General features: G+C 50.1%; 127 protein-coding genes and 2 non-coding genes across 129 annotated transcripts; 74 read left to right on the forward strand and 55 right to left on the reverse strand.

Moving 5' to 3' along the window:
* Window positions 1-7,167: 7,167 nt before the first annotated feature.
* Window positions 7,168-8,562, reverse strand: HRG_08362 (alpha/beta hydrolase fold domain-containing protein; the record flags this gene model as incomplete). Its single annotated transcript, XM_044866833.1, has 4 exons — window positions 7,168-7,731; window positions 7,786-7,874; window positions 7,980-8,177; window positions 8,238-8,562. 4 exons carry the CDS (start codon window positions 8,560-8,562, stop codon window positions 7,168-7,170), a joined length of 1,176 nt encoding a protein of 391 aa, XP_044717720.1.
* A 447-nt stretch (window positions 8,563-9,009) lies between these two features.
* HRG_08363 (major facilitator superfamily domain-containing protein) lies at window positions 9,010-10,914 on the reverse strand (the record flags this gene model as incomplete). The annotated part of the gene is made up of 1 exon (XM_044866834.1): window positions 9,010-10,914. The coding sequence occupies one exon, from the start codon at window positions 10,912-10,914 to the stop codon at window positions 9,010-9,012; it is 1,905 nt and encodes a 634-aa protein (XP_044717721.1).
* Window positions 10,915-12,753: 1,839 nt separating this feature from the next.
* On the reverse strand, window positions 12,754-14,926 carry HRG_08364 (fungal specific transcription factor domain-containing protein; the record flags this gene model as incomplete). Its single annotated transcript, XM_044866835.1, has 4 exons — window positions 12,754-13,539; window positions 13,797-13,892; window positions 13,974-14,338; window positions 14,416-14,926. 4 exons carry the CDS (start codon window positions 14,924-14,926, stop codon window positions 12,754-12,756), a joined length of 1,758 nt encoding a protein of 585 aa, XP_044717722.1.
* A 1,976-nt stretch (window positions 14,927-16,902) lies between these two features.
* HRG_08365 (NACHT domain-containing protein) lies at window positions 16,903-21,539 on the forward strand (the record flags this gene model as incomplete). Its single annotated transcript, XM_044866836.1, has 3 exons — window positions 16,903-17,292; window positions 17,356-17,887; window positions 17,962-21,539. The coding sequence occupies 3 exons, from the start codon at window positions 16,903-16,905 to the stop codon at window positions 21,537-21,539; spliced, it is 4,500 nt and encodes a 1,499-aa protein (XP_044717723.1).
* Window positions 21,540-21,709: 170 nt separating this feature from the next.
* HRG_12120 lies at window positions 21,710-21,781 on the reverse strand. The gene has a single exon. It is a non-coding gene; the product is annotated as a tRNA-Asp (tRNA).
* A 750-nt stretch (window positions 21,782-22,531) lies between these two features.
* Window positions 22,532-24,598, reverse strand: HRG_08366 (AMP-binding enzyme domain-containing protein; the record flags this gene model as incomplete). Its single annotated transcript, XM_044866837.1, has 5 exons — window positions 22,532-22,867; window positions 22,956-23,151; window positions 23,218-23,740; window positions 23,845-24,399; window positions 24,535-24,598. The coding sequence occupies 5 exons, from the start codon at window positions 24,596-24,598 to the stop codon at window positions 22,532-22,534; spliced, it is 1,674 nt and encodes a 557-aa protein (XP_044717724.1).
* A 1,368-nt stretch (window positions 24,599-25,966) lies between these two features.
* HRG_08367 (FAD binding domain-containing protein) lies at window positions 25,967-27,205 on the forward strand (the record flags this gene model as incomplete). Its single annotated transcript, XM_044866838.1, has 1 exon — window positions 25,967-27,205. The coding sequence occupies one exon, from the start codon at window positions 25,967-25,969 to the stop codon at window positions 27,203-27,205; it is 1,239 nt and encodes a 412-aa protein (XP_044717725.1).
* Window positions 27,206-27,402: 197 nt separating this feature from the next.
* HRG_08368 (uncharacterized protein) lies at window positions 27,403-29,070 on the reverse strand (the record flags this gene model as incomplete). Its single annotated transcript, XM_044866839.1, has 1 exon — window positions 27,403-29,070. The coding sequence occupies one exon, from the start codon at window positions 29,068-29,070 to the stop codon at window positions 27,403-27,405; it is 1,668 nt and encodes a 555-aa protein (XP_044717726.1).
* Window positions 29,071-31,033: 1,963 nt separating this feature from the next.
* On the forward strand, window positions 31,034-32,009 carry HRG_08369 (short chain dehydrogenase domain-containing protein; the record flags this gene model as incomplete). Its single annotated transcript, XM_044866840.1, has 3 exons — window positions 31,034-31,103; window positions 31,198-31,718; window positions 31,773-32,009. The coding sequence occupies 3 exons, from the start codon at window positions 31,034-31,036 to the stop codon at window positions 32,007-32,009; spliced, it is 828 nt and encodes a 275-aa protein (XP_044717727.1).
* Window positions 32,010-35,143: 3,134 nt separating this feature from the next.
* On the reverse strand, window positions 35,144-36,253 carry HRG_08370 (reverse transcriptase (RNA-dependent DNA polymerase) domain-containing protein; the record flags this gene model as incomplete). The annotated part of the gene is made up of 5 exons (XM_044866841.1): window positions 35,144-35,290; window positions 35,332-35,631; window positions 35,691-36,082; window positions 36,149-36,171; window positions 36,237-36,253. The coding sequence occupies 5 exons, from the start codon at window positions 36,251-36,253 to the stop codon at window positions 35,144-35,146; spliced, it is 879 nt and encodes a 292-aa protein (XP_044717728.1).
* Window positions 36,254-38,979: 2,726 nt separating this feature from the next.
* Window positions 38,980-39,743, reverse strand: HRG_08371 (uncharacterized protein; the record flags this gene model as incomplete). Its single annotated transcript, XM_044866842.1, has 5 exons — window positions 38,980-39,008; window positions 39,061-39,387; window positions 39,448-39,498; window positions 39,560-39,665; window positions 39,735-39,743. The coding sequence occupies 5 exons, from the start codon at window positions 39,741-39,743 to the stop codon at window positions 38,980-38,982; spliced, it is 522 nt and encodes a 173-aa protein (XP_044717729.1).
* Window positions 39,744-40,945: 1,202 nt separating this feature from the next.
* HRG_08372 (ferritin-like domain-containing protein) lies at window positions 40,946-42,355 on the forward strand (the record flags this gene model as incomplete). The annotated part of the gene is made up of 2 exons (XM_044866843.1): window positions 40,946-40,999; window positions 41,243-42,355. 2 exons carry the CDS (start codon window positions 40,946-40,948, stop codon window positions 42,353-42,355), a joined length of 1,167 nt encoding a protein of 388 aa, XP_044717730.1.
* Window positions 42,356-42,986: 631 nt separating this feature from the next.
* HRG_08373 (uncharacterized protein) lies at window positions 42,987-43,787 on the forward strand (the record flags this gene model as incomplete). Its single annotated transcript, XM_044866844.1, has 1 exon — window positions 42,987-43,787. One exon carries the CDS (start codon window positions 42,987-42,989, stop codon window positions 43,785-43,787), a length of 801 nt encoding a protein of 266 aa, XP_044717731.1.
* A 2,825-nt stretch (window positions 43,788-46,612) lies between these two features.
* Window positions 46,613-47,719, forward strand: HRG_08374 (cryptococcal mannosyltransferase 1 domain-containing protein; the record flags this gene model as incomplete). Its single annotated transcript, XM_044866845.1, has 1 exon — window positions 46,613-47,719. The coding sequence occupies one exon, from the start codon at window positions 46,613-46,615 to the stop codon at window positions 47,717-47,719; it is 1,107 nt and encodes a 368-aa protein (XP_044717732.1).
* Window positions 47,720-51,021: 3,302 nt separating this feature from the next.
* HRG_08375 (ACT domain-containing protein) lies at window positions 51,022-51,465 on the forward strand (the record flags this gene model as incomplete). The annotated part of the gene is made up of 1 exon (XM_044866846.1): window positions 51,022-51,465. The coding sequence occupies one exon, from the start codon at window positions 51,022-51,024 to the stop codon at window positions 51,463-51,465; it is 444 nt and encodes a 147-aa protein (XP_044717733.1).
* Window positions 51,466-53,269: 1,804 nt separating this feature from the next.
* On the forward strand, window positions 53,270-56,968 carry HRG_08376 (uncharacterized protein; the record flags this gene model as incomplete). The annotated part of the gene is made up of 3 exons (XM_044866847.1): window positions 53,270-53,560; window positions 53,609-54,087; window positions 56,962-56,968. The coding sequence occupies 3 exons, from the start codon at window positions 53,270-53,272 to the stop codon at window positions 56,966-56,968; spliced, it is 777 nt and encodes a 258-aa protein (XP_044717734.1).
* A 9,917-nt stretch (window positions 56,969-66,885) lies between these two features.
* On the forward strand, window positions 66,886-68,016 carry HRG_08377 (uncharacterized protein; the record flags this gene model as incomplete). Its single annotated transcript, XM_044866848.1, has 2 exons — window positions 66,886-67,486; window positions 67,568-68,016. The coding sequence occupies 2 exons, from the start codon at window positions 66,886-66,888 to the stop codon at window positions 68,014-68,016; spliced, it is 1,050 nt and encodes a 349-aa protein (XP_044717735.1).
* Window positions 68,017-68,655: 639 nt separating this feature from the next.
* Window positions 68,656-71,777, forward strand: HRG_08378 (uncharacterized protein; the record flags this gene model as incomplete). Its single annotated transcript, XM_044866849.1, has 11 exons — window positions 68,656-68,892; window positions 69,096-69,193; window positions 69,268-69,341; window positions 69,507-69,590; window positions 69,847-70,082; window positions 70,144-70,399; window positions 70,448-70,468; window positions 70,810-71,127; window positions 71,200-71,395; window positions 71,441-71,451; window positions 71,596-71,777. 11 exons carry the CDS (start codon window positions 68,656-68,658, stop codon window positions 71,775-71,777), a joined length of 1,713 nt encoding a protein of 570 aa, XP_044717736.1.
* Window positions 71,778-142,706: 70,929 nt separating this feature from the next.
* Window positions 142,707-143,023, reverse strand: HRG_08379 (uncharacterized protein; the record flags this gene model as incomplete). Its single annotated transcript, XM_044866850.1, has 2 exons — window positions 142,707-142,824; window positions 142,884-143,023. 2 exons carry the CDS (start codon window positions 143,021-143,023, stop codon window positions 142,707-142,709), a joined length of 258 nt encoding a protein of 85 aa, XP_044717737.1.
* Window positions 143,024-147,885: 4,862 nt separating this feature from the next.
* On the forward strand, window positions 147,886-149,243 carry HRG_08380 (fungal zn(2)-Cys(6) binuclear cluster domain-containing protein; the record flags this gene model as incomplete). The annotated part of the gene is made up of 2 exons (XM_044866851.1): window positions 147,886-148,602; window positions 148,680-149,243. 2 exons carry the CDS (start codon window positions 147,886-147,888, stop codon window positions 149,241-149,243), a joined length of 1,281 nt encoding a protein of 426 aa, XP_044717738.1.
* Window positions 149,244-150,420: 1,177 nt separating this feature from the next.
* On the forward strand, window positions 150,421-151,167 carry HRG_08381 (telomere recombination domain-containing protein; the record flags this gene model as incomplete). The annotated part of the gene is made up of 1 exon (XM_044866852.1): window positions 150,421-151,167. One exon carries the CDS (start codon window positions 150,421-150,423, stop codon window positions 151,165-151,167), a length of 747 nt encoding a protein of 248 aa, XP_044717739.1.
* Window positions 151,168-152,532: 1,365 nt separating this feature from the next.
* HRG_08382 (uncharacterized protein) lies at window positions 152,533-152,959 on the reverse strand (the record flags this gene model as incomplete). The annotated part of the gene is made up of 2 exons (XM_044866853.1): window positions 152,533-152,884; window positions 152,943-152,959. 2 exons carry the CDS (start codon window positions 152,957-152,959, stop codon window positions 152,533-152,535), a joined length of 369 nt encoding a protein of 122 aa, XP_044717740.1.
* A 5,650-nt stretch (window positions 152,960-158,609) lies between these two features.
* Window positions 158,610-159,725, forward strand: HRG_08383 (nmrA-like family domain-containing protein; the record flags this gene model as incomplete). The annotated part of the gene is made up of 3 exons (XM_044866854.1): window positions 158,610-159,009; window positions 159,070-159,402; window positions 159,457-159,725. The coding sequence occupies 3 exons, from the start codon at window positions 158,610-158,612 to the stop codon at window positions 159,723-159,725; spliced, it is 1,002 nt and encodes a 333-aa protein (XP_044717741.1).
* A 241-nt stretch (window positions 159,726-159,966) lies between these two features.
* HRG_08384 (male sterility protein) lies at window positions 159,967-162,309 on the reverse strand (the record flags this gene model as incomplete). Its single annotated transcript, XM_044866855.1, has 6 exons — window positions 159,967-160,052; window positions 160,119-160,167; window positions 160,240-160,472; window positions 160,542-161,408; window positions 161,481-161,816; window positions 161,868-162,309. The coding sequence occupies 6 exons, from the start codon at window positions 162,307-162,309 to the stop codon at window positions 159,967-159,969; spliced, it is 2,013 nt and encodes a 670-aa protein (XP_044717742.1).
* Window positions 162,310-164,165: 1,856 nt separating this feature from the next.
* HRG_08385 (uncharacterized protein) lies at window positions 164,166-164,429 on the reverse strand (the record flags this gene model as incomplete). The annotated part of the gene is made up of 1 exon (XM_044866856.1): window positions 164,166-164,429. One exon carries the CDS (start codon window positions 164,427-164,429, stop codon window positions 164,166-164,168), a length of 264 nt encoding a protein of 87 aa, XP_044717743.1.
* A 3,751-nt stretch (window positions 164,430-168,180) lies between these two features.
* HRG_08386 (uncharacterized protein) lies at window positions 168,181-168,663 on the forward strand (the record flags this gene model as incomplete). Its single annotated transcript, XM_044866857.1, has 2 exons — window positions 168,181-168,214; window positions 168,455-168,663. The coding sequence occupies 2 exons, from the start codon at window positions 168,181-168,183 to the stop codon at window positions 168,661-168,663; spliced, it is 243 nt and encodes an 80-aa protein (XP_044717744.1).
* Window positions 168,664-171,272: 2,609 nt separating this feature from the next.
* Window positions 171,273-173,328, forward strand: HRG_08387 (integrase core domain-containing protein; the record flags this gene model as incomplete). The annotated part of the gene is made up of 5 exons (XM_044866858.1): window positions 171,273-171,292; window positions 171,527-171,680; window positions 171,727-172,089; window positions 172,139-172,486; window positions 172,921-173,328. 5 exons carry the CDS (start codon window positions 171,273-171,275, stop codon window positions 173,326-173,328), a joined length of 1,293 nt encoding a protein of 430 aa, XP_044717745.1.
* A 3,495-nt stretch (window positions 173,329-176,823) lies between these two features.
* Window positions 176,824-178,668, forward strand: HRG_08388 (centromere DNA-binding protein complex CBF3 subunit; the record flags this gene model as incomplete). Its single annotated transcript, XM_044866859.1, has 8 exons — window positions 176,824-176,980; window positions 177,129-177,218; window positions 177,292-177,431; window positions 177,494-177,629; window positions 177,698-177,969; window positions 178,057-178,213; window positions 178,458-178,498; window positions 178,597-178,668. The coding sequence occupies 8 exons, from the start codon at window positions 176,824-176,826 to the stop codon at window positions 178,666-178,668; spliced, it is 1,065 nt and encodes a 354-aa protein (XP_044717746.1).
* An 838-nt stretch (window positions 178,669-179,506) lies between these two features.
* Window positions 179,507-181,597, forward strand: HRG_08389 (uncharacterized protein; the record flags this gene model as incomplete). The annotated part of the gene is made up of 3 exons (XM_044866860.1): window positions 179,507-179,846; window positions 179,919-180,732; window positions 180,778-181,597. The coding sequence occupies 3 exons, from the start codon at window positions 179,507-179,509 to the stop codon at window positions 181,595-181,597; spliced, it is 1,974 nt and encodes a 657-aa protein (XP_044717747.1).
* Window positions 181,598-182,188: 591 nt separating this feature from the next.
* HRG_08390 (major facilitator superfamily domain-containing protein) lies at window positions 182,189-184,226 on the forward strand (the record flags this gene model as incomplete). The annotated part of the gene is made up of 7 exons (XM_044866861.1): window positions 182,189-182,236; window positions 182,329-182,409; window positions 182,496-182,548; window positions 182,615-182,872; window positions 182,946-183,604; window positions 183,675-184,099; window positions 184,158-184,226. The coding sequence occupies 7 exons, from the start codon at window positions 182,189-182,191 to the stop codon at window positions 184,224-184,226; spliced, it is 1,593 nt and encodes a 530-aa protein (XP_044717748.1).
* A 416-nt stretch (window positions 184,227-184,642) lies between these two features.
* Window positions 184,643-185,506, reverse strand: HRG_08391 (uncharacterized protein; the record flags this gene model as incomplete). Its single annotated transcript, XM_044866862.1, has 2 exons — window positions 184,643-184,956; window positions 185,179-185,506. 2 exons carry the CDS (start codon window positions 185,504-185,506, stop codon window positions 184,643-184,645), a joined length of 642 nt encoding a protein of 213 aa, XP_044717749.1.
* Window positions 185,507-189,063: 3,557 nt separating this feature from the next.
* On the forward strand, window positions 189,064-190,748 carry HRG_08392 (CFEM domain-containing protein; the record flags this gene model as incomplete). Its single annotated transcript, XM_044866863.1, has 4 exons — window positions 189,064-189,183; window positions 189,307-189,439; window positions 189,541-190,213; window positions 190,286-190,748. 4 exons carry the CDS (start codon window positions 189,064-189,066, stop codon window positions 190,746-190,748), a joined length of 1,389 nt encoding a protein of 462 aa, XP_044717750.1.
* A 678-nt stretch (window positions 190,749-191,426) lies between these two features.
* On the forward strand, window positions 191,427-192,956 carry HRG_08393 (major facilitator superfamily transporter; the record flags this gene model as incomplete). Its single annotated transcript, XM_044866864.1, has 5 exons — window positions 191,427-191,591; window positions 191,637-191,750; window positions 191,997-192,410; window positions 192,489-192,657; window positions 192,742-192,956. 5 exons carry the CDS (start codon window positions 191,427-191,429, stop codon window positions 192,954-192,956), a joined length of 1,077 nt encoding a protein of 358 aa, XP_044717751.1.
* A 1,422-nt stretch (window positions 192,957-194,378) lies between these two features.
* On the forward strand, window positions 194,379-195,893 carry HRG_08394 (uncharacterized protein; the record flags this gene model as incomplete). Its single annotated transcript, XM_044866865.1, has 1 exon — window positions 194,379-195,893. One exon carries the CDS (start codon window positions 194,379-194,381, stop codon window positions 195,891-195,893), a length of 1,515 nt encoding a protein of 504 aa, XP_044717752.1.
* Window positions 195,894-199,072: 3,179 nt separating this feature from the next.
* On the reverse strand, window positions 199,073-199,642 carry HRG_08395 (GLEYA domain-containing protein; the record flags this gene model as incomplete). The annotated part of the gene is made up of 2 exons (XM_044866866.1): window positions 199,073-199,532; window positions 199,590-199,642. 2 exons carry the CDS (start codon window positions 199,640-199,642, stop codon window positions 199,073-199,075), a joined length of 513 nt encoding a protein of 170 aa, XP_044717753.1.
* Window positions 199,643-203,717: 4,075 nt separating this feature from the next.
* On the forward strand, window positions 203,718-205,386 carry HRG_08396 (RNase H domain-containing protein; the record flags this gene model as incomplete). The annotated part of the gene is made up of 4 exons (XM_044866867.1): window positions 203,718-203,801; window positions 204,025-204,394; window positions 204,439-204,605; window positions 204,805-205,386. The coding sequence occupies 4 exons, from the start codon at window positions 203,718-203,720 to the stop codon at window positions 205,384-205,386; spliced, it is 1,203 nt and encodes a 400-aa protein (XP_044717754.1).
* A 10,653-nt stretch (window positions 205,387-216,039) lies between these two features.
* HRG_08397 (uncharacterized protein) lies at window positions 216,040-216,552 on the reverse strand (the record flags this gene model as incomplete). The annotated part of the gene is made up of 1 exon (XM_044866868.1): window positions 216,040-216,552. One exon carries the CDS (start codon window positions 216,550-216,552, stop codon window positions 216,040-216,042), a length of 513 nt encoding a protein of 170 aa, XP_044717755.1.
* Window positions 216,553-219,720: 3,168 nt separating this feature from the next.
* Window positions 219,721-221,035, reverse strand: HRG_08398 (zinc-binding dehydrogenase domain-containing protein; the record flags this gene model as incomplete). The annotated part of the gene is made up of 4 exons (XM_044866869.1): window positions 219,721-219,750; window positions 219,808-219,924; window positions 219,985-220,836; window positions 220,892-221,035. 4 exons carry the CDS (start codon window positions 221,033-221,035, stop codon window positions 219,721-219,723), a joined length of 1,143 nt encoding a protein of 380 aa, XP_044717756.1.
* A 690-nt stretch (window positions 221,036-221,725) lies between these two features.
* Window positions 221,726-223,726, forward strand: HRG_08399 (major facilitator superfamily domain-containing protein; the record flags this gene model as incomplete). Its single annotated transcript, XM_044866870.1, has 8 exons — window positions 221,726-221,749; window positions 221,814-222,157; window positions 222,220-222,342; window positions 222,400-222,526; window positions 222,579-222,792; window positions 222,838-223,077; window positions 223,133-223,532; window positions 223,600-223,726. The coding sequence occupies 8 exons, from the start codon at window positions 221,726-221,728 to the stop codon at window positions 223,724-223,726; spliced, it is 1,599 nt and encodes a 532-aa protein (XP_044717757.1).
* A 165-nt stretch (window positions 223,727-223,891) lies between these two features.
* Window positions 223,892-224,053, reverse strand: HRG_08400 (uncharacterized protein; the record flags this gene model as incomplete). The annotated part of the gene is made up of 1 exon (XM_044866871.1): window positions 223,892-224,053. One exon carries the CDS (start codon window positions 224,051-224,053, stop codon window positions 223,892-223,894), a length of 162 nt encoding a protein of 53 aa, XP_044717758.1.
* A 1,821-nt stretch (window positions 224,054-225,874) lies between these two features.
* Window positions 225,875-227,740, reverse strand: HRG_08401 (sugar transporter domain-containing protein; the record flags this gene model as incomplete). The annotated part of the gene is made up of 2 exons (XM_044866872.1): window positions 225,875-227,510; window positions 227,571-227,740. 2 exons carry the CDS (start codon window positions 227,738-227,740, stop codon window positions 225,875-225,877), a joined length of 1,806 nt encoding a protein of 601 aa, XP_044717759.1.
* A 1,051-nt stretch (window positions 227,741-228,791) lies between these two features.
* On the reverse strand, window positions 228,792-232,450 carry HRG_08402 (glycosyltransferase family 20 domain-containing protein; the record flags this gene model as incomplete). The annotated part of the gene is made up of 3 exons (XM_044866873.1): window positions 228,792-229,348; window positions 229,472-231,431; window positions 231,491-232,450. The coding sequence occupies 3 exons, from the start codon at window positions 232,448-232,450 to the stop codon at window positions 228,792-228,794; spliced, it is 3,477 nt and encodes a 1,158-aa protein (XP_044717760.1).
* A 1,102-nt stretch (window positions 232,451-233,552) lies between these two features.
* HRG_08403 (fungal zn(2)-Cys(6) binuclear cluster domain-containing protein) lies at window positions 233,553-235,954 on the forward strand (the record flags this gene model as incomplete). Its single annotated transcript, XM_044866874.1, has 2 exons — window positions 233,553-234,832; window positions 234,904-235,954. 2 exons carry the CDS (start codon window positions 233,553-233,555, stop codon window positions 235,952-235,954), a joined length of 2,331 nt encoding a protein of 776 aa, XP_044717761.1.
* A 630-nt stretch (window positions 235,955-236,584) lies between these two features.
* HRG_08404 (uncharacterized protein) lies at window positions 236,585-237,284 on the reverse strand (the record flags this gene model as incomplete). The annotated part of the gene is made up of 2 exons (XM_044866875.1): window positions 236,585-236,809; window positions 237,072-237,284. 2 exons carry the CDS (start codon window positions 237,282-237,284, stop codon window positions 236,585-236,587), a joined length of 438 nt encoding a protein of 145 aa, XP_044717762.1.
* Window positions 237,285-237,766: 482 nt separating this feature from the next.
* HRG_08405 (putative SAM-dependent methyltransferase) lies at window positions 237,767-238,648 on the reverse strand (the record flags this gene model as incomplete). The annotated part of the gene is made up of 1 exon (XM_044866876.1): window positions 237,767-238,648. One exon carries the CDS (start codon window positions 238,646-238,648, stop codon window positions 237,767-237,769), a length of 882 nt encoding a protein of 293 aa, XP_044717763.1.
* Window positions 238,649-240,759: 2,111 nt separating this feature from the next.
* HRG_08406 (uncharacterized protein) lies at window positions 240,760-242,876 on the reverse strand (the record flags this gene model as incomplete). Its single annotated transcript, XM_044866877.1, has 2 exons — window positions 240,760-242,326; window positions 242,377-242,876. 2 exons carry the CDS (start codon window positions 242,874-242,876, stop codon window positions 240,760-240,762), a joined length of 2,067 nt encoding a protein of 688 aa, XP_044717764.1.
* A 9,735-nt stretch (window positions 242,877-252,611) lies between these two features.
* On the forward strand, window positions 252,612-253,422 carry HRG_08407 (mpv17 / PMP22 family domain-containing protein; the record flags this gene model as incomplete). Its single annotated transcript, XM_044866878.1, has 3 exons — window positions 252,612-252,707; window positions 252,803-253,186; window positions 253,267-253,422. The coding sequence occupies 3 exons, from the start codon at window positions 252,612-252,614 to the stop codon at window positions 253,420-253,422; spliced, it is 636 nt and encodes a 211-aa protein (XP_044717765.1).
* Window positions 253,423-254,046: 624 nt separating this feature from the next.
* Window positions 254,047-255,809, reverse strand: HRG_08408 (uncharacterized protein; the record flags this gene model as incomplete). The annotated part of the gene is made up of 2 exons (XM_044866879.1): window positions 254,047-255,075; window positions 255,132-255,809. The coding sequence occupies 2 exons, from the start codon at window positions 255,807-255,809 to the stop codon at window positions 254,047-254,049; spliced, it is 1,707 nt and encodes a 568-aa protein (XP_044717766.1).
* Window positions 255,810-256,802: 993 nt separating this feature from the next.
* Window positions 256,803-258,140, forward strand: HRG_08409 (golgi transport complex subunit 5 domain-containing protein; the record flags this gene model as incomplete). Its single annotated transcript, XM_044866880.1, has 2 exons — window positions 256,803-257,177; window positions 257,247-258,140. 2 exons carry the CDS (start codon window positions 256,803-256,805, stop codon window positions 258,138-258,140), a joined length of 1,269 nt encoding a protein of 422 aa, XP_044717767.1.
* A 393-nt stretch (window positions 258,141-258,533) lies between these two features.
* HRG_08410 (gelsolin repeat domain-containing protein) lies at window positions 258,534-259,790 on the forward strand (the record flags this gene model as incomplete). Its single annotated transcript, XM_044866881.1, has 1 exon — window positions 258,534-259,790. One exon carries the CDS (start codon window positions 258,534-258,536, stop codon window positions 259,788-259,790), a length of 1,257 nt encoding a protein of 418 aa, XP_044717768.1.
* Window positions 259,791-260,794: 1,004 nt separating this feature from the next.
* On the forward strand, window positions 260,795-263,538 carry HRG_08411 (uncharacterized protein; the record flags this gene model as incomplete). Its single annotated transcript, XM_044866882.1, has 2 exons — window positions 260,795-261,803; window positions 261,899-263,538. The coding sequence occupies 2 exons, from the start codon at window positions 260,795-260,797 to the stop codon at window positions 263,536-263,538; spliced, it is 2,649 nt and encodes an 882-aa protein (XP_044717769.1).
* Window positions 263,539-264,156: 618 nt separating this feature from the next.
* On the forward strand, window positions 264,157-265,136 carry HRG_08412 (etoposide-induced protein 2.4 (EI24) domain-containing protein; the record flags this gene model as incomplete). The annotated part of the gene is made up of 2 exons (XM_044866883.1): window positions 264,157-264,513; window positions 264,570-265,136. 2 exons carry the CDS (start codon window positions 264,157-264,159, stop codon window positions 265,134-265,136), a joined length of 924 nt encoding a protein of 307 aa, XP_044717770.1.
* A 1,114-nt stretch (window positions 265,137-266,250) lies between these two features.
* Window positions 266,251-269,974, forward strand: HRG_08413 (protein family CysZ; the record flags this gene model as incomplete). Its single annotated transcript, XM_044866884.1, has 4 exons — window positions 266,251-268,071; window positions 268,129-268,973; window positions 269,023-269,239; window positions 269,291-269,974. 4 exons carry the CDS (start codon window positions 266,251-266,253, stop codon window positions 269,972-269,974), a joined length of 3,567 nt encoding a protein of 1,188 aa, XP_044717771.1.
* Window positions 269,975-270,445: 471 nt separating this feature from the next.
* Window positions 270,446-272,340, reverse strand: HRG_08414 (TAP-like protein; the record flags this gene model as incomplete). Its single annotated transcript, XM_044866885.1, has 3 exons — window positions 270,446-271,429; window positions 271,501-271,620; window positions 271,693-272,340. The coding sequence occupies 3 exons, from the start codon at window positions 272,338-272,340 to the stop codon at window positions 270,446-270,448; spliced, it is 1,752 nt and encodes a 583-aa protein (XP_044717772.1).
* Window positions 272,341-273,876: 1,536 nt separating this feature from the next.
* On the forward strand, window positions 273,877-276,566 carry HRG_08415 (uncharacterized protein; the record flags this gene model as incomplete). The annotated part of the gene is made up of 10 exons (XM_044866886.1): window positions 273,877-273,960; window positions 274,024-274,339; window positions 274,406-275,066; window positions 275,101-275,258; window positions 275,341-275,441; window positions 275,516-275,780; window positions 275,846-275,891; window positions 275,926-276,066; window positions 276,113-276,198; window positions 276,253-276,566. The coding sequence occupies 10 exons, from the start codon at window positions 273,877-273,879 to the stop codon at window positions 276,564-276,566; spliced, it is 2,172 nt and encodes a 723-aa protein (XP_044717773.1).
* Window positions 276,567-277,125: 559 nt separating this feature from the next.
* HRG_08416 (uncharacterized protein) lies at window positions 277,126-277,764 on the reverse strand (the record flags this gene model as incomplete). The annotated part of the gene is made up of 1 exon (XM_044866887.1): window positions 277,126-277,764. The coding sequence occupies one exon, from the start codon at window positions 277,762-277,764 to the stop codon at window positions 277,126-277,128; it is 639 nt and encodes a 212-aa protein (XP_044717774.1).
* A 2,245-nt stretch (window positions 277,765-280,009) lies between these two features.
* On the reverse strand, window positions 280,010-280,573 carry HRG_08417 (uncharacterized protein; the record flags this gene model as incomplete). Its single annotated transcript, XM_044866888.1, has 1 exon — window positions 280,010-280,573. The coding sequence occupies one exon, from the start codon at window positions 280,571-280,573 to the stop codon at window positions 280,010-280,012; it is 564 nt and encodes a 187-aa protein (XP_044717775.1).
* A 1,138-nt stretch (window positions 280,574-281,711) lies between these two features.
* HRG_08418 (ATP dependent DNA ligase domain-containing protein) lies at window positions 281,712-284,748 on the forward strand (the record flags this gene model as incomplete). The annotated part of the gene is made up of 3 exons (XM_044866889.1): window positions 281,712-281,806; window positions 281,862-281,958; window positions 282,016-284,748. The coding sequence occupies 3 exons, from the start codon at window positions 281,712-281,714 to the stop codon at window positions 284,746-284,748; spliced, it is 2,925 nt and encodes a 974-aa protein (XP_044717776.1).
* A 212-nt stretch (window positions 284,749-284,960) lies between these two features.
* Window positions 284,961-285,764, reverse strand: HRG_08419 (uracil phosphoribosyltransferase domain-containing protein; the record flags this gene model as incomplete). The annotated part of the gene is made up of 3 exons (XM_044866890.1): window positions 284,961-285,373; window positions 285,429-285,528; window positions 285,585-285,764. The coding sequence occupies 3 exons, from the start codon at window positions 285,762-285,764 to the stop codon at window positions 284,961-284,963; spliced, it is 693 nt and encodes a 230-aa protein (XP_044717777.1).
* Window positions 285,765-286,680: 916 nt separating this feature from the next.
* Window positions 286,681-287,829, forward strand: HRG_08420 (crcB-like protein, camphor resistance (CrcB) domain-containing protein; the record flags this gene model as incomplete). The annotated part of the gene is made up of 1 exon (XM_044866891.1): window positions 286,681-287,829. One exon carries the CDS (start codon window positions 286,681-286,683, stop codon window positions 287,827-287,829), a length of 1,149 nt encoding a protein of 382 aa, XP_044717778.1.
* Window positions 287,830-288,190: 361 nt separating this feature from the next.
* HRG_08421 (MYND finger domain-containing protein) lies at window positions 288,191-290,478 on the forward strand (the record flags this gene model as incomplete). The annotated part of the gene is made up of 7 exons (XM_044866892.1): window positions 288,191-288,313; window positions 288,370-288,607; window positions 288,658-289,246; window positions 289,332-289,602; window positions 289,649-289,953; window positions 290,005-290,290; window positions 290,332-290,478. 7 exons carry the CDS (start codon window positions 288,191-288,193, stop codon window positions 290,476-290,478), a joined length of 1,959 nt encoding a protein of 652 aa, XP_044717779.1.
* Window positions 290,479-291,082: 604 nt separating this feature from the next.
* HRG_08422 (uncharacterized protein) lies at window positions 291,083-291,551 on the forward strand (the record flags this gene model as incomplete). Its single annotated transcript, XM_044866893.1, has 2 exons — window positions 291,083-291,264; window positions 291,335-291,551. 2 exons carry the CDS (start codon window positions 291,083-291,085, stop codon window positions 291,549-291,551), a joined length of 399 nt encoding a protein of 132 aa, XP_044717780.1.
* A 651-nt stretch (window positions 291,552-292,202) lies between these two features.
* On the forward strand, window positions 292,203-292,313 carry HRG_12118. Its single transcript has one exon. It is a non-coding gene; the product is annotated as a tRNA-Ile (tRNA).
* A 575-nt stretch (window positions 292,314-292,888) lies between these two features.
* HRG_08423 (glutathione S-transferase family protein) lies at window positions 292,889-293,745 on the reverse strand (the record flags this gene model as incomplete). The annotated part of the gene is made up of 2 exons (XM_044866894.1): window positions 292,889-293,083; window positions 293,161-293,745. 2 exons carry the CDS (start codon window positions 293,743-293,745, stop codon window positions 292,889-292,891), a joined length of 780 nt encoding a protein of 259 aa, XP_044717781.1.
* A 1,897-nt stretch (window positions 293,746-295,642) lies between these two features.
* Window positions 295,643-296,626, forward strand: HRG_08424 (catalytic ligB subunit of aromatic ring-opening dioxygenase domain-containing protein; the record flags this gene model as incomplete). Its single annotated transcript, XM_044866895.1, has 2 exons — window positions 295,643-295,682; window positions 295,812-296,626. The coding sequence occupies 2 exons, from the start codon at window positions 295,643-295,645 to the stop codon at window positions 296,624-296,626; spliced, it is 855 nt and encodes a 284-aa protein (XP_044717782.1).
* A 2,922-nt stretch (window positions 296,627-299,548) lies between these two features.
* HRG_08425 (peroxidase domain-containing protein) lies at window positions 299,549-300,807 on the forward strand (the record flags this gene model as incomplete). The annotated part of the gene is made up of 2 exons (XM_044866896.1): window positions 299,549-300,529; window positions 300,598-300,807. The coding sequence occupies 2 exons, from the start codon at window positions 299,549-299,551 to the stop codon at window positions 300,805-300,807; spliced, it is 1,191 nt and encodes a 396-aa protein (XP_044717783.1).
* A 1,113-nt stretch (window positions 300,808-301,920) lies between these two features.
* Window positions 301,921-302,886, reverse strand: HRG_08426 (glycosyl hydrolases family 43 domain-containing protein; the record flags this gene model as incomplete). Its single annotated transcript, XM_044866897.1, has 1 exon — window positions 301,921-302,886. The coding sequence occupies one exon, from the start codon at window positions 302,884-302,886 to the stop codon at window positions 301,921-301,923; it is 966 nt and encodes a 321-aa protein (XP_044717784.1).
* Window positions 302,887-304,245: 1,359 nt separating this feature from the next.
* HRG_08427 (uncharacterized protein) lies at window positions 304,246-305,648 on the reverse strand (the record flags this gene model as incomplete). The annotated part of the gene is made up of 6 exons (XM_044866898.1): window positions 304,246-304,400; window positions 304,453-304,658; window positions 304,744-304,925; window positions 305,157-305,263; window positions 305,323-305,579; window positions 305,626-305,648. 6 exons carry the CDS (start codon window positions 305,646-305,648, stop codon window positions 304,246-304,248), a joined length of 930 nt encoding a protein of 309 aa, XP_044717785.1.
* Window positions 305,649-307,611: 1,963 nt separating this feature from the next.
* Window positions 307,612-308,376, forward strand: HRG_08428 (uncharacterized protein; the record flags this gene model as incomplete). The annotated part of the gene is made up of 1 exon (XM_044866899.1): window positions 307,612-308,376. The coding sequence occupies one exon, from the start codon at window positions 307,612-307,614 to the stop codon at window positions 308,374-308,376; it is 765 nt and encodes a 254-aa protein (XP_044717786.1).
* A 3,098-nt stretch (window positions 308,377-311,474) lies between these two features.
* On the forward strand, window positions 311,475-312,832 carry HRG_08429 (lipase (class 3) domain-containing protein; the record flags this gene model as incomplete). The annotated part of the gene is made up of 3 exons (XM_044866900.1): window positions 311,475-311,583; window positions 311,697-312,003; window positions 312,172-312,832. 3 exons carry the CDS (start codon window positions 311,475-311,477, stop codon window positions 312,830-312,832), a joined length of 1,077 nt encoding a protein of 358 aa, XP_044717787.1.
* A 776-nt stretch (window positions 312,833-313,608) lies between these two features.
* HRG_08430 (uncharacterized protein) lies at window positions 313,609-315,264 on the reverse strand (the record flags this gene model as incomplete). Its single annotated transcript, XM_044866901.1, has 1 exon — window positions 313,609-315,264. The coding sequence occupies one exon, from the start codon at window positions 315,262-315,264 to the stop codon at window positions 313,609-313,611; it is 1,656 nt and encodes a 551-aa protein (XP_044717788.1).
* Window positions 315,265-326,191: 10,927 nt separating this feature from the next.
* Window positions 326,192-327,844, forward strand: HRG_08431 (amidohydrolase family domain-containing protein; the record flags this gene model as incomplete). Its single annotated transcript, XM_044866902.1, has 1 exon — window positions 326,192-327,844. The coding sequence occupies one exon, from the start codon at window positions 326,192-326,194 to the stop codon at window positions 327,842-327,844; it is 1,653 nt and encodes a 550-aa protein (XP_044717789.1).
* Window positions 327,845-328,704: 860 nt separating this feature from the next.
* HRG_08432 (LSM domain-containing protein) lies at window positions 328,705-329,504 on the forward strand (the record flags this gene model as incomplete). The annotated part of the gene is made up of 5 exons (XM_044866903.1): window positions 328,705-328,754; window positions 328,817-328,844; window positions 329,180-329,242; window positions 329,297-329,399; window positions 329,455-329,504. 5 exons carry the CDS (start codon window positions 328,705-328,707, stop codon window positions 329,502-329,504), a joined length of 294 nt encoding a protein of 97 aa, XP_044717790.1.
* Window positions 329,505-330,327: 823 nt separating this feature from the next.
* Window positions 330,328-330,988, forward strand: HRG_08433 (uncharacterized protein; the record flags this gene model as incomplete). The annotated part of the gene is made up of 2 exons (XM_044866904.1): window positions 330,328-330,553; window positions 330,645-330,988. The coding sequence occupies 2 exons, from the start codon at window positions 330,328-330,330 to the stop codon at window positions 330,986-330,988; spliced, it is 570 nt and encodes a 189-aa protein (XP_044717791.1).
* Window positions 330,989-331,989: 1,001 nt separating this feature from the next.
* On the reverse strand, window positions 331,990-333,675 carry HRG_08434 (adenylosuccinate synthetase domain-containing protein; the record flags this gene model as incomplete). Its single annotated transcript, XM_044866905.1, has 8 exons — window positions 331,990-332,052; window positions 332,111-332,167; window positions 332,218-333,012; window positions 333,072-333,279; window positions 333,335-333,355; window positions 333,413-333,441; window positions 333,515-333,582; window positions 333,645-333,675. The coding sequence occupies 8 exons, from the start codon at window positions 333,673-333,675 to the stop codon at window positions 331,990-331,992; spliced, it is 1,272 nt and encodes a 423-aa protein (XP_044717792.1).
* A 908-nt stretch (window positions 333,676-334,583) lies between these two features.
* On the reverse strand, window positions 334,584-336,079 carry HRG_08435 (uncharacterized protein; the record flags this gene model as incomplete). The annotated part of the gene is made up of 2 exons (XM_044866906.1): window positions 334,584-335,871; window positions 335,922-336,079. 2 exons carry the CDS (start codon window positions 336,077-336,079, stop codon window positions 334,584-334,586), a joined length of 1,446 nt encoding a protein of 481 aa, XP_044717793.1.
* A 1,301-nt stretch (window positions 336,080-337,380) lies between these two features.
* Window positions 337,381-339,212, forward strand: HRG_08436 (kinase; the record flags this gene model as incomplete). The annotated part of the gene is made up of 5 exons (XM_044866907.1): window positions 337,381-338,235; window positions 338,289-338,609; window positions 338,652-338,716; window positions 338,792-338,870; window positions 338,949-339,212. 5 exons carry the CDS (start codon window positions 337,381-337,383, stop codon window positions 339,210-339,212), a joined length of 1,584 nt encoding a protein of 527 aa, XP_044717794.1.
* A 188-nt stretch (window positions 339,213-339,400) lies between these two features.
* HRG_08437 (AMP-binding enzyme domain-containing protein) lies at window positions 339,401-341,381 on the reverse strand (the record flags this gene model as incomplete). The annotated part of the gene is made up of 6 exons (XM_044866908.1): window positions 339,401-339,834; window positions 339,897-340,018; window positions 340,103-340,197; window positions 340,275-340,702; window positions 340,818-341,009; window positions 341,066-341,381. 6 exons carry the CDS (start codon window positions 341,379-341,381, stop codon window positions 339,401-339,403), a joined length of 1,587 nt encoding a protein of 528 aa, XP_044717795.1.
* Window positions 341,382-341,641: 260 nt separating this feature from the next.
* HRG_08438 (ATP-grasp domain-containing protein) lies at window positions 341,642-342,976 on the forward strand (the record flags this gene model as incomplete). The annotated part of the gene is made up of 1 exon (XM_044866909.1): window positions 341,642-342,976. One exon carries the CDS (start codon window positions 341,642-341,644, stop codon window positions 342,974-342,976), a length of 1,335 nt encoding a protein of 444 aa, XP_044717796.1.
* A 1,379-nt stretch (window positions 342,977-344,355) lies between these two features.
* Window positions 344,356-345,213, forward strand: HRG_08439 (major facilitator superfamily domain-containing protein; the record flags this gene model as incomplete). The annotated part of the gene is made up of 1 exon (XM_044866910.1): window positions 344,356-345,213. The coding sequence occupies one exon, from the start codon at window positions 344,356-344,358 to the stop codon at window positions 345,211-345,213; it is 858 nt and encodes a 285-aa protein (XP_044717797.1).
* Window positions 345,214-345,252: 39 nt separating this feature from the next.
* On the forward strand, window positions 345,253-345,894 carry HRG_08440 (MFS transporter; the record flags this gene model as incomplete). The annotated part of the gene is made up of 1 exon (XM_044866911.1): window positions 345,253-345,894. One exon carries the CDS (start codon window positions 345,253-345,255, stop codon window positions 345,892-345,894), a length of 642 nt encoding a protein of 213 aa, XP_044717798.1.
* Window positions 345,895-346,618: 724 nt separating this feature from the next.
* HRG_08441 (tyrosinase) lies at window positions 346,619-348,946 on the reverse strand (the record flags this gene model as incomplete). The annotated part of the gene is made up of 9 exons (XM_044866912.1): window positions 346,619-346,945; window positions 347,000-347,324; window positions 347,379-347,597; window positions 347,723-347,877; window positions 347,943-348,293; window positions 348,357-348,404; window positions 348,464-348,546; window positions 348,641-348,717; window positions 348,783-348,946. The coding sequence occupies 9 exons, from the start codon at window positions 348,944-348,946 to the stop codon at window positions 346,619-346,621; spliced, it is 1,749 nt and encodes a 582-aa protein (XP_044717799.1).
* A 2,436-nt stretch (window positions 348,947-351,382) lies between these two features.
* Window positions 351,383-352,241, forward strand: HRG_08442 (ahpC/TSA family domain-containing protein; the record flags this gene model as incomplete). The annotated part of the gene is made up of 2 exons (XM_044866913.1): window positions 351,383-351,489; window positions 351,680-352,241. The coding sequence occupies 2 exons, from the start codon at window positions 351,383-351,385 to the stop codon at window positions 352,239-352,241; spliced, it is 669 nt and encodes a 222-aa protein (XP_044717800.1).
* Window positions 352,242-353,368: 1,127 nt separating this feature from the next.
* Window positions 353,369-355,312, forward strand: HRG_08443 (membrane transporter; the record flags this gene model as incomplete). The annotated part of the gene is made up of 7 exons (XM_044866914.1): window positions 353,369-353,617; window positions 353,902-353,991; window positions 354,054-354,164; window positions 354,217-354,491; window positions 354,621-354,651; window positions 354,807-355,085; window positions 355,148-355,312. 7 exons carry the CDS (start codon window positions 353,369-353,371, stop codon window positions 355,310-355,312), a joined length of 1,200 nt encoding a protein of 399 aa, XP_044717801.1.
* Window positions 355,313-355,759: 447 nt separating this feature from the next.
* On the reverse strand, window positions 355,760-359,195 carry HRG_08444 (male sterility protein; the record flags this gene model as incomplete). Its single annotated transcript, XM_044866915.1, has 3 exons — window positions 355,760-358,685; window positions 358,755-358,953; window positions 359,024-359,195. 3 exons carry the CDS (start codon window positions 359,193-359,195, stop codon window positions 355,760-355,762), a joined length of 3,297 nt encoding a protein of 1,098 aa, XP_044717802.1.
* Window positions 359,196-359,796: 601 nt separating this feature from the next.
* HRG_08445 (uncharacterized protein) lies at window positions 359,797-360,708 on the reverse strand (the record flags this gene model as incomplete). Its single annotated transcript, XM_044866916.1, has 3 exons — window positions 359,797-359,834; window positions 359,887-360,403; window positions 360,577-360,708. The coding sequence occupies 3 exons, from the start codon at window positions 360,706-360,708 to the stop codon at window positions 359,797-359,799; spliced, it is 687 nt and encodes a 228-aa protein (XP_044717803.1).
* Window positions 360,709-361,557: 849 nt separating this feature from the next.
* Window positions 361,558-362,702, forward strand: HRG_08446 (short chain dehydrogenase domain-containing protein; the record flags this gene model as incomplete). The annotated part of the gene is made up of 6 exons (XM_044866917.1): window positions 361,558-361,862; window positions 361,926-362,098; window positions 362,168-362,304; window positions 362,370-362,425; window positions 362,495-362,603; window positions 362,667-362,702. 6 exons carry the CDS (start codon window positions 361,558-361,560, stop codon window positions 362,700-362,702), a joined length of 816 nt encoding a protein of 271 aa, XP_044717804.1.
* A 729-nt stretch (window positions 362,703-363,431) lies between these two features.
* HRG_08447 (phosphoribosyl synthetase-associated domain-containing protein) lies at window positions 363,432-365,041 on the reverse strand (the record flags this gene model as incomplete). Its single annotated transcript, XM_044866918.1, has 3 exons — window positions 363,432-364,639; window positions 364,705-364,852; window positions 364,931-365,041. 3 exons carry the CDS (start codon window positions 365,039-365,041, stop codon window positions 363,432-363,434), a joined length of 1,467 nt encoding a protein of 488 aa, XP_044717805.1.
* Window positions 365,042-365,535: 494 nt separating this feature from the next.
* On the forward strand, window positions 365,536-367,387 carry HRG_08448 (XPG domain-containing protein; the record flags this gene model as incomplete). The annotated part of the gene is made up of 2 exons (XM_044866919.1): window positions 365,536-365,744; window positions 365,821-367,387. The coding sequence occupies 2 exons, from the start codon at window positions 365,536-365,538 to the stop codon at window positions 367,385-367,387; spliced, it is 1,776 nt and encodes a 591-aa protein (XP_044717806.1).
* A 165-nt stretch (window positions 367,388-367,552) lies between these two features.
* HRG_08449 (cid1 family poly A polymerase domain-containing protein) lies at window positions 367,553-369,853 on the reverse strand (the record flags this gene model as incomplete). Its single annotated transcript, XM_044866920.1, has 2 exons — window positions 367,553-368,228; window positions 368,271-369,853. The coding sequence occupies 2 exons, from the start codon at window positions 369,851-369,853 to the stop codon at window positions 367,553-367,555; spliced, it is 2,259 nt and encodes a 752-aa protein (XP_044717807.1).
* A 7,445-nt stretch (window positions 369,854-377,298) lies between these two features.
* Window positions 377,299-379,504, forward strand: HRG_08450 (Transcription Factor IIF, Rap30/Rap74, interaction; the record flags this gene model as incomplete). The annotated part of the gene is made up of 4 exons (XM_044866921.1): window positions 377,299-378,621; window positions 378,673-378,769; window positions 378,815-379,180; window positions 379,290-379,504. 4 exons carry the CDS (start codon window positions 377,299-377,301, stop codon window positions 379,502-379,504), a joined length of 2,001 nt encoding a protein of 666 aa, XP_044717808.1.
* A 322-nt stretch (window positions 379,505-379,826) lies between these two features.
* On the reverse strand, window positions 379,827-380,810 carry HRG_08451 (pre-mRNA-splicing factor of RES complex domain-containing protein; the record flags this gene model as incomplete). Its single annotated transcript, XM_044866922.1, has 1 exon — window positions 379,827-380,810. One exon carries the CDS (start codon window positions 380,808-380,810, stop codon window positions 379,827-379,829), a length of 984 nt encoding a protein of 327 aa, XP_044717809.1.
* Window positions 380,811-381,276: 466 nt separating this feature from the next.
* Window positions 381,277-383,607, forward strand: HRG_08452 (ER-Golgi trafficking TRAPP I complex 85 kDa subunit domain-containing protein; the record flags this gene model as incomplete). Its single annotated transcript, XM_044866923.1, has 1 exon — window positions 381,277-383,607. One exon carries the CDS (start codon window positions 381,277-381,279, stop codon window positions 383,605-383,607), a length of 2,331 nt encoding a protein of 776 aa, XP_044717810.1.
* Window positions 383,608-384,194: 587 nt separating this feature from the next.
* HRG_08453 (snf7 domain-containing protein) lies at window positions 384,195-385,654 on the forward strand (the record flags this gene model as incomplete). The annotated part of the gene is made up of 2 exons (XM_044866924.1): window positions 384,195-384,244; window positions 384,322-385,654. 2 exons carry the CDS (start codon window positions 384,195-384,197, stop codon window positions 385,652-385,654), a joined length of 1,383 nt encoding a protein of 460 aa, XP_044717811.1.
* A 566-nt stretch (window positions 385,655-386,220) lies between these two features.
* On the reverse strand, window positions 386,221-387,594 carry HRG_08454 (zinc finger, c3HC4 type (RING finger) domain-containing protein; the record flags this gene model as incomplete). Its single annotated transcript, XM_044866925.1, has 2 exons — window positions 386,221-387,041; window positions 387,099-387,594. 2 exons carry the CDS (start codon window positions 387,592-387,594, stop codon window positions 386,221-386,223), a joined length of 1,317 nt encoding a protein of 438 aa, XP_044717812.1.
* Window positions 387,595-388,149: 555 nt separating this feature from the next.
* On the forward strand, window positions 388,150-389,679 carry HRG_08455 (DNA polymerase subunit cdc27 domain-containing protein; the record flags this gene model as incomplete). The annotated part of the gene is made up of 5 exons (XM_044866926.1): window positions 388,150-388,203; window positions 388,255-388,310; window positions 388,368-388,573; window positions 388,630-389,436; window positions 389,510-389,679. 5 exons carry the CDS (start codon window positions 388,150-388,152, stop codon window positions 389,677-389,679), a joined length of 1,293 nt encoding a protein of 430 aa, XP_044717813.1.
* Window positions 389,680-389,776: 97 nt separating this feature from the next.
* HRG_08456 (aminotransferase class I and II domain-containing protein) lies at window positions 389,777-391,276 on the reverse strand (the record flags this gene model as incomplete). The annotated part of the gene is made up of 2 exons (XM_044866927.1): window positions 389,777-390,691; window positions 390,806-391,276. The coding sequence occupies 2 exons, from the start codon at window positions 391,274-391,276 to the stop codon at window positions 389,777-389,779; spliced, it is 1,386 nt and encodes a 461-aa protein (XP_044717814.1).
* A 454-nt stretch (window positions 391,277-391,730) lies between these two features.
* HRG_08457 (metal-independent alpha-mannosidase) lies at window positions 391,731-393,771 on the reverse strand (the record flags this gene model as incomplete). The annotated part of the gene is made up of 2 exons (XM_044866928.1): window positions 391,731-392,008; window positions 393,741-393,771. The coding sequence occupies 2 exons, from the start codon at window positions 393,769-393,771 to the stop codon at window positions 391,731-391,733; spliced, it is 309 nt and encodes a 102-aa protein (XP_044717815.1).
* Window positions 393,772-395,976: 2,205 nt separating this feature from the next.
* HRG_08458 (exonuclease domain-containing protein) lies at window positions 395,977-396,954 on the forward strand (the record flags this gene model as incomplete). Its single annotated transcript, XM_044866929.1, has 1 exon — window positions 395,977-396,954. The coding sequence occupies one exon, from the start codon at window positions 395,977-395,979 to the stop codon at window positions 396,952-396,954; it is 978 nt and encodes a 325-aa protein (XP_044717816.1).
* Window positions 396,955-397,089: 135 nt separating this feature from the next.
* HRG_08459 (mycolic acid cyclopropane synthetase domain-containing protein) lies at window positions 397,090-398,758 on the reverse strand (the record flags this gene model as incomplete). Its single annotated transcript, XM_044866930.1, has 4 exons — window positions 397,090-397,200; window positions 397,262-397,517; window positions 397,578-398,242; window positions 398,345-398,758. 4 exons carry the CDS (start codon window positions 398,756-398,758, stop codon window positions 397,090-397,092), a joined length of 1,446 nt encoding a protein of 481 aa, XP_044717817.1.
* A 997-nt stretch (window positions 398,759-399,755) lies between these two features.
* Window positions 399,756-400,366, forward strand: HRG_08460 (ribonuclease h2 non-catalytic subunit domain-containing protein; the record flags this gene model as incomplete). The annotated part of the gene is made up of 3 exons (XM_044866931.1): window positions 399,756-399,897; window positions 399,962-400,251; window positions 400,298-400,366. The coding sequence occupies 3 exons, from the start codon at window positions 399,756-399,758 to the stop codon at window positions 400,364-400,366; spliced, it is 501 nt and encodes a 166-aa protein (XP_044717818.1).
* Window positions 400,367-401,366: 1,000 nt separating this feature from the next.
* Window positions 401,367-404,367, forward strand: HRG_08461 (MCM2/3/5 family domain-containing protein; the record flags this gene model as incomplete). Its single annotated transcript, XM_044866932.1, has 3 exons — window positions 401,367-401,641; window positions 401,703-404,163; window positions 404,248-404,367. 3 exons carry the CDS (start codon window positions 401,367-401,369, stop codon window positions 404,365-404,367), a joined length of 2,856 nt encoding a protein of 951 aa, XP_044717819.1.
* A 3,898-nt stretch (window positions 404,368-408,265) lies between these two features.
* HRG_08462 (uncharacterized protein) lies at window positions 408,266-409,596 on the reverse strand (the record flags this gene model as incomplete). Its single annotated transcript, XM_044866933.1, has 4 exons — window positions 408,266-408,367; window positions 408,436-408,812; window positions 408,868-409,366; window positions 409,531-409,596. 4 exons carry the CDS (start codon window positions 409,594-409,596, stop codon window positions 408,266-408,268), a joined length of 1,044 nt encoding a protein of 347 aa, XP_044717820.1.
* Window positions 409,597-411,029: 1,433 nt separating this feature from the next.
* HRG_08463 (mitochondrial F1-F0 ATP synthase subunit) lies at window positions 411,030-411,686 on the reverse strand (the record flags this gene model as incomplete). Its single annotated transcript, XM_044866934.1, has 4 exons — window positions 411,030-411,055; window positions 411,118-411,183; window positions 411,243-411,393; window positions 411,639-411,686. The coding sequence occupies 4 exons, from the start codon at window positions 411,684-411,686 to the stop codon at window positions 411,030-411,032; spliced, it is 291 nt and encodes a 96-aa protein (XP_044717821.1).
* Window positions 411,687-411,966: 280 nt separating this feature from the next.
* On the forward strand, window positions 411,967-412,678 carry HRG_08464 (ETC complex I subunit domain-containing protein; the record flags this gene model as incomplete). Its single annotated transcript, XM_044866935.1, has 3 exons — window positions 411,967-412,148; window positions 412,210-412,314; window positions 412,369-412,678. The coding sequence occupies 3 exons, from the start codon at window positions 411,967-411,969 to the stop codon at window positions 412,676-412,678; spliced, it is 597 nt and encodes a 198-aa protein (XP_044717822.1).
* Window positions 412,679-413,030: 352 nt separating this feature from the next.
* Window positions 413,031-414,266, reverse strand: HRG_08465 (lisH domain-containing protein; the record flags this gene model as incomplete). Its single annotated transcript, XM_044866936.1, has 4 exons — window positions 413,031-413,513; window positions 413,718-413,913; window positions 414,118-414,194; window positions 414,264-414,266. 4 exons carry the CDS (start codon window positions 414,264-414,266, stop codon window positions 413,031-413,033), a joined length of 759 nt encoding a protein of 252 aa, XP_044717823.1.
* Window positions 414,267-418,319: 4,053 nt separating this feature from the next.
* On the forward strand, window positions 418,320-420,183 carry HRG_08466 (phosphoribulokinase / uridine kinase family domain-containing protein; the record flags this gene model as incomplete). The annotated part of the gene is made up of 9 exons (XM_044866937.1): window positions 418,320-418,490; window positions 418,546-418,623; window positions 418,688-418,737; window positions 418,797-418,941; window positions 418,997-419,039; window positions 419,107-419,192; window positions 419,275-419,344; window positions 419,404-419,635; window positions 419,700-420,183. 9 exons carry the CDS (start codon window positions 418,320-418,322, stop codon window positions 420,181-420,183), a joined length of 1,359 nt encoding a protein of 452 aa, XP_044717824.1.
* A 537-nt stretch (window positions 420,184-420,720) lies between these two features.
* Window positions 420,721-422,862, forward strand: HRG_08467 (pyridine nucleotide-disulfide oxidoreductase domain-containing protein; the record flags this gene model as incomplete). The annotated part of the gene is made up of 2 exons (XM_044866938.1): window positions 420,721-422,758; window positions 422,846-422,862. The coding sequence occupies 2 exons, from the start codon at window positions 420,721-420,723 to the stop codon at window positions 422,860-422,862; spliced, it is 2,055 nt and encodes a 684-aa protein (XP_044717825.1).
* Window positions 422,863-423,159: 297 nt separating this feature from the next.
* HRG_08468 (nop53 (60S ribosomal biogenesis) domain-containing protein) lies at window positions 423,160-424,529 on the reverse strand (the record flags this gene model as incomplete). Its single annotated transcript, XM_044866939.1, has 2 exons — window positions 423,160-424,315; window positions 424,375-424,529. 2 exons carry the CDS (start codon window positions 424,527-424,529, stop codon window positions 423,160-423,162), a joined length of 1,311 nt encoding a protein of 436 aa, XP_044717826.1.
* A 655-nt stretch (window positions 424,530-425,184) lies between these two features.
* Window positions 425,185-427,732, forward strand: HRG_08469 (ras family domain-containing protein; the record flags this gene model as incomplete). The annotated part of the gene is made up of 8 exons (XM_044866940.1): window positions 425,185-425,231; window positions 425,287-425,312; window positions 425,381-425,469; window positions 425,535-425,664; window positions 425,737-426,015; window positions 426,076-426,093; window positions 426,788-426,945; window positions 427,007-427,732. 8 exons carry the CDS (start codon window positions 425,185-425,187, stop codon window positions 427,730-427,732), a joined length of 1,473 nt encoding a protein of 490 aa, XP_044717827.1.
* A 691-nt stretch (window positions 427,733-428,423) lies between these two features.
* HRG_08470 (nitrite and sulphite reductase 4Fe-4S domain-containing protein) lies at window positions 428,424-433,342 on the forward strand (the record flags this gene model as incomplete). The annotated part of the gene is made up of 4 exons (XM_044866941.1): window positions 428,424-428,508; window positions 428,632-428,780; window positions 428,854-433,230; window positions 433,313-433,342. 4 exons carry the CDS (start codon window positions 428,424-428,426, stop codon window positions 433,340-433,342), a joined length of 4,641 nt encoding a protein of 1,546 aa, XP_044717828.1.
* A 490-nt stretch (window positions 433,343-433,832) lies between these two features.
* Window positions 433,833-437,341, reverse strand: HRG_08471 (chitin synthase domain-containing protein; the record flags this gene model as incomplete). Its single annotated transcript, XM_044866942.1, has 3 exons — window positions 433,833-435,007; window positions 435,065-436,731; window positions 437,154-437,341. 3 exons carry the CDS (start codon window positions 437,339-437,341, stop codon window positions 433,833-433,835), a joined length of 3,030 nt encoding a protein of 1,009 aa, XP_044717829.1.
* Window positions 437,342-439,103: 1,762 nt separating this feature from the next.
* HRG_08472 (actin filament organization protein App1-like protein) lies at window positions 439,104-440,492 on the forward strand (the record flags this gene model as incomplete). The annotated part of the gene is made up of 5 exons (XM_044866943.1): window positions 439,104-439,496; window positions 439,560-439,734; window positions 439,796-440,097; window positions 440,170-440,195; window positions 440,294-440,492. 5 exons carry the CDS (start codon window positions 439,104-439,106, stop codon window positions 440,490-440,492), a joined length of 1,095 nt encoding a protein of 364 aa, XP_044717830.1.
* Window positions 440,493-441,513: 1,021 nt separating this feature from the next.
* HRG_08473 (invertase) lies at window positions 441,514-443,231 on the forward strand (the record flags this gene model as incomplete). Its single annotated transcript, XM_044866944.1, has 2 exons — window positions 441,514-441,918; window positions 441,978-443,231. The coding sequence occupies 2 exons, from the start codon at window positions 441,514-441,516 to the stop codon at window positions 443,229-443,231; spliced, it is 1,659 nt and encodes a 552-aa protein (XP_044717831.1).
* Window positions 443,232-443,608: 377 nt separating this feature from the next.
* Window positions 443,609-444,804, forward strand: HRG_08474 (zinc-RING finger domain-containing protein; the record flags this gene model as incomplete). The annotated part of the gene is made up of 5 exons (XM_044866945.1): window positions 443,609-443,685; window positions 443,743-444,104; window positions 444,156-444,518; window positions 444,594-444,686; window positions 444,755-444,804. 5 exons carry the CDS (start codon window positions 443,609-443,611, stop codon window positions 444,802-444,804), a joined length of 945 nt encoding a protein of 314 aa, XP_044717832.1.
* Window positions 444,805-446,609: 1,805 nt separating this feature from the next.
* HRG_08475 (GDA1/CD39 (nucleoside phosphatase) family domain-containing protein) lies at window positions 446,610-448,757 on the forward strand (the record flags this gene model as incomplete). Its single annotated transcript, XM_044866946.1, has 3 exons — window positions 446,610-446,612; window positions 446,691-448,049; window positions 448,095-448,757. 3 exons carry the CDS (start codon window positions 446,610-446,612, stop codon window positions 448,755-448,757), a joined length of 2,025 nt encoding a protein of 674 aa, XP_044717833.1.
* A 345-nt stretch (window positions 448,758-449,102) lies between these two features.
* HRG_08476 (uncharacterized protein) lies at window positions 449,103-449,708 on the reverse strand (the record flags this gene model as incomplete). The annotated part of the gene is made up of 1 exon (XM_044866947.1): window positions 449,103-449,708. One exon carries the CDS (start codon window positions 449,706-449,708, stop codon window positions 449,103-449,105), a length of 606 nt encoding a protein of 201 aa, XP_044717834.1.
* A 717-nt stretch (window positions 449,709-450,425) lies between these two features.
* On the forward strand, window positions 450,426-452,300 carry HRG_08477 (thiF family domain-containing protein; the record flags this gene model as incomplete). Its single annotated transcript, XM_044866948.1, has 5 exons — window positions 450,426-450,615; window positions 450,677-450,846; window positions 450,938-451,510; window positions 451,569-451,872; window positions 451,945-452,300. The coding sequence occupies 5 exons, from the start codon at window positions 450,426-450,428 to the stop codon at window positions 452,298-452,300; spliced, it is 1,593 nt and encodes a 530-aa protein (XP_044717835.1).
* A 2,268-nt stretch (window positions 452,301-454,568) lies between these two features.
* On the forward strand, window positions 454,569-456,421 carry HRG_08478 (major facilitator superfamily domain-containing protein; the record flags this gene model as incomplete). The annotated part of the gene is made up of 5 exons (XM_044866949.1): window positions 454,569-454,618; window positions 454,687-454,982; window positions 455,060-455,228; window positions 455,276-455,982; window positions 456,036-456,421. The coding sequence occupies 5 exons, from the start codon at window positions 454,569-454,571 to the stop codon at window positions 456,419-456,421; spliced, it is 1,608 nt and encodes a 535-aa protein (XP_044717836.1).
* Window positions 456,422-457,045: 624 nt separating this feature from the next.
* On the reverse strand, window positions 457,046-457,783 carry HRG_08479 (uncharacterized protein; the record flags this gene model as incomplete). The annotated part of the gene is made up of 1 exon (XM_044866950.1): window positions 457,046-457,783. One exon carries the CDS (start codon window positions 457,781-457,783, stop codon window positions 457,046-457,048), a length of 738 nt encoding a protein of 245 aa, XP_044717837.1.
* A 374-nt stretch (window positions 457,784-458,157) lies between these two features.
* On the reverse strand, window positions 458,158-459,672 carry HRG_08480 (lyase domain-containing protein; the record flags this gene model as incomplete). Its single annotated transcript, XM_044866951.1, has 3 exons — window positions 458,158-458,682; window positions 458,731-459,503; window positions 459,618-459,672. The coding sequence occupies 3 exons, from the start codon at window positions 459,670-459,672 to the stop codon at window positions 458,158-458,160; spliced, it is 1,353 nt and encodes a 450-aa protein (XP_044717838.1).
* Window positions 459,673-461,168: 1,496 nt separating this feature from the next.
* On the forward strand, window positions 461,169-463,184 carry HRG_08481 (sugar transporter domain-containing protein; the record flags this gene model as incomplete). The annotated part of the gene is made up of 5 exons (XM_044866952.1): window positions 461,169-461,582; window positions 461,633-462,085; window positions 462,140-462,331; window positions 462,387-462,408; window positions 462,466-463,184. The coding sequence occupies 5 exons, from the start codon at window positions 461,169-461,171 to the stop codon at window positions 463,182-463,184; spliced, it is 1,800 nt and encodes a 599-aa protein (XP_044717839.1).
* Window positions 463,185-463,529: 345 nt separating this feature from the next.
* On the forward strand, window positions 463,530-464,627 carry HRG_08482 (NUDIX domain-containing protein; the record flags this gene model as incomplete). Its single annotated transcript, XM_044866953.1, has 2 exons — window positions 463,530-463,567; window positions 463,661-464,627. 2 exons carry the CDS (start codon window positions 463,530-463,532, stop codon window positions 464,625-464,627), a joined length of 1,005 nt encoding a protein of 334 aa, XP_044717840.1.
* A 92-nt stretch (window positions 464,628-464,719) lies between these two features.
* Window positions 464,720-465,236, reverse strand: HRG_08483 (RNA polymerase rpb8 domain-containing protein; the record flags this gene model as incomplete). The annotated part of the gene is made up of 2 exons (XM_044866954.1): window positions 464,720-464,825; window positions 464,887-465,236. 2 exons carry the CDS (start codon window positions 465,234-465,236, stop codon window positions 464,720-464,722), a joined length of 456 nt encoding a protein of 151 aa, XP_044717841.1.
* Window positions 465,237-465,936: 700 nt separating this feature from the next.
* HRG_08484 (PAXNEB protein) lies at window positions 465,937-466,749 on the forward strand (the record flags this gene model as incomplete). The annotated part of the gene is made up of 2 exons (XM_044866955.1): window positions 465,937-465,991; window positions 466,052-466,749. 2 exons carry the CDS (start codon window positions 465,937-465,939, stop codon window positions 466,747-466,749), a joined length of 753 nt encoding a protein of 250 aa, XP_044717842.1.
* Window positions 466,750-467,338: 589 nt separating this feature from the next.
* On the forward strand, window positions 467,339-468,217 carry HRG_08485 (uncharacterized protein; the record flags this gene model as incomplete). Its single annotated transcript, XM_044866956.1, has 1 exon — window positions 467,339-468,217. The coding sequence occupies one exon, from the start codon at window positions 467,339-467,341 to the stop codon at window positions 468,215-468,217; it is 879 nt and encodes a 292-aa protein (XP_044717843.1).
* A 250-nt stretch (window positions 468,218-468,467) lies between these two features.
* On the reverse strand, window positions 468,468-471,329 carry HRG_08486 (zinc finger, c3HC4 type (RING finger) domain-containing protein; the record flags this gene model as incomplete). The annotated part of the gene is made up of 2 exons (XM_044866957.1): window positions 468,468-468,774; window positions 468,844-471,329. 2 exons carry the CDS (start codon window positions 471,327-471,329, stop codon window positions 468,468-468,470), a joined length of 2,793 nt encoding a protein of 930 aa, XP_044717844.1.
* Window positions 471,330-473,438: 2,109 nt separating this feature from the next.
* On the forward strand, window positions 473,439-474,342 carry HRG_08487 (3' exoribonuclease family protein; the record flags this gene model as incomplete). Its single annotated transcript, XM_044866958.1, has 2 exons — window positions 473,439-473,559; window positions 473,612-474,342. The coding sequence occupies 2 exons, from the start codon at window positions 473,439-473,441 to the stop codon at window positions 474,340-474,342; spliced, it is 852 nt and encodes a 283-aa protein (XP_044717845.1).
* Window positions 474,343-527,558: 53,216 nt separating this feature from the next.
* On the reverse strand, window positions 527,559-528,118 carry HRG_08488 (uncharacterized protein; the record flags this gene model as incomplete). Its single annotated transcript, XM_044866959.1, has 2 exons — window positions 527,559-527,886; window positions 527,943-528,118. 2 exons carry the CDS (start codon window positions 528,116-528,118, stop codon window positions 527,559-527,561), a joined length of 504 nt encoding a protein of 167 aa, XP_044717846.1.
* Window positions 528,119-549,327: the final 21,209 nt, after the last annotated feature.

Here is a 549,327-nt window from a genome sequence, read left to right on the forward strand (position 1 = left end):
TATACCTCTATTAAGCACTATTATTAGGAGGTTATCTATATAGATTGCTATCGCAATTTAATATTACGTATTTATAAATACCCCTTTATCTATAGGAAGGGCCGAAAATCCTATCTTAGCTAATATAGAGCTAAGATAGTTATACTAGAGCTTTAGGCTTTATTTAAGGCCGTATAATGCTTTCTTTAATTTTACTACTAGCCTTTTCTTTTTATATAGCTCTAGAAACTATAAATAGCTAATATTATACTTATACTAGTTTTTATTAAACTAGTCCTTAAGTATTAGCTCTTCGTAGCTTATAGGGATTTTTATATAAATATCTATATCTATTTCGGTATATATAAAGGCATTTTTTATATCGTATTATAGTAAAGTATAATTATTAGAAATAGCTATTATAAGTAGCATTCTAATAGATTTAGGTCTTACTATCGTAGAAAAGGTTTCTAAATAATCTAGGCTATAGACCTAATTAAATCCTTATACTATATAGCGGGCTTTATATTTAATAATAATATTATTATTATCCCGCTTTATTTTATAAACCTAACGGCCGTTTAGGGCCTCCTTATTACTAAGAAGAGCCTTTAATTCCTAGGTATTTTAGTTTAAGAGCTCTTCTATTTCTAGAAATATTGCTCTTTTCTATTCTATAGCTTCTAAGCTATTTATGGCCTATTTAAATGTTTTAGGCTCTATAGGATCCTTATTTTCTAGGAAAGATAGAATAATCTCTTTACTTTTACTATTTAATATAGTATTTATTTCGGGGTATACGATATAGTCTTTATAAAATCCGTTTAGCTTCTTAGGTATATTAATACGGATTTTTAGATCCTTATTTAATCCCGTTTTTAAAAGAGGATTATTTCCCTTTTTTATAAAAGGGTTATCTTCCTTCTCTATAAGAGGGTTATCTTCCTTCTCTATAGGAGGGTTGTTTTCCTACTCTATAAAAGGGTTATCTTCCTTCTCTATAAGAGGGTTATTTTCCTCTTTATTTAAAGAAGAGTTATTGCCTTCTTTATATATAGGTTCCCTTTATAAATAATTATCCCGGACCTTATTTATAGAAGGTAAGGTATTAAAATCGAAGTCCTTAAGGTCTTCTTCTTTTTAATTTTCTATAAATTTATTTTCTAGGATAATAATATCTCTAGAAATTATTACCTTTCTTTTCGAAAAGTTATATATTTTATAAGCATTTTTAGTATAGCCTATAATAATACCCTTATAAGCTCTTATTTCTAGCTTATCTAAGGGGTCTTTATTTTTATAATAAATAGTACTTCGAAGGTCTTAATTTTCTCTAAGTCTTCTAAGGCTAGAGATTTATTTTCCTTCTTCTCTATAGGAGTTTAGAAGCCTATTCGTAAGTAAGGGGTCCTATTATATAAATAGGCTGCTATTAGAATAGCTTCTCCCTATAGATATTTAGGTAGTTTTACTATAAATAAAATAGCTCGGACTTTATTTAAAATAGTCCTATTAATCCTCTCTATTGCTCCGTTTAATTTAGGAGTCCTAGGAGGGCTAGTATAATATTTAATTCCCTTTTTTAAGTAGTAGGGTTTTATTTTATATAGGAATTCTTTTTCGTTATCTAAAAAGACTTCCTTTATAGTAATATTATCCCGGTTATTTTTAACTAAGGCTTTATATTCTAAGAATTTATCTAGGGCTTCTACCTTAGACTTTATTAAAGATATTTCTAAATATCTTATCCCTATATCTAAAAAGGATATAAAGGAGGTATATTTATTATAAGTAGGGGTTCTTATAAGGCCCTAAATATTAATAGTAACTCTATTACGGTAATTATATACCTTATTAGATAGGGATTTATTCCTTTTATTAGTTGCCTTTGCTTTAATATAAGCCTCGTATTCTTTTATTTTTATAATATCCTTCTTAGGGATAGTTATATCTTTATTATATATTTTTTAAAGGTTTCTAGTAAGGCTTTAAGACTTATATATCCTAGCCTTAAATGCTATAAATAAAAGTTAAGGTCCTTTATATTATTCCTTATATTATTAATATTATATAGGAATGTCTTCTTCTTTAAGAAAGGAATTTCTAAAAAGAAGATATAAAGGTTATCTTACTGTTTTCCTTTAGATATAATCTTAGCCTAGTTATCTAGCAGGAAAATTTCCTTGCTATTAATAAAGGCATAAGTATTTTTAAAATACGATTAGCTTATAATATTTACCCTTAATTCGGGTATAAAAAGGCAGTTTCTTAAGATAAATAGCCTTTTATTTTTCGGAAATCTAAAAAGAAGATCTCCGCAGCCTTTAACAATTATATAGGATGCCTTTCCCTAATTAACCTTAGTAGAGATAGTTCGAAAATTAATAAGGAATTTCTTTTCCGATACTATATACCTAGTAGTACCGGTATTATATATAAAATTATAGAAATTTCTATTTTCTAAGGTTTTATAAGGGATTTCCTTCTCTTTTACCTTATATATAAGGTCTTTAATTCGAGAGGAATTTAAAGGTCCTATTTGCCTATTATTAAATACGGCTTTTTTAAGGATATTCGAAGAGATATATACCTCTGCTTCTTCTTCGGAGCTTTTATATCCTCCGGGGGTAGGAGGAGGAATAGAAAAATCGATTTCCGGTTCTTCGTCCGTTTAATTATCGATTTCTATTTTTTCTGCTTCCGATATATATAGAGAAGAGGGCTTTTTCGTCTTCTTATCGACGTAAGAGTCTAATTCGATTGGATTTCCTTCTATAGAAGGTTTTCTAGGCCTCTTAGAAGGTATTCCTTTCTTTTAATTTTTTGAATTTTTAGAAAAGCCTTTAGGGCCTTTTCCGGTAAAGATAGTAGCAATCTTTAACTAGATGCCCTTTCCTCTTATAGTAAGTGCATTATAATGCAATTTTTATCTTTTTCTAGGGCTTCTTAGTAAAGAAAGCCTGCTTAGGAGGATTTTCTAGAGACTTAGTCCTCTTAAATTTGTCTATAAGACTACTAGAGAGAGACTCTAGATTAAAAGCTTCTAAAAAAAGCTCCTTTATAAGTAGGTAATTCGAGGTAAAGGAAATAGGGTTATATAGGTTTTTTAACCTATCCCACGCCTCTTTAGCATTTGTTATATACTTTATTTAGGTTAAAGGACTATCTTTAATACGAAGAAAAATCAAAGTAAGTGCTTCTTCTATTTTCGAGTAATTTTCTTGCTATATAATAGTAGAAAGCTTCTCTTTAACTAAAAGAGCCTATATTCGAATAGCCTAGAAAGTATAGTTAGAACTACCCTTAAGTTTAGCAAATTCGAACTTATCCTTAGAGCCTATTTTAGATAATTCGAGGTCGTATAGTTAGTATTGGAATTTCGAAGATTTTTCGAAGTTATTACCCGACTTATAGAGAAGCCGGGCTTATAACCTATAAGAAGGTATAAGCAATAAGCGCAGAATCGGGTAATCGATAACGTAAGCGGAAAGATCGGTCGAAGGAGTATAGGGTAGGATTTCGTCCGGAATTTATAACGAGTATATAAGGGGCTAAATAATATATTAAAAGAATAGCGTTATAAAAGTTACTTATAAACTTACTTATTTTATCTACTACTCCTAGGGAAATCCTTTGTCTTTTATAGACTATTGCTCGCCTACTAGTAGACTAATTAGTTAGCTTTCTAGTATATTCTATAGTGCTTAAAAAGCTCTATATATAGTATGTCTTCCTAACTTAGTAGATAGTTTAATTATTACGTGATAGTTAACGTAAGACTATAGGTTCTAGTATAAGTAGTAGATTTAACTAGAATGTTCTATGCCCTACCTATTCTCGTATCGCGGATATCTTTAGAACCGCTAGTCTAAAATAGGCAATAGGGTATTTATTCTGCTAGTAATTAACTTATATATATTATGCATATTTTTATTTATTAGGATAGGCTTATCTTAACCCGCCTTTCCTAAAGGAAGGTATAGATATCTAGTAGAAGTCTTTTATCTTTAAGGGTTATTCCCTTAGACTATTTTATAGAGCCTCTTTTTACTAGCTTACTCTATAGAGCCCCCCTATACTTATTATTTCTTTATATTAGTAAAATAGGAATATAAGGGTATATTCTTATAACTAACTTAGCTATATTAAGTTTACTATAATTAATATAAAGCTTTATAAAAAGGTTAGCTAGTCTATTTATACTAATATATATAAATAGTAATAGATACCTTTATAAGTATAAGGATAAGCTTATATAAAGACAGTTAAATTAAGTATAGATATCCCTTATTATAGCGCTATTAATATAAAGCTTTACTTTTATATAAAGTAGCTATAGCTTAAGCTTTATAAAAGTGCTATTAAATTTATTAAAGTATAATAATATTACTCTTAGTTATATAAAGCCCTACTATTATAAGAGGCTCTTAATTACTTAGGCGAACTAAGTATTACGTTTACTTTAATTTTATAACTATAGAAGTATAGATATTTTATATATATATTTACTAGTATAGGCGGTTTAACTAAACTATATAATTAAACGTTAGCTTTAAAAGCAGCTAAAATAGCTATTTTATATATAGGGATAGAAAGAGGGTAAAATAAAAGGTAAATTATACTATTGTAAAGTAGGTATAGGTATAAGCTTTAGTATAGTTTATTTAAAAAAAGGTTAATAATTTATAAGGGGGAAAAGAAAGAGAAGTATAGGCCTAGCCTATATAGACGTAGAGGCCGCTTATATATAGACTTAGCCTAGACCTTAGTCTAGGCCTATATATAGTAAAAGCCTTTATATTATTCTAGCCGTTACCGGTATATCTATCTTATCTCTTACTACCTTAATAAGAAGCTATCGCTACTTTTACTTTCCCTTTCTCCCTTGCTTTCTTTTTTATACCTCTTTTTAGCTCCTTCTTCCTTTTTCTTTTACTAGTATTTTTAGCTTCCTAGGTCCTTCTTACTAAGGGATATCTCTAAGAACTATAAAATTAAGCTATACTTTATAATAATATTAATAGTCTTTCCTAGCTTATTATTACTAATAATAGTATCTACTAGCTCTCTTTCTTTAAGGTGGGAATTAAAGGTTTAAGCTAAGTACTTTACTTTCTTATTTAAATAGTTCTTTAGCTATTCTTTAATATTCTATTTAGCTAGATTATTATATTTCTAGCTTAATAAGGGCTTCTTATTATATATTACTTATAGTAAGTAGTAATTTTCCTACTAGCTTATTAAGCTACTAATATACTACTTATAGCTAATATATAAGCTTCTAGCTTATATATTTACTTTCTTAGAGATTTAATTAACGCTTTCCTTTTTTATAAGTAGTTATAACTTCTTCTTATAGGTATATTCTTATTTAAAGTTAGTAATTAAGTTCTTTTAAGAAAGTTAATCTTTACTATTTCTTTTACTATAAAGGTTAAGAGCCCTTACTATTATAGACTAATATAAGTCTTATTTATCTACTACTATAAGAAAATCCTATTTAATTCTTATACTATTAAGTATATTAACCTTAAGGTCTTATAAATCTATAATAATTTAGTCGAGCTATTTTACCTAAGCCTTTTAGTCTTTAATGCCTCTTTTATTAATAAATACTATATATCTCTTATAAATTAGCTTTTTCTCTTCTACCCTTAATACTAGAGCTTATTTTTTTAATTCCTTAATTTTCTCTCTTAAGCTATTATATATTAAGGTTGCTTATTAAAGCCCTTTATTAATCGTTTTCTTAATTAATTTAAGTATAATTAAGGCTTTCTATTAGACCTTATAGCGATTAAATTATAGCTAGAATCCTTACTTAAGGTTATAAAAGGAGTCTTTTATATCCTAGCATTATTCGTTATAGCTTATTTATCTTATAAGAAATATAGCCTTAGCTTTATCTTCTTATTAAGTAGGTCTCCTTTTAAGATTTATAATAAATTACTTTTAGTCTAGCTATTAGGGCTATCTAAGCTACTTTATACTATCTAGGTTAGTATATTCCTAAATCCTATAAGTCTAGGCCTATAATTTAATCCCCTTAATTTATAAGGTTTAATCGAGGCTTTCCTTTAACCTTATAATATAGTTATCCCCTCTTACTTCCTTTAATAATATCTTAGGAAAATAAAGGTCTTACTTAATACGTAATCTCCTTCTTTAAGGGATATATAATTTATATATTTCTAGTAATACCCCTTAATATAGCTAGGTTCCTTACCTTAATACTATAATTTAAGCGTTATAGTAGCGTTAATAGCTCGTAAATAGCTTTAAAGGTAATATCGGCGGGTAAAAGATACTCTAGCTATATAGGCCGGGCTTATAACTATTAAGTAATAGCTTAAGAGTATAGTAGAAAAGATAGGGGCATAGAAAGGTAAATTTAGTAATATATATCTTAGTCTAACTATTAAGATAAGGGAGGGGCTTACATAGGCATAGTAACTATATATAGCTAGCTAAAGGAGGGTATTAAGATATTCCTATACCTAAGTTAGGCCTATATTATATCCTTAGGCTAGGGGAGTTATATTAGTTAGGCAGGCTCCCTTATGCATGACTATTAGGTCTACTAGGCATGACTGTGGCCTCTTATGCCCACTCTCCTCAACACTAACATATGAGGCAGTGGAGTTTAACTCACGAGTTCTTCAAGTTGGCATGTGAGCTACAATGCAGTTTCTCAGTCAGGACCCCTGTCGATTATTCGAAGCAGTCGACCCCTTATAACTCACTGTTCGCGTTGAGAAGACGACTTCCGATACAACACAGACAATAAGACAATCTGGGATTTTGCTGCGCAAGCTGGATTCCATCGCGGCACGCTCTTGCGTAGGCGCCCACGCACCCGCACTTTGAACCGCCGTACGCTCGAGTCGAGTCGGATATTCTCAGCTTCCACCAGCACCTCCATGGCTTATAGGATCCACTTGCAGTACACTTGCTGGAGTGTACACTTCACTTTGGACCGCACGCCACAGTGGTTTTCCAACATGTCAGAGCAGAGAATGGACGTATGATACGCGTTGATAACACCTCCACTGGGGGTGCCCCCTATTTTGCCTGGTGTGGCGGTATTTTATCAGCTTGATAGATATGCATTCTCCTCGCAAAGGCTACCCGAAGAGGTCAATCGTGAAAGTTACCCCCCTCGGACGTCCTCTCGAGCACCCCATCTGCTCAAAGTCGAGAATCCTTCGCCGAAAAAACCCTCGCCACCTCGCCGGCCCCCCCGCGTGCGCCAAACATGTCCCTCAGATCCGCCACCAGCTGATCCGGCCTCTCATGCGACGCAAAGTGCCCGCCCTCTTTGTGGAACCGCTCAAACACGACGGGTCCCAGCGTCCGCGCCCACGTCTTGGGCACCACGACGACGTCCCGCGGGAAGACGGAGTAGCCCAGCAGCACGCGCGGCACGTACTCGACGCCGCGGGCCACGCGGTCCATCTCGGCGTGCCGACTCTCGTAGTAGATGCGCAGGCTGGCCGCGGGCCCGGCCGTCGAGAACTGGTAGATGGAGATCCAGGCGAGCACCTCGTCGTCGGTCCAGGGGTAGTCGTCGGTCCAGTCGTGCAGTTTTTCGTAGATCCACGCGAGCAGCGCAACGGGTGAGTCGGCCATGCCGAAGCCCAGGGTTGACGGCTTCGTGCTCTGCTCCACGTTGTAGCCGTACCCTTCCTTCCGGAACCAGGCGCTCCGCTCGAGCCCTTTCTTCTCTAGCTCAGAGTACGGCTCGATGGCATGCTGTAGATAGAGGAGCGGCGACTTTGCGAGGGTGGGCGGTTGCCTTGCGGGTACGAAATTGACATGTGTGGCCAGGCAATGCTCCGGATATTGGACGGCCATGAGTCTGGTGACTATGAAGCCCCAGTCGCCGCCCTGGGTGACTACATCGAGAGGTCAGCACCTCGATGGAAGACGGCTTTAACGAACAAAGGTGAAAGCTTGCTGGTCTCGTGCTCCCCGGAAGTAGGGAAAGGGTCTTCACGTACCGTACTTGTCGTAGCCGAGTTTGAGCATGACCTTGTGCAGCGTCTCTGCATACTGCGGGATGCCGAATCCCCTCTTGATCACGCCGTCCGAGAAGCCAAAGTTGGGCAGCGACGGAGCAACAACGTGAAAGGACGGCCCCTGATCAGCTTCCGTGAGAAGAGGCAGTATTTTATTAACCTCGACAAAGCTACCCGGCCCTACAGCCAAGCAGACGTCAGCCAAGCCCAGTCCCGTTCACCGTTTCAGCGGACGCTTACATCCGTGGCAGAAGAGCAGCGGAATACTGCCCGGCTGGCTGCTCCGCTTGTGCACAAGGTAAATGTTGAGCTCGCCGAAGCCTTCCACCGCGACCCTCGTCTGGAACTGCGGCAGCTCGTTCAGCTTGGCCTCGTGGGCGCGCCAGTCGAACCCCTGGCGCCAGTACGCCGCCAACCGCTTCACATCGGCCAGAGGGGCGCCGTAGTTCCAGTCGTCGGAGAAGTCGACCTCGTCGGCAAACGTTGACGCCGCAAGCTTTTCCTTTAAGCGCTGGATTGCCGAGTCGGGCACCTCGATGCGAAACGGCTCAACCTGGGAGGACATTGTCGACTCTTTGTTCGCCCCCCTTGCTGGAGGACAAGCTTCGAGGAGAAAAGGCAGTCCGTCGTGATGCTATCCAAGCAGTCGAGGATGCAGTGGCAAGAGTTGATCGTGGACGCTCGCGGCGATGCCATCATCCAAGCGGCTGATGACGCACAGCCATCTGCAGCCGGGATAGCCGGAGCAGACCCCGCACGCTGCACGGATTGTTGGCTGACGAGCCGGCTCTGGCGGCCATGATGCAGAGTTGCACAAGTGCTGCAGAAGCTCAGCATTACGTGGGGGATGTGCCGGTATCCAAGACTCCTTTATTCGTACTGCCAATAGGACAAGGCCTGCTCTATTTGTAGTCTCTGTTGATTCCGAATATTCTATCAAAATGTCGTTGAAGGGAGTAGCAAAGTCGAACATCCGCCTCTCGACCCGCCGGTATAAGCTCCCATCACCCAATTATATCGCTGCCTCATCGGCCGCCATCAGCGCCTCCTGCTGGACCTGTCGCTTCGAGAGCTTGGGGTTCCTCAGAGCCAATGCGAAACCAATCATGGGTACGCACAAGACCAGACCGGCGAGGCAGAGCAGCCATTGGACGTGTCGGTAGCTGGCGATGACGGCCTCCCGAATCTCGGTGCCGACGGGGTAGCGCTCGAGGACCGGGAAGGGTGAATCGTAGATTGCCCTGGCCAGCGTGGCATTGGGCTGGAAAGCGAGGTTGGAGTGCAGGGCGGGCAGCAGCGTTTGTGTCCAGATTGCGCCGGCCAGACAGGTGCCGAACGCGCTGCCGACGTTGTAAAAGGACAAGTACAGCCCGGTGAGGATGGCGACGTGATCGCGAGTGGCCGATGCTTGGATCGAGGCCTGGGTCGGATAGGCGAAAAAGCCACTGGCCAGGCCCAGAAGCACCTGCCCGCCGATGATGCCTGCCTTGGAGTGCAGGGAGGCGCCGCCAGGAAAGTTGCAGAGGACGGCAAAGCCGCCCATGAAGAGGCATGTTCCCAAGACGATGATGAACTTGAGGCGTCGCAGCCGATAAACGACCATGCCGATGACGACGCCGCTGACGACGCCGAAGAAGGAGAAGAGCGAGAGAGTCCGAGTGGCCGACTCGATAGAGAAGTCAAAGGCCACGACGAGGACCGTATAGAGGTAGGTCCCTTGAACAGCCCAGGCAAAGTTGAGAAAGCTCCTCACGGCCAGAGCTGACCACACGCCGCGGTCGCTCAGCAGGCCAAAGGGTACGAGGGGAGTCGCCGCACCCCGTCTCTCCCACAGCACGAAGAGGGGCACGATGGCGAGGCCGGCAACGAGGGGGGCGACGATGCGGGGATCGCGCCAGTGGGCAGCGGTGCCGCCGACGATGGTCAGGGGCGCAAGGATAAGGGCCAAGGCGCCGACGAGGCCGACGAGGCCGACGACGTCGAGTTGGCGGAAGAGGTTGCCCCTGGACTCGGCGAGGCCGAGGAAGTGGGCCGTGTCGCGGAAGCCCTTGGGGACACCGCCATCGAGCACGCGCTCGCGGCGGCCGTCGAGGGTGTAGAGGGCGATCAGGAGAGGCAGGGAGGCGACGGGGTAGATGATGCACCACATGCCGATGCCCCAGCGCCAGGTGGTGACGGACAGGACCGCCTTGGTGATGGTGCCACTGACCCAGGTGTTGATGACAAAGGGCAGGGCAGGGACGTAGCTGAAGAAGACGCGGGCGCGCATCGACGAGAAGTCGGCAACGAGGACCTCGAGGAGGAGGACGATGGAGGTGTAGCCGATCTGGTAGACGGCGGCGCCGGCGCAAAAGGCGTAGACGGAAGAGGCGGTGGACTCGATGGCCATGCCGACGACGTAGCAGAGGGTGGAGACGGCGACGACCTCGAAGCGGCCGAAGACGTCTGCGATCTTGGCGGCTGTCGGCTGGACGGCGATGGCAATGACGCTGCGGAGGAGGTTGATGGTGGAGAGGTATGAGTGAAGCGAGAAGCTCGAGGTGGCGTAGGGCTGGTAGGTGGAGCGGACTTGGCTCTCGAGACCGTAGGCGTAGCCGACGAGGAAGATGCCGAAAAAGAGCCAGACGCGATCGCGCGTCGTCAGCTGCGACGACATGGCGTCCATGCGAGCGACGCCAGGGGCACGGGAGGGCGGCGCATGGCGGGGGGACGGCGATGACAGCGACGAGCTGAAGGACGAGGACGAGGACGAGGACAAGGACGAGGGCGTCGACGATGCGGACGAGGGCCCGGGCGGGTGCTGCTGGTCACAGGCCAAGGCAAGGGGTGACGGCGGCCCGGGAGGCCGCTGCTGGTGCTGGGGCCGGCGGCCAAGGAGCGGCGCCGCCTCTGTCGCCTCGCGGTCCGTTGGAGACATGGCGGACGAGGACGGATCAGACGGCCGAGTGTCGTCGTCGAGGCCGAGGGGATCGGACGTCAAAGTATCTCCGGTGGTTGCGATTGAAGCACCACGTCATCTCGGGCTCCTGGACCCCGTCTCCCCAATGCCGCCTTTGATGCTGGTTTCTTCCCTGGTCCCGCTCGGCGGCGAAAGGCCAACAGATGGGCAGCAGTGACTCGGTGAGTCTGGGGACCAAGGCAGACGGTTCCACAGCAGGCCCCGGATGCACGATCAGATAAGATGGCGAGATTAAGCGAGAGAGGTCGACGATGGGATGGCGGGGTCGGGCTTGTGGAGGAGGGCGGGGCGGGCCAAGGAATGCCTGGAACGGGAAGGTTTAGCCGCAAACCTGCGGGTGCCTTTCTCCGTTTGGCTTGCAGAGAAAGGCACGCGCAGCTCCAGGGCGTGCCTGCCCCTTTTAACATACGACTCATACAAACGTCGGGCTGCTCCAGGCAGCACGCGACCACGCTCGGAAAAGGAAGGAAGCAAGGCGTCGAAAGGGGCGAGGCAGGGGCGAGGCGGTGCCTGGCCATTATATCACGCACTGCGTTCCCCCCCTCTCATCCATCCATTAACTTGATGCCTGCTGCATGCAGGCGCCTCCTGCAGGGCGCGCGCCCGAAATAACTGGTGGTTGCGTGCAGCTTCCTTTCTTTTTCGTCCTCTCTTCGCCTTGCAACAGTCGCCAGGCACCGAAACGGTGGTGAGACGAGTGTAGCCAGTTATGACAAGAAAAGAAAGCGCACAAGAGGGGCGCTCTCTTCCTCTTCCCCTTCCCCCCCCCCCCTTCTCTCTCTCTAAAATTCATGCACAATGCCTCCCCCCCCCTTTCGGCCCAGTGACCGACTGATGACTCTGTGAATCATTCGGCGTGGGCTAGTGGGCCTCCACTCCAAGTCACAGGCTCACTGGCCAGCCGACACCCCTACAGCGAGACAGCGAATGAGCAGCAGGGCTTCCTCGACGGCTGACGCGGTCCTCACATCGTCTGTCTGATAAAGCAACGAGGCAGGGCGAATGAGGAAGTAGACCCCAAGAGGTTGATTTGCAGCATCGAGAGGCTGCTGCACCTTGATGCCGCCCGCCTTCATCTCGCACTTACACAGGGCGTAGCTCATCTTGAGCCCTTGGGCCAGTCAGTTCGCTAGGTTGGGCAGTAATTAACTCGTTGGCACCGCAACAGTCAGCCGTCTGCATTGGCTGCCTCTCCCGGGGGGCTTGTTGTGCCAGATCGCGCAGATACGGCAAAGCGAAGCTCTGCTAGTAGTCTCTTGCATCATCCACCCATCAGGCAAGCAGCCATCACCACCCTGCGTCGAGACTCACCTCGTTGGTCGAGCCAACCCCGGGCCACGGCCCGCTTGCCTGGTCCTTGCGTTATTTTCTCCAGCTACCAACAAGGCATGGAGCCCCTGCCCTGTCGCCGGCCGAGCGGGTCCGATCCCCGGAGCTCCGCTACGGCCGAGCATCCAAGGTCGTCGGCCCCGGCAGTCGGCGGCAGCGCAAATCGGGCCAGAGCATAACCAACTTCATCAACTTCTGGTATTCGTACACCATCAAAATACATGCAGACATGAACTTTGTGAGCTGTCCTCATAAGCACCTTTTCGGCCGATTAGGGACTTGCGGTCGGGACCGATAATGCTGTTGGTGACTGTCCTGCAGTGGCCGCCGCCCCCAATTTGCCACCACACTCCCTCGTCTAGTAACTCCATTTTACTCTCCAACGCCGTGAAAACGCAGCTAAACAGCCCATTGGCCACCTTCACCTCCTTGGCCGAAAACAATGTCCCGCCTCATGAAGAACAGCCCTCACACGCCCGCGGGCACAAGTCGCTCGTCCCACGACATTTGCTGTTCTCGTGCATCGCTTCCCGCGCCACCCGCCGTCTTGCGCCAGACGAGCTGTAGGAATGACACGGCATCGAGCGGGCTTGGGTCCCCGAGGTAAAAGCAGAGCTGACGCAGAGCGTGGCAGATGAACCCTCGGTCCCTGGCGCTTGCACCAGCCTCCATCCCCGCCATGAAGAGCGGCCAGAATGAAAACTTGCCACACCATGCGGCACCTCGAGCCCTGTCCTCCTCGCGAGCCCAGAGCCGATGTAGTGCATCCATAAGCCGCGCCAGTGCCCAGTCCCGCGCCGACTCCGCGTCCATGACCAAGCCCTCGCGGATGACGGCGGTGGCTTGGGACGCCATGGGTCCTGGCCCACCACGCCGGCGTCGTCGCTTTCGATCAACGTGCAATGTGCGGATGCAGTAGAGCATCACTGCGTACTGAAACGCCTTGGCCAAGTCTTGGCACATCTCGTGAACCACCTCGCGAGCCCCAGCCAGTTCCGTCCCGACCGCCTCGCCTTTATCTGCCCGCAGCCTCTCTTCAGGGACTGGCTCCTTTGTGGTTTCCGGCTCAGACGACGAATCCGCAAGAGCTGGCGAGAAAGGCTTTTGCAGGTGGTTCCGGGTCCAGGTCGCTGCGTCAAACGACGCAATGCTCGTCAGCAGCCGGCTAGACATGGCGTCTAGCTCTACGACACCCGGTGTAGACTCGCCGCCCAGCGCACGGGCCAGATTGATACGAATGATGGCCTCGAGCAGCTGTTGGGAAACGGAAAATCCAAGTCTTTGCCGTCGCTGTAGATGGCGCCCAACTGCGGTATGTAGTCAACCTGCGAAACGGTTTCGGGTTCCATCAGCTGCGTCGGCATCAGGACCGACTGCATAATGTCCACGCTGCGTGCTTCACTTAGCACTTTCTTCAATAACCTTCAAGGGAACCAAAGGAGACAGGCGCGAGTTTCCCGAGCCCCGGTTACAACTCACAGCATGAAATTGGCCAAGGTATGCGAGCTGACCTTGGTCGCGAGCCGGCCAAAGCCACTGCGACGGGCAATAACAGTTCGGGCTGCGGCGAGGTGGGCATTCCAGGCGCCGAATGCCGACTGCTGAATCTATCCGAGTGGCTTGTGTAAATAGGCAGTGGTCAAACCGACCCCTGGACTGGCCAAGACAGAGCTTTGGTCCCTTCTTACCTCGACTCGCATGAGTACAGCGATAGCACTCAGCACCGGGCCCTCATAGCGTGTGCTGGGGTCGTCCAGCTGTTTCTGGAGGGCCCTGAGTGTCCGCCGGTGATACTCATAGACGATGGGCATCGAAGGGCTCCGCAACAGACTCATGTGGTGTCTGTGGATGCCGAGAGCCCCGCCGTTGAGCTCTGACCTGGACGCCAGTCCCGGTTGCTGGGCATAGCATCTGATGGCCTGGTGCGTCAAGCTCGTGGAAACAATAATGCCCATAATGAGCTCGGGAATGCATCGCCAGTTTTCGAGGGCAACCCTGTGTGGATTCGTGGCCGAGTCGAGGAGAACCAAATCAGGGCACATATAGCTGTTGTCTGCTCCCGCCACCATTCGAAGGCACACGCAGGTCAGCGTTGAATCCTTTCAGCCACCTCGGGGTCCTTTGACGCACAGTAGCGAAGAGAGTGGAGGGCCCGCCGGTGATTCTGGTAATCAACGGGATCCAGGCCTGCAGAAGGGTCGGGCTTGGGTCTCTGCCTCTGCAGATGACACCGCAGCCGAAGCTCGTAGCAGCGTGCAATGCTCTTGTCGGCTCGTTCGTCGGCCTTGCCGTGCTGCGGCATGAGGACCAGCTTCGGCCGCCCCCGTTTCTTGCGCTGTGCGCCCCCTTTGGCCGGTCTCGCCGCACGCTCCTGGTGCTGTTCGGGTCTCGCGGCGATCTCGGCAGGCGGCAGGCCGAAAGATTGCTGAAGGACCCAGCGAACCGGCCGGCCGCCATAGCCCAGGCATTCCACGCCCCGGGCAGCGCACTTGCTGCAGCCAGGCTCGCCCCCGTCACAACGCAGTCGTTTGAGGCGGCAAGTGTGACACTGAGCGCAGCGGGGCCGCGATGCCTTGCTCGCCTCGGCCAAGGTGTGGCTGGAGTGGCCGGTGCTCGGTGCGATGATCGACGAAGCGCTCATCTTGGGTTTTGGGCGGTGAAGTCCTGCTGTCGCCCGCTCTATGGGGGGTGTAAGTGGCGAGATGAGTCTAGATGTAAGAAACGCTCTTGGTCATGTTACCCGGGTCGCTCTGTGCCCGTTTTCTAGGCTGCCATTTCCAGAGTAGTGGACGTCTGGGACAACCCTGGGGCAGTGCTGGCTCGGGGCTGTGCCACCGAAGCGCACAGTGAGGCGGTCTGACGCGACATCGTAAGCCGCGGCTGAGCTGAGAAACCTATCCATCGGGGTCGCGCAACGCCAGTCTCCGACTTTGGATGCTTGCGCCCCGTTTCCAGCGGTCTCGAGGATTCATCGGTGACACAGGCAAGCTGCTATCATTTGGTGGTCCGCGCAAGTCGACGTTTGGATTTGGCAATGCCAAACTTCTCGAGTCCCGCACGTACATTACCAGCTGTTCAGTACTTCGCGTGCTTGTCACCAGGACATGACTGAAAATCAGCTTACGAAACCCTGTACATACTCGGTAGGCAGCCGTTGGAGGAGGCTTGGCTTTCCACCAAGTGCTCGTCGCGCCGGCACTTGCTGTGCCAAGGATGTCAAAGCCGATGCCGTTAAGCCTGATAGCCCAGGCACCTCGGCCGGGTGGTGCGCAGGCCGGCCTTTCTCGTAGACGACATTGGCTAATACACGCCCGAATCCCGCGTGGCTGTTGGTGGCGATGCTGACGGCGGAGCTAGGCTGCACCCAGGCTGTCGTTGCCGAGTCGGGAGTCGCCAAAGAAAATACTGCTTCAAAGTCCCGTGTGAGCTCTCGGCTGACACGATGGGGGGGTGGATGACGTATACCTCCTCGGTAGTTTCCACAGGAGATGCCCGTCAACGACTGACACAAGCCAGCGGCTACGGGAGCCTCAAAGGCGACGACAGGCCCGAGAGAGATGCGTCATGCCAGCCGAGGCATGATGAAAGGCCTCTGGTTGACGACGAGCCTGGGCGTGTGTCAGTCCATTTCCTCACACGTGGGGTATGCAGGGGCGTAAACTGTACAGCAGGTTGTGAGTGCGACTGGGCGGGTGCGGACCTCGGTCGCAAGACAAGGTTCGTGGGCCGACAGGGCGCGAGAAACTGAGGCCATCGCCGTGAAGATGGCCATCTCGCGACTATCTGGTGTACTTGTGCGACCCGGATCAACTATCCGCCTCGAGTACCGTTGATGCGCCTCGGCCTGTGAAGGGTACACGTAGTGATAAGGCTCGCCGATCACCACGATAACCGCCCTGGAGACAACTCACGACGTGACGGCGGGTCCCTGCCTTTGCTCTGTGCGCCAGAAGGGTCACTTGACCCGGTCACGAATACAGCCCCATTCCCACCTCAACTCAAATCTAGAGTCACCCTCGCGAGCCTCCGTCCTTGTCATGCCCGACCATTCAGCCGACGAGCCTCGTCCGCCTGGACGCCTCGAGCCCTGCCTGCAGCAGATGCAGGTGCTGTCCTCCCCCGCCGCCCGCGTCACTGGCAACCCGCATGGGCGTTAGAAGGAGCCGGTGTGATCGTCCATCCGCCTCTCTCTGCCTTGGGCTGCCGGCTCCAAAAGAAGAAAAACCTGTACGGCTCCATGTGCGGTCGATGGGCTGACGCGCCAATCCTACCCAATGCCGCCCACCTCCTCATCTTCCCCGACGATCCTTCAACATCGCATCCTCATGTCGGCCAACGTCCTTCGCAGCGCTGCCCCTCTTTAACAGCATCGGTGCCTGCACGTTGGTTGTATGAGGAAGCCTTCATCAACTCCGAACCTCGTCTCACTAGGCGCCGGCAGATAGGGCGTCTGCATAACTAGTTGCATTGCCAGGATTCATCTATTGCTGCTCGCCGCCAGAAGAACAGACTCACGATACCCTTTTCACCCACTACAGATCACTACTGCCTCGACTGCCAACTTCTGTCTTTTCTCGTACTGTCTGGCTCTGCTTTGATCTTCGAGCTCGTTCGACAATGGTGGCCTCCAAGCCGGAGCCGCCCGACGTCGAGCGGCGGTTCGCCGACATTCTTGCAGATGCCGCCAAGCTCTACAGGGACAAGTCGAGCGAGGCTCTCGGCGACTTCATGACGCCGCCCATGGAGTCCGTCGATGACCTCAAGAAGCAGTTGAGCATCCAAAATGACGGCTTCTCCGCCTTCCGCGCCAAGCGCCAATCCGTCTTTGATGCCGTCGCTACGGCCCTCAGGCCCGTCGAACTCGTTGGAGAGATTGCGGCTGGGGCCGCTTCGACCGCCTATCCTCCCGCACAGAGCATCTATGCTGCCGCCCTCTTCCTCGTAAACGCCGCCCACAATGTGTCGGCCACATATGACTCCGTCATCGAGTTGTTCGACCAACTAAAGGTAGGCCACGCTTGGGCTGCCCACATCTGATCCTAGAGCTCGCTGTTGACCACTGATACCTAGGAATTCACGTCGCGGCTCGACGTATACGTGCGACACCGCATCTCGGCTTCGCTGCGCGCCCAGATCGTCGCCATTCTAGCCTCCCTGTTCGAGATTTTGGTCTTGGCCACCAAGGAGATCCGTCGCGGGCGCTTCAGAGCGTATCTCAAGCGACTCATCGGCTCCGAGAGCCCCGTGCAGCCGGCGCTCGATAAACTCAAGGCTTTAACCCTAGGCGAGGAGAGACAGGTCCTGGCAGATACCTTTGGCAATATCTCGGAGCTCAGCACCAAGGCTGGTCTGATCGAGCATGCCGTTACTCAAGTCAACCAGGGCGTCCAGAGCCTGCGGGTGGAACACCGCGAGTTTTCCGGCCTCCCCAACAGAGACAAGCTTCGCGACATTCTTGGCCCCTCGCCCTTTCCCGAGGATATATACAATGCCTTCAAGAAGTCGACTATCCCGCAGACCGGCGACTGGATCCTCGAGGATGAGGGCTTGAATGCCTGGCTGCGAGGTGAGGTTCCGTACCTGTGGATATTCGGCAATGCAGGTAAGTCTGGCATTTCTACGACAAGAGGACTACGAAACTGGACGAATACAATCAGGCTAACTGATGAATGCTAGGCACTGGAAAGTCGTACTTGACGGCCAGGATCATCTCGTGGGCGCTGGACAACGCGGCCAGCGTTCCCTTTGTCGGCTACTTCTTCTTCCGCGAAAACAACTCTGAAACCAGATCCGTGTTGCAAGCGCTTCGCGATGTTGCTCATCAACTGAGCGAAAAGGACGCAGTCTACCGCAAGGATCTCATGGCGCGGCTCGAGAGCAGGGACGAAATCAAGACGGTGGCAAGCGCCTTCAGGGAGCTGATTTATCTCGCCTCCCCTGCCGCTGGCGATCAGGCCGGACGCACCAAGTACATCTTTCTCGACGGGTTAGACGAGGCCAACGGCGACGAAGTCTCTGAACTCCTCGCCAGCCTCATTCCGGACGAAACCGCGCCGCAACCGACGTGGGCGCCGCACTTTCAGTTTGCTCTTGTGGGCAGATCGTACCTTTCCGACAAAATCACCGGCCGGCTCGACCCCAATTCGCCTGGTCAGAACTTGGCCAGCGTGCAGGTCACGTCGGATCGCAACGCCAGCGACGTAAACGCCTTTATCGCGAGCAGCGTGCTCCACTCAAGGGTGCTCAGTCGCACCAGCGTCGACTTCAAGAAAAATGTCATCAAGGCCCTGGAGAAGCAGGCGGACGGCCTGTTTTTAGTCGCCAGATTCATGGTCGCGGACGTCAATCGCAAGCGCCACCAGAGCTCGATCCTGGAGAGCCTCCGCACGTACCCCAAGGAGATTGACGGCGTCTTGTCGCGGACGCTTGTCAATCTCTCCAGGACGATATCGGAAGAGGACGCGCGCGATCTCAATGAGATGCTCCGCTGGGTGTCTTGCGCCGAGGAGCCTCTGACCCTAGGCCAGCTCGAGGGGTTTCTGGCCCTGCGGTTCGGCGACGCGCCCCTGTTCCTCGAGGAGTCTCTGCGTCGGCAATACTCGTGCTTCTTTGATCTCGAGCGTGAGGACGGCCTGACCACTGACGATCTGGTCAAGGACTTTGAGAGAGCTCAGCGCGATTTGAGACGAGACTTGAGCCCGGCGAGGCGTCTCACCACTCAACACATAAGGAGCCTCAGCGCTGGTGAGGCGTCTGCCCCCCCGCGTCGCATAAGCCCTGCTGGACGTGGCAGCCCAAGCCGACACTCGAGCCCCATTGCGGGACAGTGGAGCCCAACTCGACAGCTGAGTCCGACTCCAGGCTCGGACGTCTTTGACACTGCGAGCGACACCGAGTTTCGATCAAACAGGTCGACCACGCGCGTCACATTCTTCCACGCTACGGTCAGAGATTTCTTCCGAAACCGTCGTCCCGCCATGACTGGCGGATCCGACGCTGACAGTTTGACGGTTGGGTTCGACATTCAAGACGCCCGCGTCCACATTCTGAAGACTTGCCTCAGAGTCTTTATCGAGAAGGAGTGGTTCCTGCGCCTTGATATTGGGCCCGGAAAAGAAGCAATGAAGCAGTATGCGGCGTGGTATTGGCAAGAACACGTCGCCGGCCTCGACCTCGCAGCCGTGTCCCGGCACGACAAGCGCGAGTTGGGCGTCAAGTTGTACCAGATGCTCACAGACGAGAGCACCGTGTTCGACTGGAGCATCATGTACGCCAAGAACGACGAGGGCCTGGAAGTGCTCACCGACAGCAACATCGGGGGCCTCAGAAGGTGGTTTCAAGACGCCGATGTCCTCGACGGCCTCAGTCCCGAGGCCCGGGCGTTTGCCAAAGCCTCGTCAGCCCAAGCCTCGGGCGTCTGTGAGCGAATCGGCAGATTGTACGCCAAAGCCTGGCTATCGAGCGACTTTGAACAGTACGCGCCGACTCTGTTTTGCTTCAAGATTGTCCAAAACGTCGCCTTCGTGGACGCTGGATATGACTGGTCACACGCCAACCTTCACTGGCCGGACATTACAGTCGAGGAGCGAATGGAAAAGGCGACTCGCTGGGCGGAACAGCCGGAGACAGCGCAATGGCACCGTCGCGTGGGGAGCACGTACCTGACGTTGAAGATGCACAACCAAGCCCTTCGGCATTACGACGCGGCCCTTAAGATGGACCAGAACAGCGTCGAGACCTGCAGTCGCATAGCCTACTGCCTGTACAAAGACGGGCGCTATCACGATGCGCTGGAACAGGCCCTCGAGTGCGCAGCCATTGAGGAGCGCGACATTCGCAAGGGCGGATTGCAGGAATCGGCGCTGAAGAACATCAAGTGGCGGCTCTACAGAGACTACCTCCTCATCGGGCAGAGCTCGTACCAGACTGGCGACGTGGATCTCACGCACGAGTACTTCCGCAAGGCCATTGGGAGCGCCGCCGACGCGGACCTCGGCCCATCCGAGTCCCTGGAGCCAGAGACAGGCTACCTCGAAGTTCTGGCCGCCGAGAACCTCCACGAACAGGTCGTTGAACTTGCCAAGGACATGTCCGTTCAAACCACCCGAAGTGAGCACGGACAGAGCCGGTTCGTCGACTTGCTGCTGGAACGGCACAACACGCTGCTGGTGCTGGACTGGATTCCCAAGGCGGCGAGCAAGACGGGCCAGTTGGAGTTTTTGCTAGAGCGCCTCGAGCAGGCTATTGGAATTGCGGACGACACGAGCGATTCGTTGAGGTTCCTGTACCTGAGGCTTGCGCTTGGGACCGCCTACGCATACAACCGAGACATCGACGACGCCATCTTCGTCTTTGAGCAGATTTCGCTCCTAGAGTCTCGCCCGCGCGGAACCATTACCACGCGACAGGCGCACGCCGCGTCTTTTCAGAAGCTGGCGGCGCTGTATAAGCAAAAGGCCATGCACGCCGGGCTCAAGTCTGCCGACGCCGAATCCTGGATCAGCAAGCTCGAGGCGGTGCAGAAGAAGCAGGATGAGCACCACAACTTGGACATGCCGGCCGACATGCTTGGGTCCGACGTCAACGTGGCATCCATCTACCTCTCGTGCTTTTATCGTCTGCTGGGCAGGGAGGCGGAGGCGAGGGCGCTGCTGAAGGGCCTCATCCACGACAGCCTGTCCATTCTCTCGGATAGCGAGCCACTGAATGACGTGTTTGCGCTGGACAACCTGCTGCGCATCTTCATCGCCGCCAGCGACGTACCCAATGCCCAAGCCCTGGCGCGGTCGATGCGCAAGGTCAACCCCGAGGCCTCCCTCAGCACGCAAAGCGAGTCACCCGTGGAGCGGCGCGGGGCTCCCAAGCTGCCTGGCATCCAGGAATACGACCGGAGCTGCTTCCAGTGCTTCAACAACGTGTCTGCGTCCAAGGAATTTGTCGTGTGCCGGTTCTGCATGGAGTGCTACTGCACCGACTGCCTCAAAAGGGTGATTCGGCGGCCGGGCAACAGCACCAAGGACCGCAACAGCAAGGTCGTCTGCCGAAGCGACCATGAGTGGTTCATCGTAGAGCCGCTGAATCGGGTGTTGCACACGGGGGAGATTCAACTCGAGGACGACTGCGTGCAAAGTTTTGCGGAATGGAAGGACATGGTGCGCAAGGCCTGGGCGCTGGACATTGAATTTAACGGACCTGCGCTGGTCAAGGCGAGCGGAGGGCGAGGACGCAAGATCGAGCCGCCCGCCAGTCGGTGAGAGGACGTGAAACAAGTATAACTTGTGGTATGGGTACGGTGGGTTGGTCTACACATAAAATTTGTGAATTACCGTTTGTTGATTCAGCGATTTCGCGACAAAAAGCGATGTGAGAAAAAAAATTTGCCGTGGCTGTTGGCTATCAAAAAGTCGGCCGGGTGGCGGTTGGTCTCTCCCGCCGGGAATTGAACCCGGGTCTCAAGCGTGACAAGCTTGCATACTGACCACTATACTACGGAAGATGAATGGCTTTCAAAGCCATCGTAGTGTGGGGGTGATGATGAGTGATCCGCTATTGATGACTATAAAGAGCAGACTCGTGGACACCAGCCCTGGAGAACCCAGACCCGACTGACGGACCACATTGATCGACCCATACATAGTATGTTGTGCATGAATGACTGGGTGCTAAGACAGGGTGTGTCGCTCCGCTAACAAAGCTGTTGGCATCCGAAAAAGGTCGCTTGACAAACAAGCGGAGCCGTCTCCTGACGCCCGACAAGTCGTCAGCATTCTGCCCTGTTGACTGGGGCTGGGAATAGTTCCTGTTCTGATACGGTCCAGTTCGCTTGGGCTCGGTTGTCGTCCATGTTTGAGAAGAGTATGAAACTATGAACAAGCCGATTTGAATAACGCCGAGACTCGAGGCCTGCTTCATACGGAGCCGCCAGCTGTGGCTTCGACCAGACGCCCCTTTCACAATAAATACCAGCATGAGCAGGGAACATCTCCTTGAACTAACACGGGACACGAGCTCTAATTGCGTGCGGCCACCTTTCTGGTTTCTCTTTTTTCTTCATTCCTTGACTCTTGTTCATTTTTGTGCCTGGCGCGTACAGAGCAGCCAGCTCTGCGCACAACGCCCCTTTTCGAAGCGAGACAAGCCACGTCCCTTCCCTCTCGCAAACCCATCCTTCTACGCGAGACCGAATGCATCCTTAGGCGGGAAAGGGGTCTTGACGGTCGTCATGGAACATCGAAAGCCATCAAGATCACAGCCTGGACTGGCCCTGCAGCTGGCGACGCTGCATCTCCCTCAGCTCGTTCCTCAAGATCTTGCCAGCAGGGCTGCGTGGCACGGCATCGACCAGGACCACGCCGCCTCGAAGCTGCTTGTAGGCCGCCACCTTGGACTTGACGTAGGCGACGAGGTCCGCCTCGGACGTCTTGCCCCGGACGGCGGGGGCGAGAACGACGTAGGCGCGTGGCACCTCCTCACTCCCCTGCATCAAGCCTATCACGGCGGCGTCGGCGACGGATGGGTGGGCCATTAGTACGCCCTCAAGCTCAGCGGGTGCTACTTGGAGGCCTTTGTACTTGATGAGTTCCTGGACGAGCAATTCTGTCAGCGGACTCGTTGTTCCAGGCGCGAGGGTGGAATCATTCGACCAAGGGGTTTCCTAAAAAGGGGCTTACCTTTTTCCTATCGACGAGGTAGAGCAAGCCCTTTTCTACGCGGAGCACATCGCCGGTTCTGAACCAGCCGTCCGCCAGAAAGGCTGTTTTGTTGGCCTCTGGCCTATTGTGGTACCCTTTGGTCACCACGGGGCCCTTGACGAGCGCCTCGCCCGGCTGTCCGGAGGGCACGTCTTTGTCGTCATCGTCTACGATGCTTGATGGCGCCAGGGAGGATTAGCGGCCGTCAACAGCATGCCAAGGCGTGGTGGGCAAGACTCACCGCAGCGTCATGTTGGGCAGCAACGGGCTCAGGCTTCCGATGGTGTCAGTCCGCCCGAGAGGCGTGTACGTGATGGCGCCAGTCGTCTCGGTCATGCCATAAACTTGGCCGACGATGTAGCCGGGGGCAATCTTGTCGCTGGCGGCCTGCTGAATCTCGCGGCTGAGGGGGGCGGCGCCGCCGGCTGCTTGGCGGATGCAGGCAAACTGGTCCGTGATGGCCGGGTGCTTGGCAATGGCGGCGTAGATGGGGGGCACGGAGAAGAGCGAGGTGATGCCGAGCTCGGGCACGTAGCGGATGAAATCATCGAGCTTGAAGGTCGGCATCCAGTAGACAATGCCGCCCTCGAACATGGGCGTGATGAAGTAGCCCTGCACGCCTGCGATGTGCGCCGTGGGCAGGTGGGCGAGGGTGCGCCGGGCGAAGCCTTTTCCCTCTCGGCATAGCTTGTCGTAGATGGGGCGGTTGACCGAGGCGGGGATGAAGGCTTCCGAGACAATGTTGGCGTGCGAGATGAGGACGCCTTTACGTCCCGCGTTCCGTCAGTTCAGGGAATAAATAGCAAGGAATAGCATAACGGGTGGGCGAGAAAGCAGATCAAGGAAAGAATATCCTGGGCGCTCAGACCTTTAGGCAGGCCCGTCGTGCCGGACGAGTACAAGATGCAGATGGTGCGGTCCTCCAGCTCCCGGGGATCGGTAATGGCGGTCCACGGCAGCGAGCCCCGAAAGTCGCACCGAACGGCGCCGTCGGCGCTCTGGAGGGCGACACGGGGATAGGACTCGAGGACGAGGACGTTGCGCTCGGGCAGGCCGACCTCGGCGGCGGCGGCGAGGGCGATGGCCTTTCGGTCGGCGCTGCAGACGAGGACGCGGCCGGGACCGTCCCGCATCTGGCGAGCAATGTCTTCCGGGGTGCTGCTGGGCGAGGCGGCCGAGTAGATGCCCTCGGCGGCGATGACGCCGAAGAATAGGCAGGCGAGGGCCGACTGGCCGGTGGAGACGACTACGACGACGTCGTCGTCCTGTTCGCCGCCGATGCCGTACGAGTGGCGGAAGAAGTAGGCGAACTGCCGGGTCAGGTCTCGGGCCCGGGCCTTGGTGATGACTTGCAGGGGGTCGTGAGCCTCGGCATGGAGGGCGGTGTGCTCGCCAGAGTTGCTGTGTTCCGAGTCTTGAGAGCCTAGGTGTAAGCCGATGCATTGAGCGTAAACCAGCGCGAGCAGTGGGCACCTGAGAGACGATGGCAAGGGCGTGGGCGAGAAAGGGGGGGTGGCGGTCCACGATGAAACTCAGACGTGAGACGACAAGCACTCACCAAAGAGAAGGGTCAAGAGGTCCACGTTAGGGACCGTAAGCTGGTTTTCAGTCCCGTAAATCATAGCCGCCACCGGTGCTAGATGTCGTGAGTGGAGGGACCACGGCAAGGAGAGGGAGGCCTGAGAGGGTGAGAAGGGGAGAGCGAGGCGATTGTCGGCGTTGCCGTGATGTTGGTATGCTCTCGGCGCGAACAGGAAGTACAAGACGTTGGGTTGTAAGTCGGTGCGTCATGGGCCTCGGGATATCCTCTGGATTTTATCATGTACACGGGTCGAGGGGAGAATGAAAAGAGGGAAGGGCGGAGGGTAAGCATGGGTGTCAAGCAGCAACTCAGAGCAGTCGGAGCAGCAAGTTAAGATGAGGCTCCAGCCAGGGAAAAGTGCCCTGCATAAACGACGAGGGCGTGCCTCGGCTCCTTTGTTTCGGCGGCGCCTCACTCAGCAACGGCCGACGGCTGCGAAGCGGGACGGGACGGGACCTCAGCGCCACCCGTGCGTACAGCACAGTCGGTATGTGCGCAGGGTTGTATCGTACTGTACGGCCGCTGCAGCGCCGATGTGCAGACCTGTTCAGCATTCGTCGACGGCCGTGCTGGTCAACGAGAAGTGTCAAAGAAACCCCGCCCTACCCGCCTCTTACGCAGCCAATAACATCCGGCCGGCGAGGGCCATGACGAGGTTGCGGCTGCTGGCCTCGGCTCGTGCGGCGGGGGTCCGCGGCAAGCTTGGACGGCTCGCCAGTAGTCTGGTTGGGCTTTGGCTCTGGCGGCTGTCATGCCCCTCCTCGCGCGGCGGATTCGGGACATGTGTGTTAGCGTTGCCCCTTGGCTGTTTGGTTCTTGGGGGGCAGAGGTTGGCTGGCTGTCTTGATCAGGATAGAAGACGACCAATGGTTTCGTTGATGTAGACTGGACTGCAAGGACCAACTTGCCGCCTACCACGACACGGATAATTTCCACAGCCACCCTGTATTCACGACGGAAGTTGTAATGTCCCGTCATAATAATCTTGTCTAACCCGAACCACCTCGGCTAGCTCCCGCTGTGACGTGCGTTGGCGAGACGGGGTTGGTTCGGGACCGAACGGGACGGACCGGACCCGGATCCGTGTTGGCCGGAGAGACGAACTCCTGTCCGAAGCTGCCGGCGCCGAGATTCCTCAACGGCCTCGTCGACTCCGAAGAGCGTTTGCATGGTCGAGCATGTTTAAACTTTCGCGCGAATACGTATAAGAGTGCAGTCGTGTGACTGTTCATGGTTTTTGCCGCCTTGCAGTGGACAAGCAGGGCGAGACCCAACAGCTCGCGAGTCCGCCCATCTTATAACGTCGGGATCCCTGTCGTGTCCCCAGACTCAACCGAGCCAACCTCAGGCCAGCCGGGAGTGGCTTGACGCTTGCGCACGCCGCTGCCCCAACCGAGCATCGACGGGGATGAAGCGCCCGAGCATCGCCATTGTCGGCGCCGGGCCCTCGGGCCTCTGCCTCGGGGCCCTCCTACACCAGAGAGGCATCCCCTTCACCATCTACGAGCTGCGCGACCGTCTGAGCCCTGCAGCGCTGTCCGCGGCGCCCTCGGGCATGCTGGATCTGCACGAGGCGTCGGGCCTGGCCGCCATCCGGTCCTGCGGTCTGTGGCATCGCTTCCTCCCGCTGACGGCCGACTGCGGCCAGGGCACCATAGTCATGGACCGAGATGGAACCGTGCAGTACCGCGACGACGGCGGCGGCGGCGACGCGAACCGGCCGGAAATCGCCCGCAATGAGCTGGTCGGCCTGCTGCTATCGGCCACGCCCGCAGAGAGCGTTGCGTGGGGCCACAAGCTGCGCGGAGCAGCGCCGACGGCGGACGGCCGCGTCCAGCTCGACTTCGGGGACCGCGGCACCAGGGAGCATGACTTTGTCGTCGGCGCAGACGGGGCCTGGTCCCGGGTCCGGGGCTTGGTCACCGACGTCGGACCGCGGTATGGCGGCATCAGCTACGCGACATTGCACATTGCCGGAGCCACCGATCGACGCCCGGCGCTCGCGGACATGGTCGGCGACGGCTCGTGCTTCATCCTCGGCGGCGGCAACGGCCTCGTCAGCCACCGCGGAGCCCGCGGCGCCATCTCGGTCCATGTCAGCGCCGCCTCGGACGACGAGCACGCCCTGCAGGACCGGACGCGCGACCTGGACCCTGAGCAGTGGAGGCGGGTGCTGCTTGGCGACGCGGCCCTCTTCGGCTCGTGGAGCCCCGCCGTCCACGAGCTTATATCGGCCGGCTGCGACGAGGAAGCTGCCCGGGCGGGCTCGTCGGGCCCCCCGCCGATGAAGCCGCTCTACATGCTGCCTGTCGGACACGAGTGGCCGGCCCGGCCCGGGGTGGCCCTCGTCGGCGACGCGGCGCACCTGATGATGCCATGGGCTGGCGAGGGCGTCAACCTGGCGCTGCGCGACTCTCTCGACCTGGCCGAGGCCATTGCCAAGGCTTGGGACGAGTACTCGTCGTCTCCGGAATCCCAATCCTTCCCAGACGTCCTGCTGCTCCATGTTGCCGGGTTTGATCGGGCCATGTTTGCGAGAGCCAGGATAGCGGCGCAAGAGACGTGGACCAATTCAAAGCTTCTCTTTTCTCAAGATGGCGCGAGGGCCATGGCAGACTTGATGGCCAGCTTCGGGGCGCCGGAGTAGGGCCTCCGGTGACGAGGAAGCGTGGTGTCTCGGAGCAAGGCTTCATGCAACGAACTTTTATTATGATATCTAGGTATAGACACATTAAGGGCAAGCTGGCCCAGACAATGTAGTATTCATGTTTCAACAGAACTGACTTCGATACCGCCTTGTGCTTCTAAGCCATGCATGTCCCGTACTGTATATCTTGCCCCAGTTTACCTTTGTTTCTCGCTCGAGTCCTCCATGTCTAAATCCACCGTCCCTATGATGGTGCAGTACGTGCCCAGAAGCTCGGCCAAGTGCCGCTCGCGGTTCCGAAAATGCCGCTGCCCCACGCGCCCAATGCATTCCTGTGCCCTGTTGAGGACGTCGGGGTGAAGTGGAGCCGGCAGGGCCAAGATTTCGACAGGCCCAACCTCCAGCTCGGACCCTGGGTTGGCGCCGCAGAGAGCGTCGCGAAGCCTGGGGTCCGATGCCAGGTTGAGACAAAGGTCTTCGAAGAGGGCGTGCTGGTGGAAAAAGGCGAGTACGTCGGGCAGTGACGATGGATCGGGGACGAAGCGATGGAGGAGCGTTATCTGCTGCTGCTGCTGCTGCTGCTCCCGATGCTTCTTATTCTTCTTCCTCTTCTTCTTCTGCTCTTGCTCTTGTTGTTCTCGGAGGAGAATCTCGGCTCGGGCGGCAAACTCGAGGCTCGTGGCCAGCTCGCTTGGCTCAAGGGCCCTCAACTCGTTCGGCCAGGCCTGGGAGCGCGTGTAGCCGACCCGCCAGCGCCACCACAGGTTGCAGAAGATGGACGAGATGACGACAGGGATGAGGATGACATACCCCCACCAGTAGATGGACGTCAACATAGAGCCGGCGCCGCCGAGGATGGTGGCGCTGCCGTTGATGACGCAGAAGACCTGGACGTTGCGGCTGCGGCGCTTGACGAGGCTGGCGGCGCGGGAGCCGGGCAGCAGGCGGCGGGTTGCGCAGACGTGGGCCTGGGCCTTGCACCAGATGTAGATGGCCCAGGCCGAGTTGACGAGCCCAAAGGCGGCAATGGGCGTGTTGCCGAGCCAGCCCGACAACAGGTTGCTGGCAGCAAAGACTTGGTCGCTCGTGCCGCCGCCAATGGCCATGTAGGTGCCGGCCGAGATGAGGACGGCGCCGAAGCCCATGAGCACGTCCATGACCCAGCGGTTGATGACCTCGCCGCCGAGCTCGCGGAAGCTGACGGCCAGCAGCACGTCCAGCGCCCGGCCCGCCGGCTCGACGGAGCACTTGCCGCCGTCGCCGCCCGGGGCTTGGTCCTGCTGCTGCCGCTGAAGCCGGAGCTGGCGGCGCTGCCGCCGCAGGAAGCGGATGTTGTTCCACGCGCGCCGGGCGTCCCGAAAGGCAAAGACGCTCATGAAGGCCGCCAGCGTGCCGCCGACGCCCATGAGGACGGCGGCGAAGAGGGGCACGGGCAGCTGGTTCCACACGTTGGCCGCAAAGTCGCCCGCGTTGGCGAGCTCGAGGCAGCCCACGACCCACGACAGGTTGTTCTCGAGCCGCGAGCCCCGGGGGAGGCTGAACGGCGTGTTGCCGGCCCGCACCAGCCGGACCCGGCCCGTCTCCGCGTCGGCGCTGGCCCCTTGTTTCTCCCCGCCGGGCGAAGCCCCTGGGCACGACACAGCCTCCGCCGCTCCGGCTCGAGCCGCATCGTGCCCGGCGGCGATCGTTGTGGCGCAGCAGCCCGCCTCCCCGGCAGGCGTGATGCTGTCGCTGTCGTCGCCATCATGGCTCGATGGGGGCGACGCCGGCCGCAGGGGCAGTGCCATGGTGGCCAAGTCGGTTCTGGAAGGGGTTGCCGAGTGGTCGCCCGTCTCGGTAATCGGCACTGCCGACTCTCTCAGCATGAGGAGGATGGGCCGAGTGGCATGCTCGTCGACGGCTTCGCCCCCTTCAAGTACTTGGTACTGGATCGGATTCAGGGTCAGAGTCCAGCAAAGTTCGATGGCAAGGGGCTGCAGATGATGCCACTTTTGCTGTGGGCCCGGAGGAGAGTTTGTCGAGACCAGATGCGCTCCTGTATCACTGGTCAAGCCTGTGATAGACGGGAACCTTTGCGTATTTCACCGAGAGTAAAGGAGAAAAGAAAAGATTGAGCAGAATAATGGCCAAGAAGAACCGCGATGTCGACCTTTGCCGACGGATGTACAAGGAAATCACGGGCAGCTTCGTATTCACACCTTGAAGCTGACCGCCGTGACTCGCCAACCGACCATTACGAAGTACAGATACAAGTGGCAAGTCGGGATGACGCAGCCTGGGAAAAGGTTTTCGAAAAATCGATCCAAGAAATCCAAAAGGGCCCGCGTCGCAGTCGGAATCGCGGCACGGTCGTGGTCCAATAGACGGAAACCCCCGGTCGACACACGCGCGCTTGCGCGGCCATGTCTCGCAAGTCCACTCGTCGAGACGGGCCCGACAAAGCAAGCATAGACAGGACTGCACACCGAGTCCCCAGCCATTCCAGTGCTTGCTGAGAAGACCGGACTGAACGCGCGGCCACCACTGAGTACACATACTGTACTTCGTAGTCGATGACCAGCGGTCAGGGGGGTGGTTCCACGGTCGAGAACGACAAATCTCGCACCTGCTCACCAGTCTTGCTTGGCGGGATGTTTTGCTCCTCCCGCGTGACGGGCGTTGCCAATGGCAAAAGGGGTACGAGATCTACGTACTTCTGGGGTTCAGGGGTCAGACCTCGGGGACCCCGAACACGCGTGGAGTCTGCCACATGATCTAGCGCCGAGGAGAGCGAGGGAGGATCCTCTCATAGGGCAGATGAGCTGGGCCAACCAGCGGTGGACAAGGAAGGAGGAGTCTTGGGAGCGGAAGGGTCAGCGGTCAGGCAAACACAAACGCCATCAAGCCCCCCCCGACATCTGCAGGTCAAACAATGTCCCGGAGTCGATTGGCTGGGGGAGGGGGCTGCATGGGCGGGCGCGAATTGAGGACACGCCGCCGTTGATTGCGGGCTGACTGAGAACGAGCCGCCCAGGCTAGATACGCTCATCGTCCACTGGTAAAGCCATCGGCAAGAGCACCGTCTCTCTATCCATGGCGCCATCCCGCATCTCGCGCCAAGGCCTGAGCGAAGCTACGCAGTTGCGAGTCCTCGGATCCGAGTATTTATGACTGCCATGGATCTGGAAGCAAGGCCCCTGATTCCGAGATTCGCCCAACCAAAGAAAGGGACTGGTCCCGAGCACGTGGGATAAGGGTCAACCACCGCGAGTCAGGACGCCGAGGGCTAGCTGGAGGCGGACAGGCTCCAAGGCTCCAAGGAGGATCCAATCCCTGTGCGTCCTTTTTTTTTCTCGCCGACTTCGCCACAATGCCAGTGACAGCTCGGGCTACCGGACACTGGTCCTTTCGACACTCGAGGCCAGCTCTATCGTTACACAGACAAGGCGGAGATATTCCATCATAATGACCTCGGCGGGTCATCATATGCGTTGCGAATGAAACTGAACGAAGAGCCTGCCATGGCATCATAGAGCCCGATCAAAACGTAAAAGTGATCTCATCGATGCAGCTGGAAACATGGCAATGTCCATTGCGAGCGCTTCGACATCTGCCTCCACCCATGTCTACAAGACGCCAGCACCGACCTCGAATCGTATGCGGATGAACTCACGTTCTGTATTGCCAATGCCGCGTGACAGTATTTCATCATCCCAAGGCAAATAATGCTGGCCTTCTAAGAGTGCTGAGCTATCCACCTCCAAGTAAACACCCCGGGACGGACTAGACGACGACTCGGAAAACAGACACCCTTGAAGAAAGCGCAATATATCCCGGGATCAAGTCAGCATGGCGAGCACTGGCGCCTTGACAAAAGAGGATCTCTTCGACCTCTCGGGTAAAGTCGCCCTCATCACCGGTTCGTCAACCTCGGGCCCCCTTGACCATCTCCACTTTGCACCCTGCTACGCCAAACTCTGTCCCAGACTAACGACGAGCGTTCACGAAAAAAGGAGGCGGGTCGGGCCTCGGCCTCATGATGGCGCAATCTCTGGCCGCCAACGGGGCCAAGGTCTACATCTGCGGACGCACCAAAGACAAGATCGAGACGGCTTCCCAGGTCCACAGCAAGGGCGCTGTGGGCGACATCATCCCCATCCAGGCCGACGTCTCATCCAAGGAGGAGATCAGGGCGCTCTTTGACGAGATCGGGTCCCGCGAGAAGTGCCTGTGCATCCTCGTCAACAACGCCGGCGTGTGCGAAGCGACATACCCCGTGGCCGAGGCCAAGTCGGCCGACGAGCTCAAGCGCTTCCTCTTCGACTCGGACAAGGGCACCTTTGACTCTTGGATCGACGTCTACCGCACCAATGTGGCATCCGTCTACTTCACCACGGCCGCCATGCTGCCGCTCTTGCAGGCGTCGACGGAGCAGCACCCCGGTTGGTCCGGCACCGTCATCAACGTCGGCTCCGTCTCGGGCGTGGTCCAGTCCGCCGAGAATCACTTTAGCTACAACGCGTCAAAAGCGGCCGTGAGCCACCTGACGCGCATGATGGCCTCTGAATTTGCCGCCGCCGGGTTGAAGATTCGCGTCAACAACATCGCCCCCGGCGTCTTCCCCAGCGAAATGACCACGGGCGAAAGCGACGACGTGAACAAGAGCCACATCTCCAAGGAGTCGTTTGAAGGAAAAGTTCCGGCGGCCCGCCCCGGCAAGGATGAAGACATGGCTTCCACTGTCCTGTTCCTCGCCGCGAATCAGTATCTTAACGGCCAGACGGTGGTAGTGGATGGAGGCAACAGCCTTGCGACTGGGATGTAGTGTGAAGAATGAAGCATCTCGAGTGGCTTTTTCTATGCTCTTCTGGTGCCCTAGCCGCCGTCCCCGGCGCTACGCCGACGGGCCATTTACATGAAAAACGAAATGTTGTGCACCGCTACTTCATATAACAAATGCAGTCTGATGTTTCTCTATACTGATTTTATGCCTATGGTTCTATCAAACTCATCTCGTATTTTCAAGTGACTTATAATGAAAAAGAAAGATTTTGGCAACTTATTGTATGGTAGTACTCGTGTAATTCACGAACAGTCTGATGGTAATTACACTTGACGCTCCCAACGTCGATGACAACCGCCGTTCGGCTCGTCTTGATCATGCTGTAATTCAACATTGCTGGGAGGGAGTTCCCGAAGTAAACGACGCGGCCCAGATGACCTTGATGGAACATCGACTTCCGTTTATATTCCGCGGAAAACAGAAGTGGAATGCCAAATGCTTACACATTTTCTCCCCCAAATTCCTCGCCGAATCGGTGAGGCGAGAAGGTAAGTCGGCCTGGGCCGAATATAGGGGTCAAGCATCAAATTTTGAGGAGGAACTAGAGTCGCCGAGTGAACTTCAACGTTATTGTCAGTGTCTCCCCCTACGGAAAGCTGCGCAATATTCATACGCTTGGGAGGCGATTCTACTGAGGAGCTCGTCAGCCTGAGCCTTGACATAGGTTATCTCGTGCAGATGAACCTTGACGGCGATAAGGCTCATCCGCAAGGCTAGGTAATGGGGTTATTGCAGCCACCTTCATTCATGTGCTAGGCTAGTGTTTTTGGCAGCGATCGGTCGAATTTTCGATCCTGGAGTATCTCCCAGAGTGCATACAAGGCTAGGAATTGCGTATGGCGATACCAGCGCCGATGCAGAGACACCATGATTGCTATAGCCCCAAAGGCAGACAGTGTAGCCTGTCGGATGGCTCAAAGGCCTGCCGTAGTGATGGCAGGTGATTGCTGCCGCTAGGTCCGTCGGGGAGCTCGCTGGAACTGGGAATATGTGTGAAAGGCTGGCCCGGAGTTTATTCAACAAGCAGGTGCCTAGATGTTGTCTATCTAGAGCTAAGGAGGAAAAGAAGCTGAACTCGAGGCGTAGCCTCGAGTGCGAGCTTATATTACCCTTCTCGGAATGTTCTCGCAGCTTCTGGGTCCGCGGGCCGGCCGGTGTTGCCACCGGGCACGACCCACCGGACCCGGTACAACCGGTCCACCAGCCGGGCACAGCCCGTGACATTACCCCTTGTCCCCTCCGACCAGGTCGGCGTCTGCGGGGTTCTTGCGTTCCTGCCAGCGTCTCGTACCTCTCCCTAGGGCCATCATTGGTCTTGATTGGCCCGTACTTGTCCTCGAATGCCTTCATCGCAATTGTTCCTTGCAACCACTCAACTGGCTCCCAAGTCGGCTCTGCGTAGCCCGTCCATCGCACTAGTGCTTGCCTGAATTCCCCTCGTCCCCGCTTCTTCCATCTCGCGCAGAGAATCTCGTCGACATCCCACAGATTCGTGCCGGACTCATCTTGTACCGGTGGTGGCTGTGCGTCATCTACCTTTGGCCAGGAGCCGGATCTTGATGCGCCCGCCGCAAAGGTCAACATGAAATCGCGGGTAAATTGAGCCACGAACATCGAGCTCAACAACGTGCGAACTAATTACCTTCGTGACTGTGTACTTGTGATGCAGCCAGTCGAGCTTCTTGCACGGTCGTGGCGATCTGTAGTTTGCCATCGAGAGCCACACCTTGTCACCAACTTCAAATCGCTCCGCAGGCTGTCGCTTTGCGTTGGCAGCCTCTTCTTGTTGTTGCTGTGAGGAGGCCATCACTGCTTGCATGTACTCATTGACCTCCTGCAGGCGACTGAGTAGGCTATCAGCTCTGCTTTCCTCTCTATGCCTCGGTGGCTCTTCCGATTCCTCGACGCTGATGGGATCGACGTGGTAACCATGCTCAGCGAACAGGGGCTGATCTTGGTCGCTGCGGATTCACGATTGTTGAGTGCCAGCTGCGCGGCAGGAGCAGTTCTCCCAGTCGTCCTGCACGTACGACACGTAGGCTCTCAGGTAGGCCTCGATCTCCTGGTTCATTCTCTCTGGCCCTCCGTCCGTCTGAGGATGATAGGCCGTGCTCAATTTCTGCGTGACACCTGCAAGACGGCAGAACCTCTTCCAGAACCTACTTAGCCAGTTGCTCCGCGGTCGCTGACGATGGACCGTGGCATTCCGTGAAATCGGTAATGACACTGGAGAAAACGGTTTGCACACGGCTCAGCTTCCATGTTGTCCATCACCTCGAGGGTCACAGCCTTTGTCAGTCTGTCCACAATCACCCACAGGTACCTTGCCTTGCTCGGTCCAGTAGGCGGCAGATCTGTGATGAAGTCCATGGACAAATGGCTTCGGGGTCGATCTGGAATCGGCAGAGGCTTGAAATCCCCTTTTCGACTGGCGCCAGATGTGTGCTCTGCCGCAGGTGTCGCAATTGGCTACGTACCGGCGAACCAGCTGGGACTGCCCAGGCCAGTAGAATCGCCGAGCCACAATAGCCAGCGTACCTTCCTGCCGGGATGACCGGTCGCAACAGAGTCATGCGACTGCTGCACAATGCGGGTTCTCAACTGGTCTTTCTCAGCTTCCTCCTGGTTACCCTCCTCTCCGGATCCACCCGGCACCCAAATACGGTCTCTGAATGTCAGCCTTTTGCCTGCGTCGATCGCACATTCTGAAATCTGGATCTTCAGGCCCAGCGAGGGCGGGAAGGCACGCTCGCGATCGCGGACTGCCTTATAGGCTGCCCGGAATATCGAGTCCTTCGCCACCGTTTCGTCCCAGAGTTGCTGCAGGTCCGCTACCTCGAAGACCTTCATCTTCGGCAGGGTGGATGCCTCTGAACAGTCAGAACTCATCGCGTTGATACATGCTCTTGTCGATGATGGAATGGCACTATCCGGTATCAACTGTATCATTCTTCCTTGTTCCCGCTCGTCGTCAATGCCCTGTGGCTTGTCTTGTTCACGGCGGGACAACGCATCAGGCACGACAGCCTCGCTTCCCGGTCGATACTCGAGCTTGAAGTCGAACTGGGACAATTCGGCTGCCCAACGGCTCTGCCGTTCCGTGAGCTTCTGGCGTGTCATGAAATACTCAGGTTGCGGTGATCGGTAAGGATTGTAAATGGGCCGCAGCTCCTAAGTTCGGCGTTCCAGTTGTCGAGACATCTCATGATGGCAAGCATCTCCTTGTCGTGAATGGGATAGTTGTACTCCGCTGGCGAAAGTCGCTTCGAGAAGAAGGCGCATGCGTGTCGACGTCCATCTGGGCCTTCCTGCGACAGGACGCCTCCCAATGCGTAGCCTGAGCAATCCGTCTCCAAAAGGTCAGGAGGCTCGGGTCCCACTGCTTGAGCACCGGTGACTCGCAAAATCGTCGCTTCAGCTCCTGAAACGCCTCGTTCTCCGCTCGTCCCCAATGAAAGGCAGTTCCTTTCTTAAGCAGGGCATCCAGAGACTGCGTGATCTTGGCATAGTCGGGGATGAAGATCCGGTAATAGTTGGCGAAGCCCAGAAAGCTTCTGACACCCTTCACCGTGGTCGGGGCCTCCCATTCGCGGATGGCGCGCTGCTTTTCGGGGTCGCAGGCGATTCCTTTCCTGCGTTGACGATGAACCCAAGGTATTTGACCTCTTGTACCGAAAACTCGCACTTCGCTGGGTCTAGGTGCAGCCCAGCGTCGGCGAGTGCTTGGAGAACTCGTCGCACCTTAGCCTCATGATCCGCCTTCGAACCGCTCGAGTAGATCAGTACATCATCCAGGTACGCTGTGACAAAGTCGTCCAGCCATTCGCGCAATACACTGTTCATGTATCGTTGGAATGATGCCGGGGCGCCGCTCAGGCCGAAAGGGCACACGAGCCACTCGTAGAGCCCAAACCTCGTGCGAAATGCAGTCTTTCCCTCATGTCCCGGAGCCATGCGGATCTTATGGAAAGCGGCCACCACGTCCAACTTGAACCACTTAGCCTTGGCCAGATTCTGCAGGGTCTCCGCGATGAGGGCAGTGGGTATCGGTCGCGCTTGGTGATTGCATTCAGCGCTCGGTAGTCGCAACAAAATCGCAGCCCTCCATTCGGCTTCCGCACGAACAGCACCGGCGCGGCAGCCGCTGAGCTACTCGCTCGGATGAATCCTCTGTCCAGCAGGTCTTTCAGGGTCTTTCGCAAGACCAACAGCTCTTCTCGTGACATGTTGTAGAGTGGGCCCCACGGAAGGGTGGCTCGTTGCCGTTCTTGTCAGGCTGCAGGTTGACTTCATGATCCACACCCGGTCGATGTGGCGGCAGCTTCATTGCCTCTCCTGGTGAGAATAGGTCGCGGAATTCTTTCAGCACTTCTGCCGGGACCTTCTCGCTCGGATCGACTGGCGGCTTCGGCTGAAGCGCCCTCTCTATATCCGACAAACTGATTGCATGAATCGAGATCGCGTTGCACTTCTTGCGTCTCTTTGCGCGTCGACACTCCGCCGTGAATACGGCTGCCGACACGAGTCTTGCGCTTCGAATCGCGCGTATCTTGGCGGGCTCTTCCTGCCCAATGAGGCGTATCGTCACACCTGCCCTCCCATGGTACATTCGCTGCTTGGCAGCATCGTACACGACGTGATTTCTCTCCATCCAAGGCCGGCCGAGGAACATGTCCTGGCCCAGGCTTGGGATCACGTATCAAAGACACGTTCGTCAAATCCAGCTGTCTCGACCACAACAGCCACGACCCTGGGGATATGACACTCTTCGCTGACTCTGAGAATCCCCCAATTTCTCGTGGTTTCGAGTCGACGAAGGGTATCCGCAGCTTCCGAACAAGGGCTTCGTCGATCACGGCATAGCAGTCACATCCACAGTCGACAAGGGCGCGTATTCGATAGCCTCGGTTTACCCGCGCGTTGACTAATACAGTCCGACTATTCATTCGTGGCTTGAACGCTTCCCAGTCCCGGATGTCTGCCTTTGCAGGCCCCGGCGCCCGCTTTCGCCCGGGGCTAGTCTTTTCCCGCCGACTCGTCCTCACTGGATGCTGCGGTTGATTCCGAATCATCTGCGGCATCGGGCTTCTTCATGCGCGCAGCTTTAGGTCGCTGTTGCTTCCCTTCGCCAGGAAAGACCACCTGGGCTGGGCAGTCCACGATAAGATGATCCGTCCGACCACAGCGATAGCAGCGGCGCTCATCCTTCGGCTTCTTATCGACATGTCGACGACCCTTCGACTCGTGGCCAATACGGTTGATGTCCGTCATCTTAACATCTCCGTCGGGGTCCTCCGGTTCCTCCTTGGGTCGTTGCCTTGGTAGCTGTTGAGGCGTCCGCTCAGTCGACGTCGGCTGCCTACCGGGTTTCAGTCTCTCCAATCTGCCCGCAATTTCCTGAACTCTCGCAAGCCATCCCTGGTAGTCGTCGGGTAGGACGGCTGTGACCAAACTCTCTTGGAGGCGTGCATTTATTGCGTTCTCTAGAAATACGATCTTTGCACTGTCCGGCCAGTCTGCTCCCCCGGCTTCAGCTAATGCCTGTTCGAATCGGGGAAGGAAGGACGCGAGAGGTTGGTCTTCGCGCTGCCGCATAGTTCTCAGCGTGGCAGCAGCGCGGGATTGGATGTTGCTGTCCTGGTAGGTTCGGTCGAGGTATCGCATGAACTCTTGGGGTCGTAGCTACCCCAGGGCCTCCGCGGCGTAAAGGTAGCGACCACTTGCTGTGGTCGCTCGTCCAAACATGAGTTGATGAGGTACCAAAGTTCGCGATTTCCACTGTAGTAGTGTGCATCAAGGTCCAGCTTGTCTCGCATCTGCCTGGCCCAGGAGGAGTAGCTCTTCCGTGAGCCGTCATACTTGGGTGGGTTGGGCAACGGTTTCCGCATTCCAGTACCGCAGGTTTTGGGAGGGCGTGCCCAAGCCAGGCGTGCTCTCGCCCAATCCTCGTGCCACTGGCGGCGATTGCAAGTCGGCGCTCTGCGGCTGCGCTCGCCCGAGTTGCTCCATCAGCAAGGAAAGTTGGTCCTGTAGAGGGCTGAGAGTCGCATTGACCGCTTCTTGAATGCGTTGGTCAATCCATTGCTGCTGGAGACTTGGGCTCTCACTCTGCTGGTCCATCCTGACGAGCAGTCTGCAGCTTGCGGTATTTAGAAGGAGCTCTAGATATGTGAAAGGCTGGCCCGGAGTTTATTCAACAAGCAGGTGCCTAGATGTTGTCTATCTAGAGCTAAGGAGGAAAGAAGCTGAACTCGAGGCGTAGCCTCGAGTGCGAGCTTATATTACCCTTCTCGGAATGTTCTCGCAGCTTCTGGGTCCGCGGAGCGGGGCCGGTGTTGCCACCGGAGCACGACCCACCGGACCCGGTACAACCGGGTCCACCAGCCGGGCACAGCCCGTGACAATATGATAGACAGTTGAAAGCTTCCAGGAGGGCCCCGGCAAACAAGAGAATTCTGTATACTATCACCTCTTTATCAAAGTCTGGGGCTGAACCCGATCTCGGAGTTGCAAAGGCGCCGAGGACATGTGGAAGCCTGAATGAGCGACATTATGTCCACTGGCACAGTGTTCGCCGGCTGATCACCTCTGAAAGTCTGGTGGCTCGCCCTGGTCCAGGAGGCGTGCAAAGCTGGGCCGCTTTAGTTCGTAGAGTGCGACCAGAACATAAACTCGCAAGTTGTTGATTTTGAACGGCGACGGTACATTCTCCTGTCTCTGGCACTGATCTAGGAGCCTAGGGCGGGTACACCGTCGAAACCGCAGTCAAGGTTCATGTTCTGGACGGTCAAGCAGCTTTTTGAAGAGGGATGTACTTGTAAGATTTAGAAATAAGGGTGCTTTTGCACTGCCCCAGGGTGCCTGACCACATATATAAATGGTTCGGCGGTTCAATCTTGGAATCGACAAGCCACGATCCAGCAGCGCAGTTCCTCCTCCACGCCCTCGAATCTCAAGCTATTTTCCAGGAAGCATCTGCGTCTTGCCCAAGGTTAGCAAGATAGTAGCAAACCTTGGAGTGCTTGCCGCGTACCTGGGTGAATCTCTGGCAAGGGGATGTCCCGCCTTGCCTCTTGCTTTCTCTGGTAGTCCGTGCCAAACCTCGCATCTCGTTCCTCAACCTTTGCAAAGTCAAGCTGGCCGTCGGCCGTGTAGCTCGTCATCAACTGGGGTTCGCCCAACGGCACTTTGTGGCCCTTGTCCGTTTGCCAAAGATGATACACCTTGCCGTACAGCGTGATGATCTGCTCCATTTCCTTCTTCTCGCCCAGTTCCCAGGCGGAGTCGGGGACACTGGGATTGGGCATGATGAGCATGCCTGACTTAACCTCGTAGACGTGGGAGTGCCATAGGCGGCGCTCTTCGGGCGGCAGAGAGTCGTAAATCCTTGGAGTTACCATGTACTCCACGCCCAGCAGACGCGCATTGGCCTCGGCAGAGTCGTACAAGAGGCATTGGCGCACATCGTCGTCTTTTCTCGATGGTTAGTGACGCGGACGTGCAAGCGGCTCGAGGCAGGACCGGCAACATACTGACATGGCCACAGTAGTGGTTGGCTTCCACGCTGCGGCTGGGCTCCGAAGCGTAGGCGTGAAAGGCGTTCAGATGAGCACAAATGTTCTTTATTGGCTTGAAGTCCTGCGCGCAGGCACGCGTTAGCGCCTGGTCCGCAAAGGGAGGTCAATCATCCTGGGGCCGGGTGCAGACCTGGCTCATGGACGCCACGGAGGTAAGAAGTGTGTTCTCCGTCGAGACTGCTTCTCCGCGAGCCTTGTTGGTAATGGGGATTTTTTCCATGTTCCACAATAGTCCGTTGCCGCACGTTTATTGTTCGTGTATCGAGCTCGGAATGTGCGATTCCGAGACAAGGACGGCAAAAAGCAATGAGAGCATCGAGATGCGGAGCCAAGAGGGGGAAAGGAAGAATGAGAGAGTCCCACGGGACAAGCACGCAGACGGAGCACCCTCTCCGTATTTCGTCATGCTGACGTACGGTCTAGGCAGGGCCACGACGTGATAAAGAGTGCAGGCACGAGGAAGAGTGCTGCCTTTCCGATCAATATCCTGGCATGAGATGTGGGTGAGAATACACACGAGGGACCGAGGACAAGTTGACTCTCTGACTACGTGTGGGAGCTGCCCCATGGTGACGGCCGTCGACCACCTTTTCTTGGCTCGAAGCGCCTCGAAGTGGGCAGATAGCCAGATACTCCATCACTTACATGGCTCGCACAAATTCCTATTGTGAATAGAGACGAGCAAAGACGACTGTGGACCGGTGAATATATATATGCACCCGAATCCGGTATGGCGTTTACGGATCACCATAGCGAGGATTCTGCCCAGAGTGTGGTGAAGCCTCCAGACTTGCTTCAATCTGAAAAGTACCACAACAGATCAATAAATAGACGGGTTTGCCAGATACTGTACATCCATCCTCAGAGTCAATAAATGGAGCAAACGCATGGGACCAAGCCTGCATCGGGCACCCTCCCTGTCTGTCATTCTTTGCTCGGGAAAGCTGTGCCACCTGACTCATGTTCAGTCTCTTTCTTCTGGGCCGTCATAGACTTGTTCCATCCTCGGTCGATGAGAATCGAGTGCCGGACGGCAACTCCGTTAAGCCCCATCCGCGAGGCTTGGCGGTGCACACTGACTGCGTCTGTGACCTTTTCAAATGACGGCTCGATCATCTCGTCATCGACAGACGAGATCTCAATTCCGAGGTGAATGACGGTGTCATGATGCAGGTTCCACACCCATCTGGCTGCTCGCGGCACGACGTCAACTTGCCATCACGATGAGCGAATCTGCTTCCCAGTGATGATTTAAACTCATTAATGTCCGTATATTTTCCCTGCAGCCTGTCAACACCCATTGTCGAGCCATCTTGCGCACACAACCACCACTTTCACACCATGTTACACACGTGCTTGATGCTGCTCGCCCTGTGGCCGGCGCTCCTTGGACCGGTCTGCAGCGCTGTTCCTACAGCGCGTACAGACACGGGGACGGGCCCAACAAGATACCAAGATGTTGACGACGCACCATCTCCCACACCGAGGCCCCAGGTCTCTCACGGACCGTACAATGGACCGCCGGCTACCACAACGGGGGCACTGTCAACAGAAATTCTCTCCCAGTCGATAGATCCTTTGCCTGCGGACCCAAAGAAGTTCAGATACGCTGCTGATGGGCAACTACACGATAAACAGCCCGCCCCCTTCACTCCCCACGGGGGCGAGGGCACGGACGGATCTGAGCCCGTGTACAGAGTCCAGAGTGACTTTGACTATCAGTCCATTGCGTTGGCATTGTATCAAGAGTGGATTGAGCTCGACCTCTTCCACTGGGGGCTCGCGACCTTCTCTGTCAAGGACTTTGAAGCCGCCGGTCTCAAGGCCGAGGATCGCTTTCTACTCGAGTTCATGGCCAACCAGGAGGTGGGCCATGCAAAAGCCTTGACAAATATGCTCGGACGGCAAGCACCACGGCAATGCTCATACAATTATCCCGTCCGCAATGTGCGCGAGTATATCGACTTCTGCCAGAAACTCACTCGCTGGGGCGAGGCTGGAGTTTACGGCTTCATCAACCACCTCAACGCGCGCGAGGTCGGCCAAATTCTGATTCAAAGTATCACAACCGAGGCCCGTCAGCAGATGATCTTTCGACAATTCGAGGGCCTCTTTCCCATGCCAGAGTGGTTCGAGGTCGGGATCCCGCAGTCCTGGGCCTGGACGCTGCTTGCGCCCTACATCTCGTCCTGTCCTGCGCATCAGACGAGACTTGTTTGGCAAAACATGCCCTCGTTGCGCATCCTAAACCAGCCCAATCCATCACGTGTGCACGGCGAGCGCGATTGGGATGAGACGACTGGCGGATACGCGAACACCCTGAGCACGGCGAATGTACCCAGCGAAGATGATTGCCTGAAGGCGACTCGCCAAGGAGAACGTTGCGAGCCAGCCATCACCAACAACAGAACCCACCCTTTGTCGTACCCAGGGCGCCGGGTCTTCTTCGAATGGGACGAGCCCGGAAAGGCGATTGGGCCCAACAACAGCTACGTGACTTCCACCACAGTCACACATCCTGAATTTGCGGCTTGGGTAACGCAACTCAACGTCACGTATACGCCATTGCACAACGTCTCGCAAGGGATTGCCTACACTATCCAACCAAACACATCAACATTTGAAGGGGACCCCGCAGTGAACGGCACCATCTTCATTGCCTTGACGGATCTTGACCTTTACGTCACCCCCTTCAACTTGACAATGCTGAATCCACATGTGGCTGCCCTCGGACTATATCAGGCTGGATAGTAACTGTTGGAGGCGAAAGAGACCAAAAATGACACAATGTGGAAGTTTAAAGTTTATTCGGAATCGATAGACTCTGTATGTACACGACCCTGAAATACCACATGGCTCTGAGTAAAATCGCTGCGGGAGGTGTCTTTCAGAACTTTGCGCGCGAACTGTTGCTCCAAGATAATGGTTTGATATTCAGCTGCGTTGAAATTTGGATTCAAACCGTGTCCCGCCTAGACGTTACAGTCCGCAAGAAGTGTCGCGTTTCAAGCAAAGGGGGAATATACTCTACATTATTCGAAGTTTGGCATCTTGCCTCCATTCGGATCCAACACCCATTTCCCGCCCTCAGCCGCGTACGTAGAAAGTGAGGCTGACGGGTCCAGCTCCAGACCGCCAGTTGTTGCCAACATATGCACACGTATTTCTGAGACTTGGTCAGCATCTATAGAGTAGCGTCAGCTCGCCAAGTGTTTAACGCATCCGAGTGGCCGCAGTTTCACTTGGCTGAACCACCACTCGTGTTGGTCCTTGCAGGACCGCAGATAACCAACGGTTGCCAGGAGTCCGAAAATTGTCACCCAACAACCATCGCTTTCCACCGCTCCGGTGCCGCAGCATCTCCGACCGAATAGAGTCTATCATGGAGCGGATGGGTTTCGTCCCCGGGCCTCAGGCCAAAGAACAAATCTTCAACGCACAAGGCCATTTGTTCTTCTCGAGGCAGACCGCCCTCGACTACGCCGAAGAGTTTATTAAGAAAGCGCCCGACGGATACACGGACGCGCATATCCGCACGCACTACCAGTCAATGAAGGCCTGTTTAGGCGAGGGCGACCAGGTGGATATTTGGTTCGGCCTGCGTGATCCAAATCCGGCGAGGGGACAGCACCAGGACCCCTCTGGAGAGCTCGTAGGGCACACGTGGGCTCTGGTAAAGACTGCCGACGGAAACGAACGGCAGCTGTGGGAGGTTGGTCAGGAAACGCCCCCGATGGGGGAGGCACACGCTGCTCGGGCCTTCAACGCCTATCGAGAGGCCATGGCTCGGCATCTGAACATGGAAGCGCCAGAGCCTGTGCAGATCAACAAGCATGCCGCCAAAACGCCCCGAGATGTCAGCGGGAGACCTGTTATCTCACGGGCGTTGGCTCCATCTAACCTATACTATGCATCGAGTCGCATGTGGTACTTTGTTGACCTCGGCTTAGCGGGGGGTACGAACACGCCCATTATCCTTTCGCGGCCCATGAGATCCTTTGATGCGCTGGTCCTGTCAGCGCTCATGACGTTGGTGTTGAGTGCGCCGCCGCTGGTGTTTGGCATCAGTACACGCAAGACAGACAGGGCCTCGTCAACCCTGCCGGCGGGCTACCTTAGAGCCAAGTACGAGGCAGATGAGACGCTCCAAGGAGCTGATGACAGACCGGTTCTCGTTCTCTGACCATCTTTCCGTCTGGTCAGAAGGCTTGTACCCCGCGAGCCAGAATATGTGGCTGATGAGAAGAGCTTTCGAAATCATAGACAGACGCGGTGACTAGAAAAGCGCGGCCCAAATTGGGCATCTACAAGGAAAGAATCACGTTATAAATTGAGCATCTCAGGACACGTTGATCGAGGACGGCGACGGAGCGGAACACGCTTTCGACGTGGCTAAACCGCAACTCTTATCTGCGGCCACTGGAAATGAGGTATTTAGTCAGAATGGGGTTCTTGCTGTTCAGTCGACAGGAAGAGGAAAAAGTACCTGCTTAGTCTTTGGAATAGTTGGATGGAAGCTTATCACCTACCTTTTACGAGAGCTGGCTACATGAAGAGACGAGCCTTTGTGCATTCGCTGACGATTCGGGCCCGCTCTTAAGCACTTTGAGATTACAGAGGCCATTCACTCAATCTGGGAGGGCACAACTACCAGATTAGTCCCTTTTCGATTGTGGAGGATTGTCTCGATTCAGGTGAGTTGCAAAGTGGCCCAGGATTAGGCGCGGATTCCTGACGCGTCTGTTGCATTTAAGTCTTATGTTACAGTAATGCCCTTGGAAAAGAGTAGCCCTCATGTAAAGCCGGGCCCAAGGGGGCGGAACTACCATTGTAGCGCTAGAAGCATGGGCGACGGCAAGCAGACGCTCCTGCTTAGGGACGGGCTCCGGCTCAAATAAGGCATCTGCAGCAGTTAGAATAGGCCAGACGCGTCTTTACGTGGCCGGACTTATCACCCGTGCGCGGGGGCTCTTATAGCTGGTGTAAGAGGCAATAAAGTGCCGACATTAGCGGACCATTGATCCATTGCTTCGACCTGCACCTCTCTGGTGCACCCCTACGGACCTCCTCCGGGCCACCGTCAGACAGCGTTGGAGGGAGAAAGAGGACGTCGGCCAGGCTGTGCCGACAGGGCCCTACAGACTGCGCCGAGGGCGCGCATAGAAGCCAGCCGGGGCGACCGGACCAGGGAGGGGGCGTCCGTTAGGGTTTCTGGCAGGCCGCAAAGAAGGTCCTGCCCCCTTTACCCTTCCTTTCTATCTTTGGATGGCTCGCATTGACTTATTAGGGCCCCAGCTAAATAAGTGATATTCAGCTGATTAGAGCGGACGAAAGGGTGGGAGGGTACTCCATACAGGTGGGTACCTTTCTCTCGGTTGAAAATACGAGCAATATCATGTCTCTATACTATTCCATCATACAGGGAGCGCGGCTTTTGTGATCCGTGGGCTATAACGCTTTGCTTCGCCACTAACCCTCCCTCTTGTCAATACGGATACGAATAGAGGGATGACTTTTGGGCCGCCCCTCTACTGTACTCTTGGCAGTCTAAATAGGTGGGGGCCTCTTGTATGACGCCACCTTACAGTAGGCTCTCCAAGGAGACGTGTCCGGTCCCGGCCTAACCGTCACTTGGGCGTATCTTACAGTACATGGAACGGAAACGGCCACGGCAATGCTAGGCGGTCGAGTACGTGGCCAGTTCCGGTATGTTCCCCAGACCGCCAAGGCTGTCCGAATCTCTTGAGCTATTACGGTAGTCGCCGGGACATTATGCGTCCGCAACAAGTCCCGCCCGACCTTAATGCCGGCTCTCACCGTTACATCGAGCTTTTTTCAAGCCATCTCCGTGGGAGGTGATGACCAAGGCTGGACTGTTCGTTAGTAAAACCATGAATACAAGGGGAGCAATTCCTCTCGTTTCAACGGAAACACCATAAGATACAACGCCTAGATTATTAACAAGCTCCAACGCGCTGAAGAACGTACATGTTGGTACGGCAAGGCCAGGGGTTGTAGCGATGGGGACATTGCTACAAGTCCTGTTTGGGCTACGGCCGGTGGTGTTGGACGGCTCACAACAGCCGTCTGGGGAATTGGATCAACTGCAGCTCCGATCGCCAGTGCAATACTCATCAGACTTGTGGCGCTGCTGATAGCTGCAAGGATTTCGGTTGCGCCTGCCAAGGCAAGCTTGGAGTTGGATATGTACAAGCTGGTGAGCAGTCTCGGATCATTAGGAAGCTAAACACTACCGGGGACTGCGAGACTGGCTGTTTCATACGCGTCGCCTGGAGTTAGACTGGTACCTCTTTAGCATCGAGCAGAACTTGGGTCCACTGTTGTAGTGGCCAAAGCTATTGCACATACAGTACTGTTTTCATGCAAGATCCTCGATTCATGGAGGTGGAGCATCCGGCACCAGGAGCCTGATTCCCCTACACGACTGGGTCAATGAGGCCCTGCCGCAAGGGGTTGTGTGCTTGTCTCGAAAATGAAAGTCAAATAGAGGGGCTCTAGATACTAGTTGCTCTCCCAGTCAAAGGCCCCTTTCCTCCTCACCTCGCCGCCCGGTTCAGCTGAAGCTGGCGGGGAGACGACTTCCAGGTCCCCCCTCGTATGGCAACACGTCAAATCAATCAGTCGGTCAATCAACTGAGCATCTCAGAATGTTCACGGCCAGATTCCCCTTCCCTGTCCCGGTCCGTCGCCGCGTCGCAGTCGTCGCCGCCCTGTTCCTCGGTTTGTTCGCCGCCTACAGATATCTGTGGGATGACATCTCTTCGCCATTCCCGTATATGCCCTGGACTCCCGCCGGTCGGTGATCTTGGTCCCATCCTGCCCGAGCCTGTGGGAACAAAGCACTAAGTTGACGAAAATAAAGAATACGGCGGCAGCTGGACTAACGAGGCCAAATCCCGGCCCGGCTCGACGCCCTGGTCGATGTTGCCAAGCAAAGATGGCAATCCAGACCATCTGCCTTCTGCAGACAAGTACGTCGCGTCCATCATGTCGACCCAGGGCGGGAACCACCAGAGGATAGACTGCCCGCCCATCAATCGGAGTCGGTACAAGGCCCTCAAGCGGCTGGGTTGGGGGCTCAGCTCCAGGCGGAGGTTCTTTTTCGCCCTCGATCTCCGCCAGATCGTTGACTTGCTGCCGACACTGATGGGGTCCATTGTCGAGGCTATCCGCTTTCTCGGGCCTGAAAACTGTGCCGTGTCCATCGTAGAAGGGTTCTCGACCGATGGCACGTACGAAGTGTTGAAGTCGCTGCAGCGCGAGATGGATAACCTTGGCGTCTTCTACTACCTCCAAACCAGCGACATAAACTCCCACTACGGCGACCGCATCGGCAAGCTCGCCAAGCTACGCAATCTTGCTCTCGAGCCTATGATGGCCGATGCGGCCAAGTGGGACCACGACACCACCATCCTCTTCATCAACGACGTGGCGATCTGCACCGATGACATCCTCGAGCTCCTGTACCAGAAACAGCTTCAGGGAGCGGACATGACGTGCTCCATGGACTACCATCGACTGTACGGCCGCTCTAACCAACGCCTCGCCTTCTACGACGTATGGGTCTCGCGGAGCATGGACGGAAACAGCTTCTTCGAAGTCCCAGGCCATGGCGACTGGCGCCACGCTTGGGACATGCTCCCCAACGACGCCCACGCGCGCGCGCGGTTCGAGGACAGGAAGCCTTTCCAGGTGTTTGCATGTTGGAACGGCGCAACCGCGATCACGGCCGCACCTTTCCTGGACGGACAACTCGAGTTCCGCCGCGCGGCCAAGCACAGGGGTGAGTGTGGCGCCGGCGAGCCGACGCTTCTTTGCAAGGACATGTGGAACATGGGGTACAACAAAATCTTGGTGGTGCCGAGCGTCAGCCTCGGTTATAGTCTCCAGGAGGGAAGCCATGTCAAGAGGGTGAAGGGATACACATCTAGCTGGACGGGCGTCGAACAGAACAGCCAACTTGCTCTCAAGGTCCAGTGGAATCCAAGCCCTCCTGAGATGGTGAAGTGTATACCGAGTTGGCGGAATCAGTTTTGGAAGCAATGGAATCACGGCTTGGGAGTGCCACCTGACATGCGTAGGAACGGCCAGTGAGTCAAACTCGAGCGAGGAATAGGGTTGTGCGAATACCACCGCATCGAGGCGCCTTTCGGGAGCCAATGTAAAGTACTGTGATTGTGACCAAGCTTGTATTCTCATGTTTGACGATGCAGAGAGCAGCGATACCTGAGACGCCTGTTAGGCGGTGCCAGACGGACGTCAGTCGACGGCGCTGACGCAGCATAGGCCATGCTATCATGCGAGTTGTCCGAGCTGTGATCTTTGGCTCCATTGCCGGCCGATGAATGTGAGACGGAGCTCTGAAGAGCTACGGATGAACTCAAGCTCGACGTTTGGGCTAGAATAAGTATGGCGATCCAGATCATTGACGTTGAAGGAGCTGACCGCGCCGACACGCTGCAGTCTCATGTGAGGCGCCCCAGTACAAGAGCCACAGTGGACAATACAGATGCCGACCGCTCACTAAAGAATCTCATAGTTATCGCAGGTGAGTACGAGGGTCGCTTGCGTGAAGCGCGAGAACTCGGCGCGAAATACCACGGCGTGCTAATGCTTCATGTTCCCAGCGTAAGTTTGTATGGGCCTCGTCATCCCCTGCATTGACCCTTGCCTGCTATACTCACGAGCGTGAGTGACAAGTTCTTGTCTTGTCATGAATAAGAGATAAGGCGGGCTGATGCTCTTCAAGAACGCAAGTCCATGACGACCCATCGCCGAGCGCACAAGAAAGACTGCAGTAAAGCTGCCGACGAAAGACGCAAGTCCCTCGAGCACGGTAGTGAAGAAAGACAAGTGCCGAGATCCAACTGAGTGAAGCGGAGAGCGCAATATAAAACTCGCGCAAGGCGACTGCGATGGTCGGACACCAGACTTGTTTCTCGCCGGCCGACCGACGCAAAGTTGACCACCTAGGTGTATTTGCCTTCATGGAGCATGAACGATAGACAGCCCCGGCGCCGTAGAGCAAAGCTCCAAGCCAATGGCCATTCGCTCAGGCGCTTTGCCCCGGAATGGTTTCGGAACAGGCGAGGCAGCGTCTCACCGGGCAACCACGCGTTTGCCTGAGGTTCCGATCATGGTGGCGGGTGGCCTGGACATATGTTTGAACTGTCAAAAAGACCGCAGCGTGAACCGGGAAATGAAGACTGCACATCTTTCTTGCATCCCTTTGCCTCGCCACTTCTGGTTTCGCGCACCGGCGTCTTGACGGTCCGCGTTCCATCTGTCGAATCTTTGACTCATCTTTCCAGTTCTCGTCTCATGCTCAAGGTTGGAAGTTCGGGTCGCTTCACTTCTTCGTTTCGCGCCACGCGCGTACCTGCAAGGCCATGGCCTCGCCTCGCGGGCTGGTGAATCTGCCATGTCCATCGCCGACGAGCTCTGTCAAGCGGAAGCGAGACTCCGAAACGCCTCTTCACATGTCCTCGCCCGCGAGTATTTCTTCCGGACTTTCGAAAGAGGAGCGCAAACGATTTTTTGACTTGCTTGCAAAAGGAGATAGCCGTCTGGCCATGGTCAAGCCCATCTTGTCAGCCGAACACTTGACGAAGATGCAGCTAAACAGGTGCTTTGAGATTTTGCACGCCTCCAGAAGGGCAACTAATTCGGACGCGACGCTGACATCGACTCGCCAAAGGATCGACGGCTTTCTAGATGCCGTGTTTGAAGATTGGACGAGTGAGAAGGCGGATTTGCTTGAGCGACCAGAGCTCAATTTTGAAACGGAAGCCATAGTGGCGGCTGGTCGGGTCTGTGGTGAGTTGTCGCTCTGGATCTCATGCCATTTCCTTCATCACCGCAAAGGCTAACTCTCAGTGCGCCAGACACTCCAGATCAGCACTCGGACATTGCTGCCTGTGAGCGCTCTGGATTCTGCCAGAAGGACGTGTTCGCCATGATGATATATGGCAGCAAGCCGTCGAATTTGCAACTCGAATTCATCATCCTCGAACCACCCGAGGGCTCTGACATGATGCTGAGCATTCTGATGCGTGACGACATCCGGTGGCTCACGACAGACTGGGAGGGGGATTTGAGGCGCACGCTGCGAAACACAGTCATTTCCAAGATTGGTCAATTCAACACGCGCCAGGCAATGTGGCAGACAAGAAAGCTGATCGTTGAATGGAGCCAGGGGAGCGTCCAGATGGGGTGCGAGACTGGCGGCATGGGATTTCTTGGGCAGACCGTGGCCGCTAAAGCGCTCATGGGACTCGGACGGGGAGGATGCGGAGAGTCAGAGGAATAGATCTGGTGGGCGGCGCAGAGGGAGTACAAGGCTGAGTGAAGGCTGATGCGCCATGGAGGGAGTGTTGGACGACGACGGCAGCTGACGCCGACTGGCAAATGGATGCCTTGAAGCTAAACGGGTTGGGCAGAAGCCTCTTACGGGTTCAGGGGTCCTCTTTGTCGAAAAGCTACGAGTTCTTCCACTCGTGCCGTTCCTCTCGAGGCTGTTTCGCCTCGTCTTTCTTCAAAGCGAGACGAGGCCCAGTGAATATTGCATGCTAACCTCGGAGCGGGAGCCAAGGTTCAGGCCCGCCAAATATCACACTTGACATCCTCGTGGGTGAATGGCACTGGTAGTCGGTCGGTTGTTGGGCTTAATGTCGGGGAGACTCTCACCGTGTCCCCCCCATGCCTGACAGAGTAGACGTATTTGAGCTTGCTGGGCCATAAACATGGCAGAGCTGCATACAGCTGGAAATAGGCGGCTATCTACGGCGTAAACTTTTCATCATGTGCCGGCTCGGGTAACCGAAGGCTCCATGACTGCATTAACAGCGCGAGTCAGTCGTCTTCTATTGTGACGCGCGCCCTGCCAATGGCACCCAAAAGTGGCTCCGATAGTAAAGTACAAGCTTGTCGTCCGGCTGTGGGTACCGGACTGGCCTTGTTAATAAGAGGCGCAAGATACCTACCAGTTGGGTGGTGATGAGCAGATCCTACTCCATCATTGCGGATATCCCGGAAGACGCATTTAACGGTAAGCTTGTCCATCGACTTCTATCTAGTCTTCCCTCATAAAGGACCCGCCAGGCCGCAAACGCCATCAAGGGCGTCGTTGATTCTTGCGCAGCATTGTATTAAAGAAAAACGAGCGCCGTTATCCGTCGTCGACCCTCGGATGATGCTGGACATTGCAAACCTATTGTAGGAGGGAACCATTTGTCCGGAAACCCGCGCCACCACCATTGTCGTCATTCCTTCGTGGATATCCTATAGCCCGCGGCCATCAATAGCACCACCCGGCAACTCGAGAGGACGCGTCGACTGATCTCCCGGCCCGGCCCCACCCGGCATCATCAGCCCCGGCCGTCGTCCGCTCCGTCGTCATGGAGCCCACCATGGCCGATCCCGGCGAGAAGTGCCTGGCCAAGCTTCTCTCCACCTTGACCACGACTCTGCACCCCTCCACCTACGTCTTCGCCACCCTCGGCCCCGACTCGCCTCTCCCTCCCTTGGCCGAGATCCAGCTCCTGTTCCGCGAGACAGAGGGCGTCACTCTCGTGGTCAGTCTTGACTTTGCCCAGGCGCAGAAAATGCAGTACTTCTTCCCCTGTAAGATGATTACCCTCAACGTCACCTCCAGCCTCGAGGCTGTCGGCTTCATGGCCATCATCGCGACTCGGCTCGCCGCCTGCAACATGGGCGTCAACCCTGTCAGCGGATTCTACCACGACCACCTGTTTGTGCCCACCGGCAGGGAGGCAGAGGCTGTCGAAGTGCTGGCGGCTCTGGCCGAGGAGAAGAAGAGCGAGCAGCTTAACGACGCCTAGTGGAAAGAAGGGTGCCGCAAGGAGGGTCTGCTACTTGATGAGACGGACAAGAGCATTACTTTACCATGATTACTTCCAAATATTCTCATCGAAGTTGTCGAGCAAGTATTTCTAGTAGCAAGGTGACGGGATAATTCACCTGGCACGAGGGATTCAGTGTTGTCATGCGCTTCCCGCTCTTTGAGGCGTAGCTATAAACACCTTGAAATGCTCCAAAGCTGACAACCTATCCAATGAGAGATGGGATTGATCAGGGCTTGCGGTGTGACACGCAAGGTGACGTGTGTATCGATTGAACACGACCTAGCCTACGGTGGGTGGGCTCAGAAAAAGTCTCGCTGCGGTGCCACATACAGACGCCTGGGGCGATGAGGGAAGATTTATAGAAAATACAATGCTGCGCCATATTAGCTAGTATATCGTGCAGCCGCCGGTCCCCGTCAAGGGCGGGAGAAATGCAACTCCCGTCATGAGCCAGACAGCCTGCAGTTCACGACTGCCTTGTCACCTTTGCTACCATGTCTCCCTCGAGACAGTAACGAGTCTTGGAATCATGTTGAACGGCTAAATGGTGTGCTCATTGAGAAAGACAAATCCAGCGCAAGCTTGAGGCTAATAAAGGTGATGGATGCTGTTACGTATCATCCCCCGCACAAAGAAGGGGCAGGAGAGGCTTGCCGGCCAAGCCATACCTATTTGATGGGCACCAAGGCCAAAGGCCGGCAGCTTTAGGCTATAGTGAGAGTGGGATGTGAACTCTATTGGAATTCCTCTGAGGAACCCAGTGGTGCGCAGACAACGGTTGATTGAGGTCCGTGGAAGCGCCCTCCAGGAGCCGGAGAGGAAAATATCGTCTTTCACCTCAACTTTCAGTTACATTACCTAAGAGGATGGTCTTGCCAGCTCCATCCATGGTCCAGACTTTCGTCTGACCAGGGAACACGCACAAGACGGGTGGATCCTTTACGCACCGGACCCAGATCACGCCAGGGGTCGCCGTGTTATAGCAGCCCGGACAGGAACCGAGAAAATAGCTGTGCCGGTGATAAGGATGGATTTAACTGAGATCGCCTGTCGCACGCACAAGGAGTGAAGCCCGGAACAGGGAATTAAGGGGCATCTGGTGCGACATAGTCGGGCAGGGTACAATTAGACTTAAATAAGGTTGGGAAGGGACAGAGACCGACAAAGGTCCCTCTATCGCCAATATAAATCCAAGGCCTTGGTTTTGGTATAGATCTCTAGTTGTAACGTGACCCCTGTTGATCGAGCGTCTTAGGATGTACTGTTTTGCTATGGAACCCCCCTCCTCGCTTTGGATGTTGTCCTTGGCCAGCGCTTTCGGCTCTTGGCACATTTTCTTAGGCGGAGAGAAAAGAATGGGGAATATCCAATCTCATGTCTGGAATGTTGTTATTGATGCAAAATATGAAAATCATCGTCTTGACGCACGCACTATAGACGCCGAGGAAATGATATACTGATCTATCCGAGCGGCTTATTGCAGCGCTTGTCAGGACATATAGCTACTTACAAGCAGGGAGAATTATAGGATCCAGTTATGTTAATATTCAGACATAGTGTAGCGATTCATGGTGCTTGGACCAGGGGCTTTCTTGCCGAGCTCGATATAGGCAGGTAGATGAGATCACAAGCTGGAAGGATGCCCTATACATGTAAAAGAGCCATGGCATTCTCTCTTTCCGGGAATATTCTGGACTCAACAGATTCATCATACTCAGACTTGTCCATTAACGTCTCCCACGCCCTTGACTCTTGTACATCCACTTGTAGAGTCTGCGCCATGCTGTATACCTACATATTACCGCTTCTTGAGTTGTCGGTGATTTGCCATGCGACCACCAGCATCCAGGTACAGGAGGCGGATAGTGCCAAGTCGTTTTGCGGTTCAAAACACCCGGAAGACAACTTGCGACTCCAAAACAGACCTGGCTTCGAAGCCGGGACCTTGGCCCGGCGCGGCGATTCGGGCCTCGACGGGTCGAGTTTCAAGGATGACGGGAGTCCAATCTACATCGATACATATGTCACTGTTGTAGCTACCGGGCATGACGTCGAGCATGGATACGTTACCGTATGCTCTGGTGTCTCACAACACGATACATGACTGACGCTGGATTAGCAAGAGAACGTTGATAAGCAGCTCGGGGTGTTAAACGAGGCTTTCCGTGGAGCAGACATCTCCTTCAAGCACATGGAAACTAAATGGTACAGCGAACCAGTATGGTGGACCAGCGATGATCGTGATTTGGATCAAAAAAAGAGACTGATGAGAGCGATGCTCCACCGAGGCAATTATAAAACGCTCAATCTGATCTACATAACAGAAATGAGCCCAGCCGGTTTAATCCTCGGGGACAGCTACCCCCCAGAGAAACTCGCCCAAGATGATGAGCCATACTATACTGATGGTTGCATGATATCCTCAGACCAGGCACCTAACGTTGCAGAAGACACAAACATGTCTGGTTACACTACCATTCACCAGGTTGGCGAGTGGCTCGGCATCCACCACCTTGACAAGGAAACCTGTGACAATCACGACGAGGAGTACTGCCCCGGCGGTGATCCATGGACAAACTACATGTTTGCCTGGAAGAGGTAGGCGTCAGCTCGTTCACGTTGTCTATTGAATCTGGCAAGCTAATAGAGGGTCCATTAGTGATCGCGCGCGTGAGTTCGCTCCTGCCCAGCTGCGGGAAGCAAGGAAGTCATGGTTCGAATACCGCGCCCAACCAGTTCCAATCGTCAATGGCAGAAGCAAAATACTCTCAAAAATTACATGGGAGCATAAAACCTAGAGTAGAACCGCTATATTAGCGTCTATCTAGCACGTAATATACGCGATATATTATATCTGTTATTTCCTTATATATAGTAGTCCTATATTTAGTATTATATAAGGCTTTAACCCTATACTAGATACTTATATAAAGCTTAGTAAAGTAATAATAAGGGTATTTACCCTTAGTAATAGTCTAGGTATTAGCCTAGATCCTAGCCGTTAAATATATAGAGTAGGATAGGCTATATATATAAGTACGTATTTTATAGCGGTGGGCGTAATATATAATATAGTTATATGCTTTATAGCTTATTATTATTATATAATAAAAAACACTTTTAATATATCCCTCTACTTACCCTATAATAGTAATTAAGTAATTTTAGGTATATACTTATATTATAATATAGGTATTATTATTATTAAGATTATACTAGTAACCTATCTAGAGGTATCTAGAACTTCGGCGTTAAATAGGAGGGAAAAACTAAAGTACCTAAAGGAAAACCCTCCCCTCTTTTTATAGCTAGTCCGCCCTTATACCGGGTCGCGGTTATAATATATAGGAATCTTAATCTTAGGTATCGTTATAGTTAGTCGGAATCGTATTAGCCCCGCTATAAAGTAACCTTAGAAAGTAACTCCTTTATATACGCGGGGTATATAGCGTTAATCGGTAGTATAAGTGTTTTTAGTTAATAGTTAATTATATAATTATCTTTAACCTTATCCTATAACGATATCTTCTTAGGCTCTGCCTTATTTTTCCCCTATAAGGCTTAGCAGGCTAATTTTTATTAATACCGGCCTTTAGCTAGGCCGGTAGTTAGGTTATTATACCGGCTTCGCGCTATACTTATTAAGTTACTGGTATCGGCCCTAGGTTTTTATTTTCCTAGTTAGGGGGCCCGGACTAAGGTTAGGGGGAGGTCCTAACGAATTCGTCGCTAGGTCTAGGTAGGCGAGGTCTAGACCGGCCTACTTATAGCGGGGCTAGACTAAGTCAGCCTACCTAAAGTCCGGCATACCCTAATACTAGCACTCTCTATAATACTATCGCATCGTTAAATATATTATATTGCAACCGCGTTTTCTCGTATATCTCTTACCCTATAATTATAAAATAAATACTATTTATATTAGCAATGCCTCGGCTTTCTAAGTATACTAGAAACCAGCTCTAAGAAGCACTTAAAGCTATTAAAAACGGGATACCTTAGCTTTATACTAGTTAAAAGTAAGGTATTCTAAGAGGGACCCTCTATATATATCTTTAAGGGGCTCTGCCTATTAAGGAGGTAAAAGAGGCATATTAGAGGCTTAGCTAAGAGTAGGAAAAACACCTTACTAACTAGGTTCTTACCTAGGCCGCCCTTAGGCTGCCTTTAACGTATTATTAGGTTAAGGAATTTACCGGCCGTATCGTTAAGGCCGGCTGCGATACCTATCCGCTTAAGAAGTAGTAGATTTCGGGCTTTTTAGCCCGGAACCTAGAGATTAGTACTATTAAAGGTAGATCGCTCGATTCTACTCGCGTTAACGGCGCCTCTATAGCCTATATCAAGGAATAGTTCTAATTGCTTAAGCTGCCGGCTATATAGGTAATCCTACTAGAGTCCTACTTTAATATAGACGAAATAGGTATCCTAAGGGCCTTAGCTTTAATAGTCTAGTACTAAGGAGCTTAGAGAAGTAAGAGACTCTTAAAAAGTAGCTAAGATCGCGTTATTAGACTATAATAGTTAAATGCGTCTTTATTATAGGCTAGGCCTTAACTCCCTTTATAATTTTTAAGGGTTAAGACCTTTAATACTAATAGTTCCCTAACGAACTTAATTTTCTATAAGATTAGGACTTTATTGCCTCCTTAAAGGGCTAGATAAGTAATACTATTACTATTTAGTAGCTAAAGTAGGTTTTTATGCCTTAAATAAGGCACTATAAGTAGGGCAATACTCTTCTTATTATTAACGGCTATAGGAGTTATTAAACTAATAATTTTATATATAAATGCTTTTAAAATAGTATATATCTCCTTTTCCTACTATTATACTCCTTATATATCCTCTAACTACTCGATATCTTAGTTTTCTTACCTATTAAGGCCGTATACCGACGTTAACTTAAGAAAATCGTATCTTTCGACGATATAGCGCTAATTAGTAAGGCTAACTTCCTTTATATTTACTATAAAGCCCGGTAAGCTAGCCTAACTAAAAAGAATATTAAGGGAGGTTAGCGCGGGTTTAGTTTATAGCTAATTAATATAGTAAAGCCCTTATTAAGCTACTTTATTTTACTATAGCCGTTAACGCCGTTAACGCTATTAAAAAGGAAGAATATTAGCTCCTTAGCTAATAACGATGCCCTTAAAACGCTTAAACGATTATAAGAAGTTCGGCGCCTTATTATAGGGCTAGAAAATCGCGGTTAAGTTAACTATATAATTAGACTACTCTTTAGTAAAGTTAGCCGCGCCCTTAGCAATTAAAATTAGCAGCTTATAGCTGCCTAGCTTTAAATATAATAGCTTAAGTATTAATTATATCGTCTATAGCCTCGAAAATAGAAAAAGGTTCTATAGGATCCTAATAGCCGGTTCGTACGGATTAATTAAGTTATTAAGACGATATAGTAGCTCGAGCGTATCCTTAAGCTAGCTACTATTACCGCAGCTAATTAGGACGTAGATTTTAAAGCTCTATATAGTAGCTAGCAGCTTAAATAGCTAGAAAACACTATAATTAACTATCGTAACGTTAAAATATAGCTTTAATTACTATTAAAATATACCTGCCTTAGTATTATAGAAAGTACTAGTATTAGGGTATACCGGACTTTAAGTAGGCTAACTTACTAGTATATTTATAAGCGCTTCTAAAAGCGCTAATTAGCTAATTAATAAGTAGGTTAGCGTAGTCTATTAGTCTAACTAAAAATTAATCGTGCCCTTAGTATTATAGAGTAAGTAAAGGTATATATATAGGTACTATCTATAGGATAATATTAATAAGCTATATAGAGCTCTTTTATACGTCGCTAGCCTATATATATATATATAGGATCCGGCCCTCTATATATAACTATATAGCTTAGGCTATAGCCTAAGCCTATAACCTATAATAGTTAAAGACTCTTATATAATTATAAAAAGATATAAGTAATAAGCGTAGAATCGGGTAATCGATAACGTAAGCGGAAAGATCGGTCGACGGAGTATAAGGTAGAATTTCGTCCGGAATTTAAAACGAGTATATAAGGGGCTAAATAATATATTAAAAGAATAGCGTTATAAAGGATACTTATAAACTTACTTATTCTATCTACTACTCCTAGGGAAATCCTTTGTCTTTTATAGACTATTGCTCGCCTACTAGTAGACTAATTAGTTAGCTTTCTAGCATATTCTATAGTGCTTAAAAAGCTCTATCTATAGTATGTCTTCCTAACCTAGTAGGTAGTCTAATTATAACGTAATAGTTAACGTAAGACTATAGGTTCTAGTATAAGTAGTAGATTTAACTAGAATATTCTATGCCCTACCTATTCTCGTATCGCGGATATCTTCGGAACCGCTAGGCTAAAATAGGCAATAGGGTATCCGTTCTACTCGTAATTAACTTATGCATTTTATGCATATTTTATTTTATTAGGATAGGCTTATCTTAACCCGCTTTTCCTAAAGGAAGGTATAGATATCTAGTAGAGGTCTTTTATTAAGCACTAGTCCCTTAGTACGGGGCTAGTACGTTAACCTTACCGTCTACTTAGATCCGGTATAGGTCTAACGGGTAATTAAATAGACTAGCTACCGTATATAATTAAACGTATTATATAGACTAGCTACCGTATATTATTACGCGCGTTAAATATAGACTAGCTACCGGTCTTATAAGTTAAAGTAAGAGTAGTAATAACTATCTATATTTTTCTCTACCTACCTAAGATCTAGCGGGTTCTTTATCTTCTATATATACTATAGTAAGCGTAAGACCTTACTTAAGGCTTTAACTAAGTAATATCTTAACCTTATAATTATATAATAGTAGTACGGTATATTAGCGATATTTCCTAGTATTTTCCTTAGGTAAGTATAGGTATTTCTCTATAATTTCCCCGCTATATTCTTATAGTAACTTCTTAAGGAAATATCGGTATAATCCTTAAGGAGCTATTATTACTTAGGAAATTATAGTATACTCCCTATATAATATATCCCTAAGGGAAATCTCTATAAAATATCTATATAATCCGCTCGGTTATTATTTCTAGGATTTCTAGGTAATTTCCTAGAGTTTACCTAGTAGCTTTTAGGTTCCTTCTTCCGCGGGGAGCCTTAAGGAGTTAAGGGTAACTTCCTTAAGAGAGGCCGATATCGTTATAGGTACCTAGATTATCGACTATAAGGTATCCTATAATAAATACTTAGGGCAAAAGAATTAACTAATATCCTTATTAGTCTCTTATAGTATTTAAGTAGGAGTTACGTTAATAGGGAATTATAGTAAAGTTATATAGATTTCTAAGGTTAGTATAAGGAATAACTTATATCTTATCTAAGACGTAACTTAGTACGACTAATACTAGGGGCATAAGGCGGCTAAGCCGGGAGTAAAATACTACTAAAACTAAGGGCGCTAAGTAGCTAAGCTAGGGTAATAAACGAGTAAGGCTAGGGGCATAGTATAACTAAGCTAGGGAAAACTAATTATAATTAAGGGCGCTCTATAGCTAAGCTAGTAGAAAGAAAAAAATAAATAGGACTAGGGATATAACGAGGCTAAACCGGTAACCGACCGTCTTACGCCGTAGGGGTAAGGGTAAGGCGGGGAATCTCCTCCTTAGCTTCCTCTTTTATTAGATCCTTAGGGCTTACTAGTACGTTATCTAGGGTATCCTATATATCGGAGGCTCTATAAATAGGCACGCTATAGGCGTTATTCGGGGCCGGTTCTACTAAGAGTATTATAGCTAGTCTATCGCGAGAGGCTAGAACCTAGTTATAGATTACTACTACTAGTACTTATATAGTCGGGCCTAGGTTCTAGAACCTACTTAGGTACGCGTTAGTAAACTTTTAGTTTAATAAGTTAAAATAGGCTATTATATTAGCTATATAGGGGCGGGCCGCTACTAGCGTATAAAGGGGGCTAATATAGGCTACTCTTTAGTATACCGCGGCGAGCTTAGGCGAGTTATTTAAGAGGTAAGCGGCGAAAGTAAACCGATAAACGAAGCTAGTAGGCACTCTAGTAAGAGCGGCGTACTAGCTAAGTAAGAGGTCGGCGTTAGCCTCTTTATAAATAGCGGCGAATAGATTTACTTAAATTATAGCCGCGTTTAGGGCTCCGTAGACTAGCGCTTTTAACCTAAAGTAAATAATACCTATATAGCCGTCTATATTAGCTAGGTTATTATAATATACTACGAAAGGTATAATAGGGAATAGTCTAGGTTTTCTATAGCTTAGAACCTAGAAGGGGTTAAGCTTCTATTAGACCGGTATTAAGGCCTATTCCTCGGCGAATAGGTTAGCCCGTTTAAAGGAAGTAAAAGGTAGGGCCGCGGCGGTAGCGAGTAAGCGTTTAGTAAATAGGTTCCCTAATAGCTTATTAAAGGTAAGGTCTACTATACTAGATCCTCTAGGTTTATCTAGGGTACGCTTAAGGCTCTCCCTAAACTTATAGGTTCCCGGTATCTATCTATAGTCCTTTTTAAAACGCCGAAAGGAACTTAGGGTCTTAGTTAGAAATAATCTAAGCGGGAATCCCTTAGTTATAGCGTATTAACTTAGTAAATAGTACCTTAGCTTAGTCCTCCGCGGTAAACTAATTATAGCCTAAGATAAGGAGCCTTATTTTCGAGAACTTATTAGTTATTATTAGTAGTATATTATAGTAGACCTTAAAAGGTAGCGTCTATAGAGTTTAGTCTGCGGGGATATTTAAGAGCCTTATTATAAAATCTATAGTAATTATATAAAAAGGTAAGGCTAAGGAAGTAATTAGAACTAACTCGCTAAGGGCCTTTAACTAGTCGGTTTAGTTCCTATAGTAAGCGTTATACTTATCGATAAAGCTATCGATAAGTTTCTTAAGGCTAGTAATAGCGAATATAGAGGATAATTCCTCTTATATCCTTTACCGTCTAAGGTAAAATTTATACGCGTAGTTATTAGCAATAATTTCCTTAGTATAAGTAGTAGGGATATATAGCTAGTAACGACCTTTAGACTTAACTAAGTAAAGTAACCTATTCCGCTAAATAAATAAGAAACTAACCTAGGACTTATCGCTTTTAAGCTTATTAAGGTATATAAGCAAAAGCGGAATTTTAGGAAATTAAGGAATTATATACGACTATATAATAAAGGGGAAGAAGGAGTATAAGGTAGGATTTTTAATAGAATTTATTAGTAATATATTAGTATATAGAAGAGGTATTAAAGTTAATAATTCTCTCTCTATCTACTAGCGGACATACTATCTTATATAGACAATTATAGCTAAACGGAAGAACCTTTTAGGACTAGATTTAGGCTGCCGTATAGCCCTAAGACTAAGGAATTCCGTGATACCTCGAGTAAATCTAGAAGTGTCTTAGTTCTACTAATATTCGTGTTTAAAGGAGGTTGGTCGTGCCGGTATTCTTAAGAGGTCTTAGCTAGCATTCTAAGCTAGCTCTATTCCTTTAATTCCTAATTATACGATAACCGGCAACCCGTTTAATATATAATACCATGTAAAATAACGAGCGATTCTTACTCTATAGGATAGGATTTTATCTATAGTTAATATACTACTTATTAGCTTATATAATCGGGAGAGTATATTATAGCTACTTTATTTATAGTAGGAACACCGTTCCTTATAGCCTCCCTTAAAGAGTAGATTTATATACTCTTTACTAATTTATTTATAGTAGTATATATATAGGATAAAAACCTAATTTTAGGAAAACTATTCTTATACCTTAATAGGATATATAAAAACCTATTCTTTCTTAGGAAAAATAAATCTTTAGGTATATACTAATAGAAAAACCTATAGTAGGAAAAATCTATAGTTATAATAATTATTTATAGGATAACCTTATATAAGGTAAAACCTATTATTGCTAGGAAAATCTTAATAGATAAAAACCTAGTAAATATTTCTCTAGGAAACCTAATAAGGAAAAACCTAGTAGGGGAAAGATATAGGAAGTATAATAAATATCTAAAAACCCCTTTTAATTGCTTAGGAACTTATACTAAGGATAGACTGTCTCTAAATTTATAGAGTAATCTAGGTCTTAATTCCTTTATAAATATATTAGCTATATTATCTTTTAATTTAATATAAAAAAATCTAATTTCCCTTTCTCTTATACTAGTTCTAGTATAGTAATAAGCTAATCTTATATACTTAGACCTTTTATAAAATTCCGGATTTTCTACTAATTTAATAGTAGTAGTATTATCCGTTAAAATAGGAGGTATAGTATTAAGAATCTTAATAGATAGATCCTTAGTAATATTTTTAAAAAGTATATTTAAATAAATAGCTTCTTTATTTGCCTCCCTAAGGCTAATATACTTTACTTCGTAGGTAGAAAGAGCAACGGCTTTCTACTTAAAGTAAGCCTAGCTTATTATATTATTATATATATAAAAATAGTAACCGGAAAAATATTTTCCGTCCGTTAAATCCGACGCCTAGCTAGAGTCGGTAAAACCCTTTATATATAGATAGGTAAAAGGGATATTATAATTATATATAATCTTTAGGCTAGGGAGTTTATTTAAATATTTCTAAATTATATTTAAAGCCTTAAAATATATTTAGTTAGGCTTAGCTATAAATCTAGTATAGGAGATTATAGAATATAAGATATCTAGCCTAGTAAATAAGGCTAAGTATAATAGAGACCCTATTTCTTTTTAAAATTATAATATATCTTCCTTAAAAGGTAATTCCTTTGCTTTTATAAGCTTAAAGCCTACTATAGCGGGTAAATTTAAAGTTCTTAAACCTTCTTTATTAAATTCCTTTAATTTATTTAAGGTATAATCTTCTTAGGATATATATAGCTCTTTATTTTCTCGGTTTATTATAATATTTAGACTTAAGAAGTCTTTTATATCTCCTAAGATAGTAAAATCTAGGAATTTAAATAGTTCTTTAAATAATCTTTCTTCTATTATAGATTTAGAGGGCCCTATTATAAGAAAGTCATTAATATAAATTACTAAGGCTATACTATAGTCCTTATTTATAAACACTCCCTTATTTATTAAAAGAGGAAGAAATCTAAGTTTATTTAGTATAATTTTTAAATAATTATACTAGAGCTTAAGACTTTATTTTAGGCTATATAATACTTTCTTTAGCTTTGCTTTAATTTAACCGGTTTTATATAGGTCTAGGAGTTTAGTTAATTTAATTCCTTTAGCTCTATAAGCTAATCTATATTTTAAATAATATTCTTTAAGAACGTATTCTTCGTAGCCTATAGGAAGATCGATATATACTTCGCTATCTCTATTAGTATATACGAAGGCATTTATTATATCTATCTATAAAGCTTTAAATTCGTAGATAATAGCTAAAATAAGTAGAATTCTAATAGATTTAGGTCTAGCTATAGTTAAAAAGGTATCTAGGAAATCTAAGCTATAGATCTACTTAAATCCTTATATTACGAAACGGGCTTTATATTTTATTATATTATTTTAACTATCCTTCTTAATAGTATAGACCTAGCGGCCTCCTATAGCTTCCTTATCCTTAAGGAGGTAGGAAAATTCCTATATTTTATATTTAATTAGCTAGATTATCTCCTTAACTATAGCTTATTTCTAAAATACTACTTTAGGACTATTTATTGCCTATTTATAGGTCTTTAGGATTTTTAGATACTAATTTTCTATACTTACTAGAATTAACTCTTTATAATTATAGTTTAGAAATAAATTAACGTTAAGGTATTAATATAGTTAGAATTAAACCCTTCTAGCTTCTTAGGTAATTCTACTACTATTTTACTAATAGTAAGAATAGGATCGCTATTTAGAGACTTTTCTTTTATAAAGGGTAAGGGACTTTTATTTCTAGGTTCTTTAGTAGCTTCCTCTATAAGGATATAGCTTTCTAGCTTATCTTTATTTAGAATATAATTAATATTAAAGGTATTCTTATTATTAGAACTTTCTAGATTTTCTATAAATTTATTTTCTAGTATAGTTATATCTTTAAAAATAGTAATCTTTCTCTTAGAAAAATCTTAGATTTTATATATATTTTCTAAATAGCTTACTATTATTCCCTTAAAAGCTTTATTATCTAGCTTATCTTTAAGGTCTTTATTCTTATAATATATAAGGCTTCCGAAGGTCTTAATTTTATTTAAGGTCTTAAAAGGTAGTATTATATTATCCCTCTTTTCTATAGGACTTTTAAATCCTATTATAGAATAAAGTAATCTATTATATAAATAGGTAGCTATTAAAATAGCTTCTCCTTATAGGTATTTAGGAAGCCTAGTAGTAAATAAAAGAGCTCTTACTTTTTCTAATATAGTACGATTTATTCTTTCTATTCTACTATTAGATTCTAGCGTCCTAAGAGGACTAAAATTAAAGGTAATTCCTTCTTTTTCGTAGTAAAGCTTTATTTTATATATAAATTCTTTAGTATTAATAGAAAATGCTTCTTTAATCCTAGTATTTTTAGGGTTATTTTCTACCCTATTTTTAAATTCTAGGAACCTATCTAAAGCTTCCCCTTTTCTTTAAAGAAGGTATATTTCTAGATATTAAGTTCCTACGTTTAGGAAAGAAATATAATAGTAATATTTATCATAAGTAGGCACTTTAATTAGCCCTTAAATATCTAATACTATTTTTTCTAAATAGGTATAAGATTTATACGAAGATTGTTTATTAACCTTATTTATTACTTTAGCTCTAATATATATTTCGTATTATCTTATTTTATTTTCCTATTTTAAAGGCATTTTTATATCCTTATTATATCTTTTTAATATTTCTAAAATAGCCCTACTATTTATATGCCTTAAGCGTAAGTACTAAGTATAAAAATTAATATCCTTTACCTTTAAAGACGTAATAAGGATTAATTAGCTTTTTAATAAAGGTTCTATAGGAATATAATATAATTTATTTCTAAGAAATCCTTTAGTAAAGACCTTATCTTTATTATCTAATAAAAGAACTTTATTTCCTCTTATTAAGGCATAGGTATTATTAAAATAAGATTAGGATAGTATATTTACCCTTAATTTAGGTATATAAAAGTAGTCGTAAAGGATATACCTTTTACTACTATATAAGAACTTAAATACTAAGTCCCCCTTTCCTTTTACTAATATAAAGGAAGCTTTTCCCTAGTAAACTTTAAACTTAATTTCTTTATAGTTAATAAGGAAATTCTTATTTAATACTATATATACCTAGTAGCTCCGGTATTATAAATAAAATTAAAGATCCTTTTATTCTTATAACTAGGAAATCCTCCTTCTCTTACCTTTAAGACTAATTCCTTTATTCTAGGAATTAAGGCTTTTCGAGGTCCTAAAAGAGAGTCTTATTAGCTTTTACTATAAGGGTATTTATAGAAGTTAAAATTACCTCTAAATCCTTAAACGTTTATATAGGGGTCGGAGCCTTAAAGAGGTTTATAAGGTCGATATCTAGGTCTATATTTTCTTATAAAGCTATATTTAAGACTTTATTACTATCGTCTAAATTAGACTCTAGCTTTATAATTCGAGCCTTCCTTCTTTTATTAAAAGTAGAAATACTACTAAAAGGGGATTTCTTCCTAGAAAAAGAAAAAGAAAAAGAATATTTTCTCTTCTTAGAAATTTAAGTCCTATTATCCTTTTTTCATTTATTTAAAACCTAATAAGTAGGAGCCTTATTCGGATATAATTTATAGTAATTTACTATAAAATGCCCTAGTTTTTTATATTCCTTATAATAAGGAGTATCTATAAAATTTCTATAGGATTTCTAAGGCTTCCTTTATATTAAGAAGGCTTTCTTTAAAGATTCGTCTATATCCTTTATTCTTCTAGCTTTATCTAAAAGACTAGCTATTAGGGTTTCGAGGGTAAACGCTATAGAATTATACCTAAGGCTCTACGTAATATTTATATTATAGCTTCTAAATTCCTTATTAAGGCAATTAAGAATCTATGCTATAAGAATAACTTCTAGAATTTCTATATTATAGGATTTTAAATCCTTATAAATTTCCTTCTCCTTATAAAGGTATTTCTTTAAATTAAAGTCTAAGGGACTAAGATTAAAGAGCTACTTAATAAGTAGATAATTCGACGAAAAGTTCGATAGATTATATAGCTTTTTAAGCTTATCCTACGCTTCTTTAGTATTTTTTAGATGCTAAATTTATATTAAGGGACTATCTTTAACTTAAAGGAATATTATAGATAAAGCTTCTTTAGTCTATATATAATTTACTTACTCTAAAGTAGAAATAAGCTTTTCTTTTATAAAGATAGCTTCTATCCTTATAGTCTATAAGGTATAATTTAAATTTCCCTTAAGTCTAGTAAATTTATATTCTTTCTATCTACCTATTTTATATAAATTTAGTATTATTTCGTTTATAGGGATTAAGAAGTCTAAATAAGAGTTTAAGAGCGTAGGAAGGTAAAAGAAGTTAAGGGGAATTCCGAAAGGAATTTTAATTAGGTATTTTAATAAGGAACTTTAAATATATAAGTTAACTTCCTAGCTTAAAAGGAGTAAGCTAGGCTTATAACCTCTTAAGGTATATAAATAAAAGTAGAATTTTAGGAACTTAAGGAATTATATAAGACTAAGTAATAAAGGGGAAGAAGGAGTATAAAGTAGGATATTTAATAGAATTTATTAGTTATATATTAGTATATAGAAGAGGTATTAAAGTTAATAACTATATCTCTATTTACTAGCGGACATACTATCTTATATAGATAATTATAGCTAAACGGAAGAACCTTTTAAGACTATATTTAAGCTACTATATAGCCCTAAGACTAAGGAGTTCTATAATACCTTAAGTCTATTTAGAAGTATCTTAGTTCTTGTCTGATCATTTGTACGATAGAGCGCACATCGCAGGAGGGTATCACGTGCGTCAGCAGGGAACAACGTTTACCCGACACGCGCACAACCTATCAAACCTCACAGCATGGTCTAGATAGCGAAGAATAACAAGAACAACACGATCATCGATCAAAGACCCAACTGAGCCTCAGTTAACCTATCCACACTGATCAGTTGTTACCTTGGCTGGTAACCTCAGAGCAGCAAGATAGAAGAGACTTCCTCAACGCATCCTCACGATCTGTGGCGCTCTGCGAAGAAAGAAGTGCTACAACGCGAGACTGACTACGAAGACCCGACCGGCGCCCACTCTATTCAGTCAACCGTGCCTAGTTGTTTGCCTCAGCCGCTGACCTCTTAGGCGTGCCCTATCGCACATACAAATCTCTGGTATCCCGCTTGATTATCAGCTTCATTGATCACTCGATCAATTTGACCTCTCTTGACACCTTCTTGCCCTATTCCTCGCAGATTTTCCTGTCAAGCCCCATCCGACATCATGAGCAGCAGCGCAAGCGGCACCAGCGCGAACGCGAACGCACCGGCGCTCGACATCAACGAATTCCTCGATATTGCTGAATTCAACCGTGGCCTCGCCACAATCTTCAACATGGACCTCTTCAACACCCCAGTCAACGAGACTTCCGATGAGATCCACTATAATACCTTCGTTCTCGCCCGCATCGTTGATTATAAAGTCTCCTCAACATGTCAAGGTCTCGAGCTGCTTGGATCATTCCAAGAAGACTTTGAGGATTGGGAGGAAGACGACTTCAAGAAGGTCGATCCAAGGGTCCGTAAGGTCCTACGGAATACCCTAAGGTTCAGAGGAATCTATACAGGAAAGCTGAACGCAAAGATCACGGCATTCCTAGTAAATCTGAAGAACCGTGACCGACTTCCTGAGTGGGATGAAGACGATCTTCGTGATGCCATCTTATACGAGAAAACGGCCGCCTACCGACGCCAACAAGAACTCCTCAGACGATCGCCATCGCTAGCAACAACCCCAGCACCAACCCCAGCACCAACCCCAGCACCAGTCACTCCCGATCTAAACCTCCCGCAAGACCCCCCCCCAATGACCAATCCCTACCCCTGTCACGATCGAATCAACAGCAGCAGGAACTTATGATCAGACCAGCTATCGACCGCGAAGCTTACCGGACCGTGCCCCCCAGTCCAGGTCCCCAATGAAGACCTCGATCCTGCCATCGCCAACCAGTTTTCTAAGCTATGGGATCGAAAGCTCAACTATTCAGGTGACGCCTACGATATCCTAGATGATAAGATCCGTTACTTTCTCGATGCCTGCCTCACAGCTAGCATCAAACCGTCACAATTCCACGCTTTGTTCTCAAATATCCTCACGAAGAGAGCAAAGAACTTCTTCGTGCATCAAGTCAGCCGCGATTCAACGTTCGCGGAGATGTATCAGAAGATGAAGCAGCACTTTGATACGGAAGTCAATAGGCAACAGTATCACACTGACTGGACCTCGATCAATTTCACACAGCTTCGGAAGGAATCTCCGAGAAGCCTCTCTGTGAAATCCTCCAGGCTCTTCTTGACAAATTGCAGCTATGCCAGAGAGCTCTTGGGAATAGCTATGGCGGCGAAGACCAGCTAATTTCAACGACAATTCGAGCATGCCGTGGCGTGCCTGAATTAGAATTCGCCCTCTTCGTGCCGGCTAAGACCTTCGAGGGACTATCTTCACAGCTAAGATCGTCACTCACAACCGTCAGCCAAAGACAGCCCGGACAGCCCAGTCAATATCTTCAAGATCAAGACCAATTCTTTACTGACCGCCGCTATCAGCACCCGCTGACAAAGGAAGAAGTGGACGAAGCGCTGCTACGTCTGCGGCAAAGAAGGCTGTTTTTCAACGAAGCATCCGGATGACGAGAGAAAGAGGGCCAAGGAAAGATATCTTCGAGAACGAGGATTTCACGGCCAGAAGTCATCTTCCGTCCATTTACTACGTTCCTTGCCGATTACGAAGGGGACCCAGATGAAGATCAGACCTCTGATTCTGCTGACGATGACTCTGACGATCAAAGCGATAGCTTCTTTGCAGCTGCCTTCCTATCTAATAGAGCTTTCGCCACCGCATTCACACCGTCGAGGGAGAATCGATATGCGAGGAATCACAGCATTTCTTGCTCGATCGCTACAACCGGACCTCTTCCAAGGGATCCTGCCTGACACGGGTGCAGCGAAGATATCTACAGCTGGGATCGACCAATTCCGCGCGCTCCAACGAGAGATGCCGACGGTCCAGCTACGGAAGAATGCGACGATCGCAACGGTCAGATTCGGTGGAAACGAGCCGACGAACACGATCGGGATCACAACAGTCATTACCCCGATTGGAGAAGTCGTTTTCCACGTTATCAATATGTCAACGCCCTTCTTGCTATGCCTCAAGGATATGGACCGTCTCGGTGCCTATCTCAACAACGTCACGAACGAATTGATCTGCGGCGATAAGAGGATTCCGATCGTACGCAAATGGGGTCATCCGTGGTTCTTCCTACGGAAGGATGAAGCCGCTATTGCCTTCCTATCCGAAGCCGAGCTTCGGCGCCTACACACTCGCTTTGGCCACCCGTCAGTACACAAGCTACATAAGCTACTGACAAGCGCTGGGCATGATGTTGAATTCGAAGCAATCGCGATGATTCGAAAATTCTGTCATTTTGCCAGATCAAGGCAGACGCACCGCGCAGGTTCAAATTCACGTTAAAGGATAACTGCGATTTCAACTACGAATTGATCGTCGATGTAATGCATCTTGACAGCCGGCCAGTCCTTCATGCCGTTGACCTAGCAACCTCTTTCCAAGCCGGACGATTTCTTCAGAATATATCGGCTAAAGAGACGTGGAAGCACTCAAATTGTGTTGGATTGACACATACCTAGGCCCTCCAGATGTTATCACGCACGACGCTGGTACGAATTTTGCCTCCTCTGAGTTCCAAGCAGAAGCGAAGCTGCTAGGAATAACCTGTCACCGCGCCCGTCGAAGCCCACTGGTCAATTGGCAAGGTGAGAGATATCACGCCCCGATTCGAAGGGCATACGAGATCTTGAAAGCCGAGCTAAAAACAGCATCAGCTGAGTCGTTGCTTCAAATGGCCTTCAAATCCGTCAATGATACCGCCGGACCTGACGGTCTAGTGCCCACACTACTAGTCTTTGGTGCCTACCCTCGGATAACGATGGATTCGCCGCCTTCTGCTTCCGCGATCACACGCGAAAGCCGTGACGAAAGCTATGGCAGAGCTACGCAAGCTTGTAGCTAAAAGGAAGGTCAATGACGCCCTCAATGCCCGTAATGGGCCCAACACGATTGAGAAGATGCCACTATCATTGCCGCTTGGTAGTGAAGTTCGAGTATTTCGTGAGAAAGGAGGATGGAAAGGCCCATACAAGGTCCTAGCTGTGACAGACACAGAGGTCACAGTTGAGCTAGACAACGGGCCAGCTAAATTTCGCAGCACGGCTGTCCAGCCCTACTTTCGCCACCCGGATTCGCAGCAGCAACGAAGTCACGATGTTCTACAGCAGCCACACGCTGACAATCAGACTGCTGACAATCAGGCTGATAGCATCAACGTTGAGACCGAAGTGCCTAAGCCATTCGAATATCCCGAGCCGGAGAGACCACGCAGACGCGGCAGACCAAGAAAAGTCCTCGAGATCAGCAGCAATACGATACCTTCGTTCCTTCTAGTTATTTCCTTAGTCTTAGCCCTTTTCGTTACCTCGATCTCAATTTTCACCCGCTAATATGTTTCTATCGCATAAGGAGTGCGCCGCCCTCGACCTTGCCGTAAAGTTACGTGCAGAGAAGAAAATCACTACCGCCGGACGACCGTTTGAAGCCTCTGATGACCTCGAAATCACGAACCTGCTAGGCGCAGGCGTCATCGTGCCCGAACGATACGATATGAATAAGCATGGAAAACACAGGCTATTCAAGTCACGAATGGTCCGGGAGGTCAAAGGCAAGAACACTGCTACACCGTACGAGAAGTCTCGTCTTGTGGTACAAGGATATGGTGACGACGAGAAGCGTGAGATCCTCACGCAGGCTCCAACAATCTCCCGTCCTGCCCAGCGGGTAGTACTCGCTCTTTCCCTTTCCTTTGCTCTTTGAAGATGTCTCTTGCTATCCGAGACATTACGATGGCCTATACGCAGGCATCGACCACTTTGAATCGCACTATCCTCATCTCTTTGCCACACGAATTAAAAGAGAGATACCCAGGGGGAACCATCCTTCGTGTGGTCAAGCCATTGTACGGAATCGCTGAAGCAGGCGCTCATTGGTTCAATACGTATCATGAGCATCACCGCATCAAGCTACAGATGGAGCCGTCAACGTTTGATCCATGTTTAATGATAACGACCGCAGAGATCAACGTCACGACCGCAGAGACCAACGCGGATACCGCACTTCAGGTTAATGCCTTCGGCGTTGCCGCGCTTCAGACTGATGATACGTTATTGGTAGGCACAACAACATTCCTGCAACGTGAAGACCGCGAGCTATGCTTCCAAGCCAAGCCAAAGAAGACCCTACGAGAAGGCGATACCTGTGATTTCAACGGCAGCCTCATTGCTCTAGAGAAGGGCTATCTTCTAGTCATGCAGAAAGGTCAGGTCAACAACCTCAAAATTATCGATCTATCCACGGAAGATCGGGCCCAACGATACGTGGAACAACGTGCCCGTGGCGCCTATATAGCCTCAATTTGTCAACCAGAGGCTAGCTTCGATTATTCAATCGCGGCACAATCACAAGATCCAACCGCGGAGGATTTTCAGGCGTTGAATAAACGGATCCAATGGCAGATCGACAATCCACAAAGAGGCCTTCGATTCGTCCCAATAGGTCTAGAAGCAGCAAAGGTCTTCGTCTTCACAGACGGATCATTCGCCAACAACAAGGACTTAAGCTCTCAGATCGGATTCGTTATAATCATTGCAACCGAGACTAAGTCAGATGAGTCATTCACGATCCACGGAAACCTGATCCATTGGAGCTCGACGAAGTGCAAGAGAGTCACCCGCAGCGTCTTGGCTTCTGAGATATATGGATTAGCTTCAGGCTTCGATTTGGCATATGTGGTTGCAGGGACGATCAACCAGATTACAAGCCGCCTTGGATTACCGCAAATCCCGCTCGTTGTGTGTACAGATTCGTACAGCCTGTACGAGTGCCTAGTGAAGCTTGGCACCACCACGGAGAAACGTCTGATGATCGATATCATGGCGTTGAGACAGGCCTACGAACAACGCGAAATCACCAACATCCGCTGGATCAACGGAGCGGATAACCCGGCCGATGCAATGACGAAGCTATCTCAAACGGGGCCTTAACCCGATTCGTTAACGACAACGAGATCACGATCCGGCTCGAAGGCTGGGTTCAAAGGAAGGAAGATATGACCGCATGATTGACGATTTTGATTTAAGCTTGCTATCGATTGTTCCTTTGTGTTGAGATACCCGTTTTTACATGTTGTTTGGGTGTTACGTTTAGTGCGTTTTGTTCGATTCTTAAAGAGATGCCAGTGTCTGATCATTTGTACGATAGAGCGCACATCGCAGGAGGGTATCACGTGCGTCAGCAGGGAACAACGTTTACCCGACACGCGCACAACCTATCAAACCTCACAGCATGGTCTAGATAGCGAAGAATAACAAGAACAACACGATCATCGATCAAAGACCCAACTGAGCCTCAGTTAACCTATCCACAGTTCTATTAATATTCGTATTTAAAGGAGGTTAGTCGTGCTAGTATTCTTAAGAGGTCTTAGCTAGTATTCTAAGCTAGCTCTATTCCTTCGATTCCCGATTATACGATAACTAGTAACCCGTTTAATATATAATAATATATAAAATAACGAGCGATTCTTACTTTATATAATAGGATTTTATCTATAATTAATATACTACTTATTAGCTTATATTATCGGGAGAGTATATTATAGCTACTTTATTTATAATAGGAAAATACTATTCCTTATATAGGTTGCCTATCCCCTCGGCCTTAAGTAGCCTCCTTTACTAAGGGGTATATAAGGTAGTATCTCCCTCTTCTTCCTTCCCTTTCTTTTCTTCCTTCTTTAACTATAGTAATAGTAGTAATAAGTAAGTTCCGCTTTACTTAAAGCATTAGTTTATTCTTAGCTATATAAGCCGCTCTATTAATATATACTTATAGTAATAGCTATAATAGTAATAATAGCCGAGATAATAATAATAATAATAATAACTTTAACTAGTAAGTTCCCTTACCTTATAAAGCGGGAGGCTATAATCTATAATACTAACTTCCGCGATAGATATATCTACTTCCCCCTCCCTTACCTCCTCCTTCTTAGAGCGTGCGGAGTCGTTTATTAACGCCGTACTAAGCACGGCCGACGACGGCTCCGCCGCTGCCGCTGCTCCTACCCGCGCCCTTACTACCGCGCCTACCGCCGCCGCTACTACCTCCGCTACGCTAGCTACCCTTACGTCGCCCTTTAAGGTAACGACGCTATCCCTACCGCTACCTATAACGCCCGGCCCCTCGGCCCCCGCCTTTATCTCCGCTACCCCTATAAGTCTATAATTAAGTAAGCGTAATAAACGTCTTTTACTAACCTCTTAAAGTATAAGCGCTAGGTCTAGGCTAGAGCCGCTTAAGCGGCCCCCTATATACGGTATATATTATAGGAGCTCTCTTACGATACTAAGTCGGGCGCCGCCGCGGCGGTAGTTATTACTAGTATACGCGTGCTAGCCGCGCCTATTAAGCGGCGCCTCTTATCTTACTCGCTATAGCGTCGGCTTAAAAGGCCGGCGCGTATAGGTAGGCATAGGGGGCTACTAAGAAGCGCCTTACTACCGCCGTAGCTACCTACCGTAACCTTTGCGCCCTAAAGCGCTAAGGGCTTATCCTTAAGTAGGTTCTTCCCCCTTTGCTCTCTTACCTCTACTACTAACTCTCCCGGTATTAGTAATACTACCTCTATCGCTTTATCGGCGGTCCCCTTAGCTATACCTACCGTAGCTACTACTACTACCCCTACCGCCGCCGCTAGAGCTAGCCGCCGCCCCTCTACCCCTAGAGCCGCCGCTGCTACCGACTAGCTTATAGGCTTAAAGGGCTAACTTAGCGTGCTAGAGAGCGCCGCCGCCGCTACTAAAGAGGAGGAGGAGGCTAATAAAGACGATAATAATAATAATAGCGAGGGCGAGGGTAATAATAAGGAATAAGCTTAGGAAGTCTAAGGGCTCTACCTTAAAATAAATACTATTTTTATCTCTATTTATACTATTATACTTATATTACTATAACTACTTACTTTACTTTACTTACTTTATAGTCTTAGCTTAGGCTATTATTAGTAGTTTATTAATTTATTATTCTTATTTACTAGCCTATATAAGGCCTTAAACTTATTAAGGGCTATAGGTCCTATAAACTTATATATAAGTTCTTATATAAAGTTAAGGTACCTATATTATTTAATAAGAACCTCTTAGCGTTTCCCTTAGCTTACCTTCTTTTAGTATATAGCTTATATCTTCTTAACCTTAAATTCGTTATCCCCTTTTACCTTAATTATAAGCGGTTAAGCGTCTACTATTTCTTATATAAGTAGCGGGTTAAAAGAGGCTTAGTAAAGAAGGTTAAAGTTAATCTTATTATAAACCCTTATTAAGAAACTATTAAGCTTAACTACTTATAAGCTAATAACCCTTTATACTATAAACTTTATATATAGCTAGTTTAGCTTCTTTTTTAGTTATACTAACCTATAGTTATAGAGGTTAAGCTATACCTTATCTCTTACTATAAACCTATTTACTAGCGCCTTAGTTTTATTAGCGTATTACTCTTAATCTTATACTATAGCGACTATCGTAGATTAATAGTATTCTATAGTTTCTTATAGCTTTTATATAAATATAAAAGTATAGCTCTTTAGTAATATATTACTATACTACTTTACTACTATATTAGCGGTAAATAAGATTAAGAGGGCAGCTTAAATCTATACGTTATAAAGAAGGGGGCTATTTTAATAAAGGTTTATAGTTTACTATTTAGCGCGAGCTAAGTAGTAAGGAGCTAGCGGTCTTAGTCTACTTAGTTATAAGCTATAACTACCTATAAGTATACTTATACTTCCTAGTTAACCCTCTTAGGTCCCTTATTAGTTTATAGGTAATAAGCTATATTAAGTAGCTATATAATTTAAAGTAGCTAGTATAAGTACTAATAAAAGTAGTTAGTTTAGTTTAACCTTTTATTACTTATAATAAAGGCTAGCTAGTTATATAAGCGGGCCTAGTACTAAAGGAAGCGCTCTATATTAGCTTTTATATCTATAAATAGTATTAGCTTTAGTACTATTTATTTACTAAGTTAGTCCTTAATTACCTATATATAGTAGTTACTACCCTTTATAAGTAAGAGGTCTATTATAAAGTCTATTTATATATATATATAGAACTAGTTTAGTACTAAAAGCTACTTAAGTAGCCCCTTAAGCTATACCTTTTAGATCTTTATATAGCTATAGATATTATAGTTATAAAGGAAGTAACGAATATAGTACTATAAGAAGGGCTAGTAAAAGTATAAGGGAATATATATTATAGTACGATTAGTTATATAGTAGAGATAGCTAGAGGTACTATACTATATATATTATATTCTCCTTATTATAAAGCTAAAGTTTATAAGAAAAGGGATTTCTTCTCTTTTATTAAAGTAGTAAGTAGTCTATAATATATAAGTAAGGTAAGTATAATTCCCTATTAATACCTTACTAATATACTAGTACTATATACCTAAGTGCTTAATTAGCCTATACCTCTTAGTAGCACTCTTATAATTATCTCCCTTCTTATATAAACGTTTTAGCTATATCTTTAATATATATTACTTTTACTATACTATATATATTTAGTTAAGAAGAGAGGTAGTTTCGGTTATATATTACGTATATACGCTTATATAAGTATATATTAGTCTATACCCTATAACGTTAATAGTTATTATACTAGCGGTTACCGCTAAGTAACTATTATGGTATTACTTATATATTAGCTACGTAACTATAATATAAAGAGCGTATATATATATCTCTTACTTCTTTTATTTTCTTTTTTTCTTTAACTTTTCCGCTTATAATTACTATAGAGTTTTATACCTTTTTTTATTAATCCCTTATACCTTTTCATATTACTTTTTATTAACGATTTATTAATAATAATACCTTTTACGCTAAGGAAGATAAAGAACTATAACGCTAATTTCCTATGCTATATATAGGAGTAAGTAGTAGCGGGTTTACCCTTAAAGCGTAAGCGATTAGCCTAGAAGTCTTATAGTAACGCTAGTTCCCTCTTAGTAAAGAAAGCTAAGAAAGGTATAGGGGAATTCTAGTCCTAAGAGACTTCTAGTCTAGGACCTAACGTTAGCAAGGGTTATACCCCTATTACCCTACTAAATACCCTAACTCCGACTACTAATAAGCCTACCTTTATAGGCTAGGAAACTTATAAGTTTATTACCCTTATTAGCGATATTAATACTAGTAAGGAGATCGTACTTAAGCGCTCTTAAGTAAGTACTAATAACCTAGCTACTTTATCTTAATAGGGCGGCTCTAGCTAATAAGAGATTATTACCTAGGCCGCTCCTTAGAATAAGTAAGCCGATATTAATAATAAGGCTTAGCTAAATAAGGGCTAAGATTATCTTAATACCTAGCTAAATAAGGGCTAAGATAATAATAATAGTAATAATAAAGATAGTTATAATCTGACTCCTCCTACTAACGAACCTAAGAACGGCGGCGCTAGAGATAAGGGTACCTAGGCGGCGGTATAAGGCGGTCGCGCTCTTATAAAGAAGTATACTTAATCTAAGGCTAAAGCCCGCTTAGTTAAAGCCTAAGGGGTTATCCCTTATAAGCTTTAGTATATATATTATTTTAGGAAGGTTATTAAAGAGTATAGTACGACTAAGCCTAAGCTTATTAAGGTGCTCTTAATTAGTTATATTTTCTTAAGGGTTTCCTTAACGTATTATAAGTAGTACTATAAATATACCGCGACCTATAACTAAGTAAGTTTCTTATTAACTTTAAATATTATAATTAATAAGCTAATCTTTCTTAAAGCTACTACTCTTATATTTAGTAAATAAGCTAATATAGTCGCTATTATTAAGTACTTATATAAGCTTAATAAGCTAAAGACCGGTAATAAGGATACTAAGGATAATAGCTTAAACGTAGGCGTGCTTATTTTTAAGGAGGCTAATTAGCGCTATCTTTATTAGTAGGTCTCTTTATATATAAAGGGTAAGGTTAACCGGTATATTATATTCGTCTATATTTTACTCTTTAAGGGAGGGAGGAGGCTACGATACTAGCTATATAGCCTTATCTATATACGTAATAGTATATATAAGCTAGCTAGATAAGTATAATAGATTACTATAATTCCTATACTAGTAACTTTTCTTTTATTATAAGAAGTATAGCAATAATCTATCTAGGTTTAAACGAGAAGAAAGACCTAGTTATATAGGTTATAATAACTATACCGTTATAGCTATTTAAAGTCTAGTTATATAGACTACCTATAATAGGGATCCTAGGGAACGGACTAAAGAAAGATAGGCTAATTAACTATAATAACTATTTAATTATTAGCGTTATAAGTAATTAAGGGCGTTAAACGTATCCTTCTATTTAAATTATTAGACTATTAGTATCGATAAGGCGTTCTAGGGCTTGGTTTAGTAATGCCTTTATTATAGTATTAGCTAGATTATCTATACCGTTAATCTAATAAATCTCTACGATCTCTTATTACTTATACGACTAATAAAGGGCTATAATATCGATTATTAATTACTTCTCCTTCGTTATACCTAGTTTAATAAGATATTCGTAGAGAGAGTACGAGTCCGTATAGATAATTAGAGGGATAAAAGGAAGTCCGAGACGGTTAATAATTATCTTTAAAGTCGTTAATACTAATATACTAATATCGAATCTATTAACTATTCTATAGATTTCTAAGGCTAAAACGCTTTAAGTTATCCTTTTATATTTAGTTAAACTCTAGTAGATAATATTACCGTTAATCCTAAACTCTTTCTCTTTATAGTTAGTCTCGTTAGTAAGGATAATAACGTAACTAAGTTATAAGGATAGGTCCTTATTATTTATAAACGATCCGTTTATAAAGATTAAAAGCTTTATAGTAGTAAGATTAATAGGTTTATATATAAGGCCTCGTTCTTAGTAATCTATTTACTATTATAAGCGCTTATTTAAAGCTTTATAGTTATTATTATTAGGGGTCTAGACTTATACTACGATAGAAACGTTAAAGGAGGCTTTAGGTTAATAGATTAAGGTAATATACGATCTACGCGCTTATTGCTCGACGTAGCGTTAGCTATAATTAAATGCTCTAGGGTTAATAGTAGCGATTTTAGAGGCTTATCCTTTCTACTAAAGCGATAGGGATCCTATATTTAGTAGGGTAAGTTTCGTACTATTAAAGTTAACCGTTGTTCCTAGGGTTATCGAAGTCTTTAGTTTAGCTCGAAATTATACTTCCTTAAGCTTTTCTTCTTTACGGGCAGAAAAGCTATCTATTCTAAGTATAAGGGTATTATCTATCTATATTCTAATAATACCTAACGTATTAAGGCTAGTATTTATAATTAAAAGGTAGGAATTATAGGTTAAAGTAGATATATTAAGGTTCTTAAGGTAATATTATTAATATATATAATACTAATAGACTCTAGCTTTTATAATTCTATATAGGGGCTTAATAATACGAATAATCGTTCTATAGGGGTATTTATCTTATAATTCGGTAGGTAAATAGGTTAGAATTATCTAAAATAGCTCGGTTTAGGATTATAGGTATACTTAAGTAATATCGCGAAGGGAAAGGGTTATACCGTTGCCTTAAAGAAGTCCGGCGGTAATAGCTAAAATAAGTCTTTAACTAACGCGTTAAATTATCGGGGATTATATTAGTAGGGTAGTTTTCTTATAGTCGCTATATCCTTAAATAATAAGTCGTGATTTCTTATATAGTTTAGTATCTTTGCCTTTAACTTTATAAACTATTTAGGAGCGAAAGATATAATAATTACTATAAATTATTCGATCGTATCTTTAAAAGCTAAATATACCTCGTCCTATAAGGTTAGTAATCTCGATATTATTAGATTCTTTAAATAAGGCGCCGGGAGTAGTAATAATGCTTTTATTCTTAAGTTTAATAGATAAAGCGTATATATCTTCTTCCTTTTAAGTTAGGAAACTTTAGCCTAGAGGAGCGGTTATTATAATTAAATCCTTTAGCTTATTCTTAGATCTAGGTAGGCATCCTCTCTTACGGGGTGCTAGGGGGTTAGGTCGGGCAGGGGTTTCTTCTTTATCCTAAGTAGGGGTAGGAACTTAAGGGATTATAGAGTTATTACGTAGGTATAGCTATACGTACGTAGAATAAAAGACTTAGGGGCTATTAACTATATTAATCGTAACGTTATATCTATTAATCGAAGTAATCTTAAAAGGTCCTTACTAGCCGTCTTTTTCTCTCTAAACACGAACTTTACTTTATAGTAAGAGGGATAAAACGTCGGCGGTAGACGGTCCGTTACGCGTACGAAGGGCATCTTTAACTTATCTTTCCGCTAAGAGTTAGCGGAGCGTCTTTATCGCTTTCTATATCGCGGCCGACCTTTTTAGGGTAGAAGTAGAAGGGGGCGATTCTATAGTTAAACGAGGGTAGGCGTTAAAGATAAGCAAAGTTAGAATAATCCCGTTAAGTCTAGCTATATCGTTAATAGCTTTTATAGCTATTTAGAGCACTACTTTAGCAGAGGTAACGTTACTTAGTTCCGCGTTTAGGATATTATATATACGTCGGAGGGGGGCGTAATATCTTTTAATTTTTCCGATAGACTAATATATCTTAATAGGCACTTAAGAGCATTTAATCCTTATACGTTTTACTTCTTAGCGGAACTCTATTAAAGTAAAGTTAGTCCCTACGTTATATCGAATAGTATTAAGGGGTTTAAGGTATATATCGATCTAGACGGTCCGAAGGGTCTCTTATATATCCTTAGCTAATATTAAGGGTAGGAATCTTACACCTTAGAAAGTAGTAGCTATATCTATAACGTATAAAATAGGGCGTTATAGGCTTCCTAGGTATATTATATTAATAATAATTTCGTAATTAAAATCTTAGTTATCCTTAAGGGTAAATTTAAAGCGTCTTAGGGCTTACGAGTATATTTAATAGTAATAGTAGAACTTAGAGATAGTCTTTAATATACCTATCGAAACGTCGCTATAGCCGGCTTACTTTAAAAGGTAATATAGCCTAGGGACTGCTAGGTGTCTAAATCGTCGGTAAAGTATATAAATCTTAGTCTCTATAAGAAAAGCGATCGAGTCTTTAGCTTTCGAGAGAAGGAACTAAGGGTATCCTTATTTTTAGGTAATAGGGATGCTTATTTAGCGATTAGTATAATAATTAGTATAATTAAGTATGTCTATAATATTATTAAAGTAAACGCTAAGACGGTCTATATTAGCTAAAGAAAGTAAGAAGGGGGTAGGGGCCTAAAGGATATAGAACGTAATCCTTCTAACTAGTATTTTAAGAGTAATAGAGCTAACTAAGTAAATAGCTTCGCTATTACTAAATTTAATAGTCGCCTAGCCGGATATAGATCTATCTAGGGCTATAGAGGGGTCTTCTTATTATAAAGCAATATACTAAGAGTAACCGGCTATAAAGACTTTAGCTATACCTATATAACTATAATGCCTTAGAATTTATCCTTAAAGTAGCGGTCTTTAATAATAAATTAAGAGGCGGGAATAGTATTTTAATCTATATAGTAAGCGTCTTTACTAGTAATTAAATAGTTAAACGCTTGCTAGCAAAGCATTTAACTTACTTACTACTATTTCGGGTTAGCATCGTTATCCTAATTCTTATCCTAGTCGCCTTATTATTAGCGGGGTCGTCTTTAATACCTTTATAGTCCGTTATATAGGCCGCGAGTTCTATAAGCGTGCCCGTAAAGTAATAGTAGGCTATATATTAACTCTTAGCCTTCTAACGTTCTTCGGCCGTGTATTTAGTAGACTAGCAGCCTTCTTTATTATATATAAAGCACTTCCTAGTCTAGGGGCGGTTATTATTACCTTAAGGGCGTTAGTTAAATCTACCGCGGTTATAGCTCTAGCCTTTAAAGTCTCTGCTTCCTTTATATCTACTACCTCTTTCGCGGTTATTATTATATCGACGATTAAGGTAGTACTACTAGTTATTATCTTAGGCGTATTAAGGGGTTATACCGCGTACGAGATATATTTTAATAGAAGAATAAAGATCTATAAACAACGCCTCTATCTTATTTAATAGCTTAAAGAGGGCGTGCTTTAATTCTAGCACGCCGCGGTAGGCGTTAATAAGGGTTATTCGGAGGTAAACTTTATTAGTAAATTCCCTGCTAAGGGCACGCTAACACCGTTATAACTTATCGAAGAGTAGCTAGAGCACTTCCTAAAGTAACTTTATTATATTAGCACTATCTATATAAAGCTTAGTAAATATAGTTATAGTCTAATCTATATAGTAATAGGCATAGTTTACTTTTATATTAAAATGCTACTTAATATTATCGTATGCCTATAAAAATATTACGGTCTAGCTAATATAATCGATATAATATATCTAGGCTTTATTAGCGAGGATATAAGGAAGTAGGGCGTAGAATTAGTTTAGTTTAAGTTAGATATTATAGTAGAGGCTTATAAAGATATAGACTTTATTATTAAAGAGGTCGTATAGCTCTTTAGTATAATTCTTATTCTTATACTAGAGCTTTATAAACTTATACTATATATCTATATTAATAAGGGCATTTAGGATATTATCTAGTAGAAGCCTTATATATATATTAAGAGGTATAGTTTTAATAAGTATAACTATATTTACTCGTATAGGGGCTTTAAGGGCTTTAGCGATAAGGGCTTAGTCTTAAATAATATTAGAAAGCTAAAACTAATAGGTTATCTGGTATAGCGTTCGTTAAGTCGGTGCGTATACCGGGGCCGTAGGGGTCGGAGCTAGGGCCGCGGGAGTTAGGGCTACTATAGTTAGAGTCGGGGGAGCCGGGGTTTAAGATAAAGGTAAAGGGGTTCGTAGTTCGATGCTAGGGGTAACGTTCGATAAAGGGAGTAGGGCCTATAGCTATATTGCCTGTTAGGCTTGCCTACGATACGCTAATATTCCCTTATCGAATTCTATTATTATAAACTTATCGTTTAGCTAGATAGGGAGGTCTTCGGCTATCTATAAGGCAACGAATTATCTAACTAATAAACCTTTCTTCCTTCTTATATAAATACTACGCTTATAAAAGAGAATCTATAATTCTCTTTTATAGTCTTATTAGCTTCTATTTTATATAGCTTCGGTCTAGTCCTTAAAATACTCTTAGAAGTATTTAAAGATCGCAATACTATATATATATATACTATATTTACTATATAATATAAATCGTATAATATAGGTTATAACGGCGATCTTATTTTCTTCTTTTAGTATAATATAGTTATCCTAGAGTATTACGTTAATATACTTATAGAGGCTTTATAGGATAGTCGTCTTCTTTATTAGTTCCTCGATCTAGCCGGCTAGGGCTAGGTTCGAGCTTACTATTATAAATTAAGTCTTAAGGAGATTCTTTATATATTATTAAGGGTTAGGGGTTACGATATAAGTCGTACTATTAATTAGTATTAGGTAGCTAATTAATAGCTTAAAAGGGTCTCTCTATAAGTTAAGTAAGAGGAGATATCCTTATTCTTAGTATAGATAGCTCTCTCTAAGTATATAGATATAGCGTTACTAAAAATATAGGTTTAATATACCTTCGAGGGCTACGATCTATCTCTTCTTTCTTACTATTCTATAATTAACTAAGTTAACTACTAATTAGTATTAGTAGGTCTCTTTATATATAAAGGGTAGGGTTAACTAGTATATTATATTTATCTATATTCTACTCTTTAAAGGAGGGAGGAGGCTACGATACTAGCTATATAGCCTTATCTATATATATAATAGCGTACGTAAGCTAGCTAAATAAGTATAATAGATTACTATAATTCTTATAATCTTACTATTATAGTATAGTATTTAGCCGAGGCTTTTAACGCTACTAAGATAGCTTATTATAAGTCCTTTAAGACTATAAGTATATAAAAGTCTATTATTATAAGTTTTATCTAACCCTTTTATTAGCGACCGCCTAATAATATACTAAGTTAAGCGTACTAACTACTATTCGCTAATTAATAAGCGCCGCGAGCTTATTATTTACCTTAACCTTATACCCTTATTTAATATCGCTTATATAAGCTTAAAGTACTAAGCCTAGGAATCTTAGTTAAAACTCCGCTTTATTAATAGCGATATAGGCTCTTAGTAATACGCCTTACTATTTACTAAGGCCGAGGTAAGTACCATGCTAATAAAGATAAGTCTTAACGTAGAGGATAAGGAAAGAGTAAAGGATAGGGTAGTTCTAGTATTTCTAGAAGTATTTAGTATAATAGAGGGGGCGCTTTAGTTAATTCCCGCTACGCTAGTAAAGAGAAAGGGTAGTTAAAAGTAATAAATAAGTCTTATCTTTCTTTTATTTAGTTATAACTATCTTTCTTTCCTTTATTATTAGGGTTTTAATAAAGTTATAGTTTAGTTTTATTTTCCTTAATAATATTTAATAGGTAGTATAGATAGTTTTCTCTTATTCTCTTATTTTACTATTTTATATATAGTTATAGGACGTTTAAGTATACTTATATATTAATAAGTCGGTAGCGATTTAGTAGGGATTTATTACCGATTTAATAGTATCTCTCTATACTAATAGGTTTCCTTACCTTACTTAGTCTTACGCCTCTTTTTCCTAGTTAAGCGAGTAGTATATTCTTTAATAAGGTCTTAGCTATTCGCTATATCTTTAATATTAACCTATTAGTTATACTTATAAGGCTAGCTATCTTTTCTATTTAATAAGGAAAAAGGTATTACCCTTAGATTTCTTTTAGTCTTTAATCTCTTAGACTTTTTATTTATCTTTATTATCCTTTAAGTTTAGTATTAATAGGGTTTCGCTATCTTTATAAGTGCCTTTACGCTCCTTCTATAGCTTTAAAAGACTAATATAAAAAACGTTATAAAGATATAAGTACTTTTTAAGGAGTATAATATAATATACTTACTTTCTAATAGCTTATAGGACTTAAAACGGTCTAATATACTTAGGTAAGAGTTTTCTTTTTTTATCTTTAAGGCGTAAGTTCTTTATCGATAATACTATAAGGTCTCTTACTTTTAGTATAAGCGGTTAGTACCTTAAATAATAGTATTTTACTTATAATTTAATAGCCTTTTATTAGTATTCCTTAAGCTTCTTTTATAGCTCTTATAGCTTAGTAACTCTTACTCTTACTTTAGGTACCCCCCTCTAAATAATATCGTCCTCGATATTAATATAGAAGTTTAGTTAGTAACTTATTAGCGCTTTATTAAGTAATAACCTAATTATTACGTTCTTTATATTATTATATATAAATTAAGTAATATAAGATTAACGCTTAATTAGTTTATTCTAAGTTAGTAAAGTATCTTAAGTAGTATTATATAGCTTAGTTTATTTATTTTATTTACTTATTATTTTATAGGTAAAATACTATTAATAGCTTATATTTTACTTAAAAGATAAAATAAAGATCTAACTAGAACTTACTTATAAATAGGGACCCTTTATTTAAGATAATACCTTTTAAAGGTCTATATACTAATTTAACTTAGTAATAGAATAATTTTACTAGCTTTAAAGCTATTATTATCTTAGAGATAGGAAAGAAGAGGTAATACTTAGTATATTAGTCTATAATTACTAAGATCGTATTAACGTCTTATTTATTATACTATACTTTAGGTAGACCTATAGTAAAGTCTATTAATAATTCTTCTTATAGTCGTATAGAATATAGTAACGATTATATAGTATTATAAGGGCGATGCCTCCTAGATACTATACCTTAATATATTAAGTATAACTAAACGTATTTATTTATATCTTTTATTATTTTATCTTAGTAAAAGTTCCTTACTAATAGTTTACTAGTATATTAAGAGCTAAAGTATCTTATTAATAGATTATTATAAAAGAGCTATATTAGCTCTTACTATATAGCTACTTTTAAAAGTACTATAATACGACCCTTTTATAATAGTAGTTTATCTAAGTATATTAACTAGAAACCCTTCCCTTTTAAGAAGTCTTTAATCTCTTTTAGCCTACTAATCGCTATATTAACTAACTAAGTACGTTTTAGTAACTCTAGTAATAGTTCTAGAACTTCTACTATATAAACCTTTATATAGTAAGCCGCTTTTTTAGCGGTCTTCCTTAAAAGTAACTATTTATAACTAGCTCTCTCTTTAGCTTAATCGGCTAATTATTTAAGTCTTACGCCTAAATTATTATAGTTTTACTATAAATAAGCTTATATATTTTCCTTATATAAAGGCACTTTACTATACTTATATTAACGTAAGGTTAAGTATCTCTTTACTTATAAAAACGCCTTATTATTTCTTTATATAGATTTAGTATTAATAGTAGCTAGCTTTACTTATAGCTCTAGTAATAGTTCTATAGATAAGGGCTTCTCGCTATTATATCTAGGCATCCTCGATAGCGCGTCCGCTAGGTTTAATTTACTTATATAATACTTAATTATAAAGTTAAATAGTACTAAATATATATACTATCTTACTTACCTCCTATTTAAGGAGGTCTAGCGTATAAACGTTTAAAGGTTATAGTAGTTTAATAATACCTTTACTTTATACGCTGCCCCTTTAACGTAATATCGCTAGTATTTAAATAACTTAATAATAGCGAATACTTCTTAGTCTAAAATACTATAATTAAGTTTAGCTTTAGTAAACTTCTTTAACTAAAATATAATTAAATAATAACGCCCTTTATTATTAGGTTAAGAGATAATCCTTACTATCGCGAATTATAATATATCTACTTTAATATAAATATATCTTTCTAGATTATAATATTAAAGGAGTTAGGCTCCTTAAAAAGCATCCTTAAAAGCCTAAAATAGTACCTTCTTAGTAAGGTTTAGCTCTATATTCCTTAGCTTCTTCTTATTCTTACTCCCCTTTAGTAATATAGTTAAGGGCGCTATAACTCCTAAGTACCTATATATAAATCGTTAATAAAAATTATAAAACCTAAGGAAAACCTAAATATTATAGTAGGTTATAAGTTTAAGCTATTAAGCTATTATATCTACCTATCGAGGGTTTATTAATACCTTATTAATAGATAAAATAAACCTAAGGAACTTAACTAACTATTAATAAAAGATATACTTCGATGGTTTTATATAAAGCTCTATAGCCTTTAGCCTTTCTATTACTTATCCTAAGTATTTAGTATATTCTTTTTTTATCTTAAAGTATATAAAGATATTATCGAGGTAGACTATATAGATTATATTTATAAGCCCCTTAAGCGCTTAATAAATATAGCTTTAAAATATAGCTAGTATATTAGTAAGTCTAAAGGGTATTACTAGGGATTCGAAATATCTATAATACATTTAGAAAGCGGTCTTTTATTTATCTCCTTCTTTAATTTAAATATATTAATATATATTCTATATATTAATCTTAGAAAAATACTTAGCTCCTTAATAGTAGTTAATAATCTCTAAAATAAGGGGTAAAAGGTACTAATTTTTTTATATAACCTAGTTAAGTCCTTAGTAGTCTATATATAGCTATAAGGTACTATCCTTCTTTAAAATAAAAAGGATAAGCGCCCTAGCTAGGCTCTTTAACTCCTAGATTATTTTCCTTCTTATTACGTCTTAGATCTAGTTGCGTAATACTTAGAGTTCCCTTTATAATAAAGGGTAAATAGGTTTATAAGGGGGTTCTATATTAAGGATTAAATTAATTAAGTAGTCCGTTCCCTTTTTAGGTAGTAGTAAGTTAGATTTATTATCTAAGAAAGTATCTTTAAACTTATAAAGAGTTAGTAGGACTTTAGCTTATTCTTCTTATAAAATTCCTTTATCTTTATTTTTATTTAGTAATAGGATTACTATAAGTAGCGCTATTATACCTTAAGTTATTAGGGCTTAGTAATAATAAGGTAAGGGAGTATAAAGTATAGTTAGTACCGCTCTAAATAATAAATATAAGAAGCACTAAAAAGATAATTACTTATTTCTATATTAGTACTAGTAAGTTAACGCTAAACGATTAAGTATTAATCCTTTTACTAGTTACTACCTTAGAAGATAAACGTATCTATATTATCCTATAAAAACAATAGTAGTAGTTTAAGTATTAACTAAGTAGTTTAATAGTAGCTATAGTATATACCTAAAGATATACCTACGCTAATAGTAATAGTAGTAGCTAGATACTAAAGGATAAGGGGGTCTAAGGGGGACAAAGGAAATAAGAAAGTACTAAGTAGTTTAACGGGGACGAGGGTATATACCTAAAGCACGCGTAGTACGTAGCTAAGGATTAGCAGAGCAATTAACTACGTAATTATCTAATTATTAGTCCTATATATAGCTCTTAGGGCCTTAGGTTATAGATATAAGTCTTAGAGATTTCTTTACTCTATGCCTCTTTATCTCTACTAAAGTCGCGTAACTAGCGGCCTTTACTTTAAAGGGGAAAAATAAAAATTTAAATTAACTATAATTAAGGAAGATACCTAATTAGATAATTAAGGTCTTTATAAAGCCTTTAAGTATACTTCGAAGTAAGTTAAAAGGGGGGTGCTAGGGGTCTTATCCCTTTAATAGGCTAATATCTATAGGGGTACGATCTTACCCGTTAAACTCCTCCTTAGTAACTTTCCGACCTAAGATACTAATAGAAAGGGCGCGATAATAATAGGTAAGGCTCTCTTCCTAAGTATATAAGCAAGCAAATAAACCGTTAATAGAACTTTTCTCCTTTACTATAATCCCTTCCCTTTACGTTATTTATTCCTCCCTTTACCTACGAGCTACTCGTTTAGCTCTTTCCTATCTTTACTCGCATACTTCCTTCTTTAAATAATTATCTACTGCCCCTCGTATATACTCCTAAGTATTCGCGCTTATTATTCCTAGGGGCATTAAGGAAATAAAGTAGTTAGTATCTTTACTAGTCTATAGCTTTAGGTACAGCTAGATTAGATAAGCTATAGAGTCTCGTAGACTAGTTATTATCGCGTTACTAGTAGTCCTACGTAAATATATAAAATTATAGTCGTTAATATCCTAGCGGTAGTTTTAATATATTCCTAGGGTTTTAACTCCTTTAACCTAGGAGGGTTTAAAGCCTAGTATAAACCTTATAAGGACTATAGCTAGAGAGGCTATTACTATACTTTGTTTCTAGGGAGTAATAGGGCGCGCCGTAGGCGTTACTAGAGTCTTCGGCCTTAGGGTAATTAACCGAGCGCCTAGTAATTTCGGAGTCCTAGGGCGAGTTAGTAGCCGCGCTATCTACCTTTCTTCCCTACTAGCTTCTTATTAGGCTATCGGCGGGGGTATAGTTATAAGTCTTTTGCTCCTTTATATATTTAGAGGGATCGTTAGTAGTAGGCAAGGAGTAGGCTTAATTAGCTATATATTTAAGGGGGAAAATAAAAGCGTCGTTTCTATATAGATAAAGGGACTAGTAGGGGCGCTTAGCTCTCTCCTTTATAGATTCTAGGGTAAGGATCCTATCTTAAGGTTACTTAGGGAAAGGCTACTTAGTTTAAATAAGGAGCTTAATTTAGTTAATGTTTAAGGTAATAAAGGTCTAGGCCTATTCTCGATTCCCGTCGGCGCGATTAGATAGTTAAGGGTCTTTTTAGGGAGGAGTCTTATAAAGAAACCGCGTATAGCTTAAGCGATCGGGTTAGGTTGCTCTATAAGGGTAGCTAGCGTAGTTAGCTCTTTTCTCGCTCTACTTACTATATAAGCTAGTTCTATATCTCTTTAGAGCGGTAGTTTCTATCCGCCGGGCCTATCTTAGAGGTTAACTACCTCTAGGACTTCCTAAAAGTCTTATTCTTCTTAATCTCTTAGAATAATATAGTTATATCGGTAAATCCGTTTATACCTAGGAATCCTTATAGGAAAGACTCCGCTAAAAGTCGTTAAACCCTAATTAGATAGTATCCTTTATAGTCGTCTAACCCCGCTATTAAACTACTAGGAAACTCCGCTACCCTATAATATCGCTTATATATAGTTAAGTTCGTTTACCGCGATAGCTTAGATTCTATATATTAGCCTATCGACGTAGCCTTTTATACTTATCCTCTTATTTAGTTTAAAGAAATACTAGTCTTAGTATAAGATTTTATCTATCTATAAGGCTTCTTATATTACCCTATACCTTTACTCTAGAATTACTTTAACCTTTAGGTATTACTACTTAATTATCTTAAAGCATAGCCTAACTATACCTTTAACCTAGTATTAGATTATTATTAAGGCTAAGTAGCTATATTCCTACCCTTCTTACTAAGTAATATAAGGGACTAGCGTATAGGTAAAGTTATAAGGAACTTAGAGGATATAAAGAAACTACCGTTATACTTATAGGAACGTATAGAGTCTAGCGTGCCGTCCCTCTTTCTAAGTATTAAAAATAACTAAGTTTCCTTCCTTATAGTCTTAAAGGAACGCTCCTTAGTAGAGTCCCCCTTCGTTTAGTCCTACCGAAAAGTTAATAACTCTAGTTATATACCTTTATTTATACGTAAAGCGACTAAGGTTAAAGGTAGGAGCGGTAAACTTAATTAGATACTCCCTATCGTTTAGGTATTTATAGTACTTTATATATCTATCTTCTATATCTTCGATAGGTTCCCCTTAATAGTTAGTATAAACTAATAGTAGGTAAGGTAAGGGGTATACCGCGTTCTCGATACCTTTTATTAAGATCTTAATTATCGCGTTAAGGCTAAAGCTTATAGCTTATTATTTATCGATAGCTTTATAGAGAAAGTTATATACGTCGACGATATACTCTTCTTAGCGGGCCTTATTCCTAGTAAATCCGTTTATCTTTTTAACGCCTCTTAAGGTATATAAGCAAAAGCGGAATTTTAGGAAATCAAGGAATTACGTAAGACTACGTGATAGAGGGGAAGAAGGAGTATAAGGTAGGATTTTCAACGGAATTTATTAGTAGTGTATTAGTATATAGAAGAGGTGTTAAAGTTAATGATTCTCTATCTATCTACTAGCGGACATGCTGTCTTATATAGACAATTATAGCTAAACGGAAGAACCTTTCGGGACTAGATTTAGGCTGCCGTATAGCCCTAAGACTAGGGAATTCCGTGATATCTCGAGTAAATCTAGAAGTGTCTTAGTTCTACTAATATTCGTGTTTAGAGGAGGTTAGTCGTGCCGGTATTCTTAAGAGGTCTTAGCTAGCATTCTAAGCTAGCTCTGTTCCTTCGATTCCTAATTATACGATAACCGGCAACCCGTTTAATGCATAATAACATATAAAATAACGAGCGATTCTTGCTCTATAGGATAAGATTTTATCTATAATTAATATACTACTTATTAGCTTATATAATCGGGAGAGTATATTATAGCTGCTTTATTTATAGTAGGAACACCGTTCCTTACAACGCCCTTATATATTATCCGAGCGTCTTTAAGGGTAATATCCCGCTATTTAATAGGGCCTATTAGTATTAAGTGCTAACGATCTCTATAAACGTACTAAGGAGGTTGCTTCTACCTATAAATATCTCGTTAGTCTTAGTCTATAAACTTTTCCTTATCTTTAGTATAGAAGCGCCCTTCGCCGCCTTCTACTTTAACTTCGCCGTAGTAAGTAAGTAAAATAGAGCTCCTACTCTTAAATAGTAGTGCGCTAAAAAAGATAGCGGCATTCTTAGGGAGGTCTATAGCCGGGCCTAGGATGCTATTTAGGTTCGCTGCTATATCTTAGGAAAGGGTAGAGTAAGGAAAAGAGGAGAAGATAAGATTAGATAGTTAGGTAAGTAGTTCTAAGTTATAACGCTAAGAGGCTAAGAGGGTATTATATATATATATAAGAGTTATATTAGTAAAGGGATCGTTATAAGTAGGGAAGCGTATAGAGTATATATATATATATATATAGAAGGAAGAAGAAGGAAGGAAGAAGGAGGGTATAGCGAGAGGAATAAATAGTTATTAAAGCGCGCGGTTATTAATTACTTTAGCCGGCCTTTATAGCGGTAAGGTCTTAGGCGTATTTAGGGGTTACGCCTAAATAGCTTCTTTTACCGGTTATCGATTAGTAAGCTATCTAATCTCTACCCTTTTCTTCTCCTTTTTACTCTTTCTATTCCTCTTCTTCCTCTTCTCTCCTTTATCTTCTTTATTTCTCTAGACCGCTACCTCTTATCTTCTCCTTTTATAACTACCTCTTCTTCCTTATTATATCTTATAAGACCGCTAAACTCGAAACTAAAGAGCTACTAGATATCGTTAACCTCTCTTTAACTACTCTTTTATAACCTTCCCTCGTTACTACTACTCTTCTTACTTAGAATTATCGTACTAAGGTCTTTCCTCTTTATATAAAGTACTTTTAAGTAATAACTATCTAACTTATTTAATCTCGCTTAGCTCGTTTTAACTATCTTCTTCTATAGATCTATAGTTACTTCGAGACCTAGGTCTATAGTAGAAATAATATCGGTTACTAAGGGTTTTTAATTTATATAGAAATTGCCTTTTAGTTATAGGTTCCGTTAAAAGCTTTTAATATTATTAGGATTAAAGCGCGCGGTCGCTCTCCTCTCTCTTACTTTCTCGAGAGCACGCTAGGTCGGTATAATTAAATCGTCTTTTATACCCTTTATTATAGACGTCGGCTAGTAACTTATATCCTTATAGAAATCGCTTATCCGCGCGGATACTTCTTTTCTTAGCTTAGTTTAAAGCGGTAAGAATACTCTTAAGTAGTCTTAATTGCTTTATATAGAACTCGTAATCCTCGCCTTTATTAAGGGTATATTCGAACTTATTAAATAACTATAACTTCCGCTTATAAGTACGTTATATTTCCTTTTTATAAGTATATCTCTCTTTTAAGTACTACTAGCGGTTCTTACGCTAATTACGTCTAGGATTCGATTAAGGCGCCTATTTATAAATAGCGGCACTTCCCTAGATACTATAGGGCTACTTACGACCCTAATAGATTCGCTAACTATATATATAGTTATAATTTCCGTACCGACCTTAAGACTAATAAATTTTACGATAAGTATATTAGTAATAAGACCGCCCCTTATCTTCTTCGTAATATCCTTAATCCCTTTAGTCCTACTAAGGATTTAAAGGAAGGGGAGGAAATTAACCTTACGCCCGTTTTACCTAAAAAGAGATTATATAGGTTTAACGAGCTCTCTCTTAAGTAATAATTAGATAGTCTTTAAGTTCGCTTTATAGTAGTCTATAGTAGGTTTACCGGGAGTAGGTAGCCTTATCTAGTCGCTATCTTTAATAGTAAAAGTTTTTCACTTAAGGTTATACGCGTTTAATCTAGTAAGTCGAAAATATATTAAAATTTATCTCGTAGGCGCGTTTATTTTCGCTATAGCGGGTCTCCCTTTCTATAATAAAGAATAAACATCCCTATTTATAAAGTAAAAAATCCTATTCTTAAGGGAGGTAGGTAGTAAGAATATTTATTTTCTTACTTTATTATTTAATTATATCTTTATTCGTCTTCTTTAAGGTAGTAAAGGGTAGGTTATTATTAAGGAAGGGTAGGAAATATTATCTTTACTTACTTAGGGAGCTTTAGGTAGAAAATTTAAAATAGTAAGGTAGTAGGTAGGGCGCTCGTAAATATCTCGGCTATTATAGTTATCCTTCGATTAGATAGTTAAACGGTGCCTTAGTTATAGGTTAGGTTCTAGCGTGCTTCTTACAATAGTTATAGATTTTTATCTTTACTGCCTTTTCCTCCCTAGCTCCTTTTTACCTCCTCCTTTTCTCGTTAGATTAGCGTTTTTAGGGCTCCTATATAAAGATCCTTTTTTACTTTACTAAGTTATAGTAGCTAAACCTCGATCGTATGCCTTAGGCCTTACTTAGGTATCCGTAGTCGCTCTTCTTCCTCTTCTTAGTTTTAATCCTTCTAAGGTTTATTAGGGAGTTATTACGACCATAGTACTATTTAATCTAAGGCTTCTTTACTTAGTAGGAGTAGTAAATTATCTACTTCGTCCGTTATTTCTTCCTTCCTCCTCTTATTAAGAGTAATCTTATCCTAGAGTAACTAGTTATCCTTAGTAGAGCACTACTAACCTTCCTTATCCTTTTTAAACTTCTTTAGATACTCTCCTAGGATTATCTTATTAAGTACGATTTTATCTAAAGTCTTAATCTTATACGCCTTAGACTATTCTAAGCGCGATACTACTTAAAAGGGACTATTTTACCTTATCTAATACTTAGCTTACCTTCCTAGGTTATTTAATCGTCTTATATCGAATAGTAAGATAAGGTCTTTAAATTATAGGCTTTCTTTCCTTATTATATACTTATTAGCTTTATCTATCCTCTCTATTAATCGATTTTAATATCTTATTACTCTTTTCTTAGCTTCTTTTATATCTTTTTCTTTCCTTTCTAAAACTTATACTTATACTTTAAATAATTCTTCTCTTATCTTTACTTTATCTTAGTCGATTAGTCGCTAAGTTAGGTATTCTACCTTAAGAGGTAGTACTAGTTCCTATCTATATAATAAGTAGAAAGCTAATATTCTATAAGACTCTTTAACTACTATTCGGTTTATAAGGATTACTTAGTTAAGGTATTTAATCTACTTACCCTTTTTCTCCGCTATTTTTATAAGTACTATTATTAACCTTTAGTGCTCTTATTCTACTACTACGTTTACCTTTAGATTATATACCGAAGTTTAAATAACTTTAACGCTTATATCCTCTAGGATATACTTAAAGTCTTTCTTTATTTTAAGCCCTCTATTAATTATAGCGTATAGTATTACGCTATACCTATAAATAATAGAGAGTATAAATTTAGTTATAGCTCCCGCGGTAATTTCCTTAACTAAGGTTACTTCTACCTATCTAGTAAGGTCGTCTTATACTTCTATAAGGTACGAATACTTATAATTAGATAGTATATACTAGCTATTAAAGTAAATCTTATTTATAGGGTAGCTAGGCGCGGTCGCGGTTATAACTTCCTAGGGTCTCTTAGTCGTAAAGTATTAGCATTCTTTATAGGAAGAGATTACGCCGTAAATATCGTTTTAAAGGCTAGCCTACTAATACCTATTCTTTACGAACGTATATATAACTTATCGTCCTTTATATCCTATTTATACGTAGTACTTTATAATAATCCTTTTCCGTTCTTTTAGGTCGTCTACGACTAGTACTAGTCCCCTTTCTTCTTTCCTAGGGAGTCGCTAAAGCTTCTAATCTTTAACATAGAAATTTAGACTCTTTAAATATAGCTTCCTATAGTCTTATTTAGAAAGGCCCTCTAGCCGTTTTAACGTTTAAAGGAAGTCCGTAATTATCCTTAATTCCTTTAAGTAGTCCCTTTATAGCTTAGTCCTTTATACTACGTTTAAGTAGAAGTCTATAAATTCTTTAATATCGCCTTCTATTTCCCTATCTAATATATTAAAAGGTCCTTTAGGCTTTCTTAAGAGTCCGTCGGCTACGCTATTCTTCTTACCTTCGATATATCGTATAGTAAAGTTAAAGAGGAAAATATAGCTTATCTAGCGAGTTACTATAGCTCTAAGGACGTCTTTAAGGGCACCTTTTAGTTAATCGACTAAGACCTATACGTTAGTTTCTAGGATAAAATATACGCTATATAGGTATATTCTTAGTCTCCTAAGCGTACTTAATATAGCCCTATACTCCCTCTTTATCGTATTATATTTAGTTTCTACTAGTAACTACGTTTTACTTTCGAACCTTATAAGGCGCCTCTTTCCGTCGACGATTTATATTAAGACTACCCCCTAGCCGAGCAAACTAGTATTATATATTAGAATAATATCTCCTCTTCCTAGGCCGACGTTAAGGGATACTAGAAAGACTAGATTAATAATAGCTTCCTTAAGGGTAGCTATCGCTTTTACTTATTTATCTCCCTATTCCTAATAGACTTCTTTCTTTAATAGGTCTATAAGGGGTTTTACTAAGATAGCGAACTATCTAATCTAGATTCGATAGTATCCTACGATGCTAAGGAAAGCTCTAATATACGTTATATTAAGGTATCTTATCTATTCCTTAATTTTAATAACTTTAGCTTCTACGAGGTACCTTTTATTTATTCTATAGATATAACCGATAACTTCGGTTACTTATTAGTAGAATTTCGATTTAGCCCCTATAATTATATAACTAAAGAGTTTAACGTTAACTAGGACTTTATCGAGGTTAATAAGGTATTTAAAGATAAATCTCCTTACTTCTAGCGCTACCTCTTTATTATTATACGTTATATCGGGCCCCTTAATACCTATATTATTAAGGAAATTCCTATAGATATTTAGTATAAGGTCTTATAAGATTCTTTATATTATCCTTATAAATTAGCCGACTAAGTTCGTAGCCCTTTAAGGGAGTATATATATACGTAAGAGGCTAATAAGTATCGTAAATATCGTTAAGTCACGGCTTCTAATATTAAGAGGGATCTAATTATAGCCTAAAAAAAGGTCTAGGAGGGAAAGGATCTTATATATCGAGAAGTAGTCGCTAAACTTATTTATATTCGGTAGTAGGTTTATATCTCTTATTATAACGGTATTTATACGTATAGCGGAATTAATTAAGCGTAGTCCTTTATCTTTCTTTACTACTAGAAAAAAAGGGTTCTTATAGGGCCTATGCCCTTCTTTAAGGACTCCTATTTCTAGTCTAATTTTAAGGATATCGATAACTTTCTACTTTATCGCTTTTAGGATCGGGATTAAGGCTGCTTACTACGCTTTATATTCTATTATCCTAATAACCTATAAGGGGGCTATAGCTAGGTCGACTTTACCTCTTTCTATAAAGTCCTAGGATAACGCTACTTCCCTATTAAATAGAATATTATTAAAGATCCGGATTTCTACCTCTATAAGAAAGCCCTTAAATTATTTATAAATTACTTTAAGTCTTTCTTATATTAGCCGCTTTCCTTTCTATATACTTAAGAATATTCCTATTAAGTATTCTAGGTAGGGTCTAGGCTATATCTTATCTTTAACGGTATTCTATTTAGTCTTCTTTTAGTTAGGGTCCCCTTCCGGCGTCGAGCTATTTAATAAAGCATCGTTAATAGGGTTAATCTTATCTACTTTTCTTTTAAAGAGAGTATTAACTCTTAGATTATATAATCTAATAGGTCGTTTCCTCCTTATCTCGACTTTAACCTTCTAGATCTTTCTAAACTTCTTTCTAGCTCTAATAATATTTTTCTTAAATTCTCCTATAGCCTCTATAACTATAACTTTAATAATCTCTTTTACTATCTTAGATCTAATAGCTAGAATCGTATTATCTCTTTCGTCTATAATTAATTGCTATTATACTAGTGCTATTAAGGGCTTATTTACGCTAGCGTAGGCTAGGTTAAGGACTTAGTTAGCGCCCCCTTTATAACTAAGGATCTTGCCTCCTAGTAAGAGAATCTCGGCTATCGGGGTATCTATAAGAAGTTCTCTCCGTAATTATTAAGTAGCTCCTAGGTTATCTTCTTTAACTTTTATTACTAAAGCCTAAAAAAGATTTCTTAGGAGCTAGGTAGCTATTTCCTATATAGTCTCCTCGAGCTTTAGTCTTTTATATATATCTTTATTAACTATTAAGGTCGTAGTTTAAAAGGATTTTACTATATCGACCTCGTCTAGAAGCTCCTATCTAATAGCTCCTACCGCTAGCGTAACTACCTAGATAGTACCGATCTAATATTTAACCTATATATTGCCGTTCCTTAAGGAATAATTAAATAATATACGCATAGCTCTAATAAATAGTATGCCTAGGATAAAGGGGACTAAGACTCCGTCTAGCGTAATATAAAGACGGATTAGTATCTAGGCCGTACCTAGATAGAGATTAGTCTCTACCTCCCTAACTATATCTATAAGGGACCCGGTATACGCCGTTATTAATGCTCTTATTAATAGGATTTTAAGCCTATATACGTTTACGTATCTTTTAGTAATAAGGTTTTTATAAGAGTCTTTAACTATTATAGGTTATAGGCTTAGGCTATAGCCTAAGCTATATAGTTATATATAGAGGGCTAGATCCTATACGTATATATATAGGCTAGCCGCGTATAGGAGAGCTTTATATAGCTTATTAATATTATCTTATAGATAGCACCTACGCGTATACCTTTACCTACTCCGTAATAGTATAAGCTATTAATTAATAGATCTAATAGATATCTCTTTAAAGAGGGCGCCTCCCTCTTAAGGAAGTACTCCGCCCCTCCCTAGATAGATAGGAAGTATCGTAGCTATCCTAGAAGCGATTAAAAGCGCGATAGCTAGCGAGAAGGATAAGGTTCTCGCTATACTAAGGGAGCCGTCTACGAGACCGGCTTTAACCCCTATAACCTCTATAACGCCGGTTACGGCGGCGATACTATTAACGAGGAAGCCGCTCCTTTAGCTAACTTAGGACAGTAAGCCGGAGTCCTTTTACTTCTTCCTTAGCCGGCTATAGACGAAGTTTATAACCGACGAGAAATAGGGCTTAAATAGCTATCGCGATATAGCGTAGTATTCGCTCCTCTATACGCTACCGGAGCCCTAGATACGGCGGATCTCTAGATTCTAGGATAAGGGCGGCCCTAGGGGTAGACGCGACCTATAAGACTTCTTCTAATACCTTATATATACGTTCGGCAACGTATAGGAGCGGGAGAAGGCGTAAGATAGGCTATAGACCCTTAAGTAAAGAGATAGATAAACCTTTAGCGAATTCCTTCCCGATTTTAAAGAGACGCTCTTATAGGTAGTAGGGACTATAGTATAGGAAGATAGCGCGAAGCTTATATAGCTATAGAATTCGATTACGCCGGCCCTATAAGAGCTACTTATCCCCGTAATTATACCTACTAACTATAGTAAGTACGTAAGCTAGTTAATAAAGGTAGCTTAGGGCTATAAGTAGACGCCGCGTTTCTAGAAGCTCTATAAGTATACGCCGTATAGCGGCGATAGGATTACTGCCCCTCTATAAGATAAATAACCGGCTATTAATATAGACGGGGACACCCTAATATCGGCTACCTATATAGACTAGGCTAAACGCGGTAAGAAAACGCCGTCGACTACCCCTTATACCGCCCCGCACTCTAAGTAGTAGGCGAAGTAAGTAATAAGCAAGGAAATTAAAAAGAGGAAGGCTAACGGCCGCTGCCTACGTTATAGAGTATCTACGTACTTTATATTAAAATGCCCCTTCTTTTTAGCTAAGCGGCCTATAGCGGTTTAAGTAGCGAAGATAGAACCGCTCCTCGCCTTAGACGATAAGGAGGACTCCGCCCCCCTAGGCCTAGAGGAAAAAGAGTAGCTCCGGAGTAAAGATAGGCTCCGGAGCCCTAATTACTAGTACTAGTAAAAGAGAAGGAAGAATTATCCGCCTATATAGAAAAGGAGCCTACTTTAATATAGGTTATAATTAATAACTCCTTGCTTATTACCGCCCTTATAGATAAGGGCTATTAGTGCTACGCCGTAGTTAACGAGGCGCTTACGCGAGAGATATAAGTGCTAGTAGAAAAGATCGCCCTAAGGTAAGTAAAGGGCGCCTTAAGCGTAATAGAGGGTATAGTAATTAAGGGCATTATATAGCTAGCTATAGAGGTCGACGGTTACTATAAGCTTATTATAGCCTATATAATCCCTTAACTAGAGTTTCCCTTAATCCTTAGGAAACCCTAGTTATTATATATAGAGTTATACTCGGTTTTATACTAAAGGAAGCTATAGTTTAGGCCTACGTAACGGTAGGTCTACTACGATAACGGTTCTATAGGCGTAGGACTAAGCGTACGAGCTTTATACTTAATATAAGAAGTCCTTACCTCTATCTTTATAGGAACTATATAATAGGTAGAGCGGGGGCAAGGCTAGGTAGTAGCTAATATAGCGGTCTACGTAGTTAGCCTAGCGGATATTAATAAGGCCCTTTAAATAAAGAAGCTAAAGTCGCCCTTTAAGCTACGGTAATAGATACTAGAGCGCTTTTACGACCTCTTACTACTATTTAAGTCCTAGGAAGCGGATAAGCTTAACCTATATAAGCTAAGGGTAGACAATAAGATTATACTCCGTACTAATAAGAAGGGGTAGGAACTGCCTATACTATTTAGACCGCTATATAGTATATTATACGTAGAGCTACTAGTACTAAAGAAGACGCTAAGGGACCTCCTAGATAAAGGTTTTATTTAAGTAAGTAGCTTTAAAGTAAGAGCGCTAGTCTTATTCGTATATAAACTAAGGGGCGGGATATAGTTCTATTATAACTATAGGGCTCTAAACGTAATTATAAGGCCGGACCGCTACCCCTTACCCTTAATCTTAGATACGCTTTATAACCTTTTAAAGGTAAAGTAGTTTACGAAGCTAGATATAAAATAGGCGTTCTATAAGGTATAGATCTCGGAGGGTAATAAGTAAAAGACAGCGTTCTATATACGCTATAGCTTATTTAAGTAGCTTATAACGCCCTTCGGCCTCTTAAGAGCGCCCGCTACTTTCTAGCGTTATATTAATAACGTACTTTAGGACTTCCTTAATAAGTTCGCCTCTATATATATAGATAATATCCTTATCTATATAAGCGGCTCTTATAAGGACTATATACGGAAAGTATAAAAGGTCCTAGAGCGCCTCTAACTTTATAGGCTCTACCTCGACCTAGATAAGTGCGAATTTAGGGTTAAGAGGGTTAAGTACCTAAGCTTTATTATCTATATAGGCATAGGTATATAAGCAGACCCTATAAAGATCTAGGCGATTTAAGACTAGGCTACCCTAACTACGTAGATAGGCGTATAGAGCTTCCTTAGGTTCGCGAACTATTATAGGATATTTATTAAGGGCTTCTCTTATATTATAATGCCCTTAAATAAGATTACTAGGAAGTAGACCGCTTTTCGCTAAGGGCCTATATAGGAAGGAGCGTTCTATACGCTTAAGGACCTATTCTCTTAAGCCTTAGTACTACTTTAGTAGGACTTTAACCGGTCTATATTAATTAAAGTAGACTATAGCGGCTAGGCACTTAAAGGAACGCTCTCCTAAGAGGTAGATAGGTAGAAGTAACTAGTAGCGTTCTACTCTTATAAGCTAACCTTAGTAAAGTAGAATTACGCTATTTATAATAAAGAGATACTAACGATTATTAGCTACCTTAAGTAATAGTAAGCGGAGCTCTAGAGCTATAAGAGCTTTAAGGTTCTTATAGACTATAGGAACCTTAAGTACTTTATAACTCGCTAGTACCTCTTAGAGTAGTAAGCCCGCTAGGCGGAGTATCTCTTATACTTTAACTTCTCGATTAAGTACCGCCTTAAGCGGGACTCCGCGGTCTTAAACGCGCTTTCTTAGAGGGATTAAGACCGGCTAATAAGAGCGGATATTAAGGCCCGGGATCTATAGCTTATCCCGTAGGAAGCACTATAGACTTATATAGGAGCTTCCCTAGTAGAGGAAGACGCGGTACTAGCGAATAAGCTTCCCCCCGCGCCCTTACCTCGGTCCGGCGAGGAGGGATAGACCGGCCTAAGGGCGCGCGCGGCGAGAGTATTTTAAGATAAGGCTCTTTAATACTTATAGGATAGGATAATAGCTCTAGACCGTACCTATAAGGGCGTACGCCGCGCCGTTAAGTCTAGCGCTTAATACTTAGATCTAAAGCTAAAGCTAAAGGTATAGGTAGCCGACTACTATATTAACCTATAGGGGCATCTACGCTAGCGGGGGAGACTATAGGTACCGGGCGCACTATATACTATAGAAGCTAAGGAGAAGGAGGGACTACTAGAGCTAGATAAATAAAATAAGCTTTAAGGGAGGCTAGTCTAACTTATCTATAACTTTAGCGTTATAGGTTACTTAAGTAAATAGGGCATAGTAGTAGGCCTTATAAGGGACTTTTACTAGCCCCTCCTATAGTACTACGTTCGTTGCTTCCTCTATAACTACGATATTTATAGCTATATAAAGATCTAGAGGGCATAGCTTAAAGGGCTACTTAAGTAGCTTTTAGTAGCCGACCGGTTCTATACGTATATATAGATAGACTTTATAATAGACCTCTTACTTATAGAGGGCAGTAACCGCTATATATAGGTAATTAAGGACTAACTTAATAAGTCTATAGTATTAAAGCTAATACTATTTATAGATATAGAGTCCTATATAGAGCGCTTCTTATAGTACTAGGCCTACTTATATAGCTAGCTAGCCTTTATTATAAGCAATAAGGGATTAAATTAAACTAGCCGCTTTTAGTAGTACTTATACTAGTATAAGGGAATATATATTATAGTACGATTAGTTAGGTAGTAGAGATAGCTAGAGGTACTACGCTATATATATTATATTCTCCTCGTTATAAGACTAAAGCTTACGAGAAGAGGGATTTCTCCTCTTTAGTTAGAGTAGTAAGTAGTCTATAATATATAAGCGGGGTAGGCACGATTCCCTATTAATACCCTACCGATATATTAGTACTATATACCTAAGTGCTTTATTAGCCTATACCTCTTAATAGCGCTCTTATAATTATCTCCCCTCTTATATAGACGTCTTAGCTATATCTTTAATATATATTACTTTCGCTACGCTATATATATTCGGTTAAGAAGAGAGGTAGTTTCGGTTATATATCGCGTATATACGCCTATATAAGTATACGTTAGTCTATACTCTATAACGTTAATAGTTATTATACTAGCGGTTACCGCTAAGTAACTATTATAGTATCGCCTATATATCGGCCGCGTAACTATAATATAAAGAGTATATATATATATCTCCTACTTCTTTTATTTTATTTTCTTCTTTAACTCTTTTACTTACGATTACTATAGAGTTTTATACCTTTTTTTATTAATCCCTTATACCTTTTTATATTACTTTTTATCGACGATTTATTAACGATAATGCCTTTTACGCTAAAGAAGATAAAGAACTATAACGCTAATTTCCTATGCTATATATAAGAGTAAGTAGTAGCGGGTTTGCCCTTAAAGCGTAAGCGATTAGCCTAGAAGTCTTATAGCGATACTAGTTCCCCTTTAGCGAAGAAAGCTAAGAAAGGTATAAGGGAATCTTAGTCTTAGGAGACTTCTAGTCTAAGACCTAACGTTAGCGAGGGTTATACCCCTATTACCCCGCTAAGTACCCTAACTCTAACTACTAATAGGCCTACCTCTATAAGCCTAAAAACTTATAAGTCTATTACCCCCGTTAGCGATACTAATACTAGTAAGGAGATCGTACCTAGGCGCCCTTAGGTAAGTGCCGATAACCTAACTACTCTATCTCGATAGGGCGGCTCTAGCTAATAGGAGATTATCGCCTAGGCCGCTCCTTAGAATAAGTAGGCCGATATTAACGATAAGGCCTAGCTAAACGAGGGCTAAGACTATCCTAATACCTAGCCGAACGAAGGCTAAGATAACGATAACGGTAATAATAAAGATAGCCGCGATCTAACTCCTCTTACTAACGAACCTAAGAACGGCGGCGCTAAAAACGAGGGCACTTAAGCGGCGGTATAAAGCGGTCGCGCTCTTACGAAGAAGCGTACCTAATCTAAGGCTAAAGCCCGCCTAGTTAGGGCCTATAGGGTTATCCCTCGTAAGCTCTAGTATATATATTATTTTAGGACGGTCGTTAAGGAGTATAGTATAACCGAGCCTAAGCCTATTAAGGTGCTCTTAATTAGCTATATTTTCTTAGGGGTTTCCTCGACGCGCTATAAGCAATACTATAGATATACCGCGACCTATAACTAAGTAAGTTTCCCTTTAACTTTAAATATTACGATTAATAAGCTAATCTTTCTTAAGGCCGCTACTCTTATATCTAGTAACTAGGCCGATATAGTCGCTATCGTTAAGTACCTACGCGAGCTTAATAAGCTAAAGACTAGTAATAAAGATACTAAGGATAATAGCTTAGACGCGGGCGTGCTTATTTTCGAGGAGGCTAATCGGCGCCGTCTTATTATTACGGTATAGTATTTAGCCGAGGCTTTTAACGCCGCTAAAACGGCCTATTATAAGTCCTTTAAGACTATAAGTATATAGAAGTCTACTATTATAAGTTTTATCCGACCCTTTTATTAGCGACCGCTTAACGATATACTAGGTTAAGCGTACCGACTACTATACGCTAATTAATAAGCGCCGCGAGCTTATTATTCGCCTTAACCTTACGCCCTTATTTAATATCGCCCGTATAAGCTTAGAGTACTAGGCCTAGGAATCTTAGTTAAAACGCCGCCTTATCGATAGCGATATAAGCTATACTTCGTAGTAATACGCCTTACTATTTACTAAGGCCGAGGTAAGTGCCGTGCTAATAAAGATAGGTCTTAACGTAAAGGATAAGGAAGGAGCGGAAGATAGGGTAGTTCTAGTATTTCCGGAGGTATTCGGTATAGCGGAGAGGGCGCCTCGGTTAGTTCCCGCTACGCCGGCGAAGAAAAGGGGTAGTTAGAAGTAATAGATAGGTTTTATCTTTCTTTTATTTAGCTATAACTATCCTTCTCTCCTTTATCGTTAGGGCCTTAGTAGAGTTATAGTTTAGTTTTATTTTCCTTAATAATATTTAATAGGTAGTATAAATAGTTTTCCCTATTTTCTTATTTTACTATTTTATATATAGTTATAGGACGTTTAAGCGTACTAATATATTAACGAGTTAATAGTAATTTAGTAGGGATTCGTTACCGATTTAGTAGCGTCTCCCTACGCTAGTAGGTTTCCTTACCTTACTTAGTCTTACGCTTCTTTTTCCTAGTTAAGCGAGTAGTATATTCTTTAATAAGGTCTTAGCTATTCGCTATATCTTTAGCCTCGACCTATTAGTTATACTTAGCTAGCTATCCTTTCTATTTAATAAGGAAAAAGGTATTGCCCTTAGATCTCTTTTAGTCTTTAATCTCTTAGACTTCCTATTTACCTTTATCGTCCTCTAAGTCTAGTATTAATAGGGTTTCGCTATCTTTACGGGTACCTTTACGCTCCTTCTATAGCTCTAAGAGACTAATATAGAAAACGTTATAGAGGTATAAGTACTTCTTAGGGAGTATAAGATAATATACTTACTTTCTAATAGCTTATAAGACCTAAAACGGTCTAATATACTTAGGTAAGAGTTTTTTTTTTTTATCTTTAAAGCGTAAGTTCTTTATCGATAATACTATAAGGTCTCTTACTTTTAGTATAAGCGGTTAGTGCCTTAAATCGTAGTATTTTACTTATAATTTAATAGCCTTTCCCTAGTATTCCTTAAGCCTCTTTTATAGCTCCTATAGCCTAGTAACTCTTACTCTTACTTTAGGTACCCCCCTTTAAATAATATCGTCCTCGGTATTAATATAAAAGTTTAGTTAATAACCTATTAACGCTTTATTAGGTAATAACCTAGTTATCGTATTCTTTATATTATTATATATAAATTAAGCAATATATAGGAGTAACGCTTAGTTAGTTTATTCTAAGTTAGTAAAGTATCTTAAGTAGTACTATATAGCTTAGTTTATTTATTCCGTTTACCTATCGGTTTATAGGTAAAATACTATCGATAGCTTATAAATAAGGACCCTCTATCTAAGATAATGCCTTTCGGAGGTCTATATACTAATTTAACTTAGTAATAGAATAATTCTACTAGCTCTAGGGCTATTATTATCTTAGAGATAGGAAAGAAAAGGCAATACTTAGTATATTAGTCTACGATTACTAAGATCGTATTAACGTTTCGTTTATTATACTATACTTTAGGTAGACTTATAGTAAAGTCTATTAATAATTCTTCCTATAGTTATATAGGATATAGTAACGATTATATAGTACTATAAGGGCAATACCTCTTAGATACTATACCTTAATATACTAGGTATAACTAAACGTATTTATTTACGTTTTTCGTTATTCTATCTTAGTAGAAGTTCCTTATTAGTAGTTCGCTAGTATATTAAGAGCTAAAGTATCCTACTAATAGATCGTTATAAAAGAGCTATATTAGCTCTTACCGTAAGGCTGCCTTTAAAGGCACTACGATACGACCCTTCTATAATAGTAGTCTATCTAAGCGCACTAACTAGAAACCCTTCTCTTTTAAGAAGTCTTCGGTCTCCTTTAGCCTACTAATCGCTACGTTAACCGACTAAGTACGTTTTAGTAACTCTAGTAACGGTTTTAGAACTTCTACTATATAAACCTTTATATAGTAGGCCGCTTCTTTAGCGGTCTTCCTTAAAAGTAACTATTTATAACTAGCTCTCTCTTTAGCTTAATCGGCTAATCGTTTAGGTCTCGCGCCTAAATTATTATAGTTTTACTATAGATAAGCTTATATATTTTCCTTATATAAAGGTACTTTACTACGCTTATATTAACTTAAGGTTAAGTATCTCTTTACCTATAAAAACGCCTTATTATTTCTCTATATAAATACGGTATTAATAGTAGCTAGCTTTACTTATAGCTCTAGTAATAGTTCTATAAATAAGGGCTTCTTACCCTTATATCTAAGCATTCTTAATAGCGCGTCCGCTAAGTTAGATTTACTTATACGATACTTAATCGTAAAGTTAAATAGTACTAAATATATATACTATCTTACTTACCTCCTATTTAGGGAGGTCTAGTATATAAACGTCTAAAGGTTATAGTAGTCTAATAATACCTTTACTTTATACGCTGCCCCTTTAACGTAATATCGCTAGTATTTAAATAACTTAACGATAGTAAAGAGTTCTTAGTCTAGAATACTATAATTAAGTTTAGCTCTAGTAAACTTCCTTAACTAAAATACGATCGGATAGTAACGCCCTTTATTATTAGGTTAAGAGATAATCCTTACTATCGCGAATTACGATATATCTATTTTAATATAAATATATCTTTCTAGATCGTAATATCGGAGGAGTAGGGCTCCTTAAAAAGTATCCTTAAGAGCCTAAAACGCTGCCCTTTTAGTAAGGTTTATCTCTATACTCCCTAGCTTCTTCCTATTCTTACTCCCTTTTAATAATATAGTTAAGGGCGCTATAACTCCTAAGTACCTATATATAAATCGTTAGTAAAAATTATAGAACCTAAGGAAAACCTAAATATTATAGTAGGTTATAGGTTTAGGCTATTAGGCTATTGCCTCTACCTATTAAGGGTCTATCGATACCCTATTAATAGATAATATAAACCTAAGGAACTTAACTAACTATTAATAAAAGATATACTTCGATAGTTTTATATAGAGCTTTATAGCCCTTAGCCTTTCTATTACTTATCCTAAGTATTTAGTATATTCTTTTCTCGTTTTAAAGTATATAAGGATATCGTCGAGGTAGACTATATAGATTATATTTATAAGCCCTTTAAGCGCTTAATAGATATAGCTCTAAAATATAGCTAGTGCGTTAGTAAGTCTAAAGGGTATTACTAGGTATTCGAAATATCTATAACGCGTTTAGAAAGTAGTCTTTTATTTATCTCCTTCCTAAATTCGAATATATTAATATATATTCCGTATATTAATCTTAGAAAAATACTTAGCTCCTTAATAGCAGTTAATAATCTCCGAAATAAAGGGTAAAGGGTATTAATTCTTTTACGTAACCTAGTTAAGTCCTTAGTAGTCTATATATAGCCGTAAGGTACTATCCTTTTTTAGAATAAAAAGGATAGGCGCCCTAGCTAAGCTCTTTAACTCCTAGATTATTTTCCTTTTTATCGCGTCTTAGATTTAGTCGTATAATACTTAGAGTTCCTTTTATAATAGAAGGTAAATTAGTCTATAAGGAGGTTCCGTATTAAGGATTAAATTAATTAAGTAATCTATTCCCTTTCTAGCTAGTAATAAATCGGATTTATTAGCTAAGAAGGTATCTTTAAACTAGTAAAGAGTTAGTAGGATTTCGGCCTATTCTTTTTATAGAATCCCTTTATCTTTGTTTTTATTTAGTAGCGGGATTAGCTTAAGATTAAGCGCAATTATATATACCTTTACTTCGTTCTTATATTCCTAAAGGAATCTATAGGGATTTTATAGGGTTTCGCTACCTAGTTAATACTTAAACTACTACTATCGTTTCTATAAGATAATATAGATACGTTTATCTTCTAAGGTAGTAACTAATAAAAGGATTAGTACCTAATCGTTTAGTATTAACTTATCGGTATTAATATAGAAATAAGTAATTATCTTTTTAGTGCCCCTTATATCTATTATTTAGAGCGGTACTAACTATACTCTATACTCCCTTACCTTATTATTATTAAGCCTTAATAACTTAAGGTATAATAGCACTACTTATAGCAATCCCTATTATCGGGTAAAGTATACGTCTACGAGGTTAACGGTACTATAAGTATCTAAGTATATAGGGACTTTAGTAGGGTTTCGCCTTAATATCGTTATAGGAGTTTTAAGTAACTATCCTATAAGTATTAAGTTTACTAAGGGAGAGGCGTTTACCTTAATATCTTACCTTTTCCTTATTTTATAGTATTAAGTCTAAGAGTCTTTACTAGGGTTTCTACCTTTAAAGAATTAGTATATTCCGTAGATAGGTATCCCGGCTTATTATATTAGAAATATATAATTCCCGATTAAGTAGAAGATCCTCTTCCTCGATAACGTCCCTTAGTTCGGCCCCTAGTAGGTATATCGCTAGCTTACTAATTATCGGTCGAATTAGTAGTATTTCCTTAACGATTCGGCCTAGCTTATCGGCCTCTTTAATTCCTTCCCCTATATATACCGCCTCGGGGTATAGCACTACTTCTATTCCTAGTTCCTCTAAGGGTAGAAGTAGTATTAGTACGTCGCCTCTTATTAGTAATAGTATCCTAATATCGTTAGGCGACTTATATAAGCTCTTCCCGTTAGTAGGTATAAATAGGTATTAAATAAAGGTTAATTTAGTCCTAAAGTTATAGCTCTAGCTTAGCGAAAAATATAAGAGCACGCGCCTTTTCTAATAGGCGTTCGAAATACCTCTTTAAGGATTTAAGGTATAAGCTAAACTCTAAGGGGGACTAGCCTTCTCGTTAGCGAGCCTCCTTTAATTACGTCGCTAATAGTATCTCCTTATTTATAGTATCCTTAATTAAGATAAGTATCTATTCCTTAAAGTATACCTAATCTATACTATATTTAGTTCGGTTAATTAGCGTTTATTCTTTAAGGTATCGGCGCTATCTCGCTTTATAGTCGCTATATATATAATCTACCGCGTAAAGGATCTTCGTTTTATCGCGATAAAGGCGTTTAGGCGCTACCTTAAAGGCGTTCTCTAGATTATAAGTCTAGTCTAAATCTTTCTATATATTAGTAGGTTAGGATAATTAAGCGATATTTTTAATCTTAACCTCGCTACCGCAATTACTATCTAATTTAGGGGAGTAGGACTATTAACGCTTCCCTAAACGGATAGCGATAGTACCGGCGCGTTTAGTAATTTCCTCCTTTAATTATATAACGCGATCTTATAGGCGTTTCGTCTCCTCTAGCTCCTTAACGCGCGCTTATAGGGCCGTGAGCTTTTCCTTATAAGATAGTTATCTTACGCCTATAGGTAGCGATATCTTTAATATAGTTATAACGCCGTCTATAGTAAGGGTCTATTCCGAGGATATATCTTCCTATTCTTCGTCTCCTAAGTAGATACTCGATATACGTAATAAAGAGGCCTCGACTAGTTAACTACTACGTCGCGCTATAAGAGCGTTATATAGTCTTCTCTAAGTAGCTATCTCTATTAGGTAACTAAAAAGGGGAAGCTTTAGAAATTATAAGGGAATATATATTACGGTACGATTAGTTAGGTAGTAGAGATAGCTAGAGGTACTACGCTATATATATTATATTCTCCTTATCGTAAGACTAAAGCTTATAAGAAAAGGGATTTCTCCTCTTTAATCGGAGTAGCGAGTAGTCTATAATATATAAGCGGGGTAGGCACGATTCCCTACTAATACCCTACTAATATATTAGTACTACGTACCTAAGTACTTTATTAGCCCGTACCTCTTAGTAGCGCTCTTATAACTAGCTACTTTAGATTATATAGCTACTTAGTATAGTATATTACCTATAAACTAACGGAGGGCTTAAGAAGGTTAACTAAGAGGTATAGGCTTACCTATAAGCTATTATAGCCCGTAACTAAGTAGACTAAGACTAGTAGCTCCCTATAGCCTAACTTACGTTAAATAGTAGACTATATACCTCTATTAAGATAGCCCCTTTCTTTATAATATATAGCTTTAAACTACCTTTATTAGTTCCCTTTACTATAGATATAGTAGCGGAGTAGTATAGTAATTTATTATTAGAAGGCCGCGCCTCTATATTTATATAAAAGCTATAAGAGACTATAGATTATTACTAATCCGCGATAGCCGCCGTAGTATAAGATTAAGAGCGGCACGCTAATAAGACTAGGGCCCTAGTAGATAGGTTTACGGTAAGAGATAAGGTATAGCTAGACCTCTATAACTATAAGTTAGCACGACTAAAGAAGAAGCTTAACTAGCTATACGCAAAGTTTATAGTATAGAGGGTTATTAGCCTATAAGTTATAGAGCTCGGTAGTCTCTTAATAAGGGTCTATAATAAGATTAACGTAGACCTCCTTTATAGAGCCTCCTTTAACCCGCTGCCTAAATAAGAAGTAGCGGACGCCTAACCGCCCGTAATTAAGGTAAAGGGAGAGGACGAGTTTAAGGTTAAAGAGATATAGGCCGCGCGCTAGAAAAAGGTTAGTAAGGGGAAACGCTAGAAGGTCCTTATTAAGTAGCGCGGGTATCTTAACCTTACGTAGGAACCTATATATAAGTTTACGGGAACTATAGCCCTCGATAAGTTTAAAGCCTTATTTAGAACGGTAAATAAGAACGATAGACTAGCGGACTACCGATAGTAGCCTAGGCTAGGACTATAAAGTAGGTAAAGTAAAGTAGGTAGTTACGATAATATAAGCGTAATTATATAAGTAGAGATAAAAATAGCGTTTATTTTAGGGCGGAGCCCTTAAACCCCTAGCGCTTAAGGGCGCGGAGATTACGGTAGGCGGCGGCGGCGGCGGTAAGGCGCTTCTTAGTAGCCCCCCGTGCCTACCTATACGCGCCGGCCTTCTAAGCTAACGCTATAGTAAGTAGGACGGGAGGCGCCGCCTTATAGGCGCGGCCGGTACGCGCGTACTAATAATAACTACTACTACGGCGGCGCCCGACTTAGTCGGCGTAGGGGAGCTCCTACGACGCGTACCGTATATAGGGGGCCGCGTAGGCGGCTCCGGCCTATACTTAGCGTTTATATTTTAAGAAGTTAGCGGAAAATAACTACTACGCTTACTAGGTAGCGGACTTATAGGGGTAGTAGTAGCGAAGGCGGGGGTAGAGGGGCCGGGCGTTATAGCCGGCGGCAGGGACGGCGTCGTTACCTAGAAAGGCGACGTAAGGGCGGCTAGCGTAGTAAAGGTAGAGGCGGCGGCGGTAGGCGCGGTCGCGGGGGCGCGGGCAAGAGCAGCGGCAGCGGCGGAGCTATCGTCGGCCGTGCCTAGTATAGCGTCGACGAACGACTCTATACGCTCCGAGAAAGAGGAAGTAGGGGAGGGGGAGGCAGATATATCTATCGCGGAAGTTAGTATTATAGATTACGGCCTCCTACTCTATAAAGCAGAGAACTTATTAGTTAAAGTTATTATTATTAAGGCTATTATTACTACTATAGCTATTACTATAAGTATACGTTAATAAAGCGGCCTATATAGCTAGGAACGAACTAACGCCTTAAGTAGAGCGGAACTTACTTATTACTACTACTACTATAGTTAAAAAAGGAGGAGAAGGAAAGGAAGGAGGAAGGGGGGGATACCGCTTTATATACCCCTAGGTAAAGGAGGCTGCCTAAGGCTAAGGGGACGGGTAACCTAAGGCTTACGTAGGTCTAGGCTAGCCGCCGGCTACCTAGGGGCGTATATAATAAGTTACGCCCTTATTTAAATAGCTAGCCGGCTAATAAGTATAGAGCTTAGTTCTAGCTACCTAGGCTAATAAGCGCGGGGATAATAGGGCTAGTAGGGCTAGCACGATTAATAGAAAAGGGTAGGGTAGAGCTAGCGGTATAGGCCTTATAGTATAAAAGCTATTAATAGGGTAACGCCGCGCCGCGCTTAAGGGAGGGTATTATATAAGAGTCTTTAACTATTATAGGTTATAGGCTTAGGCTACGGCCTAAGCTATATAGTTATATATAGAGGGCCGGATCCTATATATATATATATAGGCTAGCCGCGTATAGGAGAGCTCTATATAGCTTATTAATATTATCCTATAGATAGTACCTACGCGTATGCCTTTACCTACTCTATAATAGTTTCCTTTAGACCTAGTATCGATTAGGGCGCTTAGAACTTTAGCTTTCTAGCTATTAAGCTATACTTAAATATAAGGTAGGTCTTATATATACTTAAGCGAGCGGAAAGGTATAAGGACCGTATTTATATATATTATAGGAATCGCTATAAGGTCCTTTAGAGTTATCTCTTAGTATCTTATCGAGAGTACTACTTCCTATATAATAAATTTATCTTTCTCTAGTCTTATTACCTCTAGAGTTTATTAATTAAATAGTCCTTAAGCTAGTTACGTTATACTAATTATATTAGTTATAAACCTAACTTCCTTTAGTACTTATTAGACTTTAAGGTACTTATAATCTAATTCTTTATAAGTAAGGTAAGTAAGCTTAATTAGTTTAACCTAGTATTCTTTATCTTATTCTTTAACTTATACTAAAGCTACTATAAGTTTTCCTTATAAATATTTAAGGAGGAGTAAACTACTCGTTATATTATCTTCGGCTACTTTTATAACCGTTATTATAGCTTTATAGGGTCTTATATTACTCTTTACTTTCTCTAAGGTCTAGAATTTAGTATTTTTTATACCTTAGGCTATATCTATATATCTTATACTAAGTTTCTCGCCTAGTTAGGGAATAAAGTTAATTAGGTAATTTAAAGGGATTAAGATTCTTTTATATATAATTTCTCTAACAATTTTATCTATAAGTCTATCGAACTTCTTATCTAAATCTACTTTATATCTATAGTATATAGGGATAATCTTTAGGCTAGTTTTTACTATTCTTATTATCTTAATTTTCTTTACGTCCTCTTTAACTCTTTATCTTTTCCCTTTATAGGTATTAATCCCTATCGTAGTTATATAAATTATCTAATTATATATATTACTTTATTATATATTATCCGTAATTATAATAACCGATATCCTTCTTACTTCTTTTCTTATATTACTTACTTTTAGATTCCTTAGCTTTTACTTATATAGGCTTCTATATCTCTAGAACTAGTTTAGGAAACTAGATTCTCTTTTACTAGTAGCTTAATTTAAGTAAGATAGTATAACTATAGCTTTAACCTATTTTATAAGTAGTAATATAAAGGAGTCTAGCTATATATCTACCTAGTATACGATAAGCCTTTAAATATATATACCTATTTAAGAAAACCTATTAGTAAGTACTAGGGGAATTACGCTTTTATTATCTTTTCTTTTAAGGTAAAGAGTCTTATTTACTACTTTATATATTATAAATCCGATCTTATAGTCTTAAGAGTATACCTTATACTTATTAGGGTAGTATCCTTCTTTACCGTAATAAAAGTATCTCCTAGGCTAGTTAAAAGTATTAACCTAAACCTATATATATTAATTAAATAGGTAGTAAAATCCGATAGTATTTACGCTACCTCCTTATCTATAACTTAAAGAGTAGCCTTTACTACTAACGCGTCTTTATTTCCTATTAAGCTAGTTAAATATCTACTCTTACTAGCGAGTAAGGTTAATCTTTATATCTTTAAAGGCTTTTATTAGGTCTAAGATCTCCTTTACGGGCTATCTAGGTTTCTTATCTATTTTCTTTAACTCTTTAAGAAGTTTTTCTTCGCCCTTATTAAATTCGGCTTCCTCTATTACTTCGTTAATTTCCCTAAAGAGCTAGTCTTTCTTTAGGTTCTAAAGCTTTTAATTATAGACTTTAAATACTATATCTTATCGCTTAACGTCCTAGTAAGGTACTAAGTAGTTATTAATTATATAGATAAGGCTTTTATATAAGAGTTTCGAGATAACTTTAGATATCTTCCCGTTTCTCTTTATAACGTTAATAATAAGCTCCTTTAGTATTATATAGTAGATAAAGTATAACTAGACTATAGATTCTTCCTAGCCGTTAAGTTATGCCTTACGCTATAGGTATAAGTAGAGACTAAGCTATTCCGTAACTTCTATAATAGTCTTAGGCTTTTTAGTATTATAATAGTCTAAGCGGTCGTTAGTAGTTTCTAGTTATTTAATATTATATACGTAGTAGTATTAAAGGAGTCTCTTCTTTGCTTCTTCCTAAGTAAGTCTATCTATAAGAATTTTAATAGTAAGGGCTTATATAGAGGAGATATAGACTTCGAGCTAGTCTATTTTATCCTTATTATAGATATAGTTAACGTATATCTCTTATTCGAACTTCTTAAGGAATTTAGTTACGTTTTTACCGTTAAATTTACTAATAAGTAGGAGTTATAGTTAGCGGAGTCTTCCTATAAGGTTATCTTAGCTTCTAGTAAGTATATCTCTAAGTCTATTAGTAATCTTATTAATATCTACCTTAATTTTCTTTATATCGCTAGTAATAAGATTAGATAATCCCTCTTAATAGCTAGCGTTTCTAGATATAGTATGCCTATAGATTACGAGGTTACGAAATTTAAAGTTAGAGTTTTTAGAGTTAGAGGATATCTTATTATAACTATCTTATTACTTACTTTCTTATTTATTAGTAGGAGGTAGGCGTTTTCTATAAGCTACTATATAGAGGAGAGCTAAGGTTAAGGTTATTAGGGTATCCCTTATTAATACCTATATTAGTATTATTAGTACGTATATAAGTAAGAGGTCTTAGTAGGGTTCTAGAACGGTCTAGATTACGCTATTATCGTTATTTATATCTTTTAAAGTATTATATAAGGATCGTAGTTTCTTAACTAAGTCGCTAGTATTAGGGGTTATAGGGCCGATAATAGGAGCTTAGGGTTTTTTAGTATTAGCTTATTACTTTTCCTTTACTACTAGCGAAGGCATTATCTAATTATTTATTTCTTAGTAAGTCTATCGCCTTATTAGGTCCTTAACTCTAGCTATTAAGGTAGTTACTACTTTAATTATTAAATCCCTAGATTTTATTTTTTTTAAATAGTACCGTCGTCCTCTAGGTGTTCTTAGCTTCGTAAAGCTACTCGTCGCCGTATAAATAGAACGGAATAACGAGTTTACGCCCTAAAGACTAGTTTTAATAAGGACGAGGGTATATACCTAAAGCATACGTAGTACGTAGCTAAGGATTAATAGAGTAATTAACTACGTAATTATCTAATTATTAGTCCTATATATAGCTCTTAGGGCCTTAGGTTATAGATATAAGTCTTAGAGATTTCTTTACTCTATACCTCTTTATCTTTACTAAAGTTATATAACTAGCGGCCTTTACTTTAAAGGGGAAAAACAAAAATTTAAATTAACTATAATTAAGAAAGATACTTAATTAGATAATTAAGGTCTTTATAAAGCCTTTAAGTATACTTCGAAGTAAGTTAAAAGGGGGTTGCTAGGGGTCTTATCCCTTTAACGGGCTAATATCTATAAGGGTGCGATCTTACCCGTTAAAGTAAGGTAAGGTAAAAGTAAAGAGGGCTAAAAAGGTATATTAGTAAAAGAGGATATAAAAGAAGATAATAATACTAATACTATTTGCTAGCTAAGGAGGAAAAGAGACTTCTTTTATAAACTAAATTTTCCTTCTTTCTTCCTTAGACGAATAAGGGCTAAGGGATTATCTAATTAAAAAGAGGGCTAGCTAGAGACTCTACTAAGGATCCTACTAAGGACCCTACTAAGGACCCTACTAAAGACTTTACTACGCGGGCTATATATTCCTTAGGGTATAGATACCCCTATTAAAGTAGCGAAACCTTATAGAACCCTTATAGATTCCTTTAAGAATATAGGAACGAAGTAAGGGTATATATAATAGCGCTTATACTATACTACTCCGCTACTATATTAGCGGTAAATAAGATTAGGGACGGCGGCTTAAATCTATACGTTATAAAGAAAGGGCTATCTTAATAGAGGTTTATAGTTTACTATTTAGCGCGAGCTAAGTAGTAGGGAGCTAGCAGTCTTAGTCTGCTTAGTTATAGGCTATAACTACCTATAAGTATACTTACGCTTCTTAGTTAACCCTCTTAGGTCCCTTATTAGTCTATAGGTAATAGGCTATATTAAATAGCTATATAATTTAAAGTAGCCGGTATAAGTACTATTAAAAGCAGCTAGTTTAGTTTAACCTTCTATTACTTATAATAAAGGCTAGCTAGCTATATAAGCGGGCCTAGTATTAAAGGAAGCGCTATATATAAGCTTTTATATTTATAAATAGTATTAGCTTTAGTACTATTAATTTACTAAGTTAGTTCTTAATTACCTATATATAGTAGTTACTACCTTTTATAAGTAAGAGGTCTATTATAAAGTCTATTTATATATATATATAAAACTAGTTTAGTACTAAAAGCTACTTAATTAGCCCTTTAAGCTATACCCTTTAGATCTTTATATAGCTATAGATATTATAGTTATAAAGGAAGTAATAAATATAGTACTATAAAAGGGGCTAGTAAAAGTCCTTTATAAGGCTTACTACTATACCTTAGTTACTTAGGTAACTTATAATACTAGAGTTATAAATAAGCTAGACTAGCTTCCCTTAAAGCTTATTTTATTTATCTAGCTTTAGCGGTCTATCTTTCTCCTTAGCTTCTATAATATATAGTGCGCTTAGTACCTATAGTCTCTCCCGCTAGTATAGATACCCTTATAGGTTAATATAATAGTCGGCTACTTTAACGGGGACGAGGGTATATACCTAAAGCACGTATAATATATAGCTAAGGATTAGTAGAGTAATTAACTATATAATTATCTAATTATCGGTCCTATATATAGCTTTAAGGGCCTTAGGTTATAAATATAAGTCTTAGAGATTTCTTTACTCTATGCCTCTTTATCTTTACTAGAGTCGCGTAACTAGCGGTCTTTACTTTAAAGGGGGGAAAATAAAAATTTAAATTAACTATAATTTAAGAAGATACTTAATTAGATAATCGAGGTCTTTATAACGCCTTTAAGTATACTTAAAAGTAAGTTAAAAGGGGAGTACTAAGGGTCTTATCCCTTTAACGGGCTAATATCTATAGGGGTGCAATCTTACCTATTAAACTACCTATACCTTTAGCTTTAGCTTTAGATCGAAGCGTTAAGCGCTAGACTTTATAGCGCGGCGTACGCCCTTATAAGTATAGTCTAGAGCCGCTATCTTATCCTATAAGTATTAAAGGGCCTTATCTTAAAATACTCTCCCTACGCGCGCTCTTAGGCTGGTCTATCCTTCCTCGCTAAACTAAGGTAAAAGTATAAAAGGAAGCTCGTTTAGTAGTAAAGGTATAAGGGAAAGCCCGTTTACTAGCACCGCGCCTTCCTTTACTAAGGAAGCTCCTATATAAGTCTATAGCGCTTCTTATAGGATAAGCTATAGATCCTAAGCCTTAATATCTACTCCTATTAGCTAGTCTTAATCCTTTTAAGAAAGCGCGTTTAAGACTATAGAGTCCTACTTAGGGCGGTACTTAATTAAGAAGTTAAAGCGTAAGAGATACTCCGCTTAGTAAGCTTACCGCTCTAAGAGGTACTAATAGGTTATAAAGTACTTAAGGTTCTTATAGTTTATAAGAACCTTAAAGCTCTTATAGCTTTAGAGCTCTACTTACTATTATTTAAGGTAGTTAATAATTACTAGTATCTCTTTATCGTAAATAGTATAATTCCGCTCTACTAAGGTTAGCTTATAAAAGTAAAACGCTATTAGTTACTTTTACTTATTTACCTCTTAAAAGAGCGTTCCTTTAAGTACCTAGCCGCTATAGTCTACTTTAATTAATATAGACTAGTCGAAGTCCTATTAAAGTAGTACTAAAGCTTATAAAAGTAAGTTCTTAAGCGTATAAAACGCTCTTTTTTATATAGGCCCTTAATAAAAAGCGGTCTACTTTCTAGTAATCTTATTTAAAGGCATTATAATATAAGAGAAGCCTTTAATAAATATCCTATAATAGTTTATAAACCTAAGGAAGCTCTATATACTTATTTATATAGTTAGGGCCGCTTAGTCTTAGATCGCCTAGATCTTTATAGGATCTACCTATATACCTACGCTTATATAAATAATAAAGCCTAGGTACTTAACCCTCTTAACCCTAAATTTATACTTATTTAGGTTAAGGTAGAGCCTATAAAGTTAAAGGCGCTCTAGGACCCTTTATACTTTCTATATATAGTCCTTATAAGAGCCGCTTATATAGATAAGGATATTATCTATATATATAAAAGCGAACTTATTAAGGAAGTCTTAAAGTATATTATTAATATAATACTAAAAGGTAGTAAGCGCTCTTAAGAGGCTAAAGGGCGTTATAAGCTACTTAAATAAGCTATAGCGTATATAGAACGCTATCTTTTACTTATTACCCTCTAAGATCTATACTTTATAAAACGCTTATTTTATATCTAGCTTTATAAACTACTTTACCTTTAAGAGGTTATAAAGTATATCTAAGATTAAAGGTAAAGGGTAGCGGTCTGGCCTTATAATTTATATTTAGAGCCTTATAGTTATAATAAAACTATATCCCGCCCCTTAGTTTATATATAAATAAGACTAGCGCTCTTACTTTAGAGCTACTTACTTAAATAAAACCCTTATTTAAGAGGTCTCTTAGCGTCTTCTTTAGTACTAGTAGCTCTATATATAATATACTATATAGCGGTCTAAATAATATAGGTAGTTCTTACTCTTTCTTATTAATATAAAGTATAATCTTATAGTCTACCCTTAGCTTATATAAGTTAAGCTTATTTACTTTTTAAGACTTAAATAGTAGTAGGAGGTCGTAAAAGCGCTTTAGTATCTATTATTATAGCTTAAAGGGCAACTTTAGCTTCTTTATCTAAAGGGCCTTATTAATATCTACTAAGCTAACTATATAGATAGCTATATTAGCCGCTGCCTAGCTTTCCTTCCGCTCTACTTATTATATAGTTCTTATAAAGATAAAAGTAAGGACTTCTTAGGCTAAGTATAAAGCTCGTATACTTAGTCCTACGCTTATAGAACTATTATTATAGTAGACCTACTATTATAAAAGCCTAAACTATAGCTTCTTTTAGTATAAAACTAAGTATAACTTTATATATAATAACTAAGGTTTTTTAAGGATTAAGGGAAACTCTAGCTAAGGGATTATATAAGCTATAATAAGCTTATAATAACTATCGACCTTTATAGCTAGCTATATAATACCCTTAATTACTATACTTTCTATTATACTTAAGCCGCCCTTTACTTACCTTAGGGCGATCTTTTCTACTAGTACTTATATCTCTTATATAAGCGCCTCGTTAACTATAGTATAGTACTAATAGCCCTTATTTATAAGGGCGGCGATAGGTAAGGAGTTATTAATTATAACCTATATTAAAGTAGGCTCCTCTTTTATATAGGCGGATAATTCCTCCTTTTCTTTTACTAGTACTAGTAATTAGGGCTTTAGAGCGTATCTTTACTTTAAAGCTACTCTTTTTCCTTTAAGCTTAAGGGCGCGGAGTCCTTTTTATTATCTAAGGTAAAGAGCGGTTTTATCTTTGCTACTTAAACTACTATAGGCCGCTTAGCTAAAAAGAAAGGGCATTTTAATATAAAGTATATAAACGCGCTATAATATAGGTAGCGGCTATTAGCCTTCCTTTTCCCGATTTCCTTACTTATTACTTACTTTACCTACTACTTAAAGTATAGGATAGTATTATAACCACGGTCTAGTAAACCGCGGGGACTAATATATATTACGAGGTTACGTAACGTAGGGAGCAAGGAATATTAAATAGACCGATAGGCTAATTAAGTTTAGAGTAACGGGTTACTTTAGCGCTCTAACGCTTTACGGCTAGGATCGTAAGATCGCTTTAGCGCTCTAGCGCTCTTAAACGATAGGATTACCTAGCGCTCTCGGCGATCTAAGGAAGCTCTTAAGATATATAAGGAAGGAATAGAATATTCTTTTAGATAGATAGCTTAATAGCTTTTAATATTATAATTATTACGATCTCTATTACGATCTTAGCTTTAATTCCGATTACTTAATTACCTAGTTATAGTCTATAGTCTATAACCTCTAACTTATTACTAACGTAATATACTTATTATTACTTAGACTATGCCTTATTATATCTATTAATATAAACCCCTCGATAGGTTTATCCCTTAAGAATAATACTAGTTATTATATATTAAAAGCTCTTATTTAGTATAATACCGCGTTACTCTAAGTAATATCGTAACTATTAATATACCTATATAGTAAGCTAGATTAACTAACTCTAAAGCTACTATATCGCCTTAGGATATAATATATAAGATTATTACCCTTTAATATAAAGTATAGTTACTTAAGAATAAAGGAGGTAATAGATAAGTTAAGGACCTTAGAAAAGTAGTTAAACTAAAATAACTAAGACTATTTAATAGTACTTATAGCACGCTTTAAGACTTTCTTACCTAACTTAAGGCCTACTACTAGTTTTACCTTATTAAACTTTTAGACCTAGTCGAAAAGGTACTCTACGTAGGAAATTATTTATTTAGAACGGTACTCGCTTAGTTTAGACCTATTATAAAAGACTTTCTCGATAACTAACTAGCGCGATAAGATAACGAAATAAATAAAGTCTTTACTAGTTTCTAAGGATTTAAAGAAGCTATTATAAAGGTATTTAAAATAACTAATAAGGAATAAGAAGCTAAATAAAAACTTTAAGAACTTTAATAAAGGATCTTAGTATCGGATTATACTACGAAGTTCTATTAAGTTACCTTAAAGTTTAATTAAGATAACGAACCTTTTATATTACGATTCTACGATAGGCTTAAAGAAGAAGTTAAGAATAAGCTCTATAAGGAAGATCGACCTAATAACCTCTTAGACTATATTACTATAGTAGTATAAATCGACGATAGATAGTATACGCGACGCTAAAAAAAGAAATAAGAAAGAGGAAACTAGAACCCTTCTTATAAGAATAACTTTAACTAATACGCTAACTATAAGAAGAAGCGCGAAACTCTTATTACCTATACCTATATAACTAACCTAAGTAAGATAGATCTAAATATAATATAGAAAAGTAAAGGAAAGTATTTTAACTATAGGAAACCTAGATATTACTTTAAAGAATATAAATAACCTTATAAGGAAAAGAAAACCTACTAAGTACTAACCTTAAAAGGTAAGAAATACCTAAACGCTACTAATAAATAAGAACTAAAGTATAAACTCCTTAGTTAGATTATATACTATAACGATAAATATATAGTATACTTTAGCGATAAAAATAGTACTAGATAGTTTCTAAAGCTATTAAAGAAAACCCTTATAATAATATAATAAAGGGATCCTAAAATATAGAAATAAGTTAAATTTATAGAACTAAAATACCCCTATCTTAAAGGAGTCTCTTAAGACTAAATTAAGAAAAATAGTAAATGATTCTAAGAAGATATATAAAATAAAAATCGATAATAATAATAGGCAGTCTATAAATAATATAATAAAGAAGATATAGACGTAGCCCTTATACTTATAAAACTTAGATAATAACCTAAGGAGGAATAATAAAGTATTAACGATATAAGCTTTAAAGAATAAGAAATACCTAGAGAAATAAAAGATAAGAACGAACTTATACTACTACCCTTACTACTAAGGGAGAATACTACGATTAAAGAATATACTCTATACTTCGAAGAATTTAAAGAAATACTTAAAATTAAAACCTAATAAACGCTTTAAATTCTTATAAAAAACTAATAAGCTATATTAATTTAATATTAACCGGTACTATATAGAGGAGACTATACTATAGCTATCGCTATAGTTAATACCTTTATAGCTCTATAATAAAAATAGTAACTATAAGGAGAATTTAAAGATAATCTATAAATACTACTTACTTATAAGTACTATAAGTATATTTTATAGATATTATACGCCTACCTAGATTATATAATATACTTCTAGATAAAGGTATAATATAATGCCTTCCTAGTTAGGTTTAAGGGATAAGTACTTTCGAAACCCTACTTAAGTATAAAACTAAACTACTAGAAAATCGATTAACGCTACCTAAACGACTAAGTTATATTATTAGAACCCGATTATAGTATACTACTTAAATACCGCGATAATTATAATTTATTAATAAGATATCTTTTAAAGATATATAAAATCTATAAATACGCTAAAATAAAAGAATAGTATAACGCTACTTACTTTAAGATATCTAAACCCTTAATCTTTTAAAGACTTATATAATAAGTTAAATATAATAAAGAAGATTATAATAAATATATATACTTAAACTATAGAGTTTATAAATATAAAAAAGTATAAGTATAGTATAAATAATATAATAGTATACTAAAGATTATTAGTAATATATATAAAGGCTATAAGCTATATTTAACTAAGGAAGAATCGATATAGAAATACTATATATAAAATAAAAAGATATAAAATAAAAACTTAACCTTTAGTATAAAAACGAATAAAATTATAAAGTATAGTATATAACTAACTACGAAGTAGTATAATATAAACGATATAGCGTCGAGAAATAAGAAATCTTCGATTAGCTATAAGAAATTAGTCTCTTAAGCCCTAATATAATACTACGCGATAAAAATATAAAGAAATAATATTAATAATAAATCGAAGAAGAATACCTAAATAAAATAAATAAGGACTAAGTAAAAAACAAGGTATACTATCTATAAAAGGGCTATAGACTAGCACGATATAATAAGATCTAAGGACTTTATATATAGTAACGGTAAGCTATAGCGACTAAATAGTATTAGATATCTAAATCGCGGGATATTATATATATATACTTTTAGACTATAGCGTAATAGGTAATTACGTTTTACCTAAAGTCGTTAATTATTACCGACTTATATAGAGATATAAGAAAGATCTATATAAACTTATAAATATTAAAGGAAAGGCCTTTAACTTTAATAACGGAATTATTAATATAGAGATTAATTACCTTAATATTAATATCTAGGGCTATAATAAATAAGTTAACTTTAATATTATAAATATTAAAGAATATAACCTTATATTAAGGCTTCTATAGTTATAAGAGAGCAACCTATTAATTAACTAGAAAACTAGCTAGCTACGTTAAAATAAAGATATAAGTTTCTAGGACTAGTAGATTTAAAAGAAAGTAAAATTTTATAATAATTTAGCTACTAAATAAGATAAAAGGGATAACCGTTTAAGTAAATTATTATAGGCTTTAGTAATATAAATAAAACTAGTAACTAAACTAGTAGATATAAAATCGACTAATAAGACCTATATACTAATTAATACGGCTATATAACCTAGTATTTAATATAAATAGAATAAAGGATATAATATAAATATCTAAAGAGTTATTACTACTTTAAGGAAAGACCTTAAATAAATTAATAAAGAGCTTAAGTTAAGAGAAACTAGCTCTTAAAAGAAAGAATAAAGCTTATAAGATAAAATAAAGAATATCCCTTAAGAATACTAGAAATATAATAAACTCTTTAAAGAAGAACTTAAGATAGGGTTACTTAAATATAGCTAATAGGACCACGAAATTTATCTTAAGGATAGAATAACACCGACGTTCTATAAGATCTATAACTTATATAAAAAGTAACTATAAATACTATACGACTACCTTAATAAGAATCTATAAAAGGGATATATACGAACGTTAATATCTAAAATAGGCTACCTAGTTATATTTATTTTAAAGAAAAATAGTAAGCTACGACTAGTTATCGATTATAGACGCTTAAACGATATTATAATAAAGGACCGAATACTATTACCGCTTATATTAGAACTATAAGATCGACTATATAGTAAAAAATAGTTTATAGCCCTTAACCTTAAAGGCGCCTATAACTTAATATATATAAAAAAGGGATATAAATAGATAATCCTTAGATATACGATCTTACTAAGAGAGATATAAATATAATAAGATAAGATTAACTTAGTTAAAGAATAGCTAACGCTAAAAAACGTTAAGGATATATAAAGTTTCCTAGGATTTATAAATTACTACTAACGATTTATTAAAGATTTTAGAAAGATTATAGTACTACTATATAACTTAATAAAGAAGGAAAAAGAATTTATATAGGATGATAAATCTAATAAAGCTTTCGATTATATTAAGACTAGAATTATATAAGACTAGTCTTAACTACCTTCGATCTAAAATAATAAATTAAACTTAAAACTAATATATTAGACTTTACTCTAAGAGTATAAGTTAGATAAAAAGATAATAAAGGAAGACTATAACTAATTATATTTTACTCGAAAAAGCTATATAGCGTAGAACTTAATTACCCTATCTATAATAAAGAATTCCTTATAATTATTTAAGCTTTTAAGGAATTTCGATACTACCTTCTTAAAAGTAAATATAAAGTTAAGGTCTATATAGATTATAAGAATATCTTATATTTTATAACGACGTAATAGTTAAATAGATAATAAATCTAATAGGCTGAATATTTATTAGAATTTAACTATAAAATAATCTATAGAAAAGGAATAGAAAACGGTCGAGCTAATACCTTTAGTCGATAAAGTAACTATAATATAAGAGCACCTATAGTAAAAGGATAGCTCCTAGAAATTAATAAAAACGGGAACTACTAGCAACGATAGCTAAATATAATATTTAAAGTATAACCTAACGACTTAATATACTAAAAGATCCTAAAATAAATAAAAGAATATAAAGTACTAAACGGATATAATATAGAATATTTAGAAGTTTTAATATATAAAAATAAAATCTAGATACTATAAAAATTATAAGATAAAGTTATATAAGATATATATAAATATCTAATATATAGATACTAAGGAATCTAAAGAATAATAAAACGGATTAAACGATAATATAACTTCTTATAGCTTAAGAAAGTAGTATAATAAGTTATTAAAGAATATAAACTTTATATATAAAGTAAAGCTAAATAATATAAATTATATAGAGAATTATAACCGCTACTAGTACTAAAGAAACTATAGGATTTAATAGCTTTCGACTATATTATAAAGCTATTACTATTAAAAGAACCTATAACTAATATTAAGTACGATAGTATATTTATTATTACTAATAGATTAATAAGGTATAGGTATTTTTTACTATATAAAGAAGTAAGTAATATAAAAGAGCTAGTATATATATTCCTATAAATAATTATTAGTAATTATAGACTATTAAATAAGATTATCTTTAATAAAGGAAGTATATTTATAGCTAAGTTTTAGTAAGCTCTTATAGTATAATTAAGGACGAAATATAAGCTTAGTATAGCTTATTACCTATAAATAGATAGATAAATAGAACGACTTAACTAAACGCTTAAATAATATTTATAATACTATATTAGCTACGAATAAAACGATTAAGTTAAATAGCTACTAATAGCGTAACTAGCTTATAATAGCTTAGTTACGGAAATAACTAAGCTCTTACTAATATATACTAATTATAGATATAACCTAGAAGTATTTAAGGTTACTTAATAAGGACTATAAGCGGAACGAGCGATACTATAAGTAGATTAGCTATAAATATTATATAAAGAAATATAATAAGAACTTTAATTTATTAAAGAACGAATATCTACTTATTATAATTAGAAAAGATTATAGGGACTAATCTTTTAAGAGGGAGATATAGTCTACCTTATATAACGAAATATTAAAATAAAACGACTAAGTAATAAATTAGACTTTAAGAAACTTAGACCGTTTAAGGTTAAGAAAGCTATTTTAAAAGTTAACTATAAACTTTCGCTATTAATAATAATATAGATATACCTAATATTTTATATCTTATTATTAAAACTAGTACTATAAAACGCTAAACTATAAGATAAAATTAAAGTCGATAATAATTAAGAATATAAAGCTAAATAAATACTAAATATAAGAAAATAAGGTTAGTAATAAGAATACCTTATTAAGTAAAAGGGATATAAGCTAGAGGAAAATACCTAGGAACTACTTAAGCACTTAACCTACTATAGCTTTCTACTCCGATAGTTTTACTAAGCGAACCCTTAATCGGAAATATAGGGTTACTAAGAATAGTATCTTAGTCTAATACGTTTAAGGCACTAAACGATTAAACCTCGCTAATAGTAATAGTTTCCTTATTCGATAAAGGAACTAATTTATCTTAAGAAGAACGCATTATATTATCTTCTTTATTAATAGCTTATATACCCCGCTAAAATAACTTACTACCTCGGCCCTTTAAGAAACGCTTTTATTTCTTAATCTAAGCTAGGCGAGCTATCGCTTCCTTTAACGCTTCTTTTACTTTCTATTTATCTAAATTAATCTTTTACTATTAATTTATAATACGACGAACTAAAAAAGAAGGAATATTAGTAAAAAGAATAATAAGGAAAGAAAAGGATAAAATAAATAGGTAGACGCTATATTATAACTATTATAAGAACGGCCTATAAAGGTATATTTAGAATACCGATTAAAACGCTCGCCGACTTTATAAGTTAGGCCTAACCGAAAATAATAAGAGTAAGGTATAATTTTAATACTATAGATCTCGGTCTAAGATACTAGCTCTAATCGTTAACGCGATTTATTAGAATTATAGGAATAGGATTTTTAAATATAACTAGATATACTATTAGTAGTATATCCTAAAAGGATAAAAGAATAAGGAACGATATACTTATATATAACGCGATAAGGGTATATTTATATACGGCGGCTAAAGTAGTAGGTCTTAGGGATAAGACTAAAAGGAAGGGAAGTATCCTATTATAACTATAGTCTAGCGAACCGCGGGGACTAATATATATTATAAGGTTACGTAATATAAGGAGCAAGGAATATTAAACGGACTAACGGGCTAATTAAGTTTAGAGCGACGGGTTACTCTAGCGCTCTAACGCTCTATAGCTAGGATCGTAGGATCGCTTTAGCGCTTTAGCGCTCCTAGACGACGGGATTACCTAGCGCTCTCGGCGATCTAAGGAAGCTCTCGAGATATATAAGGAAGGAATAGAATACTCCTTTAGATAGATAGCTCGATAGCTTTTAATATTATAATTATTACGATCTTTATTATAATCTTATCTTTAATTCTAATTACTTAATTACTTAGTTATAGTCTATAGTCTATAACCTCTAACTTATTACTAACGTAATATACTTATTATTACTTAGACTACGCCTTATTATATCTGCTAATATAAACCCCTCGATAGGTTTATCCCTTAGGAATAATACCGGTCGTTATAGATAGTATAAGGGGTATTTAATAATAACTTCCTACTACGTTTAGCTCGGTTTATATAAGTAGCTAATATTAAGGTATCCTTATTAATATCGATAGTTAGCTATTCCTCTTATAAAGGGGCGGTAATCTTATTACCGCTATATAGTATATACTTATAAAGCTTTTAGAAATATAGCGTCTACTTATAGCCCTATACTATCTTTATTAACTAGCTTATATACTCGCTATAGTTAGTAGGTATAATTATAGGGATAAGTAGCTTTTATAAGGCTAATATAATTAAGTTCTATAATTATATAAGCTTCGCGCTATCTTCCTATATTATAGTTCCCGCTACCTATAAGAGCGTCTCTTTAAAGTTAAGGAGGAATTTACTAAAGGTCTACCTATCCCTCTACCTAAGGGTTTATAGCTTATCCTATACTTTCTCCTACTCCTATACGTTGCTAAACGTATATATAAGGTATTAAAAGAAGTCTTATAAGTCGCGTTATAAGGGAACACGTATCACGGTATAATTAGTTAGGTAGTAGAGATAGCTAGAGGTACTACGCTATATATATTATATTCTCCTTATTATAAGACTAAAGCTTACGAGAAAAGGGATTTTTCCTCTTTAGTCGGAGTAGTAAGTAGTCTATAATATACGAGCGGGGTAGGCACGATTCCCTACCGATACCATACCGATATATTAGTACTATATACCTAAGTGCTTTATTAGCCCGTACCTCCTAGTAGCGCTCTTATAATTATCTCCCCTCCTATATAGACGTCTTAGCTATATCTTTAATATATATTACTTTTGCTACGCTATATATATTCGGTTAGGAAGAGAGGTAGTTTCGGTTATATATCGCGCGTATACGCCTATATAAGTATACGTTAGTCTACGCTCTATAACATTAATAGTTATTATATTAATAGTTACCGCTAAGTAACTATTACGGTATCGCCTATATATCGGCCGCGTAACTATAATATAAAGAGCGTATATATATATCTCTTACTTTTTCTATTTTCTTTTCTTCTTTAACTCTTTTACTTACGATTACTATAGAGTTTTATACCTTTTTTTATTAATCCCGTATACCTTTTTATATTACTTTTTATCGACGATTTATTAACGATAATACCTTCTATACTAAAGAAGATAAAGAACTATAACGCCGATTTCCTATACTATATATAGGAGTAGGTAGTAGCGGGTTTACCCTTAAAGCGTAAGCGATCGGCCTAGAAGTCTTATAGCAACGCTAGTTCCCCCTTAGTAAAGAAAGCTAAGAAAGGTATAAGGGAATCCTAGTCCTAGGAGACTTCTAGTCTAAGACCTAACGTTAGCGAGGGTCGTGCCCTTATTACCCCGCTAAGTGCCCCGACTCCGACCGCTAATAAGCCTACCTCTATAGGCCCGGAAACTTATAAGTCTATTACCCCCGTTAGCGATACTAATACTAGTAAGGAGATCGTACCTAGGCGCTCCTAGGTAAGTGCCGATAACCTAGCTACTCCGTCTCGATAAGGCGGCTTTAGCTAATAAGAGATTATCGCCTAGGCCGCTCCTTAGAATAAGTAGGCCGATATTAACGACGAGGCCTAGCTAAATAAGGGCTAAGACTATCCCGATACCTAGCTAAATAAGGGCTAAGATAACGATAACGGTAATAACGGAGACGGCCGCGATCTAACTCCTCCTACCGATAAACCTAAGAACGGCGGCGCTAGAGATAAGGGTACCTAAGCGGCGGTACAAGGCGGTCGCGCTCCTATAAAAAAGCGCACTTAATCTAAGGCTAAAGCCCGCCCGGTTAAGGCCTATAGGGTTATCCCTTATAAGCTCTAGTATATATATTATTTTAGGACGGTCGTTAAGGAGTATAGTATAACCGAGCCTAAGCCTATTAAGGTGCTCTCGATTAGCTATATTTTCTTAGGGGTTTCCTTAACGCGCTATAAGTAGTACTATAGATATACCGCGACCTATAATTAGGTAAGTTTCCCCTTAACTTTAAATATTACGATTAATAAGCTAATCTTTCTTAAGGCCGCTACTCTTATATCTAGTAACCGGGCTAATATAGTCGCTATTATTAAGTACCTACGTAAGCTTAATAAGCTAAAGACTAGTAACGAGGATACTAAGGATAATAGCTTAGACGTAAGCGTGCTCGTTTTCGAGGAGGCTAATCGGCGCCGTCTTACTATTACAGTATAGTATTTAGCCGAGGCTTTCGACGCCGCTAAGACGGCCTATCGTAAGTCCTTCGGGACTATAGGTATATAGAAGTCTACTATCGTAAGTTTTATCCGACCCTTTTATTAGCGACCGCCTAATAATATACTAGGTCGAGCGTGCTAACTACTATATATTAATTAATAAGCGCCGTAAGCTTATTATTCGCCTTAACCCTACGCCCTTATTCGATATCGCCTATATAAGCTTAGAGTACTAGGCCTAGGAATCCCGGTTAAAACTCTACCTTATCGACGGCGATATAAGCTATACTTCGTAGTAATACGCCTTACTATTTACTAAGGCTAAGGTAAGTGCCGTGCTAATAGAGATAGGTCTCGACGCGGAGGATAAGGAAGGAGCGGAGGATAAGGTAGTTCCGGTATTTCCGGAGGTATTTAATATAATAGAGGGGGCGCCTTAGTTAATTCCCGCTATACTAGCGAAGAAGAGGGGTAGTCGGAAGTAATAGATAGGTCTTATCTTTCTTTTATTTAGCTATAACTATCCTTCTCTCCTTTATCGTTAGGGCCTTAGTAGAGTTATAGTTTAGTTTTATTTTCCTTAATAATATTTAATAGGTAGTATAGATAGTTTTCCCTATTCTCCTATTTTACTATTTTATATATAATTATAGGATATTTAGGCGTACTAATACGTTAATAAGTTAGTAGCGATTTAGTAAGGATTTATTACCGATTTAGTAGCGTCTCCCTACGCTAGTAGGTTTCCCTACCTTACTTAGTCTTATACCTCTTTTTCTTAGTTAAGCGAGTAGTATATTCTTTAATAAGGTCTTAGCTATTTACTATATCTTTAGCCTCGACCTATTAGTTATACTTAGCTAGCTATCCTTTCTATTTAATAAGGAAAAAGGTATCGCCCTTAGATCTCTTTTAGTCTTTAATCTCTTAGACTTCCTATTTACCTTTATCGTCCTCTAAGTCTAGTATTAGTAGGGTTTCGCTATCTTTATAGGTGCTTTTACGCTCCTTCTATAGCTCTAAGAGACTAATATAGAAAACGTTATAGAGGCGTAAGTACTTCTTAAGGAGTATAAGACGATATACTTACTTTCTAATAGCTTATAAGACCCGAAACGGTCTAATATACTTAGGTAAGAGTTTTCTTTTTTTATCCTTAAGGCGTAAGTTCTTTATCGATAATACTATAAGGTCTCCTACTTTTAATATAAGTAGTTAGTGCCTTAAATTATAGTATTTTACTTACGATTCGATAGCCTTTCCCTAGTATTCCTTAAGCCTCTTTTATAGCTCTTATAGCTTAGTAACTCTTACTCTTACTTTAGGTACCTCCCTCTAAATAATATCGTCCTTAGTATTAATATAGAAGTTTAGTTAATAACCTATTAACGCTTTATTAGGTAATAACCCGGTTATCGCGTTCTTTATATTATTATATATAAATTAAGTAATATATAGGAGTAACGCTTAGTTAGTTTATTCTAAGTTAGTAAAGTATCTTAAGTAGTACTATATAGCTTAGTTTATTTATTCTATTTACTTATTAGTTTATAGGTAAAATGCTATCGATAGCCTACGTTTTACTTATAAGATAAAATAAAGATCTAACTAGAACTTACTTATAAATAGGGACCCTCTATCTAAGATAATGCCTTTTAAAGGTCTATATATTAATTTAATTTAGTAATAGAATAATTTTACTAGCTCTAGGGCTATTATTATCTTAGAGATAGGAAAGAAGAGGTAATACTTAGTATATTAGTCTACGATTACTAAGATCGTATTAACGTATTATCTATTATACTATACTTTAGGTAGACCTATAGTAAAGTCTATTAATAATTCTTCCTATAGTCGTATAGGATATAGTAACGATTATATAGTACTATAGGGGCGATACCTCCTAGATACTATACCTTAATATACTAGGTATAACTAAACGTATTTATTTACGTCTTTCGTTATTCTATCTTAGTAGAAGTTCCTCGTTAGTAGTTCGCTAGTACGTTAAGAGCTAAAGTATCTTACTAATAGATCGTTATAAAAGAGCTATATTAGCTCTTACTATAAGGCTACCTTTAGAGGCACTATAATATAACCCTTTTATAGTAGTAGTCTATCTAGGCGCACTAACTAGAAACCCTTCCCTTTTAAGAAGTCTTCGGTCTCCTTTAGCCTACTAATTACTACGTTAACCGACTAAGTACGTTTTAGTAACTCTAGTAATAGTTCTAGAACTTCTACTATATAAATCTTTATATAGTAGGCCGCTTCTTTAGCGGTCTTCCTTAAGAGTAACTATTTATAACTAGCTCTCTTTTTAGCCTAATCGGCTAATTATTTAAGTCTTATACTTAAATTATTATAGTTTCGCTATAAATAAGCTTATATATTTTCCTTATATAAAGGCACTTTACTATACTTATATTAACTTAAGGTTAAGTATCTCTTTGCCTATAAAAACGCCTCGTTATTTCTCCGTATAGATATAGTGTTAATAGTAGCTAGCTTCGCTTATAGCTCCGGTAATAGTTCTATAGATAGGGGCTTCTCGCCCTTATATCTAGGCATTCTCGATAGCGCGTCCGCTAGGTTAGATTTACCTATATAATACTTAATCGTAAAGTCGAATAGTGCTAAATATATATACTATCTTACTTACCTCCTATTTAAGGAGGTCTAGTATATAAACGTCTAGAGGTTATAGTAGTCCGATAATACCTTTACTTTATACGCTACCCCTTTAACGTAATATCGCTAGTATTTAAATAACTTAACGATAGCGAAGAGTTCTTAGTTTAGAATACTATAATTAAGTTCGGCTCTAGTAAACTTCCTTAACTAAAATACGATCGGATAATAACGCCCTTTATTATTAGGTTAAGAGATAATCCCTACTATCGCGAATTACGATATATCTATTTCGATATAAATACGTCTTTCTAGATCGTAATATTAAAGGAGTAGGGCTCCTTAAAAAGCATCCTTAAGAGCCTAAAACGCTACCCTTTTAGTAAGGTTTAGCTTTATACTCCCTAGCTTCTTCTTATTCTTACTCCCTTTTAGTAATACCGTTAAGGGCGCTATAACTCCTAAGTACTTATATATAAATCGTTAGTAAAAATTATAGAACCTAAGGAAAACCTAAATATTATAGTAGGTTATAGGTTTAGGCTATTAGGCTATTACCTCTACCTATTAAGGGTCTATCGATACCCTATCGATAGATAATATAAACCTAAGGAACTTAACTAACTATTAATAAAAGATATACTTCGATAGTTTTATATAGAGCTCTATAGCCCTTAGCCTTTCTATTACTTATCCTAAGTATTTAGTATATTCTTCTCTTATTTTAGAGTATATAAGGATATTATTAAGGTAGACTATATAGATTATATTTATAAGCCCTTTAAGCGCTTAATAAATATAGCTTTAAAACGTAGCTAGTATATTAGTAAGTCTAAAGGGCATTACTAGGTATTCGAAATATCTATAACGCGTTTAGAAAGCGGTCTTCTATTTATCTCCTTCCTAAATTCGAATACGTTAATATATATTCTATATATTAATCTTAGAAAAATACTTAGCTCCTTAATAGCGGTTAATAATCTCTAAAATAAGGGGTAAAGGGTACCGATTCTTTTACGTAACTTAGTTAAGTCCTCGGTAGTTTATATATAGCCATAAGGTGCTATCCTTTTTTAGAACGAAAAGGATAGGCGCCCTAGCTAGGCTCTTTAACTCCTAGATTATTTTCCTTTTTATTACGTCTTAGATCTAGTCGCGTAATACTTAGAGTTCCCTTTATAATAAAGGGTAAATCGGTCTATAAGGACGTTCTATATTAAGGATTAAATTAATTAAGTAATCCGTTCCCTTTCTAGCTAGTAATAAATCGGATTTATTAGCCGAGAAGGTATCTTTAAACCGGTAGAGAGTTAGTAGGATTTCGGCCTATTCTTCCTATAGAATCCCTTTATCTTTATCTTTATTTAGTAGCGGGATTAGCTTAGGATTAAGCGCTATTATATATACCCTTACTTTATTCTTATATTTTTAAAGGAATCTATAGGGATTTTATAGGGTTTCGCTACTTAGTTAATACTTAAACTACTACTATCGTTTCTATAGGATAATATAGATACGTTTATCCTCTAAAGTAGTAACTAATAAACGGATTAGTACCTAATTATTTAGCGTTAACTTATCGGTACTAATATAAAAATAAGTAATTATCTTTTTAGTGCCTCTTATATCTATTATTCGGAGCGGCACTAACTATACTCTATACTCCTTTACCTTACTATTATTAAGCCCTAATAACTTAGGGTATAATAGCGCTACTTATAGTAATCCCTACTATTAAGTAAAGTATACGTCTACGAGGTTAATAGTACTATAAGTATTTAAGTATATAGGGACTTTAGTAGGGTTTCGCCCTAATATCGTTATAGGAGTTTTAAGTAACTATCCTATAGGTATTAAGTTTACTAAGGGAGAGGCGTTTACCCCGATATCTTACCTTTTCCCTATTTTATAGTATTAAGTCTAAGAGTCTTTACTAGGGTTTCTACCTTTAAAGAATTAGTATATTCCGTAGATAGGTATCCCGGCTTATTATATTAGAAATATATAATTCCTAATTAAGTAGAAGATCCTCTTCCTCGATAACGTCCCTTAGTTCGGCCCCTAGTAGGTATATCGCTAGCTTACTAGTTATTAGTCGAATTAATAGTATTTCCTTAACGATTCGGCCTAGCTTATCGGCCTTTTTAATTCCTTCCCCTATATATACCGCCTTAGGGTATAGTACTACTTTTATTCTTAGTTCCTTTAAGGGTAGAAGTAGTATTAGTACGTTGCCTCTTATTAATAGTAATATCCTAATATCGTTAGGCGACTTATATAAGCTCTTCCTATTAATAGGTATAGATAGGTATCGAATAGAGGTTAATTTAGTCCTAAAGTTATAGCTCTAGCTTAGCGAAAAACGTAAGAGTACGCGCCTTTTCTAATAGGCGTTCGAAATACCTCTCTAAGGAGTTAAGGTATAAGCTAAACTCTAGGGGGGACTAGCCTTCTTATTAGCGAGCCTCCTTTAATTACGTCGCTAATAGTATCTCCTTATTTATAGTATCCTTAATTAAGATAAGTATCTATTCTTTAAAGTATACCTAATCCGTACTATATTTAGTTCGGTTAATCGGCGTCTATTCTTTAAGGTATCGGCGCTATCTCGCTTTATAGTCGCTATATATATAATCTACCGCGTAGAGGATCTTTATTTTATCGCGACGAAAGCATCTAGGCGCTGCCCTAAAAGCGTCCTTTAGATCGTAAGTCTAGTCTAGACGTTTCCGTGTATTAGTAGGTTAGGATAATTAAGCGATATTTTTAATCTTAACCTCGCTACCGCGACTACTATCCGATTTAGGGGAGTAGGACTATCGACGCTTCCCTAAATAGATAGCGATAGCACCGGCGCGTTTAGTAATTTCCTCCTCTAATTATATAACGCGATCTTATAAGCGTTTCGTCTCCTCTAGCTCCTTAACACGCGCTTATAGGGCCGTAAGCTTTTCCTTATAAGATAGTTATCTTACGCCTATAGGTAGCGATATCTTCGATATAGTTATAACGCCGTCCGTAGTAAGGGTCTATTCCGAGGATATATCTTCCTATTCTTCGTCTCTTAAGTAGATACTCGATATACGTAATAAAGAGGCCTCGACTAGTTAACTACTACGTCGCGCTATAAGAGCGTTACGTAGTCTTCTCTAAGTAGCTATCTCTACTAAGTAACTAAAAAGGGAAGCTTTAGAAATTATAAGGGAATATATATTACGGTATAATTAGTTAGGTAGTAGAGATAGCTAGAGGTACTACGCTATATATATTATATTCTCCTCGTCGTAAGACTAAAGCTTATAAGAAGAGGGATTTTTCCTCTTTAGTCGGAGTAGTAAGTAGTCTATAATATATAAGCGGGGTAGGCACGATTCCCTACTAATACCCTACCGATATATTAGTACTATATACCCGAGTGCTTTATTAGCCCGTACCTCCTAGTAGCGCTCTTATACGCGTTTACCCCTAGGGCCGCCCTTATCTTAGAATCTAGAGATCCGCTATATCTAAGGCTCTAGTAGTATATAAAGGAGTAAATACTATACTATATTACGATAGCCGTTTAAGCCCTATTTCTTATCTATTATAAACTTCGTTTATAGCCGGCTAAGGAAAAAGTAAAAGGACTTAGGCTTACCGTCCTAAGTCGGCTAAGGAAGCGGCTTTTATATTAATAGTACCGCCGCTATAACTAATATTATAGAGGTTATAGGGGTTAACGCTAGTCTTATAGACGGCTCCCTTAGTATAGCGAGAACCTTATTCTTCTCGCTAGCTATCGCGCTTCTAATTACTTTTAAGATAGCTATAATACTTCTTATCCGCCTAAGGGGTAGCGGGGTGCTCCCTTAAAGAAGCGGCACCTTTTCTAGGGAGATATCTATTAGATCTATTAGTTAATAGCTTATATTATTATAGAGTAGGTAAAGGCGTATATATAGGTGCCGTTTATAGGATAATATTAATAAGCTATATAGAGCTCTTTTATACGCGGCTAGCCTATATATATATATATAGGATCCGGCCCTCTATATATAACTATATAGCTTAGGCTATAGCCTAAGCCTATAACCTATAATAGTTAAAGACTCTTATACTTAGCCGGATTTAAACCGACTCTAGTATTATAGCTAGTAAGCCTCCTAGGTATATAACTACTATACTATAAGGGTTATAATATAAGTAGTTTATTAAGGTATAATATTAAAATAGCTTAGACTATAAGTAATACTAAATAAAAGTTAATATTCTAATAAAATATTAATTTTAGTTTACTTAATATATTTTATATCTTTTATAAGCTTTATACTACTTTTTAGCTCCTTTTCTATTTTCTTTTAGTAAGTAATATATTTAAGACCTAGATAATCTAGCTATATTTTATAATATATTTAGTAGTATATATAATATCTTATAAAGCTAATTTATTTAAATATATAATATTATATATATTATATAATAGCTAGGTAGGGCGGATAGGTCGGCCTAGGTAGGGGGCTCGAGGTAGAAGAAAGAGAGATATATAGGGAGACGGCACGAGATATAAGGAAAATGCAGCTAAAGAGCGACTATAGTTAGATAAAGAGGGAGAAAAGAAAAGATTCTCTCTTTCTCTCGGCTAGACGATCTATATAAGGGAAATATATTACGTAATATATTACGTAATTTCTATCCTATAATAATATAGTTATAAACTCTAAGTTAGTACTAAAATATTTATATTATAAGAAAGAGTTAACTTAAAATAATAAATAAGAATATATAGACTATATACTACTACTTTAGGAGAAATATAGTAAGATACGTATTAGTTAGGGCTATAATAATAAACTTAGGTAAGTTTAGTTTCCCTTATCCCTAGGCACCTAATTATATCTAACTTATTATAAAGGCCCGGAAGCAGTTAAAGCGGCAATAAAGATGGCAGCTAAGTACTTTGCCGAGCTGGAACAACCCGAGAGAAACCATTTCATTGCTAGAAAAGGCCGCTTCCACGGGACCAAAACGGGATCATTGGCATTGACAGGGAAGCAAGCATTCAAGCACTCTTTTGCGTCCCTGCTGAGGCACGACATGGTTTCGCGTCAGCATGCCAAGCTCCTATAGGACAATTGTGGACGGAGAAGCTAGGCCGGAATACTTGGCCGGGCTAATGCAAGAACTTAATGAGGAGTTCCGACAAGTAGGGCCGGACAAGGTCGCATGATAGAGCCCTGGAACATCTTCTTGTATCCAGGCACAGGCATAGCCGATGACTGCAAAGAAGATCACATTCTCATCAGCCCGGCATATACCCTCAAGGCGGAAGAATTCAACTTGACTGCTCCACGGGTTATAGGCGTTCTTTGTCAAGTTTTAGGGCCCAGTCATGAGAATCTTATTTGAATTACAACCAGCTATAAGACATGTCGAGCGCCAACAAAACCACAACGAGGATATATATATCGAACCGGAGCATTCGGCAATCAGTGCCAGCAAGAACATCAAAACGTGTATCCTCGCCGAGGTTGCCCGTCGGGAGTGGAAGAAGGAGTAGTGGCCCTAGAGACAAACATTGTATTTGGATGTTAGCCGCGTTCGGTTTTCGGCAGAGCGCCGGCACTTACTCAATTGTTCCCTTTCGTTTATAGCCTTTTAATCTTAAAGGCACATATACCTTAATGTATATTAAGAAAGGACATAAATAGATGTTGGCCCTGAAAATAGCGCTTGGATTATTTAAACAAACTTTGGACGCTATTCCATACTCTCCTATGAACTCCATGATGGCTTTTACTATGTTCTTACTGCTGGGTGGCCCTCCTAATCCCCGTGTCCTTGTTACCAAGGACTGAGGGCTATTATCTTTAGGAAATAATTAGATTGTAAATTTTATTACGTCTAAGTAACGTAGCAATGTTCAATTTCCTGTTACAATGTGGATTGACGAGGGAGCATTCTGGAGGGGCTTTGCTTGACAAACTCCTTTTTGCTGTCGTAGCCCCCTGTTGTATATATCTAAACCCACCCTAACTCCCCCCAAGTTTTACCCGTCTTTGGATCGATGTTATATTTAGCCAACTCTGCAGAATCTTCACTTGGGATATCGTGGTCGACATCATTCGGGTCAATAAAATCCTTCTCTGCGCCTGGGGGACCCTTAAAGATAAAGGGATTTTTGGTCTCCCCAGGCTGTTTCGCCTCCGGACTTTTCGCCTCCTCCGGCTTTGCCGCCTGCTTTGTTTCTGTTATGCAACGGCACCGTGTCCCGAACGCTGGGATAGTGCATTCCAAACACCAATGCTTTTCCCTAAACATCCCCTTCGGGTCCTTTGCCGTCGGCTGCTGTTTGCCATCAACCTTAAATGCCTTGCTAATTAAAGCATTGCATCTTGTTATTAGATCGGTTAGAAGCTCTTCATCGTCTGGAGGATGATCCTCAATAGTTTCGCAGCTCTCAATAAGCTTATTGAGTCCTTCGACCATTGTGTCCTCCTCTTGGGGCTGTTCTTCTAGCTCATCTTCCCGCTTGTCTTTCTCCCTTAACCTGCCACATGCATAGTCCACATCATTTTTGAAATATTGTTCCCCTCGCAGCCAACAAATGAATCTTAACTTCAGCTCATTTCCGTAGATCTCAGGGACCTGTTCTCCCCCTATTGCCCTCTGAAAGCTTGTCATCGCGTCGTCAAACCACGTTAAGGCCAATCCAACGGGGTGATCCCACCGTTTCATTGTATCGAGCAAGTCATGCGCAAGGGGGGCCAGTACACTAAAGGCAGCGGCCTTGCCTGTACGGACTCCAACTACCCGGAATCCGCGCGCCGCCTTAAGTCTACCCCAAGCAGCAGATGCAGACTTGGAGTTGAACTTGATTGGAGGTGTCTTAGGCTTAGAACCTTTGAGAAGTTGTCCACAGCCATCCCTCTTGAGGCAGGTCGTTCGTAGATTTGACTTTCCCGGTGCATTTGGGTCCGGGTTATACGGAATCTCGCCAGTAGGCTTGATGTGCGTCCTCCGGCCATCCCCTGGGCCCTCCGCAAGGTTCGGAAGCCCGTTGGGTTTTCTATTAGAAGTTGAGGTCTTGCCCGAATCCATGGATTTTTTAGGAAGTGAATAGTCGAAACCAGACGACGTATACCTCCTATAACCATCTTTCACTAGATCAGAGGTAACACCTCGACGAATGAGGCTTCCTGTAGTCCCAAAAGTAGCGAGTCCGATAAGAACTATAAGGTATAATATAACAGCCTTCATTGTTTAACGAAATGTTGGCAAACTGTTACTATATATAGTAAGTTAGACTTGTAGATTTAGCTAAAATAGAGCTAAGATAGGAAGGCTCTATTAATCCTTGAAAAGATTAATTCCTTACTAGTAAACTGTTTTGATAGTTTATATTAATCCGAGATAGGCAAGCGGAGACAAAGAGGCTTTAGGCAAGTAGTAAGATAGTGATATATAATAGCCGAGGAAGAAATAAAAAGCAGACATAACGGGGGAATTAAATAGGAACTTCTAAGTGAGCATTATATTAATGTTGAACTTGACCGGGGTAGGTTTTCGGAATTAAAGCCTCATCTTAGATTTCAGGGTTGAGCCATCAATCTCTTGATCCTCTATGCATAAGATCGTCAGTCACGCAAGGCTAGTGCTATGCTCTCCTGGGGGTCATTACTCCAGACTCGGCATGTTATTTCCGGTGCGCGGTGCGGCTAATTGCCGCCCAACCGCGCTCAGAATGTGGACTAAAATCGCTATTAGCCCCGGGTGACCGATTCAGAAGACCTAAGTTGATCAGCCCGCCCGTCTCACAATACAGCATCAGCCACAGAACGCGGCTGCGCGGCAATTTACCAGTATTAGTAACAGGACCCTTTTCCTGAGCGTCTACCGGTACTCTATTTACTCGGCGAAATGCGTCGCGTCGTACGTAATGGCGGGGCGGCCCCATCTAAATGCTCTACGATCACGGGGAGCCCCCCTGTTCCGCTGATTCTGAGCAAGAGGTTTCGAGGAAAGGGGTTCCTCGTCCGATACGACACGACGAACTACGCGGTTGTCGATCGCCAAGACTTAGGCGACTTGTTGAGTGCGGTAATTAATAATGACGAAGATGATAGTGACCCGTTGTGGCACCAGGGGTAACTGTGCCCTCTTTTTAGGCTCCTGATCCTGAGTATACCATGGTCAAGCTGACCATAAATTTTGACTGCCGTATTATCTCAGTAAACTGAGCCGGCTGTAGCCTCATAGATTGCATGCCCGCTAAGTCTGTATCAAGGAGAGATCTACTTGCTGCTCCCTGATCTCTGAATTTTTCTGCTACGGCTGGCTTTGCTAACATAGGCAAACCTCTCCTCCGACCACGCCATCTATCAGGTCCCACCACCCCATAACCTTACAGCCGGCCCTTTTACTGAGATAATGCGGTACTGCGAAAGATGGGGCCCCCTGATCCTTGTCGCCTTACAACCTGACGATCCTTGACTAAGTTCATCGCATGAGCACATTCTGATAGCTGCGCAGGATAGACAACAAACACACCTGAAGGAAGGGCTTACTCGCCATGTACTACTCGCTTATGCAAATCAATACTTCAACTAATTCTGTTAGCCTATCCCACAGCTCCTCCGACCTAGGTGCAGCTGAATGACCCAGGTGCAGCTGAAAAAGATGGTGCACAGGAGGGCGCATTTACCGAACGTCTGGCACTCTGGCCGAGCAAAGCTGACATGTCCAGTAACTTACAGTACAGTAGGGGCGTTGAACGTGCAACTTCGGCGTGTTCGTCGCATACTTTTCGTCCGTGCACCGCTTTACAAGTAACAAGACCCTGACAAGGATCGTGCCGGTGCAGATCAGCCAATCGAGTTTCGTCTTAGATCCTATAGTCGCTCATCGCTGTCAGTCATTAATATCCATATAAGTCAGAGGAGCAAACAATCCGGGGTTGAGTAAAGAGCCTCGAGGAACGAATAATTAAGGTTGGAGGCGAGAATTTGATGATATGAGTGGTTCGGGAGATCAAGGGATAGTTCAATTAGAGCTCTACAGCTCAAGAAAGGGCCGGAAGTTATTAGTCGCGCAGCTCGTGTTGCTTGTCGTCCAACTCCATAGTGTTAATGCATTAGGTGTTTGGAAGTGAAAGTCGGGCCTAATGTTGAGTTACACGAATACAAGTCAAAAGGTGGCAACATTATTAGTATACCAGCTGCGCGTGTGTGGAGGAGGGGTATCGTGATTATTTATCTTTGCGCCCGGCCAAAGGGGTGGTAAAGGCATTGGGTAGTGGTTGACCTGCCACGGGGGGGTTTAAGCGAACTCCCAGTCGATAAGGCCCAGGAAATTAAAGTCGTTATTAACTATAATATTTTGCGTGCCGAGATCTATATGATTTAGGAGATAGTTTGCCTAAGATGCTTTAAAAAGGCCAATAGTCTATACAATTTCGAGGAAAACTAAGGCACCAAGCCTACTAGAGTGAGACGAGTTTGGATTGAGCTTATCACGAAGCTGCGCCTTGCGGAATAAAGACTTTTCAATAGCAGTAAAATACTCGGTGGCCGTAGAGAACGGCCCTTGCGGAATAAGCCCTTCAGCCGCCGCTATGGACAACTTGCCAATGATAAGCTCTCCTGGTTCCGTAATGGAAGTAATAGAACCGATCTGAGGATGTACCAAAGTCGCCGATTGCACTTAGGCCATCGTCCACTGAGCCATATCATGCTCCTGGCTTGCAACCTAGATGTAGTAAGAAATTGCATAATGGATGGGTTTAGATGTATTGCAAAGCGAAATATATAACAGCGAGACATATGACAGAAAGCGATGGAAGGTGAAATAGAACGGCGGTTCACCTACTACTGGCAAACTGCAAAGATTAGGTGCAACATCCTATAGAGTATTTCCATAAAACCCTTCTAAGAGCATGTGACTCGTTCCGTTGCTCAGTGCTTGACTTGGAGAACTTATGGCCGAAACTTTAAAGAATAGATCGTCCACAAGGTGAAGGTGCTGGATGTCTGTATGCTCTATGAGAATCTCGTGCAAGTACTTGAGCGATCACGAGAGTCGGTGTAGAAGTTACAATGGATGAGGAGATTCGTGGGAAGTGTAGTTACTAGGTCTAGCTGGAACAAGTGGACGAAATTGGACGGGGCAAGTTACACAGACTGGCGGGCTTCAGGTTCAGTGTTGCTTGGACTCCGCACAATAAAGCAAGTTAGAGTCAGCCTGATAGGGTCGAGCGGAGATAAGCTAGCCGAAAGTAAGGTAGCTCCTATAGAAATTCGTATCCAGTGTAAGGGGCAGCCGTAGTGAGAGGATGTTTAATCTGTTACAGTCGGTGATGTAAATTGGAGGCGGTCGGGCTATGGAAGCAACACTATGAATTAATCTTCACTGAGCCGGGCCCTTAATAAGATATTGGCCCTGGTCTGGCTCAGCTCAAAAGCTAATTTAAAGGGGAACACACGGTCGCATCGCCATGCGGGTCTTAATGGCGTGGAGGCGTCTCTTCCGCCAATATATCTTGCTGAGAGCGTAGAATATATACTTTTAGTGAAACGGCTTCTAGCTCGTCATTTCTCGTTTGGCAGCCCACACTTGTGGTCTCGGCTGGCTGTCAGACACGCAAGCTTTAATATACGACCCCTTAATCCAATAGACCCATTATACTCCTTGACTGTCTGGCCACTCACTCTGGACGGAGATGGACCTCGGCTTAGGAGTGGTGGCGGCCCACAAGTCACATCGTGTTTATCACCTTCTGGATAAGATATGGAGAAAGTAAACCAGTGTTGCTTTTGAGGAACCAAGTGACGAGACATTTTCGTCGCAGAGGCTCTCCCTTCAAGGGAAGCTCGACATCAATTCACGGCTATAGCGCCAAGCCCCCAAACTTGTCGTATGATGAAATCGCAGTTGTGAGGCATACATCGTGCTGCCACGAAACACATATATTATTACTGAGAACATTTCTTCGTGAATTACTCCTTCGCGCTCATACGCTATAATGAGCGTCTCCAGGCACCTCCCAATCAGCGACTCTTTCACTGCTACCTGCCGAAATCTTGATGCTCATCTCCGTTAGCTCCAAAAGTCGTCATAATCATAACCTTCATGTGCGTCCATCTCCTCGCAGGTACCGGCGTTCTGATCGCCATGAGTGCCGGCTGCCTGCCCAGATCCTGAACTCATAGGTGCTGCCGTGTGCCCTGTCATAATGGGCGAGGAGATATTGGTGCCTCGTACAACTCTGTTGGCCTCCTTCCCGCGACGTCGAAGAACTGACAAAAAAGATATCCCTTTCTTGGTTTCTCCTTGCGCAGTGCTTCTGGCCGGATAAACTATTCCTGCCTTGCTATTTCTGCGCACGGGCGCCCTAGGAAAATCGTTGTAAATTCCAGTCTTGCTATTTCTGCGTACAGGCGCCGCGGCGAAATCGTTGTAAATTGCAGCCTTGCTGTTTCTGCGTACCAATGCTCCGGGGAAATCGTGATAAGCTATGCCAGCTTTGCTGTTTCTGCGCACTGACGTGCCGGGGAAGTCATGGTAAGCCATGCCAGCTCTGCTGTTTCTGCGCACTGACTTGCCGGGTAAGTCTTTGAACATTTGGCTTTGTCTGCGCATTCTCAAGACGGGCTGGCCGTCCACATGGTCTGCTGTTGTCGATGGGCTGATATGCCTTTCCGGGTACCGGTGTCCGTCCTTTGGCTGTTCGTATGCCATTGAGATGTATGTCGAGGGAGCGATGGTGGTGAAGAGTAGCGATAGAGTTGCAAAGCAGCGCTTAGGAGCTTGTTCTGGTGCCGGGTCTATGACTGTGATGCTTATCGCGGAGTCTTGGTCTTTTGGAACACACAAGCTGTAGAGGACCTCTTTTCTTCGGGTGCCGACAGGCGTAGGCCGTTGGAGATTGACGAGACCACACAACCCTGAAAGGTTCCTAATTGTGCCTGGAGTAATAAGGAAGCGCAAACGGCGGCTGGTCTCCCTCCAACATATCTGGAAGACGTGCATTGGACGCATTATATATATCATAGGGCCGAAAGACAGGCTGGACCTAGAAACAAGCGAGGGGCGGCGTAAAGGTCAGGCAACAAGGAAATATCTTACTTTATTGCCTTACATCAGACGTTTTAGACCAGCCGTCGTGACGGGCTAACCGCAAATGTGAAACGTGAGTGCTGGCCGAGAAACGCACTAGATCGAGGCGGCCTTAGCGGTCTGGGGGCAGGGGGGAACCCCATAGATGGGACTTCGTCACTCTTGTACCAAGTACGAATGTCGGAACGATCTGCCTTGCTTCGCACACGCCGTCCTCGCTTGACTCGTCGTGCCTCTGCCTTCGATCTCGCTCTCTTACCCCGCCGTGGTAGGTGCCTTCTTCAACAAGGGAAAGGCCTGCTTCATACCTTGGCTACAGGGTTCGCTGTGGTGAAGACGGTATCCCTGTCTGGCCTCGATGTTGGCAGCGAAAGCCTGTAAAGAACGTTAATAAAGCCCGCAAGAGCCATGTTCCCGGTGGCGTTACCTTTAAAATTGCCCTCGAAACTTGTTTGTATGTCGGCGGGCGCCATGATGGCTAGGGCTGGACGAAACTATTCTGTATCTTGTATAAGCACCGTCCGGGGCCCCAACCGGTTAAGACGTCACAATCTAGTGAGTTTCTTACGAAACGCTAGCTTTAGATGGAAAGGATGCCGAAACTACTACCTCTTAGCTGCCCAATTCAACAAACATGGCGATGGCAAGCCCGGCTTCCGAGGATGCTAATACCCATCGGGCCAAGTATACTACTGCTTGGGTACGTCTGATACTCTACTGGTAAGACCAGGAGCGACCTGGCAGTCGTCTGAAGTGGTGGTTCCTACGAGGATAGAATTAGTATACGATAGCGCCACTGAAAGCCGGGACCATCAACCGCTATATTTGTCCAACTGCACAATTCGCCTTGTTTCAGAACTGGGTTAATAGAGCTTGTTTTATAAAGTTACTGTCAGGACAAGGGCCTATAATACGCGTTAGTAACACCTCTATCGGGGGTGCCCTCATTTTGCATGGTGTAGCGGTATTTTACCAGCTTGACAGTTACGTTGTTTAACTGGATAGCACTTGATACGCCTTAATGCCAGGTAAACGGCGCACGGCTCTGCCGAAAGTGGGGATCTGAGAACCCTGAATTCATTCCACCCTTGCGTGCGTAGCCCCTTCCTCTTTGGCCCTCTTTCGCACACGTTTATCACCCTTGAGTACCCCATATGCCTGGCTCGGCCATGGCTTGCACCCTGACTCTCCTGGACCCGAACAGAGTTGATGGATTCCCTCGCTGAAACGTAGGGAACGGAGCGTGCGGCTCGGATGAGTGCGGTTAAGGCTAGCCTGGATAGTCTCACGGGGCCGAGACCCCTGCAGACCCGCATGGTGCCAGGGTGGATATGTGTTTGAGCTGAGGGGAGCTCATGTGCCAGATTTCGGCATCAACTTGTAAAGTCCTGCCGGCTACCTACCAAGCCTGGCCGGTCGGTCCCCCCGCATTCATCTATAAAGGGGTCTCGTCCTTCCGTTTCGGGGAAGATTGCTAGAGTTGCTATGTTTTTCTCGTCCTTACTCCGTAATTTTGGACCTTCTAACTCGTTCCAACCCCCACTCCTCCCAATCTAGTGCCGTCAACTTTTACCCGTCTTAAGATGCGCTTCTGCTATAAAAGTAGCATCTTTGTTTAGGTCAGAAAACATCAAAAATCACATTCCTTTCTATGTCTAATCGCATACTCCTTTCGTGAGACTTACAGGCTTTGCCGGGCTCATATTGAAGTATCCAGTCTCTCTTTAGATGCACGTAGTTACATGTCCCCGTGGCTTCTTCCAGATCAGCCAAGCTATCAAGCCGAGGAGAAGACTAAATTACTTTGCATACTTGCTCCAAGTGCGCAGCCTTTTCCCAGACTGGCTATCGTCTTAGCCTCTTTTCGAAATAGCACAGCGGCCTGTGACCATGGCAGACTCACCCTCTCAAGAATAAAGGGAAGCGGCACTAGGGCAATAGAGATAACGCCCAGCACAGTCGTCGCCTATCCAATTCCAAGCGAGCCAATCATCCGTGGCGCAGCCAGCGGCAGTGAGCCCCCGAAAAAGCTGCGAAAGAATGCATTGCCGGCGAAGACGCTCCCAACGTGACTTAGATACGCCTCTGCAAGGTAGTTAAGAATGGATTGAAAGGTGAGATAGAAACCGGGAGCAAAAAAGGCCGTTCCGATGATGGGCGCGATCCAGTGCACGCTGCACCAAGTCAGAGAGGCACAAGGGCCAGGTCGTACAGAATATGAGAGGACAGGACTTGAAATCACCTTGTCCGGGTTGACCACGCAAATATAAAGTGACAGATGGGGATGCATATGGCGCCCACCTGCCCCGGTCTTAGGCGGTCCTCGGGAGTGACCGAGGTTTCTAGGTTGACAAGCCTTGGATTGTGAGAGAGATATAGCCACATGATGTAGGCAACGACCGAGATGACAGCCCCAGTTAGGATACCAAAGAAGGCAACTTGCGAAAAGCGAGATCTAAGTCAGCCAAGAACATGGACCAAAGATCGCCGCCCTCCCTTTCTTGTCCGAGAGTTCGATGATTCCGGAGGAACATGACTCACTCGCCCGTTGAAGTGCGGTAAAGTGATGAATCTCGCCAAAACTGTGAGAGCGCAGGTGCAATCAGCAAGAGCGTGCAACGATCATGTCATGTCAACTTTGTAGGCTAACGTACCAAAAGGAAAGAACTCGAACCACAGATACAGAAGACCATAAATTAGCATAATGTGGATGTTGACGGAAAGAATTACGGGGTCGGTGCATGACAACTTCAGGTCGTTAGTTGTTTGCTGCACAATTTCTGCGAGGAGACTGTGCCTCGTCGCGGACAACTCGGTCAGTCATTGCCCTTGATTTTGGCTTAGACGAAGCCTGTGAGCTCGTCGATGTAAAGTATTCTAGTATAGGGTTTCGGGCAAGAAGAAGAATATAAAGATAGTCGTGAAGGCGCTGATGCCCGAGATCAGCCACAAGGTGGCTGCCTAGGTATTCCATCGTGAGCTTGCATCATGTTAATCCGTTAGCGTCTTGGACGCCTCGGCAAAATCCAGCACAGGAGACGGCCAGCGTGGGTGCCCACATTACCAAGGTACCCAATAACTATCGTGCTCGAGAACGGTCAGTGGCCTGGCAATGTGTGTTGGGGAAGGAACATGGGCCTGACGGTGTCGTTTGTCTTCATACCGGTCCAAGAATCGGCCCACAGATTCCGCTCACGGCGTACAGGGCGATGGCGTACGGGGCCTGAGCAGGTCCGTATATTTCCATCAGAGTCGTACCACAATGCTTATGGGCGCACTCCCAATGAGGCCACCGAGAAAACGCAAGGCCAACATTGCGGGCAAGCTATTAGCTAGTCCTGTTCCGACATTGATCAGGCAAAAGGCGGGGGATCCTAGGAAGTAGACGAGTGTTCGCCCGATGGAAGGGACGTTGGATAGCGGAGAGAGCTGATGTACGTGGAGGATTCCCGTTGAACTCGACTGTCATTTGCACGAACAGGGTGATTGACTTACCACGAGAGGACCGATGCCATAAGCAATAAAGAATAGAGAGAGACACAGTGTTCCTTGGCTGGTCGTGGCAGCGAATTTGGCCTGGATGAGCGGGATACTGGGGGTGAAGAGGGCTGATGATGCGTAAAAGCTAAAATTGAGAAGCATCACGTCGGTCGTGACGAACGCTTTGGTCAGAGCCGGCCAGTTGATGGGCATCTCGGCATCGTCATGGCCGACAGGTCCTGTTGCCGTTTGCGGCACGCGGTTGGGGCTTAACGACTCATTCTCTTTGTGAAGTGCCGAGTTGGGGTATGGAGGGCTCGGCCGTTGGACGTGCGGTTCAGCAGGCGACCAAAGAGACTCTCTCGCAGCAAGATTTCCATTTTCTCCGTAAGCGAATTCGATATAGACTCGAGGCGGCCAACGCTTTTCAAGAGCACTAAAGCGACGGATGGAGCAATAGAGAAATGATTAAGGAATCTCGTTTGTGTCTTTCTTTCGCTATTTATGAGCCGCTACAATCGGCAAAAAAGGCTGGAGGCCGGAACTCCGAAGCAGCGGAGGGGACTGGAGACTTCGATGTTCCACGTATCTTTGAAGAAGAGTATTCCTTGGCATCAAGGACATGGCGTCTGTCGGCCACATTACCGCTGGCTTTGAGCTGCCATACTGACCACGAAGTCTGCGGCGCAAGTCGTCCCTACTGCCTAGAGGCCTGAGGGGGGCTGAAACATGCATGCCTCCACTGCATGTACACATGAATGATGTGGAGAGGCCGAGGCAACAAGGTTTCCGGAACTCCGGAGCCCCGCAACGGTTGAGTAGTCGGAGTTCCGCCTTTCCGCCGACTCTGTCTGTTCAACTGGCACTGGCACTCCACTGTATTCAGTTGACGTTGATACAGAACCTTTATTTCGCTATTGCGTTTTTCTGATATTTGTCTTGTATCGAAAAGTTCCCTTGCTGATCGGCCATGCCCGCCCGTCCGAGCCGGCCCGAGAGCATCAATGAGATCGAGGCCTCCGCCATCGCGCAAAAAGGCGTGTCAGCCGTGCGCAAGATCCAAGGCCCGCTGCGGTCTCGAGAAGCCATCTTGCGCCCGCTGTCTCGCTGCCGGGCGGCAGTGTCGATACGCAGCCGATGTCAACTACGCCTCCCCTTCGTCCGCCAGCGGCTCTTATCAAGAGGCCCAGCCCGCTCCAGGAGTTGAGACGCCAGCATCGCTGTCGACAGCCCCCGACATCTTCTTTCCACAGCCTCATCCTCCTGCCTCTTCTCGGTCGGCGACCCCAGCAGCCGCAGCAGCAGTCGTAGGACATGGGCTGCATGTACACACTTCGACGCAGGGGTCAGCAGGCGAGGACCTGGCCGGAAATCCCTTGGACTTTGCCGACCTGGACCTCGCCCCCCTCAGCGACGCGGACCAGATCCGGGACCGGTGGCTGCGGCCGTTCCTGGTGGTGGACCAGCCCCCCAAGACCTTTCATCCGCACACGCTGCAGTACATGAGCTGCGTGTTGCGCTCGTATGCCAGGCAGATGATGGCGTCTGACGATAGGGGCGTTCCGCCCATCATCCACCCGACGCAGCTGCGGGACCGGAGCATCCCAGTTGCCTTGGCAAACTGCTATAGCCTGGTCCGGCTGTGGCAGCATCGGGCTGATGGAAGTGAGGTCATGGTCGCCGAGACTGTAAGGCGCGAGATGGACCAGCTCGCTCATCATGTACGTACGGCCTTCTCAAGTCAACCGCAGAAGACGACGGAAAGGTCAACACGGCATAGACATTGACAAGAGTTCAGGAACATGGCGCCGGCCGGCACCTCGATATCCTCGCCTCATTCCAGGCTTACCTCATCTACTGCATCATGGCTTACTTCTTTCCTCTGCGGCAGCCGTCGATTGAGGTTGTCGACGACGACACAATGGCTGTTCTGCAGGAGATGGCCTTCCGCACCGCCCAAAGCGGACTCATCTGCCGGGCGGGTCTGTCGCGGCGCTGCCCCAACTGGGAGTCGTGGATCGTGGCGGCTGCCAAGGGCCGGGCCTTGCTCGCCTTCTACCTCTTCAGCAACGTGTACAACGCCGAGCGGCTGCTGCCCAACTTTGTCGCGGCCGAACTGCGAGACGTGGCCGCGCCCGGAGCCAAGCGGCTGTGGGCAGCCGCGTCCCGCGCCGAGTGGGAGCGCGAATATGCCGAGCACCTGGCCGTGTGGCATGACGGGCCTTTCCGCATCTCGGAGCTGTGGAAGTCGCCCGAGACGGGGTCGGCCGCTCGCCGGGAGAGAATAGACCGCTGGGTGCAGACCGTGGACGAGTTCGGCATGATGCTGTTTACCATCTGTGCCCACGTCCACGGCTGCTAGAGACTGCAGGACAGGACTGGAGAAAGCCGGACACTTCCTGGCCAAGTATATTACATGCCCCAGGATGGAACACCTTTGTAACTGCTTCAATTTCCCTATGATCCTTTTCAACATCATGTTGACAATTCCCCGACCAGGTCCCGTAGCTCTGAAGAAAGCTAACGCGGAAGGAAGTCCTTAGAAGGTACATTTGCTCTAACGTTTGCTCTTGGTTCTCGACACAAGGTAAAGACGCTTGCGAGGTGGATGCGTATCAGCAGTTGGTTCGGGGTCAATGCACGGCAGCGCTACACGCATTAGCCCAGATAGTGGCCTTGAGGGTGGTAGAACGGCAGCAGCCTGGTAAAAGTCTTGGACATGATATGGATGCAACAGAGTGGGACATCTATCCGAATGGGGGTCGAATCGACAGGCCCTTGGCGGCTCATGACTTCGTGCTGCAACCTTGACTGGGCGATGCTGCGCAAGCCACACATTTACATACACACACAGAGAGACAGAGACAGAGAGCAGAGATGAATCATGCCGTCTTGCGAGGACGCGTGCTAACACAAGACTTGAAGCCGTGCGAGGCTACCGCGCCCCAGGCAACCCAGCCGCCCCAGACTCCCTGATCCTAGAGCACGTCTCTTCCCACCCAGGCGACGTCCGCCCACACCGGGCCGCAGCAGACGGCGCCATGGTTTATTAAGTTGTTATCCATTGATGCCAAGCGTGCGAAGTGGCGGTGCTCCCCCCTATCACCGGGAAATGCCTTGGTTCTTGTCTTGATAATTCTCCTAATTTCACCGGTGCGATCCAGATTGCTTTGCACGACTGTGTGGTGTCGCTGTCTGATACAATGCGAGTACCGATAGAGTGGGGGCGGACTAGCAGACTCGAGTAGGAAGTAATTAATTTGCAGACGAGGAGTGAAACCGTAGAGGAATGGCGGAACTCCGGTCGCGAACAGTGGAGTGGTTGGCTTCCAACGCCGGAGTTCCGGAATCCCTCTTCCCTTCAAGGGACTTCGGCTCCTTCGTAGCCACGACATCTGACGGTCCTCGAGTCAAGTGTCCTGAGCAGGATCGAATATTTATACTATATATAACCCTGCAGCTTCCTTTATCCCATTTTCGCAACCTTCAGGCAACCAAAAAGACCATTTCACCCAGCATTTAAATCGGACACCACCTCCATGGCTCCCCGCATTATTCCAGAGACAGGCAACGTGCCACATGTGTGTCATGATGCCCAACAAGCTTACCAGACTCTCAAGTCTGGTGGAGTCATTATCGCCCCTACCGATGTGGGCTATGCACTTATGGCCAGTACTCAAGCAGGAATTCAAAGAGTCTTCGCCGCCAAAGGTCGCCGACAGGATCACAATATCGGTATCATTGGAACGTATCAGCAACATCGAGAAATCCATTTGTTGCCCGAGTCCAAGTTCGAATTGACACGTGTCTTGACGGAGGATATGGGCATGATAATCGGAATCATCGCCAAGTTCGATTCGGAGAACCTCCATCCGCGTTTGGCTGCGCTAGATAAGCTCACACTCTGTCAGGTCACGAAGAGAGATACGATCAGCATCGCTGTTCCGGAGGGACCATTCTTGCGGGAACTCGGTCGGCTTTGCGACATCGACCCGCTTGGCATGTTAATATTCGGAACTTCCGCAAACCTTACCGGACAGGGACAGCGATTCCGCGTGGAAGAAGTGGAGCCCAGCGTGCTTGCGTCTGTCGATTTGGTTGTGGATTATGGTCTGCAAAAATGGCACATGTATGGTCGCGGCGGCGTCCTGTTCGATGCCGAAAATATGCAGGTTCTGCGTATGGGAGCCGGATGCGAGGTCTGCAGAGACAGGATCTTAAGATGGTTCCCCCATCTGTTGGAAGAGGCAGGCGGCGGCCTTGCCGAAGATACGAAGCACAAGTAAAGGTTGCCATCGGCACAAGCAGGGATGGACATCCTACGAATCTATCGTAACGAACGTCAAGCCCTAGCGTTCGGGTGGAACACAACGCATCTCCCGCATATACCTCCTATCTTTGTTACTATAAGGCAGCTACCTGACTATATAAGAGCTGGGAGTATTAGCAACCTAGAGTCACCGGCCATGTGAGTACCCCTCGCTAGGAACCTACCTAAGGCCAGGAGCAGAAACGGTTTTCTTACAGGCATATTTAGGACTAAATATCTCCTCTTTACTAGGCTCTAGTCCTACTCGGAGAGATATAGTAAATACCAGCTGCTTTATACTTATGCCTTTATAGCTACCTTTCCGAGAGTACTCTATATACCCACCACTTATAACTACCTAACCGACTATACCGTGGTATGGAATCTCTAGTATTGCCGAGGGCCTAGCTAACAGGCGTTAAGCCCTGACTAGTAGACTCAGGCTAAAACCAAACCGTTATTTTTAATAATAAATCTAATTCATTATGTAAGTCTGTCTATATTTCGCTCCTCTGAGACACCTTGGAGATCATGAATTTCTTAATAAGCATCTTGCTACAAGGTCTAGTATGCCAAAGTTCGCAATTCTCGGAATACTTCTATGTTTTTTAGGTGATAGTGCCTGCTTCCAAACGCTGTGCGCCGTTACAGAGCATGCATCCTCGGGAGCAGTGCGCCGTAGCCGCTATATTAACGCCGAAGGTTTCTATGCCAACTACGACCGCGGTCGATGAATTGACAATTCGTAGTGATGGAAGGGCGACGATGGGGCTCCCTACGTACTTAAGGAATCGATTCGAAGAAAACGTCTCGCTTGCTCGACAGCCGCAAAGAAGCTGAATGACGGCTTTGGTGCCATGACTGATCTTCTGTTGGGCATGACCCGGCGTAACGTGGCGCGCTCGATTCATTATATTTGAGCACACTTGTCAATTTTCCCGGTCATGGGCGAGAAGTCATTCCTTTAAGTCAAGGTTCAGCTGAGGGGCTTAAGGCAGAGCACACTATAAACGAAGAGCAAAAGAGCCACAATCTTCTATTCCCTATAACAAACTGACTTCGCGTGAGCGAATAACCTTAATCTAAGCGAGGAACCTTCTGGAGGCTGAATACCAGACCCTGCATCATCGTGTCCAAGTCTTGTTAGCCGCCCGAGCCAGGGACCGTGACATCTCTCTAAGTCCGGACTCTCTGCGGGTTTCATGGGCCCCTGCGACTCTGATATGTGCTGCTGAAGCCGGTGCTACGTTGAGGGTTGCGTGAATTGGTAGAATTTTGAGGAGAGAGTCTGGGAAGCCTTGCGGGCCGCTTGGGTTCGAGGGGCCTGTCACGCCGTCTGGGCTCATGGGGCCTTGTGGACCCATAGGACCTTGCCCCCCGCCCCCAGTAGTAGGAGTTTCTGGCCCAGATCCCGGGAAGTTCGGCGGGCCCGAAGGATTTTGCGGCTGGCCTGAGGTCGGGCGGTCTTGATCTTTCGGTCTTTCCGTGCCTGTTGGGATTGAACCTTCTGGCCCGCCTGTGCGTGTAGGACCTGAGCCTCTCGGATCCTCGGAGTCTCCCCCCCCCCTCCTGTCTTGCCGTTCCCTCTGGGTGCTCCACCACTAGAATCTCCGGCGGCTTGGCGCCTCATCGCCACTTGCCGCAGTCTGGGGATTTGGTCCTGGATAAACTGATAGTCGAGTCCTTGGCCACCGCTAACATCGACACGTTAGAATTGGCGACCTGCGTGATGCGTCAAAGGGGAGCACATACATTTGTGTGGGCTCCATGATATTTCGCGTCTGGCCTGACTGCCCACTTGAACCCCCTTGTTGCGCGTGTTGTTCACCGAGCCAGTGACCGGCCTCGTGAGCTGTTGTCATGTCGTCTCCCTGCCTGCCGGTTTGCGACTGGCCAGGTAGGGTATCCATTGCCACTGAACAGCCGTCCGTCTCGTCCAGAGATTGGGCAATGTTGCCCGATGGAGGGGGAATGTTGCACAATCCCTTTACTCCAGCTCCCTCATTGGTTGGCAAAAAGACAACGTTGAGTGTGTTTGCGCCACCCTGGTGGAGCTGAGACTTCAGTTTGTTCGTAGCCTGCACGTCTCCCACGTCCATCTGTTCAAAACTGTCATCGGTTTGTCGAGTGATATTCTGAAGGTTAAACTTGATCTATGTTGGGGCATAACGATCGTTCATCAGTTGCATCTCCTTGTTCATGTCATCGTCCTGTGCGGCATGTTAGGACTCGGCTATTGTCGGGCGAAGAGGGCATGATTTTAAAGATGGGATCCTACTGTTGGGCATTTATTTTGAGATGAACAGCATAGGTGAAAAACGGCATTCAGACCGATTTCCTCGTCATTGTCCGGCTCACTCGGCTGCTGCTGCCGCATCCAGAAATCTCGCTCCTCGAGGCTGGGGTCCCCTATGCCGCAGGTAGACTGGCCTCGCGTGTCTATGGTGCCAGCCAGCGTGGCCGTAGCCATCAAGCCGGCCATAGCAAAGGGCAGCATCACCATGATGAAAACCGTTCAGAGAGCGAAATTGGAGAAGAGAAGGACAAAGATGGAAAGACGGCAAGTAGATCTCGTCGAGGAGGGCGGGAAGTAGTCGAGACGCTCACAATCCGACCGAAGGCGATGCTTTGTGATGCTGTAGACAATCTTGACCCGACGACTGCGCAGACTTCATATCAGGAGGCCGACGGCTATGCAACACATGACAGCGGCGAATTTGTTAAGGGATGCTCGCGCGGGCAGTGCCCCATCGGGGTGTGGCCCTCGTCGAACGCGGTGGATCCATGATTCCAAAAGCTGGTCTGCGAGGGGTCTGGTGAAGCTCGAGCTTCATGCAATTTCCCTTTAGGACAAGCAACTTGAGCTGGCTGGCCATGAACGTGTCTGCCGCGAGGAGATTCTAGAGGTCGTCGAAAGAAGTGGACCCGTTCACAGTGCAGCCGTTTGACAATTGCGGGCGGCAATGGGTGTTGACAGGTGCGAACCGCGGAGAGAATACCCCACCTGGTTTTGTGCTTGGATGGGGCCAGGAACCGGGTTGAATGGATACCCATGGTATACTAGGTGGGCTGTGGTTCTCGTGCCTTCGCCCAAGACGCTGGTGCCGCGGACGATCGAAGCGAAGGAGGGGGCCGTGTGTGTGTGTATGTCTGTTGATCCTGCAAGGGGACTTGTAGGTCGGTTTGTGCAGCGGCCGGCCAGCGGTGTAGATCAACAGACGGCGTGAGAACGGTACACGCAAGTGTGGCTGACTGGTTGATCTTGCTCGACTGATTTTCAGCCTCCCGGCATATACGTGCTGTAAGTCTCCGCTGAGATAACAGAACGTATATCAAAACCTTGCCAAGTAGACTACTACTAATTACATATCCTGGAAGTTGTCTGTTATCTTAGCTGGCTTAACGTTGGCCCTTGGATGAAGCACATTCCCGGGACTATCAACTAGCTGAATCGGCGTCAAGCCAGGGCGGGGGTGGAGTTCAAGGCTAGCCAGGATACCGGTGCTTGAGGGGGTCCACCCGTTAGAGAACAACGGGTCCGCCCCATGTCAGAGGCCATCATGCGCGTGTCCCTCCGTCGGCTCAACGTCTGGCACCCATGTACGAGTGCCGGTTCGCAACACCACACGGCGCTGTCAACTGTTACGTCGTGCGCGTATAAGTCCGGCCCACCATAGTTTCGACTAGATTGGATGATTCCATCTAGTATATCTACTGAAGTGGGCAAAAGCTCTAAGTAAAGGTAGCCAGCAGAAACTGAAGTAGTAGAGGCACATTGTAATTAAACACCTACGTGAAAGCGTATGTAGTAACCTAGGCAGTCAGAAATAATACACAGCATGGGCAAGCCTATTTCAAATAGGAAGGAAGGTGCTTAGAAAATTATGTTAAAAAAGAAATTTGTTTTTAATTCAAGACCAAACTGATGGAATTAGTAATTGGTCCGTAATAAGCATAAATATTACCACTCGTTAGCTTTATATACTACTAAGCTATGAAACACCAGGCGTCGCAACCTCATATCGAGTAATCTGCCCTTTACGGATGGACCTGACGGCTCGGCGCATAAAGGTCCCAAAACGCATTGCATGTTTGCCTCCCACGAATCAAGGAATCTAACTAGACCGGTAGAAAACTAAATGCATTCCCTGCCTCTAGTTTCGAGTTCCAGTGATATGCCATCGTGAAACTTACTGGTCGGAAGAGATAACCCGAATTCGCTTTATTGCGGGATGAAATCCTGGAGGACACTATAGTCTTATTGGACTGTACAGAGTTACAGCCTTGGTTCTCTTGGCTCCCAGTCAAAGCCGGGTATGATTTTCTATATGATCACCGTTGCGCCAGCCATTACTCGTCTCTAGAAGTAGGCAACACTCAACAGGCAGCATGTCTCTCTACCGCAGTAACAAAGACAAGGAGACGGACTCTCGAGCGACATCGTGTGTCTCAACGTGGTCTCATACGGCGGGAGAACTGCTATAGGTAAAGCAATTAAAGTTGACCAGAGAGTGAAAGTATTAGATAGGCTGCGGATAGCCGATGCCAATGCTTTTAGGAGAGGATCATACTTATCACCCCCAGGCGGTGTTTTGAGCAGCCGTTGCCAATTGCGCATGCCTGGCCAGAGGGAGAATACGTCGGAGATTATGACAGGTGATATAAAGGCCACATATACCATAATCGCGGCATCTATCGAAAAGTCAAGGACAAGAAACAAAGAGGGGCGGAGCAGCAACATTCCCTATCACCTTTCAATAAGCGGATATCACCGTCGAGCGTGGCAAGGTCAAGATCGACACTGGCCTCCCCAGGATCTATCATCGGACTCTCCCCAACTCGACATCTCGGTGGAAGGTCTTTGGCACATGAGAACATGATACGCTACGATCTAGTACTCGAACGAATACCTTCTTATACAGTTCGTTGTTACCAACACATCTGCCGAGCTGTGCGATGTTTACAGGTAATTCGCCTTTGGCTCAGTATTCCAGTATTCTGTAGATATGGAAAAGGCCATCTACTATATTAAGCATAAACATGAAGGTGGGGTGCGCTGATGCTAGGCAGTTGGGTCTGGTCTTCCGTTGCTAGTAGACGCTTCTTAGATGACTCCAGCATTTATATCTATTATCACGGCGATGTCTTCTATTGCGTAATAGATTGCTTTGTAGAGAATCTACTAGGAGCATCTACATGTCGCCTTGAGTCGGCCTGTGCCATGTATGGAGAGAGTACCTCGGCACATTCACGATTATTGCCATTGAGATTCGTCACAGTCATGGCCTTTATCTATTTCCTGCAATCCAGTTCGTTCTGTAAGTAATGCCTGATGCAGTAGAGCTCCACAAGAAGGGAGCATTGTAATTGATGGTCGGTCGAGCTTAAACTCCAGTACCTCCTTCTATCATTGTTCAACAAGCAAATACAGAAGTTCCTGAAGTCCTTGACTTCTGATTCCAATACGAGGGAGATTGTGTCCAAGAGAAAATGTCCACAACACCCTCTCGCTTGGGATGGTCGGAGGTGTCACCGCGCCTGAAAACATCCTGGATGTGCTAGGCGAAATGTTAACTCAAGGGCATAACTTGTGATAACGAGCCTACATACCCAAAGGCTCCATGCCCATTGGGCGCACACCATCGTGCTATTGCTGGATTGAATCCTTTGGGAGAGCAAGGAAGTCTACTTACTACCTCCTTTTGTCTTCCAAAAGCTGCCCGTGCTTTTCTTAAAGATGTGCGATGAAGGTCTTGGTTGAGAAGAGTTTGTTCTGTGGTGTTTCTGACGCGCCTAAGTTATATCCGGCATGGCGGATGCGCCAGCGCTGCGTCGAGGTCATTGACTGTAGTCTTTGGATAACCGGAAGAATCCACGGGAAGCTCAACGCTGAGCTGGTAAGCTTTCGCTTACAGACAGAACAAAAGCGTCCGTCCATAGCAGGAGCAGGGAAAGAAGCCCGCATTTCACCAGTTTCCTTTTTATGGTTGTTGATTGAGGAGAACCGCATACTCTCCGTACAGCCGGCTATATCTTGCCGGGAGAGTCTGACAGACAGACTGAGGAGGTATAGAACAGCGGCGGTTGTATTTGTTGGGCGAGGGCCCCAATATGTCTGCATGGCCCGCTGAATGTGTACGAAACACACGCTGTTTCGTGCTATGGCAACCCATATTCATTTTCTATACTTGCAAAATGGATAACTGACACGCGACGTCTATTCAACCACGTCTATTCAACCACGGACGAAATAGCTGGTCAAGGCAGCTGTACATTTAGGACTTAAATAAGGAATGCCCCAAGGCCCACAGGGCAAGGCAAAGAAGGCTACATAAATAGCGGGTGAATAAACTAAAAGTTCATGACTATGAAGTGCTCTCATAGATACACCTCGAAGCATTTTAACTGCCAAGAAAAGAGTCTCTGTGTCCCAGGAGGCTCACAAAGTCTACATATACCAGATATTCAGGGTGCTGGCGAGCACTGGTTAAGGGGATCTTGGGCTGAGTATATGTCTCCAATGGAAAATTGTTCTATTTATGCTCCTTTGGCTACACCGAATGCACGAGTGTCGAGGGTGCGACTGGCGGGTAAGCACTTCAAAGGAACCAAGATATGATTTGCCACAATTCGTGCAGACGGAGCTACGACACGGATTGTGCACAGTCGGAGCGAATTTCTACAGCACAGTACGGAGTATATGCTCAGCTGATGGTAACACAATGACTGCAGTCGTCATGCTGTACGAAGCACAAACACATGTGGGTGTCATAACGTTGTGTACCCAACACAGCTCAGCAATGGGGGCACCTCAACCAACCGACTCGTGCGTTGTAGCGTGAGAGCGCATATGCACCTGCGGCACTCCATTATCCGATGCATGAAGTGGCTGAGGCATAGATGCAACGGTAAGAGGCACTAAGTCGAAACACGAGCATGTGCATATACTCCACGGCTGAAGAGGATACCAAGAAGCAGGGTATAAGTCCATAGCTTCCAAGATTGTGCCTTTGAAGCTCCGTTGGTGACTGGTAAATGCGACTTTTATGGCAGAGCTCCTATTAGCTCCTTCACCAAACCGAAGTTCTTTGAGTTCGCCCGAGGCCTGGGCCGGGCTCTCGTATTTGCGCTCAAGGACTCGCAGAGGTACAGGTTACACAGTGTTCGTAATCCTGGCGAGAATGCCCGCATTTGTATGTAAACGACGGGGTGTTCTGAGTAGCACTTGGGCCACCCTGCCGTGTCCCTTATACTGACCATGTTGGTTGACAGACACGTCAGTTGGACTATAAGTGGGAGTATCTGATTGTGCTTTGACGTCAGGCCCGCCAGCTTTGTTATTCCAGTCTCGCTAAAAAACGCGCTTCCCGTATTTCGCTTCACAACTTGAGCTCGTGTGCACTTTACCACCTCGCAAAGATGACCACCACCATCACCGTTTTTGGCGCTACGGGCAACCAAGGTGGCTCAGTCGCCCGGTCTCTTCTTCAGAACCCATCCTTCCGGGTCCGCGCCATTACGCGGAACCCGAACTCCGAGGCCAGTCGCTCTCTTGCCTCGTCTGGGGCCGAAATTGCCCAGGCCGATGGATTCAACAAGGACGAGGTGCTGGCTGCATTCCAGGGCTCGTGGGGGGCCTTTGTCAATCTGAACTCGGATGATAAGATTTTCAAAGCCCCTGGCGGCCCGACCGAGTTTGATTTAGGAAAGGCAATTGTCGACGCGGCGGTCCAGGCTGGCGTGAAGCACCTGGTTTTTAGCTCGGGCCCCCCCTGTGCCGAGATGACTGGTGGTAAAGTAAAGATGAACGCCATGGAAAGTTAGCATCTACCGCTGAGACTGGTCGTCTTTCATCCACACTGACGACATGTACACGTAGTGAAATTCAAGATCGAACAGTACGCAAGCCAGCCGGGCAAGTTCGAGACCGTCACTCCTATTAATGCCGGATGGTATCTAGAGAATTTCCTGGCTAAAGAGGCTGCTCCGATATTTGGCGGCTTCCCCTATGTTCCCGATGAGGACGGATACCTCACCTTTCGAGTGCCCCACTGGGGTGGCGACAACCAGGTGCCGTTTCTGAGCGTTCGTGAGGACTACGGAGACATTGTTCACGGCATCTTTCTCGACCCGGCGAGGTACAATGGTCACGTCGTCCATGGCGCGAGCCATTTGCTTCCTTTTGAGCAGTTGGTGGCTGACTTTGAAGACGGCAAGTGCACTCTTAGACGCAGATGGAGGTGCTTTACTAATAAGGAAATCATAGCAACTGGGAAGAAATCTCGGTTTGAGCCCGTCCTACCATCATGGGAGGCGTTCGACATCTGTGGGATCCCTGAGATGGAGGATGTAAAGCTCATGTTTGGCTTCGCGCAGACGACGGGGGGTCGATACTTTGGCCCCGAGCCCAGCGAGATCAAGACGGCGGCGAAGTTGAAGAAAGCCACAGCGATGGCCTTGGGGAGGCCAAAGACACGAGAACTGCTGATTACTCCAAGGGAGTGGTTCGGGGCACGCTTTGGCACGGAGACTTGATGTTTGTAGATTGATCAAATGGAACTTTTACTTCCTACGAAGTTGATGATGATGTCCCAGATGGCGACTGTTTGACAAATAGGTTCATTTGTAATATTCATCTCGAACTGAAGAAGAAAAAAACGAGGGTTCGGGCAGAATTGCCCCAAGTCGGGCTAACACCCTTTGGTTAACGCACTCAACATATTTTCAACGACAAAATCAAAGAACCCGCATCCCGTAAGTCTGTAGTCAGCCCCCTCTAATAGTGTGCCTGAAGGAATTCAAGGTATTTCTTCATCAACGAGGCTCCCAACACAGGAAACTCCAATCCACCCGGATAGCTTTCTAGCGCCCTGGTCGTATTGGTCGTATCATATACAGGCATATTTTCGTATAGCTCCCATCTTGTACGCCCATCCTGTACTTGTTCTGCCAACATGGGCTGCAACGGCAGCAAGCGCTGTGGCGGGAAGGCGGCTAGATGCTCTATCCATTCAGTGTAGGAAACACCATGAATAGGTAAGCCCCCAGCCTCGCCAATTAGATTCATTGAGTCGTCCATGTCAATAGACACTGCCCGTGTCGGGGGCACAATGTGATAGGCTCGGCCGAGTGACTCTGGGGACATAGCAATATGCAGGATGGCAGCATTGACGTAGTCGACCGGCACAAACTCCTTGCGTTGTCTAGGAAGCTTAGGGTAGCATCCCATTTCGCAGCAGGCTTGAATCAGGCGACAGAAAAAGTCGTCAGGATTGCAGGCACCTGTCTGGCTATGGCCGGTGATAAAGCCCGGACGGTATACGACGATGGGAAAGCCTCGGTCCATCAGACGCCGCATAAGCTGCTCAGCCACCCATTGACTCTGGGCATAGCCATGGTCGTACGGCAAAGCGACGAGATGCGGTAGTAGCGACTCATCTTCCTTGACTGTAGTCGCGCCCGTTACAAACCCTGTAGGTCCGAAGCAGGAAATGCTAGAGACATAATGGACTGCCTTGACTCGTCCAGTACAGGCGAAGCGCACCACGTTTAGTGTGCCTAAGGTGTTGGCAGCCCGATGTAGCGAGTAGGGTTGTGTGTAGTTTACGCGGGCTCCCAGGTGAAAGACGACGCTGGCCCAACTAGCAACTTCCTCGAAACGGTTTCGGCCCATTCCTAGATACTCATCCTCAAGGAGACCGGGGATAGCAAGAAGCTTATAGGCAAATGACTCCTCCCAGAGATTATACTTGGCCATGCCAGCCTTTAGCCTCTCCATGCCGGCCGTCTCGTTGGTTGCGCGAACAAGGCAGCCAATCTGGCGGACGTGCGGCATACGCAAGAGGTCGGCAAGCATAAAGGCGCCGACAAACCCGGTCGATCCCGTGATGAATATGCGTCCTTCGAGGTCCCGACACCAGTCGATTACTGTCCCTGATGGGCAGGGCAGGTCGTCGGCAACCATGCTGTCGGCAAGCCAAGCGTCTCTCTCGTCACGGAGAGTTTCAGAACGTCCGTTTAGGCCCTCTGTGATTACCGACTCAAGGGCGCATAGGGTCGAATTATCGTAGAGCGTAAGGAGGGAGACTTGTACGCCAAAGGTGCGCCGGATTTGACTTATAAGCAGGGAAGCCTGAAGAGATGTGCCGCCGAGGTTAACAAAGTCGTCTTGATCCCCAAATACAGAAATCGGCGTTGCTAGAATTGTTGCCCAGAGACCTGCTAACCTGGAGCGGGTATCTTGAGGTGTGTCCTGTGGCTCTAAGAGAGAATCTTTCTTCCATCGCTGACTAAATAGCTCTGCTAACCGCTTGCGATCTATCTTGGCGTGGTTGTTTAGGGGCATTTGCGAGATGACCTCTAGCTGAGGAACCATGTAATCAGGAAGGATGGCCTTGATAGACTGCATTGCTTCGTCGGTGGCGGGCGGCTTGGACAAATCGATAGGTACGGCATAGGCCACTAAGATCGACCCGGCTCCCATTTCTGGGATTTCTATCTTCATTGCCACGGCTTCTGCAAACAGACGAGTTACGAGAAGGGCCGACTCAACTGCTCCAAGTTCGATGCGAAACCCGCGGACCTTGACTTGGTGGTCGCGGCGACCGATGTAGTCAACCTGACCGTCTGGGCGGCGTTGCACGATATCTCCCGTTCGGTACAGTCTGACAGGCTTACCTTCGATGGTCGTCAGGTCTGGGCTGGTTGTAAACGCGACAGCGTTTTTGTCTGGCTGGTTGACATAGCCTGGGGACACGCCAGGACCACCAATCCAGAGTTCCCCCTCGTCACTGGGGCGGCCTGTGTCGTCGGCAATGTAAGCAATGGCGTCGCCGACGGGCTTTCCAATGCTCACGGAGCCATCCCGGATGTCTTTGGGCGTGATTCGATGAGCCAGGCAGAAGATACAGCACTCAGTCGGTCCGTATGCGTTGATGAGCATCTCCGGAGGGCCCTCCTCGAGTATGATTTTTAGGGCGGCAAGATTGGCTGCTTCACCTCCTATAAAGCAGATGCGCAGCTTGGCGAAGACTTGCGGATGCGTAAAAGCTGCAAGATTGAGCAAGGCAGTAGTGGTGGCCATAACTGTGATGCCTAGCCTTTCAATCTCGCTTGCCATGACGGGCAGATCTAGCAAGACGGCCTTGCTTAAGACGGCAATCCGGGCACCGCGCAGTAAAGGTGCCCAGAGGTCAAACAAAGATACGTCAAAGCTGCTGTTGTTGACATGAGCCACTATATCGGTAGCAGATAGGGGCTCAAAAGGGGCGTGGTAGACGACGTGTAGGATGGACCTAGCAGCAATCTGGACTGCCTTGGGCTCGTCCGTGGTTCCAGAAGTATGGATAAGGTGCGTGTAGTGCTCAAGGTCGGTTGCAATCGGGAACTTATCATTTCCAAGAGCCGGTCCTGCACCGGGAAATTCGTCGATACAAACAACATGAAAAGGCAGGTCGCGGTGTCGATTGGCGTGATCAGTCAGAACGCACCGAGCATCCAAGCGTGTTAGCCTGCCCTGTATCTGACGGTCGGAAAGTGTTGGGTCCATTGGAGCACAAGTGCGGCCGGCGTAGATGATGGCTAGTTGGGCAACCGCGTCGGCTAGACCATGCTTCACCACGATCCCCACTGGTTCCTGCAAACCAGACGTGCATTGTGAGATCTGCCTCGCCAGAAAGCAGGCTTGAGAGTGTAGCTGATCATACGTGAGGACATCTTTGCCATCCACAATCGCCACGGCCTCGGGGAACCTTTGAGCCTGGCTGTAGAATAGCTGGCCAAGACCCACGTTGCGGCCGGCTGTCACCTCATACTCATCGCCGGGGCATGAAAGACGGGACGGCATCTCTGATATTGACAAACGGGTTGAGAGGGTGAGATGTGTTTCAAGGTCAGATCAAGAGAACGGTGGGCAGCGTCCGAATAGTGGGGGATATCATATCATGTATGAATGGCCACCAAAGAGTAGGAACACCATCTTTTGTGCTTGGGCCATTTGATCAGAAGCTCGTAGAAGTTCGCGCCACGCCGCAACAAAAGAAAGCAAACTGCCATATTCGCCCGTGAGGCAACATGACTCACGAACAAGCTGCTTTACGGGCTCGGCACGTTCGGGGATGCAGAATGGGCCGCCGAACGGCACAGAGCTGGAGCGTTATCAAAGGGACATGTTGGTTCGACCCTGGCCCTGAGAGTAAGCCAGCCCCGAGGGGCTACCAGGCCCAATATTGATCTATATACTCCCTACCCCCTACTTTCCACATTTCTTCGTGCTGCGGCAAAGGTAAGTATTGATGACACTTGCAAGCCGTGTCTCGAAATGTTGCATCCAGTGGGAAGAAAGGGTGCGGGGACCATGATTGACCATGTCTGCGAACCATGCATGTTGATCATATCTTAGTTCCTCGGATAATCGGTTGGCTTCGTGATTATGCATTCTTGCTGATCGACGTTGCATCCATGCAGTTGTGACAGCAGGCTGAGTCGGAGCAGTCAGCCACAACATTGTTTGTTGTGGGCGGCTCCCTGTTTCCTGCAAAGTGCTCAATGTGTGCGACCACGGGCTTGCCTATATGAGCAGAACACGTGGTTCTTCGATGCGGCCATTGTTTCCGCCTCCTTGCCGCAGCGAGCTTATGTTGGTCGTGGAGGCGCATGCGTATGGCTAAACGAACAAATCCAACAAACAATTATGGCCAAGGCTGACGGCATCCATCTCGAGGCTGTCAGGGGCGTGGGTAAGACCGGGTCCGCCAACTGCCGATACTGTGTAAGCATATCTTTTCCCGTACGAGTTCGACGCACCCTGTCAGTACTCGCGAGGCGGCTCTTCGGCTCTCACGCCAGGGGCGGCCCATGATTCATGAGCATTTCCTGTGCATATGCAGAGGGCCGCCGCCGCCGTTAATGGTCGTGCCCGGATGAGACTCGTACACGAGCTTCACGGTTCTATTCGCTGTGACGCAGCCCCCTCGCTTAATTCTTCATGCAGTGTGTCGCCTGGGTCTCGGCGCTGAGCGGATAGTCGATATCGCCCTTCCTGGAGAGCGGCGTGTAGACGAGTTCGCGGTCATACGCTTGGAAGATGAGGTGGATGCCCGTTTTGACCCGGAAGGGGGGGTCTGGGCTCGGATACGAAAATCGGCCGAGTACAAGGGCTGCCTGGGGAGCGGACATCGACTTCTTCTGCCACCGTCGCACGTCTTGATCGCCCTTGAGTAACCTGGCGTTGTGATACATGGCGTTGTCCCCCGGCCTGGCCTCGATGTGGTCGATCTATCTCGAGTTGGCGAGACGCCCAAACGCCAGCCCCATCTCCCCACGGCTGGGAAAAGTCGGACTCTGCCAAAAGACCATCCATATTCCCCATCCCTCAGCCTTGCCTCAGGGCGAACCCTTGACCCAGCATAGTCTGGACCGACGCCAGCTACAGCAGCATTCATCACTTCCGAGGCACCCCTTGCGCTGTCATCAAAGCTGCCGTCCTATCCGTTGCTTCCATGGTTACATGTTGGATTTGGTCGATGATATGACCGTTGGCCCCGTGCATTTAGATTCCGTCGGCGCCCGCGGAGATGACAGGTCTCGCAGCCTTCCCGATAAGTCGGGTGTGGTCTCGGATCATCTCCTCCATCGTCTCACGCGGTGTTGGGCCTTCGGACTGCATGGGCACCGCACTGCCGGATGACAAGTCGAACTCACCCGCCCTGAGCCCGGTCGGATGGGGCGGAGAGCACCCTGGCCCAGAGAGCTAGCTGTAGGAGCTGTAGGAGCCACTTGATTGAACTGGATTGACGACATAGCTCCCTGCTCGTATTTGACCGGCGATTCACATCCCGGGGGTAATCGAATGGCTTACGGCTTCCCGGGAAATAGAGGTTGCCTCGGACACCACTTGTAGACCGATCCTGGGAACTGATGCGCGTTGGCCTTGGCATTGGGTCTCTAGCACGGCATCGGCGGTGAGAGATCATCGGCAAGAAATCTTGTGAGAGGGGACATGATTGTTTGGTGCTGCATGGCGCATTGTCTCACCCGGAGAGAATCGAGAGAAGGGACTCGTGGGGCGTCGAGGACGACACAAAGCCTGTTCTCGAGGTGGATATACGTAGCTACGTGTTTCATCGTTAACCAGAAGTTACTTGTTATGAGGAACGGGTGAGAGGCTGGTGGTTGAGCCTTGAGCATGGCCAAAAAGCAAGAGCGGAAAGCGCGTGCTTTGATGATCAGTTTGGCAACAACCGTGTAATAGCCACGCTCGCGGGCTGCACAGGAGCAAGACGCATTCGCTCTCAAACGCTGGCTTGGGGGCCACACTCTCTGAGTGACGGGGTACGTAAATATAGGAAGGCTTTCCCTCCCGCACTGAACATGTCTGTAAGTAATGCACAGTTTCTGCTCTTCACCTGAGGAGGATAATTACAGGCACGCCACCATTGGAAACGCCAAGCGGCAAAATATATTTCCCTTCCCTTGGTTAAAAGAATTTTCCGACAATGTTATATGATAGAACGCTCTTCTTAGATTGCACAGTACGTAAACACGTCGGTCTATAGAGTACAAATGGCGTGTAAGTTGAGATATATGCTCATACTTGGAATTGGCAACCGCTGCCCCTTACCACCTAATCCCATCGCCCTAGGCACCAGTAACTGTCCGTGGAAACGGCCGAGCTGTGAGCGTATCAATGCTGAAATCTTTTGTCGTTTCCCCCAGTCTATATATACACACTGACTCCAGTCGTTACTCCAGCTACTCTCTCCCGCGCCTCGTATACATACCTACAGCAGCAGATACAACCTTGCAAGTAGTCATAGATTTCGGGGCTGTCTGGCCGCTCGTGGGCTCGTACAACAAGTTGGCCATGTGGCACTCCTCTACACCGCACATTGTCGCCTGGACACTGGGCGGTGCGCAGCTTGGCTGACCACGAACTTCGTATCCGATCCCGGTATGCAGCCGCATGCTGTCGGACCTCGGAAAAGGGGAAGTTGGCTGGACGATAAATTGGGATGTCGCGTACCCTGCACGTTATGTGCAAAGTACGTGCTGAGACATACCACAGTTTCGGGTAGTCTGCAATTCCCGTACTTTGAGGGGTGTTACGTTCATCGCCACCGCACTCCATGTCTCCAGAGTCATAGGCCGAATACTAGCATCGGGCGCAATAAACGTGAAAGCTCAGTCGGTACTGTGTTACGACGAACTGGGACGCCCATTACACATAGATAATTTGTAGCCACCGTCGCGGCCTCTGCTTGATGCAAGGGTAGCTACGAGGTGGTGGCTTCAAGTTACGTCGACTGAGTCCGCCACCTCGCACCTATCCTTAATAAATAGTCGTCGCGGCCATTCTATCCTTCTTCGGAGACACAATTAAGCGTATTCTCTTCCGAGATGTTAAGCACATCATCCCATCAGCCGTAATCGTCAAGGCCAAGGTGAGATCAATCCTTTCAAGGCAGTCTACCTCCATTTTGACGATGATCAAAGGGAAAAGAGAAGTGGCAGATTCTGTTCAAGATCTTCACAGGTAAATTTTCAACGACTGGCAACTCATCCACTGCCCGTCCTGAACGGAGGGGTTTCCCACAGACACTTCTTTCGACGCCTCGTAAGGAATACCCCATGTACCTACGGGTATGCTCGTAACTAAAGGAACTTACCTCCGAGTTGCTACTGAACGGTCTAGCCATTCGAAGAAAACGACAGATGAGTTCGAGTCGTAGTTTTGTGGTTTCCCACTTTCGTCCCCGATTGCGGGTGAGCCACAATAAGGGGCTTCTTGCTTTGCTTCTCCATAGTTGGATCCTTGCCGCGGAAACTGCTAGCTCCACCACTATAGGATTGTTTTCTCTTCTCGTTATGACTGCCGTGCTTACTGGGAGATCCCGGGGTTGGTAGTCGGAAATGCATTCAAGTTGGCTCGAAATGAACTTACGTCTGCCAGCAAGCATCAAAAGCAGCCTTGCCATATCTGGGATTCGTGCCACGCATTGTCAACCTCTCAAGTGTGGCGGCACACCTATATTTTCTCGAAAGTCGGGCAGAGGTCACTTGAGCTGTTGGCAAGCATGTGGATTGGGCTGTCTGCAATTTCGAGATATTCTTTGCCGAAGTGATTAGAACGGATATCATTTGGAATAGGGTGGTGAATTCAAAATGAATGAACTAGTGACGTTAGCTTCTAATTTCGCATAGAAGTCTTTCGTTTTATAGAGCTTCTCCAATAAGTTATTCGTGATGTGCATACATGTGTATTCCTTGCATACTTTTCGTTCCAGTGAATGGGCTCACCTGACCGTGAACTGAGTTAGCATTAAACCTTTCTTTACCGGCATGCCAATGCTAGATCACACATGCGCTGCATCTACTGTAGTACGACCGATGCTAATATGTTTGTTCGCAGTTAGTTGCCGAGTCTTCCCAAGCAATGGCCCCTTGCATGCCAAGTCTCCCATACATTGTCAGTTGGATGAAAGGCTAAGCAGAAGGGTACCGAAGCGAGAAACTTCCATGTCCTACTGAGCTACGTCGCGTTGGTGCACAAGAGTATCCCAGAATTACGTGTAGAGAAGATGGAGATGGCTGGAAATGAACTCGGTACACCGCCCTTCTCATGACATTTTACAATGACCTTGTCGTTTAGCTATCCACTGGCCTTTTCCACATGCTACGTGTAAGAGCGCCGGCACAATGTGAGCCAAGATACGTTCCCCGCCGCACTCACGCCACCATTCCAAGTGAAGCTTTCCGCGAAGCCTCTTTTCTTTCGAAATCTACGATTATAGAGTCGCCACCTCCCCTTCACTCGGGCCCCTCGAGGCCGCCAAGTCCGACCCGGCTTCGAGACCGCTCTTATTAACGGCCCCTGCAGAATAATTACCTCTCGAAGACTAAATATTATAGATAAGGTTATGGTACCGATATAAGGCATATAACAGCCTTACTAGGTGTGACGGCCTAGCACCGTCACACCCCCTTTGCATACATGACCCACATGTTGCTGAGCCAACGGCCCACACGTACGGAAGGCATATTTAGGGAGAGGACACCCAGTTGTATTGTTCTGTTCTCCTTTCTCTTCTTCAGAGCAGAATCTTCGTAATAGAGTCCACAGCCTTCTGGCTCAGTCCGTGACCGTCACACTATTCTGCTCTCTACCACGCCATCGCTGCCGAGCGATTCATAAGAACGCCACGACTTTACCCCATGCCAAGACTGCGCTCGGCCGGCCCACTTGAACAGGACACGGCCCTCCATAGATCGCAGCTCCCACGACCCGTCTTACCAAGCATCGAAGATCAAGACCAAGACCAAGACCAAGACCAAGACCAAGACCAAGACCAAGACCAAGACCAAGACCAAGATCAAGATCAATACCAAGACCAAGACCAAGACCAAGACCAAGACCAAGATCAAGACCGAGATCAAGACCAAAGAAACAGTTCAGGGACCATCGAATCGCACATAACCATCCAGGAAGGACAGGGACCTAAAATGGCTGACAGAACCAATCAGGAGGGCAGCAGCGGCTTGTTCACCGAATTGTCTCCCGAGCAGAGACAGCAATTAACCGACCACATCAGCCGAGAAGTGGCCCGTTTGGTCGCCCAAGTACGAGTGACCGAGCCAAGAGACAGCCAATATGGTGAAGATGAAGTCAGCACACCAGGCCAACGGGAAGGAACAGCCTTTGACGACCGCGAAGAATTCCGGCCGTCAGGATATGCGGCCCTTTTAGCCTTCCGGAGATATGAGTCGATGGATGGCACCAACCCAAACTATAGAGAGGGACGGAAACGTCGGGGAGAGAAACCCACCATGTTCTCCGGCGAAGGGACTCCCTCGTTTGAAAGCTGGATTAAGCAAGTAGAGGGCAAGTTCGAGGAGGACAACGATACTTTCGCCTCTGAGAAGACGCGGATCAACTTCGTGATTACGCGTCTCGAGGGCACCGCGTATAAGACCGTAGAAGGACGCCACCACTCGCTGACTCGGCCTTTCACAACATTGGCCGAACTAATCCAGGTCCTCCAGACAGCGCACACAAACCCAAACAAAGGCGCCGACGCCCGCGCCCAGCTGCGTGTCTGCAAATACGATTGGAAGAAGGACTTCAATATTTTCTTGGGAATTCAACTCCATGTACGAGGCGGCGGGTACCAACCTTCAATGCAGAAACAGACCCTGTGGGACTCTCTTCCTGCTCCGGTCAACCAAGCGGTGGTCGAGAGGGTCTACGATACGAAAGTGCGCTACGAGGACTTCTGTGAGTCAGCACAGCACCAGGTGTTCGTGGCCCGCCACAACTTTTCCGAAGCGCAAAAGAAGCGCAACCACTCTAGTAGTAGTGGTGCCCGAGGGGTTCGGAACAATGGCGGCAACCGTAACAATGCCCGTGGTCGCCACCGGGAACAAACTGGCAACGAAGGGGCTAGCCGGGAAGCTGGAGGGAACCGTATCTCCGAGGAAGAGAGGAACGTCGCCGCATCAATAACCTGTGCTACCGGTGCGGAGAATCTGGGCATATCGCCCCATTCTGTCGCACCCGCAACAACAACACCCGGAAAGGCAACCACGAAGACCGTGGAGAGCAGGCGGCCCCAGTCAGCGCAGCGACAACCAACACCGCCACGGGCAAGGGCAAGGTTTGCGACCCAGACTCGAGCAGTTCGGGTCGGAAAACGAGTAGGCCAGGACAAAGTCTCGTTCCTGGCCGACTTGGTGTCTGTGATTGGAGCGGCGGATTTGGACAGACTCATAGGGGGCAAACAGCTGACAATCTCATCTCGCCTTAAATTGAACAACATGTCTATTCTCATTCGTGCCCTTGCAGACACCGGAGCGAGTATGTATCTCGCCATTAACCATAGGTTAGCGAGAAGAGCGGCCTCACAACTTGGGGCCCAGAGGAAGAGGCTTGATCAGCCAATTCACCTAAAGGATTACGCGGGAGTCAAGCACAAACACCCGATCAAGGAGGTTTTTTTTATGGACTTCGAGATTGATGGACGACTCCTAAAGAACTTACCATTCTTGGTCGTCCGGATGGACTACGACATCATCATTGGCAGGAAATGGTTTGAACAACACAGGGTCGCCGTTGCGCCTGGACTCAGGAAACTTCTCTGGTCATCAGGACGGGAAGGCGCGACGAGATTATCGGGCCGAAGACGAGACAGTCTGGGGAAGCCGTCCTGGCGAAACCCGACGATTCCAACCACGCGAGTCGACGCCGATAATCCGCAGCAAATCCGCGCTGTTTCCGGTACGGAGCCTATCCAAGGAAGGGGAAAACGGACGACCAAGAGGACGTCATCCGTGACTGTGGTCGCCTTGCTACCGACCAGCGTCTGGCCGGCCAGGAGAGCAATGCCGGCGGGCCGCCAACGTGTTCGGCACAAGCGCAAGCCCCAAGAATTCATGAACTAGCGTCTCCGGGAGCAAAGGGGACCCAAGTCGACCAGAGTCAATTGCCACAGGATGGACCACCCCACGACCACGACTCTGCAGGCCGACGGGGTGGTTGCCAGCTTTCTAAACCCGCAACAGGACCGGGAACTTCAGGGCTGCTGACAGCCCGCCTTAAGGGAATTCAGAGTGCATCGCGCCTCGGAGAATTGGCTCGAAGAAGTGTTACGGTGGCTCACGTGAACCCGCAAACGCCAGAGATGCCTAAGGTACCACCGAAGGACACCCGCCCAGTTATCCCACTTCCACGGGGTGAGGATGACGAGACGGTCCGCCTGATCAAAGAGAAACTCCCGACCCCGCTGGGCCATCTGGCTGGATTTTCTCGAAGAAGGAGTCTAACCAGTTGCCTCCTCTCCGCGGCCCAGGGAGGGACATGAAGATCTACCTGACCAAGCCATTGCCAGAGCGTTCGAGAGGTGTCTACCGCAACCCACATCATCTAGACGAACTACTCCGAAAGACGATTCAAGATTACCTGGACAAGGGTTTCATCGAGAGCTGCTGGCCTGGATTTGCCTCACCAGCCTTCTTTGTGCCCAAGGGTGACATGGGCATGGATTGAGATTCGTGATCGACTACCGGGACCTCAACGACGCCAGTGCAAAGATGAAGTACCCCATGCCTCTGTTAGAAGATACCCTGGTAAAACTAGCAAGCGCCAAGTTTTTTACAAAAATCGACATCCGTCAAGCCTTCCATAGGTTGCGAATGGCCCTCGAAAGTATGGATCTGACGGCATTTCGGTGCCGGCTGGGAACTTTCCGTTGGAAGGTGATGCCCTTTGGGCTGACGAACGGCCCAGCAATCTTTCAATGCTTTATCAACGACTGCCTGAGGGATATCCTGGACATCTACTGCAGTTCGTACGCCGACGACATCCTGATCTATTCAGAGTCGGCCGAGGAAAACGTGCGCCAGACCGAGGAAGTCATTCGACGACTGGCAGCGGCAGGCCTACAGGGCGACATCAAGAAGAGCTCCTTTTGCGTCACCGAGGTGGATTACCTCGGGCTGGTGATTAAGGCGGGAAGGTATCGCCCTTGACCCTAAGAAGAAACAGGCCATCCTTGAGTGGAGGCTGTCGGACCTAAAATCTACGAAAGCCATCCGATCTTTCCTCGGATTGGTTAACTTTGTCCGACGCTTCTCGAAAGAAGTAAGCGAGCTGGCGCACCCGCTCAACGAGCTCCTAAAAAAAGGGGCAATCTTCAAGATCGGCAAGCAAGAGGAAGCGGCTTTTGAAGCACTCAAGGAAGCCCTGGTCCGAGCTCCCGGAATGGGCTTCTGGAAGATAGGCGCCCTGACTCGGATAGAGACTGATGCGTCAAAGCATTCGGTAGGCGCCACCGCTTTACAACAACAGAACGACAACTCATGGAAGCCGGTGGCCTACTTCTCCAAGACCTTGTCGTCAACAGAGACGGTATGGCCTATCCAAGACCGAGAATTCCTCGCCATCATCCGCGCCCTAGAAGAGTGGAGGCCAGAGCTGGTTGGGGCCCTTTGAAGTAGTAACGGACCATGAAGCTCTCAAGTACTTTGCGACAAAGCGGGTTTTATCATCTCGACAAGCCCGTTGGGCACAGATTCTGTCGGAATTTGACTACAAGATGACATACCGACCCGGGAAGGAGAACATAATTGCAGATGCCCTGTCCCGGAAAAGCGAGAACTTCGAGACCGTCAGAGCCAGAGACCTGGATTCCCGCACCATGGAACTGGTCCCGAACGATCGGGTACCCGCAGAAGTTCTCGAGGAGACACATGTCGAAGCTGCTCCCCTAGACATCGCGGCAAATTCTGAGGACCGCGGCCCAGCAGTACCTGGGGAGGCACCAGCCGGAGTGTTCCTTGTGGAGCTGATTGTCCGGGAAAATGAGAAACAGATTCCCAAGGAGGACCGGCGGAAGGGAGATCGTATCTGGGTGCCGGAGTACTCGTCAGAAGGGCTCGCACTGCGAACTGCCTTAATCCGGGAAGTCCACGAACCCAAATCAAGGGGTCATCCCGGAAGAACAAGATGAAGGCGATGCTGCGGCCGTTCTATTACTGGCCACGTATGGATGAGGATCTCGCGCGCTACGCACGCAATTGCCAGGCATGCCGTAGGAACAAGGTGTGGAAAGATAAGTCACCTGGATTGCTCCATTCGTTGCCCGTCCCAGAGGAACCTTGGCATACCGTGCTGGTGGACGGAAAGGACATGCCGAATGATCGAAATGGATTCGACTACGTTTGGACGTTCATCTGCAAGCTGAGCAAGCTGATTCTCACGATTCCGGGGAAAAAGACAGACACCGCCGAAAGACTGGCCAAGCGATATTACCGCCGCGTGTTTGGTCACCTCGGTCTACCGAAGATTTGGCTCTCGGACAACGGACCACAGTTCATTTCGAAATTCATGGCCAAGGTCAACGAGATGACGGGAACAGAGCACAAATTCGGCAGTGCCTACCATGCGCAGACTCAAGGAGGCGTGGAGATTACCAACCAGTATCTTGACCAACGCTTGACGTTTTACGTGTCGTATTTTCAAGACGATTGGAGTGAGCATCTGGCGGCGTTAGACTTCGCGCATAACTCCACGCCGCACGACTCAACAGGCATGACTCGATCGAGGCCTCCCAAGGGCGAGCACCCCACGCGGCTTTCGTTCATATAGCGACCGACAAGCAGGTCGGGGATTGGACCGACGCCCAAAGGCAGCCAAGGACTTTGTGAATCGAGCCAAGAAAGTTTGTTCGCTGGCAAAAGGAACGTGGAAGCGGCTCAAAGGCGCCAGGAACGATCAGCCAATTTGAAGAGAAGAGTGCCCGATTTTGATGTCGGTGACTGGGTGTTTGTTTCGAAAAGGGCTGGTCAACTGACAGGCCAACAACGCGGCTAGATTCTAAGAACGCGGGTCCGTTCAGAATCGTGGCAAAGGGGTCACTCATTCGAGCTGGACCTACCCAAAGGCATGAGGGTGGCAAAGGTGCTGCATGCCGACCGGTTGAGAAGGGCTGCGCGAGACCCGCTGCCGGGACAGCAGGTGGAAGCTCCGCCGGCCGAGATGATTAACGGCGAGCCAGAGTACGAGGTGGCGAAAATATTGTCGTCAAGGATCTCAAGGGAAATTACAGTACCGAGCCGAGTGGGCAGGACAGGACCCTGACGAGCTATACTACGACGCTGAAGGGTTCAAGAATGGTGCCGCAGCTCTCAGGCGGTTCCACGACGAATATCCCGAGGCACCTGGACCGCCTGTACGATTGGCAGAATGGCTGCTAGCCGCTGCGGAAGACAGGTGGGCAGAGAGTCACAACGATGACAACAAGGCTGTCGGCCGTGGGCATGAGCGACGGCGACTGCGACGACACTCGTGAGGAGCCATCTCCACCGTTGGTGTTCGACGGCTTTAGGGGGGGGGTAGTGTGACGGCCTAGCACCGTCACACCCCTTGCATACATGACCCACATGTTGCTGAGCCAACGGCCCACACGTACGGAAGGCATATTTAGGGAGAGGACACCCAGTTGTATTGTTCTGTTCTCCTTTCTCTTCTTCAGAGCAGAATCTTCGTAATAGAGTCCACAGCCTTCTGGCTCAGTCCGTGACCGTCACACTAGGTTTCAAGAGGGTTCGAGCGCACTGACTACGATGGTATTGGCGGGCTGCACATACGCCGTACAATTGTCTCTAGGAATGTAGACGAGTTCGCGGGCAACTTGTAAAGTTAAACTAGATATAATACGTACTGTCGTAGAGCTTGAAGCCATGGATTTACTCGTGCTCGAACTCAGGCCGACAAATATATTTAGCCTAGTATAGAGAATAGCCTTATATGGATTTATAGCATCTCGCATCGGCGGACTATTTTAGCCATGTCAACCCGCATTTTGGTAGCTGGACAGAAAGTCCTAGTGGCGGGACAAAAGGCTTCGATGGAAACTCTAAGCGGTGTACAGGACATTGTTAAGCGTGAGGTTTTGCACCCTTGTTCCAGTGGAATGGAAAATCATGGAGGAAAGAGGAGCATATCAAAGCCTTGAAGAGAGAAAACATATATAAACCTTGGTTTCTAACTCGATATTTTGCAGGTCTCACTGTCATCAGCCGAAATATAACTCCAACTTCAGCTTCAAGTTGCCGTCAACCTCCCACAAAATGCACTTTTTCAAGACTGTTCGTAACTTTCGCCCCTTTGTGCAACGACGATTACTGAAGTTCTGTGACAGCTTGCCCTAGCTACGGCAGTATCCATAGCCGGGGCCCAGTCGACCGCCAGGCCGGTCGTCAACAATATTTCGGCTGAAGCTTCTAAAATCTCGACACTGAATTACACAGGCCCCAAATGCAGCTCCGCAGATGTACATACATGTGTGGTAAAAAGGGCCAAGTTGTGCAATTGTTGCCCCAACAAGACCTATTGCACCAGCGAGGAGGCGGTACAAATGATGAGCTGCCTCAGATACACAATCGATGGATGCGCAATCGAGCTATGCCAGTGAGCCTATTTGGGATATCTGAATTTATATCTAAGCTGTAGAGGGTTCCGAGACCAAATGGGGATCAGCTGCTCACTCAAGAGCAGTCTGGGTTCTATTGATGCATCTATCAGCCAGCACTCTCCTCATAAGACGACTGGCCACAACATTGAGCGCGACTGAGTGGCTGGCGCCTAGTGCAAGCCTGCACGTGTAGCAGTCCTTACGTTTGGAAGTACGAGGCATTGCAGTCGACAGTGAGACACTCACAAGGCCACGAATCATCAGAGCTTGTCTGCCGACTCATCCAGGTCGTGATACCGTTGGCTCGGCTATTGTCGAGTACTGTAGGCACTCCTGCCTTTCATCCTTGGCTGCCACTTAACACTGGTATCGCTAGGGCAGCTATCTCGCCTCTATTTCGTACAGTCTGACTCAAACATCCCTCTTGTCTTATTAAGTCAGTCAAGTCCCATTATTCACGGGCCGACAGAGTGAGTACGGCCGTTTCGAGGTCTGCACAGCCAAAGATATCACGGTCACATGATAAATGCGAACTTGCTAATTCGAAGGTAGGGTGGTTGAATGGCTATATGCTTTTGAATAATGTGGTGTCACAGGTCCCGGGGCCGGCTGACCGGTCATCCGGTAATCGGATTACCGCCCCGCCCCACGCAAAACCATGTCGTTTTCGAAGGCCCGGCCCTGCGGGGCTGGCGTTTTCTTAGTCGGATTACCGCCATCGGACGGCAAAATCGAAGGTCCACGCCCGCGGGGCCTGCGCGAGACCTTCGATTTCGGTCTCGCTCACGCGCGTTGCGCTCCACCTCCTCCTCCCACCTCCTCCTCCACCTCCTCCATTGCCACCGTCGCGACGGCGACCGCCTGCACCATGTCGAACGCGATAGAGGATCCCCGGGTCAGGGCGGCCATTGAGCACTACCTGTTAGATCTGGAGAACACCCAGCCGAAGAATACGAAGCGAAATTATCGTCCCAAGCAGGAAGAATGGAAGGCAAGCCCGCATGCGCGCCCTGCAATCTTCATGTAGATCCATGCATTGACCGCCTCACAGGAGTGGTGTCAAGCCAACTGGCCTGCGATCCCGGACGTTTGGCCGGCCTCGGTACCACAGGGCCAACAGCTACCGGGAGACCTGGTCGATGAAGGAAAGCTCTTGCTCTTCATGAAGGAGGTAGTGGCATCACGTCCTCCAAAGAAAGGAAAGAGGGTCGCCGATGAAAGAAAACGACACCTCGAGGCTCAGGAAGCCAAGAGGGCCGTGAAAGACGCAGAGCACCATCAGGTAACAGATGTTGATCACGGGATGTGGTCGTCGGACTGAGCCAGCCCATCATACTAACACCCAGCTTCCCCAGCAGATACCATCGTTGTAGGCGGCGGAGGTAGCGAATACGAGTCAGACTCCGACTTGGAGTTGTATGAGTCCACGCTCAAACTACAGTATAATACTGTACGGGGCTACGTCTCGGCCATACAGAAGCTTTACGACGAGCAGAAGAGCCGGGAGTCAATCCTGCGGCCCGGCCACAGGGTGGCACTGAAGGCGCTCAAACGCAGCATTCTTGCAACGACTTGGAGCCGGAAGAGGAAGGAATACATGGACAGGGAGTTGGAACTCTGAGAGATGTGTATGCGCCGGCGCAGATACCCGACCACACCAACGTGGCATGGTCCGAGAGGAGAGAGATATCGCCTGCGCCCTGAGGACGCAGGTGGACTTTCTGCTCGGGAACCACATGCTGCTGCGGTCCGGCAACCGCCTGCCGATGGAGTTGGCAGACTGCTTTCCCCTGGACTTACCCAACGAGGGCTTCAAGGCCCAGGGTATACCACAAAGGCGCTGGTTGTCGTGATGAACTGTGGGAAGACCAACCAGCACGGCCGCATGGAGTATGGATCTGCTTTGCGGCATCGAGATCCGCGATCTTGTCTCATCGGCGCCCTCGCGTTCTGGCTTTTCTGGCGCTGGCAGGTAGAAAAGGCGGAAAGGTTTCCGTCTTCCAAAGAAGCGAAGACTGGTATGAAACGAAGGTGCTCCGCCGATCGGCGAAGGAGCCTCAAGGTAAGCGTGATGGCATTCACCGGAATCCCATAACTCAGAGGTGCATCGACCCTTTCACTCACCGAATATACAGCTCCGTTGTCGGGCCAGACTGCCCGAGAATGGACGTCCAGGTTCTACAAGAAGGCCGGCATCAAGGTCTCCAAGGTCAGCCACGCGCCTAGAGTGGCCGCGACGCAAAACGCCGACATGGCCGGAGTGGATGAAGGCCAGGCATGTCATCTGCCCTAGGCAAGCCGCCAACCCCCTGGCCTGGGCTGACCCGAACTATACAGATCCGCCGAGCCGGTCGTTGGAATAACGGAGACCAAATGACCGGCTGCTATCTGACTTCCTGCCTTTCGAATTCGCGAGGGCCGTGGCCGACTTTGACCCTGAATGGTCGGGGTCTTATTTCGTGCCCCGGCCACCGTGAGGCCGCCTGTGGTGCTACTCGTGCAGGTCTGGCCTCAACTCGACAAATGGAAAGAGGCCCACAGTAGCCCTTTCTCAGATCTCGGGTGGAGCAGAACATGGCGCCGGCGCCTTCTTGGAACTCCTGGAGTGGCTTCGAGAGGTGCTCCTGCAGGACGCTGTCTTCCTTCGCGAGTCCTACCCCGACCATCCTATCTTTCAGGATCCGGTCTTCTCTTGCCCCGAGTTTGAAGCGTTCGCCAGCAAAGTTCAAGACACATGCACACGGGACCACGAAGACAGCCATACCACGGTCATTCAAAAAGCGATCCCGGTGGTTGCGGAGAAGCTGCGCACAGTACTGACTCAACAGGTCGCAGCCGAGCAGTTAGCTGAGCGAAGACATCTAGACCTTTTGGGGGCTTCTTACGAACTATGCACAAAGTTGGATGAGTTTGCGCAGGCGACCTACACCGTCACCTTCAGCCCCGGCCAAGGTGCTGCAGGTCAACATGCGGAGATCGCGGGAGCTCATCAACAGAGGCGCCGCGCTCCACGAGAGACGGTCCTCAGGTCCGAGATAGGCCCTTCGCAAGCGGGCGGTCCGACATACGCTCCGCTCTCTAGAGCAGCAGCAGGGAATGGTGCAAGCGGGCCAGGGGCAAGCCCCCCAGGGAAGAGCGCATGGCGAGCCGCCTGGGCCGCGCGAACCTCCGAGCTTCAAGCTCCCCCGTTCTGTCAAATCTGTACAGGAGCTGCTGCGTCTCTGGCGGCAGGGCTGGGGCGAAATGCCTTCTGTGGATTCTCTTGAGCGAGACTGGGGTGCTCGATGGCGGCCATCTGCAGAGAAGAATTACTTTTCCACGCGCAAGATCATCGTCGATGAGGTTCGGAGGCGGCCCAGTCGGACGGCTTAACTGAAGATATCGTGGCGAGGCAAATGGACGAAGAACGTGGACCCAGCTCTTTGGATAAGTTGTTCAAGGCCATCCGAAAGGACAGGCAAGGCGAAAAAGGGACACAAACGTGCGTCGGGGCAATTCAACGTCGGTGGTAGCGAAAAGTCGATGGCGCAGTGATTTTGAACACCCGTCTGATAGAATGACGAGGACCTTGGCGGCGAAAGTGCCCCCAGGCCGTCAGGGGCTGCGTCGCTACAGTCAGCGGTAGTGGCCTGTAGACAGGGTATGCATCCGCTAAGCGCCGCTGTAGCTCCAGCGCGTCAAGGCTAGAAAATGCTTCAAATCACCGCAACCTCGCAACCGACAGGATGTAGGACCTTAGACAGGGTGCATTCTGATCGCACAAACGCAGGCTATCCAGTCGAACTGGTTTTGTCGTCGTCGGTCCCGGCTTTCGCGCTTTATGGCGCTCCGAAGATGACATCAACCCGGCAGAGGTGATGTCAAGGGCAAGCGGGTAATCGGCGGTAATCTGCGGGGTAATCCGCTGACCGCCCACCAAAGCCGGACCTGTGACATCCACTTGATGTCAATCTCACGGGTACTTCAAAGCTCGATGAGGTCCACTTCGCGGTGCGCTCTTCAGGACGCACGTCGAGAATCAGCCTATGGCTCGGCCCATTTTGCGGCTACGGTGCTCTTCCGCATCCTTCCTGCACCACTCTATGCTGTCATACCCCTACGTTTCACTCCTTGGACCCCATGTTAGGGGCGCACCGGAAAACTCAGCCATCACAAGGCACCTTGCCCACACGTGCAGCAGACGACTTGAGTTTCGGCGATGAGATTATTATAAGTCCCGTCAACGCTACCATCTCAGGTGCCCAACCTATGCACAGGTTCGCCTTTCCCCGCAAACTCGTCGTCCATCAAACCGTCCCATCTTGCGTCTCTGCCCCAGCGAGGGAATCAATTCCCAGAACAAGCAAAACCATGACAAAAGCTCGATCCCGAGACAGATACAAAATCGTGCAAGTACGGAATCGGCACCGCCGACGTCTAAACCTACTTCGAATCTGGTCCTGGGAAATCGCCTTGCTCGTCGCCGCCCTGGGGCTCGTCGCCGCAATCGTCGTCCTCCTTGCAAATTTTAACGGCCAGGAGCTTCCACGATGGCCGTACAGCATTAACATCAATACTCTGGCATCGCTACTCACGTTATGTCTCCGCGCTGCCTTGGTTATTGTCGCGGCCGAGATTGTCGGGCAGTCTAAATGGATCTGGTTCCACGGCAACACGCAGCGCCTTAGCGACTTCCAGACATTTGATGAGGGCAGTCGAGGCTTGCTTGGCTCACTCAAGCTCCTGTCTCTCCTCCGCTTTGGCTTATATGGGAATCCATTAGCGGCAGCCGCGGCAGTAACGACAATCCTGAGCCTGGCTATTAGCCCTTTCACCCAACAAGCAATTAAAACAGTGTCATGCGCCCGCTTGACGTCGAAAGCTAGCGCAAGAGTCCCCGTGGCGATTAATGTTCCTGGAGTCGACAACTTTTACGCTATCGAAGACTCGCCAGATATGTACGATTTAGGGCCCAGAGTCCAACGCGCCATGGTTTCCGGCCTCACGAATCCTTCGGGAAACGATAGCGCCATCCAAGCTCAGTGCCTGACTGGGAACTGTACCTTTCCAGAGGCCTTCGAAGTTCCGCATTCAACCATCGGCCTGTGCTCTCAATGTATGGAGACGACGTCGCTGTTGAGCTTTTCCTGGAGAATAGAAGATTTCGCCATGGTTAAAAACTATAACACCACCAATGCTTCGCTAGGCGACCTGACGCTCAGCCTCAAATTTTCGGACACGTGGCTTACTACTGGAAGCACCAACTTATCCTACGCGGAGTCGAGGATGTCTCCCGAATTCAAGGAAGTAGCCCAGCAGGCGTTCAGCAACATCTCTATTCTGACAGTATCCGGGACCACGAGCGAATTCTGCAGGGTGAATCAGCTCCCGCAATGTGTTGTCGCGGCATCCTGCACGCTGTATCCTTGCATGAAAGACGTCAGGGTCAACGTAGTCAACGGCCGGCTCGAGGACCGTGTTGTCAAGACAGTGCCGGCTCGAGCAGCGCCGGAAGTGGGTATCAAACGAAGTTCGTGGTCGATATATCGCCCAGACTATCATGTAGTCAAGAGTCCTTGTGTGGTCGACGGCCAGCTGTACGATGCCTCAAACTTCTCCCTAGTTCCCGTCGACCCGAGTAGAAGGGATTTCGCCAAGGCACGGGTGGAAGGCGAGGTGATGTCCGTGCCGTCGGACTGTCGATACACCATGGGAGGCGACTACCACCATGCCCTGGGGCTCTTTATGCGCAGAAATCTGTTTCATGGAGGATGCAAAAACGGGCTCAGAAACGATTTGAAGGAGCATCTGGACTGCAAGCACACGTGGTGGTTCCATCAATTTTATAACAACGGCCGAGCGTCTTTTGAATCCCTCAGTACTTCGTTTCAAAACATGGCAACCGCTACGACTAACTTTTTTCGAGAGGACGGATGGGGTCCTATCCATAACTTTACCGCATACCATGAGGGGAACGATTCCACCAAGTTCAAGACGTTCCTAAGTGGCGAGATGTGGGAAACGACCGTCTGTATGCGCCTCGAGTGGCCATGGCTGCTGCTGCCGGTGATACTATGTCTCACAACGGTGGTACTGCTGGTCGCAATGCTCTTAGTTAACGCCGCCGACCCTGATCAGCCCGTTTGGAAGTCGAGCATGCTTCCGCTGTTGTTCCTTGGCCTCGACACTCAGCAGGCAGAAGAAACCTTTGGCGCGGTCTATGCGGAGGACTTGGACAGCCTAGACAAGCAGGCAAAGGGCCTAGCGGTGACTCTGGATCTGGGCAGTTCCGGTTCGCGCCCCGGCATAACACTGGCGGACCAATCGATGACCGAGAATGAGGACATCGCGTATTCTGAGGAATTTATCCACCAGCTTGCAGTCGCCATACCTCCGGTGTTGAGTCGCAGTTCCAGTCGTGACGACACTGACCGGACAGCATCTCATACTCCTGGGGCCTAGAGTCGGGACATTGGGAGTTTCATGGTTGTCGTGCGACTATCAACAACTACTTAAAATGAGCAATATGTACGATTGAAGCGTCGAACGGTGATCTTAGGCTTGGTTGCTTGGCAGAGGCGTCGACAAAGCAAGAAATGAAGAGGACGTCGAAGCCTCAACCCTAGGCTTTGAAGTTGCAATCAAGTTTGCCGAACTGGGGTTCTCAGCTGAGGACGCTCCGAGTCTCCTCAGTCAATCCACTTTCCTGAAATGTCTGTGTTTTGTTCCTACCCATTATTGAAGTAAAGACGTTTGTTCAGCTCGTTACCAGCGCAACCACGGACCACGAAACATTCACCAGATTGAAGCACCTGAACAGGTGATTTTCTGTGCCAGCTGCCCTAGTCACGTGGGAGAAGTTTCAGAACGCGTGTTCAGGCGTGGGCAGAATAGCAGAAGAACTTGAAGCTCCGCTCGCGACTTGAGTTGCGGTCCTGCACAAACTGGCGAGACAAGAAACCCTCGACTTCCAAGCTGGGATCATCGGCCTCTCTGCCCTGCGTTTCCTCGACCGATCTCAAAGTGTTTCTTTCTGCCGCAGCCACCCTTGAAATGGAGCCCAAGCGACCTCGTAACGGCGAGAAAACCCCGGGGTTCAAGGTTCGTCAGCTCGGAACTGCTTTCCTCTTGACCACGCCCATCACTCCAGCCTTTACACTGTCGGTACTGACCTGGAAAATATGATGATATAGTGCTTTCTGCTCAGAACGAGTCTCTTGGCGGCCGTGTTCCTGTACGGCCTCGACAACGCCGTTGTCGCCAACATCCAGCCGGTGAGGCTTTACTGCCCCCCAGAGCCACCTATGCTCCAGCTCCCACAACATCCCGTGCTGTTGCTGATCGAACTGCGGGACTCCAGGTCATCGCGACTCATTTCCATGTCGTAGACGGGCTTCCCTGGCTCTCGGCAGGGTACGTGCAGTTCCTTCAGAGAAACACCAGGACAGAAACGGCATGGAGGTTGACAGCCTTGAGCAGATTCATGATCGGCGGCCTGGCCGTAGTCATGCCTCTCGGAAATCTCTACGCCGTCTATGAAGCTAAACGCCTGTTTCTCTTCTTCACCGTCAACTTCCTGGCCGCCCTCGCCCTCTGCGGCGCTGCCCCCAGCATGCCTGCCGAGATTGTCGGGCGAGCATGGGCTGGTGCTGGAGGAAATGGCATGCTCCATGGACTCTTGACCCTCGTTGTACGCACTTCGTCTGCGAGGCAACTCCCAGTCCACCTTGGCTACGCGTGCGTATCACCTGTGTCCCAGCGCAGCACGTTCTGGACCGCCGCTCACTCGATTTCTTTTACCTGATGATAGGTCCATAGTCTGTGTGCTCGGCTTTGTCCTGGGCCCTACCGTTGGCGGCGCCTTGGAGCTGCCTTCTTGGCGTTGGGCCCTTTATTTGAACATCTTCCTCGGGTTGTTTGTCCTGCTCGCAGGCGTCTTCCTCATCCCGTCCGAGCAACCGACATCACGAGCCTTGGCCAGGAGCACAATCCCATCACTGGACTTGGCCGGCACCTTGTTGAGCACTGGATCCATTGTCCCGTTCGCTGTGGCAGCAAACTGCGCGGGTGTTCTTTTCAACTGGACAGGCTCCATCACCATTCTGCTCTACGCTGTAAGCGCGATTCTTCTTGTCGGCTTTGTTCTCCAGCAAGCGTTCTGCATCTTCACCGCATCCTCTGCTCCGCTGTTCCCGGCCCGGCTTCTTCGCAATACAATGGTCTTGATGCGCTCTCTTTTCGTTGCCGGCAGCGGCATCTTGGTATATCTGGCGCTCTACTATGTGCCCTTGTATTTCCAGCTCGCCAGAGGCGCCTCGGCCGTTGAGACCGCGAAGCACACCTTGCCTCTGCTCCTGCCCCTGGCTTTTGCTGTGTTTGCGAGCAGATGTCTTGTGGCAAACCCCGCGTGCTACAAGCTGTGGATGATCCTTGGCTCGGCGGTTGGCCTCATTGGAGCGGTTCTTATGAGTGAGTCCTCTCTTGTCCAGTCTTACCAGATCAATTTGCAAGAAAACCACTAAGACATTCACAATCCCAGGCATGATCCGCGTCGAAGCTCCCATGTCAGCAACCTACGGCTACCAGGCCATGCTCGGGCTCGGTGCTGGCTTCTTTGCTCAGGCAGCCTTCGCCGCCGCTCAAACCGAGGTTGACTCGGACAACGGAACCTCGGACGCCATCTTGATGCTCCTCGGTCAAATGAGCGGCCTCGGGCTCGGCCTGTCTGCAGCAGGAGCCATCTTTGTCAACACCGCCAAGAGTCGTCTTGCAGATGCCTTCCCGAACCTCGACGACATGGCCCGATCCTCGATGCTGGCGGGGACTCGCAGCGAGCTCTTCTCGAGCCTCGGGGAGAGAGACCAAGCTCTGGCTTCCGTGTGCATCGTGGCCGCGCTGCGCAAGGTCTTCATTGAAGCATACGTCGCCGCCACCTTGGCATCTGTTCTGAGTTTTCTGGCCAAGGTGAGTTGATTCCGTGTAGCCCCAAGTGAAATACCGGTGGTTCTAATGCGCGGCGCAGCTGGACAGGAAAGCTACCGTCAATCAGACTGATAACAGGGAGGTCAACCCTGTGAATGCCAGCAAGTGAGTCACTGGAATTCACAGGAGCGGAATATGTCTGTTTTTGAGGTCAACTACGTTGAAGGAAGAGACAATTGGAGCGAGTACCCGTCTTTGACTGAAAGCTACCATTCTTGATGAATATACTTGGCCTCGTTGCATCGGCTCATCAAGCCCAGTTCAAAAAGCATGACTGCAAAAGTGTAATGATTCCTCCTTGGTCCCCCGGCTACGTCTTCCTCCACAAACGCTCCAGCCCTGCCTGTCCCCAGCGGCTCTTCGTGTCGACAATCAAGCCATGTGCTGTTGCCGCTAGCAACACCAGCTGCCTCTCCGAAGATGTAGGACAGTGACTGCTTCTCACCAATCCTCCCACAACATCGGCGGCTCCAACACATCGGCTGCCGAGGCCCAGAGCATGGGATACTCGAGGCAGACGTAGTGCTAGGTGCTAGCATACCGGTACTTGCGGTCCCTGTGCCCCTCGGTGTTCTGCCCCTTGGCGCTTGCTGAGATGAAGTGGCGAGCGTCGTCGATAGCACGGCCCTGGTTGTACCGCTGGAAGTTTTCGTCGATCTGGCGAAGCACTTTCCCAAACGTTTCGCGGTACTCGAGAGCGAGGCTCCCTTTGCATCGCCACACGACGTTCTCGGCTTCTGCATTGAGGACGGGTCGGTCCATGACGTCTCTGAGGCCGACTACGCAGGACTTGTCCTCCGTCATGATCGAAACCGATAGGAAGAGGGGCCTTTCCTTGTCTGTCGACAAAGACGCGTCAGCTAGCGTGAATCATGTCCCAGTTCAGCTGGGGAAGACTTGTGCTGGGTGAGGGGAGAGGGGCGAGTTGGCCTAAGAGGCCCGCAAGTGAGGATTTTGTTATATGAAGTCAAGGCAAGGGTTATTTGTTGTAGAGCGGTTCTCCAGCGTTGTAAACTGTAAACTCTCGGACAATCCAAGGCAGCACAAAGATTCGGACTTACTCGGACCAAGAACGGCAACTGGGTTCCGGCTGCGGGCGACCAGGCCGTGCTCGAGGGCGGGATAGACATAAGGGTTGGAGGGCAGAGCTTCATGCTCCGACGACCAGCCGTGAAAGACTCTGCTGAGGAAGAGCTCGAGCACGGCGGGAGAGGGCTGGGCCTCCTCGTCGTGAGCCTGGAGGCAGGCCTCGGCGATGCGGTAGCACTCTCGGACCTGTTGGATGGAGAGCTGGCCGGGGTGGCGGACAGTGCGGCGGGCAGGAGGCTGGACAAGATTCTGGCTCAACCACTGCTCGAACTGCACCCGCTGCTCGGCCGTTGTCTCCATCATGAGCTGGAGCTTGTCAGTGTGCTTGCACCAGTAAACCTCTCGGCGCCTCGCGCCGTGCCTCCTTCTAGGCATGGCAACGCTATCTCGGTCTCTCGGGCACCTACAAGCCTCTAGACCTGGAAGGTAGGTGGACGGGTCGTGAAAAAAAATCTTTGGGCAAAGGTCAGAGAGGCCACCCTAACAAGGGTAAGCCCCGAGGCTCAGGACTGACATGAGGTCTCAGTGAACTCTTGGCTGGATTCTGCCAGGATACATGGCTATTCTTGAGAACTCTGAGCACCGTCGTTTGCGCTGTTCGCCAATCGCTGTTTGGATGGTCCAATAACTTGGTGAGAATGACAAAGTGAGAAGTGAGAAAGGAAGAAGAAATCGGGGCGCCTTAAAGAGATTTTCTCGCGGCCGATATATGCAATATTCCACCGCGCGTGCTTTTCTCGCGTATCAGGTGGCAGCATGTGGCTGTCTTGAGACGTGCCAGCTGCACGCGTCAGTTGAGGCGTTGGGAACTCGTTCTGAAAGACGACGCGACCGAAGTGCGGCCCTCCGTCCGGACTGTTGGCAGCGCAACGGGTTTTGCTATATGGTGGAGCTGGAGAACAGCCGGAAGTCCTGGTGGGAAACTCGAGCCCATGTTCGGTTAAAGACGAGGACATGAGAGGTTTCACGCCTATTGGGGCTACATATGTGGCCGTTTTATACTCCAGTGAGCAGGCTCTCATTGAACTCTTGCTGCCCTCGCCTTCATCCAGCATCTGCTCATCCTCAGCCCATAAGACTGACTGTGTGATTAGGGCCGTAGCCACTGGAAGCCATAGGTAAGACCGAACGGGAGTTTGATAATCTCGATACGCTACGAAATGTTGCCAGTCGACTCCGTTTAGCAATACGAGCCAAAAATAGGAACAAGGTATTATGCGCTGCCTCGAGATAATATTTGCCTACATGTATCCAACCAATTTTTCCGGCGGTAGGAACTGAAAAGGGCACCTCGGGTAGATAAACACTCGATGTCTTAAGATGAAGTGTAAACAGCTTTCAGTTTTACAAGATTCTTCTCCTGTTTGACAAGCTATAGGGTACGTGAGTGAGCATTTCAAAGTTGTGAGACTCGACAATGGCCGGAGTGAAGCGCGAAAGCGGTTGCACAAGGCACACGGCTGTACATCGTATATGCACAGATTCTACCTTCGGGCAACAACAGGACGTAAATGACGCGTTGCAGCCCGAGCGGCTGAAAGGCACCTGGCAAGTAGAAGTGACATGAGTCCGGCAACGAATCCAGCCATGTCACGCAGCTACCTTGGGTTGAAAGCAAGTTCCCGGAAGCTATCGGAATACATCCTTTTCTTCCTGTTCCATCCCGATGGGCTAACATCTTGCAGAAGGCCAGAGGTTCCGTCAAGCTCACGGTATGCAAGTCAAAGTCATGGCTTGGCAGGGGCAGCTGGCAACGCACGAAGCAACGTCCACTATTAATAGCCGACTATGGCCGACGCACGGAGAGCCCAGAGAGTGATTCATACTCTCAATTGCCTTGGCTGCTGTGCAGGGCTTGGCTGCTCGCTTGCTACATTCAACATCGTAGGAGAGTACGGTCAGCTTGAATGCGAAGCCATGAGAGCCCAGCGATATCGGGATTTCTTGGCACTGCACCCTGGCCCTTTTGTTGTACCGCCGCGATGCCAAGGATGCACCCCACGACTGAAGGCCGTGCTTGGGCACTCGACTGATGATACGTATTGACAATGAGTAGGAGCCGTGCACATGCAAGGTGCCTGAGCGTCGCCTTGCCGGGGCTCTCCTCGTGCTCCGGTGACGTGTATGTCACGTTGCCAGTTGATGACAGCATCCGTTTGCTGGGAATTCGACTGCTGCTGGAGCAAGCCGCCAGTCAAGAGCTCAATTATCCGTACTTTTAGACAAAAGTATAACATCATCTCGGCAGAGAAGCTTCCAGGTCAAAGACGACATTGCAGAGTCGCCCACGTTGGTGACATGCATCGTCAACTACAAAGTGCAGGCAGGCACTCATTCATATCAGCACAATGCCCATTAGCCCTGCCATTAATTATGTACGAGCCTGCATGGTTGAGCACGGCCGTCATTCATTGAAGTCCCCCTCCCCCAGCGCGGCCACGTTTTGCCTATCGAATCTTCAGCAACTTCCGGCCCCGCGGGCCGTGCGGGCCCGGGGTCAGCAGTGACGAAACGAAATTGAACGACCGGGATTCCCCTACGACTTTGAATGAGGCCCATTCATGCGCTGGGGTGGCTGGTGGGTGCCGCAAGGGCCAGTGGAGGGGTCTGGGGGACAGGGCTCTCGTCCGGCAACGTGGAAAGACGGGGCCAACGGAGACGATTATGATGAGTGTTTCTCCTTTATGCGGGCCTTGGTGTCAATTTCCACGCTCTAGACCTAATGAAGTTTGGATAGACTGGCCTTCTGGAAAGTTGGAAGAATTCCGTCTCCCTGCTAGGTTTCTCCTACGCCCTGAATATTGAAGAGCGACAGGCCTGGACTCGCAAGGACCAGAGGCGGCAGCGAGATTTCCCAGGTGGTTGACTGACTTCTCGGCTCAGACGCTCTCGCCGTCGCCGCAAACGAGGTAGACAGTTCTCTAGTCTCTTACTGCTCGTGTCCAGCATACTCCGTGGCCACGGCATAATGCCGGACGCCTTGCGTACCTGAGGCACGGCGAGGCCAAGAAATCCAGGTAACGTAGCGCCGATGCTTTGCCCCAGCTGGCATGTCATCTCTCGTCCCATCAATCCCTCTTGCTTGGCGCCCGCTTGACTCCATATCCCCAACAAGGTGCCGCAGGCACCTCGACTCGGTCCGGCGAGACGAGCGGTTCGAGCGGTTCAACATAATTTTAATAAAGACGAAAGAGACCCTCAAGATCGAGTCATCCTCAAGCCCTTGGCCCTTCAGCTCGACCTCTCGCCTTGCAGATCCGAACAGGGGTGGCCCCCGCAGCAAAGGGGATCCGAGCAGCCTTTGGCGAGTCTTGGCACCATCGTCACCACGAGCTGCCTCTGAAGCTGCCTCTGGAGCTGCCCAGCGGCAGGGCATCATCAGTCAGTCCCTTTGGAAGCCCCCGCGACCAAGCCCCCTCGAAGCACATTGGTGCTGTCGAGCAGCGCGTCGTGCTCTTTGATGGGCTCGCGAGCAGGGTACGAGGAGCTGCCGCCCAGGCTCTTTGTGGAGTTGCCATGTGTGCGGCGTGCCCACCGGCGACGGCGGAAGCCGTAACGCACATACCTCTTGTCCCCCTCATGCAACGTCCTCCCTCTACCGGAGCAACGACATCGATCTCAGCCGGCCACTTTTCTTATCTACTCTCTCGTGTTTCTTATCCCTTTCGTTCTTGTCGTCTTTCCTTGGCCTTGGATATGGATTACAAAACTCCTCGGGCGGCCCGGTCTGCCTATTCACCTCTCCGGTGGTGACGCCCCGAGCCCCCCCCGCATTCCCTTCCCTTCCCCGGTCTTCGAGAACCAAGGACACCGGTCCTCCAGGCTTCGAGTGCGTTGATTTTGGTCTCGCGGCGAGAATGAGATTCTACAGCGTGGTCGCGCCGTCGGCACTGCTGGCCTTGCAGACAACAGCCGTGGTGGCCCAGACGACGGCCCCCGTGCCCCCGGAGCAGTTGCCGCTCATGCCTGATTGTGGGGTATGCTGCCCTTTGTCCCGAGATGGTGATGCCTTCAGTCCGTTGTCAAGCCTTTGCGTCGATTCGGGTTGCGGTTTCATGCTGGAAATATGTTGACTGACTGAGTTACGCCCGCCCATCTAGATTAAATGTCTCCATTATGCCATGAGCCTGTCGCCATGCGGCGCAGACCTGGCATGCCAGTGCACCGATGATGCCCTGATAGAAACCATGACGGGCTGCGTCATGGCTAGCTGCACCATCAAAGAGACTCTTTGTATGTCGCCTCCTGGCCTCCATCCTTGACACGAGCTCCTCGCCACTCTTTCCGTCCATGAGAGGCGAGTCCTGGACTCTGGCTAACATTGTGCCCGGCAGTGACGCGAAACATCTCCGCCATGGCCTGTGGCGAGCCCGTTCGCGACAAGTCGCCCGGGTATGTGGCCGTGTCCAACTCGTTCGGCATCCTATCGTCTCTCTTCGTCATCCAGCGGTTCGCATACAAGCTGTGGGCCAAGCTCGAACTCGGACCCGACGACTGGCTCACGCTGGCGGCCATGGTCAGCAGCACGCCGAGCATCGTCTTCAACGCGCACGTTGTGGCGCCCAACGGCATGGGCCGCGACACCTGGACGCTGTCGTACGACAACATCACCGTCTTCTGCCGCTACTTCTTCATCATGGAGATCATCTACTTTGCCGACGTGGCCCTCGTCAAGCTCGCCCTGCTCTACTTTTACGTCCGCATCTTCCCCAGCACCGGCGTCCGCCACCTGCTGCTCGGCACCATTCTTTTTGTCGCCCTCTTTGGTACCACCTTCATCTTTGTCGCCATCTTTCAGTGCAAGCCCATCGACTACTACTGGTGGAAGTGGGACGGCGAGCACCAGGGCCAGTGTATGGATTTCAACGCCATTGCTTGGTCCAATGCGGCCATCAGCATCGTCATCGACGTCTGGATGCTGGCGATTCCCATGTGGCAGTTGAAGAACCTGAGGCTCGACTGGACAAAGAAGTTGGGGGTCGGTATGATGTTTTCCGTCGGCACCTTGTAAGTCCCTTCTTTTCACTCGGCTGTCCCTTTGTTCATTGTCCTGGTCGACTGACCCCTGTGGCGAAACAGCGTCACCGTCGTCAGCATCCTCCGCCTGCGAGCACTCAACTTCAGCGTCCACACAGCGAACCCAACGTGGGATTTTTTCGACGTCGGCATCTGGTCCACGGTCGAGATCAACGTCGGCATCATCTGCGTCTGCATGCCCTCCCTGCGACTGCTGCTGGTGCGCATCTGTCCGCGCCTGTCGCAGTCGGCACACCGATACTACGCCCATCACGAGGCGCCCGCCGGGGCATACAACCGCGCCGCCTCGAAGCAGCAGCCGTGCCAGACGGGCACGACGTCGCGGGTGGAGCGGTCGCACTTCCGGCCGCCTGTCAACGCCAACGGAATCAGCTACGAAACGTCGTACGAGGTGGAGTTTGGCGACAAGGACAAGGCCGACGACGAGCTGCAGCTTGTCATTATGCGCGACGCGGACGTGAAGAGCATGGCAAGCTCGAGGAGCGAGCGGTCGGTGAACCTGTGACTTTGTTTCTTCAGCCTCACGAGCCCAGGACTGTTTCTTCTTCTTTATTCTTCTTCTTCCAATGTCTTTTACCGTTCTTTCCTCTTATGAGGAGTACAGCTGCCAGCGTTCTTCTTTGTGGGTATAATTTGAAAGAGTCATGGTGCGCAGCGAGGGCACCAATGAACCACGCCTGACATGGCTTCTTACGCCATGACCGGACGTGGAGAGGCCCGAGGGTCTACGAATACTAGTAGATAGCAAAAGAGATTAATCTCCTAATACATAATGACGAAGCACGAACTACTACCTTCCTCAGAACTGACATGCCAGGGACTCGACCGTGCTTGGCCTCCTTTGCATCACCCCCCCGGGGTTGGAACCGGCCGAGTCCAGGGGAGTGATGAAAGACGACTTGCATCAAGCGGCCTCATAACCATAATCTCATCGACTGCAGTTTTCATGGAGGCCGAGACTCGGAAGTCCGGGCAAGAGGAGTCCGCCCGCGCCTTTCCTTCCTTCCTTCTCCTTTCCTTTCCGTCCGCTCATCAATCTTCTTTCTGCCGCACTTGGTCCTCGCAGCCTCAACTTCACCTCAACAGCCGAGAAGACAGCAGCCCCCAGCATTCGAGAGCTGCGCCGACTTCTGCTTTGCCCGCACCCGATCTGCTTCCCCGTCGAGCCGGACAGTCGTCCATCATGACCCAGCCCGCCGGCGCCCTGGCGGCCCACCCCGAGTCGCAAGGCACCCCGGCTCCCGACGCCGACCCCATCGAGCTCTCCCGCCTCGACGCCTCGGGCGCTCGCGCCTCTCCGTCGACTGAGCCCGAGCCGGGGCGGGTGTCCGCCTCCGCCCCGGGGCCCGTGGGCGGCGGGGAGGCTTCCGGATGCGCCGCCGAGCCTCCGCAGGTCTCCGCCCAAGGCCCAGCCGAGAGGTGGAACCAGCCGAGGGTCAACATCGGCAGGCTGGCTTTTGCCTATTACTCCTTCATCATTGCCGGGATGAATGAAGCCGCCGTCGGTGTATGTGAGCACGACGTCTGCTGGTGCATCCATCGGCGTCGCCAACCGTCACCGTTCGCTGGGCTGACCCGCGTCCATAGGCCTTGATCCCATCTGTAAGCCCTCGGCAGACTCCTCCCATGCCCCCTCTCCTGCACTATATGATGGCGCGGCTACAGCCGTCGGTCCTCCACGCTCAAAGGATGCGGTGAAGAAGCAGGGAAAGGAGGCATTCGCATCCCCGCTGATGGCCGCTTCGTTACGCAGCTCGAACACCACTACAAAGGCCGCAGCAACGTCGACGTGTCATGGTTCTTCCTCACCCCTGCCGTTGGCTACTTGGCAGCCGCCCTCGCCAATGCCCCCATCCACCGCCAATTAGGCCATCGCGGCGTCGCCGTCGGGGGGCCTTTTTTCCACCTCGCGACCTTCGCTTGCTTCGCCTACAAGGGCGCCCAACTGCCGGCCCCTGCTGTCATTGCCATCAATGCCTTGAGTGGTTTTGGCAACGGGCTGACTGAAGCCTGCTTCAACGCCTGGGTTGCTGGCATGGACAAGGCCGGCATCGTCCAGGGGTTAATGTATTCCTGCTACTCGCTCGGCGCCTTCTTCTCATCCCTCGCCGTCGCGTTCATGGTCGTCGAGGTCGACAAGGCTTGGCTCAACTACTACTACGTCGTGGTGAGCCGCTGTCGCTTTTCCTTTACCCTTGTGGCCTCGCTAACGATGGGGTCTCCCTGGACGGCGACAACTTATTAGTCGGGCATGGCATTAATCGAGTTGTTTGGCCTCACGGTCGTCTTCTGGAACAAGGATGGCCCCGGTTACCGAGCTGAGCATGCCCACGAAGGCGGCACGCGTAAGGCGCTTAGGTCCGTGGTGACATGGCTATGCGCGCTCTTCTTATTCGTCTGCATGGCCGCCGAGGGTACGACTCGCTGAAAGATGGCTCTCTCTCCTTAGGCAGTGGCATGGCATGAGAGATGCTTGCTGACTTGCCCTGTTCTCTCAGCTGGCCTTGGCGGCTGGGTCGTCACGTTCAGGCTGGACGTCTCCTCCGCCTCTCCCTTGGCACCTGCCATTGCCAACTCCAGCATGTGGGCCACCATGGCCCTGGGCCGCGCCCTTTTTGGCGTTGCCACGCGCGGCTTTGAGGGGCGACGCCGCCTGACTATATGCCTTGCCACTTGCCTCGCCATCTGCGTCGGCTTCGAGCTGCTCTTCTAGCTGAAGCCCCAATTCGATGTCTCCGCCGCCACCGTCGCCTTCCTCGGCTTCTTCCTCGGCCCCGTGTACCCCGGCGCCGTCATGCTTGCGACCAAACTGCTGCCTAAGAGAATACGCATGAGCGCCATAGGCTTTGCGGTGGCCATGGGCGGGATTGGCGGCACCGTGATCCCCTTCATCATTGGCGCAGTCGGGGCCAGGCAAGGCGAGCGGGTGCTGCATCCGGTCGTTCTATCGCTCACTAGCATCATGCTGGTCGTCGGGTTGGTCTTCTCCTTGGTCAAGGAAAGGGATTGATAAGGAGTTTGCCACCATGCATCGAGTCTTGGAGGGACAGGGCTAAAACATGATAGATACATCATCCTTCTTTCGACATTGCGAGGTTGCTGTAGGACCAGCACTTTGTCTCCGATAGAAGTCACGCTTAGAGGGATCAGCAGATCATTTAGTACTGAAGAAGCAAAGCACATGGCCGTTCACATCCGAACCCACATGGCAGCGGATGGCATCAGAGTAGGGATGGTGGGTTTTCAGACCAATTGGCATCTGGAGTGGTGGAGATTGCGTCCGATGCAGGACCTCAGGTTGACTTGAAATGACGTGTATACTGCTATTTGCCGTATGCAGGGGCGAAACTGTCAGTCTTTCCGAGCGCATATTATTCTATGTCCTGGTGTTTGTTTCCCTAAATCAGGGCATGGCATGGAAGACATGTCCGTAGCCACAGTTGCGGCATTGCTTGTCAGACTCCTCAAGATAGGAGGAGCATCGTGCAACACTGTCCCTTGTTAATATTTTTTTTCTTAGTTCCAACCTCTGAACAGATGTTCTGCGGACCAACAATAAAGGATGTTGTTGTGACCTTGTTCTCAGCTCAAGACCTGAAGACCGTCCGGGACGAGTCCAGGACTCGGCGACTGTCGCCGTTCAATACCAAGTTAACTTGTGTGTCGCCGCGAGCCACAAGTCTAGCAGACGTGGCTGCGTTAGAACCACGAGCTGGTTCGAGATTAAACTCTGCCAGAACTCGGTGCGAGATGCGCCAGAACCGGTATCGCGGCTATGCTTTGCTCCCAAGGCTGTGCGTGAGTACAGCATAGAAGATGTCTGTCGTAAGCTCAATCTCAGCTCAGGCTTTCTTATACAATGTCCTGTCTCCTCTGCAATCCGCTGGCTTCATGCTTCAATGTCTTCCTCTACCTCTTTGACCATATCATCATTCAACATCCCCAAACCACCTCTGCCACGTCCATATTGCCAACGAGATCATCCAGCATGGAGTTGTTGCCCACCGAACTGGTCGATGAGATCTTGTCTTACTTACCGATGCCGAAAATAGGAAATCTGCTACAATGTAGCAAAACTGTCTGCCGCCTTGTTCAACCGGAGCTGCGTTGATGGAAAGAGAATTCTTCCAGAGCCATGCGCTGGGCCTGCATATGCTATCAAAACGATGAGATCAAATGCGCCGATCCCGGTAAGGACGTCCCCACCACGCATCAGCTCTCGGCAAGTCAGTCTAACGGAAGGAAAACCACAGAGAAGGCGGTATCGACTCTCTATCTGGCCACTGAACGGAAGTCCCCGAACTTTTTCAGAATCCTGCTGAAGTATGCCGCCAAAATCGACAGAGTCCCGCCGGACTGGCTGAAGCTCCATCTAGAGAAGCTCATGCAAACCCTCTCGACACCAGAAAATCTCGATATTCTGCAAATATTCCTGGAGCAAGGCCGTGACATGCAGGCCGGAGCTCGGAATAGCTCCGAAGTCGTTGTGCAGCTTTTACTACACCACGGCATCGACCCGGCTCAGCTCGCTCTGGGAGACGGACCTGATCATATTTCGCCCCTTTCTGCTGCGATGCTGGCAGATTGGCCCTTGGCTTCGAAGGTACTGGCTAAGAGAGAAGCGAGATTTCCGGGGAGCGGAAACTTTTCCCCTATCCGGAAACCAACTCATATTCCCATTTTTGCTGCTGCAGAGGCGATGGGCAAGGCGCCAGGGGACGGCTACGGAGCGATGAAGCTCTGCGTCGAAAGCGGATGCGACATAAACCAGCGCTCAGTAGCATGGAGATCTTGGGGCAAGTTTCATCACAATTGCTGCCCACAGTATACCATGCCACTTCTTTTCTACCTCGGTTCCATTAGCTCCTGGGCAAGCGATCAGATTCCTTCCATTCTTGACTGCACGACTTTTATGCTTGAGAAGGGCGCCGACAAACCAAGAATCCACAACCTCTCTCCTGAACACCTTCCTCATGAGCTGGTATATTTATTCCCATTATGGTCCGAATATCCGACGCTTCGGTGCATCGAGCTGCTCATCGACAAATGGGGCTTGGGGTCATTGGCAGACGATGGCTTCTTCTCCGTCATCCAGTTGTTGGTTCAACGCTGCATGGCGGAGAAATATTGCTGGGCAGAAACATTTCTACCCAGGTACGACCATGTGTTTGACCCCCACAGGTCGAGCGCCGAGCCTGCGATATCAGGGTGGCGGCGACTTTTGGAGTTGATCCTGTCTGACTTTCGCCCCCGGCGCCTCGACAATTTACTCTGCCAGGTCATCAAGCATAAATTGCGGACCGAGCGCCACAGCTGTCATGTTGCAGGCCTCGGCCCCCTATTTTTCACCACTGTCGATTTCCTTGCTGACCTTGGCGCAACCGTGGATGCACACTTGATGTTGTCAGGTTACAAGGCGCTGGACCTGTTATGCTATAGTAAACCAGGTGAATATGGATCGGACAACGAACGCTTCCTTTACCGGGTGGTTATTGAGCAGAGGCGAGAGCTCCTCTTTCTTCTCCTAAATGAGCCAGACGAGACCGGAAAGCCGCGGAGACGGGCGATTGACCGCGTCAGGACAGCGCGTCCAACAGAGTGGAAAACGGAGATTATAGCAAGGCTGTCGATGTATAAGGTGTCGACGTGATTGAGGCAGCAGAAAAGACATTCGAGGTCGTTCAGGATTCTTTGTAATCGACATAAGATGGGCGGCTGCAGTGCAAAGCAAGATAGGGCTGTTCTTCTGGTTAGTATTACGGTAGACCAACCAACACATGGCCATGAAGTTTGCAGCCCATGCCGACTTACAAGCTCTTTCATTTCAGGTAGTCAACGAGGGAGAGCAAGAGAAATAAGTCAGGGGCTGCCGCACGTCTACAGACCATTATCGCCATACAGAGAGGTCACTCTTTCAAGGCCAACGGCATGTGCCCAGGAAGGACGATGAATGAAAAGCATATAAAAATAGGAAGTATGAACTCCTATATGTATCAAATCATCTACTTGTGAATAACGAGTGAGAAAGTGCAACGGGCTAGAACATGGACCCTGTCGATGCTTCATATTACGACTTTATTGAACATGAGTCTCTACTCGAGAGACCTCGTATCTTGATACACTTGGGTTCACTTGACCCTGTATGGTGAACAGGTGCTGCTTCTTTCATTGCCATCTCAGCCATAGATCATCTAGTCACATTTCCAATGGTGTCGAGATTCAGGTCCTTTTACGGCCACAAAGAATCACAAAATGCCTCGACGACGGCCGACGCAAGCAGCGTCATCCGTAGACTCTGGAGCATTTGCGAAGATAAAAAGTCCAGTTTTCGCTACTGCCATCTCCAGCTTGGCATAGTCTTGCATCTTAGCTTACGTACATGTTGACTGATGAATGGTTTGGCCATCTTTGTCTAGGACTGAACACCGCCCGCATGCCACCAGTACCGAGCCTGCTTACGAGTTGCTCCACGGATCTTGTGCGAGCTGCTTTACCGTATCTCTGTCCTCCGTGCGCCATTACAGCATCCCTCTGACGAGATTCAGGAACCCTTGTTTGTTCTTATTCCCGAGGAATACCTCACAGCTTTTGAGCTTATGTCGAACGGTATCTTCACGTTACTGGCCGCGATTGTGTATGGCGCATATGGTACGTTGTCATAAAGGTGCTTGGTTAAAAATGTCACGAGGCAAGCCGCCAGTTACACCTTAATGGCACCTCATCCCCATCCGATCAATTAATGGGTAGGTACAGCGGCATTTGGCCAGAGCGATGTATGAAAAGGCGCCGGACCACGAACCCAGTACATGACGAGACGGCCCGTAGTAGAGCAGGAAACAACAGCTAATACACTTGTTGTAGAAGCTCCAGTGTTATCTGAAGAAGGTAGCGAAAATGTCAAATGCCTGGGGTGCATCGGTTGCGCGAGGAGCCAAGCACACTTCCGCACTACATCCCTATGCACCAAGATCATGGCAATATACACGCTCGACACCTGACTTGCTGCCTGTATCTTCGCCGTCACAGCCAAAAATTATACATCATCTGGAAGTCCATCCAACACCGGTCGACATGTGTGTCCTTTACAGTTCTTACCTTGGAGATTAAGGCTAAGAATCCCTCGACTTTCTAGAAGGATGCGAGGGTCAAAGATCTACACATAGCAGCAACTTCTTCTCAGAATAAAATGTAAAAAACGCAACTTTGTGGGTTTACCAAGACACCTCTCCGACCCTCCCGTTATAACAATTGTTCAGACTTGGGGATTACGGCTTTCGGTCAGAGACCCCGCCGACGAAAGAAGATGACCCTTGACTAACCGGCAGACGGCCCTGCCTGCCCGGCCGACCGAAAGTGATGCTCGACTACGATGGTGGCTGAAGGACCTCGACCAGCCACTGTTACGCAATCATGACCCCGATATCGTAGGAATCTCCGTGGACGCTCTCGTCTACCAAATTGGGGAGGCCGCTCGTGCCATAGGTAAAGTTAGGTCTTGGGTGGAAAGATAAATGTGCCGATAATAACGATTTTGTTTCACATTTCCAACACAAGACCAAGCAAAGCCCCGGGATGTCGACTTTCTTTCCCTAGTGTTGAGACCACATAGCAGCGCCTGTAGTCTGCAGCCCCCTTTCCTGTCAATCTGGACACCATCGATCCATGCTCAGAATCTGATGTACATCAGATATGTCGTCCACAAGATTAACCGCCTCTTAATAAAGATCACTCCAGATCTTTTCCAACCGCAATATTTCGGCCGTCTAATTGATAACCGGAATGCTTCAGCCGGTACAGAGCATGCTGGTAGCGGCTCGAAGTGTCTCACGTTAGAGAGACCTGCCTGAACTAGCGGTGGCAGCCCCTGGTAAAGGCCGTCGCCGAAGCTGTTAGCTGGCCTGTCTACTCTGTTCGCTGATGTATTATTACTACCGGCGCTGATGGGGACTTCTGCTGCGTTCAAAGCTCGGACAGCGGCGATAGCAGTATCGTACGCAGGATGACGGGTTCTCCGTTCGTGTTTATGCACGGGGGAGAAACGACAAAGTTTGAACGACAGCGACCTTATTTTCCAGGCTAACCTATCTATAATTCCAGTTTCCAATTCGCCGTCGATAGGGACCGGCTTTAGGATGTCGCAACCGGCAGACTGCGCCCGGCGATAGCTGTCCACGTAGACGCGTGGGCCATGACAAGCTTGCCGTATCGGTGAGCAGCTTTACCAAGGCAAGGAGGGTCTGATCATGGAGGCCCTGTGGATCCGCGGTTTCTCAAAGAAGTCGCTTTGACTGGGGCCCTGCACTCACGTCTGCATCTGCGAGGCGCTCGTGACCCATGATCATTCCGGATGAAGTTTCAAGGTAAACGTAGCCCGAGTACATAACGTGTTGCCCTCGAAGACGCCAGCATTTTAGCTCGAGACCACCGGCATCGCAAGGAGCTTCGTGACCGTCACTACCTAGTTTTCGAATAGCACTCGGTTCATGCGGCCACAAGTTTATAGGGACAGCGCACTTTTTCGTCACCGCAAACCGAGGCCCCCACTTCATTGCTGTGAATAATAACTCGATTTTAGGCGCTTAGTCGAGGATAGAGAGTAGCGAGAAAAAATAGCTATATACGCTAGAATGATAATCCAGATGACGAGTAAACCGGATACGGCCATAGCCTCGATAGAGAAACTCATAGGCTGGGTAGAAAGGGCGTAGACAACCATTACATTACCCCGGCACAACTCGCCCGTTCAAACCCAAGACTTTGTAGTCGAAGACTCGATATAATTCGAGGCCACTTCCGTCTGTAGCTAGCCTAATCAATACCTGACGTTTCCTAAAAGTCGAAGGGCGGAGCCTTAGAATCCTTGCTGCATCCAAAAACAAACTGCTTATTCTTCTCGGTCAAGACAACCTCATTCCCATCCGGATCCTTGACAGTCATTGAAAATGCGGCACATGTCTGCGCATTTACATACAACAATCTAAAGGGGATATACGCTCCAGCTTTCTCGACCTGGTAGGTGAGTGGGGTTCTTTGAGGTTGTCCGTAAAACTTGGTAATATCCGCATTGTGGCTGTTGAATCCGTCTTTGGCGAACTTGCCAAACCAAATATAAGCAGCATCATCCGCCTCGAGGACGTTGAATGTATAGGTGCCCTTCTTGCTCGGGTGAAAGTAGGCAATGTGCTGGAGCACGATGTTTTCCAGGGAGGGGACATTCTTGTCATAGATAATGGACGGGTTGGTGCACGTCGAGTCGGACTTGACTATTCCAAATTTCTTCGTTGTCCCACTGATAAATGGCTTCTGTCCCTTGAGGAAAGTCTGAACGCTGAAGGTGTCCGAGTACCAGTTTGGGTTTCCATCATTGTAGGGAACGCCGCCGGGCGTTGTCGTTGTCATGTCGGATATTGCCCGTTTTGCCTTGGCGCCTTTATAAAACGCCCATTGTATGCCAACTTTACAGGTGTCCGGCTTGCAGGGCCCGCCAACACAGCATTTTTGTCGTTTGTGGATGCACTTTCCATAGCACGAGACCTTGCCATTGCGGCAGCATGATTCCTTAGAGGGAATACATTTGGTGTCACATTTCTTTCGGCCAAGAGGACACGGCCGATGATGAGTTAGGGTGGGGGCGGCAGGGTATCCCGTCTCAGATTCCTGAGGCGGAGTAGAGCTAGAGTCGTCGTAGTCACCAGACGGGTGGTTCTTAGACACCGGCGTAGAGTCTTGAGCAGTGTCTACTTGACCAGATTCTTCAACTGCGTACTTCGCAGAAGCGTCAGGACCGTTGACCGCAATGGCAAGCCCATTTCTTGCAAGGAAAGCCGCGGCTATAATGTAAAACTTCATTTTGGAGAAGAAACCTGGGGCTTACGGGCCGGGCAAGATCAAGGGTGACTCAAGTCGGGGTTTTTGTTGCCCTGCAGCTTGATAGGGAGCAAAGTACGGGTTTGATAGCGAACTGGGGAGGTCTTATGGTTTGACGGTGGGACAGAACATCACCCCTTGCCTAATATGAATCCGTCGACTTGTTCTGAGAGTTTCGAGAGTAGTGTTGTTTACTGGAATGGTTCTGCTTTCGGCGCAGCTGTGACTCGAACGCCGCCTCCTAAAGTCGAGTCCTGGGGAAGTTGACTCACCCTGATCTCACAGTGTGCTAAAGAGGATAGCGGTCACATTCTTGTGGGTATAAACCAGTTGCCAAGTCTTGGACACAACACCTTCATATTAACATCACTGCGCCCTGTGAGCAAACAGGTATGAAGCCCAAAATTAAATTGCCCCAGGGGTCTTATCTACGACATCCTCAAGACCAGTCAGTGGTATGTCCGTCGCCTTTTCTCAACACGGACTTTGTTTCACAGAAAGACGTGGAGGACTGAGGCCAAGGCCTCGCGCCTCCCCTCTTTCTCAGTCCCGCTCTTGACTTAACCTGGCAACAAAATTCGGGCAGGGGTCGCTTAGACGTCTTAGAAAGGCAGAACTGCCCACAAAGAGGTTTTTGTTTCCATTCAGGGCATCGTGGCGAGAAAACTGCGATGCCAGCTCATTCTCAGCAACGGTGCCCAGGCCAGTTTCCAAAAGGCCATGTGAGCTCCAGAATCTTAGGGTAGCGGTCATTATGGCGCCCTGGCAGCTTGACCCTAGAGACTAGTGCGAACGAACCAAGGTAGTAAGCTCATTCTCAGTTCTCCCAGGGCAGGAACCGACTTTCTTTTGTAGCATTTCAACCAATTTAACCTCTGAGACAAGGTAGATAGCCTACCTAGGCACTGGCGTTGCCCTCTATGAGGCGGCAAACATTTATCATTGGGCCCCTGATTTAATAGCGGGCCGCCGTGCTCTAAAACTTCAGTCATATGATTGGCCAACACCCCATCCCGCCTTTCGTTGGTGAGACATGGTAAGGACGAGGGATGCCCGATGCTCGGAATTATAAATTCGCAAGCTTTTCCCGGTCCATCATTGGCCAGGTGTAGTTCTGAAAGAGTGGAAAATATCTTATTGTCATGAATATCCGGGTTTTCTTCAAAAAGGAGCTGTCCCACCAACTGGGTGACAAAAAAGGAGGCCCGCAAATAAGCCCCCCCGCCGTATGTCACCACTAGAACTCCCCGACCAGCCCACTGTGACAATGATTGTGTCCTTTCAGGCGGCGATACAGAGGAGATGGCGGCTCTTCGGCACCAGCCGACTAGCCCGACTGATCGCCAAGACCGCCCGGCCCGCGCAGTGCGACACCTGTTGGGATTATCACTCCCGCTACGCCTGCGACCGAAAACAAGCCTGCCGACGATGCGGCGGGAAAGACCATCGCGATAACGACTGCAAGCAGCCGGAGAGGTGCGCGAACTGTTCCGGGCCCTTCCCGGCAGACCATAAGGAGTGCCCTGCCAGACCTAGGCGCTCTCACGGCCAACTCGTGCGGCTCTCCAAGATCGAGAAGTACGCCGTAAGGAAGATCGGCTCTCAGCTATACCGGCAAGCCAATATGGAGCTCGAACGGGCCACGGCGACCGCCTCCCCAACCCTCCCAAGGACCGACCCCATCGCCCTGCATGAGAGCTGCCGAGGCCCGCCTAGGCAAGCAACAGGACCAGCAGCAGCAACAGCAGCAGCAACAGCAGCAGCAATGTCGACCCCAGCGGCTGTCCCCCACCAGCGCGCAGGCGCCAGACTCCACAACGCTCCCTCCACCACAGGAAGACAGATCCGAGTCTCCTATGAAGAGGCGCCGACGAAACGTATCCCTGGACCCCTATGAACAATAGGCCCCCAACACTAACAACTCGCGACAGGAGGACGATCCGAGTTCTCCAGGCCAACGTGGCCAAAATAGGGGCCTATCATAGCATAGCCCTACGACTAGCGGAAGCAGAAAACTACGACGTCGTGCTCATCCAGGAACCGAACGTTTGGATAGAAAAAGAAGGCGGAGCCTGCAGGACCCAGACGCACCGCTCCTTCCACGCATTCGCCCCAGAACGCGCCTGGGAACCGGATCAGGCCCCGAGTGATCTCGTATGTCCGGAACCACCCAGATATACGGGCAGAGCAACTCTGCCCCGCCCCTACGCGTGATATCCTGTGGCTCCGGGTAAACAGCACCCTTATTATCAACTTCTATCGACACGCGAAGACACCCGAGCCACTCGACTACCTCCTCCACCAGCAGGACGTCCCCGAGAGATGCCTCATCGCGGGCGACTTCAACGCCTGTCATTTCTCCTGGCAGCCTGGAGCCCGGAGTGCGAGGAACGGAAGGACATCGCCCAGTGGGCGGCCGACAAGGGCTCGGACTGCTCACCACGCCAGGCGAGGCCACACACGCCCGCGGAAATACCATTGATCTAGCCTTGCCAATATCCCTCTGCGGACGCGCTTATCGAAGAGCACCTTCATACCGGCTCGGACCATTACACGATCAGCATTACGCTCCCGGCGGATTCCCCAAGGACGATAGCTAGACCAAGGGTAAGCTCCGAGGAAGAAATGAAGCGATTCGAGGAACTTGTGCGGGCTGGGGCCACAGCACTACCCCGGCTGGCCGTTGAGCCCAGAGGCCTGGAGAGGCTGGCCGAGGCGCTGTCTCGCCTACTCCAAGAGGCGGCCGACGCAGCGGGCCGACGGCCCAGGAAGAACGCGAGAGGCACCCCATGGTGGAACGATCAGTGCGCGGTGCAGCGGCCGAACTAAGAGCTATGCGGCGGATCTACCCCACAGGGCACGGCAGAGAGGTCCAGACTGCCCGGCGGGAGCTGCGCCGGGCGGTACGGCGGGCTAAGAGACATTTCTGGCAGACTGTTCTAGAAGGCGCCGAGAGCAACCAGGATATCTATAAGATCATGCGGTGGTCGAGGAAACCGAGCCCGTCCCGGCCCCCGCCTATACAGGTAGGCGACCAGGTCTTCGAGACCCAGACGGAAAAGGCAAACGCGCTCCGAGTCGAGATCCTAGAAAGGCGCGGGGCCGCGGACGACATCCCGGACCCCTGGGCCCCAGAGGTGCTGGCCCCAGGAGGACTCTCGACTGCAGCGTCACGCTCGCGGATGCGGCATGCGCCTGCACCTCTACGGGCAACACCTCCCGGGGATCGACGGCATCACGGTCCGAATGATCCGTCGCGTCTGGATCCCCATCGGCAAGGCGGGGAGGAACTATATGAAGGCTGCCTACACGTGGGCTACCACCCCGCCTGTTTCCGCGCAGCAGAGGTCGTAATGATCCCTAAGCCTGGCAAGAGGGACCTGTCTATTCCGAGAGGCTGGAGGCCGATTTCTCTCCTAGCTTGCCTCGGCAAGGGACTCGAACGCCTAATAGCCCGGCGCCAGCCTGGGCTGCGATCACACAACGAGTCATCCACAGCCAGCATGCGGGTGCCCTGCCCAAACGTTCAGCGCTCGACCTAGCGCTAGCATTGCTCCACGACGCGGAGACGGCCCTCACCGAGGGGAAAGTCGCCACGCTAATCACGATGGATATACAGGGCGCCTTTGACACGGTTCTGCGGAACCGGCTCCTCCTACGCCTACGGGAACAGGGCTGGCCAACAAACCTGGTCCGGTGGGCAGGCTGCTTTATGGAGCAGAGATCGGCCAGAATACGGCTCGAGGATATAACGACGCCGACAACCCCCCTGACGTGCGGGCTGCCACAGGGCTCCCCGGCCTCCCGATTCTCTTCCTCCTCTATACAGTGCCCATCTACTCGACAGGGGAACCGAACTCGCGCTTCGGCTACGCAGATGACGTGGCCACCCTGATCCGGGGCCGGTCCTACAGGAGACGGCCGCCCGGGCCACGCGCGCCGCGGGTGAGCTCATCCAGTGGGGAGCCGATAATGGCGTAGTGTTCGACCCGGGCAAGACAGAAGTCATCCACTTCACGAGACCGAGATACAAAGGGGACCTGCCGTCGGTCTGGCACGGGTCCGTAGAAAAGGAGCCACAGCAGGACCTGCGCTGGCTCGGCGTCTGGTACGACAGAAAGCTCTCATTCCGCACGCATGTGGAGAAGTGGGCCGCGAAGGCGATGACGGCCGCAGGGTTCCTCCAGAACCTCTCAAACACCCGGCGCGGAATCCCTCCCCGGTCGACACGGCATGCGGTCACGGCCTGCGTCCTCCCGATCCTTTATACGGCGCCCATGTATGGTACCCGGGGGCGCTTCGGCCTGTGTGGGGGACTGCCCGCTTAGTTCCGTCGCGGATCACCTACCTGAAGAATAGGATCCAGCTGACCTTAAACGTCGCAATGCGCGCTATCGCGCCCGTCTGGTGTACCATGCCGATTGTGGCCCTCCACCGAGAGACCGGCATCCCCCCTGCCACGCTGCTCCTCGCAGACGCCCAGAGACGCGCCGCGGTCCGTCTACGCTCCTAGATGAGCGGCACCCCTGACCCCGTATGAGCATCCTCCCAACGCCTGGCCGGGAGCTAATGAAGAGGCACGGTATGCGGCCCCTCGCGCGGCCCAGAAGCAGCACGCCTCGAGACTCCTGCGTCTTCACCAAATGACGGCCCATGCTCCGAGGCCCCGACTTCTCCCCCCAGCACCCCCTCAGCCCGACCCGACAGGGGGCGTAGACAAAACGCAGGCGGCTCGAGACTTCCACTCGTGGCTCCGGGTATGCCCTGAAGATACCCTCATCGTCTACACTGACGGCTCGCAGAGCGAAGACGGCGCCTGCGGGTATGGGTACTCAGTGTGGCTAGGCCCCAGCGAAGTGACCTACGGCAGCGGTCGGGTCCTACTCGCTGAGGTCTACGACGCAGAGGTGGAAGGCGCCCTCGAGGGGCTTCGAGCGGCACTCACGTGGTCCCCCAGAACCCCGGACCAGCAGTGGCCGATAGTCGTCTGCCTTGATAACACTGCGGCTATAAGAGCCATACGAGGCAGCCCATCGATCTCGTCGCAAGCGGCTGCGGAGAAGTTCGCTGAGGCCGCGGCTCGACACGGAGATGTCAGCACGCGTTGGTGCCCCGGCCATACGGGGATCGCCGGCAACGAGCGGGCCGACCAGCTAGCAAAGGAGGGCTGCCGGGCCGAGGGTCCGGACAGATCGCCGACCTACGCGAACATCAAGAGACAGGCCAAGGCTGCGGCCAGGCGCGACTTCCAGGACTGGTGGGCCGCGGGGCCCTGAGCAGCTACAAGAGCCTAGAGCTCAAGGCCTCGCTCGGGTGCCCCCGAGCTGCACACCAAACGAGAGCACCTCCATCACCTGCTCGCTGCGAGGAGCGGGCACGGGGACTTCGCCGACTACCACGAGAGGTTTAACCACGAAGAGGCCCGGATCGAATGCTCTTGCGGGAGGAGAAAATCACCGACACACCCCTTCTACTGCCGGAAGGTAGGTACTCGACACCGCCTAAGGCTAGCCCCCACGGCGGGCAAGGCTATCAACCAGGCACTAGGAAGGGGATTTGACCGGTTCCTCGGGCTAGTAACGGAGGCAGAATTCTTTGATCGGATCTGCCACCGCCACTAGCTCGAGGCAACCCTCCAACCTAATATGTACAACTCTCTTTTCTATGTTTTCTGCCCGTAGGCTCCCTGTGGGCCTACGGCCCAGCTGACTGCGTGGGCTTTCTCAGTCACCCGGCTCTGACCGAAGACTGACTAATATTACGGCTTCGCCGCCGTGCCCGGAACCCGCTGACGGGGGAAGGGACCTGAGAATCCGAGCGGCCACAGAGTCCAAGAATTGCTAGATAGGGGAGTAGAAGTAAGGAACGCGCGACGGGTCTCCGACGAGCATCCCCATCTTGTACTATACCTAGCCTAGCACGTCTTTTGCCCTTATAGGGATGTCCCAGACGGTAATCAATACTACTACTACTACTACCACTAGAACTCCGAGGGAGCCGCTTTTCGAAGCTGGCATTTTCTGAACTACGTACGCTCTCTACGCCCGTGGTAGTATAGTGAGCTTTCTCCGTTGTTATATCTTTTCTTAAAACCTCGTTAGCTTAAAGCGTGATTTACGGTCTAGATATCTTTCTTTCCCACCCCTTATCAACTTCACTCTCTCACACCCTTGTTCGTAAATATTACTGTCTTATTGTGACAAAAAGCGCGACTTAATGCAGTATCTGCGAAGCTAGTTACAGCAGAGACACCATTTACAAGATCTATCGAGAGATGGGGGCCTAGGCAAAGCTTCATATCAGATGAAGGATAACTAACATTCGTCTTTGAGAAAGCGCTCATTAAAACATCAACTAATCAAAAGAGGCGATGAAAGACAAAGCCATTGCATTCGAACATCTTTTCCTTTAGACTCCTGGTAGAGTAAAGCCACTAGCCTTGGGCCAGGTGCCCATCTTACCGGGATCACCTCCAATTCGAGATAAAAATGCCAATGGCGGGGATTACACCATCTAGGACGAAGAACTGGTACCAGAACGGCGGGAAGATATTTTTGTTCGGTGTCGCGGTTACTTTACACGTCTTCCCTGAGCACGAGACTTTCGAGAAGATGGTGCATGCGCCCATTGAGTTACCGTGGGTGCTAGACACGGAGCCTGGGAGCGAGACCTTTATGTCCCCGTTTTATGCTGCTTCATTGAGTTTAAAGAAAATAATATCGTTATACAACCATTAAACATTGTGTACCTCGAATTTAGGGCGCAGCTTGCTCTAAGAAGATACGGCGGCGTAAATATCTCGACGCGATACTTCTAGGAATTAACCTTATCCTCAGTTTCAGAGCCAGAGACTAATACCCGACCATTGATGAGGTTGATTGACTCAGAATGATATAGATGAGCTATTATTGTATTCGCCATAATAGTCATCCGCCAGGCAATAGGCGTAGCCGGGCTGTAAAGGACTGCATTGAGGTTAAGGCTGCTATCGTTATTAAAGTCGGTAAAGCCACGACGAGCTTCATTCATAATAATATATATGCCATCAGGTAGAGAGGCGATATAGGGCATAATGCGTTGAGAAGGCATATGCTCAATCGTCCACTCAAAATTAGGAGCATCCGAGTGGATGTTGTTTAGCGCGTTGCCGGTTATTAGGCCAGGCCCTCCGCAGATGATAATACTAATATGGTCCTTATATGGCACGTGTTGAGGAATTACAAGGGTCGTGCCTTGCAACGAATACATAAGGCCTCCCCCCGGGTTATTGACAGCGCCAGGGATCTTCTCAAAGGTCCTAGTCGCAGCGAATGTCTTCACGTTAAAGATACGGGCCTGGGTCCAATACGCAATAAAGATGCCTCCAGGGGGGAGGATGGCTAGAAAGGGGTAAACGTTTAAGGGTCATCGAGTTCTAGCCAATCCATATATAGAGGCTTGATCCCGGTTGGCGGTAGAAATTCGAGGGTTTTAACGGGTTTGCCTCCCATTTCTCCGCTAACGACAAGGACAGAACCGGTAGCCATATTCATAGCCGAGGTATACCAGCGGCCATCCTGAAGTTTAAAAGTCTTGCTGTCCCCTTGCCAGTCGTTCTTGGACGCCGTCCAGCATATAAAAGCGGACATCATAGGAGTGAACGCCCCCATTACCCCCGATGCTTAGCTTCCGTCCTGCCTTATCCGGTAGGGTTACGCCTGCAGAACAGAAGAGAGTCACAGGCCCCGCCGATAAGGAATTGATAGAATCCAGCCTCAGGAGAACCCCTGGTGGTACCAATCACCGACCCTGCATGCCAGGTTGATGGTCGGCGATGCGATCGCGCCGACCGCCCAGATGGCTGCCAGTACCCAAGCTCTCGAACTTTACCACGGATGTGAGAAAGGGGGGTTTGAACAACTGGGCCAAGTAATCTTTGTAGGTAAGAGATTGAGTGGCAGTGAGGAAGACAAGCCAAATGAATCCAGCATCTTTATACTTGCTGAGCCGTCGCAGTCGAGCACACCAGGAAACCATTCGAGAGGCGATCTACGCTCTAGTTAGAGACAGTTTTAGATTGTCGCCACTTTTCCGCCCCGGTGTCACAATCTGGAGGCCTTGAATATTGGGACACCCAAAGGCATGAAAAACGGCCCCCCCAGCCTCATTCAGCATAAGGACAATCAGGTCCTGTGCTCGTATACATTACATGTACGCCTTGAAGAAGAGGTTCGGTCGATCCGTTAAAGAAATACGAGTTATAGCGGTATCTAGACCTTGGTCTTTCCTCTGAAAACAAGCCATGGCTCCTGGATAGGCATTCGCGAGATACGTCTGTGGTATTGCTACCGTGCCCTTAAAGTCTTAGTTTAAAAATATCTCTAATAGAATAAACAATCTCCACACTCTTCATCATAAAAGAAATCATGGTCTATCACCTTAAGCGCGCTAAGGGAGCAGAGAAGCCACAATTCCTACAGGGCTACACATTGTTAAGCGGACCAAGGTTAAAGACGCGCAAGGTTGCCGAGACTTCTATAGTGGATAAAGTAATTACCGGCAATATCAAAGCGCTTTTACTGGTCAATATCCCTGTAGATGGCATCGTCGATCCCTTGGCGCACTCAAAGGGATGGAACATCATGACGAGCGAGCAGAGGCACCTCCGCTTGAAGACCAAGTTGAAAAACGGCCCTCTGAAATGTACACAAGAGCAAAAGCTTCTGGAGGAAATAAAAGTTCATTTAATAACCTAGACTAAAAAAGGAAAAGACAATCGTTAAGCTAGCATCTCACTAGGCTTTGTCGCTCATCCTATGTTTAAGGGGTCTGCTAAGAAACCTAATAGAAATCGTATCTTGTCGCGTCCATTCCAACCTACTAAAGTAGCAAGTGGTCAACACACTTTGTAGTGAGACTGTCCACTGCACCCTAGACAAGGAAACACTATCAGAATTGAGCATGAATTTCTCAGGTCTCGGATATATCTACAGGGACGTCAGCCCAGCAGGACGAGCCAACTCTCTCACAAAGGGCTTTTGGCGGTAGCCCGATGTCTCGCAGCTGGTAGTACTGCATGCCGAGTGTCTCGACAAGAAGGGGTTCACTCGTCTGGCCTTTTGGGGTTGTTCAAGATTTGGATTCACTGCTTCGTACGCTCTTCGATCCGTTCTACGTAGCATAGAAGCACTACGCATCTACGCGAGACTACAGACGAGCTAATGGCACTCGGCAAGGCCAACCAGAGTCTCTGCCGCATCATCTGAGACTGTCTCGAAGCGAAACAACACTACTCTCGGCTCACGGGGCGGAAGGGCAGGCTGTTGCTTCTTAGATCTAAGACTAGGTATCTCGATGCAAGTTAGTGTGAGAGCGTCGGGACTCGGGTGAGTCTTGAGACCTTTGTCCTTATCAATTAGCATTGCATCTGCTTCTATCGGGGCATTCAAGCCCTTACCTGGCCAACTCTATATCTGGCCGACTTGATAGGTTGATTATGGCATTGACGAGCATCTTTCTTTGTATCGGCACTTGTGGGAAGTTCGTATTCGTACTGGTTAAAAGCAAATGACAGGCAGGGGCATATCTCACGGGCTGCACAAGGTCGGTTAACAAGGACACATGTAGATTTTGCGTCGATATTGATACGCATGAACGATTGAGGAATTCGTTTGGATGTCTGGCCATGCCTGTGTGCACGAGCTGCACGACGACGGAGGACAGAGGACCTCAAGGCACAGCTTATAGCATTCAACGGTTATTCTTCCCAATGCCCCTTGGCGATGAGTTCTTCCAATCTGACGGGCGTTGCTGGTGTCTGTTCTACAGTGCTGTAGGCAGGGAACTTCCGTACCTTGGTCCATACCGACGGAACACTCTCTCTCCTCCCCTTCCCCTTTTCCTCGATCGAGACACAAACGGCCCTCTTGAAAAATCTAACAGAGCTCGCCTCCTATTCATCTACAGCTCCGATGTAGGTAGTGCTCCTATTTCGTATCAGAACTCAATCCAGCCATGTTGCCTACTCCAACGTCGGTTTCCAAGAGCATCCGTCTGATGGCCGGCAATAAGCTAGGTAGCAGTGAGCCTCCTATAGAGTCGTCCCTGATTTAATCGTATCTGCTGTAGTTGCTCCAAGTCTCGCAAAGAGGCATGAAATAACGATTAAGCGAGACCGGCCAGAAAAACACTGGAATCAAGGGTCCCTATACTCCTGGAGACCTGATTAACAACGTAGCTAGCCAGGCAATAAAACGGATAGAAAACAGGATCAATTTACATTGTACTACTCATCCTAAGCGTGTCGTTTCCCTCCTCCCTTGCCCTTTGCCTCGGGTGAATACTAAATGCACTTGCTAGCTTAGATGTCGGAAATAGCGAATGTCTAAAACGTGTCAGCGCAAGAGGCGAGAGTGTCTAGACGAGCTCCTACGTCTCCTCGCAGAGCTTTTAATGTCCCCGAGGGAAGAGTCAGCTGGTGGAACCCGCTGTTCAAAGAGACCATACTCGTGGCCACCGCCGCGGTTGAGCTGAGAAAGATTTTGTGGCGTCATGGCTCCAGCATATGGCAGAGTCTCCGAGCCGGGAGTTGGATACCGGCCACGAGCGTCTCAATCTCCTCCTTGTCTAAATAGAGTCGCTTGAAGCTTTTTGCTTTTGCGCGAGCTTGACCCGTTCTAGGATCTGGCAGCGGGTACCATCTGAGAGGCCCGTGAACACACCTCGATGTCAAAAAGGGAAGAGGCTTGAAGCTGTGCCGTAGTTTGACCCCGGCTACCAGCGAGAGAGGCGAGTATTAAGCCGTATTTCCCTTCCTGCATTTCGGTGTCTGAAAGCAAGTCTTGTAGATCATGGAGCGTCGTCTCCACACCTTGCGTTCAGTTGTTGGTCCAGAGTTCATCGTCGACATCTAGTACTCGTTCGTTGAATACGGGAACCGTGAGACTTTGGCCGACGTGCACCTGCGTAGGCGTCCGTTACCAAGCGCCTTGCAGTTGGATCTGTGCCTTGCAATCGCCCTTGATCTTGAGGCACTACATATCCATGGCCAACGTCGGTTGGTGGCTGGGACTTTTGACATGTGACTGTTAGAATATACCCTGCTCGTTCCGCTACTTGTCTGCTTCTGTCTAAACCTTCTTTAACTCCCTTCATCTCCATAACCAGCACTCAGCCATGGCTTCCCTGGTAAGCCGTATCCCATAGTCCGACTTGAAACTGGTACTGATAAGCCTACAACTAGTCTTTGATTTCCAGTCACAAACCCTTTGCGGTCGGGGCGGCCCTGTGTCTTTTCTATCTCACTTCTACTTTGAAAATGTGATTGCCCTGGCCCTTAAAAGGGGAAATCTCCAACGGTTACCGCGAAACATTATCCTAAAAAAAATGAACGCCGACCATGAAGCTCTTTTCGAGACAGAGAAGCGCTGTTACGATAAGCTACACCATCTTTAGGGTCGTTTTATTCCTGGGTAATATGGTCTCGCCAATATGGACGGGACGCCAGCTCTCGTCCTTTCTAACTTTGGGGGAATCACGATGCTTGATGAACGAATGCCCTCACTTGCTGAAGGCAGCTTGCTCGAGAAGCTAAGAGAGCCGTTAGAGGCAATTAGGGCTGCAGGCGTCTTGTTCTAAGATATCAGTCTTACCAACATGCATTATTGTACTGGGGGAGTATTTCAGGTCTTAGATTTCGAACTAGTTAAGATGGACCAACCGGTTGACCGCCCGACCGTGAAAGAAGACGTTAGTTTGCAGGTCAAAAGCCTGGTCGATCTTTATCAGGAACGACAAGCCGCAACCAGGGAACTTCAGTTTCTCTGGAAACAACAATCTCCCATTAACCAATGGAGATCCTCACAGGAAGAGGTGGTATCGTCAGTGGAACCAAATTCCCTAGGACGAAAGTCTGAGTCTATTACTATAAACGGTACTAGTTGGCAGGCAGGTGGCATGGGTAAAGAGCGTTAGGAAAGAGGGTTCTCCAGCCCGAACATTGTTTGTCCCAACGGCTGTCCAGAGCTCTTAATAGTCCAGACTTTTTAGAGGGCTAATAATCCAATCTGCTTCGTCGTCTTTGCCGTTGCTTTTTTCTCCGCGTCACTCCACACGTCGAACGCATCGGTGGCGACGGGCTGTCCGCCCCATGCCAAGGTTAAGTCGCCCACTGCCTACGCTACCTAATAGGCAATAGTCAAGTGGCCATCGAAACTATCGCCACTTACAACGTTGACTATTTGCCGTGCGTATAAATGGCCCGGAAGGTTCTCTTTCTCGTGTATTTAAAGTCGTCTAGTTCCCACTCGCTAGATAGAAAGTCGAGAGTCTCTCGTTGCCCGGTTCATTGGGGATCTTCTGCCCGATCGTTGTTCCGCCATCCATACTGTCTGTGTCAGTTGTTGTGTGACACGGTTACTGACACCCCACCCCGCGCGCAGAGCTCCGTCATGACTCTGGGTCAGGGCCACACACACGTCCAGGTCGTGGCAGCTGAGACACTAGGCCACTATGTTCTGCTGCGGGTTTACGTAGTGCGGGCCACATTAATGCGGGATAACACGGTCCGACAGTTATCCCTATAGACCTCCGGCCCGCTGTCAGCGGCATCGACAGATTCGGGTCGAGTATCTCGAGACTCCGAGCCCCATAGCTTTTCTCGGGCCGACAGCTAGAATAAATGGGGAACAGCCGGCTCAGCCCCACGATTTTCTGATCAAGGAGACTGCCGAAGTCGGCCGTCTTAGGCAAGATCAAGGTGGCTCCATTGCTCAGGCGCCTCCCATGCGGTGGCAACCGTGGCTATCGCCGTACAGGCGAGACCGGTATACACACTCCAGCAGATGCTTCGGCAAAGGGCTGTTGTACATGTATAGATCGTGCGACAAGGCGTCTTCACGTCTTGTCAGACTCCGTTGAGAGAACCACGACGACCCGCTTGGCCGGGCGGGGGCCCATGGTGCCCATCATGGCGTCTCGCCGACAGAGACGACGTAGCCGCAGCTCTGGGTCATTTTGCAGAACCTGCGAGCTACGGGATCGGCCCTGTGCGGAACCGCGTCTTCCTGCAAGCATGGAGAATCCTTATTACTTCTCTGGCTACCATTTGTGGCTGCTTGCCCTGGACGCCCTGAACAAAGAGCGCCAGCTCTGCGCTGGCCGATGGGCACGACGGAGCAGCGTGCTTAGAGGACTTTCCGTATTAAAACATAATAAATCGTCAAGATAATTCAGCTCCTGGTAATCCGAAGAAAGACTCGCACCCTCCCTTATTAGCCCGGCCCCTTGTCCCACCGTGTATATCATCTATCCACTCTACTGGCGCCGCTAGTGTATATAGTTGGACCGATCTATTTACCCCACTGGGGCTACCAGAAGGGCTTATCCAACAGTTCAGCACAGTGGTTTGCCACCCATGGTTAGCTCCAATCCCCGGGTGGCTTGCTAAACCGGGCTACTCTGGGTCCTTTCTCCTCGGACGACTCCAACCAAGTATGCGGCGCATTTTAGGACAGGAGCGCATAAAGCTGTAAACCTAGGGTGCTCGGTGTATCACCAGATCCCTCCGTTTTTCGATGTAGATGACGGATAGCTCACGTAGACGTGAAATGGCATCGTCCTGAAGCCCACTCGTAGCAGGAGATACAGACAATTATCATCAAGCCGAAGTTGGCCGCTAAGCATTCCTGCCTGCAAGGTCCGGGGAACATCTGCCACAAGTCCCTGCCATCCGGAACGCATTACAGAATCGAATCGGACAAACGCATCTCCTTGCCTTGAATTCAAGCAGCGGGAAGCAGCCTGTGGGGCATTGATACACAATGCTACGTGCGTAGGTGTACTATGCAGTATAATGTTACTAGTTTTCAGCTGGCTTTGCTTACTCCTTATGCGCCGTATGCCTCTTCAGAATCACGACGTTGTGGGTCCAGTAACCTGTTTGCTCCCCAGCCAAATGGATATAAATTGAAAGAGATGCCCGTTGCAATGGTCGATCTTCAGTCATCAGACGACCACCATCCTCTCAGACCTTTCCATCATCAGACAACCACCATCGTCTCATTACCTGTTGAATAAACGAGCTTCTCCTTTTGCGCCACTATGAAGACTTCGATATTCCTTTCGGTGACCCTACTCGGCATGGGACTTGCGAGCCCGCCTCCGTATGGGAGGCTGGAGGGTCGTGACTGCATCCCGCAAGGAGTGGTCTGCAATACTCAGGGTAAAAAGGGAAACTGCTGCCCTGGCTCGTTCTGTTTGCAAACAGGGGTAAGTGGCTTGACTTCGTTCTTGGAGCCCAGAGTTATGATCGTATCTAACAAAACGTAGCCATCTAGCGGTTTTTCGATCTGTTTCCCAGATGGGAGCAGAGGATGAGGACAAAAACGGAGTTGGCTTATGGTGGCCGTCCTGGGGTGATCAGCGCGTTGCAGACGAGCGTTGCAGACAAACATTCAACATCTCACACGGCAAGCCTTGGTCAATTCTCCATCTCTCCCTTGTTCCTGGCCAGTATTGAGGGCGACCTTTGTCTGCTGTTAGTTATCGGTTACCAGATAGTAGACCAGATGTGGTCGAAATCTGACGAGCCCGCTTCAACTTATCTGTATCGTGTCCTATGTGATATTGGAGTTTTCAGAAAGAATCATGCCTTTTAGGGTTTTGTATGTTCAGCCAATTATACATGTATATTATGCACATTTTAAAAAGAAAGAATAAGACATTAAAGGCGTAGTTTATAACATGGATCTAAGACTACTAACGTATAGCTTACTTATTATGTTAAGCTGCTAAGTATAGCACTAATTACTTGCAAGTCCTATTACGCTAAACCGTCTCTATTTTTCTGTAGTGAACCCTTGCGCAGGGCTCCTTTTCCTTCAATTTCGGCGGTGGCCTTTTCTGTATACGACCGGCCTCTTGAGCGGAAATAAGGTCAAGAACCAAGTAACACGGATATCCGCATTGAATCTGGCCGTACATGTGGCTGCCCATATTGTTGGGATCCTTGTCCCTATGAGTCTTTATCGTCATCATAAAACCAGAATAGATAGAGGTCTGCTTTTGGCCCTTTCGGCCACCCCGAGTATAATCCAAGCCTTCGTCCCACTCACACGTGGCCGTCACTGCCAGCCTCAACGCCAAGCTGGTGCGCCTGCCTACAGAAGGCTAACACGTTTCGCATCGCTGTTGGATGGGGTCGGGCTCCCTCCAGCCATTCTCTTCGGGTAAGCTCGTCTTGCCTCGCCTATGTTTTTGGAACGTCTCCGAGCAACGATGATCGAGGACGGCAGAGAGGAGCCTTCACAACGCGCATATCATGGATCGGTGATGGCGTTGACGAAGCGTATACACCTACGTGGGTATACAAGAGAGCCTGCGCCAGCCCAATCATCCGAATTCGGTCGGGCCAGCCTTGAACGTCAAGGGAAACACTAAACTCGGCAGAGCTGGGGTTAAATCTGAAACACACTCGGCTTGATGGATTCGTGCTTAGACTTGCGGCCCTTGCCTAAACAAGGCACACCCGCACGATGGCGCAACACCCGCTAGGCTAGAGAACGAGGATATCGGCAACGACCCATTGTGGCAGTCTTCGTTCCGATTATGCTCTATCAAGCATCACCCTGTACATGTCCCTCATGACCTATATGATGATTATTAACGGTCTCCAAGCCCCTATGTCAACTACTCTCGACTTGTTTGAACCAATATCGGTGCTTGGCAGTGGGCACCCATCAATGCCGCAGTGAAGCAAGCTGGTTTTCTGTTCCGCGGCCTTATTACTGTACGTATAGATGTTATTATACCGCTTCATCATCCCAATGCCAATAGTATATAAAGTCTGTTCGTTTCCTCGATGCTCTCGGCTGACCGACAAATATCAGCTGCTCAAAGCACAGCCACCTTCATTCATTCTCTTTCCCTCATCCTAAACACGGGCTTTTCCATCATTCCTTGACTCTTCTCTGTCTGCCAAAATGAAGTACACCACCACTCTCGCTGCTCTCTTTGTTGGACTGGCCTCGGCCCACCCGGCCATTCAGGTCTCTACCAGCGGGCAGGACGGGATGACTTCTGTCGGTGGACAAGGCGGAGAGGTCTCTGTCGCCGGAGACGGCGCCTGGGCCTCTGTCGGCGGCAAGGGCGGCAAGGGCGTCAAAGGAAGCGGAGGTGGCCAGGACGGCCAGGACGGCCAGGACGGCCGTGACGGCCATGACGGCCAGGATGGCCATGACACGCAGGTCTCTGTCACCGGAGATGACACCTGGGCCTCTGTCGGCGGCAAGGGCGGCAAGGGTGGCAAAGGCAGCGGAGGTGGCCAGGACGGCCAGGACGGCCAGAACGCGAAGGTCTCCGCCGTCGGAGCAGACGCGCGAGCCTCTGCCAACGGGAATAGTGCTGCCAGCGCCCCATGTGCTGCCCGAGGAGACGGCGCTGCCGGCGCGGACGCTTCCATTCATGGCGATGGCGCCGACGGCGCTGACGCTTTTGTCAATGGCTCTATTAACGGCGATTTCTGCAAGCCTCCCAGCAGCCACAATGAGCAAGCCAAGAAGCCCATCAGTGTAAGTTTTCTTTTTCCCATTGTTGACTTGTCATCGTGCATCATCCATTCCAAAAAATGTCGCCGGTTGCTAACCAATATGGCTTATAGTGCTAGGCGAGCAATGATTTGAGGCATGCCCTCATAGAGCTGGATTCTTTCTTGGCTGAGTCTGATGGGCAGGAAGCTTTTGTTCAAGGACTAACCTGAAACACGATGCTTCGTTTCTTTAGATGTTTTGTGGCTCAGCCATCAACGAGCTTTGCACTGTCAACCCAGCTCCTCAGAATTGCTAGTAGCTAGCTAGGTCGCGTTTTGCAGGATCACACAGTCCGATTTAGTCTTAACATACACTCTATCTCTCCGTTAATTAAAGTAGTAGTAATTTAAGGGGTTCGTCGCAGTAGCAGGGCTAGGATTTAGATCTCTCGCCGAGAGACACTCCTGCTTCTGAGAGGAATAAGCGATTTCGCATAAGGCTTTGGCGCCAATACACGATTTCTCCCGCTCGTTGCAAAGCCTTTTTCGACATTTCGATTCCGCATCGGCAGGAACGGAGGTTGTTTAGAAGAAGCTGGAATCGAGCAAGTCCTTTTTCATATATTGACGCGCCCCCAATTCGTCCAAGTCGGCTTGGGGGCTTCTCCACCGGTGCTTCAAGTTGACCTGGTAAGTGTCAAGCTGGTAAAATACCGCTACACCAGGCAAATAGCACCCCTAGTATAGGTGTTATTAACGCGTATTATAAGTCTATTCTCTGCACTGACAGTATGATTGTTCCACGCGGCGCTTCGTGACTGCCTCACGTTTTCAACCCCGTCGCTTTGAGTCCGCTGAGAGGGTTCCCCGAGGTGCTTTGAGCTGGTTCGGGATTTTTCCCCTTAGGCATTGACTTGGTTCGGGAGTTTCCCTCCCAAGGCTTGAAGTTGATTGGGGACTTGCCCCTCCGGTGCTGTTCGGCGCTTTAGTCCCAGCATCGCCACTGCTATGTGTCTTTATTTGGTCCTCAAGGGTTAGTCTCTCAACCGGGTAGGTTTGTTTTCTGCAACTGGGTTAAGAACCTTTTTTGCTGCTACGCGAAGCTGTTTGTCGATCTCTTTGACGCCTACGCTGTCGACCGTTTTACCGTGTACAATCAATGGTGGTAGAATGTTCCCACGATCGTCCAAACGAGTAGAAGCTGACTACTGTGGCTTCCTAAACACCGTTGTTCGCCGTAAAAGTGCGGTGCACGTGTCGCGCGTTAAAATAGATAAAGATAGACTTCGTCCATTCGTCTGCTCTGTTACCGTGTTATGTGGAATAGGCATACCGTAACGTTCGCTGGAAGGTCTGGTACAAGGTCAGCTGGAAAAGTCCTAAAGCTGACCGCGGCACTCCGTAGCTGCCTACATCGTACTGGTCATCCGTATAAGGCGGCGTCCTATGGCTAATTACATGGCCTAAAGCAATATGAGGGGACTACGGGAGATAATATAAATGTTAAAGAGAGCTCCATTAATACGGTTATAGGGGGCTTAATACCTTAGTGAGTATATATTACGTTCAGGCATAGCCATCGTATAGATTTCATCAGGTGGTTACTATGCAGCATGAATTAGTTGGAACAATCAAATTGCAGGATAGAGCTCCTGGAGACCATCTCGGCGTATGCCTCTATTAGGTATAGCTCGAGACTCAGGATTTCTAAGGCAAAAGCCTGTGATGGTGGGTGATCAAACTCGGGCCGGCTATTGAGACTTGCGGGCTGCTATCGGGCGCCCACTTAAGCCAGCCGTCACATAGACGTTTAGGTTATCGCAGGGTCACATCACGATACCTTTGTGACCCCAAGTTTGTTCCAGGAGACTCAACTTGCTAACCGGCACGGCTCTTTGTCTTTGTGAGCCTACGTCAGGGGCCTGTTGTGTAAGCTTTATAATACAAACGCTGTGGTTGACTGGCCCAGCTGATTTCGAGGCAATGGGAGCGCTCGAGGGTTCCAAAGCCGTTCTTGTTTAGCCCCGAGCTTCATCGCAAGATATGCTGTTTACCTTGAGAAATGACAGCCTTAACCCTTAAAACGTCGCTTGGCCAGCTACATCCGCGACTCCGCGTAGGCAATTGTGGATTAATTGACGATCCACTCAGCCAATTGTTCCCTGACCAAGTCCACGTGCACTATCAATAGACAAATGTCTATGATAGGGAAATCGCTGAGGACCCGTACTGTAGGCTGGATGCCCTGTATTTCATCAGAATGCACAGAATCCAATCCCGCATTGTGTCTTCGGGCTACCTTCCCAAAGGAGTTCATGCGACCCTCTCAAAGGCTCAAACGGTGCCGCCCCGTGTCCGGAACGAGCCATGCGGTCTATCACACGACAATTGACACAGACTAGATGGCTGACCGCGGTTGGGCCGAATATCCCTGGTGATCTAAGCATTGAGATTCTTGATTTATATCTGGGTCCATGGCGTGACAGGCTTCCAGGGCTTCCAGTCGCGTCTATACTAGTTCACTTAAAGTGGCATTGAAAAGTCAGGGCCTGTGAGGGAGGTAAATAAGTTAATAACAGAGAGCTCATAACGGGTAATAAACCTGAACAGGGGAAGTAACGTGGTTTAAAAGAGGGCAGTGACCACGCGGGCCGAACCACATTGATACGGGAACCGCGCTATAAAGGGCCTTATAGGCGATGCTAAAGCTGTTTCATCCACCAGTGTACCTGTGGTCTGGCTTGGTTCAAGTTTCTTGCTCCTTACTGTCGAGATCAAGCCGCTTCCTCATGCAAAAGGCAAGGACCATCGCCATTTAGCAGGTCGTAGTCAATCATCATACGGCAGCGTGCGTGTCTCCATCGTATATATACCTCAGCCAAATTCCACTCCTTGAGGCAGAAAGTCAAGAGCCGCTCGTTTCCTGGCTGCTAAGGGATATTCTGACCCCATAGTTAACGGTCATCCATCCTGTCTGCGTCACTTATTCTATGATATGAGCGGAGAAGAGTACGGTTTAAGACAAAGCTGTCGATTCTGCCCTTTAGGTCCCGAATAAGACGTGTGAACGGTACAGAAATGCTGAATCCTAGAACTATGACCGCCCTCAATCCCAATAAATGATGGGCTTCACCACCTGTGTGCCTAGTAGTTAGCAAAGAGTATCCAAGATTCGAGGAAAGAATCGGTTCACCTTGGCATGACGCAGATCGTCCAACGCAGTCTCGAAATCTCTCACCGAGTAGACTTTACACAATTTGTCCACGGGAAAGTGCCCTTGTTGGTGAAGTTCCATCAACTTGGGAATAAACTGGCCAGACAAGAAGTGTTAATAGCGAATAGCTGAAGAAGTAAAGGTATAAGTGCTGACCTTTTGGGGGTGCGAACCACCTTCAACAACTCCAATGTACGACTTGTTCTCAAGTAGAAAAGCTTGAGGCTCAATCCTGACGACGCTGCTCGGTGGTGGAACGCCAACCGACGTTGCAGTGCCTCTCGGAGCCAGACATCCAAACAGCGACTCAATGACGGCGATGCTGCCGGTGCAGTCGATGGCAAAGTCAGCCCCTCCGTCGGTGAGCTCTCGGATCTTTGCCCCGACACCCCCTTCTCCACATGTTTTGGAGTTTACTACATCTGTCGCTCCAAACTCGGCTGCAATGGCGAGCTTTTCATCGACGACATCCACAGCCACGAGCTGCTTGACTTGAAGATATGCAGCCGCCATGACCGCGGCGAGACCGACGCTTCCAACGCCAAAAATGACAACTGATTGCGTCTTGTCTGGCTTGAGAGTATTGAGCACGGTGCCCGCTCCAGTCTGGAAGCCACAGCCGAGAGGGGCGTAGTAAGGAAGCGACTCGGGGTAGGGGCATTTTACCACGCTTCGCTCAGCCACGACGGACATGCGAGAGAAGGAGGACTGTCCGAAACATTGGCTGCGAACCGGTGTTCCGTCTTCAAGCCGTGCTGGAGTAGAGCCATCTGAAAGGCGAACTGAGCCGACGTTGACCGGCGAGTGGATGTGGCAGCAGGAGGGATTCTCGGCGATGCACTGCTTGCATTTTCCACAGACGTTGAAGGAGAGAAGAACATGGTCGCCGAGTTGTAGGGATTTGTCCTTGACATCACTGCCCAAGGCTCGTATGATGCCTGCGCCTTCGTGGCCGAAAATTGCCGGAAACTCGACTCCTGGCAACAGGCCTGCTTGAAGAAGGTTATCCTACCAGTCATCCATGAGTAATTGGTCAACTCGAGACTGGCTTGGCAGAACCGACCGTCTGGCAAATACCAGAGTACTTCATCTCCACAAGCACTTCGTCGGAGCGTACTTGATCGAGAATGATGTTCTTCATCTCGAATCTGTCGCCTGGCTTGTGAACAACCAACGCCTCAGTGGCGAGGTTGGTAGGCAGCGCCATGATGGAAGATGATGGTACAAGTTACAAGGCAACAGAAACTATGATCTTGCTGGGAGAGGAGCTTAAGGTGTGCCGGTACGCTAATATCTTAAATTCTAACATAATTTATGGTCACCCAAGCTTGATTAAATAGTAATTTTCCAAGATCTGCACAAGCATGTCCCGCAGGGCAAGTTTCAAGTTGCGAAACACAATGCCATCATGGCAGTTCCGAAGCTTTCCGCCATATTCAGGGGCTCTTATCTCTGTCGGATGAGTTTCAGTTTGTGAAATGGAGAGAAGGGTGACGCGGAGTGCATGAATCTTGGCAGACCCCATCCAGGGATCAGGCGCGGGGAATCTGGGGTAAGTCGGTGCATGAGAGGGTTGAGTCGATTAGATTGTGGGTGGGTGTGAAAGGTTACTTTGTATGCTCGGGTATGCGGCCTCACTTGGGAGTCGTAACAGAGGCTGACATGTCGGAAATGCTTCCAGGGTTCCGACATGGAGTTGTAGGGCTCACCCACGCACCTCGATATCCAACCTGGCTTTGGAACTCCGCTTCCCTGATAAGGCTGAAGCAAGGCGACATCAAACGCTTGTCCCCGTCGTCCATCTTAATCTCCTCACCAGACTCTACCACGCACTCATCTGGCTGCCTCAGCTGCAATACATGCCCTATAAGCCATTCCCTGCCCGGTACTGTTCAAAATGCAGACCGAATCTCGCCGAGAGGTATGTTAGAACGACCTAGTAATCAAGATTCTTCGTCTACGTCTCTGACAGTCTTCGTTCGCAGGAGCTAGAGCAGATCCAGAATGAGCTGGACGTTGAAATCATTCCGGGCACCGAGGTCATGGCGGACCTTGGCAGCCATCACGCTGTGAACAGCGACGACAGTCCCCATCGATTCCTTGTACCCCAGCCCTCGGATGATCCTCATGACCCCCTCAACTGGACTGTGGCGTGGAAGCTTTCTGCTCTCACGGCCGTGTCTACCATGAGCTTCACTCAAGGATTTGCGCCCTTGGCCCTCGGTCCGATGTTTGGATACCTTATGAAAGACTACAACAGGTCTTTGGCCGATGTCATTCAGTTCACCGGAGTTACCATTCTAGTTCTTGGCTTCAGCAACTTCCTCTGGTGGGCCGACCGCGTACATACATCGACGTGAGAGCTGAACTCGCTGACGTGGCACTGCACAGGGTTCCAATATCCACCTCTTTCGGCCGACGTCCTGTTCTGATTGCTTCCCAAGTGGTGTGCTTGGCTTCCCATATTTGGCGAGCCAAGGCAACTACGTACGATAGCTTCATGGGAGCCGCCATGTAAGACGCGCAGTGCAGCCACATGCCCAATACCCCGTCACCTACTGAACGACACAGTTTGAGCGGCATCGGAGCAGGTCCCGGAGAGACAATTCAGCCTAGCATCATTGCCGACATCTTCTTCCTCCATGACCGTGGAAAGTGGAACACGATGTACTGGGTCTTATACACCGGAGCATTGATCGTACGTTGACACCCTTTGGAGATTTGCACTCTGAGTAAGCTAATAGTTCCAGGTGGCGCCCATCGTTGCAGGAGCAATGGCCGATCACGACGGATGGCCGTCTTTTTGGTGGCTTAATGCCGCCATGACAGGCTGCTCTCTCGTCGCGATTGTCTTTGGCTTCCCCGAGACCATGTTTAGCCGCGTAGAGACTTTCGCAGGCGAGCTTCCGAGACCCAAGGCCTCGTCAAAGGTCACCGAGATTCTGCGCGACAAGGGGAGTTCGAGTATAGGCCCCAAGGGAAGCCAGGTAAACGTAACCTCTGAGCCAGATGCTTGCCTTGGAAAAGGTACGCCGAGTCGTCAGCAGTGGTGGCCGTATCAACCAAACCCGTCTCCGTTTCGATCAATCATGCGCGACCTCTGGATTCCCTGGAAGCTCTTCTCCTTTCCGATCGTTCTTTTTGCGTCCTTCGTCGTCAGCTGGAGCTGCAGCTTTATTCTGATCCTCAATCTTACCCAAACCCAAGTATTTTCTGCGCCTCCGTATAATCTGAGCTCACAATCGATTGGTATGCTCGGGAACTTTGTGGTTATAAATGCCAGGATACTAACCCGGTGGAACAGGCTTTCTCAACTTCTCGCTCCTTGTCGGAGCCCTGATCGGCCTTGCCACGGCAGGGCCTTTCAGCGACTGGGTTTCTGCCCGTGCAACGCGGCGCAACCACGGCATTCGCGAGCCGGAGATGCGCCTCCCTGCCATGGTTCCGTATGTCCTGCTCATGGCCTTTGGGCATATCATTACGGCAATTGGCTACCAACGCAAGTGGCCGTGGCACGTCATTGTGATCCTCGGCTATACATGCGCGGGTATCCAAGTTGCCGGCTTGCCTAGTATTAGCAGCACCTACGCCGTGGACAGCTACAAGCCCGTCGCTGGCTCGCTCTTCGTTGCCATCACTGTTAATAAGAATCTGTGGGGTTATGGGATGGGACGATTTATTACGCCTTGGACAGAAGAAAGGGGGTAGGTCCATCCAAACTGTCCCCGGCTCCCAGTCAAAACCCCTCCCAAGTCTAACGTCATGTTTCAGGTTTATCGAGGCCTTTATGGTGAACATGGCCCTCACATTTGCGTGGTGCCTGTTTGGGGTGATTTTTTACTACTATGGAAAGACATTTAGGAGGTGGACCAAGGATAGCATCATCCATAGGCTGTAGCCGGCTAGCAGCCTCAAAGAGTTGGACTAAAGAGACCATTGTTGCCCCCTGTTCAAGAACTATGGTGCCAGACCACAATAACCAGTCATCTTATCCGACACAAACATAGGTACCGTCTGGTTGGTAGGTGCAGTGCTAAGGTGGCATGACTTATCAGAACGTCGTTCAAACGAGGCCAAATCGGAGCTCACTCACCGGGACATTGTTGCAGTGCTGAACGCCGTTCTGGTCAATGTAGCATTGTCGCTTGTCGTGTTGGGCCTCTTCGGCCGCCTGGACCAGGGCGAATCCGGCGAGGAGGGTGAATAGAGTGCTGAGGACCTTCATGTTGGCGGTGAGAAGAAGCGTTATCGTTGTGGTCGAGGCAAGCAAGTGTCGAGTTGTGCAGGATGGCCGCAGCCAAGTAGTAAGCCAGACGTGGCGAGGATTGTCCGGCTTCTTATACCCCCTCTCGATCACCATCGAACTCGCGGGCTTTCCCAGAATAGAAAGGGCACCGATGGGGCCGAGGGACGGTCGGGTTCGCCGCTGCCAAACATCACGCGACGGCATCTTCGGAGGGGCTTCCAGGCATCGTGTCGGCCCAGTGAGCACCATCGCCAGGGGCTAGACGACGCAGTCATCTTTTCCCTCGCGCGGCGTAAGCTGCCGCTGGCATGCAGGTGGTCCGTCAGGCATGGCTGGAATGTCATCACAAATAGCTCGCCGCCCTCGCAGCGTCGTATGCACGTGTGTTCGGCAGCAGCTTGCGTGGCAATGCTCAACGGCCCTGTCATATGTACACTGCTAAGCGGTACTGGCGAAGGATGGCCGTTGACGCTTGATAATGTGTGACAATGGGACAAATTGAGTCATTTCAGGGCAAGGGCAAGATGGCGGGATCCCTGGTGTCTTGGTTCTGCCGGCCGTGCCCTAGTCGTATACCCAGAGTCAAGTAAATATGTTGATGGAAGAAGAACGGTTTCTACGAAGTAGATATAAACCAATACAGGGACCCGATCCGAAGCACCGCTCGCGCCATCAACCTTGAACACGAACTCAGACAAGGGCGGCCCTGTCGCCCCCTTTCTTGCTTTTTGATACGCCCAACTTTCCCTACTCTGTAACTTACATGCATACTGATTCCTGCGCTCCAGCAAAGTGCTCGCATTGCTGGTCCGAGCCGAGCTTGGCCGTACGTGCGGAGTAGGATTAGGTTGACGACACGCCTGCACGATGAGCGAAGCGGGTTGGGCGCCCAAGCACACCGCAGGGCAAGCATCTGTCGAATGCATACCAAGTCGCGATGGGCCGAACTCACCCTCATTCTTTCCATCTCTCGCAGCATTGCCCGTTCTCGCCGTCCGCCGCTTTTCTTACCGCTGCTGCCGGCTCGGTGGCAGCATCAGCAGGCCAAGACGCCAATATGGGTCGTTTGCCCAGACACTTGCTGCGACCTAGTCATGCACTGTCACCCTGAGAAGCCTTCCGGGCGCCTGATACCGGAGTCTCATTGGTCGGCATTCGGTGACGACGAGGTTTGAAGAGCGGCCCGCACTGGCGGACAGGCCACACATGTCGATTAGTCGCCGAAGCCAGAAATCCAAGCGAGGACGGAAGGAAAACGCGTTTCCGCCCTACTCCAAGCTGCGTCGAGGTCGTACATGCAACAGGCACGTAGCCGGGCGGGAGGCGAGCAACAGTTGTTGTGCTTCTTGCGAAGCCGATACTTTGAGAGCGTGAACTACCAGGAGTATTACCATGTGCCCAAGGCCAAATGTCCATTAAGCCAACGGCACGGCAGGCTGGGGCAGCAAGTAGTCAACCAAGCAGCTGGTCGAGCCGAACAGCCGGTCGAGTAGTTCCATCAGGCCGCCGGCCGGGCAGTTCATAGCAACGACGGCGGGTAAGAAAGCGGCGGGGAGAGTGGCTACTGGTCAAAGAGATTAAGTACTGGGCAAGTAGTAAATATAAACTCAACGACGACGCTTCCCCTATGTATACACACCTAAGACTGTGGTCTCGGCCGTTATTAGCATCGTCGTCCTTACTTATACAAAAGGGGGTCCATGCCTCGCCCCTGTTGATCTACAAATACAGGAACAGATACAGAAACAAATACAGCTAATATACACGGCGTGCCTGCCCAACCCCCAATGGGAGACGGCCTTACGCATGCTCCCGGTGCGTCAGCTCCTCGGCAGGACTCGCATTCTTCTCCCCCGCCCGCCCACTCCCCGCCTGCTGGCCCTCGGCCGCCACGTGCCTGGGCGTCTCGTCGCTGCTGTCCGCCGGACCCGGTTTCGGCTCCTCGGCCACGCCCCTCGCCGCATCCGCCGCCGCGGCCTCGGCCTCGAGGTCCATGCCGGCGCGCTTGCGGATGCGGGACATCTCCTCGGCCGAGGGCGGCTCCCACTTTGCGCTCTTCCAGGGGACGACGTGCTCGAGGTACATGGTGTCAATCTCCTCGAGGGTGCGGTTGCGGCTCTCGAGGACGCAAAAGTAGACGAGCACGGCGGCGGCGAAGTTGCAGCCGGCAAAGACGTAGCCGTAGCTGAAGTCGATGGCGGAGAAGATAAAGGGGGTGAAGAAGCCGATGCAAAAGTTCCACGTCCAGTTGCTGGCGGTGCCCAGGGCCATGCCTTTGGCGCGATAGCGCGAAGGGAAGAGCTCGGCCTGGATGGTCCACACCATGGGGCCCCAGGTGGCGGCGTAGCCGAGGATGAAGAGGCAGGCGAAGACGATGAGGACGATGCCCGGCGTCTGCGTGCGCTCCGGGTGCTCGAGGTCGAGCTGGTAGTGGCCGACCGAGGCGAAGATGAGCAGGCAGACAAACATCCACAGCGAGCCGGCGATGAGGGACTTGCGGCGGCCGTAGTGCTCGACGAGGTACAGGCCGATGAAGGTGGTGAGGAAGTTGATGGTGTTGAGGATGATTTGCGTGATGAAGCTATCGATCTGCACCGAGCGGAAGATGGTGGTGCCGTAGTAGAAGAAGTAGTTGGCGCCCGTCAGCTGCTGCGCCATCTGGAGGAGGATGCCGAGGGCCAGCCGGTAGGCCATCCTCGGGGCGCGCAGCATGCCGACGAACTCGGCGACGGGGCCGGCCACGACCTTGTCCTCGGCGCGCAGCTTGCTCTCAATCTCCTCGAGCTGCGTGTGGACGGCCCAGTGGTTGGTCGACGCGGCGCCGTAGACCTTGCACAGCGTCTCGGCGGCGCGCTGGGTGCGGCCGCGGCGATAGTCGAAGCGCGGCGTCTCGGGAAAGGCCAGGATGCCGAGCCCGAGGGCCAGCGTCCACAGCCAGCCGAGCCCGATGACGATGCGCCAGCTGGCCGAGCTGTCGCCGTGGTGGGTGACGGTGCCCAGGTTGAAGCAGGCGGCCAGGAAGATGCCCAAGGTGATGAAGAGCTGGTAGGCGCACACCATGGCGCCGCGGATCCACGGCGGCGCCGTCTCGGCCTGGTACATGGGCACGAGCAGGCTGAGCCCGCCGACGCCGAGCCCCGCGATGAAGCGCCCGATCATGACCTGGTACCAGGCGCGGTCGGCGGCGATTTGCACGACGAAGCCGACGCTGACGACGAGCGCCCACAGCGAGATGGACGCGCGCCGGCCGAAGCGGTCGGCCATGGGGGCGCCGACGAGCGCGCCGATGAGGGTGCCGATGGACAGCAGCGCGACGATGAGGCCGGAGCGGACGTTGCCAAAGAACTTTTCGCCCTGGGCGTTGGTCTCGCCGAACCTCTGCTTGAAGTCGTCCATTTCCAGGAACCCCGAGATTTGGCCCGTGTCGTAGCCGAAGCTGCCAGGGACGCGGTGAGCGCGGGGCAACGGAGCCGCCGAGACCGGGCCAAGCACTTACATCAGGCCGCCCATGGAGACGAGCATGGCCACGGCCAGCGAGTGGCCCGTCAGGCGCGGCAGGGGCGAGTAGTCGAGGCCGGCGAGCGACGCGCGCACATTCTCCGGCCGGCGCTTGTCCGACGACGGGTCGTGCTCGTCGAAGCGGATCGTCATGAAGCCGCTCCCCATGGTGTCGGCGGGCGCACACGGGCGTGCTCGGGTTCAGACGGACAAGGGAGGGTTCAGTTGCAGGCCAGACACGGTCTCGATCAATCGCGGCACGGCGAAGCAGCGAAATGGTGTAAGACCAGCGTCGAAGGTCGGCCAAAGTCGTCGGCCACAGCAGGTTACCTGGCGAGCCTGGAGAATATAAACCACCGCAAACGGCCAGTCCGTCAGACGGTGCCCGGGTCCGGCCTTTCGTCATGGCGTATGGGACAAGTCGGCAGTTGCAAATCCGCCTGCGCCTTGCCGTCCTCGGAAGAGGTGGTCAGGGGCCGACCCCGGGGCCGCTCTGCTATACAGTACCGCGATGCGGCAGCATACAGTCTTGGCCCTTGGCTGGAGTGTGCGACCCAGCTGTTGATGACGTCGTGCCCGGTTCCGCCCCCACCGACGGCCTACTCCGGAACGCCGGACAGGCCGGGGTCGGTGCGTCTAGCGCGGGCCGGCAAATGACGTCGGCCCCGAGCCCCCACTCGGCTCGCCGCGCAATTGCCGAACATCGGCCTGACTGTTGTCTCTGCCAGGGAGGGAGCTGATGTAAGTGGACATGTCTGCAAATGCGCATCCATGTGGCCTGTGGTCGGAGACACCCCCTCGTTGGCCTCTCCCTACAGGGCCGGCCATGTCACCGTAGCTTACAGCTCATGATGCTCTCTCCACCAGTCTTCGTCGCCCGCCTGTCCATCACCGCCATTGTCATAGACACACTCATAATGGACCTATATCTACCCAATCCCTCTATGCGGGTTTCTACTGAGCCGCGAGGCTCCAAGAAAACAGGAGACGACGAGCCGCGGGCATATCGACTGCCCTGGCCATGCCCTGCTCATCAGACCTCGTCTGCGCCAGGTACTGCATGCTACCACGCCTCGCCAGTCTATGCCGCACCCCCCAGGAACTAACCATGCCCCCAACCCTGGTCTATTACGAACTGTTTTCATCCACCTAACTCTTCTTCCTTGACACTATTCCTCCTTGCTTTGCCCCAGACACGTCCCATCATACTTCGTTCCTCTCACATCTCCTCCGTGGGAATGTGCCCCTCGACGAGGCTCAGCGCGCCCAGGTTCACCTCGCCCATCCTCTCCGGCCCCGCGGCCCCTTCGGCGCCCGCCAGCAGCGCCACGCACTCAACCACGTCCTCGGGCTCCAGCAGGTGCCACTTGGCCAGCGTCACCTTGGTGCTCGCCCCCACCGTCACCGTGAAGACGTGGTCGGCGTTGAGCACCGACCCCGACGCCCCGTTGAGGCTGCGAAACATGTCCTCGTCGGTAAAGTCGTCGCCCATGCACAGCGCAAACTCGACCCGGCCCGGGTTCGCGTCGTCGGTCGTCGGCTGTGCCCGCGGGTTGTGGTACGTCGCAACGAGACGCTTGGCAATCTCGCCCTTGTTGATAAACCTCGGCCGCACCTCGATGTTGGCCTTGCCCGGCATCACCTCGACGTCCCACTTGCGTGCCACACCGGCCTCGAGCTCCTCGTGGCACTCGCGCGACATGTGCAGGCCCTGCTCCGGGTCCGCGAGCCGGTAGTGCCACGTGAGCGCACATCGCTTCCGTTCGATAAATGTGCCTGCAAACATTCACCGTCAACCAAACCGCTCACACGTCGCCCTGCTCTGCTCAACAGCCGGCTCCAACGTGCCTGCCTCGCGTCGCCCAGAGAATTGCAGCACGAGCCAAAAAAAAAACTCACCCGAAACCCTGTCCGTGTACTTCTCAAACACCTCCATGACCTCGGCCTGCCAGCTCATGTCAAACTTGTCGGCCAGGTTCACCCATTCCTCCGTCCCCGGGTACCGCATGAAGCTCCCGTGCTCGGCCGACAAGCCGAGTTGCCGGATGTGGCCAAGGTGCTGGTTGAGAAACTCCTGGTCCCGGCCCGAGATGATCCAGACCCAGTTCCTGGGGTCGGCGGCGAGCTGCCAGAGGCAGTGGATGATGCGGTTCGAGGGAATGGCGGCGCTAGGCTCGCGCACAATAGGCGTCAGCGTGCCGTCGTAGTCGAACATGAAGAGGCGCTTGGCGGCCGAGCGGTACTGCGACAGCAAGACGGCGCGGTCGAGCAGGGGCGTCGTGTGCGCGGCCCCGGCGTCGCCCAGGACGCTGTGGACCTTGCGGATGAACTTGCCGATCCACGACTGCACATTGTGCTTGGTGACGTGCTGGTAGAGGCTCTGCTGCGTGGCGGCGCGCTGCTCCGGCGTCAGCGTCAGCGCGGCGTTGATCTTGTTCGCCACGCCGCCCAGGTCCCAGGGGTTGATGTGCATGGCGTCGCCCAGGCTGCCGGCCGTGCCGCTAAACTCGGAGAGGATGAGGGGCCCATGGCCCTCCTTCTGGCAGATGACGTACTCGAGGCTCGTCGTGTTCATGCCATCGCGGACCGACGTGATGAGGCCAATGTCGGCGGCGCGCAGGAGGGCAAAGTACTCGTCCTGGCTCAGGTACTGCGGGTAGTGCTGGACGGGCGAGAAGCCGAGGCTGCCGTACTGGCCGTTGATTTTCATGACGAGCTCATTGACGCGGCTGCCGACCCTGTTCTCCGGGTCGTCGCGGTCGGCCTCTGCCGACGTGGTGGGCGAGGTGACCTGGATGAGCACGACACGCTCGCGCCACTCGGGATACATTTCAAGGAAGCGCTCAAAGGCCTGCAGCTTCTGAGCAACGCCGCGGACGCTGTCGAGGCGGTCACGGCCGACAATGATCTTCTTGCCAGCGTACAGCTTCTTGAGGGCGTCGTACTTTTCCGTGATCGAGTCAGCCCAAGCAAAGGCCTCAACCTTGGCAGCGTCGATGCCAATGGGGAAGACGCCGACGTGGACGCGGGAGCCGTAGGCGTCGATGCCGAGCGGGTCCGAGGGGAAGCCGAGGATGCGCGTGCAGCAGCTGAGGAAGTGGCGCGAGTAGCTGTACGACTGGAAGCCGACGAGGTTTGCGCCGAGGACGCCCTCGAGAATCTCCTTGCGGCGGGGAAGGCAGCGGACAAACTCGCTGCTGGGGAAGGGGCAGTGGAGGAAGAAGGATATGTACATGTTGGGGACGCGCTGGCGCAGCATGCTGGGCAGCAGCATGAGGAAGTAGTCGTGGACGATGACGATGTCGCCGGGCTTGTAAGCGTCGATGATTTTGTTGGCAAACATCTGGTTCATGCGGTAGTAGTCGGCCCAGTAAAGGCGCTCTCGGCGGCCGTCCGAGGGCTCGTGCTGCTTGTAGTGGAAGAGGGTGCAGAGGTCGTGCTGGGCATAGCGGCGCCAACGCGTCTGGTCGTGCAGGGTGACGCCGGCGTCGGCGTCGGCGTCGTCGGCGAGCCAGACGGGGACGGTGCGGATCGTGTCGCTGTGGGCGAGGCGGTGCTCGAGGCGGGCCTGGTCGTCGCGGGGGATGAAGAGACCGTCCGAGGCCGGGGGCGTGGGCAGGGGGGGGTGGGCGTTGGCGTCGACCTCGACGGGGACGGGGGCCGAGAGGGCATTGAGGGAGGCAAGGCCGACGGTGGTGGAGGGGCGGACCCCGTTGGGCTGCGGCGAGGCGGTGCGGTCGTGAGGCGAGTCGATTTCGCCGGTCCAGGCGACGACGGTGTGGCTCCACGAGGTGGCATCCGAGGAGAGGTAAGAGAAGGAGTCGAAGAGGGCCGACTGGCCGCGACGGGGCCTCAATTCCTGCGAGGCTGGCGTCAGCATTGGAGCTTGTTTGCGGGTGAGGAGGGGGGATGGGTTACCCAGTCGCCATCCTTGCGGTACGTGAGGGCGTGGGGAAGATCGAAGGTGGCCGAGATGATGTTGCCGCTGAGGGCCAGGTCTGGGTTTGCGGCGCGCAGCGCTGACAGGGACTCGCGGCGCGCCATGACTCTTCTTGTGCTGGGTAGCTTGGGACGAGAGTGGCAGAGATGGCAGCTGCGGTTGTGAGAGAAAGGGAGGGGCGAAGAGAGAGAAGTGGAAGAAGAGGAGGAGAGGGGGGCAGAAGAAGAGGGGGAGAGGGACGACGACGAGGAGGCGTTGCGCAGGAGAGGGTCGCGATGGATTAGGCAGGGGAGGTCCGGGCCGGGGCGTCGGGGCAGCGAGAAGTAGCTGCTGCCGTCTCCGTGGGCGGCGGCTGGAGATGACAGAGGAGAGGGGCAGGCGAGATGGCGGGAGGCCGAGGAGGAGGCCGAGCTCGAGGAGGAGGAGGAGGAGGCGGCGGCGGCGGCAAAGACGGCGGGGGTCGAGGCGAGCGACGACGAGGGGAAAGGGTCGACGTAGGTGGAGGGGTGGATGCCCGGGGTGACTGTGCTGTAGTAGAAGCTGCCGTGGAGGGGCCAGGGCTGCAGCAGCAGCTGCTGTTGGCCGCCCGGCTGAGTTACTAGGCCTAGGGGCTTGACATCATCGTCCCACTGGCGGTGGCCCGGCACTGTAGCGGGGGGGCCTGGAGGGGCAGCGGAGGCCTGGGCTGCCTGGAGCGTGGCGCTGCCGAGGTCGCCGTCAGCGTGAGCGGCGCTGCTGGTGCTGCTTGCGCTGCAAAAACCGCTGCTGCCGCTGCTCGCGCTTCCGCCACTTGGGTCCGTGCCGTCGTCATTGGCAATGCGGCAGCGTGCAAACAGGGGCCGCCGCCGCTGCTGGAGCTCCCGGCAGGGGCTGCTCTGCACGGTCGCTGGAGCCGCACTCTCGTCCAGCGGCTTGCCGTTGCTGTTAGTGTCCGCCATGGCTGGCTGTCAGGCTCGACGCCAGTTGGTCGAGAGGAGCCAAACGGTACTGGGCTTCACTCCAGGTATCGGTCTTGCGCGTCGAGGATAAGCTCGAAATCGATGGGAGCAAGAACATTGCCCTGGAAAACAGGAAAACACACATGGACACGGCATCCTTATATACTAGTAGCTCCTTTCTCATCCATCACAAATCCCTACAAGCACCAAAACCTGCTCCCTTCCCGGGCGCATGTCCGCTGCCCCTAAGCCCGGACCAGATGCCCCGGACACCACCGACCGACTGGAGGAGAATTCGGGTGCCCTGTGCCGGCAGTAGGGCCTTGGGTATCACCTCTCATATCACTCCTCGTCCAACCGCTCTGCCTAGCTGCTGGTTGCCGTCGTGATTCGCCGTCGGCACGGTCCCAGAGAGGGAGGGCCCAGAGAGGGAGGGCCCAGAGAAGGGGGGCCCAGAGAGGGAGGGAGATGGGAAAGGCCGCAACCTCCGGGAGGAGGCAATAGCCCAACGGCAAACCGCCACCACGCGCAATCGCACGTGGCCCATTCGGCCGCGTGCTCCGACACTGCAACGCAGGCGGGAAATCCGTCCTATCTGTCCAGGGGAGCCAGGTGTGCGTGCTGCCTTGGAACCGCTGCTTTGCCGTGTGTCGTCATGACGGCTCAACCAACAGGTGGTGAACCCCAACAAGGATGGGAGCCGCCCAGGTCCATTCGTGCAACGTGCGAGATAGAGATGTGGCCAATAGGAAAGCGGTCGATCCAGGCATCAAAGCTCACCAGCTGCTGGTCAGCACGCACACAGTGTCGGCCTCGAATGCCACACAAGAGCTTCAGTGCCGCACGTTGGCGGCTCCAAGTCCCATGGCAGACCTCATGGCTCCGCACGTGACCGCGGATGCCTCGGCTTCAAGTTGTCCCTGTCCGTCCACTACGACCCCTGCACCAGCTCCACCCGTTTCTCACCACCTTTTTCCGAGTTTTTGCCTCGTCTCCTCCACCCGGCGCCCGTCGGCCTCACCTCGCTTCAACGCTCAAGGCAAACACCCGGACATCCGCCGACAATCTGCCAACCGGGCTCCAGGTCCAGGCAAGACGGACAATGACGCCCTCGCCGCCTCCTCCACCCTCGCCGTCCCAGCACGCGACCGTCCACGCCTACGCCAGCAACGGCCTCGAGATTCTCCAGGCCGCCAGCGATGCCGCCCAGGCCATCCAGAACCCCCAGGCTCTTCAAAATGCCGCCGCCGCCGCTGCCGAGGTCGTCGTCCAGCCCGCCATTGACGAAGACGCTGCTGCTGCTGCTGCGGCGGCGGCGGCCCACCAGATGACGGGCTCGACGCCTCCTCCTGCTCCCCATCCTCTCCCTGCCTCTCCTCCTCACCAGCAGCAGCAGCAGCAGCAGCTCCAACCGCACCACCAGCATCCCCAGCACCTGATGCCCGGCCCCGGCGGCGTCATGCGCGACCCGACCATCAACCCCAAGCTAACGCGCCTGCGACGTGCCTGCGACATGTGCAGTATGCGTAAGGTTAAGTGCGATGATACCGACGTTCCCTGTCGCCCGTGCCGCGAGCTGGGCGTCGACTGCACCTACGAGCGTGAGACGAAGCGACGCGGCCCCCCCAATAAGCATGCCGAGGCCGCCAAGGCCGCCAAGAGAGCTCGCGTCGACTTCGGGGCCGCCGCTGCCGCTGCTGCTGCCGCTGCCGTTGCCTCGGCCGCCACCGGCGCGCTGCCCGCCTCCCCGTCGCCGCACAACGCGGCCAAGACGCTCATCAACATCTCGTCCGACGGTCTGCTCGACGCCGAGGCTATTGCGCCGCTGCCCGTCCTCGAGCTCCTCGTCGACGACTTCTTCACCTACCTGCACCCGCTCGCCCCCTTTCCTCATGAACCCACCTTTCGCCAATCGTTTGCCAACCGCGAGGATCGCTCCCGGCCTGACTTTCTCGGCCTGCTCGCCAGCATGATTGCCGCCCTCGTCGCCTCCTTCCCCCGCAGCGCCCGTGAGCATCTCAAGTCGCAGCACGGCGCGCACCTCTTCCCCAAGCCCGTCGTCATGGCCGACCGCTGCCGCGACATTGCCCTGCTTACCCGCGGCAGCAAGTGGGTCCTCAAGCAGCCCAAGACGCTCGACGACGCCGCCACCAGCTACTTTCTCGGCCTCGCCTGCGGCTACTGCGACCAGTGGAACGCCTCGCGACACTTCATGGCCGAGACGCTGACTCTGATCCGGGAACTAGGCTTCGCCCGGCCCAAGCATCCAGGCGATCTGCCCACCTTTGGCAACGACCCGTACTCGGCCGACCCGCTGCCCTTTAATCACGTCAAGGATCAGATCGGCAAGCGCCTGTTTTGGTGCCTCTTGCTGGGTGTCAGGCGAGTGCTCCATGGCCCCTGTTGCGAGCTCGAACGTCGTGCTGACAAGCTGCGTCTCTTGACGCCTTCAGGTCCTTTTCGCAACTTGGCGCATCGCACACGCCCACCGATCTCGTCATTGCGCCATCGACGCCCAACCTCCCGTATCCGGCGTACCCGGAGAACGTTGACGACATCTGCGTGCTGGCCAACGAAATCATCCACCAGGCCGAGGGCAGCGTGACGCTGCTGACGGGCTTCCGCTTCGCCATCGACATCTACACGACCATGAACGGCGTAGTCAGCCTCGAGCTGGCCTACGGCATGAGCACCCTGCCCTGGCCCGACCAGCGGCTACTTCTGCGAGACGGCCTCGTGGCTGCCAAGAGCATCGTCGACAACCTGCCGCCGGAACTGCAGCTGGGCAACCTTGGCGACGACGCCAACTCGCTGGCGGGCCTCGACGAGGCGGGCCTGCAGTACGTGCCGCCCGTGTGGCCCCAGGCGCAGCCGCCGCACGACCTGCGCAGCGTCATCAAGGCGCAACCCCTGCAACGGCGGCAGCTGCAGTACGAGATGCAAAAGGCCAACATCTTTGTGTCGCAGCTGGCCACGCGCTCCTACTTTGTCGACCTCTTCTTCACCCTGCGCGACGTCCACCTGAGCGAGCTGCAGCAGCAGCAGCAGCAGCAGGGCGGCGGCGACGAGGTGGAGGCGCAGCTCGAGGAGATCAAGGCGCTGCAGGACGTCGACGATAAGGACATCCTCGACCTCATGTGCGCGGAGCGCGAGCTGCTGGTGCAGAACCTGCTGACGATTCTCGGGTCCGTCTCGCAGCGCAACCTCGAGCCCAACGGCGGGTCCCTCATCAACAAGATCCGGCAGGTGGCGCTGACGCTGCTCAACGACGCGCCGGAGCGCAAGGGCCCCTTTGCCGTCAAGGCCGAGGAGGCGCTGTCGCAGCTCATCGAGGTGCTGGCCAAGCTCGACAAGTCGGGCTCCGCGGCGGGCTCGGGCCGGGCGGCCGACCCGAGCCAGATGATGACGGTCGAGGACGAGGACGAGGAGCTGCGGCACTGGGCCGACCTGCGCGACTTTCAGCTGCGGTACGCGGCCAACGGCGGCTTTGGCGACGACTTGTGAGGACGGTGCGGACGCCCTTTGCAAACAGCAGCAGCATCGTCGCCCATGCTTGCTGTCTCGGCATCGGCTTCAACCATGTTCCTAAACGATAAGGACCGCGACCGGATCAAACGGGGATTCGCTTGAAGGGCCAGGTCGGTTCCGAGGCGTTGAGGGGAGGGAAAAGAGGGCAGAGGGCCTGGCGTTTGGAGAAGTGATGCACAAAGTTCATAAGTTTCTAGCACGCAGCATGTCGGAAGGGAAACTGTCCACAGCGACGAGGGACATGGACGGAGACTTGGTTGGCGCCCACGTCACGGGTGAATGATGCTTTTTGAACCCACCAGAGCCCGGCAATACAAGTTATACTCCAAGAGCATACAGAGAAACAACTACAAGAAGACGCGGAAGAGGAAAGAGAAAGAGCAGCATCGCACGGCCAAAGAAGCAGAGCCCTCCCGGAGGCCCGATCTCGGCTCGCGAACAGCTCTCAGGCCTCGCGCTTATGCTTCCTCTGCCACAGCCATCCCCACGTCGCCCATGCAACGTCGTTGTACGCAAACAGCCTGCCTCGTCCCCAGGCGGAAGCGTCAGCAAGCCGTCACAGACGTGTGCCTACAGGTCTCTCCCGGCGAAAATGGAAGCGGGCTCTTACACGGCGGTGGCCATAAAGCACACCAGAGTGGCGGCAGACCCGCGCGACATGAGGCGGTGATAAACAAGCCGGAAGACGAGAATGGCGAAGCAGGCGGTTGCGCTGAGGGCGATGAGAGCGGCGAGGCCGACGTGGAGCGTGTAGGGGATTGCGCGGCGGCCGCGGAGGGTGCGGATGACGGACATGGCGACGGCTATGTTCCAGAGCAGGGCGGCGAGGGCCTGGACAATGGTGTTTAGCGGTTTGTGTGCCCCGACGTCTCTCTCTCGTTTTGCTCCGTCTGCGTTGATAGCATTGAATACCACAAGGGGGCGGACGACACGACTCCAGAGCACGTCGAGGTCATCATCCCCTTGCTTCTCTCCCACACCCCCGACATGTATACGGATCTTTTGCATGCGGCCCGGACACGCACAGCGAGCCGTCACCTACCACGGGAAACGTAACCTGCCACACAACCACACAGGAATCGCCGCTGCTCACGTTGCACGTGTCGGCGAGCCACAGCGCGTCGTAGAAGAGCACCGGCAGCGGCGCAGGCACGGCGAGGACGCGCATCATGGCCGAGACGCGGCGGAGCAGCACGGTGCGCGGCGACGGCGGCGGCGGCGAGGCGCGGGCCGTGGTGGTCGCCGCGCTGCTGCCCTTTTCGGCGGCGGCGGCGAAGGAGAGCTCGTCGGATGGCGTGGTGGCCATTTTGCTTGGCTGTGGTGAGACGAGGCGCGAGGGCGTGCGCGAGGGAGCGGAAAGGGGGGAGGAGGCTCGTGATGAATGCTGGTGATGGTGGCGATGGTCTTTTGTTTGGCGTTGAGGCTGTTGGTGGTGGCGGAGGAGACGGGCGGTGCTTGGGGGGGGGGGTTCCTGCTGCCTCTGGTCCAGGGCGTGTTGGGAAGGCCCGAGAGGAGGAGGAAGGGGACGGTTGCTCAGGGGAGAAGACAGGGTGCCTGCTCAACCTGCAAGTGAGCGTGAAGGGGTTCTTTTTTGGCAACGAGAGAGATGTGAGAGGAGATGGCGAGACGGACGGGGAGCGGAGACGGGCGATGGTGTCCCATGGTTCCTCTCGATTGCAACAGGAGGAGCAAGACAAGGCAGAGACACTTGGAGAGCTCGAGCTCCAAGATGGGATGAAAAGAGAGAGAGAGATACACGCCCCAGGGCACAAGCACCCCTCGCCCGCCTCACGCCGCCGCAACAGCCCTCCCGCCCTCCCGGCCCCCCCCGTCCTCGACGTCCTTGGGCCCCCTCGCGCGAAACAGCATCACGGCGCCGACGCACCAGACGTCGACGTGGCGGAACCGGCGGCGCAGCCCCTCGGCCAGCACGTCCTCGGAGTCGGCCGCGTTGCCAAAGATGCCGCGCCGGTTGTACGCCGCCAGCAGCCAGCGCGCCGCCCACCCGAGCGGCCGCCCGACGCCCAGGATGGTGGCGCCGACGAGCGTCGCCTCGTCGCCCAGCAGCGGCGTCACGGCGTCGAGCACCGCCGCGAGCTTGGTTGCGGGCGGGCCGGGCAGGCAGTGCAGGAGGAAGAAGATGCTGGCCGAGTCGAAGCGCGGCGCCTGCGGCTGCGGCTGTTGCCGGTGTTGCGGAGCCCCGCCCCCGCCGGCCCCCGCCGTCGCCGTCTCCGGCTCCCCCGCGCCGAGCGGCAGCGGCGCCCGCGTCACGTCGGCGAGCACGGCCGTGACCCGCACGCGGCGGCCCGCGCCCGCCGCCGCGTGCTCGACCCTGCGCCTGGTGGCCTCGAGGGCGTGCGGGTTGAGGTCGACAATGGTCAGCTCGCGACACGGCGGCGGCGCGGCGGCGGCGGCGTCGCCCAGCGCCCGCGCGGGGAAGTACCCGGAGCCGACGCCGATGTCGAGGTGGCGCCGGCCCATGGACGCGCGGAACAGCGGCAGCAGCACGCGCGACGTCGAGCACTTCCATATGTACGTGCACGAGAACCAGAGCACCCACATGTCGTAAAAGGCGAGCACCCAGGGCGTGTAGACGGCGGCGCCCGGGTGCTGCTCCGGTGCCTCTTCCTCCTCCTTCTGCCGCTGCTGCTGCTTCTGCTGGGCCGCCATTGTGCGCGCCGACTCGGTTGGTTGGCCGCTTGCTGAAGTTGTCGCGTGTTTCTTCGAGTGTCGATATATATATGTATATATATATCAACCGCAGGGCCCAGAGCTGCCGGGCAGTGAGAAGAAAGCAACCGCACAGCAGACCGGGGGGATAGGGAGCCATATATATACGCAAACCACAAGTATTAACTCCTCCCCGGCCCCATCGACCAACGCGAAGCAGCGCAGCAACGCAGTCATCATCACGGCCCCCCTTCCCTCCATGGCTCCACGCATCAATCTCTTGACATGCACAAAGTAAGCCATTGCAACGTGGGGGCCATACACATCAACGCAGGCAAGCGAAGTAACCCAAGCTCGCCAGGGGAAGAGAGGAGGGGAGGGGGGTAAGCGCATCGCCATGATTCGCTCGTCGGCCGACCTTTCCGCATCCTCCCGCAGCTCTGATGCCAGGGCATCACGAGAGAGAGTGTAAGACGCCGGCCGGGCACTGTCAGTCAAGGAACAGGGATCTATGAGGGGTCCCGAGGAATCAAGTTGCCCATACTCAAACTATCCTCTCTTTGCAGTCCTTCCAGCGTTACCAAAGGAGGCTGCGGCCATGATGTGCAAGACCGCGTCTCGGAGCCTCCAAGCGTCCACTGCAAGAACCCGTAATCACCGTCATCACGCAGGCATGTACCTGCTACACCAGCCAGAGGTGAAGCCCGAGCCTGCCAGAAACAAAGCTCAATAGGAAGGCGTCTCGTCGACAAGAGAAATATCGTGCCCTCGCCAGGTCCCTCCCTCCCCGGCTCCAGCTCCGCCCCTTGTCCCCACGCTCTCGGCTACACACAAGACTCGTTGATAGATGATACCCAGGCACAAATAGAAAGCCAAAGCAGAGAAGAGCAGCTGGGTTAAAAGGGGGAGGGGCTTTTGTGCCCCGGCTCTCGTCAGTTCACGATACTACACATCGCACTCAAGCACTTACACGCACCCACACCACATACAAAAGGAGTAACGTCTCCGCGCCTCACAAGGCAGCCAATAACCCTCTCCACCGCCTTGTTCCCCCGCGCGCTGCACAGCCGACGCCACATACATCCCTCGGCGGTTCATGAGAGGCCAGGTTCCAGCAGCCGACATGTTCCTCGCCACGCTACATGCCAGTCTCCAGACGGCCTGCCTCGACGCACGAGTCAAGGCTGACGACGGTCACACAAGCATCCGTGCCACCGGACGTCGTGGCACGCTCGGGTCATTGTGCTCCCATCCTTGTTCCTGGCTTGACTTCTCTCATTCACGTGTCCAGGTCCGTCGAGGAAATCAGAGACTCGCCGGATATGCTTCAATTTCAGGCTAGACTTGTCGTCGCAGCCGGCGCCCCTCGCGGGTCCGTCCCCTCCGGACCGAGACGAGGGACAAGGGGAAGCAGAGCCGTCCTATGCCGCGCCGGGCCGCAGCCCGCAAACGTGAGTCTTCCGACGTCCTCTACCACTGCTGGCGAGCCCACCGCCCGTTCCTCCGCCTCATCAACCGTGGACCGCCTTTATCCCGTCCATCTCACAATTGACGGACAGCGGGGTATCTCATGACATCGTGACAATCCTTGCTGCAAAACATTCCCAATCCAATCACTCGCCGCAGAGACCAGGGGAAGAGGGGGGAGAAACTCGTAAATGCATCCAGTCCGCCGCCCGTAGTTTCCTTCTAGAAAATTCAAACAGCCAACCGAGTAAATCTGAGTCCCAGTGTCGTCAAAGCAATGGCACAGGGCCAAACACAAGAGAAAGGAAAAGGAAACAGCCGGAGCCGGAGACGGATGCAAAGAGAAGAAAGAATGGCCCTCGCACAGCCTAGCCCGCGCAAAGGCCAAGCTGCGACGGCCATGCAATCCACGCCACGCAATTACCATGGCATATCGAGAGGGAAACAATCGTCGTGACCGGGAAAGAAACGTCAAGGACAACGCCAAGTCATCATGAGCACGCCGTAGCCACAAATCTGCCGACCAGGTAGACGCAAGGGAACTCGTTGAACTCGTCGAATAATGCAAATTCATACTGGGCAAGGCCGAAGCCAAGAAAGGAGAAAAGGGGAAGGCGGCGAGAGAAGAGGCTGTCGAGGTGCGACTAGTACGCCGTGGCTGTCGACCCTTCGCTGGTTGCGACGGCGACCAAGGCCTCCAGACGCCGGAGTGACTCGGCATTTGCAGGGCGATCCTGCTGTTGCGGCGCCGGGGGCTCGCGGCCGGGGAAGCCGTTGAACCCCGTCAGGTTGGGATGGACCATGCGGTCGACGTGCGCCACCCGAGGATCCTGCGGCGGCGGCGGCGGCGGCCCGTTGACCCCGCGGGGCACCGGCGGGCCGTGATACCAGCCGTGCCGCTTCGGCGCCGTCATGGACGGGGCCGACATGGTTTGCTGGTGCAGGGAGCGCGCCGAGGCCCCCGCCGGAGGGCCCGCGTGCGAGGGCGGCAGCTGGTCCTCGAAGCGGACGCTCGGGCTCCGCCGCACGCGCTCCGCCTGCGCCTGCACCGCCTTGTTCACCTCCGAGGCCCACGCGCCGGCGCTGTCGCGAGGCGGTGTCTTGCGGCTGATGTCGAGGCGCGTCAGGCCGCGCTGCAGGCTGGCGTCGTACATGTTGAGGTTGCGCCGCTCGTCGGGCTGCATCGGCTCGGCCGGCTGGTACACGGGGCGCCGGGTCGGGGCGTCCGAGTCAATGGCCATGGGCGACGGGTTGCGGCGGGGGACGGGGTCAAACGACTCGATGCCGGGCAGGCGAAACGACGACTGGGCGCTCGACGGGTTCGCAATGGGCGGCGGGGGGTTCGGCCGCGCCGACTGGCTGCCGACGGCGCTCAGCTGGTGCTGGGCCTGGCCGTTGAAGGTGCGGCTGTCGGAGTGCCAGGTGCGCCTCCGCCACGCCTCGTCGGCGGCGCTCGCGTTGGAGTCGCGCCGCCCCGACCAGGCCGCCGCCGACGCGGGCGACGTCACCACACCGCCGCTGCCCGGGGGCGGCAGCGCGGCGGGGTGGGAGCTGTTGAGGAGCCCCGGGCCAAATGGCGAGCGCCCAGAGGCCGACAGATGGGCGGGCTGGAAGGGGTTCACGCCCGAGGGGACGCTGAGGCGGCGGCCCGGGGTGCGGCTGCCCGCCGAATAGAGGCTCTGGGACCTCGAGTGCGACGAGGTGGGCGACGCCATGCCCGAGGCCCATCGCGGGCTGCTCTGGGCCGTGGAAAAGGTGGCCGAGGTGGGTGTGCTGTAGTCGCCGGGCGACGAGTGGCGGTAGGGGTACGGGCTGTCGATGTTGCTGCGGTACGATTCGAGCGACAGCCTGGAGCGAGGGTCGGCGGCCATGACGAGCGGCGGCGGGCGGCGGCGGGCGTCGGGCGCCTGGGAGCCGTACGACGACGACGCCACCGAGCTGATGCTGGCGATGCTCGACGTTGAGAGCGACTTGGAGTGGCCGCGCGCGGGGCCGCCGGCACTGCCGCCCGTCGAGGCGCGGGCCCTGTTGCCGGCTTGCCTGACGCGGTCGGTGCGGATCTGGCGCTGGAACCTCGAGCCGGTAGCGGCGAGGGAGTCGATGGGGATGTCTTCGTTGACGTGGACCGTCTGTGCATGCTGTCGCAGGTTGTCGAGCCTCGAGAAGCGCCGAGAGCAATGACACTGAAAGGGCCGCTCGCCCGTGTGTTTTCTGCCACGACGTCAGCCGGTCATTCAAGTTGATGGTGCGGACAGACTCACCGGATGTGCCGGGCCAGGTGCTCGCTCCTGGTGAAGCTCAGGTTGCAGGGGGGATAGTCGGTGCAGTAGAAGCGCTGCGACTTCTTCTTCTTGCTGGACCTGGAGCCATCGGCGTTGACGCTGTCGTCGTCGGAGCCATCGTCGCCATTGCCGCCTTCGGCGTCCGAGTCGTCCATGTCGACATCCATCGAGTCCCTCGTCGTCGACGACTTGGCCGAGTGTTGCGAATGGTCACTCGGTAGCCGATCGGCGGTGTGGGGGACCTGGACGGCGTGGGGGAAGGGGCTCGAGGGCAGAGGCATCTGGCCGGGAGCGGTGGCGAAGGAGGCTCTCGTCGGGGTGGCGGCGGCGTCGTGGGGAGCCATGGCGGCGAGGAGTTGGGCGTGAGGGGGCGTGTTTGGCCGGGGGGTCGGGGCGGATGATGAGGATGGGGCCGTCGGGTCTTCCTCGATGGTCTGGGCGATGAGGTTGGGGTTGACGGGTCGAAAGGTGGCGGCCATGGCGGCCGGGGACAGGCCGGGGTGCGACGGATGACGGACGGGTTGCCAGCAGCACGAGGCGTCAAAGTGAGGCGCCGAGTGGCTAGATGGGCAGGATGCGGTGACGAAGCGGCGACAGGTTCCGGCGGGCCCTTTGCTCGCTCTCGCGCTCACACACGCAAGCGCGCTGGACCTCGGGGGCCTTCTCTCAGAGTGAGGCTGAGAAAATGGTGCGACTGCCGCGGCAGGGGGGGGGGGGGGGGCGACAAGGCGACCCCGGGAGGGGAGAGGCGGGGGAGAGACGAGGGGGCGGCGGTTCTGCCAGCAGTTATCTGGAGACACGGGCGGGCCAGGCGGGGAGGAGCGGGCGAAGCGAATGCCTTGTCGGCGGCGGCGGCGGCGGCGTGGGGGTTGTTCTCGTCGTCGTCGTCGTCGTCGTCGGGGTCGGAGTCGGTGTCGGTGTGATCGATGGGCGACTCCGTCTCGTATTGGTCGGCATGCGATTCGTGAGGGAAGGCTGGGGGATGTGTGCGATTATACCCTTTCTCGCTTGGCTTTCCCGCTCTTGCCTTTCGTTCTCTTCAAGCTGCTCGAGGCCAGCAAAGACGACGAGGGACGAAAGGAGATGAAGATGGGGGAATGAGCGAGGAGGAGAATGAGGAGCAGTGGGATGAAGATGGGAGGAAGAGAAGGAGAAGGGCCGCAGATGAAACGCGATGCGAGTATACAAGTACCCGGGCAGGCACAACGAGTTGCGGGTGCGCGGGCGGCGGATCCAGTTGCATGAGGGTGGTGGAGGAGGAGGAGGAGGAGGTGGAGGAGGAGGTGGAGGAGAGGAGGAGAGGAGGAGAGGAGCTGGAGAGGGAGGGGAACGAGTGGTTGGGCTGGCGGTGCTAAGGCAAGGAGGTAGCTGAGGTACAGGTAACAAGTCAGATGGCCCGCCCGGCGATGGAAGTACTCGTCATGTACTTTGCGCCTAGCAGCTGTCCCGGAGGGTCCCCTGCAGCCGGGGTCGCCACGGGCCAAGGTACCCGCAAGTACCTTTTGGACCAAGGATGGCCAACCGTCGCTCCCAAACGCGCCTTGGACACTACTAGTAATGTCTCTCGAGCGTTGCGCTGTCAAGGTACCTGCCTTAGCCAATTGCGAGGCAATTGTAACCAGGCTGAGAAGTGGTCGCAGGCACCGCACCGACCAGCGGGTCCGAAGGGTGGCGGAAGCTCGCCCACAGCGCTGCGCAGCACGCGCATGTACTATACATGCAGATACATGCATCCACACACTCTTGCATGACACAGGCTCTCTCTTCGTCCATCCACATTCACACCGCCGGCCTCGCGGCTCCCGAAAGCCCAGCCCAGCCCAGCTCATCAGCGCAGCCCGAGTTTCGAATCGGTTCCCCCGGGCAGAGAACATGTCTCTGCTCCCCCCTCCCACCCATTTTTTTTTCATGCTGTTTTGCCTCTCTCTTCCGTGCGCCGGCCTGAGCTGACGGGTGGTGGTGCGTCGACTTGCAGCCAACTGCCATCCCATGTACTACAAGGTACCTCTCCCGGTGGATCCTCAGGTACACGTCCCGGCACCAGGTACCGCAAAGACCAGGTGGGCGCTAGAGTAGCGCTGCCCCGGCCTACGCGCTGTCTCAGTGGCGTGTGGCTGCACCGCCCGGGGTACATGGCTGTACCTTGAAGCGCGGCCTCGCCCTCCCTGCTTATCCACTAAGGCCTGGGCACCCCCCAGGAACGGATGGACAGCCCACGTCGTCTCTCGTTTCGCCTGTCTACGTCGAGACCGATTGATCCTCGCCTTCTCCGGTTCGCAACAGCGGTCCGGTTTGTCGCGCGTTTGCTGGCTGCGACGGCCAAGTACTGCAAGGTACAAGGTACCCAATGCACCTGGCGGCTGTGCCTGCAGGAACCGGAAGCGACCAAAGGCGGCCTGAGCGGCCGGACAGTGCGGGGTATCCACTGGACAAGGCACCGGTGCACAGCACCGCCCGGAGCAGGCACAGGCACGAGAATCGGACGGAGAGGCATCAGCACTGCATATAGAAAGGGTGTGGTGCATGCCTGGCTGCTTGGATGCCATGCAGATGCGCTCTGTTTCAGGCCCCTGGCGTGCCCTGCGCACGTCGTGGTCGAGAGAGCCCGGGGACGAGAGAGCCCGGGGACGAGAGAGCCCGGGGACGAGCCCCGTCTGCCTGTGGCCGCGGCTTCAAGTCCGCGGCCGTCTCAAGCCAGCACTGCAAGGTCATGGCAGCCAAAAGCCAAACCAAAACAAGCAAGCAACTCGCGCTGCAGTGCGGAGAGGCGCCGCGCGGGGCTGAAGAGGCCGCCCGGGGCGTGACAAGCGACGCACGGTACGGACACTGTACGGAGTGGGACAGCTGTGCCACTAACGAGGCACGGCTGTACCTGGGCCTGTACCTGCACCTGCACCTGTACCCGGGCCTGTACCTGTATCTGTACCTGTAACTGTACCTGTACCTGTACCTGTACCTGTACCCCCCCCCCCTCCCCCCGAGACGAGCCAAGACGAGCCAAGACGTGTGTGCTGACGACGTCTGCTGCTGCGCACCAACGAGAAGCAGCGAGGCCGGTTGCGTTTCTTGCCTCGAAGCGTTTTTCCCCTCTCTTTTGCTTCCCGTCTTGCTTACAAACGGCTTCGTCGCGTTTTGCTGCTGCTTTTCCCGCCGTGGTTGGGCAGCCCTCGTGACGCACACGAGAGACTACTCTGCCCGGATCCGGCCTGGACGAGCCATCGTCCCGAACCGACAGTCGAAGCTCCAACGGATGGAGAGTTGCCTGGATGGCCGACGATTGGTTGGTTGCTGTGAAAAAGCCCAACCGTGACTTGGTGCATGTTTGCCTGTGCTTGCTTGCGTCCCCATCTCTCCGCACAGGACTTGCAGCCAGACCAACAAATAGAGCGGATCCGTCGTCGAAGCCAGCCTCTTTCTTGGTCAACCCGCAAAGCCGCAAAGCGGGCGCGGGGCAGAACCGAGGGGATCACGAGTCGGAAAATCAAGACCACGCCAGGCCCCCCCAGGCATTGATTGCAAAGGGTGCCCGGTGTCGGGTTAGCGCCGAGGCTAGACGTCTTCATCTGCCGGACGTGGCGGCGTCGACGGCGACGGCAAAGAATGTCCCGAGTCATGAAGAGGGGCGACGCTGTCGACGTCTCCAGGCCAAGGGAGGCGAGGCGTCAAGCCCGCTCCACCGACAGCTCGTTGGCTGATGCAGCCTTTTTTCCTCAGCCGTTTACGCATGACACGGGCCCTCGACACACACACACACACGCACACACACACAGGGATGATGAACTCACAGCTACGGGTACAAATAGCCGCGAAACCGAAGCTGTGTCCCTAGGGAGTCGTCATGCGTGTCGAGTATCCGTGGAGACGGGCCCTTCGGATCACGCCGCCAGCGGAGCCCCGACTCGGCCCCGGGCGGGTGGGTCCGCCACCACGCAAGGCACCGGCCATCGGTACCTGGCATGGAGGTATCTGAAGTCCTCCACGTTTGCCGCCGCCGCAGCCTACGCCGCCTACGAGGTACCTGGCGAGCACGTCGTCCGTCGCCCGGCCGTGTGCACAGCAGGCCCGGCTCAGCCACCGCCCCCGCACCACCACGGCGGCCCGGGTTCCTCGCTGTACCTGTGCCGTCGTGTGCCTCACGTACGCACCGAGTAATGGATATATACCTACGCGCCATCCAACTTGTACATCCATGTGTGCGTATATACAGAACATGTGTGTGTTCAAGTGTATATCAGGTGCGGATACAGCATCTGCATGTACAACTGTAATTATGTCGTGTGCGCGCCCCCGCCATCCCCAGTCAGCCCGTTCCTGAAGCTTCATCAACGGATGCGTCGCATCCTCCTCCCACCCGACCAGGTAGCCGGCGACGGACGGGGGGCCTGGTGCCTGACGAGCACCTACCGCTCTGTACGACGTCTCATCCTTTCATGACCTTGGGCCCATGTACAGTATATCCCATGTACAGTATATCTGTCGGCCGTGGCCTGAAGCTCACTACTCAGGACCCATGGGTATTACACCGTCTGCAAGACAACAAGATGCACGCAACCCACTCCTTCTGCACGCAATGCCTGCCCGTCATCTTCTGTAGACGCGCGCATCCCGGCTCGGCCTCGACCACAGGCGCCACATGCCGCCCAGTCGCCATTGCCCAGGTCGCTGGACCCCGGGTGATGCGTCCACGGATTTGCATTCGACCTCGTTCATCTATGTACCAAGCAGCTACAGTACTTGCAGCATGCAGCCGTCTCACTCAGTCTCCAACGGTATGTGTGTGTGTGTGTGTGTGTGTGTGCGCGCGCGTGCGTGTGTGTGTGTATGCGTATGCGCATGTGCGTGTGCGTGTACGTGTGCGTGTGCGTGTGCGTGTGCGTGTGCGTGTGCGTGTGTGTGTGTGTGTCTGCCTCGATTTACTAGTTCCGGCAGTGCTGGTGTCCAGACACGAACCAGCCGCCGAGTCTGGCGGCTTATATGTTTCTGCCGTCGAGCAGCATAAAAATAGCAAGCAAGGTGTTTCCTCAAGGCGTAAAGAACCCTCCAACCCCCTCTCCCCGTGAGACACCGTGTGCCGTGACAAAGACGCCCTCGACCACGATGCGCCGGCAACAAGCACAAGCCTGCAGCGCCCATCACCTGCGTCTCGCTAGTCCCACGGCAACATGCCGAGTTCGAGGTAGTGCGAGATTCGTTCCTGGGCGAATGGACTGTGGGGAAACCAGGGGGGGTGGCACCGTGGGCCGCGCGAGGCACCCGAGATGCCATGCTCCGCCGTCCGCTGTATCTCCATGTACGCGCTGTCTCGGGCAACATTCATCCTGATGTATCCTTTACGCTGGCCAAGGTCGCCGCTGCACTGTGCTGGGGTGTGGCGGGCCCGGGGGGGCCCTCTCTCGCGGGCAGGGCATGCTGCGAATGGGTGCCTCGTCTAAGTTACTGCTTGGCCTCGTCATTCATGATCCTCTATATCATTCATGGCTTTACCGTCTCGCCCTTCTCTTTTGCTCTCTCTCCTCTTGCAAAGCATCTCTCGTCCCCGTCTCCTGGGTCCTCCCGCTTACACACAGCCGAGGTACGGAGCAGGCAGACGCAGCAGCTGAGACGAGACAAATCGCAGAAACCCAACCGCACGGTTTTCAGCTCGACGCCCGCTTCCCCCCCACACCCCGTCCGTCCGCTGCCTCGACCTGCCAAGTGCCAAGTGTATTACAGAGTACCCACAAGCTGCAAGGCACGTATGGGCGGGCAGCCGGAGGCAGACGGTCCCTCAAAGTCTGCTCGCATCCTCCCCGCCCGAGACGGCTTCCCGAGGCGCCAACGCCTGCTCACCACTAGGCCTCGTCCCGCAAAACTCTGTTGGTGCTGAGCAAGAGTCGCCGCGGGATCCGACGGGCGGGGGATACGGACAGTTCGGGCACACGGCGAAGGCTCTTTGTTTTGTTTTTTCCCCGGAGCCCAAAAGTCGTCACCTCGCCTTCCCCCGGCCGAGCCCCGCCGCCGCTTCTGGCACAGCCGCTGCCGTGTCTCGTCTCATGCTCCCTCGCTGTCTTTGAGTTTAGGCCGGGCATCTATAATTACTTTTATGCTTCGGCAGCGGAATACCTGGCTGGATCAGTGGCAAAGTACAGCCATGTACCTAGAGTCTCTTGCTGATCGGTGGGTTGGCATGGTCCATGACGTCGCTCCCATATCTCAGCTTTGGCCCCCCGCGCAAAGGCAGCACGTCGTCACCGTAGTGGAGTGTACGGATGCAGCAGAGGTGAAAGAAGTACATGAAATGGGCGCCGGGGCCTCGGCGGGTCGCGCTTCCCCGGCCCGGCACAGGGGGGGTCGCCGGCCCGGGCCCTGGATCTCCGGCGACCCTCTTGCTTGGCCGAGAGTGCCGAGAGTGCCGAGAGGACTACTTTGGTCGTGCCGCAAGATGGGAGACTAGAGCTGTAGGACTCAACACCGGACTCTGTGCGAGACGGGCAACCCGATGCGCATGGCTGGCTTGGTACACTGGTGATAACACAGGAAACTGCGCACCTGCGCATGGCGAGCAGCCCGGTTCGGAATCACATGCCAGGCCAGCAAGCCGGAGGCTTGAGGTTCGCCATGGCCAAGCGGATGGCCCGGGAGGAAGGCCAACGGCGGTGCGGCAGTGGCTCCTCGAAGGATCCTAGTGGAAGCAAGGGGGGCCAGCCTTTGGTTTTTCTCTTGCTTTCTTTTTGTTATCCCTTCTTCAAAAGGATCCAACCTTGTTGCCTTGACTGACAGCACCAGCCATTGCTTTTCCGGCTGGGACACACTGTCTCGTCGCCGCCATGTGTTTCTGCCCTCGTCTTGGCCGCCTGACGTACTAAAGCTGGCGCAGAGATGGACACGGGGTCTTGATCTACAACTGGGATTTTTGTCCAACTTGTCTCTACGCTCTCCTCGCTGCATGCAGAATTGCTTTTGGCTCTTCTCCCACCATCGAGCGGCAAATGGCCATTGCGGCCGTACAGTAGTGTGCCTTGGCCGATAAGGCAGGGAGCCCGCGCACGTGTGCATGCAAGAGGAGCCGTGAGCCGTCCAGACGCAGGGCTTGGGCGTCTTTGCCTTGACGGACGCCTGTGATATACTTCCTGTACAGAGAAAGATATGCCGAGCACCTCCAAAGGGGCTCCGTTCCTGGTGGTTTGTTCCATGTCACATGCCAAGCTACGACGGCATTGAATTCCCGTCTATGCCTGGCGATAGTCCCATTCTGTGTCCCCCGTGCAAAGTATATAAAAAGTCCTCGGACGCCCGGACGCCGGATGGGGAGGGACGGGCAAAGCGCACCGGCCGGAACGGGGAGATGCGTGGGCGGGGAGGCGAGAGTGGGTGATGCTTTACACACAGCTGGACGGACTGTCGTTTTCATCCGCAAGGGGGAGGGCTCATCCTTGGTTCGTCCTCGGTCCGTCTCCGTGCCCTCTGACCGTGCTGCTCCTGTCTCCTGGAGCAACGAACGGTAACAAGAGTCCCCTACCGAGAGCTTCATGCCAGGAACCTTCCCGTTTCCTGTGTCTGGGCCATGGCTCGTCCCGCGGAGCCGTCATGGCCTCGCGTCGTCCAGGTCGGGCGCGTTGGTTGGACGAGAGCTCGCCTCTGCCCAACACCACCATCATCAGCCTCCTCTCGGTGGGTGTCTCCTCGTCCCCACCCTCCCTCCGTTCATCGAGTGGGTGGGTGGGTGCAAGTCGCGTCTCCTGTTGTTTGCTCGGCCGTTCCCAGCCTTGCTCCTCCCATCGGCGTCTGCAACCGTCGTCCAAGGCGGTCCTGCCCGCTGGCAGTCGTGTCCGGCAGCCTGCAGGGTCCGTCCGCCCGCCCACAGTCGCCTGGGGCCAGTTGGCGTCGATCTCCCTCCCCCTCCCCTCCCTCCGCAAAGGTATCCATCCGTAGTCCGTGCCATGTACTCGACGGGGAATAGTTCAACCTTGCATCAAAGCACACACACAGCGCCAGAGATGTGCTGCAGGCGGCTCTGCGTTGCCACAGCGAGGAAAGATAGGGCTCGTGGTCCAATCAGCCCCCTGTCTGCCTGTCTGCCTGCTTCCCCCGCCCCCCTGCCCGAGCTGACGCGATGAATTCAGCAGCAGAGGCTTCCCCGGAAATAGAAGCTAGATGGCAGGATACAGAGACTTTGATGTGACGTGTCGGGTTTGGGCCCTGCATGAGGGAGGGGCCGAGAAAGAGGGGGAGGGGGCTGGTGGAGGAGGAGGGCGTTCCGGATCGCCTTTTTCCCTGGTTCTCCTATTGTTGTTTTCGTCTTGTCTTCCTGTTTACTCTGCTGGGGGTTCGCGGAAAGAAGGGAGACGGGAGAAGAGAGACATGGGTCGAGTGAGGAGTGAGTGTCAGCAAAGGCAAGGGGGTCAACCGGCCGGCTCCAATCGCTCACCAACCCCCATGCAAGGCCGGTGATGCGATTCCATCTTGTGCTGTAGCTCGAAACCATCTGTAATTACGTTACCCCGCCATCTTTCATCTCGTCTCGTCTCGCCTCGTCTCGCATCCCCCCCCTCTTCCTCCCTCTGTTGTTCCACCTTGGTCCCAGCCCCTCGGCTCCGGCGTCGTCGTCGAGACGGCACCTCCCCAGCGTCGAGCCACAAGCCAAGAGACATTGTTCACACGCCAAAGGGTGACGCCCGTGCTCTTACCGGGTACGAGGCAGATTAGACAGACTGATAGACGCCTCTCTCGGCGCCGCTTTACGCACAGAGGGTCCGATCCGGTAGCGGTGACCAGCCGCGCCACGGCGACCATGTGAGGAGGTGGCAGGCCCTGTCTTGTCCTTTGCTGACCCCAGTCTTGGCCAAGGCAGCAGCAGCAGACAGACAAGATAGTACCTACGGCTTCTAGATGGGGTCGCGGCGCCGAGAGGGTGGCGGCAAGAGATCCGACCACCAGCACCACCACAACAACAGGCCATCTCTTTCCTTTGTTTGCCTTACCTTGTTTACCGCCAGTTGTCCCATTCGTGCACGCACTCCATCCATATGATCTTCTTCTTCCCTCTGTTTGCTCCCATCCTTTACCCACTTGTCCTCTCGTCTGTCTCCTCTCGCCTCCTCCCATGTTGCAACGGGCCGCCTTGGCACGGCCACCTCATCACGGTGTTGAAGATGATGCACCACCATCAGGGCACGGCATGCAAGTTCCTCGAGGCCCTCTCCCCTTCCACTCTTGGGCTGGCCTCGACGTGTCCTCGGTCTCGTCGCGTAGCATTGCGTCCGACGGGTGCACCCCCTTGCGGCCCCGCAAAGTTCCTTTCTTTTTCTTCTTTTCTTTTTCCGCTCCAACCGTTGATGTTTTCCTCGGTGTTTTTCTCTCCTTCTTCATCATCGATGGTATTATAAGCTACGCCCAGTTGAAACGGAGTGGAGAGTCCAGCGCCATCCATAGTCCAGTGTCGTTGCCCTCTTGTCAAGCATCGTTTCACGTCTCCATCTTCAATACGGATACTGTCCGGTACTCCTACCCCAGTACCCAGAGGGATGCAAGACATTCAAGAAATGTGCTTCGTGAAAAGTACAGCACAGTAGAGCACAAGCAAACCTTCTCGTCGCTGTTTCATCTGCATGTGGCCGCAGACGGAATACAATTATGAATATTATTATTTCGTCACCCATTCAACTCACCGTCCTTTCGAGGCATCCGAATGCGACACTACCCATCCATCATACATACAGCGCTGTACACTGCTGCTGCTGCCGCCGTGAACAGCTTCCGCTTCGGGGTAGTCGGTCGAGCCTCTATTCCGCGCCGCCGTGTAAGCGCGATGCTTTCGTGAGAAGGCCCATTCCAGCGTCAACGGCGGCGTCAACGGCGGTGTCATCGTCGTCTCCACTTACCAGACCGGCTGCCGTGTGCCATGGCCGCTTCGCCTTGCACCGGCAGCAGCAACAGCCCGGCCAGCCAGGCTCAAACGCCCCGGGATGCTGACTCGGTGCATTCGTCGACAAATGTCTCTGTTGCTGCACTCGGTGGCATCACGTGATTGTTTCTTCTCCGTAGATGTCCTTGTCGACGCCGGCGACGTGTTTGCAAGAGCCGGAGGCATTGACGTGTGGCTGCTGCTGCTCGGGACGGAACAAGACTCAGACGGAGAGTAAGAAGCAGAAGCAGCACGGGGAACTGACGACCAGAGCGAGGTTCCTTGTCCTCGACAAAGAGATATCGTGGGCAACGTCCCCGAGTTGTCCGGGATGCCTTCACCCATTTTGGCGGCGACGCTGCAGGCCGCTGCTCTGTCGACGGCCTCGAACCTGTGCGCCCAGTTCCTCGAGGCGTACCAGAACAAGGTCAGCAGCGTCTTTCCTCTCTCCTCTTCCCTCCCTCTCCCCCTCGGCGTGTGTGGGCTGCACAAGACCCTTGGTGCTGACCCCCCGGCCAACAGCACGCCTTCACCCTCGACATGCAGCAGCTGGCCCGCTTCTTGGCCCTGACCTTCATGACGACGCCGCCCAACTACATGTGGCAGCAGTTTCTCGAGCGCACCTTTCCCGCCCACCCGTCCCGCCTGCCGCGCAAGGACCACGTCGAGCTCAAGTCGCTCGAGGAGGCCGCCGTGGCACCGGCTCAGCCCGGGGCCGGGAGCGGCGCCGGCGACGCCGTCGGCGGCCTCGACCGGTCGCCGCGCCTCAACCTCCGCAACACCCTGACCAAGTGGTTCGTCGACTGCATCGTCGTCGGCGCCATTGCCAACACGGTTGCCTTTCTCGTCATCATGGGCGTCCTCAAGGGCCAGCCCGGCGCTCAGATCTGGCGCAACGTCGAGACGGTGAGTCTTCATCACCCAAGACGCCGCAGGGGGCCGCCGTCACTCGGCCAAATCCCTCCCCGCTGACTCCCTTCGTCCAGGAAACCATTCCCATCATCCTGGCCGGCTACAAGATGTGGCCCATCGCCTCCATCATCAGCTTTTCCTTCATCCCCGTCCACCGCCGCGTCGTCTTCCTCAGCTTCGTCGGGCTGCTCTGGGGCATATACATGAGCCTCGTCGCCGCCAGGGTTTAGGCCGCCGCGCCGCGCGAGCACGGCCTATTCATCATCAGGTCCAACAGAGGCGGCGGGAGGGGGTATATACCAAGCGCAAGTGAAGGGGTTTATCAAGCGTGCATAGATCGCTTTCACCCCATGGACTGGTTTTTTGGAATCCTCGAGCATTTGGGTATTTGGTTGTCAATTAAGAGGCTCGCCATGTGCTGGAGACGCATGCATCTAGATGGCTCAGCGAAGAATAGAGAGGCTCACGGCCATGATAGCGATATCCCGACCGACGCGGATGTGTAAATGTGTGCGTAGGCCGGCTGGAAAAGAAACGATTCTGTGGTCAAGGATCCCCGATTATCAGGCGAGTGGCAGTGACTGCGCGCCGTGCAGCCAGATTCCTCAAGCCGCGTTGTTTCTCTCCCTCTCTGTCGCAAGAAACCGCTGAACCAGGAGGCCATAAGCAAAGGACATTACAACGTATATTTGTGTGAGGGTATATATACATGAGCAGCCTCCGTCACAGGCTCATCTCACCAAAAGGCCGTGCTGGCCGGCCACATACATGCATCACGTTGTGGCCTCCTGACATAGTCTTGTCCCTCCTCTTGGCGCCTCGGCGACGGAGGCATCATTACTGGGAAAAACCACTCAGACATCCAGCATGCTGCGCACCTGCTGCGGAGGAGCGCTTGTCGAGTTGGTCGTCGACGTGCTGTTGGTCCTTGGACCCGCCATCTGCGTCCTCGTCTCCGACCTGTGCCTCTCGCCGTTGCTATAGGGCGGCGGGGCCACTCCGTCGACATCTTCCGTCAGGTGGGCAGCGCGCTGGGCTCGCTGGCCGTCGGCGTCGTTGGGGAACAGGACGCCGGCCGCCGTCTCCAATATGCGGTCCGTGTGCCGCCGATCCGACTTGCCCGGATACCGCATCGACGTCCGCACGCTCCCCACGCCCGCCCGGTCAACCCGGGGGTCGGAGGCACCGCCTCGCGCGACGCGGCCGAGCTCGATGCCGTCGTTGTCGAGGGCAGAGCGTTCCGCCTCTTGCCGCGCATGCCGCTCCATGTCATCCTCGACCCTGCGCCCGACGCCGCGCTCGCCGCCCACCTCGTCGACGTTGCGCTTGATCTTGTCGCGCAAGGTGCCGAGGTGATCGCCCCGCACGCGCCGCCACCACGCCGGCTGCTTGACGATGCCGAGTTCGCGGTTGACCATTTCACCCCGCTCTCGCCTTTGCCGCATGAGCTCCTTGTCCTCGTTGGGGCTCGCGTAGCCGTAGGCGATCTGGATGTACAAGATGAGCACCGACGGGCCGTAGCCCCAGGCGAAGATGACGGGCACCATGCCGTCGTATTTTATAATGGAAAACTCCCAGGCAAACGACATGAAGGCCTGGTAGGCAATGAGAGCCAGGCACAGGGGGAGAATGAGGGCGAAGCGGAGGGGTACGGCCCGCATCAGGCCCACGCCGCGATTCCACAGCCCGCGGTGGCGAGGCTTGTAGTGTCGGATGGAGTGGTGGAGCGAGAAGACAATGGTGAGCCAGGCGATGACGAGACAGAAGGCGCCGGCTTTGAAACGCGTGCCGGTGGCTGCGGGGATGGCCTCGGTGCGAATCTGCTCGGGCGATCGCTGCAGCTCGACAAAGGTCCAGTTTCGAGGGACGACGAGGAAGAAGTTCTGGACGAGGGCGTTAGGCGGCCGGGGGCATCTGCAGAGGGAGAGACAAGACATACCAGCCAGACCCAAAAGTAAAACCACAGCGGCAGCCAAAACTCGACCTGGGCACGGCGGTCGTCTATGCGGTAGACAAAGGGGTTGGGGTCGATGAACTGCCTCTCGAGCCAGCTGCCCCAGTGGCGGACAGCCTCCCAGGTCAGGGCTAGGGTACCCTGGCAGAGCAGGAACCAGAAGAAGATGGCGAGGACAATGGGCAGCTCCTGGAGGTAGTAGCGGTCAATGTCGACGTTGGAGATGAGGCTGACGAGGGCGCAGGCGCAGACGAAGCAGCCCCAGTACCATTGCCAGCGGCGGCCGATGGGGTAGAAGCGCTTCTCGACGGGCAGGTAGCGGGCGCCGTGCTTGGCGAGGAGGGTGAGGGAGAGGATGAGGGCGAGGCCGTAGAGGACGGCGAAGCCGATGCCGACGTAGCCGCGGGTGCCGATGTGGTCGATGGCGACGTAGCACCAGGTGGCGTTGACGAAGGAGCCGTTGGTGTAGACGAAGGCGGGCTGGTAGGGCGCAAAGGTCAGGAAGCAGTGGGAGCCGTTGGAGAGCGTCTCGTTGCTGTAGTAGGTGTAGTTCCAGTGCCGCAGCGTCGTCTGGTTCAAGTGGACGCCGGCGAAGACGGTGTCGGATGCGTTGTCGCCGCCGGGGAAGTCGAGCAGCCCGCGGACGCCGAGCCAGGCCGCCATGTGTGCCGTGGCCGTCGCCGACGACCCGAGGAGGCGAGAGGAGAAGACGAGGATGCGGCGCGCGCCCGGCTCGTCCGACCGACGGGCGTGCCGGTGAGCTGCCGGATCGCGTGCCGCGGCTCTTTGGCGGAGCCGACGACGGGCGTCAACAGCAGACGACGATGGCGAGGACGTGCGAAGCAGAAGCAGAGGTGCGTCGACTCGAGACGCGGGGTGGTGCTGCAGCGAGGAAACGGGAGTGGAAAAGAAAAAGGTTGATAAGCATTATAAGTCACGCCACCGTAAAACAAAGACGGGCAGAAGGGAGGGAGAGACGGGCGTTGGGGACGAGGCGGGCTGGAGGAGAGACGGGTGGAGAAAATGCGCGGCATCGACGGATGTCACCAGAGGAGACACCGAGAGGCGGGGACTTTACGGATACCTCGATGATGCATGCAGACACACCGCTTGGGCATGTACTTATTTATTGCTTTGCACAGCGCGCCAGCACTGGGGGGCCGACATGCAGGCCTACGTTGTACAGTGTCCACCCTCCTGCGTTCGCACATGCGCAAGCTTCACTAAAAGACGCTGTGCCGCGTGCTGTCGCAGCAGTCCACCGAACGGCAACTCACCTGACGAGCCGAGGCCGAGGTGCCGCTGATGTCGCGCTACGGGGGTCACTAGGCAGCTAGACCTCTGTCGCACAGTGCGGGGCGTTGAATTTTTTTTTTCCCGTGGCTGACAGGCGAGATTGCTCTGGATAGCCTCATGCTCATCGTCATCATCACGACGGCCGCGGCGTTGCGCGCGCACCTGCTCCTACACCTTCACTTGGCAGAGGAAACTGACAAAAAGAGGCGGACGCAACGTTGAGCGCGAAAGATCTCGACTCCAAAAGTCGAACCCGAGCTCGTCGAAAGCCCCTCGCCGATCCGGTCAACCCTCATCGAGCTCTATATCGACTCAATCGAGCAATTGGCTGCCTCCTCGCGTCGTTCATCAGCGGCAACAATGCCCGACATGCCCCCCGGCGACGAGGCAGGCGCCGACCAACCCTCGTACATCGACTACGAGACCTTCCTCGCACCCGACTTCACCCCGGCCGCCTTTGCCAACGCGCTCGTCGTCGCCACAAACAACCCCAACGACTCCCCCCTCGATCTCTCCACCCCCCTCTCCCGCGTCCTCTTCGATGCCCAGGAGCTCGACTCGCACCTCGACCTCCTCACCACCCGCTCCGCCGTGCCCCTGCTCGAGTACACGCAAACCCAGACCAGCGCCAGCAAGCGCATCATTGCCGAGCTCGACACTCAGATCCAGAGCCTCAACGATAGCTACAGGCAGCTCGAGAAGGAGGTCATCGACAAACACGCCGAGGCCGACGAGGTGCGCCAGGTCGCCCTGCGCCTGTGGGACACGCTTCGCCTCGGCCGCTCCGTCGGCCGCTGTCTCCAGCTCGGCAGGCAGCTCCAGCTCCAGCACTCGGAGCTCGGCGCGCCTGGCGCAAAAGAAGACCACGGCGCCTTGGTCCGGTGCTCTTACACCATCCTCTCCCTCCGCGAGGTCCTCGACAGCAAGGCCCCGGGCGAGGAGGGCCACGGCCTCAACAAGGTCGACGCCATCCACAGCCTCGCCGACACCGTCATCGCTCCCATTGAGCGCTCCGTGCGCGAGACGGCCGAGCGCATCGTCGCCGACTTTTCCGTCCCCAGCAGCTTGACCTTTGCGCAGGGCGAAGAGGTGCGCCTCAGGATGGAGTCGGCCATGACCGCCCTCTATCTGCTGTCGCCGACGGCCGGCGTCAAGGCTGACCGCTGGACGCCGCGCCTGCTCCTGCAGGCCCTCGAGACGTACGTGCGCTCGGCCCAGCAGGCGAGCATCTCGACCCTCTCGCGGTCCCTCGGCCAGCTGCCCTCGCTCGACCGGGCCCTGGCCGAGGTCACGGCCAAGTGCCAGAGCCTCGTCTCCCTCGAGCTCATCCTCGCGTCGGCCAGGCCGCCCGCCCATCCCCTGCTGCCGCCATCGACTGCCCACAAGCACCCCAACCTGATCCAGCCGCTGCTGGCCCACCTCGAGACGGGCTCTCTGCCATCCTACTTTTGGCGCACCATGGCCGTGGGCCTGACGTCGCGCGTGCAGGACATTGTGGCCCGCGCCGGCGTCGTGGCCCGCACGCTCAGGTCCAACAAGAACGCCGTCGGCGACGCCATCCGCCAAGCCGTCGTCAAGGGGTGCCAGCCGCCCACCGCCATGGCCGGAGGAAAGGGCCGCGGCCGGGCTGCCGACGCCAACTGGGACCGCGAGGTTGCCGTCATGGTGGGGAGCGTGGTGAACAACCTGGGGAGATGAGACGAGGCATTCATTTTCCGTAGAAGAATAGGCGAACCGTGTACACCACTCCCGTCCACCATGCGCCGAATGCCGCGGTTGGTATTACTTTGGCCCACGCAAGATGAGGCAGTGTTCGGCCGCCTTTCAGCTTCGGGGGTGCCGGGCGGGGCTGACGCCTGCCGCGGCAGTACAAGTGGAGTGCCTCGGCAACTGTTGGCCGGTCCGTGCCCCGTGCCCCTCACGCCCGAAACGCCGCCACAGCCAAGGCGAGCGCTGAAGAACCCCCGAGGCCGTCACTGGGCCTTTCCATCAACACACTCGCCAACTGCATCGCAAGCCATTTGTGGAACCACAGTCGCGCTGCATTCGACGGCTACACTCCATCCAAGCTCCTCGAGACAAAAGACGGCCATGGCGCCTCACGAGGGACTCGTCCACCCGAAAGAGTACGACATCAAGGACAGCAACGTTGAGCTCATCGGGACGGACATCGACCACCGCCTCAAGTACAAGTCGGCCGCCACCGAGCCCGCATGGAACGACGGCGGCGTGGGCCAGAAGCCGGGGCTGCGCGTGTGGCGCATTGAGCAGTTCCAGGTGGTGCCGTGGCCGGCGCAGCGGTACGGCGAGTTCTACGACGGCGACAGCTACATTGTGCTGGACTCGCAGCGGCTGGAGCGGGCCAAGGACGCCGAGGCGGATCCCAAGAAGCTGCGGCACGATATCTTCTTCTGGCTGGGCAGCCACACGACGCAGGACGAGGCCGGGACGGCGGCCTACAAGACGGTCGAGCTCGACGAGTTCCTGCACGGGGCGGCGACGCAGCACCGCGAGGTGCAGTGCGCGCCGTCGGACGAGTTCCTCGCGCTGTTCCCGCGCATGTCGATCCGCGCGGGCGGCGTGCGGTCGGGCTTCCGGCACGTCGGCGACGAGGACAAGGCCCGGGAGCCGGTGCGCACGCTGCTGCGCGTCTTCAAGACGGGCAGCGGCGTCGTCGCCCACGAGGTCAAGCCGACGTGGCGCAGCCTCGACGACGGCGACGTCTTTGTCTACGAAACGGGCGACAAGGTCTGGATATGGCAGGGCCAGCGGTGCAGCCCCATGGAAAAGGCAAAGGCGGCGCAGGTGGTGCACGACCTTACGCTGGCCAAGCACCTGGACGTCGAGGTGCTGTCGCAGACCGAGTCGCGCTCGCGCCGCATCGTCGAGCTGCTGGGCGGCGACGACGACACGCCGCGCGACGGCTTCTCGCAGCCGCGGCCCCTCGCGGTGCCCGCCGGGGCCTCCATCGCCACCGCGTCGACGACGAACCCAAGCCCGGCAGGCAACGGCGGCGGCTCCTCCTCCCGCCCGCGGAGGCTGTTCCGCCTGAGCGACGCCTCGGGCCAGCTGTCGTTTGACCTGGTCAAGGACGGCGGGCGCATCTCGGCAGGCGACCTCGACGGCAACGACGTCTTCCTGCTCGACGACGCCGGCCGCGCCGTCTGGGTGTGGGAGGGCGCGGGGGCCAGCCGTGCCGAGCGGGCGCACTGGCTGTCGGTGGCGCAGGCGTATATCCGGCGCGTGCAGGGCGACGGCGGCGGCGGGGATGCGCACCTGGCGCCGCTGGCGAAGGTGGTCGAGGGCAGCGAATCCAGGGCTTTCCTGCGGGCCATTGAGGCGCGTTGAGGGCTTTGTGTGCTCTGCTGTCCGCGGTGCTGGGGCTGCTGGTCGGCTCCTGCTTCACTGCGGTGTCTTGAGGTAGAGCATTGGGTTTGAGTGTACAGTAGTGCGATTGCTAGATGGAGAGGTATGGGTTGAAAGTGTTGGGCAGAGCTCGTGAGAGCAATGAGAGTCGAGTCCTTGCAAGTGTTGTCGTGATGAGTGATGAGCCCTGCTTGTGCGGCCAGCTTCCAAGCCACCACGAGCGTTTTCCCTAAATATCGAGCACCCTTGGTATATGTATATATATATATATATATTGCCTGGTTCCTGCCATGAACACCTAGCACGCCTACATTTATGCCTCGTAGCTGTGCCTCCGGCATGGCTCCACGTCGAACGAGGATTATAACGGAATACGATTTAGGTCTTACGGCCTCTGCGCTTGCTGCCAAAGAGAGCATTTCCCCTGGCCAGAGCCGCAGAGCACTATTCTAGAACAAGATCCAATGAGTGCTCCGAAGCCTCAGCACGCTTGCCATGCAAAGACACAAATAGTTGTGCCGTTGGCCCTGGCCGACCCCAAGGCCCAATCGATCCGAGAGCTCAGCCTCTCATGCCCTTTCTGGCAAATAATAACAGCAATCAGGGGGTAACTAATAACATGAATGGGAGGCGGCAAGGCGGGCGGCAAACCTGGGCGTGTCGACTTTCCACTTGTCGTCCGGCGCCTCCTCTGGCCTTGTCTCACCGATAAGTTACTGGTTTTACCGTTCCCAGCCGCAGCGGGTTCACATCGAATTATATTGGTGCCCTCTTGATCTGCCGCAGCTCGTGTCTGCGGCACGTTTCTCTAGCGCAGTTTTGGCTCTTACTCCTAACCATGTTGAATTATTCGCGCATGTGCCGTCTGAAAGCTGCCAACGCAGGGTGCGAAGTAATAGTTATATATTGTAGCCAGCAATCACAACGGCAGCCTCGCAAAAGGGCTCTATGCAGAGTCCCACCGGCATAGACTGGCTTGCGCGACCATGGATCATCTGCCAAAGTTTCAAAACGCTACTCGGCCGTATCCGACTGTACCATACCTTGGGGTCGGTGACTACAAGGCCAAGCGATTTCAAGAATATGCTTCTAGCCATGGCTGGGACGTCATGGAACTACAGCAAGGGAGGTTTTCGGCGCCGGCGGATAGACTCTCTTCCCGCGCTGCCTTTCTGCAGGACTGGCTCTACTTTGGTCTCCTACACGAGCTCTTTGCCGCAGCCAGAAAGAAAGCGCCACGGGTGAAGCAATTTATTCAGGACGCGGATACGGGAGGCGAAAAGACGGTTACCTCGCGCCGGCTAGAGAGGCTGATCCAGAAGAGCGTCTCTAGCATGACAAGACTGAAGCAGAAGGAGAAGGAAGAGGGCCTTGGGCGCCTCGGCGAGGCCCTTGATATTGCCAACTCGGTGGTGCGGCAGCTATGGTTGCTTGCCAGTAACGAGAGCGGCAAGCAATGCCCTCTTCCTACAGAGATTGTCTTGTCCCTTATGGTCCTCGGCAGCTCTATCGACAAGGCCCTACAGGATGTTGGCTTCGTCTCTGGAGCGACAGCAAGAGACTGGAACCTTGCGGAGGCGGCTAAGCTTTCTATGCAAACGAGCGGCTGGTGTCGCCGCGATATCGCCTTAACCGACAACTTCCTCTCGGATATTTCCATGTTTTGCGCATCGCTCTTACAACGAGGCCCTATAGTCCAGGCTAACCACGGCGGGTGCATAGAGGCTGCTTGCAAGGTAAGGCAGACTGATGAAGCGACCTACCAAACGAAACACGTTACGGACGAGTGTAACTGCGAGTTTTGGCGTGCCGACATAGGCGAGCTGCAGGACATAATCCGACAAGACCGCATCCCGTACATCCAGCTGAGACGAGAGCCGGCCTCCGAGACAGGTCGCGGGCCGTCTGTTAGCGCATCGCTGCAGAGCATGAGGAACTCAACCTGGAACGGACCACACAACGTTCTCGTCATCTTCTCGCACGTTTGGTCTGATGGTTCGTGTCCCCTTTTGCAAACCCGGAAACGGCTGGCGCTTCTCTGCCGCCCCGACAGCTGATGGCGCAGCTTGACTGACGTGAGATGATCGCAGGCCTTGGCAACCCGCGCGAGAATGCCTTGCCAAAGTGCCAGCTCGAGCGCTTCTACAACATGCTCTACGACTCGCCCTGGATTGACGTGTCCGCCCCGGGATTTGTCGCAACTAAAGACAGCGTTTTGGGCAAGAAGACGCGCATGAGGAGAGTTTCAGGCTGCCCACCTAAGATCTGCCGACGATGGGCTCGCAGGGGGCTCAACATGGGTATCAATATCTGGATCGACACACTGTGTGTGCCTATAGACAATGAGATGCGAAAAGCGGCTATTGGCATGCTCAAAAGGTACTACTCGTTTGCGACTATGACGATCGTCCTAGACAAGGAGCTGTGTGCGCTTAAGCATAAGCAGTGTTCGCAGAGCGAGCTGCTTCTCCGCATCGGCTTGTCCGGCTGGATGAGTCGCTGTTGGACTATGCAAGAGGCCATTGTCGCCGGCGGCGCCATCGCCGTGCGCTTCGACGACGGCTGGTGCTACCTTATGGACGTGGTGGCCTTTGTGCTATCAAAGAGCAGTAACATTGGCTTCCATGTCTTGACTGAGCAACAGAGAGCCAAGCGATCCAGGTCTGCCGGGGGATTGGTCGCCGTGTGCGCGCTGCTTTTCGCGGCTGTCCTTGGCTGTTCGGATTCCCAGGACTGGAATATGAGTTCGCCTCGCGTAACCATGAAATGCTTTCCGGACCCAGGTGACGAAAACTACTGGTGCACTCTCTTTTGCAACCTCTTTTGCTTTTGCTGCTGCGATTACTGCTGCAACCGCTGTCACAATTGTTTCCGGACCATGTGGAGAGCCGTCAAGCCAAAGCGAGTCAAGCCGCCTGCTACGTTGGAAACCCTCCTGGTCGACTGCAAAGACATATTTGGATCGCTATCAAGTCTCTGCCAGGATGCGAATACCGACGGGCCCGAATACGCCGCCGAGGCCGTCGAGCGCATCGAGTTATCGTGGCATGGCCTCCGCTTCCGCAACACGAGCCACCAGCCCGACCGCTTTATCAACTTCGCGTTTGGGTGCGCCATGGATAACGACGGCTTCGACCTGATTAAGAACTTGCTCGGCTTGCCAGCGCCCGCCCGCCTGCGAGGGTGGCTGTTGAACCAAGTTGCCCTGCCGAGCGGGCTGCTGTTCCTCGACGGCCCAAAGATGGACGTGCACGGCTATCGATGGGCGCCGAGCGATATTCACCCCGGCATCCTTGAAGACCGCAGCCCGGCCAGGTGCGTGAGAGGAGGCGATGGCACTGATGCCCCCGAGGGCTCACTGCGGCTCCATAAGCCGGGCCTATTCTGGAAGCAGCCCGACACGAGGCCGCTCGGTTCTAGTCTGGTGGCGTGTGAGTTGAATTCGGTCCTGCTGCATGCTATAGAGCTCGACCTGGTCTCGGTGCAGTCCGACGGCCTATGCCAGGTCGGCCAGGGCTATTTCGGCATCGTACTTTGTCGCCCACCGGCACCCGGTCAAACCGTTTTGGGCGCCCTAATAGCAAACGCCGAGAGACAGCCCGACTCCTATACTGGCCATTTTATCTGTAGGGCCCTTGTGAGGACATCCAGTGTCGGCGATGTCGCCGACACGATTGGGGCAGTTATCGTGCAACGCCTAGCTGATTACCAGAAATGGACAGTCTCATAGCGTGCTATAAAACCACATCTTTCTTTAGTAAAGCCTTTGCCATTTCTTATATAAACCAATGTTGCATAGTGTTTCTACATACACTGGGTATGCCTGGAGGATCGAAGTGACGAGAGGTTTTGCCGAGGTAATTATTGAACGTGCTGGTTTCCTAGGTATGCCCCACCCATCGTGTGACACACGTTGGCCTGTAGCACGTGACCCTTGCCGCGGCCACTGCTCGTTGGATCTGACAACACCCAGTACGTAATACGTACATACCAAGTACACCCTAGGTCCATGACTGGCATGGAAATATGGATGATGGCTAGTACGTACTGCGGCGAGGCGAGGAGGCACAAATACTCTGTGCTGCCGAAACATTGCTAGCCGGGCATGTGCTGCCGCGCTGCGCCGTAAGCGCGGCCGGGACGCGCACGCGCTCCCAACGACGCAGTGACATGCCGGCGGCAAGCTCGACTCGTCCGTGAGGCGTCAGGAGTCTTTGTGGCTGCGCTGTCGATCAACACATCACCTCCTCTTGTGCGTGCGCTCCATCTTCCTTTCCCTCTTCCTCAGTCGCGGACCCTAAAGACACAAGCGCTCGATCGTCTTCGCCGTCGTCCTCGTCTCCGCGCCATGGATGGCACGGTACCCGTCAGCATCGACTCGGGATCTCGCCCGCGGGCCTCGTACCCAAAGCGCGCAGCCATCGGCGCCTCGTACCCGCTCCGCGGCATCTGGTACTTTGTGCGCAACCGCGAGTTCTGGCCCCTCTTCGTCGGCAGGCTGCTCCCGCTGTCCCTCATCTCCCTCGTCGTCTACCTCGTCCTCTTCACCTTTGCCTTCCTCCCCCAGTATGCCTTTCTCGCCATCTTCCACGGCTGGGGAGCCTGGGTCAACGCCGTCGTCTTGACCCTCGGCGAAGGCCTCGTCATTATCCAGGGGCTCTTCGAGGGCTTCTTTGTTGACGAGTGCCGAGTCGACGTCTTTGATGTGGGAGCTCGGCCAGTGACTCCCTGTCGCCTCGTCGTCGCTGACCAACTCGGCAGGCAACCATGATCAAGCTTGGCCTCCAGCACCTCGTCTCTCCGCACCGGCTCCTCTTCGTCGACGCGTCCAACGCCGTCAAGATGCTGGGCAAGCCCACCAGCCCCGCCATCTACCAACCCTGGAGCATCATCCAGATTGTCGAGCTCATCGTCTTCCTCCCCCTGAACCTGGTCCCGTATGTCGGAACGCCAGCCTTCATCATCATAACGGGGACCAGAATCGGCAAGTTGTCGCATTACCGCTGGTTTCAGCTGCGCGGACTGTCCAAGCACGAGCAGAAGCGAGAGATTCGGAGCCTCACGTGGGACTATGTGTGGTTTGGGACCGTGGCCATGCTCCTCGAGCTCATCCCTATCCTGTCCTTCTTCTTCCTCTTGACGACGACGGCCGGCTCGGCTATGTGGGCAGCGAGGATGGAAGAGGAGAGGCGCCGCAGCCAGACTGTTGTTGATCCTCACTTCAATGCCCGGCTGCCATCGCACTCGCCGCCATCGCGCTCGCCGCCATCGCGCTCGCCGCCATCGCGCTCGTCACCGCCCCCGCCGTACTCCGACCACGCAGCGTGATTTCTCCTAGCCTCGCTTGCTTGCTTTCGTCCGGGGCGCTGCAGCTGGGAGCGAATCGGTCCGGTGGTGAATCACCAGCCGGTCGTCTTCCTCACTCCCCTTCTTCCCTTCACCGGAGCCTCTACTCCTGTGCCTTGCTTTAACGAAATAATTTCTTCTCGGCACCGCGTTTCCGGCTTCTCCGGGCAATCATGGCTCCACTCCTTCATGCCCACGGCTGATCTACCAGAAAGTACGCAGCAGCCTCTGCCTTATTTCCCATCACAAGGCTGATTGCGTGATCGGAACATCTCCTCCGACCCTTCGACGCGCGCTGGTGTCGGTCAAGCTCTGCTGGAGAGGAAAGAGTCGGCCTCTTCTCGGACCCACCATCTGGACAGAGGCGGCACTTGGTCAGTGCGGGCCGGCTGCCTGGTGCCTGGTGCCTGGCTTGGCAAGCAGCAAGCGAGGCAAGAAGCTCTCAAAGACTGGCCATCAAGGTGCTTAAGCAGGTACGAACTTTTGGTACTTGGTACGCGCGCAGGGACCTCAGTACTGCACTCGGCACCGCAGGACTCGCAGGACGAGGGCATCGCCAGCGCTGATGTGGAGGATGAAGCGCTTTGCGCTCAACGGCGTGAATATCGGCCTCGGTCGTCTGTATTTACGCACAGTTCAACAATCACTTTCCGACTACTTTGAATGGAATTCCCTACGCGCTGCGTTACCCTGCTCTTGCGATCTTGTGACTGCCGAGTTGCCGGTGGCGGTCAGCGGGTGGGTGGCAGCGCGCACCTTCCTTCCTCTTGCCCATGATGTCTTCCGGCTCCTCACCGGTCTGCCATGAACCGACGCTCCTGCTCCCAAAGGCACAGCAAGCTGCTGCCCCTCCTTCTCTCCCTCTTACTCAAACCTTTCCCGCCCCTCATCGACCTCTCCCTCTTCTCTTCCATCCGCCAACTGTCGTCTCTCCTTTTCATCCTTTTCCCATCACGCTTTTGCCCTCCGGAGCACCTCGAACGCTTTCCCTCATCCTTTTTGTGTCATTTAGATCTCAGTCGCCGCAGCTGCTACCCCAGGCTCTCTTCGGTCCATTGTCCGAACCGCGATCAACGCCTCCGCCCGGCTCTCCGCGATGCGTGCCCTCGCGCCTGTCGGAGTCCTGGTTGCCAGTGGCTTCTTGCAGCAGTCGACTGCCCAAGTTGCTGGCTATGGGCGAGTTTCCATCTCCCTTGCTGTCACTGCTCATTGTGCTGACCAGGACTCCAGATCTCCTGATATCGGCTCTGGTGCAGATTCGTACGGCGAGCCAGACAATGCCCCCCGGAACGGCGCCTCTGCCACGATTGATGGCCTCCCCGCTGGCTCTCCTGGTGGCCCGACGTGCGTTGCGCAAGGCACCACGACTGTCTTTGTGACCGTCTACCCTACCAGCCCTGTGTCTCCCGCTGGTGGCTCTCTTTCGGCGGCAGGCGGTCCCAAGCAGACTGCCCATCACACCCTGAACCCGACTCGCACCATTCGCGTTTCTCCTTTTGGTCATTCTCAGGCAACGCGCTCTTCTGTCTCCCCTTTCACGACCATCACCGTTGATCTTTGGGGCCATGGTGCCGATGCGGGAGACAAGTCTGGTGAAGCTGCCACTGGTGCTGGTTCCGGTTCCCCTGCTGCCAACGATGCCTCCCCCTCTTCCCATCCCTCTTCTGCAGGCGCTCCTGCTGGCTACGGGGAAGACTCCGGTGCTTCCTGGCCCCAGCCCGCTGCCACCATTGATTCGGTCGGGTCGGACGGAGATTCTGCCGGCACGGTTGCGGGCGGCGCTCTCCCCTCCCCCACTAGCTTGAGAGCTTCCCCTGACGGGTCTCTCGCACCCTACGGTCCCAGCAACCCTGCCCCAGGCTCGCCCGGCTCTGGCCGTAAGGGAGCTGACGGAGTCACCGCCTGGCCCACTGTGGTGACTGATACCGAGGTTCATTGGGTTCTCGGCTCTGAAGGCCCGACTCCTGTCACCATCTTGTCGGAGCACACCATTTTCGCAACTGGCGCAGCCCAGGCTCCCGCCGGCGGTGAAGTAGTCACCTGTGTGACGAACATTGGTCCCGACGGGCACGCGACTGTCCTGGAGTGGCCAGCTGGAGCTCCGCAAGGCAACGGCGGGCCCGCTGTGTCGACGGTGGCCGGCCTTCCCAATGACCAAGGATCCCTCTCTCCCCAGGCTGTCTCCACTGCCATCAGCCCCCCTTCTCCCCTCGTGACGGCGCTCACGTCTGGAGGCGTGGCGGCTCCTGACGGAGGTGCCTCGACGACTTGCACCACCTACACTGTTCTTGGGGCCGACGGCGTTCCCACTGTTGTCCATTCATCCTGGGTGGTCCCCCACACTGGCCCATTCACTGTTGCCTCTGGTCCTCTGCCCACGGACGCCTCTGGCCCAGTCCAATCCCAGAATGGCCCGAATGGCCCTGGCATCACAACGTGCACCAGCTACACGCTCCTCGGAGCAGACGGAAGGCCGACCGCGGTTGAGTCCACCTTTGTGCTCCCTGGCCCAGCAAACACCCAAGCCGGAGCTCCTGGAAACGCCGCAGGTGGTGTTCCCGTTCAAGTCACTCAGTTGCCCGGCCCTGTCCAGTCTGGCGTAGCCGAACTTCCGGAAGGCGGCCTCACCACCTGCACCACCTTCACTGTCCTCGGAGCCAATGGGCTTCCGACTGTTGTTGAGACCACGTACGTTGTTCCCAGCCCGGATGCCACACCGCTCGCCACCTACGCTCCCGGAGGCGTCATCACGGGCGCGCCATCTCAGATCACTGGCTCTCCTGGGAATCCTCAGCCTGAAAATGCTGGCGCCGCCGGCATCACGACGTGCATCACCTACACCGCCATCGGGGCCGACGGCAAGCCAACCATTGTCGAGTCTACTGTGGTTATGCCTGCCAGCGATGCACTGCCTACGGTGAGCGCGCTTGGCCTCCCCTCTGCCGCTCCCCAGCTCCAGTCAGACTTGCCTCAGGGAGTCTCGCCCTTTTCATTACCCGGTGGCCCCATCACCACCTGCATCACCGTCGAGGTCTTTGGACCCAATGGTGTCCCCACCCCCGTCGTCGAGACTGTCGTCTTGACCCCAGCAGGAGCAAGAACCGTTTTTCCTGCTGCAACAACCATTGGCCGACCTTCAATGGTGCCTCAACAACAAACAAATCTTCCCCAAGGCATTCCCCCCTTCGCGTCGAACGGTGCAGTCACAACTTGCATCACTGTGGACGTTGTGGGCCCCAATGGCGTCGCGACTCCTGTTGTCCAGACCATCGTCTTCACCCCAAGCGCAACGGGTCTCGGCTCTCCGGCTGCCCCCTCGGTCGCGAACGCGGCCGGACTCCCCGCCCAATCTTTTGGTCCCCTTGGCCAGGGTGGCTCTCTGAATACTGCTGTCCCGGGAGTTCCCAGCCTAGATGCATATGGGGCCGCCGTGCCCGACTTGCAAACAATTCTGCCTCCGTCTGGCGTGGTCTCGGGTCTCAACGTGGAAACACCGGGCGCTGCTGGTGACTCTGGGCTTCCCTTTCCCTATGGCAGCAGCTCCGGAGATCTGGGAGCTTTGGGATCCGGTGCCGGAGAGCCTGCCCCGAACGCCTACGGCTGGAGCACACCTGACGCTGGGTTGTACGGCTTACTGTCCGCGCCGTCTGTCCCACAAGGACGCAGCACATTGACGACGCTTCGAACCCTCACCTGGACCAACTTCATTCCCGAGCCGACGACGACGTTCACCATGAACTTTCCCCTGACGACCCTGGAAACCGTGACTGTTTCTGCGCCGTTTTATCCCCAGAAGCGCGCGTTCCGACGCCAGGAGAGGTTTGTTGCCCTGCCCACGTTTTCTCTCGCACCCACTGATTTGATGCAGTTTCTCACTGTCGAGCTCGGCGTGGAGCAACGCCAGTGTTGCCGTACCGACCGTATCGACAAGCGCCCCTCCGGAGGTGACCCCTGCGCCAGCTCCCCAGGGCGCCAGCGTCTCTGTCTTGTTCCCACCGACGACGTCTCAGGTCTTGCCGGGTGCTCCGAGCGGTCCTTCTGCAATGTGCTCTTCTGGAGGCAAGATCGGAAACACGACTGTCAATGTAAGTCTTCCTGGCCTTCACAGTTTCTTGAACACTGGCTGACAGACACAGTTTGACGACGTGAAGCCTGGACCACTGTTCAATCCCTCTGGTGACATTTGGTTCTCTGAAGGCTTTCTAGTCGCCCCCCCCGCGTCGCAGGCAGCTCAGTCATATCTCCCGTCTTCTGGTGGCCAGCTCGTAGAGTTTGTTCCCGCCTCACTCGCAAACCCATCAGCCAGTCACCAGGGCACCGGTGACGCGGCGGAGGTCGGTGTCGGCCCCAACGCGGCAAGCCCCTGCTTCAGATTCGACTTCTTCGGGGCCCAACTTGGATGTGCCGCTGCAGGCAACGAGGAGTGGTGCGAGTTTGAGGTCTCGGCCTACACTTTCAACGAGGGGCTGTCTTTTGAGCAGTCCATTGCCTGGTCCGAGACGAAGCGCGTCCCTGCTTGCCCCAGCTTTGCCAACGGCAACTGCCCGCTGACTCCCGTCGACTTTGTCGGCTACAAGAACATCACGTCGATTCTCGTCACTCTGCGCGTCGGCATTGAGCTGCGGGCCTGGTGGGGCGACGACTTCAAGTTTGGCTGGACTGACAATAGCTGCGAGGCGGCGAGCTGTCGCGCGAGCGCCACTCCCCAACACGTCAAGCGCGAGACTGTCGAACTGGCCCTTCGTCGGGGAGTCTGGCACTGGACTCCGGCTGGTCTTCAGCGGCTGGATGATGAGTACATCTGGGACTCTGTCTACTGATTGAGTTTCGCCATGGCGGTCTTGATGTAGCATGTTGCTATGTGGTAATCTTTGCTCCGTTGTTGACTGAGACTATTTGACACTTGATTTCTTGGAACGGCAGCACATGATTGAGAGCGCAGGCTCGGGGTAATATGATGAAATGGCTGGAGGAATGGCAATGTATCTTGATAATGCCGAATCAAACGAGTGCAACATGGCATTGTCTTTTTGCGTGAGCCCGGCAGACAAATGGAAGACAGCGCAGCTGACGTATGCAGAGCAGGTTAGGCGATGGCTGGACGATGAAGAGTCGACGGACGGCGGCGCAAAAGGCGACGGTGCACACTGAACACTGACATGAGGCTTTGGGTGAGGGATATCTGGACAGGCGTACTGCCGTGTCGGGTGTTGATATTGATGAAGCTAACATGGATGAAGAACAGGGGCTGAGTTCATGGGCCCAGCTACGTGAGAGCGCATGGCCCGTTGTCAGGGGAAAACACCAAGCGGTAAAGTCGACTGACGGCGAATGGTGGAGGCATCGAGGTGGTCCTGGTAGCCGGACAGGGCACAGCCGTCGTCCCACGGCCCGCAGTCGATATGGCACGTCGTCTCTTCGGACGGGACGGCGCCCGAGTCAAAGTAGTCGGCGACGATGCGGGTGAGGCAGTCGCTGTCGGCGGTGGCGAGGGCGCAGTGGCCGAGGCCCTCTTGGACGACGAGGCCGGCGCCGGGGTGGTTGGCGGCCATGGCGCGGGCAGCGCGCAGGGGCGTGACGGGATCGAGGCGGTTGGAGAGGAAGAGGATCGGAGCGGCCGGCTCACCGGGGACGGGACGGCCGGCGGAGCCGAGGCGGGGCTCCGGGGTGGTGAAGGGCCCCTTGAAGGACCAGTTTGTGCGGAAGGGCCAGGCGGCGCAGGGCATGCGGATGGCAGACCAGTAGGCGCCCATGACGGACGACTTGCGGAGCTGGGCGTCGACGTAGCGACGCCACCACGGCGTGTCCTTGTCGCGGACGCTGTCGCCGTCGGAGCAGAGGACGCCGAGGCTAGCATCGCGGGTCTGGAGCTCGGAGCGGTTCCCGTGGCCGTCGACGGCGCAGGCGTCGTGCAGGTGAGGCACGGAGGCGCGGCGGTCGAGGAGGCGGACGACTTGGGTGGCGTTGCCGGCCATGGCGGCGTCGAGGGCGCGGGCGAGGGGAACGAAGAACTCGATGGGCCTGTAGATGGCGAAACCGAGGAGCTCGCGGATGTCACGCGAGGTCAGGGCGACGACGGAGCCGGCGGGCGAGATCGAGGCCGTCAGCGGCGACTCGTCGATGGCGGCGAGCCAGGCATCGATGCGGGCGCGGATGTCGAGGCCCGACTCGTCGGAGGAGCGGGCGAGGGCGCAGACGTCGGGGCCGGCGCGGTGGCAGCCGGCGTAGAAGCGGCTGACGATTTCGTCGGCGTCGACGATGTTGGAGAGCCAGCCCTGGCAATGGTCTTGGGCGTCAGCATCTGACGGCGGAGCACGCGTTGACGGACAGAGGTGAAGTCCCCTACCGCACCGGTTGCGTAGTCGACGGCGTCGACGACTCCATCGAGGACAAGACGGCCGATGCGCTCCGGGAACAGGGCGGCAAAGTAATTGCCGAGGACGGTGCCGTACGAGAAGCCCATGTACTGCAGCCGGGCCACATCCTCACGGTCGCGCTTCTTCCTCAGCTCGGGCCGCTGCTGGGCGGCGTCGCGGGCGCGCAGCTCGGCAATCTTGTCGACCATCTCGACCATGTCGCGGGCCACGCTCGGGGTGCTCATGTACTCAAAGATGTGCTCGGCGGCCTCTGCGGCGCTGCAGCGGCGGGCGTAGCCGTGGTGGAGGCCGAGCATGTAGGGCACGGCGTGGCGGCCGGCATCGAGGGCGCCGGTGCCGCGGGCCTCGAGCAGGAAGGCGTCGCGCTCGAGGGCGGCGCCGGGGAAGCAGTCTGCGCGGGGCCGGCTGTTTGCGACGCCGCGCGGGTCAAAGGAAACCAGCTCATAGTGTCGGCGGCCGGGCTTGTCGATGACGCGGCGCAGGCGGCGGGAGCTGGCGCGCAAAAGGTCGACGCCGGAGCCGCCGGGCCCGCCGGGGTTGAGGAAGACGGAGCCGGCGAAGCGGGGGTCCTCGGGCGGGACGAGGGCGGGCAGCTTGATGACGGCGAGGGAGAGGGTGCGCGGGTCCGAGGCGTTGGCCCAGTCGAGCGGGAGGACGAGGCGGGCGCAGCGGTAGGCGGCGTAGCAGTCGTGGTACTCGAGGTCCGGCGAGGGCGCGAGGGCGTCCCAGTCGAAGCTGTCGGCCGGCTCTTTGGACGACAGGGCGCTGCCGGCGAGGGCGGCGGCGAGGAGGAGGATGTCGGGCTTCATGGTGTGGGGTTGAAGAAGACTGGGCAGATTCAAGAGGATGGAAACAGGGACAATCAGGTGTCAATGCACGCAAGACAAAGGAAGACGCGCCGGTCCACAGTGTCTCAACTTTTGTGAATGCGACATGAGGGTTAAGCGAGGAGGGGAGGGGAGAGGAGGGATGATGACGACGACTGGTTCCAGCAAGGGGCTGCATTCGACGTACATTCTGCCGTGGTCTGATGGGTATGGCGGAGGGTATGGCGGAGGGCATGGCGGAGGGTAGGACGTAGGGCGTGGCGACGGAGCGGAGCGGAGCGGGGCCGGCGGTTTGTCTCGGGGCCGGAACCTCGACTTGTCGGAGCCAGGGTGAGTTGTCGGTGCCCGGACATGCCGCGGAGCGAAGGGGAGGTGGACAGCTGTGAACTGAGCTGCGCCTGGAAAATGCTCCGACAGCTCAAGCCGACCATTATCGAAATGAGGCTGTTTATCAGGGGAGCAGGGTTTCAAAACCAAGGGCGTCCGCCATGCCCGAGTAATAGCTCGCTCAGCAAGTGTCGATGGCTCGGCTTCACTATCCCAAGTCCAGTTTCAGTAAGCGCCCGGTTCCCAGGCCAACAGTGAGTGGTCCATGGCCTGGCAAGGACGGGGCATTCGACCTGGATATTCAATATTGCAACGTGTGGCGCACGCAGCCAAACAAGTTGGCTAAGCCGTACAACACGCTCCGGCACTTACATGCAGCATTTACGTGTGATTAGGACAGATGGCTCGGGCTGGATGACTGGAACCGACACTGGAAAGATCATCGTGGGCCGTCGTGGTGCTTCTCGTTTTCGCGGCCGAGGCTTGCTCCAGGCCATGCAGAAGCGACGGGATACAAGCCGCCATTCAATGTTGCCTACATTGGGGCTGAAAAGGACCCGGCCATGGGACAAGGACGGAGCCAAGAATCAATATGGCGAGAAGAGGCTGGTTGAGAAGAGGGCAGGAACCCTTGGCAACAATAGCAGGTGACAAGGGCAGCATTGTGGCTCAAACGGCAACCATCACGCCCATCGCTATTCAGAGCCTCACGAGCCGATTCATCTGTCACTTCTGCATGTGTCCGGACATGTTGATAGACGCGTTGTTGGTCCTGCAGGCCAAGGCAGCTGCGGCCAGCCGTGATTCACTCTCCCTCTCCCTGCGGCAACGGCCGTGGACATTGATGCAGCAACCAACGCAAACGCCTCAATGGCGAACACCGCTCCTCAACGGCGTGATTCACAGACAATGCCGGACAACCCTAGCCCTAGAGGCGTGCCTCAGGCCACCGGTCCCCCCGCGGGAGACGCATAAATAGCCCTGGCCCTCGGCCCTGCATCTCGACCCTTCTTCTTCTTGGCTCTTTGTCGGTCTCTCCCTCAAAACGCAACCTCTCTCTTTTCTCTTTTTTCTTTTCTCTTCACTCTTCACTCTTCACTCTTCACCCGTCACTCGTCACTCGTCACTCTCACTCTTGACTATCCAAAGTCAGTCTCACTTGGCCTTTGACTCACTCATCAACCCTGAGCCATGCATGCACATGAGTCTTTGACGCTGCGGACTCCAATCTTCACCTGCGACTACCTAGGCAAGACCGGCCGGCTTTTCGACGCTGTCGAGGCAGAGAGTGAGTGTTGGTCCCCCTTTTGAGATTACGGCGCTGACTCGCGGTCCTAGATACTGCCCTTCCCTGTCTCTTGGTCTCCGCGATCACTTCGACAACTCCTTCTTGTCCGGCCGCTTGGCGGGCTCGGTCCCAGCCCTGACCAGGACGAGTATTGGCGAAAGGACCTACACAACACCGCCGCCGGGGAGCTCAACAACGCAAGTCGGGAGTTTCTTCGACTTGTAAAAGGCCGCGGTGGAGCTTCCAAGGACTTGCGCGTGAGGACCTGGTCGGGCAAGACGATGCTACGGCGGGCATCTGGCTTTGAACTCGCTTTGAACTCGACCCGGCGCAGCTGCCGGGATGCGGCCGCGCTCACGCACTCGTGTACGTATCAAGCTACACGTCTCAAGCTCCGTCGTGCTCTGGCACTGACGTCTCATCTCATACTAGGGTGGCCAGGTACCGGTCTGCCGCTCTTCTACCAGAGCTTTGGCGGGCCAGACAAGGGTTGGAGGACAAGTGTCGGCAAGGAGGCGGCGTCCAGGATCCTTCAGGCGCCTTCAACCACGGGTACAGCTCAGACTCTCGGACCTGCAGAGATGACCTTTGGCGAGCATCACTGGCAGCCGGAAATGGCCATGACATTGCACACGACCATCGCGACTCTCGTGGCAACCGACCTTGGTCGACAAGCGGGCAACCCACGTGTCAACGGGGAGGCCCCGGTGGAGAGTGCAGACAAGATACGTTCCAGCGAGCCTTCTTTCACTGGCCGTTTGACTGTTATCCTGGATCTTCCTCCGAGACACCAAGCCCACGTTCACCTACCACGGGAGCGAGGCCGTGAAGCTTGGCCAGGGCCAGACGAGATCTGGGCAGAGCTCGGGCCTCGGCTCGAAAAGGAGGCTGCGGATTGCACCGCGAAAATGCAAGACGACGAGGAGGTGCTTGACCGAGTAGAGAGGGTAAAGAGGGGAGTGGCTCGGAGAAAGAAGGCGCAGCTCGACGCCGAGTTTGTCGACAACCCGGGCTCCGATTCCCGCCATGGAGAAGACGAGGAAGAAGCGGCCGAGGATGGCGAGAAAGGCGGGGAGGAGGTTGCTGGACCTGAGTGAGCGGCCGAGACGCGTGGCCGGACACGGAAGCCGTCAGACAACTTGGATCGATGGGAATCGCCAGGCCACTCGAGTCGGCAGCCCTCGTCGCCGAGTGGGAGTCAACAAGATGGGAACGGACACTCAGCTGGCGCTGCCGCCCCAGCCAGGAGGCGACGCCAAGGTCCTCGTCCTCGCAAGCCCCAGCAGTTCCGGGACGACTTCACGCCTCTCTCGCGTGTACCGACCTTGGGTGCGCACACCATTGCACCCATTTCGTGGCTACCCAAGACGTGCTGAAGGGCTTGGACTCCTGGACGCTGGACACGGGGCGGAGCGTGAACTCCCGAAAGACGGCTGTCGCAGAGAATGAAGAAGCCGAGAGAGACTATGTTGGCGGGCGGCGGGATGACAGCGGCATCTTCTTCGCCCGTTTCGACTCGGGGCGATGGATTGCCTATACCAGATGATGAAGAAGGACGCGCACGTCAGGACGCTCCTGTCGACGTTGCGGTGGGCGAGGTGGCACCTGGCCACCAGCCCGCTCCTCGACACGCCTCGGATCCAAGCAACTGTTGTTACCGCCCCGAAGCATATGGTGGACGTGGCCGACACTCCAGGCCGAGAGACGCGACTCGGGTGTCAACTCAACACGTCGCAGCAAGACCCTGCCGAGGCCAACCACAACCTCTGCTGCCTCGCCCGGCCCAGAAACGACATGATGCTCTCTCGTTCCGGCCCGAGACTACGGCAACTGGCTCCAGCAAATGCACCGCTGTTGCGTGGTCCCGACAAGCCCTCGAGTGCTGGAACAGGGCCTTCAACTTGATCATCCACGCGAGGTGCCGGTGCGGATCGATGACCGGAAACCCAAAGACAAAGGGTTATAATTGCCGACGCCGACGCCATCATGGAGATGCTGGAGACCCGGGTCAGGGTCGTCTGGGAGGGGGAGTCTCTGCCCTCGGCTGACGGCCGGCGCCACCGGCTAATGGACCACGCGGATGCTGTGCCTGGGTGGGAGAGGCCATTGCTTTCATGACGGGCAATGCTGGCGGTGGAGAGGAACCGGGTTCAATGTTGGCCCGCTGTTCTTCTCGTCAACAGGGGAAGACGAGATGGGCGTCTTGCTCATCGACTCGGACCTTGGTGGTTCAAGTTGGGCTCGGCGGTGAGCTGGCAGTACAGACGTGTGACGGGCAGCACCAGACGCCTGTTTGGAGTTTCCGGGCACGGCGACGCATCCCTCTGGCAATGTTTATACCGCAGGCGCTGTCCAGACCCCGGATGAAAGTCGGTGGGCTCGGGTTGCTGGGACCATGCCTTCTACTCTCTCGCCGACGGCGTCATCCGCGGCCGAGAGGCGCAGCAGCAGCGGACCCGAGGTGGAGCGTCTGCGGGCGACAAGCAGGCGCAAAGCCGTGGCCGAGAAGGTCCGGGATATGGCGGGCCGTTCGACTGTGCTTGGCCAAGCGGTCGATGCTGTTCATGTATGGGCGGAATCTGGAGCCGATTAAGTCGCCTCGCCAGACTTTTCTCGGGGAGAGACAAGGGCTAAGCTTCTCATATCTCGTCCAATTCTGTAATCTTTGAAGAAGAGATGGATGTTGCAAATATGGTGAGAGCTAGAAGCTTCAGACGCCTTGTAACATATAGCAATAACCCATGGAACACGACGGCCATTGCACAAGGTCCCACGTCCCCGTGAATGCGATCCATGTAGTTTGTTCTTCTGTCCCAGGCCATCATAGATCCGGCCAGGACTTGCAATCAATGTGCTTTGGAAGCCAGTAAGACTACTCCAGCCGGCAGTGACTTGACATTGCTCTCATGTACCTTTGGTTATAAAACAAATCCATAACAATCCAGTTCATCATAATTCCATAATCGTCCTTGAGGCGTGTCAAGTTTCTGGCTTTTCTACAAATAATCAATATACCAAATGATCGCCCGGGTATAATTACTACATCAGAAAAGACTGCCATCACGCGTCAACAAATAATCCCATCCAAGCCTTGGTAATCAAGCGAAGCAGGCCTCTCCTCTGTCTCAGATGCACGACCTCCCACCGAGGCTCTAAGCGTTTCGAACCCCGGTATAATCATGCCTGGGCTTACTATCCACGGTAGGATCCAAGCGATTCGCCCAGTCGGAGCGATGTTTTCCGGCCGTCTTCGGCGCCGGGCCGGAGCTGACCGCCGACGCCGCCCCCGGGTACGGCGCGGAGCCCCCGTGCATCGTCGCGCCGGCACCCCGCGAGTCCAAGTCCGAGTCCACGCGGGGGTCGAGCGCATTGGCCGCCCGTGAGTCGTGCGGTCCGTACGTACCCTCGCGGACGCCTGCCGCCGGGCCCGACGAGACGCCCGGGACCGATTGGCGCGAAGCGTCGACGCGCGGATCGACCGTGTTGCCCAGCTTCGAGTCGTGTCGAGCGCCGTACTCGCCTGCGTAATCCTGCCGCTGCGCAGCCGACGACGCTGCACCGGCCGTGCCCACGCCGGACTGGTTCACGTGTGTAGAGGCAGGGGTTCGGCCGAAGCCGGGCTCGCGTCCCGGCCCGTGGACCCCTGGGCCGGTGACCTGGACGCCGCTCGTCATGCTGTCGACGGTCGGGTCCAGGCGGTTGAGCCAGTCGTGTCGGTGTGGCCCGGCCGTGTTCGGGGCAGGCCCGGGCAGGTTGGGGTTGTGCTGGGGTTTTGCGTGCGTTCCCGTCATGGCTGGACCGGTGGCGGAGGGAGCTCCTGGAGGAGGCAGGTTGTCGTAGTGGACGGTGCGCGGGTCTTGTTTGTGCTTGCGAGGGAGATGGCACATGAGAGTGCTTGGAGGAGACTTGGGTATCTTGAGAGTGCGTGAGGGCGTTCAATGTGTGAGTTGAAGAAGGGATCACAGGATAACTTGCTGAATGAGTAGAGAGAGACTCTTTTCTTCGTTATCAAGATCATGATGACTGCTTTTATACAGAGCTCCAAGCAGCCAGTCTCAAGGTGGCGAGAGATGATGGCATGTAGTTCCGGCTGTTGATACCCGGGCACCAAATCACAGACATGAACAGCGCCGATCGCCAAGGTGAGACCAGGGCTGAGGCCTTGAGCCTGCACATGTCGTGCCGATCACCCTTGGCCGCTGCACCCCCTCCCGTCAAGAACAAGGCCAAGCCGCGTCGCCCTATGACGACATAAACGTGGCCGACGGTAGACGTGCGCCAGGGTCCCGTCACGAGGAGGGCTGATGACAGGTTCTGGGTGGCAGGCGATGAGCCGTTGGAAGGGGCCTGGTGCGGGATTGGATGGAAATGCCCAACGCTCCCGGCGGGCTCGCACAGCCCTGCGACGCGACGTCATCATGACCTGCGTCGTGGGGGACGTGCGGAGCTGACGGGGGAGGCTTGTTGATGAGCTGTCGGGGCCCCTGTTGAGGATAGTGGCATGAGATATGTGACTTGATGACAGACCTGACGAACCGCGGCGCCCTCATGGACAAACCTGACTGGGACTCGACAGCCAGGTGTCTCGTGTGTACCGGTTAAACACGATCATTCGTGACGGGACCCGAGTGCAGTGCCATGTTTGCCGGTCCACGGATGGCTATGAGAGCGCCACACATGCTCGAGCGGCGAGGGAGTCGAGCTGAGCATCGAACGGCCGACGGTTGGCCGGCAATGCCCACGAGTATGGCCTCGGTTTGCGGGGACGACTCCGGCGTTTTGATATACATTGCTTGCAGCAGCCCGGCCGGGGTCCCGGGCATTGTCTGCTTCCCGGGGCCGCCGCGGTCACTCTCAGTGCAGCCCTGAGCCGGGGATGTGGGCGAGGAACCCGTGGCCCACGCCAGGGCGGCATCAAGCAGTCGTCGATGCAAGACGGGGCTCGCTTGCCTGGGCCCGAGGGTTCGGGCGGGAGCTCCCAAGCGGCGGGAGTCGCTTCAAGTCAGTCAGTGAGGATGCGTAAACGACGGCTAAGCTACAACTGCAGTCCGCAGATGACGGCGTCACCTCCGTCGACGTGCTCACCGGCATCTTCACAGCCGCTCTCGCCGATCCCATCATCTCCGTAGAAGTCAGGCTACATGCAGGGGGACACAACTCGGCATGAGGGGCAACCGAGCAGTGCAATTGCCACGTATTCTCTTGCTTTCAAGGATGCTTCGTAATCCTGTCAACCTATTGCGCTATGTGACCGGATAGAGCATCCACGCTGTGCTCACTACAACCATAACAAACCGCTGGCTCGAGGGCCCGCTGTTCTCGCCGCTCCCGCACCGTGGCCGTTGAGCTTGGCCCGTGAAGCTGCAGCTACGGAAACGGGTCCAGCGTAGGGTGCATGTCGATCTGCTCGCGCGACAGCCTGCCGCCGAGACGATACTCATGGATGATCTTGTCCCAGCCGTTGTAGGCTGTTGAGTCTACACCCATGTCACCCAGGAGATATGCCCTGCGCCAGTTGTCGCTCATGCTAGATGTTTTGAACGACTCGATGCGATTGTCGACGCGTTGGAGCATATCCCTGAATCGGCTGTCGTCCAGTTTCATCAAGCCACAAACCGCCTGAACCAAAGAGAGCCAATAGTCGAACGCGTCCAGGTCAGAGTGCGGATGCTAGATGCCGTATTGAAACAAGATCACGTGGTCAGGAGGCATGGACATGTCGTCCGTGTTGTCGGCCGGGGTTTCGTGTAGCGAAAAGGCAAGTCGGCGTCCGTCGGGGCTGCAAAGGGCCTTCGAGAGGTCGGTGAAACTGCCGCATGTCCAGAGCCGCTGGATCCTCTCCTGCGTTGCGTCATCGTGTAGCCTGGGCACAATCAGGTCCATGACGGCCGCATCTTCGGGGGGGGGTTGGCTGTTCTCAACCCCTTTGAGAGGGCCTACTGCCACGGCGGAATGGGTCGTGACTGGAGGTGGCCGACCGGCCGGGTCATCCTCGCGCCTAGGCCACACTGGGAGAAATAGGTCCTTTTCCAGGAGCTACAGGAGCGTGAAGAGCTTCTTGAAGTCTGTCAGTTCCAACCAAGGGCAGCTTGGCTCGAAGAAGACGTTGAACGGGCAAGTCGAGTTGGCGTGCATCCTGACGGAATTCCGTAATGACGCGATGCCGATATGCGTTTCCGATTTCCAATATTCATGCCTGTCCTCGGCATACAAGGGGCTGCGCAGCTTCAGACCGAACCATTTGTAAACGTCAAGGCAACAATCTTGACCCTTGGCATGGGTGGATGGCCGCAAGACCCAGAACGAGGCGTCCAAGGGATCCCATTCCACCGAAGAGGTCGCGTCCGGGACGCGGTACCATATAATTGTCCCCATGATGCGCCTCGACATGACTTCGGTGCATAGCTCCAGAATCTTTTTTTTAGGATCGTGTTCGTCGGCTGGGCAAGCCCATTGAAACGGGAGCCCGTCGGTGTAGGGGCCGCGGTCACTGTGATTTTCGGAGGAGTATCCCTCGCGCTTCTGTGGAACCAGAAACTCAAGTTCGAAGCCGAAAGCCAGGTCCACGGGGACGGCAATGGGCGGGCTCGGTCTTTGCATGGCGACTCGTCGAAGGGTTGGTGACTGGGGACATGGTTGGGTGGGATCCAAGAAATAACGAATGCTTGCTGGGCTTGTCGCCAACTCCGAGGCGCGGCGATAGCTCGATCCAAGCTTGAAGAGGTGAACGGCTTGCCTCCAAGGTGCGGTGAACAGAAGTCATTCTTTCTGGAGTTCGACATGCTGTTTCCCGAACAAGACTGACGGGAACCGGGATTGACACAGCGGAAGGTGCCACACACACAGGACGCTGAGGCTTAGATGGCCGGGACTGGCAGACTGACAACGAGGCATCGTGATTGCAGACCGGCAGGCCAAACTCTAGCGCGAGAGCACGCAGCGTTGCTTTCCGTCAGGTCACCATGTGCCGTGGCCATCGAAGAGCGACAAGGCGAGAGACGGGGCGTCCAAGGTCCGGCCGGCGCTGAGCCGCTGGAGTATACAGTCGCCTTCCACTGCTTCTCGTCAATGCCAAATGAAGCCCAAAGCCGTAGGGGAGGTGGAGCCACTGAACCAGTGAACAGCATCCGCCTCTGATGGTCCCCCCGGGGCTATGCCTCGGGCCCCTTGCGTTGAACGGCTCTCCATGCCGCTGCGGGGCGGCGACGGGACAAGGCTCACAGCCACGGGCAACGCCTTTCACCGTGTGCTAGCTGAGCGTGCCTCCAGGCTCGCACTTGTACGTATCTCGCACTTCGAATCTCGAAGCGGACTCCGTTTGTTGCTGGAGCAATGCAGTTCGCGCGACGGCCCGCTGCTGAACAACGAGTCGCGACGGCTGACGAGACTGCATCTCGCCTTCCATTGAGGCGTTCACCGGAGCAACAGGGCGACAAGACCAGGGATCGGGGGAAAGGGGTGTTGGGCAGAGCAGAGGTGAAGTCACCCGAATCAGTATTCACCTCGGGTGCGAGGACCGAGGGTGGTGGAGGCGACGGCACGTGACCTGACGGTGAGCGCAAGCAAGCAGTGGATGCACCTCGGTGAAGCCTTGGATCCAGCGCGATTCGAGGCACGGTTTCCACGTCTCGTGAGAAAGCTGAGGCGCTGCTCAAGCGAGAATGCCGCCGCAGCTCTCATTCCTCCCCCTCACCTCCATTTCGTCAGCAGCCGGGCGTTTCCGTGAGCCGAGCACGAAATGAGCCACCACGAGGACGCCGCTGCGGACGCTGCGAGGGAGGACGAGATCCAGTACGGCGCAGTGGGAGTCGCCAAAGAGGAACTTGAGGAAAAGTACCCAACAGCATTCCCGGCCTCGTCACGTCGTGCTGATGATGCTGGCCGCCAGGTATCCAAAGCGGCCAAGAAACCACTCCAAGACGCTGCCGTTCCACGACCTCTTCCTGCATCTCTTCAACCCTCTCAACGAGAACAAGAAGCAGCCGGCCGGAGGCGTCGCACGCAAAAAGGGACCGCACGGCGCCCACAGTCTGTCGCCGCAGGAGCAGCGGAGGCACGTCATCGAGAGGTTCATCGCCAAGTGGCGTAAGCAGGTCGGCAATGACTTTTACCCGGCCCTGCGCCTGATCCTCCCGGACAAGGACCGCGACCGCGGCGTCTACGGCCTCAAGGAGAACGCCATAGGAAGGCTTCTCGTCAAGCTCCTCAAGATTGACAAAAACTCCGACGACGGCTACAACCTCTTGCACTGGAAGATCCCTGGCCAGACCACGGCGGCGCGGCTCGCCGGCGACTTTGCCGGCCGCTGCTTCGAGGTCATCTCCAAGCGGCCCATGCGGACCGCCGCCGGAGACATGACCATTGCCGAGGTCAACGAGCAGCTCGACAAGCTGGCTGCCTCGTCGAGCGAGGCCGAGAACCTCGCCATCTTCGAGACCTTCTACAACCGCATGAACGCCGAGGAGATGATGTGGCTCATCCGCATCGTCCTCAAGCAGATGAAGGTGGGCGCCACCGAAAAGACGCTCCTGTACCTGTGGCATCCCGACGGCGAGACCCTGTTCAGCGTCTCGTCCAGCCTCCGCCGCGTCTGCTGGGAGCTGCACGACCCGCAGCTCCGGCTCGAGCGCGAGGAGGCGGGCATCGCGCTGATGCAGTGCTTCCAGCCGCAGCTGGCCCAGTTCCAGATGCCCGCCTCCTTCCAAAAGATGACTGAGCTGCTGCGGCCGACGGAAGACGACGCCGAGTTTTGGATCGAGGAGAAGCTCGACGGCGAGCGGATGCAGATGCACCTGGTGCAGGACCCGGACCACCCGGGCGGCCGGCGCTTCTGCTTTTGGTCCAGAAAGGCCAAGGACTACACCTACCTCTACGGCAACGGGCTGCACGACAACAACTCGAGCTTGACTCGCCATCTTGCCAAGGCCTTTGCGCCCGGCGTCCGCAACCTGATTCTCGATGGCGAGATGATTACGTGGGACATGGAGGTGGACAAGATTGTGCCGTTTGGGACGCTCAAGACGGCCGCCATCGCGGAGCAGCAGAACAGGACGGGCTCGGACGCCACGGGCCACCGCCCACTGTTCCGCGTCTTTGACATGCTGTACCTCAACGACAAGCAGCTGACCCAGTACACGCTGCGGGACCGGCACAATGCCCTGGAAAAGGCCGTCAAGCCAGTCTACAGGCGCCTCGAGATCCACACGCACTCGCGCGCCACCACGGCCGACGCCATCGAGCCGTTGCTGCGCGAGGTGGTGGCCAACGCGTCCGAAGGCCTGGTCCTCAAGAACCCGCGCTCCATGTACCGCCTCAACAGCCGCAACGACGACTGGCTCAAGGTCAAGCCCGAGTACATGTCCGAGTTTGGCGAGTCGCTCGACTGCCTCGTCGTCGGCGGCTACTACGGCTCCGGCCGGCGGGGCGGCACGCTGTCAAGCTTCTTGTGCGGCCTGCGCGTGACGCAGAACCACGTCCAGGCCGGGGCCAACCCGGAAAAGTGCTTCAGCTTCTTCAAGGTCGGCGGCGGGTTCCGTGCCGAAGACTACGCCGAGATCCGCCACCGCACCGAGGGCAAGTGGATGGAGTGGGACCCCAAGAACCCCCCGTCAGAGTACATTGAGCTCGGCGGCGGCGAGGCCAAGCAGTACGAGCGCCCGGACGTGTGGATCCGGCCGCGGGACTCGGTCGTCGTCTCGGTCAAGGCGGCCAGCGTGGGCCCGTCGGACAGCTTCGCGCGGGGCTTCACCCTGCGGTTCCCTCGCTTCCGGCGGCTGCGCACGGAGCGCAGCTGGGACTCGGCGCTGACGCTCGAGGAGTTTCAGGAGCTCAAGAAGAGGGTCGACGAGGAGTCTAGGGACAAGGCCATGACTGTCGAGGACAGGAAGAGGCGGCGGCCGAAGCGCATCAAGAAGGAGCTCGTCATTGCGGGCGAGGACGCGGCGCCCGCCGAGTTTGCCGAGCCGTCGTCGGCCATGTTTGAGGGCTTCGAGTTTGGCGTGCTGTCCGAGTCCCTGAAGCCGTGGAAGAAGACAAAGGGTCAGCTCGAGGCCATGCTCAAGGAAAACGGGGGGGGCGTCTCGCAGCGGCCAGCCGCGGGCACCAAGACGGTGCTCATTGCCGACAAGAGGGTCGTCAAGGTCGCGAGCCTGATCAAGGGCGGCGACGTCGACATCATCCGCCCGTTGTGGATCCGGGATTGCCTGGAGCATGGCGATGGGACGTCGGTGCTGCCCTACGAGGAGCGGCACCTGTTTCACGCGTCCGAGGGGCTCCGGGCGGCGGCCGCGCGGAACACAGACCGGCTCGGCGACAGCTTTGCGAGGAACGTGTCGGTGGAGGAGCTCAGGGAGATTACCGACGCCTTGACGGCGGAGCCCAAGGGCCGCGAGGCACGGGATGCCGCGGCATCTTCCTTTGTCGAGGAGCTCGAGGCCCGCGCAAAGGGGCTCTCGCACATGCGCGCGTTCATATTTCGCCGTTGCGTCGTGCACCTGCGCCTTGTCGGGGACTCGGGCCCCCGTGACGCTGGGAGGCTGGTCCGTTATATCAAGTACGCCGGCGGCCTGTGTGCAGATGAAGGCCTAGGTGACGAGACGGTGACGCACGTTGTCCTGGTCGGCGACGACGCCGTGCAGCGTGGGCAAGTCGCGGGCGAGGTGCGCAGGGAGGTGAGTGGGCGGCGCAGAATGCCCAGGCTTGTGACGGGCAGCTGGGTCGAGGACTGTTGGAAGGAGAAGACGCTGCTGGACGAGGAGCAGTACGCTGTTGAATGAATGTGTCCTGAGCAGGATACTGGATTTTCTCTAGTCACGCCCTTGCAGCTCATTGTACGATGACGTTTGCCGAGGAGCATGTCACGACACCATGGCATGGCTACTTGGACCCATGCCTTGAACAATAACACGAGCGCTTCTATGCTGGAATATCTCACACTGTTTGCTTGTCCCCCCAGCCTTGCGCATCCAAGTTCCCCCTTGGCAGCATCCTACTTGCCAACAGTCAGGTACAACCGGTCTCCGATATCGCCCAGGCCCGGCTCGAGCATGCCCTTGGGCGTCAGCTTCTCGTCCAAGCCGGCTATCCACAACTCGGTGCCCTGGGGCCACTCCTCGGCGGCCTTGCGGACGCCGTCTGCGGCGCCGACGACGGCGAGGACGAGGACCTTCTGGGCGCCCCACTCGCGCAGGGTCTGGATGGCGGCGATGCAGGTGCCGCCGGTGGCGATGACGGGGTCGACGACGATGGCGAGAGAGCTGGCAGAGGAGGCGGCGGGGTTTTGGGGGTCGGGGACGTGGTTGGGGAGGTTGTTGTAGTACTCGACGGGGGCGAGGGTCGACTGCTCGCGGTACATGCCGAGGTGGTGGACGGGGACGGAACGGGGGAGCATGGCTTGGGTGGCTGGAAGACGTTAGGACGGTTGTCAAGGAGCTCGGCTATAGGTGAATTGGCGGACCATCTACCATGGCAAGGCCGGAACGCAAGATGGGGACAATGCACATGGTCTGCGGGTGGGTGGTGGTGGTGGTGTACTCGAAGCCGAGCGGTGTGTGGTCCTACAGAGAGCGTCAGGACGCAGCCGCAGCCGCAGTTTGCCTCTCGGCCGGCTCACCTTGGCTCCCTCAGCAGGGGAGATGTTTGCGGCGAGGGCCTCGCATGATAGGATGAGGGAGATGTCGTGGATGAGCGACTTGACGTCGTGTGCGGCGGTGGAGCGGGAGCGCAGCTGGCTCAGCTTTGCCTTGAGGGAGGGGTGCCGGGAGACGTGGACGTTGGGCGGGAGCGACGACATGGTGAGACGGATTCAGGCTCGTCTGATTCAGGCTCGTCCGATCAAGGTTGGGGTCGTCGGAGGAGAGCGATGCAGACGAGGAGCTGGTGGAGGCGCCGAGGGATGAACGGACCAAGCCGAGGGAGGCGATGGAGGACAAGATGAGAGCTGGCGCGTCTGAGAAGATGATAGGGGGGAAAGGGCGAGGCTACGCAAGATGGTGATGCACCAGAGGCGGAGCGAGAAGAGGCAGTTTGGCGGTTGAAGCTGCGGCTGCGGACCGGGAGCTTTATGAGACGATGGGGTGCGGGGGCGGGGGCGGGGACGGCTGGAGCTGCTGCCCCGCCATGACCCGGGGTCTAACAGCCAGGCACCTCGGGTACCTGGACCACTGTATCCGTACTTTGGTTAATTAATTACTCCCGGGCTGGTAGCAATAAGCCGAGGATAGCTGCTGGGCTGCCCGCCCATCCATCGGCCGCTGCTACGTTATTACAAACTTGCATCCAACCTGCAGAGAGGAGAGGAAATACATTACACGACAGGTTTGAACGATCTTGCCAAGGCACGGAGGAGCTGGCGCGGTCAGTGCGTGGATCCGGAGGCCACCGAGGAGCCGGTCATTGGACGGGCAGCCAACGAGTCACATTGTCACATTGACACCGTAATAAACCCGGCCGGAAAGACCCGGTTCAAGCTTTGAAGAACATAAAAGGCATTGAAGACAAACCACGTGCTCGTTGGATGGCGCCGAGTCTCGGCGGAATGATGAACGGCGCGAGGCGTGCTCGGGTGGAGCGGACAGACAGCGGCACGGATCATCGGCGCGCGTCGGCGAGCCAATAAAGCTAGTCTAGTAGGTGAGCTGTTTACTCCAGCAAACAAACGTCTGCCAAGAGAGTCATCCACAGGCGCTTCCCAGAGCCTCCCGGATGTCATGTCCGGGCCGGGCGACGTCGAGGTCGCCGCCGACGAGGGCCGCGGCCGGGCCAGCCATGTCGCAGCCGCCAATGGCCACGGCAGTCCTCAACAAGCAGACGTCTTCAAGACGGTGGCCGCCGAGCCGTCGTCGCCGCCGAGGCTGCTCGCCACCCGCGTCTACACCCTGTCCTACCTCGTCTTCTTCTCCCTGCTCGGCACCCTGGCGCGCCTCGGGCTGACGGCCCTGACGCACTACCTCGACTCGCCCGTCATCTTCGACTCGGTCTGGGCCAACTTTGGCGGCAGCCTCGTCATCGGCTTCCTCGCCGAGGACCGCAACCTGTTCCGCCACGAGGGCGCCGTCGACGACAGAAAGGCCCATCTGGCGCTCAAGAAGACGGTGCCGCTCTACATTGGCCTGGCCACCGGCTTCTGCGGGAGCTTCACCAGCTTCTCCTCCTTCATCCGCGATGCCTTTCTCGCCCTGTCCCATGACCTGGTCGCGCCCGGGCACGCGTCGACGGCCGGCAGTCGCGGCGGCGGCCAGTCCTTCATGGCCCTGCTGGCCGTTGTCGTCACCACCGTCTCGCTCTCGCTGTCGGGCCTCTTCCTGGGCGCGCACCTGGCCTGTGCCGCCGAGCGCCTGACGCCGTCGCTGCCGCGTGCCGTCAGCCGCAAGGTCCTCGACCCGCTGAGCCTTGTGCTCGGCTGGGGCTGCTGGCTGGGCGCCGTGCTGCTCAGCATCTTCCCGCCCCACGACGACTGGCGCGGCAGGGCCGTCTTCGCCCTCGTCCTGGCGCCGCTCGGCTGCCTGCTGCGCTTCTCCCTGGCCGTGCACCTCAACGGGCGGCGGGCGGCCTTTCCGCTCGGCACCTTTGCCGCAAACGTCGCCGGATCCGCCGTGCTGGCTGGGGCGTGGGACCTCGCGCACTCGCCCGCCGCGGCCGGCGCCGTCGTCGGCTGTCAGGTGCTGCAGGGCGTCGAGGACGGCTTCTGCGGGTGCCTGACGACCGTGTCGACGTGGGTCACCGAGCTGAGCGGCCTCGGCAGGCGGGATGCGTACGTGTACGGGTCCGTCAGCGTCGTCGTGTCGTTTGCCTTGGTGGTGGCTGTCATGGGCGGGCTGCGGTGGACCGAGGGCTTCAGCCCACTGACCTGCGGCTGAGTCGGATGATGGAGATGGGTTCAACGGCACATCTGTGAGCGAGGTTGACGGATAAGATTGCTGTTGGTGATTGTGTTGACGTTGACGCAGTGACTGGGTGGACAGCTGGTTGCTCGATGCCGCACAATTCAGGCTGCCACCACGTGCTCGGCTGTTTACCTCTTCACCTCACCCTGAAATCTCGACGCGCAGCTGGCTCGTCTTTTTTTTCTCCCCTCTCCCCAGCGACCAGCCAGCCTCTCCATCGGCCTCATTCGACTCGAAGCACATGGCCCGTCCCTCTGCCCTCGGCATGGCTTCGCTTTCTCGCCTCTCTTCTTCGAGGCTCGCCTCTTCCTCGTCGTCGTGCACCTCTGACGGCATGACTGTCGACGAGCCCGCCGCGATTCCCCTCACGCGGCCGTCCTGCTCGGCGCGAGACGCGAACGGAGTACCCTGCCTCAAAGTCCCGCTCATTGCGTGCCCGAGATGCCTCCTCGTCGCGGTGCGTTGATGAGCTGCCGAGAGGCCTGCTGTCACCGGTGATGCTGACAACTGCAGTACTGTGACGCGGCCTGTCGAGAGCGCCACTGGGATGTTCACAGACCAGACTGCACCAGGGACTTTGCCGTCAAGTGCAACGAGGCGTCGGCTGCCGACATGGACGACGAGGACGACGACTTGATTGCCGCCGAGTCCACCAGCTTCTGGTGCAAGTACCCGGCAACAGACGTCCTCAACCTCGACAAGAACGAAGGGCGCTACTATGACGATCGGCTTGACCTTCTCTTCACCGGAGGTTGGTGGCCCCGACGTGCCCGCCACGCCTCCCCAGCTCACTCGCCGTAGAGTCCGGGGTGCGCCACTTCATCTACTCGGTGGTCAAGCTGCCCGAGACGGCGTCGCCCAAGCTCCACGTGGCCATCAACGAGGCAAGCAACCTCCATGTTGCTCGCACCTTTTTCGCCCTCAGCCTGCTCACGGCCCGCGACCGCGATCCCGTCGTCAACGCAGAGGCCTGCATCCACATGTGGTACTCGGCCAGGATGCCGCGGGTCCTGCGCGACCACGTCCAGTCGGTGGTGCGAGAGAACCTCGGCGGCACCCTTGAAGACATGGCCACCATCAGTGCTGCAACGGGCGTCTCGCCCACGCGGCCTTGCCGGCTGACCTGGTCCCTCGCCAACCTCAGCGTCGAGGTCGAGCTGCGGCAATCCCAGTGGGCAGCCATCAGGAACCACCTGGTCCCGTGCAAGAGCCTCGGCTTGGCCCAGTCGCTTATTCTCCGATATGTCGACACGCGCAGGCGCGCCGAGTCGCCGTGCCGCTTCCTGGCCCGGATGACTCGGTCCAGGGCCCTGGGCTTGATGAAGTGGCACGACGACGGCATTCTCTTGCCCTACGGCCACCCTCGCGACGCCTTTAACACGCTGAACCCGTAAGAAAGAGGCCACAACCGCGAGGCCCTTTGTTCTTTCGTCGCCTTGCCATCTCCTTTTCCCTTCTGGCCTGACACAATGCAGCATCTTCTTCCAGGGCAGCGAAAAGTATCCCGCCGGCGCCTCGGCAGAGCCTCTGTCTGAGTGGCCCATGGAGCTTCTCGACTATCGCGTCTCCCCTGCCGTCAATGACGTGTACGGCAAGATGTTTTACTATCTCCGCGACCTGCTCGTCGAGTTTCAGCGCCGGCTGGCCAAGACCTCGCTCAACCTGCAGCTGTCCTGCGAGGCGACGGCCGAGCTCACCGACTGGACCCCGGCTCTGCAGTTTGAGCGGCCCTTTGACCGCATCGAGGCATGTACAGGCGTTCCTTGGACAGGAGTGAAGCTGACCCTTGTAGGTCGGCCATCACTGGGACGTGCATCCCTTCTTGACGCTCGTCGCCTTTTCCAACCTCTTGCGCCATGAGGACGAGAACCCCTTTGCGACCCTGCTCACAATCACCCGCGACTCGGTGATGCACGGCATGCCTTGCCTTGGCGCCAATCTCCAATCGGAACGCCAACATCTCTATCGCCCGTACAACGCAGTCCTGGACGAGCTTGCACCGCCGGCGGCCGCCGGGGACAAGGCAGACGTACGCGACGTCGTCCGTCGCAGGCTTGGCCTGCTCATGTGGCGTAACTGGGACAAGTTTGCTTCTCGGTGCGTCTCCTTTTGGGTCATGGCTCTTGGTCACCGACTAACTCCCCGCAGCTACCTCTTGTTCCCCGGCCACTTTGCCTTTGCGTCGCTCATAGACCCCCGGGCCGTGGATGAGCACCGCAGCGTGGTGCAGGCGGGGTTCCTCGGCCTGGCCGCGAGAGAGAAGCACCTCATTACGCGCCGCTGGCCCAACCGCCTAGTCCACAGCAAAAAGGACAAGCCCAGCCTGCGCGACTTTAACCGCTGGCTCGGGTGGCCGAGCACGGTGCCCCTGCGCTGGCTCGAGTGGAAGCGCTGCGGCGACGTCTCCAACCAGGAGTGGGACAGCTGGATGCGGGTCGCCACGTCCATGTCGCGCCTGGCGACCCGGCGGGCCAGGACAAGTCGGATGGCGGGTCCGAGTCTGGTGGCGAGGCTGAGGGCCAGGGTGATGGGGGGGCGGACGAGGCCGGGGGTGCTATGAAGGGCAAGGGGAAGAAGAAGAAGCAGAAGAGGGGCAAGAAGTCCAAGGGCAAGAAGAAATAGGCTGTCTCGGGGATGGACAGCGTCGGGCATGTGAGCGACGCTGAATGCGCACGAGGTTTCGCGCGTGGGTCGAGGCAGGGGGTTGGTTGGTTGGCTTTACGAGAGCATGGAGAGGTTGACTCGACATAGGCTGCTGGCAACTGAGGATGGGACCGTCTGTTGAGATGTTCGTCCGCAATCCCGAGCTAGCCAAGAACAGGGGACTCTGAACCACTTGCAGACCCGGATCGCGGCCTGTCATGTTTGAAGGTACTAGTTAAAAGGCCACCCCGTCACGCTAAACGGCCACCCAAAAGTGGGTCAATTGTGGCTTGGTCGCGCGCAAGGTCCGATACCGCAAAGTTTGGGCTCCAGAAGATAGGGGGCGAATACCGCGCTGTGGCAAGGAATGCCGCTTCAAGCGACCAAGAAAGCCGCCGCCCGGCCGCTGTGATCTTCTTCATCACTGCGGCTTCAAGTCAAGTCTTGGTTGGCCTTCCTTGCCGTCACGATATTTTCAAGCGGCCCAATGCCGCCGCCGCCGTTCCCTTCGAAATGAATGACGTTGACGAGCTCTGGCATGGCAGAGCACAAGCCCTAACGATGCTCCTCACGATCCACTCCTATGCACGGGAAAGGCCGGCCCAAGGGCTCATTGAACCTCGAGGCAGCAGGAGGTCGTAACGGCCACGCGGAGAGAGCCGTCAGCACACGATATCGCGGAATCCGACGAACGCAGCGAGGCCACAAGGCCGCCGCCGTCCACAGCGCCGGCGGCTCTCCAAAGTACGAAGACGAAGGCTACGGGTAAGAAGCGCAAGGCTGGGGGCAAGGCTGGAGGGAAAGCTGCTGCTGCTACCGTCAACACCGCCGGCAGCGCTGCTGATGTGACCAAACGGGGGTTGGAATACCTTCAAGCCAATGGCGATTCGTACGAGCCTGGCACAGCGATGCCACGAGCGTATCAGCGTGCCGTACGCCGCACGCCTGACTCTGACGATGAGCTTACTGGCCCGGGCGAGACGCAGGGCACGATTCGCTGTGCCACGCAGCCAATGCCGATACCCTCAATTCGTCAGGAGGTGAGGATATAGAGGATGAAGACGACCCTTTAGCCGATTTTAACGAGATGGACCGGCAGGTGGATGAGGAGGAGTCTGTACAGCAGGAATTGTGTGCAGAGGGTCTACTATAGCTACCGGCGTTAACGCTGCATTTGAATTGACGGAAGTGTGTTTTCTACGACCCCAAGAACATGGCCCTACGTACTTGAATTTGCATCACGGCCAGCTTCACTTTGCGGCTTCAATTGCGGCTTCAACATGCCCTCTGGCGCGCACCTCGATGCCGGCAGCGAATGCGCGCACACACCTTTGCGGCATCGGCGCTGCGCGGCGACCAAGCCACAGTTGACCCACTTTTGGGTGGCCGTTTAGCGTGACGGGGTGGCCTTTTAACTAGTACGTGTTTGAATTGAGTCTGGTTCTTGAATGCCCAATTCTTTTGTTCCTATCGAGGCAAACGGGTGTGCTTGGCTGTAGGGTAGCGCGGTCAAGCTCCAGTCGGAAGCTCGGTTGCCATTGGATTACTCGCTGAAATAGGTCCGCTGCAAGTACGTGTGAGAATGGAGTAGGTACGAAGTTCTCCACCGGTGCCTGGCGCCTAAAACCAAAGTCGGCTTCTGGCTTGCAAAACTAGACTATATATACAGATATAATTACCACCGCTTTCAACAAAAGCAATGAGGTCCTGTAGCTCAGTTGGTAGTAGCATTAGACTAATACTAATCGGGAAGAAGCTCTTCCCCCCCGAGATTAGTCACCTAAAGGTCCTGGGTTCGACCCCCAGCGGGACCATCTTTTTGCGTCTCTCCTAGAACCGCCCTTGGTCCTCGACCTTTTTACTCCGTCGCTACGAAGGCTTACGGAGGAGTCTCCTTTAATACGGGTTAGTTTCACTAGTCGGGAAGGTGCTCGCTCCTTCTCCCTGGGTTAGAAACCTGAAAGGACCCTTTTGTCATGTCTGGACCGTGCTTTGGAACGTCGTCAACGCTTGATGATGGCATGATCTGCTATTGCTCTCGAGATTGTGAAATGCCAGAGTTTGGTTCCGGTGACTTGAAGGTTTCTGTTTTGCCGCAGGCACCGGCTCTTGTGCTTCCTCCTTACCCTCTCCCACCTCTTTGCGAGGCACATCGTCAAGTACGGCATTCTATATGTCACTCAAAAATGCCCCCAAGTCCACCCAAGCTGGGAGGCTGTTCGTATGGCACTTGAGGGGATGCAAAGCGGAAAAGGAAACGTTTGGGCTGTCCTGCTCCTGAAAGCTACATGTGCGTGCCCGTGAGAGTGGACGGCAGCCGAAAACAAAAGGCAAACCCCGGTTGGGTATTGCCACGAGGGCATTCGCCTCCGCTCCAAGCGTCTCCCGCCTAGTCCTCCTCCAGCTCCGGATAGCAGCGCCAGATGCCGCCCGAGTAGGCAGCGCGCCGGTCGCTCGCCAGGTACGCCTTGATATTGGGCCGCTGCTTGACCGCGTCGTAGAGCTCGAAGACGCCGGCGTACTTGCCAGACCGCTTGAGCTTGTCCATGGTTTTGGGAAAGGCGTACAGGGTGCCATCGACGGACTGTTTGCCCTTGTCAGTCAAGCGGCGCAGAGACGAGAGGAAGTGGGAGCCGGTGAAGAGAAATGGGGCGCGCCCACCTGGAAGAGCACGAGGTCGGCATACGTGAGCTGGTCCCGGTAGAGCCACGGGCCCTGGCCGCTCGTCTTGGCGTCGAGAAGCCGCTGCAGGTAGCCGAGATACTTGGGCAGCCGCTCGTCCCGAAACGCCCTGCTGCGCCGCTTGGCCTCGGGCTTCTGGTCCTCGTAGACGGCCGAGACGGCGACGGGGTGGTGCGTCTCGTGCACCTCGCTGACCAGGCCGTCGAGGATGGTCAGGACGATCTGGTTGAGGTGCAGGAGGCCAGGGTCGCCGGGGGCGGGCGCGAGGCCGAGCCGGGGGGCCAGGTAGAGCAGGATATTGGACGACTGGTGGAGCACGAGGCTGCCGTGCTTGAGGATCGGGGGCGCAAAGACGGGGGGGTTGTTGGCGTCGCCCTCGTTGTCGGGTGAGATGTAGCCCAAGACGGCGGACACGGCGTCGTCTCTGGCGCCCTTGGCCGAGTCCGTGTAGGGCACGCCGGCCTCCTCGAACAGGACGCGGACCAGCTCGCCGCGGCCGGGGAGCCCGGGCCAGTAGATGAGCTCGTAGGGGGCATCGTCGCCGGCTTTGGCCTGGGACGACATTTCAACGTGGTGGGACGGCCGTGAGTAACTGAGTATGGCTTTTTGATGTCAGATGGAGGCCTTTGCTTGCATGTTTTTGACCAGGCAGAGACTTACCGAGCAAGAGATGCGAGGTTGTGGTCCTCGAGTTCGACGCTGAGAGGAGGAGCTCCGGCTGGTCAAGATGCTCACTTGCATGGCCGCATCCGGACGCCCCCTCATCGACCCGCGGTTCTGCGGGGTTCTGTCGGGTTGACGCTGTAAGCTCCTGACGTAATTCGACTGTGGGTTCTGAGGCTCTTGCTCTTAGGGTGTGAGTCGTCGCGGCGCGAGATGCAGGGAATCGGGGGCGGACGATGACAGCAAGCCGTATTAACCAGGACCTGCTTCGGGAACCGGTGCCGACCCAAGGCTTGACCTCAGCCTGAAGATGTAGCGAACACCAAGGCTATCATCTACGACGATGGCGCCATCACTTGCAATTCCAAGCCAGGCATCTCCCGCACGGGTAGTAGTGTTGTGGAAGAGCCAACGTCACCTGGTGTCGTGGTCGGTTGAGAGCTCATGATGACTTTGTTGCCTTGGAATGGGGATGAATGGCGCTGTATACGATGTTGTTGGCTTAAGCAAGATGTCTGATATGTTTTTCTTGATTCTTGGTTTTCTCCATTCTTCTCCCGCCCTGCCACGGATAGCTATGTGCCTTCTACATCAATACCCCCTGCGATTGGAAGTAGGTATAATTATCAGACATCTTGCTTAAGCTGACACGCTCCTCCGCCGTGTCACGGATAGATGCCTTACATGTAAACAATTGCGAGTCGATAATGGACGAGGCCACCTCTCTTGTCCCATCTCCCTTGCTTTTCTTATAGTCAGTCCATGGTGACTGGACTCATGACTGGGCTCATCAGACGGGATAGGGTAAACGCTCCAAGCCTGATCTAACGCTGCCTCTCCGTGCATACAAGTTCACCAGGTGGGGGGCCTTGATACACCCGTTCATGCAACGGAATGGGGTCCGCCAAGAGGGCTATTCGACCCGAGCGTCTCGCCCCATCGCCCCAACATTAGCCCGAGGCATCAAAGGCTTGGTGTTTGTAGTGACAAAGCGCCATATACTTGATCATGATATGGCCGAGCTCTTCGGAGCCAACGACTTCCCAGTCTCGTCATAACCGCGCGCTTCAGAAGCTGCGTCCCAAGCAAGTGGGATGGCCGAGGGAGAGCGTCAGTGCTGCATGTAGGGAATGTGTCGCCGCCCGCGGGGGCCAACAAGAAGGGCAAGAATCGTCTAGAACCTAGGACCCATGTCGACAGGCTTTGCTCACCTCTCGTACGTGTTTCTCGTCCGGGCTGAGGCAATGTTTTCCTCGGGAATCACCGCCGTCGACGGGTCTTGATCGCCATAATTCAGCGGCCCGACAGGGACAGGGTTGGCTGATTTCGGCGGCATGACAAATGCCCAACGCGGGCCAGGGTGGAACAGTGCGCGCGGCAATGACGAGATGTGGTTATCCAATCACCTCTTGAGTCAGAGGGGGGATCGATCTCTCTCGCCCCGGTGATTCCGAGCTCCCGAGAGCGGGGGCCGGAACTCGTCGGTTCAAGACCGAGGGCTGTTGGAGCCAACGCCGGCATAAGAGACTGTACAGTACATGGAGCCATGGCCTGGGCACAATATCTGCCATCTGATTCGAATCAGGCCCTGGTGCGGAGCTGGACGTGCAGTCTCCGCATGCTGATGTCGAGTACAAAAGCATCGAGCTCCCGCTGCGACGAGGGACGACGCGGAACATTTTCATCGATACATCCAGCATCCCGTCAAGTCCCGGAGGAAGCGAGATATATACATATAAAATATATGTGATCGAGATACCCGAGCAAGCCAACACCACAAACAAGCCTTGCGGCCACGATGCCTGTCGCGCCCGTCATTGCCCTGTCCCACGGGGGAGGTATGTTGCCTCGACCGTGGCTGCACCATGCCTTGAATCCCTGGCCTCTGCTCCCATCCGTCTCGTTCCACCCGTGGAAGCCCCGATGAAGCTCGTGCCGGCCGTGACTTACGCTCTCTGCCCGCATAGGCCCGCTCCCCGTCCTCGACGACCCCGAACACAAGTCCATCATCTACTCGCTCAAGAACCGCGTGCCCAAGATCCTCGGCCTCGGCACGCCGTCGCAGCCCCGCGCCATCGTCCTCGTCACGGCGCACTGGACGACGGGCGACGCCAACATCTCGTCGGGCAAGACGCACGAGCTGGTCTACGACTACTACAACTTCCCCCCCGTCGCCTACACCTTCAAGTACCCGGCGCCGGGAGAGCCCGACGTGGCGCGCAGCGTCAAGGCGGCCTTTGACGCCGAGGGCCTGCCGGCGGAGCTCAACGGCGAGCGCGGCTGGGACCACGGCCTGTACATCCCCATGATGCTCGTCCACCCCGAGGCCGACATCCCCATGGTCCAGGTCTCGGTGCTCCAGTCGGAGGATCCCGAGACGCACCTGCGCATGGGCGCCGCCCTGTCCCGCCTGCGCGCCGACAACATCGCCGTCGTCGGCTCCGGCTTCGCCTCGTTCCACAACCTCGCCACCATGAGGGCCCTGCGCACCGTCTCGGCCGACCAGCGCGCCGCCTTCAAGGCCGAGTCGGACGTCTGGAACGCGGCGCTGGCCAAGGCCGTCACGGCCAAGGACAAGAGCGCGCGCTGGCAGGGCCTCAAGGCCTGGCGGCAGATGCCGCATGCCGACAAGATGCACCCGCCCAACGGCGGCGAGCACTTCATGCCCCTGATTGTGTGCACGGGGGCCGCGGGCGACGACGAGGAGGCCAAGACGTACAAGGACACGTACCTGGGCGTCGACATATATACCTTTTACTGGGGAGGCGAGCAGGTCGGCTGAGGTGGACACGACGTCAAGAAGCCCGAGGCTGGGCGGGACTCTGTCGTTGGAAGCCGAGGGAGGGACGAAGCACAACTGAGCGTTTGAAGCCTTTCGATGCAGAAGCCGTGACTCGGCCAAAAGTGTGTAGAATGTTGGAAGCGGCAGACATATCCAGTCGCCCACCGCAGGGCAGAGTGCAGCCGTGACCACTTGCAGCCTCCAGTTCCAGTAACAAACGCCCTTGACGCAAGCGACATCCCAAGGACCACCTACAGATCGGAAGAACATTTGGGGTTCGCCATGGTGCATGAACATGGCATTGGTGCCTGGCGGCTGTGCCAGCCACGAGACTCACCCGCCGGGTCGCGAAAAGGGGGCAGCCATGGAGGTTTTCAAACAACCATCCGCGACAGGCCCCTCGCCAAGACTTTGACACAAGCCGGCGGATCCCGAAGGCAAACCGATCGTCAGGAACCTGAAGCGCCATCTTAACATTACCCCTTGCGACGCTTCTACCGGCAACTCGGCATCATTACGTTGCCACGTGCGTTCATTGCCTGTCCACTTCAACGGCTACATCCACGTGCCAGGAGCAGACAGCTTCTCAAAGCTAGTCCACGAGCGTATACATGTTCCTGATGACGCGGCACACTAGCAGACCCAATCCCAGGTTGTGGTTTCGAGTCATGCAAACATGGTAGGGAGCTTGCAAAGACTTCTCTTGCGAGAAACTCAGGTTGCTGATCACCTTGGAGAATCTGTGGGGACTCCCCAGTCTGTATTTTGCTCAACATACATGTTACTGCTGTTTCCAAGACTGAAAACATTATGAGGTTAGGGTATGCAACGCCAAGGTGGCTCCTGTAAACGTCAACAACTGGTAACAATGAAACAACCAATGTCGGACTTGTACACAACTCGGCAAGCTGGCCCCTGAGACGGAACAAAGTGCTGATGTCACTGGATCCGAGCCTCTGAGGCCACGCTACAACTCTACGGGTCCTTGTGCAGAAGAAACAAAGGAAACAGACTGCACGAGGTTGACCTGTGCATTGTGTAATACATGCTTCCATGGTGAGCCGCGTCTGTTGGTCGACTCAGAAAAGCTCCACGTCAGGAGGGCCTTGGCGATGAAGAGCTTCAATAGCCAGTCCGTGGCTTGGACAGACGTTGGGGCGTTTTCTTGGCTGCCGTGCTCAGCCCTAGTGTCTTCCGCGTTAGTCTTTAGAAGTCTTTAGAGTTGCCGTTCGAGGCCGAGCACCACGCACCGGCTCTCGAGGGAACCAGCCGTGGTTACGTAGTTGGCGGGTGACCCAGCAGTCGAATGGAGTCAGCCTAGGTTCCCGTATTCTCGGCAGAACGTGTGCGAGCTACATCTCCGTGGTCTGGGGGAGAGAGACAGGAGCGTCTTAGTGCTGCGGAGAAACGGCCACGAAACAGAAATAGAACCCGGGCGGAGGCCCACTCGGCTTTTTTCTGCCGTGGTGTCGCTTTGCTTTTCTTGCTTGCGGTTGCTTCCGTGGACGCAGTGGGCATCTCGAAGACTTCTCACGGCGCCTCAACTCCTGCCCCCAAGTGCTCTCAAGTATGAGCACTGGCACCGTAGCCTCCTTCTTCTGGGCGCCCACAGGGTACGAAGCTGCCAAAGCAGCCAGGGCGTTTATATGACGCGGTAAGAGGTAGCCAACGCTGACTCCAATCCAGCAGAGACCGGCCGGCCAGTTGAAGACAGCAATCGAGTCGTCGTCGATTGCTCCGCGAGAAGGGCAACAGAGCCAAGAATAGAGTTTCTCCGTGCACACAGGGATAAGCCGGTATGTCTGGAAGCGGTTCACGAGGCTACCTTGGGCCGGTCCGTTTGCTGTGGGTCGCCGGCAGCACCGGATGCGTGGACGGCGCTGCGCCGGAAAGCCGAGGTGTAACATCCGCAGGCCCCGGGTTGGCTGCCGAGACAGGGCTGTAACAATGGCTCCGGTGCCGCGTATGCGCTTACAGAATGCGTCGGGGAGGCTTGAGAGGAAGTGCGTAAGCGGTGGCCTCGTCATGTCTATGGTGTTTGTTCGAGTGGCTATACACCGAGTCTCAGGCTTACGGCACGGCAAGTAGCGCAAGCCAGCGAACTCTCAAGTTGGCTAGACAAGCCGCCACTCGGACACTAGACTTGGCCTGATGACCGTTGGATTCTGTGCAGAAAGGGAAAGGGGGAAACGCAGGCACTTGGCTAACGTGTCTTTCGCGATTGGAGGCCACAGTTGCCAGGAGGCTCGACATCTCATGTCCCCGTCCATTCGGAAACAACGAGGTCCTACGTGGAGTCTGTGGCAGTCAGCCAATCGCATCGGCTCGTGGAAACTGACTTGTTCGCGCTCTTTGCCTTCCCACGTCTCGAGGCTGTGCCTCGCAGCCCCGTAAGGCCGGGGGCCCAAGAGCCCCCAGAGGCTTGAAACGCCAGATAGCTTGACGTTGTGTATTGGGGGCTGCCAAACAACGATTCCCCGGCCGCGAACAAGGCTGACAAGAAAAGAAGCCCTACCTCGTCCCCTCCAGGGTTCGTGCCCTGGTTTGATTGCCCAGTCCATGCGGCCCTCCTTGCGGCTGCCAAAACGTCCGTGTGCTTTGCTGTGGCGGTAGCTTCTTCAGGTGAGCGGGAGCTCGATGGAGCCAGGCTGGGGCTGCGGAGATGCGAGGATTCTGTGCTTGATCATCTCAACTGTCGCTGCCCTAACCCGTGGGAAAGGGGCTGATGGCCGTCGACTATGGTGGCCAGGGGAGTTGTTATAAAGCCGGCATCGTGTCCTGGAGAGACGGCCATCTGAAGACTCATGACAATCAGGTTCGCTCGTTTGAAAACACATCCTTCGCTAATATCTCGTCTTCGCCACTAATCTGCTCCCACTCTCGCTGTTTGGACCGACTCTCGCTATTCTAACACCAGTCATCATGAAGTACACGGGCTCTGTGACGGCCGCCCTGGCCTTGATGGCCGGCCTATCATGCGCCTTTCCCGCCATGGAGGAACTCATGAAGAAGATGCCGGCAGAGAAACGGGCGGGGTCGACCGAGTTGATCGGCGACCTCGCGACGCTCCAGGACGGCCAGCTCACGCAGACGGGCAAGGATGTCAAGGCCATCCTGCAGGGCCAGGCCTCGGGCATGGACACGACGTCCAGCTACAAAAACGTGTCGGCCAAGGGCACGCCCGAGTGCGCAAAGGACACATGCTGCATCTGGAAGTACATTGCCGACGACATGCGCAAGGCCATGGTCGGCGATGCCGGCCGGTGCAACGACGTCGCCCGCGGCGCCGTCCGGCTCGGCTTTCACGATGCCGGCACGTGGTCCAAGACGACGGCGCCCGGCGGCGGCGCCGACGGCTCCACCGTCCTGGCCGGCGAGTGCGAGACGCGCAGCGAGAACAACGGGCTGCAGGCCATCTGCTCGCAGATGCGCCAGTGGTTCAACCAGTACAAGGCCTTCAACATCACCATGGCCGATCTCATCCAGATGGGCGCCAACGTCGGCACCGTCGCCTGTCCGCTGGGGCCTCGCGTGCGCTCCTTTGTCGGCCGCAAGGACAGCTCGACGCCGTCGCCCCAGGGCAACATCCCCTCGCCCTTTGACGGCGCAGACAAGCTCATCAGCCTGTTCGCCGACAAGACCATCAACGCCGACGGCTTGGTGGCCCTGGTCGGCGCCCATTCCACGGCCCAGCAGCGCTTCGTGGACCCGAAGCGCGCCGGCGACCCGCTCGACACCACGCCCGGCGTCTGGGACACCAACTTTTACGGCGAGGTGCTCGAGCCGAAGGCCCCGAAGCGTGTCTTCAAGTTCCAGAGCGACATTGCCCTCAGCAACGACTCGCGGACGAGCGGGACCTGGAAGGCATTCGTCGGCACCGGGGGCCAGGGGCCTTGGGACGGGGTAAGTCATATCGCGGCCTGCCGTCGAGGCATTTCAAGAGAGAGCAGCAAAGGCTGACATTTCACAAGGCATACTCGGGCGAGTACGTCCGTCTGAGTCTCCTCGGCGTCAACAATATCAACGACATGACCGAGTGCACCAAGGTCCTGCCCCCCTTCACGCCCACCTTTACCAGCCCGGATCAGCCGCAGCTCTCTCAATTCCTTAACAATAACAACACTGCCGAGACTCAGCAGTCCTCGCAGTTGATGGGCGGCAATAAAATCAATTATGTTTAATCTTGTGGAGGACGGGAGGGATCAGCGCATCTATCTAGTCGCATTGTATAGACACGCCGGCAGACACGACTCTTTGAATAATGAGGCGGGAAAGGAAACAGGACGGCCTTAATGTCTAGAATTAACATGAGCTGCCCGGGGCAGCAAATTATTTACGCAGCTGAGATATACACAGCATAATTAATCATGTTCTCCGAGACCTCCCCCCCACGCATCCTTGGACGGGGCATAGGGCTGGAGTAGGGCTTGAGACATGTTGTTACGTTTTCGAGGACATGTCTTTCCTTCGGCTCACCGGTCAGCAATCCTGAGTCCTGTACAAACGGGGCTTGCGTCTCAGTCACTGCACCCAGTCATATTTGTCGGATCTGACTCTCCGAGGACCTCTTCACTGGTGTCATGATTGACGAGCCTTCCCTTCCGCTCTGAGACCACGGACCGCTCCCGCCTGGGACAGATGATTAGTTTGTACCAAGCCCTGCCGTGAATCTCAACCGCCACTCTGGGGAAGTTTGTCTCGAAATTTCCAATGTTCCCTTGATTGGCGTTATTGAATCCCCGGCTCATGGAGACGTCTGGGCACCGTTACACTCCGGTTGATAGGATATTTATCTTCCGAGAGCAAGCAGTCCCTTCAGCAGCCGGCCGTCCCGTGTGGCCCGCGCGTGATGGCGAGCAGGGCGAGAAGCCAATCATGCCAGCGCGATCCCATGGGATATTTCGATTTTCGAAGTAGGCTATTAATCGCGGATTACAGCCGGTCTGAGACCAAGTCTCTGAAACAAACATTCTGCTCTAATCATGGAAGCCGACGTCGTGGCTTTCCTAAATATCAGGCCCCCCTGTTTTCAAACAGAGTTTCAGCTCGACCTCGCCCCCGAGGATGATGACACTTTGGCTCACGACGAGCTACTTTGATCAATGGAAGCAGTCCGTACTCTCATAGAATGGCAGACAATTGCGCTTCCACAAGGTGTGGTGTAGCGGATGAACGGCTCAAGCGCTCGGGACTCTTCTCAACAGCTGTAGTACACGTAGTCCTGTGCTATCCATCACCAGGACGCACTCATCGGTCATATCGCGTGATTTCGCATCTTTGACGTTTTGTTTCGGTCATAATAATCTAACTATTCTATTTCTAAAATCGAATTTTCTAACAAACATGCATCTCCCGGCCTCGCAGTTGGCATGGAAGACTAATACATCCCCGTTCTGCACGGGCGTCGCGCCTCCCGGAGACGTTAGGCCCAAGCTGTCGTTGGAGCTTATTAAAGGGGTGCTTGCGCGGGTATAAGGGCCTCCTACGCTCTTTGACGTGGCGTAATTAACGTTGTAGCTGGGCGCCGTGAAGCAGCCCGAGCTGAAGAATAGTATGTAGGTCCCGTCGCGGGCCCGGTAGATGGCGGGCGCCTCGACGAGCGGCTCGTCCCCGACGCGGTCCAGGATTTGCCGCGGGCTTCCGATCTTCTCGACGCCGTTCTTGGACACTTCTTGCAGCACGATGGGGGTCGCCTTCTTGGGGTTGATTCCGTTGTTGCACTCGCCGCCAGCGCCGATGCTGTTGCCGTCGACCTTGTATGTAACATACGTCTTGCCGTCCACGTCCCGGAAGCTAGACGGGTCGATTTCGCCGCCGTCTCTCAAGTCACACTGAAAGGGCTCGTCTTTGGGGGTGTACGGCCCCAGTATCCTCGTGCTCGTGGCCACGCCTACGCAGTGGTGCGAGTCGTTGCTCGCCACCTGGCCGCTAAAGTACAAGACGTAGCTGTCGTTGCCCAAGACGCGGACATCTGGCGCCCAGGTGTTGCTTCCGGTAAAGAAACTGTTCGATTTGGGGAGCAGGTCGATGCCATCGATTTTTGTCCACGGTCCCTCCGGAGCCGACGCGCGGGCCGCCTGGACATGAACCCCGGCGTGCTCGGTCGCAAAGGCATACCAAGCGCCGTCGAGGTCCTGGACGATTGTAGGATCCGGAAAGTCGCTGTCGATGGCCGGGCCCCCCTGGCCGAGTGGCGACGCCTGGCGGACGTTCATGGACACGGTCATCCATGTGAGGAAGACGTTGAAAGAGGCAATCATTGCGTCGTCGCAGGCCCGATCTCACCGGCTGTGAGAGGGACATTAAGGGGGTGGGCGACGACAGCAGTGGCGACAAAGGTTTGAGCGTGGCAGTGACAGCCAAGGTTTCTGTGCGTCGACGGGCATTCCAGCCATTATACTCGACGTTGGCGGGACGCACGGCTTTAAACCGAAGCTTCATGTCTGGCCCCTGACTCAATGCCGTGAACACAGGTTGTTCCACGAACCGTCCAAGCCATGGCAATTTTCCCTTCTTGAATCATGCTCCTCGCAATTCCATGCCGGTTTGGCAAACTCTCTGCCGAACTGCCATGGCATTGAGCACGGGGCCCCACACGGGCTTACCATTGAGAACTTGAGACAAGGCCCATCCATCTCGGGGCCATGAACGGACGTTTATGATGTCGCGGTGAATGTCGAAACTCGAAACTTCGAGGTCGCCCAACTCGCCATGTCTCTCATTTTCGAACCTGGTCGACCAATCTCCACCGACAGACAATGACAGCGTTAGTCCGAACAAGGCCTGCTGAATCAAGCCTGTGGCCCCCTGATGAACCGTTTAAGGGTCCGTAGAGTTTAGGTTTGGCTCAAACGGCGGCTCTAGCCCGTTCCTGGCCACCTCAGGGAGGCCCCTAGCCCTTGGAGGAAGTTGGCCCGGACAGGGGCGCCTCACAACCGATGACTAAAGGGGTAGGCAAGTTGCGGTATGCCGTCGAGCCGGGGCGTCTAGTCAAGCGGCGCGCGGGCCTTGGCGGCGACGACTCAGGGGCCGGGACGAAGCTGGCCCGCTATATCACAGGCTGGCAAGCTCTCGAATGTCGACGAGCTGCCAATCACCAGACTGGTTTGGCAGACAACTGACACGTCCCTGTCGAGGAGAAACAATGTCCACTTTGTGCCTGGCCCGGCTTGTCCGCTTACATGGCGTTGTCGGTGCCTGCCATGAGTTGGCGTTTGCTTTAAATTAGTACATTCTACATTATCCCGGGCGTTCGATATTAGCTTTTCCCTGACTTCCACCTCTGTTCTCGAACCATTCGCTAGCCACCGCTTGACAGGGTGTCTTAAGCAGTTACTCGTTTTCATCCCAGCCTCGACTGGCCTTGAGTCGTGCTGGAGACTCAAGGTCTCGTTCCCCCCTTGCGGAGCATCTCGCAAGCCCACACGTGCCGTCGGCGGCGCTTCGCGGACAACATTGGATGGTGAGGGAAACCTGGACAAAGATGAAACAGGACACGGCTGCATGTCCAGACGAGATAACAGATCCGGGCAATGCCTGGAACGCCCTCTGCTCATCGGATATACCGAAACTGGGGTTTGTTCCCGTGTGTTAGATCGCCCCAAGCATGCACAGTCTATTCATGGAAACTCCCGGGCGCCCCTGCGGCCCTGCTCTGACGCATGGGTGCCCGCGAAGCCCGTGATTGCTGTCGCACGAAAGCTGCCATAGCCAAGTTGAGTCGCAAAGACGATGAGGTATCGCGGCTTGTCCCAGGAAAAGAACAGCTGCGGGCCTTGGCACTTATCAGCGCGCGACCGCGTCGGGATGCCCAGCGGCCATCTTACCGACGGAGTTTTCACTTGCCCACGCGATGAAACTGACAGTTACCGCGACACCCTTCTTGGTCTGCCCTGCAACGCTGCGCGAGGACAGAGAGAGCGACAGCGTTCCGGCCGGCCGGGACGAGGGAGTCAAGTCGAAGAGAAGCCCGACCTTGTGGCTTGTTGCACTAATTGGAGCAGTCATGAGGCGTATTGTCCCGATGAACGAGCTAAACACTTGTCAGCGTGAGGGTCTTTCCCCCAGAATGGATGCTCACCATTGTGCTGGTTGCGATTCAGCAAGTAGAGACTCACGGAACGACGAACCCCGGCATCACCAAGAGGTTCTGGCCCGTCTTTTTGGCCAGCCATACCGATGAAAGAAGCACCACGTCGATGCAGAAGCCGAGCGCCGATGACAACAGCCGCGTCTGCAGCGTGGTCAAGCCCAAGCTCTTGATGATGATGCTGCGAAAGGCCACGCGGCCGTGGTGCAGCTTTATATCAGAGCAAAGCCCCAGATCTGCGGATTCGGCAGTCCCTCGCGGAACTGCGTCGGCTTCCACTTGCCGTTCTGGACGCCCGTCTGGTCGTCGCGCACGCGCTCGACCATCAGGCACTTGTCCTCCTCCGAGAAGCACCCGACGCGCATGGGGGAGCTGGGCATATACCAAGCGACGAAGCAGCCGTGGACGACGGAAATGTCCCCGTAGACAAGGACGATTCACTGCCAGGACTCCAGGGGGGCCGATGGTGATGAGGCTGAAGCAGGAGGCGAGGATGTTACCGACAATCTGCTGCGCCCCGTTCATCATGAACCCAGCCAGCAAGCAGCCTAAGCAAAGCATCGTATGCGAGAGCTTGAAACTATTCAAGTGTACCAGTAACTCATGCGGGGGGCTTGCTCGTCTCGTCGGCACCACTGGAGAACAGGATGAGGAACAAAGACTAGCATCCGACGAACAGACCAAGCAGGGTCCGGACGACGACGAGCCCGCCAATGTTTGCGCAGGCCGCCGTACACGCCAGCACCATGCCCCAGGCCGTGATGCTGAAGCCCAAATACCTTTGCTGTTGGGGCCTGGGCGATGGGGCAGTTTTGCGGATACTCGACGACCAGGAAGGCGAGGAATACGCAGGTGCTGAGCCCGCTGTACCGCCCAAGGAATGACGCAGTCAGGAGTAAATCATACATACGTCCTGGCCTGGCAGACCTGCATCGTCAATGATGCCCATGATGGGAGGCATAGGACATTGTTCCCTTGTCGATGGCTCGGAGGAAGTAAGTGGCAACCATGGTGGCCAGCACGCGCCGGTCCATCTTTCGACTGAGCCCGGCCGATTTCTCTGGAAATGACGACTCGAGGCGGGTATTTGTATCGCGCGAGCTCCTCATCAACCTCGTGGGAGGCTGTGTGGCCCCTGCTGTTGGCGTCCAGGGACGTGGGCCGCCCATCCCTGAGGGACTTTTCTTGTACGCTCGAGCCGATCATGCTGTTCGTTGCCACCGTGGCTTCATCTGCTTCTCGATGTCCGGAGCCACGCTACAAGGCGACTGCGAGAGGCCCAAGTGGCTCGAGTTTGTGCTGCGACCCGGATGAGCCCGTATTGATACCAGATGGAACATCTTACAAGGTCGAGCTTCAAGGTAAGCCGTCATATCGAATGCTGGTGCCATCGGTGTAACCACTTTCCCCTCGTTCAAATCCATCACAACATCCAATCGGGACCTGCACGCCGCTCGCTCGAGTTATGATTGCAGGGGATTTCCCAGCCTCGAGCGAAATTACACAGCTTCTTGATTCAAAGGTCCTCTCAAGCCCGGCTTATACGCAGGGCACAACCTGGCATGTAGTTCATGGGCCGACTTGGAGATATGGAGTTTTTACGGTCCTCTAACAGATTCTGCTTCCGCGTGAATACGTATGGCCTGAGCGGAGAGTCATGATTTCTGCAGGGTTCTACAAACGGTGTATAGCTAGTATATACCCTATGGTTAGCCATCTAAAGCTAAAGAGGAGGAAATAAAGGGGCTACTATATAGTCTTTCCTTACGCCCATTTTATATTAGTTTATCATTGGTGCCAGGTAGATGTCAGGCTGAATTTGATCTTTTCTGGGCCGGGCTTGAGCTGATGGGTGTATCCCCTGCATTTACTTGGGTTCGCCTTATTAGGACTGCATTGGTCCAACGCAGGCCTATCCCCCGTGTTTGTCGGTGTGCACTTTAGGCCTGCTGGGGCGTGGTCATTGCTTCCATCGTTGCGCAGCCTATAACAGTATATATTGTTCTTCTGACAATATAGCCAAGTTGCTTGACTCAGCGCCTATCCGCCGCAACCGGACGTGCTATAACGATGCATAACTTGCTGTAACTTGCTGTATATTGTCCTGCCTGTCTTTACATAATAGGTTGCCCCTTACTTTTAGTTGCTACTCCCCTCTTTGTGCACGCCCTCTTAATTTCGCAAGGGCCATCTAATCCACTTGATTCAGGCAATACCAGCCTATCTACTTTGTCAATTGAACTTCTGAAGGCTTCAGTAGCACAACGCTCCAAGTCTTTCAATCTACTCAGTGGCCCCTGCCTTTAAGCAACTAGATTCACTCATCAATTTACTTATTACCTATGCGAACTCTTGCCTTCTGTTTCCGGCCCTTGCGAGATATATGCAAGTTGCAGGTTTGACCCTCCTGAAGCATTTACTCGTGACGCAGTGACCTAGAACCGGCTGATGTACTGCCCCCAAGGGCAATCCTGGGTTCAGTGGCCGTGGAAATTCAAAATGCCATTTCAGCGTGTAAAGCGCCCTCTCCTCCATTAGTCGGTCACGGGTATCAAATAGATTCATGCCACATGACGTGGACTGGCATATCAACAACGGGCATGGGGCATTGGCAAGAACATGACTTATGGCTTCTCCCGTAATGCGGACCAACGGCGGAACTGCGTACTCGGCCAACGGCTACCGGGGAGGGCCCAAGGGGAAATATGGACAGCTGGGGTCCAGACTCAACTGATGCAACTGCCTCGATGTAGTCTGGCCGTGGCCGAACCACCCACAGCTTACCGACAGCACTCGCTTCAAGCCACTCTTTCAGTCGTCAAAAACTGTCGTTACTACTGAGCAACTATTCGTTTATACAATCCTCGAGTCCATCTGTCGATTCAAGACACTAATCATGAAAATCGCACTTGTCATATTCGCGTCCTTGGCCGGTTCTGCCTTGGCGGTGCCATTTTCCAGTCTGGGCAGCAAAGGCTCCCAGGCCTTGAATAGTGCAGATATCCAGGAACCTTGCGAAGATGCGTCCAATAAGGCTGGGGACCAATGCCGTAAGAATGGGATTCTGGACTGGTGGGAATGTTTTCCCCTCCTGCAAGATGCCGTCATGGGGTGCTTCGTGGACCTCGACAAGCTTCCCGGAACGGACGAAGCTATTCATCAACAATGCCGCACCGAGGTTGTCAAGGCTCGAGCCTGCCATGACGTGATCAATAATAGATATAAAGATCCTTGGGAAAAATGTCGAATTGGACAGATGAAAGTCTACCAGGACTGCACCAATCCCCTCAAAAAGATCTGGGAAGATTTCTGCGAAGCGGAATACAAGAATACTGGCAAGGAATGCAGCAAGAGCGAAGATGAATGCAAAATTGCCGAGATGGATGCCGCCGCACGATGTTTGGTAGACTACAGCAAGTCTCCCGAAACAAGCATCGCTATTCATCAGCAATGCCGCGCCGAGGCTGTCAACACCGCCAAAGTCTGTGAATTTCCCAAAAGGGACCTTAACACAGAGATATGTGCTGGAAAACTGGTGGAAGCCTACCAGGACTGCGCCAAAACGGCATCGACGGCATCCGGGCAGGGCTCCGTGTGCACCCCAGCCTCTATGCAAGACATGCCAGGAATCCATTTAGGCGGAACGGGACCCCAGGAATGAAGAGTTTACAAAGTGCGAGGCAAGATTCCATGACAACCGATGCGTCAGAGAGTTGTTCCATTTGCAATGCTCTGGCGAACGATACGACGAAAGATGCAATACTGGCTGGCGATTGGCAAGGGCAACCGCAATTTATCCTCTCCAACGCTTGACCTCCGGATTGTGGAGAGATGCTGGCAAAGCTCGGTCTTGGTTTCCTTCTATCCAACGTGCGTTTTAGAGTCAAAGTCTAGGCATTCTGTCTAGGATTTCGATAAAAGTCTTAATAGGTTACGGTGCTTTAGATCGCAACTTTTTGAGTAGGCTGCAAGCTGAGATAGACAATATATAACTAGACACTTTCTTCGTATATACCGAAATCGCGATCTATGTATAAATTCCTCCTGCATTGCCGTCACTAGAGGAAGTATTTACGGCTGACGAACGGATCAGCCTCATGAGCTCGGAACGCGGCGTCCGAAACAACGTGATGCAAGACGTATGGTCACTGTCAATTACTGGTGTCTGAAGAGTGTAACCAGATTGGCAAATTCACCTACATTAATAGATAATATACAGCTGCAGATAGATATAGATGTACATCTATCCATCGACAAGAGGTCTATATGGGTCATCTATCGATCCATCTGGCCGTTATTAGAACTTTGACTTTACAGCCTGCCTAATCAGGCTATTTATAAGGGAAACGTGAAGCTTGCTAGAGGCTTAAAGAGAGATATATATGATTGACCATTCTATAAGGCCAGCTATAATATATACTGTCAGCTAAAGTGTTTCTACTACTTTTAGGGAGGCCGGTGCATTCTATACAATCTCTCTTAACGCAAGGTCTATATAACCGCAACATAGTCAATTAAGGATCTCTTGTTTATAGTGTCATGTTGCGATACATTTTTGTGTTTTCTTCAATTGGTTGAAACCAGTAACACCCCAGATCCGAGATGATAGAAGCGTAATGCTGGGCCATGTAGGTCTCGACGCGCTGCTCGCTCCACGCCCAACTGGCAAGTTCGCATAGGCAGAAGTCCGAGCCTCGACTGATGATCCTAGCTCCATCTCTTCCCATCTTCACCGGGTATGTGACTCCTCATGAAGAGGGTATCTTGAAGAGGAACGAGCGAGCCACGGAATACCTCGCATGCCCCGGCCTGGGCTCGGCCTGCGTTTCACCGCTGGGGCTACCAGCTTACACCCATCCACATAGAAGCAAACGTGCCACCGTTACGGCCTTCCGCTCCGGTGACGACTGCATCGCTCATCGCCGGCGCGCCAGCATGACATCACGGGGCCAATCCTTATCGCGTAGCGGGACACGGGGTACTCTGTTCGCAGATGGGCAGCTCGTGGGGGTCTGTGGGTGCTTGGCATCGGCATGGCAGGCCATGTTGGCCACGGGCCTCGGCCGGTCCAGTTGAAATGGGCTATATTATGCCCTCATATGTTCCCGCGCATGTGGGCCTGGAGGAGGAGAGTTTTGCAGACGATTGCAGGACTCTGTTGAACTGTTGGATGCGATGCTTGGGACGCAATCTCGCACTGCTCGACCGCGTCGCCATGAAACAGGCCGCTTCTATTCTCAGCATCAAGAAATAAGATGGACAAACTACGGCATTGACGCCGCCTATATCCGCAGGTGAAGTGTCGAGCTCGCCACGTGTACGCTCCTCCCATCCGTCATTAAACGGCGATTGGCTCATTGATATAGAATGAAGTACAGGTCCACTGAGATGCCCCAGCAGCTCTTAGCTTCGGGGCCGAGTTTGCGAGTAGCCCGACATTTCCTATACGAAGCCCTGGTAGGGCTGAACAGGATTCAAGCTAGGAATACAAGACCAAGAGCGGTAAGAAGAGCCCAATGGCATGGGGCCATCTTTCGACCATCTCCAAGCAAGGCCGCACGCAGGAAGCAGCTGCCCCCCCCTGCGCGGATCGCGACGGTTGCCACAACCGGCCATCTACTGCACAGAGCGTGGGTGCCGTGTGGGTCTGTAGCATGAATCCGCCATTTCCCGGTCGACAAGCGCCGCCGCTTGGACGTCCCGGCCCGTCCGAGCGGCAACGTTACCGGCGACCACTCAGGGGAGGCTTGATAGCAGCCCTCTGGAACTTCGACGTTGGGCAGAAATGTTCATCTGTTTGGGGGGAGGGACTGGCCTTTGCGCTGATGAGGCTCATGGGTTGAGGAGAGCTCAAGATAACCCCCCGTCTTATGGACACCGTCTTATAGACGCGCCGGCACATCAGTCGACTTCGGGGTCTGTTACTCCGGCCGCAGTCTGTGCGTTCCTTGGTGAGTGGAAGCGCATAATCTAGCCTGGGCTCTTTGCGCCGAGGCCAGCTTCTTCTAGGTGATGGCAACTCCAAGCCCATCAACAAGATGGAATACACGGAACCCAACAACACATCAACGTTCATCTCTTAATAAAGACATAACTGCACCCCGAAAAGTCCTTACGGCACGCCAAAGACGACAACCCGGCTCTTCCACGAGCAAAATAAATAAAAAGGGGAAGGGGGCAGCGGTTTAAGCATGCATTTTTACCTACCCCCTCGAATCGCCATACAGCCCACGAAACACCCCTGTCCCCGACTCCCTGCCAACCCACAACGCCCGCCCGCCGCGGCCACCGGCACCCAAGACCCCTTGAGTCGGGACGAATGGGCTGGTGGTGCGTCGACTTGGGACGACGGTCCGGCGGCTGTGTTGGGGAACCGGGGGGCTCCCATGAGCGAGCGAGCGCCAAGAGCCGCCGGCGCTGGATAACAGGGCCCCTTGCGCGTGGTGTTTTTGCCCATGGAGATTGGGGCTTGGTGTGTGCGAGATAACGCGAGTGTGTCTGGTTCACCATGATTAGATGGGGGTATCCGTCCAGCGCAACGTCCGAGCACACAGCCGGTGCTTGGCAAGCTCGATCCTCGAGGATATCGTCGGGTGTAGGGGAGCTCACGACATAAATGGGCTGGATGGGTCGCAGCTCGCGGCGTGGGCGACGAAGGCTGCAGAGCGTCGACGTTTGCACCAGCACCGCCATCGTCAGTCTCCAACCGGCGAGCGAGAGACATCATCACCCCCTTCGAAGACTGCCATCGACGAGACGATGAGGTCGACGGCCGGTCCCTTGACGGTGCTCGCCGTCTTGCGGCTCGCAGCAGCAGCGGCAGTCAACATGGACATGGGCATGGACATGGACAACAGCACGCTCCACGGTAAGCAAGCAAGCCCTCTTGTCTATCCGGTGCGCCCGCCATGGCTCCTCGTCCGAGTCACGGACGAAAATCACCAAGTTGGAGCATCAAACTGACACCCCCACCCCCAACAGCCCGGGCCTGGCAAGCCAAAGACTCGGGCGCCGAGTTCGAAGTCTTTGCGCAGTACTCGTCGGCCGCCTACTGCGACGAGCTCTACGACGGCTTCGACCGCACGCCCGTGTGCTCCAACCCCAACGACCGCGCGTGCCCCAACTTCCGCGACACGACGACCGTCAGCGAGTTCCTCAACGACGACTTCTACGGCGTCGGCGGCTTCATCGCCAGCAACCCGACCCGCCGCCACACCGTCGTCGTCTTCAAGGGCACCAACTCCATGTTTGACGTGGGCACCGACATGACCAAGGGCTTGACTGCGTGGTGAGTGCGTGCCGTTGCAACATGTGTCGACTTGGCATCTACATCTATCCAAGGGGGGGAGTTGCGTGGATCAAATCCAGCCCCCTTTTCCCCTAGTTCCCCTTGCTATATACTACATCAACAACCCCTGAGCCTGGCCACATTCACATCTAACACAGGCCATGACAGCGACCTCTGCGACGGCTGCCTCGTCCACTCGGGCTTCTACACGGCCCTCAACCGCATCCGCCCGGAGCTCGAGCGCGCCGTCCGGGCCGAGCGCCGCCGGCCGGACCGCCTGGGCTTCCGGCTCGTCATCACCGGCCACTCGCTCGGCGGCGCCCTGGCCACCCTCGCCGCCGTCCACCTGCGCAACGCCGGCATCCCCTGCGACGTCTACACGTACGGCGCGCCGCGCATCGGCAACGACCGCCTGGCCGCCCACGTCGCCGCCCAGCGCGGCTTCACCGCCCGCATCACAAACGCCCGCGACATCGTCGCTGCCATCCCCAACTACGGCTGGATGATCTGGTACTGGCGCAGCTACGCCCACCACTACCCCGAGTACTGGTACCCCGACGGCCTCGACCGCGGCACCAAGCTGTACGACCTGCCGCGCCGCGTCTGCCTGAGCGACGGCCACTGCTCCAGCGCCGTGTGCAACTCGCCCTGGCGGTGGGCCACCTGGCGCGGCTGCAGCCTGCAGGATCACCTCAGCTACATCGGCCGCTTCGAGCCCTGCGCCGGCGGCGGCCGAGGTCGCGGCGGCATGGGCCGTTCGCGCCAGGCCAAGTCCGGCTTCCGGTCTCGGCTGCCGGATCCGCGATCCACCACCCGATGGCTGCAGTGACGACGAGAGAGAAGCATGTTGTAAGCTGGCGTTGAGTCTGGATTCGAGCCAAAGCTGACCATGTCTGGTTGCTGGCTCTCCGACAACTGTACATTCACTCCTTCATTCCTTCATCCGCCCCCTTTCTAACCTGTGTCATATAATATTCCTTCATCCACATTTATATAACTCCTACTCCCGATGTCGACATCCTACGTTGCCATGTCCCCATGCGGCCTTGTTCCCAAGCTCAGACCCTGAGAGGCTCTCTTCGCGCACACCGGCTTCCATTTATTCGCTTCACCATGCCCAAGGAACAGAGAATCACCAGGTAATTATTACTCAATTACTTCAAAGTACCCGTGTCTGCATCTCTCGATGCCTGCAATTGCTTTTGTCAACCCCGTCTTGAATCCATGACCAATAAGTCGTGTCGCTCGTCATGCTGTCGTGATCCCAACACCAGCCCCTATATAAATAAAAAGAACATCAAGGTTCTCGCCAGCCGTTGCAATCCCTCTTCTAGTTTCCGACACCAAATCAAATCTACTGTCCCATTGTCCGACCCCGTTCTTCAAGAAGAGAGAGCACGTGTATTAAACGGTGGTGTAATGGGCACCGTGTCGCCAAAAGGGGTGGTCCCAGACATCGTACGCTGTTGAATCGCTTCCGAAACACCCCGGCCGTGAAGAGCGAAAAACAAAAGGAAAATGTGCAATGCCGTGTCCCAGAGTCATGTCGAGGAAAAGAGCAAAGAAAAACCACCGAGGAGAAATATCGTGTCCGAGTCCGCCTGGTCACTCGGAGAGGGGAGCCGGCCCAGCTCGAGGCGACTGCTCCGACCGGGGAGGCGACTCCTCGGACAGAGGGGCCAGCCCGGCCTGCCGTGGCAGCTCGGGCGGGTCGACGCTGGCCCGCTGGGCGTCCAGGGGCTCGAGGTCGTCGTAGTCAATGGGCCGCCCGCGGGCCTCGTCCTGCGGGTAGCCCGGGGGGCTGGGTGGCACGTCCTGGTAGACGGGGGGCGCCTCGTTGTCCCAGCTGACGCCGAGGCCCGGGCACTCGGTCAGGACGACGGCAAATGACATGCGCAGGATGCGGCCGGTACCCGACTGCGTGGCCAGATGCAGCCTGCCCTCTGGCGCGTACTCCTTGGACACGATAAGCTCAATGGCAAGCGAATGCGTCACCTCGGTGCCGTCGCGCGTCTTCAGGTCGCAGGCGTACTTGGGGGTGCGCGAGTGCGACTTGAACTGGTTGATGCAGTAGTCAAACTCCATGTCGACGGTGCCGTCGGCGCCCGTGTAGTCCGACTTCCAGCCCTCCTGCAGCTGCTTCTCGCCCAGGAGGCGCGTCTCGGTGCGCGTCTCGCCCTTTTTGGGGCGGTCGGGCGCGGCGGCGTCGTCTTCGTCTTCGTCGTCGTCGTCGAGGTTGCTGTTGGCCTTCTTCCCCCTGCCCACGACGGGGGCCGCGGCCGCGTGCTTGTCGCAGGGCGGGGCAATGGTGTGGATCGTCTCGTTGAGCCTCCAGTTGACCTTCTTGAGCCGCCACAGGTAGACCCAGCCAGGCTTTTCCTCGTCGTGCGACATGAGGCCGTCGAGGCGGAGCGTCAGCCCGTTGGAGCCCGTCGGGTGGATGACGGTGTTGTAGTGGGCGCTGGCCTTGATGTTGGTCGGAGGGAAGACGCGGATCGAGTGGTGAGGGTAGAGGGGCTCCGGGAGGGAGCGCTTGACGTCGAGGGAGCGCTCGAAGCGGACGCTGGCGCACGAGTTGCCGTGGCCGCGGACGACAATGGCCTCGGCCTTGAAGGCGTACGCAATGGACAGCACCGACGTGTCGAGCGAGGCCGGCAGGTGGCCCTCGAGCAGGGCGGAAAAGGGGAACGAGTGGCGGCCCCTGGCGAGCGTCGTGGCCGTGGGCTGGGCGAGCAGGCGCCAGGTCTTGAGGTCGGTGGAGCGGTGCTGGCACGGCAGGCAGTGGCTCTGGCACGGCCGCTTGTGGGTGGTGTGCAGGCTCAGGGTGGCGACGAGGGAGCCGACGTCGACCGTCTCCTCCTTGACGTCCATGATGACCTGGCCCGAGACGAGGGCGCCGGTGCTCTCGTCGGGCGAGCCGTGGAAGACAATGGGGGGGCTCTCGATGCTCCAGTCGAGGGTGAGGGCCGACGCGCTCGAGGCGTGGCCGTGCTCGCGCGAGACGCGGCGGCCAAAGGTGAGGGAGAGGCGGTTGTAGCTGCGGAGGGCGTCTGCGAAGTTGTCGGGCATCTTGACGGCATGGTGGTGGTCGTCCGAGTCGGACGCGTAGGGGCTGGGCGCGAGCGAGTTGTTGCGCGAGGAGCCGGACGAGGCCGAGGACGGGTTGCCGCCGCCGCCGCCGTCGGCCGCCGTCGTCCTCTTCTTTCGGTGGGACGGGTTGGCCGAGGAGGAGCGGAGGAAGTTTGTGACGCGGTGGGGCATCTTGGCTGTTGGAGATGCTGCTTCTTGGAAGGGGGCTTCTTCCGGCTGCCTTTCCGAGTCGGGTCCGCCCGACGATGGCCTGCCTGCTCTTGACACGACCCTGTCGTCGTCGGATTCTTGGTTTGGGCGCCTTCAAGGGCGCTTCTTGGTCGGCTTGCCCTCCACTGCTTGGTGGCAACCGAGATGGGCAGCTTCAGCCTTGGCCGTGAGAGCCGTCGAGGCTTTCGTAGCGAGGCAGTCGTCCGTCGACAGCCAGCTTGGCGGTGATGAAGGCGGCGGGCGGCGACGGCCACGGGAGTCTGGTCACAGCTGCCGGTGTTGCTGCCGGTGTTGCTGCCGCTCGTTGCTGCTGCTCGTCGAGTGCGCGAGCTGGAGTGACGACCGGGTGGCTCGGACGATGCGAGTTTGATCCACGTCGGAGCTTGTAGTTTGGACGAGGCAAGGGAGGGATCGAGGGATAATGAATGTCTCTGTTTTTTTGTTCTTTTTCGAAGAGTGGGAAAATTTATTTCGAGGGGGGGCAAATCAGGCGATGTGACGGTGCCGATGCTAGGGCCGGTTTCGGCCTTTTGTCTCTGGACGGCGGGAGGGGGCTTTGTCGCGGGACAAGAACGGACTCGGGTTGTTCTTTTTTTTTTCGAGGATTCCTTTGCGCGAGGATTGGAGGGTTGGAGGGTTGGCGAGGGTTGTTCTGGATGCGCAGAGAGAGAGGGTGGGAAATTGTCTGCTCGTCGACCGAAGCCGCTTTTGCTTGTTAGTGGGCGAGAGATCCACCACCAACTAGTAGGTAGTCTGGCGGAGATGTCCAAGAGGAGGAGCGGTCAATCGCCGGCGTTAGGGGGGCCGCTGCTGAGGATGCGAAGCAGCTGGCGGACCACTGGTATGTATGATCTTCTATAACGAGCTCGGTAGGAAGTCGCCGGTGGTGGGGAAAAGGAGGGAGCCATAATATATAGCCCACAAGAGGGCATCGTCAGCTACTAATATACCGGTCCTCCCCCTATGCCGTGCAACAAGTACGGATACAGCGAGGTAATACCCGGCTACCGGTGTCATGCGACAGGCCATCGACGGCATAATCCAGGGCGCAAGCCGCCAGTGACTCAGAAGCGGTACCCCCGCTGTACCTGCCGGACACGACGGCGCCACAGTGCGGGCAGGCCAGGAACCCGCGCCAGCAGCCGAGCAAACCTTCCCCCCCCCTTTGCTCTCCAAGTACCTCGAGGTACCTCGGCCTCGACCTCGGCCTCGACCTTGTGGAGACGCTTCGATGCATCCACACACGCATCCCACTCACGCTGCTTGCTGCTTGCGCGCCCATCCATCAACAAGTCTGCTAATTTTCCTCATTGGGGGGGGGGGGGCTTAACCCTTTACTTTAACTGTACGGTAAGTTGGATGACTCCTTTGCCCACGGCGGCTCCGCTTCTTGTCGTGTGCACGGCAGAGTCGTCAGGGCCCGGCGCCGCTTTCAAGGTTCGGTGACTTGTAGGTACAACCTCCGGCGCAGGCGGAAGCTCGGTAACAGCTGACAGCGGCTGTGGTTCCCTGCTTCATGCCATGATACAACAGGCCAAGATGGGAGCTGCCCCTGGGTATTCGTATAATAGAACCCGCCTCTCTTGTGACTGGTGGATACGACGGACGGATACGGATACAGACGCGCTTTCTCACGGCTTGTTGGCAGCTGACTCGTCGCCGACTTGCGTCCTCGCGGCGGTTGTTTGCCCAAGGGCGCGCTGCATGTCACATCTGCACGTCAACACCAACCTCTCCGATGTCGCCCTTTGCGCCATCCGCAAGCCATCGTCGATACAGTACGTACCGAGGATGTACATACAGTCACGCCGCCGTCACTCTCGGCCTTGGGTTGCTGGCCCGGAGTTGCAGAGAATGGAAACCTTGATGGCTGGCCCGCGATACTTGGCCGGTACCTCGCTGCCCGATGGAGTAACATTGACGAGGCGTCGTCATCCGTGTACGGCATTTACTACAGTAGCTACCGGTAGTAGTACCGTAGGTAGGTAGAGGTCGCATACTGTGCATGTATACCAGGGAAAGTGTGTGTGATGTGCCGGTAGATGGTCGACAAGATGACAAGGAATGGCACCACCACGTCGGGTCGGCTTGCAGTAACGGATCGGGCGGTGGCGGCTCGACCAAGCAAACCTACCGCGCCCTACCGCGCCCCCAGCGCTGACACATGAGACGCGGTTGCGACTAACTTGCCTCTTCTTCTTCTTCTTCTTTTGCGCTCTCCAGGCTCTTGCGAGACAACCATTACAAGCGTCGAGAAGCCAGCCCCCTGGAAAAAGGAAGCTGGCCCTCACGCCACAAAAGTGCAAAGTACATGCAAAGTACTCCGTTCCATCCACTCCGGACGGCGCGGGTGGAGCCGCAGCCGCCCCTCGGCCCACACCGAGCCTTAACGCCGGCTTGCGGCGGTGCCGGCGCTCCGAAGACGAGCTGGCTGGCGGCTGCCATCTCCGCCGTCCTTGTCCTCCTTTTTTCCTTTTTTTTTTTGGCTGGGCCGAGCACGCTGGATGTTAATCTCCTCGCTTTCCGCCAAAGACAACACCTCTCCAAGTAAGTTCCAGAGCATGGGAGCGTCGGCAGAGTCCTTGCGCCGGCACAGTGGGACTTTTGTTTCCGCGGGACTACTTGACAGTGCGAATACTCGCTCTCTGCTGTCCTTCATCCACCAATCACCGCTGTGGGACAAGGCACAAGCACAGTGCTTGTGCGACTGAACGCACCAGCTGCCACTCCTCCCACACCGTGCTCCGTACAGGTACGTAACGCACTCGTAATGGCCCGCCTTTTCCCTCTCCACCCCAGCTGCCTTTGTACATACATGCACGGTACGGATCGCACTGTCTGGCAGACGCCGCTTTTGTGCCTGAATACGGAGCCCCTTTTACGTTAAGCAGAAGTAGTGCTTTTTCGTCACTGTGCAAAACGCATCGTCACACTGTACGAAGCCCTCCTGGCATCGGAGGCATGGATCTCGCCAGAAGGCACACAACAGTACAGGAGCAAGCAACTTGTTGGCTGATGAATGCCCTCCTTCTATTCCGGGCGCCTCTTCTAGCCTTTACGCACCTGCTGGCCCCATCGGCCCATCGGGCCCGACTGACGACCGCCTTCTACCTCTGTTCCGCCCTCCCCTCCTCCCTCCCTCAGGCATGGCTTACACCGTCGAGCATGGCCTGGCAAAGCATCGCTCGCCAACACCGTGCCCGCTGGTACCCTGCCTGGTCCCCCGAATGGACTTGCAGACGCCTTGTCGGCCCATCAAGCCCATTCCTCCGGCTCGGCCTGCCCTGTCCGCATCGGCCCGGGTTCTTGGCCCCGGCGCGGACGGAGCCTCTTCCTCTCTTTAGTGCTGCAGCACTCCTCCACTCTCTGCACAGCTTGTTCCTCTCGGCCTTGTCCGAGCCCATCGAGGCTTTTCCAGACTCGGGCCCTCGCTTCCCCCGCCCTTCTCCGTAAGACAAGGTACGGATCGTGGCTTTGTTGTCTGGCTGCCGGTGAAGCCGTAGCTGTTGCACTCAACTCAACTCACGCCCGTCGCCTCATCGTCCCCAATTCACCGAGCTCCCTCGCATGCAATGCGACGCTGGCGTCGCATCCGCCTCGTCTTGCCTTGCCTTGCGGCGGACCATAATCCACCACGCTCCAATCCTGTACCCTCTCTCTACCTGACCGCGTCTCCGACCTCCCCTTTTTAGGAGTGCATCACGGGGCCCCTGCTCAGAGTAGGCTCGATGAAATATCCCGTAGGCCGGATAAAAGGGACTCAAATATTCTTGCATCCACCCGGAATCCAAAAGCTTGGCCCGGATGGAGCCCGAGTGGTGGATTTACCGCCGCTCCTCACATGACTGACCGTGCTCTGCGGCAAGGCAGTCACCGAGCTATGTACTGTTGCTACAATGAGATCGTGTTTCCGCAGAGGCACACCCTACGGCCTAGAGCTTTATTCAACGTCAAGGGGGCAAGTCTGCTGCCACGGCGTAGCATAAAAGACCAACGACAAAGAGACTCCCGCACAGGAAGCAACCATCAGCCGATGATGGGCTACATGCACGCCGTCGCCGCGTCTCTACCGTGGGCCCCGCATATGTATGCCCATCACGCCACTGTTGGCGAGGAGTGTGACGTCGTCGACAACTTGTTTCTCCCCCACGTGCTGCGGTGTATGTATATGATTCCCTCGGTGCCGAATACCCACGGGAGAGACCTGGACAAAGGAGAATGGGAGCAGCAAAGAGAGGCGACGGCGGATCGACTCCTCTCACCTCGGAGTATCTCGGCTTCACTACCGGAGCGCACAAGGACCTTGTCCCTACTTTGAGTGTGCTCGGTGTCTTCTTGCAGGCCGGTGGTTGGGGATCCGCGCCCCGTGTCGGCCGGTCACGGCAACTCTCGGCCGGCTGAAAATACTTTCTGCGGGGCCGGGTCGGTGCGCCGTTTGTACGCCGGGTCTGCATGGTGCTCGCATCCGGACATTAATAAAATAGCCACCTCCCCTCCCGACGACTCATTCCATCTCTGTTCCTCTTCTTCTCCTTTTCTTCTTGATGCCCCTTTACTAACCGGATGCCTGTCTCCATGTTTCCGCAGCCCTCGACTACCAGACCAGCACACGCAGCCCCGACGGTCATTCACGCCACGGCTCGATGACGTCCATCGGCCACGCCCAACGTGATCGGAGCCCAGCCGTCTCGTCAGGATGGGGGGTAGCCGTCAGGGGTGGATGCTGCCGGCGATCATCCATCGCCTTGCTACCCCCAGCGGAGGGCGAGTGCAACCCTGAGTTAAAATGGAATGCCAGCCCAAGGAAACATGCCAACCTCCGTCCATGTGTCGTTTTCCTTTGTTCCTCTTTCGGAAGGGATATGTGGCCCCCGAGATGAAGTTTTTTTCCTGGGTGGTTGGTGTAAACTATCTCGCCTCCCAAAGACACCCCCCCCTCCCTCCTCTGGAACACTGCTCTCCTCTCTTCGCTGGCCAGTTGGAGAACATGCCTCCCAATCGGGACAACAAAGGCACTCATCGTTGCATGCGGTCTTTTGAGCGTGACACATCCAGGAAGAAGCCCGGCTTCGCACGTCTTCATCATTGTCATTTTCATCGCCGATGTCGGGGCGTCTGGACATGCTCCTGAGCGCAACGGAAGCAACAAAAGCCAAAGGGCTGCCTGATTCTCTCCGATGACGGCCAGGGTAAACCAGCTAGTCAAGCTGACGCTCGGGTAGCCGAGAGCACGGGCATGTGACGCGCGGCCTCTTATGGAACACTTCTTCACCCCTGGGCGGCCTCGTAGTCATCTCGACTCGCATGCCTGTCACCCCCCTGGAGAATGTCACCATAAGACATCGGGAAAGGAGACGGTTGCAGAGTGTCGAGTCGAGCGCTGGCACGATGAGACGGCGCGGTGCGACTCTTCCCAAGATGGTGTCCGCTTACTCCGTACACGAGCTCATATGCCTGCGCACGGTCCTCGCTTTTGAAAATCGAACAGCTTCTCCGATCGCTGAGTCTCAAGTTGCGATTCTCGTCCGCCATCCTCCTCATCTGCGGCATTCCCCACGGCAGTCTTTGCGCAATTAGTTGAACCACTGTTTCTCGATGCGGTTACTCCCACTCGCGCACGGCCACGGCATCTTCTTCCCTGTCCCCTCGTTCCCCTCGTCCCCTCTTTTTTGCCTCTCTAGAATTCTCTCGAAGCACAGTTAAAGAGTCATGGCACTTCGGACGAAGGCAGAAAGAGCTCAGAGTTGAGCAAGCCGGATCATCCGTCGTTGTGACACCCCCTCTCCTGTCAAGTCATGAACCGGACTGAACTGGCTGTTGCTGTGGAGAAGTTTTGGAACACGTGCTTCGAACTATATGGGCAGATACACACACATTGCGGTGCCGAGAACGAACTCTCGTGAGCGCGAGTCAACGCCGTGAGCAAGGTAAGAAGGGGGATTGGCGGAAGCAGCCTGTCCGCGACAGCACGAGTGTCGGACAAGACTGAGAGAAAGCGTGCGGCAGCTGAATAGTATTGCCTGCAGCACGTTTCTAGACTGAGGGGAGAATGCGAAGCGGACTGCGTTCAGGCGATGCTCTCTCTCACCTATACTTGGAAAGGGGAAGCCAACGCACATAATTGAATCTCCCTTCGATAAAACATTCGAGAAAGAAAAGGCTGCTTTTCGTCGTTTTGCATTAGCAAAGCCGTCCTTTGCGCATAGCCACTAGGATCGAACCCCATTTGTTTTGGTTTGTGCGTTAACTGTCGGTCTCCCGCCCGTTCATCAGCTCATGGTTATCCGCGTCCCGACGATCCGTGTTTCCGATCAGCAGATCCTCTCTTTAGATGATTGGCAGATGTGCGTGTGCTTTACTTACGAATTGTGCATTCTTCTGACTGTATCGGGTGTGCGCCTTCTCGGACACGCGGTTATTGCTTTGACAGGTCCTGATCCAAGATGACGGCGGCTTTGATATTTCCCGTTGCTCCTTTTCTGGTGGACAGACGTCACATCTCGTTGGTTTACAAGCGAGCAAGCTACTCTTTGCCTGAGACTTGTCCTAGAGCAAGGGGAAACTTACTCGTGGAAGGTGTGCTTGCTTTCCGCTGTGCTTGTGGACCGAAACAAGGCTGTAACAATAGCGCTGACTAGAACCGGGTTCGCGCGCGGGAGCGACAACACATTGGCAGGAACATGTTTCTTGCCCATTTCGGGCAAGCACGTGGTATCTCTTCTTCTCGCTCACTTACACTCTCTTTCGATTTCTCTATGCAGTGTCCCAACGGCACTGCGAGGTTGGTCCGAGGTTGGTCCGAGCCCCTGAGCCTCCCCTTTCAACCCGAAAACTCCAAAACACGCTCGTCCAGCGCAGCCTCATCACGACTCAAACCTCATCATCTTGTCGAAGAATAAAATCATAACCGAAGCCACGGCACACCAGAACCGTCACGACGTCCTGCAACGCAAGACTTAGGCGTTTCCTTACTATCCGCCCAGATGGCGTGATTCGAAAAAGGGTCTCTACTCGCGCGCGTCGTGATGCTCAGTCCAGTCTGGGGCTCAGCTCTCTTCCATCCACAACCGCCATACTCATCACCGGCTGCCTAGCCGTGACTAAGTCGTCGTCGCAAAATGAAACAGCACAGCTACTCGAGGCGGTCCACTCACCCACTCTCTCCTCACCCACTCACCCACCTCCTGTCAAGCTCCAACCCCTTTTGTCACTTCCGTGACATGGCTTTTACGTTTTCTTCTAGCTTCATGACCACGGGGAGGGGCCCTGTGGGCGTCGGCCGATGTCAAGGGTACCTTGTGCTGTCAGCCCGTCTCTCTCTCTCTCGGAACTCGCCCCGGGGCCGCCTGCCTCCCATGTCTGTAGGAGGAAGCTTCCCAAAAGAAGCATGACTCCCATTCACTCTCCGTGGCGGACTCGTGCAAGACGCATCGCGTGTAACAGGTTGTTCTCCACCACTTGAGACTGGTGAGGTAACAGTGAAGCGGCTCTGTCGTCCGACGGTCCAACGTTCCGTACCTTGTCATCTGGTATAAGTAAGAGCCCTCCCTCGGCTTCAAGTTGGATATGAGACTCAGAGAGAACATCGCAATCTTATCTCGCTCTCTCGCCACTACCGTACTACTTCGCGGCCTGGTGCCTGTCTTGATTGCATTTTATACTTCTTTCTTTCCATCAGGGAAACGCCAGGGCGTCGACTTCTCTTCCGGCTTGCACTGTACCATTTTCTCTCTCTCAGAGACTTGAACACGACGGCAAGCTTGCTATAGTCCCACCCCAGACACCATGGTCCGTCTATCTATCGCTTCCACGGTGGCCTGTGAGTAACCCTAAATCTCTTCCCCCTGGGGATGTTCATGCGGGAACTTCCGGCTAACTTGTCAATCCCAGTGGCCTTGACTGCGTATGCCGCTGCGCCTGTCTTCACCACCCCAGAAGCTCGGGCCGTGCAGAAACAAAACAATGTCGAGTGCAAGCTAGACAATGAATGCCAGTCCAATTGCTGCGCCGTCCAATCCGGCGGCAATAACAACATCTGCTCCACACGAGAGGATGCCGAGGCCAAAAAGGACCAGAAAATAGGATGCGAGGGCACTCTAAAGCAGAATGGCGGCGGCGGGCAAGCCAACAAGGGCGTCAAGCAAGCCCAGCAAATCCGGGGGGGGGGGGGGGGGGGGGCAAGCTCAGCAGGCTCAGGGACCGCGGGGGCGCGGGGAGCCCAGGTGGGGGCAGGGACCGCGGGGGGCGCAGGGGTCAACCAGAAAGTCGACCAGAAAGCCAACCAGGGCGTCAAGCAAGCCCAGCAAACCCCAGGGACCGCGGGGGGCGCAGGGGTCAACCAGAAAGTCGACCAGAAAGCCAACCAGGGCGTCAAGCAAGCCCAGCAAACCCCAGGGACCGCGGGGGGGCGGGGAGCCCAGGTAGCCCAGGTGGGGGCAGAGACCACTAAGCAGGTCAAGAAAACCAACCAAGCAGGGACCGCAGGGGCAGGGGCTGGGGCAAGCTCAGCAAGCGCAGGGAGCGCCGGGGGCGCCGGGGGCGCCGGGAGAGCCGGGGGCGCGGGGAGCGCGGGGAGCGCAGGAAGCGCCGGGAGCGCCGGGGGCGCAGGGGGCGCCGGGAGAGCCGGGGGCGCGGGGAGCGCGGGGAGCGCAGGGGGCGCCGGGGGCGCCGGGAGAGCAGGGGGCGCGGGGAGCGCGGGGAGCGCAGGAAGCGCCGGGAGCGCCGGGGGCGCAGGGGGCGCCGGGAGAGCCGGGGGCGCGGGGAGCGCAGGGAGCGCCGGGAGAGCCGGGGGCGCGGGGAGCGCAGGGAGCGCGGGGAGCGCCGGGGGTTTTGCGGGGAGCGCAGGGAGCGCCGGGGGCGCCGGGGGCGCGGGGAGCGCAGGGAGCGCGGGAGCAGGTGGTGCTGATGCTGCCGCCGGCGGTGTAATTTGATTTTAAAGCATACCGCGAACTGGCCGACGCAGACTTGTCAACGTCGACAGGGCCTTCGAGGTTCGCGTCTGGGTCGTTATCAAATCAGTTAGATTTGGAAATGATAGAGTATGTTTTGCTGTTGACGAGTCTTGGGGTTGAGACTAATCGTGAACGTTTTGAGCATTTGGCTGTGGCAATTCCGTGCCTTGGCCCAAAGAGGAATGAGGGTGAGCTACAGGAGGAAGATTCGCCTTGGCCAGCATTGGGCCACAAGCTGCCGACGAAGACGCTGGCATCCACGAAACCAGCCGCCGACGCTGCCGAGCAGCTTCGGTCAGGGCTTGTCGTTACTTGACCGACCCGTCACACCGTCTTGCCGTCCGGGCATAGAGAGGCGAGAGTATTTTTCCTAGGGTGAGCAGGGCCCAGAGATGGATGACCCAGACAGTGACAGGGAGCATACGTAGCCGCATTCCATCTCCACCACGGCCAGTTCGTCTTGCACTATCTATATGACAGCTGACAGCGAGGCGACTTGCTCCCTAGGTAGCGTCGAGCCTGGTCCCCGAAGGGCTTTGCTTGAAAGCGCCCGCAAGCGTCCATGGCCAGTTTCCACTGCTTGACTCGTCGCAGCATCGTGTCGACTCTGGCTAGAAGAGGCGCATCCGCCGCAAAATGGAGAAAGCTTGGTATAGAGATGTGGTCGTGGTCTGTCAATAAAGGCCATGGTCCGCGACGCGTCAGAACCAGGAATAGGGGCGTCCCGGTCAACAGTTTGTCCCTCTCGAAAAAGGCTGGCGCGGCCGACGACAAGGACAGGCAAGCGTCGGCGTCTGCAGTCTCGAGGGCCGAGCCGACGCATGTATCCCGGCCGGCCGTGCGGCTGAAGTGGAGAGAGGGCGACGAGAGGTTGGAGGATGAAGAGGGCAAGAGGGCAAGAGGGGAGGTTGAGTCACTCGCCGAGCAGAGCATGTGACCGGCACGTGACCCACACACCTCACTCTGCAAATAAAGAGAACAAATATTCTTCGGCTCTCGTGCTCTCCCCCTCCCTTCCTAAGACGATAAACCATTTCAATCGCAGTAAAAGGCGTTTTATCTCCACGGTGCTGGCCACTGCCGGCCGCGCTAACAGCAAGCGCCCGTTGCCGTCAGCGGGCCGTTAGTGGAGCCCCCGACTCGGAAAGCGCCACCATCCACCGGCTACCGACCCAATAGGCGGTAGAAGTGGATCTCTGCTTCATCAACAGCGCGGCAACAGCGCGGCAACAGCGCGGTACGTCGGGCTCCTCTCTCGCCGTCTTCCCGGCAGATGATGATGTGTGGATTCACTCGCCGATCTGAACCTTCAGTGTGGATTCTCTTCCTTGGGCAATGGTTTCGCCCGCGAGTCTGACTGCCGTGCTTCCCAGGCCCTTTGTGCGACGACGGATGCTCGGTGGCAGGATGAGATGCTGACCATGCCGTACGCTGCCAGTTTTCTACCTATCGGCTACGCGCCGACGCCGAAACGTGCTGCGACGGCTGTTGGGATCCGATCTTCCCACACGCTCTCCATGCTGGTTGGTGATGGCTTTCATCGGAGGCTTTCTCACGAGAAAAGGTGACTTTGTTCCGCTTTAGACGGTGTTACTTCCACCGCCTTTCAACTGCTTGTAGCCAAATGCCCTTCTCTCTTCCTCTGGGTCTACTCAATACGGCCATTTCATTCCTGACATGGATCGTGTCGCTGCAGCACAGTGCGTTGCAGACTCGGGCGGGGCTTGTTGAGATTAGATCAAAAGATCAGATAAGCGTGTAACTTACTCGGTACACAGATCCGTCTCCAGCCTCCTCGCACCGACGAAGAGCCGACGGCGGCCGAGTTGCGTGGTTTTAGGGCCTTTGACCAGCGTGGCCATATCAGACAGAGCTTGCATCTGCCGCATCAACTGTGCACCTGATATGCCAACATGACGGAAACAAGCGCACAAGACATGCCCGGCCCTCGAGCCCAGCAAGACCACTACGTCGCCCTCAACGCCAGGGTCTACCAGTCGTCGACGAATGGCGAAGCGCCAACCTTTGCCGAGTGCATGGTGGTCAAGGACAGCATCATCCAGCACGTGGGCGCAGCGACGGACCACGCCGTGGCCACCGCCCGGGCCGCCGGCGCCCACGTCCGGGACATGCAAGGCCACACGGTCCTGCCCGGCTTCATCGACGGCCACCTGCATCTGCTGCTCGTCGGCCAATCGCTCAACAAGGTCAGCCTCGACGACTGCAGGTCCCTCGACGACATCCGCACCGTCATCGCCCAGTACGCAAGGGCGCATCCGCACGTCTCCCGCATCTTTTGCCGCGGCTGGATGCACTCGATGACGCCCGCCGGCGTCGACGCCTCCCTGCTCGACGACCTGGACTCGAGGCCCATCTTCGTCGACACAAAGGATCTGCACTCGACCTGGTGCAACACGCCCGGCCTGCGCGAGGCGTGCCGCGTCATGAACATCTCCTCGGACACCCCGGACCCAGCGGGCGGCAACATCCAGCGCGACGCGGCCGGGCAGCCCAACGGCGTCTTCAACGAGAGCGCCGTCTTTCAGCTCATGTGGCCCTTTGTCGCGAGGGTCACGTCCGTCGACGAGAGGAAGGAGGCCATCAAGGCTGCCTTTACCGCCTTCAACGCCGCCGGATACACGGGCATGATTGACATGGCCATGGACGACAACATCTGGGAGCCGCTGATGGAGCTGCGCAACAGCGAGGGCGCCTTCAACAACATGCGCGTCGCCGCTTACTGGCTCATGAAGCCAGAGGGCTCCCTGGACCAGGTGCTCGCCCAGGTAGACCGAGTCGCCGCCCTCGCCAAGCAGTTCCACGCCGACACAACGCCCGACTGCCGCATTGTCGGCGTCAAGGTCATCTGCGACGGCATCGTCGACGCCTGCACGGCCTCGCTAACAGAGCCCTACTCCACCGGCCAGCACCCAGACCCGATATGGCGCCAAGAGGTGCTCGACGCCCTCGTCGCCCGGGCCCACACCGCAGGCCTCCAGGTCGCCCTGCACGCCATCGGCGACAGCACCATCCGCATGGCCATTGACGTGCTGGAGAGGAACACGGACCGATCGCGCAGGCCGCGCATCGAGCATCTCGAGCTCGCCTCGGCCCACGACGCCGCGCGCCTCGGAAAACTGGGCATCACCGCCTCCATCCAGCCCGTACACTCGGACCCGGCCATCCTGCGCGCCTGGCCGCGCCTCATCGGCCCCCAACGCTGCGAGCGCGCCTTTGCGTATCGCGACTTTGCCGACGGCGGCGCGCCGCTGGCCCTCGGGTCCGACGCCCCCACCGCGCCGCACCAGCCGCTGCCGAACCTGTACGTGGCGACGACGCGGCGTTCATTTCGCGAGCCGGAGCTGGAGACGGTCGTCAACGCCGAGTTTGCCCTGTCGATCGGCCAGGCCGTTGCGGGGGCGACGCATGGCTCAGCCTACTCGTGCTTTGCCGACCGGTGGACGGGGAGCTTGCGGCCGGGGCTCAAGGCCGATTTTGTCGTCTGCCAGGTAGAGCTGACGCCGGACAAGCTCGTCCAGGGCCGAGTCATGGAGACGTGGTTTGAGGGCAAGAAGGTCTATCCGGCGTAGCTGCACGCTCCAGATCAATCAACGGGTAAAGTTCGCAGTCCATCGTCAGGTCGGGGAGTGCATCGCGTTGTGCTGCAGGGCATTCGGCAATCCTGCTGTCAGATGCTCTCACCACGGGCTGGCGGAGTTGGCCGGGAGATGAGTGAACAGCCAGCCGCGTCTCCAGATACATGTGCCGGATAGTTGGGCAACGATTGTCGTGTCATCGAGGCTGGTTTCGTAGCCTTGTTGACCGGATACTGCGTGCGTTTGTTCGGTATGGGTTCCGTGTAAGTCGAGATCGAGGGACACAAGCCAACATGCGCTCTCAAGCCCTGCTTGTCTTTCGTTGTAGACGGGTCATGATGTGAAGATATGTGTCCGCACTGAATTTAAGTTCCGCCGCATCGTCTGTATGTTGATGTATTTTTCATTCGACACGGCGGTATCTCAATCGGCGAGGCTTTGGGGCGCCTAGGTCCGGTCTTGCCATTCTGAGTGAGTCCGACTAGGATGGGGCACGCCATACTTCGGGTCCAGGTCCGGCAAGATAGCGAGGGCGTATAAGTTAACGCCAACGCAGCGTGTTCACTGTTCAGATTGAACGTGTCGAATAATGAGACTGGAGTCGATTCGCGTCGTTCGCTGGGCCTGATGATTCTCGGGCGGATAAAAGTTGGCCCCCCTCCGCTGAAATTTCCACTCCGAGCACGCCCAAGCCAGCCCGCCACCACCACCACCAGCAATCCTCCCGCCTTTCGCCCGCCATCGCAGCATCGCAACACCGACGCAAAACACACGACCGCCGACTCGTCCCCAGCCACCCACGGTCGCCCAATCGATTCCGAGCCTGTCTCCCCCCCCTCGCCAAACAGTGCAGCATGACCGGACGCGGTGGAGGCGGCGGTCGCCGCGTGTTGCTGCCGCCTATGTAGAGCTCCCTCTCCTTTGGACCCTTTCACCGTGCACAAGATGCTGATGACTGTCTCCTAGCAACATGATATTCAAGCTCTTGCAATCCGTGAGTCCCGAGCGCCATTGAACTCCCCAGACGTCGACCTGTCCGCACCCCGTGGAGCTCGAAACGCGTGACTGCAGCAGCGGGTGGCGCGCCGTCACCGTCTGCTTTTCCGACGTGTGCCAGCAGGCTGTCACGCCGGAGGCGCATGGCAAGCATGTTTGTTGATGCTGTGGGAGCTTTCGGCGAGGGCCTAGTCTGAGCTCTGAGCTCGCGGGACTGGCGCTCGACGACCAGACCAATGCCCATGCTCTACCACGCAATCTCCAGTTTCACGGGGCAGGATGGAGTCGATAGGCAAGCTTGACTCTCGTGGACGCGCAGCTAATTCATCTCAGAATGCCACCGTCCGTGTCTGGCTATACGAGCAGCTCTCCATTCGCATCGAGGGCAAGATCCGGGTCGGTGGCCCCCTAACCTCGCGACGGAGCGACTCAAAGCTAACAAACACACAGGGGTTCGACGAGTTCATGAACCTGGTCATCGACGACGCCGTCGAGGTTAAGCAGCCCCCCCGGGGCGCCGCCAAAGCCGACGTTGAGCCACGGAAACCGCTCGGTACGGAGTCTGGACAACGGGTGCCGGCGCAAATCAACTGATGTATTCTCCACAGGCCAGATCCTGCTCAAGGGCGACAACGTATCGCTGATTCAGAGCTTGTAAAGTGAAAGGGCGGAAAGAGAGGCGGCCGGTGGCCACGAATACCCGAGTCGACGAAGCCTTGCGGACGGTAGAAAAAGTGCATCAGTACAGAGGAGCACTGTGGCAGAGGCCCAAGGCGGCTTACGATGGCTGGCGGTGAAGGGATCCATTACGACGGGAGGAAGTTGGAGGCGTTCTTTTTGTTCGTGCGTCCGCCGGGCGAGACTCGTCTGGTTCTTGCACGTGTGCTTTTCATATGCATCGCCAAAGGCACTGGCTTGAGGACATCAGCAGCCTGGCTTACGAGCAGCCTGTCTAGGGCTCTGGAGATCCGTCCACGAGGGTGCCGAGAAAAAAAATAAGAAAATTGGACTGCAAGGAAATTGGTTGCATCAAGAGACGGGTGCAACTGGATCCATACTGGGCTGGAAGCAGATGCACCCATCTCTTGATGAAGTTCACCCACCTCTCGATCCAACTCTGCCTTCCGAGACCGCGACCCCTCTGCGTCCCTCTAATCGGCGGTCACGACATCTCGAACCGCGAGATGTTGAAGCTGAATTCTCTTGGGAGGCTTCATGTAGCCGGGCCAAAGCCTCTGGACAAGAATCAGCAGTGCTGAATATGAATGAACTTGAATGTTGGTGTTGCTGGCTGGCCGATGCAAGAGGCGGGCGCCTATGCTGATTCAGCAGGCGTCGCGGAGAGATAGTCCGGATCATCGGTAGATCCGCCGCGGTCCATTTTTCCGCCGTCTTTTTTTTTTCCTTATCGGCCGCAGAAAAAAAGTCATCCTTGGGTCATCGCGACATGTAAAGCATCGCGACGCGGCTCGAGGCTCAAGATGCGCCCACTCACCGAGCCAGAGACGCAGACCGTCCTCAAGAAACTCGCAAACTACGCCGGCCCCTCGCTCAAGGACCTCTTTGCGCCCCTCGACGCCTCGGCCAAGCCCGACCACCACGTCCTGCGCCTCTCGAGGAGCCGCGTCTACTATGTCCGCCTCTCGCTCGCCAACCTAGCCACCTCGGTCGCCCGCGACAAGCTCCTGTCGTGCGGCACATGTCTCGGTGCGTCCCTATGCCTCGAGGCCTTTGTCATCTGAATCGCAACCACTCCCCTGACTGACTGACTGACTGACTGGGTCCTCTCTCGCGGCAGGTCGCTTCACCAAGTCGGGCAAGTTTCACCTCCACATCACCGCCCTGCCCATCCTGGCGCCCATTGCGCGGTACAAGATCTGGCTGCGGCCCAACGGCGTCATGCCCTTTCTCTACGGCGGCAACATCGTCAAGGCCCACGTCGGCCGCTGGTCCCAGGACTGCCCCGAGCACCTCGGCGTCGTCGTCTACACCATGGACGACACCCCGCTCGGCTTCGGCGTCACGGCGAAGAGCACCGCCGGCGCCCAGTCGCTGGGTCCCACAGGCATCGTGTGCTTCAGGCAGGCTGATTGCGGAGAGTACCTGCGAGACGAAGACTCGCTCTTTACCACCTCAGGATAGAGACGCGCCCGAGACGGGGCGCATTGGAAAAGCCGACGGGAGTAAGCATCGTGAGGTGATGCAGATACCGAGATACCCAATCCGACCGGCTTCTATGCGGATAGGCCGTATTTTTGCGCTTCCATCAGGCCTCGTACACCAACTCTCGATCCGATCTTGGTGGTGAGCCTGGACGGCATCAACCATGCAGCAAGAGGACCACAAGGGGCCTTTTGAATGGAATGCCTTCGCGGACCCTTCTATTCGCGGAGTACTGGCGGCGAACAAGGCTGGAGCTGATCTGATCAGATTTGTCTGTTGGTGCCCAACCTTTCAGGGCACCTTGCAAAAGACGCACATGGTATGGTGAACTCTTTGTTGTTCAACAGACACTAGCATTTTGACATCTGCGCCAAGGGCGTGTTTTCAGGGAGTCTATGCATCATGCAACCTATAAAGAACAAGAAGGCGGTGCGTTGTTCCGATGTGACGTGAGCCCCCTGCGATTATACAAGGATCCAATCTACACTCATCAGAGTGAATCACCAGAGCCAGCTCCTTTCCCACCAGTAGCTTCTCCACTCATCATTAGGTATTTCTTTTGTCACGAGCGAGGCGGTGCGAGCCCAGCTTCCCTTGAGGATTTCCACCGCGAAGAAAAGGGGGTCTGCACACTAGCAACCATGAATCGACGAACCCGTCAATCTGAACGTCGTTTTGACACCTGCCTGTCTGGATAAACGCCCATGTGATGGCAAACTCACGTCAGTCATCAGGATGGAGGTGAGCATCCCCGCAAAGGAACAACTTGGATTCGTAGACCGACTCATCCACGTCGCTACATGCCATGTCCGAGCCGCCAGAGCATCGGGCTTGGCCGTCAGATGCTGATCCCGGAGCGCCTCGATTCTTGATGCACCCAAAATGTACAAACAAACCAGACACGGTATCGACATCCTACCCATCCACTCCCTGCACCAGCAAGCTCCACCCGCCGCTTCCCGTACCAGGGCGGGCTCCGGCTAGCTCACACGCGTAATCATGTCTTCTCTCGAAGGGCCGGTGCCGATCCAACCAATATTGACCTGTTGCCATGTCAGCGGCAGGCTCCCGGGGCAGCAGAGGCCGTAATGCGGGACTCACCCCGCAGAATTGCTCGATAAACTCGACATATGCGCGCGCTTGCCGCGGCAGGTCGTACTGTTGCAGGTCAGCGGAGCCGTCGAAGTGGGGGCGGCCATGGGACGCACAAAGGTCTTTACGTGGGTCGTAGGCGTCTGCCAGCCCTCGAACTCCTTGTAGACGACCTCGCACTTTTCGAGCAGGGCGAGGTCGGCGGGGAAGTAGTCGAGCTCCGCGCCCTCGGGGGACTTATAGGCCACGGCCACTTTGATAAGGGGGAATGAGTCAAGCACGTCGAGCTTGGTCAGGTTGAGGACCGTGTAGTGGTTGATGGCGGCCGAGTAGCGCAGGACGACGAGGTCGAGCCATCCGCAGCGGCGCTTGCGGCCGGTGCTGACGCCCCACTCGCGACCGACGTCCTGGAGCTTGCGGCCGGCGTCGCCCGTATCCTCGGTCTTAAAGATGCCCTCGCCGACGCGCGTCGTGTAAGCCTTAACAACGCCGACGATGCGGTCTACCTTTGTGGGGTTGATGGCGAGGCCGGTAAAGATGCCGCCGAGGCCCGTGTTGCTGCTGGTTACATAGGGGTATGTGCCGTAGTCGATGTCAAGCATAAGGGCGTTTGCGCCCTCGATAAGGAGCTTGTGGTTCTTGTCTTGTACGTCCTTGATGAACTGGACGGCGTCGATGCAGTAGGGGGCGAGGCGTTGGCGGTAATCCTTAAAGCGGGCAATTTCGTGCTCGACATCGTAGTCGAGGAGGTCCCCGAAGCGCTTCTTGTAGCCGCTGGCGAGCTGGCGCAGCTTGCGCTCAAACGTGGGCTCGTCGAAGATTTCGTGGACGCGGACGCCGCTGCGAGCGGCCTTTGTGCTATACGAAGGGCCGATGCCGCGGCCGGTGGTGCCAATCTTTCTCGAGCCGAGCTAGGTCGAGCAGAGCAGTTAGCCAGGAGAGGACAAGGTTGAGAATTGTTGTGGCGCACCTCGACCTCTTCTAGGCCGTCGACGGCGGCGTGGAGGTCAAAGTTGACCTGGCAACGATCTGAGACGAGGATGCGGTCAGTTGTGTCCAGGCCCTTTTCTTGCAGCTCGGCGAGCTCCTTAAAGAAGCTGGGTACGTGGAAGACGACGCCGGAGCCGATGAGGTTGACGCATTTGGGGTTGACGAGGCCTGAAGGTAGCAGGTGGAAGCTTATGCGGCATCAGTCAGTATCGGGGGATTGCGGGGTCGGAGGGAGGCTGGCACCTGTAGGAAACTCCATTGGCTCTGGGGAGCTTGTCAGCACGGATTGGAAGAATGGGGATATGAGGCAATGGAGCTCACACGATGGAGTGGCCGGCATTGTGGCCGCCCTGGGTGAGAGTATCAGCAAGAAGCAGAGGCAGAGGCAGCGGCCGCCATCGGAAGAGGGGGAAGCAAACGCACGGCAGCTCGGGCGCAGAATTGGACCTCGGGACAGAGTATGTCGGTGAGCTTGCCCTTGCCCTCGTCTCCTGGAGCAGCAGGCGAGCGGTCAGCGGCCGACGATGGCATGGAGAGGGGAATGCTTGCTGACCCCATTGGGAGCCCAGGATGATGGTGGCCATAGTGTGGATGGCTGGCGGCGATGGCGACGCGAGGCACCGAAGCGAGGGGGTGGGCTCGTTGGATTCAACACGACGAGGACGGCGACGCGGAGAGGATGACAATGACTAGAAAGGATCGCGTCCAAAAAGCTCGACGGGTTGGTGAAGACGACGATGAGGGGTGACGCTTAACTCTTTTCTTGTAGGTACTAATGGTGGGGGCGGAGCGCCCTGTAGAAATGCGCAGTAATTAGTTAATCCGCCGCTGCAGATAAGCGCGGGCGGGCCGGCATGCGGGGCGGCGGAGTCAGACTCGCTTGCCCGCAGGCCAATCAGTGCGCGAGAACGGATACAGTAACAACCTTCCACAGCCAGGTGAACAATTCCGTTTCAGTACGCTGGGCATGGGAGAAGCAGATGCTGACGCTGACGAAGAGACGAGTCCAAGTCGTCGAAGAACGTCGTGTGGTGATGCACATTGGTTCCTTGGAGGACTGGCCAGCAGCTTCTTCATTCTTCAAACCCCTGGACACGACTCCATCGTGAGTGGCCTGGGCACCAACAGCAGCGGCCTTGGCATCGTCCCGACACGAGACGATTGGAAAGCACGTCTTCGTCAAGTCGAAGCAGAGTAGCATCTGATGCAAGCGAGATGCGGTAAGACTCCTGGCGCCTGCACGCTGCACCCGGGTCAGCCAGCAGCAAAGAGGAGCTTGCAACTGCTCTGCCCATATACAAGCGCAGAGGCTCTGTCCCCGTCTTGCCGGGGCACATGATGGAGTCTGCTCTTACAAATATGCAGGGGCCTTGGCTTTCGATTCAAATTCTTCCCTCCAGCCATACTTCTGCTGCTTCCACCGGCACATGATCCGAGCTGCAAGATACGCCTGCAAGACGAGCACTGCGGCGAACCGCCCTTGCCCGGGCCGTCATCTTGACGCCGACACGTCCGACTCTTTCTCTTCCTGGTTCGTACGCGGCGCCGATGCCTCCGTCCTCTGCCTCTTGAGGCGCCCATCCTCCTCCTCGTCATCTTGTCGGCCACGTTTCCGAGGTGCGTCGTCGGAGGCCTGGCTGGCCTCGATCAAGGGCACTTGATCCATGACCCATTGCACCAAGCTTCTATGGCACTCTGCCTTTTTCTTTGTGTCATCGTAATCCCATGTCTCTCCAAGAAAGTCCAAGATGCACTCGTTCCGGGCCCGAACTGACTTGAGCAATGCCTCTGCTGCCATCAGCCTCTTGTGAGGCGCGATTGGCAAGGGCTTTCGAGGTGACGCCTTCGGGCCGCGTCCTGGTATAGAGGGCCCTTCTGCGCTCGATTTTGCTTCTTTTAGGGCCTGCTCCGCCCGCTCCCATTCGCGCTGCCGCGCCATTCTCGCTTCATCCCCCCGTAGGTACTCGGCCGTCTCGGATGGCCGCAACACTCCCGAATCTACCAGCTTCGTCCAAGCTGCGTCAGATATCGATTGCAGACGCTCGCTTGAACGCACGTATAGATCATGCCACCAGCACTCGAATTCGAGGTACTCAATCCAGGTTGTCAGCCGGTCTTGTTCGGTGGGGTCGGCCATGAGCTCAAAGGGTTGGGTGAAGCCGTGATGTGCCAAGCGGCGCTTGGCTGCCTCGGCATACTCCGGGAAGCTGCCATGGCCGCGAATCTCACGTTTTGTGCGCCGCTGCCGGTCACGTCGACGTAGCGTCAGTTGCCATTCCGGCCTCAACGACTCGGGATCGGCTCTGAGTTCGGCCAGCAGATTTTTTTCTCCATCGCGCTCGTACTCTCGCGCCTGCATCTCGATAAAGTAAGAGTAGTCATCGATTGGATCGGTAAGGCCTCTGTTGTCCAGCTGCCAGTTGCGGAAGTTCTGCCATCTGTCTAGTTGCCTGTTAAATATTGTGGTCCAGTTGGGTGGATATTTGGAGTTGGGACACTCCAACCAAGGTCGCAGCAGGTCGAGGTGCTGTTCGGGATGTCGGGAAATCTCCCCAATGAAATGGATGGGGTACAAGGGCTGCCCGCCTTTGGCGACAAGTTCATGGTAATCCGCAGTTTCGTAGTATATAGGGCCCAGACTAAGCGGAGTGGGAGATCTCTCCACAGGCCACGAACCAGGTGGTGACGATTGCGTGGCGGGCGATGCTTGAAGTAGGCGCTTGGTGAGTTCGTCGGGGTCGATGGAGACGGTAGCGCCGCCGGAGCCGAGTGCACGATCTCTACACTCGTGTCAGAAAACGAGTCCAACGTCGGCTTAACTGCTCAGTACCTCAGTCTCTGCAACAAATGGCTCGGGATGTTCTCCCAGTCGTCCACCGGGACAGCTCTTGTGCCGTCAGGCAGGCGGTTTTCGTCGAGGTATCGATCGAGCGCTTCATCGTCGAGGGCGGCAACTTCTGCGGCGCGCAGAGGAGCAGAAGACGGCATTTTGATGTGCAGGTCGGCGTTGTGGAGGTTGCACGTTTGAAGAAGCTCGAGCCGGTCGTGGCATGTCTCTAATTAAGGTAGGTATTTATGGAGATGCTGACTAAGGTAGTTAGTGCGCCCGCTATCGGGAACTCTATCTTATCTAGGTACCTTGCCAAGAAACTGTATTTAAGGAGGTACCTACTGTAATTACGTTGCGTTACATTTCTGCCTGATCTTTCCTTTGAGGCCTTGACTACCTACGTAGGTACCCAGGTACTGTCGAGGGGCTACTTCCTACCAAGGAAGGCAGTTAATTAGCTCATGGAAATGACTTTGGGCGGGGACATCCAACCAGCCAACCCGGCTCGTGTGCCCCGACCCCCCCTGCTTGTTTTCTACCTAGGTAAGTACCAGGTAGGTGCCTCGGTCTCTTTGCCTAATTAGCTAGCCAGGTGCCATGACCCTCTCTGCTCGATGTGAATATTCACATTGCCTACGGAGTAATTACCTACGTTACAGTACAGTACAGTGCACTACAGTACAGCACCTCATCCTTTTTAGGCAGAGACCGAAAGCCAGTGACTCTTGCGTGAGCCACCGGGGGGCAGTGAATGGCAGTGACACCGCCCGTCGCCGGCTTGTGGCCCTCTGCCTTTGTACCCACGTCGTCATGCACGTTAGTTGCTTCACGCTCAATGCCATGCAGAGTTCAGGAGCAACCGTACGCGCACGGGGCGGTGTTTTGGACACGGTGTCCGAAAGCCAATACAAGCGTGAAGGAATTCATCATCTATTCTCGGGTACAAGCTGTCGAGGCCTTTGAGAGCTGTCGGCCGTCTCTGTCACCTGCCGGGGCCGTTGACCGCGGTTGGCTTTGGTGAGCTGTCAGCAGCATCGACGAGCTCTCTTTCTCGCCATGGCCATCGCACCCGGAGGCGCTCTCTCTTGCGTCGGCTCAAAACAACGTTGATTGCTCTTCTAGAACATAGCCTTGCCGTATGTAGACCGTGCCCACGTATATACGGTCTCCGCGGGCGTGCGCTCGATCCATGAATCTGTGCAGTTTTTGCCTTGTTCATGGTGCATCGTAGGCTGCCACGGGCACACCCGGCGCGCCTGCCTCATCTGCCTCATCTGCCTGCCATGTATCACGTCACATGCGTTTGTTTGCCCGTCCCGCAGCCTGTAGCCGCGCGCCTTCGTCGGTGTCTTTTCCCTTACGTGTTGACCACAGCTGGCAGTCTCGAGCGAGCAGACTCATCAGCATAAATACTGATCGGGCCACATCATCTGAAGTATCTTCCTGTGCTCACACCAAAATGGCAGATCAAGACGTGATCGCCCGTCTGTACGCCTCCGACCGAAGCTACAAGTACGCATCGAAAGCCATTTTGATCAACAAGTCTCGATATGCTGCTCCCCAACTTGGCTCGCCATCCCCGACAGAGGCTTCTCAAAGTCGTGAGACTCGTGGATCAACCGAACCGCTCGACGAGCCTCGCGGCCTCGAACATCTCTATGAGCCCTGTCTGGAGCTGCGATTCAGCCACGGCCCACAGACCGACGCTGGGTTTGTCTTTGGCTCGGATCCCAACAGCGATATCGTTCTGCCGAATATAAATGGCATCAGCTTTCACCACTGTGCCTTGACCTTTGACGCCCAGAACCGCCCGGTGATGCAGGACCTCGACTCGCTGAATGGAACAGCTGTGTCATACGACAACGAGGCAGGCGATCAGGTCCGCAGCGATTTTACCTGGATCATCGGTGGTCACCAGATTCCACAGAAGAAAGCAATCACTGCCAGCCTGAACAGTTTTCTCGGATTCCGAATTGTCGTTTCTAAGCTCGATTTGGCGTCACAATCGTACATTGAAAACGTGGAATCGTTCCGACGGGGCTCGGCCAGTCCAGAGAAACTCCTGCATCGCCTCGACTTGACGAGTCGCCCGCGGACTGAACCGGCCAGTGGAGCGCGCACCCCGGGCACCGGTCCTGTTATTCTCAAGAGATTGCTGGGCGAAGGAAGCTTTGGTATCGTATCCCATGCCTGGGACGTTAGCACTGGTGCAGAGTATGCCCTCAAAATGCCTTCCAAAAAGGCCATTAGGGAAAGGAGAGTTGACCTTGAGGCGTGGAGGAATGAGGCCGCCATCATGGGGAAAATCTCTCATGTCAGTCCGGCACCCTGCTTTAAACAAGTGCCAAGCTGACAAGACGCTTCTAGGGGAATATTGTCCGGCTTCTTGGCCACGAAAGTGACGTGCACCCACCCCATCTCATGCTCGAATATGTCCCTCTTGGATCGCTTTCGGACCAGGATGATATATCAGCTCAAGAATGCACGGATATTCTTCGTCAATGTCTGTCAGCCTTGGCCTATCTCCATGGCCGCAGCATTGTGCATCGAGACATCAAACCAGACAACATCCTTGTCAAGTCTCGCAACGCAGGCGGTATCCAGGTCAAGCTTGCAGACTTTGGTCTCGGCAGAGAAAGCCCCGACCCGACAACAATAGTCGGCACCATGTTTTACCTTGCGCCCGAGGTCTGGATAGAAAGCGACAGAAGGACGAAGGGTGATAACGAGGCTGTCCAAAAGAAGAGCTACACCCCTGCGGTTGATGTGTGGTCTCTGGGCGTCGTGGCAAGTCAGTTGGTCATGCCTTTTCCACGTTGCAGGACCGCTGGGCTCTCCTGGTGCACGAAGCTCGCCGACGCTGTCGAAAGGAGTGTCGAGGAAAGGGCCACCGAGCTCAAGCAGTTGCTTGCCACCATGGTTGTCATGGACCCGGAGTCGCGAGGCTCGGCAACGGACTGCTATCAAAGGGCGATGTGTTTGCCTGAAACGGAGGATGGCTCTCAATCGCCAAGCGCGCCAACCCAGGCAGAGGAGCATCTCGAGCACGAGGACGATCAAAGTGACGTGAAGGCTGGGCCGACAGAAGTGAACACTGCGCGGAATCTGCTCAGGTCAGAAGCCCCGCCACCGGAGTCCTCGGGGCCGTCGAGGAAGAAGCAGAAGCAGTCGCTCGGGGGAGAGGCAAGTAGCTTCCACGAGAGCTGGCTGTACGATCCCCTTCACGCATTTGGAGGAGGGTCGTCTCTTGCGGCCGAGCTGGGAGGGTCATCAGGGCGGCAGGGTGATTGATTTTCGAGTGGGATAGGTCTTGGCAGCTATAGTAGATGCAGACAGAGGCTGGCGAAACAGGACGGCCTGTAATACAGTAAATGCCTGCCCAGTTTGATAGTGCTTGGCTGGTACAGCAGAGCATAGGCACACAGACGGGCCCCATACGTGGATGGCAAGCTAGACCCAGGACAATGGAGTCTCAAACCTCAAACCGCTCTCTGCAATCCACTCCCATCCCATGGTTTAGATCCCTCCCAGATCAACCTCGACCGAGCGCACTGCTCCACGTCTGCCGGAACACGGCAGGCCGGCATCCCATCCGCGTTGCCAAAGTAGTCTCTGAGAATCTGTCTCTTGAGCAGCTTCCCAGACGCGGTGCGCGGAAGTTCCTCGTCCTCCTTGAGCACCCGGAGCAGAGTGGGCAGCATATAGGCGGCGAGGCTGGCTGCGAGGTCGCATCTGATGCGCGCCAGGGTTATTTGCGATTCCACCTGGCTTCGAAGCCGGACGACGGCTCCGCAGAGCTGGATCGCCGCGTAGTCCGGCACTCCCACGATGCATGCTTCGGCGACATAGGGCAGGTCGGCCAAGCTGCTCTCGACCGTCGAGGCGGGGATCCGAAAGACTCCACATAAGAGATCTGCATGGCAGCATTAGCTTACTGGGCTGCTCAACAAGGATAACGTCGAGATAGGAACTTGCAGTCGGAGCTGGCCCGGCCGCCAAACACATATTCACCATCCCGGAGCTCTGCGAGATCGCCCGTCTTGTAGTATCCATCTTCATCTAATGCGGCCCGCGTCATCTCTTCGTCGTCGAGGTAGCTGCTTGGAGCAAACCACCCCCGTTACTGGTCAGCGGAATCGACTACCGGGACTCTTTGATGGGAGAGGTGATGCAATACGCACTGCAAGAACATGTACGGGCTCTTGACGCGGATCTCTCCGCGGCTGCCTTCTGACAGCTTCACTTTGACGCCTGACATGGGGGTTCCAATCGAGAACTACAGGCTTGGTACGAACCGTCGAGAGAGTCGCGGTCGGTAGGCGTTCCGGCTGGAACTCCTGGAGCGGTGCTCACCTGTGTCGTCGAGGTGCCCCGGACCGCCAACCCGCCAGATTCCGTGGCCCCGTACATGTTCTCAAACGGCAGTCCACTAAGATCTGTCCAAAATTGTATGACCGAAGGCTCCAGGACCCCGGCGGAACATTTAATGGTGCCCAGGGCCTTGAAATGGCCAGACCACTTGGTCCTGTCCTCTTGAGACAACTCTCCGCGCTGACCCGTCAAAACATCCTTCATCTGGCGCAGAATCGTGGGCCCGAATGTGGCATGAGTAATGCCATAGTTCCTCAAGGCGTTCAGCACGGCCTCGGCGTCAGCCTTCTCTCCGAGAGCATAGAGCTTCGTCCCCGTCACCATAGGCGTGACGATGTCTCGCAATCCGGAAATCCAATGGGCCGGACGGTGGCTGATGGCAACACCGCCGGGCTCAGCCAGGGGTGCGCCTGCAAGGCATTGTCTTGGCAGCACGACGCCCTTTGGACGCCCGGTTGTGCCCGACGTGAAGGTTATCAGGCCCGGTCCGTTTGGTCTCATTTGGAGCGTGTCATCGCCACCAACATCGGCGATGCTCAAGGGCAAACCGTCGCACAAAATCGGCAGCAGGGTCCAGGTTTCTGGTGAGCCCCTGTGCCCGTGGATATAAGCGCTGATGGCCTTGCCCTGGTTCCATGCGTTCCCTGCCAACGAGCAAGCAAGTCACTTCCGCCCTGGCGAGTATGTATTGTGCCTCCTCAGGAAAGATGCCAGAGGCTACACGCCGTTAGCTGGTTTGTCGCCAACCGGAAGTGAACTTGGAGCCTGCTCACCCAAGGGCACGAATGCACCGCCTATGGCTCGGATGGCGAAAAAGCCAACCATCATCTCGTAAGCACTTCGTGTAAGAACGGCCACATTCTGCGTTTCCGCACGCAAGATGCCGCGTTGGTCCGTTGCCGACGGCGGTAGCTGAGCGAGGAGGTCATGGCGCATCTGCCGGATATCACCCAAGAGCTGCGGGTACGTCTTGTCGAAACCGAGGACATCGTGGACGACGGCTTCCGAGGACGGGGCGTGCTGGGCAGCAACAAGCAGACGGACCAGAATCGGGTCGTGGGGGAACTTGAGTGCATGCCCTTCTGCCATGGTGAAAACCCGATCGTACTCTTGCCGGGGCACTCAGAAACCGAGATGGCAATGGCAGAGGCTTGACAGAAGGCAAAACTGGAGTGCCCTCGCCCGCAGCAGGCTGAGTCCTCCTTGCGGAGTTTCCCCCTTTTCTTGCGCAGTATAAATCAAATCTGCACTCTATTATTGACTAGATTTCTTCGTCAAAATAACGGCTTTTTCGCAAAAAGAAAAAAAAGCCATATAGACCTCAACGGTACGCTTTCTCGGCCGGCAAGATGCCCGTGGTCATCTTCGGCCTGGACCCGGCCTCGGGCGGCGACACCAGCCCGGCGGATCATGCCAACTTGTATCGGACCCTTTCTCAGCTACGACACGACCAGCAACCCGTCTTGAGCCTTGTCGCGGACCCGGCCCGGCTTCGGCTCGCCTCGGACTCCCGTATCGTCGTGACACGGCCCGATGACTGCCTGACGCATCTGCCTCATGTCGTCGACCCGGAGACGCACTACGTGATGCTGTCGAAGCGCGGCCTGGCCCGGTCCAGCTTGCGCACAACGCCCTCGACCGTCATCGACGTGCTCCTCCCGCCCGAGCACATGGACGACCCCGTCAAACTCGAGGGCGAGGTCGCCCGCATGACCAAGCCCCTCGACATGCGCCGCGTGCCCTTCATGGTGAAGCTCAACCAGTCGCTTGCGGGAAAGGGCACCTTGCCGGTGCGCTCCGAGGCGGAACGAGCGCGGGCCAAGGCCCTGGTCGGCGCCCAGTTGCGAGACGCGCTCCCGCAGATCAACGCCGCCAACCACCACTTACACCCGTGCTCCTTGGTCCTCCAGGACTTCGTGACGGGCGGCGCCGTGGGCCTGTCGCTGTTTGTGACACCCAAGGGGCGCGCCGTCTTCGTCGTCTGCAGCGAGCAGCACTTTGACGAGAAGGGGCACTGGGCCGGAGGCTCCGTCTCCTACCCGGATCAGGAGGCCCTGCGCCGCAAATACGCCCAGCCTATGGAAGAGACGGCCCGATTCCTACACCAGAACGGCTACCACGGGCCCGCGGGCATAGACATCATGACGGACGGCTCAGGCACGCAGTACATCATCGACCTCAACGCCCGCATCACGGGGTCCTATCACCTGGGGCCGCTTGCCGGCCACTTTATGCAGCGGGGGCTGGCCAAGGCCAGGGCGATCAAGGCCCATTTCCTGTGTCCGAGGGCAGTCTTTGAAGAGACATTTGCTCGCGATATCAAAGACGGGCGCCTCATTATTACCGGCTGGGCGCGGGATGAGCCGCTGTCGCTGAGCCAAGGGGGTGTCACGGTGGGCGGAAGGGACGAGCTGGAGACCAAGGGCCTGATCGCCAAGGTCCAGGCTCTTGCGGTGTCTCTCAATGCCTTCTCCAAGAAGGTACGCGACTCCAGCGCCGTGACCTGCTCCAGCTCGCGTCAGGCCAACGTCGGCGCCCACGCCAGCGCCTGCAACGCCTTGATCAACTCCATCGGGGTGGCGCCGCCGGGGACGCTCCCTGCGTCGCCACGCGGGGGGTGTAAATGGTCCCTGATAGAGCTCCAACTAGACATAAAACAAAAGTGTATTGACCGATTGCCTTAAATTACACGTGAATTATTGCGCCATACCATCATGACGTGAGGAACCGAACTCTAGGGTCTTATATTATAGACAAAGCTGACAAGACCGTAGACCCTTCTAGAGAGATCCAGTCTCTTCCAACACCTAGTCGCCCGGATTCTCTGACATCAGGATCACCCTCTGAAACTGAGACGGCCACGCCGACGAACAACATTCATACATAATACGGTGCTACGAAAACGAAAGTTGACGAATCCCGCCTCACCGGCGTCAACGAGGACCATCATCACAGGATGAAGACAGGCCTGAAAATATTCCAGCGAGGTCTAGGACCCGGCTGACGGGAGGGGATGGACGATCAACGAGTTTGCCTCAATCTTTTGCATGCTCTCTTCGCGAGAGACTCATGCCTTACGTTGATCACGAGATGTCAGCCAACTTTGATTCAAGGTTCTCAACTCAGACACTTCGTTTACAGCCTTTACTCGGTAGCATGCTCATAAGTATTTCAATCCGCTCTGCAAGCAAGTCGGATGGGGCCCGCGTGTCGTTTACGAATAACACAAATATGTACATACGCTCGTAGGTGGAAAACTCGCCCCTTTTGATGCGCACATTTTCATTGGATGAATTGCATAGACAATGACGACTCCAAGGGATGCCCAAATCCGACAAGTATGAGACATTCTTTCAGAGACACTAGTCGTTCCTTTTATGTGTGCTTTTTGTGCTCCTATTCATCTCATCTTGGAGGCTGAGCCACCACCGGGTGCAACAATCTGGCTCGCCTACGCACATCACAGACTATTACCCAGGGGCCCCATGAGCGTGACGACGTGGTTCTTGCCCCTGCTTGATGTGAAGCACCTCGTATACCTCGTGAAAAGTACCAAATGAATCATGAGCTTCCGGCCCCGTCACCGACTCCTGCCGCATGAGATTACATGGTCCACTTCCATATGCCCTGCTGTATCCTTGGTCTCTCGGGCCCATCTCCTCTCGGTGCTCGCAGGATACACAATGATGCGTTTCCCGCGACCCTGGCAGAGTTGCGACCCGAAAGCGAGACGAGTCCGGCAAAACGAGCCCCCACATTACATTTGCGAAGACAGCTCTCTTTGCCCTCTGCAGCGCATTGCCGGGTGGCATGGCCATCGCCTTCTTCCCGAGGACCTCGAGTTTGTCGTCCAGTGATATTCGAGTCTTCAGTGTCGACAGAAGTCAGAATGGACGGAAAGGTGGACGAGCAGGACTGTGTCGGCGGGATACAAGACGAAAAAGCAGACGAGACTCTTCATGATCCGGCAATAACCTCGTCCTTGGCTGTAGGACAAGCCACTGGCCAATGGCAGCATCTCTCGACTCGTCGAGGCGACGCAGCCCCGGCGTCTTGGGCGTCCATGCCGAAAAAGCGTCAGCTTGCCTTGATCACGCTGGCACGACTCTGCGAATCCGCTGCCACCAGCAGCCTGCAGACCTACATCATCTCCCAGCTTGAATCCTTTCGAGCATCCGATGGCTCCGTATCTACCGGCTATACCCTGGCATTCCAAGTCTCCGCCTTAAACGCCGTCGTCGCGGGCCCGCAGCTCTTTACTTCCGTCCTATGGGGCAGACTGGTAGATTCTCGACATGTCGGGCGCAAATACATCATTCTACTCGGTCTTTTCGGAACTGGCATTGCGAGTCTGGGTCTTGGGTTTGCAAATAGCTTCGCGGCGGTTACGTTTTGGCGATTCTTGGTCGGCCTGATCAACGGCAACATGGGCGTCATGCGGACCATGATCAAGGACATTGGCGGAGACAAGTTTGAGGCGCGAGTCGTCCTGCTGCTGCCTACGGCATTTAATGTCGGAAGCATCCTTGGCCCTGCCGCGGGAAGCCTGCTGGCCGACACGAGTGCTTTTCGGTGGCTGCTCCAGTCGCCGTACGCTCTGCCCAACCTATTCAACGGCGTGTGCCTGATTGCGAGCGCGGCATTGCTGGGCTTTGGGTTAGAAGAGACGCTCGACGGCGTCAGGTTCCGGCCAGGCCATCTCTTGCCCGAGCGGCTTAAGAGGCTTCTTGGTCGAAGGGCCGATCCGCACTATCAAGTGCTCATGGACCAAGACGTCGAGCTGGACGCCCAGGGAACTCCTGCTTCACGCCGTCCCGAGGTCCGATGGTCCTTTTCTCGCATCTGGACGCCTCGTTTGGTTGCCACACTTGTCGCCCGCCGGCTCGTGACCATGCACGTCGGCGCATATCCCTCGCTTTGACTCGTCTTCATCGCCACGCCTCGATACAACCGGAGCGGCATGCCGGCCGCCATCACCGCAGGTCATGACGCCAATGCAACGGCCAGCGGGTCTCTCTTTGTGCCGCCGGCCTACCATCCGCATGCGCCGTTCACCTTCACCGGGGGTCTCTCCTTCAAGCCGAGCGGCATCGCCGTGGCGCTTACTATCCGAGGCATTGTGGGCTTTTTACTACAGCTCCTGTTCTTCCCACTTCTGAAAACCCACTTTGGACTCGTGAAGCTCTATCGCTACTCGCTCCTGCTTCTCCCGGTATCATATTTTGTCACCCCTTACCTGGCCACCATTCCGTCGTCTACGCTGCCACCGCTGCCGGCGGCCGGAGTCTTGCTGTGGGCGTCTATTGCGCTCGTCCTGACCATACAGACAGTGGCCCGCTCCTTTGCTCTTCCCTCGGGCACGATGCTCCTCAACGCGGCCAGTCCGGACCGGTCTGCGCTCGGCACCGTCAACGGCATCGGCCAGAGTGTATCGGCAGCGGCCAGAACCCTGGGCCCGTTGCTGACTGCCTGGCTGTATGGGTCGGGACTCAGCCACGGTGTCGTGGGCATTGCGTGGTGGGCTATGGCTGCAGTCGCTGTCCTGGCAGCCGTAGCGAGCGGCTGGGTCGTGGATGAAGCCGGCGTCAAACCCCCCTTTTAACGCGTACACCAGCCTTTCTTTTTGTTCAGTGGTAGACCAGAAAGTGGGTGAGTGTGGCTGGTCCAGGAGACTTCAGCTAGGCGGCTGGCTGCCAACACCGAGAAGTGAGGTTATTATTAGTCTGCGTGTAAGCACCATCGGCTTGGAAATCACATACCCAAGCCAGGGATTGCTCGACTATAGTCCCCAACATAATCGGAACACATGTACGTGGGTGGCAATTCTCATTATCGTACCACCTGTTTCAATCCTTGGCTGTGTCAGGATGATAGCCAAGAGGGGGCCGAGTGCCAGCGAGGACACCAGCGGTCATGAAACCTACGATGACGGAAGCAGAAGGGCGCACGTTGAATTTGTTGCTGATTTCGAGATAGGCTCAAGCGAATCGACAAGAAACGTGTCCGTTCGAGTGGCATCCAGTGGAGGTGGGACGAATAGAGACTGTTTAGACGCGTAACCTGAGACGGCAGACTCAGGGGCGTGTCTTTTTGCAAATGAGTAAAGGTTTGAGGTAGAAGACATAGATTCTTGCATCCATGAATATAAACCTCACCCTCGAAGAAACGCAGCTGCCCAAGTAGTTGATCAGAGAGAGCCCTGTAGCGCTTGGAGGCCTGCGTTGAAGCAACCAATCCCGAGAGCAAGACGCCTGGAGCCGACTCATTCAACCATGTACCAGCTATCAATAATAAAACAAATCAGATACAGCCCGAGAACTCCCAGTTCAAATCAGATTCGGGACTAGATCTGATTTGACTGATCCCAAGACATCGCTGATTATCCCATGTCCGCCAGGCTTTCCCGCATCAACCACATGTCCGCCAGGCTTCCCACCGTCATCCACATGTCCGCCAGACTTCCCACCATCGTCCTTGCCGTGGCCACCGTCTTTTGGCTTCTCCGGCATGTGCTGCTTAAGATGGCCGGGAACCTTATGGCGGTTGCTGATTTTCGGGAGCTCGCCTGATGTTGCAGATGGCTCCTCGATAAAATCCTCCACCTCCATCGATATGGTCTTGATCTTGGCAAGGGGGACATCTCTGCCGTCGGCCTACAACGTGGTCAGCGACGGGGGTATCGAGCGGGGTGACAACGAGGAGCTTACCGTCGTTATAGTCACGCTGATGCTTTCCCGCATCTCTTCTTTGCTGACGCCGGCGCGCTCGCAGGCCCCAATAGCAGGGTTGAGCGGAATGGCTGCGTTCACGGGCCCCTTTGACGGCTCAGCCATGACGGCAATGTCGCCCACAAACTGATCGCACAAAAAGACCTTGATTGTCGACGGGCGCTCGACATCCTCGGCCCTCAAGGAGATGTGCGCCAGATAGACTTTTCTCTTCTCTTCGTGATCTTTGCCCTTGTAGAGATCATTGATGATGGACACCGCTCGGCGCCGCCTCTCCTCGAGGTCTTTGTCCGGATTCGGGTCACTGTCGCCGCGCTTCGTGTTGGAAGCCGCGGGTGGGTTTTCTGCGCCTTCGTACGTATACCCAAACTGATGGGTTGACAAAACGCCATTCGCGGTAAGCTGCTGTTTGCCCGGACCGTAGAAGGGGGCCAGCGGGGAGGTGGGACGGATCGTGGTGCCTTGGGGTGTTGCAAAGCGCGAGCCCCCAACGTACGAACGAGAAAGGCCAGCCTGGTTTGGGTTGGCGGCTTGCCAAAGAGCCCAGAGACGATCGACGTTGGCGTAATGCAGCATGCTAGGCATTGCCTTGCGTTAGCTTGGATCCTCGGTTGGTTTCGGAACCGTTATTGAATCTCCCCTTGGACAGTCGATCAAGGCAGTCAAGACGGGCAAGATAGCCGGGGCAGACGGTCAACGTACAAGAGAGGATCATAAGCGGCATACGACGGAGACGAAAACTGCTGGCCGCAGGCGGCAGAGTTATGCACCAGATTGTGCGCTTGCTCCAAGCTGACTCCGCCCGTGCTCGTCGTAGAGAATTCCTCAAAGGTCTTGGAGTAGGTAAAGGCCGAGAACTATCCCGTCGTCGTTTCTTGTCAGCGCCCACTCGACAATCGGAGGAGAGTAGGCCGACACTTACAACCAGTTCCTTCAAATCGTTGGACGCCATCATCCGGTTGGCTGAGTTGGGGTATGAGTTGGGGGCCGGGCAACGTGCAATGGCCGCCCTTGGGCTCGGGCTGAATCGGCCAAACTGGCCGCGGACTGCTTGCTGAGGAAATGTGAATCCTGACAGAGGGTTTCTGACCTGCCTGCGGCCCTTGGGGGTATTGATGGTAACGGACCGCGGGACGGTTGAAGGGGGGACGTCGCTCGTCGTGGCCCAGTCCCAGTAGGGGGCTCTGAGCGCATCTGCGGCTTGCAAATACCGGTTCCGGGTTGCTCCTCGATATCCCGCGGCGATCTTCCTGGCGTTGTCAACCAAGACTTGCTGTCAAGCTGTCAGCCGTGGTCCCAACCCTACAACCCGACAACCCTATCCAGCTGGACTTGCCTCGAAGAGAGCCAAGTACGGTCGATGCCATGGCAAGAACAAAGCATCCTGGAATCAGAGGATTTATTTAGCACGGGCCTTGAATGACAACCGGCAGCAGCGCGTACACCGTGAGGGCAGTAGCCAGCCCGGCCGCTGCTGTTGCTGCGGCCAGTATTGTTCCATTCGAAGGGCGGGGAACCGTGAATGCCTAGGGCGAGTGCTGTGCGCATGAGCATGCATGCATGTCAACAGTCACCCGACGATGATATATGAGAGGCTATAAGAGTATATATCATATGTACCTTCGATTTGAAAGTAGGACAAGGGGTCCGACGGACTGGCTCCGATCATGGACGAGAGCGCCTGTATGTATAGGTCCCTGTGAAATGTAGGGGTTAGGGCCTCGGGGTATCGTGCGGTTCTAGGGTTATTGATATCTCATACCATTGCGGGCCGGCCTCGGCCTGAAGGTCGTTGATGTTGCGCCTTATCGGAACGCTGCCGGACCGGACCCGAGCGCCGGTGACCGCATAGGGGTCCGATGTGGTGGTCCGTTGGGCCAGTACGGTCGACCCGAGGAACAGGCAGGCGACGGTCTTGATCAACATGATGGGATATGGGCACGGCCAGGCTCCTGGCTGGCCCGGTTGTGAGGCGATTTGAGGCATATATAACTTGTCCCTACGCTGGCCGGCACTGAGCACACACACACAGTCGATCTAGGAGCATGTCGCAGATGCTGGCTGCGCTTCGGCAGAGACGATAATTCCACAAGGGGGCGACTGGTCAAGCTGCGGAGCTATCGCGGAAGTCGAACCGTGGAAGACATGCCTGGAATGTAGACGCGGCCGAGCCCCCCAGCCCGCCTCCGGTCACATTGCTCGCAAAATGCCTAAAGGAGCAGTGCCTGAAGAGGCCAGGCATGTTTCACTGGCCAAGACCCAGGCCCCATGTGTTTCAGGAACCGTGTATATCAGTCAAGGAGCTGTCGTTGAAATGGATTGCTCTCTTGCCCGTGCTGCGTATTCTTCGCCCGGTGGCGATTTCCTGCCCATCATGTCTTTGCTAGAGACAAGGAGAGACGCTGGGCACCAGCAGAGCTGAAAACCTCAGCTCGTCGAGGTCACGGGGGTCCCCAGTCGCCGACTGAGTCAGAGCTTAACCTGTATACCGTAGAATAAAGAGCCACCGCTTAACTAGGACAGTGAGGCCATTCATCGACTATTTGCTCCCAATCAGAGTCGTGGTGACAATCCACAAAGATGGGGCCCCAACTGAGATAATAGAAACGGCCTCTCTTGATAAAGTGTTACTTTCGGTTGCCACCACGCATATACCCATTGTATACAGCGTATATCGCTAAGCATTCATTCTATGAGCTGCCTTTGTTGGCAACCTGCCAAGGTGTAAGCTTCTTGACTGGGGTAGAGGGGAACAGCACGGAGAGCGACGAAACCCCGACGTATACGGCAACAAGGGGCCCGTGCAAGCTCGACGGGTATGTAGATGGCAGCCTTTGCAGTCCCTGTGCCCAAGTGAGAACTCCCGTAACATGATCAGCGTTTGCCTCTAGAGCCCTCGCAGTGGCAGAGGCGTAGCAGAGGCGTAGCCATCCAACCCACCTCACACTTGGTAGTGTAAGCGCTTTGCAGGCCACGGGCGAATGAGCATTCCACCCGGAGCCATGCCCTATTCGCCGAAAAGACATGTCCTCGGCTGAGCCAAGTTGACTTATTTACCTAGCATCTCTGAGGCTGGCGCTATCATCCAATCGCCGCGGTGCTGGACCGTTGGTTCGCCGCGTGAAGCACCGCCATGCTCGTATGCCACGACCGAGAGACGGATGCCCGGTGAGTTAGTAACAGAGGAGCATATGTGCTGGCTCACCGGAGAGAAACCGGCTTCGTCGACTGTAGATTGAGCCATGCGCCTCTGCTTTGGTAGCTGCATCACTACCATCTATCCTGGCTGCTTCTGACCGAGAAAGATGGCTCCTGACTTGAAAACAGCCTGGCTCTCAGCCTTGTGATACTTTCGTACCAGGGCATTCATGAAATCACGACGTCCACCCAGCTTACAGCAGTGCGAGACGTACTACCTATTGTGTAGCGAGACTTTCTTTTCCTTACTGGCTGGCGGCTGGGTTTTTCATTCCAGGTGCCGGCGGCTAACAGGTTTCGATATGCTGCTGCCCAACCTTCCCCCCCCCCGCCCCCTTTCCCTTTCGCTTTCGCCGCCCCCCCATATAGGCTTCCTACAAGTTCCGAATGGCCGTTTCCGAGCTCGACTTGGCGTCGCCGTGGTGCTGAAGAGGGGGGATTGTTCCGACGGGGCTCGGCCAGTCCAGGCAAACAACCACAGCGTCGCTGACCAGTCGCCTGCGGACTGAACCGGCTCGGGGTCAAAAAGCAACGCCCCCGGCTCATCACGGCGGCAGAGTGAGTGATTGATGGGTTGGTGGAGTGGGGGTGGACTGACGAGTCTCGGTGGCCACAGTAATTAGGTAGATAGGTAGTCTTAGATGGATGGGATGCAGAGGCCGGCGAAATAGACGGTCCGCGAATGCAGGCCTACCTAGTTGGGCTTGACCGGCGGCTTGACCGGCGAAATAGACGGCCCGGCAGACGCGGTACATCAAACTTTGTACAGTATCATTCCTACTGTACATCCGGATGTACCCGTGCCCGTACCTTGCATTAAGCTCCCGTAGCCGCAACGTCGAGCTGACCCGAATAGTCAGACGAGGCACGGCATCATGGACGTCGTCTCCATACATGCACGTCGAGCGGCGACCATTGCCGGCAGTTGCCCAGCAGTGCCGACTTGGACGCCAGGGGTCCTCGAGAGGTGGCGCAGGGGACAGGCAGCACGAGTAATGAGCTGCTGCTCACCGTGGATAAAAAAAAGTGGGAACCAGAGCAAATTATCCTCGAGCTCAACGGGCAGTCAACGTTTGGCCAGCTCATCCATCTTCTCGTGCCCGCAAGCATAGCATCTCGCCCGAAGCGTCTTCTTCATCCGCTGTCCTCTGCAAACGTCCAACCATGTCCAGCGCCTTTGTCCAGCGCCCCGCCCCGGGCTTCACCACCACGGCCGTCATGCCGGGCGGCGAGTTCAAGGAGGTCTCGCTGTCCGACTATCTGGGCCAATGGTCAGTCCAGTCCTCCCCGAAGCAACCAGGCGAGAGATATGGGGGGGGTGGGGGGGGGAGAGAGAGAGAGAGAGAGAGAGAGACAGAGAGAGAGAGAGAGAGAGAGAGAGAGACAGAGAGACAGAGAGAGAGAGACAGAGAGACAGAGAGAGCATGAGAGAGAGCATGAGCTAGCTGCTGACCAGCCCAGGGTCGTCCTCCTCTTCTACCCCCTCGACTTCACCTTTGTCTGCCCCACCGAGATCATCCAGTACAACGACGCGCTGCCGCGCTTCCGCGCCCTCAACACCACGGTCCTCGGCCTCTCGACCGACTCGCACTTTGCCCACCTCGCCTGGACCGCGCAGCCGCGCAAGCAGGGCGGCCTGGGCCCGGACCTGCAGCTGCCCCTGCTGGCCGACAAGTCGCTGCGCATCGCCCGCAGCTACGGCGTGCTGCTCGAGGACGCCGGCGTGGCCCTGCGCGGCCTCTTCATCGTCGACCCCAAGGGCGTGCTGCGCCAGGTCACCGTCAACGACCTGCCCGTCGGCCGCAACGTCGACGAGACGCTCCGCCTGATCGAGGCCCTGCAGTTCACCGACCAGCACGGCGAGGTGTGCCCGGCGGGCTGGCACAACGGCGCCAAGACCATCAAGGCCGACCCCAAGGGCAGCCTCGAGTACTTTGCCGCGGCCGGGGGGGACGCCGTCGTGGTGCAGAACGGCCACGCCAACGGCAACGGCGAGGTCAACAAGCGCGCACGCCTCGACTAGAGACGGGGCAGAGGACACAGATGGCATGTGCCCAGTTGTAGCTGTAGTAGGTAGAATCGCTGGAGGGATAGACAAAGATGCGAGGGCAACCCAACTTTTCTAAGCTGGCCAAGCCGTCTCTCGAGTCTCAAGCGCGTCCGTCACGTGGCGATGCAGATGCCGCCGGGCCGATGGTGGTGCAACAGTGTTCAGCCATCGGGTGGCATTGGCGTTGACATGTCTCTGGGCAGTGGGCGGGTGGGGAGATGAAGGGACCTGATATGTCTCGCTTGGCCCAGTAAACATATATATATCACCGTCTATTCTTCGTACTCCGTATCTGTGCATAACTTATAATAAGAGCAGGTGACGACGGGGCCAGAAGGTAGGGACGGTAGCACCAGTGCAACCTACTTCTTCTTCATACATGCACTTGCACTCGGGTAGCAAAGATGGAGGCTGTTGGCCAACAGGAACTCTTTTGCTGGGCATTGTCCATGGCAGACACACTCGGCACGCGTTGGTTGTCGGGGTCTGTCAGTCCAACGGCCAGCCACCCGCTTAGCGCATGTGAGTTGAGTGAGTGAGTTGGGTGAGTGAGTTGAGTGAGTTGAGTTGAGTTGAGCTGAGTAAGTGAGTTAAGTGAATTGAGTTGAGTTAAGTGAGTTAAGTGAGTTAAGTGAGTTAAGTGAGTTAAGTGAGTTAAGTGAGTTAAGTGAGTTAAGTGAGTTAAGTGAGTTAAGTGAGTTAAGTGAGTTAAGTGAGTTAAGTGAGTTAAGTGAGTTAAGTGAGTTAAGTGAGTTAAGTGAGTTAAGTGAGTTAAGTGAGCGAGTGTAGTTGTTGCTGCTGCGGCTTCAACATAGGGCTGCGATTTGCTTATTCATAATCAGTCGCTCTTTCCTACACTCTTCAGCTTGCTGCCCTCTCGAGCCAAGTCTGCCCCATCCCCCCCCCTCTCCATGTTGTGAGACCCGAGCCTCTCTCTCTCTCTCTTTCTCTCTCTCTCTCACTCTCTCGTCACCAAATCCCCCCCTCCCCCCTCCCCCTCCCCACACCCTCCAGTCTCCGACACCGACGCAGCAAAACCCCACCGTCTCCCTTCTCATGGTACCAGCAAAGCCATCGTCGTCGACGACCTCGTCCGCCCCATGTCGACGCCGCCCGCCCCCAAGACATGCTCCCCCGCGGCGACGGCCTCCTCCTCGTCCTCGCTGGGCCCGCCGCCCCCCGACGTCGATGTCTCGGGCCTCGACGGCCTCTCCCTGGCCGAGCGCAAGTGCGCCCTCGTCGACCGCGAGCCCGACGCCCAGGGTATGGGCCGCTACCGGTGGTACGTCTGGGGCCTCTGCAGCTTCGGCTACTTCCTCGCCCTGCTGTGGGCCCAGGCCTTTGGCCTCGTCCTCGGGCCGCTGCAGCAGGAGCTCGGCTTCAGCAACAGCCAGTCGGGCGCATGTCGAGCAGCTTCAACGCCGGCTTTTTCTGAGGCTTCATGGCCGACGTAGTGGGAACGGACCGGCCCCCTCCCCCCTGGCCATGCTCTCTCCCTGTCTCTCGCCTCTCTCGTCTCTCCCGTATATGCTTCATCGTCTGGCCTCGATCAAGGCCGTCGTCGGGTCTTTAACCTGACCTGCCTGCTGTCCTCCGTCTTTGGCCTGTGCCTCGGCGCCGCAAACAGCTATAGCGCCTTCCTCGTCCTCGCCGCCTTGTCGGTTTCGGCGTCGGCGGCAACATCCCCATCGACGGCGCCATCTTCCTCGAATTCATCCCCCAGGTCAGTCGGGCCCCTTCAGCCTAGACGCACGCACGCGACCCTCCAAAGCTGACTCCATCCAGCGCCGCCGCTTCCTCCTCGCCTGCCTGTCCGTCTTCCAGCCCGCCAGCGTCATCGTCTGCAGCGCCCTGGCCTTCGCCTTCATCCCCGGCAACTCGTGCGCGCCCAACTTCGCCGACACCGCGCCGCTGCCCTCGTGCCGCGCGCCGCCGCCGCCCCGGGGAGCCGTGCTGCCCGCGCGCCGACAACATGGGCTGGCGCTACCTGCTCTTCACCCTCGGCGGCCTGACCCTCGCCGTCTTCTTCATGCGCACCCTCGTCTTCACCTGCCAGGAGACGCCCAAGTTCCTCATCTACCGCTGCCGCGACGCAAAGGCCATCGAGACCATGGCCCACGTCGCAAAGACCAACAACACCCGGTGCCGCCTCACCCTCGACGTCTTTGACTTTGTGCAGCCCCAGCACGACTGCCACCAGGTCCGCTCCGAGCTGAGCCCCCTGTACACGGACAAGCGCAAGCTGTCGCCGACGAGCTGCACCAAGAGGCTGCGGCACGGCCTGGGCCGGCTCAAGATTCCTTCAACTCGACGCACATGACGGCCTTGACCATCCTGACCTGGTTGACCTAGATCCTCGACTTTGGCGGCTTCACTATTGCCGGCTCGTGGCCTTTGACTTTCCCGTCGTCCCACTCCTCCCCCCCCCCTTCTCCCCAAAATACCCGTACTGAGCAACCTATGCCATGGCTTCTCACCGCGCCTCAGTCCCGGGGCATCTGACGTGTCGTGTCTTGACTTACTTACACCGTGTCCCAGGCTTCTACCTCCCCGCATCCTGGCCTTCAAAACGGCGCAGCTTCCATCGGCCTCGAGCACACCTACGCCTCGTACATCTACTACTACGGCCCCGGCATCGTCGCCGTGCTACTCGGCGCCTTTGACTCGCGCGTGCCGGCCATTGGGCAAAAGTGGACCATGGTGGCCTCGGCGGCCTGCATGGGCGCCTCCATCTTCCTGCTCTCCCAGGTCGACACCCCCGCCAAGAGCGAGGGCTTTTTCGTCCTCGAGTACTTCTTCCAGTCCATGTTCAACGCCGTCCTCTACGCCTGGACCTCGCGGGCCGCCTGTTTGGCATCGTCAGCCCCCTCATCGCCCAGTCCTTGTACGGCCGCTCCGAGGCCGGCGTCAACGCCGTGCTGTACCTGGCCGGCAGCGTGAGGCTGGGCTGCGTCTTGACCACGGCGCTGTTGCCCACGCGTATCGTGGAGGATTACTCGGACAGGGGCTCCAAGGCCCACAAGGTCGTCCCGGCACAGCCTTGATGGCTGCTTTTCACGATTCCAAGATGCTCTTTCAAGGGAAGATGCTATACGAGCGGCCATGGATGGGGCATGGAGCATGGGGCTTGAATATGCAAGGAGGTATATATATATATGCCCGGGGTGGGAGGGTATCGCCGGTCGGAACGGTCATGGCTATTTCCAGATTCACACTCACAAACAATCGCGAGAGAGATTCCTCCCCCCATATGTCGGGGAAGCAAGTGTTACTTAGCGCTCGATACCTTGCATGTAGACGACTTTTCTTTGATGAATAGTAGAAATCGACGGAAACATGTTGGACTAGCTCAAGGAAATATTAGGGACAGGCTACTTCTTATCGAGCGCGACAACTAGACACGCATATCGCCATCACGACGCCGCCTCTCGACCATCTCTTCTCCAGCACTCCGGTGATGCGCTGGCCATCGAGAAACAAGCGGAACCTGTCTAGCCGAAAACCTTCGTGTTCCTGCATATCCATTTCCACATGGCCAACATCCTCTTCCGATCCAGCGGCTTAATGCCGTCTATTGTCGCCGAAACCCGCCTCGTCAGGCCAGTTTCAAACACGAGCACCGGCTGCGCCTGATTGTCGCCAACATCACCCGTCTTCCGGTGGGTCAACTCGCTCTTGAAGAGCGGAAACAGGGGCAAGTACGGGTGCCACATGCCTGACGCTGTGAAGGCGCCCTCGAGGCGGTTGAACCACTCTTCGGTCGGCATCAGGTCAAGAGGACGGCCCTCGGCCTGTTCTGCTTCCGCGATCCACTGCATCCATTGGTCCCATGTCGGCGTGGTATGCGGGTTCAAGACGTGATACACGGCCGTTCCCACCTCGGCCTGCCTTGCGCTGCCGTCCTCGCTCTCCCTGCCGGGGGCCATGTTTTCGTCCGGCAGGGCAATCTCCAGTATGGCCTGCGCTGCAAGCTCTACCGGCATCCAGTCCGCAATCACATCAGGTGCCCCCGGCAGGCACCCCATGATGCGTCCCAAGCCAAGTCCGAGCGGGTATATCTCCGTAGCGTTCCAGGCACCCATCTCGTCGCCGCAGAGCTGGCCACCGCGGATAACGGACACGGAGCAACGGCGAGGACCCTGCACACTGCTCCCGTCGATGCCGCCGCCGCCAGCAAGGTGCCTGCAGGCTGCCGCGCAGACCCGCTCAGCGACCCATTTTGATCCAGAGTAGCCTATCGGCAAGGCGTCCGAGGCGTCTTCGGATAGCCTCTCCGCCGCCGTCGGGGTGCCCACGCGCAGCATGGCCGTAAAGGAGCTGATGAAGAAGAAGCGCGCACCGCTCTCCATCGCCAGGCCGATCAAGTTGCGCGTCCCCGCAATCTGGTCCTCAAAAGAGTCGAGGCGGAGTCTAAAGTTGACTGTCCAGGCCGCGTGGACCACGACAGTGGCTTCTTCCACTATGCGCCGCCACTCTCTCTCCGCCAAGCCCAGATGTGCGTCGACCAGGCCGCACGGGAGGCACGCCACTTTTCTGCTGCCGCGGCATCCCCTCTCGAAACTGCCTTCGGGCTGCTCTAGGTCGGGCATGCCGCGATCCGCCAGCGCCGCCGAGACGCGCGCGCGAGCCGCGTGCGGGGACCGCGCCCTGACGAGGCAATATACTGCTTTGACGCGCGCGTCCTGCCGGAGCCGATGCAGCACGTACACGCCCAGAAACCCCGTTGCGCCTGTGAGCACCACGACGGTGCCGTCCTTGACCCGCGGCGCCGCGCCGAAGCTTCCTCCAAAGTCGCTGTATTTCTCAGCGAGGTCGTACATGGCCTTGAGCCGCGCCTTGTCGTCATCTCCCTCGTCTGCATCGTTTCCAGCAGGTCGGCTGGCGTTGCGGACTCGACGCAGGTACGCCGTCAGTTCCTCGACGGTTCCCCAGTCGTAGACGACGTTTGAGGGCAGGCGTTGTTTCCCGAGTGGCGACAAACACGTCGCCTCGATCAGGTTCCGCACCTGGATGCAGGCCATGGAGTCCACGCCCTGCTTGAAGAGATCTTGATGAGCGTCGACCTGGCGCCCGAGAACCCGACGAAAGCAGTCCAGCACGGCCGAGAGCAGATCCTCGTCTTTGACCGGCGTGGAACCAGGTGACATGGCCATTGGCCTCTGGTACGCGGCCTCTATCACATCTACGTATCTCTCCTCGGCCTGGCGGCGCAGAATCGTTCCCTTGCTGCGCTTGTCAAGAGACCTCTCTCCCCCTTGCGCAGACACGGACACGACGAGCAACATTGACCTCGGAATCCGGGCGTGGCTCTGCGTTGCCGAATTTACCCTGTCTACCACAGACCATGCTGCATCGACGAGCTCCTCGGGAGGGAGCTCGCCACTGGCTGGGAACAAGAGGATGCCGGCATAGTCCCTGCCACTCCCAAAGATTTGCACATCTTGAAACAGCTTTGTCGAAGCCAAGATGTCTGCCTCCATTGGCGAAGGATCGAACTTCTTTCCATTGACGAGCATGATCTGGGCGTCGGCTCGGCTGTGATGGCGCCACGCGTTTGGCCTTGAGGGGTGTGCCTCAAACAAGTCCGAGGTGGCGTAGGAGCCGTCAGCGCGGTTCGTCTTGGCCATGCACGGCCAGCCCGGCTTCACGACCAGCTCGCACAAGTCATCCTCGCGAGGCTCAAACTCAAGGAGGCTCGCGTCATCGACGGGCCGCAAATACTGCCACTCGGCGTCGGCCGAGTAGTCTCGGTGGGACGACATGAGAAAGCCGCACTCGGCACTGCCCATGCGCGACAGGAGCTTGACGCCAGCGCGGACTAGCTTGTCACCCACGGGAGCCGCCAGGGGCGCACCGCCCACGCCAACCAGGTCCATGGTCCGCAGGAGCTCGACGCCGCGGTCCTCCTCGGCGAGCCACTGGAGGACAGAGGGCATCGACGAAAGGTACTTGACCGGGACGCGGCTTGCGGCGCGAGCAAAGGCGATGGCGCTCACGAGGTTGGCCGTGGTGATTGGTGCATGGCCCTCGGGGAAGCACCAAATCATGGCGCCGCTGGTCCAGGCCCGGAGGCAGTCTGCGAGGCCTCCGTGATACAAGGGCGTGGCCGAGAAGGTGGCGGCATTCTCTCCGTCGGCAAAGCGCGGGAGAGCCCCGACCACGCCAGCATGGCTCTGGGCGATGGGCTTTTGCAGACCAGACGACGTGCCTGACGTGTGGAGCCAGTATGCGACATCGGGCACCTGGCGGCATTCTCCGGGCCACGTCTCGTGATGCTCGCGATAGGGGGGGATGTCGAGGACTCTGATGCCGCCGTCAATGCACTGGCCCTGTTCCCGATGACGGCCATCGACGAAGATGGCTTGGACCTTCAAAACAGCGCAAAGGTGCTCAATCGCCGGCGGCTGCAACCGAGGACTGCGGGCACCATCCAGTCAGACAGACGCTCGACCAGACCGACAGACATGGCCGGTGTCGGCAACTTACGCCAGTAGCAGCGTCGACCACCCCAGGCGCATGAGCCCGAGCAGCGTCGAGACAAAGTCGGCGCTGCTCGTGCTCAGCAGTCCGACGGTGGGCGCCGCTCCGTCGCCGCCGGGCGGCGGCCCTATCAAGCCGGACAAGGCTTGCGCCGCAGACAGCGACAAGTCGCGGAGCCCTTGGAACGAGATGATTGTGTCGTCGGCTGTGTATACGTCAGCCTCGACGCTGCAACAACAGTGCCGCTGTTCGAGGACGGAGAGGAGGCAGCCCACGCGTCTTGCCTGTCAAGGGCGCAAAGCCGAGGGCCGGGCGCTGGGGAAAGAGTCTGGCCTGCTCGTCAACCAGCTCGACGACTGTCCTGGCCGAGTGCACGCCATCGAGGCCTTGTTGCTTGCGCTGGGCGGCCTGTCCAAGCGTGCAAGTAAAGTAGTTTGCGTCGGCCATGGTTGCGGGAGCGTTGATGGAAGCCGCCGGGATCCTTCTCGACTACTTTTAAATAGTGCCGCCACAGAGCAACTCCCGGCCATGGTGATATGATGAGTCGCCATGGGTCGGAATCGGTCCACGTCATCGACGTCACCACGCAATGCATTCTGATCGACCGATGCCAAGAGCCATGGCGAGGCAAACCGAGCACACGTGTCTACGTCCTGGCGCTGCATGCAACGCCTCCGATTCTGGTTGCCGGCCAGACAGCGCCATGACAAGTGTCCTGCAGCGACGGCTTGCGGCCGTGGTTGGGAGAGCCGCACAGTCAACTACGTCCACCTACCGAGAGCATTGCGAGCCGCCTTTGATTGCTCGAGGTGCATGTCGGAAGGTGAAATGCCGCTGAGGGTCACATTGGCATGAGCCACCGTTGATGTACGGCTTAGAGATCGACTCATTCGTCGGGTGCAAGCAACATCAAGCCAACAGAAATTCACTCCTGTTGGTGAGTTACACCGCCGAGGCCGCATCTTTGCTGCTGTTCATTAATAACTCATGTCAGCACATCTACCCTGCTGGTAAGTCACATCCTGCCGACACGCCACGGCGGGAGAGGTCAGGTGGCCCGCTTGGAGACGCTGATGGCACCCGCGCCTCCGAGCGTGGAGTCAATGTCGGCCAAGAGCCGCTCAATCTCGTCGCCTACCTGGTGGGGCTGAGCCTTGTGCTCTGATGAAGTAGTCGAGGGTTCGTCGAGTGAAGCTGGGCGGTGCTCCAAGGTATGAGGCGACTTTTCTGCGAGCCCAGTTCTCGTTGATCATGGCCAAGTCCCGAAGCTGCTGGCGCTTCCTGTCATTCTCGTGCTCCAGGGTTGACGCGGCAGTGGCAATGACGACTTGGATCAGCTCCTTGGCCCTGTTGACTCTGCCGGCGAGGGAGGGGGTGACGGGGCAGTGAAGGGACTCGCCGAGATGGTCGGCAGCGGCCCTCGAGCGAGAGACCTGTCCACGGCCTTCCTTGACGGATCCCTTGCCGTGGAGGGCGATAGAGGCGCCGGACTTCGTGTTGAGGGTTCTGAGGCTGCTGCCGCGAGGGTCGAGGATCTGGCCAATGAAGTTAACACCCGGGTAGTCGTTGACAGGCACGTAGACCTTTATGCTGAATGAGGTCGGGCGGCGGTAGCCTGGTAGTGGTTGGTATTTTGGAATCGTCTTGATGGCCGTCTGGACCAGGCATGTCTCTCGTCTTGGAGGGATCTGCGATGACGCTGCAGACGGGTGTTTGTGCGCCTGCCCGACTGGTCGTATTCGGGCTCTGGCGAGGGCTATTTGCTCCGCTTAGCAGGCACAAGGTCATGCGATTGCAGTCTCTAGGTGATTTCCTGGATGCGAAAGACGGTCATGTAAGCGTCGAGCTGCTCGGTCGTCATGGCAGACGTGATGGCAGTGGGGAGGAGGCACTTGGGTCCAATCAACGAGACAGTGTCGGGGACAGGCGGCTGCTTGCGGTCATTAGGATCAAGCTTCATTGTTGGATCGCCTTTGGTTCGTTTGTGGTCACGTTTGGATATCACAACGACAGTGGACAAGTGAAGTTGAACGAGAGAGAGCGGGAGGAGAGGGAAGAGGGGCTTTTATGAATTCACTTGCGTCGCTAACAAACTTTGACCAGACGTGGGTGGAGGTAAGTTATGCTGGGGCTGCAATTACTCTGAGCCTGGTCACGTGCAGCTCTCGAGCAAGTAACCACGGTGTAAAATTACTCGACCGTCGACTTCGCCTTCAACAACAGCTGGCGAGACGACTGCACAGTAGTGGTAGAACTAGCTCTACAGTACCAGTTGCAAGATGATGGTGGGGGCCTACAACTACCTTATCAGACCGAAGTAGGCGAGAAAGCGAACAACCCCGACAGGTGGGGAAAGGAAGAGCATAGAAATGGCTAAGGTGGATGACGATGCGGAATTCAATCAAGTTGGATTGCAAAAGAGAATCGTGCCAGAAGCATTACATAAACTAGCTAAACTAACCGACTTCATGACTTTGGAGTCTTTGCTGCTAGTGCTCGTCATGTGTTGCCTGTCGCCATGCTCCGTGCCCTCTACGCAATATTCTCCCATCAAGCACTTCCCGCATACCCAAATCACGCCTTATATTCTCCCCCTCCAAGTTACCCTCTCCAATCCTCCCCTCCTCCCCCCTCACATAATTCGCAACCTCTGCTATCGCGGCCTGCCCGCTCCTTGATGCCCCCTCTCGCAACGCACGTCCGGACCACCCTCCGCATCGCCGCAAGCCTCGCCCGCCGGCTTCCCCGCTCCTCGGCAACGCAGCCCCTCGCCACCGCTCTGGGCTCCCGGCTCCCCCGGTCCCGCGCCATGGCCTCCGCCGCCGAGAAGCGCCTCGCCGGCAAGACAGTCCTCGTCACCGGCGCCTCGTCCGGCATCGGCCGCTCCACCGCCCTAGAGTTTGCCCGCACCAGCCCCCGCGACCTGCGCCTCATCCTGGCCGCCCGTCGCGTCGACTCTCTCCGCCAGCTCGCTTCGCAGATTGCCGACGAGGTGGGCCACGGCGTCAAGGTTCTTCCCGTTCAGCTTGACGTGAGCAAGCCGGATGAGGTTCGCGGCTTTGTCGGCAACCTCCCCGAGGATTGGAGGGATATTCATGTTCTCGTCAACAATGCGTGAGTCTGCGTGCGTTGTGAACACCACTCAAAGTGTCGTTGTGAGCTGATACCGTTTCCCAGCGGCCTCGTCAAGGGGGTAGCCCGGGCCCCCGACATCGACGAGCAGGACACCGACATCGTCTTCTCGACCAACGTCACCGGCCTCATCAACATGACCCAGGCCATCCTGCCCATCTTCCAGAAGCGCCCAGACGGCGGCCGTGGTGACATCATCAACGTCGGCTCCATTGCCGGTACGTTTTCCCAAGCCGACGCCGCACGACAAGCTTGATCTGAATTCTGACAATGCATCATGTCCACAGGCCGAGAAGCGTATCCCGGCGGCTCCATCTACTGTGCAAGCAAGGCCGCTGTGCGCAGCTTCACCGAGAGCTTGCGCAAGGAGCTCGTTGCCACTAGGATCAGGGTCATCGAGGTCGACCCGGGCCAAGTCGAGACGGTAAGTCGACTCGGACGCTGGTAAAACTCGGCTTGCATCCACGCTAACCTGGTCCGCTTTGTCAGGACTTCTCTCTTGTCAGATTCTATGGCGACAAGGCCAAGGCCGATGCCGTGTACGCGTAAGTCGAGTCTTTCATCCCCTGGCCACCATGTGGTGCAGCTGCTGATGACAGGCTGTGTATTTCCAGGGGCTGCGAGCCCCTGACCCCGGACGACGTTGCCGAGGTCGTCGTCTTCGCCGCTACCCGTCGCGAGAATGTGGTTGTTGCCGATACTCTCATCTATCCCAGCCACCAGGTGAGGAGTAGACAAGCACATCCAGCTTGTGAACCGGACCCAGCTAATTCGGCCTTGCTGCAGGCATCGGCGCTCATCATGCACCGCAAAAACACATAGAGAAAGGCTAAGGCGGATGCCAGAGGGAAGTATATTTATCAAGTAGAGATTTGCCCAAGGGCCACCTCCGTTTCGATCCTGACTTATTCATCACCCCACTGCTTTCTTGCGCATCGTCTCCAGGACATCAGCGATGAGCCAGGCCGTCGCATGCTCATTCATCATACATCAACCCCGTGCCTCGCCACCATGTCGGCTTGTTCGAAAAGTTCTCTTGCCTCTCACTCACTTGCCAGAGGCAGTGACCACGACGGATCTAAGTGAGAGGCCTTCTAAGATCGATGGAATTTTCTCTACCGGCGTTCCGTTAAGGATCCATTCTGGGTTGAATCAGATCCTTGCCATCATAAATGATAGCACCGCCGGTGTTCAAAGATAACAAGAAAAGAGGAACACAGCAGACAACAGTCACAGGCGGCGTTGCCAGGTGCGTGCCCGTAGCAGAGGTCACGGCGAACTCCACGGGCCAAAATGAAGAGTCGCTTGATGATGACTGCCACCTACTATCTTGACAAGTTGCAGGCGTCTTCTTCCCACCGTGACTTTCCCAAGGAGTTAACCGAGACGCCGCGCTCGCATGGAGGAGAAAATGGATAAGGAGTTCTGGAGAGTAAGGACACTGGGAACGAACCGCGGAAGCAGAAACAGCATCAGTTCTTCGCAGGATATGACCATGGTCGAGAGCACTAGCCCCGGTGCGAATTGATCCCTGGCAGGCGTGGAATGGGCTCAGTCTCCGGTGTGCTGAAACAGAGGCGAGATGGACTCGCCATAGTGGTTGCGGCGAATCGCTTCGGCCAGCAGGGACGACAGATCAAGAATGACCAGCTTGTTGGTATTCGTCGCCCTCTCTTGGTTGATGGGGAAGCTGTTTGTAACCACGATGGTATCGATGCACTCGCACGCCTGTAGTTGCTCCAAGCAATCCCCCCCAAAGACGCCATGCGTGGCGATGCAGTACACCTTCTTGGCAAATCCCCTTTTGACGACTGCCTCGGCTGCAGCAATCCATGATCCTGGTTTGTCAATCATGTCATCGACAATGAAGACGGTCCGGTTCTTCACGTCACCGACAAGAGTAATCATGTGCTCGGCCTTTGGGTTCTGAAGCGCGTTGTCTTCCTCGTCGGAACTGGCAGCCACCGGATCGCCGCCACCCCCAAGGGACTGTCCCTCGGGCGCCAAGAAGGAGGCATGAGACGCGGCCATTGGGTCTTCGTCGACGCTTTGTTCGGTTGCCGACATGGCGGGGGAAGGGAAATCATCCTCGACGATGTGGCCCTTGACCAGGCGACCATGAATCACCTCTTGAGCACGCCGATCATCGAAGCCTTGTTGATCCCCGGCCGAGGAAAGCCGATGAGTCCGGCGCGGTGGCGTTTTGGTGGAGACGGCGGCAGCCGACGGACCACCGTCCGAAGCCCCGGGAGAGCTTTCGCCACGGCGAGTAGGTGAACCCCTTGCATTTGCAATCGTTCTAGAGCTCCCTGACGGGGCTCTTCCGGAGATTGATTGCCGCTCATGCTCGACATTCGGGGTGTGGGAGGTGGTGGAGCACGCCTCGGCACGGTTCAAAACCATGCTTGCCGTCATGCTTGTGCCACGCTTCCTATCCGTCGTCACCATGCCAAAGTTGAGCTTCAGAGCATCGGCAAGCGACGTGACTCGCTTGGTGCCACCAGCGTTCTTGGAAACAACAACAGCTTCCCGCCAGTTGGGGACATTGCGACGAACCCACTTGGCAATGATGGGCTCGGCATGCAAGTTGTCCACGGGGCACTTGAAGAACCCTTGCATCTGCGAGGCATGGAGGTCGACGGTGATGATGTGCTTGACACCAGCGACTCCAAGCAGATTGGCAAGCATGCGTGCGGTGATGGCACCTCGGTGGGACTTCTTCTTGGACTGGCGGCTGTAGGGAAAGTAGGGGAGAACGGCTGCGAGCGATGAGTATGATGGCAGCGGGGGTAACGCCAGGACTGCAGCAGAGCCGTGTACGAACCTGTGATCTTGTTGGCCGATCCGCCCTTGCATGCGGATATCATGATGAGAAGCTCCATGATGGAGTCATTGATCCTAGGGCTGCCGGACTGGACAACGAAGACGTCCTTTTCGCGGACACTGGTCAAGATCCTCACGCTGGTCTCGCCCTTTTGCCCAGGTGGTCAGCCCAGAAGCCCAACGGTCAGGCGGGCAGACGAGAGGACCAGGAGCTGCGGGGAGCTCACATTGGAGAACTGTGTCAGCTCCGCGTCCGCAGGCGACATTCCCAGATTCTCACATATTTGTCCAGTGAGAGCCGGGCAGGAGTTGCCGGCGAAGATGAGGGTGTTGCGCATCGTGGCGGATGCACGCACGGCGCGAGAGTGAAGGAGGAGGAAGACAGGTTGGTGGAGGTGAGAAATGACCTCGGGAAGTTTTTAACCCCTGCCTGATGATTTTTTGCCTTTGGCTGTGTTCCAAAGTGGGTTACCGTGCGATTCGCGGAGGTATACTGTACGTTGGGTATCCGTATGTTGAGTATCCGTACTCCGTACGTTGAGTGTCCGTACTCCGTACAGCAAGGTCCCGGCTGCGCCCCCTTGGTCCCTTATTGGCCGACCGCCAACAGACGTCCTCTAGCCGGTGCTCGACAGTGTCCCGAGAAAGAAATACAGTACCCAGCACTGTATCACCGCCGACCAGAACCTTGGCCACGAGTCCCACCACAACTGCCCTTGTCACCACCACGTCGGCGTTCTCCGCCTTCTGCTGCATCGCTGCGAATCGACCACCGCGAGTGCCGACAAACGGGGTAAAAACGCAGCTCTCCCGACTGTCTACCTCGGCCGCCATGGGCATCCCGCGACTCACGACTACCCTACAGCCCTATGCCGATCTTTGTGTTCTGCAGGACGAAGCTGTCGTTATTGACGGGCCGGCTTTGGCATACCACATCATCCATGTCTGCAGAATAAATGGTGTCGTTCAACCGTCATATCGACTCGTCGGCGAGACCACCCTGGCCTGGTTGGATGAGCTATCAAGCCATCAAGTGGTCGTGTAAGCAAATTTCTTGGGTCTACGGAAAGTCTCATGGGGCTCGACTAACGCACCGTGAGTCGTTGGGCCCCTGCAGCCAGGCCATTTACTTTGATGGATATCTCCCGACGTCTAAACGGGAGATTCGCATGGGGCGACTGATGAGGAATTCCGCTCAGATCGGCAGGCTCTTCTCCGACAACCCTCTCGGATGCCCACGGAGCCAAATAGCAGCTGTCGGTGGCCAGAACCATGGCCTGAATCGCTTCAAGAGCGTCTGCTTAGATGTCTTTAAGGCCGGCGATCCGGGCACCAAGCCCTTTGCGGACCCAAGCTTCTTCGTACCAGCCGTCGTCGACGCTTTAAGATCCAGCGATCGATACCGGAAGCTGGTCCGGCTCGTGCCCGGCGAGGCGGATGCCGTCTGTGCCAGACATGTGGCGGAACACGGTGGCCTGGTGCTCACGTCGGACTCTGATCTTCTCGTCTACGACTTGGAAGCTGGCAAGGTCGCTTTTTTCCGGGACCTACACAGGGGCGCCGACTCGGCAATCCTGTGCTCCAGCTTCACACCCCGCTCGATATGCGGACAACTCGGCCTATTGCCCTCGACTGGCATCCTTCGAGTGGCGTACGAGCTGAAGCATGCACCCCAGGCGACGCTTCCGCAGTTATCTCGAGCTTGCGAACAGCCAGCGGCAGACCTGTTGGACTTCCTCGAGTTCTACAAACAATACCAGCATGACAAAGAAGACGAAGACTTCCGCAATCTGGGCCACGAATTCTTGCCGCGACTCACGGCTCTTGACCCACGGCTGTCAGAGCTCGTCGTCCAGCTCTACAGCCCCTCGATTAAGTGGCATTCCAACAGCGCCGCCAGAGTTTTCCTTCCTGTCCTGATTGAAAACCTCGACCGGGGCAGTGCGTGGCAGCAGAGCACCCCCATTCGCCGATTGGCCTACACCTTGCTCAAGATGGGCTCTGTCAGACCAAGCATGCCGATACTGGAACACAGACGCGTTCAAAACGTGGCACAGAAAGGACGGCTGGTTGAAACCGCACCCGCGGCTGAGGCCCAACAGTACATCGACGAGGTCTTGAATGTCATCGAGCGCTTGAAAGACTTGACTTGCGTGGCAGGCAGATACTATTGGCCTCTGGTTGGCCTCGCTCTTGACATGGGTGAATGCCAGAGGCAGGGCAAACAGTCACACGCCTGGCACATGTTCCAACAGCGGTACAAGCAGTCGCTGGCGTGGGCCAGCAAAATCAGCTGGGATATCGTCCATTTCTTTGCCCAAGTTCAAGCTGCGTTGTACTCGCTTCGTATGCTGCGTCAAGTGCTGTCTATTGTTCGCGAGGGTGCGACCAAGTACCATCTTCCATCCAACGCCAAGCAGCTATGGTCGGCAATGCTTCACTTCCCTTCACTGTCCAGTTTTCCCGACATTGATGACATCCTGAACCTTCTCCTCGGATCAAGACAAGTGGGATTTGTGCGAGAGTTTGGCGAGCTGATGCGCTTGCATGTGCCGTCAACATCCGAGCTTGGCGGCAGTGTCAAAGTTGCAGCGGGCAGTGGCATGGATGAGGACATCCGGAAGCTGGCCGCCAAGCCCATCTCGAACAAAGCCAACATGTTCGGCCCATTGTCTATAGACTAATGATAGATGGGTCATCTTTGAGTGATGTCCATTATTAGGTATCTTCGCAATCAACAGTGGACACGGCCAACACAGCGTTGTGCTGCCCCTTCAGGACACTCCAGGGACATCCTTCGTCACTCAAGATCTTCGCCCACCGCATCTCACAAGAACGACCGCTTTCCCTTATGCCATAGCTCCCCAAGTCCCCTCTGAGCCATGAATTTCATCCAACAATTGGAGGAATGGATTCGACCTTTCCTGCAAATTCTTGACATCCTGTAGCAAGTCTTCCTGCGCGGCAGAGCTCCCTGCTACGCGGATAATCCGCCAAGCGCGGCGAAACTCATCACGTATCGACACGATGCCGTTGTGCGTGACTGTTCGGGCGACGTTATGATCCAGCTCGAAAGGATCCTCGATGGCGAAAAGGTAGCGGTGACGTATCTCCTTGACCTCCCCGCCCTTCTTCGGTGGATGTGCCTGTTGGCCTTTGTTGGCATGGCCGGCTGCGCCTGATCCCATGGCCTGCTCGGCCTGGGGGTTGGCCGCGCTCTGAACTTCAAAGACCGTCTTCGCCCCGGTCCAGCCCTTTTCCTGCTTGGTGAGCAATCCGCCTTGCGCCCGTAGGCTCAGGACGTCTCTTCCCCAGTCGAAGCCCTTGCCAACGCCGCTGCTCAAGATACCGGTGTGCGCAAAGTACTCGAAGAAGCCGCGCAAGAGGTTTCCGAGACTCTCGGCGTTGTGGTTGAGCTGTTTGGTGCCTGCGAGGTGCAGTATTTCGCGCTCGTTGCGCCAGAACTGGATGTTGCGGCCGCGGCACCAAAGTGTCGTTTCAATCTCGACCGGTGATGGATTTGAGCTGGGCCCGGGTGCAAGGTGCTGCAAGTTGGGACACACAAACGGTTGGACGACGTTGACGAGGTAATGCAACACCATCAGTACATAGCCATAGCTGCTTAGGGTGCCGCGGTAGCCAGAGTTTATCCCCCGCGCCTTTGCCCAGTGCTTCACAAAAAGCACCATTGGCCGCACTCTGGGATCTGTGTGGGAGTAGCAGCGCAGGAGCGCAGTGTTGTGGAGAGCGAGATGGGCGGAGAAGTTGATGTCGCACTGGACGCCGGCTCCAGACGTGGGAAACTCCAGGTCGTCTCGATATTTGTCCCTTGGCTGGCTCGAAGCCATGTTGTGTATGTCATGTAGGTCTCGGATCCTCAGGATAAGCAGGATTGATTCGGGCGGCACGGGAATGACAAGCTTGTAGTCCACCGGCCCTGTATAGGCTCGGCGAGGCGGCGACCGGAGCAGCGCAATGTAGTCTGCAATGTCCCTCGTCTGGCCCGCATCGAAAGTGCCCTTGTCAAGAGCGCTTTCAAGTTGTCGAGAAAGATGGAAAGTCTTATGCCCAAGGCCCACCGCCTCGAAGTCGACCTCGCCGTTTGAATGGCCGACTACCTCCTTGAGGAAGACGCGCACGTCATTCTGCGTGACGCCCGAGATGTATCGATTGGCGACTTCCAGCCGCGTTGCGTCGGAAACTTCCCGCGAGCCATAACGCAGGCCATTCAGGAAACCTTTGGTCCTCGCAAAGTATTGTGAAGGTGTTTCCTGCTGACCCTGCTCCAGGAGAATCAGTTGGACAGACGGTATTCTTTTGATCCTATCAAGAGCCATTTGCAGATCTTTGGTGTATTGAACGGGGTCAACGCCATAATTTCTCCTCCATTGGACGTCCTTCCAGGCAGACAAGGCCTGCTCGGCCTGTGGCTGGGCGTCATAAAGTTCGTCCCTGGCCGGCCAAGTTTCCCAGATCTGCAATGCCTGTTCTCCTTCCATCTGCGTGAAGACGCCAAGGAGAGACCGATCATTTGGCATGTTGTATAGCGGCTGAAAGGATAGAGAAGGGTATCTCGCCACTCGCTCCTGGAGCAAAGGGTCAGAGAGCCCTTGGATAAAAGCTTGGCAGACGCGGTTCAAGATTGCCCAGTCGGTAGCAGTGAATTCGCGTTGATTTGAAATGGTAACATCTCGTCCGCCTGCTCGACGCAACAGCCTCTTAGCTAGACCATAGTACGCTGCGAGCGTAAGGTTTGGACCCTGCCAAAGGCGAAAGCGTCTCGGCCCTCCGCCATCGCCGCACGAAATCTCAAACTCCGTGAATGGCACATTAGCATCCTTCTTCTGTGACTTGGGGCTCGCGACGCCATCGCACGGGGAGACTATTTCGTGTTCAAATTCTTCGTCGGCCGCGGCCTCTGGCGCCTCGTTCTCGACGCCGTTTTCCCACTTCTCACGCTCAGCCAAGAGTGCCTGGCGGAGGGATTCGGGAGGCTCTTCGCAAAGCTTGATGATGGGAACTCTCGTGCGGCTGAGTAGCCTTGCACCCAAGCCAGCATCGAGAAAGGCCTTTTCGAGCAGCCGCGGGATGGGCGATTCCGTTGCGTCAGGGGGGATCTTGGACATGGGCGAGAGCAATCCCAGGTCCATATCCGATGCCTTTGTTGCAAATCCAGATGACAAGCTCCCGAAGCATTTCAGGTCCACAGATGAAGGGTGAAAGTCGGATGCCTTATTTTCGAGTTGTTCATGGCGAGAGATTACGTTGCGACATATGAGTTCGATTCGTTGGCGGAAGTTTTCTTTCTGGGCGATTTCCGACAGTTGGATTTCCGACCTGGGAATGACTTGCTGGCAGAGCCTTTCCAGGAGCTCTACTTGCGAGGCAGCATCTTCTGGGTTGAAATAGGTCCGACGCTGATAGTGTGGGGGCCCAGGGGCATATCGAGATCTTTGTGTCGAAGATGGATCTTGTTGGAAGGCAGGGGGGGGGATCTGTTGACCATATGGCACCATGTTTGCGTTCCAAGAAGGATAGGCAGAGTGGTTTCGGGGAGAGACGTTCCAAGGTGAGTTTCCATAGAAGGCATCTGCATGTCCAACCGGGGGAATTGCAGTCGAGTGACCGGCAGCCTGTAAGTGTCGTTGGTCAGAGCGCGGACCAAAGGCTCGCCCCGGAGGCCCCACGCCAGGGTTGGCTTGACGTGAAAGTTGCTGAGCTCGTGAGTCTATGGGGATGGACGCGTGGGAGCTCATCTGCCGGCGCTGAGCCTGGTTCGGACGTCTCCTGCTAGCTTTGGACGGGGGCTCCGGGGGTGTCGCGAAATGTGCTGATGTCTCACGGCCAGTCGAAACATGAGGCACAGGTCTTGGAGGCTGCGTATCCTGCAGGCCAGGCTCGTCGCCCGGCGAGGCGCTGGCGAGGGCGAGGCTGCGCAGACGACTGTCCAAATTAGCAGTCGGGCCTTGGCCGCCTGGCTCAAACGAGCTCGGGTGTTCTGATGCCATGGTGGCCCGTGACGATGCCGAAGGAAAAGACAAGAGGTCGCGAGGGAGATGCAGCGCGTCCTCAGTTTATGGTCCCAAGTAGGGTCTTCGCGATGCAGTGAGCCGGACACTCTCCATGCATGCTCTACCAGGTCACTGCAATGTGGAAAGCCGACATTTGCAGGGACCTGAGGGGCAGCGAAGTTGCGAGAGGAGAAGAGGCGGGCTTGAGTGTTGTTTGTGACTGGATACACCATTCAGAGAAGGCTTGTTGACCGGGTGTGACGAATCTCAGGTGCTATGGGATATGTTCTTTGGCGAAGTTACCGTCGTACAACCAGGTCCAAGGGCGTTTTGTAGGGGTTCTCGACGTTCGGGCTGGTGGCTTGCGACTGGTCAGGGCCCCCGTAGTTCTCGGTGTGAAGAATGGCTCAAGGGTGGCGAGAGAGGATGAAGGAGGCCATGCGGAAAAGAGAGAAAACTAGAGCCCGTCCAGGCCCGGCCCACAATGATGACAATGCCTTTACACCCGGGCTTTGCGCTAATGGCTGTATGAGCTGAGCTGCATAAAGCATCAAGTTGAGGTCATGGGTAAGGTTTCCGTCTCAACTTTCGCGGCTGCTTTCGAGCCCGCATCGCTCCAGGACGAGGTGGAGGTTGCTGGCAGCCTCGCCGAACGGGGCACCTTATGTAATCGATGCATGGAAGCCCAAGGTAAGGTAACGTAATCCACCCCCTTCCCGGTCAGACCCCCTACTCGGTCAGAAAAAGTCTCCACGCGGCGACCCACACTTATGGCAAGACAAACCGAGCACTATGACGGCAACGGGAGACCAATCGGTTCCACGCGAAGAACGGGTCCTGCTCGCCGTCAGGGCCTATCAGCAGGGCCAATTCAAAAGTACCCGCAAGGCTGCGGCCGCATACGACGTCCTCAATCGACAGTATCTGATCGACTGCGCGGTGTCATTCGCCGACGCGACGCTCAGATGAACAACCTGAAGTTGACGGCGACGGAAGAGACTGCCCTGGTACAATGGATCTTGTCGATGGACGAGCGAGGAATGCCGCCGACAGTGGCTTACACTCGTCGGATGGCCAACTTATTGCTTTCCGAGCGAGGCAAAGATCCTGTCGGGGAAAACTGGGTGCGGAAGTTTGTTGGCCGCCACGGCGAAATCAAGGCAAAGTACTCGCCGATACGACTACCAACGAGCCAAATGCGAAGACCCCAAAAGATCCAAGGATGGTACGATCGAGTCGCGGCGACGAAACAGAAATGGGGATTCTTGACGAGGATGTCTATAACTTTGATGAGACGGGGTTTCAAATGGGAGTCGCTGCAACGGCGAGAGTCCTTACCCGGTCTGACCGGCGAGGTCGGGCAGTACTCACGCAGCCTGGAAATCGAGAATGGGTTACTGTGATCGAGTCTATCAACTGCCAAGGTTGGGCTTTACCGGCGAAGGTTATCTTCCAGGGCAAGTTACACCAAGCAAGCTGGTACGAATCAGGAGTGCCCGATGACTGGCATATCGCCGTTAGTGAGAATGGCTGGACTTCCGACGACCTTGCTTTGAATTGGTTAAAGGAAGTCTTTGATCCGAATACACGGCGCCGTACGGTTGGTACGCATCGACTTCTTATTCTCGACGGGCACGGCAGTCACGTCACGCCGGAATTTGACAAGTACTGTACGGCCAATTCCATCGTAGTACTCCAAATGCCTGCACATTCCTCACATCTCTTGCAGCCTCTTGATGTCGGGTGCTTTTCGCCGTTGAAAACCATATACGGCCGAAAGGTTCAAGAGAAAATGCTCGCTGGGATCCATCATATCGACAAGCAGGACTTCCTTCCCATGTACTTAGACGCTCGCCGACAAGCACTTTCGCCGTCGAATATCCGAAGCGGATTTATGGCAACAGGCCTTTTTCCGTTTGACCCAAACAGAGTATTATCGCGGTTACAAGTTCAGGTTGACAAAGTCGGTAACGATCACGGCGACAAGAATACTCCAAGTCCCAACAAGAGCCTGGAAGCAGCCAAGACTCCGCATAACGTCAACCAGCTTACCACTCACGCCGAAAGGCTTCTTCAACGCCGGCCACAAAATACAGACTCGCCAGTTTCACAAGCTATCAACCAGCTTATCAAAGGATGTCAAATGGCCATGCACAGCGCCGCCCTCCTTGCCGACGAAAACCGGCAACTTCGGTCAGAAAACCAGCGGCGAAAGCAGAGAAAGAACAGCGCCGTGAATACATTGGCGACGGCGGTACTCTATCGGTTGCAGAGGGCACGGTTAGGATAAAGCAACGGAGAGAAGAAGAAGAAGAGCGGGTTAAGCGACGGAGAGTGGAAGAAGAGGAGAGGACTAAGCGCCGGCGAGAGAAGGACGAGGAGGGCCAAGCGACGACAAGAAGGAGAAGAGCGGGCCGAGCGACGGCGACAAGAGAACGAGGAATGGTTCAAGCTACGGCGAGAAAAGGAAGAGGAGCGGGTCAAGAAACAGAGAGCAAAGGAAGATGAGCGGGCCAAGCGACGGCGGGAAGAAGGGAGCGGGACCAACGACTTATAGAAGAGCTGAGTGTCCCAAGACAGCGTGCACCACCACGGTGTAGTAAGTGCAGGTCTTTTGAACACACTGCCCGTACGTGTAATAGATAGTCCTAATCGAGTTACTTGTCTCTTGGAGTAAATATGTCGTGGTATTGTGCTCCGTTTGTCTCGCGTAAGGTGCGGGTCTAGTCGGTGGGGAATTTTTGACCGAGTAGGGGGTCTGACCGGGAAGGGGGTGGATTACGTTACTGCAGCCCGCTACCTGGGGAGCCAATAGAGGCGCGGGGGTCCGCGCCTTTAAAGTCGGCGCGGACGTCCGCGCCTGTTTTGTAAGCCCAGCCGGAAGATAGTCGGGCCCGCCTCCGGCCCCGACCTGTCCTCTCCTTTCTCTCGCCCTCCGTACTGTGGCAAGCATATCACGACCATATCCACGGAGGGTCAGCGCGCCGCCATTGCGGCCCAATTTATCCGCCGCCCTTACGCAGAGTAGGCCAATATGGAGCTTACTGAATTCCCTGACGATTGCCTTCCTCCTGAGGGTCAATTCGACTCGCGAGAGTCCCTTCTTGTCTCAATTAATGCGTGGGCAGCTCCAAGAGGCTATGCCTTCACCACAGGCAAGTCCACGAGAGACCCGCGGTCCGGAAGACGCACAGTCACATTTGCCTGTGATCGTGGAGGTAGACCAGGGGCTCATACAAGCAAGGACCAGAAGCCAGCTGAACGGCAACGGTCTACAAGCTCCCGTATCACTGGATGCCAGTTTTCCATCAATGCGAAAGAGAGCCTTGATAAGTCGTACTGGTATATCAGGCATCGCCCAGGCGAGGAGAAGTCGGTCCACAACCATGAGCCCAGTCTGCACATTACAGCACATCCAGCTCATCGTGCCCTCTCCTCAACTGACCAGTCAGCTATTGGGAACCTCGCAAGCGCCGGCATAGCACCAAAGGATATCCGGACATATATGCGCCAGAGCTCTCAGACTGCTCAAGGAGCGACACAGCAAGACATATATAACTGTATCGCACAGCGCAGACGAGAGCTTCTTGCTGGGCAGAGCACAATGCATGCCCTTGCCAATGAGCTTGACAACGAGGGGTTCCAAACCCGCATACAGCTTGACCATGACGGCCGAGTCACAGCGGTCTTATTCGCACACCCGGCGTCACTAGAATACCTCAACGCATACCCAGAATTACTACTTCTAGACTGCACATACAAGACGAACAAATATAAGATGCCACTGCTCGATATGATCGGCGTTGATGCCTGCCAACGGTCATTCTGTATTGCCTTTGCCTTTCTCAGTGGTGAAGATGAAGATGACTACATCTGGGCACTGGACCAACTCCAATCGATATACGAGTTATATGACATTCGCCAGCCATCCGTTATCCTTACAGATCGTTGCCTTGCCTGCATGAACGCAATTTCCCGGTGCTTTCCTGCGTCAAGGTCTCTGCTCTGCATCTGGCATGCGAACAAGGCGGTGCTTAGCTATTGCAAACCAGCATTCGACCGTGAGGATGAGAACTCTAACAGTGATGAGAAATGGGTTGAGTTCTTTGGGTATTGGCACTCAATCGTGAGCTCGAGAGATGAGGAGACATTCGATCAACAAGTTGAAGAGCTGGAGAAGCGCTTTGTACCACGATACGTCAAGGAGGTTAGCTACATACGGAAACCTGGTTGGACCCGTATAAGAAAAGCTCGTCAAGGCCTGGGTTGATCAATATGCTCATTTCGGCAATGTGGCTACTTCCCGGGTGGAAGGCATCCACGCATTATTGAAGAGCCACCTTAAGAAGTCAACACTAGACCTCTTCGAAGCAACGAGGGCAATCAAGCAAGCTCTTCTCAACCAACTGGCCGAGCTACAAGCCAACCAAGCCAGGCAGCATATACGGATGCCAATTGAGCTCTCTGGAACCGTATATAGCACGGTACGTGGCTGGGTATCACACGAAGCCTTGCGACAGGTTGCAAAGCAACACAAGCGCCTCAACGAGAAAGACATCCCTGCTTGCACAGGCAGCTTCACCAAGTCTCACGGTCTCCCTTGTGCGCACACATTACAGCCGCTCATAGAGGAAGATCTGCCACTCCGGCCACAACATTTTCATACGCATTGGCGCCTTCGACGGGATACCAAAGAGATTGGTCAGGTCCTCATAGAGCCTCGTCGGCGATTGGACCAACTTGTCGCCACATCGAGGATAACACAGTCATCCACACAGCGCGAGCCAAGTGCATTTGAAGCCATAGAGCCAGTTCTACGGCCAAAGGCGCCACCTACATGCAGCAAATGCCACCAGAAAGGGCACATCATGACATCTCGCAATTGTCCTTTACGCTATAGCGACATACTGCAGCGGGCAGAGGCACGGGCGGCAGAGACTGCAGAGACGGCAGCAATTGCAGCGACTGCACAGACTGCACAGACTGCACAAGCAGTAGCAATTTCAGAGACTGCACAGACTGCAGCAGTCATGGAGACAATCACGGTTGCAGTCACTACAGTCTCTACGGTGTCTACAATTGCTGCAGTCTCGACAGGAATTGCAGAAGCTACAGAGACTACGGAGAATCTACGATATGATGACCCACGAGCCATCTATCAGAGGTATGTCAGGGCAAGAGACTCTTGGTATAGAGCACAGCCTCGCGGCAATCTCAAGACCAACCAGGCATACCGAAAGGCAATGGGCTTGCCATTGCGCTACAGCAAGACTGAATATGACTGGTGCCTCGACTGGAAGCAAATGTCAAGGAGCTGCGGCTCGAGGAAATGGACCAAGGAAGAGATGATGGCATACCTTGATTGGGATAAGGCAGAAGAAGAGCGGTTAGATGCCCGGGTGGCCGAGGAAATGCAAGCGCAGCCTTTCTCACGAGAAAGAGGTACTGCAGGTATATGGGCTGACTGCGAGAGAGACTCGGAGGAACAGCAGGCAAACTATTCCCGCATATAAGTCGTCTGCTAGGACCGGTCTGTATAAGTGCGCCACAGTTGGAAACCACAGCAATTCTAGATTAAAAAAAATTTGAGTCGATTGACACTCAAATTGACGCTGTGGCCGTTGAGTACTTTTGCCGATGTGCGGGAGATATGTGCAGTAAAACTGGCGCGCCAGCGCGGTCGCGGCGGGCGCTGTTCGCGGCGCCCACAATGGCCAGCCGGGCTTACATAACAGGCGCGGACGTCCGCGCCGACTTTAAAGGCGCGGACCCCCGCGCCTCTATTGGCTCCCCCGCTACCTGGGCATGCTTACCTTAGGTATGTACGAATACTTCGTAAGTTACCTCTCTGTACCAGGTCAGGAAGAGATGTGAAGCAGCAGACCCATCACTTGGCCACGCGGGTTGTCCTGGGGTATTGTTGCCCATGAATTGCCATTCAAGTCGTGGTTTTTTTTTGAGCCGCTGGTGAATGGATGCTAAAGGGTATTGCTATTTGCCCAAGACCAGGCGGCAGTCATTCGAGCAGCTATTATAGTTAGGTAGTAGTCGAAACAGCCATTCGAACATATTATTACTAATCGGGCAGCCGGGCGAGTAGGTACTGTACCTACCTACCTAGCCGCTCGACGCTGAAAGAGACCTGCCGCCAGGCTGCCAGCTGCCAGCTGCTCGAGGTACCCAGTACCTGGTCCTGATGGCAGGCCCCACCCCCCCTCTGCTAGTCTGCTTCTTCCGAGCCTTGTCACCGACCACTTCACTCCGTTCTTTGTGTTTGCTCTCATCATTCTCCTTCACACTACCAATACCAACTAAATCGGCGAGCCCGCTTTCGACGAACCCTTCTTCTTCGACTGCAGGCGTCAGCTCTCCGACTCTGAAAACCACCGCTGTCGACTCGACCTTGCCTGCGAGCCACGATCGAACACCAGCTGCAACGCAATCATTCGGCGCCCGTTTCCCAACTTTCACATTCGTCCGCCAACGGTCTGTTTTCTTCACCACGCACACTTCTCCTTGCCGCGGCTCGCGTGTGTCCAGCGGCACACACACACGTCCATTGACGGCTCCTCGTCGCCGCCGCCATGAGTGCTCCTCCGCGGGGGGGCCAGAATGGCGTTCCGAGAAATACCAGGAAGCCGAATCCCCTGCGGCCCATGCGGAAGGCACCCCGGCCCGCGAACCCCCTCGTCGCACCCTCGCGAAAGCCTGCGGCCAAGCCTAGCTCGAAACCAGCTCCCAATGCCTCCCGAAACGCTGCCAAGGGTCCTGCCCTCGAAGAACTGCGCAGCATGTATGGTGGCTGGTCCGAACCTCCCCCACAGTTCCCCTACACCGACATCCCCATCATGACGACAAAGAAGGCTCTCATCGATGGAGCCCGCTTCCATGTCATGAGGTTCTTCCAGCCCAGGCTCAACGACAAGCCCGTCGACCCCACCGATCAAGACGCATTTGCTCGTCCTGTTACTCTGCACAGACGAGATGCCCGCCAGCCTCCGCCAGGGAGAGCCGTCAAGGCAGAAGACCCCGAGCCGCCGCAGACCGACGAGCTTGAGGCGGAGAGACTTGCGCAGATCAGGGCCGAACGAGAGGCCCAGCGTGCTATGGACCAAGCCAAGATCGCGCCCGTCGCCAAGGAGACCAACCCAAAGAGGCCAAAGAAGCAAAAGGAAGAAAAGACGTCATTCAACCGAGCTCCAAAGTCGGAGGCTGCCAAGAAAGAATCGGACCTCCGCTACGAGGAAGCGCTCCCTTGGCACCTGGAAGACGCTGACGGAAAGAATGTGTGGGTTGGTAACTACGTCGCGGCTCTCTCCAAATCCAGTGTCGCCTTCATGATCGACAAGTCTGTCTTCCGCATGGTGCCCCTCGAGAAGTGGTACAAGTTCACATCCAAGCCTCCGTTCCAGCCCTTCAACATCGACCAGGCCGAAGCGCTCATGAATAAAAAGATGGACGTGAGCCGATGGGTGATGAAGGATGAGGAGCGAAAGTTGGGCCAGAGCGACTTGGAAGCGACACGTCGACTCTTTTATGGCCGTGGCCCCATGGTCAAAACCGAGAGCGACACGTTCAAGGCTGCCTCAAGGTTGGAGAAGCTCGAGCACGATGAGCTAGACATGTCTGGAGACGAATTCCAGGATGACGATGAAGCGCCTCACTTTGAGCGCAACGATGACGAGGACACCAAGGACTCCAAAGACCGGATTCGCCGTGAGCAGCTTGGGGCGAACCTGTTTGGGGATGGAGACGAACAAGAAGTCGACAAGGAGCTGCAGGAGCAGCTGAGAGAGGAGCTTGAGCGACAAAAGTACGGCAAGACGACCAAGAAGGCTCTCATCAAGAGAGACCGAGAAGACATCTACGAAAGCGACAACTCCGAGGACAACCCTTGGAGCAGCTCCGTACGTACCTCATCCCTTTGCCGCAGTGAATGAAACTAACCGGCTTCATAGTCTGACGATGACTCGAGCGACGAAGATGAAGAGGGGAACAAGGAAGAGGACAAGAAGGACGCCGACAAGAAGGACGCCGACAAAAAGGACGCCGAAGGCAAAGATGGCCAGACTGAGGCAAAGGACAAGGCCAAGGCGGCAGGATCCAAGGGCACGACCACCCCGCAAGGCAAACAGAAGCAAGGCGACCTGCTGAAAAAGAGCAAGTCCCTGAAGCGTGCGGGCTCGCCGACTCTGTCCGAGTCTAGCGGCAACGAGTCGTCGCGGAAGAAACTGAAGAAGTCGGCTGGCCCTGCTGCCGGCAGCCGATCTGACACGCCACTTCCACAGACGAACGCGCCGCGCCGCAGCAAGCTTGGTGGCGCAGGACCCGGCAGCGATGGCGAAGTGACTGCTGGCGAGCTTTCCGACGGGGCTGGTCCACGGAAGAAATCCAAGCTTGTTGACAGCAGCAGGAAGGGAACGCCGGCAGCGTCGAGAGCGGGCAGCCCGAACCCAGCGCAAGGCGGTGAGTTCCTGCGTCCAACTTTCATCGCGGTCCAGTCCGGCGCATTCATGCTGGCAGGCGTCTGTCTTCTACTCCTTTGTCGTGCCCGCTAACAAGAAATCGGCTGCAGGTGCGTCTCCAGGTTCTCAGACTGGTTCGGGGATTGAGCCGTGGGAGATTCTTGAAAAGATCCCATCCGAGGGTATTGCCATCGGAGATCTCATCAAGCCTTTCCAGGGTCGCGTCGGTGACCGGCCCGGGCAGATGCCCAAGGGCGAATGGATCAAGCTCGTCAAGCAGCTGTGCGACTATGGACCGGACAAGCGCTTGCGACGACGGAAGTGAGCTGGTTTACATGCCAGCGCACAAGTGATGTGGAGGCAGGGACTTGGGGTTTGGGGTACACGGGCAAGAGGAGCAGTCTCTACTGAGACGCCTTGTCACGGCTATGAGTGATTTTTCTCAACGACGAGAGACGCTTGGCGACGAGAACATGGTGGCACAGAACAGCGATGACGGTTAGACAGTAGTTAGCAGAGCTGAGCTTTAACAACAGTCAGATCGCGAACGAATGGCATCGTAGACGCGGTTGTTTCTGTTTCAATGGTGTCTTCTTTTCGACTTCTTCTTTATGAAAGAAAAACGGGTATCTCGTGTTGTGCTAGACCTATTCGTCCATTTGCCAGGAGTACTCTAATCCCTTGTTCCTCTCCCGCCGATTTATTGCCTTGAAGCGCTCCGCCTCGGAGCCATTGCCACGGTCCACGCCGTCCCATCGATATCCGGGTTTGATCCCGTACCGATTTGGAGGGGCGGCGCCAGCATAAACAGGCCGCCGTTTGGACGCCTTTCCCTTGCCCGCCGTGGCCTTTTTCTCGCTCATAAACTGAGTCATGGGGTCATTCCACCGGTCTTGTTCTTTGAGCTCCCGGTTCATTTGCTCGTCATTAACGTTCCTCGCAAAGGGCATGAGCTTCGCATCTCGCAACTGCTCTTTTCGTTCCCGGGCTTCCTCCAGCTGTACCTCGCCCCTGAGGGCTTCTTTGGCCTGGAGCTCCTTCTGCTGGGCCTCGGCGGCGACTCTTCGCGCTTCCGCTCTCTTCATGGAGATGTCGATTCTTCGTCCAGTGGCGTCGCGGTAGACAGTCTCCTCCTCCTTGGCGCTTTTGCGGTGTCTCTCAAACTCGTATTGTTCCTCGCGTTGCCGTCGTTTCAGTTGGGCTGAAACTGCCGCTGCCGTCTGCAAACCAGCATGTGTCCCGTCGCTCATTTTCACGGCGCCGGCAACATCTTCGATGACCGGGCCCTCGTCCTCTCCGGCCCGGGCGGCCTCGGCATCCGCAGCTGCCGCCGCGAGGATGGCATCTGCCGCGGCCTTGTCGTCGTTGGCTGAAGCCGCAGCATCCCCGACCCTCTTCCAGTTGCTCTTCTTGGTCTTTCGAAACTCGGCCGTCGTGCCAGACACTGTCATCGGGCTGCCGTCGTCTTCATCGTCTGGCTGCGTGCTGGCGCGAGCCCACGTCGAGTCGTCATCGTCGGTGATGAGAAGCCCCGCCGCAGCGGGGTGCTTGCGCTTCCGCTTTTTGGTAGGTGGTTTGGGATCTGCGACAAGATAGCGAGAGGCAAGGTAGTCTCCTAGATCTGACGGCATGCCGACGGCGTTGTTCTGAAGCTTCTGTTTGGCATGGCCCGATGTGGCGGCAGTGGTGGAGGCGCTCGCTGCTCAGAGGTACAAGAGTATGCGGTTAACGAGGCGCCTCATGTACCTAGGTACCCGATATCTAGCTCCGCCACGTAACTTAAATGTGCAGCAGGGATGCCTGCCTGGCTTACCTAACGCACACCAGCGGGGCCCACCTACTCACCTGCGGTCGTCCTTGGACGGCGCCGGTGGTGATGACAAGACAGACGGACAGACGGGTCGGGGCATGAAGATTGCGACGCAGAACTTCGCACCATCTGTGCAGCCCTTCTGATGCGGAACATGCACAGGCACGCTAGTCGTTCAAGCGCCTGACCTCTCACCCAGCAACCATCGCCCACTCGCGCCACATGAATCCACCGAGACCGACACGTCTCTCTGCGTCGCCCAACGACCACGCCCACCAGCCGCCTTCATGCCGCTGCCCGTCCAGGATGAGTCGCCAACGGAACCGATACAGGCGCTGCCCGCTGTCGCCGCTGCCTTGAAGCCCTCCAAGTCGAGGCACTCGACTCCGGCGGTTGAGTCGCTCCTCATGTCACAGTCCGAACCGAATCTTACCTTCCGAAGATCGAACCCGTCTGCCGCGTCCTTGTATGCATCGACGCTCTCTCCGCCTGGCTCGAGGCCCATGTCGCCTGCTGGTAGAGGCTTGCCTCCTCGAGTCTTTTCCGGAGGTGTCTTCGATGCGTCGCCCAACCATGCATCATCAAGCAGCAGCGTCGGCAGCCCAGGCGAGCCCGCCAACTTACTCCTCCACTCCTTCGTCCCCCATGTATCGATATTCGCTTCCGAAGACACCGAGTCCCTCATGGGCGAAAAGGGGTTCCGGAATGGCTTGTGGGAACTGCTACGGCCATTCGGCGAGGATATCTCAGGCAAAGTGACGGTCCGAGACAGCAACGGGGTTGGCCGGACCTTTGAAGATTTTTCGATCCGCTTCACCAGGTTTGGAGAGAACATCGGGCATCCTGATCCGGCCGTCTCGGGAGCGAACCCGCCACAGACGCCAACGAGCCAGAACGGCGCGCAGGAGAGTGCGACCAGGGATCGGAAGCTATTGGCAGATGTGGAAGCCGTTGTTGAGCTTCACCTGTCGTACGCTGAGCGGTCATTTGTAGGGCTGCCGCACCAACGCGGCTCTCTACGACAGGCCCAAGACTCTGAAACGGCGTCCCCTTATTACACATTGTACCTTCGGCGTCTGCTTTCAGGGTTTTCCATGACCCCCCACGAGACCTTTGCGCACCCCGTGGCTTGCATCATAGCCATCAGCTCAAGAAACGAAACTCCGATCGAAGAGCTGAGGAGGTTATACACTGAGACCAACCAGGGCCAAAGCAAGCTGCCGCCATGGGTGGACAGCGAATACCTCCGATACTATGTATTGGTGCACGATGAGGAGAACGACGACATTACCAGGTCAATGGCCTTGTTTGAGCAAATGAAGCGCCATCTTGGATTGCACTGCCATCTGCTCCGTCTCCGCTGCAGCCAGAGTGCGGAGACGGACGACGACAGCATACCCCTGCCGCGAAGCAACTGGATGTCGGCTGCCGAGGAGTTGACAGAGATTCGCAGGAGCGACAGTATGGACGAGTTTGAAGACCCAACACGCTACATCTTCGAGTCTGATGCCACGGCGATTCGTACGTTTGTAAGGGAGATGATTACGCAGTCCATCGTGCCCACCATGGAGCGGCATGTATCCGTCTGGAACGACCAAGTGGCTTCTCGGCGCCGAGGAATTACTGGTCGCTTTATGAATCTATCCAGGAAGTGGGCCGGCTTCGGCGGCAGTTCGCGATCGTCGTCCGGCGGCAATGCCAACTCGAGAGATAGCTACGATGCGTCAGGCTTCTACCGCGCCGACTCGGCTGAAGCCATCATGAGGAAGCTCGCCGACTACGCATTCATGCTGCGGGACTGGAAGCTGGCGCAGTCGACGTACGATTTGCTGCGATCCGACTTTAGCGAGTCCAAGGCGTGGAAATACCATGCCGCAGCCAACGAGATGGCTGCCATCAGTCTGCTGTTGGTGCCACAGAGCGTGATGTCCAAGAGCCGAGCCGAGACAATCGACCAAATGCTCGAGTCAGCCTTTTACTCGTACGGCACGCGCTGCAGCGCTCCATATGGCGCATTGCGAAGCCTGACGCTCGGGCATGAGCTTCTCCGGCTACGTGGGGGATCCAACATCGACGATGCTGGCAGATGGGGACTTCGGCTCCTCGAATCGAAGATGCTGGGCAGAGTGGGGGATGCGCTTCTCAAAGAGCGGCTTGCGGTTTGCTACGCCTCCAAAGGTGGCATTGGAAACCTGGGCCTGGGAAACCGCCACCGCAAGTCAGCGGCTTGGAGTGTTCTCGCCGCAGACTCGTGGTGCCGGCAAGCCAAGTACATTCCAGCCCAGCGATGCCTCGAGGAAGCGCAGAGGGAATACTCTTCTCTACCACACGAACAAGGCGTTGCGGGGTTTGCGAGCGCAGGGTCCTACATCAAGTCGCTGCAACAAGAGCTTGAGGTGAAGCTCCATCAAACGGAGGATGATGCGAAAGATGAAGCCGATGATGAAGTGGAAGGCGTCACCGACGAAGAGAGCGAGGCGTTGATGGACACGCGGGCAAGGAGGATCAGCGTCGGTGCAGGGGCTGCGATGTTGGAGACGGCGCCGCTTCATGGAAGTGAGCCGGACAAGGAGGCCGGGGCGGCCCCGACCGGCCAGGCCCAGGAGGGCTTCGACTGACGAGCCAGTGCACAAAGACTGGGAAGCAACGCCTTTCAAGTGTTTCCAAGGCACAGCAAACAAGCAGATTTGGAAGAAGTAGATGACATGACGCCATTGACTGAGTCTCCGTTTGGGCTGGCGCTCTCAGATTGGAAACGACCATGATTCATGACGAGGGCTAGAAGCAATCAATTTTTCGCACAGGCACTTGGACTCAGTTCAACTGTCTGCTTTCACGTTGGCTCGAGGCAACTACACTGCTGCTCGTCGCTGATGAATCAGTCAGTACCCAGAGGAGCTGCAGGTCTCCCAAGCATCGCAGAGTCGCACCTCCAAGTTATTTATTTCACGGGCGGTGGATGCATTGAATGCTTGGTGCCCCCCTTCTCCGTTCCGGGTCGTTATTGAATTACCGGGACAGTACAAGCTTCCCGCTAGCCAAGGCTCCCCCGTCTCCACCTAACTTCTCACCCGAGTTATTACCGCATCAACGCAGATGTTGGCATCAGCATACAGTAAACACCGCCTGCGACGCCATCGCGTCCAACGTCGCTCGTGCCGAGAACACTTTGCCTCGTGCCTCCCCAGAATTGCGCGCGCAGAAGATGGGCGAACTTGCCGACTATTTGATCCAACACGACGCCAACTTTCGCAAGTATGACGCCCCCTCCACGCTCGGCTTGACCTCGTCGTGCCGCGCCAAGCTAACCCAAAGCCTCGTCGCATCGCCAGGGCGAGGTTACCTGCGCTTTACTCGGACTTTAGGCCCCAAAAGTCGCTGAACCCCGATGGCTACCAGGCCAACGTGTCTGCCTGGCGCGGCGCCCTATCCCTCCTGGCCTCGCGCGGCCTCCTGTCCCGGCAAGGTTCTGGCTCGAGCCTCCTAGTCCTCGACCTCGATGCTTCGCTACCACGGTCGCTGGAAAGTCGACAGTTCGGCCAGCCGCTGGCCCTCGGCACCGTCATCCGCGAGGCCACTGCTGGGAGGGACCTCCTGCCGCTGCACGACTTCCTCCACTCGCCACAGATTATATACGAGCGGAGCTGGTCGGACCTACCCTGGAATGCCATGTACTGGGCACTGCGACAGGTTGGGATTCTGGGCGCTGTGCGCGGAGACGACAAGCTCCCCAAAGGGCGGTTTGTCATAGTGCAAAACGTCGAGGCTGCGAGCAAGGCGCTGGCCCAGAAGACGGCCGAGAGCACGTCCCGGTTCGGTCGCGTCTTCACCAAGTCGCAACTCCGGACCGAGCTTCTTGCGAACCTGGTTGCCGATCAGCAGCTCTCGGACACAGACGTGGACGTGTTGCTCAAGTTCTTGTCGCGAGACAAAGACATGATAGAGTACGATGGGCAAACGATACGCTTCAGGGAGACTGGTGAACCAAGGGGCATCACGGAAGAGGACGCCGCAATCGCGTCCATCAAAGAGCTGACTGCGAGTCTCAAACACCAAGCCAGCCTCTTGGACGCTCGAATAAACCAACTCAACCAAGAAGCCAAGGATGCCGTCATCCGCAAGAATCGCATCACGGCCCTGGCCGCGCTCAAGTCCAAGAAACTGGCCGAGTCGTCTCTGTCCAAACGATACGCTACTCTGAACCAGCTGGAGGAGGTGGCGGCAAAGATCGAGCAAGCATCGGATCAGGTTCAACTCGTCAACATCATGGAGTCATCCGCAGGCGCGCTCCGAAACCTCAACGCAAAGGTCGGCGGCGCAGACAGGGTCGACAGCGTCATGGACCGGCTCAGGGAACAGATGAATGACACGGACGAGGTGACGGCCATTCTGGCCGAGTCCATGGGTGCCCCCGTCGACGAGAGCGAGATCGACGAGGAGCTCGAGGCATTGGAGAGGCAAGAAGCGCTCAAGCACCAAGAGGCGCAGCGGCGGGAGAAGGAGAAGGAAGCCGAGGCCGAGGCGGCCAAGGCGCAGAAGGAGCTGGATTGTTTGCCCTCTGTTCCGATCGATCGCGTCGAGGTGCGGACACCCACCTCGGAGACTGGAATCGCGCGTCTTTCCTTAGACCAGCCCCAGGAGGAGACCGCGGAAGAGGCATTGTGATTTGCATGGGACGCAACGGCGTTGTGGTAGATCATCTACGGCATGGATAAACGGGGCGTCCAGGGGCGTCATTTATTGGACTTGTACATCTGGGCACCTGTACTGGTCACGAACCGGAGTCTGAGGATTTTGAAGAAACACGAGCGTGCTACCGTCTGCGAGATGAAGCGGTAAAGTTGACGGCCGGAGCCTAAATGACATGGGCATTGGCTGGACGTCGGCCGCGCTATGAATACATCACGTCTTACGTGTATATACATGCCTGTCTCGGGCCTGATGCCTCTTCGCGTTTGGGGTGAAGCGTGGACGCTCCACTGACTGACGCTGGCAATGACCAAGGGGTGCGGCGTCGCTCGAGGGCGAAGAACGAATCTGAGCCACCGAGAGCCATCGCTCGTGCCGTGTCGCCCCTCCAGGTAACCGCCCAAACAGCTCCGCCGGAAGCTGCCTGCCTCTGCGCCTGGCCTTGCCCGCCGATGCGAGTCCGAGACGCCGACAGCGGCTCAAATGCCGAAACTCGTGGACGCGTGAAAGTCTTGAGTGGGACCGCGGCCTCATCGTCCCTGCTAGCCCGCAGCATCCTGGGCTCCGGGTCTTGCATCGTCAGGGTACGGGGAGGGCATCGTGCCAGCAAGAACTGTAGGCATCGTTTTCGTGGCGCCGCCCAAGGCTGCTGCCCGCGTCATGTCCGGGCGCGGCAGCGGCTGCGTCGTCTCACCCGGTCGGCCATCATTCCGCATGCTAGTGTCGTCCTTCGGCGGTGACGATGGACTGGCATCTCTCGAGTCTGCAATAATCGCGCTCGTATCCGGCTGCCCATCGAGGGCCGGTCTTTCGTCCGTATTCTCTGCCCTTGTTTTCGCGTCCGTTTTGCTCTTCCTCGCGCTGGCAATCAAGTCTTTGAAAGAAGTATCGTGCTTGACGGCCCAGGCAGCACTGTCAAAGTCTTTATCCTTGATGGCGGCGGCCGTTTGAAAAGTCCTTCCCGTCGTCGGTGCCCGTCCACCCTGCGTCCGTTCCCAGACCTCGAGATCATGTAGCAGGTCGGAACGCTTCTTTGGTTGTGCGGCATCGCAGTTGGCGTTCCACAGGGTCAGCCACTCCTTGTGGCGCCGTTCCAGCAATAACCGAGGTCCTTGACCAGACAATCCAAGTTCCGTCATCTTCTTGCGCAGGGCCTGCTCCTTGAGCATGGAGTAGTTCAGCGCGGGCAGGCGCTCGTGCGATCGAAGTTGACGCTGTTGAGCTTGATACGAGGAAGACACCGGGCTGTCGATGCTTCTGCCCCCTCGCTGAGCCGAAGGACCGGGGCAGGTTTCGAGATGCTGGAATACCTGCCAAGCCTTCATTCTTCTCTGGCAAACCGGGCACGGGACGGTACCGTCGGCTGTTGTCGCGCATTAGCATGGGCTTGCCAGTCGCAAGGAAGAGCGGGGAAACTTGCGGTCGTCGGGAACATATTCCTCATCTTCTGGACTCTCCATGGCCTCTTCATGCGCCTCGGCAGCTGAAGATGTAATGGCAGCCCCGGCGCGCGTCTTGCTAAGTCGTGCCGAGGTTCGTAGCCGCTTGGGATTGGTTTCAGGGGGCTCGCAAACTTCGGCTTTTCTCTTTCCAGAGGGGCTCGCAGAACGCGCATCCCTCGCCAGAGCCAATGCATGTGGCCGCGCCCTAGAGAATGCTTGCACCGCCTCCTCCACCGACCAGTTGCTTCGCAGCTTCAGCTCCTGCTCTGGCGCCCGGCATAGCGGACATTTGCCATCATTGGACAGCGCTCTCCGGATGCACAGAGAGCAAAAGGTATGCGAACACGACGTGATCATGGGAGTCTTGTAGAAGTCTTTACAGACCTGGCAACGCAGGGCCGCCTCGACGACCGCAAGTCCAGGCAAAGGCGTCGCCAGCCAATCTGTCGAGTCTGGGACTTCGTCGACGGGCATTTGGAGTTGAGGAGCGGTCTGGAGAGGAAGTGGCTCGAGGTCGACGGGCGCATTGAGGCAGTCGTCGATGGTTTCGTCGGGGGCAAAGCGTCGTTGGGGTTGCGCGTGCGGCCGCGTCTGGGGATCGCAGATGGAACTGCGCCGCTCAGCCAACACTCGACGGCCACGGCTTTGTTTCCGTGACTCGACTGGGGAACTCTAGATCGGTCGCGAGGACGCGTAGAGTTCGGCAGCGATTAGGCAACAGGGGTTCTTGCCAAGAGAAATTGCTACGTGCATATTCTGCCTATTACAATTGGTTGCCGCTCTTATGTACATAAGAGAGTGATTATTTGCTTATAACGGGATATCATCACCATGCTGCACGTGATCTCGCGTCGGCCGCGGACGCGTTAGCCCCACCACCTAAAGCACGGCGTACCTACCTCGACTGGGTCTTGCGATCTCCGCAACGCAACCAGCTTTGCAACGGCACAACCAACTTGGATCCAACGTCAATCTGAAGAGAGTGACTGTCACTGTGTTTGCTCCACGCCATGCGCTCGCTTCACGACAATGGATGAGCACAAGAAATTCCTAGCAGACCGCCTGCTGAGTGAAGAGCGGCCGGTGAGTGGCTCAGCGAGTGTCGCAGAGTTGATGAAGCTGAATCGTGCTCAGATCACTTACCGCCTGCTGAGCAGAGCTCTCGACGTCCACGTCAACACTGCCAAACGGTGAGCAGAGCGATCGGCTCCTTCGTCACTGCCTGCACTCTGACATCGTCCTACCAGCATGCTCTACGACTTCCACCAGTACCAAAACTCGTTGCGCGCAGAGTCAATACATGCCACGTACCTTCTCTACGGCATTAAATCAGCCAGAAGTGGGCATGAAAACGGCGACGTTGGGATGAGTAGCTCGATGCCAGAGCCCGAGCCCCGCTCCGAGTCGGTATCGACCCAGACTCTCACCCTCGTCCGCGAGGAGAACTTGGAAGGTGAGCGGTTGTATTCTTGCGGCACTACCATACACCTGTATTGACGGATGCCTCAGCCCTTCTACGCGAATATCAAGAGGTCACTTCCATCCACATATACAGCTTGGCTCCACGGGCCCAAACCGATGTCGCATTGCTTGCGGATGTCGCGAACTCGATATCTGAGACCTACAAACAAGACGGGTCTCCCCTGGCTACCAGCAAGTACGGCGTTATTCCCAATCCTTCAGTACGCCGGCGCGATCCCGCAGGCCGCCTCGCCCCCCCTACTGTCAGCGCATCCAAGCCTGTCAAGCAAGAAAAGGCCCCGGAAAAGCCAGCACCGGCCGCAAAAGCGAAGCACGAACCGGCCGAAAAGTCATCGGCGAATGCTACACCTTCGTCCAGCTCAGGCAAAGGCGCCGCCCCCTCGACGAAGCGAGGTAGTGCCGGAGGTATTATGCAGTCTTTCGCAAAGGCAGCCTCCAAACCTCCTTCCAAGCCCAAACAGGCGACCAAGGAGGAAGCCAGCGCCGCGGCTTTATCGGACGATGGCGAGGCCGACGACTCCGACATGCCATCGTCTAAGAAGGCATCTACGGCTCCAGGTGCCACGAGGGAAAGCAGAAAGGAGCGTGAAGAAAACCTGAGACGCATGATGGACGACGACGATGGCGAAGATGTTGACGACAAGGACGACGAACCAGATGATGAGGAGATGGATGATGCCCCTGAGCCCGAAGCCGAGCCCGAGCAGATGGAGCCTGAGACGAAGCCCAAAGAGGAGCCTGCAGAGGTCATTTCGAGCAGTGGAAATGGCCGGCGGAGAGGTAAGCGTCGCATTATGAAAAAGAAGCGTATTCTGGACGACCAGGGGTACATGGGTAAGTCCTCCCGTGTCCGACTCCAGGGCATCACCCTAGATATCAATGCCTTCTGACCCATTCACGCGCGTAGTCACTATCCAAGAGCCTGGCTGGGAATCTTTCTCAGAAGACGATACCCCTCAGCCACCAGCCAAGAAGGCAACCCCCACCTCGACTCCGTCGTCCTCCGGGGCCAAGACGAAGAAGCCTGGTGGGAAGAAGGACCAAGGGAACATCATGTCGTTCTTCTCGAAGAAATGAAAAGACGCTTAGGCGAGTGAGTGTGGCCTCGAGAATGGGCCATAGACTAGGGAAGAAGGGAAACGATCAATTCAACGTGGGCAATGCTCTGCAAGGCTCACTTGTTGGCATCGACATTGAAGTCTTGCCGCGAACCGGCCTGCTCCTCGTAGTACGACTTGTTGTTTTGCATGCGCTCTAGGAGATGGCCGAGTCTGCGGACGCCTTCGACAAGGTCATCTTCGGCCTCCCACGCAAAGCAGAGGCGAATGTCTCTGTCGAACCTGGCACGGCGCTCGTCCCCGTGAACCTCGAAAATATTACCCGGGGCGATGACGAGATTCGCCTCGTCGAGGGCCGCGTCGGCGACCAGTCGCGATGCCGGCAGCTGCCCCGGGCGCGACGTCAGCCAGATGAAATACCCCCCGTAGACGTCCTTGCCGCCGACGCTGGATTCTCGCACGTGGATGCCGAGCGGCGAGAGGTGGCGGTGGACGGCGTCCATCATGATGCGGTGCCTGCGCTGCAGAGACGGCCGGACCGTGTCCTCGATGTGCTTCTCGAGCCGGCCGTCCTGGACGAGGTAGCCAAGGACGCCGGCGCAGAACTGGCTCGGGGCTCCGCCGGACAGGGTGGAGGCCGTCCTGGAGAGCCCCGTGACAAAGGCCGGCGACGCCTCGACCCAGCCGGTGCGCATGCCGGGGCCGGCGATTTTGCTAAAGGAGCCGTTGCTGACGGCGTGGCCGAAGCCCATCGGGTCGTTGTCGGCTCGGCCCATGCCCAGGTCAAGGTCGCAGAGGCGCGGCAGCCTCATCTCGGGGCTCCGCTCGGGCCGGGTGTCTCCCTCGAGCGGCCACTGCAGAAAGTCGTAGACGTCGTCGCACACGACGAGGGCGTCGTGCGCCCGGGCCAGTCGCACGAGGGCCTCGCGCCGGCGCAGAGACATGGATACGCCGGTGGGGTTGGAGCATGTCGGGACGCAGTAGATGACGTGCCTGTAGAGCTTCCGTGCCGGGCCGGGCATCTTGAGGGGCTGTGACGGGCATGGGTCAGTGGAACTGGGGAGCAGAAGGAATGTCGACCTCCCCTCGGTGACCATCGACTCGTCCCCCCCCTTGGGCAGCGGCGCACAGGCTGGCTAACTGACCTCGGGCTGCGGACACGCACCCGCACTCTCGTCCACCTCCCCGATCCCCGCGCGCAACGCCTCCACGTCGACGCCCTCGTCATCCCCCGGCACCGCCCGCAGCCTGCCCGCAAAGCCGGCATCGTCGAAGATGCCGCAGGCAAGGTGATAGCAGGGCTCGACGACCCACACAGCGCGCGTGTAGACGGGGTCCGTGAAGCTCTGCAGCACGCAGGCCAGGCTCTGGCTGGCGCCGCCCGTGACGCAGATGCGCCGGGCGTCCGGCTCGACGCCGTAGTGCCGCGCCAGCCACCGCGCCAGGCCCTCGCGCAGCGGCTCGTGGCCCGCGTCCGGCCCGTACTGGAGGAGCGGCGTGGACTCGGCCGGGTGCGCGAGCGCCCGCTGGCACGCCGCCGACAGGAGGCTGGCGGGCAGCACGCCGGGCGACGGCCAGCCGCGCATCAGGTTGATGAGTTTGGTTGGCCGCGGCATCTTGGGGCAGGTCCAGCTTGATGCGTGGGTGAGAAGCGCGGGTGAGAAGCGCGGCCCTGTTCTCGCTGAAGGGAGAGGGTAAGTTAGGCTGTTGCTGTTGTCAGGGACAGACAGACGGAGGGATACTTGACCCTCATTCGCTACGTCACTGCGATGCTCGCTAAAAGCTTGTGACTGTGACAGCTGCATGTGTGGGCTGCGCGGCATATCGCATGATTCAAATCACGGCGACACAATGACCCGACTGTCTTTAATCACGGTCCAATTGCCCACTTGCTCGCATCGTCGTCGCGTGATGCGTCCGAGCACGACTTAAAGCAGGGCCACAGCTCACCAGCCCCGGCCTGCAACATCCAGAGCCCGGGACGACCCGACTTGTCGATAGACCTTGCCTAGGCATCAAGGTGCCAATAGTGTTACATAGATACAGCACAAGCAGCGGGCCGAACCATCATCATACTTGATAAGGCGCAGTGCCCTTTTCGAAAATCAGGTGCGGTTTCCTCTTGGCCAGGTCCATGATGGTGCCAGCAAAGACACCGTTAGCCCATGCAAACCAGCTGCGCGTGTACTGCCTCACGTGGTTGACGTCGACGCTCTCGTGCACGAGGCCGAGCCTGGAAGACTTCAACACCAAGTCCAGACATTCCTGGATCTCCTCGTCGTCCTCCGACGTCTGCGCCTGAATCAGCAGACTCATTGGCCACGCGTTGCGCAGGCCTATGTGAGGCCCTGGAGAGGGGGGCAAAACAGGTCAGCTTGGTTCCTGGGTCATTCGGCGGTGGATCATCAACGAGCCGAGTCTTACCTCCAATGCCCTTGAATTCCCTGCCCGTCAGGTAGTAAGGGTTGCCCTCCTTGCTGAGTAGCATCTTCCTCGTATTCTGATAGATGGGGTCCTTGATGTCGCAGAAGCCCATCACCGGCAGAGCGAGCAGCGAGGGGTAGTTTGCATCGTCCATCATGATGGAGGAGCCATATCCATCGACTTCGTACGCAAAGACATCTCCGTACTTTTTGTGCTTAACCACGCCATGCTCCAGGACACCAGCACGCAGCCGCTCGCTCCACTTTCGAAGCGTGTCCGCGAGCGAGGGTTTGCCTGCCGCCTCGAGGAGCTTGGATGTGCGAGCCAGCTCCACCGACATCATTGCGTTGGCCGGGATAAAGAAGCCGAGAATGGTAGCGTCGTCGCTTGGGCGGAACGCGGACCGAACCAGACCCGTGTTGTTGTTCAGCGGATTGCCAACCCCATGCAGATTCAGCGTTTCGGTGCCCGTGTTGGTCGGCCGTTGGAAGGTGTACTCGTTTCTCTGGTATCTTCCCGTCTCTGGATCAAACGTCGGTTGAGACTGCTGCTTAAGAACCTCGACAAGAGTCTCGACTGCCAGAACCCACCGACTGTTGACAAACTTTGTCGAAGACGTGTGCTCGTAAAAGTCGTTGGCGAGCGCCAGGAAGTGCGCCAGGGAATCCAGCTCGTACTTGCACTCGAAGACGGCGTTCGGTTCATAGGCCGGATGGACCACGTCTTCTTGGCCGTTGGCCGAGGTTGGCAGGTCACTGATGGGCGGCGGCTGGAAGGCATTGCAGTAGGGCGACTCGATGACATACTCGGATTGCGTGTTGATGGCGCCGAGGATCAAGTCGAAGATGGCCGGGTCCCTGATGGCGAGTGTCTGGTACGGCCGCAGTTGGTTGGTCGAGTCGCGGAGCCATTCGGCAACGATATCGCCCGTGATGATGAAGGACTGCGGCCCTTCCCACGCGCCTTCGTCCTGCGCGGACCGGAAGCCGCCGAAGCGGACAAAGCCGGTGTCCTTGCCCTTTGTGTGAAACTTGATGGTCGTATCCGTCGTGGACGGGAACGCGTTTTCGAAGAGGCGGGCGAGGTCTGGATCTGCCATCTTGGACGTCACCTCCCGGATGACCCGTTCGATCTCTTCCGAGTGGAAGGTGCGGCATCGCGATTCGGGTCGTTGAAACGAGAGGGCGAGCGGCCCCGTGCTCGAAGGACTGCTAGGGGAGTGTCAGGTCGACGCGTCGGCGGCTGATGCGCAAATGATGCGCAAACCCGCGGGCCAACTTACTGAGGGTAGGACGCGTACGAGGCGTAGTCGGGACAGGCGTCGACGTAGTTGCCGAGCCGCGCTTGGGCCTGATGTTCGCTTGCGGCGGCGACGGGGCCTCTGGAGCAGAAGCCCAGCAGGCTGAGCGCAAGCACCGACAACATGGGGTTCTGCTGGGCTCGAGCGACGAGCACACGCGGTCTGCGAGTTGTTGTCGGTCAGTCGGCAGCGTCAGGGAGAGGTAGAAGCCGGCTATGTCATCGGCCAAGGGCCTCATCGTTCTAGGCCAAGTGTACGTACCTCCTGGGCCCTGCTCCCGTCTCAGGCCTGCTTCTCCCGGTCACGTCGTCGTCTGGGGAATGCACGACACGGCACGGCACGGCACGACCACGTACGAAGAAACACCAAAACTTCTATTCGATACATCTAAACCTAATCCACAGAGTCTGGATGCCAAATAGCCAACGCTAAACAAGAATAAGGGTATCGTGCAGCGACCAGCGACCAGCGACCAGCGACCAGCGACCAGCGACCAGCGAGCACAAGACACAAAAAAAGGCCGTCTCATCATCCCTCGACATCATCCTGCAAGCAATGGCCCGACCAGGAGTGCGCAGCTTGGCCGCCAACGCCCATCCCTACAAAGTAAAGCCTCTTCACCAGCCCCACGTCCGGCTCGAGGCCGTAAACACCGGCGGCTTCCACTGTATCTTTGCCGCGTCAAGGCTCCGTTTTTGCTTCTGCTTCTGCTTCTCCCTTTGCTTGATGAGCTTGTCGGGAATGACAATCTTGTGGTCGCTCTTGTGATAGACTTGCATCTTCATTGCCTGCAGCGTGTGTTCGACGTCCTGCGTCGTCATGGCCAGAGCCGTCGAAATCATCTCAATCGTCACCTTGTCCTCCCGCTCGTTGTAGCCGAGCAGCAAATCGAGAATGTTTTCCGACCAGTACTGGCGATAACTCAACAGGCCCAGATCCGAAAGCGGCTTTTCCGGTGAGCCGAGCTTGCCTTCAATCTTGGACAGCTCGTATGAGAACTGGATCAGCAGCCTCCCGTACCCCTTCCTCTGGTACTGCGGCAGAGTCAGGATGCAAGCCACGTTGTATCCGTCCGCGCTCTCCTTTTCTTTGGAAAAGTATCCCACAATGTGGCAGCCCTTGTCGCTCCGGGTCGACATGACGTAAAAGAGAAAGGGGTCGACGTCGTAGTACAGCGTCTTGTGGTCGAGGAACATTTTGGACAGCAGACACAGGTTTCGACACCAAGTGCGTTGACGCCGGCCGTCGATTTCGAAAAAGGACACATAGTCGTCTCGGTATATTTCGTTGCCCGGCGGGTGTTGCAGCGAGCACTTTCTGCGATGCCGCGCAAAGGCCTTGGGGTCGCCGTAGTAGCTCAGGCAGAATTCGCAGATGGAGATGACGTCCTCCTGGCTGAACATCTCCGGGTAGGGAGAAAAGTACCACGGGAACAAGTCGTTTTTGCCGAACTGGACCCTCGAGATGTTTCGTATTCGCGAGATTTCGGCGGGGTTTTGCGTCATGGAGCCCGAGGTCCTCAACTTTTCGATTTCCTCTTCGCGACTGAAGCCGCTCTCGTCCTTTTTCCCTACTTCCTCCTTGTCGTCCGCGTCCACGTCGTCAGCGGTGGCCGGCGTAGCACTCGCCTCAACGCTGGTGAGTGCCTGCGCATCGCCCTCGGGTCCAATCGACACCGAACTTCGCTGGTTCTGAGTCTCCACGAATTCTGCGCGGATTGAAGTAAGCCAATGTGCCTGTTGCCGCCTCCCCACAGCTGTGTCAAGTAGGCGCACCTGTCCAAGGATGAGGAGTCGGCGCTTCAGAGAAGACTGAGTGCTCCCTCTTTCCGGGGCGCTTCTGTGCCTTTTTCGAAACTGCAGCCTTCTTCGTCTGTGTCGACGGTGCTTTTTTGGCTTTTGACTCCTTCAGCTTGTCCTTTTCTGGATTCGGCCATTCCACATCCTGGCTGAAGTCTATCCTGGCCACGGGCACCCATTCATCCAGGCGTTTGTTGAAGTTGTCAAAGTTGCAGTAGAAGTGCTTGCCACTCTTGGTCTCCTTGATGCTGAGGATCTCGGCGCGCCGCGGCTGGCCTTCCTTCTCTACCCAGGCAATGCAGCCCGTCCTCAGAGTCTCAGCCGACGCCTTGCCCTTTTCTCGCGGCGCGTCCGACCCGACAGCCGCTTCACCACCCGGCGTACCGCCTCCCATGGTGCCGGAGGGAGGGTGTCGGCAAATATGCGTGGTCGACTTTTGCGAAGCTGATGCTGGGAAGCTCGATCCAGCGGGCAGACGGGGGTTTGGCAGAAAAGAGAGGTAAGTTCTTTATCGCAAGGCGGTCAGATCGAAGCCTTATCAGAGCTCTGCTAAACGCATGACAAGGCTACTGTTTAGCTGCATGCATATCGATGAGATTCCTGCCTTTTGCGGAAGGGCTGGACCGGGATAAGTCAGCACGGAGGACATGCCGGATCAAGTCTCCACATTTCCAGTCTACCAACAAAGTATTCTGCTGCTCGATGCCCATTATCGACATCGCACCGCGGCTGCGCAAACTCCAAAAGACTACTGCCATGCAACGGGTATCCTTGGGATGAGAAGCGGGTGAAAATGGCTGAGCTTTCTTCAAACTGGAAGCTACTACAGGCCAAGTTGAAAGCACAGGGGACGTCAGATGGCCCGTCCAAGCGCAAGGCCATCAATCTGCCAACGCTTCCAGCCAAGAGACCAAAGGTTGGGGAGAAGACGACCAAGCAACCCGTTCCGAGGCAAAAGCAAGACGGCAGCGGACACAGGGTGCGAAAAATGGGCGGCGTGCAAAGCTCCGCCGTCAGACACGAGTCCAAGAATGACCTTTCTTCTCCCTCGCTTGCTCTATGGGCTGAAGACAACGACATCTCAGCTGAAGACTTGGCAGAAGCTTATGGCTTGGGCCTCGAAAGCAACACCATGGCTCTGGCGTCTCAAAACGACAAGGTCAATCACGGCTTTTCCACCGGCATAGACATTGGAAAGTACGTGGCCATCGACTGCGAGATGGTTGGAGTTGGCCCAGGGGCGCATGAGTCGGCGCTGGCCAGAGTCAGCCTGGTGGACTTTCACGGGCGCCAAATCTACGATTCGTTTGTGAAACCAAGGGAAAGGGTCACAGACTGGCGGACCGCCGTGAGTGGAGTCTCACAGAAGGAGATGCGGTTCGCAAGAGATTTTGAAGAGGTGCAGAAGCAAGTCTTTGACATCACCAAGGACCGAGTATTGGTGGGACATGACATAAAACACGACCTGGAAGCCTTGATGCTGAGCCATTCGCCGCGAGACATTCGAGATACCGCCAAGCATGCCAGCTTTAGGAAGTTTGGAAACGGTAGAAAGCCAGCTCTCAAGATCCTAGCTCGTCAACTCCTTGGGGTCGAAGTACAGGACGGATCGCATTCCAGCATCGAGGATGCTCGAGCCACCATGCTACTCTTCCGCAAACACAAGTCGGAATTCGACGTCGATCATGCCAACCGATACACGCCCAAGGCTATAGCCACAAGCAGGCACACGGGGAAAAAACCGCGAAAGAAAAAGGACAAAAATCCATAGCGAGACAACCAACTTTAATCCAGACAACAATGTCTGCCGTGGGAAAAGGTCCCAAGGTCGAGCCAAGCCGACCTATATTTCCGACTGGATAGAGGCCCCTTCGCAGCGCCTTTCCGTTTGAACTGAGCTCGAAGATCAAAGCGGAATTCCCTCCATCAACTCCAAAGCTCCTTCCCGGCCAACCGTGATGATGATGTCACCCAAGGTTTTCGTCAGAAACCCAGCTTCGCAGTACGTGAAGTAATACTGCAGCATTGTCAGCGGGGGCGGGGAGGAAGACTGGCGGTCCGGGGCCCGGGGCGCTTACCTCCCATTTTCTTCGAAACACCTCGACCGCGTCCTTTGTCATGTCCGGATGCTCCTTGAGAAGAGCGGGCTTTATTTCTCGGTTGAAGTTCTCCTGGAACTTCTCGTTCCAAAGCCGCAGCGTCCTCGCATAGTGTCCGCCAATGTTTTCGACGTTTTCGACTATCAGGGTACCCTGCGACTGCTGGCTGATGTGGCTCAGCAGCTGAGTTGTGGACGGCAGGTACCCGCCGGGGAAGATGTAGTGGTTGATGAAGCTGTGCTACGGTTTAGCCGGGGCTGGGACTCTGTGGCGTCCATCTCTGGAACAAACTTACTCCTCGGATCTGGAATATGCCTCGTGGCGACCCTCGGGCATGGTGATGCATTGAAACATGGCGATGCCGCCGCGCTTCTTGAGCAGCCGATTTACGCACGCAAAGTAGGTGGCTAAGTACTCCTCACCAACGGCTTCGAGCATTTCTATAGAGACAATCTTGTCGTACGGCGTTGATGGGACGGGGAGGTTACGATAGTCCATCAGCTTGATCTCTATCCGGTCGCCGAGGCCAGCTGCCTGCACCCGCTCCTCGGCTAGGCTCTTTTGCTCCGCCGAAAGGGTGAGGCTGGTGACGCGGCATCCCGTCCTTCTGACGGCTTCGATGGCCAAAGAACCCCACCCTGTACCGATTTCAAGGACGTGGTCGGTGGCTTTGATTCTGGCGCCGTCGATGAAGCGAAGCAGCTTCCTGACCTGGGCATCCTCCAAGGACTCCTCGAGTGTCTCGGAGTGTGGCCGGGTACGCCAGACAGGGCATGAGTAGGTCATGTCTGGAGACAGAAATGCGGCAAACATGTCGTTGCTGATGTCGTAGTGCGCGGATATGTTGAGCAGAGAATTGGAGAGCGTGTTGGTGGAGCGAGCCAAGCTGGAGATGGTAGATGAGAAGCTGGATATCCAAGTGGTCCCGTTGTTCATGCGGTCCCTGTTGACAATGAAGAGCTACGTTGCGTGAGCCACGGCTTGAAATGAAAAGGGTCGGACTGCGATGACTATGGCGGGGGAACGCCATAGCAAGCGAAAGGGGAGTTGGGAGCGTCTTACTTGGAAGAAGGAGGTCAAGTCTTGGCACTGGAAGTCGCCCAGCATATACGCCTCAGCGAACCCCATGTCGGCAAAGAGGAAAAGGCGCATCCAAAAGGCTTCATTCTTGACGACAACCTCGACTCCGGGGACAGTGGTTGCGCGCCGGGGGAGTCCTGTAACGGCCGGGACATTGCCAAGCTCTCCCGAGAGCCTCTGCCCGAAGACGTGCCTTTTATCCCCAGGCTCATCGACGAGCAGCAAGGTGCCCGTGTCGATGCGGGCGAGAAGTGAGAGGATGGCAGGCTTGGCCACGGCCAGGGCCGGGCCCCAGGTCCAGCCACCGAGGGCGCCGCGCAGCATCTCGGCGCCATGGGAGACGGGCTTTGAGAGGGTCGCAGGCAGCGACGGCAAGGAGCTGCTCAAGGGAGACATGGCACTCGGGAGGGCAAAGGCGCAACTCACGGTGAGAGGGGAGAGGATGGGAGGAAAGCCGGCGTTGGCGTTGAGGCTTGGGGGACAGGGGCGAGAGAGCAGCGGGAGTAAACCGCCAACTCCATGACGGGTCAAGGAGAGACAAGGGCAGGTATCGAATACGTGAGACCCGTTTCACTTGGCCGAGGCATCCGGGTGCAGCCGACGGCTTGCTCCTCGTGCGCGCAACGTGCCTTGATCCAACCGCCCTTGATCGGTCCCGGAGCTTGGTGACGAGTTGAGCAAGAGGCGGTGGGGAGCTTGGACCTCGACCGTGTCCGAGAGCGGCGCAGGAGTCTTGATGTCATGGACCCAGAAAAGAGCCGACCGAGGTATGGGAGGGATACATGCGTCGTCTCTCTTGCAAGCAATTGGGCGACCCATGCAAGGCAGGCAATGCCTGCTCATCGGATGCGTCGCAGAGCATCTATCTGGTGGTGTTGGATTCGTGTAACAGCAGAGGGGTCCAAAGCGCACCACCCCCTTGCAGCAACGTGCCTGCGTGGCTGACGAGAGTTGGGTCTTGCAGCGGCAAGTCGAAGCACTCGGCGGGGAGTTGCGTGTATGGGATGGAGTCGGTCGCCGAGCGGAACGTCGGCGCTGATCGCCAAGGGACAATCTGTCGTCCCCGTCGATAGGTTGGTTGTGCCAGATTGCCCAACATCTAGGTATCTATTATGTGGCTGCTGCAGCAAAGGATGACAGCTTTGCTGTATTCGTACTTGCTGTCTGTACAGTAGGTACCTACCTAGCTAGTATAATTAGTACCTAGTATAATAGCAGCGGACTTTGGTAATTACGGCACCTCGGACCTTACTAATCCGATTATCCACGCGTGGCAGTCGCGTCTCGCGCGTGGAGCTCCCCACTGGCACCCAAATAAGTCGCCCTCGCAACAACGTCGCCTTTGTCGCCCACAGCTGCCACACCAAGTCATACCTCACGCACCTTCGCCATCATGCCGGAGCCAATGCTCGCCGTCGAGGACCACAAGCTCTCCCGCGAGACCAAGGCGGTGCCGAACCTGCTGCCATGCCGCCTTCACCACACCGGCTCTGCTGCTCCGGTATCCGAGTACTGGACCCCTATTCAAGCTGACGGTATGTGTACACCCCTCGCGCGATACATCAAGGCTCCCCTTGACTCATCTCTGCGCCGCTACAGATTCGACGAGCATAGCCTATTTCCGCGGCCGAAAGCTTCGAGGCCGCACTCTCCCTCTCCCCGACGACTACCAAGGGGTCGTGGTGGAGCGCAAGTCCCAGGAGCAAGCGAACAAACAATCCCATCCTCAAGAGCACGACCAACAAGGCGCCGGCGGTGTGGAAACCGACACCCTGCAAGTCACCACTCGTTTCGACAAGGTGCTCGTATGGTCTCACGAGGCCTCCACCGATCCTGCAACTGATCCATATGTCAGGGGCATGGATGAATGGCTGCAAGTGGCTGGCAAAGTAAGGACGCTCGGTACCGAAAAGGGACAAGACTGACTTTTGAAAGATTCATTCGTTTACGGAGCCAGACAAGGCAGCTGTGTCGCCGGACGGAGGGGGACTTGGCGCAGTCTGATGCGCCTGGTCCATATCCAGGAATAGGACACAGGGCTCTCCTCCCCGGCACAGCTACCGAACACGAACCCACATAGCGAGCATCTTGGATCGGTCGATGCCGTTTGACGTGAGAAAAAGGCGTCACGCAGCCCAGGCCGCGTCCTAGGACGGAGGCAAGCCGTTTGGACTGTGGATGCGTGCCAAATGCGGCAATCAAGCCACCTTCTAAACGATGTCAGAGTGCTCCGCTTCGCCTCGCAGCGCATACTTCAGCGCAACACAAGCATTCACTACCTAGCAAGTCAGGAAAATGCTGCTCTCTCGCTCTCGGGGAAACCCTCAATGCTCCTGGTAACGGAAGGCAGGCGGAGGATATTGCGTGCTCAAGAGGAAACGCAAAGCCACGTGCTTTGCGGAGTCCGCCGCACGGCTTCCTGAGCACAGAGCGAAGCCATACTATCAGCGCTCGCTTCTAGGGACGGACGGAGGCGAGAAGCACGACTTTGGTGCCCAGGCAGGTGTCTAAACAGGCGAACGTTTTTACCAATGCATGTGTTGTCGGGGTAAATGTGGTTTCTCTAGCTTGGCCCATGTACTCAAAGATTCATCGCCGGCACTCGTATGGGGTTTTATGTGCTGCACATGCGCGGTGTTGTGGGAGCACCGAATATACGGATACTTGGTACCTCAAGTCCAAGGCCCACTGTTCCACGACTCCGAGGTTCAGGCGAATTAGCGCCACGGAAACTCCGCTCTTCCCCGCCCCCTCGTACAATCAATTAATCAATTAAAGTCGCGTCGAAACCGCGTCGGCGACCGCGCGCATCCAACGCGTTTCTCTCAACTCCGCTCTGCGAATCCGACTCTCTCGCAATCGCAAACTCTCTTCAACTGACTGGTCCAAGGTCGAGTCTCGATTTACTTCCCCCCCAAACCGCTCCTCCCGTTCATACTCGAGGCTTTCTCCATTGCCACCGGCAGTGTACGCCCTCGCTGCCCCTTTCAGGTCTGGCCGAGCCATGGCTCCCTCCAGCGACACCGGCCACCTCATGTCGGATGCGCCGACGTATGCCGCTGCGCAGAAACGCCTCCCCGGCTTTCCCTCGTCGTCTTCGGCGCGGCCCCGCGGCCCTCCGTCGGAGAACCTGGGCGCCCCCAGCGATGACGAGGGCGATGGCTTCGCCGACGACCAGGTGCCCCGGAGTTCGCGCGTCCCGGACGCCTCCAACGTCCCGCGCGTCGAGGACAGAATCGGCTTGCTCGTCCAGGAACACTTTGAGGCCTTTATAGAGAGGTGAGCGCTTGGTTCACCCTGCACTTGCCTGGCTTTGCTTCTCACGCCCCGTTGTTGATAGCTTTGTCGAGGATCCCCTCTCCTCGGGCGTGCCCACGTCGAGTGCCGTCACCACGGACAAGTACTACATTGCCCAGATCAAGGGCATGCGCAACTTCCAGCTCTCCACCTTTTACGTCGACTACAAGCATCTCGCGTCGTGGGAAAACGGCAGCTTGGCCGACGGCGTCATGCGCCAGTACTATCGCTTCCTCCCCTTTCTCACCGCCGCCCTCCACAGCATGATTGCCAAGTACGAGCCCCAATACTTCCGCGAGCACCGTCAGCCCACCGCCTCGACCAACCAGGCAACCTCGGTCGCCAGCCAGTTCGGCTCCGGCAGCCAGAGCGAATCGTCGCACCGCAAGAACGAGCACCAGCAGACGGACAAGCTCTTCTCAATCGCCTTTTACAACCTCCCGCTCGTTTCCCGCGTGCGCAGCCTGCGCGCCGCCAACATTGGTCAGCTGCTCTCAATCTCCGGCACCGTGACGAGAACGTCCGAGGTGCGCCCGGAGCTGTCGCTGGCCACCTTTGTCTGCGAGGCTTGCCGGGCCGTCGTCCCCAACGTGGAGCAGACTTTCCGCTACACGGAGCCTACCCAGTGTCCCAACAACGTGTGCTCGAACCGCGTCGCCTGGCAGCTGGATATCCGCCACAGCACTTTTGTCGACTGGCAGAAGGTGCGCATCCAGGAGAACAGCTCCGAGATTCCCACGGGCAGCATGCCGCGGACACTCGACGTCATCCTCCGAGGCGAGATTGTCGATCGTGCCAAGGCCGGGGAAAAGTGCATCTTCACAGGCGCCCTGATTGTCGTCCCAGACGTTAGCCAGCTCGGCCTGCCGGGCCTGAGGCCGACTGCCGTGCGCGATGACCGCGGCGCATCCCGCGGCGCCGATGCCGGCGGAAGCGGCGTCACTGGGCTCAAGGCCCTGGGTGTCCGCGATCTCACCTACCGACTGGCCTTTCTCGCCTGCATGGTGGTCTCGGACACGACGGGATCAGGCCGGTCTGCGGCTAGTGGTGCCGCGGACGTCATCAATGCCCTGACCCAGAACCAAGCCGTCGAGGGGGCCGAGTCGGTCGAGGAAGCCCAGGCCGCCGTCCTGGCCTCCATGAACCCCTCCGAGATCGAGGATCTGCGGGCCATGGTGCATGGAGACCACATTTACTCGCGCATGGTGCAGTCCATCGCCCCGACCGTCTACGGCCACGAGGTGGTCAAAAAGGGCCTTCTCCTTCAGCTCATGTCGGGTGTCCACAAGACGACGCCCGAGGGCATGCAGCTCCGCGGCGACATCAACATCTGCATCGTCGGCGACCCCTCGACTTCCAAATCCCAGTTTCTCAAGTACGTGTGCTCCTTTGCCCCACGCGCCGTCTACACGAGCGGCAAGGCGTCCTCGGCCGCCGGTCTCACGGCCGCCGTGATCAAGGACGAGGAGACGGGTGAGTTCACAATCGAGGCCGGGGCCCTCATGCTGGCAGACAACGGCATCTGCGCCATCGACGAGTTCGACAAGATGGACATTGGCGACCAGGTCGCCATCCATGAGGCCATGGAGCAGCAGACAATCTCCATCGCAAAGGCCGGCATCCAGGCGACCCTGAACGCGCGCACGAGCATCCTCGCCGCCGCGAATCCCGTCGGGGGCCGCTACAACCGCAAGACGACGCTGCGGAGCAACATCAACATGTCGGCGCCCATCATGTCGCGCTTCGATCTCTTCTTCGTCGTCCTCGACGAGTGCAACGAGCAAGTCGACCGCCACCTCGCCGAGCACATTGTCGGCATCCACCAGCTGCGCGACGACGCCATCGAGCCCGAGTTCAGCACCGAGCAGCTGCAGCGGTACATCCGCTTCGCCAGGACCTTCCGGCCCGAGCTCACCGACGAGGCAAAGGAGGTGCTCGTGGAGAAGTACAAGGACCTGCGGGCCGACGACGCGCAGGGTGGCGTGGGCAAGAACTCGTACCGCATTACGGTGCGTCAGCTGGAGAGCATGATTCGCCTGAGCGAGGCCATCGCGAAAGTCAACTGCGTCGAGGAGATTAGCCCGGAGATGGTGGTTGAGGCGTACGACTTGCTCCGTCAGAGCATCATCTCGGTCGAGCACGACGACGTCGAGATGTACGACGAGGGAGAGGAGCACGACGACAGCGAGGCGCTGCGCCGTGCCGCCGACGCGGCTTCCGGGGCGGCGCAGCGGGACAGCGATGCGGCCATGGCTGTCGACGGGGGCGAGCAACCCGCCGAGGCCGCCAAGAAGAAGCAGACAATCTCGTACGAAAAGTACATCAAGATGGTCAACCTGTTTGTGCAGCGCGTCAACGACGACGAGAGCGGCAGCGGCGACGGGGTCGACGGCGACGTCCTCGTCAACTGGTACCTCGAACAGCTCGAGGAGGACCTGGACGGCGAGGAGAGCTACCACGCGGAAAAGGCCCTGGCCAACATGGTGCTCAGGAAGATGGTCAAGGTAATGCTGCCCCCTGACCCTTGAGGAGAGATATCATCGGTGTGCTTTTCCGAGCGAGCACGCGGCTGACGTTTCCCAATCTAGGACAACCTCCTCATGGCCCTCAGAGGAGAAGGCCTCGTAGACGGCGCCACGAGCGAGGCCGCCGAGGCCGCCGGCGTCGTCTACGTCATCCACCCCAACTGCGCCGTCGAGGAGTTTTGAGCTTGGGGATTTTTTTGTTGTTGTTTTTGGCTGAGGCTCAACGGAACGGGCGTCGTCGTCGCATGTCTTGGCCCAGGCCGGGCAATCAGACGAACTGGGTTTGCGGGGCGGAGAGAAGGGAGCATGTCGCCTGTGTCGGGATGATACCAACGTGCATTCGATGGAAATGGAAAAGGGAGTATGGAGTTGATGGGATCTGTAAAGCTCGGTCGGGCCTTGGCAATGATACGGGGTAAACTACAGATGACAAAGACCATGAACACACGCGGCAGTCATGGACAAGACACGACGCAGCGACTCATCTCCCATTGATTCATGTTGGTCTCGGTGGAAGCTGGCACATGATTTCAAGTGTCGGAGGCTGGCATTGTCCAAGGCCCATGCCGCTTCTCCAGCATAGACTCGCGCCAACAGCACGGGCTGGGCGGAGAGGACCGCCGTCGCTGGGCTGACAGCCTCGCCCCGACATGACCGTCGCGATAGCACAAAGCACCCGCTCCCTCCAACACGGGCTACTTGACAAACCCCCTCCCTGATGCAAACCAACCTCATCCGCGTAGCCCTCGTTGCGTGTTCCCTCCCTGGCGTCCCGGCCGGGGCCCCCAAGGGGTCAGTACACGAGCACATCCTCACGCTCTCGCAGCTGAACCGCGTCGCCATCGGCGCCAAGTAGAATCAAGGAGTCAATCGTCAGACCCCGAAGAGGCGATGCAACGAGCCCCTCCTTGCCGTTGCTTCCGCCAAGGAATGCCTCTTGCCGATGTATGATCCACCGCGTCACGAGCATTCAAAAACTTGAGCGACGAGGAGAAAGACAGGTGACTCCAATGTGCCAAGTTCACAGGGATCCATCAGATACCTGACCTGAGCCATGCTCGCACAGGTCGGGCAAAAACAACGCGAGCAGCGCCAAGTCGGCTGCAAGAAAACTGAAGAGAAAAAAATCGGTGCAAAAAGGAAAGCGGGCGCATTCAACGAGAAAAGATTCATCATGCCGAATGAGTTCCTGCAAAACGCGTCCGCACGCTCCAAACAAGAAATGGTACAACGCTGCCTCTTGCTTCTGCGAGATAAGCAGGTCACCATGCGGCCGATACGTTACGGATCCGATGCCTCGTCGGCCTGGTTTCCGGCTGCCTAACAAGGGCGCCATGCCTTCCCGGTGGGAGGGTGCTGTCCGATGGGAGGGTTCTTTGCGACGCATTGCTCCATGTTGCAGAGGAGCAGCTGCGTGATCACGTGAGCAGAGCCGAGTTCTCATCCCCAAGCGCAGCCCATGATGAGCGACATCTCGACCTATGTAGACGGCGAGGTCTGCGCCTTGGGCTGCGCGGGTGCTTGACTCTGCTGTCGGCTCCAACTGTCCGAGCCTCTTCTGCGGTAGTTGCCTCGCCCGTTTCGACTCGAGTTGCCTGAACCTGAATCTTTCCCCCCCAGACTATTAGAGGGCTCCTTTCGTCCTCCGCGCGACCCGTGGCCCAGGCCGCGATGCCGGGGTGGGGGCCTCCCATGGCCACCTCGTCCCGTTCGCGTCGCCGAGAAGGGAACCGTCAGCATCTTGGCATCGGTCATTCCCGGGAGGAGGATCTTGACCACATTCCCACCGCCAACGACGTCTGCAGCGAAGTAGTATGGCTCCATGGCAGTTGCCTGCACGAGAAACCTCTTTGGGAGGGCCTTGGTTTGCGCCACAGCAGGTTGCCAGGCTGCCTCTGGAGCTTTGTGCGGAAACCGAATCTGGGGTAGTGAGCCCATCTCCTGCTCTTCGAAACAGTCTTCAGCCATCGGTTTCGAGACTGCGTACTTCAGACTTCCCGAAGCATTGGCTGCTGATACGCTGGGCAGGGAAACCGTTGCCGAGTCTTCGTGGACGGGAGGCTCCAGCACGCTCCTACTGGCAGGATCCACTCCTATATGTCTTTGGGGCAACGGCTTGCTTCCACTGAGGAGGGTGTCAATTTTGTCTTGCCAGGTTCCCCGGGAGGGCTCGCCTTCCCGGTGGTAAACCGGTGCGCGGTTCGAATGAGCTCGCAGGGCCTCCTTAAACGAGAGACGGCTTGCCCAAGGCACGTTGGCCCGAGTCTGGAGCGGTTGCGAAGCCATCATGGAGGGTGGAAGCTTTACAACCGGCTGCGGTTTCGGCAGAGAGACATGCGGATGCACCACGTCGCCCTCATAAGCGGGATGTCCCTCCATGGTGGGCGGCGGCAGGGAGGGCGAGGCTGGGCGTGACGGTTCAGTGGCTGCAGAGCCAGACTCGTGGCGAGCATCTCTGGCGGGGAAGAACCTCGAAGCACGCGACTGGGCCGGCGCTCCAGGGCCGGCTGGAGGGAGAATCGAGCTGCTCCCGGAACCTATGACGCCAGGATTGGCGGAAGGCGCAGAATCTTCGACTGGAGCAGCACCCTTGGCAAGCTTCTCCTGTGGTGTCTTCCAGGGGCCCGGTGGGTGTGACTGAACGTCAACAGTCCCAACAGCTCGCCGTGTACCATCTCCAGACAACTGGACAGGCCGCCAAGTGTCCTTGATGGTCGGTTGGGCATCTTCAACCAGGAGCCCTTGCTCAGCAAGTTGACGCTCCCTTCCCGCCCTTTCGGTTGCTAGAGCGGCGCTTAATTTCTTGTCGCCGTCGACGACGGCGGTGACCCACTTGGTGGCCAGATCGGAGCCTGGGGCTCCATAGCGAGAGCTCTGAGGGCCGATGGGGTTCGGAGGGTGAGCCTGTCCCTGCGAAGGCACCCGCGTGCTGCTTGGCGGGGCGATGGGAGGCGGGCCCTTGTGATTTTGCGAAGGCGCCACCGCTGCACCGGGAATGCGACCAAGGTCAGGGTTGAATGTGCCATTGCCAAGCCCTCTGTCGTGGTCGGGAGAGCCCCAGACATTACGTGATGGAGGTGGTACGCCCGCAGCCCAAGCGGTAAACCTCTCTGGCCGAGGTCCCGGGCCCGACCACAAGTCAGCACGTTTCCCTTCATGCCCGTGGGAAAGACGCCTTCCAGAGGGTCCAGGGGGGGCGCCCTCCTTCGCAGACACTGATCGTGCCATGGCCCCTTGGCCGTCGCGTAGGCTTTGATCGTTTGCATCTGAGACGGTTTGGCGTTCTTGGCTGACCGCTTCGCCCGATGCTTGAGCCGACTCGGGTGATTTGCGTTGCTTTATTTGTGTCGGCTTCAGCACTTCGTCCTTGGAGGCGCCATCTCTCTTGTCACTGGACTTTTCTGGAGGGGGGCCCAGAGCCTCCAGCTTTTTCTGGATGCGCTCCCTCTTCGCTGCTTCCTCGCGCGCTTCCTCCTCCTGACGCCGTTTCCTGGCAAGTTCTATGCGCTCTCGCATCAGTTTCTTCTGGAATTCAACATCGTCCACGGTCGCATCAACCAGTGGTGGGGGGGTTGCCTTCGCCTCGGGTGGTAGCGTGCTATTGTTGGGGACTGCGAAGGTCTCTCCGGGGGAGGCTCTGGGTGCCCAGCTTTGGGTGTGTTGTGGTCTAGATGGCGCTTGGCCGGAGACGGGCGGGTTCCCAGGAGACATGGGAATCTCGGCTGAACCTGCTAAAGATGTTCTTCGTGCGCCGAGCAGTTCGGCGGGAGGCTGCACCAGTCCATCGTTGCCCTTGCCGAGGCGCTGCATATAGGAACCACTACCGCCACTAACGTTGGAGGATCCACGCCTCCGTCCAAAGGGGCCATCTTGCGAGGTGCGATTCGTTTGGAAGGCGCTGGAAGGCTCCGCCGGCTGGTCTGACGGCTGCGGACGATGCAGCAGAGCCGGGTGTTTAGCTTGGGGATCTGAGCGAATTGAGCCGCGTCGATCAAGCACAGGCTCATAGCGTCCCGAGTGGGAGTTGTAAAGCTCTCTGCTCCCGTGTGACGGCCCGTCCCTCCAGGACGAGCGACTGAAGTCATCGGCTGCGATCTCTTTCGGCTGCAGGACCGCGTTTTTGTGTAGATCTTTTGGTGGAGCGCGGGCTGAGTTGGCTGCCTCCGCCAACACCGGCGATGCTCTATCCACAGGAGGCAACGTCGCCCAGGGTGATTTTGCGGGCGTTGGTGGCACAGGGGGTTTGGCTACCAAGGCCGGCTTGTCCTGGGAGGCGCTTTTCAAGATGAGCCCCTTGCCAGAAGCAAGGCTGCCAGGCCTTGGCAGCGGCGAGCCTGTCGAGACAGGAGGAGCCGGGGACTTGGGTTTCTCCTGACTCTTGCCCTTGGATGTAACAGATCCTTCATCGTCACCGTTTTCCGATATGGCGGCCACCTGTTCGTCAGGGTGTGGGAGCGTGGTCTTTGTGCCGTCGCCCCAAGTGATTGCTTCCGGGGCCCAGTCGTCGTCGTCGTCATCTATGTCCGCCCACTTCCCTTGGCCTTGAGCATCGTCTTCATTCAGGCGACTAGCCATATGAATCCCGTACTTCTTCAGCTCCTCATCGGTGAACTTCTTGGGTTCGGGTGCTGGGAAAGTCAGGAGGGGTCAATGCCATCAAGACATGTGGAAGGGTAGTCTCACGTCGATTTTTGTTCCAAACAACGTTAGGATCAGGGGCCGTTGCTGGCTTCCCACCATTGACGGCCGACGAGGATCGTGGCGCAGAGTCTCGCGCACCGCTACCCGTCTTTGCAACTAACCGGGGACGCGACACCGAAAGGGTAGCCGATCCAGGGGGCGGAGTGCTGGTGCCCGTGGTGGGCTTGTCGTTGGCCTTGGAGACCGTGCTGCCGGGGCTTGCCTTGGCGGCCAGGAACGTCTTGTTCACCGAGACGGCCTTGAATGTGGCCGGCTTCTTGACGGAGGAGCCTGTCCGGCCGTGGCTCTTGTCGCCATCCTTTTGCCTTGCCCAGTCCGTGCGAGAGGCTTCCGTGTCTGATCCTCCGCTTACGCTAACGTCGGCAGAATTGATTTGATCCTCAACGCTGGTGATGCGTTTGTTTGCGATATCGTCACTGCTGGCAGAGGGGTTGCCGTTTACAGTCGGGGGATCAAGCGCGACATGGTGGGCTCGGTCGGCCTGTGAGCAAAGAAGTTGGGGTTGATCAGCACCCTTTTTCTTTGTGATTTCTCCAACCTGGACAGTGCATCGCGCAGCGCAGACTTGAGCGGCCACTGCCGACCATCGAAAAAGCAGCCCCTGCGAGATGGACAAGGGACGGATGATGATCATGGAGGACTCACGGGCTGGGGCTCGGGTGAAGCAGACACATGGGCAAGCTTTTCAATGGAGGGCTCCGTTGCCATCATCCGTCCGTCGTGGCAGGCGAGCGTCGCTCGCGGTGCGATAGTGACGAGGATGCCGAGTCGCCGTCAGAGAGCCACCCGGACAGATTTGCCCACGATGGTTTGTGCGGACGATGTCGGAAAACTCGGTTTGCTGGGATCGATGTACGTGTCGTCGCGGTGAGGACTGAAGAGCCGGTCGCAAGCAGGTAGCCGGCGGCAATAACCTGCTGGTAAAGTGTATTGGGGGCGACAGTCGCTAAGAATAGGCTGCTGGAACTGGCGCGTGTCTCTGGCGAGCCGGCCCGGTGCTCGTGTCGAGGAATCGTCTCGATGGCGGAAGGGCGGATGGATTTGACAGTCGTGATGGGTGACCAAAGAGTCAGGGTAACTAAGGCAAAGGTGGTCGATGCGGCTGCCGGACAGCGATGTGATTTTCGAAGCTACAGCGAACTGATTTAGGTCTAGCGCGGTTGCGGGGGTTCTTGGGCCTCGGGGCTGCCTAGGGACGTACTGTAAGGTTCTTTTTACTGAACATGTTTTGGGACGCAGTCGCGGGTACGTATACGTACCTGCTTGGTACCTTGGGTAACGGACGCACTGTCGGCCTCCACCGGACTGCCTCTATCTCAGGTTGCCCGTTATAGGTAAGTATGGCTTCGGAATATGTTGCCAAAAACGTGCCAAATAATAATAAACCCCATATCAATTTCCTTCCTGGCAAGCCTGCTTTACACCCCGACCCGTGGTGCCTGAGCGGTCGGCAGACCCCAGGAACTTCCCCGCATCAGCATTAGATCGTTTGCCAGGTAATTAGAGCATGGCTAAACACCAAGCTCCAAACAAGCAACGTCTGGCTACCCCGGAGGCGCGTTATAGTAGTATCAACTGAAAACCCCCAGCCATGCCGAGGAGTCGCTTGGACAAGCTTCCGGGGCTGCAGAGTCCGAGCAAATGCACTCCTTGTGATTTTCACGGATAGTTAGGCGCCCAGCAAAGGTTGCGAACTCGCAAGCATCGTATCCCGCGCGCCGCGGGCTACCCTGTATCCAGACAGGCGGGTGGATCTACGCCAATGAGCCCCGTCGGCTCCATCGAGTCTCTGCCTAGACTCGCGTAAAGCATAAGCTGCAAGAGTCGGGCAGCTGCTCAGCTCTTGTCGAACTGTGGCCCCGAGGCGCACATCGAGCACTTGTCAGGACCAGAGTCCCGGGCTGCAACAGACGTGTCGATCCAGAGCACCAGCAGACTTGCCTAGCCAACGAGAATGGCACATACTGCACCCGACTTGATATGTCTGAGCACACATGCACATGGCGTGGCATCGCGAGGAGCCTGGGGATCAGGAGCACAAAGTGAACCCTTTGGTTGTTGTGTGTGGAACACCGCCGTCTAGGCCCTATTTACACAGCTCCTAGCCGAAGTCCGACATGATGATAGCCAGGTCCTGCTCAAATCTAGTGGGCGTTGTTCTTGTGGTGACCTGAGAGTAGAAAAGCGTCAGCACGAAGACACCAAGACGGAGAGTGCAGTTGAGCAACGTACGCAAGTGGTAATAGTAGTTCTGGGCGTAGCCGATGCCAATCAGGAAAAGCAAAACATGGACAATGGCTGCATGTATCGGTTAGCGAACTGTTGACTCCCGGCGTCACTGACCCGATATAACATACGCTGAGCCGACGTCTTCTTGCCAAAGTACTTGGCCTGGTACCAACCGAGCAGGCCCTTGCTCTTGACCTCGGGAGCGGCGCCTCGAGGAAGTTTCTCGTAGAAGCTGACAACGCGCTGCATGCGCAGAGCGTCGGGAGCTCCGCCGATTGCCTGTATTCACAGCATCGTCAGCCCCAGGGTTCGTTGCCTCGGCGTCCGTTCCGCAAGTTCGTCCACCGTTCGCCGCGAATCCGTGGCCCAACTGCCCAATTGTGCACTCCCACAGCAATCCCACCGGCGACGAGCATCGAAAGAATTAACCGTGCATACCTTGGGCGAGGCGACCTAGACGACAGAGTTAGCAAGGGGGTGGCATCCGAGAATATGGCCACGGCTCGATGGCCCAGAAATCTCACCTTGGGAGGAATGAGCGTCGAAAGCGCTCGGCGAGTAACGAAGCTCATGATTTCGATTTCTTGCCTATGCCGCACGCGAAGCAGAAAGTCAAGCCGTTCGGTCGAGATGTGACGCTCGGTAGTGCAGGCGTTGGACAGTGCAAGCCGGCGATGGCGCGTTGGAGGATCTTGCCGAAAAGCGGCCTGCCTCGGCAAAACCACGGTCCGCCGTGGCCAATCAGCAAGCATCAATTCGAACGTTGACTGAGCACCCGTCCAAGTCTGCCTGCGCCAGGTACCAGCAATCGTCCGGGTTGCACATCACCGCCGTCTCAGAAACGTCCTCACCATGGCCTCTCTGCAAGGCCACAGTGCCAGAAGGCTCTGGAGAACCGCAGCGACAGCGCGGGTATCCATCCCTTGTGTCGCTCGACGATTTCAGAGCGCGGTAACGAAGCCCCCGAGCGCCCTTCCGCCCACTCCGAGTGCGAACCAGCCCGACTACGATATCCCTGCCGACAAAGCCACCTCGTACGCGCGACTCTTTGGTGATGCAGAGGCATACTGTCACATGAGCTAACCCTGACTTCAGTACCTTCACCCCCGTTCCGAAGCGAGTCCAAGATGGCAGCGAGAACATTCTACCGGCGGCCTTCATTTCCGGCGCGCCCATGGAGCTCCAGGCTCGAATGGTCCGGTTAGCTTCGACCCCCAAGCTCTCGGGAAGCACAAGTTCTGACTCGCGCCGCAGTATTTACAAGGAGTCCAAGCCAGCAACTCAGTCTGGGGACTTTAGAGGAGACCACTGGCGCCTGGACTGGGACATTCTCCCCAAAGGCCACCGGTGGGAGAACCAGCTGATGGGCTGGCAATCATCGGGTGATTTCATGCAAGGCACACACTTGAACTTCAAGACCAAGGAGGATGCCATTCACTTCGCCGAGAAACAGGGCTATGAGTACTTTGTCCAGGAGCCCAACTCGCGCAAGATCACCCCCAAGGCCTACGCCAATAACTTTCTCTATTCGCCAAAGCAACTCAAGCACATTCGGACCAAATGAGATAGTTTGGGGAACGATAGCATCAATTGTATTTCTTTCTCAAGAGAACTGCACTTGTTGGCACGAGGGCTTGCCTTGTGGCCAGACATGGACAGTTCAGGTGCCCTCATTTGACAAGGAGTCTAGACGCCTTGCATCGAGTGTGATGATCCCCGCAGATCGCGGAATGTAAGAATTCACCACAGCAAGCCCCTGTAACGCCTGCTACAACACAAAAACCAAAACACCTGACACCTCTTGTCTTCGTCTGCTCACTGTGACATGGCGAACAGACCTGAAACTCGCGAAATCATATCCCACAACCGGAGCGGGCAGTCGTCCAGCGCTTGTCACTCTCGGTGGGCATACCGTATTAGTTGGTAAGCATAGGCTCATGGCCATTCTCCGGGTTGACCTGTCGTCCACTGTGACTTCCAGGCTCGTCACCCCTTAGGCCAATGTCGAGGCGATCCGGAAGGGTTGAGCCCCTCTCGCGCGCCGTGTTCTCGGCCCAAGCTCGCATCTTGACCAGATGACGAATAGCTGCCTCTCGCCTTGCCGATTGACTCTCGAGAATGGCCCGATTGACGTTATCGGCGGCGTCACGGCGAAGATCAGGATTAAGCAGGGCGGCGAGCTGTGGCTCCAGACTTTCCTGGGGAAACAAGAGCAAAGCCATGGTTCTCTCGAGATCCTCGAGAAACTTGGGATTGGTTGGAGCTCGAGGCCCGAGCTGTTCTGTGGCGAACCTCAGTGCAGGAGTTATATCCCCACCAGCAGCGTTGCAAGACCGGATGAGTTCAACGAGCTGCAGACGCAGGAGGGAGAAATGCAATGCCTTGTCATCGTCCAAGATCTGTGTTGCAGGTCAGAAGCTGACTTATTCAAGGAAACGCTCAGTGATGATTGTGAGGATAGAAGTCAAGGAATCATATATAAAGTGGTGTTTGTCTTCACAGGCCAGGTGACTGGATCTCCGCGTGGTGCATGTAAAACTCGTCTTTTAATCACGATGACAGGAAGGTTCAAGATGGTGCGTCACGCGGGATGGTCTGCTTACCTGGGGGTCCAGCTCATTCAATGACTCAATGGCAGATTGAATGTTGCCGCTGTGTATAAAGGTTTGGATCTCCTGCCTCGTACGAATCGATGCGCTGTCTTGCTGAGGTTGGAGGTTGGCCTCTTTGGAAAACTTGGCAGCAGCGTTGGGATAGCCCTCCATGGTCAAGTAGTCCAAGATGAGGGCATTGATGTCGCTGTAAGAAAAGTCAGCCGGGGCGCACGGCAGGCGAGCAGCAGAAGCAAAAGATGTAGCAGGCAAAACAGCCGTGGGCAAGTCAGAAATGAAGAAAAAGATATCGTTTCTCCGCATGATGTAGCTAGGAGAGATTCCCATTGATATAGTAAATCATCACAAAGCCGGGACGAATGTGCAGCCAAGAGCAAAGGAACAAGCATACCTCTTGGGTGACTTGACCTCCTCGACCCGCCTCTCGAACGCATGCTTGGCCGGCGTTGCCGTCGATGCCGTCGACGTCTGGAGGGTCACCAATGTTGTCAGCGGCGCCGCGAGGCCTTGGCACTCGGCTCTTTCAGGGGCCCGTACCATTGTAGTTTGAAATGATTCGCGGAGGAAACCAATCAAGGTCCTATTCCATATTAAACCCGGGGGAGTGTTGTCAACGTCGGACGCTGCCGACATGCGCAGCAGCCGCCGACGGGGGAGTCGAAAAGTGGTGTTTCAGTGCATTGGAGAGCCGAGCGGTGCAAGCACGGAAGCTCATGAGCGCCGGCGAGCGAAGGAGCAGATGATGGAGCTGCAGTCGCGGCTCGTTTGAGTAGCCGAGGGCAGGCGGACCTCGACGCTGTGCGAGAGAAGAGTAGAGGGTCAGGCAAAAATAGTTGGCGAAGGGCGAGTTGAAATAGGCAGAAGTGGGTAGAAGGAAAAGTCGGCGCAATCAGCCAAGCTGTGGCGCCAGATGGGGCGCGTGCTGCAGGTAAGGTAATTAGATGGTGCCCTACTATCTTTCCTCTTTGAGAGACGCGCTCTAGCAAATGAAATACCCGCTTAGGTAAGCGCATGGCATAGGTATTTTGCCCAATGCCATTAACGTAATCCACCCCCTTCCCGGTCAGACCCCCTACTCGGTCAAAAATTCCCCACCGACTAGACCCGCACCTTACGCGAGACAAACGGAGCACAATACCACGACATATTTACTCCAAGAGACAAGTAACTCGATTAGGACTATCTATTACACGTACGGGCAGTGTGTTCAAAAGACCTGCACTTACTACACCGTGGTGGTGCACGCTGTCTTGGGACACTCAGCTCTTCTATAAGTCGTTGGTCCCGCTCCCTTCTTCCCGCCGTCGCTTGGCCCGCTCATCTTCCTTTGCTCTCTGTTTCTTGACCCGCTCCTCTTCCTTTTCTCGCCGTAGCTTGAACCATTCCTCGTTCTCTTGTCGCCGTCGCTCGGCCCGCTCTTCTCCTTCTTGTCGTCGCTTGGCCCGCTCCTCGTCCTTCTCTCGCCGGCGCTTAGTCCTCTCCTCTTCTTCCACTCTCCGTCGCTTAACCCGCTCTTCTTCTTCTTCTCTCCGTTGCTTTATCCTAACCGTGCCCTCTGCAACCGATAGAGTACCGCCGTCGCCAATGTATTCACGGCGCTGTTCTTTCTCTGCTTTCGCCGCTGGTTTTCTGACCGAAGTTGCCGGTTTTCGTCGGCAAGGAGGGCGGCGCTGTGCATGGCCATTTGACATCCTTTGATAAGCTGGTTGATAGCTTGTGAAACTGGCGAGTCTGTATTTTGTGGCCGGCGTTGAAGAAGCCTTTCGGCGTGAGTGGTAAGCTGGTTGACGTTATGCGGAGTCTTGGCTGCTTCCAGGCTCTTGTTGGGACTTGGAGTATTCTTGTCGCCGTGATCGTTACCGACTTTGTCAACCTGAACTTGTAACCGCGATAATACTCTGTTTGGGTCAAACGGAAAAAGGCCTGTTGCCATAAATCCGCTTCGGATATTCGACGGCGAAAGTGCTTGTCGGCGAGCGTCTAAGTACATGGGAAGGAAGTCCTGCTTGTCGATATGATGGATCCCAGCGAGCATTTTCTCTTGAACCTTTCGGCCGTATATGGTTTTCAACGGCGAAAAGCACCCGACATCAAGAGGCTGCAAGAGATGTGAGGAATGTGCAGGCATTTGAGTACTACGATGGAATTGGCCGTACAGTACTTGTCAAATTCCGGCGTGACGTGACTGCCGTGCCCGTCGAGAATAAGAAGTCGATGCGTACCAACCGTACGGCGCCGTGTATTCGGATCAAAGACTTCCTTTAACCAATTCAAAGCAAGGTCGTCGGAAGTCCAGCCATTCTCACTAACGGCGATATGCCAGTCATCGGGCACTCCTGATTCGTACCAGCTTGCTTGGTGTAACTTGCCCTGGAAGATAACCTTCGCCGGTAAAGCCCAACCTTGGCAGTTGATAGACTCGATCACAGTAACCCATTCTCGATTTCCAGGCTGCGTGAGTACTGCCCGACCTCGCCGGTCAGACCGGGTAAGGACTCTCGCCGTTGCAGCGACTCCCATTTGAAACCCCGTCTCATCAAAGTTATAGACATCCTCGTCAAGAATCCCCCATTTCTGTTTCGTCGCCGCGACTCGATCGTACCATCCTTGGATCTTTTGGGGGTCTTCGCATTTGGCTCGTTGGTAGTCGTATCGGCGAGAGTACTTTGCCTTGATTTCGCCGTGGCGGCCAACAAACTTCCGCACCCAGTTTTCCCCGACAGGATCTTTGCCTCGCTCGGAAAGCAATAAGTTGGCCATCCGACGAGTGTAAGCCACTGTCGGCGGCATCCTCGCTCGTCCATCGACAAGATCCATTGTACCAGGGCAGTCTCTTCCGTCGCCGTCAACTTCAGGTTGTTCATCTGAGCGTCGCGTCGGCGAATGACACCGCGCAGTCGATCAGATACTGTCGATTGAGGACGTCGTATGCGGCCGCAGCCTTGCGGGTACTTTTGAATTGGCCCTGCTGATAGGCCCTGACGGCGAGCAGGACCCGTTCTTCGCGTGGAACCGATTGGTCTCCCGTTGCCGTCATAGTGCTCGGTTTGTCTTGCCATAAGTGTGGGTCGCCGCGTGGAGACTTTTTCTGACCGAGTAGGGGGTCTGACCGGGAAGGGGGTGGATTACGTTATACTGCCTATTTGGCCAACGGCACGGCAATGTAGAGATTTGATCTTGGGCAAGTTGCTGTCAGATCTGGACAGTCGAGGTCACGGGACTGCTCACGTGGAGGACCGGGAAGACTGGGGCTCAGGGAAATTACCGAGGTAATTAATTACCCCTACAAAGGGCGACATCGTCAGCAGCTTCTTCTACCGCAATCACGCACAGTTTCAAAAGCCTCTTTAGCTCATCAATTTGACCCTCGTACTATCGCCCCGTTGGGTAGGCCGCAGAACCATTGTTCTGACATGGTCTTGGAAATCTGTTGGCATTGACGAGCTCTTTCCCGCCGTGGCCGTCGCACGCGGCGGAGGGCGCTCTTGCGTACCCTCGCGCCTAATGAAGTAACGCAATTGTCGTTAGGAGCATAAAACACCAAACTTCTCTTATAGTTCAGTAGACCATTTGGCCGAACGGCGGTGCCCGTAGACCGTAGCTGTAATCCTCGTAGGCGTACGTTCGGCCCGTAGATGCGTGAAACTGCTTCCTTGTTCTTTGGTGCCTTATGCTTGGTGCCTCGTACATCAGCCTGTCTCATGTCGCGCATAACCACGTGATTTACGTGCCTCGTAGCCTCGAGGGTAGCGTTAGGCGCCTCACATTTTCCCCCTCCCTTGCGGAAGTTGCAATAGCAACGACAGGAAAAATCTTTCGCCAGGAAAACCAGCTGTTGATGGGCCACCAGCTTGGAAGGGTCTCCCCTCCTCCTGTCGACAGGCTGGATAAGACAGAAGCTATCGCCACTCCAACGGCTCTTACATCCCCCTGTCCAACTCGGCACTTTGTACTCTTGCCAGTACTACAGTGCACAAGCCTTCCAGGATCTCCTCTACGTCCGTTGCCCAGGGCAGACAAGAGAAAGATGCGCGTAATCGGCGGATGTCGAAGCACCTCAGAGGTCGCCTCAAAGCGCTGCTGTCCCTTGAATGTTCAGCGAATGTTTTGAACTTATATAAACGCCCTGCAGGCCGGGCCGGCATGTACTGTTGGTGCCCTTTGCTACTGCAGAGGACTTGCCATTTGGCCCACAACGAACTAGTAAATTCAGGTCCCCCATCATAAAAGGGGTACTTTGCATGCTCTTCCGCCCTGTTGTCCCGTTTGATTGGTCCGGCTGCTCAATGGCTTCGCTTCCTCCTCGGCGTAGCATCCACCAGTCTCCCCTCCGGCCCGGCAAACGCCACCTGCACCCCAAGCCTCCTCTCGACGGATTGTGTCTTCTCGGCAACTGACTGGCTCGATAGCCCGTCATTTTGGGACCGGCAATCCAAGGGGCAATCAACGAGCTGCAAGCAGAGTCTGCCCGGAGTTGACAAAGCCAGACGCTTCCCCTGGAACTGGTCACAGGGTCTACAGGGCGGTTCCCGTGGTCTCGTCGGACACTCGAAATCTCGCCTGGCGACATTGCACCCTGTCAAGTGGCAGGAAATGTCGGAGCTTGAGAGCCATGTCACCGTCCAGAAGCGAGTGTACTACTCCCCCCCGTGGGCGGACGTGAGCATCATCGGCGTGGCAGGCAGCTCGGGCTCTGGCAAGTCTACGCTTTCCCAGGCCATGGTGAGAAAGCTCAATCTGCCATGGGTTGTGATTCTTTCCATGGTATAAACACAATCCAGAACACTCGGCCGGCCCAGCGCGTCTAATCACCGGCCAGGACTCCTTCTACAAAACCCTGACCCCTGAGCAATCGAGGCTGGCCTTTGCCAACGAGTACGACTTTGACTCCCCCGAGGTATATCACGCCTTGAAGCTCTCCCCTTGTGTGAGGAGTCTGCTCAACAGGCCCCTGTTCAAAGGCAATCGATTTCGATATCCTGGTTGACCGCCTACAAGATCTCAAGGCCGGGTGACAACTTTTGCCCCCCCCTGAGCATCGCCTCGCACACTCGCTGACCCCTCGGCCAGCAAGCGAGCAGAGATTCCTGTATACTCCTTCGCCAAACACCAGCGCCTGGAACACACCACGTCCATCTACTCGCCCCACGTGCTTATCCTGGAAGGAATCTTTGCCTTGTACGACCCCCGGGTTCTCGAGCTTCTTGACATTGGGGTACGTCGGCACATGTCCATTCCTCGGGCAAGGCGGTGATTTGACCCGGCCTCAGATATACTGCGAAGCCGACGCGGATACCTGCTTGTCGCGGCGAAGTAGGTTACAACTGGGTTGCTTCCTCTCGCGCAGCAATGTCTCAAAAGACTAACCGCCGGGCCAAAGTTGTCCGCGATGTCCGGGAAAGAGGGCGTGACATTGAGGGCTGCATCAAGCAGTGGTTTGGATATGTGAAGCCCAATTTTGAAAAGGTAACCGTCGTCCCAAGGCCATGACATGGTGCAGTACATCCCAATGCCAGTGCTCACATGCGACGCTCCCTGCCAAAAACAGTTTGTCGAGCCTCAGCGAAAGGTAGCCGACTTGATCGTACCTCGGGGCATTGAAAATCGAGTGGCGCTCGGTGAGTTGAGCCATTGCTCGGCCTTATCCTTGCGCTCGGGTGCTGAACGTGAAGCCAAGATATGATGGTCCAGTTCATTGAAAGGAAGCTCTTTGAGAAATCCACCCATCATCGCGAAGCCCTGTCGCAACTGGAAGCCGCTTGCAAGGAGCAGCCGCTTTCCGACCGGGTCTTGATCCTCAACGACACGCCGCAGCTCAAGTTTATGAACACGATTCTCCAAGACTTTGACACATCGGCGGAGGACTTTATATTCTACTTTGACCGTCTGGCGGGCCTCATCATAGAGCAGTAAGTTGCGACGCGAAGCGGCCGGGCGATGGACGAAAGACGTGCTGACGGGCAACTGTTTTAGGGCCCTGAACAACGTACAATTCACAGCGACAGAGATTGAGACACCCTGCGGACACAGGTACCGCGGACTGAAGCCCAAGGGAGAAGTCAGTGCCGTGATTGTGCTCCGGGGAGGTTCGGCGTTTGAACCGGCACTCCGGAAGACAATACCAGATTGCCGAACAGGGCGCCTCTTGATCCAGTCGGATTACTCGACAGGCGAGCCGGAACTGCACTACCTGAGGCTGCCGGACGACATCCACAAGCACGAGAGCGTGCTGCTACTGGACACGCAAATGGCCAGCGGTGGCGCGGCGCTCATGGCGGTGCAGGTGCTGGTGGACCACGGCGTGGCCCTGGACCGGATCGTATTGGCAACCTACTCGGCTGGGCGGCTGGGGCTGCACAGGCTGATGACGGTGTTTCCGGACATCACCGTCGTGGTGTGCAACATCTTGGCGGATCAGGAACAGCGATGGGTTGAGAAGCGGTACTTTCGGTGCTGACGCACGCGGGGAGTCTGCAGAGAGCAGCATGCATACAACCCTTGGCGGGGCGCAAATGAGATGGACGATGCGGTCCTGAATGTCGCATCCATGCACGGCGCAGGTCCTGAGGGCCTGAGGGGTCTTCAGGGTCTGAGGATTGGCAGGGATTTTGTAGAAGAAGCTCGAGGGCGGATCAGCCGGGAGAGTCAATTGCTTGTCTGGTGGGGTTCTTGGACGCTGCCAGGGCCCTACCTATGACGCCACTGCTGGATCAAACGTCATGCCTTGAGCTCGCCGGCTGGCTTCAGTGCTCGTCACGGCTGCTACTGGCAGAATATTGTTAATTTTTAACGTTATTGAACTGTCTCTCTGCTCCACCCAATCCACCAGCTGTCTTGGTCTCGCTCGGCCCTTGCCAATTGCTCTCTTTGGAGCTTCTTTCCCCCTTTGTTCCGGGGACAACGACCAGCCCGCCACTTATCCCGTACGAAGTCGAGAAGCGTCTCCCCAAACTCTCACCGCCTTTGGCTCGCCGTCGATAATCTCGCGCCCACGATGCGGGCACCGTTGCCTGCGCCCACGGCGGCGCTCCGTCTTGCCGCCCGTGGAGCCAATACACGCCGGCTGGGCTCTGCCTTCGCCGCGCAATCGAGATGCCTTTCCCAGACAGCCGGCGCCTCATTGCGGCCGACCACAAACCCCTCGCGAGCGATGCGCAAGCAGCCGTCGGCGGTCCTTGGCCATGTGCGTGCCATCTCAGGGAAGCCGCTTCCGCAGGCCAACTCGTGGGTCCTCAACTTTGCCTACCGGGCCGCTGCCTGGGTCGGCTCGTCCATCACCGTCGTCGGCATCGGCGTCTTTGCCTTTTTCCTCTACGACGCCAGCACATACAAGGAGCACGCCGTCCACGGCGACATCGACGTCTCGCGCCTTGCCCTGCAGCCCCGTCGCGGCGGTCCCAAGAACCTCCCCATCGCCGACGTCTTCATCGACGACGACGACAGCGAGGCCAAGAAGCGGACAAAGAATAAGCCCAAACTCGTCATTCTGGGCGGTGGCTGGGGCGGCGTCGCCCTTCTCAAGGAGCTCAACCCCGACGACTATCACGTCACCGTTATATCTCCCGCAAACTACTTTCTCTTCACGCCCATGCTCCCGTCGGCCACAGTGGGAACCCTAGAACTGCGCTCCCTCGTCGAGCCCATCCGTCGCATCATCAGCCGAGTCAGTGGCCACTTTATCCGCGCCAAGGCAGAAGACGTCGAGTTCGCCCACAAGCTGGTCGAGGTCTCCCAGCTGGATCATCGCGGAAACGAGGTGCGCTTCTATGTGCCGTACGACAAGCTTGTCATCGCAGTCGGCTCTGTCACCAACCCGCACGGCGTCAAGGGACTGCAAAACGCCTTCTTCCTCAAGGACATTGACGATGCGCGCAAGATCCGGAACCAGGTCATACAAAACCTGGAACTCGCGTGTCTCCCAACAACACCAGACGACGAGCGCAAGCGGTTGCTCTCCTTTGTCGTTAGCGGCGGTGGTCCCACGGGCGTCGAGTTCGCGGCCGAATTGTTCGATCTCTTGAACGAGGACCTGACGCGGCACTTTCCCCGGCTCCTGAGGAACGAGATATCGGTCCACATCATCCAGAGTCGAAGCCACATTCTCAACACGTACGACGAGACCGTCTCCAAGTATGCCGAGGGTCGATTTGCCCGCGACCAGGTCCAAGTCCTGACCAACTCGAGGGTCAAAGAGGTCCAGTCTGATAAAATAATCTTCACGCAGAAGCAGGATGACGGCAGCCTGGTGGAAAAGGAGCTTCCCATTGGCTTCTGCCTGTGGTCGACCGGCGTCGCGCAGACCGCCCTCTGTCAGAAGCTGACCCACAGTCTTGGAAGCTTCCAGGGCAACCGCCACGCAATCGAGACCGACACCCAGCTGCGAGTCAACGGGACACCGCTGGGCGATGTGTACGCCATTGGAGACTGCTCTACGGTCCAGAACAACGTTGCCGATCACATCATCACCTTCTTGCGGACTTTGGCCTGGAAGCGCGGCAAGGATCCCGAGACTCTCCAGTTGCACTTCAACGACTGGCGCCAGGTCGCTCAGGATGTGAAGAAACGCTTCCCCCAGGCCGTCAACCACTTGAAGCGCCTAGACAAGTTATTCCGCCAGTTTGACGCCGACCAATCCGGCACCCTCGACTTTGGAGAGCTGCGGGAGCTCCTGACCCAGATCGACAGCAAGCTGACGTCGCTGCCGGCGACGGCGCAGCGCGCGCATCAGCAAGGCTGCTACCTGGCGCAGAAGTTCAACAAGCTGGCCCGCTTGGCAGAAGGCCTCGACGCAAATGATATTCGCGACGGCGACGTTGATGCGGCCGTGTACAAGGCCTTTGAGTACCACCACCTGGGCAGCCTTGCCTACATTGGCAACTCTGCCGTCTTCGACTTGGGCGAGGGCTGGAGCATCGCCGGCGGTCTGTGGGCCGTTTATGCCTGGCGCTCCGTGTACTTTGCGCAGAGCGTGAGCTTCCGGACGCGGTCTCTCATGGCCATGGACTGGGCCAAGAGGGGTGTCTTTGGACGAGGTGAGTTGATCTACCCAGATTCGTCTCCTGAGTCGTTTCTTCCATGCAAAGTGAATGACCAGCGGCTTTGTCTGACCCGTGATGTAGATTTGATGAGTTTCTAGCACGGCCAAGTCTATGCCTGTGGCGGCATGGAAGCAAGGGAGGAGTGGAAGTCATCGGTTAGGCTTAGAGCACGAGTGTACGACCTCGTAACGTGTAGACGAGAGCCAAGCTACCTGCGTAGATCAAACAGCAGGGTGTGATATCCCAGGAGTCCTTGTGTGTACATTTGGACAGCAACTGGCGCAAATAGCAGAGGTCGATGGGCAAGATGAATAGATTGATACGTCACTGCATGGTTTCTGTTCCGTTCTATCGATATAATCTCTTGGGAAAATGCCCGCTCTCCAGACCCATCCTCACAGCACAAAATCTTTGTACGCCCACTTCTCAGTAAGCTTCGTCTTGGCTTGCTTCTTGAAGGGAATGTGCCTCCGGCTCTCTACCCTGCCCCGGACAAGCATGGTGCGGTACCGGTCCTTGAGAAGGTTGCCCTCTGGTTTCAGCAGTCTGAGCGATTCTTGCAATTCGTCGGGCAGTACCAGCTCGAGGTCCTTTTCGGGCAGCTTGAACTTGCCGAGTTGTCTCCTCCGGAGGTTGTCGTCGTCACCTTCGTCAGATGCGCTGGACTCTTCTGCCACAGCCGCTCGCTGCTGTTCTCGCTCCTCCACCTCTTGGGCAATATCCAAGATTCGTTGCTCCTGCACCCGGCGCTCCTTCATGGCGGCCTTGTGCTTGGCTAGGCGCTCCTCCTCCTTTCTACGCTTGATGCGGTTCCGCTGCACTTGGGTTTTGCGCTTGGACTGCTTGGTGTTTGGTTTCTCGTCTTCGACGCCACTCTGGAAGCCTTCCCACTCGGAGTCTTCCTCCCACTCAGACATGTTGGCGCGCTCTTCGGCGGCTTCTGCCTCGGCGGCTGACCGAGCGACGGCCTCCTGTTTCTGCCTGTCGGCTGCCTCAGCCGCCAGGCGTTTCTTCTCGGCCTCCAATGCCTTGACACTCTCCTCGGTGAGCCTCTTTTCGTAGTCGGCAAAGGCGGGGTTGTAGCTATAACCCCCAGTAGGATTCTGCACTGCGGGCACGGGCTTTCCGCTCGCAGTCAGTGATATGGGCTGCTGCTTCATTGACTTTGGCATCCTGAGCATCTGTGGTTTGGGGAGAAAGTCGGTAGCGTCTTCGCCTTTTGTTTCCGCGGCAGCATCCCAGACATCGTAGTTGGCGTCTCGAACTGTCACAGCGTCTTCGTGGCGTCCGTTGGCGACCCTCCGTAGGCGGGCGAGCTCCTTGTGCGGCACCCAGTCTGTCCGCTGACGCTTCGCAGGTACGAGTCCGTTGGTGGTTTTGTCACCGGGGCGTTTGCGGGAAGAAACGGAGGGGATTACGGAGCGCTGAGAAAGAATCTCATCGACCTTGAGCACCTTGTTGCTGCGCTTGCGAAGCTTTGCGACAGAGGTCGAGCCACCCTTTACATCGATGGTGAATAGGTCGGACGAGGCCTTCTCCTTGATGACGCCGCTACGAAAACAGTCAGTAAGACGGATGCATGTCTGGCAATTCGTGACAAGAGAGCTTACCCTCTGATGATTTCCTCATTCAGATCCTGCAAGCCCTTCTCAACCTCTGTCACGTCGACGTTCTTCCTCCATGCTTTCTTGCCTTTTCTCGATGGCTGGCTGTGCTGCTCCGGGGCTTTGCCGGACCCGGTGGAGGGACCTTGAATGACTGGCATCTCTTTTTCGATGAGATTTGAGCGGCGCCAATTCGCGGTATGGCTCTGATTCGGAGAAGAATGCAAGATCAACTAGTTACTGCCTTGCAGACGTGCTCTCGTTGTCCATTTTTTTGGTGGAGCCAAGGGGAAGGCGCTGACTACATAGTTGTACATACATGGTCGCTTGGCCGGCGTTTTTTTCTTCCATCCATGTTTATCCGTATCTCCATGTAGGTGCGTCAACCCGGATTAATAAGTCCAGTTGAGGAACGTACGGAGTGCCGTACCGTCCACTACCTTCTCTTAGGTAAGTCACTGACAGTTGTACTCCAAACTCCGTGCTGGGGCGCGGCACTCAACAGATCCCGCCCAGTACGACCAAAGCGCTCCTGCCAACTCGTGCGCCTCCTTTCGACTTCTGCTTCTTGCACCGAGATTCACCAGGGGCTTGTATTGTGCGCTCGTCAAGCCCACGCATTGACCGAAGGAGTCGACACCCCCGAGCCTCGGCTCCGTACAGCAGCAGGACAACACAGGGGCCATCTTGCCGCGCACACGACGAGCTGCGGCCGCTTCCGAGCTACCTCTGATACTCCCCTGCCGACACACAACAGCGGCCTGTTGCGGACACCCCTTAGACGGTAAACCGGTTTTTGCGAGAGCTTCTGCCAAGATGGCGCAGGCCGGTGGATCCTACAACAACCCCTTGAAGAAATTCAAGTACGTGCGGCTCCCGTCTCCCCGACTCTTCCTCGTGGTACTAAGACGCTTCCAGGCTGGTTTTCTTGGGAGAGCAGAGTGGTACGGCACACGGACACCACCCCGGAGACGTAGCCTGCGACCCTGACTGACAAACTCCCGCCATACAGTCGGAAAGACGTCTCTGATCACGAGATTCATGTACGATTCGTTCGATAACATGTACCAAGCGACCATTGGGATCGACTTCCTGTCAAAGGTGAGGAGGAAATGGGGGGAGATACCCGCGCCCATAAGCGACAGACCTTGCTAATGCCGGCACAGACCATGTACCTCGAGGACAGGACGGTCCGGTTACAACTCTGGGACACGGCAGGCCAGGAGAGGTTCCGAAGTCTGATTCCCTCATATATCCGCGACTCGAGTGTGGCGGTTGTTGTCTACGACATCTCCAGTACGGCCCTCCGCACCCCCCTTTGACCGTTTGTGTTGTATGCGAGAGGACTAATGGATTGTCTTGTGACAGATGCAAAGTCCTTCCAAAACACCAAGAAATGGATTGACGACGTTCGGGCTGAGCGAGGACACGACGTAATCATCGTGCTGGTGGGAAACAAGACCGACTTGAACGACAAGCGTGAGGTGACCACCCAACAGGGTGAGGATGAAGCCAAGAAGAACAACTTGATGTTTATGGAAACCAGTGCCAAGCTTGGCCATAACGTGAAGAACCTCTTCAAGCGGATAGCGCAGGCATTGCCGGGCATGGAGGGTACCGATGCGGCCGCGCAAGCATCCAGTCAAAGTAAGTGCTCAGTTTGGTTCGTCCAGGCAGAGTTCCTGGAACTAACGCGCGTGCTTGCAGTGATCGACGTCAAGACAAGTCTGTCACAGCCTGCTCAGGATGGCTGTGCTTGCTGATGGTTGTGGCAAGTGAAGTGCCGGAGGGGCGGGGATATGGATCATCGGCGACGGCTCGTTCCGATGCGCCGCGCACGAGGTGGTGTGCTCAGGCCCATGATAGGATATGGAGCATAGCGGGTGCATCGGCGAATATTTCTTGTATTATCCTTCCGTAAATTCGCGGCACATGGCGTGATTTCACCCTCACCCAACGGTCTGCATACGGGCCCGGCATGTAAAGACATGCCGCCGGGCCGAAGAAACCTACTCTAGAAACACTGATGACGATAAATTTTATTTTCAAAATCTGCCTTCAGAGGTTCATCAAAGCCTCGGCTCAGGAGTATAGTCCTGTAAATCTCGAGTAAATCTCGACATGGATTTACCCGCGTTGGAAGTGAGGGGTTGCAAGGAGAAACTAACTGATCGATGGCAACCGCTGGCTCTCTCTCTCCAATGAGACGGGCACTCTACAAAGTATTAGGTTGGCACTTGCAAAAAAAAAACAGCACTGAAAGTCTATTATAATCAATGTCTCGATTCATATCGTGGCTGCGCCGACTAGTGAATGAACGAATGCTGCTTGAAAGAGTTGCCTGACCTGACAACGGCCGGTTACATCATTAGCACGGAGCCGGTCACGAGACCAGCGTTGGTTCGGCTTCCACGGGTAGCGGAGACGGAGAGCCCGCTGCTGTTGTTCTCCCCCATCACCAACCTACCGCTGTGCATCACGCTGAAAGCTGCCCAGACGACCTCCATATTTGCGCAGAACGTTACGCTCAACATGTCCAAGTTTACGAGGCTGTATTTGCGCCCCCCCCGCCCTCAGGTAGGTTGACGGGGCCTCAAAGATAGACTGCTCCGGGACTGGGCGCTGACGTTGCGGGCAGAGTCTCTTTGGCCTCGTCAGTCTCCAGACGGGGACAGAGCTCATCACCATGGCCATCGTCTTCAATAAGGTCACAGGCGTATACGGCCTATTGGCAATCCTCACTGGCTATCAGCTGTCGCTCCTGCAACTCTCGACATACCTGTACTCGATCGCCGTGCTTGCCGCCCTCGTCTATCTGATCCCTCACATTCGGCGACAAAGCCCATTTGAATGCCTGGCGCTGGCATGGGTGTACGTTTTCGACACGGCCATCAACGCCCTCTACACGGCTGCGTTTGGGGTCGAGGTGTACCTGGCCAGCACTGCATCCGATGGGACCGACTCGGCCTCGTCGGTGTCGGTTTCCGGTGTTTTTGCGGAGGGCTTTCAGCGGGAGACCGAGGTTCACGGCAAGGTTGTGCCTCAAGAGACGGCGGCAAGCATGGTCTTGATCGTCGGACTGACGCTGATCCGGGTGTATCTGAGCGTCGTCGTCATGGCGTATGCGCGGCAAGTGCTCCAAAAACACATGCAGCTGCTCGCGGCCGAGGGTACTGGGATGGATGAGCAGGCAGGCCCTTTTGCCGTGCATCTCCCCGACGGCGATGGGCGAAGGGGTTGGATGGGCAGGCTGATGGTGTCGCCGGGCAGAGGGTACTGGCTTACCATTGACGAGACAGAAGAGTGGTCGAGGGGTCAGCATGGCAAGCCGAGCGCTGGAGGGATGCTGGCGGGAGAGGTTTGAAGAGTCTGGCCAGTGGAGCCGGGGTTGGATGACGCGATTCCAACTCCATGTATCACCATTCCGAGGGCAGAAGCTTGCTCGCGTTGTTTGTACATACTATAGGCACATACTAGTGGTGTAACTACCTATGTAACTAACTACCTTACCTACCTCTAGGTATCTTACTAAGGCAGCACCTACCAAGGTACTTGCTCCATACGTACCTACCTACGTCCCCTCACTGTACCCGCGGCGCATCGGCCCCGTCGCGATGGGCCGACAGAGCCTGGGGCTGATCGGAGAATAAGGTAGCTGGCTTGCGTCGAGGTCCTCGGTCTGTCGGCGGCGGATGTCGCCAAGGACCCGCTGCCATCACAATTGGTAATGGGCGATCTCGCAATCGCCCGCCTGCAACGCTGGACGATCACGCAATCCCCCCCCAAGGGCCCAACGGAGCTTCGATTGAGAGTTACCGTCTCCTCTGGGCCCTGAACCCGCTAGCGAGGGCCTTCTCCGAGAGAGAGACACGGTGTAGCGGGTACCTCTGGGTCGCGTGCTAGCAAGACGGCGCGGCAAGTATGTGTCTACCTTGGGATGATGCCGCCGGAAGTGGGATTGAGCCCACTCCGTCTCCCTCTGCTCCCATAACCCCGGGCGAGAAGCAGTCTCCTTTTTATTGCCTCGTGCTCCCGCCCAGCTCGCCGCCGCCGCTATGTCGTTTCTCTTCAGGCAAGAGTCGTCACCCGAAGGCGGCACCATGGAGGCGTCTCACTCGATTCGGACGCCCGAAGAGGCCGGTAATTCATGCCCTCATAGACCACAATCACCACCAATGCTTGCTTTGTTCCGTGCCCCGCCGAGTGTTGGCGGCGATGGCTTCAAGTCGTGGACTCGTTCGCTGACCGAGATATTTCTGACAGCGGCCAGAATCGCCTACCTCTCCAGCGATGTCATCATCTCCGTGCAGCCGTCGCTGGCTCGAGACTCAGACTTTTCTCCCCATCTTAAGCGATACGCCGGCCGGAGAGATCGCGGCCTGGTAGCCGCCACTGCCGATGCTGTGCCTCAAGTAAGATGCCGCCTCAGCTTGACAGGGCGTCAGGCCACAATGGGGAGCAAAGCCTCTAACATGGCGACCCTAGATCCAATCCGTGCGACACAACGCAGACCCGTTGCTCTCCGTCTTCGCCCCCATTCGCTCTGGAAAGCTCGTCTCCGTCACTACTCCCTCTTCCGTCCTCCTGCCTGCCATTTCCCATCTCTACAAGCTGGCCAACTATCCCGTCGTTCTCCATGTCTCTCTCGCGCCCCACAACCGCTCCGATTACTTGACCATCACCTCTATACGAAACTCCGGATGGACCTTCATACAGTCAGAAACCTTGCAGGAGGTCCAGGACATGGCCATTACGGCACACGCTTTGGCTGTACGCACGGGCAAAGGCGTCATTCATTTCTTCGCCTCTGCCTCCGTCGTCGACGAACCCATCGGTGTGGAGGATGCCGCCGTGGTGCGTACAATCCTCGACATCGAGAGCGTGAGGAGATTCCAATCCGGCGGCATTGCCGCCTCAGAAATCTATGCCGATGATGGCCGTGTTGCCGTTTCCTCGGACCACCCAGAGACGGCGCTGGCCAACGGCGCTTCTGGAAAGAATGGTGGTCTCCAGCCTCCTGCTCTCGCCGATGCCCATAAGGCGGCGTCAGCGGGTACTTCGGTCAAATCAAGCGAGGCCAGTGAATCGTCCACGCCCGTGGCACCGTCCTCCGTCGCCACCACTGTTGAGGCTGTGCCCCCTCAGATCTTGTCCGAGGATATATACACCTGCGCGACTCGTATCTGGTCCCAGATTCACTTGGCGCTGGGGAGACAGTACAGTGCCTTTGAGTACACTGGACCCGACAACGCTGAGAACTGTCTGTTTATCTTTGGCTCCAACACAGGTCTCTTCGTGGACACTGTCAGACATGCCAAACCCGACGACATATTCGCCAAAGTGGGCATTCTCAAGCCACGCCTATACCGACCCTGGATTGGCTCCAAGCTCACCGAGGTCCTTCCCAGATCAGCCAAGAGAGTCGCAGTTCTAGAGCAGATCCATCGGGTAACCACAAAATGGGGTCCTCTGCTCATCGATGTTCTGTCCTCTGTCCATCGTGGACCCGGCGGTGTCGAGACTGTCGTTGGCTACCAGCTAGGCAACCTCGCTCCCGAGACAATCGTTCAAGCTCTCCGCGGGGTCGTGCAAAACCTGACGGCTGAAAAGCCGGTTCAGAACCTCGAGGTTGGAGTCAGAGACGGGCAGCAGCCGCTGGCCGGCCCTGCGCTGGCTTCTCCACTGCTGGAGACTGCATATTCCAAGATACTAGATCAGCTTTTCGGACAGAGGGTCTACGTTGCCAATGCGCTCAAGTCGAGCAACACCGGCATCTCTTCAACGGTGTCGGCGAGTCCCGAGTTTGGGTTCGGGTCATTACTGGCGCGTAAAGAGCATCGGGTACGCTTTGTGGCCGAAGTCAAGGAGACTGCCGGCACTGCCTCGTTTGCATCGGACGAACCGAAGAGTTGGCTAGCTCGATGGGCAATGAACGCCGAAGCCCTCGAGAAATCCGATGAAATCGCCGACGACGTCGTCTCCCGCCTGGAGGCCGACGGGTCACAGGCAGCGCAGACTCTTCTCTCCAGGCGCAGCTTGTTCTATAAAGAGTCTCTGTGGCTCATCGGCTCCGATGCCTGGTCACACGATCTCGGAAACTCGGGAGTGCATCACGTCCTGGCCTCGGGTGAGAACATCAACATGCTCATCATTGACTCGACCCCTTATTCGGAAAGAGGATCGGCCGACGCCAGCCGTCGAAAGAAAGACATTGGCCTGTACGCCATGAATTTTGGAAACGCCTACGTTGCATCCACCGCCGTCTACAGCTCATATACCCAGGTCCTGCAGGCGATGCTTGAAGCTGACAAGTTCAATGGCCCTTCGGTGGTTTTGGCCTATCTACCCTATTTTGGCGAGACAGACTCACCTTTGACTGTTCTTCAAGAGACCAAGAAGGCTGTGGAAGCCGGGTACTGGCCCTTGTATCGATGGAACCCCGAAAACGAGCAGAAAGGCGAGCCCAACTTTTCGCTCGACTCGGAGTTGCTCAAACGAGAATTGAAGGCATTCTTGGCTAGAGACAACCAGCTCACCCAGCTCATGAGAAAGGAACCGAATTATGCTGCCAACCTGGCTCAGGATTACGGAACAGAGGTGCGGGCCCAGCAGAAGAGGAGGGCCAGGGACGCTTACAGTCAGCTTTTGGAAGGCCTTTTGGGTGCTCCACTGACTATTTTGTTTGCCTCCGACAACGGCAATGCCTCGACTGTTGCGAAACGACTGGGTAACAGGGGCAGGGCCCGTGGTTTGAAGACGTTCGTCATGGCAATGGAGGACTACCCGGTCGAGGACCTACCTAGGGAGGAGAATATTGTGTTCATCACATCGACTGCTGGTCAGGGAGAGTTCCCACAGAATGGACTACCATTCTGGGACGCCGTCAGAGGTAAAGCAGACCTGGATCTAGCAACCGTCCACTTCTCCGTCTTTGGCTTGGGTGACAGCCATTATTGGCCCCGGAAAGAGGACAGGATTTTCTACAACAAGCCGGCCAAAGACCTCGACAGAGTCCTCGGAAACCTCGGAGGCCAGCGCCTGGCCGACATTGGACTAGGCGATGACCAAGATCCCGATGGCTACCAGACTGGCTATCAGGACTGGGAGCCCAAGATCTGGCAGGCACTTGGCGTGGACAAGGTCGACGGACTGCCGGAGGAGCCACCGCCGATAACCAACGAAGATATCAAGCTGGCGTCCAACTACCTCCGTGGAACCATTGTCGAGGGGCTGGAGGATGCGAGCACCGGCGCGATTTCGGCGTCTGATCAGCAACTGACCAAATTCCACGGCACCTACATGCAGGATGACCGCGACGTCCGGGACGAACGGAAAGCGCAGGGGCTGGAGCCGGCCTACTCGTTCATGATTCGCTGCAGACTGCCCGGCGGTGTGGCGACTCCCAAGCAATGGGTGCAGATGGACGACATCAGCACCGTGTTGGGCAATGAGACGATGAAGCTCACGACGAGGCAAACCTTCCAGTTTCATGGTGTCGTCAAGGGCAAGCTCAGGCCTGCAATGCAAGCCATCAACCAGGCACTCATGACAACCATTGCCGCTTGTGGCGACGTGAACCGAAACGTCATGTGCAGCTCGCTGCCGACACAGTCCAGTTATCACAAACAAGTCCACGCCTGCTCACAGAAGATTAGCGATCACCTGCTGCCTTCGACAACAGCGTATCACGAAATATGGCTGACGGATGAAAACAACAAGAAGACACAGGTAGCTGGCGATGTCGTGCAGGATTTCGAGCCGCTGTATGGTCCCACCTACCTCCCTCGCAAGTTCAAGATCACGATTGCTATTCCTCCGCACAATGACACCGACGTCTTTGCTCACGACGTTGGCCTCATCGCGATCAAGGGCAGAGACGGAAACCTGGAAGGCTTCAACTTGCTGGCCGGTGGCGGCATGGGCGCCACACATAACAACAAGAAGACGTATCCGCAGACCGGACGGATGCTCGGATTTTGCACGGCAGAGGAGGTCCATGTGGCGTGCGAGAAGGTCATGCTCGTCCAACGAGACTATGGTGATCGGAAGAACCGCAAGCACGCTCGTCTCAAGTATACCATCGACGACATGGGACTTGACGTTTTCCGAGGAAAGGTCGAAGAGCTGTGGGGCAAGACTTTTGCCAAGGAGCGGCCGTTCGAGTTCAAAAGCAACATTGACACTTTTGGCTGGCAGAAGGACGAGACGGGCTTGAATCACTTTGCCTTCTTCATTGAAAACGGACGGATCGAAGATACGCCCGAGTTCCAGATGAAGACTGGACTTCGCGAGATTGCAAAGGTGCACAGGGGCGAGTTTCGCCTCACGGGTAACCAGCACCTGATCTTGAGCAACGTCCAGGACGAGGATGTGCCGGCGATGAAGAAACTGATGCAGAAGTACAAGCTTGACAACATTCAGTTCTCGGGCCTTCGACTCAGCTCGTCTGCGTGCGTGGCCTTTCCTACCTGTGGGCTGGCAATGGCCGAGTCGGAGCGATACCTGCCGGTGCTCATATCCAAGTTGGAGTCTTGCTTGGAGGAGTACGGGCTCCGCCAAGACTCGATTGTGATGCGCATGACGGGATGTCCCAACGGGTGTGCTCGACCGTGGCTGGCAGAGGTGGCGTTTGTCGGAAAGGCCTACGGCGCGTACAACATGTACCTCGGCGGCGGATACCACGGCCAGAGGCTGAACAAGCTTTACCGGTCGAGCATCAAGGAGGAAGAGATCCTGTCCACCATGAAGTCACTTCTGAAGAGGTATGCGCTGGAAAGAGACGAGGGTGAGAGGTTTGGCGACTTTTGCATCCGTGCTGGTATCATCCAGGCTACCAGGGACGGAAAAGACTTTCACGACAACGTAAGTGTCCCAGTTTGAGAGGCTCGAGAGAACCGAGCAAGAAGCGCAAAATGGTCCAAGAGAAGCTAACATGGGAGCACAGGTCGCCGAAGAAGAATCCGAGGAGGAGTGAAGCACGACGGGCTCTCGAGTGCGGAGACTTTGCAGTGCTTGAACAATGGAATACGAGGTCGGTGGAAGCCAGGGTGGTATAGAGAGAGCGCCTTGTTTGGAAAATAATGCATCAACGCCTCAGTTCTGGCTCTGTTTGAACCAGCACGACTGGAAAGGGGAATGTCTCACCGGTTCATTGTCTGTACGCATGTGGGGAGAAGGCAAATCTAGACCCTATTTGGTGGGAGACAAAACAACAAAGCAGGTGTCTGATACACCACTTGCAAAAACCACGTCCGTCGAGACGTTCCATCATTTACATATTAGCACATTGAGGTGCTGGGACGACGCTGGCCCAAACACGTTTGAACCTCCCAAGACGAGGATATATCCACCTCTCTCAAATGGACACACAATAGCAAGTGCAAACTGCAAAGCGTATGCGCCAATCCCATCCCCATGCTCTCTCTCTCTCTCTCTCTCTCTCTCTCACACACACACACACACACTTAGCTCTTAATCTTGCTGCCGACGCTGCTGACCGTCTCGCTGAGCTTGCTGCCGACACCGCCCATCCACTGGGGCATCTTGACGCTCATGCGGATCCTCCCCTCGACGACAACGTTGACGGCGTTGAGGACGGCAAAGGTGGTGGACCCGACGGCGCGGAAGATGGCCAGGGCGGCGACGCTCCAGAGGATGAAGCGCAGGTAAAAGTTGTCGCCGATGCCCTTGCTGCTGTAAATCTCGGACACGGCCATGGCGAGAATGCCGTTGGCAATCATCCACGTCACCACCATGTACGTCCTGACGCTTTTGTAATAGTCCTCCTGCATCTGCGCCTCGCTGACGGGGGCAGAGGGCACCGCGAGGCGATCCCGCAGGTTGCGCAGCGCCTCGTCGTAGCCGCTATCAATGTCGAGCTGCTCACTGGGCATCTCGAGCTCCACCGTCTGGCCCTTGCCGACGGCACCGCCGAGGTCCGTCTTGATGACGTTGTCGCCCTTGGTGCCCCAGGTGACGTCGTGCGTGTTGCAGAAGGCGTAGACCTGCAAGGTGCAGATGTAGCTCGGGAGGAGCAAGAAGTACTGCAGCGACGAGGTGATCATGTGCCAGGGCTCGAGGTAGAGGAAGGACATGAGGAAGTAGAGGCCAATGGTGGAGGCCATGGAGACGATGAGGTTGGTGAAGACATTGTTCCCAATGCGCAGCCCCTCGCTGTCCTTGCCCTTGGCGGAGAGCTGTCGCGCGACAATGTAGATGCAGGCAAAGGTGGTGTATGTCATGATGATTGCGTACAGGATCATGCTCGCGAGGTACAGCTTCCTCGCGCCCTGCGGCCGATTGCCAAGCGACAGGATGAACTGCGTGGCGATGAGAAGCACACAGATGTACCGCAGAATGGTGAAGATGACGTTTCCGATGTTGTGTCCGAAGGGGTCGACCTCGGGCTCGGTCAAGCCACCGGCCACGAAGTAGAAGGTCAGGTAAAAGTTGGCCAGAGAGAAATAGGTGAACAAGAGTTGCAGGAACTGGTATCCGAATTCAACAAAGAGCAGGATCTTGCGCGCGAGGGTATGGTCCGTGGCCAGGATCTGGCGGAACTGGACCAGGGAGTAGACGGCGGCAAAGAAGGCGCCGTTGAGCCATCGTCGACGTTGCGAGATGAACTCGGGCACGGAATCTATGTCGACCTCGCGTTAACAATCAACAAGCCCCAGGAGAAAGCGACAAAACTTACCTGGCACGTCGGTCTCACCGTGGCAGCCCTTGACGTACTTGAGCACCCATCTCTCGCCTCGCTTGGCCACCAGCTCCCAGCAGAGAATGCGATCTTCGGCGAGGTACATGTTGGCCGTGAAGACGTCGGCGCGCTGGCCATGGAGCGTCTCGCCCTTGAAGTACTGGCTCAAGGGTCCGTGGCCCGTCTCATCATTTTGCAGGGCATGGTATCGATACGCACTGAGGGCGCCTGGCAGCACCGTGATGTACCCAAAGACGGATTCCAGAGGCTTATCCAGGATGTTGGACATTTTGTACTCGAAGTTCTGCGATGCCACGAGAGGGTTGAGAAGGTTGGATCCCAGCCTGCCCTTCATGGCCTTGATCTCTCCACAGGCACCGGCGACGTTGGAGTCTGTGTCGAACGCCTTCCACAGGTGGTAGAGCGAGTTGCCTCCCGGGCGCGTCCCGACGTCCAACAGGATGCAGACGTTGGGATTCAGGGCCTTGCCAAAAGCATTGAAGAACCAACGGTGCGAGTTCAACTTGCGCTGGTTCTTTTCCTTGAGGCAGAAGATCATCTGGCAGGGCACGATGCCCTTCTCGGCCCCCTTGAATTTGAGGTCCGAGTCGAGAGAGACCTGCGTCGTGTACTCGTAGACGTGCGCCTGGACAGCGCGGTTGTTGACATAGTTCTTGGCGATTCCATGCTGGTAGACACCCATGGCGGCCAGAGCATCCAGCGTTCGGTGGTTGATCTTTTCGCGACCATCCGAGATGATGCACACGACGATCTTCTGCCATCCCGACTCGCCCCAGGTGCGGGAGCGAGAGCGCGAGCAGAAGTGGGAAATGTTCTTCATGACGGCGTGCATGGTCCGCGTGAAGCCGAACTCGTCTTCGTTGTACATGGTGATGCAGATGAAGAGCTCCGTCTCCCTCGTCGTCCGCCCAATGGACTGGCGTAGCTTGTATCCTCTGTCGACGAAGTCGTCGGGGTCGCAAGTGACGGCAGTGTACCTCATGTGCGTGAACTCGACCTCGTTGCGCCGCGGCAAGAAGCTGTATAGAATAGTCGGGATCTTGCACTCGAGGACCAATTCGCCGTTGATGAGCTGCACCTCCTTCCTGGACATTTGCGGCGCGCGAACACCACGTCGTTCCTGGGCGCCGTTTGGTGCGGGGCCATAGAGATGGTGTTTTTCCTCCGCTGTTGGCTCTTCACTCAGAGTATCCTGAGAAGTTGACGCGTAGGATCCACGATGAACTGGAGCGGGCCGAGATTCACCCAAGTCAGACCCGGACCCAAACACGTCGTCGCCACCGTCGAGCGGAATGGCCACCGTGGCGTCGTCGGCAAAGGCTTGCGAGCTCCGGGCCGATTGTGAGAATAGGGGGGCCGGAGGTAAAGGGCGTCGAGGGCTCCCGCCGTATCTAGAGGACGGCGTGCCCGGCCTCGGACTGCCATTGAGGTCTGACGGTTCGAAGGAGACGCTGGGAGGCGGTGGCCGCGTGTGGCTGTGGTCGGACGCGCTCGACACAGGGGTCCAAGGCCTGCGAGGCGAGGCATTCTCCCTGTTGGCAAAGGGGACGTAGGTAGAATCTGGGGGCGGCATGCTCGGAGGCTCATCGAGCACGGATGCAGACTGCGAGTGAGACGAGACGACGCTGGGCTGGTAGGCCCGTCTGCTTGTTCTGGCACTGTCGGTTGGACGACGTAAGTGTGAATTCTTGCCCATGGCGTGGACGGGCCGAGCGGTCGCTGGACCCGTCGAGGGCAGAGTCTTGTGAATAAGGAAACAGGAAAAGACTGGAACCGCTGCTGCAGCTTTGCAGACTGGGGGTCGGTGGATGAAGGAAAGCGAGAAAAAGGAGTGTGGTGGGGAGAGAAAAACGCGTTGCCCTTCCGGCTGCCCGAGGCTGTCAACGCGATGCCCGATGGAGGCAGCAGCCGTAGGCGCCGCACTCTTGTTGGCGGCCAAAGACGGCTAGGAGAGGGCAAGCGGACGAGAAGGAAAGCGAAGGGTGACGATGCGAGGTGAGCAGCATGCGGAGCGGAAGAGACAGGGAGAGGCCGCCGAGACGGCATCAATGGAGCGTGTACATACGTGGGTGAAGGGCCCTCGGCTGGCTCGTCGACCGATGTCAACAGCCTAACGGCAGCGGCGGCATGACCGGTAGGGGTGTCGATATGGGCGATATGGGCGTCGTCGCCATCGTCGTCGTCGTCGTCGTCATAGGCGGGCAGGCAATAGTCGGGGGGTGGTCGGGACGGCGGCGTGTTTGGACGATCCATGGTGAAGGTTGACGGGTCTGGAATGTCAAGTCAGGCACTGCAATCTACGGAGATGGAGTGCGCTAGAGGGGCGATGAATGCAAATGACGGACCTGCCAAGCTGCCAGAGCCAGTGGGAACCGGCTCAAGGAGGTGGTGTCTGGATCATGGACCGTTGTCGGGAAGAACAGGTGGAAGAGAGGATGATGGATGGAGCACGTCACGCGGATGGCTGGCCGTTTGCCTTAAAAACGGCAAGCGATGCACGAGCGAGGCTATGTTATCACGAGGGGAAAGCAGCGCGACGCGGTAACCGTCCTGAGACGCCTTTGGAACCAACCATTTACCTCAATGGCAGGTGGTTGTGTGGTGTGTACTGTATGCATCTACGCCAGCAGAGGCATCTGTGTATTGACATGTTTGACGACGACACAACAGGAGGCAGTGCGTGGAGCCTGGTTGGCCCGGCAACACGCCACAAGGGAACCACTCGCTTCCCCGAGGATCCACCAATGGGGCCACGCGTGACCGACCGACCCTTGCTGAGGGAGGCTTGCTATTTATTCTTTCGTCGTCCTCTTTGTTTTGCTTTGCTTAGATGATGATGATGATGATGCTTATTGCAATCGATCAACGGATACGGCGGCGAGGCGAATATCCTAGCATCTACGTCAACAACAACGAGCTGCTCTTTGCAATAAATACCTCTTTGCCGGCTCGGCGTGAACCAGGCCCTCCTCGTTTGAAGCCAGCAAGCAGCCAGCTGCCACTACTGTAGCGCCTCCACGAGGCCGTTCGGCCCAGACAACTACAATACAATCAAACGCTGCCTGGTGCGCTCAGGCGAGATACGTGGCATGTCTTGCTGTCGGACTATCTATCGCTGCGGACAGCCTGCTCCTCCACATCCGCCTCGCGCTGCAGGGAGCTGAAGAGGGTGTGTGGCTGGACGCATCATCACCATTGGCGGCGACCAAAATGGACAAACGCGGTGGCATGGCGGCTAAAGTCTCGCGGAGCAAAAAAGATGACGCAGATCGCTGCAGGTGACCGATCCATATTGCCCACGCACTCCTTGTCTTGTGACGGGCCGTCCCCGTTGCCTGCGCGCCGCAGTCCAAGTGCCGCGCTCCAAGAGGCCTTGCGTCGAGAGATGGCTGTTCGAATCGCCAACATGGAAAACTCCTCGGCTGCGTCTGCGAGACGGGCGCATCCATGCTGCCTTGTCGTGGCCTGGCGCCTCTTTGGCCCCAAAATCTCACATGGCGTCCAACCGGTACTTGACCCTGCTTCCGCGTATTCGTGCCTGCGCGCCTGCAAGTCGGTGCTAACATCATAGGCAGCCCAGTGACTGGACAGCATAGGCTATGCGCCGCGCCATCAGCTGGCCCTCTTCATCTCAGTACATGGTGACCTCTGCGTCCCCCGCCGCGAGGTCATCGTCATGCAGTCACACCACACCGACAGCCACGGTCACGGGCTCTCCTTTCGACCCTGCAACCCATGAGGACCAACTGCCAGGCTGCGAGCTGCACACAGCCTCTGCGCCTGCCGAAGGCTTGACAGGCAGCCAGCCACATGAGACTCGACCTCGCCCCCCCCCCCCCGGCTGCCACTTCTTTTCCGCCGTCGTGGTAGTCGCCGCAGGCACGAGCCCTCCCTGTCCTCGAGGTGAAAAGGACAGCCTTGAGTGGACATCTGACAGCCCTCTCCTTGCCATCCAAAGCCGTATAGAGAGGAGAGCGCCGACCCAGCTGTTCACGCCGTCGGCTCGTCTCTCAACATGGACAACAGCGCCTTCAGTCCTTCATCCCAAGCCGGCACGATGCAGCGGCGCACCCGGAGAGAGAAGCATTTCCACGAGATCGAGTCCACCCTGCCGAGCCCCAGAGAGTCCCCCGAGCCCCAAGCACGCCGCTGCTGGAGCGTGAGCGGTCTCTGGAGCTGGCTAGGCAAGCTCAACCCCTTTAGCAGGCCTGCCACCAAGGACGACATTGTGTGGCTCCTGGACAACACGGCATTCCAGTCCGCCCCCGGCGCCCCTTGGCGTGCCGAGTTCGTCGCCGCTGTCTTCGAGCGCGATGACAAGGGCAGGCTCGTCGACGTGGTCACCGGCGTTGCCAGAGTCACGGGCCTGACCGACGACGCAGAGGAACGCAGGACTGTCGAGGAGAGGGTCCTGCCGTTTCTCTGGGATCTTTGTCCAGCCAGGACGATACCAGCCCTCCACCAGGGGCAGCTTCTCAAGCTCGGCCCGACAGACGCCAACGGCTTGTCCTCAAATCTGCTGAGAGTTCCGAGTAGCGTCAACGGCTCTCTCGTCAGGACCGAGGCCAAGGTGGGCGGCGGCGACGGCGCCATACCACACATGCAGACGTATTACGCGGGACCAGACGGCTGGGGCGTCATATCCGGTGCGTCTTTTCCTTGTTCGCCAAGCCAATGGTGTAGGGGCATCAACTGACCCGAAGCCAGATGTCGACGACACCATCAAAGTAACCCTGACGAGTGACCCGGTGGGCATCCTTCGCGAATCGTTTGTCAACCCTCCCAGCCCGATCCCCGGCATGCCCGAGCTCTACGCCGAGATGCGATCCTTCCTGCCCGAGGACACGGCCTGGTTCTACCTGTCTGCGTCTCCGTACAACCTCTACCCGTTCCTCAAACAGTTTCGCAGGCAATTCTACCCTCCGGGCACGCTGATACTGAGGGACTCGAGTTGGAAAACCGTGGCCGGCCTGCTCTCGGCCCTGACCCTGGACACGGAGGAGTACAAGGTGGATCGGATGACGAAAATCAACTCGTGGCTGCCGAGAAGGAGAATGATTGTCATTGGTGACTCCACGCAGTCGGATCCCGAAGCGTACGGCGAGATGTAAGCAGTCGCCTCATTTTGTGTCTCCAGCTCGGAGCCAAGCATTCCCCCTCCCCTTTGTCCATGGAGAGAAACATGATTCTGACTCGCAAGTATAGCTATCGAACAGTACCTGGCTGGATCAAGCTGATACTCATCCGCAAAGCCACCGACGTCGCAGCCGTTGGCATCGAGGAGAAGAACGACCCGGAGCGGTTTGAGCGGGCCTTTGAAGATGTGCCCAGGGAGGCCTGGCATGTCTTCGAGGATCCGCGCGAGTGTAGCGAGATTATCAAGGCCGCCATAGACAGATGGTGAGGGAAAGCGTCGTCCGAGACAAGTCAAGGCGAAAGTCTCGGCCCCTTTTCTCTGTCCTCGCATCGGATTCGAATCACGATCGAAACAGCTCTTTTTAGTCGCGCAAAAGGCACTTGCAGTAACAGGCTCTCGTTCTTGTCCTTTACTTTTAGAGTCGAGTGTTGTCGCGTCACGGACCGCATTGGGGTTGTTAGCGGATCTGCTGTTGGTCCTGGTTGCGGGGGAATGTCAAGATCAGGCTTCCCCATGATTTGTGCGACGCCCGTACTTGGGCAATTGCCACGAGGCCATCCATTTCTCCCTCCGCTTTTCTCTGGATACCCCAGCCGGGCCAGACGCAAGTGCCTGCCGTGCAATGTGACGACGGCAGCGGTCCGAGGGTGCAGAGGATTTCGGCTGAAGAAACGCGACCCATTTTACGGGACTGAGAAGAATTAGCAGCCGAGGTGCTAAGAATTGATTGAGAAAGGCGCCGAGGAGCCAATGTTTAATTATTGAGACGCTGCACAACTCATTTTCCACAGAGCCTCTGTAAGTAGCGACCGTGAACCTCCCCGAAGAGGACTAGAAGCCACCGGCTTTGTTTGCTTACCTCTAGCGCCTTGCTTCTGCGTGGTTGTGCCGAAAGGTGGGGGTAATATTAGCAGTCATGAATCTCGTCCAAGGGGGCAGGGGTCCAGTCCGTGCCGTGGGATAACTTCTTAACGGTGAAAGGAGGGGGATGCCAACGGGCCGCGCGAGGAATGCTATTCGCTGATGGCTGGCATGATGATCCAAACACGCTTGCTGGAGACAGGGCCGCTCTGTCGGTCCGGCAGCGGACGAATGACGAGGTCATCGTGGGGCGCAACGAGTCCCTCTCGGAAGGAGAGAGGCGGGAGGCGCGCGAGGATATAGGCGACTGCGCGCCGCCCTTGTCTTGTTCCTTGCGTCGGCTTCACAGCACGAATGAAGCGTAAAGCACCGGGAGGGAACAGCGCATTTTCGACTCTGGACCCGCTTTCGAGGCAAATCACTCACAATGGCACGCTCGGCGCTGGCTGTGGCCGTCGCCTTCGGTCTCGCGGCGCACCTCTGCCTCGCGGTGGACGTGCACCTCCCACTCGGCGACGACTACGGCGGGCAGTATCGGCCCCAGGTTCACTTCTCGGCGCCGCAGAACTTCCTCAACGACCCCAACGGCCTGTTCCGCGACGGCCGCGGCACATGGCACCTCTACTACCAGTACAACCCGACCGAGCTCGTTGCCGGGAACCAGCACTGGGGCCATGCAACCTCGCGCGATCTGTACCACTGGGTCAACCAGCCCATCGCCTTGTTCCCCCCGCGCCAAGACGTCTTTGTCTTCTCGGGAAGCTCGGTCGTGGATTGCAACAACACCTCGGGCTTCTTTCCGGACCAGGACAATGGCGTCGTGGCGATATACGTGAGTGGCGGACGAGCCCCCGACAGGAACCGCCGAGGTTGCTGACCACTGCCTGCTAGACACTGGCCGCTCCCGACAGCCAGTCTCAGGCCATTGCGTACTCTCGCGATGGCGGATACACCTTCACTCCCTATGAGGGCAACCCTGTCATCCCGGGCAACTCGTCCCAGTTCCGTGACCCCAAGGTCATATCGTACCAAGGACACTGGGTCATGGCCCTCGCCTATCCCGTCGAATTTGCTGTCGGCATCTTCATCTCTTCAAACCTCATTGACTGGACGCCCGTCAGCAACTTCTCCCACCGCGGGCTCCTCGGCCTGCAGTGGGAGTGCCCCAACCTGGTCCAGGTGCCGTATGTGGATGAAGACGGCGCCAGGCAAGACGACATGTGGCTCCTGGTCGTCTCCGTCAACCCCGGGGCCCCGTTGGGCGGATCTGTGACCCAGTACTACCCGGGCACTTTTGACGGAACCCATTTCCGAGCCGTCGATTCGGCCACGAGATTCATCGACTTTGGCAAGGACAACTATGCGGGCCAGTTCTTCTACGATGTCGCCGACGAGGACCCCGTCTTCATCGCCTGGGCGTCCAACTGGCAGTATGCCCAGGACGTCCCCACCGACCGAGAAGGCTGGAGAAGCGTAATGGGCCTCCCCCGTCGTACATATCTGACCAAAACTGCGCGTGTGGGGTGGAAGCTCGTCTTTGAGCCCTACGACCTGAGACCTGTCATGGGAGACGAGCTCGCATCCAGCGAAGACCTCGCGAACGACGCTCTCACCGTTGACTTTGCCCACGTACCATCCAACGCCCTGTACTGGGAGGCACACGTCACTGGCTTGCCTGAAGGCGCGCTGCCGGCCAGGGCGTCCATAAACTTCACCTTTGTGAGCCCCCGGACGCGAGAGAGCTTCAGCGGGGGGTTCCTTCTCGGCGCCGAGTCCTTCTTCCTTGACCGAAGTCGCACTCGTGGCTTTGACAATGTCTTCTTCACGGACAGGTTCTCGGTCGACAGCCCGCGGTCGGGGGATTCGTGGAGCTTGAGCGGCGTCTTTGACCGTTCCATCATCGAGGTTTTCCTGGACCGAGGAATCGATAGCGCCACGACCATCTTCTTTTCGAAGCAGCCTTTGACAGAACTGGTGCTTGCCACGTCGGACCTGCCCGAGGGAGCGCGCGTCAGTGTCCGCGTCAACGCTCTTCGAAGCGGATGGGTCGAGGAGGAGAGCATCAATGATGCCCTGGTCGATGGTTATCGGTCCCCGAAAGATGCGGGAGCGCACGAGGTGCAGCAGATGATAGGCATTCAATGAAAAGACAGACGCTCCTCTCCATGGTTCCTTGTGCATCTCGTAAAGTCATGAGTCTGCCTTTTCAGTAACATGCAGGTTTTCAAGGCACCTGCCAGCTAGGAAGGTACCTACTTGGCCATGGGTTGAGGTAGGTGCGAGGAACGATCAACCAGAACGTGGAGGGACTGGGCGGTGCTTTGCTGCCCGTTGTTCCTACATTCAGACTGTGACGCAGCGTCTCCGAGGTGCCTCGATACGCGCATAAACCTGATGGTCAGGCGAGTGAGGCGGGTGATACAATCGATTTGTTCGTCGTTGTCGTGAGTCGCAATTCAAAGTGGACGCACGCTCCGGCATACTCCAGCCTCAACACCGGCCCGTCTTTTCAACCGCCAGCCATGGAGCACGCCCTGACCTGCAATAACCTCAAATGCAAAAAGGAACTCGGGGATCGGGCTCTCGTCACCACCTGCAGGTAGGTGTGTTGACTATCGGGGTTGGCTTGCCTGTCGACGCTAAAGTATTTCCCCAGTCACATCTTTTGCCTCGAATGCGTCCGCCGACTTGGCCTGTCCACGCAAGAGAACCCCAGGGGTGCCGCATGCCCGGCGTGCAACTCGCAGCTCGCAAAGCCCGACGATGCTGTCTTTGCCAACCTCAACCCAAGCGAGGACTACAAGACGAGTATTCTCAGCGGCCTCAGCCCCAACGTCATCATGGAGTGCGCCGGCCGCGCTCTCAGCTTCTGGGCCTACCAGACGACACAACAAATCTCCTACCAACAATATCTCTGCAAGACTTTGGCGGAGAAATACTCAAATCTGAAACTCCGACTCGACCAGACAGCCAAGGACGCCAATATCGAGTTGGAGCGTCTGCGGCAGAAGCTCGATTGTTTGTTTCCGCTGGCAGCGCCCTGCTCCGTCCTTTGCTGACTTGACGCAGCCTCGGCGGCTGAGCACGACGGCATGCGACGCAAGAACGAAGAGTTGGCGCAGGCGTACAGGGATAAGAGTCGCAAGCTCCTGCAGACACAGGAGCTCTACGACAAGGCCAAGAGGAAGGCCGAGATGGGTCAGATCCAACGAGCCGCATCCGACGCCGTCGACTCGACTCTCCTTGCCGAGCCGCAGTCGCAGCGCACGGCCGGCGCTTTCGATGGTTATCATCCACAGCAAGAGCCGAGCTACCGACATGCCTTTGTTCCATACGGCAACGGCAACAGGCTCGATGCTTCTGGTGTTCACTCTGGATTCTTCAAGTCGAATCTCCGCCATGTGCCTTCCGAGGAACGGTGGCCTGGACAAGGTAGGGCGACTGAATGTGCGTCAGACCGGATGCGCCGCCTGATCCCGAGCACTTGTAGACTAAATGTGGATTCAGCGACCGGCTGCTTCGTTTCCGTCGAGCCTGAAGAGCGCAATGTGCCACGAACCCAGCCATACCTTGGCCTGGGAGGTCATCCAAGATACTCGGGTACACCTGTGCCACTTGGCACCGGCCACAGGAGACCAGCCGATGCTCCGACTCCTGGCTTCGCCCAGAGCCGCAGCGGCTTATCCGGGCTCGGCCTCAGCTCGGGATTGAAGGTTAGCCAGCCAGCAGCCCCTGATGGGATGCTGGGCGGTTCGGGGCGTAGTCATTGCTGGTAGTGCACAGTCGAGCGACAGTCGTCTCCAGCAGGCCATGTAATCGACGGCATGAAATTCACGACACGTTTACTGGGAGTATTCACTTCGTTCAATGTCAAAGACGAAGGGCGGAAACAGGTAGTGCTCATGTTGTTGCGTACAAGCTAGCGGGAGAAGAGAGCATCGGAATTTGTCACCGAGTTGGTAGGTGGTCACGCAAGTCCAGTTTGCTCGAACGGGTTTTTCTTAGCCATATCAAGTAACCATTTGGTACGCAAGAATGGCTTTCTTTGTTGAAGTCGATTTTCCTTGTTTCCTGCCGGCTTTGTGCGGTGGACAAGAGGCGACTTCCGTCCTTTGAGCACGAGCGGTTGGTTGTTCAGCTCGTCCTTGGAGGCGGACGCTTTTAAATACCGACGCTGCTGCCCTCGATTGATGGGAGTTTCGTCGTCGTCCGAGAGACAGAAATACCGCCGACCATGGGTTCAGTCGCAACCCGGGGCGGAGCAAGTGGCCAATTCATGCCCAAGATGACGTCAGGGCAAATCGAAGCCGTCTCCGGGCGACTGGTGACGGCAAACACCGCAAGGTTGTGCATGGACAAGGCATCTCAACTGCTGGACCAGATCAAGCGAACGACATACTGGAGCAGCATTTCCAGCGGGAAACGGGCAGCCAAGAAGCTGAGAAGAAGGTCAAAGACGACCAGGCAGCAGCCGCAGCCGGAGCCGCGCAGGTGGTGCGATTTGCAGAGTATCCATCAGGGATTCCAGGCCAAAGTCGTGGGCAGCAACCGTCATGCTGTTGAACGCGTGCCAGCGGAAGCGACCCGGCCACTGCACCCGGCTCCCCACACGGCGGCAAAGACACCTGGCCAAGGATATCGGCGACAGGGGCGGGTGACGGGCAAGCACGGGCAAGCATGGGAGGCCCTCGGATCCAATCCGCCGTTTAGCCACCCGACGCAATACGAGGTGCGATGCAGACGAACAGCCCTCCCAGAAGCGAGGGGCCAATTCAACAGGGCCGGTTATCATTTGGTATCGGACCTGGCGAGTCCATTCTCGGCCACGACCAAGGGAGGTCGAGTCGACTAGATTGTTCTGCTATAAGATAAGATGCAATGAAGAGAAACCTCGGCCATGCTTTTTCTGAGACCCAGATTGTTGATACGGGCCACGCTCGCCAATGATCCTCGGGGGCCCATACGTATCTATGCTGATCTTCAAGCAAGCTTGATCAGCCCCCGGACTTCCCGTTAGCGTTAGTGCGGGTGTGCGGGTGACGGCCTCCTAGGTTCTTCGTGGCCCGCAGGCCGTCGCCGCTCTTGTCACAAACATACGCGTCTCTTTTCGCTGGGCTAGAGAACGAACCTCGCGCTGCAAAATGCATCGGCATTGCTCAAGTCGCCAATAGCACTCGTCGCCCTCTTGACTCAATCGAGCTCGCGCTCTTCTTCCTGTCCCTTCCCGCCGCCTTGCGACCGCCCGCGGCCCACGTGGCCCCTGTCGACGCCCTTCGTTTTACCAACACATTGCGAGCGAAGCCATCCACAAGGGCCGTGGCAGGCAACGACGGGAACACAAACCTCTCTAAACCCCTTCACGCGCATCGGACCACAGCAGATTGCTAGCCGAAAGAACGACAAGGCGGCGACGATACCCACGACCTGCTCCACCCCCGCAGTGCTGAACGAAATCTTCCCAACGTCGCCCCAACGTCGCTACCGAGCGCCGCGGTTGGAATCGTCGCTGCACCGCCGCATTTCATGGTGCGCATACGCCCTCATGGGGAAGAACTGTACGTCGCGGCCGCGTGATTCCATCATTGTGCCTCATGCTCCCGCCAGTTTCGCTTACAGGCCGTGGTTGGTGCAGCGCAATATGGTGTCATCCTCGACGCTGGTTCCTCGGGAACTCGCGTCTACGTTTACAAGTGGAAGCATCCAGCCCGGGCCATTAAGCATGCTTCCGTGGCAGAGGCGCACCGCCTGCCCAGGTTGAAGCTCAAGAAGAGCGAGAAGATTCATCCCGGTGTCTCCACGTTTGCCGAAGACGTCGCCTCCGTCGGTCCCGACCACCTCGAGTCCCTCATGAAGGTGGCCATCAGCGAGGTGCCTGCCGCGAAAATCCCCGAGACGCCAATCTTCCTCATGGCCACTGCGGGTGTCCGCTTCCTGCCAAGACTGCAGCAGACGGCGCTCCTACGAGGTATTTGCAGCTACTTGCGGGCCAGCACCGAGTTTCATCTCCCGGACTGCAAGTCGCACATCAAGGTCATATCGGGCGAAACGGAAGGCCTCTATGGCTGGATCGCAACCAACTACCTGCTTGGCGGATTCGACCATCCCGGCGAACACGCCCACGGCAAGAGTCACCACACCTACGGGTTCCTTGACATGGGCGGAGCTTCGGCGCAGATAGCCTTTGCGCCAAATACCACGGAGACCAGCAAGCACGCAAATGACTTGAAGCTGGTTCGGATGCGACACTTGGATGGATCACCGGAGGAGTACAAGGTGTTCACGGCTACCTGGCTCGGCTTCGGTGCCAACAAAGCCCGCACTCGATATATCGAAAGCCTTCAGGACAGTTACGACAACTCCGACAAGACGCAAGAACTTCCAGATCCATGCATGCCACGCGGGCTGCGTACAACGCTGAGCGGGGAGCCGGCGGTTGACAGCAAGACAGCCCATGGACAAGTCCTGGTTGGGACCGGGGCGTTTGACGAGTGCCTGCGCAAGACATTTCCGCTCCTCCGGAAAGACGCGCCCTGCGAAGATCATCCGTGTCTGCTCAACGGCCAGCATGTTCCAGTCATCGATTTCGACGTCAATCACTTTGTCGGCGTTTCCGAATACTGGCACGCCACCCATGGCGTGTTCGGCAAAGAGAACACTGTGTATGATATCGCCGTGTATCAGCGCGCAGTCCTGGACTTTTGCAATCGTGACTGGTCTGCCATCGAAGCGGATCTGAAGAAGAAAAATAAAAAGCTGGAGCGGAAAACGCAAACGGCACGCGAGGCGTGTTTCAAGGCCTCTTGGCTAATCAACGTGCTCCATGACGGCATAGGTATTCCCCGAGTCACCTTGGAAGGCACCCCCAGTACAGACATCAATGCGACCAAAGATGCAGTGGGAACGGCCAAGGGCAAAGGATTCCTCGACCCCTTTCAGCCAGTTGACAAGATTGAAGGTGTCGAGGTCAGCTGGACTCTCGGCAAAATGGTTCTCTATGCTGCCGGTCAGATTCCTCCCAACGAATCATCCTCTTTCCCAGTAGGATTTGGGAGTAACGTGGGATCGGGTACACCGTCCGACTTCGAGCACGCCGGTTCCATACCCCTGCTACCGCCCAGTCCCAACGACACGGACGACGATGGGCCTGTCATGGCGCCGAGCAAATCCACGTCGGGTCTCTTGGCGCTGATATTACTGCTGCTCCTGGCTGCCTTTTTGCTGAGGAGACCGGAGTGGCGAAGACGGCTGGCGGGCATGATCCGTCGGCAGCGGCGTTCCGGCGCCGGACGCAAACCTGCCCGAGGGGTCCCTTCCTTCGTGAACAAGCTCCTGGGGCGCAATTCAACGGCGTACGAACGCATCGTGGAAGAGGCAGACGTGGCTGACCTGGAACTGGGAGACGTAGACTCTGAGGATCACGACTATTCGGACGGCAGCGACAGCTCACGGGCTGGCTCCCGCCCCGTCGTGCAACCCCCCAGGCTGAACCTTGACCGATCGGAGGATCTTCAGCCGCCATCGGAGATGGATAGGAACGGACTTGTAATCCGCACCGAGAGCCGTGAGAGGCTCGCTCCAACGCTCCAAATGCTCAACGCGGGCCGGCGCAGTAGGGTTGGCAGCCCGACCCGGTTGAAGAGCCCTCTGATGACGCCGCGTGAAGACCTGTGATGGCCGCAGTCCGTCACGCGAGACATGATGCGGGGTAGTAGGCCGGACATGTCAGGACATGGCTGCCTTTATTCCTCGTGATTGAGTTGCTTCTCTCTTGATTGCACTATGCAGGGCGAGAGATCGGGTGAATTACAGTGTTGGGGCACGCGGCGTCTTTGGTTGGGAACGTATGAGTCGGAAGATGCTTCAAAGGCATGAGCGGGTGATATTTCGTCGAAGCTAGTAGTTGAATTGAAGATGTAATTGAGAGGCAGGAAAGAGCAAAAGAAACCTAGTCCCTGCAGCAACGCCGAGAGAAGTCAGGTCGATGGTCGGCAGGAAATGACTGGCAGGGGCTGCTTTTCAGTCCGACTGCTTCTCGAGGAAGCTCGGGTCGGACCGGACACGGGACTCGAACTTGCGCCACCAATCCTCAAAGGCCTTGAGAGGCACAACTTGGGCGCCGCCGGGGCCAGCAGAACCACTGAAGCTGGCGAGGAAATTGAAGGCGTTCTGGATGATGCGCTGGGCAAGCACAATGGTCGTGGGCTGAGTCGGCGAAGGCTGGCCGGCGAGAGCCTTATTACCGGCGAGCTCTTGCAGGCGCTTGCTGACGGCGTCGGCCGGCTCGACGGAAACTCCAATGACAAGCCCGCCTGCGCCGACGTCCACCCCGGCGCCGACTTTGAACACGGCGCTCTCCTTGCCCGGGCCGATGGCGCCGAGGAACCGAAACGGGGGATTTTCTCCGCGGCGAGCGGCGGTGTCGACGTCGTTGGCGGTGGCGAGGTAGATGGCGGCGGCGGTGTCGTCGGGCAGGGCGACGCCTGGGAGAAGAAAGACGACGACGTGGGAAAAGTGCCTGGCGGCAGGCAGGGCGTAGAGGAACGAGGCCTGGGCCGGCGTCGCGGTCGGCTCCGTGATGAGCGGCTGGCCGGCCGGGACGATGCCGAAGAGGGGGGACATCATTGGGTTGTTTGTGGTGGGTTCCCCTCTGCAGGCTTGCACCTCTTGTCTCCAACTAACTCACCGCTTCTGTCCTTGACGTGTATATCTGCTGGGCCGCGGGGTTACAGCCCGTGGAGGTGGGGAAACAATGCGAGTGCCCGAAGGGTGAGTTCACACCAAGCAACTGCGCAGCCGATTTTTTTATGGAGGGTAAATATGCATCCTCGAAAGTGTTCCCGTAGAATCCACGAGCAGCAAGTAGGTATCCGGTAGTAGCCTTCAAACCAGCCGTTCATGTTAAGATGAACATGCTTGGAAATGGTCGTTCCTACACTTTGAATATTGAAAGGCTTCACCACTGGCTGGAAATACCCAGATATACTACGGCTTTAACCTTTATTCTTATCTTTATTTCGACAACGACGGAAAAGCTGGGTTGCCCCCCGTCGTGGTCTGGAGAAGCTCCCGGGTAGGTGGGCACTGGCGCGTGTCGGGAGTGGGAGGGGGGAGAGGGGGAGGAGGCACCTGCACGCCCTGCAACCACCCGCCTTTCCTCACTGTTATCTGCCCTCCCAGCTCATCCAACCCTCCAAATAGCTGCCCCGGCCCTCACTGTCCGAGGCCTCAGCATAGGTACGGCTCCCCAGCAAAGGCGGAAACCAAGGGCTTCTACTCGCATCACCTGGCACCCGCCCGACCCACCACCCCTCCCACGCCCTCTGACGAGACCCGAAGAGCATGGCCGACGCCGTGGCCCAGACACCTCCCGCCCTCCACGCGCCGTCGGACAAGGAGAGGAAGTATGATCGTCAGTTGAGGCTCTGGGCAGCCTCGGGCCAGGCCGCCCTCGAGTCCGCCAACATCCTCCTCGTCAACTCTGGCTGCGGCACGGTTGGCGTCGAGACGCTCAAGAACCTCGTGCTCCCTGGTTTGTTTACCGCACCGTCGACGAGTCCCATCCTGGCTCGCCAACTAAGATGGGCGTGCAGGCATCGGCCGCTTCACCATCGCCGATGAGGCCGTAGTCGGTGATGGCGACCTCGGCGTCAACTTCTTCCTCGACGAATCTTGTCGGGGTAAGTCGCGTGCACGGTGCTGCACACGCCTTCTGCAGGAGCTCAACCCAGAAGTCAGCGGTGACTGGCATCCCAAGTCCGACGTGGGTTTTCCCAACTGCTACTCAGCGCCCCCAATGCCCGACCTGTGCGCACGTCGAAGCTGGTGGCTGGTACCTAACCGGGAACTGCCAGTCTCCTATGCACCTACGAGGCCTACTTGACTCGTCGGATGCATTCACAATCATCCTGTATACGCTGCCCCTGAAGATGGATCAAGTCGACATCCTCACGGCGTACGCTCGAGAACATCACATCCCGCTGATTGCCGTCCACTCCGTGGGCTTCTACTCATACTTCAGCACTCGCCTACCTGGCACATTCCCCGTCGTCGAAACACATCCCGAGGAGGCTGCCAACGCTGATCTGAGACTCCTCAACCCTTGGCCAGAGCTGGCCGAATTTGCGAGTGACATGACCAGGGACATGGACAGCCTCGACGACCATGACCACGGCCACTTACCGCTGGTTGTCATCCTGCTTCACTATTTGTCCGTATGGAGGAAGAGTCATGGCAATTTCAATCCCACATCGTACGAAGACAAGGTTGCATTTCGTGGCTTGATTGCAGAAGCCATGCGGAGAAACAACCCCGAGGGAGGCGAGGAGAACTTCGACGAGGCCGTCGCCGCTGTCATGAAGCTCGTCACCTCGCATCCTCTACCCGGCTCATTGCGGCAAGTATTCGACCACCGAGACCAGTCCGAGGTAAGCATGTGCGCAGTGATGGACATCTTTGCTGGACGAGGCTGATTCTCCTCGCCAGGACCAGTGCCAGTCCACTTTCTGGACCATTGCCCAAGCCGTCAAGCAATTCTACGAAAAATACCAAGAGCTACCCCTAGCAGGCGCTCTCCCCGACATGAAGGCCAAATCGGACGTCTATGTCAAGCTCCAGTGCCTTTACAAGGACAAGGCTCGTCGAGATGCTCTTCAAGTATTTGCCACAGTGCGTGCGATGACGGGCGGAGATCAAGTTGAACTTACCGAGGTGGAGCTCTTTTGCAAGAACGCGAGGTTCATCAAGCTTGTCAACGCGGTCGAGGGGCCCAGCATGGAGCAGGTGATTGGTAAGCGACGGATTCCAACAAAAGCAAGCTGCTTCCAGTCGAGGGCCGTGGCTGACTGCAGGACGTCCACAGAGAGCGAGCTTGCCAACGACGAAGCTGCGGCCATTCCTGGTGTCGAGATGCCAAGGTCCCTGATGCCCCTTTACATGGCCCTGACTGCCACATCAAACGTTGCGACTGCCACGGCGGAGGAGATTGTTGCTTCCATTGCCCAGCGAGCACCAGCCCTTGCTAAGAACGACAGGGTTGCGCAGGTGGCCGAGGAGGTGTCGAGAGCTGCCGGCGGGGAGTTGCACAATATCTCAGCGATGACGGGGGGCATGGTGGCACAGGAAGTGATCAAGGTCATCACTAGACAATACATCCCCATCGAAAATACGTGTGTATTGGATGGTATAGAAAGTCGATGCCAGGTTCTCCGTCTGTGAGAAGGCGACAAGGGAGGGCCAAGCGAGAAGAGGAGTTTCTGGCATGTGTGCTTGCAAAATGCGACGGAAACCCGGGACGTTTCTTCTCTTGCAAGAGGAGAAGCAGTCAACAAAAAGAGCCAATTTTGCTCCATTTCTGCGGCGCTGCCAGTATCCGTCCATGGCCTCGCACGCGGCTCGGCTAGCTGCTTGTTTGCTGTCGGTGTTCCTGGCAGCCAATGAGGCCCTGGTTGGCGAGCGAAATATGTGCAGGGAGTCCCACAGTCATTTGCCAAGGTGGTACGGATATCGGGGCCTCATGCGCTCAAGGGGGAGTCTGGAGTCTGTACTCTACAATGCAAGCAACCTAGATGGACACAAAACTCGGCTGGGTTGCAAGGGCCCGGAAGGTGAAGCCTCTGGGCGAGGCAGGCGGGTAAGCACAGTAAAAATATGTCATCACGCGCGGGCCAGCCTGGAGCTCGAGGGTGCTACACATGCCAATACATGACCCTTTTCTTCACTGGCCTCGACCTTGACGACGCTGAAGCTGCAAACCGGCTTGCCGGCACACGCATCTCCGTACTTGCCGGTGTGTGCATACATAACTTACATGCTCCTGACCTGCTCCAACTGACTTTTTGTACCCCAGCCTCGAGGTTGCATGGGGTTGGCTCTGGCCTGTTGTGCCATGCCGCTGCCCCCCGTTTCCATGCAGTGCCTCGCCTGGCTGCCGTGAGCTTGTTTGCAAACAGTCGCTGCCCTGGTCCTCGGCCAAGCGGCCAGGACTAGGACTGCTCGTCCGAGAGTCTTGGGGAGGAGAATGGAGAATGCACACGGGTGTGGGAGTCGTCTACCGCCGGGGCCGGCAAACAAAGGCGCCTTGAAGCTCGGGCGAGGGATTCCGGGATCTCGTCGTGCCTCTTACTCGGACGGATCCTCGTTTAGCCGGCTGACCCCCCTTGTGCGTCCGAGCCGGGCCACATGCCATACCCAGGCCACCAAGACTCGGCCGGCCACGACGATGGCGCTCTCTCCCCTTCCTCATCCGCTGCCCTGCATCCTCATCCGCCCGCCTGTCCACCAATTGAACGGCGCCTGTTCGAGTACTGTACAGCAGCGGCGGCGGCGGCGGCGGCGGCGGCATGTCATATAAGGTTGGGCGCAGGCAGAGGCAGCAGGACTAGGTACACACGTGCATGTGTCGACGCCAACCTCGGGGATGCCGACCTCTGGCGCTTCCACTTCTGCTTCATCATTGCCTCCCCAAGTCGTATCTACCTGCCTTGGGACCGCCAACGCACTGCAGGCTAGACAGGCTGACGGACGAGTGCTGCTGTGGTCCATGAGAGACGAAGGACATAAGCTCTCTCGAGGCAAAGCTTTCCGAGGTGAGGGGGCCCGACCCGTTGAATTTGCCGTCAGCCCGCTAAGCGACTGCTGCCTCTCCCAAGACAAGGTGACTGAAGCCTGGACTTACGCTTGCCTTGGTCAAGGTAGGTGCTAACTGCTAACTAGCTCGGGGCCAAGGTCAGGCAGGAGGGCGGCAGGAGGAGGAAGCCCAGGGAACTGGAGCAGGCGGCACCTCGACAGCGAGGCTGCCTGCCTCGAGACGTCTTGCTCGCCCGCGTCGGTACCTGGAAGACGCTGGTGTGGGTGGTGTGGAGGGAGGTACTCGGCCTCCTTGGCCTCTTGTCCATTCACCCGCTCCTCTGGGCCAGATGCAGCCCTGCTGCTGCTGTGAAAGACGACGAGACGAGACGACACCATCGGCCCTGAGCAGGCCCGCCTCCCCCCACCTACTCACCACGACGGTCCATCCGCGCTTCTCACAGACGCAGTCACTCGGCTCCGTCATTACCGCTGCCCGACCTCCGTTTGCCTGTCCCTTGCCCGCCTATCCAACCTTGCGCTGCGCTCTCGCCCCCGTCATATCCTGCTTCGCCTCGCCCCCTTGTCCCTCACCCTCACCTTCGCCGTCCTATATCCAACCCTCCTGTTCTTCTTGTCTTCCTCTCTCCGGGACTCCGGCCTTGCGTCCCCCCGTCTGCCACGACCGAGCACGACTGCAAGAGCCGCTCACACCTCGAGACGTGCGGCATCAACTGCCGCGGGATTTCTCGTCTGCCGCCGCCGCAACTGTCCTGGGCGGTTGTACATAAGACGCTCCCTCTCACGATCCGCAGCCCTGTGCGCAGTGAATGGCCCAGCATGGAAAAGCCCGAGGCCCAGAGCACTCGACCGGAAGACGACCAACCCCCTGGCTTTGAAAGCTCCACACGTCCAGCCATGAAAGGACCTGCGATGCCGCTCTGGCGCTTCTGGCTGCTCAGTCTTGGGTAAAGCTTCTTGCACTACCCCGTTTGCAAAAGACAGGCTGACCGTGCCTCTACCATGGCTTACACAGTGTTTGCCTCGGCCTGTTCCTGTCCATGATTGATTCCACCATTGTGGCGACCAGCCTCTACACAATCGGGGCCGAGTTCCGCACCGTGGATTCCGTCAACTGGGTTGCCTTGGCCTACACCCTGGCCTATCTCGGCTGCGCCGTTACCTTTGCCAGCTTCTCCGATGTCATCGGGAGGCGCAATGCCTTCGTTGTCGCCTACGTCATCTTCTTTTCCTTCTCTCTCGCATGCGGTTTCGCTCGAAACTTACCTCAGTTGATCGCTTTCCGGGCCTTTCAGGGCATCGGTGGTTCTGGTTTGCTCTCACCTCCCTTCCCCAACAGCCCAACAGGGTTGCCTTGACGTCGCAAGTTGCTAATGCCGCCGATGCAGGACTCTACTCGCTCACCATGATCATATTGCCCGAGGTCTGTCCCTATCAACTTCGACAGTACATCGGGAGCATCGTGGGCCTGGTCATTGCCGGCTCTGGGGCCCTGGGGCCCGTCTTGGGGGGGCTTCTGACGCACTACGGAAGCTGGCGATGGGTTTTCTGGATCAAGCATGTACCTCCACAAGACTACCATGGACGAGGCTAACCAATGCCAGTGGACCCATCGGATTCGTCTCCCTATCCATTTTCCTAGGCACGTGGCCCAAGGTAGACCAACTGCCCGCCATCCAACGGCGCGCCGGCAAGGACTTTGATTATGCCGGCTCATTCCTGGTCATTGCAGCCTCCGTCCTCGTGGTATACGCATTTCAGATTGCCGGAGAGGTAACAGAGAGCGTCTGGGGAAATGCCATATTCATTGCGCCTCTCGCGGCCGGTGTCGTGGGATGGATTGCGCTACTCACCTGGGAGCACGTGGTTGAGACTCGACTTGACCAGCGATTTGCGCCGGCATTTCCCATCAGTCTCTTCCGGAACAGAGCATATGCGGCTGGTGCTGCGTCGACGCTGTTTCTAGGCTACCCCTATCTGCTCCTCATATACTCGTTCCCTCTCAGGGCACAGGTAGTGAGTGGAAAGAGCGCCCTTGTAGCGGGAATCATGTTACTGCCTATGCTGGGTACATCGGCCTTGGGAAGCGCGATTAGCGGCAAGGTCAACAGTAAGAGAAACTTTCTCTGGGAGACTCTGCTTGTTGGAGCCACTCTCATGACTCTCGGCTCGGGGCTTTTGACGACCATTTCTGGAGCCAAGGACGACTCAAAGGCGCTGGGATTCCTGACCTTCTCTGGGCTCGGATTCGGGCTCTCGACTGCAGCGGCAACCATACTCGTCACCGTGGAGGCTCCTGCTCGCGAACAAGGTATGACTGCTTCACACCGGTGTGGTAGCCATGCGTGTTGACACCATCTACAGCAGCCGCACAGGGAATCTTGGCTCAGCTACGAGTTTTGGGGGGCAGCTTGGGAATATCTACCTCGACAATATTCGTACACGCCGAGGCCAGGAAATACTTGACTGGCATCCTGACCGAGCGCGAAAGAGTCATGCTGGGGCGAGATGGGTATCCCCTGTCAAACGAGCAATGGGAGGCAATTCATCTTGCTTACTCGGAAGCTTTTCGGAAAGGAATGGTTGCTGCGGCCGCGGTCTCTGGAGCTGCCGTCCTCTTGACGTTGGGTGGATATCGACGTAGCCGGCAAGGCTTCGAGGATCAACGACAAGCTCCAGTGCAGGCAGACGGGTCGAATGAAGCATATGAGACGGGCACGAGAGAGCGCGACGTTGCTCAGATCGCGTAATGTCGGCATAGGCAGGTGATTACCAGCACGGACGAGCAAGCCGGTCACGGTTGCTAGTTGATATTTCAGGCAGCGTCGAGGGACGATTGCCAAGTTCGGTGACGACGGAGGGGTGGCATCTTTTGCTTTCCAAAAGCTTGCTTGGGATGGTCATGGCCATGAAGAGTCTGGTTTCCATCTATTCATTTGTGCATCGTTTAGCGAGGCGAGGGGGAGCGGCGCAAGGCAAGGCAAGGGGAGGAGAGGGCCGGAGGGCAACCGCGAATACCACGGAGCAGGATACAGACATTGCCTTGAGTTAGAGGTTAGACAGCTCACAGTGACGCGACACGAGATTGAACCATAATAGTACGCCATGCTAGATTGGTAGTTATGAGTCGGTTAGTTATCCCAGTCGCCCAGCCCGGCCCGCGGATGTAAGCCTGTGTTTGAGACGCTGCGCCAGCAAACTCGATCAATTGACAACATAAAAGCAATTCAACTGCAGAGCTATGCCTCTTGTCCAACAAGGTCCCGTGTGAGTTGCATGATGGACGACGCCATCGAGCCCAGCCAGGGCTACACACTTTTGCGGCGTCGGACGAGGATCTGCGACGGATTGACAGGGGTCCATCGGTGTGCACGTCACGGAGTCCCTTCTTTCTTCTTATTCTTCAACATGTCCGTCTTGGGGTGCTTTTTGGGCCAACTGGGAAATCCTTGCCCGACTTGCTTGCTCATCTTCTCGGCGTTGTAATAGGCCCTGTTGCCGTCGACGGGCTGGACCATCTTCGGGTTCGGAAAGATAACACCCTTGCGCTCCGTCGCGAAGTAGGGGTCCCGGCGCTGTCCGGGGCAGTCGATGATGTACAGGTTGCGCTTGTACCGCTCCGAGGCGACGTCGGTCAGGTCCCGAATCCTCTTCATGACATTGTCGAAGGACAACTCCAAGTACTCGTTGAAGAAGAGGGTGGCGTCGCCCCAGTTGCCCTTGACGTAGTTGAAGCGCCACTCGGCCATGGGGATGCCCCAGAAGCGGGCCTCGAGGTCCTTGCCGTCGCGGCCGAACCAGGCGCCGCCCATGTCGAACCATTTGGTCCCCATGGACCGGCACCGGATCCACATGAAGTTGCGCGCGTAGTACTCCTCGCGCGTCAGCTGCCGCGTGAAGAGCTCGGCCGTCTTGTTGAGCGTCGCCCCGAGCTGGGCGCAGCGCCGCGCCCGGGTGCTCGAGTTGCCGTCCGCGCCCGGGGCGTCCAGGACCGTGTCGAGGCTCATGTTGAAGGCCATGTCGCGGCGGCGGCCACCGGTTCCAGCGACCGTCGCCAGCAGGGCCATGGTCGAAAGCACGTATATGGAGAGTATCTTGACCCAGCTAACCATCTTGGCCTTTCTCCTCTTCTCTCCTGCTTTCTTTTTGCGACAAAGTTTTTTTGGAAATAAATGAGACCGGGAGGAGGAGACGTCTTCAGGATGCCAGGCAGACACTTCGAGGCCTTAAATACCCGAATCAAGGCTTCGAGACGAGGGTGGCGAGGGTGGCTTGGGCTCAAGAGGCATCTCATTTTTTAACTTGTACTGCCACCCGATGCCACAAAGCTTATCCAGTCAGCCAAGGCAAATATACAAGTGTAGGCCGTGGCAGGTGCCGCAAGCCTTCTCAAAAGGCGAAAAAACACAGTCGCTGCATACTTTTGCCTCGCCGCCCAGGCTGTCCCCTCCTACTTGTGCCTCTTCCCACTCATAAACTTGGTCATTTAGCCCAACATCTCCCTGAGAACCTTGATTTGCTCGAGAACGCTTGACTTGCTGGTGCCGCCCTTTGCCGACCTCCGCTCGACGCTCGTGTCGTAGTTGAAGACGTCGCGGATGTCCTCTTCAAAGCGGCCATCGATGGCCTTGAGCTGCTCGTAGGACAGCTCGTTCATTGGGGTGCCCGTCTCTTCCGACTTTGCGACGCAGCGTCCTGAGATGTGATGGGTCTCGCGAAAGGGGACGCCCTTGCGGACGAGGTAGTCGGCGACGTCGGTGGCGAGCATGAATGGATCCAGGGCGGCGCGCATCCGGTCCGCGTTCGTGGTGAGGGTGGACAGAACGCCGTTGGCAATCTGGATGCTGTCCGAGACGGTCTTGACGTGATCGAGCATAGGCTCGACACTCTCCTGCAGGTCCTTGTTATAGGTGCTGGGAAGGCCCTTTTGGGTCATCATGAAGCCGGCCATGTGTCCAAAGGCGCGGCCGCTCTTGCCCCGCAGCAGCTCGAGGCTGTCGGGGTTCTTCTTCTGGGGCATGAGAGAGCTGCCGGTGGAGTAGGCGTCGGCGAGACGCACGAAGCCGAACTCGGCCGTCGAGTAGATGATGAGGTCCTCGGCCCAGCGAGAGATGTGCTGCATCACCATGGCGCCCCACTGCAGGGTCTCGGAGACGAAGTCGCGGTCGGCAACGCCGCCCATCGAGTTCCATAGTAGGCCGTCGAAGCCGAGCTCGCGCGTCATCATGTCGCGGTCGATGCCAAAGGGGTTGCCGGCGAGGGCGCCGCAGCCCAGGGGGTTCCTGTTGACGCGCCGGATGGTCTCGCGAAGGCGCTCGAGGTCGGCGGCAAAGGCCAGGCCGTAGGAAAGCAGCCAGTGGCTCCAGCGAATGGGCTGGGCACGCTGCAGGTGGGTGTAGCCGGGCATGACGAGGTCGATGTCGCGCTCGGCACGGGCTGCGACGACGCCGAGGAAGTCGACGAGGTGCTTCTCGATGGTGCGCAGCTCGTCGCGCAGCCACATGCGCATGTCACAGACGACCTGCTCGTTGCGGCTGCGACCGGTATGCAGCTTGCCGGCGACTTGCTTGCCGATGATTTCGCTGAGGCGGCGCTCGTTGGCGGTGTGGATATCTTCGTCGACACCAGGCACTATGGAAAAGACGCCTGTCTCCCATTCCTTCTCGACGTCACGCAGGCCCTTTTCGATCTGCTCGAACTCTTGGGAGGTGAGGATGCCGGCCTTGGCGTTGGCGCGGGCGAAGGCGATGCTGCCGAGGATGTCTTGCTTGTAGAGGGCACGATCAAAGTTGATGCTCTCGTTGTACTTGACCATGAGGGGATCGAGGCCGCCTGTGTGCGCAAGTCAGACACTGATTTCTAGCTTTGGTGGCCTGCCATTGAAGCTGGCCATTGGGTTCTACCGATGACAAAGACGGAGTCTGCCGAGCTGCGCGCGTGCCATACCTGTAAAGCGGCCGCCCCAGAGCATATTGCCCTCTGGCTTGGAGCTAGACGTCATGATGGATTGGTGGATGAGGTCGGGAGTCGGAGGCGGGGGAGGAGAGGAGAAGAGCCGAATTGACGAGGAGAGGGGGTTTTCTTTCTTCTTTTATCCGCCAAGACGAAGGCAACGCAAGGAAGCAGCAGCAGAGATTGGGTGCTGTCGAATGTCCGTAAGAGTCTGAAGAGTAGTTAACTAAAGGCAGGATTTGTTGAGTCAGGATGGTAAGCATGTAATTTGCCTCGGGCGGCTGTTGGGCCAAGAGCTGCGTCTCGATAGTTACTTGGTCATTGTCACTTATCGTATCACAATTTCGTTATCGCTACCACAAGAGCCTGGGCCAAGCCAATACGCGTGACCTTGGCGATGCCTCTCTAACTTACCTGCTTGGACACACGACCCCTGCGTCCCGTCTCAAGTCGCCCTCCCCTGCCAGCCAACAATCAGCCTTGCTTGGGAGCGGCGAACTCTCGGTCTCTAGAGTCCCTTGGCAGTCGTCGCTCCAGCCCCAAAGCAACCCCGAGAAACGAAACAAGGCTACCAGGTAACTAATGCGAGGCAAACATCGAATCGTCATGGACACCCGTTTACGAATCCCACAGTGACTCCTTTGGTCCAAAGTAATTACCACGTCTCGGAATCGGGACGACGACGTTTGATGACATTGCCTGGCTGCCCTCTGCAGGTCGGTCACACGAGGGCCGACAATTCTGTCTGTGCGCATGCGTTACAGAAGATATTTCCTGTGCCTCGAAATGACTTCTGAAGCTGGGGCTTGCTGCTACTGCTTCACTGAAAGCACTTCGCAGTGTAGGTCGCGGCACTTGGTCTGACTTTGGTTCAGCGGCCTGATGATGGCTTGAAGCCATCAAGATCCATGCAGGTCGATAGCTTGACGGCTACACGAGGTGGCGTCTTTTGCCTTTGACGGTGACGAGCTACACGGGCCGGCGCCACAAACCAACTCAAGCCCGCGAGCTGCATCTTGAGTGAGCCCATCGTTGGCCGGGCGCGGGGGAAGGGATTGTCGTCTTGCTGCGAGGCCATCGCCGCATCCCTTCCGGAGCGCATAAGATGGCACACGCCAAACATCGACATAATCACAACAGTTGGAACCTTTAACCCACGATACGTGTCGAGCCAGCCATCTGCAGGCCTGGAAACCTTCTCTCCAGCTTCTCCCCAGATTTAGACGAGACGCCCTCAAAGCTTCCGGCCCTCATGAGACGCGCCTCGGCGGTCTAACATGAAGCTTGCAGCCTGCCATGGGCGTGCGGATGTTGGCAGCTCCGCTGACCGTATGATCGGGATAGAGTTTGCCCAGCTACAGTGACTGATCTAGAAGATGATGATGGGGGGTTCTCAACGGCATAGATATAAATGCCCACGAGCCCCCCGCTCCAGCCTCGCAATGGCGACGGTACAGCCGCCAACCTTCCCACTTGGCCGTCAACGCATACCTCTTGTTCAGCTTGAGAAACACAAGCCTACGTGCCGGGAATCCAACGTACGCCATGCCTGGTGAAAGGGAAAAGCAGCCGTCCGCGGCCGCCGTCTCGCCATGTGGCGGCAGCGATCAGGAGCAGACGAGAACCAACTCCTCGTCGACCACCGCGATTCTCCAAAACCCTCTCGAGACCATGAGCAACGACGAGGTTGTCGCCGATGCCGATCGATTTGTCGAGGAAAATGGGCTCGTCGAGCACCGCCAACTTTTTCGCCGGGGCTGTCTTGCGGCCAAGACCCAGAACATACCAGACGGATTTGAAGGGCTCGTTGAACTCACCGAAGCGGACAAGGCTATTCTACGATTCGAGATCAAGCATCAATGGAAGTCGTCGCCTCGCAAGCTGTACCTCCTGTGCGCGCTCTGTGCCGGCTGCGCCATTGTTCAGGGAATGGACCAGACCGTCATCAACGGAGCCCAGGTAAGCGAGCATCCCGTCAAGCCGGTGTATACAAACTGACAGCGGCACAGTCCTTCTACTTTGAAGAGTTTGGCATCACAGACAAGCTGATGCAGGGCTTCGTCAACGGCTCACCGTACGCTGCCGCGGCCCTCCTCGGCTGCTGGCTCAATGCGCCGCTCAACGACCGATGGGGCCGCCGCGGAACGATTGCCGTCTCGTGCTTCCTCGCCTTTGTCACTGCCATTTGGCAGGCCGTGTCCAAACACTGGATCTCTTTTCTCGTGGCACGATTGATCCTCGGTCTCGCCGTCGGCGCCAAGTCCAGCACCACTCCCGTCTACGCCGCCGAGAGCTCCCCCAAGTCCATTCGCGGGGCTCTGACCATGATGTGGCAGATGTGGACGGCTTTCGGAATCATGCTGGGCTTCGTCGTCTCCCTTGTATTCCAAAAGGCTGACTTTCTAGGCCCCCACTCTCAGTGGCGATGGATGATCGGAATCACGGCCCTGCCGCCGATGATAGTCGGCTGCCTCGTCTTCTGTATGCCCGAGAGCCCTCGCTGGTACATGGACAAGGGCGACTTCAAGAGAGCCTTTGACTCGCTGAAATTGCTTCGAAAGCACGACATTCAAGCCGCCCGCGACATGTACCTTGCGTACAAGTTGCTTCGACCGAGCGAGGGACAGAAGGGCGGATGGCAGCTGTTCAAAGAGTTCTTTACAATCCGCCGTAACCGCCGCGCGGCCCAAAGCGCCTGGTTCTGCATGGTAGGCGGCCTGCTTCCCTTGTTCCCGGCACAAACGCTGACTTGCATTCCTCTAGTTCATGCAACAGTTTTGCGGAGGTCGGTTTGGCCCTTTCTCTTTATTCCTCGGCGTGAGCTTTGCTAAACAGCAAACAGTCAATGTTATCGCCTATTACAGCACCAAGATCTTCATCGACGCCGGATACTCTCACGAAAGCGCCCTCCTTGTCTCGTTTGGCAGCGGCGTCTGCAACTTCCTCGGGGCAATACCCGCAATTTTCACCATCGATCGTTGTGGACGTCGCCGGCTGCTCCTCGTCACGTTTCCCATCATGGCCCTTTTACTGTTCTGGACTGGTTCGAGCTTCTTGATTCCAGACAAGAACCAGCGTCTGGCGATGGTGGCGGCAAGCCTTTACCTCTTCATGATCCTGTACTCTCCTGGCCTCGGCCCTGTGCCCTTCACGTATAGCGCCGAAGCGTTTCCTCTACACATTCGCGCCGTCGGCATGTCCTCCGCCACGGCCATCACCTGGGCCTTCAACTTCCTCATCAGCTTTACTTGGCCCGAGATGATGGACAAGTTCACGGCGACAGGGGGCTTCTATTGGTATGCCACGTGGAACATCTTTGGGTTTGTCTTTGCCTACTTCCTCGTCCCCGAGACGAAGAACATGACGCTGGAGGAATTGGACGGCGTCTTCAGCGTCCGGAACCGCGACCACGCCCGTTACTATGCACAGAAGCTGCGGCGACTCTGGAAGAAGATGCGCGGCCAGGACACGGAGCCCATACGGCCTCTGTATGCGTTCCATGCGTCCTCGGCCCAGTCGGTGGTCAAGGACACTGGTTCGTCCCAGGCCAAGGATACTTAAGGGGAAAAGACATGAAAAGGGATATGGCCATATATAGAGTCTCTACTTCTATCCCGAATGACGTTTAGTAATATAGTTTTGTAAATTTTTTTTTTACTCAGGACCGGATAAATACGAAGTGCTCTTGTCCTCATCACTCACTCATGATGATGACCCAGGAGAGTTACAATGAGTTAAAAGCGGGTTTCGGCATTTCTAATTACTTTATAAGCAACTTGAAGACTGAGTCCCAAGTGACTAATTTACTTGGTACCGATTCTAGCTTGAGCTTTCTGGCGGAGCCTCGCCTCTCCCACTCGCCGCTTCAATTATCCCGTGGAAACTCGCATCGGGGTGCATCACACAATGAAATCGAACATTGAGCTGATCGACGTAGTAGACAAGTGTGTTTCCTCCATCGCGCATCATTTGCAAGCGGCCCCTCTCGTCGCAGAGAGAGAGGTGCTGCTGTTCCACCGCTAACGCGGCCCTCGCAGGTTTCCCTACAGCGAGGTCGCCGCTGGGAACGCCGCCGAGGCAGAGCTGGCGCAGCATGGTCTCTGGTCACTACTGTGGGAAGACGAGCAGGGGCGGTATCCCATTGGGTACATGCTAGACCGCGTCGTGCGAGAGCTTGAACAGGTCCCGGTCAGCGTGAGGGGCGACGTGGGCCTGAACCGCACCGACCGGACCGTGCTGCTGTTCCAGCTGCCGACGGAGCAGGAGCGGAGTCGCGTCGTGGCGGCCCTGGCAGATCACTGGCGCAACAAGGGCACGTTCAAGCTGCTCCGAGGCTGGCGCGACGAGGTGTGGCCTGTCTACAGTCGCACAGGTGAGCTGCTTTTCAGCATGGAGCGTGCTGCCATGGGGCTGCTGGGCACGATGCGCTACGGCGTGCACCTGACGGCCTACGTTGTCGACGCCGCTGCACCGCACGGCCTCAAGCTGTGGGTGCCCAAGCGCGCTACTGACAAGTCCACCTTTCCCGGCATGCTGGACAACACCGTCGCCGGTGGACTGATGACGGGCGAGGACCCCTTTGAGTGCGTCATTCGCGAGGCCGACGAGGAGGCGAGCCTGCCAGACCATCTGGTCCGCCGCCAGGCTCGCTGCGTCGGCACAGTCACGTACATGTACATCACCGACGAGAAGCAGGTCGGCGAGGGTGGTTTCGTTTACCCCGAGTGCCAATGGGTCTATGATCTCGAGCTGCCTGCCGATGTGACTCCTCAACCCAAGGACGGGGAAGTCGAAGAGTTTTATCTCTGCGACATAGACGAGGTCAAGGAGGCCCTTGCCCAAGGCAAATTCAAACACAACTGCGCCCTCGTCGTCCTCGACTTCTTCATTCGCCACGGCATCTTGACCGAGGACAACGAGGCAGAATTTGCCGCCATTAGACGCAGGATGCATCGCGAGCTGCCCTTTCCAGGGCCGCACCAGACCAACTGGCATCCGGCCTAGAAGGCGTGGACGATTATGGCCGGCACGGACGCAAGGGTCGGCGAGGCTGGCTCGGGCCATGGGTAGAAGATGTCTCTTTTCGCGGCAATCCTCTATTTCTTGATCAGAAGATAGATGCTATCAACTCGCAGAGGTGTGAGCTTCTTGACGGGGCCTTGAAGCGACATGAGAAGGCCGCCAAAGGAGATGTATGCATTGCTAGATTTTCGGGCAAGCCTGGTCAGCATGGCACTGATTTTGGAGTGGGGGGATGGCGCACATTGTATTGCCATCGTAAGTTTCCTCAAACTTGTAAATCTTGCCGTGACACACGTAGTCGTATAAGTCGGCAATGGTGGCGGGCGCATCGCCTCCCTTGCCCACATCGCGCCAGCCCTTGTCGTCTTCTTTGCTCCCGTCGGGCGAGAGCGTCGTGGTGAGCACGACGTGCAGAGAGTCGGATACGGCGCAAGGGAAGAGCTCGGTGTTGATGTCGAGAATCATGACGGTTTGGGAGTCGCCCGACGTGCAGGAAATGCGAGCGACTCGATCGTACTTGGACTGGTCATGGTCGGTGATGGTGAAGCGCTCTTCAAAGAGAGTCGCATCGCCGCTGCTGCCCCCAGACATGGCGCGGTTGTCGAAGGAGGTAGGAGACGTGACGAGGGCGAGGCCGAACGCGCAAAAGCTTGCTGCTTTGGACTCGATTTTGCCGTTCTACTATGGTGGGGGAGGGGAGGGTGCTCAAGAAGTCTTGCAAGCAAGTGAGGGTCGCTGAGTCAGCAGCAGAGACCCTGTTTTAAGGTCTTCTTCGTGGTATTCGTAGTTAAGGATTGTCTTAACTAAAAGAGCCCGGCGCATGGGTCTGCAGTCTGCACCCGCCCGTGGACCTGTTCATGGAGCTCGCCATCGATGAGACCGAGTAACATGCTGGACAATGTCTTTCCGAAAAAAAAACGCCGTCATTCGGGCTCCAGGCGCGTTGCCTGCTGTGCAGAAGCAAGGCAAGGCAGTGAGCCTCGGCACCCGGCCCTCGCCCTTGGACGGCAGGCCCACGACTTCGACGGGGACTGCTTCGCTGGATCAACTCCTGGCAGGCCACTGCGGCATACCGCTGGGAACCGCGTTGCTGATTGAGGAGACCGGCACAACCGACTTTGGGGGAACCTTGCTACGATACTTTGCTGCGGAAGGCTTGGTCCAGGGCCATCATGTCCACTTCCTTGGGCCTGGCGATATGTGTCGGCGCGAGTTGCCAGGGCTCGCCGACAGGGTGAGCAGGGGCTCTTCAAAGGCAGACGGCAAAAGTGACGCTGCCTCGTCCGACAAGATGAGGATTGCTTGGCGGTATGAGGCGCTCAGCAACGTGTCCGCTCCTGCCACGGGTATGCCGTCTCTGCCGACAATGCGGGAATCAACACGCGGCTCACAGACGTCCTCTCTAGATGCTCAGGCCGGGCCAGCTTCACCCGACGATGCCGAACCATTCTGCCACTCGTTCGACCTCACCAAGCGCCTGGAGTCGAGCGCCATTCGAGGCCAGCTTCACAGCCTCCACGGTAGGGACTTCCAAGGCCATCTAGCGGCACCGCCGTTCAAACCCTTCCTCGATGATGTGGCCGCCAAGCTTGCGAGCTCGCCGCCACTGTCCGTCCACAGGATACTGGTTCCAAATCTCCTGTCGCCCACGGTGTATGGCTCAGCAGCTTGCCAGCCGCACGAGGTGCTTCAATTCCTGCATGGCCTCCGAAGTATACTGCGCCAGTTCCCCGCCAAAGCCACGGCCTTGGCAACGCTGCCCGTGTCGCTTTACCCTCGCACGACTGGCCTCACGAGATGGATGGAGCTGTTGTCCGACGGCGTCATCGAGCTTGTCTCTCTCCCGCGCCATGCAACAACAAACCACGGGTCCGACCGTGATGGCAACTTTCAGGGCTTGCTGCGGGTCCACAGCTTGCCGGTATTTCACGAGAGGGGCGGCGGGCTGGCAAACAGCTGCCTCAGAGAAGACAGGTCTTTCAAACTAAGCGCGTCAAACGGCATGGTCATCATGCCCTTTAGCCTGCCTCCTGTAGGAGATCAAGACTCACAACCCTCTGAAGCACCAGAGTCCAAAGTCCCGAAGCAGTCGCTCGATTTTTAGGCCGTGCTATATCGCCAATGGTGTCTATATTGCTTAGATCTTCTTTTTTAAAACAAGGAAATAATCTTGGAAAGTCCGAGTTTTTACCTACGTGCTCTCTTGATACCACAACAGCTTCGTTGGACATTAAATTGTTATATTCTCAGCTACTTATCCTTATATCCAGTACTGCTTTTCGTTTTATTGCAAGCGGATCGCAGGCGGTGAATTTAGTAGCCCTCTTGCAGTATAAAAACACAAGCCACCCTTTCTTTCCCCTGCTGCTCAGTCAAAATTCCCAAGCCCGTTCGTCCCTTTCCGGGAGACGTCCCGTCTCGGTGGTGAGGACGATGGCATTGCACACATCAATGGTAAGCCTTTGCATTTCCTGCCCGCATCCTTTCAGACGCCTCGCCCCTCCCATGCCGCAGGGCGCCTGCGTGATTACACATCCTTGAATCTGTCAATCCACTGAAAACTCTGATGAACTTTTCAATTACATACGAAGACGACTTATGACTGCAATGCGCACCCTGCTGTTCTCCATTCCGCCCGACTCCCCCTCAAGTCCCAGCATAGTTGCTGACAAGCTCCGTCGACCTCAGAAGCAATGGCCAACTCTCGCATGGAGACCCCGGATCTCGCCGTCCGCATCTGCAAGGTGGCCGAGAGATTCCTCATCTTCGAGCCGGAAGCCGCTGCGCTCGTGCGCCGCCAGCACAACATCAGCGGCACGCTAGTCGGCACCACACCCCAGCAACCCACCCAGAACATCTTCCTCGGCCTGCCCATCGAGCTACGGCCAGAAGAGGCCGATGCCTTGGTTCGGCTGGGCGTAGCGTACGTTGTAGACATCGCCGCGGCTCATCGGATGGCCCTGTCGTCTCTTTCCGCCGACACGGCGTCGCGGAACTCTTACATGGAGTATTTGCGTCGGCGAAAGCTGGCAGCACAGCAAGCACTTGCTGAAAGGAATGCGAGGAAAGCCGCAGAGATTGCCGACCGGCTCGGCCGACCTCGGGTTTCCCCGACTCAAGCACCCTCTCTCCTCATTGCCAGGGGACCTGGCTGTGGTCCTACCCCAGGCGCGTCGCCTCAACCCCATTCACGCCAGACCGATGCCCACGTAAGCAGCCTCACCCTGGTCTCTAGCAGTCATCTCATCCCCGGGATCGCCGACCACCAGCGCGGCATATCTGGAACGACAGGGGGGGCTCTCTGCCGCTTCCTCAAGGCAGGCGGCTACTACACAACTCCTGGTCTTCGATTCGGGGCCCAGTACAGCGTGTATCCCGGTGACCCGCTGCGTTTTCATGCACACTTCATGGCCAACCAGTACGAGTGGGATGACGAGATAGCCATTCTTGACGTCGTTAGCGGTGGGAGGCTTGCCACAGCTGTGAAAAAGTCCTTCCTTCTCAGCGGCCAACAGCCTCCTTCGGATGTAGCTCCAGTTCGAACCTTCAGCATGGAATGGGCTGCCATGTGATGGGCTCTTCGGTAATTGCTACCCGGGGCTCACGGCTGCAACCGCCGCGAATACACTTGCTCTACCAATATGAGTATATGACTTCCTGCCGGTCGATCCGAGGCTTGGCCCAGGACGAATTTATGTAGGCTCGTCTTCAATAAATGAAAACAAAGGACAATGACGCATATATTCCACGTTGTCACGTCCATTCATCCTGTTCTATTTACCCTCCCGCCGTCTCCAACCTCTTTACGATGTCGCGGTTGGGTCATGGCACGAAGATTCGGCTGAAGCTCATGACATCTCGCCGACAGCAGACGCACTTGTCAAAGTTGTTCATGGCCAGCGACACACGACAGTCGTCGCAGAGACTCAGGCAGCGACAGGGCCAGACAATGATGGTGCGTGGTGAGCTCTGGCAGACCACACATGGCGGACTCTCGGCGTACGCCCCGTTGCGGTCAGGTGCATGCGATCCGGAGTTTGCAAGCGTCCGACGGCGCGACAGCAGAATTTGCTCCAGTAAGCGTTCCTCATCGTCTGGGCCAAGCTTTGTCATGCGCCCTCCTAGGCCACTGTCGGGATTGAAAGACCCCTGGCCTGGCGTCGTCAAAATTTGAGCTCGCCGGAGTTTCTCTGTTCGCCGATACCCTGCTCTGGTCACGATCTGATCGCTCTGGAGATGAGCTGCAAGTCTCTGTGCGTCATCTCGATCTTCGCGACTGGTGGGATGTAGCAGCCGAGCAAGATCGCTCATGCCCAACGGACAGTCGTTGAAAGTCGAGCCGTCGTGACATATGAATGGCGAAGTTCGAGTCGGTGTCCTTTGCCCATCATCGTCAGATTCCCGATCGGGTTGCTCGTCCCCGATGCCGTCGGTAGTGCTCGTCGTCGATACCACGCTCGTATTGTCCCAGTCATCATCTGCCGAGTGAGGTTTGAAATCGCCGCTAGAGTCACTTGAGCCCCACCACCCTCCTTTCAACCAATATCTATACAAATCGAGTTCCAGACTCTCCTCGTCTGCGAACCCGCTGACCAGCCGGAACTCTGCCTCGACATCTATCCCGTCGTTTGTGGGAATGAAGCCAGCTTGGCCGTCTGGGGCAGGTAGCCGCCTGCCGCCGGAGTTATGCCCTGCACCCAGCGCTTGGCTCGACTCGTCCTCCGGTTTGGGACGGCGGGCAAGCCAAAGCAGCCACGCCGGCTGGGCTCGAATGCGTAGTTTGCCCAACATCCAAGAGCAAGTCAGGGCGCACACTCTTGCAACGAGTTTGCCAATGGTGAAGAGAAACTCCATTGCCATCAACCACCTCGAGCTTCTTTCAGTCGCTCCCGTCCCAAACCGCAGTCCCCGTTCACCGCGACTCTTGGGCAGTTTCTGTGCAGCACGCTCCCTGGCGTACCCGTTCGAAGTTGCGACCGAGCCCGTCTTGATGGGTATCAGCCCAATGGTGCCGGCCTGGTCAGGGCCTGAATTGGGCAGCCCCATTCCGATGCACTGCCGCTGTATCTCCTCAACTTCGCGCAAGCGTGCTTCCTCCAGCCATGTATGGCGCTGTAGGCTAACTCCGCGGTCCTCGTTCAGGTAGACTGCCTCGCTCGCCATGGTAATTGCTGAGAATCCAGTTCTCAACAGGGCCGTGTAAAAGTCCATCTCCCGTGTGACGCGGATGTCGGAAAGGGATATGTTGGCTTGCATGTTGCTGTGCGCGTGGGCCAGTCGTTGGCGGAAGCTCGACGGTGGCAAATCTTCTTCAGTTGACGGCACCAAGGCCGAGAGAAACAGGGCCAGGCCGTAAATGCATAGACACGCTATGATCCCGGCCAGCACGAGAACGTGCGGGACAAACCCAATGATGCAGACGGTTGGGAATCTCAGCAATCCGAGGGCAGAGGGGTTTCCAAGTTCAAAGGAGAAGACGCTCCAGACGATACTCGCCATGAAGCAGATCCCCCAAAGCCCCGTGTTGACAAGGCGAAATCTGGCTTGGAGATCAAAGACGCCCAAGATCTGACTGGTGATGTGAGCCATGGATGACAAGAATGCCACCAACAAAACCTCGGGCGCAGCGTTAACCCCCTTCAATACCATTGAGCGGGTCAGCGCAATGGCGCTTCCCAACTCCGACTCGCCTTTACCCGAGGCGCGTGAGGGATTCGCAAAAGCTGCCCAGCCTAGCTGATTGCTGACGGCCGCGTCAGCCTCGGCAAAAGCCAACGACTGTTCAAAGAGCGTCATGCCTGTTTCAGAGGCAGGGGCGCGGCCCTGGACCGCACAGGAGATGGTTTCAAGAAAATGGCTGAGGCAGAAAGTGCCGAATAGCGGCCACAGTTTCGGCAGAGACCCTTGAAGAGGTTGAGAGCTAGGTTGATCTTGCTGAGGTGTCATACCGACGGCGACGCAAGACTGCTCATCTGTAGCGCCCAGAAGGAGAGTAGAGCTAAGAGTGTTGAGCCAGGCATTCGGGTGTGAGAACATGAGTTCTGAGCTCTTCTTCTCGTCGCCCCATCGCAATCGAGCAAAATCAGGCGACGTCTGGCATTGTATTGACTGAAGCAAGCGGTACACTTGCATGACGAGGAGTAGAATCGGGGATAGACGAAGTAGAAGTCTGATGTGCCAGCGAAAGCGTACGCGTCGTCGTGTGGCGGCGAATATGTGAGTGCGGTTTAGGATGATGGCCATTGCAATGCATGACAGAGCCCATTTGCTGGTAGCATAACTAAAGACGCTGCCGAGGCCCCGGGCGCCTTCCAAGGGCAAAGCAGATGGCTGCATCGGTATATCCTCGCCCGAAGATCCGAGAGAGGGTGCAGCGGAGTCACTGGGTCTCAGGATGTTGTAGGTGTTCGGGTCGGGAGCGATGGAACGGAGCATTTCTGCCGTGGTGGACGCATAGTGGTGCGAATGCGTATCCAGCGACGCAGATGAGGCCATGTAGGACCCCAGCTTCATGAATACACGCGGGCCAGCCCGGACAAGCTCTTCAAGGAACGGGGCGTAGCGCGTCACGTTGACCCAGCCCGTCAAGTTGTACCAGCCCGAGGCGCTCGGTGCCTGCAAACTGGAAGCAGGCGGCGTTGGGGCCAACGAGGCCAGAGTAGGAAAACGGGGATGCTGTTCCATATCGGGGTGCGTGGAGATGAGCGTCGGCGGTCAACAGGGTGCGGTGACGAGCGGCCGGCTCTCGAGAGGGTTGGCCTATTGAGCGTATCTCTAGGGTGCGAGAACGGTGACCGGAGGACACGGTCGATGACGAGACATTGTCGAGCGTGGCCAGAGTTAGCCGCAGCTGGCCGTTGTTCACCCAGGACAGCTGAGCGACGGGGGAAGAAGGCACCTCTGTCCGGGTTGGTCGGGAGAAGAAGTCTTAGCAGACGTGTCGTCGCGGCTGGGGGACCCGGCAGGAACGCGGAAGAGCAGGACGGGAATGGTAGTGGGTGGGAGTTTGTCATCCCCCAGCAGGTACTCTGTACACAGACCAGCACCCCTCAAAAGTCCGCCATTCTAATTAACCACTGGCTCGCTTTTGCGGGGTAATGCTTGCAGATTTCATGTGTTTCCGCTTCAAGAAATAGATTCTTGACGCTTAATTGTTCAGACATATCAAAACATTGCGAACAAAAGGGAGTAAAGTGTCTCTGATGCTATTTCATAATATATTGTCGATTACATGACTTTCCTCTACCAAGCAAATCATCATCAGTCCTGCTGCAAACGTTAGTAAGAGACTAAAGACAGCATTTGTTTAAACACATCACAGAAGCAAGTATCTTGTCAGACTAGCCAGTTTACTCATATGTCCCGGCCGGTCCCTCTTCTAAGCAGGCTCAAAACGAGAAACTCATCAAAGGGGCACTAAAGTCGAATTACACCGGAACAGCAACTCCACCACTCATCATTGCAAGTAAATGCTCGAGTGCGGAAGAACGACTCGGCCGGAACAAAATTGTTGAATGGATATAACTTGAATCATCACATCTTGCCCCAGCACCTCACGAGCAGTGTCCCGTGTTGGGCGTTGCACGTACCTGATGGTGGCGAGGTAAAGTAGTAGCCGGGGCGAGAGAGTGTTCCTAGTTCTGGGATAACGAGTCAGTAATGTGCCTTTTTCAGCGTATAAGCAACGTAAAATAGGGCGTTGTTGTGCCGTCCTTTGACCATCAGAGATCTTGGTATGGTATAGGTATTCATCACGTGTGTTCAGAAGCAGAACTGAATGTAATGGTTTTCATCATTGAGTCAGGAGGAAAGTCGGGGGTTTGCAGGACAGATAAAGAACCAGAGGATCGACTCACAGTCACCTATGCTGGAGCCGAGCACGCCTCGGCTCAAGCAGGCCGTCGACGTTAGTTTCGTAGCACCGTAGCAGGGTCTGCAAAGCTGGGTCAGTAACGCGGGCTGCGGACACGGGGTATGTGCAAAAGCTCCAGAGACCGCTTCCAGCCAGGATATCAGATGGTAGTGCATGTTTGTTCGAGCGCTCAGGGATCACGGGAACAGTGGAAGGTAGATTATCATCATTTGGGAAAGGGGGAGTGAAGAATTTGCCAGGCACGCGGGTGCCTTCGGGTTAGAGGGTGAAGACCGGCACTCACCATCAGTCACAGGTGGTTGACCTCTCGCCATCACAGTGCCAAGGTGAATTGCTGGTCAGTTTACAGACTCATTGTTCAAGAGTACTGTCCATGCAAAGCCCGGCCGCGTAATCAAGCCGCAGCATCGCAAGGCGGAGGATGAGATGCGGACACTCACGCAGCGTTGCTGCGGTGGTTGTTGTTGTGCGAAGGCGGATGGGTGACCACTGAAGAAAATTTTGCCAAATTTGAGCCCTTAAATGCTTAAATGCTCGATTAGAGGGTCGCGGCTGATATAAGCTCGCCCAAGTGCATGGGAGTTTCACGCTCAAAGTAACAAGGGTGCCTGTGATTATTTAGGTATCGGGGCCCAAGGTACCTAGGTAGGTTGTCGTAGCTGGGGAGGAGGAAAGTGGCACAGTACATCAGTTGCCTGATTATGAAGTACCAAGTACCCGCCGAACTGTGCATCTCGATCAACGCGCCTAGGTAATTACAGTACAGTAAAGTAGGTAGGAATGTGTAGGTAATTTTCTCCTGCCCAATTGGTACCTCTCGTGCTGAATTCCAGCTGCATCCTGCAGACCCCCACGACTCTTGATACCGACTTTGAGACCTGATGGGACACCAACAAGCAAACCAGACGGCTGCATAAACCATGGCTGACCGTAGACGAGTTCACGGGCCAGGAGGCTCGTTATGTCTCCCTTCTTATGATGACGACGTCGACGTTGCTCTCTCAAGTCGCGACCGGGAGCTGGAAAATATCCGGGCAGTTTGTGAGACTCAAGGCCCCAAGTATGTCCCTCCAGCACGCTGACGGCGCAACAGATCTCAAAACAGGAGTGACTCCCTCGGCATCAGGGTCCGCGTACCTGGAAATTGAACCTACGCGAAGGACTGGCTCTGGGGGCATGAAGCTCACCTGCACGGTTCACGGCCCGAGATCTCTCCCTCGCTCTGCGCCCTTCTCGCCGCACATGGTTCTTTCCACTCACGTCAAGTACGCGCCATTCGCAACGAATCAGAGAAAAGGCTATGTTCGTGATTCAAGTGAGCGAGACTTGAGCATTCATCTCGAGACTGCTCTCCGTGGCGCCATGATTGCCGACCGCTGGCCCAAAAGCGGCGTGGATGTGGTGGTCACGATTATTGAGGGAGAAATAGCCAGCCGTGCTACTGCGGACCCGGGGCTTGAAGCAGTGAACACGATGAACATTCTGAGCGGGTGTATCAATGTTGCCGCCGCGGCAATCGCCGATGCCGGGATAGACTGCGTGGATACGATATCTGGAGGCGTTGCCGCTCTCATGGTGGACAATGACGCGACAACGGTGGTGATAGACCCGGTGCCGTCCGACCACGACTCTATACTGGCGGCCTGCTGCGTTGCGTATCTCCCTGCTCGCGACGAGATCACAAACCTTTGGCTCAAGGGCCGCTTGCCGTCGGGGGACAACAATGCTCATCAAAGGCTCGTCGCCTGGGCCGTCCAAGCAAGTAAAGCATCGAGGCAAGCCACTGCCGTCGCTCTCCGCAAGGGGCCACCAGGAATGCAATAGAGTTCTTATATATAGTCTAGGCAGGTTAATAAAAGCGTCTATATAAAGCACACCTATATATATATATATATATAGTAGGTGAGTAAGTATCTCTAGAATATTATAATAAAAATAAAGTATATACTAGTATTTTATTTTATTATTAAAGGTAAAGTAAAGGTATTTAAAAAAATAACTATAATATAATATTATACTACTATATATATAAATAAGTAGGTAAATATACTAAGCTAGCTAAAATATAGTAGAGTATTACTATTTATATAATAGTATATATTATTATTATTATTATTATTATTTTTAAGATTATACTAAGTACTTAGCTAAAAGTATTTAGAACTTTAATATTAAATAAAAGGGAAAAACTAAAGTATATAAAGGAAAACCCTCTCCTCTTTTAGTATAGGTTTTATTACGGAGTAGGTAAAGGCGTATATATAGGTACCGTTTATAGGATAATATTAATAAGCTATATAGAGCTCTCCTATACGCGGCTAGCCTATATATATAAATATAGGATCCGGCCCTCTATATATAACTATATAGCTTAAGCTATAGCTTAAGCTTATAACCTATAATAGTTAAAGACTTTTATATAATACCTTCCCTTAAGTATAGCGCGGCGCTACTTAATTAATAGCTTTTATATTATTAAGCCTATACTACTAGCTCTACCCTACCCTCTCCTATTAATTATACTAGCCCTACTAGCCTTATTATCCCTATACTTATTAGCCTAGGTAGCTAGAACTAGGCTCTATACTTATTAGCTAGCTAGCTATTTAAATAAAAGCATAACCTATTATATACGCTCCTAGGTAGCCGGCGGCTAGCCTAGACCTATATAAGAGATATATATTCTTTAACGAATTAAAGTTCTTATTATATTTCTTTATATAATTTTTATAGTTAATCTACTTATAGTATTACTTATTTTACTTATAGTTCTTATCGAGTAACCTTAAATACTTCTAGGTTATATCTATAATTAGCGTATACTAAAAGAGCTTAGTTATTTTTATAACTAAGCTATTATAAGCTAGTTATACTATTAATAGCTATTTAACTTAATCGTTTTATTTATAGTTAATATAGTATTATAAGTATTATTTAAGCGTTTAGTTAAGTTGTTTTATTTATCTATCTATTTATAGGTAATAAGCTATACTAAGCTTATATTTTATTCTTAATTATACTATAAGAGCTTACTAAAATTTAGCTATAAATATACTTTCTTTATTAAAGATAATCTTATTTAATAGTCTATAATTACTAATAATTATTTATAGGAATATATATACTAGCTCTTTTATATTACTTACTTCTTTATATAGTAAAAGTATTTATACTTTATTAATCTATTAGTAATAATAAATATACTATTATACTTAATATTAGTTATAGGTTCTTTTAATAGTAATAGCTTTATAATATAGTCGAAAGCTATTAAATCTTATAGTTTCCTTAGTATTAGTAGCGGTTATAATTCTTTATATAGTTTATATTATATAGCTTTACTTTATATATAAAGTTTATATTCTTTAATAACTTATTATACTACTTCTTTAAGCTATAAGAAGTTATATTATTATTTAATCTATTTTATTATTCTTTAAATTCCTTAGTATCTATATATTAAATATTTATATATATCTTATATAACTTTATCTTATAATTTTAGTAGTATCTATATTTTATTTTTATATATTAAAACTTCTAAATATTTTATATTATATCTATTTAGTACTTTATATTCTTTTATTTACTTTAAGATCTTTTAATATATTAAGTCGTTAGGTTATACTTTAAATATTATATTTAGCTATCGTTACTAGTAGTTCCTATTTTTATTAATTTCTAGGAGCCGTCCTTTTACTATAGGTACTCTTATATTATAGTTACTTTATTAACTAAAGGTATTAGCTTAACCGTTTTCTATTTCTTTTTTATAGATTATTTTATAGTTAAATTCTAATAAATATTTAGCTTATTAGATTTATTATCTATTTAACTATTATATTATTATAAAATATAAGATATTCTTATAATCTATATAGACCTTAACTTTATATTTACTTCTAAAAAGGTAATATTAAAATTCCTTAAAAAGCTTAAATAATTATAAGGAATTCTTTATTATAAATAAGGTAATTAAGTTCTATGCTATATAGCTTTTTTAAGTAAAATATAATTAGTTATAGTCTTTCTTTATTATCTTTTTATTTAATTTATACTCTTAAAGTAAAGTTTAATATATTAGTTTTAAATTCGATTTATTATTTTAAATTAAAGGTAGTTAAGACTAGTTTTTATATAATTATAGTTTTAATATATTTAAAAGCTTCGTTAGCTTTATTATCCTATATAAATTCTTTTTCCTTTTTTATTAAGTTATATAAAAGTACTATAATCTTTCTAAAATCTTTAATAAATCGTTAATAGTAATTTATAAATCCTAGGAAACTTTATATATCCTTAACGTTCTTTAGTATTAGCTATTCTTTAACTAAGTTAATCTTATCTTATTATATTTATATCTTTCTTAGTAAGATTATATATTTAAGGAAGTTTACTTCCTATATATAAAACTTACTTTTCTTTAGTTTAACTAGTAACTTTCTATTTTAAAGTATATAAAGTACCTTATAAATATATTCCTTATATTATTTTAAAGTATCTAAGGAGATTAAGATATTATTTAGGTATATTACTATAAAGATATCTAAGTATTTACGTAGGATATTATTAATTATCTATTAAAAGGTAGCTAGTATATTTATAAGTCTAAATAGTATTACTAGATATTTAAATAGTCTAAATTTTATTTTAAAATCTATTATTTATTTATATCCTTTTTTTATATATATTAAGTTATAGGCGCCTTTAAGATTAAGAGCTATAAACTATTTTTTACTATATAATCGATCTTATAGTTTTAATATAAGTAGTAATAGTATTCGGTCTTTTATTATAATATCGTTTAAGCGTTTATAGTTAATAACTAATTATAGCTTTCTATTTTTCTTTAAAATAAATATAATTAAGTAGCTTACTTTAGATATTAACGTTTATATATATCCCTTTTATAGATTCTTATTAAGGTAGTTATATAACGTTTATAGTTACTATTTATTTAAGTTATAGATTTTATAGAATGTTAGCGTTATTTTATCCTTAAAATAAATTTTATAGTCTTATTAGCTATATTTAAGTAACCCTATCTTAAGTTCTTCCTTAAAGAGTTTATTATATTTCTAGTATTCTTAAGGGATATTCTTTATTCTATCTTATAGGCTTTATTCTTTCTTTTAAGAGCTAGTTTCCCTTAACTTAAGCTCTTTATTAATTTATTTAAGGTCTTTTCTTAAAGTAATAATAACTCTTTAAATCTTTTATATTATATCCTTTATTTTATTTATATTAAATACTAAGTTATATAGCTATATTAATTAGTATATAGGTCTTATTAATCGATTTTATTATATATATATTAAATCACCCGCTCTAGGACGGATATAATAGAACCTTAGATAGCGCGATATAACTTATATAAGAGGCGATAAGGCTATAACTTAAACTCGCTACTTAAAGAGGGGAGTATATAAGATTCTTCTACGGCTAAAGGGATAGTACTATTAACCTAGCTTAGGCAACGCTAGAGACTAGAACACGGTATACTAGGCCCGACCTAGACTTAACCGGGTTAGACTATATCCCTTAAACTATTATACTATAGGTCGATACCTAGGCCTAGGTACCCGAACTAGCCCTAAGGTAGAAAGAAGCGGAAGTAAAGCTAGTTAAAGCTAAGACTACGTCCTAGCTAAGACTATACTAGCTAATGCTCTAGATGCCTAAGGATATCGATAAAGACCTAGACTATATCTTTACTACTTTAGCGTAGATCGCGATAGCTACGGTTCCGCGCTAAGGGCGAGTATTACCTAAGGGCAACGTATAGTTTACCCTAGAGGTAAGGAGGGTAACGAGGGAGGCTAAGAAGGTAAGGAGGAAGTATAGGTAAGAAAGGAACGAGGCGAACTAAGAAGACTTATATAAGGCGTTTATAGCTTAAAAGTAGACCGTCCGCGAGGCGAGGAGGGCCTACTAGCATAAGTTTCTAAAGGAATTTAGCGCTAATAATACTAAGCTCTAGAACGTAGAGAGGTAGGTAAGACTCTATAGTAGGCTACTACCGGAACCGACTTATATCCTACCGCTAGTTAAGGAAGGTAAAGACTAACTAACGGAAACCTTTAAAGGGAAGGCCTAGCTACTAGCCGCTAAGTTCTTCCTACTAAAGGCTAGTACGACCTAAGGGCTACCTTAGCCTATAGCTAAGGCGACCTTTATAGTTAACTAATAGATCTAGCTAGCTAACGTTATAAGGGCGCTAGGTAAGATGGTAAGCTAGAAAGCGGTAGGTCTAAATAGCGTCCCTTTAAGGTTTATTAAGAAGTATAGCCTAGCCTTAGTTTAGCGACTAGCTATAATCTTTAATACCTATACCTAACTCTTATATTTCCTAGGTTAGTTCTATAGCGCGAACGTAGTAGTTATCTAGAAGCTAGGTAAGAGGCTAGACGCTTACTATATAGTAAGGGGTTAGAGACTAATCTCCCTCCTACCTATAGTAGGAAAAGTACTTAAGTAAGTACTAGCTTAGAAGATTATAGGAGTAGCGGAGGCGAACGGTATCCTACTAAACGGATAAATAGGAAATAGGAGGGAACGCTCTATAAAGGCGGCGATCCTACTAATAATAAAACTAGTATACGTAATATAGGCCTAGAGGGGCATTATATTATTCCTATAGCTAGATATTAAAAGCGTATTTAATATAGTTAACTATAATAAGCTTATAAAGGAACTAAAGCTTAGGGGATACCTTAGGTAGCTTATAAGCCTAATATAGAGCTTTATAAGTAATAGGAGATCGACCCTTTACTTTAATAGGAGGACCTTAAAGCTAACTTAAGTATTAATAGGAGTCCCTTAAAGCTCCCCCTTATCCCTAATCCTATTTCTATACTATATAACCCCCTTATATAAAAGGCTTAGTATAATATATAGTATTTATACTATTAGCTTTACTAATAATATAAATATAGTTAATATTAGACCTAATAAGGCTACTATAGTAGTACGCTTAAAGGAAGCCTAGAGGGTATATATAGAATAAGTAACTAAGTTCGCGGTTACTTTTAAACTATCGAAAAGCAAATTACTATACTTTATATAAAGGAGATAAGCGATAATAACGCTAGTCCGCCTTAGGGCTAACGTAGTAACCTTAGTCTAAGAGGCCCGCCTACTAAGGGTTTAAGTATACCGGAAACTACGTTAAAAGGTATACTTAAAATAACTCTAAGCGAAGTTAAAGCGCTAGACTATAGCCTTAACTAAGCTCGCGGCGTCTATATAGGGCTATACCCTACTATACGCTAGGGAAGTCTATAGTAAGGTAATCCGGTCCTTAATCTCTTACGCTATAGTTATATTCTATAAGATAACGCCCGTAAGGGGAAAACTATATAAAATCGCGCGGGACCTTACCTAGGACTAGTTAGCCTACCTTTAGGTAGTAATAGGTACCTACTACGCGACCTTAGTCTATTAAGTCGAAGCGGAGGTATAGGTGCCCTTAATCGACCTCTACTTAAACTAAAGAATAATAAATACCCTTTAGAGGCTAAAGGACTTAGGGCTCTTAGGCTAAATCTAACGCGCGTTTAACGCGGTCGCGGGTATACTTAAAAGAAGGCAATACTAGAGAGAGGGCAGACCCCTAGCGGTACTACCTTAGGGTAGACCCCCCCTTATAGAGGAGATAAGGGGGGTCCGGAGCTAGATAGGAATAGACGACCTCTTAGATAAATCTAAGTCGCTTAAAAGGCTAAATAAGGAATAGGCCGCTTAATAGAATACTAGGGAAGACGCGATCTAATAATACTAAACTACCTTCTACCCCGCTAACTTCCCGCCTTAGTTTAATAAAGCGATAACGCTAGACCGTTATAAGGGCCTTCCTAAGTATATTAGTATAGTAATTACCTAGATATATATAGGAAAGATTAAGCTTAATAACTTCCTCTTTAACTAATAGGTCCTTAGTATAGTTTCGCTAATATATACTTATAGATAAAAATAAGATACTATTTACTATACGATAATTAACTATTTACTAATAGTAAAGGTAAGGGAGTCCCTCTTAATATAGGCCTAGGATATAGGTAACGTAAGAGCGGGCCTTTAAGGGAAAAGGATAGTAGCGCCGCTAATATAATAGTTCCTTTACTTAGGTAGGCTCCGCTAGTTCGACCTAGCTTAAAGGCTATACGTAGATATACTAAATAATAGAACTAGGGTTATACTAAGGATAGAGCGGCCCTAACTAAGACTACCTTAGCTAACTACTTCCCTTATTAAGGCGACTTAGAAAGGGAGAGGACTTACGATTATAAGACTATAGCTTTAACCGAACTAAACCTAAACTAAGCGTAAACCTCGCCGATTAAACTATAAACCAAATAGAACTAATATAACCTAACTAAACCGACCTTAATAGCTATAAAATAAGACTTACTACTAAAAGACTATAACTAAATAAGACCTAACTTAGAACTAAACTAAGATAGAGCTAATAACTAGCCCCCCTTAAACTATAACCTTAGCCTAGCTTATTAGTAGTAACGTCCGCTTTATTATCGCGGTAAGAATAATAAGACCCCTTTAAAGTAGTATATAAAGTATAAAAGGGAGTAACCTAAGGCTTATAAGGAGTATAAGGACTACTACTATTATAAGAACCTTAATAATAACTAAATAAACCTAACTTTAAACCTAAACTAAAGCTAGCTTAGATAGCTAGCTTATAAGATAGAGTAATAACTAAGGTCTATACTAAGGTAGGACTTATACTAGCGGCGGTATAAAGGCGTTTACTATAGCTTATATTATAACTATAGATTTAATTAAGGTTAAGACTAATAATAATCTTAGCTAGGACTAAACTATAACGGCTATAAAGATACTACTAAACGAAGTTAAGAGCGTTAGTAGGATTAGTAGGCAACGTAAGATAGGGACGCTTTAAGGCGGGCTTAGCGCTAAGAGAACTACCGGGCTATAGCTTAGTATTAGAGGGAGACGTAGTTAGCTCTTAAGCTAGCTCCGCGACGGCCGCGGGTATAGATACCTTAGCCTTAGCTTTAAATAGGGCCTTAAACGCGGCTACCGCCTTACCCTTACCTTTACCCTTCCCCTTATTAATAGGGATTAGGGCTAGAATAAGCTTAGTAAGACTAATAAGATTAAAGCCGCTATCCTCTATATTAAGGCTATCGCTAGTAATAAGATAGAAATAGTTAGCGAGATCGTTAACTACTATAAAAGTCTTTTAAGTAACTAAGAGTAACTTAAGCTTAACCTAAGCTAAGGTCTTAATAATATCGCTAAACTTACTTAAGTACTTCTTTAAGGACTTATATATATAGTAGGTATTATCTATAAAACGGGTAAAAGCTAACGCGAGTATCTCTATATTCTTAGCGACTATAGCTAGACTAAGGGCGGACTCGCTTAACGCGCCCTTACCCTTAGCGGTAGGGGCCTTTTAACTAGCGTAAATATAAGTTTCTAAAGTAATATAATAAAGGCGCTCTTATATTAAACCCTTAATAAGGGAAGGGCTATTAACCTTAGACTATACTTAGTAAAGGGTATTAGCGGCCTCCTTACTTTTAAAGGTAATCTAAAATATAGATTAATACCGAACTTAAATAATACTATAGTAAGAAGGGGTTACTTACTTAATAATAAGACTAGTTAAAGTTAGCGTAAGTAATATATACTTTAGCCTTTATAGCTATTAAAGTTAGTAAAAATACTAAAAGTAAGACCGACTTAGGATAAAGCTAGGATTAATATATATAAGACTAGTTTTAATAGCTAGTAAAGGACTTATAGGTAAGCTTATTAGTAAGACGCTTAATATATATAAAATATAGGATAGAGCGCTCTAATCCCGCTACTATAGTAACTTTCTTATAAGGAGGGGGTTTTAAAGGAGGCGAGCCGCTACTACCTAAGTCGGCTTCTTAGTTAGATATTATAATATAATAATAAGCGAACTAAATATAGTATTAAGGAGACCTAGAGTTATAGAAACGAGGTAAGCAAGGTAGTAGTTAGGCCTATAAAAGAGATAGATAATAAAGGGATAAGAAGAGGTATATATAAAACTAAGGGGGGAGGGTAGGTATATATAGGCGCGAGCTAAGCGCGCGTAATTAGTAACTACGAGATAGAAGGTAAATATAGGCCGCCGCGCCCTTAATCGGGAAGTTATATAGCTAGATAGGAACCGATTTATAATTAGCGGAGCTAGCTAACTAAATTTTAATTAGCCGGCCCTACTTAGGAGCGACCTATACTAGCGCCTAGCCTAGTAACCGGATATTACCTACCCTACTAACTAATAGATTAATAAGCTAACGTAACCGCGGCTACGCGGCTACGATATAAGAGCTAGGGTAAATAGAGGCGCCCGCGAGTTAGTATTACGACTATAGCTACTAGGCCGCTAACGGTCGACCGCGTTAAGCACGTAATACGGTTTAATAGATAAATAGTCGGCACGACTATCTAATAGATATAGGATCGAGGGGATCGTAAAGATCTAAGTAATCTAGGATTAATAGGATTACTACGCTTTATGCGATCTAATGTTAGGGATTATAGCTAGGCCTATAATCTAAGGACAGTCTCTATAGGTATATATAGCTACCTACTTTTACTCCTTTAGATAGATAGCTCTCTAGCTTTTAATATAGATCTTTATTACGATTTTATCTCTAATTCTAATTACTTAGTTATAGTCTACGGTCTATAGCCTCTAACTTATTACTAACGTAATATACTTATTATTACTTAGACTACGCCCTATTATATCTACTAATATAAACCCCTCGATAGGTTTATCCCTTAGGAATAATACCGGTCGTTATACGTTAAAAGCTCTTATTTAGTATAATACCGCGTTACTTTAAGTAATATCGTAACTATTAATATACCTATATAGTAAACTAGATTAACTAACTCTAGAGCTATTATATTACCTTAGGATATAATATATAAGATTATTACCCTTCGATATAAGGTATAGTTACTTAGGAATAAAGGAGGCAACGGATAAGTTAGGGACCTTAGAGAAGTAGTTAAACTAAAATAGCTAGGACTATTCGATAGTACTTATAGCACGCTTCGAGACTTTCTTACCTAACTTAAGGCCTACTACCGGTTTTACCCTACTAAACTCTTAGACCTAGTCGAAAAGGTACTCTATATAGGAAATTATTTATCTAGAACGGTACTCGCTTAGTTTAAACCTATTATAAGGGATTTTCTCGATAACTAACTAGCGCAATAAGATAACGAGATAGATAAAGTTTTTGCTAGTTTCTAAGGATTCGAAGAAGCTATTATAAAGGTATTTAGAATAACTAATAAGGAACGAGAAGCTAAATAGAAACTTTAAGAACTCCGATAAAAGGTCTTAGTATTAAATTATACTATAAAGTTCCGTTAAGTTACCTTAAAGCTTAATTAGGACGACGAACCTCTTATATTACGATTCTATAATAGGCTTAAAAAAGAAGTTAAAGATAAGCTCTATAAGGAAAATTAACCTAATAACCTCTTAGACTATAGTACTATAGTAGTACGAATCGACGATAGATAGTATACGTAACGCTAAGAAAAGAAATAAGGAAGAGGAAACTAGAACCCTTCCTATAGGAATAACTTTAACCGACGCGCTAACTATAAAAAAAAGCGCGAAACTCCTATTACCTATACCTATATAACTAACCTAGGTAAGATAGATCTAAATATAATATAGAAAAGTAAAGGAAAGTATTTTAACTATAGGAAACTTAGATATTACTCTAAAGAATATAGATAACCTTATAAGGAGAAGAAAACCTACTAAGTACTAGCCTTAAAAGGTAAGAAATACCTAAACGCTACTAATAAATAGGAACTAAAGTATAAACTCCTTAGTTAGACTATATACTACGACGACGAATATATAGTATACTTAAGCGATAAGAATAATACTAAATAGTTCCTAAAGCTACTAAAGAAGACCTTTATAATAATATAATAAAGGGATCCTAAAATATAGAAATAAGTTAAATTCGTAGAACTAGAATACCCCTATCTTAAAGGAGTCTCTTAAGACTAGATTAAGAAGAACGGTAAACGATTCTAAGAAGATATATAAAGCAAAAATCGATAATAATAACGGGCAGTCTATAAATAATATAATAAAGAAGATATAGATATAGCCCTTATACTTACGAAACTTAGATAATAACCTAAAGAGGAATAACGAAGTATCGACGATATAAGCTTTAAAGAATAAGAAATACTTAGAGAAACGGAAGATAAGAACGAACTTATACTACTACCCTTACTATTAAGGGAAAATACTACGATTAGAGAATACGCTCTATACTTTAAAGAATTTAAAGAAATACTTAAAATTAGAACTTAATAAATACCTTAAATTCTTATAGAAAACTAATAAGCTATATTAATTCGATATTAACTAGTACTATATAGAGGAGACTATACTATAGCTATCGCTATAGTCGATACCTTTATAGCTCTATAATAAGAATAGTAATTATAAGGAGAATTTAAAGACGATCTATAAATACTACTTACTTATAAGTACTATAAGTATATTTTATAGATATTATATATCTACCTAGATTATATAATATACTTTTAGATAAAGGTATAATATAACGCCTTCTTAGTTAGGTTTAAGGGATAAGTACTTTCGAAACCCTACCTAAGTATAGAACTAGACTACTAGAAAATCGATTAACGCTACCTAAACGATTAAGTTATATTATTAGAACCCGATTACGGTATACTACTTAAATACCGCGATAATTATAGTTTATTAACGAGATATCTTTCGGAGATATACTAAATCTATAAACACGCTAAAATAAAGGAATAGTATAACGCTACTTACTCTAAAGTATCTAAACCCTTAATCTTTTAAAGACTTACGTAATAAGTTAAATATAATAAAGAAGATTATAATAAATATATATACCCGAACTATAGAGTTTATAAATACGAAAAAGTATAAGTATAGTATAAATAATATAATAGTATACTAAAAGATTATTAGTAATATATATAAAGACTATAAGCTATATTCGACTAAGGAAAAATCGATATAGAAATACTATATAAAAAATAGAAAGACGCTAAACGAAAACTTAACCTTTAGTATAAAAATAAATAGAATTACGAAGTATAGTATATAATTAACTATAAAGTAGTATAATATAAACGATATAGCGTCGAGAAATAAGAAATCTTCGATTAGCTATAAGAAATTAGTCTCTTAAGCCCTAATATAATACTACGCGACGAAAATATAAAGAAACGATACTAATAATAAATTAAAGAAGAATACCTAAATAAAATAAATAAGGACTAGGCAAAAAACAAGGTACGTTATCTATAAAAGGGCTATAGATTAGCACGATACGATAAGATCTAAGGACCTTATATATAGCAATAGTAAGCTATAGTAACTAAATAGTATTAGATATCTAAATCGCGGGATATTACGCGCGTATACTTTTAGACTATAGCGCGATAGGCAATTACGTTTTACCTAGAGTTATTAATCGTTACCGACTTATATAGAGATATAAGATAGATCTATATAAACTTATAAATATTAAAGGAGAGGCCTTTAACTATAATAACGGAATTATTAATATAGAGATTAATTACCTCGATATTAATATCTAGGGCTACGATAAATAAGTTAACTTCGATATTATAGATATTAAAGAATACGACCTTATATTAGGGCTTCTATAGCTATAGGAGAGCAACCTACTAATTAACTAGAAAACTAGCTAGCTATATTAAAACGAAGATATAAGTTTCTAGGACTAGTAGATTTAAGAGAAAGTAAAATTTTATAATAATTTAGCTACTAAATAGGATAAAAGGGATAACCGTTTAAGTAAATTATTATAGGCTTTAGCGATATAAATAAAAGTAGTAACCGAACTAGTAGATATAATAAAATCGACTAATAAGACCTACGTACTAACTAATACGGCTATATAACCTAGCATCCGATATAAATAAAATAAAGGATATAATATAAAGATTTAAAGAGTTATTACTACTTTAAGGAAAGACCTTAAATAAATTAATAAAGAGCTCGAGTTAAGAGAAACTAGCTCTTAAAAGAAAGAATAAAGCCTATAAGATAAAATAAAGAATATCCCCTAAGAATACCGGAAATATAATAAACTCTTTAAGGAAGAACTTAAGATAGGGTTACCTAAATATAGTTAATAGGACCACGAAATTTATCTTAAGGATAGAATAACGCCGACGTTCTATAAGATCTATAACCTAAACGAAAAGCAACTATAAACGCTACGCGACTACCTTAACGAGAATCTATAAAAAGGATATATATAAATATTAATATTTAAAGTAGGCTACCTAGTTATATTTATTTTAAAGAAAAACGGTAAGCTACGACTAGTTATCGACTATAGACGCTTAAACGATATTATAATAAAGGACCGAATACTATTATTACTTATATTAAAACTACGAGATCGACTATATAGTAAAAAATAGTTTATAGCCCTTAATCTTAAAGGCGCCTATAACTTAATATATATAAAAAAGGGATATAAATAGATAATAGCCTTTAAAACGAAATTCGGACTATTTAAATATCTAGTAATACTATTTAGACTTATAAATATACTAGCTACCTTCTAATAGATAATTAATAATATCCTACGTAAATACTTAGATATCTTTATAGTAGTATACCTAGATAATATCCTAATCTGCTTAGATACCCTAGAAGAATATAAGGAATATATTTATAAGGTAATCCGCGTACTTTAGAATATAAAGTTATTAGTTAAACTAAAGAAAAGTAAGTTCTATATATAGGAAGTAGACTTCCTTAGATATACGATCTTACTAAGAGAGATATAAATATAATAAGATAAAATTAACTTAGTTAAAGAATAGCTAATATTAAAGAACGTTAAGGACGTATAAAGTTTCCTAGGATTTATAAATTACTACTAACGATTTATTAAAGATTTTAGAAAGATTATAGTACTACTATACGACTTAATAAAGAAGGAAAAAGAATTTATATAAGGCGATAAAGCTAACGAAGCTTTTAAATATATTAAGACTATAATTATATAAGAACTAGTCTTAACTACCTTCGATTTAGAATAATAAATTAAACTTAAAACCGATATATTAGACTTTACTTTAGGAGTATAAATTAGATAAAAAGATAATAAAGGAAGACTATAACTAATTATATTCTACTTAAAAAAGCTATATAGCGTAGAACTTAATTACCCTATCTATAATAAAGAATTCCTTATAATTATTTAAGCTTTTAAGGAATTTCGATACTACCTTCTTAAAAGTAAATATAAAGTTAAGGTCTATATAGATTATAAGAATATCTTATATTTTATAACGATATAATAGTTAAACGGACGATAGATTTAATAGGCCGAATACTTATTAGAATTCGACTACGAAATAATCTATAGAAAAGGAATAGAAAACGGTCGAGCTAATACCCTTAGTCGACGAAGTAACTATAATATAGGGGCACTTATAGCGAAAGGATAGCTCTTAAAAATCAACGAAAATAGGAACTACTAGTAATAATAGCTAAATATAATATTTAAAGTATAACCTAATAACTTAATATACTAAAAGATCCTAAAATAGATAAAAGAATATAAAGTACTAAACGGATATAATATAGAATATTTAAAAGTTCTAATATATAAAAATAAAATCTAGATACTACTAGTATTTTAAGATAAAGTTATATAAGATATATATAAACATTTAATATATAGATACTAAGGAATCTAAAGGATAATAGAACGGATTAAACGATAATATAACTTCCTATAGCTTAAGGAAGTAGTATAATAAGTTATTAAAGAATACGAACTTTACGTATAAAGTAAAGCTAAACGATATAAGCTATATAGAGAATTATAACCGCTACTAGTACTAGAGAAACTATAGGATTTAATAGCTTTCGACTATATTATAAAGCTACTACTATTAAAAGAACCTATAACTAATGTTAAGTATAATAGTATATTCGTTATTACTAATAGACTAACGAAGTATAGATACTTCTTACTATATAAAGAAATAAGTAATATAAAAGAGCTAGTATATATATTCCTATAAATAATTATTAGTAATTATAGACTACTAAACGAGATTATTTTTAATAGAGGAAGTATATTTATAGCTAAGTTTTAGTAAGCTCTTATAATATAATTAAGGACGAAATATAAGCTTAGTATAGCTTATTACCTATAAATAGATAGATAAATAGAACGACTTAACTAAACGCTTAAATAATATTTACGATACTATATTAGCTACGAATAAAACAATTAAGTTAAATAGCTACTAATAGCGTAACTAGCTTATAATAGCTTAGTTATAGAAATAACTAAGCTCTTACTAGTATACGCTAATTATAGATATAACCTAGAAGTATTTAAGGTTACTTAATAAGGACTATAAGCGGAACGAGCGATATTATAAGTAGATTAACTATAAAAATTATATAAAGAAATATAATAAGAACTTTAATTTATTAGAGAACGAATATCTACTTACTATAATCGGAAAAGATTATAGGGACTAATCTTTTAAGAGGGAGATATAGTCTACCTTATATAACGAAATATTAAAATAAAACGACTAAGTAATAAATTAGATTTTAAGAAACTTAGACCGTTTAAGGTTAAGAAAACTATTTTAAAAGTTAACTATAAACTTTCGCTACTAATAATAATACGGATATACCTAATATTTTATATCTCGTTATTAAAACTAGTACTATAAAACGCTAAACTATAGGATAAAATCGAAGTCGACGATAATTAAGAATATAAAGCTAAATAAATACTAGATATAAGAAAATAAGGTTAGTAATAAAAATACCTTATTAAATAGAAAGGATATAGACTAGAAGAGAATACCTAGGAACTACTTAAGTACTTAACCTACTATAGCTCTCTACTTCGATAATTTTACTAGAAGGTTTAGGAGGGATTAAAGGACTAAGATCTATAAACTCTTTACTAATACTAAATAAGGACTAATTTGCCTTATTAAGAACGCCTAACGATTATAAGTTATTTGCTACTTAATACTTATACGTATTAAGCGTAGGCAAAACGCTATCCTTAGTATCTACTTCTTAGATACTATAATAAAATAACTTAGAACTCTTTTCCTTTATATAATTTTAAATCTTCCGAATATAAGCTAAACGATTAACGGCGATAAATATTTACGACTAAAGGTTCGTAAGCTATGCTTAAAGCTCTAATAAGGCTTCCCTAGCTTCCTTCTCTTTAAAATATAGCCTATACTGCTCCGCTAATAATTTAATTACTAAAAGAAATATATTAGCTACTACGTATAGAAAGAATTAAAAGACACCTATAAGAAGAGGCTACTAAAACACTATTATAATAGGGACGACTACTAGTAATATAATTATTATAGCGCGAAGAATTTTCGGCTATCTAATAATTTATCTTCTTTGCCTTAAAGTATTAAGTGCACGGTATATTAGTAAGATCTCCGCTTAAGTCGATATATTCGGTAAGAGTAGCGCGCTTAGAGGCTTTTCGGGAACGATTTTTTAGTATATAACTAGATATACTATTAGTAGTATATCCTAAAAAGATAAAGAAATAAGGAACGATATACTTACGTACGACGCGATAAAGGTATATTTATATACGGCGGCTAAGGTAGCTATAGTAGGTCTTATAGATAAGACTAAAAGGAGGGGAGATATTATATTACGACTATAGCTACTAGGCCGCTAACGGTCGACCGCGTTAAGTACGTAATATAGTCTAATAGATAAATAGTCGGTATAACTATTTAATAGATATAGGATCGAGGGGATTATAGAGATCTAAGTAATCTAGGATTAATAGGATTACTACGCTCTATATAATCTAACGTTAGGGATTATAGCTAGGCCTATAATCTAAGGATAGTCTTTATAGGTATATATAGCTACTTACTTTTACTCCTTTAGATAGATAGCTCTCTAGCTTTTAATATAGATCTTTATTACGATTCTATCTCTAATTCTAATTACCTAGTTATAGTCTACGGTCTACGGCCTCTAACTTATTACTAACGTAATATACTTATTATTACTTAGACTACGCCCTATTATATCTACTAATATAAACCCTTCGATAGGTTTATCCCTTAAGAATAACACCGGTCGTTATAGTTAGGCCCTTAAAGAGAGACTATTACCTATAACCCTAGGCTTAGGCTAGTAAGCCTAGGCCGCGGCCGCTCGGGATAGTAGCGGCTATAGCTTAAGAGGGCCCGCGCTAAGACGCGATTTTATAGGAGGAGCCCGCGGTAGCCGGCGTAAATTTCCTATATACTACTACTATAACCTCGTTTAAGGTAAACTTATACTAAAAGAGGGGAGGGTTTTCCCTTAAGTACTTTAGTTTTCCCCTCCTATTTAATATTAAAGTTCTAGATACCTTTAGCTAGGTCCTTAGTATAATCTTAATAATAATATATATATATTAGTTTAGTTACTATTTTTATTTATATTATTAAAGCTTATAATAATTTACTTAAATAGTTTTTTTTTCTTATTTAATAGCTAAATTATTATAAAATTTTACTTTCTTTTAAATCTATTAGTCTTAGAAACTTATATTTTTATTTTAATATAGCTAGCTAGTTTTCTAGTTAATTAATAGGTTACTCTCCTATAGCTATAAAAGCCTTAATATAAGGTTAAATTTTTTAATATCTATAATATTAAAGTTAACTTATTCGCTATAGCCTTAAATATTAATATTAAGGTAATTAATCTTTATATTAATAATTCTATTATTATAGTTAAAAGCTTCTTCTTTAATATTTATAAGTTTATATAGATCTTTCTTATATCTCTATATAAGTTAGTAATAATTAATAACTTTAAGTAAAATATAATTACTTATTATATTATAGTCTAAAAGTATATATATATAATATCCCGCGATTTAGATATTTAATACTATTTAGTCACTATAGCTTACTATTACTATATATAAGGTCCTTAGATCTTATTATATTATACTAATCTATAGCCCTTTTATAAATAGTATACCTTAGTTTTTACTTAGTTCTTATTTATTTTATTTAGGTATTCTTCTTTAATTTATTATTAATATTGTTTCTTTATATTTTCGTTATATAGTATTATATTAAAGCTTAAGAAACTAATTTCTTATTACTAATAAAAGATTTCTTATTTTTTAATACTATATTATTTATATTATACTACTTTATAATTAATTATATACTATACTTTATAATTTTATTTATTTTTATACTAAAGGTTAAGTTTTCGTTTTAAATTTTTTTATTTTTTATATAGTATTCTTATATTAATTTTTCCTTAGTTAAATATAGCTTATAGCCTTTATATATATTATTAATAATCTTTTAATATACTATTATATCGTTTATACTATACTTATACTTTTTTATATTTATAAACTTTATAGTTTATATATATATATTTATTATAATCTTCTTTATTATATTTAATTTATTATATAAGTCTTTAAAAGATTAATAGTTTAGATACTTTAAAGTAAGTAACGTTATATTATTTCTTTATTTTAGTATATTTATAGATTTTATATATCTTTAAAAGATATCTTATTAATAAACTATAATTATTATAGTATTTAAGTAGTATATTATAATTAAGTTCTAATAATATAACTTAGTTATTTAAGTAGCGTTAATCGATTTTCTAATAGTTTAGTTTTATACTTAAGTAAGGTTTTAAAAGTACTTATCCTTTAAACTTAACTAAGAAAGTATTATATTATACTTTTATCTAAAAGTATATTATATAATCTAAGTAAATATATAATATCTATAAAATATACTTATAGTACTTATAAGTAAGTAGTATTTATAAATTATCTTTAAATTCTCCTTATAATTACTATTCTTATTATAAAGCTATAAAGGTATTAATTATAATAATAGCTATAGTATAGTCTCCTTTATATAGTACTAGTTAATATTAAATTAATATAGCTTATTAGTTTTCTATAAGAATTTAAGGTATTTATTAGGTTTTAATTTTAAGTATTTCTTTAAATTCTTTAAAGTATAAAGTATATTCTTTAATTATAGTATTTTCCCTTAGTAGTAAAGGTAGTAATATAAGTTCGTTGTTATCTTTTATTTCTTTAAGTATTTCTTATTTTTTAAAGCTTATATTATTAATACTTTATTATTCCTCTTTAAGTTACTATTTAAGTTTTATAAGTATAAAGGCTATATCTATATCTTCTTTATTATATTATTTATAAACTACTTATTATTATTATTAATTTTTATTTTATATATCTTCCTAGAATCGTTTACTATTCTTTTTAATCTAGTCTTAAGAAACTCCTTTAAGATAATAGTATTTTAGTTTTATAAATTTAACTTATTTCTATATTTTAAGATCCTTTTATTATATTATTATAAGGGTTTTCCTTAGTAGCTTTTAAAAACTATTTAATGCTATTTTTATCGCTTAAGTATATTATATATTTATTATTATAGTATATAGTTTAACTAAAAAGTTTATACTTTAGTTCCTATTTATTAGTAGCGTTTAAGTATTTCTTACCTTTTAAGGCTAGTACTTAATAGGTTTTCTTCTCCTTATAAGGTTATCTATATTCCTTAAAGTAGTATTTAAGTTTCCTATAATTAAAATACTTTCCTTTACTTTTCTATATTATTTCTAGATCTATTTTACTTAGGTTAGTTATATAAGTATAAGTAATAAGAGTTTTATACTTCTTTTTATAGTTAGCGCGTTAATTAAAGTTATTCTTATAAGAAGGGTTTTAGTTTCCTCTTCCTTATTTCTTTTCTTAGTAATATATATATAATCTATTATTAATTTATACTACTATAGTAATATAGTCTAAGAGGTTATTAAGTCGATTTTCCTTATAAAGCTTATCCTTAACTTCTTTTTTAAGCTTATTATAAAATCGTAATATAAAGGGTTTATTATCTTAATTAAGCTTTAAGGTAACTTAATAGAACTTTATAGTATAATTTAATATTAAGATCTTTTATTAAAGTTCTTAAAGTTTTTATTTAGCTTCTTATTCTTTATTAGTTATTCTAAATACCTTTATTATAGCTTCTTTAAATCCTTAGAAACTAGTAAAGACTTTATTTATCTTATTATCCTATTACGCTAATTAGTTATTAAGAAAATCCCTTATAATAGGTCTAAACTAAGTAAGTACTATTTTAAATAAATAATTTCCTATATAAAGTACCTTTTTAACTAGGTCTAAGAGTTTTATAGGGTAAAACTAATAATAAGCCTTAAGTTAAGTAAGAAAGTCTTAAAGCGTACTATAACTACCGTCGAATAGTCCTAGCTATTTTAGTTTAACTACTTTTCTAAGGTCCTTAACTTATTTATTACCTTCTTTATTCCTAAGTAACTATACCTTATATTAAAGGGTAATAATCTCGCGTATTATATTTTAAGGCAATATAATAGCTTTAGAGTTAGTTAATCTAGTTTACTATATAGGTATATTAATAGTTATAATATTACTTAAAGTAACGCGGTATTATACTAAGTAAAAGCTTTTAATATATAACGATTAGTATTATTCTTAAAGGATAAACCTATTAAAGGGTTTATATTAATAGATATAATAGGGCATAGTTTAAGTAATAATAAGTATATTATATTAGTAATAAGTCGGAGGTTATAAACTATAGACTATAACTAAGTAATTAAAATTAAAGATAGAATTATAATAAAGATTTATATTAAAAGCTAAAGAGCTATCTATTTAAAAGAGTAAAAGTAGGTAGCTATATATACTTATAAAGACTATCCTTAGATTATAGTCCTAGCTATAATCCCCTTTATAGCTTACTATAGCTTACTTATAAGCTATACTCCTAAGTAGTAATCTATTTATATAAGGCTTACTTAGCTTATATATACTCTAGGTAAGCTAAGCTTAAGTAACCTCTTATTCCGATTATTATTTTAAGCTATATTATTATATAAATATAGCTAGCTCTCTTATAGCCCGCTAACTATAGTTATAATACTATAATATTAAGCTTTATAAACTACTTTACTTTTATAAGTATTTATAGTATCTTTATAATTAAAGGTAGCGCGTACCTATCCCTCTTTATAATTACGTTTAGGGCTTAGTAGTTATAGTAAAATTATAAGCGACTATTTAACTTTTAAGTAAAAAGTACTAAGGCCGCGGCTAAGGAGCTACTTAAGTAGATTAGGTTTACCTTTATTAGCTCGCTTAGGGTCCTTCTTAGTACTAAGAGTTCCTCCCTTAATATATTATAAAGTCTTAAGGTATATAAGTAAAAGCGGAATTTTAGGAAATTAAGGAATTATATAAGACTATATAATAAAAGGGAAGAAGGAGTATAAGGTAGGATTTTTAATAGAATTTATTAGTAATATATTAGTATATAAAAGAAGTATTAAAGTTAATAATTATCTCTTTATTTACTAGCGGACATACTATCTTATATAGATAATTATAGCTAAACGGAAGCACCTTTTAAGACTAGATTTAAGCTGCTATATAGCCCTAAGACTAAGGAATTTAGTAATACCTCGAGTATATTAAGAAGTATCTTAGTTCTATTAATATTCGTGTTTTAAAGGAGGTTAGTCGTACTAGTATTCTTAAGAGGTCTTAGCTAGTATTCTAAGCTAGCTCTATTTCTTTAATTCCTAATTATATAATACCCGGCAACCTATTTAATATATAATAATATATAAAATAACGAGCGATTCTTACTCTATAATATAAGATTTTATTTATAATTAATATACTACTTATTAGCTTATATAATTAAGAGAGTATATTATAGCTACTTTATTTATAGTAGGAACACCGTTCCTTATATAAAGGGGTCCCTATAGTAGGAGGGGCTCTACCCTATCTTTATTTAGTATTAAGTTAATCTTATAGTTTACCCTTAGCTTATATAAAAGTATCTTTAAAGCCTTCTTTAATATAAAGAGGTCTAGGTATATATCTAGCGCTTACTTTAGGATATAGTCCGCTAGGTCTACTACTATCTTTAGCTAGAGTGCTCTCTCTATATCCTTTATTATAATCGCTTAGATATTAACTATCTTTTACTTTCCCTTATTATCCCTTACTACCTTCTTTCTTTAATATTCTACTATAAATACTACCGCGCTAACGATCTTTACCCCTTAGATCTATTCTACCCTCCTTATTACTTCCGATCCTTATAAGCTTATTTAGATCTTAGCCTTACTATATTAAATCCGATCCCTTACTACGTTATATATTACTTAGTTCTTTTTTATCTATAGCCTTCTTAGGAATATATTATAGCTTAGCCTAAGGACTATATATATAAAGGCCTACTTTATATAGCTATTAATATCTATCTTAAATACTATAATTCCTTTTATTTATAGGGCTAGAGTATCTTTTAAGAATAGCCCTAGTTATCTTCTCTTTTTATTAGCGAGAGGTATCTATAGCTTCTTTACTACCTTCTCGCTTACTATAGTATAGTAATTATAGCCGGTATTTATAAGCGCGTTAAGTCCCTTCTTTTTATTAATACTTACCCTTAGCGTTACTAAGCTTAATATAAGATAGTCCTTTATTAACTTTTAAGCTTCTTACTATTTCTCTTTTACCCTTAGCGCTTAACTTTTTACTAAGGTTCCTTTTTTTCTAAGTTATTATTACTCTTAGCGTCCCTCTTTTCCTTTATTACGCCCGCCCTTTAAGGTTCTTATCTCCTCTTTTTATAATAAAGCGCGATATATCCTTTAACTTTATAGTTAAAGTATATTTAATTTTCTAGCTAGCTCTACCCCTCCTTTTATCTATCTAGGGCGTTAATACTAATTATTAAGGTATTATTATCTTTATCCTTTCTTTCCTAAATATATATATCCGCTAGTTTCTTTTAGTTTAAAGGGGGTTATCTTATTTACTAAACCTTTTCTAGCTTAGCTACTATTTACGCTACCTAATTAGTATAGGCGGCGAAGCTTAATATAAGGAGGTTAACTATAGCTAACGCTTTACGGAGCTAGATTCTTAGAGCCCTTTTTAGGAAAATAATCTAAACGTTATATAGCTAGGACCTACCTTTAGCTTTAAAGAGTCTTTACTTAAACTTTAAGAGGAACGCTATAAACGTTTAACTTTCCCTTTATTTTATTATTTAGATCGCCGCTACCGCGTATAACTAAATATCTACGTTAAGGTAAATTAAGTTAAGGTACTTTAAGAATTCCTTTTAATTATAGCCCCTCTCTACTTTTATTTTATAGTATATAGCGACTATTTATTATAGCTTAGTATTTAAGTAGTTATAAATAAAGTAAAAGATTTCCCTTAAGCTTAAGAAGAATTCTTTATCGATCTTATACTTCTCTTATATATATTATACCTATAGGGTATAATACTATCGTTATCTATTAAATTTTCCTAGGCTTAAGAGAAGCTTCTTATAGCTATTCTTCCTTATTACCTCCCCCTTAGTTATAGGCGTCGCTGCCCCCCTTATCGCCCTTAAGGGCAGTATTAAACTACTTACCTTACCCTTAGCCCCCTCTTATATACCTATTTATATCGGTTTATCTATCCTTTAGTATATCCTTTTAATCTAGCTAATTAGTTCCTATATTTATAGTTAGCTCTATATTACTTAATACCTTATCTCTACCTTTCTTACTTATAGCGAGAGTATCGCTTACTTTATTATTAGCTAGGCGTCTAGCCCTCTCGTTATTACTCCTTACTATCCTTAGGCTTATTCTCCCTCCTTTAAGTTATTAAGATATTTATATTATATCCTTTTAATCCGATCTCTCTCTAAGCTTTATAGCTTTATCTAAAAGGAGCTTTAAATATATTAAGGGCTAGTATATACTTAATATAGTAGTATAGGGCTACATAATTATCTATTTAAAGCTAAGGAGAAAAGAGGAAAACTCTATTTTAGTTATAATAGTTATTTATCTTCCTTAGTCCTTAGCTCGACTTATATTTAAGTACTATTTAGCCTAAGTTTAAGTAGAACTCTACTTATATATAGGTCTACTTTAGCCTAACTTTAGTATAGTCGCTATAGTATAACCTTAGCCTTTTATAAGTATAGCCTATAATACTTTAAGTTATAGGCTTTCTTTTTTTATTATATACTTATTAGCTTTATCTATCCTCTTTATTAAATATAAGAGCGGGCCTTTAAAGGAAAAGGATAGCGGCGCCGCTAGCGTAATAGTTCCTTTACTTAAGTAGGCTCCGCTAGTTCGACCTAGCTCGGAGGCTATACATAGATATACCGGATAATAGGACCAGGGTCGCGCTAAGGATAAAGCGGCCCTAACTAAGACTACCCTAGCTAACTACTTCCCTTACTATAAGAATATACCCTTATATTCCTATTTTACTATTATAAAGAAATAATAGGCATAGGGAGGCTTTATAGAATAAGCTAGTAAAAAGAGGCTCTATAATATAGTCTAAGGGAATAACCCTTAAAAGATAAAGACCTCTACTAAATATCTATACCTTCCTCTAGGAAATGCGGGTTAGGATAAGCCTATCCTTATAAATAGAAATATGCATAAAATGCATAAGTTAATTACGAGCAGAACGGATACCCTATTGCCTATTTTAGCCTAGCGGTTCCGAAGATATCCGCGATATAAGAATAGGTAGGGCATAGAACATTCTAGTTAAATCTACTACTTATACTAGAACCTATAGTCTTACGTTAACTATCACGCTATAATTAGACCACCTACTAAGTTAGGAAGATATACTATAAATAGAGCTTTTTAAGCACTATAGAATATGCTGGAAAGCTAACTAATTAGTCTACTAGTAGGCGAGCAATAGTCTATAAAAGACGAAGGATTTCCCTAGGAGTAGTAGATAGAATAAGTAAGTTCGTAAGTATCTTTTATAACGCTATTCTTTTAATATATTATTTAGCCCCTTATATACTCGTTATATATTCCGGACGAAATCCTACCCTATACTCCTTCGACCGATCTTTCCGCTTATATTATCGATTACCTAATTCGACGCTTATTGCGTATACCTTCTTATAGGTTATAAGCCCGGCTTCTCTATAAGTCGGGTAATAACTTCGAAAAATCTTTAAAATTCTAATACTAACTATACGACCTTAAATTATCTAAAATAGGCTCTAGGGATAAGTTCGAATTTACTAAACTTAAGGGTAGTTCTAACTATACCTTCTAAGCTATTCGAATATAGGCTCTTTTAGTTAAGGAGAAGCTTTCTACTACTATATAGTAAGAAAATTACTCGAAAATAAAAGAAGCACTTACTTTAATTTTTTTTTGTATTAAAGATAGTCCTTTAACCTAAATAATATATATAATAAATACTAAAGAGGCGTAGGATAGGTTAAAAAACCTATATAACCCTATTTCCTTTACCTTAAATTACCTACTTATAAAGGAGCTTTTAATACTTGGTAAGGATTTTAAATCCCTAGAAGGCTACCTAAATAAGGTAAAAGAGGTATTTAAAGAGCTAAAAGCATAGAATATTATAATTCTAAAAGTAGTTATTATAGCTTAGATTTTAAATAGCCTTTCGGGCTCGTTTTCTAGCTATATAACTAATATAACGTAAGCTCTTTAAAATAACTTAGAAGCTTTTAATCTAGAGTCTCTTTCTAGTAGTCTTATAGATAAATTTAAGAGGACTAAGTCTCTAGAAAATCCTCCTAAGTAGGCTTTCTTTACTAAGAAGCCCTAGAAAAAGATAAAAATTATATTATAATATACTTACTATAAGAAGAAAGGGCATCTAGTTAAAGATTACTACTATCTTTACCTAGAAAAGGCCCTTAAAGGCTTTTCTAAAAATTTAAAAAATTAAAATAAAGGAATACCTTCTAAGAAGCTTAGAAAACCTTCTATAGAAGGAAATCCTATCGAATTAGACTCTTATATCGATAAGAAGACGAAAAAACCTTCTTCTCTATATATATCGGAAGTAGAAAAAATAGAAATCGATAATTAAATAGATAAAGAACCGGAAATCGATTTTTCTATTCCTCCTCCTACCCCTAGAGGCTATAAAAGCTCTAAAGAAGAAGCAAAGGTATATATCTCTTCGAATATCCTTAAAAAAGCTATATTTAATAATAGGCAAATAGGACCTTTAAATTCCTCTTAAATTAAAGACCTTATATATAAGGTAAAAGAGAAATCCTTATAAAACCTTAGAGAATAGAAATTTCTATAATTTTATATACGATACTAGTGCTACTAGGTATATAGTATCGGAAAAGAAATTCCTTATTAATTTTCGAACTATCTCTACTAAGGTTAATTAGGGAAAGGCATCCTATATAATTATTAAAGGTTATAGAGATCTTCTTTTTAGATTCCCGAATAATAAAAGGCTATTTATCTTAAGAAACTGCCTTTTTATACCCGAATTAAGGGTAAATATTATAAGCTAATTATATTTTAAAAATACTTATACCTTTATTAATAGCAAGGAAATTTTCCTACTAGATAACTAGGCTAATATTATATCTAAAGGAAAATAGTAAGTTAACCTTTATATCTTCTCTTTAGAAATTCCTTTCTTAAAGAAGACATTCTATATAATATTAATAATATAAGGAATAATATAAAGGACCTTAACTTTTATTTATAGTATTTAAGGCTAGGATATATAAGTCTTAAAGCCTTACTAGAAACCTTTAAAAGATATAATAAAGATATAACTATCCCTAAGAAGGATATTATAAAAATTAAAGAATACGAGGCTTATATTAAAGTAAAAGCAACTAATAAGAAGAATAAATCCCTATTTAATAAGGTATATAATTACCTTAATAGAGTTACTATTAATATTTAGGGACCTATAAAGACCCCTACTTATAATAAATATACCTCCTTTATATCCTTTTTAGATATAAGGATAAGATATTTAGAAATATCTTTAATAAAATCTAAGGTAGAAGCCTTAGATAAATTCTTAAAATATAAAGCCTTAGTTAAAAATAACCGGGATAATATTACTATAAAGGAAGTCTTTTTAGATAACGTAAAAGAATTCCTATATAAATAAAACCCTACTACTTAAGAAAGGGAATAAAATATTATACTAGCCCTCCTAAGACTCCTAAATTAAACGGAGTAATAGAGAGGATTAATAGGACTATTTTAAATAAAGTCCGAGCTATTTTATTTATAGTAAAACTGCCTAAATATCTATAGGGAGAAGCTGTTTTAATAGCAGCCTATTTATATAATAGGACCCCTTACTTACGAATAAGCTTCTAAACTCCTATAGAGAAGAAGGAAAATAAATCTCTAGCTTTAAAAGACTTAGAGAAAATTAAGACCTTTAGAAGTACTATTTATTATAAAAATAAAGACCCCTTAGATAAGCTAGAGATAAGAGCTTATAAGGGTATTATTATAGGCTATACTAAAAATGCTTATAAAATATATAACTTTTCGAAAAGAAAGGTAATAATTTCTAGAGATATTATTATCCTAGAAAATAAATTTATAGAAAATTAAAAGGAAGAAGACCTTAAGGACTTTAAATTTAATACCTTACCTTCTATAAATAAGGTCCCGGATAATTATTTATAAAGGGAACCTATATATAAAGAAGGTAATAACTCTTCTTTAAAAGAAGAGGAAAATAACCCTCTTATAGAGAAGGAAGATAACCCTCTTATAGAGAAGGAAGATAACCCTCCTATAGAGAAGAAAGATAACCCTCTTATAGAGAAGGAAGATAACCCTTTTATAAAAAAGGGAAATAATCCTCTTTTAGAAAAGGGATTAAATAAGGATCTAAAAATCTATATTAATATACTTAAGAAGCTAAACGGATTTTATAAAGACTATATCGTATACCCCGAAATAAATACTATATTAAATAGTAAAAGTAAAGAGATTATTCTATCTTTACTAGAAAATAAGGATCCTATAGAGCCTAAAACATTTAAATAGGCTATAAATAGCTTAGAAGCTATAGAATAGAAAAGAGCTATGTTTCTAGAAATAGAAGAGCTCTTAAACTAAAATACCTAGGAATTAAAGCCTCTTCCTAGCGATAAGGAGGCCCTAGGCGGCCGTTAGGTCTATAAAATAAAGCGGGATAATAATAATAATATTATTAAATATAAAGCCCGCTACGTAGTATAAGGATTTAATTAGGTCTACGGCCTAGATTATTTAGAAACCTTTTCTATAATAGTAAGACCTAAATCTATTAGAATTCTACTTATAATAGTTATTTCTAATAATTATACTCTACTATAATACGATATAAAAAATGCCTTTATATATACCGAAATAGATATAGATATTTATATAAAAATCCCTATAGGCTATAAAGAGCTAATACTTAAAGACTAGTTTAGTAAAAACTAGTATAAGTATAATATTAGCTATTTATAGTTTATAGAGCTATATAAAAAGAAAAGGCTAGTAGCAAAATTAAAGAAAGTATTATACAGCCTTAAATAAAGCCTAAAGCTTTAGTATAACTATCTTAGCTCTATATTAGCTAAGATAGGATTTTCGGCCCTTCTTATAAATAAAGGGGTATTTATAAATACGTAATATAAAATTGCGATAGTAATCTATATAGATAACCTCTTAATAATAGGGCTTAATAAAGGTATAATAAATAGTTTACTTAAAAGAGTAGTAGATTATATAAAGGTTTAGCCTCTAGGCGAACTAAAAGACTTCTTAGGAATATATATAATTATAAACTAGAGTAAAAAGGAGATATTTATATCCTAGGAAAAATATACTTATAATAAAATACGAGAATATAATAAAGAAGACTTAGGGACTTTTAATACGCCTACTATAGTAGGAGTAAAGCTTAAAAAGGCTACTATAACGCCTTCGTAAAAAGAAATCCTTATTTATTAAAGGGAAATAAGGGCTCTATTATATCTAGCTATAATAAGTAAGCTAGACATTTTATATACTATTATTTCCTATGCTAGATTTACTTTTAAACTAGATAATATATATTTTAAAGCGTTAAATACTATCTAGAAATATTTAAATAAATATCCTAACCTAGGGATAATTTATTATTATAATATCCCTTATACTTATAATTTTATAAAGGTTATTCCGACGCTAGCTAGGCGTCTAACCTTATAGATAGAAAATCCGTTTCTAGATACTATTTCTATATTTATAAAAATATTATAAGTTAGGCCTACTAGAAGTAAAAATCTATAGCCCTATTAACCTATAAAGCTAAATTTATTGCCCTTAGGGAGGCTAATAAAGAAGCTTTATATCTAAATCGGCTATTTTATACGATAAATAATAACTTATTTATTAAAATTCCTAATACTATACCTCCTATCTTAACGGATAACGAGGTAGCTATTAAATTAGCTGAAAATCCGGAATTTTATAAAAAGACAAAGTATATAGACATTGCTTACTTTTATACCCGAGAAAATATTAAGGAAAAGAAGATTCGGATTTTCTATATTAAATCTAAAGATAATATTGCTAATATATTTACTAAGGAACTAAAAGGAGAAAAATTCTTTAAGTTCTAAGAGCTTCTTTCCCTTAGGGAATTAAAAGAGCCTTAAAAAGAAAAGCTTATATCCCCTTAATAGAGGTTTTTTAGCTATCTTTTACTTTCTTAGCTTTTCCTTTATATATAACTAATAGGTTTTCCTTAAAAAGGTTTCCTATTAATAAAAAACAACTTATAAAAATAGGGGTTTTCCTTATTAAAAGGTTTCCTATAATAATAACTTTATAAGGCTTTTTCCTTATAAAGGTTTACTTAAAAAGAGGAGAAATAATTATAACTATAACTAGGATTTTTCCTACTAAGGTTTTTCCTAGAAAGGGGTTTAAAAATTTTCCCTTATATTCCTATTATATACCTTATTCTTAATAAGGATAATTCTACTATAAAAGAAATAACTAGTAAAGGGCACTATTTACCTAGTACTCTTTAAGGGAGGCTATAAAAATATACCCTTATATTCCTATTTTACTATTATAAAGAAATAATAAGCATAAGGAGGCTTTATAGAATAAGCTAGTAAAAAGAGGCTCTATAATATAGTCTAAGGGAATAACCCTTAAAAGATAAAGACCTCTATTAAATATCTATACCTTCCTCTAGGAAAAGCGGGTTAAGATAAGCCTATCCTTATAAATAAAAATATATATAAAATATATAAGTTAATTATAAGTAGAACGGATACCCTATTGCTTATTTTAGCGTAGCGGTTCCGAAGATATCCGCGATATAAGAATAGGTAGGGCATAGAATATTCTAGTTAAATCTACTACTTATACTAGAACCTATAGTCTTACGTTAACTATTACGCTATAATTAGACTACCTATTAAGTTAGGAAGATATACTATAGATAGAGCTTTTTAAGCACTATAGAATATACTAGAAAGCTAACTAATTAGTCTACTAGTAGGCGAGCAATAGTTTACCCTATACTCCTTCGACCGATCTTTCCGCTTATATTATTAATTACCTAATTCTACGCTTATTACTTATACCTTCTTATACTTATTAAGGCGACCTAGGAAAGGAGAGGACTTATAATTATAAGACTATAGCTTTAACTAAACTAAACCTAAACTAAGTATAAACCTCGCCGATTAAACTATAGACCGAATAAAACTAATATAACCTAACTAAACTAACCTTAATAGCTATAGAAAGAGACCTACTACTAAAAGACTATAACTAAATAAGACCTAACCTAGAACTAAACTAAGATAAAGCCGATAACTAGCCCCCCCCTTAAACTATAACCCTAGCCTAGCTCGTTAGTAGTAACGTTTACCTTATTATCGTAGTAGGAATAATAAGACCCCCTTAAGGTAGTATATAGAGTATAGGAGGGAGTAACTTAAGGCTTACGAGGAGTATAAGGACTATTACTACTATAAGAACCCTAATAACGATAAGATAGACCTAACCCCGAACCTAAACTAAAGCTAGCTTAGATAGCTAGCTTATAAGATAAAGTAACGACTAGGGTTTATACTAAGGTAGGACCTATACTAGCGGCGGTATAAAGGCGTTTACTATAGCCTATACTATAACCTTAGATCTAGTTAAGGTTAAGACTAGCGATAATTTCGGCTAAGACTAAACCGCGATAGCTATAAAGACGCTACTAAATAAAGTTAAGAGCGTTAGTAAGATCGGTAAGCGATATAAGATAGGGACGCTTTAAGGCGGGCTCGGCGCTAAGAGAACTACCGGGCTATAGCTCGGCGTTAAAGGGAGATATAGTTAGCTCCTAAGCTAGCTCCGCGACGGCTATAGGTATAGATACCTTAGCCTTAACCTTAGATAAGGCCTTAAACGCGGCTACCGCCTTACCCTTACCTTTACCTTTTCCTTTATCGAAAGGGACTAAGGCTAGAATAAGCTTAGTAAGACTAGTAAGATTAAAACCGCTATCCTTAGTATTAGGGCTATTACTAGTAATAAGATAGAAATAGTTAGTAAGATTATTAACTACTATAAAAGTCTTTTAAGTAACTAAGAGTAACTTAGGCCTAACCTAAGCTAAGGTCTTAATAGTATTACCAAACTTACTTAAGTACTTCTTTAAGAACTTATATATATAGTAGGTATTATTTATAAAATAAGTAAAAGCTAATATAAGCGTCTTAATATTCTTAGCGACTATAGCTAGACTAAGGGTAGACTTACTTAACGCGCTCTTACCCTTAGTAGTAGGGGCCTTTTAACTAGCGTAAATATAAGTTTTTAGAGTAGCGCGATAAAAGCGCTCTTATATTAAACCCTTAATAAGGGAAGGGCTATTAACCTTAGACTATACTTAGTAAAAGGTATTAGTAGCCTCCTTACCCTTAAAGGTAATCTAGAATATAGATTAATACTAAACTTAGATAGTACTATAGTAAGAAGGGGTTACTTACTTAATAATAAGACTAATTAAAGTTAGTATAAGCGATATATACTTTAGCCTTTATAGCTATTAAAGTTAGTAAAAATACTAAAGGTAAGACTAACCTAAAATAAAGCTAGGATTAATACTTATAAGACTAGTTTTAATAGCTAGTAAAGGACTTATAGGTAAGCTTACTAGTAAGACGCCCGATATATATAAAATATAAGATAGAGCGCTCCGATCCCGCTACTATAGCGACTTTCTTATAAAGAGGGGGTTTTAAAGAAAGTAAGCCGCTACTACCTAAGTTAGCTTCCTAGTTAGATATTACGATATAATAATAAGCGAACTAAATATAGTACTAAAGAGACCTAGAGTTATAGAAATAAAGTAGGCGAGGTAGTAGTTAGGCCTATAAAAGAGATAGATAATAAAGAGATAGGAGGAGGTATATATAGAACTAAGGGGGGAGGGTAGGTATATATAGGCGCGAGCTAGGCGCGTGTAATTAATAACTATAAGATAAAAGGTAAATATAGGCCGCTATGCCCTTAATTAAGAAGTCGTATAGCTAGATAGGAACTAATTTACAATTAGCGGAGCTAGCTAACTAAATTTTCGATTAGCTAGCCCTACCTAAGAGCGACCTATACTAGCGCCTAGCCTAGTAACTAGATATTACCTACCCTACTAACTAATAGATAGATAAGCTAACGTAACCGCGGCTATATAACTACGATATAGGAGCTATAGTAAATAAAGGCGCCTATAAGTTAGGCCCTTAAAAAGAGACTACTACCTATAACCCTAAGCCTAGGCTAGCGAGCCTAGGCTATAGCCGCTTAAGATAGTAGCGGCTATAGCCTAAGAGGGCCCGCGCTAAGATATAATATTATAGGAAGAGCCCGCGGTAGCTAGCGTAAATTTCCTATATACTACTACTATAACCTCGTTTAAGGTAAACCTATATTAAAAGAAGGGAGGGTTTTCCCTTAAGTACTTTAGTTTTTCCCTCTTATTTAATATTAAAGTTTTAAATACTTTTAGCTAGGTCCTTAGTATAATCTTAATAATAATAATAATATCCTCTTTATTAATTAATTTTAATATCTTATTACTCTTTTCTTAGCTTCTTTTATATCTTTTTCTTTCTTTTTTAAAACTTATACTTATACTTTAAATAATTCTTTTCTTATCTTTACTTTATCTTAGTCGATTAGTCGCTAAGTTAAGTATTCTACCTTAAAAGGTAATACTAGTTCCTATTTATATAATAGGTAGAAAGCTAATATTCTATAAGACTTTTTAACTATTATTTAGTCTATAAGGATTACTTAGTTAAGGTATTTAATCTACTTACCTTTTTTCTTTATTATTTTTATAAGTATTATTATTAACCTTTAATACCTTTATTTTACTACTATATTTACCTTTAAATTATATACTAAAGTTTAAATAACTTTAATACTTATATCCTTTAAGATATACTTAAAGTCTTTCTTTATTTTAGGCCCTTTATCGATTATAGTATATAGTATTACGCTATACCTATAAATAATAAAAAGTATAAATTTAGTTATAGCTCTTATAGTAATTTCTTTAACTAAGGTTACTTTTACTTATTTAATAAGGTTATTTTATACTTTTATAAAGTATAAATACCTATAATTAAATAGTATATACTAGCTATTAAAGTAAATCTTACTTATAAGGTAGCTAGGTATAGTTATAGTTATAACTTCCTAGGGTCTCTTAGTTATAAAGTATTAGTATTTTTTATAAAAAGAGATTATACTATAAATATCGTTTTAAAGGCTAGCTTACTAATACCTATTCTTTATAAACGTATATATAACTTATTATCTTTTATATCTTATTTATATATAGTACTTTATAATAATCCTTTTTTATTTTTTTAGGTTATTTATAACTAGTATAAGTCTCTTTTCTTTCTTTTTAAAGAGTCGCTAAAGCTTTTAATCTTTAATATAAAAATTTAGACTATTTAGATATAGCTTCTTATAGTCTTATTTAAAAAGGCTATCTAGCCGTTTTAATATTTAAAGGAAGTTTATAATTATCCTTAATTCCTTTAAATAGTCTTTTTATAGCTTAGTCTTTTATACTACGTTTAAGTAAAAGTCTATAAATTCTTTAATATCGCTTCTTATTTCCTTATTTAATATATTAATTAATTAAGATTATACTAGTAACCTATCTAAAGGTATTTAGAACTTCGGCGTTAAATAGGAGGGAAAAACTAAAGTACTTAAAGGAAAACCCTCCCCTCTTTTCGTAGCTAGTCCGCCCTTATACTAGGTCGCGGTTATAATATATAGGAATCTTACGCTAGCTATTATAGGTATCGTTTTAGTTAGTTAGAATCGCGTTAACCCTACTATAAAGTAACCTTAGAAAGTAACTCCTTTATATACGTAAGGTATATAGCGTTAATCGGTAGTACGAGCGTTTTTAGTTAATAGTTAATTATATAATTATCCTTAACCTTATCCTATAACGATATCTTCCTAAGCTCTACCTTATTTTTTCCCGCTATAAGGCTTAGCGGGCTAATTTTTATTAATACCGGCTTTTAGCTAGGCTAATAGTCGGGTTATCGTACTAGCTTTACGCTATACTTATTAAGTTACTAGTATCGGCCCTAGGTTTTTATTTTCCTAGTTAGGGGGCCCGGACTAGGGTTAGGGGGAGGTCTTAATAAATTCATCGCTAGGTCTAGGTAGGCGAGGTCCGGGCTAGCCTACTTATAGCGGGGCTAGACTGCTAGTATATCTATAAGCGCTTCTAAAAGCGCTAATTAGCTAATTAATAAGTAGGTTAGCGTAGTCTACTAGTCCGACTAAAAATTAATCGTGCCCTTAGCTAGATTCGAACTAACTCTAGTATTATAGCTAGCAGACTTCCTAGGTATATAACTACTATACTACGAGGGGTTATTTAATATATTAAACGGTCCTTTAAGCTTTCTTAAGAGTTTATTAGCTATACTATTTTTCTTACCTTTAATATATTATATAGTAAAGTTAAAAAGGAAAATATAGCTTATTTAGTAAGTTACTATAGCTTTAAAGACGTCTTTAAAGGCACTATTTAGTTAATTAACTAAGACCTATATATTAGTTTCTAAGATAAAATATATACTATATAAGTATATTCTTAGTCTCTTAAGTATACTTAATATAGCTTTATACTCCCTCTTTATTATATTATATTTAGTTTTTACTAGTAATTATATTTTACTTTTAAACCTTATAGGGCGCCTCTTTTTATTAATAATTTATATTAAGACTGCTCCTTAGCTAAGTAAACTAATATTATATATTAAAATAATTTCTCTTCTTTCTAAGCTAACGTTAAGGGATACTAAAAAGACTAAATTAATAATAGCTTCCTTAAAGGTAGCTATCGCTTTTACTTATTTATCTTTTTATTCCTAATAAACTTCTTTCTTTAATAGGTCTATAAAGGGTTTTACTAAAATAGTAAACTATTTAATCTAGATTTAATAATATCCTATAATACTAAGGAAAGCTTTAATATATATTATATTAAGGCATCTTATTTATTCCTTAATTTTAATAACTTTAGCTTTTATAAAGCACCTTTTATTTATTTTATAGATATAACTAATAACTTTAGTTACTTATTAATAGAATTTCGATTTAGCCCTTATAATTATATAACTAAAAAGTTTAATATTAACTAAGACTTTATTAAGGTTAATAAGGTATTTAAAGATAAATATCCTTACTCTTAGCGCTACTTCTTTATTATTATATATTATATTAAGCCCTTTAATACCTATATTATTAAGGAAATTCCTATAAATATTTAGTATAAGGTCTTATAAGATTCTTTATATTATCCTTATAAATTAGCTAACTAAGTTTATAGCCCTTTAAGGAAGTATATATATATATAAGAAGCTAATAAGTATTATAAATATCGTTAAGTTATAGCTTTTAATATTAAGAGGGATCTAATTATAGCTTAAAAAAAGGTCTAGGAGGGAAAGGATCTTATATATTAAGAAGTAGTTACTAAACTTATCTATATTTAATAGTAGGTTTATATCTTTTATTATAATAGTATTTATATATATAGCGGAATTAATTAAGCGTAGTTCTTTATCTTTCTTTACTACTAAGAAAAAGGGGTTCTTATAGGGCCTATACTTTTTTTTAAGGACTCTTATTTCTAATTTAATTTTAAGGATATCGATAACTTTTTACTTTATTACTTTTAGGATTAAGATTAAAGCTACTTACTATACTTTATATTTTATTATCCTAATAACTTATAAAGGGGCTATAGCTAGGTCGACTTTACTTTTTTCTATAAAGTCTTAAGATAACGCTACTTCCTTATTAAATAAAATAATATTAAAGATCTAGATTTCTACTTTTATAAGAAAGCCCTTAAATTATTTATAAATTACTTTAAGTTTCTATTATATTAGCCGCTTTCCTTTTTATATACTTAAGAATTTTCCTATTTAATATTCTAGGTAGGGTCTAAGCTATATCTTATCTTTAATAGTATTTTATTTAGTCTTCTTTTAGTTAAGGTCCCTTTTTAGCGTTAAGCTATTTAATAAAGTATCGTTAATAAGGTTAATCTTATTTACTTTTCTTTTAAAGAGAGTATTAACTCTTAGATTATATAATCTAATAGGTCGTTTCCTTCCTCTCTTAACTTTAACCTTTTAGATCTTTCTTAACTTCTTTCTAGCTCTAATAATATTTCTCTTAAATTCTCTTTTAGCTTTTATAACTATAACTTTAATAATCTCTTTTATTATTTTAGATTTAATAGCTAGAATCGCCTTATCTCCTTTATCTATAATTAATTACTATTATACTAATACTATTAAAGGCTTATTTATACTAGTATAAGCTAAGTTAAGGACTTAGTTAGCGCCCTTTTTATAACTAAGGATCTTACTTCTTAGTAAGAGAATCTTAGCTATTAAGGTATTTATAAAAGGTTCTCTTTATAATTATTAATAAAGGGGTATTATATCGTTCTTATAGCTAGATATTAAGGGCGTATTTAATATAGTTAATTATAATAAGCTTATAAAGGAACTAAAGCTTAAGAGATACCTTAGATAGCTTATAAGCTTAATATAAAGCTTTATAAGTAATAGAAGATCGACCCTTTACTTTAATAAGAGGACCTTAGAGCTAACTTAAGTATTAATAAGAGTCCTTTAAAGCTCCCCTTTATCCTTAATCTTATTTCTATACTATATAACCCCTTTATATAAAAGGCTTAGTATAATATATAGTATTTATACTATTAGCTTCGCTAATAATATAAATATAGTTAGTATTAAACCTAATAAAGCTATTATAGTAGTATACTTAAAGGAAGCTTAAAGGGTATATATAGAGTAAGCGACTAAGTTTATAGTTACTTTTAAACTATTAAAGAGTAAGTTAATATACTTTATATAAAGGAGATAAGTAATAATAATATTAGTTTACTTTAAGGCTAATATAGTAACTTTAGTTTAAAAGGCCCGCTTACTAAAGGTCTATATAAGGAACGGTGTTCCTACTATAAATAAAGCAGCTATAATATACTCTCCCGATTATATAAGCTAATAAGTAGTATATTAATTATAGACAAAATCTCATCCTATAGAGTAAGAATCGCTCGTTATTTTGCATGTTATTATATATTAAACGGGTTGCCGGTTATCGTATAATCGGGAATCGAAGGAACAGAGCTAGCTTAGAATGCTAGCTAAGACCTCTTAAGAATACCGGCACGACCAACCTCCTCTAAACACAAATATTAGTGGAACTAAGATACTTCTAGATTTACTCGAGATATCATAGAATTCCCTAGTCTCAGGGCTATACGGCAGCCTAAATCTGGTCCCGAAAGGTTCTTCCGTTCAGCTACAATTGTCTATATAAGACAGCATGTCCGCTAGTAGATAAATAGAGAATCATTAACTTTAATACCTCTTCTATACACTAATATACTACTAATAAATTCCGTTGAAAATCCTACCTTATACTCCTTCTTCCCCTCTATCACGTAGTCTTACGTGATTCCTTAATTTCCTAAAATTCCGCTTTTGCTTATATACCTTTAGAGTCTAAGTATATTAAAAACTATATTAAAAGACGTACTTAAAATAGCTCTAAGTAAAGTTAAAGTACTAAACTATAGCCTTAACTAAGCTTATAGTATTTATATAGAGCTATACCTTACTATACGCTAAAGAAGTCTATAGTAAGGTAATCTAGTCTTTAATCTCTTATATTATAGTTATATTCTATAAAATAACGCTTATAAAAGGGAAACTATATAAGATCGCGTAGGACCTTACCTAGGACTAGTTAGCTTACTTTTAAGTAGTAATAAGCGCTTACTATATAACCTTAGTCTATTAAGTTAAAGTAAAGGTATAGGTACCCTTAATTAACCTTTACTTAAACTAAAGAATAATAAATACCCTTTAAAGGCTAAAGGACTTAGGGCTCTTAGGCTAAATCTAATACGCGTTTAATACCGTTGTAGTTATATTTAAAAGGAGGCGATATTAAGGAGAGAGTAAGCCTTTAATAGCGCTACTTTTAAGTAGACTACCCTTTATAAAGGAGATAAAGGGGGTCTAGGGCTAGATAGGATTAAATAACCTCTTAGATAAAGCTAAGTTACTTAAAAAGCTAAATAAGGAATAGGCCGCTTAATAAAACGCTAGGAAAGATATAATTTAATAATACTAAACTACTTTTTACCCTACTAACTTCCTACCTTAGTTTAATAAAGTAATAATACTAAACTATTATAAGGGCCTCCTTAAGTATATTAATATAATAATTACTTAGATATATATAAGAAAGATTAAGCTTAATAACTTCCTTTTTAATTAATAGGTCCTTGATATAGTTTCGCTAATATATACTTATAAATAAAAATAAAATACTATCTACTATATAATAATTAACTATCTATTAATAGTAAAGGTAAGGGAGTCCCTCTTAATATAAGCTTAAGATATAAGTAATATAAAAGCAGGCCTTTAAGGGAAAAGGATAGTAGCGCCGCTAGCGTAATAGTTCCTTTACTTAGGTAGGCTCTATTAGTTTAACCTAGCTTAAAGGCTATATATAGATATACTAGATAATAAGACTAAGGTCGCGCTAGAGATAAAGCGGCCCTAACTAAGACTACCCTAGCTAACTACTTCCCTTACTAAGGCGACCTAGGAAGGGAGAGGACCTATAATAATAAGATTATAGCTTTAACTAAACTAAACCTAAACTAAGCGTAAACCTCGCTAATTAAACTATAGACTAAATAAAACTAATATAACTTAACTAAACCGACCTTAATAGCTATAGAATAAGACCTACTATTAAAAGACTATAATTAAATAAGACTTAACTTAGAACTAAACTAAGATAGAGCTAATAACTAGCCCCCCTTAAACTATAACCTTAGCCTAGCTTATTAATAGTAACGTTTACTTTGTTATTATAGCGGGAATAATAAGACCCCCTTAAGGTAGTAAGCGGGGTATAGAAAGGAATAACCTAAGGCTTATAAGGAGTATAGGGACTACTACTACTACTATAAGAAGCTTAATAATAACTAGTTTAACGGGGGCATCTATACCCTAAGGAATATATAGCCCGCGTAGTAGAGTCTTTAGTAAGGTCCTTAGTAGGGTCCTTAGTAAAGTCTCTAGCTAGCCCTCTTCTTAATTAGATAATCCCTTAGCCCTTATTCGTCTAGGGAAAAAGGAGGGAAAATTCGGTCTATAAAAGAGGTCTCTTTTCCTCCTTAGCTAGCGGACAGTATTAGTATTATCTTCTTCTTTTATTATTAGCATTATCTTTTTCTTTTATTATTAGTATTATCTTCTTCTTTTATTATTAATATCGATATCTTCTTCTATTAGTATTATCTTCTTCTTTTATTATTTAGTATTATTATCTTCTTCTATATCCTCTTTTACTAATATACCTTTTTAGCCCTCTTTGCCTTTGCCTTACCCTGCCTAGTGCTTTCTCGTTTCCTTCGTTCCCCTTAGACCCCCTCGTCCTTCGGTATCTAGCTACTGCTATTGCCGTTAGCGTGGGTGTGTCTTTAGGTGTGTGCCGCAGCTACCGTTAAAACTGGTCTCTAGGGCGTGAAGCTTCTGTTTCCCTTTCCCTCTCTCCCTTTCCCTCTCTCCCTCTCCCTCTCTCTCTCGAGAAGAGGAAGAAGATACGAAAAGGGCAGAGCTAAACGAACTGCGCCGGTGCTGCCGCACCTTTCCCGTCGAGATAAGCGCTAGGCAGGGAAAGATTTCACCGACTTTTTTTCTTTTCCCCCAGCCGTTGGCCCAGCCGTTGGCCCAGCCGTTGGCCCAGCCGTTGGCCCAGCCGTTGGCCCAGCCGTTGGCCCAGCCGTTGGCCCAGCCGTTGGCCCAGCCGTTGGCCTAGACCATGGCCCCTGCCCCTGTCCCGGCCGAAGTCCCCTGCCCTAGCCGGAGTCCCTTGCACTAGACGGAACTTTCTTTTTTTAACGAACCGAACTTTCCTCCTAGGCAGAGCTTTCTTTTTCGATAGAGCTCTCCGGCAGGCTCTATCTACGGCAGCTACTTTAGTTACAGACGGGGACGTCTGGTCTTTGTTGTGGAGGGAAGACACCTGCGCCAGCAGCAGCAGCGGACTTTTCTGGTTTTCTTTCTCTGCCAATACGACAACTTCTTTAGCAGCTTCCACGGGACCAGCAGCTTCCACGGGACCAACAGCTCCACGGGACCAACAGCTCTACGGGACTGGCAGTCTCTACAGTCTCGACAGCTCCTTCGGCCACAGTCCCGACAGCTTCCCTAGCTACGGTCTTAACACCCCCTCGGCTACGGTCTTTTGCAAGCTCTTTCTGCAGCAGTCTTCTTGGCAGTCTTCTTCTTGGCAGTCTCTTCTTTCGGCAATCTTCGATAATTTCCTCGGCAGCGCCTCTAGCACGGCAGTCTTCGCCTCTAGCACGGCAGACTTCTTCGTCTAGCACGGCAGCTTCCTTTGATTTTATTCTTTCCCGCACGATTAGATGGTCCTAACGGCTCCTTCGGCACTAATGGCCCGGACTAACAGCTCCTTCGGCACTAATGGCCCGGACCAACGGCTCCCCTTGGCACCTATTCTGACCATCCGATTACGCACCTAGAGACTGCAGGTACCCCTCTTTTCCGTCCCGGCAGACGATTTCTTCCTTGGCAGATAGTGCCGATAGACAACCTTTTCCGTCCTGGTAGACGATTTCTTCCTTAGCAGACGTTCCGGCAGACAACCTTTTCTGTCCCGGCAGGCGATTTCCTCTTTGGCAGACATTCCGGCAGACAACTTTTTCCGTCCCGGCAGGCGATTTCCCCGGCAAACTTCCTTTATAGCAGACGGACCTTTCCCTAAGCAGACAGCTTCTTCCTCGATAGACCTTTTTCCTTAGTAGACGACTTTCGCGATAGACGACCTTTCCGACAGCAATAATAGCACGTAAGAGATCCTTCCTTCCGCCCTTTCCCGGCACGGTCCGTAGTAGCCGACGCGGCAGGCACCTTTAAGCAGTCTTAACGAAAGTATAAAAAATCCCCCCTTTTCGAAATACCTAAAATAAATAAGATAAGAATAGCAATCTCCGGTATTCTCCTCCTAGGTATAGGTATTTGCCTAGGTAAAGCTAGCTAGACGTAAAAGTCGCCGGGGGAAAAGAGGGTATAATTTTTAAATTTTAAATGATTTTTCCGGGTATTTCTCTAGGGACTTTTTCCCCTTTTCCTTTAAGATTTCTTTCCTCTACCTTCCTTATTAGCTTCTTCTTTCCTTTGCCTATAAGGATCTCTTTTCTTTCCCTCTATTGCTATTTCTTACCGTTGGTCTTTATTTGGCCTATTGGCCCGTTGCTTGGTCTGTCCCTTGGTCTCTCGTTGGCCTATTCCTTGGCCCGCTGCTTGGTCTATTCCTTGGTCTCCCGTTGCGCTGTTTCTTGCCTGCTTGCCGCTTGGCTGCTTGGCTGCTTGCCTAATTATCTGTTTCTTTATTCCTTGGCTGTTGCCTGCTTGCTTACCTAGCAGACGAGGGCGTCTGTTCTTTATTGTAGAGGAGTTTGATGGGGGCATCTATACCCTAAGGAACACACAGCCCGCGCAGCAGAGTCTTTAGCAGGGTCCTTAGCAGGGTCCTTGGCAGGATCCTTAGTAGGATCCTTAGTAGAGTCTCTAGCTAGCCCTCTTCTTAATTAGATAATCCCTTGGCCCCTGTTTATCTAGGGAAAAAGGAGGGAAAATTCGGTTTATAAAAGAGGTCTCTTTTCCTCCTTAGCTAGCGGACAGTATTAGCATTATCTTCTTCTTTTATTATTAGCATTATCTTCTTCTTTTATTATTAGTATTATCTTCTTCTTTTATTATTAGTATTAATATCTTCTTTTATTAGTATTATCTTCTTCTTTTATTATTAGTATTATTATCTTCTTTTATATCCTCTTTTACTAATATACCTTTTTAGCCTTCTTTGCTTTTACCTTACCCTACCTAGTACTTTCTTATTTCCTTCGTTCCTATTAGACCCCCTCGTCCTTTAGTATCTAGCTACTACTATTACTATTAGCGTAGGTATATCTTTAAGTATATACTATAGCTACCGTTAAACTAGATAGACCTAACCTTAAACCTAAACTAAAGCTAGCTTAGATAGCTAGCTTATAAGATAGAGTAATAACTAAGGCCTATACTAAGGTAAGACTTATACCGGCGGCGGTATAAAGGCGTTTACTATAGCCTATACCATAACCTTAGATCTAATTAAGGTTAAGACTAGCGATAATCTTAGCTAAGACTAAACCGCGATAGCTATAAAGACGCTACTAAATAAAGTTAAGAGCGCTAGTAAGATTAGTAGGCGATATAAGATAAGGACGCTTTAGGGCGGGCTTAGCGCTAAGAGAACTACTAGGCTATAGCTCGGCGTCGGAACTAATAAAGGGAGACGCGGTAGGCTCCTAAGCCGGCTTTATAATAACTATAGGTATAGCGATAATAATAAACTCCTTAGCCTTAGCCTTAGATAGGGCTTTAAATATAGCTACTACCTTACTTTTACCTTTACCCTTCTTTTTATTAAAAAGGACTAAGGCTAGACTAAGCTTAGTAAGATTAAAACCGCTATCCTTACTATTAAGGCTATTATTAGTAATAATATAGAAATAGTTAGTAAGATTATTAACCGCTATAAGAGTCTTTTAAGTAACTAAGAGCGACTTAAGCTTAACCTAAGCTAAGGTTTTAATAATATCGCTAAACTTACTTAAGTACTTTTTTAAGGACTTATATATATAGTAGGTATTATTTATAAAATAGGTAAAAGCTAATATAAGCATTTTAATATTCTTAGCGACTATAGCTAAATTAAGGGCGGATTTACTTAACGCGCCCTTACTTTTAGTAGTAAGGGCCTTTTAACTAACGTAAATATAAGTTTCTATAGTAGCGCGATAAAGGCGCTCTTATACTAAACCCTTAATAAGGGAGGGGCTATTAACCTTAGACTATACCTAGTAAAGGGTATAAGTAGCCTTCTTACCTTTAAAGGTAATCTAAAATATAAATTAGTATTAAACTTAGATAGTACTATAGTAAGAAAGGGTTACTTACTTAGTAATAAGACTAGTTAAAGTTAGTATAAGTAATATATACTTTAGCTTTTATAGCTATTAAAGTTAGCTAAAAATACTAAAAGTAAGACTAACTTAAGATAAAACTAAGATTAATACTTATAAGACTAGTTATAATAGCTAGCTAAGAACTTATAAGTAAGCTTATTAATAAGACGCTTAATATATATAAAATATAAAATAGAGCGCTTTAACCTTACTATAATAGCGACTTTCTTATAAAGAAGGGGTTTTAAAGGAGGTAAACTACTACTACCTAAGTTAGCTTCTTAGTTAGATATTATAATATAGCGATAAGTAAACTAAATATAGTACTAAGGAGACCTAGAGTTATAGAAATAAGGTAAATAAGGTAGTAGTTAAGCTTATAAAAGAGATAGATAATAAAGAGATAAAAGGAAGTATAAATAAAACTAAGGGGGAAGGGTAGGTATATATATATATAGGCTAAGCGCGTATAATTAATAACTATAAGATAGAAGGTAAATATAGGCTACTATACCCTTAATTAAGAAGTTACGTAGCTAGATAGGAATTAATTTATAATTAGTAGAGCTAGCTAACTAAATTTTAATTAGCTAGCCCTACCTAAGAGTAACCTATACTAGCGCTTAGCCTAGTAACTAGATATTATTTACCCTACTAATTAATAAACTAATAAGCTAACGCGACTATAGCTATATAGCTTTAATATAAGAGCTATAAGAAATAAAAGCGCCTATAAGTTAGGCCTTTAAAGAGAAACTACTACTTATAACCCTAGGCCTAGGCTAGCGAGCTTAGGCCGCGGCCGCTTAAGATAGTAGCGGCTATAGCCTAAGAGGGCCTATACTAAGATATTATAGCGCGGGAGGAGCCTATAGTAGCTAGCGTAAATTTCCTATATACTATTACTATAACCTTATTTAAAGCAAACTTATATTAAAAGAAAGGAGGGTTTTCCCTTAAGTACTTTAGTTTTTCCCTCTTATTTAATATTAAAGTTCTAGATACCTTACCTAGGTCCTTAGTATAATTTTAATAATAATAATAATATATATATAGCTTTAATAAATAGTATACTTAAGATAAAAAGGACTAAGACTTTATTTAATATAATATAAAGATAGATTAGTATTTAAGCTATACTTAAATAAAGATTAGTCTTTACCTCCTTAACTATATTTATAAGGGACTTAGTATATACTATCGTTAATACTCTTATTAATAGGATTTTAAGCTTATATACGTTTATATATCTTTTAGTAATAAGGTTTCCTTTAAACTTAATATTAATTAAAGCGCTTAGAACTTTAGCTTTCTAGCTACTAAGCTATACTTAAATATAAGGTAGGTCTTATATATACTTAAGTAAGTAAAAGGGTATAAGGACCGTATTTATATATATTATAGGAATCGCTATAAAGTCCTTTAAAGTTATTTCTTAGTATCTTATTAAGAGTACTACTTCCTATATAATAAATTTATCTTTCCTTAGTTTTATTACTTTTAAAGTTTATTAATTAAATAGTCCTTAAGCTAGTTATATTATACTAATTATATTAGTTATAAACCTCACTTCCTTTAGTACTTATTAAACTCTAAGGTACTTATAATTTAATTCTTTATAAGTAAGGTAAGTAAGCTTAATTAGTTTAATATAGTATTCTTTATTTTATTCTTTAACTTATATTAAAGCTACTATAAGTTTTCATTATAAATACTTAAGAAAGAGTAAACTACTCTTTATATTATCTTTAGCTACTTTTATAACTATTATTATAGCTTTATAAGGTCTTATATTACTCTTTACTTTCTTTAAGGCCTAGAATTTAATATTTTTTATACTTTAGGCTATATCTATATATCTTATACTAAGTCTCTTACTTAGTTAAGAAATAAAGTTAATTAAGTAATTTAAAAGGATTAAGATTCTTTTATATATAATTTCTCTAATAAATTTATTTATAAGTTTATTAAACTTCTTATTTAGATCTACTCTATATCTATAGTATATAAGGATAATCTTTAAGCTAGTTTTTTACTATTCTTATTATCTCGATTTCCTTTATATTTTCTTTAACGCTTTATCTTTTCCTTTTATAAGTATTAATCCCTATTATAGTTATATAGATTATCTAATTATATAGATTACTTTATTATATATTATTTATAATTATAATAACTAATATCCTTCTTACTTCTTTTCTTATATCGCTTACTTTTAGATTCCTTTACTTTTACTTATATAGGTTTCTATATCTTTAAAACTAGTTTAAGAAACCGGATTCTCTTTTACTAGTAGCTAAATTTAAGTAAGATAGTATTATCGCGAAGCGTAGCTTAATTTTATAGTTCTTAGAGATATCCCTTAGTATAAGGGACTAAGGAAGCTAAAAATACTTAGTATAAAAGAAGGAAGAAGGAGCTAAAAAGAAGTATAGAAAGGAGGGTAAGAGTATATAAGAATATACCCTTATATTCCTATTTTACTATTATAAAGAAATAATAGGTATAGGGAGGCTCTATAAAATAAGCTAGTAAAAAGAGGCTCTATAATATAGTTTAAGGGAATAACCCTTAAAGATAAAGACCTCTACTAGATATCTATACCTTCCTTTAGGAAAAGCGGGTTAAGATAAGCCTATCCTAATAAAATAAAATAAGCATAAAATGCATAAGTTAATTACGAGTAGAACGGATACCCTATTGCCTATTTTAGCCTGGCGGTTCCGAAGATATCCGCGATATAAGAATAGGTAGGGCATAGAACATTCTAGTTAAATCTACTACTTATACTAGAACCTATAGTCTTATATTAACTATTACGTTATAATTAGACCACCTACTAAGTTAGGAAGACATACTATAGATAGAGCTTTTTAAGTACTATAGAAAGTGCTAGAAAGCTAACTAATTAGTCTACTAGTAGGCGAGCAATAGTCTATAAAAGATAAAGGATTTCCCTAGGAGTAGTAGATAAAATAAGTAAGTTTATAAGTATCCTTTATAACGCTATTCTTTAATATATTATTTAGCCCCTTATATGCTCGTTATAAATTCCGGACGAAATCCTACCCTATACTCCTTCGACCGATCTTTCCGCTTACGTTATTAATTACCCGATTCTACGCTTATTACTTATACCTTCTTATAGGTTATAAGCCCGGCTTCTCTATAAGTTAGGTAATAACTTCGAAATTCTAATACTAACTATACGACCTCGAATTATCTAAAATAGGCTCTAGGGATAAGTTCGAATTTACTAAACCTAAGGGTAGTTCTAACTATACCTTCTAGGCTATTTAAATATAGGCTCTTTTAGTTAGGGAGAAGCTTTCTACTACTATATAGTAAGAAAATTACTTAAAGATAGAAGAAGCACTTACTTTAATTTTCTTTGTATTAAAGATAGTCCTTTAACCTAAATAATATATATAATAAATGCTAAAGAGGCGTAGGATAGGTTAAAAAACCTATATAACCCTATTTCCTTTACTTTAAATTACTTACTTATAAAGGAGCTTTTTAATACTTCGGTAGGGGATTTCGAATCCCTAGAAGGCTACCTAAATAAGGTAAAAGAGGTATTTAAGGAGCTAAAAGCATAGAATATTATAATTCTAGAAGTAGTTATTGTAGCTTAGATTTTAAATAGCCTTTTAGGCTCGTTTTCTAGCTATATAACTAATATAATATAAGCTCTTCGAAATAACTTAGAGGCTTTTAATCTAAAGGCTCTCTTTAGTAGTCTTATAGATAAATCTAAGAGGACTAAATTTCTAGAAAATCCGCTTAAGTAAGCTTTCTTTACTAATAAGCCCTAGAAAAAGATAAATATTATATTATAATATACTTACTATAAGAAGAAAGGGTATTTAGTTAAATATTACTACTATCTTTACCTAGAAAAGGCCCTTAAAGGCTTTTTAAAAAATTTAAAAAATTAAAATAAAGGAATACTTTTTAAGAGGCCTAGAAAACCTTCTATAAAAGGAAATACTATTAAATTAGACTCTTATCTCGATAAGAAGACGAAAAAACCCTCTTCTCTATATATATCGGAAGTAGAAAAAATAGAAATCGATAATTAAACGGACGAAGAACTAAAAATCGATTTTTCTATTCCTCCTCTTACCCTTAGAGGTTATAAAAGCTCTAAAGAAGAAGTAAAGGTATATATCTCTTCGAATATCCTTAAAAAAGCCGTATTTAATAATAGGTAAATAGGACCTTTAAATTCCTCTCGAATTAAAGACCTTATATATAAGGTAAAAGAGAAGGAAATCCCCTATAAAACCTTAGAGAATAGAAATTTCTATAATTTTATATATAATACCGGTGCTACTAAGTATATAGTATTAGAAAAGAAATTCCTTATTAATTTTTAAACTATCTCTACTAAGGTTTATTAGGGAAAGGCATCTTATATAGTTATTAAAGGCTATAGAGATTTTCTTTTTAGATTTCTAAATAATAAAAGGCTATTTATCTTAAGAAACTGCCTTTTTATACCTAAATTAAGGGTAAATATTATAAGCTAATTATATTTTAAAAATACTTATGCCTTTATTAATAGTAAGGGAATTTTCCTACTAAATAACTAAGCTAATATTATATTTAAAGGAAAATAGTAAGATAACCTTTATATCTTCTTTTTAGAAATTCCTTTCTTAAAGAAAAAGACATTCCTATATAATATTAATAATATAAGGAATAATATAAGGGACCTTAACTTTTATTTATAGCATTTAAGGCTAGGATATATAAGTCTTAAAGCCTTACTAGAAACCTTTAAAAGATATAATAAAGATATAACTATCCCTAAGAAGGATATTATAAAAATTAAAGAATATAAGGCTTATATTAAAGTAAAAGCAACTAATAAGAGGAATAAATCCCTATCTAATAAGGTATATAATTACCTTAATAGAGTTACTATTAATATTTAAGGACCTATAAAGACCCCTACTTATAATAAATATACCTCCTTTATATCCTTTTTAGATATAGGGATAAGATATTTAGAAATATCTTTAATAAAATCTAAGGTAGAAGCCCTAGATAAATTCTTAGAATATAAAGCTTTAGTTAAAAATAACTAGGATAATATTACTATAAAGGAAGTCTTTTTAGATAACGTAAAAGAATTCCTATATAAATAAAACCCTACTGCTTAAGAAAGGGAATAAAATATTATACTAGCCCTCCTAGGACTCTTAAATTAAACGGAGTAATAGAGAGGATTAATAGGACTATTTTAAATAAAGTCCGAGCTATTTTATTTATAGTAAAACTGCCTAAATATCTATAGGGAGAAGCTATTTTAATAGCAGCCTATTTATATAATAGGACCCCTTACTTATAAATAAGCTTTTAAACTCCTATAGAGAAGAAGGAAAATAAATCTTTAGCCTTAAAAGACTTAGAGAAAATTAAGACCTTCGGAAGTACTATTTATTATAAAAATAAAGACCCCTTAGATAAGCTAAAGATAAGAGCTTATAAGGGTATTATTATAGGCTATACTAAAAATGCTTATAAAATATATAACTTTTCGAAAAGAAAGGTAATAATTTCTAGAAATTATTATCCTAGAAAATAAATTTATAGAAAATTAAAAGGAAGAAGACCTTAAGGACTTTAACTTTAATACCTTACCTTCTATAAATAAGGTCCCGGATAATTATTTATAAAGGGAACCTAGATATAAAGAAGGTAATAACTCTTTTTTAGATAAAAAGGAAAATAACCCTCTTATAGAGAAGGAAGATAACCCTTTTATAGAGAAGGAAGATAACCCTCTTATAAAGAAAGAAGATAACCCTCTTATAGAGAAGGAAGATAACCCGTTTATAAAAAAGGGAAATAATCCTCTTTTAGAAAAGGGATTAAATAAGGATCTAAAAATCCGTATTAATATACCTAAGAAGCTAAACGGATTTTATAAAGACTATATCGTATACCCTAAAATAAATATTATATTAAATAGTAAAAGTAAAGAGATTATTCTATCTTTACTAGAAAATAAGGATCTTATAGAGCCTAAAACATTTAAATAAGCTATAAATAGCTTAAAAGCTATAGAATAGAAAAGAGCTATATTTCTAAAAATAGAAGAGCTCTTAAACTAAAATACCTAGGAATTAAAGCCTCTTCCTAGTAATAAGGAGGCCTTAAGCGGCCGTTAGGTCTATAAAATAAAGGGGGATAATAATAATAATATTATTAAATATAAAGCCCGTTATATAGTATAAGGATTTAATTAGGTCTATAGCCTAGATTATTTAGAAACCTTTTCTATAATAGTAAGACCTAAATCTATTAAAATACTACTTATAATAGCTATTTCTAATAATTATACTTTACTATAATTCTCGTAAAGAGAGATATAAGAAGTATATAAAAATATATAAAGGTAAAATTAGGAGTAAGGGGTCGGATAGGTAGGGCAGAGAGATTTAATTCTTATAGGAGTAGTAATTATAGTAGGGGAGTAATTATTATATTGCCTTAATTATCCTTCTTTCCTTTATCTAACGCCCCTCTTTATACCTATCTAGCCTCTTAATTAATAAAGAAGATCCTACTTAAAGAAGCTACTAATATCCTTTCGACTACCGAGCTTTTTACTAGTTTTTTCCCCTCCTTTCTAGCCGTTACTAGTATATCTATCTTATCTCTCGCTACCTTTATAGTATAACGACCGGTGTTATTCCTAAGGGATAAACCTATCGAGGGGTTTATATTAGTAGATATAATAGGGCATAGTCTAAGTAATAATATATATATTACGTTAGTAATAAGTTAGAGGTCGTAGACCGTAGACTATAACTAGGTAATTAGAATTAAAGATAGAATCGTAATAAAGATCTATATTATATTAAAAGCTAGAGAGCTATCTATTTAAAGGAGTAAAAGTAGGTAGCTATATATACTTATAGAGACTATCCTTAGATTATAGGCCTAGCTATAATCCCTAACGTTAGATTATATAGAGCGTAGTAATCTTATTAATCTTAGATTACTTAGATCTTTATAATCCCTTTAATCCTATATCTATTAAATAGTTATACCGACTATTTATCTATTAGACTATATTATATACTTAACGCGGTCGACTATTAGCGGCCTAGTAGCTATAGTCGTAATACGATATCTCCCTTCCTTTTAGTCTTATCTATAAGACCTACTATAGCTACCTTAGCCGCTATATATAAATATACCCTTATCGCGTTATATATAAGTATATCGTTCCTTATTTCTTTATCTTTTTAGGATATACTACTAATAGTATATTTAGTTATATACTAAAAAATCGTTCCTAAAAAGCCTTTAAGCGCGCTGCTCTTACTAAATATATTAACCTAAGTAGAGATCCTATTAATATACTATATACTTAATACTTTAAAGCGAAGAAGATAAATTATTAGATAGCCGAAAATTCTTCGCGCTATAATAATTATATTACTAGTAGTTATCCCTATTATAATAGTATTTTAGTAGCCTCTTCTTATAAGTATCTTTTAATTCTTTCTATATATAGTAGCTAATATATTTCTTTTAGTAACTAAATTATTAGTAGAGTAGTATAGGCTATATTCTAAAGAGGAGGAAGCTAGGAAAGCCTTATTAAAGCTTTAGGTATAGCTTATAAACCTTTAGTCGTAAATATCTATTACCGTTAATCGTTTAGCTTATATCTAAAAGATTTAAAATCGTATAAAGGAAAAGAGTTCTAAGTTATTTTATTATAGTATCTAAGAAGTAAATACTAAGGATAGCGTTTTACCTACGCTTAATATATATAAGTATTAGGTAGTAAATAATTTATAATCGTTAAGCGTTCTTAACGAGGTAAATTAGTCCTTATTTAGTATAAGTAAGGAGTTTATAGATCTTAGTCTTTTAATCCCCCTTAAACCTTTTAGTAAAATTATCGAAGTAGAGAGCTATAGTAAGTTAAGTGCTTAAGTAGTTCCTAGGTATTTTCTTTTAGTCTATATCCCTTTTACTTAATAAGGTATTCTTATTACTAACCTTATTTTTTTATATTTAGTATTTATTTTACTTTATATTCTTAATCGTTATTAACTTTAATTTTTTCCTATAGTTTAGCGTTTTATAGTATTAGTTTTAATAATAATATATAAAATATCGGGTATATCTATATTATTATTAATAGCGAAAGTTCGTAGTTAACTTTTAAAATAGTTTTCTTAACCTTAAATAGTCTAAGTTTTTTAAAATCTAATTTATTACTTAGTTATTTTATTTTAATATTTTATTATATAAGGTAAACTATATCTCCGTCTTAAAAGATTAGTCCCTATAATCTTTTCCGATTATAGTAAGTAGATATTCGTTTTCTAATAAATTAAAGTTCTTATTATATTTCTTTATATAATTTTCGTAGCTAATCTACTTATAGTATCGCTCGTTCTACTTATAGTCTTTATTAAGTAACCTTAAATACTTCTAGGTTATATCTATAATTAGCGTATACTAGTAAGAGCTTAGTTATTTCTATAACTAAGCTATTATAAGCTAGTTATATTATTAGTAGCTATTTAACTTAATTGTTTTATTTATAGCTAATATAGTATTATAAATATTATTTAAGCGTTTAGTTAAGTCGTTCTATTTATCTATCTATTTATAGGTAATAAGCTATACTAAGCTTATATTTTATCCTTAATTATACTATAAGAGCTTACTAAAATTTAGCTATAAATATACTTCTTTTATTAAAGATAATCTTATTTAATAGTCTATAATTACTAATAATTATTCGTAGGAATATATATACTAGCTTTTTTATATTACTTACTTCTTTATATAGTAAAAAGTATCTATACTTTATTAATTTATTAGTAATAACGAATATACTATTATACTTAACGTTAGTTATAGGTTCTTTTAACGGTAGTAGCTTTATAATATAGTCGAAAGCTATTAAATCCTATAGTTTCTTTAGTACTAGTAGCGGTTATAATTCTCTATATAGCTTTTATCGTTTAGCTTTACTTTATATATAAAGTTTATATTCTTTAATAACTTATTATATTACTTCCTTAAGCTATAAGAAGTTATATTATTATTTAATCTATTTTATTATTCTTTAGATTCCTTAGTATCTATATATTAGATATTTATATATATCTTATATAACTTTATCTTATAATCCTAGTAATATCTAGATTTTATTTTTATATATTAAAACTTCTAAATATTCTATATTATATCCCTTTAATACTTTATATTCTTTTATCTATTTTAGGATCTCTTAGTATATTAAGTCGTTAGGTTATATTTTAAATATTATATTTAGCTATTATTACTAGTAGTTCCTATTTTTATTAATTTCTAGGAGCTATCTTTTTACTATAGGTGCCCTTATATTATAGTTACTTCGTCGACTAAGGGTATTAGCTCGACCGTTTTCTATTCCTTTTCTATAAATTATTTTATAGTTAAATTCTAATAAGTATTCTACTTATTAAATCTATCGTCCGTTTAACTATTATATTATTATAAAGTATAAGATATTTTTATAATCTATATACCCGTTGATCTTGGTGTGGGGCCACAGCAGCCCAACTAAGTGTCTTCGCCACTTAGTTGGCCCAAAAAATCCGGCACAGCCCAAAAAATCCGGCACAGCAGGGTCCTCAATTTGGGGTGCAAAATCAAGGGAAATTCTACGCTTCGCTTCATGGTGCCGTCAATGCGACTTCAAATAGCTAAAATATACATGTGATCAATAGCTGCGGATCACCTAAAGACGCAAGTAACAACGAAAAGTGAAAAATCACGTCTTTGGGCCTATTTAGGAGCTGCCGCCTTCCAGTCGAAGAGATAGGAAGACCGCGTTTGTGAGTCCAAATAGACGTATTATGTAGTAATTTCGCCTGTTGTGCGTCTCTGAGAGCTATTTTATCCATACCTGTGTTCCTGGAGCGTCTGCTGTATCTTGTTGGACGATCGGGTGCGCGGTCGAGGGCATGGTGTATCGACTACCGCTTCAACCGCTGCTAACGGCGGCGATGAGGTATATTCTCTTGCGTGTCGAGTAAATTGTCCTCGTCTTCATCGTCGGCGCCATCCTCACTATGTTTGTCAAGATCGAGGCCTGTGAAATAGACGGTATCGTCACTGCCGGGCAACGACGACATATCTGTAAGTGGGCGAGGTCGGCGCTGCGCGCGCCCTGACATCTCTGGCGGAGTTATTTCTCTCGTGGTATCATAGAAAAGGATTCCTTGGATGGCTCTTTGAGCTCCCGCATGAGGGTATCGCAACTTTGCTCCAGAGTGTAGAACTCAACGTCTCGTCCCGTAAACTCTAGCCGGGCTTAAAGTTCAATGTCTTGACTCTGCCATTGACTAACTGCTTCTTCCCGACTTTATAGTCTTCTCGGATCTTCTGCATCTCTCCACGAACTCGTTTAAGATGCATCCTTATCTCCTGGCGCGTTTGAAGCCGGGTTTGCTTTGCCTGGAGCTCCTCATACTCCCGGGTGATGTCGGCCATGCTGGAGCTCGTGATAAACTCTCCGCGCGGCCTGACAATCTTGCCTCTCTTCATTCGATTCGCATACGCCTGGGTTCGGCTATTCTTATCGCTGACTATGCCCTGGAATGTGACGCCATCGCGATAGACTCGGTGTTCACTTTCGCAAGAACCCGCAAGTTTTCTCGTGATGGCGAGCTCATGAGGGGCCCATACCGTTGCCGGATATCATTGAGGGCATCCGCGGCGACTTGGAAACGCGTCTCCGAGGGTAGGAGCGAGGCGTATGCAGGATTGATCGGCTGCTGTTGTCGTAGCTGCTCGTGGAGGATCTTGGTGATCACCGGCGCTGGGTCGACAGGAAAGAGGCCTGTTTTTTCAAATGCCGCCATAATGTTATGCCGCGTGAAGCCAGCCTCATATACGTCCTGAAAAGCTGTGAGGAAGTTGACCCGCGAAATGATATGTTGCCTTCTGCGAGCGACTTCAAGCGCTTTCTGATGTGCTGACTTTAGTGGTTGGAATACCCCAACATCAAGCGGCTGCATGAGGTGGGTGGAATGTGGAGGAAAATAGCAATGATGATATCAAACTTGATACAATACTCAGCAAAGTCAAGGGTGGTATGCCCTGTAAAGCCATCCACAACAAGCAATCGGTAGATCTTCTCGTCGTCAGGCCGTTGGTTTGGCGGCGCCTCCACGCGACTCATCCCCATGTTGGGGCGCCGAAGATGCTCGTCACAGCCGAACCACTCTTCCAGCGAATTTCCTGACTGTTTTGCTTGCGCTGACGATGCCCAAGACCAGCAGTTGAAATGCCTTGCCCACTCAAGGTGTATCTCTGCGTTGGAAAAGCCAGTTGGCGACTGGGCAAACCGTACGCCTGTCATGATGTCGATGCCGGCCCAGTTGGTGGTAGGGTAATGTTGGAAAACAAGCCAGGTGGAAGAGAGTCCCCACTGCGTTAACTGAGGCAATTACCGTGCAGGATTCTCGGTTTGCTGGTCTAAAACTCGGGGCCGGGTGCTTTTGACTCTAGTGGTGCGCGTGATGAGAACTTGATGCGTTCTCGCAGGCACCCAATGCGTATTCCGGCCTCGTCTTCATTCCAGATCTCTGAACTGCCAATACGGTAGCTGGTGATGATTTCTCGAAGCTTTGAGTAGAAAAATTCGACTTCTTCTACCCCGTGGGCTTCAAAGGACTTCCGCCTGTTCAACTGCTTTGAGATACGTCTTCGCGATCGCAGGATGACTTCCACGCCAATTGTCAAGCCAACTTGACGAGACCGGGCGGGCATTGGGATCTCGACGCATTCTTATTGCATTTGCAACAGCTTCAAGTTGCTCTCTCGTGGCGGGCATGCCGGTGCGTTCCATCCACTGTACATACGCAACCAGGGCGTCGTCTTCGTCCTCCGTCAGCGCCAATGGACGCCCTGGAGCACGGGAAAAGGGGTTTCTATGAAATTAATGGCTCTCTGTACGGATGAGCTCTTCACATTGTAACGGATGGCCGCATCTCGCACGGAAAGAGGCGTTCTTTTGGTGTTGTTGAGCGACGAACATCGGCTCTGGGGTCGCGACGAGACGCCAGAACGGCTTTTGCTGCCTCCAGGGTAGCCATGTTATCTGTCATAATGTATTCCGGCAAAAAGATACGTAAATAAAGTCAAGTTGCGCGAGAAAACGCGGTTGAGATGCATAGGGTTGACGTTTTGGAGGTGGGCTGCTGTGCCGGATTTTTTGGGCTGTGCCGGATTTTTTGGGCCAACTAAGTGGCGAAGACACTTAGTTGGGCTGCTGTGGCCCCACACCAAGATCAACGGGTAAACCTTAACTTTATACTTACTTTTAAGAAGGTAGTATCGAAATTCCTTAAAAGCTTAAATAATTATAAGGAATTCTTTATTATAGATAGGGTAATTAAGTTCTATACTATATAGCTTCTTTAAATAGAATATAATTAGTTATAGTCTTTCTTTATTATATTTTTATCCGATTTATACTCTTAAAGTAAAGTTTAATATATTAGTTTTAAGTTTAATTTATTATTTTAAATTAAAGGTAGTTAAGACTAGTTCTTATATAATTATAGTTTTAATATATTTGAAAGCTTTATTAGCTTTATCGTCTTATATAAATTCTTTTCCTTTTTTATTAAGTTATATAGTAGTACTATAATCTTTCTAAAATCTTTAATAAATCGTTAGTAGTAATTTATAAATCCTAGGAAACTTTATACGTTCTTAACGTTCTTTAGCGTTAGCTATTCTTTAACTAAGTTAATCTTATCTTATTATATTTATATTTCTCTTAGTAAGATCGTATATCTAAGGAAGTCTACTTCTTATATATAGAACTTACTTTTTTCTAGCTTAACTAGTAACTTTATATTTTAAAGTACGCGGAGTACCTTATAAATATATTCTTTATATTCTTCTAAGGTATCTAAGAAGATTAAGATATTATCTAGGTATACTACTATAAAGATATCTAAGTATTTATATAGGATATTATTAATTATCTATTAAAAGGTAGCTAGTATATTTATAAGTCTAAATAGTATTACTAGATATTTAAATAGTCTAAATTTCGTTCTAAAAGCTATTATCTATTTATATCCTTTTTTTATATATATTAAGTTATAGGCGCCTTTAAGGTCGAGGGCTATAAACTATTTTTTACTATATAATCGATCTTATAGTTTTAATATAAGTAGTAATAGTATTTAGTCCTTTATTATAATATCGTTTAAGCGTTTATAGTTAATAACTAGTCGTAGCTTACTATTTTTCTTTAAAATAAATATAACTAAGTAAAAAAAACTTCTCGCGAAACTAATATACGCCTATAGTAGGTACGTATCGCGACTAAAACACTAACTAATACTAGGAATTAATTTAGTAGTATTAATTACCCTTAGTAATAATACTACGCTAAGGCTAAGGGGTAGGTAGATATAGTAGCGGCCCTCGACGTACTAGGCTTAATTAGAGCGCGTAGCGCGAAGAGACGCTACCCGAATTTATATACCTTAATAGAGCGAGTTAATAAACCTAAAGTAGCGATATAATACCGGCCTAGGCGCCGAGCAACCTTATAGAAAAAGTAGTATACGACGAACTCGCGGGCTTTATCTTAAGCGTATAGTTTAGTAAGGTATAGGCAGTAGTCGAACGGCTCTTTAGGGCGAAGAGCCGCGCTAGTAGTACGTCGTCGGCGGTACTCCGCGTAAACGAGAGCTTTAAGATAATAATCTAGGATATAATTAAGGAGGTAGTTAAGGAAGAACTCCGCCTAAGTATTGCTTTAGGCCTAGGGGGCCCTAAGCGAACCTAGGCCGCGGTCGTAGCCGAGACTAAGGGACCGACCTAATATAAAGCTATAGTAAAATAGGTCCTACCGCGCTATAAACGCGAGATTATCGTAGTCCCTACTAAGGCACCGCTTAAAATCCTAAGCCGCGAACCGAAGGATATAGTAAAGGTAGTAAATATAGCCCTAAAAGCTATAAGCGCTATAGCGGTAAGGCGCCTTTAAAGCGGAGATATTATAGTTATATTTAATACCGCGGCGAAAGCCTATTAAAGGGACTAAAGCTAGGTTAAGGCCGTGTTTAAACTAAAGGCTACGATCTCTTACCGCGTATATATAGTAGTCGTAAAGAACGTCCCCTTAAAGGTAGCAATAATAGATAGGGAGCGATTACTTTATAAGATTATAGAGGCAAATAAAGTTAAGGTCCTTTAGGCCTAAGCGCTACGCCTTTAATCTAAGATATCGACGGCGATAACTATACTTATTAAGGTTAGTAGCCTAAAGGAGGCTAATAGGCTCTACGACCTAAGCTTAGTCCTCGAAGTATAGATCTTCCGATATAAACCCTATAATAAGTTAGTCTAACTATAGAGGTACTATAACTACTATAGATATAGCTATATCGCTAAGCAATATATATCGATATAACTCTATAGCTAATATAAGAGTATAGTATATAATAAAGGCGAGGACGAATATAGGGCTAAGAAGGGCGAAATCCCTTATAACTATATCTTATACTAAGGGGACTACCTATCGTAGACCTAGACCTACCTTATAGCGAATAAAGCCTAGGAAAAGGCAAGGGAAAACTACCTACGTCGACCTTAATAGTTCGCGAATACCTAGATATATACCGAGTAATAAGTGCTCCCTACCGTCGAAACCTAGGGCGTTCCTAAATTAACCGTAGTCTAAAAGTAAGGACTAAGTAGACCGCGCCGGGATAAGAGGTCGAGCTTAAGATACCCGCCGGCTAGTAGGGCTAGGGAGGCCGAACTAAGTATAAACGATATTCGTAGGTATAGTAGATAGAGAAGCGCTAAGAGATAAAGCGCCTCCCTCCCTATATAAATAACCCCTTTTACCTTAACCCTACTTATATATAACTAAAAGTACTATTTTAGAATATATAAAAGAGATATAAGCTAGCTTAGTTAGCGCTTTACTACTAAGCCGGCTTTAACTTAATAGTACTATAGGAAGTAAAAGCTATACTAAGAGGCGGCCCCCCCCCCCCTAGAGCGGCGCCTTATAGCCTAGTCTATAAAGAGGGGAGGTACGCGCTATATATATATAAAAGGCTCGGGCTAGGGACTTAGTCGCCCTAGTCTAGACTAAACTAAAGCGAGGTAATTTTTAGGGATAGTACTAAACTATAAGCGATTTACTTACTACTAGGGGCTATAAGGGTAAGAGCGCTACGCGACCTAAGCGTAATCGAACTAGAGCACCCTATAGTAATAGTAAGGGACTTTAATATCTATTACTTACTCTAGGATAAATATAATAGAACCTTAGATAGCGTAATATAACTTATATAGGAGGCGATAAGGCTATAACTTAAACTTACTACCTTAAGAGGGGAGTATATAAGATTCTTTTATAGCTAAAAGGATAGTACTATTAACCTAGCTTAAGTAACGCTAGAGACTAGAATATAGTATACCGGGCCCGACTTAGACCTAACTAAGTTAGACTATATCCCTTAAACTATTATACTATAGATCGATACTTAGGCCTAGGTACCTAAACTAGCCCTAAGGTAGAAAGAAGCGGAAATAAAGCTAGTTAAAGCTAAGACTACGTCCTAGCTAGGACTATACTAGCTAATACTTTAGATACTTAAGGATATTAATAAGGACCTAGACTATATCTTCGCTACTTTAAAGTAGATCGCGATAGCTATAGTTCCGCGCTAAGGGCGAGTATTACTTAGGGGCAACGTATAGTTTACCTTAAAGGTAAGGAGGGCGATAAGAGAAGCTAAGAGGGCGAGGAGGAAGTATAGGCGGGAAAGGAATAAAGCGAACTAAGAAGACCTATATAAAGCGTCTACGGCTTAAAAGTAGACTATCTATAAGGTAAGGAGGGCCTATTAGCGCGAGTTCCTAGAGGAATTTAGCGCTAATAATACTAAGCTCTAGAACGTAGAGAGGTAGGTAAGACTCTATAGTAGGCTACTACTAAAACTAACCTATATCTTACCGCTAGTTAAGGAAGGCGAAGACTAACTAACGGAAACCTTTAAAGGGAAGGCCTAGCTACTAGCCGCTAAGTTCTTCTTATTAAAGGCTAGTATAACCTAAGGGCTACCCTAGCCTATAGCTAAAGCGACCTTTATAGTTAACTAATAGATCTAGCTAGCTAACGTTATAGGGGCGCTAAGTAAGATAGTAAGCTAGAAAGCGGCGGGTCTAGATAGCGTCCCCTTAAGGTTTATTAAGAAGTATAGCCTAGCCTTAGTCTAATAACTAGCTATAATCTTTAACGCCTATACCTAACTCTTATATTTCCTAGGTCGGTTTTATAGCGCGAATATAGTAGTTATCTAGAAGCTAAGTAAGAGGCCGGACGCTTACTATATAGTAGGGGGTTAGAGACTAATCTCCCTCCTACCTATAGTAAGAAAAGTACTTAAGTAAATACTAGCCTAGAAGATCGCGGGAATAGTAAAGGTAAATAGTATCCTACTAAATAGATAAATAGGAAATAAGAGGGAACGCTCTATAAAGGCGGCGATCCTACTAGTAACGGAACTAATATACGCGATATAGGCCTAGAAGGGTATTATATTATTCCTATAGCTAGATATTAAGGGCGTATTTAATACGGTTAACTATAATAAGCTTATAAGGGAACTAAAGCTTAAGGGATACCTTAGGTGGCTTATAAGCCTAATACTAAGCTTTATAAGTAATAGGAGATTAACCCTTTACTTTAATAGGAGGACCTTAAAGCTAACTTAAGTACTAATAAGAGTCCCTTAAAGCTCCCCCTTATCCCTAATCCTATTTCTATACTATATAACCCCTCTATATAAAAGGCTTAGTACGATATATAGTATTTATACCGTCGGCTTCGCTAACGATATAAATATAGTTAGTATTAGACTTAATAAGGCTACTACGGTAGTATGCTTAAAGGAAGCCTAGAGGGTATATATAGAATAGGCGACTAAGTTCGCGGTTACTTTCGAACTATCGAAGAGCGAATTATTATACTTTATATAAAGGAGATAAGCGATAACGACGCTAGTCTACCTTAGGGCTAATATAGTAACCCTTATCTAAGAGGCCCGCCTACTAAGGGTTTAGGTATACTAGAAACTATACTAAAAGGTATACTTAAAATAACTCCGTATAAAGTTAAAGCGCTAGACTATAGCCCTAACTAAGCTCGCGGCGTCTATATAGGGCTATACCCTACTATATACTAAGGAAGTCTATAGTAAGGTAATCCGGTCCTTAATCTCCTATACTATAGTTATATTCTATAAGATAACGCTTATAAGGGGGAAACTACGCGGAATTACGCGGGACCTTACCTAGGACTAGTTAGCCTACCTCTAGGTAATAATAGGTGCCTACCGCGCGACCTTAGTTTACTAAGTTAAAGTAAAGGTATAGGTGCTTTTAATCGACCTTTACCTAAACTAAAGAATAACGGATACCCTTTAAAGGCTAGAAGACTTAGGGCTCCTAAGCTAAATCTAACGCGCGTTTAACGCGGTCGCGGGTATACTTAAAAGGAGGCGACGCTAGAGAGAGGGTAGACCCCCGGCGGTACTACCTCTAGGTAGACCCTTCCTCGCGGAGGAGATAAGGGGGGTCTAGAGCTAGATAGGAATAGACGACCTCTTAGATAAAGCTAAGTCGCTTAAAAGGCTAAATAAGGAATAGGCCGCTTAATAAAACGCTAAGGAAGATATAATCTAATAATACTAGACTACCTTTTACCCCGCTAACTTCTTACCTTAGTTTAATAAAGCGATAACGCTAGACCGTTATAAGGGCCTCCTTAAGTATATTAGTATAGTAATTACTTAAATATATATAGGAAAGATCGGGCTTAATAACTTCCTCTTTAACTAATAGGTCCTTAGTATAGTTTCGCTAATATATACCTATAAATAAAGATAGGATACTATCTACTATACGATAATCGACTATCTACTAACGGTAGAAGTAAGGAAGTCCCTTTTAATATAGGCCTAGGATATAGGTAATATAAGAGCGGGCCTTTAAGGGAAAAGGACTATAGCGCCGCTAGCGTAATAGTTCCTTTACTTAGGTAGGCTCCGCTAGTTTAACCTAGCTCGGAGGCTATATATAGATATACCGGATAATAGAACTAAGGTCGCGCTAAGGATAGAGCGGCCCTAACTAAGACTACCTTAGCTAACTACCTCCCTTATTAAGGCGACCTAAAAAAGAAAAGGACTTATAATTATAGGACTATAGCTTTAACTAAACTAGACCTAAACTAAGTATAAACCTTATTAATTAAACTATAAACCGAATAAAACTAATATAACTTAACTAAACTAACCTTAATAGCTATAGAATAAGACCTACTATTAAAAGACTATAACTAAATAAGACCTAACTTAGAACTAAACTAAGATAGAGCTAATAACTAGCCCCCCTTAAACTACGACCTTAGCCTAGCTTATCGGTAGTAATATCTACCTTATTATCGCGATAGGAATAATAAGACCCCTTTAAGGTAGTACGTAGAGCATAGGAGGGAGTAACCTAAGGCTTATAAGGAGTATAAAGACTACTACCGCTATAAGAACCTTAATAATAACCGAACGGACCTAACCTTAAACCTAAACTAGAGCTAGCCTAAATAGCTAGCTTACGAGATAGAGTAATAACTAGGGTCTATACTAAGGTAGGACCTATATCGGCGGCGGTATAGAGGCGTTCGCTATAGCCTATACTATAACTATAGATCTAATTAAGGTTAAGACTAGTAATAATCTTAGCTAGGACCGAACTATAATAGCTATAAAGATACTACTAAATAAAGTTAAGAGCGTTAGTAGGATTAGTAAGCGATATAAGATAAGGACGCTTTAAGGTAAGCTCGGCGCTAAGAGAACTACTAGGCTATAGCTCGGCGTTAAAGGGAGACGCGGTTAGCTCCTAAGCTAGCTCTATAATAGCCGCGGGCATAGATACCTTAGCCTTAGCCTTAGATAGGGCCTTAGATATAGCTACTACCTTACCCTTACCTTTACCCTTTCCTTTATCGATAGAGATTAAGGTTAAAATAGGCCTAGTAAGACTAGTAAGATTAAAGCCGCTATCCTCTACGTTCGGGCTATCGCTAGTAATAAGATAGAAATAGTTAGTAAGATTATTAACCGCTATAAGAGTCTTTTAAGCGACTAAGAGCGACTTAAGCCCGACCTAGGCTAGGGTCTTAATAGCGTTACTAAACTTACCTAAGTACTTCTCTAGGGACTTATATATATAGCGGGTATTATCTATAAAATAGGTAAAAGCTAACGCGAGCGTCTCTATATTCTTAGCGACTATAGCTAGACTAAGGGTAGACTTACTTAAGGCGCCCTTACCTTTAGTAGTAAGGGCCTTCTAACTAGCGTAAATATAAGTTTCTAAAGTAGTATAATAAAGGCGCTCTTATACTAAACCCTTAATAAGGGAAGGGCTATTAACCTCGGACTATACCTAGTAGAGGGTACTAGCGGCCTCCTTGCTTTTAAAGGTAATCTAAAACTTAGATTAGTACTAAACTTAGATAGTACTATAGCGGGAAGGGGTTACTTACTTAGTAATAAGACTAGTTAAAGTTAGTATAAGCGATATATACTTTAGCCTTTATAGCTATTAAAGTTAGTAAAAATACTAAGGTAAGACTAACTTAGGATAAAGCTAAGATTAATATATATAAGACTAGTTTTAATAGCTAGCGAAGGACTTATAAGTAAGCTTACTAGTAAGACGCTTAATATATATAAAATATAAGATAGAGCGCTCCGATCCTACTACTATAGCGACTTTCTTATAAGGAGGGGGTTTTAAAGGAAGCGAGCTACTACTACCTAAGTTAGCTTCTTAGTTAGATATTACAACGCGATAATAAGTAAACTAGATATAGTATTAAGGAGACTTAAAGTTATAGAAATAAAGTAGGTAAGGTAGTAGTTAAGCCTATAAAAGAGATAGATAATAAAGGGATAGGAGGAGGTATATATAGAATTAAGGGGGGAGGGTAGGTATATATAGGTATAAGCTAAGCGCGCGTAATTAGTAACTATAAGATAGAGGGTAAATATAGGCCGCCGCGCCCTTAATTAAGAAGTTATATAGTTAGATAGGAACCGATTTACGATTAGCGGAGCTAGCTAACTAAATTTCGATTAGCCGGCCCTACCTAGGAGCGACCTATACTAGCGCCCGGCCTAGTAACTAGATATTACCTACCTTACTAACTAACGGACTAATAAGCTAATATAACCGCGGCTACGCGGCTATAACGCGGGAGCTAAGGTAAATAAAGGCGCCCGTAAGTCGGGCCCTTAAAGAGAGACTACTGCCTATAACCCTAGGCCTAGGCTAGCGAGCCCGGGCCGCGGCCGCTTAGGATAGTAGCGGCTATAGCCTAAGAGGGCCCGCGCTAAGACGCGATTTCGCGGGAGGAGCTCGCGGTAGCTAGCGTAAATTTCCTATATACTACTACTACGACCTTATTTAAAGCGGACCTATACTAAAAAAGGGGAGGGTTTTCCCTTAAGTACTTTAGTTTTTCCCTTCTATTTAATATTAAAGTTCTAGATACCTCTAGCTAGGTCCTTAGTATAATCTTAATAATAATAATAATATAACTAAGTAGCTTACTTTAAATATTAACGTTTATATATATTCTTTTTATAGATTCTCGTTAAGGTAGTTATATAGCATTTATAATTACTTTTCGTTTAAGTTATAGATCTTATAAAATATTAGCGTTATTCTATCCTTAAGATAAATTTTATAGTCCTATTAGCTATATTTAAGTAACCCTATCTTAAGTTCTTTCTTAAAGAGTTTATTATATTTCTAGTATTCCTAAGGGATATTCTTTATTTTATCTTATAGGCTTTATTCTTTCCTTTAAGAGCTAGTTTCTCTTAACTTAAGCTCTTTATTAATTTATTTAAGGTCTTTCCTTAAAGTAATAATAACTTTTTAGATCTTTATCTTATATCCTTTATTCTATTTATATTAGATACTAGGTTATATAGCTATATTAGTTAGTATATAGGTCTTATTAGTCGATTTTATTATATCTACCGGTTTAGTTACTATTTTCGTTTATATCGCTAAAGCCTATAATAATTTACTTAAACGGTTATCTCTTTTATCCTATTTAATAGCTAAATTATTATAAAGTTTTACTTTCTTTTAAGTCTATTAGTCCTAGAAACTTATATCTTCGTTTTAATATAGCTAGCTAGTTTTCTAGTTAATTAGTAGGTTGCTCTCTTATAGCTATAAAAGTCCTAATATAAAGTTATATTCTTTAATATTTATAATATTAAAGTTAACTTATTTATTATAGCCCTAAATATTAATATTAAGGTAATTAATCTCTATATTAATAATTCCGTTATTATAGTTAAAAGCTACTCCTTTAATATTTATAAGTTTATATAGATCTTTCTTATATCTTTATATAAGTTAGTAATAATTAATAACTTTAGGTAAAACGTAATTACTTATTACGCTATAGTTTAAAAGTATATATATATAATATCCCGCGATTTAAATATCTAATACTATTTAGTCGCTATAGCTTATTATTACTATATATAGGGTCCTTAGATCTTATTATATCGTGCTAGTTTATAGCCCTTTTATAGATAGTATACCTTATTTTTTACTTAGTCCTTATTTATTTTATTTAGGTATTTTTCTTCGATTTATTATTAATATTATTTCTTTATATTTTCGTTATATAGTATTATATTAGGGCTTAAGAGACTAATTTCTTATAGCTAATTAAAGATTTCTTATTTCTTAATACTATATTATTTATATTATATTACTTTATAGTTAATTATATACTATACTTTATAATTTTATTTATTTTTATATTAAAGGTTAAGTTTTTATTTAATATCTTTTTATTTTTTATATAGTATTTCCTTATTAATTCTTTCTTAGTAAAATATAGCTTATAGCCTTTATATATATTACTAATAATCTTTTAGTATATTATTATATTATTTATACTATACTTATACCTTTTTATATTTATAAATTTTATAGTTTAAGTATATATATTTATTATAATCTTCTTTATTATATTTAATTTATTATATAAGTCTTTAAAAGATTAATAGTTTAAATACCTTAAAGCGAGTAGTATTATACTATTCTTTTATTTTAGCGTATTTATAGATTTTATATATCTTTAAAAGATATCTTATTAATAAACTATAATTATCGGGGTATTTAAATAGCGTATTATAATTAGGTTCTAATAATATAACTTAGTCGTTTAAGTAGCGTTAATCCATTTTCTAGTAGTTTAGTTCTATACTTAGGTAGGGTTTTAAAAGTACTTATCCCTTAAACCTAACTAAGAAAGTATTATATTATACCTTTATTTAAAAGTATATTATATAATCTAGGTAAACGTATAATATCTATAAAATATACTTATAGTACTTATAAGTAAGTAGTATTTATAAATTATCTTTAAATTTTCTTTATAGTTACTATTCTTATTATAAAGCTATAAAGGTATTAACTATAGCGATATCTATAGTATAGTCTCCTCCGCGTAGTACTAGTTAATATTAAATTAATATAGCTTATTAGTTTTCTATAAGAATTTAAAGTATTTATTAGGTTTTAATTTTAAGTATTTCTTTAAATTCTTTAAAGTATAAAGCGTATTCTTTAATTATAGTATTTTCCTTTAATAGTAAGGGTAGTAGTATAAGTTTATTCTTATCTTTCGTTTCTCTAAGTATTTCTTATTTTTTAGAGCTTATATTATCGATGCTTTATTATTCTTCCTTAGATTATTATTTAAGTTTTATAAGTATAAGGGCTATATTTATATCTTCTTTATTATATTATTTATAAACTACTTATTATTATTATCGATTTTTATTTTATATATCTTCTTAAAATTATTTACTATTCTTCTTAATCTAGTCTTAAGAGACTCCTTTAAGATAAGGGTATTTTAGTTTTATAAATTTAACTTATTTCTATATTTTAAGATCCCTTTATTATATTATTATAAGGGTTTTCTTTAGTAGCTTTAAGAACTATCTAATACTATTCTTATCGCTTAGGTATACTATATATTTATTATTATAGTATATAGTTTAATTAAGGAGTTTATACTTTAGTTCTTATTTATTAGTAGTATTTAAGTATTTCTTACCTTTTAAGGCTAGTACTTAGTAGGTTTTCTTCTCCTTATAAGGTTATCTATATTCCTTAAAGTAATATCTAAGTTTCCTATAGTTAAAATACTTTCTTTTACTTTTCTATATTATATTTAGATCTATCTTACTTAGGTTAGTTATATAAGTATAGGTAATAAGAGTTTCGCGCTTCTTTTTATAGTTAACGCGTTAGTTAAAGTTATTTTTATAGGAAGGGTTTTAGTTTCCTCTTCCTTATTTCTTTTCTTAGTATTACGTATACTATCTATTATCGATTTATACTACTATAGTAATATAGTCTAAGAGATTATTAGGTTAATTTTCCTTATAAAGCTCGTCCTTAACTTCTTTTTTAAGCCTATTATAAAATCGTAATATAAGAGGTTCGTTATCTTAATTAAGCTTTAAAGTAACTTAATAAAACTTCGTAGTATAATTTAATACTAAGATCCTTTATTAGAGTTCTTAAAGTTTTTATTTAGCTTTTTATTCCTTATTAGTTATTTTAAATACCTTTATAATAGCTTCTTTAAATCCTTAGAAACTAGCAAAGACTTTATCTATCTTATTATCTTATCGCGCTAGTTAGTTATTAAGAAAATCCCTTATAATAAGTCTAAACTAAGTAAGTGCCGTTTTAGATAAATAATTTCCTATATAAAGTACCTTTTCGACTAGGTCTAAGAGTTTTATAGGGTAAAACCGGTAGTAGGCCTTAAGTTAAGTAAGAAAGTCTTAAAGTATACTATAAGTACTATTAAATAGTCCTAGCTATTTTAGTTTAACTACTTCTCTAAGGTCCCTAACTTATCTATTACCTCTTTTATTCCTAAGTAACTATACCTTATATTAAAGAGCGATAATCTCGCGTATTATATCCTAAGGCAATATAGTAGCTCTAGAGTTAGTTAATCTAGCTTACTATATAGGTATATTAATAGTTACGATATTACTTAGAGTAATATAGTATTATACTAAATAAGAGCTTTTAACGTATAACGACCGGTATTATTTTTAAGGGATAAACCTATTAAGGGGTTTATATTAATAGATATAATAAGGCGTAGTCTAAGTAATAATATATATATTACGTTAGTAATAAGTCGGAGGTTATAGACTATAGACTATAACTAGGTAATTAAAATTAAAGATAGAATTATAATAAAGATCTATATTATATTAAAAGCTAGAGAGCTATTTATTTAAAGGAGTAAAAGTAAGTAGCTATATATACTTATAAAGACTATCCTTAGATTATAGGCCTAGCTATAATCCCTAACGTTAGATTATATAGAGTATAGTAATCTTATTAATCTTAGATTACTTAGATCTCTACGATCCCCTCGATCCTATATCTATTAAATAGTTATACTAACTATTTATTTATTAGACCGTATTATATACTTAACGCGGTCGACCGTTAGCGGCCTAGTAGCCGTGGTCGTAATATATAAGAAGCTATCGCTACTTCTACTTCCCCTCTTACCCCTACCCTCCTCTCTATACCTCCTTTTAGCTCCTTCCTTAAAACCTATTTTTTAGCTTCCTAGGTCCCTTATACTAAGGGATATCTCTAAGAACTATGAAATTAAGCTACGCTTCGCGATATACCCCCTTAGCTATAGCTTACCTTTATAGTAAGGGCATAGCTAATACGGCTTTAGGCTAGTAAGCGTATAGAGGAGGTCTTAGTCTATACTTATCCCTTACTTAAGAAATCCGGGTTTTAGCCTTAGGCTCTTTTAGACCTACTTTAGGAAAAAGGGGCCTAAGAAGGAAATTAAGTCCTATAAGAAAGGGGGCTTCTCTAAGGATAAGTCCTTAAAAGGGGGCCTTTAAGAAGAATAAGTCCTAATTAAGCTAGGGGCCCTCCTTTAAGATAAGTCCTAATTCCTCTCTTTAGCTATAGACGTCTCCTTCCTCCTACGTGCTATTAGCTCCTCTTATAGACTCTTAAGGCGGGCTTCTAAGGATAGCTTTTCTCGAACGTCTTCTAGCTTAATTTACTATAAAAAGATAGCTAGCTTCTACTTTAGTAAGGGCTTTATAAGACCGTTAGCTTTTATCGATACTATTAGAACCTAACGGACGGAAATAAGTCCCCTTTAGACCTCTTAGCGTAACTAATACTAATAGATATCGATATACTATAGCCGGGTTAATAGCTTACTATTTTCCTCCGTAAGAATTTATATAGTCTATATATTATTATATTCTATAGCTAATAGGGACGGAATTTATAGTTATAGAGATATTAGTAGCCGGCTAAGGAAAATCGCTTCTTTTAATGCTTTTAAAAGAGCTAGTAGCTCTGCCTCTATACTTAAAGTTATAACGGTAGCTTATTTTAAAGCTCTCTAAGTAATAGTTCCTCTAAAAAGGGATATAATATACCCCTATAAGCTCTTTCTATCTAAGGAATTATCTATAAAGGACGAATCGCTCGAATAGAGGAAGATTTCTATAGCTTATTTCTTCCTTTCTAGCCCTCTTAGGCGTAGACTATATAATCTCGTTAAATAAAGATAAAGGATAGCTCTATCTACTACTTCTTAATGCCTAGGGCTAGGATTCTAGTTATACCTAGCTAGCTAAGAGACCGTAAAAGAGATATCCGGTCTAGTAGAAATAGCTAAAAAAAGTAGGGAGCCTACCTTCTATTAATATTAGTGTTTCTCTTACTCCCTAGCTTAAAAGGACGGATTAGGTAAAAGCTCTTCGTTTAATATAGGCGTAGAGGGAAGCTTTTTATTAAGGGAATTAAGGAGGAATTTATAAGCGACCTTATCGATATAGGCGTCTTAGGTAAGCTAAATAGTCTATTAGGACTTATTCTAAAGAATTTATATCCCTAGGAACTACTTTAGCTCCCTTAGCTTAGTTATTTTATACCTTTATTATAGGCCTCGTATAGCCTCCCTAGTAATAGCTTCTTCCTCTTTTAGGTAGGCCTAGATAATATCGTTAACGTAAAAGAAGACTATAAGTTTACCCTTTTATATTATATATAGTTCCTAAGGGACTTTTATAAAGCTTAGGGCTTTAAGGGAACCTATTAAATGCTATTGCTAAAGAAGGGGTAATCTTTATAGTCTATATAAAGCTTTCCTAAGCTATAGAACCTTTCTTAGTTATTAGAAACTAAGAGGAAGTTATATATAAATAACTTCTTCTTCTTTAAAAGGGCAGTTAACGAAGGCGTTAACTATATCTATCTAATCGAGCTCGAGGTCGAATTCTACTACTATAGCTATAAAGGTCTAAAAAGATATCCCTACTAAGGTAGTTGCCTTAGTAGGTAGATCCCCCTTTTCCTATTAATTCCTATAGATAACTAGCTAGGCTTTATACTTTTAAAGGAAGCTATATTTATTAGTCTTATAGATAAAGACCTACTTATAGCTAAGGACCTATTTTCCTCTTACCTTTTCCTTAAGGACCTCTTTAAAAGACCCTATCTCCTTATATAAGGCTAGGTAGTCTTTCTAGGCCTAGAAAAACTAGTCTTTAAAGGGGTGTTTTTCTAGCTACTTTTAGTTTACTAGTAGGTCCGGGAGGTCTCTTTTATATACCTTCCTTACTAATAACTATAGCTTAAAGAGCCGGCCTACTATAAACGCTCTATAGGAACCGTCTTCTATTAGCGTTAGGTAGAAGTTAGAAAAACGATCGAAATAAAGGAAAGGTTAGTCTTCTTTAGTATCTATATCGGGCCCTATACCTTCCTTTGCTTCTTAAAGTAAGTATAAAAAGGCAGCTAGGTAATCCTTTAAGAAAGGTACCTTTCCTACCCCCTTAAAGGCTAAGATAGGAAGACTAACTAAAAAAGCTACTTTTAGATCTTCTTCTTATTCTATAAGAGGAGGTATAAGGAGGTAAGTATATTCTAGCTCTATTACTTTTCTATAGTCTCCTTCTTTATTTAGATTATCTAATCTAGTAGCTTCCTTTTCTTTTTCTTTAAAGTTAGCGTTATCCCTAACTACTTCGACGTTAGTTTCTTCTTCCGTTTCCTTATCTAGGACCTCTTCTTAAGACTATTAGGAAGGGGGAATTTAGATCTTTTAAATTAGCTAACGTTAAGAGAGTAAGAGGGGCTATTAATCTCTCTTTCCGTTAAAGAAGCTAGATTCGTCGAAAATTATATCCTTAGTTAAAATAACCTTCTATAAAAGAGGAATCTAGATCTAGAAGATATTCGTATAATTATACCTAACGAGGTAACTAATAAAGGCTCTAGGATTAAGCTTTCTTTTCTTTTTCCTTTTTAGCTATATATCGGTAGTTATTACGTATACCTTATAGCTATAGGTATAAAGGTAGGCTAGCGAGGCCCTCTTCTTTATAAAGAGCTCGAGGGGGGATTTCTAGTTTATTCCTTAGGTCTTAAAAAGGGTCTTTAGGTCCCTATAGTCCCTTAGTCCCCTTAGGGTCCGGTTCTAAAAGTAATAGGCGGTCTTAACGACTTCCCTCTAAAGGTCGTATAGAAGCTTTATAGTAAGTCTTATCGTATAGGCCCTTTCTATTATAGTACCCCCTAATCTTTCTACCCCTCCGTTTTAGGCCTAGGTATTCGGTGCTAATAGGAGGGGTAAAATGCCCCTTTTTCGAAGCTAATTTAAGATATCCTTTATAAATAGCTCTCTATTAGACCGTATCTTCTTTACCTTATAGCTAAAGTAGGATTTTATTTAGTTAACGAAGTCTTAGAGGGTAGACTAGTTATACTTACTTAAGTAAGTCTATAAGAAATAAAGGAAAACTATCCCTAAAAAGGCGTCTATAAAAAATATTACTCTAATAAAGCTTTCCTAATCCCTAGAGACATCGGTCTAGTTAACCTAAATTTCCTTATATAGCTAGTCTAGCCGTATTAAGGTCCGTCTAGAAATTCGTCTCTTAGTCTTCCCTTAGCTATAGTATTCGTATTCGACGGTCTTTAGGCCCCTTATTTATACGCCCTATTATTATCCTAGCTTATATAAAGCTAGGGGGCCTAGGTAACTAAGTCGTGCGTGCTAAAGAAGACCGTCTCCTTAGGCTGCTAGAAGAGGGTCCTTTAAACCTACCCTCCTTCGAGTAAGGAAAGCTAACTTCTTAAGAGATTCCTTCTTAAGGATAGGTTAGAATTCGAGAATAAATTAACCGAATTTCTCCTCGATAAGCCCGATAGTCTAATTCTTTTAGACTAGCCTTATAGGCTTAGACGTCGTATCTTAGAAGATTCCTTCCTCTTAAAGAAGGTAGAAGGAAATTAAGCTCGTTAAAAATCGAGGGTAAAAAGCTACCCTTTTTCTTCGAAGAATTTATATAGATCCGTTAGGTAATTTTATCGTAAAATTTACCCTTTTATATCCCTCTATCTATACGGTTAATTCCCTAGTAATAAGATATTCCCTCCATGCCTTCTTAAAGGACCGGAATCGTAAGAGTATATTATAGATATCGAGGGAAGTACTAAAGTTAAGGATAGCTGATTTTTATAGGGGATAGTCGGAGGGTCCTAACGGTTAGTCTTACTAATTCGTAGGGAAGATAAATACCGGATTTACTATACTAACGATTTTTCCTTAAATTTACGGCTCGAATAAGGGCAGCGGCGTTAGTTACTATTTCTTAGTAACCCGAATCTCGTCTATTTTCTTTTATAACGAGGGGTCCTCCTTAAGAGACTATTATATCGTTTCTTATAGCCTCTTTAAAGGGTTAAATCCTTTAGGTTAGTTTTCCTCGAAGACGTACTAGTATTATAATAATCGATAGCCTAGTAATTTATAAGCTAGGCAGCCGTTTCGCTTAGTCTTTCGTTTCTTCGAGGAATCCTCGTCCCGATCTAGAAGGCTTACTTAAAAACCCCCCCTTTTTACCCCTTATTACTAATTTTAACGAAGAGGTTCGATTTCGACTAGTTCCTTAATTTTTCGACTAACGGACTAAAAGGTCTATTAGGGGACTAGTCGGGCCGGTCTAACTAATAGGACCGGTGCTAGGGCTAGGCCTAGAGTAAGATACGGAGCCGGGGCCGGGGCTATAGCTATAGTTAATAACGGCGTTAAGGCTCTTAAGGGAGGAGGAGCTAAAGGAGTAACGGCCGTAGTAGCAGTAGCGGGAGCCGTAGTAGTAGGGGCTATAGCAGCTATAGGGGCAGCAGGTCGAGCCGTCTAGGTCGAGTACTAGCTACGAAGGAATAAGACTGCTTACTATTATACTCTAGCAGCCTCTTCGTTTAGTTCCTAGCTAGCCTCTTAAAAGATAGTCGAGTAACCGTTACTAATAGGCTTTATTAGTAGAGATATATCCTATAGCTACTAGCCGGAAAGAGCTTCTATAAGGAAGTATTAGTTAGCTTCCTCGAGGATTTCTTCCTACTTAGCTAGCTACGAAGAAGCTAGTAGGTTTCTAGTAAAGAAGGCTCTTAGATATACCGTATAGGTCTTCTTAATACGGTTAGTTATATAGCCCCTCAAGGGAGCTATTAAGGTCTCGAGCTATAAAAGCTACTACCTAAGAGTCTCTTCCTCTTAAAGAGTAATTAGCTTTACGGCACTAACAGATTCCGTTATTACCGTATATATAGTAGTTAGCAGCTTTATCTTATAAAGGTATTCCTTACGGTAACTCTCGTAGTTACCTAAGGTAATAGAAAAAGCTCTCTATTATACGGAGGTTAGCTCGGAGAAGAGGGAAGCTCCTTCTATAAATTCCGTTGCCCTAGGACATAGAGGGGGCTCGAGAGGGTCCTACTTATTAAAGAAGACTAAATTATAGATAGTTCTATCTATACGAGCCTATAGCTCCTTTACCTACTTATCCTAATCTTAAGGCTTTATAAGAATCGTCTTATAGACCGTAAGGATAGTAAAGGAGTCGATTTTCGTTATCGTTATAGAAGAAGAAGGGGTAGAAAAGTTAGTTAAAAATCGGCTTTTCTAGTAAGAGGGGTAAAAGAGAGCTATAAGGGATATAAGAAAGATGCCTTTTATAGTAGCTAGAAGGTATAGGAATTCTATTCCTCCTAGGCTTATAACTCTCGTAAAGAGAGATATAAGAAGTATATAAAAATATATAAAGGTAAAATTAAGAGTAAGGGGTTAAATAGGTAGGGCAGAGAGATTTAATTCTTATAGGAGTAGTAATTACGGTAGGGGAGTAATTATTATATTGCCTTAATTATCCTTCTTTCCTTTATCTAACGCCCTTCTTTATACCTATCTAGCCTCTTAATTAATAAAGAAGATCCTACTTAAAGAAGCTACTAATATCCTTTTAACTACCGAGCTTTTTACTGGTTTTTTCCCCTCCTTTCTAGCCGTTGCCGGTATATCCGTTTTATCTCTCGCTACCTTTATAAGAAGCTATTGCTACTTTTGCTTCCCCTCTTACCCCTACCCTCCTCTCTATACCTCCTTTTAGCTCCTTCCTTAAAACCTGTTTTTTAGCTTCCTAGGTCCCTTATACTAAGGGATATCTCTAAGAACTATAAAATTAAGCTACGCTTCGCGATAATAATACGATATAAAAAATGCCTTTATATATACTAAAATAGATATAGATATTTATATAAAAATCCCTATAAGCTATAAAGAGCTAATACTTAAAGACTAGTTTAATAAAAACTAGTATAAGTATAATATTAGCTATTTATAGTTTCTAAAGCTATATAAAAAGAAAAGGCTAGTAGTAAAATTAAAGAAAGTATTATATAGCCTTAAATAAAGCCTAAAGCTTTAGTATAACTATCTTAGCTCTATATTAGCTAAGATAGGATTTTTAGCTCTTTTTATAGATAAAGAGGTATCTATAAATATATAATATAAAATTGCGATAGTAATCTATATAAATAACCTCCTAATAATAGGGCTTAATAGAGGTATAATAAATAGTCTACTTAAAAAAGTAGTAGATTATATAAAGGTTTAGCCTTTAAGTAAACTAAAAGACTTCTTAGGAATATATATAATTATAAACTAAAGTAGAAAGGAGATATTTATATCCTAGGAAAAATTTACTTATAATAAAATATAAGAATATAATAAAGTAGACTTAGGGACTTTTAATACGCTTATTATAGTAAGAGTAAAGCTTAAAAAGGCTATTATAACGCCTTCGTAAAAAGAAATCCTTATTTACTAAAGGGAAATAAGGGCTCTATTATATCTAGCTATAATAAGTAGGCTAGACATTTTATATACTATTATTTCCTACGCTAGATTTACTTTTAAACTAAATAATATATATTTTAAAGCGTTAAATACTATCTAGAAATATTTAAATAAATACCCTAACCTAGGGATAATTTATTATTATAATATCCCTTATACTTATAATTTTATAAAAGGTTATTCTAATAATAGCTAAGCGTCTAACCTTATAGATAGAAAATCCGTTTTTAGATACTATTTCTATATTTATAAAAATATTATAAGTTAGGCCTACTAAAAGTAAAAATCTATAGCCCTATTAACCTATAAAGCTAAATTTATTGCCCTTAGGGAGGCTAATAAAGAAGCTTTATATTTAAATCGGCTATTTTTTACGATAAATAATAGCTTATCTATTAGAATTCTTAATACTATACCTCCTATCTTAACGGATAATAAGGTAGCTATTAAATTAGCTAAAAATCTAGAATTTTATAAAAAGATAAAGTATATAGATATTACTTACTTCTATACCTAAGAAAATATTAAGGAAAAGAAGATTCGGATTTTCTATATTAAATCCGAAGATAATATTACTAATATATTTACTAAGGAACTAAAAGGAGAAAAGTTCTTTAAGTTCTAAGAGCTTCTTTCCCTTAAGGAATTAAAAGAGCCTTAAAAAAGAAAAGCTTATATCCCTTTAATAAAGGTTTT

The sequence above is a fragment of the Hirsutella rhossiliensis genome, assembly GCF_020360975.1.
Source record: "Hirsutella rhossiliensis strain HR02 chromosome Unknown scaffold00010, whole genome shotgun sequence".
Classification (NCBI taxonomy): Eukaryota; Fungi; Ascomycota; class Sordariomycetes; order Hypocreales; family Ophiocordycipitaceae; genus Hirsutella; species Hirsutella rhossiliensis.